The sequence below is a fragment of the Pelodiscus sinensis genome, chromosome 2 (genome assembly GCF_049634645.1).
Source record: "Pelodiscus sinensis isolate JC-2024 chromosome 2, ASM4963464v1, whole genome shotgun sequence".
Lineage (NCBI taxonomy): Eukaryota > Metazoa > Chordata > Testudines > Trionychidae > Pelodiscus > Pelodiscus sinensis.
Window position 1 is genome coordinate 44,197,033 of NC_134712.1, and position 576,716 is coordinate 44,773,748.

The 576,716-nt window shown below is 41.9% G+C and overlaps 1 protein-coding gene and 1 long non-coding RNA gene across 5 annotated transcripts; one reads left to right on the forward strand and one right to left on the reverse strand.

Annotated features, from left to right (window-relative positions):
• The first annotated feature begins 207,320 nt into the window (after positions 1-207,320).
• On the forward strand, positions 207,321-461,906 carry MMP16 (matrix metallopeptidase 16). Of its 4 annotated transcripts, XM_075920428.1 has the most exons (11): positions 207,715-207,855; positions 264,968-265,081; positions 322,957-323,105; positions 338,834-338,956; positions 358,951-359,255; positions 387,978-388,139; positions 392,780-392,997; positions 429,301-429,439; positions 446,280-446,430; positions 453,428-453,543; positions 459,799-461,906. In XM_075920428.1, exons 3-11 carry the CDS (start codon positions 323,002-323,004, stop codon positions 460,131-460,133), a joined length of 1,653 nt encoding a protein of 550 aa, XP_075776543.1. In that variant the 5' UTR covers positions 207,715-207,855; positions 264,968-265,081; positions 322,957-323,001; the 3' UTR covers positions 460,134-461,906. The 4 variants fall into 4 exon arrangements, with proteins under 4 accessions (XP_006113038.1, XP_075776545.1, XP_075776543.1 ...); XM_006112976.4 differs by lacking the exon at positions 264,968-265,081 and having other exon boundaries at positions 207,321-207,855; XM_075920429.1 differs by lacking the exons at positions 207,715-207,855; positions 264,968-265,081 and adding an exon at positions 211,020-211,042.
• Positions 283,880-295,819, reverse strand: LOC142827008 (uncharacterized). Its single transcript, XR_012901337.1, has 4 exons — positions 295,324-295,819; positions 292,301-292,443; positions 287,222-287,322; positions 283,880-284,188 (listed from the first exon to the last, which is right to left on the reverse strand). It is a non-coding gene; the product is annotated as an uncharacterized LOC142827008 (long non-coding RNA).
• Positions 461,907-576,716: the final 114,810 nt, after the last annotated feature.

Below are 576,716 nucleotides of genomic sequence, written 5' to 3' on the forward strand. Positions count from 1 at the left end.
CTTGCCGCTGGGAGCTTCATCCACGGGGTGCAGTGGATCCCACCCCTGACACCAGTGTGACGGCACGTTGGGGGTTCCCCGTCTCCTGCACCCCGAAATGGCACAAACAGACTGTACCAGCCAGTGGAATTGAGGGTGGTTTATTGCTCCTCCAGCACAGCGCAGCACAGATGTAATCTGGTTACAGGAACTGGGCTAGGATGCCTCAGGCCCCCTTGAGATGGGGGAGACTGGGCCCCTAAAACTCCAGCTCCTCTCCCTAGGCTGTCTCCTCCATGCTCACAGACAGCCACCAACCAACTAACTCACTAACTTCCAGCCCTGCCCCCCAGCCAAGGCAGCATTCCACCTTCCTTTGTTCCTCTCCATGGGGGGTGTCTGGCCACTGGTTTGCATAGTGACTCATCCTGTTTTGCTGGGTCGTGGTCCCCACGACAGCCAGTGGGGGTTACCCCAGAGCCAGCAGCATAGAAACCAGCCAGGTACCCCCACTACGTCACACAGGGATGCCACTTATTGCTGTCAAAAAGACTGGGAAGTCAGATAGGAACACTAGAAAAACCTCAAATATACTCAAGTTGCTGAAGCACTTCAGATGTCAGTAACATATGTTTTCATCAGATAAAAGATATAGGTCTAAATTCTTACCTTTATTGGACATAAATTGTAAGCAGTTTGGGGCAGGGCTTGTGCCTTTCTAGTCCCACAAATCTTCAGACACAGTGAGACTCATTCTATGCTACCTTGCTGGTGCAGGTATTGAAGTTCAACATTTTACAATCAGCAAGCTTAGATAATTTTCATTCAAGAGTTTTAAAAGGAGTTGACTGAGGAGCTCACTGAACCATTAATGTTGATTTTCCTTAGGTATTGAAACAATGGGGAAGCTCCAAAGGACTGGAATGTTGTGCCAGTATTTAAAATGGATAAATGGGATGATGTGGGTAATTACATGCCTCGCAGGGAGGCACTGCAATTGCATTCTTCCGCAAGAAAATCGAAAGAACAGAGGGGTTTTTCTGGCACTGGTAATCCTCATTCTACGAGGAAGAACACTTTTTGCGAAAGAGCTCTTTCGCAAAAAGGTGTGTGTGGACGGGGGAGAGGGAGTTCTTTTGGAGGATGAGGAAAGAGGAAAAAGGCACATGTGCCCTGGTGGCCATTCCGTACATAGCAATAACAGCTTACATGCGAGAGAGCATCCATTCAGTCTGGACGCTCTCTTTCAAAAAAGCAGATCGCTTTTTTGATGCATTTTTGCAGTGTGGATGCTCTCTTTCAGAAGAAGTTTTTTCAGAAGATCTCTTCGAAAGCCTGTAGTCCAGAGGTAGCCTCAGTTCTGTTATACTATCAATTCTGGGAAAGATGGTATAACAGCTGATCTGGGAGTCCATTAATAAAAAGTTAAAGAGCGTTAATATACTTAATGCCAATCAACTGAGTTTATGGAAAAATAGATCCTGTCTTGATTTCTTTTTACAAATATTAAATGTATTGATGTTCAACACTCTGCCTTCTCTAAGGCTTTTGACCTGGTAATGCATTATAAAGCAAAATTAACATGGCACATGCTGATAAATCTCCAAGTACAATTGTAAATCACAAACAATCACCAAGCATGTAAGTTCCTGGTGAGTCCTAGAGAGATCAGTTATTGTACCTATACTATTTAACATTTTTCTTAATAATCTTGAAAAAACTAAAAAATCATTAGTGATAAAGTTTGCAGATGACAAAAAGATTGGGAGAGGAGTAAATTACTAAGGTAATTGATACAGAACAAGCTGGGTTGCTCAGTAAGCTGAGCACAAGTAGTGCATTTGAATATGGCAAAATGTTAATCTCTAGGAACAAACAATGTAGGCCATACTTACATGATAGGGAACACTATTTTGAGAAGCAGTAAGTCTAAAAAAATGAGGGTCATGGTGAATCATCAGCTAAGTTTGAGCTCCAAGTGCAATTGTGTGGCCAAAAGAGCTAATGTGGTCTTCAGGTGCTAGAATGAGTAGAAGGAGAAAAGTTATTTTAATTTTACATTTGACACTTCAAGGACATTGACGAATTGGAGAAGGTTCACAGAAGGCAACTGAAAGTGACTAAAGGATTGGAAAACATGGCTGATAGTGATAGACTGAAGGATCTAAGCAGTGCTCCAAGATTTTCCATCCATGAGCAGAGTGAGTTTTGTCTTGTGCGCCAATATTCAAGTTATGTGCACTTGTTCGGATGTGTGCCACCATGGCACCCAAGTTATAAACCTCTTCCTTTTCCTCCTGCTGCCATGTTTCCTATCTTTCCCTCACCCCATCTGCTCCCCCAGTACCTTCAGCTGCCCCCACCTCCTTACCCTCCTCTTCTGTCTTCTCACCCCCAGCTTCACCTTAGTACTCCCCCTGTCCCTTCCCTCACCTTCACCCCTGAACCTCCTCTAGCCCCCTGAGGTCAGTGTGGGGCAATGTGGCAGGCAGCTGCTCTGTGTACCAGGCCTGGAACTGGGGCTGTGATGCTATTTTTTACACCCTGGCCCTGGCCCAGGAGTAGCTGCACCATGGTCCAGCTCCAGTTCTGGCACACTGAGCACATGCCCGCCACACAGCCCAGTCCCAGGAGCATCTAGGGTTGTATGGGGGCTGGGTCTGGGACCATGGCACAAAAATAGCACCATGGCCCTCCAGCTATCACCATGCAGCCCAGCCCCGGGAGGAGGTGGGGCCAGATCGTGTGGCAGCTAGGGCTGGGACTACAGTACTAAAAATAGCACCATTGCCCCAGTTCCAGTCCCAGCCACGTGGTGGAGAGCTGGTCCATGTGCCAGGACTGCAGCAGTGGGTGCAGTGCTATTTTTAGAACTGCAGTCTAGGCTCTAGCTTAAGCAGCCACCATGCAGCCCATACTGGCTGCAGCTCCAGCCCTGGGGAAGGGCTGAAGTTAGGGCCAGGGTCCCATGGTGGCTGCCCAGCTGCTCCTGGGACAGGGCAGCTACCCGCCATACAACCCCCCCAGAGCAGCTGAGCAGCCACTGTGCAGCTCTGCTAAGGAGGTAGGCAGCATGCAAATTCTTGCTGTGCACCCTTGCAGGTGTGCACCTTAGAGCAGTGGTTCCCAACCGTTTTTTATACTATGGACTGGCAAACCCATTAACAAACTTGGTGGACCAGTAACATTTCATTTGCATCTTCATTATGGTAATTAATTATAAGAGGTCACATGTTATTTTACATCACATATGTATGCACACAATACATGTTATTGTAATGAATCAGAATTTTCAGATATCTACAGAAGGCACAGACCAAAAACAATATGTCAAAATAGTTTGTTTCTATACTTGAAAAACCAAATCATTTTACCCTGGCCAAGCATTTTGTTTTTAGGGTTGATTGGTTTGTTTGTTTCCCGGCTGAAAGTATTCACCAAATTTGCTCCAGCATTTGTGACAGGTTTGGGCATCTTCCAAATGATGCATTTGGCAGGAAATTTACTGTTTGCCAAAACTCCTCCAGTGGTTACAATCAGAATAGGTCATCTCTGGGCTTGGTGACTTTCCCTCACAGCCAGCCTGGTGCCACTTCTCACAGCCTCTGAGTAAGCTGCTGAAAGGGATAGCATAAGCCTGCATGCTGCTTCTCCAGGGCACTCACAGGTGCATGAGCATTTCCAGTGGGAAGGGAGGAAGAGGCCTTGCTGGCCCCAAACAAGCTAGGTCTTAGCACCTTGCTCCTCTCCTTTCCCTAGCTGCCTGTCAGATGCACTGACTATCCGAGTGATGCCGCAGCTTGTGCAACACTTCCTGTGTGAGCCTCCTGAGCACACTGCTCAGGCTGCGTCCCTGGCCCGCTCATCGCCATCAGTGCCCTGACCTGGAAGGGGCACAATAACACACATTTGAACAAAGCCCCTCCCAATCACCACTCTGTCTCCTACTCTTCAATGGCCAGTGCTCAGTCTTCCCCTTCTGCCCGGCCCTTGGCAGCTCAGGGATGGCTTTTCTGCTCCCCATAGATAGCAATTCCCTAGAGACAGCAGCATCTTTCTTCCGTGCCATCAGGATCCCAGCCCCATGCACACCACTTCCTTCCATGTGTGTCAGTTTCTGGGGGGAAAGCGGATGAGGAGCCAAATGCCAATGGGGCTCCACTCTACCCACAGTGCCATGGCAGCCTGGAGGAGCCAGTGCTGCTTGGGGAGAGGCAAACCGCGGGGCTCAGCATTGCCTTGAAGCCCAGGAGTGAAATTGGCAGGGACACCATGTGTCTACATGGCATGGTCGTGGCCTAGCAGTATGTCGCAGCCCAGCAGCCAGCGGGACGTGGCCCAGCACTGGTCCATGGACCGGTGGTTGGGAATCACTGTCTTGGAGGGAACTATGGATCTAAGTCTCTTTAGCTTGACAAATGGAAGGTTAAAGGATGATTTGATCACAGCCTAAAAGTACCTGAATGGAGAGAAAATATTTCTAATGAGCTCCTCAGTCTACCAGACAAAGGTTTAAAAAGATCCAATGGCTAGAAGTGGAAGCTAATCTAATTCACACTGGAAATAAGTCATCTGTTTTTAACAGGTAATTAACTACTGGAACAATGTGTCCCTGTGCATTCTCCATTACTGGCAATGTAAGTCAACATTGGATTTATTATTTATTTATTTTAAATAAATGCTTTATCTTTATTACTTTGAGAAAGTCCTGTAGCTAGTGTTAAATAGGAGGTCAAGCCACGTTATCACAATGGTCCATTTTGGCTTTAGAATCTGTGACTGTAACCCTGTGACACAAATCAGTATCATATCTGGCTAGTAGTGTTTTATATCCAGTACACACTTATGAAAGCTGGGTGCAAGAGACCACATAAGATACAGGTCAGCGAAGAATCAGGAATACTCTTATTGAAATTAAAATGACCAATGTATTATCTATTTACTGAACATATATTTTAAGAAACATTAAAGGCTAAACGATATTTGTAAGATTCATTTTCTATCATTCAGCTGAGTGTCTAAAGAAAAAGATTTATGACTTCATGTATAGTTTGTTTTAATAAAATAAAACTAGTAAATAAATGCAAAAATATATAAAGTTAGACACTTCCACCCAATTTACACCTCTCATTACCAAACTACAGTTACATTTAGCTTTTTAAGAAACAGTGAACACCAGAGTAGAGGTCAGATTTGTTTTTAAAAGTTGTCACTGTTAACTAGAGGAAGAATAAAATAATTCAAGGTATATTTCAGCTACTTCCATGAAGTAAGAGTGATTTATGTGCTTATATTATACATCCCATTCCGTCTCCACTTAAGTTAGTGCAGAGCTATAGTAACGAGCCCCCAAAAACAAAATAAATACTTTATAGTTAATAAAAGGGAACTGACTAAAAAAAATCAGCATTTTATTTGCACTGAAGTACCTATTAAATTCTCTAAGAATCACAGAATACTAGAACTGGAAGGGGACCTCACGGCAGTACTAAGCATCATCTAGATTGTCCTGATACATGTCTATCCAAACTGCTGTTAAATATCTCCAGTGATGAGATTCCACAGCCTCCCTCAGAAATTTATTCCAGTGTTTAACCACCCTGACAGTTAAGAAGTTTTTCCTAATGTCCAACCTAAACCTCCCTTGCTGCAATTTAAGCCGATTGCTTCTTGTCCTGTCATCAGAGGCCAAGGAGAACAATTTTTCTCCCTCCTCCTTATAACAACCTTTTAGATACTTGAAAACTGCTATTATGTCCCCTATCAGTCTTCTCTTTTCTAAACTAAACAAGCCCAATTCAGTCAGTCTTCCCTCATAGCTCATGCTTTCTAGGCCTTTAATCATTTTTGTTGCTCTTCTCTGGACCTTCTCCAATTTTTCCACATCTTGCTTGAAATGTGATGTCCAGAACTGGACACAATTATTCCTCCTGCAATCAGGTTTAACAGGTAGTTCGAACTAGGGCTTTCTTTCAAACGCCCATTTCACTGCCGCGTGTAGACGCGGGCAGTTACTTCGGGCTTGTAAATTTCAAAAAATGGTGCCCAGCCTGGAAGATGCAAATCAAGCACGGGATATTTAAATCCCGGGCTTGATTTGCAATTCTCAATGCCTACATTTGCAGCCCTAGTTTGAATTAGGCTGCAAGTGTAGATATACCCCTAGTTCTTATGTCATGAGAAGGAGCAAGTAGCACAAACTTATCTACTTTTTGTACATGAGTCATGATTTTAAAGGCCCCCAATCCTTTCCCTCCTTAATTATCTCTTTTCCAAGCTGAAAAGTCCCAATCTTATTAATCTCTCCTCATATGGAAACCATTCCATACCACTAATTATTTTTGTTGCATTTTCTGAACCGTTTCCATTTCCAATATATCTTTTTTGAGATAGGATGAACATATTTGGATGCAATATTCAAGATGTGGGTTACCATGGATTTATATTGAGGCAAAATGCTATTTTCTGTCTTATTATCCATACCTCTCTTAATGATTCCCAATATTCTGTTCTCTTTTTTGACTGCCACAGCACATTTAGTGGATGTTTTCAGAGAACTATCAACAATGACTCCAAGATCTCTTTTTGAGTAGTATCAGCTTATTTAGACCATAACATTTTATATACGAAGTTGGGATTGTGTTTTCCAATGTGGATTACTTTGTATTTATCAACATTAAATTTCATCTGCCATTTTGTTTCCCAGTCACCCAATTTTGAGAGATTCTTTTGTATCTTTCCACAGGCTGTCTGGGATTAACATTTACAGCACCAATCATTACACCTAAAACAACATCTCCAAAGCTCTGTGACCTTTACATATTCATCTCAACCTGACATTAATTGAAAAGACTAAGAAAGAAATTGATGTATCAGCACTGTTAGCTATTTCACCCCTATCATTTGTGTAGAAATATCAAGAAAATGTGGTTATTTAGGAGAGTTAGATAGAAAAGAAGTTAAAGATTGAAAACCCCTATTAGACCATCTTATCCAATCCATTCTCAGTGAGGAATGACTTCCTGCAGCACATCATTAACTGATAAGGTAGCACTGTCAGAAAGAGTTTGAAGACACTTGATTGAAGTGTATAAGATTATAATGGAAACTGTTCAATCCCTCCTTTTTATACTGTCCTATACTGATAGGATAGAGACTCACTCAATGAAATTAATGACTGGTAAATTTACAGAAAAGGGAGAATGAAAAGAAGTATAAGCATAAAGCATCTAGTCAGCCCATAGAACACGCTGCCATGGCCAAATGTTGTTGTTGAATTTAAATAAGTTTAGCTAATTATATACTAAATAATATTAACAGATCTGCATTCTAAATCAAGGTAAACAGGTCTCATACTTCAATTCTACACTGATTACAGCCAGACAAAAGAAGGTGGTTTCTCAATAGGCTATAGCTCTTTTGTACCCACTGTGGAAAGAGAAACAGCACCCACCTTGTCTGTGTGTCCAGAGCACAGCCCCACCATCTATCCCTTCATTAGGGGTGAGTAAATGTTAAAATAATCCATACAAAGGGTCAGAATGCTCAGAATGCTTCCACAGCCCACAAAAGTCACATCCTGATCATTTGGCTTTGTGAGGGCAGGACTGAAAAAAACTCCTAAGGAGGGGGCTTGCACCACCCTGCACCATCCCCTTACCAGCAGTCTACCCTATCTTGGAACAATAGCTCATGCAAGAGCATGGTCGATCTCCCCATTCCAAACTAGTTCCCAATGTATTGGTAGCTATCCGGCATGGTGAGATTCTAGAGAGCAATGGTGACATGCTACTGGAGGGGGATGGCGAATCTCATGTGACTGTCCCGTCACCTCAGGGCAGTGGCAAGCCAGTCACACAGTTCCAAAAACATGTCCTTCCTCATCCTGCAATTCTGGAGCCATTTCTGGCTCCACACCACTCTATGATGATCCGATCCCACCAGTCTGCACTGGTGTCCAGATGCCAGAGGTGGTGGTACACGGTGTGAAGGGGAGGGTGGGCAGGATCTAGCTGCATGAGCCGTGCTCGCAGAGATCTGAGAAGGGTCACCCAGAGGAGCTGGGAGCTGGGTTCCTGCAGAGCCTGGGCTATAGCCTGTTAAAAATGCTATATGAATTGCAGCACAAGCTGCAATAGCTTTAGACAGACCTCGTGTTCTCCTTTTTAAGGACTTGCCCATCTTAGAGCTTGACAAATCTCACAGGAGTACCAGGCTGAGGTAGACTGAGTCCAGTAGAGCTTTTTAATCCCTTCCTGACTGCAGTAGGGGTCTACCTCTTACCCCCAAAATAAATAGATGAATATAACTGGACTGTGATGAGGGACCAGACCCCTGCACTGGAGGCCGCCCAAGCAGAGCTTGGGAGAGGAGACGCTCCAGCCCAGTCCCGGAGAAGTAGGGTGCCTGTTACTGCTCGTATGGGAGGATGATGGCAGCAGACCAACAAGCCCGAGGTAGGGACTTCTCCAAGATAACAGTCCAGTTAAGCCTGGAAGAGGAAAAGGTATTGGCCCTGGTACACTCGGGTTGCAACCAAACTGTGGTGTGGGCCAAGTTAATACCAGAGGGAGGCCCAAACAGCTGGCCAGTCACCAGGCAATGTGTACACGGAGACGTTCGGAACTACCCCATGCAGTGGGTACACATAGCAGATGGGGTGAGAGAATCATAGAATACTAGGACAGGAAGGGACCTCGAGAGGTCATCGAGTTCAGTCCCCTGCTCTCATGGCAGGACCAAGTACTGCCTAGACCATCCCTGATAGACATTTATCTAACCTACTCTTAAATATCTCCAGAGATGGAGATTCCACAACCTCCCTGGGCAATTTATTCCAGTGTTTGACTACCCTGACAGTTAGGAAGTTTTTCCTAATGTCCAACCTAAACCTCCCTTGCTGCAGTTTAAGCCCATTGCTTCTTGTTCTATCCTCAGAGGCCAAGATGAACAAGTTTTTTCCCTCCTCCTTATGGGTATGTCTACACTACCCCGCTAGTTCGAACTAGCGGGGTAATGTATGCATACCGCACTTGCTAATGAAGCCCGGGATTTGAATTTCCCGGGCTTCATTAGCATAAGCGGGGAGCCGCCATTTTTAAATCCCCGCTGCTTCGAACCCCGTGTAGCGCGGCTACACGGGGCTCGAACTAGGTAGTTCGGACTAGGGTGCCTATTCCGAACTACCGGTACACCTCGTTTCACGAGGAGTAACGGTAGTTCGGAATAGGACCCTAGTCCGAACTACCTAGTTCGAGCCCCGTGTAGCCGCGCTACACGGGGTTCGAAGCAGCGGGGATTTAAAAATGGCGGCTCCCCGCTTATGCTAATGAAGCCCGGGAAATTCAAATCCCGGGCTTCATTAGCAAGTGCGGTATGCATACATTACCCCGCTAGTTCGAACTAGCGGGGTAGTGTAGACATACCCTATGACACCCTTTTAGATACCTGAAAACTGCTATCATGTCCTCTCTCAATCTTCTCTTTTCTTTTCTTTTTCTCTTCTGAAGAGAAGTGCCAGGTGGCAGTAGCCCCAAAGCTAACATATCCGGTGGTGTTGGGGCAAGATTGGCCAGGTTTTTGCCGCCTGATAGAAAAATGGGGAAGGGTCAAGCAGGTAGCTCCATCCTGGGGACCCAATCCCCAGCTAAGAGAGGAGAAATTGCCGGAGGCCCAGGTCGCAGATGCCTCCCCCACCAAACCCAGGATGGAGGAACTCGGAGCGGAAAGTGACTTCCTATGGGGACAGCGGGAGGACCTGTCCCTAACGCACACATGGGAGCAAACTGGCACTCCCCAAGGAGAGGGAGTCAGGGGACAGAGAGGCTCGCTGCAGGCCCCAAAGAGTGGATCGGCTGTATAGGATAGAGGACCAGCTGGGTGAGATGGGGGAAGCCAAACAACTACTAGTATCAACTTGATTCTAGTGGCGGATGATGGATCTGGCCCACGCCAACCCCTGGGTGGGACATTTAGGGCGTGAAAAGACTTTACAAAGAATCCTGCAATGGTTCTATTGGCTGGGCATGTATAAGGAAGTGAAAGACTATTGTGAGTCCTGCCCGGAGTGCCAGCAGGCAGGGGGAAGGGCCATACCAAAAGCCCTGTTAGTCCCCCTCCCTGTAGCTGACATTCCATTCAAAAGAATAGCCTTGGACCAGGTGGGCCCACTGGAGAGGTCACGGAGAGGCAACCTAACGGGACAGGTAATGGCTGAGTTATAATGGTTAATGAGGGAAAAAATCCTCCAAACACCTGTATACCACCCACAAACTGATGGGATTGTGGAACATTTTAATAGAACCTTAAAGGCAATGTTAAGAAAATTTGTGGGCGTAGATCCGAGAGACTGGGACGTCTTTCTACCCGCCCCTCTATTTGCAGTTAGGGAAGTACCCCAAGCATCCACAGGCTTCTCCCCTTTTGAGTTATTATATGGGAGACAGCCCCGAGGAATCCTAGATTTATTAAAAGAAAATTGGGAGGGACAAGACTCGCAGGTAAAAGGGATGATACCGTACATCCTGGATCTAAGGAAAAAGTTGCGGGTGGCGAGAGAGTTAGCTAAAGGAAACCTGTTACGGGCCCGAGGAAAACAGGCCCAATATTATAATCGGGGAGCGAAACTCCGTACATTTACACCAGGAGATAGAGTCTTATTACTCTTACCCTCCACCAAGTCAAAGCTGATGGTCAAATGGCAAGGCCCATATGAGGTCCTCTGACAGGTGGGACCCATGGACTACGAAATTAAGTTAACAGGCAGACGTAAAAATACCCAAATCTACCATGTGAATTTAATAAAAAAATGGAAGCCGCAAGAGGGCATGTTGATAACACGGCAACCTTCCGAGCCCAAATTAGGACCATGGGAGGGGACCTGGAGGCGCTGGGAGAGGCATCCCTAAGAGCAGACCTGACAGCCCAACAGAAGGAGGAGGTGAGGGCCCTTTTACAGGAATTTACAACTGTCCTCTCAACACAACCAGTAAAGTCACCCCTAGCAAACCACCATATTAAAACAACTCCTGGACAAAAGGTACGTGAACCCCTCTGACCCCTACCAAGGAAACTATGGGACCCAGTGCGAGAGGAAATCCCAAAGATGCTGCAGATGGGAGTCATTTGGGAGTCACAAAGCGAGTGGAGGAGCCCTGTAGTCCTGGTCCCTAAGCCCAACGGCTCACTCAGATTCTTCATTGATTTCCAAAAAGTCAATGCCATTTCATGCTTTGACGCGTACCCCACACGTACAAACTCCTAGAGAGGCTAGGCAAGGCTTAGTATTTGTTCAAAATTGACCTCACAGAGGGATACTGGCAAATCCCCCTCACTCTTGCATCACAGGAGAAGACAGCCTTTGTCACTCCTTTGGAGTTGTATCACTTTTTAAAAATGCTGTTCAGATTAAATGGGATGGCAGCAACATTCCAGCATTTAATGGACAAAATCTTAAGTGACCACCAGATGTATGCCACAGCCTATATAGACGATATCGTCATTTATAGTACTTCATGGGAGGAACACTTACAACACATTCGAGCCATCCTCAAGACCTTAGCAGAAGCACAGTTAACAGCCAACCCGAGGTAGTGCACATTTGAAAGACCAGAAGTGACGTACCTGGGGTATATCATCGGTAGAGGACAGCTAAAGCCCCAGGTAGACACGGTGGAGGCCGTGAGAAACTACCAGACACCTACCATGAAGAAGCAGGTACGTCAATTCTTGGGACTGGCGGTTCATACTGCACTATCGGCGGTTCATACTGGCGGTTCATACTGTACTATCAGCGGTTCATACTGCACTTTGCCACAGTGGCGGCATCATTAACAGACTTGATAAAAGGAGGGAAGCCCCAAAGGGTGCGATGGACTGAACAATGTAGAGGCATTCCAAAGATTAAAACAATGGCTCACGGGGGCCCCTCTATTGACCCAACCTGATTTCTCTAATACATTCCTAGTGCAAACAGACACATCGAATGTGAGGATAGGAGCTGTGTTTTCCTAGGAACAAGACGGGGAGGGAGCACCTCATTTTATATATAAGCCTCAAACTAATACCACGAGAGCAGCTATATTCAACTATAGAAAAGAAAGCATTAGCAGTTAAATGGGCAGTATAATCCCTCCGGTACTTCCTGTTGGGGAATTCCTTCCAATTGATGACCAACCATGCACCGTTAAAATGGATTCAAACCATGAATGAGACCAACCCGTGCATAATGAAGTGGTATTTATTTTTGCAACAGTATAAATTTCAAGTTTTGCATAGGTCGGGGCAGACTCGTGGTAACACAGATTTTCTGTCTTGGTGTGTAAGTGAGACAGCGGACATAGGGTATGTCTACACTACAGTGCTATTTTGAATTAGCTTATTTCAAATTAGTTAATTTGAAATAAGCTAATTCAAAATAACGCATCTGGACACAAAAACTAATTCAAAATAGCATTTTGCTATTTCGAAATAGCACGTCCACACTGATTGGATGCTGGATCACATTTAAGGGCAGTTGAAATTGGTTCCAGCAGGGCATCAGGTCAGTAGTTGCTTTGTGCGGCTGCTGTCTGAGGCTATCTGAGGCTCGTACTTAAAGGGACCCCCCCTGGACAGCCGGTTCTCAGCTCTTCCACTTGCTTGCCTACCTCACTGAGGGACAGCAAAGCATTTTCCTCTACGTCTGCTTGGTCACTCTCATCAGGGACACCACAGCACTCGGCACCATGGAGTCAGAGCCGCCCCTGGGCACTCTGGTGCTCATGCTGAATGTCTTTCTGTAAGCCTGGCAGCAATTGCTGGAGGCTGCCTGGCACCTTCTGCTGTAGGCCAGCCCCCTGGCCCTCCTCCTACCCCCCTGGGGGCCCTGGAAGAGCGGCGCCTGGATGCCAGTGTGCCCTACCACATCCAGCATCTGGACACCAGCAGCGACTGGTGGGACCACATCGTCCTGGGGCGCTGGAGAGACCAACAGTGGACCCAGAACTTCAGGATGAAGAAGGATACCTTCCTCAAGCTCTGCGAGTGGCTCGCCCCTGCTGTGCGGCGACAGGACATATGCATGAGGCCCACCATTCCCCTACACAAGCGGGTGGCCATCGCATTCTGGAAGCTCTCCATGCCAGATAGCTACCGATCTGTGGGGAACCAGTTTGGCATGGGGAGATCCACCATCGGAGCGGAGCTCATGCAGGTATGGCACTCACCAGCCACTGGGCCAGGAGGGGGGACTGCAAGGAGGATATGGGCTGCCTCAGGGAAAATGGGGGGGAGGTGGTGTAAGTGCCCTCCCCAGGAGGGTTCAGTTTGTTCCAGCCGCGCTACAGACTGCCCGCGGTGGCCAGGATTGCAGCGGGGGTTGCGCCTCAGAGTGAGACATGGGGTAGTGATGGGGAATGAACACTCCCAGCCTCATGGGCACCCCAATGACCATTGGTTTTCTGTGTTTCTCTGCAGGTGGTCAAGGCCATCAATAGGGTGCTGCTCCACATTGTCGTCCACCTCACCGACCTGGATGCGGTCATCCAGGGGTTTGGCGCCCTGGGCTTCCCCAACTGTGGGGGGGCAATCGACGTGACGCACATCCCCATCTGTGCCCCAGAACATCAGGCCTCCCTCTACATCAACAGGAAGGGTACTTCTCCATGATCCTGCAGGCCATGTCTGACCACTGGGGCCAGTTCATAGACATCAATGTGGGCTGGTCCGGCAAGGCACACGACGCACAGATGTATCGCAACTCCTCCATGTGCCAGAGGCTGCACGCCAGAACTTTCTTCCCCAACTGCCACATCAGGGTTGGGGACGTGGACATGCCAGTGTACCTCTTGGGAGATGGGGCCTACCCCCTACAGCCCTTGTGGATGAAGCCCTACATGGGACAGCTCAACCCCTCCCGGCAGACCTTCAACGCCAGGCTCATCAGGGCCCGCATTGTGGTTGAGGGGGCCTTCGGCTGACCGAAAGCACAATTTAGATGCCTTTTCACCCGCCTCGACCTCTCACAACACAATATTCTGCGTATGGTGTCAGCGTGCTATGTGCTCCACAATTTATGTGAGAGGAAAAGAAGCTGATCACATGGCTGGCCAATATGCACAGCCCCACACGGCTGCGAGCCAGGAGGCCCTTTGGGGGGCTGTCCGGATCCGGGAAGCCCTGAGGGAGAGCTTCCAGGCGGATGAGGACTGAAGTCCCCCTGGTGAGCCCCACTGGTGCCTTGTGCCTTATATTTCATTCCCACCTCCTTCCCCTTTCCCCTCCCTAACCCCCTTCCTGATATACAATAAAAATACCTGTGTTTCCACAAAAAACTTGCTTTATTTAACATAACTGGGCTGGGGAGGAATGAGGGTGGGAGAGGGGAGGGGGGAAACCTGGAAGGATTTAGCTGGAAGGGGGAGGCAAGGAGAAAAAGGGGGAGGGGAAGTTCAGGGTTGCAGGACTTGCCGGCCCTCCCGTCTCGCAGCACCAGGGGTGCGGGAGCCTCGGCATTCCTGGGGGAGAGTGGGTATGGAGGGTGGGGTAGGAGGAACGATGGGGGGCAGAAGAAACGGGAGGGGGACTAAGGGTGGGAGGAGGAGCGATATCTGGGGCGGCTGTGGGGGCTGGAGCAGCAGGAGGCAGCAATCGGTCTTCCAGGGCCTGCAGGTGCTAGCGAAGGGCATGGCCCTGCTCCTGCAGCTCAAGTAAGCTCTCCTGCCACAGCTGCAGGTCCTCTTGCACCCACTGCTCCTGGCTGTGGACCTGCCGTCCCTGTAACCGCAGCTACTACCTCTGGAAGTCCTCCTGGTTGCTGGGGCACCAGATGGCCTGGGTGCGCGTGGATGTTCTAGGCAGGGTGGTGCATCCTGCACTTGCAGGTGCTGTGGCTGCAGTGAAACAAGAGAAATGGTCAGTTCTCCCTGGGGACACAGTAGGTGAAGCCCAGACCCTCTCTGCAAGATGAGGACGGCAGGTCTCCGCACTATCACGTCCTGCTATCCCCGGGAGTGTAAGCTGGCCCAGGACTGAACCTCAGCCCCTGGGCTGCCTATAATGTGGTGTGTGTGGGGGGAGGGGAGATATGCTCTGCCTCTGTGTAGAGGGGGCGTCTGGAGGGAGGGCAGCGTGGTGTCTCTCCCCGGGGTCAGGAGCCTGTCATGTGCCTTCATGTGTAGACACATGTGGGGAACAGGCCAGGGCCCCTGCATGGCACCCAGCTGGGGCCACATGTCCTGGATGGCATGGCAGATGCACTGGTTGCCACCTGCTCCGTGGTCATCAAGGCCGTCGCGCACGGTCCCTGGGCTTCCCCTCTCCCCCTCACCCCGCATAAGGGGACCGTGATATCACTCACATGTGGAGGCCTCCCTGGCCTCGGATGAGGCTGCTGATGGGCTCTCCGGTTCAGCTCGGGGGGTCCTGGGTGCAGGGCACGTTCCCTGCAGGCTCCTGACTGCCATCGTCCTCCTCTTCCTCCTCTTCCCCTGTGTCAGGGGCAGGGCCCTCTGCCCCGGGGTCGATGATGACCAGGGGGGCATGGACCGTCTGACCCCCAGGATGCTGTCCAGGGCTTCTTACTGCGGGCAGGCCTCCAGGTCAGCCATTGGTTGGGAGGCCCTGGCATAGGCCTGCCGCAGTTTTTTAATTTAGCTGTGCACCTGCTCCTGGCTGCTCATGTGGCCTCTGGTGGCCAGACTGGTAGATGGCCACATTCCTGCACCTAGTGCAGAGATCATGGGCATTGGAGGCCTCCCCCGAAACCTCAATGAGGTCCATCTCTGTACTAGACCAGGAAGGTGCCTGCCTTTTGTGGCCTCTGGCAGGCTCCTGGGAGCCACCACCCTGGTCCTGGGGAGCGGCGGAGGGCTGGGTGGCAGTGGGTTTCTGGCTCATGCTGTGTCAGGTGCACGGTTTGCTGGCTGTGTGCTGGCAGGCTTGCACCTGGCACAGGCACTGTGGCCAGAGTCTGCCCCTTTAAGGGCTCCGGGGCTGTGGGGGAGCAGACAAGTTTTCCTGGCTATGCCCAGAATGGCCACCAGGGCTCCTTGGGAAGGGCTGGAGGCCCCCTAATTCGAAATAAGTGTCTACGCAGCACTTATTTCGAATTAGCTATTTCGAATTTGGTGTTATTCCTTGTAGAATGAGGTTTACCAAATTCAAAATAAGGGCTCCACTATTTTGAATTTATTTCAAAATAGTAGTTTGGCTATGTAGACGCTATTAAAGTTAATTTGAAATAACTGCTGTTATTTTGAATTAACTTTGTAGTGTAGACATACCAATAGAGAATAGTGGATCTCTAAGGGGGGAGGTGTGTGAAAAGGGGCTGGACCCCCGCACTGGGCATGCAGACTGGCGGACATCAAGCCCGCTGCGCATGTGTGGGGGTGCTCTTGCCCTAATGCAGCGGTGCTAGCACCCCGAGGCCACCGGCCACCCTCAGTGTGGGGATGCTGGACAGCGTAAGGCGGGAGATTCAAAAGGGAGGGGGGACTGGAGAGGAGGGGAGAGAACAAGGGCTGGTTGTGCTCTCACCCCCAGGAAGCCCAGAGAAGGTAGCCCACAAGGAAGGGGCGGACGTGACTGAGACAGAGTTTATCGGGCCTGGCAAAGGAGTCAGAAGGAAGGAGGACTTGAAGGAACCCGAATTGATACTTGCAACCAGGCATTAACTTGGGGTATGTCTACACTACAAAGTTAATTCGAACTAACTAGTTAGTTCGCATTAACTTTAATAGGCGCTACACTAGCGCTCCGCTAGTTCGAATTTAAATCGAACTAGCGGAGCGCTTAGTTCGAACTAGGAAATCCTCATTTTACGAGGATTAAGCCTAGTTCGAACTAGCTAGTTCAAATTAAGGGGTGTGTAGCCCCTTAATTCGAACTAGTGGGAGGCTAGCCCTCCCCAGGTTTCCCTGGTGGCCACTCTGGCTAACACCAGGGAAACTCTATGCCCCCCTCCCGGCCCTGGACCCCTTAAAGGGGCACGGGCTGGCTACGGTGCCCGTGCCAGGTGCAAGCCTGCCAGCACCCAGCCAGCAGACCCTGCACCTGGCACGGATCGAGCCACCCACCCGATGCCCCCCAGCCCTCCCTCTCTTCCTGGGACCAGGCTAGCAGCTCACGGGAGCTTGCCCAGGACCGCAAGAGGCGGGTACCCGCCTGGGCTAGTGCAGACATTGTGGACCTCGTCCACGATCTCTGCACTAGTCACAGGAAAGCGGCCGTCTAGGGCAGGAGAGCTGCCAACCTGGCCACCCAGGAGCAGGTGTGCAAGAGAATCAAGGGGGTCCACTGAGACCCCCGACCCTGAGCCCTAAGCTTACAATAGCCGTCCTGGGTCAGACCAAAGGTCCATCTAGCCCAGTAGCCTGTCTGCTGACAGCGGCCAACCCTAGGAACCCTGGAGGGGATGGACTGAAGACAGTGACCAAGCCATTTGTCTCGTGCCATCCCTCTCCAGCCTTCCACAAACCTTGGGCAGGGACACCACTCCTACCCCCTGGCTAATACCACTCCATTGACCCAACCTCCATGACTTGATCTCACTTCCCTTTAAACTCTGTTCTAGTTCTAGCCTTCACAGCCTCCTGCAGCAAGGAGTTCCACAGGTTGACTCTTTGCTTTGTGAAGAACAACTTTCTGTTACTAGTTTGAAGCCTGCTACCCATTCCTTTCCTTTGGTGTCCTCTAGTCCTTCTTTATGGGAACTAATGAAGAACTTTTCGTATGCACCCTCTCCACCCCACTCATGCTTTTAGAGACCTCTATCCTGTCTCCCCTCCGTCTCCTCTTTTCTAAGCTGAAAAGTCTCAGTCTCTTTAGCCTCTCTTCATATGGGACCTGTTCCCAACCCCTGATCATTTTAGTTGCCCTCCCCTCTCCCAGCCTCTCTCTTCCCCTCTCCCACCTCCTTTTCCCAGTCTCCCCCAGTTTTGTTCAATAAAGACAGATACCTTTTTGGAAGACACGTTATCTTTATTTTGTATATCAATAAGAGGGGCTAGGGAAGGGTAAGTGGAAGGAGGTGAGGGAGGAATGGGGCACGAGCCCCCAATGGGGAGGACTGGGCTGGCTCTGCGGGCTTCTGGGGGTGGAAGCTCTCCTGCAGCCCCCCAGTTGCCCCCTCTCCCCAGATGGCAGCCTGCGGCAAGTGCAGCCGGGCTGATGGCCGAGTGCTGTGATGTGCCCAGTGTGGGTAGTCCGGGCAATCCAAGCCAGGACTGCTTTGCAAGTGGGGCACCCCTGAGAACTGTCTGTCCGGGGTGGGGGTCGGGACCCTTTAAGCACAGCCCTCGGCTAGCCTGAGACAGCATCTCCACGCTCTATGTCCTCCTCTGATGCCCTGCCGGCACTGCTTCCGGCCATCCTTAACCCCGGTTCAGGGTCCACTTAATGTGGACATGCTAGTTCGAATTAGCAAAACGCTAATTCAAACTAGTTTTTTAGTCTGGATCCGTTAGTTCGAGTTTGCTTAGTTCGAATTAACTAATTCGAACTAAGTTAGTTCGAATTAACGTTGTAGTATAGACATACCCTTGCAGTGACTGTGGGACGGGGCACACTAAAAAGTGATAAAAGGAGGACAGAAGCAGAGCAAAGGGGGAGGGAGGCTTAGGGCATCCCGAACCTGACTTTGCTACATGGACAATTACATTTCTTTGTTCTTTGTTCATTTCAATTATTAGATATTGGTTGTGACAACAAGTTGAACATCAGACTTGTATGGCACATTTGCCATTCAGCTCTACTAATGTATCAAAAAAAGTTTTCAACAGAAACTGGAAAATGCTTATTGAGGTGGAAATTCAGTGCTACTGAAAAAAAAACCCTCTACTTATTATGGCTGAGATTTACAAAGGGATTTAGGTGCCACTATGATCCAAATGAACCCTGCTTATCAGCTGGCTGCCTAACTCCATGAGTGCCTAATCTCACTCCACACTAAAAATACTTCACATTTTCACTGCTAAATTGCTCTAGCCATTGACGTTTCTGTCTCTGGGCACACGCACTGTGACCTCAGGCAAGCAGCCAGCTGCCTAATTCATACCTGTAGGGGTCAATTGTGGAAGAACTTTGTACATGTGAAGTATAGGGGTTGTGAGGCCTGCATTCCCCCCCCCCCAATTTCCCATTCCCTCCCCCCTTTCCTACTACTGATGAGCCAGAAGCAAGCATCTAGGAACATACGCCATTGTAGCAAGAGTGAATTGTAGATAAGGGTGGGAACATAACAATCTTGTTTACCTAAATGTACTGATCATGTAAACAAAGTCAAAGGTCAAGCAGTACAGTTGAGCCATACTGTAACAAGCAATGAGTAACCCCCGGATATTTTCAAACTGTCACAAACAAGGTAAACACACAGTATTTAAAGCTGCACCAGAGCACAACAATGTGGACCTCACTGATGGGCTTTGGGTACCGGCGCCTTGGAAGCTGAGACAGTCTCCCACTTCATCCACAGCCGAAATGAGGTTTCCAGCTACCCAAAGGGATGTAAGAAATGCTGCTTTTCCTATCATGTTTTTCTTTTAAGTAACGGGCACAGCTGATAGCTGTCAGGAAATAAACTGCTTGAGTTTGACAGATACCTGTGTAACGTTTTTAGTACTTTGAGAACCCAATGTCAGACCTGAGACTCACTCTTGCCGGCAACAATGCCTCAGCACAACAAATTTCCCAAACTAGGTGAAAATAGGAGCTCCCCTCACATTGCTTGTGGAGCATGATCTGGTAGTGATGCACTGAGCACTCATGGGAGAGATACTTGTTCAATTCCCTCCTTATGAGAAGGGATATGAACAGGGATTCCCTACCCCTCTGGTAAGCACACTAACCACCAGACTATTTGATGTTCTGATGTGGGGATTTCCCTGTCTTGCAATTCCACTTTGTGTTCTATAAGTAAATGTTAATTGGGCCAAGTGAAAGTGCTGAAACTTCTGCTCCTCCTCCCACCAGTCACTTTGAGCATGTCTACACTAAGGAGTTATTTCAAATAACTCCCTTATTTTGAAATAACAAGGCAAGTGTCCACACTACCAAACCCGTTATTTCAAAACAATGGGCTTGTTATTTTGAAATAGTAACTCCTGCTTGTGAAGAGGAATAAACTTATTTCAAAATAGCTATTTCAGGAGTTATTATTTTGAAATAACCTAGTTCAATATTGATAGAAATGTAGCCGTGTTAGTCTGGTGTAGCTGAAACAAAAAACAGGACTATGTAGCACTTTAAAGACTAACAAGATGGATAGCCTGTGTTGGATTAAATCAAACTGGACAGAGACTAAGTTACTTAGCAATTAAAACAATAATTATTTCATCTACAGATAGTGGACTGTAGGAAATAATATTCCTTTCTGTTTCTGCAGACCAGGGAGACGGGGAGCAAAGCAGAGCAAAGCCACGGAGCCCGAGGGCAGCAGGACAGCCACGGCGCGTCTGGGCTGTCCCGCTGCCCCCTGCTCCGCGGCTTTGCTCCAGACACCTGTAGTACAGCAGCTAGGGCGCTGCCAGTTGGTCCCGTAGCGCTGCTCTGGGCGCTACTGGACCAACCCGGCAGCATCCCAGCTGCTCTGCCCCAGACGTCCTGATTCAGTCACTGCTGGTCAGTTTCAGCAGCGGCTGAATCAGGACGCCTGGGGCAGAGCAGCTTGGGTGCTGCTGGGTTGGTCCAGTAGCGCCGAGGAGCGGCGGCGCTACTGGACCAACCCAGCAGCACCCCAGCTGCTCTGCCCCAGGCGTCCCCAAGTCAGCCGCTGCTGAAACTGACCAGTGGCTGACTACAGGAAGCCCCTGCCCCGGGCTTCCTGGAATCAGCCGCTGATGAGTTTCAGCAGCAGGTGACTTGGGGATGCCTGGGGTTCTTAAGTTGAATCTGTATGTAAGTCAGAACTGGCGTCCAGATTCAGCCGCTGTTGAAACTGATCAGTTTCAGCAGCGGCTGAATCTGGACGCCAGTTCCGACTTACATACAGATTCAACTTAAGAACAAACCTACAGTCCCTATCTTGTACGTAACCCGGGGACTGCCTGTAGTAGGCACTCCAGGTGGCACAATTGTTATAGCTGTAATATTTTATACAATTTAGGTAACAGGCTAATTTGCATATAGTCTTATACATTCCTTTTGAAACGTGTAGATTGATGTTTGTGAAAGGTATAGTACTGAATTGACACCCGATTTCCCATGCAGAAACTGAGTACAAAATGACTTAGCACATAAGTGAGGCATTGAGGCTGCCCACATACTTGTATCCTCTTGTAAGCAAGTTGATAACTATGTTTTGTGCACTCAGCTATCTATTTGGTCTCACACATACATCATTGTTGGTCCAGCCATATTTCTGAAAAATAGGCTATCACTAAGATTTATTGTGAATTAGGGATAAAATATCAAAAGATAAACTCTAAGATATGCAAAAATATGTAAGTGTATGTGCATATGAAAATCTGCTCACAGTGGATGCATACAGAAATTTGAATGTGTGTAGCTAATCCATTTGCACATGTCAACTTGTGCTCACAGTGCAGTTGTGTGAAATTGTACTAGGGAAGATAATCAAAGGCACAAATGGGAATTGGGGCTCAGCTTCCATTGATTTACAAAGTTGGAAGCCTAATTTCCCTTTGTGTTTGAAAAATCTAACTTTACATTTGACTTGCACATAAGTTCTCCATAAGATCTACAATTTGAAGAAGTTTTAAATCCATTTGCAAGAAACTCAGCTCTGTATTTAGAGAAGGAAAATGGTAAATCATTCTTTTGATTATGTGCAGTAATTAGTGACTGAAAACTGAGTTTTGTTTTGAATAATATTTTCAGTCGTGATGGCAAATAGGGCAAATTTACATTAAATGTTAAATATGACCTTTTATAAAGTAAAAGCCATTACACTTGACCTTCTGTACCCTTCTAAACTGCTGATAGACCGCCATTCTTTAAATATTTCATAAAATGCTTAAATACTCTGAAAATCTTTTTAAGTCATTACTGTATGTTTAAGGTCCATTATTTCAAAATTTGCAAGCATCTATCATTCAGCATGAATTAAATAACCAAAGGAAGATACAAATAATTAATTGGAATATTAAATTAAAGTGAATATATTCAGATATCCATATTTCCTAATTGTTTTAAGAAATTTTGAAAATATCAATGTCTCATTAGTTTAAGACTCATTTCTACTGAAATCTGAAAAAACATACCAATTTGTATCCTATTAATGTTTCTACACTACAATTTATTTTTGTATATGGCATCACTGACATTCAGTATTACACTGCTCTATCCAGAGTTAGTCATAACACTAAAGAAAAATTGATGGTGTCCAGGTGGTATTTAAATGGAAGAAATGACTCAATGGTTCAGAGAGAGGAATGGGAGTTCTAGTAAGATGGAGTACAGGAAATCAAGGTTGAAAGGAGTGGAATGAGCAGAAATGAGGACAGAAATGAAGAAAGAGGGTGTCCTTGAAGTCGTTGAATAATGAAATACGTTTAAGCTGATATGGTTTTGTTTTCTGGAAAAAGAAAGTAACCTAGCTGCAGGATTCTAATGATTCCCTTGAAGTTCAGAAGCAGGTGATTAAGAGACATAAAGAGGAAATTGCAATAATCAGGAAACGAATTGATATGTGAGAATTTTAAGCATTTTAATATGCCATTGAAAGAGAAGAGACAAACCCACCCAATTTAAACAGCACCTATTTAGGCTGTCACAAACAACCTTGCTAATGCATGTGTGGGCAAGAGTGACACTGTGGGAAGGTGGGGAGCGGGCATTGTTGCTGCGTAGATAACAGGAATGGGCAATAATTTTGATGGGGTGGCCACTCCAAGATTTTGGAAAATGGTGGTGGGCCGCACTCTTCCATGATATTAATGGAAATGCAGGGTCTGGAATGGAGTTTGGGTCCAGAAGGGAACTTGGGGTAAGGGACTGGGGTGCAGGAGAGAGATTGGAATCTGGGAGGGAGTTGGGATGAAGCAGGCAGTTGTGACCTAGGGCAGGTGACTGGAGTGCAGCGGTTTGGGATGTGACCTAAGGTAAGAGGGGATTATGATCTGGGGTAGGAGATTGGGGATGCCAGATCTGGGAGGGGGTATGGGTGTAAGAGGGGGACAGAGGTTTTGGGTATGTTGAGTGTGTGTGGGGGGGGGAGGGAAGGGCCAGAGAGTTGGGGCAGCAAAGGGCTGGGGTGCCAGAAGCAGGCTGTGGCCAAGAGATTTACTTGTCAGCTGCCAAACTAACCTGCCTGCCTGCAGAACTTAAAATGTTTCACAGCCAGGCAGCCTGCTTGTCGGGCCATGTGCATCATGAATAACTGAGCCCAGGAGAGGGGGCGTGATTCTTCTTAGCTGCCTGTTATTCTAACAAGTAGCTCCCATTGGCCAGGTTCTGCCAGAGACTGGCCAGTGGGAATGTGCTGAGAGTGAGGTGGCTCCTAAAACTTCTCCCCACCCTCAAAAGAGAAACTGAGCCCTGCAGCCACTTTTCTACATGGCGCGCAGGGCTGTGGGGCAAGCTGAGGAGCCTACCTGGGGCTCCCTACTGCCTCCGCAGGCTGGATCCGGTGGCTTGTTGGGCCGAATGCGGCCCACGGGCCGTGTTTTGCCCAGGCCTGGTATACAGGAATAGTGATTCCTGTTCTTCCCATTCTCCTATCAGAGAGCAAGGGGAAAGTACATTCCTCTCACTCCTGACTGATGAGAGGAGGCAGCAGCGCAGTAATTCACGCAAGCTGTGTACTTTCCCCTCGCTCCCTGATAGAGAAATGGGAAGAAGAGCAAGCAGCATTCTGATACGCATGGCTGTAGCCACTCCTGACCTCCCGAAGTGGTGCCCTACTCAGTCAGTGTAAATTGTCATAGCACCATTGAAGCATCATTGAAGTCAGTGAAACTATGATTATCTGTGATACAGAGTTTCTGCATTGTCTAGGGTAATGTAGTGCTGCCACAGGCAGATATGTAAATGGATCTCAGCTAATTTACAGGTAACATTAGAGAGACTATACTCCTGGGGTAAGTGAATAGTTTATTTAGAAAAGAAAAGTCTATCCATTTAAAAGATCTATGTATGTGTGAATTGTAATTAAACATGTCAAGAAAGTTACAAGATGTACATTGTATAAAATACAAATACCTTTTATAATACACATCCAGATTCTGATACACTTATGGCTAAAAGTTTTAATCCCTCACTCGCCCCCTCCCCCCCCCCCCCCCCCCACTCCTCTGTACACACTTCGGGTAGGGAAAAGATAAGAGGTCAAACATATGACAGCTCATACTCACATTGCATAGTGCACTCGTTTTCATTTTTGTTTTTAAATTCCTTTCCCCCTATTTTAATTATTCTTTCTATGCTCATTGCTGTAGCTCAGCACATTAATAAACTGGTTGGACACTCATTTTATCCAAACTACTTTTTATAATCTTAATGCTAATTAAGTGGCCACAAGTGCCACATCAAAACTGATAACATGAGAGAGACCCGCTGGCTGCTCTGCTGGGAGTCTCAAAAGCACCAAAAGCTGATGGCATGGGGACGAAGCTACCTATTTCTATGTGGAATTCCTCCAAATTAGGAAGAGGCAGCCTCCTGGGAAGGTATAGGGAGATTCTCAACGCCATTTTACTGTGCATACTGGATCAGTTTGGTATGTAACTATAGAACTTTTTTCGTACTCTGACAAAAATCAAAGAAAAAAAAAGCTGTGGTGTGTGTCATCCGATTGAATTAAAAACATGCATTTGTGACCACCATTAAGCAGCCACTCACCCACTGTGACCTCCAGGTATCCCCCCATATTACCAATGTCAGGTGAATGCTTGGCTGTGAAGATCATGTCGCCAGGAGGGCTTTGGCTTTCTTGACCAAGAGATACTGTTCCAGGAAGGACTGCTAAGCAGAGATGAGGTCCACCTATCAAGGAAGGGGAAGAGAGTATATGGATACAGACTAGCTAACCTAGTGAGGAGGGCTTTATATTAGGTTCCATGGGTCCAGATAAAAAAAGCCTGCAGGTAAGTGAAAAACATGGAGACCTGGAAGATGGATCAGAAATTGGGGGGAGCATGGCCGGTGATAGCAGGGATACAGGAGAGACAAGGTAGAATTGTAGTGCGTATGTGAGGGAATCAAATTAGTATCTTAGGGTGCATCTACACTGCACCCTTAGTTCAAAATAAGATACACAATTTGCTCAACACAAATTGTGTACCTTATTTCAATTCTTTTACTAAATAAGCTATTTCAAAATTTGGTGTGTCTACACAGCACCAAATTTTGAAATAAAACACTATTTCGAGACATCCCTTATCTCTCGTGCAACAAGGGTTACAGGGGATGCCGAAATAGCGCGTCCTCTATATTTCACAATAGCAGATGTGTTCAAAAGACACAGGGGATGGAGCACACAAAATCTACCAGCTAGGGCCTCCCTAGGCTCTGGTGTGCACGGGGAATGTGGGGAGTGTTTTTCTCCTTCTCTGTCAGAGGCCATATCAGTGAGGGGTTTTTTTTCCTTTTCACTTGTGGGCCCCCAACTGATTTTTCTGTGGGTTAGTGGCCCCCAACCCAGAAAAGTTTCCCCACACCTGCTGTATATAAACACAAGATCTTTTAGTCCATCTGCGCTCCAGAATGTTGCTGTTTCTGGAAGAAATGGCTCAAGAAAATATTTACAGCATCTATAGTTAAAGTTAAAAGATCGCTTTTTTGATGCACTTTGGCAGTGTGGACACTCTCTTTCAGAAGAAGGTTTTTTTCAGAAGATCTCCTCCGGATAAGCTTCTTCCGAAAGAAGTTTGCTGTCTAGATATAACCCAAATTTCCAGGGAAGATGAGGAAAGTAAGGAGTCAACTAAAACAACAGAGTTGCTCCGGTTTATATCGGATGTGAATTTGGCATTATCTTTATACATAGTTTATTTCTATTCCCTATAAAAATTATTTGATTCTTCCTTTTCTGATATTTGCAGAGCTTTGTTGTCAGCAGCAGAACCCATCTTCTAGCTATTGACCCTACTTTGTGGAAACTCCTACCTAACCCACAGGTGAGTGTGTTGCATGTTATAGTTCTCATCTACAGGGCCTAGCTCTTGAGTTTAAGATATAGAGATTCATGATTTTAAAACTTGGAGAGTCCCTGTTTAGTCTCTCAGGTAAACCAAGATGGCAACTTTCACTGACTCAGAATGTTATATAAAATCTTTGTAGTAGCTGACAATTTTTTTTTCATTATTTCCTTTATGCTGGATAAAAATCAGTATAATAGACTTTATTATAAAATCATAATTTTCTAAAATTTCTAAAGTAATAATTTTTTAAAATTCTTTCAACATAGGGCAGACTGAACAAAGGCAATATTTCTGCATAATTATATATTATTTTTTCACTATGGCATTTATCAGTACATTTTAGTAGATTTCTGTATTGTGGAAGAGAGCACATACTCCTGAAACCTAGGCTAAGACACAAGTACAAAAAAATGGTCTGGAAAAATATGAGAAAACACCTCTTGACCTTTTCAGAGTTAGAATTAGGAAAACAGATGGCAATGTGACGTGGTCAAATTGAGTTGAAAATTAAGTGGAGGTATTCTCTGAGGTCCTGTAATAATGTCGATCCCTTCAGACAAAGATGATGTCTGAACTACAGCTTGGGTTGGTTCCCCACCTTTAGATATGTTAATAAAAGAAGATTTGGCCACCAATTGCTGCATTCAGTTTGAGAAGAATAGGAGTAAGCTAATCCAATCCAAATATCCAGTATATGCTATTATGATACAGTGGAAAAAACAGCATTACAGGACAAGTTTATTACAAGGAAAGAGTGATATATTAGTTCACACCAGCTTATCAACTTGAAATTGTCTATAAATCAGCAACACAGCACTGAGTGTGTTTGGTAAGTTCAAGGAACAATAGAGCTATGCAGATACCTACTCTTACATCGGGGCAAAATTCATCTGTGCATAGGTCAGCATAAAATCTATGCACCACATCAGTCTCCCTTAGGACTTGTGCTAAATGGTTTCACAGGACTGAATTTACCAATACTAGGTCATATATAGTAGATGGCTAAGACGCCCCCTCTCCTGGGTTCAGTTATTCATGAAGCAAATGGACAGGCTAACAGATACATATTAGGAAGCAGTCCCTGCCTCAGAAAGCCCACACATTTTGTTCAGCATTCCTGTTGAAGATTTAATTCTTGTTCCTTCCTTTATAGACCTCTGTAATTTGCTATGAATTATTGATATTTTATGAGCACTGGATTACTCCACTGCGGTGCTACCGTTGAGCCTTGGCACTCTCCTTATCACAGGGCTGGAGTATGAGCACTGGCTTGTCCTGTTGTTCGGCGAAGCCCCAAGCATTAACATTTCCTCTGTGGGGCTAGAGCATGCATGGAGCCCTAGCTGAGCTGCTTCTCACTTGGAAGCAGGTCAGTGATAGGGTTGCCAGATACTTTCACCAAAAATCCCGAACATGGCAGGGAAAAAAATTGGTTGAACAACAAAACAAAAAAGTGGCTGCACCCTTAAATTTGCACTCCCGGCTCCCCCGGCCCCTGCCAGATGCGGCAGGGGGAACATGTCCCCACCAGCCTTCCAGCCAAGAAAAACAAAGTTTTTTTTCTGTTTTTCTGGGGGGGTTTAACGGACAGAAGACACAATTACCAGACTGTCTGGGCAAAAACTGGACACGTGGCAACCCTAGTCATTGAAGCATTTTTGTGGCCCTCGAGTGATTTTTTTTTCTGTGGGTCAATGACTCCTGACTGGAAAAGAGTCCACATCTCTGCTTTAGAACCAACTTATGATACTGGCATGAAGCTCTTATGCTCACATCACTTAAAGAAGGAAAATATATCAAATCCATTCTCCCCTCCAATGGCAGAATATTATTCTCCAGTAGAACACTCAGGAAGGTCTCCTGGCCCAATAAATGACCCCAGAAAATAAACCTAATTCCAGTAAACAAGGATCATCTAATCTGTTTTATTAAGGTCTCAACCTTGCCTGCAATGAACTACATGTGAGGCAGGCTAAGGCAAATCTCATTTGAAAATTAGGGCTGTAGTAAAAATGGTTATAATAAATATAAAGTGTTATTATACAGGTTTCAATTTTACAGGATCAAGGCCTGGGGATGTTTTGGAAGAATTAGTCAATGCAAGAATTAGTCAATATCATTTATGAAGCTTTGAAGCAGCACTGAAAAACACTGAGGTATAGTAATGTAATTGAAATTTAATAAAGCTCCAATATTCAACAAAACTTCATGTTACATAGGCTTCATAAAAGAAGATAAGAACCAATGTCTGTTGGATTTTTCATCCTCCAGGGTAGGAGACTCTATAACTTATTGTTTTGCCCAAATCTAAAAGAAAACGAAATCGCTCCTTGACATTAACTTTCTTTTACTTTCTTGAAAAGACTGACCACAGCTGTGTTTTACCACTCAACTATATGTGCATGGAAAATTTGTAAAGACTAACTGGAAAGTGATTAAAGTAAAAAGTTTTACTTAGGACCTTTGTAGTTAGATAGAATTGCAGAGAAAGGAAACATTTGGCACTCATGAAAGTCTTGATGAATTGATTAACATTATCGAAAGAGAACTGAAACTAGTTCACCAAAGAGTAGAGCATATCTTTTATCTGCCATCCTTGCTACTAACAGCTTGACCTTAACCCAAACTCTTTTACTACAGCACGTGTGACAGATGAGAGATAATAAGAGTCTAGATGGGTCAGAGAAGAGACTGTTGCTTTAACAGCACAAAAGCTGGTGATCACATATTAGTTGCCAGGCATTTCTCAAAAGAGGTCACACTTTAAATGATTTGCTCTCCCCACATACACACACCTGAGGTAAACAGGGTGAAGCAGAGATCCTTTCAAAAGCATAAACTATAGCTTAGCACTCGCATTCCTTTTTTCTTCACTCGATTGTTCTTTGTAAGATGGACTGCATATATTAACCGATAGCTGAACAACAAATCTTGCTATTCACAAAATGATTGTAGACTTTGCTTACCTCCATAGTGTTAACAGACTGCCTGGCATGCATTTGATGGACAATTTGTCAGTTACCATCTGACTTTATAGTGATGTTGCAATATTAATATAAGATATTGAAATCAAATTGGGAAACAGCGTAACTAAAATGTCCTTTTTTATGTTTTTAATATCTCTGAGATTTGACCCATTCCTGAATTTCAAATATTCAGAAGATATTCAGTACACTTATATGTGTCATTCATTTTAGTAATGATATTTAAACATTTATGTGATAATTTACATAAGAATGGCCACACTGGATCAGACCAAGTTTCATCTAACCCTGTCTTCTGACAGTGGCACATGCCAGGTGTCCATGAACAGAACAGGCAAACATCAAGTGATGCATCCCCTGGCACCCATTCTGAGCTTCTGGCAAACATTTACATTGTGAAGAAATATGAAAAATGTAACCCTCACAATACCTTTATGAAAATGTGTAAGAAAACATTAACTCCGTCTATGCTGAATTTATTCACAAACTAAGTAAACTACTGTTTAGGACTGCAGAGTATGAGAGGCCTCTAAATGCAAAAAAAAAAAAAAAAAAAAAAAAGACTAGTTTTTAGTTGCATCCTTGCCTATGTAGTGGAATATATGCAAATATAAAACTACTACAGTAGAGTCCCTATCATCCGAGCTAAACAGGACCGACACATGGATGATATGTTGGATGATACAGACTCTACTGTAGAGAGCAACAGAACAGCTGATGCCGCTCCTGCCGGGGACGAAGTCCCCACCGAGCAGCATCAGCTGTTCCGTTGCTCTCTAGGAGCAGCTGCTGCCGCTTCTGCCTGGATACTTCCAGGCAGGAGCGGCATCAGCTGTTTCCTTGCTCTCTAGGAGAAGCCGCTGCTGTTGCTGCTGCCGGGACACTTCCAGGCAGGTGCAAGAGCAGCTGCAGCTTCGCCTAGAGAACAAAGGATGCTGCTCCTGTGGGGGACGTCCCCCGCAGGAGCAGCATCAGTAATTCCCTTGCTCTCTAGGAGAAGCTGCTGCTGCTGCCGGTCCTGCCTGGAAGCGTCCTGGTAGCAGTAGCAGCAGCAGCAGCAGCTTCTCCTAGAGAGTGACGGGGCAGCAAGCGGGGCAGCAACCAAGTCCCCAGGAGCTGCAGGGTCGGATAAAGCAAAGTGTCAGATTACCGGGTGTTGGTTAATCTGGACTTCACTGTATTTCTATTTTCATTGTCCTTTCTGTTAGAATAATACACATTTTGGGTCATGCTATGGGGCCTCTTAAACTTGACATATCTTAGGGCCTCAGCATGTCTTAGTCAGGCCCTGATCTCCATTTTACAGATTGTGACACTGAGACACATTGAGGTTAAGTAACTAAAGACCACATAGTAAATCATTATCAAAGGCTGTTTCACAGGGATGTGTGGCTATGTGGCAGGTAGACTCTTTTTTACCTCTGAACTAAGAAGACTCCATTTTAGTTTAATTGTTTTAAACTGGATGGTTATTTAAAGCACAACTAAGAAGTGAAGGAAGACTTACAAAGATGTGTTTGTGGTTTGTTTTAAAAGAACTGAATACTGGGCTATACAAACAAGGCTAGTCTATACATGACAAGCGATTTGAGATATTGACTAAAACTGTCATGATTAAGTGAATTTTCTTCTCTCATGATCCCCTTTGTGGAAAGGAAAGTAATTCATCCAGCTTTGTCTTATCATCACTGCCCCCACCAACCTCTTTAAAGAATACCCTTTTTTAAAAAGCCTGGTAAGGATTTGTTTCTGAAAATGGCAAGATACTAATTTGGCCTTCCACATAGTGATTTGTTACTGGGAGACAAGAAAGTGACATTCTGCTTCATAGAATTTTTATCAAAATATATTTTTATATTGCAGCCTTTCTAGCCTGCAAGCTATCCATGCAGCATTTCCACAGTAAAACATTGCCACTGCAACCTATAAAAACAAGGGAGCGTGATTAAACATGGAAAGATGGTTCAAGGGCTGTTCCACGACCATTTTTAAATAAGGAATCAAGCTCTAACAGTTCATTGAGCTTACTGAGGTGTGGCGTAGGTGAGCTTCCACAACTCTGTCTTCAGATTTATGTAGCTTTGCATTAGGAGAAGTATGGGTTTAAATTCTGACTTGTTGAAACAATATGGCATTAATTGATTTACTAATATGGAAAGCTTATGCTGTGGGTAGAGAAGAGTGCACACATTTACTTGAATACATACTGACATAGAGGAGCCACACAGAGACTCATAAGAGAAGGCCATTGAATATGGATGTTGTGGTATTTGTTAAACACCTTGTAACTGATTTAAAACACACACACACACACACACACACACACATAAAGTGAAATGGCATTCAAAAGGACAGGACAGCCCTTCCTGAGAAAGCTGCAATCATAAAGAAATAGCTGATGAAATCAAGTCAAGAGCAGAGTTAGAGAAACCCGTGATGGAGTTCACCAGAAATCTACAATTGTACCAATTGGGAAGAAAAATTAATATGTTCTCCAGGTTACTTTCAGGCTGTGTCTACATTGGCAAGATTTTACGCAAAAGCAGTTGCTTTTGTGCAAAAACTTGCCACCTGTCTACACTGGCCGTGAGTTCTTGCGCAAGAACACTGACGTTCTAATGTAAGAAATCAGTGCTTCTTGCGCAAGAACTATGATGCTCCCGCTCAGGAATAAGCCCTCTTGTGCAAGTGTTCTTGTGCAAGAGGCCAGTGTAGACAGGCAACATAAATTTCTTGTGCAAGAAAACCCGATGTCTAAAATGGCCATCGGAGCCTTCTTGCACAAGAGAGCGTCTACACTGGCACGGATGCTTTTGCACAAAAGCACATCTCTTACACAAAAGCACAAAAGCAGTGTAGACGCTCTCTTGTGCAAATACTTTAACACAAAAATTCTTGTGTTAAAAGTATTTACACAAAATCTTACCAATGTAGATGTAGCCTCAGGGAAATAAATCTATTAAGCACATACTGAATGTGGCCAAATGACTAGCTCTAATACTAAAGAGAACACAATCAGGAAAAACAGCTGGGAAAACACCAAAGAGAATATAAATTTCCGGATACTTATTTATTCCAAGTAACAGGATGGTGGTCATGTATCCATTGGGGAAGTGCATAGGTACAGGAAGTAGGGGTGCATGTGGAAATGTTGCAGTTTTGTTGGCAGCTTCCTCATGCCCAGGGGCTGCTGAACCTCTTTTGGCTTCGCCAGCCCTGAATCCCGGCCTCTAGGGTCTCCCGTGTGGTCCTGCTGGGCTTCTGGGATCCTGTTGGCCTCACTGCCACTTGCTGACCTCAGGGACCTGCTGTCTGGACCCCTATGGGATCCACAGCCCCATGTGTCCTGCTGGCCCCAGGCTCTAGGCTACCAGCTTTAGAGTCTCTACTGCCCCATGAGGTCCCGCCAGCAACCCAGGCCTCAGCTGTCACCCCCAGCTCTGGCTCCCCTGTGAACAGTAAGGGACTAGGGTTGTTAACTCTCCTGGCCCCTACAGACTGGACATCATTGTCACAAATGCTGTCTGATTGGTCCAGAGAGAGTTGGTAATATTAGAGAGGCACAAACCAGGTGTAACTCAGCATTACCACTCTAAAAATTGTTCTAGTGCCACTGGGGAAGTGACAAAAAATCCCTTCAATTCTAATGTGTTGAACCACTGTTAGAATTAGTGTGAATGTCTGTGTGCCATTTCCCCCAGTCTAACAAGGCTAAAGACCCTGAATAAAAATGCAAAGCTATTAAGTTAAGCCTGCACAACATTTCTGGGAAATTACTGCTGAGGCGTGCTAGCTGTTGTGTCATATTAACTCCCACCAGCCTATTAAGGAGTTTTTCTGCATACAGTAGGAACTAGGCCATAGGTGGGCCTGGAGGGAAATGCCAGAACGAGAAACAGTCAAGACTGATCTAGAAGCTTAGACTAGATTCATGTTTTCTAATTGTTTCTGAGGTAGCAATAAAGAAACTCCAAAAAGCGATACATTTTGAAGACTAACTCAGAACTTGTGTGCTCTATTGAGGGTGGACTAGGGACTCAAATAAATACCCGTATTATTTATTTTTATACTCCAACTTATTGTTTAGAAACATGAATGTGTCCTGAGAACAAAGTTCTATACATATATTTTCCATTATTGGGCCTGTCCTTTATCCCTTGGGCCCTTACACACCCACTAGATTTCAGCAGACAATTTGGGATATGAGGAAGGAAGGTGCAAACCTGTCGTAAGCATCAGGTACGGAAATAGTCCTTTACTCAGGATGGTGTCATATTTCCCAGAGCTCTCAGATGTGCAAGGGGAGCATGTCCACAGATATATCTTTTCAGGAAATGCAGCTCACATTTTTCTGTTCAGCTTGCTGACCCTTCCAGCTAGATGCTGGGGAATGAGGAAGAATGCTGCAGATTCTCCTCTGTCAATATGGACTTTCACTTTTTGCTGGAAGAGGAGCCCAACAGGAGAGGGGAACAGCAGAGCACTCTGCAGTGGAAGAGCTGTACCAGGATAGCAGAGAACAGAGTTATAGGAAGTTGCCAGATGCACCCAGAAAGCAAAGACCAACCCTGCAGCAAAGAGACCAGAATAACCCTATGCATTAGGCAGGATGACTCATCTGAGCTAACACTGCATTGTAAGCACTGGAGAGTGTACAATAAAGGGGATTAAAATGTACCTTCATCCTGAATTAAATTGGGTTGTCTGTATAATTGATCAGGTCGGTGAGCTTTAATCTGTGAATGAGGCCCTTTGCCCTATTTTTAAAGGAAGCTGTGTCTGTAATAGGAATTTCCCTCTGGGATCACTCCTGGTATGGAGGGAGGACTTATGCCAGCTCAGATAAAAGGATTGTTGTACAGGTATATGTACTCTACATTTCTAGCAATGAGTTTCTTGCTTTCCCAAATGAGCTTGGTGCTGTATTAGAGACATGTGACCCTTCAACCAACCCCAGGGAATCACCATCTGACAAATGCAACTAGCCAATTTAAGTGGTGGAAATAAAGCAGCATTTAAAAGCAAATGCTAAGAAAAAGGTAGATAATAATAAAACTTCTCCACCAGAAAGCAGGGTACCACAGTCCTTTAAAATCTAACTACAGACAGGATTTTAATATCACAAGTATATGAGAAACATAACTGAATAAATGACATCCTATAAGCCCCCACAAAATCCCAGGAAAAGCTCTACCATAGTAGCATTCTGTAGGTGTCACTTTACTAAGTTGTTGGCAGTGGTGTTGTAGCCATGTTGGTCCCAGGATATGAGACAGACAAGGTGGGTGAGGTCATACCTTTCATTAAGCCAACTTCTGTTGCTGAGAGACACAAGCTTCTGAGCAGCACAGAGCTCTGCTTCCCTGGGGCCAGATCTACACTACAGACCTATCTTGGCATAACTACATCACTCAGAGGTATAAAAAATCTGCACACTGAAATGAATTAGTTAAGCCTACCTAACCCTCTGTGTGTAGCCAGTGCTATGTGAAAGGAGAAGTCTCTCATCAACATAACTACAGCCTCTCGGAGAGGAGGATTAATTATGCCAAGAGAAGATGCTCTCGTGTTGATTTTTCACTAATATGCTACTTCACTCTATTTGAAGACAACTCCAGAATATCACTACTAAATACAAGATGGAACAGACAATTTGGCATAAATAATTACCGCATTTCAAGGGATCATTTGAAGTGTAGTGTCCTATTAACATCCCTGCAATCATAGGACAAAAGGGGGGCAGATTAGTGGGATACAGATTGTTGTAGTAACTAATGTCTTTATTGAAACCCCGTATTTTTAGTGTGTAGAAATGTTGTGAATTTAAGTTCAACTGTTCATCTTTTGTTCATGTGCATGTTTCCCTACAAGACAAGGACTGAGAGGTCAAACGTAGAATGATTGCTTTGTGAAAAATGTTTGCCCATGACTGATGCAGTGTGTTATATCTTCTGTCATTTTCCTGTGTGTGTTCATTTGAGAGCATAGTGATTGTCTGGTTTCAGCTGCAGAGTTTGTGAAGGAGGGAATTTACCACACTGAATGAGGCATATTGTGATAAGCCTCGTTAAGGCTCAGGATTTTAAAAAGGTGTGTAGGGTGTATTGCTCATCATGGTAGCAGTGGCACTACAGCTTAAGGTTTTACCCCTGTTTTTCTGCCAGGATCTGATGAACTATACCAACATCAAACAAGTAAGCAGGAAGGGGCAGGGCCCATGAGAGGAGAATTCCAAATAACAAACAGGACATAAACTCTAACCTCCAGGTGATAGGAAAACAGTGGAGATTAAAAGGCAAAGAGAAAACAAAGAGGCAAGGTAAGAAATCAATTCAAAACTCTTATTACTGAGAAATCAGCATGTAAAATTCCTTATACAAAATATGTAAAGGATAATTTACACAAGAATATTACAATAAACTGTGTGAGAGAAAATACCCATATTAGCATGCATCAAAGGGTTTTACCTAAAACTAGAATTTTTGATTTTCTTCATTTAAATCATTGCTTTAGGTTGGGAGTGGGATGAGGGGTTCAGTATGCAGGCTGCCCAGGGAGAGAGGACAACCCCAGCCCCCTCTCACCCCAGCAGCTTGAAGCCAGGTGAGAAGTGCCTTTCCATTGTCGCTGCAGCAGGCACAACCAGGAGAGGGGTGCATGTCCCTCAGCTGGTCCAGGTCCAGGTTTGTCTGCCTCCTCTGCTCTCCAGCTAGAGTGAGGAATGCAGCAAACTGTGCACTTCCCCTCACTCCCTGACAAAGGGGAACAGCCAGCAATGTCCCCATATGAATAGGGGAGGGAGGAGCAGCCCTCTCTGTCCTCCCTAAAGGGCACCTAGGGAGTGGGAGGTTCAGGGATACAGCAGTCCCAGAGGGGGGAGGCACTTTTTCAGTCAGCCCCCCCTTTCACCTGCCTGTTGATTCTCTCTTTTCTATATGGTTTTATTGACGTCGACATTTATCCTCTGATTTTACAAAATCAATACAGCATGTCCCCATTATGTGCATTTGGTTGTTGATGTGCATCCTCACTACATGGGCTCGCATCAAGCGAGGGAGCAATGCACTGTGAGCAGCTATCTCGCACTTTCTGGAACAGACTGGAATTCTGGGTTATGTTCCCAATGCCTGATGGGACAAATACATTTTCACAGGTTCTTATGGGTACATGTTGGCAGCCTCTCTAAGATTGCAGGCTTCTCTGGATCATCCAGGCCTTAACCTCTTATCTCTTTGGTTTGGCCTATGTGGGGACACTTGCCAAGTGGTGGCAGCTTTAGACTACTCACATGACATCACACTGGGCCTTTACGGAAGGAAGGCAATCCTTTTTACCTTCTCATTTAAAATCTAAAGAGATACCTAGATCAAAATCTTATCTTCCAAGCTTAGTGACTCAATGCCTTCTAGGAGGGGTGAGCCACTGTGGCAGCTGAGCAACAGTGACTCCTTAGCGATACTTATGGATCAAAAAGTAATGGGTAGGAGGCAGGAGGGGTGAGTGACCTAGCCACAGGTATACATTTTGGAGCTATCCTCTCAGAGCCCCTTTGAGTAGAAAGAGCCTACAATAGACAAAGAATACAAAGACTGCCAAGGTAGTAAGAGTCTGGCTGCAGTCAGAGTGCAGCTGAGGGATTTTAACAATTGGGAAGATACCAGAGAGACTAAAGAAAACCAAAAACACCTAACACACTTAAGCTGCCAAAACAAATACCATGTAGGCAGAATATCAGTAAGGAGATGTGGGGGGTGCCCAGTTTATTGCATGGAGTGCAGCATTTATGAATACCTGATGGTGGGCAAGTGGTGAGGAGGGGTGTGTGTGTGTGTGTGTGTGTGTGTGTGCGCGCGTGCGCGTGCACTCTTTAGACCACAGTGGATTGAACTGGAGAATCAATGGGAAACAGAAGTAAACAGAGAAGACCTTTAGGGACATAGCAGTATGGTCCTACCTCCTATCCGAAAGTCACCATGCTGATAAGGAGGATCAAAGTCCTGATGCAGGAGATCATGAAATTGGAGCAGAAGGAAATGATCCTATGGTTAAGAGGCACCTGCCAAATAGCACTGAGGATGTCCTGCCAGGGCTGGGCCCCCATTACGAGAAACAGTCAACAATAGCAGGGAATTCAGTTACTAGAAATAGCTGGGTTTATGCTGACTAGATGACCTGTGTGGTAAATTGCCTCTCAGCTACAAAGATAGCAGCACAAAATGTCTAGATAACATCATAGGTTGTACTGGGGAGGAGCCAGTGGTTGTCATATATGTAGGCAACAGTAAGGCTGCGTCTAGACTGTCATGATTTTTCGCAAATGCTTTTAACGGAAGAGTTTTTCCTTTAAAAGCATTTGTGGAAAAGAGCGCCTAGATTGTCACAGACACTTTTGCGCAAAAGCACTTTTTGCAGAAAAGCGTCCGTGCCAATCTAGATGCAGTTTTGCGCAAGAAAGTCCCGATCGCCATTTTCACCATCGGGGCTTTTTTGTGCAAAACAGTTCTCAGTTGTCTACACTGGCCCTCTTGTGCAAAAGCATTTGCGCAAGAGGGCTATTTCCCAAACAGGAGAGTCATTCTATTTGCGGAAGAACACTGGCAATCTTACATTAGATCATCAGTGTTCTTGCGCAAATTCAAAGCGGCCAGTGTAGACAGCTGGCAAGTTTTTCCACAAAAGCAGCTGCTTTTGCGGAAAAACTTGCCAGTCTAGATGCAGCCTAAATTTATAATGACAGGAAAGCAGTTCTGGAGGTCATATTTAGGCTGTGAGGTAAGTGATTAAAATCCAAGATCTCCATGGTAGCATTCTCTAAAATGCTTCCAGTATCATGTGCAGGACCAGGAACACAGACAGAACTGCAGTCTCAATGCATGACTAAGGCAATCCTATGTGAAGGAGGGACTGAAGTTTATTCAGAACTGGGAAACCTTTTGAGAAAGGAGTGACCTAGGAGGAAAGGATGGTCTCCACTTTAACCAAAACACACCCAGATTTCGGGCACATAAAGTTGAAAAGCTTGTAAAGGGGTTTTATTTGTTTGGTTTTTTTTGTTTTAACCAAGGGCTAAAGAAAAGCCTATAGGTGCTGAGAGCATACAGGTCAGTAAGAAGCAATTCTTGCTTTAGTCCTACTAGGTGGACTGCAGGATCTAGTCCAAGTGGTGAATATAGTCTGAACCTCTCATTAATAATGACCATAACATCATTATATTTAACATACTTTCCGGGGGGATACTAAAGAACTTACTACAGTAGCATTTGACTTTTAAAAAGGTAGCTACTCAAGAATGAGGATGCTTGTAAGAAATTAAAAGGAGCTGTCACAATGGTTAAATGTCTGCAATTAACATGGGAACTATTTGATCATCACAAGAGGCTTAAACAAAATGTATGCCCCAAATCACAAAAGACCAGTAGAGGACCAAAGGAACGTCATCATGGCTAATCAGCAAAGTAATGGAGGTACAGGCAAAATGCCTCCCAGTGAAGACAATAGAGGCACAAACTATGTCTGGTTAAGTGTAAACCTATAAGGTGGCCAAGAAAAAATTTGAGAAACAGCTTGCTAACGATGAAAGAACAATAAGATTGTTTAAAGTACATTAGAAGTAGGAAGCCAGTCAACAGAGACTAGGACAACTAGCTGACCAAATTGTTAAAGGAGCAGTCAAGAAAGACAAGGGCATTGAAGAGAAGCAAAATGAATTCTTTACATTAGCCTTCACCATAGAGGATGTGAAGGAGATAGTCTGAGCTATCTTTTTTGGCCAAAAAAATGTGATGAACTGTCCAACACAGATGTCAACTGAAAAGGTTTTAGAAGACATATAAACAGTAATAAGTTCCCAGGACCAGATCGTATACACTCCAGATCTGAAATATGAAATTGCAGAACTACTAACTGTACTTAAATTAACCTTTGTAGGAGAACAGCTAACATTATATCAATTGTTTCAAAAGGCTCCAGAGGCGATCCTGGCAATTATGGGCTGAAAAGCCCAGCTTTAGTACCAGGCAATTTGGTGAAAACATAGTAAAGACCAATGGAAGAGTCAACATGGCTTTTGTAAAGGAGTATCATACTTCACCAGTCTATTCAAAAATTCTTTGAGGGAAATCAATGAATGAGGACAAAGATAATCCAGTGGCTATTTTGTACCTGAAATCTCAGACTCTTACACAAACGGCTTTCATGGAATAAGAGGGAAGGTCCTCTTGGATCAGTGAGAGAGAACAAAAAGTAGGAAAAGATGGTCATTTTTCACAGTTAGAGAGAGGTAAACAGTGGGGTCCTCCAAGTATCTATACTGGGACCAGTGCTAGTTAAAACTCATAAAAGATCTGGAAAAGGTGTAAACAATGAGGTGGCAGCATCTGCAGATAATACAAAATTATTCAAAATAGTTCAGTCCAGAACAGACTGTAAAGAGTTAGAGAGGGATCTCACCAAAGTGTGTGACTGGGCAACAAAATGGAGATGAAATTCAGTGTTGATAAATGTAAAGTAATGCACATTAGAAAACATAATCCAAACTATACATATAAAATGATGGCATCTAAATAGCCTATTACCACTCAGGAAATAGATTTTGGAGTCATTGTGGGTAGTTCTCTGAAAACATCTGTTCAATGTGCAGCAGCAACAGTCAAAAAGATAATAATATCAGGAACTATTGGAACAGTAAGTCAGAAAATATGTCACTATATAAATACATGGTATGCCCACATTTTGAATACCATGTATTGTTCTGGTCACCCCATCTCAAAAGAGAAATATTAGAATTGGAAACAGTATAAAGAGGACAACAAAATGATTAGGGATATGGAATAGCGTGCCTATGAAGGGTGATTTAAAAGAGTGGGGCTGGTCAGCTTGGAAAAGAAATGACTGGCAGAGGATATGGTAGCAATCTATAAATTATTAGTAGTATGGAGAAAGTGGATAGGGAACTGTAACTTACTGCATCCTATGACAACACGAGAACTAGGGTTCATCCAATAATATTAATAGGCAGCAAGTTTAAAAATAATGTAAGGAAGTACTACTTCATACATACTTCATACAAAGCACAAGTCAACCTGTGGTGCTCATTGCCACATGATGTTGTGAAGACCAAAAGTATAACTGGGTTCAAAAAAGATTAGATAGGGTACTAGAGAATAGGCCCATCAATGCTAATAGCCAGTATGGTCAGAGATGCAATCCCATGCTCTGGGTGTTCCTGAATCTCTGACTACCCGAAGATGAGACTGGATGACAGGGGATAGATTTCTTGATAATTGACTTGTCCTCTGAAGCATCTTGCACTGGCCAATGTCAGAAGACAGGATACTAGGCTAGATGAATGATTGGTCTGACTCAGTATGGCCGTCCTTATGTTCTTGATTCCAGTACAATAGTATTATAACCTATAGCCAATACAGAGAAGCAGGGGCAGATGACAGTTTTGCGGGGCCCCAGGAAGCGTAATTCCACGGGGGCCCCCCCTTTGCCACGGCGCATGCGCAGAGACGCCATGCGCATGCGCAGAGACGCCATGCGCATGCGCAGAGACGCCATGCGCAGCGGCGCCACCGCGCATGAGCGGGGCTTTCTGAAGTGCGGGGCCCGGGGCGGCTGCCCCGTTCGCCCTGCCCTATATCTGCCCCTGCAGAGAAGTAATGTGTGACCACTGAAGAGGGATAGTCAAGTATTATATTCCCAAGATGCTCAGTGGGCAAATTTAGTGGCTGTTTTGGTAACCAAGCTTATATCCTACACAGGGTACATGTCCCTGATGACCAAACTAGTCTAAACTTCTTGAAAGGTTTCAGCAGCATGAAATAGTCAGTAATCAAATCAGGGTCTTTTCAAAATTCTCTAAAACTGTCTTTGTACAAAAAGTCCTTTCTAGAAATTGATAATCCTGAACAATTATTCTGTCAAAACATGGATAATGCAATCCTGGACTGCCAAATCAAGGTATCACTGGATGTGCTGGACTTTTATGGAGTCTGGTGCTCAGTGTCTCCTGTATCATGTTCAGGCCATCTTCCCAGGGGAGGGAAAGAATGGACTCTATGACTGGAGCAAGTGGTCGTCTTGTGAGTAAGAACCAGTCTACAAACAAGAACGAACGAGGAAAGCTGGATAGACTAAGCCTTATAGAAGAAAAGTCTCAGCAGAGACAGGACTAAGAACCCTATTTTGAATGTTGTGACCCAGCAGGTGGGAGGGGGAAAGATCGTGGTGTTTTGAATGTTATATTTAAAAAACAGACTCCCTAAAGAGGAAGGTTCTCAAGGAAAACCTTGCAGCAAGAAGACTGCTGAAGTGCGGTGAAGGGGCAGCAACAGAGTCTAAAGCAGGCCTGGGCAAAATACGGCCTGTGGGCCAAATCCAGCCTGTCAAGCCACTAGATCCAGCCCACGGAGGCAGCAGGGAGTCCCAGGCAAGCTCTCCAGCTTGCCCCACAGCACCGAGTGCTGTGCAGAAACATGGCTGCAGGGTTCTGTTTCTGTTTTAAAACCAGAAGGGAGAGGGGAAGTTTTAGGAGCTGCCCTGTCCTCAGCACATTCCCATTAGCTGGTTTCTGGAAGAAATTAGCCAATGGAAGCTGCTTGTTGAACTACAGGCAACTAAGAAGAATCTTACCCCTTCTCCTGGGCTCATTTATTCATGATGCACATGGCTCGGCAGGCAGGCAGGCTGGCTGGGAAACATTGTAAGCTAGGCAGGCAGTCAGGTTAGTCTGGCAGCTGACAAGTAAGTCTCTTGCCAACAGCCTGCTTTGGCACCCCAGCCGTTTCCTGGCCCAACTCTCTGCACCCTCCACACTCAACATACCCAAACCCTCTGTCCCTCTCTTACACCCATACCCCCTCCCAGATCTGGCACCCCAATCTCCTGCCCAGGATCACAATGTTCTCCTACCCCAGGTCACATCCCAAATCTCTGCACTCCAGTCCTCTACCCTAGGTCATCCCAACTCCCTCCCAGACTCTAGTCTCCCTCCTGCATCCCAGTCCCTTACCTCAAGCTCCCTTCTGCACCTAACCTCCATTCCAGACCCTGCATCTCCATTAATATAATTGAAGAGTATGACCCTTGACCACTTTTCAAAATCTTGGCATGGCCCCCCCATCAAAAATTATTGCCCACCCTGGTCTAAAGTCAGACCTCACAAGACCTACTATCCAAGGGTAACAGATTAAAAAGTAGCCATCCTTTTTTAAAAAAACTTGAATATCAGTCTCCAAAGAGAAACAGCAAAGCTTCAATTCATTTATAAATTTAACACAATCAAATTAGGACAGAATAAGGACTTAGAATGGCTCTCGCTCCACAAAGGCAGTTTTCCTTCTCTTAGTATTCACCCCTCCTCGTCAACTACTGGGGAGTGAGCCAGAACCCCCCTCACTGAATTGGGCAGTGTCCTGACAGGCCTCTCTGAATTGCAGTGAGTGGGCTGCTAGGCAGGCAGCCTTCTTAAGAAATTTTACACCCGAATAAGGGACTCATCTGCCTTGTTACTTGCCTTGTAGGATATTAAACCACTCGTGTTTTATGGGGAAAATGGAAATCCCTTCCCATGAAAAGTTTCATAGTACAGGTTGAACCTCTCTGGTCCAAAAACATCCATAATCCGGAATGATTTTAGTTAGCCGGATATCTGCTTTTCATAGGTGTGGCCAAGTTTCCTGTGGAACTCTAAAGTCTGTTTACAGCCACCAGTCCTAGATCTCAGTGTTCTGTGCTGGTATTTGACTCTAACAGCCCAGTAAGCAGTGGAAGTGTTGGTAATGCTTCTAGACAATATTGGCCTCCCATTGTCCAGAATATTCTCTCATTTGGAACCAGCCAGGTCCCAACTGTGCCAGACTAGAGAGGTTCAACCTGTATTTATTTACTCATTCCAAATCAGGATGCAGCACTAAAGCAAATGTTTTACACTGAATCAGTATTTATTGGTAAAAAACCATTCCAGGGAAACATTTCTGACTAGCACTAAGAACTGCCAAGAGTCTCTCTGCCTCCAAAGGAATACAACACGTTAACTCAGTGATAGCCAAGTCCTTAAGGGTCTTGTTAAATAAGGCTTGACATATAGCCTGGTGAGACCTTTAAGGTTCAGATAAGCCATAAAGGGTCCAATGATTATTCTGGAAAATAATAAACACATAGGCATTTTGGTTAATTTTGGCATGTGAGGGTGAGAGGGAGAACAAACCAAACACAGTGCTAAGTGTCCCTCAGTTTAGACCCCCATTGTTCTGACACTCTTCTGGGGCTGAGCTTTCTCCAGTCAGCATCATGCTGTTTTCCTTGACCGCAAAAGTGCTCAAGTACAAGAAGCGTTAAAGGTACAGAGGAAAAAATGAGAGGATGTTTTTTCTCTTACAGGTTTCACTTGCTGTACAACAAATCTTAGTGCTTGAGGCTTTATGGAAATAAGCTTAGTTCAGCTGGAAATACAGTTAGCGAGTTAGAGAACCCCACTACTTTGGAAGCAAAATTAATTACTAGTGTTCCTACTCGTACTGTAATACTCTCAAGCCATATAGAATGTTTATAGAACAGAAGAATATGAAGTTAGACCTAGATTCTTAACTCCTGGGATTTATATAATGCCATTAAAAAGCTTATATTGAGCCAGATGGAAGCTGCATATACATACTGATCTGTGGGAAATGAGTCTCTGCCAAAATATGGTTAAATCCTACAGCCAAACTTAAAAGATAAGAATTAGGGCCAAAATTTCCAAACCTAGATATCTAGAATTAAGCTATTAAATCCAACAAAGCAGTTGAAAAGCAAAATTGTTCCTAGCAAGAGTAAACAACTAATTTCTTAGGTGTCTCTTTTTCCTGCAAATTTTAGTGTCATATTGCTGCTTCTGAACTGACAATATACTGTAGCAGCTGGCAAGCAACCAGCCCTGCAGTGTGAATAGCTATTTCAATTAAAATAATTTAAAAACTTGCCTGGCAGGTACTCAGACACTCCATAGAACTACAGCCCTATGATTGCACAATGCTGAAGATCCATCTGTAGAATATGCCATGTGTCACTTTCTTGATTTAAAGTGCATATGGGGAGGAATATATAAGAAAGCTATGAGGACGGGAAGGAGAAAAAGAGAAGATACGGCATTTCATAATTTCAGAAGGAAACACACCGTCATTTGCTTTCTGTAGTAGGTTCCATATTTTCTCAGCTACAGAATAGGAAGCTCTCTCACACATATGTTTGATGGCTTGCACCTATTTAAGTAATTCCCTGGCCCCACAGGACTTCATGTGCACCAACTCTTTCAGGGACAACTGAAAACCGCAGGAAGTGTGGTTTTTTTTTTTTTTGGGGGGGGGGGGGCAAACAAGCCATCTTCAACTGTTTTCCTGACAGACAGTTGTCATTACATTAAACTTCACAGGGAATGCTAATATTTGCAAGCTACTATCAGTCAGATAACTGCAGTGGCTGTGATTAGCATAATCCACATTTACCACTGATTACCACCTCTGTTTTTCCAAGACAACATTTGGTTTTTAAATGATTTCCACTGCATCAAGGCTCCCAAAAAGTAAAGAACTCTGACCAAGCACAGGGATTTGCCTATGCTGAGTTCAGTCCAGGACCGGGGCCTTAATGCGCAAGTGACTAAATCATACAAGAGTCCAAGATTTTCCTCACCTGATTGTTGAAAGTGAACATAGGTGGCAAGTGGAAGAAATTTTACTCAAAGATATCTGCAGAATGGGACATCAATGTGCAATTAGAAGAATACATGTGCAGAGCAGGTTTGTGCAACGCAGGGGTCAAAATTCCAATGGCTGACTGGAACCTGTACTAATGTTCCCACTGTTGCTTTCGTTACTGGGAAACCTTTTAGGGAAAAAAAGACTTACTGTAAAGAAGTCCTAATTTTGTTTTATTTTAAACTGTCTTAGAGATATTAAGAGATTGGAGAAGGAAAACCCTTCTCTTCAAAACATCTTCATTTTGTGTCTGGCCTCGCACATATATATTTTTAAAACCCTTCTGTTATTTTCCCCCTCCTTTCTCTGGCCCAGTCTCTCTCCCAACTCCTTGTACTTCAATATTTTCTTTGCCACTCTCTGGTCTTGAATCCCATCTGCTATTTCTCCCAAATGGTCGTCTTGTCTTCCATTGCCCAGTCCAGATTTGCAGACTTAGCTTCCTCCACATTGATCTCCTCCATCAATTCTTCATTTTTTTCTCCTTCTCTTCATTCCCCCTCACTCCTGCTAAAAACTACACTCTACAACCTATTCTGTTTATACTGTCCAGGGCTGGGAGAGAGTTGAATAATGGAGCCAGTGTCTGCCACATTCTTCATGATCAGTTTTCCTTCTCCCCTATTCTCCACTGTGCTGGGTTTAGAGGCACTAAGTGGCAAATCAGATTTGATGGGGGTTAAGAAAAGGAGACACCATGTACAATGCATCAACTGAAACAGAAAAATCTAATAGATGGGAATATACATTGTGCTGAAACAACTGCTCCATTCCAGATAATGCACTTGCTACATGTGATTTCAAGCAGGTCTGTGTGAGTCTGCTAACGGAACCATGATTAACCACAGAAGTGATAGCTGATAACGTACACTAGTAAAATCTGTTCAACTGCCTTAAGTCACAATCCAAATCCCTGAATCCCCTCCTGAACTCCTGCCCTAAATCACAATCCCTTTCAGACCCTGCACTCCTTCCTACACCCTTCCTCCAATCCAGAATACTCTTCTGCACACATACATCCTCCTAGGTCCTGAATCCCATTCGCTCACCCCAAACTTCCTCCTGCACCCAACCTCAATCCCAAACCTCACACCTATTTCATTAATAGAATGAAAGAGTATGGCCCTTGACCACATACCAAATTCTTGGAATGTCCCTCCATCAAATTATTGCCCAGACCTAGTATATAAATTATTTCTAGCTACAAGCCCTCCCACAACCTCCCCTCACAATATCTGTATCTGTATTTTATTTCAGTCTTGATCTATTCAGAAAAAATACCAGTTGTATACTATACATATGCACTAATGGAAGCATCTAATCACCACACAGTATGAGAGGATAAGAACAGTAGTTTCAGTTTTGACGAATAAGTTCTGTGCCTCTTTGATACTCTACCTCAATTTCTATAGTTATGTGAATTAGACATAACAATTGAAGATTTTAAATATAAACCTTACTGCAACCCAAATACTTAACTATGTAAAAAGTAAAGAAACGAAGATGTTAACATTGTAGTCATATCTTAAAATAGGAACAGTTTCTATAAATGATGTTCAACAAAGTTATAAGCTGTTTAAAAATAAATATTAAAATATAACACACATTAATTGTGCCCAGCCCTATACAATGTGTATGGCAACATCAGAAGTGATGAAGATTAGAAGACAGGTACAGAAGTTGGAACACTTCTATTACTAATTACATTTCAGGATACCCATACAGACATCAATATTAATATTTCTCAAGAGATTTATTTAATATTATCATTGTTACTCTATGGCAAAACACCTCAAAAGCATATTATATCCTCTAGGAAATAAACCAGTAGGGGACATAATGATCTACTATTATTGCCAGGTAATGGAATTACTCCTTAAAATAGATCAAATGATGCGTGTCTACTGCAGTTTTCAAACCCTTCTGACAACTCTAAATATACATAAGGAAAACATAATAATCTTTACAAATAAATTTTTGAATTGTAGCTTGTAGGCAGTTTCAAATTTTGTTATTCAGAATTTGAACTTCAAACTCAGTTGACGAACTTTGAATTAGTACACAGGCCACATGTTATCATTTCTGTTCCTTGACTGTATAAGCATAACAATGTATTTCTGGTGCAAATACATTTACCAGTCCAAACTTCACTTCTAGCAAACATTATCTAAAAATACAATTACAGTGCTCTTTCTATCTAATACGTATCTGGTAGAATATTTGCAGGAAACCAGTGTAAAGGGGGATGTGAGCACAGGGAAGACTAATTCTGGGTTTTTTTGAATAAGTAGTCACTAAAAAAATTGTGGCATTAATTTTTAGCAAGTGTGGGTTTTCTTTCCTTTCATTCCCTTTAAATTCTACCTGGCTCCTAAGCAGAACAATGGATAATAAGGGTTACATCCATTTCCCACAAGTCTTCCCACTATCACCTTGTTACATGTTCATATCTCTGCCTTTTCCAGTCCTGCCTTATGCTAGTCAGTTGTAAAAAAGCTGTTCCACACATGGCACAGCTAGAACTCTTGTAAGTTCCAAACCTCCTGCCTCCCCGCCCCCCCCCCCCCCCCCCCCCAATTCTAGTATGACCAATATCTTCTGTGTGACTCATCATTCATACAATAGAAGCACATTACACCATGGTTCTTCCCTCCAACCCACAAGAAAAAGGAAACTGACACCTCACCAATCATGGTTGGCCTTCACCTTTGCACTGTTGCTACACAGGTACACAAGAGTCAGGTGACATATTGTTAACACATGCTGAGTCCAATACAGAGTTCAAGTTAACACCACCAATGTAACTGCTGCTGTACCTTACGTCTAGTTGCTTTCATTAGATCATCTGCTCTTTCCTTCATTTTTTAGTTCCATAAAATTTAAAGTATACCTTTTTTAGGCCATGGTTAGCTCTGGTAGAAAAGTTGGATTGTTCTTGATAGCTCTTAAGTTTCTCTTCCCTTCTGTTTTGCCATAATCCTGTCCCATTTCAGTCTCCTTTTCAGATTTTTTGTTAACACCCCCAATGGGAGGAAGGGAAAGACCCTATTAAGTTATAACAGACAATGAAGTAGATTTTCATCAGTTCACTGTTGATTTTCTCTTTTACCATTTTGAATTGTTTTCCCCCATTCTCCTGTTGGCTTCATAGCTACCTCCTAAATTTTCCTGTTGGCTGGGTGTTATCTGCTGATCATGTCATTAACATTCAGATTGAGAACATATGTTTCAGAAAGCAGAATTCATCACTGACCGTTAGCTCTTTCCTTAATGTGAAATAGGCACTGTTTACTAACACCCCTACCCCACTGTTTTCAGGGGAGCAATTTTTACTGGGCATATTAACTGTAAAAGTCCCCACACACTTCTGGGGGGGGGGGGGGAAAGCTTGTCATATAGTATACTTACACATTGATTTTGTTTATTGCATTTTCAAAAAATTTCCTTCAGGTGAATGCAGATTAAACAGAAGCCTGACTGTCACTACAGATCTCAGAAAGGATATTAAGGTGCATTTTGACGGCTATAAATTAATGTCATAAGTGAGAGACTGAAATATCATGAGGAATTCAGATCTTTGTCTTTACAAACTTATGGACTAGATCTACAGCTAATATTAGTTGATAGTTTATTTATCAGTGATCTAATTATGGTTTACACCAGCTAGGGATCTGGCCTATATGTTCTTAAATGTGGTTTTAGAGCAACTAAAATTGAAATATATTTAACTGATATGTTCCTGTGTCACATTAACAGTCACATCTTTTTACCTCACTGCTTAAAAGAAGTTGGTACCTCTTTTTACTCTTATTAATACTGCAGAGGCAACGCCTATTGGAAACTTTAGTAAATTTTATTCTGGTTCATGCAATATCAACAGAAACATTACCAAAGTTCCATTTAATGCTGGTTATTCAGGAGCCAGAAGTTACTCAGACTGACTTACAGATTCCAGGTTGAATTTTCAGGGCTGGAATTGGAATAAGGTTTTTTTTGGGGGGTGGGGAGTGGGAAGGGAGGAGGGTTGGTTTTGTTGTTTGTTTTTTAATTTAAACCAAAGAAATTTGATCTGGAGTTCATGAATTAGTTCAAATGCAATTTTTGCAAAGTCACATTTCAGAGTAAGACCATGCTTTAATATTGCCAAAGTTTGCTTCTTCCATTTGGACTATTTTATAGAAAGTTTGCTCTGCCTTTATGCATCTTAATTACCTTTACAGACTTGTTTTTGGACTGCGTGAAAGTGTCTTAGTTCAACTTCAGTCTGCTCAGGATACAGGCTCCACTTGGTTTTCCAAATTCAACAAAACTTCTAAACCAGAGGCCTGTTTATTACAGGACAAAATTTTAAAGGTTCATTATTTGCTTTTTAAATCTCTTCATCCTTTCTTATGCAAGGGTGGTTGTTCCTCATGCACAATCAAAAACATTTCTGTATAAGATGATTTCTTGTGATAACAGTAATTAGCAGGTGACAGCTGCACTGCACAAATAAAGCAGGAGAAAAACTGAAACAGGCCTGGAACAAGGCCAGGTGCAGGGCCAGGACCTAGGCCAGAGCACGGCTGGATGGAAGGCAGAGTCCAGAGAGCCTTCAGGAGTAGGGCTTGGGCTGCAGCAAGCACCGCAAGACAGAGAGCCCAGAGCTACACATACAGAACAGCCACTATCCCTTGGCAGCAGCTGGGATTAAGAGCAAACCATCTGACTTCTTTAGTCCAGTAGCTCTTTTATGGCCCAGCTGCCAGAAATGACTCAGACGCCACTGCCAGGTTTATATGATTCATTGATCAACTAGATATGCCCAATGAATTATATATATCCTATAAGACTTACCTGGTGGTGCTCGGATCTTTTGAGGTAGGGGATTGGTAGTTCTGGGGGTGCAGGAGTCAGGGCAGAGGCTTGAGTGTGGTGGGGGCTAGGACAGGGGATAGTGGTGCAGGAGACAGGGCAGGGGAGTTAGGCGGTATAGGGGCTGAGGGCAGGGGAAGGTTGTGTGTAGGAGGAGGGGGACTCAAAGTAGATGCCTGAGAAGTGCTCCCAGAAGGGCTGCAGTGGCAGGATCACTGGCCGGTGGGCCTCTGCCCCTTGTCTGGTGCTGGGGTGGAGGACTGGGGGAGGGGTTTGGAGCCAGGGGGGCATTTAACCCATGTCTAGTGTGGCAATATGGAGAGCTCTGGCCCCGGCAGGCCACTCTCTTCATAGTGTGGCTGCCATCTTGTGGTCACTCTTCAGTATAACTGTCCACTATGCTGACTGCTCCCAGTGTTCACTGCAGAGCCCTGCTCTCAGCTCCCTCCCTGTCTGTGTTATGGAAAACAATGAGATTCCAGCCACATCCCATTTTCATGGAACAACCAAACCCTGACGTTGCTTTAAGTTTGGATAAGTGAAAGCTGCATATCAAATTTTGGTGGTCTAGTTTTTACCATTTAGGAGGGGTTCTTGAACAAACAGACTCACAGAGGGTATGTCTACACTACAAAGTTAATTCGATCTAACAGACGTTAGTTCGAATTAACTTTAATAGGCGCTACACTAGCGCTCTGCTAGTTCGAATTTAAATCGAACAAGCGGAGCGCTTAGTTCGAACTAAGAAAACATCATTTTACTAGGATTAAGCCTAGTTTGAACTAGCTAGTTCGAATTAAGGGGTGTGTAGCCCCTTAATTCGAACTAGTGGGAGGCTAGCCCTCCCCAGGTTTCCTTGATAGCCACTCTGGGCCAACACCAGGGAAACTTGTCTGCCCCCCTCCAGGCCCTGGACACCTTAAAGGGGCACGGGCAGGCTACGGTGCCCGTGCCAGGTGCAAGCCTGCCAGCACTCAGCCAGCAGACCTTGCACCTGACATGGATCGAGCCACCCACCCGATGCCCCCCAGCCCTCCCCCTCTTCCCAGGACCAGGCTGGCGGCTCCCGGGAGCTTGCCCAGGACCGCAAGAGGCGGGCACCCGCCTGGGCTAGTGCAGACATCGTGGACCTCGTCCATGATCTCCGCACTAGGCACAGGAAAGTGGCTGTCTAAGGCAGGAGAGCTGCCAGCCTGGCCACCCAGGAGCAGGTGTGCATGAAAATCAAGGGGGTCCACTGAGACCCCCGACCCTGAGCTTACAGTGGCCGTTCTGGGTCAGACCAAAGGTCCATCTAGCCCAGTAGCCTGTCTGCCAACAGCGGCTAACCCTAGACACCCTGGAGGGGATGGACCGAAGACAGTGACCAAGCCATTTGTCTCGTGCCATCCCGCTCCAGCCTTCCACAAACCTTGGGCAGGGACACCACTCCTACCCCCTGGCTAATAGCACTCCATGGACCCAACCTCCATGACTTGATCTCACTTCCCTTTAAACTCTGTTCTAGTTCTAGCCTTCACAGCCTCCTGCAGCAAGGAGTTCCACAGGTTGACTATTTGCTTTGTGAAGAACAACTTTCTGTTACTAGTTTGAAGCCTGCTACCCATTCCTTTCCTTTGGTGTCCTCTAGTTCTTCTTTATGGGAACTAATGAAGAACTTTTCTGTATGCACCCTCTCCACCCAACTCCTGCTTTTAGAGACCTCTATCCTGTCCCCCCTCCGTCTCCTCTTTTCTAAGCTGAAAAGTCCCAGTCTCTTTAGCCTCTCTTCATATGGGACCTGTTCCCAACCCCTGATCATTTTAGTTGCCCTCCCCTCTCCTAGCCTCTCTTTTCCCCTCTCCCACCTCCTTTTCCCAGTCTCCCCAGTTTTGTTCAATAAAGACAGATTCCATTTTTGAACACAATTGTCCTTTATTTTGTACATCAAGAAAAGGAGCTAGGGAAGGGTAAGTGGAAGGAGGTGAGGGAGGAATGGGGTACGTGCCCCCGATGGGGAGGACTGGGCTGGCTCTGCGGGCTTCTGGGGGTGGAAGCTCTCCTGCAGCCCCCCAATTGCCCCCTCTCCCCAGATGGCAGCCTGCGGCAAGTGCAGCCGGGCTGATGGCCGAGTGCTGTGATGTGCCCAGTATGGGTACTCCGGGCAATCCAAGCCAGGCCTGCTTTGCAGGCGGGACACCCCTGAGAACTGTCTGTTTGGGGTGGGGGTCGGGACCCTTGAAGCACAGCCCTCAGCTAGCCTGAGACAGCATCTCCACGCTCTAAGTCCTCCTCTGATGCCCTGCTGGCACTGCTTCCGGCCATCCTTAAGCCTGGTTCAGGGTCCGCTTAATGTGGACATGCTAGTTCGAATTAGCAAAACACTAATTCAAACTAGTTTTTTAGTCTGGATCCGTTAGTTCAAATTAGCTTAGTTCGAATTAACGTTGTAGTGTAGACGTACCCAGATGGATGGATGGATGGACGGACTCAGAGACAGTCAGACACATGCACAAACTCTCTTAAATATACATATATATATTGATGTGTTCTAAAACTATATTCAGAGAGCTTGAGAAAGGGCCATTCTTACAAAGCCTCAAAACTCTTTAAAAAATCCACAGCAGTTGGTATAGTGTGGAGAAACTTCCGCTTTACATTGTGTAAAATATTATGGCATCTTCCTACATGTGACATTATCTTATGGAAAAACAGGACAATCCAGTTTTGATACATTCTGTGTACCACTTCTGTTTTGTTTGACTACTTTCCTGTCTCTCCAGGCTTGCTCTCGGAAGAAAAAAAGATGGTCTGAGCATTTTTCTATAGCCTGAAAGTGTAGGGATAACACATCAATGTATTAAAAATGTGATTCCCCCAAATGGAAGTGACTCCCCATAATTTGTTCCCCACAACTTAAAGTGTTTAGATTTATTATTAATTCTTCTTCTTCTTCTTCTTATTTTATTATTTTATTATTTGTTAAGATTGTTAAATGTTTAGATGTATTATTATTATTGCCCCTTTAGAATATAATGTATTATTATTATTGCCCCTTTAGAATATAATGTATTAGGTCATGTAACTTAGAACTATTAAGAATATAATCCTATGTAGCCAGAAACAGCCCCCCCTCTGTGCCCCAGGGCATGCTCAAGCTTGTGCAAGGGGCTGCTTGAAATTGACATTGCAGAGATACATTGTAACAATGCATTATCAAGCCACTAACTCTGCTGTGGGAGCCAAGCCCTGTAATTGACTAAGGGCATTGTTACATAATTGATGCCTGTTCTCTTTAAAACATTGTAACTTTACTCAGCACTCAGAGAATGTTTTAAGCAATACCACCCAGAAACTTTTGTAACTACAACTTTTAATACATTCCCTAATTAATGTTTCCCATACAGTATTTTGTATGTAAGAGAGAAAGTGCTTGGACGATGAATGAATGGTTCTGAGAGGTGCCAGCCTGAGAATACAGCAACAAAGGGCTGAAGAAGGCATCAGGTGCCAGTGCAACCAAAAGGTGTCAAGTGGAGAAAACCAAGTACTGGAGGTCCACCCGATGAGATCACTGATGAGCACCTGGCAGCCACCCTGGAGACATCAGCATGATGCAGCAATTTCCATAGACTGGCATAGGAAAAAATTCCTATAAGAACTGGACTAAAAAACTATGGAATCAGAGTCCAAGGTTCTGCTGCCAGCCTACCAGGAGCTTCAGATGCTCCCCACTACCATCACTTGTGTACAGAGTACCTGGCCAGTATTCTGTCACAAGCAACTTCCAGGCTGGTAACTATAACAAATACACAGAACCTGAATAAATGGATGAATGAATGTTTATATGTATAAGGGTTAAGTAGTTAAACAACGTTGTTTGCTTCTATCTTTTCTTTATTTTTTTTATTATTATCTTTACAATAAATGTGGCTTTTTGCCTTATCCCCCTCATAAGATCCTGCTTGCTTCTATTTGGTACAACAAAAGAAACTGAGTAACAGTTTCAGAATTTGTACTAATGGGAATTACAGTTCTGCCTCCTTGGTGAAATTAGGAGGAATTTGCCAGAGAAAGGACCTTAGGATTTGGCTCATTGATAAAATATACTAATCCTTCTTTTTCTTAGCATATGCACATTACCCAGGTGGTATGTGACCAGGATTCATCCTGAATTTGGCCTGTTGGATCATTGAATTCCCCTGCCTGCGCAGAGTTCTGACAGAGTGTGATGTGAACTTTGATCATCATGCGCTCCCCCCCCCCCCCCCCCGATGCAATAACTGACTTAATGTAAAGTATTACTGGGGATCCAACTGAAAAGTACAGTATTTCTAGGTCTTGTAGATTCCTTGGAGAAGAAAGCATTTGTTACAATGTAGAATTTTTCCTTGCCTCCCTGCAGAATTTCATTTCCACTCAGAAACTTTTGATTTCAAGTGTTTGTCATGCATAATGATTACCTCGATGTTTCCCTTAAAGTTTCATGTCATTGTCTATTTTGTGGTTCTCGACTTAACTAAAAAGCCATTGTGCAGGTTTAATTTTATAGGCTTACCTCTCACCACCATGTTTCAGTTTAAATGGCACAGACTCACAAGTCGAGCAATGGACCATTTTCCGGCATGAAGATAAGACTGTGCTGTTTGCAAATGTGTCTCATAATCTTGGATTTGAATTTTGGAAACCTTCAGTCAACCTCCTACTTACATCTGTGAACAAACATATAAGCAACTGGAGGGCTGTTTAGATGGAACAGATGGATAGACCTCGTATGAACAGATTGCAGGAGAGGCAGAGTGTGGGCTACAGCACAACCCCCTGTGAACTGCCAAACTCATGCTGCCTGAAGAAAGGCATCCTCTCTATCCAGCAATTAAGGCTCCACATCTTGCCTTTCCTGGGATAGAAACAAATTGTATTCCTCCCCCCCCGAAAGATTTTTTTAGCCAACTGAGATTCATTTGCATCTAGCATCTGCATTGAGAAAATGATGACCTAATAGTTGCCAGCCTCAAGACATGCCATCTCTTTTGGGGAGATAAAGACTTGCTTAGGGCTGGTGTCTATGGGGGGAGGAAATTGTCTATCAACTTGACTTCATTGTAATTGGCCATTTTCTTTTGGCTGAGGCATGAGAAGGAGCTGCTGGCTTATGTGCAGTTTGATTGTATTTTTAACTCTTTGTAAAAGTGCCTTGTGCCAAGTATATGTGCTGTCGCGGGCAGACTGCAACAACATTTAAACTCAACACGCTGCACAGAAATGAGCAACTCATCTTGCAACTTCTCTTTCTTGCTCATTGATCTGATCTGATAGCACCCCTCTTTATATCTCTTCCCAGCTCCATATCTACCATCAGATCAAATTTTAAAATCTTCTCATGGTCTTCAAAACTCTGTATAATCCAGGCTGTGGTTTCGAGTTTCACGTTGCTCCCCATACACACACTCTTGTCCTCTCTGCTCCATCAGTGCCCACAACCTTGCCCACCTGCTTGTCAGCAACTTCTCATGCAATCACCTGTGTGCCTTCTTCAGATGGCCCCTGAGCTCATCACAAAGTCCCTTCCCTGATTATATTTCAGTTGCTCTTAAAAACAGTTAATTTAGTGAACTTGTGTATAAATTAAACATAATTTATCCATTCTTGTTCTAAGTCCTTTGTCTCTCTGGGTTGTTTACTTATTGGTCAATAGATGGCAAATTTCTTAGTTGCTTGAAAGCACCTAACATATAGTTATAATAGTAATAAGCCTTACTCTGAATTCAGTTGCATCTATAATACTTTAGTGCAACTATACAGAGATTACAGTGACATAATGTAGAAACTAAATACATTTTAGGAGTAATGAACAGAGAGATGTTCAAAAGCTAGTGGGATACAGTACCACACAATAGTCTGGGATAAGAGTGAGGACTAGTACTTCAGATGGTGTAAATCGGTGTATCTCCAGAGTTATGCTGACTTGGACCAGCTATGCATCTTGTTCCAATTTTGTGCTAGTTCAGAAAATGATATGCATGATTTATCCCCCCCTCCCCCCGCCTCTGCCTTCTCCAACTCTTTTTGGAATTCCAAGTAATTTATCAGATCTAGCAGGTTTCTACAGGTTGGACCTCCTTTGTCTGGCACCCTTGCAACCTGACTTGTCCTGAATGAGGGGATTTGCCAAATGAGGAAAGATCCTTCCCAGCATGGCCCATGCTGCCCTGCTGCCCCTAGGTAGAGCTCCAGCACAGCCATGCTGATGCCTGCCCAGCTGCGGCTACCCAGGCTGGAACTCCATGGCTGCAGCCAGGGCTGAAGCTCCAGGGCTGGCCCCAGAGCTCCACGGCTGGGCTGGAGCTCCATGGCCACTGCTGACCCCCACTCCTGCCCAGATACAAGGGCCAGAACTCCCTGATGCATCACCCACCCCACCCAATACGGGGCTCCCAGCTGAGTCACACAAACACACACACACCTGCTGCTCCTGCCCTGCAGTCCAACCTTATACCTGGGCTCTGTGGTCCAGGAACATCTGTGGTCATGCCCTAATGCTCTTTCATTCCATAAGGAATAAAGATTTAATCTGGAGGGGAAAAAAGGCACATGTTGTTATTTAAACATTGTTTCAGTCTTTCTAGTGAAAAGATGAATAATTGATGTGACAAGGGCTATTATGTTTTGCACTTTTATTCTCCTTCTTTGAATATTGAAATTTTGGTGACTTTTTGGATGTGATGTCAAGGACAAATGAGAATAAATGTATTCTAATAATCCATCAGTTCAGTCAGAGCCACCAATAGTATTGCCCTGTGAGTCATGCTGATGTCTTTAATAGTGATAAGGCTCTGATGTTACAGTAGAACAAAGTGAAATCAAACAGTACCAAAATGAAGGTTAGTACACTTACTGTTATTTTCACAGATATAATCATGCTTATGAAGAGAATACAAAGCATCAAGGAAATAAAGCAAATAATGTGTGTAAATTTTAAAAAATGAGGTATTAAGGTTTTTTCATCTGTAATGTTACCAAGGGGGGGAGAATGGCACCACTGTCTTCTTTTGCTTCACCAAATACTTATTTCTATTAAAAAAAGGTTTAACCATTTGAACATCTATACTGTGCCCTGTATCTTGAATAGTCAGTGTATATTCAGTTGAAGGCAGTAGGTTCTCTGTTATCTGTAGTAAGTGCTACATTGATTTTTCAGTTCTGATGACAGTATAATACCAGCTGGGAACAGCAGTCAGAGGAGATACAAATTCATCCTCAAAGGAAAGATAAGTGGGAACTTTGTTATCTTGATTTTTCTCATGAGAACCTCTTTATTTTGTTTGTAATGATTCTTTACAACCATCAACATAACACACTCTCCAAAATGAACCTGTCTCCAAACCCAAATTCAAGAAAAAGCTGATTGAAAAATTACACAGAAAGAAGAAAAGGATTTGAAAGTACACTCTGTAGGAAAAATCTTGCATCCCTTAATAATATAGCACAAACAGCAAAGCCCATGTCCAACAGTATGAAAATTAATATTTATTATGCTGCAGACACAAAACCAGTCTCACAACTGTAATCTTCTAATGTCTCATATCTTATCAATTTTAAAATGACGTCTCTGCTACTTTCTAAATATTAATTGTGTACATATGTCAATGTAATGAATATGAAATTTGCCAGTCACACAGTCCTGAAGAAATAAGTCATTTATTCGACCTTTGATCCAGTCAAGCACTGGCAATGAAAATTTCTCCACGATGATTTAGAATGTGCCGCAGGTCTCACCTGGCAGAACAATGTCTTGGAATAACATATTTTTTGTATTGTTAACTCAGGGATGTGCCTAGTACTGCAACACGTACATTGTCAAGAATAAAATTACATGTAGCAATAACAGTGGCTGCAATAATGATTGATAAAGAATTGTTGAGGTTACACCTGTCACCTCTGCTGAAGTTAGCAACAAGCAACGTTGCCGATGTTTACAAGTGGAGAGTTCCAGACTGTATCAATTGCAGTGGAGTTCTTATAATAGAATAAGACACACTGTAACTATCCACTCTGACTTCTTGCATTATCCATAGGTTTTTCACCCAATAATTTCTTCAGTCTAGGGAGTTACTCTTCCCTGCTGTGTAAATGAACATTATCAAGCCCATTAATTTGTGACTTAGAGTATTTCTTTTAGAAAGAAACCCACTCTTGATACAAACATGAGAAGATTAAAGGCGTTTTTAACATCCCTCAGATGCATTAGCAGCATTAACTATACTCACTATTTAAAGTTGAGTTTCAAGTCAAGTTTCAGTTTTTCTAATTTCAACTTCCAAACGTTGGATCTTGTTATGCCTATATTCCTGAGATGTAAAGGCCTCTATCTGGATGTGCCCCAGTGGTTTGTGGCTACAGAACTAGATGCACTATTCCAGAAATGGTCTCAGAAATAAGAGCATAAGAAGGATCATTAAAGTCATAAAGTGCAAAACATCCTTTGTTAAACTCTGGGAAAAAGCCATTGGGTCCAGTAACACTCTGCCATTCCTCATTCTTGCATTTCTTATCCAGATCTGATTTTTTTTCAGGCTATTTCATTTTGTCCAAGGGTCAAATGGCTTATCAGTAACTGGTTATATCTTATAGACTAACTGAAGTGTAGGAGCATAAGCTTTCGTGGGCAAAGACCCACTTCGTCAGATGCATGTCTAGACTAACTGAAGTGTAGGAGCATAAGCTTTCGTGGGCAAAGACCCACTTCGTCAGATGCATGTCAGACTAACTGAAGTGTAGGAGCATAAGCTTTCGTGGGCAAAGACCCACTTCGTCAGATGCATGTCAGACTAACTGAAGTGTAGGAGCATAAGCTTTCGTGGGCAAAGACCCACTTCGTCAGATGCATGTGCTATAAGGTGCCACAGGACTCCTCGTCGCTTTTGCAGATTCAGACTAACACGGCTACCCCTCTGATGGTTATATCTTGCTTTTTGCATACGATTCTTTACTGTCTGAGTAAACTCTTCAGTGCCAGAAGTTCTTCAGTAGTTGTCATTCACTTAAAACCATTTCTACAAAAATATGTAAGTTTCTTATCCACTGAGATACTGTATTTTATAAGCTCGGTGTTTCAGTGCACACCATATTTCATAGAACATATATTTTACTGTATCTGAAAAAAAAATCCAATAGAAATTTGTCAGACCTGATGTTATTATATTTGGCTTTCACAACTTGCCACTCATATTCTTATTACATTCCAATATTTCATCAGGAAATGTATTTATCTTAGATAAATTCAGCCTCTCAAGCAATAATATTGGGCCCGATTCACCATGCCGCATTTCAATTTTATATCCCTACAAAGACATTGAAAAAGTGTGATGTTATCATGCAAGATGGGGTAGATAACCCAACATTAAGGATGTACACTAGAGACAGTACTAAAATGAGAGACCTTGCAGCTAGACACATTCTTTTTTTTTTTTTTTTTTTTTTTTAATGAAACCATTCAAAGTGAGAAAATGTCTTGTGGGAAAACTTCTTGGGTGAGTGGGAGAGCAAATTTAACAGCCTAGCAATGATGTAAATGTGCTTATGTGATCACTTGCTGCTTAATACTCCCAGCAGGAATTACTTTCTCTTTTTTGAGCTTTATACTTTAGTTTCCATTATCATCTATCCTACAATTTTAATTCATTGGAAAGAATGTACTTTTTCCCTCAGTAAGACTCCAAGATCAGGCTCTCCCAACATAACATTTTTTTTCCAGATTGCATTTAATTACATGAGGAAGACCCTTAAAAACTCATTTAAAAAAAAATGTAATGGGTACTGTGTTTTGCCCGTAAATTTTTTTTTTAAAATGAGAGTGGTGGTCTCGTTTCAACACTAATTAGAAACTTGTCAGTAACTCAAGTTAATTAATACAACTGTGAATCCTAGTGCAGATACTCAATAGATTTGTGTTCCTGGACACGTTTTTGGTTCATCCAAATTTTAGTCTAAAACAGAGGTCTGGCATACCAAAAGGTTTCTCTGTGTTGCACTAGTGCCATGGGCTACATATAGGAATAATTTTCTTTTTTAGTGCACTGTAGTATCTTATCTTCTCACCAGCTGAGACTATCAAACATAATTTAACACTTGTGGTTAATGTTTAGCTCAACAAATCTGCATCTTTACTTTTGTTCTTAGTGTATTTATTGCTCCGGCTTCCTTGTTGTAATTCCTGTATCATTTAGAGAAATTATTATCAAGGAAAGCTATAATTTTTGATTCAGAAAACAATAAATAAGGGACTTTTGTTTCATTTTAAATCATGTTCAGAGCCTGCTTCTATTTCCCAGTTTGCCACCAGCCATTTTTTAAAGGAAAGAATTAAGCCAGACAGCTAAAATGCAAAGGGGAGGACTCTTACATGTTTGAAAACATACTGGCAAATTTTAACCAGAGAGAGTTCAACCGCAGTACTTGCTGGAACAAATACCAAACACATAAAAATCACAACTGCTAGTATTTTAACACTCTCTTTACTCATACTTCATCAACATTTTCAGAAGTTGCTGTCTGCCTCCTTACAAGCAGGCATAGAGATCTCACTCTTCCCTTGAAATTGCTACATCAGACGTGTCATCAGGGGGAAAAGTGCTGAGCACAAGTTTTCCTGTGATTCTACATTGCTAAGTCACTTACTGATGAATCAATACTTAGGATTGGCAATGCTCTGTGGAGTCCTGGTTTATGAATACATTAGAGTCATAAAGGAATTTGAATGTGTTACAATGGACAAAGATTACCTTCTGAATTTTCACATTCCAGCAGAGTTGCATAAAACATATCCATACCTTTGAGTGTGAATAAACCAAAAGAGGCTTCTGTAGGTCCCTTTTGTTCCCATTAGGCCCAGGCAAGAGAAAATATATATATATATATATATATATATATATATATATATAAAACAAATTCAGTTTCCAGCATTTTTCTTTGCAATGATGGTCTTGAAAAAGTAAGTTGATGTAACCCAGTCACAAGAGTAAAGAAACAAGCACTTAAACTCCATTTCTACAGCAGTATGTCAAGAAGTGAAATGATTCTTCTACCCACCCATTGTCTTCCTAGACAAAGCTTACACCAGTTCCAGATGATAAGAGGGCCTCTATTGCTCTAACATCTGATGGGATGGAGTAGCTGAGGACAAGAAAGAAGCAGCTCTCCTATACATGCCACTCTGGGTATTGTGGGGAAATGGAACAACTGTCTTTGGCATAAGTATCAACTACCTAGGTGCAGAGGTCTGCAACCTGTTCAGGAAAAAAAGACCAATACTTGTGTTATAACATCCCATGTACTTACTGCAAGGCTACGTCTACACTGGCATGATTTTCCGAAAATGCTTTTAATGGAAAAGTTTTCCATTAAAAGCATTTTCGGAAAAGTACGTCTAGATTGGCAGGATGCTCTTCTGCAAAAGCACTTTTTGCGGAAAACCGTCCGTGGCCAATCTAGACGCGGTTTTCCGCAAAAAAGCCCCGATCGCCATTTTCACGATCAGGGCTTTTTTTCGGAAAACACTACTGTGCTGTTTACACTGGCCCTTTTGGGCAAAAGTCTTTCGGAAAAAGACTTTTGCCCAAATGGGAGCAGCATAGTATTTCTGGAAAAGCACTGACGATCTTACATGAGATCGTCAGTGCTTTTCCGGAAATTCAAGCGGCCAGTGTAGGCAGCTGGCAAGTTCTTCCGCAAAATCACATGATTTTGCAGAAAAAATTGCCAGTCTAGACACAGCCCAAGTGTTTAAGGAAGAAGTATTAAGAAGGCATTAAATGTAAAACTTCCTGAAATAGCTCCACCATAATAACTAATGATTTACATCCACTTGTTCTCTTACCAATATAAATAAGGATCACATAAATTTTTAAAAAATGCACTACTGCTGTTAACCTTGAGTGGGACAGGACTTCCTGAGTGAACTCTTTCAAGTACCATAGCCCACATAAATAAAAATTGTCTTTGATGGGAGAGTGAGGACAGGGAGGAGCCAGTAGATTTCTATTTTGAGCTACCTAATGTAAGTTGTCATGTGGATTCAACTTATCTGTTTAAGCATGTCATTTAAAATAGAATGTTTTGGTTGAGGTTTTCAAAGCAGTGCAGGGGAGCTAGCCACACATCTTCACTTAAAATTAATCCACTGCACTACCTTGAAAATCCCAATCTTCACTAATACCAACTGCTTTGGCCCTCCAGAAATAGAAAGTTTTAAGTATCTGTACAGCCAAGATCAGCATAAATATGGCAGATGTTCCTTATTAGATGTATTGTAATTACTTGTGCTGTCTGATTACAAGGTTTCATCCTCCTTAGAGAAGTAGACACATCAGAAGTATGATCTGTGAAGTACGGTCTATATGCCTACGTTTAGACAGAGATGCTATTTCAGGATACCAGAAGTATCCTGAAATAGCAATTCTGCATCTTTAAGTGCTCCCATTATTTCAAAATAGATTTTGAAATAACAGGCACAATATTTTGGCATCCCTGTAATCCTTGTTCCACTAGGGTTAAGGGACGTTTTGGAATAAGAATGGCCATACTGGGTCAAACCATAGCTTCATTTAGCCCAGTATCCTGGCTGCCGACAGTGGCCAATACCAGATGCCCCAGAGGGAGGGAACACAACATGTAATCCTCATGTTATTCCTCTCCTCTCCTTTCACTCATTTCCAGACAAACAGAGGCTAGGGACACCATTCCTACCCATCCTAATAGCATTGATGGACCTAACCCCCATAAATATATCTAGCTCTTTTTTGAACCCTGTTAAAGTCCTAGTCTTCACCACGTCCTCTGGCAAGAAGTTCTGCAGGTTGACTATGTGTTGAATGGAAAAAAAAAACCTTCCTTTTATTTGTTTTAATCCTGCTGCCTATTAATTTCATTTGGTGACCCCTAGTTCTTATATTGTGGGAATAAGTAAATAACTTTTCCTTATTCACTTTTTCCAACCAGTCATGATTTTATAGACCTCTATCATATCTCCCCTTAGTCTCCTCTTTTCTAAGCTGAAAAGTCCAAGTCTTTTCAGTCTTTCTTTATATGGGACCTGATCCAAAACCCTAATAATTTTTGTTGCCCTTTGCTGAACCTTTTCCAATGCCAATATATCTTTTTTTGAGATGAGGTGACCATATCCATACACCCTTTTCAAGATGTGGGCCTACCATGGTTTTATATACAGGCAATAAGAGATTCTCTGTCTTATTCTCTAACCTCTTTTTTAATGATTCCTAATATTCTATTTGCTTTTTTGACTGCTGCTGCACACCGCGTGGATGTTTTTAGAAAACTATCCACAATGACTCCAAGATTTCTCTCTTGACTAGTTGTAGCTAAATTAACCCCAACTATACAGACAATATGATGGGGACTATTTTTTTCCAATGTGCATTACTTTACATTTGTCAACATTAAATTTCATTTGCCATTTTATTGTCCAATCAGTTTGGTGAGATATTTTTTTAAGCTCTTCACAGCCTGCTTTTGTCTTAACTATCTTGTGCAATTTGGTATCCTCTACAAACTTTGCCACCTCACTGTTTACCCATTTCTCCAGATCATTTATAAATAAGCTGAATAGGATTGATCCCAGGACAGAGCCTTGGGGGACCCCACTCCCTCCCTCCACTCTGAAAATTTACCATTTATTCCTACCCTTTGTTTCCTGACTTTTAACCAGTTATCAATCCATGAGAGGATCTTCCCTCTTATCCCAAGATAATTTTACTTAATAGCCTTTGGTGAAGGACCTTGTCAAAGGCTTTCTGGAAATTTAAGTACACATATCCACGGGATTCCCCCTTGTCCACATACTTATTGATCACCTCAAAGAACTCTAGTAGATTAGTAAGGCATGATTTCCCTTTACAGAAGCCATGTTGACTTTCCCCAACAAATTATGTTTATCTATGTGTCTGACAGTTTTATTCTTTACTATAGTTTCAACTAATTTGCTCGGCACTAATGTTAGACTTAGTGGTCTGTAATTGCCAGGATCATCTCTAGAGCCTTTTTAAAATATTGGCATCACATTAGCTATCTTAACAGTCATTAAGTATGGAAGCTGATTTATAAAGCACAGTTAATAATTCCGCAATTTCACATTTGAGTTCTTTCAGTGATGACTTATTACTGTTAAGTTTATCAGTTTGTTCCCAAACCTCCTCTATCAACACCTCAGTCTGGGACAATTCCTTAGATTTGTCACCTAGAAAGAATGGCTTAGGTTTGGGAACCTCCCCAATATCCTCAGCCGTGAAGACTGAAGCAAAGAATTAATTTAGCTTCCCCACAATGACTTTATCATCTTTGAGTGCTCCTTTAGCATTTCAATGATCCAAGGGCCCCATTGGTTGTTTAGCCGGCTACCTGTTTCTGATGTATTTAAAAAACATTTTGCTGCTATTTTTTTCTTTTTTGGCTAGCTGTTCTTCAAACTCCTTTTTGGCTTTTCTTTTTATATTTTTATACTTAATTTGACAAAGTTTATGCTCCTTTCTAATTTTCTCACTAGGATTTGATTTCCACTTTTAAAAGATGTCTTTTGATCTATCACTGCTTCTTTTACTTTTTTGTTAAGCCACAGTGGCACTTTTTGGATTCTCTAACTTTGTTTTTTAAATTGAAGTATACATTTAAGTTGGGCCTCTATTATGGTGTATTTAAAAGTTTCCATGCAGCTTGCAGAGATTTTACTTTTGTCACTGTACCTTTTAATTTCTGTTTAACTAACCTTCTCATTTTTGTGGTGTTCCCCTTTCTGAAATTAAATGCCACAGTGTTGGGTGGTCTGCTGAGGTTTTTTCCCACCATAGGGATGTTAAGTTTTATTACATTATGGTCACTATTTCCAAGAGATCCAGTTATATTTACCTCTTGGACCAGATCCTGCACTCTACTTAGGACTAAATCAAGAATAGCTTCTCTGCTTATGGGTTCCAGAACCAGCTGCTCCAAAAAGTAGTCATTTAAGTTATCAAGAAATTTCATATCTGCATCCTGCCCTGAGGTGACATGTACCCAGTCAATATGGGGATAGTTGAAATCCCTCACTATTACTGAGTGTTTTAGTAGATGCACCCTATAAAGTTTAACTTGGCTATACAAGTACTTGTTGAAGGGAGGCACTGTGGTCTAACAGATGGCACACAGAACTGGGAGAGTTGAGGTCTATTCCCAGCTCTGCTATTGGCCTGTTTGGCAACATTGGGCAAGTTGCTTTCCTATTCTCTGCCTCGGTTTCCCCATTTGTAAAAAAAATGGTGAAAAAGTACTTTTGAGATCTCCTGAGAAGAAGTGTTCTACAAGATACAAAGGTCATTATGGAGGAGCACAAATACTATTCACTAATACATGATAGATTCCCCCTGGTTTTTTTTAACTTACTTTACCTAACCTTGTTGATAAGATGCTAAGCCTCAGTTTGCTCTAATAGCTAATGGTTAATCAGTTATAGGTTCTGAAGAGTATCCCGTCCATCCAGAAGATGCAACCTTCTCTGTAGTGGGATTTGAGGCATAAAGCAAATATAACAATTGACATTCCAATGCTTCAGATCAGTATTGGATTGCTCTCAACTAAAGGTGAAGACGTCAAGAATATTAGAAAATCCCAAGTTCTTTGAATTAATGGTAGTTGTTGGGTTCCTCATACTGAAGTAGCTCCACTTTAATTGCTTTGTGGTGAAACAGGATAGTACTAAGCCAAAATTTGTTGAGAGTATTGAAATTACAAGAAAACAATTTCAAGTGCAGAATACATACAGTGGTACAATTTTCTCAGGATCATTTATTCTGTATTTTTTCATATTCTGCACAATAAAATAGGAAGTTTAATTTTATTTCCAAAGAGAAAAATTCAAAATATTACTGGAGCTTATATAAAATATGGCATTATGGCTACATAATGGCTTATGAGGAAAATATATTATTATGTATAACAAGTAATAAAAGGAAGTCTGATCCTCTTACATTATTTTAGATACAACTAAAGAGAGCTACTTATGAGCTTTTAGATACTTATTTTAAATCTTTGCACTGATATTTCCCTCTAATGTACCTGATATGCTTCTATCTTTTACTGTGGAAACAACAGAATGAAAAAGCATGTATATTTATGAATTCATCCTTCTGATCCATAATAGCAAATACGCAATTTTAAGCTATCTAAACAAGAAAATAAAAGCCTTGCAATAAAGTGCTGATTACTGTACCAAAAAAGACAGCAGCAAATTGGCAATATTGTTGTCTCTGCTGCCATATTCTGCAGTAGGTTCTAAGTCTCTTAGTATGAATTCAGCTCTTCTGGATACAGGATCTTTTAGAGGCCACATCTATAGGATGAGCTAAGTCGCATCTAATATGGTTGATTTCTGGGCACCTGATTTTGTGAAGCTGAAGGTCCATATTCTCACTGTGGAGAAGAATCGAATATAGTCTGAAGTAGTGTGTCTCCATTAGGGAGTCTACCATCAACTCAGAGTGATGCACCATGGGTAGCTTTGCATTCTGGGCTATGCTCCCAGTGTCTCCTCACTCCAAAACTATGCAGCAGATGGTTTGAAGGGCGCATGTCACCAGCATCCCATAATGCACTTATCTAGTTCCGCCCTACTCCCCCGAATGAGATCAACAGGAAACAGTGGGCTTGTGCCTCCCTCCCCCGCTTTCCAATGTAAATGCCATAGCAGCACAAGCATTGATCCTGGTTTTCAGTGAGCCATGCTGATGTGTGCCATGGTGTGCACAATGGTACGGTACTTTGAACATGTACACATGTTGCTCTGCCAGGAAGAGGATGAGAATGAATCTCGGCTTGAAATGGAGTCACTGCTCATGCAAGCTCTGGCACTCATCCTTGCATAGTCATCAGTCAGTCCTATGGACACAGGGAGAGAGAAGCAGAACGAAGTTTCCAGTTTGAGGAGAAGCTAGATGAAGTCTCTAGGTTGCAATTCACAGCACTGTCACAGAAGAGTAAAATTATTTCACCTCAACATGTTAATCTAAGGCCCAATCCTGCTTTATGCAGAAGGTAGAGGTGCAGTGTTGTATATGCAACATCCATAGGCAGAGTGCCAGAAAGTGCATTAAAAATCCAGAGCACCATGTTCCATAGAGTGTACTGGAGTCTGTGCCATCACTGTTTTCTTCCTGAATGTAAAGCACCTCAAGGAGTGGACATTTGAGTGAAGAGATTTAGTGCTTCTGGAATAATAATGCTGAACTACGGCTCACAGTATGGTAATGAGGGGCATAAATGCCATTTCCCAGGAAAACTGATATTCTTATGAGAAGCAGAAATACAGGTGGTACCATGACGCTTCACCACAGACTGCCACAAGTGAGTGGGACTGCTGTGGTTAATAGCACAGTGTCATGAAACAGACCCCTTCAGACCCTCTTAAAATATCTAGCTCCATTCCTATTCCTTCTTCACTGTTTTTTTGTGTTGTTTTTATTTTTCTTCACTAATATATTACATAAAATCCTTCACCTTATTTTAGCAACGCTCTCTCCCAAACATAAAGGCAGGGGAAAAAAAGAAACATAGGCATCAATGTGCCAATTTCCACCAGCAGAGAAAGTGGACCCTTATTTATTGTAGTATGCAAATGTGCATTTAAAAAGGAGCCAGATTCTTGGACTTCCTGAGTCTCCTTTAGAGCTGCTTACAAAGGCAGCTAAGGATTCCTCCATATTTAGCTTTACATCACCTGGCTCTGGTCTACAGTAGGGAGTTTTTTCAAAATCGTGGGATGAGGCATAACGGGGCGGTCGACAAAACGGTTTTCTGTCCACAGGGGAACGTCCAGACTGCCCCGATCTGCTGACAAACAGCTGATCGGCAGAGCGGGGCAGCCATTTAAATTTAAATGAAGCCGCGATTATTTTAATCGCGGCTTCATTTCCCTCTGCCGATCTGGCTAATCTACATGCCTCCGTCGACGGAGGCATGTAGTCTAGACGTACTGTCCATGTCTTTCAGAAGCACCAACAAGGAAACAATATAAAATCCAAACAAACAGGAACATGCTTATTGTGATTATCCTTTGTTTGCCAAGCTTTGCTTTTAAAAGCAAGGCTTTGCCCTCTGGATGAAATTCATCCTTGTGCATGGCCAGCAGAATGCTTATGAACCACTAAATTCACATTTAAGATTTTGTTTTTGAGTGCTTAAATGAAACAGAAGAGATGCGTTGGCCTTGAAGTGAATTTCACCCTCTGATAATAGGTTAAGATGATAAAAGGTTCTGAAAATGAAAAACACACGTAAGACCAGACGAAAGATTTACTTTTGCTCTCTAGTCATGCACAGAATATGTTATCCAAATATCAAACTTCTTATTCATGTCTTCTCCTGTTTTAACTTAATCAGATAAATCTGCATAGCTATTAGTTCAAATATCCTCAAAATAGATATTAATTTAGGATTGAAGGGTATTGAGTCAAGCATGTAACACCACAAGGAACCATCATGATGATCTAGTCTGACCTCCTGTACTTACAGGTCACAAAACCTCACCCACCAACTCCTGTAATAGACCCCTAGCCTTTGACTGTGTTACTGAAGTCCTCAAAGACTTCAAATTACAGAGAATTCACCATTTCATTAGTTTAAACTTGTAAGTGACCCATGGTCCATGCTAGAAAGGAAGGCAAAACCAAACAAACACACAAAGAAAAACAGGTTCTCTGTCAATCTGATCTGTGGGAAAATTCCTTTCTGAACTCAATCTGACAATCTCTTGAAACTTGAACATGTTAGCGAGATCCACCAGTCAGTACGTCTACACAGCGGTGTTATTTCAGAATAACTGATGTTAATCCATATAACATATTCCATGTCTACATTACAAGCAGTTATTTTGACATAATGTCAAAATAATGTTGAGCTGGAGAACTTCTTAGTCCGACTCCTATAACCCTAATTTTACGAAGAGTAAGGGAAATCCGAGGAATAGTGCTCTCTCTCTCTCAGACTTCCTGCTGTGTAGACAGTGCCAAAAGGTGAAATAAGCTACACAATTGGCATAGCTCAAGTTGCGTAGCTTATTTCAGTTTTAGCCCTGCTGTATAGATGTGCCCTCAGAGACCCAGGTAAGAATTCTCTGTAGTAACACAGGTATGTCTACACTACCACTACACCAATATGTTATTTCAAAATAGTAACTCCCAAAATAACTATTTCAAAATTAGCTTATTCCTCTTCACAAGCAGGAGTTGTTGTTTTGAAATATCAAGCCCATTATTTTGAAATAGCAGGCTTGGTAGTGTGGATGCTCGCCTTGTTATTTCAAAATAAGAGGAGTTATTTTGAAATAACTCCCCAGTATAGACATGCCCACAGAGAGCTCTCCATCTAGTGTCCCATCTCTAGCCATTGGGATATTTTCTATTAGCAGTCACAAATGACCTTTATGTCATTGTAGGCAGACTCACCACAAAGATCACTTCATAAATTTATCAAGTGCAGCCTTGAAACAATTTAGGTTTCTTGCCCTACCTGCTCCCCTTGGGAGACTGTTCCAGGATTTCATTCCCCTGATCATTAGAATCCTTTGTCTAATTTAAAGGGTAAACTTGGGTTACTGATGACTGGTGTATATCCTTTTTTCTTGTATCCTTATTGGTGCTTAACATAAATAACTAATGTTCCTCCCTGGTATTTATTCATCTGGTATTTATAGAATACAATCAAATCTGCCTTCAGCCTTCATTGGATTAGTCTAAACAAATAAGCTTTTGGAGTCTCCTCTCCTAAGGTAGATTTTCTATTTCTCTGATCATCCTAGTAGCCCTCTATGCACCTGTTCCAGTTTGAATGCATCTTTTTTTAAAATATGGGAAAGCAGAATTGCACTCAGTAATCCAGATGTCTCACCAGCCCCTTGTATAATGGTAATAACTTTTTCCCTGTAGCTACTGAAAATATCTTGCCTGATGCATTCCAAAATGGTATTAGCCTTTTTCACAATTGACTCACATTGGCAGCTCACAGTCATAGGTGCAGAAAGTAAGGGTGCAGGAGAGGGGGAGATGCAGCATCCCCAGGTTTTGAACCTGGAGTCTCAGTCCCATTTCCTGCTGCCCAGTGTCGTAGGCACTGGGTCTGCTGCTGCCCGAGAGCTCTGATGATGGCCTGGGATCCCTCTTAGCCTATGGTTCCAGGGGCTCCAGTGCCAGCCCCACGGTCCCAGTTGCTGGCCCATGAAGCAGGGAGTCCTGGCCAATGGCCTCTGGGTTCCACCCTGCCACCAGTCCCTGGGGTTCTACCCCTGGCTTCTAGGATTATGTCCAACTACCTGCCAGTGTTCCCTATAAACTGATTGCTTCTGCAGCTGCTCGGGAGAAATTCAGATGCTGCTCAGTGAATTAGCAGAGTGCTCACAATTAGGTTTTGTTTCTACTGGTGGTGCACATTTGTACATGCCTTGGTGCACATAAAAATATTCCTCACCATGGACAGAAAAACATCTGCATATGGATGGAAATGATTAGAGGGAATGCTGCTACCAGCTCTATATGCAAGATCCTGGCTGCTGGCCCTACATGCAGGTTCCCAGAAGCCGGCTCCAGCTCTAAGGAGCATTGAGAGACATGGATGGGGTAAAGGCAGGAACAGCTCAGCACCTCCACTCCAAAAACTGTTCCAGCATCACTGCTCATAGTTATTCTGTGATCAACCAATTCATCCTGGCCTTTCTCCACCTCTGCTGTTTCTAACTCATGAGGTCCCAATTTGTAACAAAATGCTTGTTGTTAGTCCCTGCATGACTCGCACTATTAAATTTCATCCTATTTCTTACTCCAGTTTTCAAGGTCATCCAGATATTCTTGTATGGATATTTCAGTTCTCCTACCTCCCAGTTGTGTCATCCATTACATTTATTAGGACTTCCATTTTTGGGACAAGGTAATAAATGAAAAATGTGAAATGACTGGTTCCAAAACCAATATCTGAAGACCTCTACTAGGAAATCCTTCCTGTCTTACAGTGAATCTTTCAGTATGAGCCACTATTGACTCCTTTTTAACGGCTTCCTTATCCACCTTTCAATTCTCATATCAGTTCCCATATTCTCCAATTTAACCAAATTTCCCATGTGCAGCTGTATCAAATGCCTTATACAAATTCTGATAGATCAGCTCTATATATTTGCTTTTTCTAAAACTCCAGTTATCTTCACAAAGAAAGAGACCAGGCTGGTCTGGCATAATTTACCTTTGTAAAACCATGTTGCATTTTATCCCAATTACCGTTTAACTCTATGACCTTAACTACTTTCTCATTCAAAGTTTATTTTAAGACAAGGGTCTCCAACTCTCGTTCTGCATGCCATCCCAGGCCAGAGCAATTGCACAATCTGGCGAGGAGTCTCAACAGGCCAAGGTGCAGGGGGGCTGTACATTACCATTCCCAAGCACCATTCCTTCTCTCTATCAACCTGCCCATGCCTCTCCATGGCACCCTGGCCTCCAAAGACGCAGCTTTGGGGATCTCCAGGGGAGCCTAGTGCAGTGTGGCAGCAACAGTTGCCGCTCCCTCTCCCCCACCCACACACCACACTTCTCACGGTGACATGAACTGTGGGGAAATAGAGCACAGCAGAGCGAGAGTACCCACCAAGTTCACTCAGCTTCCCTCATGGCTTCTGCCACCATGGGGAGTACAGGGGCGGTCCACCACTGCTGCCTCTCTGCACCAGGCCCTTTGGGTAGTCCCTGAAGCCACATCCTCTGAAGACAGGTGGCCATGGGGAGAGATAATGGCAATGGCAGGATGGGCAGGACTTGTGGAATGGGAATGGAGATGGCCCCTCCTGGCCAGGACTCCTGAGCTAGATTGCACAAATCCTCTGGCCTGGATTGGCCCATGGGCTCGAAGTTTGAGACCCCTGTTCTAAGCATAAAATTAAGGTCAAACAAAAAGGCCTGTCATTTCCCAGATCACTTTTTTCCCTTTCTTAAAAATAGGTGCTCTCTTAGCCCATGAAAACAGTCCTCTGCCCATGAATGGCAGTCCTGGTAGACAGGGTCCAGAGAAGAGTCATGAGAATGATTAAAGAATTTAAAAAATTGCTATAGTGAGATCCTTTGAGACTGTCAACCTCTTTATCTTAAGAAAGAGGAATGAATTGTCCTGAAACCAGCACGGATCCTGTACTGCTGACCTTCAGACAGCCCTTTGAGAGAAGACTAGGAAGGGCTGAAGGCTAAAAGCAGCATGCAGAAATTCGTAGTGACTCTGAGTTGGAGGACCAGTGAGGGCTGAAAGCAGTGAGTGAGGCATAGTGCATGTGATGAAGACAAACCGGGTGTCATCTCATGCCAATGCTCTTTACCTCACTGAACACAAATAACTGCATAGCAGGAAACCATTTTTTTCTTTTCTATGTATTCACATGATCAAAACAGATATTAGAAGTTAAGTTGATAAAAATGTTTCAACTTTCTGACATGCTTGTAGGATACTGCATGTATTGAGCTGATTTATAACTTCTATACCCCATGGTACAAGTTATATTGGATGTGTAACCCCTCTGCCAAATAGCACCAGCAGTAGCCAGGGCTGGGTTCGATAGCTAGGGGTTCCGCACCATCCGTCCATCCATCACAGAACTGGTATCCCGAAATAGCCATGCAGTGTAGATGTATCTATAGAATGCAATTGATTTATGAATACATTTGTTTGCTTTACCCTGTAAATAGTTCTGGGATTTCTTTTTCCTGGCTAAAAAACCCTTAGTTACTGTGGAACTGTCTACAAACTTTATCTCTGGTATGAGATCTGAGATACAACTATATCTGAGGTAATTGACTAATTTCTTTGGACTGAAAACAAACTGATTTTTTTGTGATATTTGGTGTATTGTGATCAGTCTGTGGAAGTCTTTCCTAATTTGGTATAATCAGCAAATGTTTATTTTTTAGATCTCCTGCAGGAAAAAAATTGCCCTTCTGTATGACTTGGGGCACAAGTACATAATTTAATAAAACCCATAAAATAGAAGTAACTCTACATGTTTTCAGTGGCAGAAGAAAAGATCAGCCTCCACAGACAATTAAATTCATCTGTCTTGCTTGTCATGCCTCTCTAGTATGCCTTTGTACCCTGAAAGACAAAAGACAGGACTCAATTTTAAGCTCTCAGTTTCATACCCATGTAACTTCATCAGAGTTATCCCTGATTTACACTACTGTATTTGAGAGAAGAATCAAACCCATAAATGAAATATATATTATTTTGTCCTCTGAATCAATAACTAAGAAGATGACTGAATATCAGTCATTACCCCGAACCCTGTGTTTAATCAGCTTCTAACCTTTCCCCATTTGAGGTTATTCTTTCTGTTACTAATTTATGAGACACATTTTTATCCTTGCTCAGCAGCTCTTTAATTTTATATCTTAGTGTAAAATGCCAACACAAAGTCTTTACAGACTGTAGGTAAACTTAATTTACTTCATCACCTTTCCCCATGAAGTCTGCAAGACTATCAAAGGAGATCCTTGGCAATTTTAGGATGGTCTGCTTTTTAAGAACATGTATTGCTTATGATACATAACATCCACATCTAAGTTCTTACATACTGATTCCTTTTTATGTACAGGGGCGGGGAACCTCTTTTTGGCTTGGGGGACACTGACCCACCAAAAAAATCAGTCAGGGGCCACACACAAGTAAGAATCAAAAAGTGAGAAGCCCCTGATTAAGAAGGAAAAATACACTTCTCACATTCCCCTCACAACCCAGAGCCTAGGGGGCCCAAGCTAGTAGATTTTGTGTGCTCCAGCTCTGTGGGTGGGTGGCAGGGGAGTTGGAGTGCCAGTGCAGACTTCCTAATGTGGGGGGATCCTAAGCCTTGGAGGGCGGATCCAGGCAAGCCAGGGGGGCTGCCTACGGCACCTGGGCCTGAGGTTCCCTTGCTCCTGTTCTAATATATTAGGAATAACTTACAGACATTTTTACACTGTGGAAAATCTTCATGTAACCACTGATGACACCCCAGTGAATTTTATTGCCAATTTTTTCAGAGAAACAACATTCATTATTTAGTCTCATTGTATTTTAACGAATTTTGCTTCTGGCTTTTTAGCTGTATTATGCTGAATTTTGTGCTGCTGACATGAGACAACACTGATTGAATCTGTTTATTCACTAAACAGGAACAGCTTGAGTGCAAACAATGCAAGTTTTTACACACTGCCCCCATCAGTGTGCCCCAGGCAGTTCTAGAAGACCCATCGCGAGGCATGGGAATGTCCTCCAGGTTCCCTATCCATTCCATCCTTGGCCTGACTCCAGAGACTGTCAGGTTGCCAGGCACTGTTCTTTTGGAGGTTGATTCTGTGACCCAGACAGCTTATTCAATAAGAGCTACACAGAGACGGCCCACTCATTTTACTTCTGGCTGAATGTCTGGTGTCTGAGTGTCTGGTGCCCGTCAGTTACTTTAATTAAATGGGATTTATAAATCACTCATATTTAAATACAGTAGGCAATTATCTGCATATGACATAAGTTCCAGCTTTGGGATTTGAGATATATGAGAATAAACACAACCTGAGATGCAAGTTTATAATCTGAGGTTCCAGTCCTATGATCTGCTGCATCTCTCAAGAGGTGTGGCAGCCCCTTCGACTCCCATTGACTTTAAAAGATTATTGAAGAAACATGCCAATCTCAGGCCCTAAGGTACAAATGCAGAAAAGCAGGGCATATCTGGAAAGAAAGGAAGGTGTTGGCTTCATTTCCACTCTCTTCTTGCATTTTTCTTGGTACATAAATAAAGTCACGTTTACATTCATAATTCAATCGAATAGTTAAGCTCCATGTATTTCATGGAGAAGTCAAAGGAAGCATTTGGTCCCTGAGTATCAAAAGCCTAATCCAACTTCCACTGAAATCAATATGAACCTTTCCCTTTGACTTAATTAGGAGCTGATGTGTTTTTTGCAAAGCCAAGCCTCTGAGTACTGAGATTTGCAAAAAAATAATTATTAAACTTTTGTTCACATTTCTAGTCTTTACAAAATCAATACCTGGATTTCCATGAAGAAACCACCTCCCCAACTACATGTAAAAATATAAAATCAGCATGAAAAATATCAGGTATATACATAATTTTTCTTATATCTAGCCATCTCATTTCTCTCAAACTCATTGGGCACAAAATGAAATGTGTCAACACCACAAACTTTTGATTAAACTGCATATCAACAGTATTCCATTACTTGATATTCATCTAGCCAATGATAGGTCATTTGCTTATTGCACTAATCTGTCTAAAAAGTATAAAATATTGGTCTGTGTTGCCTGAGGCATTGCAAGTGAATCTTATGAGTTATCGAAAACCATACATTTTATTTGCTAGAATCACTAAGGTCAGCTAGTTTGTGATAAATTGGAGAATATTGAATCACTGCCTTTCTGAATCTTAAAATAATGTATGTGGCCTCATGGTTCATTGTCATTTATAACCTCCGTATGATAACTTTTATTTAATTTGCCCACTATTTGTCTTTTATAGGTGTGAGTAATATAGTTTTATTATATGATAATGTGTATTTTTGTATATAAGGAGTTAGGTCAAATATTTAGTGTGTCTGATGTTCTGAAGTGCTTCCGTGCTACTTTCTGCAGTAAAATTTAGAGACTGTGTCAGTTAGTTGTGTCTTGAAAGTATTTTCATCTATGTTATACCCCCATTATCAAGTTTGGTGTTGAACTTAGGGTTGCCAGGTGTCTGATATTTTCTGATCTTTTTTTCCCTGCCAGGTGGCAAAAATACCAGACACTTGGCAACCTTACCACACTCAGCAACTGGGCTTAGACCCCGGTGCCCCTCCCCCCGACCCAGCCCCCGGGCCCTGGGGAATATTATAAGATCAAGAACACATATTCCTGCTCATCCAGAAATATAATTTATGCTATCATGTGCCGAAAGTGAGGAAGTGGGTCTGGCCCACGAAAGCTCATCACTTAATAAACCATCTTGTTAGTCTTTAAAGTGCTACAGAGTCATGTTTTTTGTGAGAAGAAAGTGAACCCTGTTACACTTCCCTTCCTTCATCTCTTGATGTAGTTATTCTTTCATCCTTCCAATGTCCCTTCTTTAATTATTAGCTTACATGATCTTTAAGTAATGTCTTTTCTTCTCTCTGATTTACGATCATTGTCTTCCTTCCATGTGTTGTATGCTCTCCTAACTTTGCCACTCACTCGTTTCCTCTCCACACATCCCGCCCCCACACACATACAAAATCTCTCCTCCTTCACTCACCTTCCTTACTGATTGTAAGATCTCACTCTCCCTTTCATTCCCAACCTCCTTCAAACTCATTTCCCTGGTCTTCGTCCACACCAAAGGGTTTTTACGTAAGAAGCTTTTTGCAAAAACTTTTGCGCCAGAGAGCGTCCACACTGCATGGACACTCTTGTGCAAGAAACCTCTGAGCACCTGGGCTTTTTCTTATAGGCTCTTTTTGCTCAAGAAACCCCTGTGGAGCGTCCACACATGCCTTTTGCACAAGAGCTGTAGCGCAAAAAGGAGTTATTCCTCATGGGGAGAGGAATAAATCTACTGGCAAAAGCCCGCTGTCCTGTTGATTTACTGGTGTGGTTTTGGTGGGGTTTTTGTGCAAAAATGTGCTTGAAGTGTGGACACTCTGCCAGTTTTTGTGTTTTTGCACAAAATCCTTGTAGCGTAGTCATAGCCCCAGATGGAATCTAAACTCAGCCCACTTGTATCCTTGCCTGCTATGGCCCCTTCTCCACTGCAGGCAGCTCCACTCTGTGCACACTTTGTTGAAATGAAAACAATTACCAAGATGAGTACAATTTGCTAGATGGCAAGTTACAAATGGGATATAACCTGACACAATGAAACTAGGTATCATGCCCCTTCCATTTAAATTTGGTAGAACAGGAGTTAATACCATAAAATGATAGCAGAATATGGCCTTGAAGCTGATAATCCCCCTCCCCACCTTAGACAGTAAACATTACCAGAGACAAAGAAAAAGAAGGAGGTCTGTTTTCTCCCCTTCCCCTCTCAGTGGAGGCAGCTATAATTTAGATGCTATAAGATGACAACTTCCATTAAAGAGCAATTTCAGAACTCCTCCAAACTCATCCCAAAATTCCCAGAAGCATTACTTGATGAGAAAAATGCCACATCTTAAAAATATACAATGATTGAATCTACTGACAATGAAGGGGCAAATGTGATGTTGGATTTAACTGATTACAATACTGAGGTAAATGTTTTGCTTTCAAGAAGGTCTTGTTGCATATCACTTAGAAGATGGCCACCTTGGAATACAAAGATCTCTGCACAGAGAACTCTCTTTCAAGCAATACCCAGAAGTGCTATGTACACAGAGTTTAGTGCCCAAATGGGTAATGGAAGGCAGCTTTTGTAGTCTCACTAATATCTACTAATCCCACAACACTATTATCGTGACTAATACTAAAGCAGTTCAGTTCTTTGGAAATTAATGCTAAAAGCTTCAGCAACAAAGCCTTGATAGAACATGACATCTCTTGAAAGCCTAGCCATATTATACACACATACCTGCTGTCCTTGGATCTTACCCTGTGTATTATGTATCTGAATATATTTTAATGTGTTTGTGTTTATTGTGTTTTAATAACAATGTCTTTTAATATTATTATTTTTGCTCCACCAGTCTAGACAAAAACAGTGACTTAAACATAAAAAAGAATCCTAAATCCAGCTCCAACAGGCTCACCTCTTCAGACTCCCGCTGCTATGAATATAAGAAAATTAACATTTGTATAAGGTTATCTGAACGTAGTACATGGCAATCTTGGAAAACCCTTGCAATGTGTTCCTCTTTTGCTCTGCTAATTTAATTCCTCCTCATACACAATCATTTTATTCATTAAAAACAGTAGCAATCAAGGACTCAGCAATGGCTCTGAAAATGACATTGCAGCATGCATCCTTGATTGAATAGTCTGGTAAAAGAAAAAAACTTCCAGAAATTGAATGATAGTGGCCTTTACTTTCAGTAAGCCAGTGACTTTCCTTTCTAATTTTGACATTAAATAAATAGCCACTGTAATGTTTCTCTCCTATATTTGAAGTGTACGTGGGCTATTTTTTAGACCATGTGACTTTTCTTTATTGAGCTCCCACCAAGCTCCATAAAGAATCTTGGATACATTGTAAAAATGAATATTCTTGCCACAAAATATCCATTAGGAGCAAAGGAATTGTCACAACCTCCTGTCCCAAGGTTACAATGGCATTCTCTGAGTTTAAATATGCATGTACCTGGGATAAAAAAGGGGAAACAGCCCACCATGTCAAGGATTTCTGTTGAAAGTCTTTAAGGAATGTAACTATGTATGATTTTAACAGTGCACTACTTCTATTTTATGTGTCCCCATCTCTTTTTAGTGATAATCACTTTTTCCATATAATGAACAAACAAGGAATACCTTCAGCTTCTAAAGAATGCTCTGAATTGTGTTAAAGTGCTCTTTTTACAAATAAGGCTTCAAATAGAAAAAAGAATTTCTCATCTTCTGACAATTACTTGATACATAATTAACATCAGGAAGTGGTCACTACCCATTGCCTCTTATCTATAAATTTCCCATCTGTGTTTACTTGTTGTTGTGTGAGAAACTATTCCCATATCCACACACAAGAGGCTTCTGTGTACTGCATTGAACTAGGTAGGTGCTGCATCAGTTGTTAATATAACTAAATTATTAGCTTCACAACATTGCTCTTGACGTCTTCTGTTTATATCATTTTTCTAACATCTGGTGTGACTATTCAGACCACCACAGATAATGAACAGACATGTGACATCTGCAATTAATTCTTTCCAGTCCATAGCCTCTAGTTTCCTGAATGGGTTATAAACATTATAAATCTTAGAGATGCAGCATTGCTTTGAATCAGTGTCAACAGCATTATACTCGATATTTTATGAGGTAACTCAGGTTCTCCTTAATAAAGGTGCAGACACTCCTACCCTTTCCTATTTTTCTATTATGTCTATATATGTGATATCACAGGCTTTTATAGCCACTTTTTTCTCTTTGCCAAGTCTCTCATATGCATATTATATTGAATGTTCCCTCCATATCATTGTTCTTTAATTCTTGCCTATGCGCTAATGACCTATGGGCATTCCAGCTGAGAGTCATGACCAGCATCTATTTACCCTTCAATATTTCCTTCATATAGGAAAGTAAAAAGTTGTTCATCTGATAAGTTGCTAGCCCAGAGGTACTTTTCAGCTATTTTAATTACAAATTTCACTTTCTGTTTTCTTTCCTGTTTGAGATGAACAATTCATTACTTCAGTCATAAACTCAGTGAATCTTTCTGTTTCTATACACATTATTTTCTCTCCTTTTCTCCCGGTATCATTTGTTACTTCCTTCCTATTAATTTGTTGCTGGCTATTCCTTTTCCCCTTGTCAGATTTCCTTTTTCCATTTTCTTTTCATTCCTAGCAGCTTCCGCATATGAGATGCTATTAGTAATTTTTTATTTTTTTTATTTCTCTTGCATTCTTTGCCTCAATACGTTCTCTATATGCTGAACCATGTTTTCCTTCACAGTTGCAGCATTTTAGCTCTGTCCTTTCCTCACACTTATCATATGAATGTTCACCTCCCTACTTGCTACACTGTATTTTCCCTTTGCAGTTATTTGGTGTGGATTTTTCACATCCTTGAGTGATGTAATTTTACTGACTGAATTTCCTAGTTTAGACCAGGCCCAAGCCTGATAAGATTCTTCCCTTAAATATGACCAGGCAAGGTTTCAAGGGCTTGCTATCACTGCTGCTTTCTGCTAATTAGCCTCTTAACAGTTATCACCTTACCTTCAAATATTCCTTGCTTTATTTTTAATTCTGACATTTCAGTTTGTGTATATTACCCATCTTGTTTCTGGAATTTGGGTATCAGACACCTTATATTTATTATACATAGTATCTTTGGCTATTTTGGCTAATAAGGAACTTCCCTATTTTTATTTTTTATTTTACATTACACTAACAAAGCTATTTCTTAGCTCTTATAACAGTTTTTTGACCTACTTTGCAGTCCTGGGGGTGTTGATATCCTGTATCTTTATGCCCTTTCCTGCCCATTGGTGCCTGATGCTCCAGGGATGAAACACTCATGGGAAAAAATAGTGAGTGCTTAGCACCGGCTGGCAGACAGCTCCCCTCCCCCGCCCCAACACCTCCCACCCACCAGCAGATCAACTGTTCCTTCTTTCTGCCAAAGCTTCCCTGCCTGCATGATCAGCTGTTTGGCTTCATGCAGAAGGTGATGGGAGGGGGGTGGAACTGGGGGATGGGGTGTGCTCATGGTAGGGAGAGAACTGGGTGGGAAGAGGCAGAGCAAGAACGGGGCATTAGGGGAAGAGGTGGAGTGGGAACGGGGTCTAGGAATGAGCGGGGCTTGAGCACCTCCAGGGAAAGGAGAACACTAGTGCCTATGGTCCATCATCCTGCCCCCCTATTTCCTGGCCCTTGTTCTGGTTTCACAGAATCTATTCTTTTCCTTTTCCTTGTTTGCAACCAGTATTCCTCAATGCTTTCCATAGCCTCGTTATCTAGCCTGATTTCAGTCTCTTCCCTCTCACTCTGCCTAGCATGTTAGCCAAAACCTCAGTCAGTCAGTAGTCTACCAGGCCCTAGCTATGCATCCCAAGTACTTCTCTCAAGGATTGCCACTGCTTAAAACTCAGGTTCTTGCACCTTTCCTGGTATCGTTAAGGAACTGCAGAACATAAGACCATAAGAATGGCCATATTGGCTCAGACCAAAGATCCATCTAGCCCAGTATCCTGTCTCCCAACAGCAGCCAGTGGCAGGTGCCTCAGACAGAATGAACAAAATAGGTAGCCATCAAGTGACTGTTAATCCCAACTTCTGACAAACAGAGGCTAGGGACACCATGCCTGCCCATCTTGACCATTGATGGACCATTAGTCATTGATAGACCTATTTTCTGTGAAATTATCTGGTTCTTTTTGTAGCCCTGTTATGGTTTTGGCCTTCACAACCACTTCTGGCAAAGAATTCCACAGGTTAACTGTGCAATGTGGGAAGAAATACTTCTTTTTATTTGTGTTAAACCTTCTGTCTATTAACTTCATTTGGTGAAATCTAGTTCTTGTGTTATGGGAAGGAGTAAATAACAATTCCTTTCCTACATTCTCTGTACCAGTAATAATTTTAAAGACCTTGATCCTATTCCCCCTCCCCCCCCCCCCCAGCTGTCTCTTTTCCAAGCTGAAAAGTCCCAATCTTATTAATCTCTCCTCATGCAGGAGCTATTCCAGACTCCTAATCAATTTTGTTACCCTTTTTGAATCTTTTCTAATTTCAGAATATCTTTTTTGAGATGAGGTGAACAAATCTGCATGCAGTATTCAAGATGTAGGTACAGGAGGAACTTATAAAGAGGCAATAAGATATTATCTGTCTTATTATGTATCCCTCTTTTTAATAAGTCCCCACATCATGCAGAAAAACATTTTATTTGGCCCTATTTTCCTTGTGCTCTTGATAGATATTACAGGGAGAATTTCTGGTACATTAAAGCCTCTGAATTTTCTGTGCAAACACCTCCTTTCACTAATACAGTCTAAAGAATCCCGAATGAAATTCTCTATTGTTTTCTGACCCTTACATATTACAGGTAACCCATCTTTGTGCAAGGTAAATAGAAATAAAATATTATTTGACCCTCGTTGCTATGATAGAATTCTAAATAGAGCCACTTCACTCGTCCCATCAAGGCCTAGGATTATATTAACATTTCCAGTTATTGACCATACTTCTCAGAATTTTTTCCCCTTCATTTCATTTTAACCATTCTCAGAGAGTAGTTATTAACAGTTCACAATCATGTTTGAAGGGCATAACAAGTAGGGATCCACAGAGGTCTGTTTTGGGACCAGTTCTGTTCAATATCTTCATTAACAATTTAGATGATGGCATAGAAAGTACAATTATTAAGTTTGCAGATGATACCAAGCTGGGAGGGGTTGTAAGTGCTTTGAATGATAGGGTCATAACGCAAAATGATCTGGACAAACTAGAGAAATGGTCTGAGGTAAATAGAATGAAGTTTAATAAGGACAAATGCAAAGTACTTCACTTAAGAAGGAATAACCAGTTTCACACATACAGAATAGGAAGTGACCGTCTAGGTAGGAGTACTCCTCAAAGACATTTAGGGGACATAGAGGACCACAAGCTAAATATGAGTCATGATTGTGACACTGTTACAAAAAAAGCAAACATGATTCTGGGATCTTATGATGGGGTACCCAGAATGAATAACTGGTAGTTTGATTTAAGGCTTTAATTCAAAATACCGGGTCCCTGCCATGTGTAGAGGTGGGCAGTTAGTCCGGATTTGTAAATTTCAAAAATGGCAACCGTCCGGAAGATGCAAATCAGGCATGGGATATTTAAATCCCAGGCTTGATTTGCAACTTCGAATGCCTACATTAACCTCCTTATTTCAAAATAGGGGGCTAGTGTAGACATACCCTCAGAGAGTAATTATTAATGGTTCTCAATCCTGCTGGAAAGATATAACAAGTGGGGTTCCACAGGGATCTGTTTTGGGACCGGCTCTGTTCAATATCTTCATCAACGATTTAGATATTGACATAGAAAGAACACATTAAGTTTGCAGATGCCAACAAGCTGGGAGGGGTTCTGACTGCTCTGGAGGATAGGATCATAATTCAAAATGATCTGGACAAATTGGAGAAATGGTCTGAGGTAAACAGGATGAAGTTTAATAAAGACAAATGCAAAGTGCTCCGCTTAGGAGGGAACAATCAATTTCACACATACAGAAAGGGAAGCGACTGTCTAGGAAGGAGTACAGCAGAAAGGGATCTAGGGTTTATAGTGGACCACAAGTTGAATATGAGTCAGCAGTGTGGTGCTGTTACAAAAAAAGCAAACATGATTCTGGGATGCATTAACAGGTGTGTTGTGAGCAAGACACGAGAAGTCATTCTTCCACTCTATTCTGCGCTGGCTAGGCCTCAGTTGGAGTATTGTGTCCAGCTCTGGGCACCGCATTTCAAGAAAGATATGGAAAAATTGGAGAGGGTCCAGAGAGGAGCAACAAGAATGATTAAAGGTCTAGAGAACATGACCTATGAAGGAAGGCTGAAAGAATTGGATTTGTTTAGTTTAGAAAAGAGAAGATTGAGGGGGGACATAATAGCCATTTTCAGGTGTCTAAAAGGGTGTCATAAGGAGGAGGGAGAAATCTTGGCCTCTGAGGATAGAACGAAAGCAATGGGCTTAATCTGCAGCAAGGGAGGTTTAGGTTGGACATTAGGAAAAAGGAAATAGTCAAACACTGGAATAAATTGCCCAGGGAGGTTGTGGAATCCCCATCTCTGGAGATATTTAAGAGTAGGTAAGATAAATGTCTATCAGGGATGGTCTAGACAGTATTTGGTCCTGTCATGAGAGCAGGGGACTGGACTCGATGACCTCTCGAGGTCCCTTCCAGTCCTAGTATCTATGATTCTATGATTAGTTCCCTGGTCAGTCAATAGTTCTCACAGAAGCTCTGCTCTTGAGAAAAATTTTACCAGCTCGTCCGCGATCACTGGGGCTGTCACCTGCCACAGGGGGATGGCCTCCAGATAACGGGTAATCCATTATCACAAGGATATATTGGTGGCCCTTCCCTGACCGTTCCAGCGGCCCCATGCCCCAGGTGCCCTGCCCATGGGCTGGCATGAGCCAACTCCAGGACACCTCCCAAAGTCTCTGGGCCACCACTCTTGGCCTTTCTCCCATGGCATACTGGTTGCTGGTACGTTTCTCGGGTTACCCCAAGCTGGTCAAGAATAGCCTCTTTTACCTTGAAATAATGCAAGGCGTCCTGCACTGGCAGACTTTGGTAGGCCAATTGCATGGGGCCTGAAAGGTACAGTGCTAGGAGGGTGGCCAAGTGGTCCTCTGGCCACTTTGCTGCCATAGCCACTTGTTCGAACGTCACCAGAAAGGCCTCTGGGTCATCCTCGGGGCCTAGTTTCACCAATCTAACCGGCAGCTACGGGCCTGCATTCAGGCCTTCCTCCATCCTCAGGGCCGGTTCACTTACTGTGCTACCTTGCATTGCTGCTTGTTGATGATCAGCGAGTTTGCGAACCAGCTGCAGTTGCTGCTCCTGATAGTGATTAGCCAGCTGCTGCACCAGCTGAGTCTGCTGCTGTTGCTGCTAGCTCTGGTTTTCCATCATCCATTCTAGCAGTTTGGCTACATCCATGGCTGTCCTGCTTTACACAAAACCAAAATTAAGTTTTTAGCTCAAACCAAAACCCTTAGTACAGGGTCGGATCACCGTAAAATACCCACATTCTCCACCACCTATGATGGGATACCCAGACCCTCCCCCCACAGTTAGAAGTCCCTGTTTGGGGCCTGGTGTAGCCCACACTGCTAAATAGGCTATCCCAGTAAGACTTTCCCACACGGAGGGGAAGAGGGACCCGGGCCCACCCTCTCTCCGAGTCCCTACCCAGGGCTAGACCCACTTCCCCAGATCAATTTGAGTGGGTCTGGCCCATGAAAGCTCATCACCTAATAAACCATCTTGTTAGTCTTTAAAGTGCTACATAGTTCTGTCTTTTGTTTCAGCTACACCAGACTAACACGGCTGCATCTCTATCACTATTATAGATATTTAAGAGCAGGTTGGATAGCCTGCTATGGCTACGTATTCTGGGATCCATGCTATTATTATAGTTATATCCATTTGCATGAGAGCTATTCTTAGTAGTAAAATGTCATTAAGGTTATCATTTCTGTTGTCAGATTTACTACCATAAATGTACTGAAACCCTAACAAGGACTGAAACAGGATGGCCACAGAAACTTACTGCACATCTAAAGCCCAGTTTAGTACTAGCTTAATCCTGTTAGGTCAGCTGCAAAGCTGGATAGAAAGTTAGTTAGCAATATGGTTTTCTGGAGTCTGAGTTGAGAGCATGCAGAAAGCTGTTCTCACTCTCCCTGTTCCTCCCTCTTTGGGCTATCTGTATTTATTTAGAAATAATGTTCCCACTCGTTTACTATATAGACAGTCAATATATTTGTGATATTTATCAGTCTTCTCCTTTTGTTTATTTCATTGAATAATTTCATATCTATCTGGGAGAGGGATAGTTTTCCAGTGATGTACTATTTTCCCACTGCTATGTATTTGGTCTGTTTAAATCCTTTCTTTTAATTAAATGTGTTCACTTAAGTACTCTACTTACACAGGAATTCTTTTTTTCCTACCCAGCCTCCACTTAATTCCCAAGAAACATATTTTAGGTTCATGTTATCATCTTCACTCTTGTATAGTACTTGGTCCCGAAAGGTTACATCTGAGAGCCTCATTCTTGGAAGCAGCTGAACTATTCTGGCTGAAACTTTCCAAAAACTTCTAGCCTAAGTCAGAAATGCTTCATGGATAACTTCATCCCAGAGGGCAAAAATTTGGCAAAGATATACACAGCTGAAAACAGGGTATTATAATGGAAAATTGTTTGGCACTTTAAATAATAGGCAGTGCAACCGGCCCAAAATAAAATTAGATGTAATATGAAATTAATGGGTTCCAGTCACCATTCAACATGGGCATGCAGTTCCCATTGATACTTACAGGGCACTCTCAATAGCTGCAAGTAATCATGTTGACCCCTCTCCTCAACCCCACTGGCCTCATTAGGATGCAGATGCGAGGCAGGCTGAGAAGGAAGCAGGAACCTCTGTGGATGTCCTAGAAGAAGCCCTAGAAGACCATGCAAGAAAAAGGACACATTGCTCTTCTGCCCAGCAGATGTGGTTGAGAAAGTTCCTCTCAGGAGCCTGAGCTACATCTGAAAATAGAATTTGAAGTTAGCTAGTTACAATACACCCCCACACTCCCTAAAAATATCCCCTGTTGCTCCAGTAATACATGCCAGAAGGGAGCCTCCTCTCCTGTTCTACCCCACCCTTGTCCCTGAGCAAGACACAGCTATAAATCATTGAAATCCCATGAACCATTGTGAAGCACTTAGCAGTTGTAACAATATCAATGAGAAGTCCCTGTGCCCCTGTGTGTGTGCATTTGTTGGCCAGCAACCTGAATAGTGATAGTCCCTGGGCCATGCCAACTGCAGGGAAAGGGAGGCAGGTTCCAAAAGGGCCCAGGTAGGTAAAGAACTGTTCTATGATGTATTATAGTTGCTCAAGAGCCAAAACCACCCCCTTTCTCCATCCCGTTTCCTTCCCCTTACCAATAAGAGCTGTTCAGATGATGGATGGGGTGGGTCCAGGAAGGGAAAGGGAACAGTTTAGTTTGCCTGGGGAAAGTCAGAGTAGTTCTTTCTATCTGTGGCCATTTCAAATGTTTGTTATTGTTCTAAATCCCTAGTGCATGGTATCTCCCCACACGGAGCCACTCTGCGGAAGCCAGGAAAAGCAGAGGCATGAAGGATCTGCTCCAGCGGTTCCACAGCATCACTTCCATTTGCCTTACCAGTGGCAAGGTGACTGACTTGCGTGTATTAATCCAAAAATTCGAGGAACAATACACTTGAAATGCTAGTGTCTGTTTTTCTGCCCCTTTCAATGATGTTCACTGTGGAGGGTCCTGGCTCTGCATCCCTAGAAGGGGCAGGGCCTCAGATGTAAGGGGTGGGGACAGGGGCAGCCAGCCCTCAGCACCTCCTTGAGCATAGTACTACCCCTCTGGCTCTAATTCAAAGGGGCCTGGATTCCAACTGCCACTGCAGCCAAAGTAGCAGCTCCTTTGAAACACCAGGTCCCTGTTCAATAGCCTTCTTTGCCTCTTCCCACTCCTCATCAGTGGACCTGATAGTTGGTAGAAGTCGCTCAGCACCTCCCTACTTGGCAATATGTGGAGCGGTCACCATTAGTAGAAACACCTCTCTGGCAAAAAATGGCCATGTGAGCGCCACAATACTGAAAAACCACTTTTTTCTTCCATTCCGGGATCTTCAAACCTGCTCTTTTCCTAAGTGATGCCCAACATTTAAAGAAGAAAAAAGGTGACTGGAAAGAGCTAGAATATGCTTCAATCAGCTTGCTGATGCACTGTTAGTGGTAAAACATTATAAGAACAGTACTGTGGATTTCTTAATATTTTTATCCTCAGATCCTTCCTCATAAACTGCAAAAAGTAGTCTGAAGAGAGGAGTCTATAGCGGCAACATCCTTGCAATGCTAAAAATGTATGAATATTATGGCAACAGAGTTGTGTTATGTTGTGGGATTTCTTCAGTTGCTCCAAAGGAGAAATGAAGAATAATGCTAAGCGACGTGTTTGACTTGTCAAGACATTTTGATGCCAACACGGAACCCGTTCCACTGGGAGGGCAAAGCCAGAAGAAGACACTAAAAGACCCTGGGGGACCAACTTGTTGGCTTAAACAGAAGAACTCAGGAGTAGTTGAACTTTTTTAGGGCAAGGAGAGATCAGGCTCTTAGGCAGGATAAGGCATGGAAAGCCAGCAGAGAATGGAATCATGTCCACTGGGAATGGGAGTATGAACAGGGGGGTCAGGAGTGCATACTAATCCAGTCCCTAGTCTACAAGGGGTGAAAGACTTTGGGGTCTGCCCACTGCAATTGCCACTGTTCCTGTTTCAGAACAGGTAGCACCACCACATCCTCCATCAGCTGTCTTCCAAGCTGATGGGGCAATGAATCCCAGATTCCCTCCTGCTGGAATCTGGCATCATTTATGTGCCCAACATTTATGTTCATGAACCAACCTCTGACATCCACTAAGCATTAGAAAATTAGTTAACTTGCCATTCATGCATTCACTACCCCTTTTTGATGGGAAGAAATAGGGATGTGTGTGCCATCAATGGCTGCCACGCATCTAAGAAAACCAATCATCTGAAATTGTATTATAATTTCAGGAATTTGAGTTATGGAACCATCCATGGGTAGATTTCTGTATTGATAGCCTGGCAAACCTGTACAGCCGCAACCCTAACATTTGACTTCCAAACTCTGAATTGATTTGCATGTGAGTGGTATCTGGCCACATGGTGCCTGCTTCTAAAGGGTAATACCACCTGCATCTGCAAAGCATGGGTTTCTGAAAATGTGTCATCTGGTATTGGAGGGTTGGTGTGAGCTGCTCACGGAACTCCATGAAGCTTTGCTTCCTTCTTCTGATGCTCTGCAGCTATTGCTTCCCAGGTTTCCAAGACAATATGGGTTCAGCACACCAAACTGGGTCTCGGGGACCAGAAGTAGTGGTCCACCCACAGGCATTCTGCTGTGTCCCACTATTCAAAACATTTGTTCCATGGAACACCAATGCATTTTCATTCCCTTTCTGAGTCTGAAATCTCTGGACCGGTGCCATCCTGTGTGCCCTGTACTGCACCACAGGAGCATATTTCCTGGGAGCAGGTGCAGAACATCATCATTATGGGCTTGCTTCATGTCTCCAGGCCAGTTTGGCAGAAGGGAGAGATGATGGAGAGCTGCTGTTTTCAAAGGCATGACAGTGGTGTACAGTTCAAGCAACATGCAGCAAGGCCCTTCAGACAGTGCCTCCTGGGATTCAAAGGGCTCTGGCCTCTCACCCCACAAATGTTAGCACTGATGGAGCATTCCCAAAAGGGGCAGTGTGGGTGAAGGTATATGCCTGTGCACAGCATACACCCATGCACTAGCAGAGGCTTCCAGCCTTCTCTGAGGATGCTGCAGCCCCGCTAAGCCCCAAGCCCTGCTCCCATTCCATCCCTTCCCTGAAATGCGAAGCCCTGCTCTGCCTCTTCCCACCCCCACTCTGTCCACCTTTTCCCACATAGTTCCTCTCCCCCCCAAGTGTGCCCCAACCCTCACTCTTCCCCCTTCCTCCTAGCATCTCCTGCACACTATCGAACAGCTGATCTGCAGCAGGCAGGAGGTACTGGGAAGGAGGGGGAAGAGCTGATTGACTTTGCCACCAGTGGGCAGGAGACATCGAGGAGAAGGTTGAGGGGCTTGGCTGCTCTTGGGTGTTAATTATTCTCTATTTGTTTCCGTTGCTACTCCAGCACTGGAGCACCTATACCCAGCACATCCTATTCTGTAGGTAAACAAGTAAATGTATACACAAGCACATGTAGACATAATGTTAGTCGCCTCCCAGTCTGGTATTTTGTGTCAGGTTTATCATGATGAACCTGGAAAACCTCTAGCAGTGAAGTGAAATAGAGTATCTTCAGTAGCATCTGCAGAATTCCCGAATGACAGCAGGCCAGCTCCTGGGGGAGAACATAATACTGTATGCTTCATAGTGTTCTTGATGTATCACCGCACATGGGCTTCCCTCCTGCTCATGAATTACTGGGTAATCTTGTACAATCAGAAACTGAGGATGCTGAGATAAAATGATCATTTCATCCTAAAAGTGAGGAATTAATTTAAATTTTTGCTTTCTCACATCAGAAATAAAAGTCCTGGCCTAGTCTAGAAGTAGCAAACAATCTTAATACAACAGAGTGATCTTGAAAACTTAATATGTACCAAATGTATCTGACCATTTAGCTGGGAAATGTGAGTTCTCAATTTAAAACTGAGGCAATTATAAACCTACACCTTGGATATTTTCAGAACTAAGGAATTAACTTTACAGGTAATTCAAGAATTTTTTCTCCCACGTCCTTTAGTTCCTTGATCATTTTTTTTTTGTGCTGAGTGTTCTGGCCATTCCTCTTGTTACCCTTCCCTTTTACAATTTGCAGTGGTTTTTCTGAATGCTCCTGTGCTGGAATCATGGCATTGCATGAGAATGTCAGCTTTGTATTTTCTTTTTCTAGGTACATTTTTAACCTTCATGGTTTTACAGTGGTGCTGGAACTGTTTTGGCATTGCTGAGCCTCTTATCCCTCACTACCCCCTAGAGATGGGCTAGCAGCTGAGCCCCTGGCCCAGTGGATAAGCACTATCCCTCATGCAGGGCCTGGTGGCAGAGTCCCCGGGCACAAAGCCAGGACCCTGGGTGGCAAAGGAATGGGGCTGGGATGCTCAAAATCTGGGAGGTGCTGCACCACCCCTCGCACATCTATTTTCCATGCCTATGTAGTTGTGGAGAAAAGTTACTGAAGCAGGTGCACCATAAAGGCTGAAAAGCCAAAAAAGGCTACAAAGAACCGGACATATATTAATTTATAAAAATATCATTATTCAGGGGGACTGGATTCATGAGGTCTGAATATTTGAGGTTGGCACTAGTGCATGCTGATGAGACCCAATGTCCATCTAATATAATCTAATTTAATATCCTGCCTCTGACAATGGATAGTGCCAGATGTCAGTCAAACCTGCATCTTGTCAGGCATGTTTTAGGTCTTGAATACAATTGGGCACTATTTTCTGACTGTCTGAATGGGGGAGGCACCATCACATGTAGCTAATCAACTATTGGGGGTTGTGTTTCTCAAACAGCTGTAGGAAGAGAGGTTTTTTTTTGTCGGGTGAGCATAATAATAATTGGTGGGCAATATGAATTTACAGGTAAACAAAGAGTGCAAAGACATGGTGGTTAGCATTGGAAGACCTGGTAAGTGCACCATGGAAAGTTGGGGTTGGAATACACTATGGGTACGTCTCCACAGCAGGACTAAAGTCAAATTAAGCTATGCAACTTCAGCTACATCAATTGCGTAGCTGAAATCAAAATAACGTAATTCAGCTTTTGTCTCTGTCTACACTGCAGGAAGTCAAAGGAAGAACACACTTCCTTCAACTTCCCTTACTCTGCATGGAATGAGGATTACAAGAGTCAGAGTAAGAAGGCCTCCAGCTTGCCATTATTCTGAAATAATGGCTTGCAGTGTAGAAGTACACTATGGGTATGTCTACAGTTGCACCCTAGTTTGAACTAGGGAGGCAAATGCAGGCATTCGAAATAGTCAATGAAGTGGGGATTTAAATATCCCGTGCTTCATTAGCATGATCTCGATGGGGCACTAGTTTGAATCACAGCTGATTCGAACCAGGAAGTGCGTGCCGGGACGCGTTAGTTTGAACCAAACTCCTTGGTTCGAACTAACATTACTACTCAAAAAATGAGTAACGTTAGTTTGAACCAAGGGGTTTGGTTCAAACTAACACATCCTGGCACGCACTTCCTGGTTCGAATCAGCTGTGATTCGAACTCGCGCGCCATCAAGATCATGCTAATGAGATCATGCTAATGATATTTAAATCCCCACTCCATTGACTATTTCGAATGCCTGCATTTGCATCCCTAGTTTGAACTAGGGTGCAACTGTAGACATACCCTATGTTATTTTGGAATAATGCTAGTTATTCTGAAATAACGTGGCTGTGTAGATGTACCCTAAATAAGTTTTGGTCAATTTTTTAAAAGATTCTCCATTAAAAATGTGGAGTTTCTATTAAAAGTGAAAATAAAAATTGGGAAATTGCCAACATTATTAAACTTCATTTTTCTTGATGCTTTCTGTGATATTTTAATTACTATTTTTATTTACCAAAAAGCTAGTTCACGTCCCTCCAGGCAACATTGGGTGAGTAAGTGGGCTTATAGAGGAACCTTTTGAACCGAGACAGCTTTCTGAAACCAACAAGGGCTGAGTGGAGAAAAAAAAACTTAGTTAATTCTATTAATAAAAGCTACAATTAAAAATAATAATTCTATTATCAAAAATTCTTAAACCTATTGGCATCTTGGCACTCAAGTAATAAAACTCCTCACTACATTCACCACTTATCGCAAATATGTCTGCCTGCAATTATCATATGACACTGAGAGGCAGTTCCCAGAAATGTTTATGCCCAGTTCTCTCTGCTTTCCAAGTTGCCACAAAGAGCCACTGTCACTTTATACTTTCAGCCACATAGTGCTGCAAAATCCCCAGACTATCCTCCATGGACTCAGGATACCAATGGCTACAGGAGACGGGGATGAACATTTACTATGGATATATCTCCCCTTGCTTGGAAGGATAGAAATGACTCCATATGTATGGTTATGGAGCATCAGTCACCCTGAGGCATTCAGAGTGCAGATTGCCCTTCTGTGGAAAGACAATAAATGTGCCCATGGTCCCTAAGTACAGCGTACTCTCATGGAGCATTCTGGGGGAGCGTGTATGCATTTCTGTACTTTCCTTACTGTGGGATCCCCTCCGAGCCTTTCTTTCTTTCTTGACCCCTGCACTGTCACTGGTTTCAAACTTATTTCCACTCAAATTACTATCCATAACTCCTCTTCCCAAGCTTTTCCTTAGTACTTAGTCAGCAGTATCTCTTGTTCTGTTCAATGAAATCACCTTTCTGAAGCAGACTGCTGTGCTTCCCAGCCCACTGTCCTTGAGCACTGCTGTCAGATGAAAGCTCTTTTAATATTTCATGTTTACTAGCTCAGTGGTCTTATTTTATTTTTCAAGAGATATAATGTGCACCTAATGGAATCCTAAAATGCCTGATTTAAACCCATCACAGTTTTCTGTCATAAGCCATTATCCTTTCATCAGAGAAGAAATAGATGAGACCCATTACAGATTCAGTTGATACTGTTTCTTCATCATCCAGTGGGCTGTTAATTTAGCCACAACTATATAAATTCCATGCACACTCACTCATCAGGATTTAAGGATATGACCGTGGTCCTGTTGAAGTCAACAGGAAAAAAGTCCCATTTGGTGGTGTATGTCAGGGCTTACGCATATGACCTACAGCCTTCCTCAGCCTGAGAGGTGAACTGGGACCAGGAACAGAACAGAGGGGATCAGTCTGGCAGTGTTGAGTATTAGACAAGCCCTCACCAATATTCTATAAACAAAATATTATTTTCTTCAGTTACTACATGCAGGATAGCTTTCTGTAAGAGTATCCAGATTTATCACACAAACTGCTCCTTGTTCTTCATTCCAATGACAAAAAACTTATTGATATTTGTCAGACAATTATACAGATGTCTTAGAGACTGTGATCTTGAAATATTTTATTTCTAAATCCAAATACACAACTTGATTAATGGAGCCTAGCAAAATTGCCAGGAACATGCCGCAGGACTTTAGTTTGACAAAAGCCTCCAAAATGTAGTCCTCTGCCAAGTCCAAGGTCTGTGAAACAAATTATGTAGGACTAGGACCAGAATTAAGGGGTGCATGCTCAAGATTAACACTGGAAACATAGAGCCTTGTGAGACTCATTTTTGTAACATAAATAACATTCAACACATTCCCAGTTTCATGATTCAGCATAATAATTTATAGTAATAAAGAACCAGGTAGCACTTGCTTTGTGTGAGTCAAGGTAAATCTGTGTTTAAAATAAGAGCCATCTATAGTAATAAGGGACAGAGCTAGAACAGTGTTCCAGTTTGGTGTTACTACATTGGATTTATGTATATAACCTCTTTAATTCCAAAGTGCTGACCAAAGATGTATTAAAGTGCTTCAGAAAGCACAACTAAGGGAAATGTAATGCAATACTGAACAATAAAATTGACAAATAAACTCATCCAAGGACAATCTACATAAGATGTACAATTGCTAGAATAGACTCTGACATACAATATATTGTTGCTTTTCCAAAAGCAAAGGATGCTATTTGCATTATCAATAAGGAAAGAACATGCAGTTGCTCATTTCATTGATTCAAATCTCCAGCATTAACATTTATTTAAAGTAAATGTTGATGCTTCTTCTATTGTCCACACTTGCATTCTAAAATCAGTTCCTTTCTCTGGTAGCAGAAATCAATATCTCAGAGAAACTGCTTTTATAGTAAAGCTGGTAGCTTCTGAACTACTCCAGTAATATATTTCACATGCACAAAACAAAAAAAACTTTTGAATTCATGTAAAAGGAGACAGATTTTAGTTATTTTAACTGAAGTTGGAATACTGGATATAGAATGTGTTCAAGTGTATTTATTCCCTAATCATATGAACCTTTGGAAAATATACATTCATTTAAAAAAAATTAAGTGCCATAATGGATGAAAGTGTTTTCCTTTGTAGACTCTCATTGGCTACATCTAGACTGGCATGATTTTCCGCAAATGCTTACAATGGAAAAGTTTTCCATTAAAAGCATTTGTGGAAAAGAGTGTCTAGATTGGCACGGATGCTTGTCCACAAAAGCACTTTTTGCAGAAAAGCGTCCGTGCCAATCTAGACACGCTTTTCCGCAAAAAAAGCCCTGATCGCCATTTTCACGATCAGGGCTTTTTTGTGCAAAACGAATCTGAGCTGTCTACTCTGGCCCTTTTGCCCGAATGGGAGCAGCATAGTATTTCCGCAAGAAGCACTGGTTTCAGACAGTAGGAAGTCAGTGTTCCTGCGGAAATTCAAGCGGAGGTGCTTTTGCGGAAAAACTTGCCAGTATAGACACAGCCTGGGTGTTGTATTTTTTTTTCAGGTTCATGCATTCTGTAACCAAACGTTCCTGGACCATGCCCCTCTCTGCTCCCTCACCATACCCCAATCACAGTGAGGGTCAGTGAAAGCTGCAAGTAGGGGAGAAGGCACATTGCTTGCTCCACCATCTAAGCACTTAGTTCACAGCCCTGACATTTACTTCATCCTCCACTCTGCCGGCTATTCTGCTGGCTGCTCACCATTCTGTTGGCCACTTTGCCAGATGCTCCCTGTTCTGCTACTCACTGCTCTGTTGACCAGCCTGCCAGCCATCACTGATGAGCACTGTCACCTTCTGTCACTGTCTGCTTCTCTACTGTGATATGCAGGGGTGGGTTTCATGAGGTTTCTCCCCGCTCTGAATGATTTGCATATCCTAGCAGGGGAACTGCTGAAAAAGGTTAGGCAGAAATGTTATCCTCCAGCAAGTAATTTCAGCAGTAGTGATCAGTTAGAACAGCGGTTCTCAAACTTTTGGGGCACTAGAGCCCTTTACATGCATAAAAATTTATCCGGAGCCCCAGCGGTCCATTGATTGTATGTGTTATACTTATGCGGAGCCCCAGTGGTGCAATGATTGTATGTGTTGTACCTATCGATGTTTCGAGTTTGTCAAGCTCGCGGAGCCCCTGGTGATGTCTCGTGGAGCCCTGGGGCTCCGCAGAGCACAGTTTGAGAAACACTGATTTAGCAAAACAGAAGACTCTGAAGGAGTCTTAATTAGCTCCATCTTTGAATAGCAGAGAGGGACAGGATAAACCATGCCTAGAACATTTGCTCAAAGTCCACACCAGCTGGTAGGGAAACCTATCCGCACTCAATTCTCTCATTCACAGGGGTCTGGCCTCCAAGCCACCTGCCTAGTGAATTTAGTTTAGTTGAAGGTGACCCCTCAATAAGAACAGTTTTAGCACAGTTCTACTGCCCTTCAGCCAGACAGTATGGATAACAGCATTTCATTATCCTGCATTTGGTACTGAAGTGATTTGTAATCCAGCACCAGCCAAAGTGGATCATTTTGGCAATACAGCCCTGGATACCTAGACAGAGTGAATGTGTTCATATAAATATAGTCAGGTCCTGAAGACTTTTCTGCTTCTCAGACAGCTGTCAGGGAGAGCTCATTGAGAGGCTGCTCACATAATCACTTCACTAGACTAGAATAGGGCAATTTTTAAACATATCAATCAAAGAATCTATTCCCAAATATTTTACCTAAATAAAACTCTAAACTGTAGTTTTCCTCAACAGTCTTCTTGACCAATCTGGTTCACATGTTGCTTGAGATCACTATTTCAAATTTTAGATGTATGCCTATTTCTATTCAGCACAAATTTTAAATTAAACAACTAGAATTCGGAAATTCTTCTGTATACTATATATTCAATAGAATAGTCTGTAAGGATGTTGAAATCTCCTTACCACAGGTTTAAGTGGTCACTATTTGTAAATTCATATAGTGAAAGATGTATTAAAGAATTATGGGTCAGGTAAACCATGTGAACTCAGGACCTACACAATTTTTCTTTCTGGCATCTCCTCTTTTTCATCTATTGCCATTCTTATATGTCCTAACTTGACATACTCAAACAAACCCATTCTGCTTGAGTTACCAGTCAGGTTGCCTTGCCAGTAGATACAGTCTCTGGGTATGTCTACACTACAGCACTAATTGAAACTAACAATTCAAATTAGTTAATTTGAACTAAGCTAATTCGAACTAGTGAATCTTGACCTAAAAATTAATTCGAATTAGCATTTTGCTAATTCGAAGTAGCATGTCCACATTGAGTGGACCCTGAACTGAAGATAAGGCTGGCCGGAACCAGTACCGGCAGGGCATCAGGTTAGGACTTAGAGTGTGGAGCTGCTGCCTCAGGCTAGCCAAGGGCTGTGCTTAAAGGGACCCGACCCCCACCCCGGACAGACAGTTCTCAGGGTTCCCCGCTTGCTTGTCAGCAAAGCAGTCCTGACTTGGAGTGCCCTGAGTGCCCACACTCAGCACATCACAGCACTCGGCCATCAGCCCGGCTGCACTTGCCGCAGGCTGCCATCCGGGAGTGGTCAATCGGGGGGCTGTCAGGATCCAGGAGGCCCTGCAGGAGAGCTTCCACCCCGAGGAGCCTGCAGAGCCACCCCAGTCCTCCCCATCGGGGGCTCGTGCCCCAATCCTCCCTCACCTCCTTCCACTTATCCTTCCCTAGCCCCCTTCCTGATGTAAAAAATAAAGGACTTGTGTTCAAAAATAGAAACTCTCTTTATTTAACAAAATGGGGGGGGGGGATTAATCTCTGGGGAGACTGGGAAAAGGAGGTGGGAGAGGGGAAGAGAGAGGGTGGGAGAGGGGAGGAGGAAACCTGGGAGGAGGGAGCTGGAAGGGGTAAGCCAGGGGAAGAAGGAGGTGGGGAAGTATAAAACTACAGTACGCCATATCTTCAGTACTGTGTACAGATGTGGTCTCCTCACCTCAAAAACGATATTTTGGCCTTGGAAAGGGTTCAGAAAAGGGCAACTAAAATGATTAGGGGTTTGGAACAAGTCCTATATGAAGAGAGGCTAAAGAGACTGGCACTTTTCAGCTTAGAAAAGAGGAGACTGAGTGGGGATATGATAGAGGTATATAAAATCACGAGTGGTGTGGAAAGGGTGAATAAAGAAAAGTTCTTCATTAGTTCCCATAATATAAGGACTAGAGGACACCAAATGACATGAATGGGTAGCAGGCTTAAAACTAATAAAAGAAAGTTCTTCTTCACACCGCATGGAACTCCTTGCCACAGGAGGCTGTGAGGGCTAGAACTATAACAGAGTTTAAAGAGAAGTTAGATAAATTCATGGAGGTTGGGTCCATGGAGTGCTATTAGCCAGGGGGTAAGAATGGTGTCCCTGGCCTCTATTTGTGGAAGGCTGGAGATGGATGGCACGAGACAAATCACTTGGTCATTGTCTTCGGTCCATCCCCTCCGGGGTACCTAGTGTGGGCCGCTGTCGGCAGACAGGCTACTGGACTAGATGGCCCTTTGGTCTGACCCAGGACAGCCATTATTATGTTCTTATATTCTAAGCTCAGGGCCCAGGGTCGGGGGTCTCAATGGGCAACTTGATTTTCATGCAAACCTGCTCCTGGGTTCGCATGTGGCCTTTGGTGGCCAGGCTGGCAGCTATCCTGCCCTAGACGGCCACTTTTCTGTGCCTAGTGCAGAGATCATGGACATTGGAGGCCTCCCCCAAACATCGATGAGGTCCACGATCTCCACACCAAACCAGTCGGGTGCCCGCCTCTTGCGGACCTGGGAAGGCTCCTGGGAGCCCCCAGCCTGGTCCTGGGAAGAGGCGGAGGGCTGGGTGGCAGCGGATGGCTGGCTCATGCTATGCCAGGTGCAGGGTCTGCTGGCTGGGTGCTGGCAGGCTTGCAACTGGCACAAGCACTATAGCCAGACCGTACCCCTTTATGGGCTCCGGGTCCGGGAGAGGGGCAGAAGTGTTTCCCTGGTTTAGTCCAGAGTGGCCACCAGGGCAACCTGGGAAGGGCTAGCCTCCAACTAGTTCGAATTAAGTGGCTACACAGCCCTTAATTCAAACTACTTAATTAGAACTAGGCGTTACTCCTCGTAGAATGAGGTTTACCTAGTTCAAATTAAGCGCTCCGCTAGTTCGATTTAAATTCTAACTAGCGGTTTGTATGTGTAGCCCCTATTAAAGTTAATTCGAACTAACGGCTGCTAGTTCGATTTAATTCTGTAGTATAGACATACCCTCTGTGAGCCAACTGATGTAGCTATTTCTCCCTCAGCCTATGGCTGATAAGAAGTAGGGTTTTTTCCTTTCTTTCTCCATTTTTTTTAATAGGTTAAAGTATATCCCGGCTATTAACAGTGCAATTTCTGTGTGTATAAAAACAGCATCAACTTCAGGACATCATTCCATGCTGACATTAATGCCAACATCCACAAAAACAAAGCATAAGGACGTTTAGAGATGTCCTCCAAACCAACAACGTGACGCTTACACAATTTGCAAGCCTGGCTCCCCAATAGAAGGTTCTTCATGTACTGTGGGCCATATAGGTATAACCTTCATGTGATAGTTTGTACTTGTTTGGAGTTAACTGTCTAGTTGTTCTGTTTGATGGAATCTCTATGGTTAAATTTTACTTATAAGTAACTAAAGGGCCATAATGTGCTCTAAATTACTTAGCAGAGGACAATATCTTGCTTGAAGGGTATATTTACTGTAGAACCATTATTTTCTTTAGATAATTTTAAAGCTTGTAATCCACTGTTTTCTAGATGGTGCATGGGGCTTGATAATTCTCCTGATTATACTACTATTATCCTCCTAATTTATATTTTAGTAAAAATGATAAGGAAAAATGGCTAACAGTACCCTACATCTTTCAACCAAGACATAAGATCATGAATAAAGGACAAGAAATTGAATTGCTCATATCCCTTACATTGATCCCTTAGTTTAGCTATTATATATATAGATATTATGAGCTATGTCTTGCTTGATGAATTCATATTTTTCATTTTTAATAATCCTTTCTGATGAGGTATGTGTATGTGCGCGCGCGCACACACACACACACACACACACACACATTTAAAGAGAGAACTTTTATCAGAAGATTAGTTCATAGCATTATTAAACTTACTATGGAGGAGCAGAAAGCTTAGTGTATTTATCTGTGAAGGGCAGAAGTTAAGCTACTGTTCTTGAGTTAAATATTGAAATTGCTAACCAGAGAGTTGGTACATAAGACTGCCAATGGTAAGATTCTTTTTACTATATCTTTAACTAAGTTATTCATCTTCTCAATCAAAGGAACACACTATCTTTCAGATGCAACATCAGGTCCACAGTGGGGTTCCAAACCATTTCTATTACTCCATATTTACCTGCTATTAATAAGTAAAGATTCTCATATGTTTGCAAAATAAAAACCGTAGGAATACAAGATTAGAAATTGGCTGCAACTGTCTTACCTGTGTTCAAAATTTCCCCATTGCTTGAAATTGTTTGGAATAGCTGTATTTTTAATATTTTAATTAGTCTTTAATACTATGAATGCAATTAAAACTGTCAATCCCATGCTACACAGCCTTCACAGACTTCCTAGCTAGCAGACAAATTAGCAAGTGTCCCCAACATCTGTATATTAGCATAGCACTTTTCTTTTCCATATTATACACATTCTGGCTATGTCTAGACTGCAGGCTTCTTTCAGAAGAAGCTTTTTCCAGAAGAAATCTTCCAAAAAAAGTCTTCCAAAAGAGAGAGTCCACACTGTCAAAGTACATCTAAAAAGCAATCTACTTTTTCGAAAGATAGCATCCATTCAGTGTGGATGCTATCTCGCATTTAAGCTGTGATAACCATGGACAGAGTAGCCACCAGGACACCTGTGCTTTTTCCTCTTTCCTCTTCTTCCAAAAGAACTCCCTCTTCCCCGTCCACACATGCCTTTTTCCAAAAGAGCTCTTTCAGAAAAAGGCTTCTTTTTCGTAGAAAGAGGTTTACCAATATCAGAAACACTGCTCTGTTCTTTCAATTATTTTTTTAACGCATGTGATTGCAGTGTGGATGTAAGTGAAGGTTTTTTTTTTTTTTTTTTGAAAAATGGCTATTTTTCCGAAAAAACTCTGTAGTGTAGACATTGCCATTGTGTAATTCCCCTCTTCCTCTCTGTCCCATATAGGGAAATGGAAGTTATCAAAAGAGAGCTTTGGGATGTTATTTTTTGTTCTTATGCTGTCCCAGAAATAAATGACATATTATTGACCTTCTGAACTCTGAGACAACAGTGAACAAGAACAAGAGCTAGTGAGGAGCATGATTTTCACCCAAAATACTTTGCATTTGATGGTAGCATTGTAGAGAGGCATCTTTTTCTCTGATTTTTTCAGTACTCCTTTGAGAAAAATGATAGAAGAAATACCCCATAAAAGCATAGGCGAGTGATAATTGTTCCATCTTTTGAATTACAGAATAATAAGGATCAGATCCGGAACACCTTACCCATGTAACCATTCCCTATTCATATAGTAAATATTTGGCAGGATTAGTTAGTAAAGGCCAAATTTTTAAAGATATTATTGAGAGTTAGATACCCAAATATCTTTAACAATCTGGCATTGAGTACATATTTCAGGATACGAGTCAGATTGCTCTCAAGAGGCCTTTCCTCTCTTTGATTCTCCCTCAGAAAGACCAGGCATAAGAGTGATTTCTGCTCTCAGGGAGTATTTGTCACCATTCAAAGGGTTAGGTAATTGTGCTTAGCTGTTACAGCAATAGGTGCAATAAAAGCATCAAAGATAGATAGTGTGCACACTTGTCTGTGCACTGGGGAGCTGAGAGAGAAATGGTGTCCCTAAATCAGAATCCCATCTGGAGTTCCCCACACTGCAATTTTGAATGAGAAATTACAGTTGGGCCCATGTATTTGTATGGTAGCCTGCAGCAACTTCTAACTTTGACAGAGTCTTCTGCATCATCTTTTGTGCCTTTCTAATAGATGATTCTATCTTGCTGCCATTAAAATAAATTCTAGGGTTGCCAAATGATTTTTTTAATGTGCAATTAATCACAAGAATAAAAAATGGTCACGATTAAACCAAGTTTTAATTCCACTGTTAAACAGTAATAGAAACCAATGTAAATTCAGTGTGGAAGCATGTCCTCTGGAATGGTGGTGAAAGAATGAAGGGTTATATTAGCATCTCTGGCATGTAAGTACTTTGCAACAATGGCTATAAGTGTGCCATGAAACTACCTGTCCTCACTTTCAGGTGTCATTGTAAATAAGAAGCAGGCTGAATTATCCAACCAAGCTGGGACTATTGCACTAAAGCCTGTAGGTGTTCCAGCGTGGCTGGGCCTGCCACAGTGCAGTGGGGGCACTCCAGCCTGCCTCCAGTGGGCCCAGCTTGGTCCACGCAGCCCTGGCACATTATGGTGCCTCTCCAGCCCAGCAGGGCACCACTCTCCCCTCCCCCACCCACAGGATCCTGTTTAAGCATTCAACTGGTTAAACTTAAAGTTAGTTAGCTTCTTCTGTGGTCTTCAGTGGCCTTACAGAATTACAGATTATATGTATTAAATATAGGAATCATTTAACCTGCCTTTGAAATGCATCCACTTTCAAAGAGATAAATGATAGCCATTATAACTTTACCAATCAGGAAAGAGAATTGTGGTGGTATTAGTCCAGGCTCCACCCACAATATGAATTTCATTCATTTGACTTGCCAGAGTAATATGTCCCTTCCACTGAATTGTGCTTACACTCAAAATATGATTGTCCAGGTGCTCTGAGCTCCACTGAGCTTGGCTCGCTGTGACAGGGTGCTTGCCCTGCACTGGCCCTTTAAGGGCAAAAACCCAGCCCTGAGTGAGGGCTGAGAGTGAAGCCCCATCTGAGTCAGTTCTGGCTAATGAGGGCCCAGCTGGGGGTTATATAAAGAGGGACTCCTTGAGGAAGAGGGGGAAGTTTGCTCTGGTTCTGGCTAGAGAGCAGGAGGGACTTGACTTCCTGGGAAGCAGGAAGATTCCTGGAGGTAGATCAGGGCTGGGGAAGGAAGCTCTGGCAAAGCAAGCCCCCAGGCTGCAAGGCCTGAAGCTACTGGGGCTGTGAGGAGTAGCCATGCTAGGTGAGGGCAGCAAATCCACACCCCTTTGCCAGTGATGAGTGGCCATTACAGACTGCAGTTTGCCCCTGAGGCAGGAGCTAGATGAAGACTGATAGTGGGTCACTGAAGTGAGGTGGGTACAGGGGAATTGGCTGTTCCCTGGGAGAAGAATTGGGTGCCCCTTGGGAGGGGAAGACCCTGAAATATGCAGTTGGGTAAACATTCCCCCTTGGAAGGGGGTGCAGAGAGACTGGAGTGGACACTGCCAGCGGACAGTGTCCTGAAGAGGATGCCATGGTCAAAGAGTGACATGGGTCTGGACTAGAGGGAAGAGCGAGAGAGAGGTGTCTAGTGAGCTGGTGAAGCTAATTCCCAGAACTGCCAGTGGGAGGTGCCAGGGTGGTAAGTCTGCCCCATGACACTCCCCCTCAGCAGGGCTTGAATATGCCAATGGGCTTTGAGTTTGACCGCCTTTTGATGAAGGTAGAGGGAAAGAAGTTGCATCTTCCAAATGTTATCCTCCATGGCTCCAAAATGAGATGCCACTTACATTAAATTGCCCAGCTGTGTGATCTTCCTCCTTTCTTAGAACAAGGGCTGAAATATTTAACAATGTTGATGTTTAAATTTTTATTACTGGGCATTTCTCACCATAACATTGTCCTGTAGGAGTGGGGGAACAGACCTGAATCTGTTATGCATCTGCCACAAGAGGTGTTATGCTGCTGCAGGACTGAATAGGCCAGAGTAGGCATCCTTAAATCAATGACAGGTATTTATGTCTTTGAGAAGGACCAATGTGCATACACTTACTATTCACTGTAGCATAGCCACCAGGGATCTGGCCACATCCTAACAGGCAGACCACATATCACTGGGTGCATGGTATGTAGGCTAACACATTAGATAGTCATATCCTCAGTATTCTCTATAGAGCTCTAGTGGCATCCTCTCTGGAAGGCTGCATGAGCAAAAGGCCTTCCTATTGTGGAAGACACCAAGTGGATAGGGCAACATTTCATTCAAGGTACTGTTACTAACATATACACACACATTTGAATAACTTTGTCATAAACCTCACTCAATCCGGATAAATTAATGTGTCCAATTACATTAGGTTGAGCTGCCAAGACTTTAACTACATCATACAGTCACAACTGATTAATAATACCAGTCCATGCCAAAATCTAAGCTCGTTTGTTGTCTTTCATAAATAATATAGAAAATAGAAATTGTTGCTGTCTGCATAGAGGAAACATGCTGTCTATAAAGAATTAGCAAAAGTTCATAACAGGTAAGGAGCTAAATGATCTTTAAATTATTAATAGAACTCCTCTGGGTTCTCACTCTCCCTAGGGAGGAATTCTCACCCTAAGTATAATGCCTTTATCACAATTATAATTTCTTATAAAACTGTAGCTTTTGTCTGATGTTTGAATGGAGGACATAGTTCATTAACTTATTGATCTTTTTAATAAAGCGAAGTTCTAACTAATACAATGACATATAGAAATCAAGAAGAGTTTTTAAATTATTGTGGTTTTGTAGTAATTACTCTGGCATTGTCAAGAAAAGGAGCATAGATCACACTGCATAATTATCATAGTCAGCAAGCTTGTACTTTCACTGACTTTCTCCTATTCCATATTAAAATTCCTGTTAGCCCTAAATAAAATATATTCAGTTACCTGATTAATAAGCATAGTGTTGGTCACTATGTAATTTTGTATAGATTTTTCCATCATGAGAATATATGTTTTGTGTCTAATGTCATAAGTCATTTTTCCAGAAGGTCCTTTTTATGTCAATATTGTAATTCCATGATAGGGCTAATTATCTGTTTCTTAGATATAACTGTAGGAATAGTCCCCATATCAAACAAGAAACTCCACCTGGCTTTGTGCTATTATGTTTCCCATCAATGGGTATTTTTTAGTTTTTAAGAGAAAGGAGTGGGTCCTTATCTGGTGTATATTGGTATAGCAGAATGAAAACTTGACCCATAGCATCTACATTCAATGACACTCTCGTTGCTAAATTGAAAATCACACTAACAGAAGCTGTTATTGCAATGATGGCTTTTAACATTTCCAAACAAGGTATTCAAACTATATATCCAAAGGATGAGCAAATGGAAGAGCAGGGAAAAGCAAGGTGCATGCCCCATAGGGAAAAAAATTGTGCAAAACGCTGGCTTGTGTGCACTTGTTGTACCTCTTTATAGATGCATATATTTCTAGTACAACATAGTGGATATGTTTTTTTTAAATCTGCCCCTAAGAGTAGATGATAATTAAAATTAAGCAATGCAATGAAATTCAAGAGTGGGCATCAATGTTGTAGATACAAATCAATCATGTGTGCCTACGTATTATGACATCTTGCTCAGTTCTTCGTAAGATCTCCTGCTGTTCTGAGCCAATTAGGGAAGATAAAAAGCCTGGTTTCTTTTGGGATCCACCCAGAAGGGCCTCCCCAGTCAATGAAGAGCCAGCATACAAGGCTGCTCTAGGGATGTGAATGATTAACCATCAGTATGCATCACTCTTACCGGTTATGGTTAACCTACGACTGGGAGCAGATCCTGCCTGACTGGACAAGGGGCTGCTCCAGCCTGGCTGGGACTGTAGCGCAGCAGGTCTGGCCCAGCTGAACCAAGTGCCTCTGGTGAGGGAGGGGGCAGGCTTGCTGTACCAAGCCCCAGGTGGGGGGATAGAGTGGGCCACTCCAGCCTATAACTTTTAACTGATTAACTAGTTAACTGATTAAATGAGATTTTACATCCCTACGCTGTTCCAGTGCCAGTCCTGCCTCCTCCTATAAAGGTGTTGTGGGGGTGGAAGGAATTGAGATGTGTGCCCTAGAGGATGGGAAGAAAGTGTAGCTGACACACACTACACTCCATCTGTTCTTTGCTTCCCATCTTCGCCTCTCCCATCTCCCCACCCTTATTCCCGTCCCATTTGCAGAGATGGAGCAACTTTGCTTTAGCTAAAGCAGTGGTCACCAGCCCATGGATAGCAATTGACTGGTAGATCCTGGAGTCTCTCTGCTAGTCAGTCATGATCTCCAGGTAGGCTGCCTGGAGGATGCTCCCGCAAGCAGCTGGCTGCATTTTCTGCATTTTCTCCTCAGCACTGTCCAAGCAGCTTCCTTTAGCCAAGAACTGGCTAATGGGGGTGATACTTGTGGGGGCAGCAGTGAAGCTCATGGAGGGCTGCACAGACAGGGTGCCAGCATACAATCAGCCAGCCATTTCCAGGAGCAGCATGGGCCCGGGCAGAGGCAGTTGACTGGACGCAGCCTGTGATGAGCACCTTCTGGCCACAGCTTGCACCCAGGCTCCCTGAGCCTGCACCCAAATTCCCTCCCAGCAACCACATTCAGTGCAGCTGCACAGATGCAGCATTTTAAGTATAGACCTTCCCTTATTCATTTTGTTTGCGCCAGTGTCCAATGCCCAGGCACCATGACTACATTTCAAAGTTAAATAACCTTATTGAGGAACAAAAATGAATGACCCCAACACAATATAGAACACAAAAGCTGGAGTTTTCTATTTTTATTGGCTGACTTTCTTTTTTTTTTCCAATTGAAATATATATTTTTTAAAAACCAGAGGTGGTTATTCTGGATTTTAAAACCAGCCTGGTTTAAGCCATTTTACCACAAGCCTTTCTGCACATGTTTAACAGCTTATGTTTCAAATTTCAGCCCTATGTGAATTGAAACTGCTGGTCCATAAACCTGTTAGAGAAATGAAACTGTAAAGGTACCTGTTCCAATCTGCTCATCCCACCTTTCTCAAATGCTTTGGGATCTTGAGATGAAATGTGCTTGGAAGCTGGTTTGCTTACTCCCTATATAGTCATTCAGTTTAAAAGTGAGCCTTCAGAGGCCTCCAGCTGAGTCCACAAAGAAAATATTACACTATGAAACAGATCAGGATGGTGGCAGACCTGTTGAGAATAGCAGAACAGAGAAAGCTGAAGAAGTATGTGCAAAGGAAGCAAGCTTTGGCCAGTTCATTCAGCCATGTCTGCCTGACATGCAGACTCATCTGTGGATCCCTCATCAGTTCACATTCATTCAAGAAGATGTAGTGGAATAAACTGACTCATGCAATCAGCTATGATAGGAGAGACTAACAAGCATATTCTGGGATCCAAGGGGCCTTCAGTCAGGGTACTGTGTAAAAGGAATACTTAGATTTTTATTAACAACAAGGAATTCTTAATGTCTAAGGGTATGTCTACACTACCACCCTAGTTCAAACTAGGGTGGTTAATGTAGGCATTCGAAGTTGCAAATGAAGCCCGGGATTTAAATATCCCGGGCTTCATTTGCATCTTGCTGGGCACCGCCATTTTTAAATCCCCGTTAGTGCGGACTCCGTGCCTGTGGCTACACGCGGCACGGAGTAGGTAGTTCGAATTAGGCTTTCTATTTTGAACTACTGTTACTCCTCGTGGAACGAGGTGTACTGGTAGTTCGAATTAGAAAGCCTAATTTGAACTACCTACTCCGTGCCGCGTGTAGCCGCGGGCACGGAGTCCGCACTAACGGGGATTTAAAAATGGCGGTGCCCAGCAAGATGCAAATGAAGCCCGGGATATTTACATCCCGGGCTTCATTTGCAACTTCGAATGCCTACATTAACCACCATAGTTCTAACTAGGGTGGTAGTGTAGACATACCCTAACAGATTTATTTGGGCAGGAGCTTTCATGGATAAAACCCACTCCGTCTGATTTCTCCAATGTATCTGACACAGTGGGTTTACTCACAAAAACTTATGCACAAATAAATATTTTAGTCTTTAAGGTGCCACGAGACTCCTCATTGTTTTTGAAGATACAGACTACCACAGCTTCCCATCTGGGCTCTTAGCAAGAAGGAGTTGGGCTGAGATGTATCAGAGGGGTAGCCGTGTTAGTCTGGATCTGCAAAAGCGACAAGGAGTCCTGTAGCACCTTATAGACTAACAGACGTATTGAAGCATAAGCTTTCGTGGCCAAAGACCCACTTCGTCAAATGCATGTATCTGACGAAGTGGGTCTTTGCCCACGAAAGCTTATGCTCCAATACATCTGTTAGTCTAGAAGGAGATACAGGACTCCTTGATGTATCAGAGTAGTTTTGCAACTCTAGTGTTCCTTAGTGATAGAGGACTGCTTCTTGATTCTAGTATCCCAAGACATGTTTTCCTTGTGTATGGTGCTTGTCCATATAATGTATCTAGATTCAAATCTGAATGCTAATTATATATTTATATCTATAAATATATAACTAACCTTTCTCTTCCTTTCCCATATTCCTACCTCTACTGTCCCCCGCCGCCCCCCCCTCCCCACATGCATTGCCATTATTAAGGAGACAGCTCAATTTGTTGTTTTTCTTTGACACGATGTATGTATCAAGCTTCTCTAGTATAGGAAAATACCTATTGTATCATCTTGTCCGTCTTATTGCCAGTATACAGTTGTTGTATATAATACATCCAGTTCCCTGTCCACTCCAGTGATGGGACTTCAAGCATTTCTTCTGCAGATTATTGCACAGCCAAACTGATCTCCCCATGAGGGAATTTTCCTTTCAATATTCATACAAAAATTTCCCTTTCCTAATTTTATTGTGCCCAGAGAAATTGTCATTTACCACACTAAATAATTCCTCTGGCCCTTGGTATTTACCCCTTCCAAATATTTATAAACCATTTTCATGTCCTCTTTCCTCTCAGTTGTGGTTTGGATAATATAAAATGTAACTTTTATTTATCTTTAATACTTCAGTACCCTTTAGAGATGTGAAAGTGTAAACATTTACAAGGTTAACCAATGAGCCTGAGCTCATCAGTTAACATGCACAGATACACAAAACCCTTCTCCCCTGTGGCGTTGTGGGGCAGATGGGAGCTGGTATGCACAGGGAGCAGATAGCAATAGTGGGAGCAGGTGGGAATTGGTACACATAGGGAGCCTTCCCCTCACCGTGTGCAAGCAGTTACATGTTCACCTGAATACATGCATTTTAACATCCCTAGTACTGTTATCATTTCTGCTGTCTTCCTCTGCACTCCTTCAGTTTGTCAGGATAGTTGTTGAAATACAAACTCAAATTGGCTTTGAGATGAGCTACAAACTGTCTAAAGGATGGTGATTCATTACTTCAAAAATCAACAGAAGTGCATTGAGCTGGGGGAAGGTGACTACTGAAATGCCAGAGGGGTTAATATTAGATCCTGTTTTATTTAACTTTCTTCTAGAAAACGTGGGGGGAAGGAAACAGTGTTGAAATGCACTGACCCAGGACTGGGCAAAATGTGACTGGTTGAAATATTTTATAATTATGGCAAGGCAAGACATTTTAAAATTCTATTATTACTAGAAGATTTACCCAGTGTTGATTGGGTCCTTAACTCAATTAATTTTGTTTTTTGGAACATAAAATGAAAATATACATGCTTTATTTGAATCATTGCTCTGATTCAAATAAAGCATGGGTGGGGATGAGGGGTTCAGTATGCAAAGTGCCTCAGGGAGAGAGAACTACCTCAGTCCTCTCTCACTGCAGCACCTTGAAGCTAAATGAAAAGCACCTCTCCATGGTGAGGTTCAGCAGGCATAGCCAGGAGAGGTACATGTCCCCCCCTTGAGGCAGGTCCAGGTTCAGCTGCCCACTGCGCTCTCCAGCCAAAGTGAGGAATATAGCAAACTGTAATTTCCCTTCTTTCCATGATGAAGGGGAACAGCCAGCAACATCCCCATATGTAAGGTGACCATATTTCTCCATGCCAAATACTGGACACCAAGTGTAGATGGGCCAAATGTCGGAAAAGTCTAACAAGTTAGAGACTAACAAGTATGTATAGTATCATGAGCTTTTGTGGGCAACACCAAATTCTTTAGATAAGCTGGAGAGGAAATAGCAGGAACCCAGAATCTATAACACAAGAAGAAGGGAAGAAAAAAAGGTACCTGTTGACTGTAGTACGCTAACTTAGTGGACTAAAAGTGTCCCATACTTAGCTTTTGATGTAAATGAGGTCAGCTTTCCTACCTTATTTACATCAAAAGCTAAGTAGGGGACACTTCTAGTCTACTCAGTTAGCCTCATTAGCACCCAAACTAAAATTGACAGGTACCTTTTTTCCCCTTGCATTCTTTTTCTGTTATAAATTCTGGGTTCCTGTTTCCACTCCAGCTTCCAGCTCATCTGAAGAAGTAGGTGTTGCCCACAAAAGCTTATGATACTATATATATTTTTGTTAGTCTCTTAGGGTACATCTACACTACAGAGAATGATCGAAGCTACCGCTGTCGATATTCCAGGATTCAAATTATCGGGTCTAGTTAAGACATCTAATTCAAACTGAGAGGCTGTGTCTAGACTGGCAAGCTTTTCCTCAAAATCATCTGATTTTGTGGAAAAACTTGCCAGCTGTCTACACTAGCCGCTTGAATTTACGCAAAAGCACTGACGATCTCATGTAAGATCGTCAGTGCTTTTCCGGAAATACTATGCTGCTCCCGTTCGGGCAAAAGTCTTTTTCCGAAAGACTTTGCGCAAAAGGGCCAGTGTAAACAGCACAGTAGTGTTGTCCGCAAAAACGCCCCGATCGCGAAAATGGCGATCGGGGCTTTTTTGCGGAAAACCGCGTCTAGATTGGCCACGGACACTTTTCCGCAAAACGTGCTTCTGCGGAAAAGCATCCTGCCATTCTAGACGTGCTTTTCCGAAAATGCTTTTAACAGAAAACTTTTTCGTTAAAAGCATTTTCGGAAAATCATGCCAGTGTAGACATAGCCAGAGGGTCAATGCTGATAGTCCTGCTTCCATGAGGAGAAAGGGAAATCAAAGGGAAAGTGTTCTCACTTCAACTTCCAGCAGTATAGACAGCACCAAAAGTTGAATTAAGCTACTTTGATTTCAGCTATACAATTAACATAGCTGAAGCTGCGTATCTTAATTCTACTTTGTCCTGTAGTGTAGATGTACCCTAACGTGCCACAGGACTACTCATTGTTTTTAAAGTTATAGACTAACATGGCTATCCCTCTGAGGCATTTTAAAATACTAGGAGTCACCTGCACATGATATCTCACATCATCATGCCTCAGTTTCCCCACTCCTACAAAGTGCTGCTATGATCATGTATTTCATTGTTGGCAAAGTTGTTTGGAGCCTGCGTGTATTTATACATGTAAATAAATAAAAATTAATTAAACCCACCACAGACTAATTTATTTTCTTCAAATTAAAACCAAAATGAGAAACTCTTGAACTCAGACTTTGAATGCACTTTATACTCAAATTACATTATAGCTAATGGCTTATAATGAAATCAAATATAAGCTAACTCAAGCAGCACAAAGACTCTTTCTATTATGCAGCTTTGACTTACTGAATTTACATTACAGAACTCTCTCAACTACCAGCTTTCTGCCTTGAAGATTTCTCTTGTATGGCAAAGGCCATTCATGGTGTGAAACTGAGCTTCATGCAAGTATTTGAGTGAAGTATTCACCTCTTGCCCCTAAACATATAACATTATTAATTCTTTTTTTAAAAATAACATTTACAAAAACAAAGGCTGAAAAGAGGATGTGGAATTTATTCGCCCAAATTTTTGTATCTTGTAACTGAAATATCCCCTTCCACATTCTGTAATGCAAAAGTTTTCCTCTCTAGAAAAAAAATATAGATGAAATGAACTTCAGAATGCCTCTAACCTGGACTTTTTAATAAGTTCTGCTGGAATTAGTTGCTATGCATTTCTTAATAATCTTATCTTCCAGCCTAGTTCTAAACCTCTTTGAATGAGGCTTCAGCACTCCTGGTGGTGAGAGATAAATATAATGATAGAATTAAATTGGCCATCCATGGTGATGTTGTTAAATCTATCAGAAATCTTTGTCATGGCTCACCATGAGACACTGAGGGCAAGGCCTAAGATGTGTAACTAGAATCTTATTGAGGCAGCTTCACCTGTTTCTTTTCAGGAGATCCCAAAGCAAAGTGAGGTGAGCAGTAGCTTTTTCCCACTTAGCTCTCTCATCTCTGGGATGCCGTGATCCTCAAGTCAGTCCCCTCACTAGGAAAAACAGCTAGTTCAGATATAGCGATTCTGGGACGTCAGTGCCCACACCCATGCTGATAACACTCCTTGCTACATCTTATTCTGAAACATAGTGGCTACTTCTAGACTGGCCCCTAATTCCGGAAAAGTTATGCAAAGCAGGTAAGTCAGAATAGGGAAATCCGCGGGGGATTTAAATATCCCCCGCGGATTTAAATAAACATGTCTGCCGCTTTTTTTCCGGCTTGGGGAAAAGCCGGAAAAAAGCGTCTAGACTGGCGCGATCCTCCGGAATAAAGCCCTTTTCCGGAGGATCTCTTATTCCTACTTTCAAGCCGCAAAAAAGCCCCTATTTGCGAAAATGGTGATCGGGGCTTTTTTGAGGAAAAGCACGTCTAGATTGGCACGGATGCTTTTCTGCAAAAAGTGCTTTTGCGGAAAAGCGTCCGTGCCAATCTAGACGCTCTTTTCCGAAAATGCTTTTAACAGAAAACTTTTCCGTTAAAAGCATTTCCAGAAAATCATGCCAGTCTAGATGTAGCCAATATGCTTGCAGATCCTGGTACCAGTCATTAGGCCCCTGAAAGGCACAGGTTCTAGTCAGCACTAAAGATTTGTTTCTTTTTGTAAACCCATTCACCCCACCCCCGTTACCCAGTATCATTGACTGACAGGAATAGCGTTACTGACAGAGCTTAGCGTGAAACTCTAGAGAGTCTGGAACCAAGTGTTCTCCCCAGCTGGTTGTCAGCAGTGGAACTCCCTTGCAATACCAGATAGCAGAATGAGCCTAGATTTTTCCATTTGTAGGCCTCATCTCTTTATATTCATCTGTTCATTTACTTTCTTCACAGTATAACAACATCTGCAAAGTGGCCAGCACACTTTCTCCATGAGACAAGGAAGTAAAAACATCCTCTCTTTGAGGCTGTAAAAGAGGCGGCTTTTGCCATTTTTATTCCTGACCTTTAATCTTACATTCTTTATTTGTATACAGAAAATGCATTGCCTTTTGCACTGCAAGCTTTCATCAAATTGTTTTCAATTGCAGCAAACATGGTTCCATTAGTATTAAAATGTTGTAAACACCCACTAAAAGATTTCTCCTTAGCTTTATTTTAGTTTTAGTACGACTTTACTGGTATCATTTCCAAGGCAATGCAGCACTGAGCCCTGGGGCTGTGTTTTCCCACTTATTCGATTGATAAAATTTATTATGTTTATAAAATACATCAGCATGTTCATAAAGCTTTTTGTTTAAGAGTAAAAAAGAATCTTTGTGTTATATAATATTGTCTTTCTTCAGCATTTTAATGTGAAGCAACTGCAGCAATAAAGAGGGAATGTATTTCCTATTCTGTGTTTTACTTGCAAAATGTAGGTTGCACATACCAGACATGGGTTGCTCCGTGAATTAATAAAAACAAACTTCACTTTTATTCCCTCAACTTATGAATGGTGCCAGTCTTATACTAAGATCTCTGTGCTATTACGTGCTTAAGAAAATACACAAATTCACAGTGTGGCTACAGAAGTGCACATTTCTAAAAGCTGTTTCAGAAAAACTGCATGGTAAGGGAATATGCTGTTGCTTTGCTTCTTATATTTTAATTTACTTTTTTAGTATCATATTTTATTTTAAGCAATTGCTTTGCAAGGCACAGTGTGGAAATTGTAATAGAATGGCAGATGCTTACACTATGATTCTTCTTTCCTGAAGATACAAAGGCCACCAGCAAAAACATTGCAAAGCTCCCAAGGTTCACCTTACCTAGAGGTCCGAATCTGATGTTATTGAAACCAGTGCAATTTAAGAGTGACTCTAATGACTTCTTAGATTTGACACTGTGTAAGTAATACCAGAATCCATTTTTCTCTGTCATGGCAGTCCTTTAATATGTTCAAAAAAGGGCCTTCTACCTTTATAGAGGTTAGCAAAGCAGTGTCTCCAAAAGTCAGAGAATGGGAAAAGGACCTTTAGTGTTACTGTCTAAGGGTACGTCTACATTGTACACTTATTTCGGAATAGCTATTCAGGAAGATATATTCCAAAATTAGTCTGAGGAAGGCTCCCCTAATGTGGACACGTTATCTCGATTTAGAGCCCCAGGAAGCACTGGGAAGAAATTACTTAGACTGGCCCTGGTGAGGGCCTATTTCAAAATAGCAGCTGTGGAGCATCCACACTGCAACTATTTCAAAATAACAGTTTTGGAATAGGTATTGTTCCTCATAGAATGAGGTTTACAGAAGTCAGAATAAGCCACCTGTTATTTCAAAATAATTTCAAAATAAGGGAATTGCTGTGTAGACACTCGCATTGTTATTTCGGAATAACACTAGTTAAAAGAGCTGATAAAAGATAACATCTTTGTCTTTTTAAAGAGAAATTAGTGCACATGTGAGATACCAGCTTGATGATTCTGCACATCCCTGGCCACAAAATGGATGCACTAGGTACCTTGGCAATGGCAATGGAAGTTTCTCCGCTCTGTCTTCCCAATGTGTCTCAAGAATGTTGAATGGGGACTGTCTCTATAGGTGAGAAATTATTGAAGTCTCAAAAGCCATTTGATTCTAGATCTCACTGCTATGCATGTCCAACAGGGAGTACATTATTATAATCAAATTTTTAATATGAACACTAAGCAAGAGACTGTAGCATGCACAGCCACCAGGCAGTAACAAGGTTTGATCTATGTGACAAACTGGCAGATTTGTTGAATGCTATGAAATGAACAGTACTTCTGTTAACCAGAAGAGATTAAGTTACAAAGCAAGTTTCATCTATCTGAGCTACAGCGATGATGCAATGAGTTTTTCCCCAATCAGAAACTGTTAGAATTTCAAAATGTCTGATGCATGATAGCTCACATTGATTCTGTTCACTGTCACAGATGTTTCACAGTTAAGGTACAGCCATACCACAGGAAAAAACCCTAGAATTATAAAAATATCACATGTCCCCTATTAGAACATAAATTATACAGAAAATAAAACTGTATCCCTAGAATTTCCTTAGCATTCAAAAGGAAGAGGCTTTCAGATAGATTCATATATTAATCATTACACTTCCATCAAACAAAGTATCAGCGGGTATGTCTACACTACAAAGTTAATTCGAACTAACAGACGTTAGTTCGAATTAACTTTGATAGGCGCTACACAGGCAAACCACTAGTTCGAACTTAATTCGAACTAGTGGAGCGCTTAATTCGAATTAGGTAAACCTCATTCTACGAGGACTAACGCCTAGTTCGAATTAAGCAGTTCGAATTGAGGGCTGTGTAGCCACTTAATTCGAACTAGTGGGAGGCTAGCCCCCCCCAGCTTTCCCTGGTGGCCACTTTGGGCACCACCAGGGAAACTTGTCTGCCCCCCTCCCGGCTCCGGAGCCGTTAAAGGGGCATGGGCTGGCTACGATGCCCGTGCCAGGTGTAAGCCTACCAGCAGCCAGCCAGCAGACCCTGCACCTGGCACGGCATGAACCAGCCACCCGCTGCCACCCCGCCCTCTGCCTCTTCCCGGGACCAGGCTGGCGGCTCCTGGGAGCCTGCCCAGGTCCTCAAGAGGCGGGCGCCCACCTGGTCTAGTGCGGAGATTGTGGACCTCATCCACGACCTCCACACTAGGCACAGGAAAGTGGCCGTCTAGGGCAGGATAGCTGCCAGCCTGGCCACCCAGGAGCAGGTTTGCATGAAAATCAGGGTGGTCCAGTGAGATCCCCGACCCTGTTCCCTGAGCTTAGAATGGCCATACTGGGTCAGACCAAAGGTCCATCTAGCCCAGTAGCCTGTCTGCTGACAGTGGCCAACACTAGGGACCCTGGAGGGGATGGACCGAAGACAATGACCAAGCCATTTGTCTCGTGCCATCCATCTCCAGCCTTCCACAAACAGAGGCCAGGGACACCATTTCTATCCCCTGGCTAATACTACTCCATGGACCCAACCTCCATGAATTTATCTAACTTCTCTTTAAACTCTGTTATAGTTCTAGCCTTCACGGCCTCCTGCAGCAAGGAGTTCCACAGGTTGACTATTTGCTTTGTGAAGAAGAACTTTCTGTTATTAGTTTGAAGCCTGCTACCCATTCATTTCATTTGGTGTCCTCTAGTCCTTCTATTATGGGAAGTAATGAAGAACTTTTCTTTATGCACCCTCTCCACACCACTCGTGCTTTTATGGGCCTCTATCATATCCCCCCTCCGTCTCCTCTTTTCTAAGCTGAGAAGTCCCAGCCTCTTTAGCCTCTCTTCATATGGGACCTGTTCCCAACCCCTCATCATTTTAGTTGCCCTCCCCTCTCCCACCCTCTCTCTTCCCCTCTCCCACCTCCTTTTCCCAGTCTCCCCTAGTTTTGTTCAATAAAGAGAGATTCTATTTTTGAACACACGTTTTCTTTATTTTGTACATCAGGAAGGGGTGTTGAGGGGGTAAGTGGAAGGAGGTGAGGGAGGAATGGGGTACGAGCCCCTGATGGGGAGGACTGGGCTGGCTCTGCGGGCTCCTCGGGATGGAAACTCTCCTGAAGCCCCTTGATTGACCCCCCCTCTCGATGGCAGCCTGCGGCAAGTGCAGCCGGGCTGATGACTGGGTGCTGTGATGTGCCGAGTGTGGGCACTCAGGGCACTCCAAGCCAGGACTGCTTTGCAAGCGGGGAACCCCTGAGAACTGTCTGTCCGGGGTGGGGGTTGGGTCCCTTTAAGCACAGCCCTCGGCTAGCCTGAGGCAGCAGCTCCACACTCTAAGTCCTAATCTGATGCCCTGCGGGCACTGCATCTGGCCAAAATGCTTATTCGAACTAGTTTTTAAGTCTAGATGCGCTAATTCAAATTAGCTTAGTTCGAATTAACTAATGCCTGTTCTGTTCATTTGGGCCCTAACTTCTGGAGGAGCTAAGAACCCATCATGCCTATTCCTTCCATTGGAAGTATGGGTGCAAAGCACCTTTGAAATCAGGCCCCGCTGGTTATTATAGAGCATAGTGGGGGCATGACTCTGCATTCCTTATGTAACCAGAACTTCCATTGACTTCCAGGTTAGACTCATAGACAGTGACTGAGTTTGAGTAAATATTTGTCTGTTTTAGAGATCAGAAACATTGTGGCCTTTCTGTGTACACCTTAGTTTCTTTGATGACCAATATAAGAGGTAGAAAGCTAGCAGCCAGACTGTGACCTGGGCTTTACAGCTGTACAGGCAAGCAAATTGACATAAATGAACTGTCCATTGTTGGTCACAATGTGCATTTAGAACACCTTTGGGAAGCAGGTAGCGTGTGGCTAGAGTCCTAGTTCCTTTTCACCAGACCATACAGCTGAAACAAAGTAGAGGGAAAGTAAGCTGCATTCAGGAATGGAGTAGTGCAATTTGCTTCCATTATGCGGTAGGGGGGAGGAAGGGACTGAACTTTGGCTCTCAGAGCTACACTTCAGTCCCCGCCCTGCTTCTGGGGCTTAGCAACTAGTGACTTCTGCATCCCTGGGACTTCAGGGGTGACTGCAAGATGAGTTCATCGAGGCATGAAATGAAAAAAAAAAGGAAAAGATGAATGAAAACTTTATTCCACATTTCCTCAGAATGGGGAGGTCATTCTAAGATTTCTGCTACATACAAAATGTTCCCTCTCCAGCTCCTATTATCTTCAAAACTCTTCCTGCTTTCTCCTCTACCTCTTATGATATCTGCCCAGACCTTGATTTTTCAGTAATTTCCACCAACTCTACTTTTTCCTCCCTCTGATTTTCACAGCCACTGCTTCAATTATATCTCTATCACTCTCATAAAGCTGAACCTCCTCAAGAGCTTATTACTACCCAGCTCCAACAGAAGCCCATTAAAGGTCGTTGTCCATAGTGATCTGGAAATCATTTACTAGAATTCTATTTCAACTATGGTACCTTCACTTAAACAGATTTTCAGAACTAGGAAGCATGGATCACCAAATCATAAAAGATTAGCATAGGAAGAAACCGCAACAGGTCAGCTAGTTCAACCCCCTGCTCAAAGCAGGACTAACCCAAAGTAAATCATCCCAGCCAGTGCTGTGTCATGCGAGGCCTTAAGAACCTCTAAGGATAGAGATTCCACTGCCTCTCCAAGCAACTCATTCCAGTGCTACACCCCCCTCCTAGAGAAAGATTTTTTTCTAATATCCAACCTAGACACACACACTCTGAAACCTGACACCACAGCTTCTTGTTCTGTCATCTGGCACCACTGAGAATGGCCTGGCTCTATCCTCTTTGGAACTCCTCGTCGGATAGTTGAACACTGCTATAAAATCCTCCCTGACTCTTTTCTTTTACAGACTAAAAAACCCAGTTTATTCAGACACCCCTCATAAGTCATGTGCCTCAGCCCCCTAATCATTTCTGTTGCGCTCCTCTGGTCTCTTTCCAATTTGTCCACATCTTTTCTGTAGTGGGAGGCCCAAAACTGAATGCAGTGCTCCATATGTGGCCTCACCAATGCTGAATAGAAGGGAATAATCACTTCCCTTGAGCTGTTTTCAATGCTACTAATAATGCAGCCCAGTATACTATTAGCCTTGTCGACAACATGGGCACATTGTTGCCTTATATCTAGCTTCTCATCCACTGTAATCTCAGGTCCGTTTCTGCAGAACTGTCACTTATCCAGATCAGAGCATAAAACGAGAAATAACCTTTTCCAGTCCTTCACTTTAAGTTACTATTTTTCCTGTCCATCTAAAGGTGAGTGCCATAAAACTGAATATTTGTCAGTGGCAGATGTAAAAAATTACAGAGTGAGTATTTTCTGTATGAAGTATAGGGAATACCACAAAACCCAAAATAAATATAAATTCCATAGTGTGGTACATGTCCTTTCTTCATAGATTCATTGATTTCAGAGACTCAAAGGCCAGAAGAGGTAATTGTGGTCATCTAGTCTGACCTCTTGTCTATGACAAATGCCATAAAACTTCCCCCAAATAATTGCTTTTGAAGTATAAAAAAATCCAATCTTGATTTTAAAATTGCCAGTGATGGAAAACCCACCATAGTCCTTGGTAAGTTGTTCCAATGATTAACTACACTTCCAATGATTAATTACTCTTACTGTTAAAAATTTACAGTGGTATTTCTATTGGGAGCCTCTGTCATATATTTGTAACATTGAACCAACATACGGAAGTAGTAAGTGAGTGGTGTTGATGCCAAATACAGAATTTTTAAAAGTTTTCTATTTCACATCTTTATTTTATTAAACATGCTTGTTAAGCCAAACAAAGGGAAACATGTTCACCCTTATAATCTTATGGGAAGATGGAGGGATGAGAGGATTGCATTTGATCAAGTGGCTACAGCAGCCCACTGGGAACTCACTTACAGCCAATTGTCATCCACAACCTCCAAATATTTTTCAGATTCACTAATTCCGAAGATAAGATCCCCTATCCAGAAATATGCTCTCCATTCTTTGTAACTTGATGTATACATAAATATGCAAATATCTTGGACAGAATTAAAACTGGAACTATACCATGTCAGAAAAATGATAAAGAATTAAAATGGCACATGTTAAATGGATTAAAAACTGGCTAACTGACAGTTCTCAAAATGGAGCTATGTTCAGGGAATTGTCTTGGCCTTATGTTATTTAACATTTAATCGGTGACCTGAGCATCCACACTACCAAGCACATTATTTCGAAATAAGGGGCTGGTTATTTTGAAATAATAATTCCTGCTTTCCACCAGAAATAATGCGTATTTCAAAATAGTTATTTCAAAACAGCAGTAGTGTGGGTGATCCACTACTGCCATTTTGAAATAACTACTCCCCAGAGTCATTCAAAGTAATTACTTCCCCATGTTTCCTGGGGCTCTAATTATTTTAGGAATAATTATTTTGGGAGTTGGAAATACAAGGGAGGTAAACAGAGATAAAAGCCCTGAGAACTCCAGGCTTTTTTTTTTTTTAACTCTTTTATATAATGTTTATAAATTCTGCCTTTTTTTGTTGATTTGATTTAATCAACCAGTGCCTGCGTCCAGGACCAAGCTAAGCCATTTGAAGTGGGACTTTGCGCAAGGCAATATCCATCTCTACAGACAAGCAGAAAGACAACAAATTATTTTGTATATTCTGAAAAGTGTTTTTGTTTTAAATTTGTGATGTTTATGACATTTTTTGTTTGGGATTTTTTTCCACTTCAAATATTTACAAAAAGTGAAGTAACAAAATACATTTTCTTCTATGGCAGAAATGTAAAGAGCTGGTAGAGGGTGACTTTGAGGTCAGTCAAAATTAGTTACCGAAAACACTTCTTTAAATGTCCAAGGGTATGTCTACACTACCACCCTAGTTCGAAGTAGGGTGGTAATTTAGTCAACCGGAGTTGCAAATGAAGCCCGGGATTTGAATTTCCCGGGCTTCATTTGCATGTTGCCGGGCGCCACCATTTTTAAATGTCCGCTAGTGCGAACTCTGTGCCCCGCGGCTACACATGGCACGAACTAGGTAGTTCGCAATAGGTAGCCTAGTCCGAACTACCTAGTTCATGCCGCGTGTAGCGGTGGGGCACGGAGTCCGAACTAGCGGACATTAAAAAATGGCGGCGCCTGGCAACATGCAAATGAAGCTCGGGAAATTCAAATCCCGGGCTTCATTTGCAACTCCGGTTGACTACATTACCACCCTAGTTCGAACTAGGGTGGTAGTGTAGACATACCCCAAATCTTTAAGGCTGTGTCTACACTGGCACTCTTTTCTGTAAAAGGGATGCTAATGAGACACTTCAGAATTGCAAATGCCGCAGGGGATTTAAATATCCCCCGCGGCATTTGCATGAACATGGCTGCTGCTTTTTTCCGGCTCGGGGTTTTAACGGAGAAAAGCGCCAGTCTAGATGGGATCTTGTGGAAAATAAGCCCTTTTCCGGAAGATCCCTTATTGTATTTTCAAGTATTTAAATCCCCCATCGCATTTGCAATTCTGAAGTGTCTCATTGGCATCCCTTTTACGGAAAAGGGTGCCAGTGGACATAAGAACATAAGAACGGCCATACTGGGACAGACCAAAGGTCCATCTAGCCCAGTATCCTGTCTACTGACAGTGGCCAGCACCAGGTGCCCCAGAGAGGGTGGACCAAAGACAATGATCAAGCGATTTGTCTCCTGCCATCCCTCTCCAGCCTCTGATAGACAGAGGCCAAGGACACCATTTTATCCCCTGGCTAATAGCCTTTTATGGACCTAACCTCCATGAAATTATCTAGCTTCTCTTTAAACTCTATTATAGTCCTAGCCTTCACAGCCTCCTCTGGCAAGGAGTTCCACAGGTTGACTACACGCTGTGTGAAGAAGAACTTTCTTTTATTAGTTTTAAACCTGCTACTCATTAATTTCATTTGGTGTCCTCTAGTTCTTCTATTTAGGGAACTAATAAATAACTTTTCTTTATCGGCTCTCTCCACACCACTCATGATTTTATATACCTCTATCATATCCCCCCTCAGTCTCCTCCTTTCTAAACTGAAAAGTCCCAGTCGCTTTAACCTCTCCTCATATGGGACCCGTTCCAAACCCCTAATCATTTTAGTTGCCCTTTTCTGAACCCTTTCCAAGGCCAAAATATCTTTTTTGAGGTGAGGAGACCACATCTGTACACAGTATTCAAGATGTGGGCGTACCATAGTTTTATACAGGGGCAGTAAGATATTCTGGGTCTTATTTTCTATCCCTTTCCTAATAATTCCTAGCATCCTATTTGCCTTTTTGACCACCGCTGCACACTGTGTGGAAGTTTTCAGAGAACTGTCCACGATAACACCAAGATCTCTTTCCTGATTTGTCGTAGCCAAATTTGCCCCCATCATACTGTATGTATAGTTGGGGTTATTTTTCCCAATGTGCATTACTTTACACTTATCCACATTAAATTTCATTTGCCATTTTGTTTCCCAGTCACTCAGTTTGGTGAGATCTTCTTGGAGTCCCTCACAGTCTGCTTCTGTCTTGACTATCCTAAACAGTTTTGTATCATCTGCAAACTTTACTACCTCACTGCTTACCCCTTTCTCCAGATCATTTATGAATAAGTTGAAAAGGATTGGTCCCAGGACTGACCCTGGGGTACACCACTAGTTACCCCTCTCCAATCTGAAAATTTACCATTTATTCCTACCCTTTGTTTCCTGTCTTTTAACCAGTTCTCAATCCAAGAAAGGACCTTCCCTCTTATCCCATGGCAATGTAATTTACACAAGAGCCTTTGGTGAGGGACCTTGTCAAAGGCTTTCTGAAAATCAAAGTATACTATATCTAGTATACATGCGGATCCCCCTTGTCCGCATGTTTGTTAACCCTTTCAAAGAACTCTAAGGGTATGTCTACACTACCCCGCTAGTTCGAACTAGCGGGGTAATGTAGGCATACCGCACTTGCAAATGAAGCCCGGGATTTGAATTTCCTGGGCTTTATTTGCATAAGCGGGGCGCTGCCATTTTTAAAACCCCGCTTGTTCGAACCCCCTCATTCCACGAGGAGTAACGGTAGTTCGAACTAGGAAGCCTAGTTCGAACTACCTAGTTCGTGCCCCGTGTAGCCGTGCTGCACGGGGTTCGAACGAGCGGGGTTTTAAAAATGGCGGCGCCCCGCTTATGCAAATGAAGCCCGGGAAATTCAAATCCCGGGCTTCATTTGCAAGTGCGGTATGCCTACATTACCCTCCTAGTTCGAACTAGGAGGGTAGTGTAGACATACCTAACAGATTAGTAAGACAAGATTTCCCTTTACAGAAACCATGTTGACTTTTGTCCAACAAATTATGTTCTTCTACATGCTTCACAATTTTATTCTTTACTATTGTTTCGACTAATTTGCCTGGTACTGTAGACACAGCCTAATTGTTTTAGCTTGCTGATATGAGCAGAACTGTTCTTCATAGACATAAAGGCCTAGAAGGGACCTTAAGAAGTCATCAAGTCCAACCACAGCACTGAGGCAGGACCAAGTGAACACAAGCCACCCCTCCCACATGTTTGTTCAACTGTGCTTAAAAAGCCCCCAGTGAAGTGGATTCCACAACCTCCATTGGATGTCTCATTCAGAATTTAATTATCCTTTTAGGTAGAAAGTTTTTTCCTTTTATCTAACCTAAATTTCTCTTGCTGATTAAGCCTATTGCTTCTTGTCCTAGCATCAGCAGACATTCAGAACAATTGATCACAGTCCTCTTTATTTAATATATTTGAAGACTGTTAGCAAGTCCTCCCTCCCCTCAGTTTTTGTTTCTCAAGACTTAATATGTTCAGTTTTTTTAACCTTTCCTCACAGGTCAGTCTTTCTAAACCTTTCATCATTTTTGCTGCTTCCCTCAAGACTCTCTCTAATTCATACACCGCTTTCCCAAAGTGTGGCAGAACTTAACACAGTAGTCTAACTGAGGCCTCACTAGAGCTAAGTAAAGCAGGGCAATTACTTCCTGTATTTTATATACAATACCCCTATTAATATACCCCAGAATGACATTAGACTTTTTTGCAACTGCATCGCATTGCTGACTCTCATGCAGTTTGTGATCCACTACAACCCCCAGATCCTTTCCAGCTGTTCTACTACTGAGCCAGTTATCCCCCATGTTGTATTTGTATACAGACAGTCCCCGGGTTACATGGATCCGACTTACATCGGATCCCTACTTACAAACGGGGTGAGGCAACCCCGCACTAGCTGCTTTCCCCCAGTAGACCAGGGAGACATGAAGCTAGCGCCCACCCCCCCAGCAGACCAGGGAGACGCAGAGCGGCTTTTCTCAGCAGACACCTCAGCTTGAGAATAAAGGACTGAGGGAAGTGAGGTGTGAGAGAATAAAACTGAGCTCTGGAGAAATGTTTGGCTAGAGTTTCCCCTACAATATGTACCAGTTCCGACTTACATACAAATTCAGCTTAAGAACAAACCTACAGTCCCTATCTTGTACGTAACCCGGGGACTGCCTGTATTTGATTTTTCTTTTGTAAGTGAAGAACTTTGTACATGTGTTTTACTTTTTCTGTTTTACTTGTTTGCTAAAGAAATGAATAACCATCTGCTAGCAGCAGTTTGTGCTCTGAGGGAATTTTAGAAAACGAAGATGCCTCCTGAAAATACCTTGTGGTTCAGGAGTGTGTGGGATGGACTCTTAATGGAAAAGTTCATGGATGATCTGAGACAGCAGGAGAGTAGGCATGGCTACCATTTCTAGAATATGAAAATAAGACAAGAGAAACAAAGATTTGGAAATGACAGACCTGGGCCAAATCCTCCTCTGGTGTTAATTGCTTTAGTTCCATTGACATTAGTGGAGCATCTCACCCATTATAATTATACTAATTATGGGCCTAGAACAAAACCCAGTGACGTCAGTAGGAGTCTGTCTACTGTGTTCAGGAAGCTCTAGATCAGGACTGAAGCAGCTTGGGATGTGTCTACATTGCAAGTAAAAGTATGACTGAAGGTCAAGTATCCATATCCATGCTAGCTATAGTCTAGCTAACATGAGTAATAATAGACATGGTAGCATGGGCATCAGTGTGAGCTAGCTACTACAGAACAGGCCACTTGGGGAGCTTGGGTACATACTGCTATTGCTAGCTTATGGTACCACATCTATACTATTATTACCTGTCTTAGTAAATTTAAAGCTGACACGCATATGCCTATCCATGCCCAGTTCACATCTTCACATGCATTATAGTCAAACTCTGCCATATTTGTTAGGATATTGCAACTTTTTCCTATATCTAAACAGGATTTCAGGGCTGTCTGCATGCCCAGTGTGATTCTGTTCCCAGAACTTCAGGTTAAGTAAAAAAATCCAAGTTTGATGTGTGCCAACATTCTTGATCATTTTGAACCAAGCAAGAGGTCACCCTATGGAGTAATTTCCCTGGGGGAAAATTGGAAATTATTAGAGAAAACATGTAAAATGACCTTGCAGTGGAGGGTTGCCACTTACCATTGCTGGATAATTCTCAGCTTTACAAGATTTGACTGGTGTGAAAGGAGCTAAGATGGTAGACAAGAAGACAAAGGATTAAACCCCACACAGACAGAAGTAGGCAGATAAGGGCCTGCTTGGATGAATTTCAAGGATAAAACTAATAGAATGCTTCTTTTCTAACTTATATTGTACATCTACACTGCACCACTATTTCAGCATACCAGAGGTATCCCGAAATACCTACCCCACATCTACGCAAGCCACACAGTATTTCAAAATATTTTTTGAAATAACGATCATGTTATTTCATTATCCCAGTAAACCTCATTGCACGAGGGATAAGGGCAGGTTTGAAATAGCATGTTATTTCGAAATTTGGCACTGTGTAGACACACCAAATTTCAAAATAAGCTATTTTTAAGTAGATTCAAAATAAGATACGCAATTTGTGTAGCACAAATTGATTATCTTATTTTGAGTTTAGGGTGCTGTGTAGATGTACATGCAGACACTTTTCTAAAAGCCATACATGCAGCAATATGACTTACAAGGTAGAGTTTCTTAATGTTGAGATTCTATATTGGACAGTCTGAAGCCTGCTATAATTTATATCAGCTTCAAAGTGCTTCAGGGGCCAAACCAGTAGCTGAGGATTGGTATGTCCAAGTAATATGCTAGCCATGCCCTCTTTTCCCTGACATGTCACAGTAGGGAAGCGTAAGAGCCCTCAGATCAGTTATACACCTCTGCAGAACCATATATACATTGAGGCAAGCATCCTTGGCTGCTGGGCCAAGTTCCATCACCAGTGTGATTCAAAATGGCTCCTGTGTACTGGAGAATATGATCCTCGATGGCTGTCCATGTCACTGTTTGCATTTAGTAATATTAAATATCCATATATCTTTACAAGAGTCTCAAGATGTGTAGCAAGACAACATGGGTGAGGGAATGTATTTTATGGAACCAGCTTTTACTCGTGAAAGTGACAAACTATTCAGGGCTCTAATTCAGGTCTTGAGAAGATCTGAAAGGGTACATTTACGCTGCACTTAAACACCCAAGGTTGGCCCATGCCAGCTGACTCAGGCTTGCAAGGCTTGGGCTGTGGGACTGTTTAATTTCTATGTAGATAGTCAGGCTTGGGTTTGATTCCAGCTTTTTGGACCCTATGATGTGGGAGGGCCCCAGAGCCCGAGATCCAGCTCAATCTTGAATGTCTATATTGTGATTAAACAGCCCAGACAGCCTGAGTCCCTCAAGTCTGAGTCAGCTGGCATGGGCCAATCTCAAGTGTAAAATTGCACCGTAGACATGCTAATAGAGTTACAACTAAATACTAGGTAGAATGGGTTGTTTAGGATAAGAGAAAATCCAAGGTGATAAGCCTGTTAACACGCAGTCACAGACCAGGAAAAAAATTATTCATTTTGTACCACTGTTGTGGTCCTCCTTATTATGAACTTCTTTATGTCACTAACAATGGTATAAATTTCAAGCATCACATAAACAACATTATTCTACGCTATGTAGAGGTGTTGTAGATGTGTCAGGCCCAGGATATTATCACAACAAGGTGAATGAGATATCTTTTATAGAACAAACATCTGTTGCTGAGAGAAACAAGTTCTTGAGCTTTCACAGACCTCTTCAGGACTTGGAGAAGAACTCTATATGTCTTGAAAGCTTGCTTCTCCTGCCAAAAGAAGTTGGCCCAAAAAAGATACTGCCTCTCCCACCTTTTCTCTCTAATTATACTGCACTAGCAGATATCCCTAAGCTCTTCCTACCCAATACCATTTTTCTGTGATAACTAATACCATTAGCCCACTGTGAAAAAGATCAGAGGGGACATGTGAAACTTAACAAAAAGAGGAAAATATGTGGCACAAACAAAAACTAGTGAGATTTAACATTTTTTAAATTTCTCTGCTTTCTGAGGTCTCTAAAGTATGGTAGTTTGATCGGTGGAGGTTAATGTTATGTTATCTTATGTTATGTAATGGAGCTAATCCCCAGAAATCAAAATTCCCTCTGTTCTATTCTTTAAGCAAAAAAAGTCCTTTGTAGTAGGTGCTTTTCATTTCCCTTGCTCCCAAAGGAGAGCAGCAAGGAATTGCACAGCATGGAAGAAGAGGCTAGCTAGCATTAGCTAGTCCCTTCAGTACTTTCAACACCATAGACCACAGTCACGGAAGGGCAGGCATGTGACCATCCATCCCTAAGCATATGTCTACACACAGAAATTATACTGCTTTAACTTTACCAATGTTCTTATAGCAGTATAACACAGTACTACCAGCATAAAAATGCTTACAGGTATAGTTTCAAAGGGGGCAGCCATGTTAGTCTGTAATAGAAAAAATTTAAAAAATAACTCTATAAAAACTTTAAAAATATCAAATAACCCAGCAGCACCTTAGAGACTAACAAAACATATAGATGGTATCATGAGCTTTTGTAGGCACAAGTGGGTTGTGTCCACGAAAGATCATGATACCATCTACATGTTTTGTTAGTCTCTAAGGGTACGTCTACATTTGCTCCCTAGTTCGGACTAGGGATGCAAATGCAGACGAGCGAAGTAGCTAATGAAGCCAGGATTTAAATATCCCGCGCTCCACTAGCATGATCTCGTCGGCGCGCTAGTTCGAATCACAGCTGATTCGAACCAGGAAGTGCACGCTGGGACACGTTAGTTCAAACCAAACCCCTTGGTTCGAACTAATGTTACTCCTCATTAGCTACTTCATTAGCTACTTCGCTCGTCTGCATTTGCATCCTTAGTCCAAACTAGGGAGCAAATGTAGACGTACCCTAAGGTGCTGCAGGACTATTTGTTGTTTTTTAAGTTTTTACGGGCACAGCTTGTTTCTCTATGGGAGCTGTATCATAACAAGGTTCCTTTATACCGGTGTAATTGTATCCCCACTAAGGTTTTAATTGGGATAGCTATTTTGTTAAAAACATCATACCCTTTCTAGTATAGTTCTATCAGTCTGAACTAGGCCATAGAGAATGCCTTCCTCCTCCGAAAGTTGAGCTGGTTGACGTCAGTGGTGCAGGTTAACAGAAGTTTTTCTGGTATGGGAGGGGGAGGATGCACCAGCTCACGGGGTACCATGTGACTTCCCATGTGACTTCCCACATGACTTTAGCCCACCCCAGGCAAAGACTGCTACGCTTTTTTTCCTCCCCCATAGCACATTACCTGGGGGCTGAGGGTGGTATAGCAGTCAGAGGAGCTGCTGCCCCTCGCAGCAGAGGAAGGAGCAGAACTCCCAGGCTGACGAAGTAGTTCTTTGCCCATGAAAGCTTATGCTCCAATAAATCTGTTAGTCTATAAGGTGCCACAGGACTTCTCATTGTTCTTGCAGATTCAGACTAACACGGCTACCCCTCTGATACTTGTCTCCATCTGCCTTAGCACTCCCAGCTCTGTTCCCCAGGCCCTAACCCTGTCCACAGAGATACAGCAGCCAATAAGGGGGCTGGGGATAGCCGGCAGGGAGTCCTTCCTATATATGGTACCACCTAAAAATAACTTGCTAGTATGGCACACCAGACCGTACCGGTGCACTTACACCCCTGTGTACAGTTCCAAATTAAATTATTTTTTTGCTGAAGAGTGAATTGTTTTCCAAAAATGGATTTATTTTTGAGAAAACTTGGTGATTTTTTGAATGTTTTTTTTTTTCAGATCACTTTTCAGTGAAAATGATCAATAACACTGATATAGCCATTGGCATTTTAATTGCCCCATAGTCAGTCTTAAGTATTTCAATGACATTTTGGGAAAATAAAATCTTAAATATTACCAAAAATGGGGGAGGAGGGGAATGGGTCACCTGAGGAACGAAAACAATGTTGAAATTTCAACATTTTTCTGTTAAGTTATTTTTCCATGTTTCCACTGACATTGTGGAATTACAGAACTGGAATCAACTCAGGGCACACTTGTAGGCCATCATGTAGAATCAGAGATCCCCAGAATCTGGGCATAGATGTATCCTTACCACAGATCTCTTCTTTCCCTTTGGAAGAAGCACACAGGGCCACACTGAAAGAGAGCTGATGCACAGATGGTCAGCCTAAGATTTCAAGGAGGCAGCAGGTATTAGGAGTCTGTGATCAGGAGAAAGAGGAAAGTGTAGGTGTGAGGGAGCTTGCTTTGTTGTAAAAGGAAGCTAAAGGGCAGACTGGAATATGGCAAAGGGGATTTTGTATCTATAGAAGTTAAAGAGGGAGCAAAATGCCTGTGGCTGCTGGCTTTTTTTCACGGTAGGAGAAAAGGGCAGAGTGGAGAGGGCAGTTTGCTCATCTTCAGGAGAAGCTGGAGAGTCCTGGTAGGAATTAGAACAGAAGAATTATTGGGGAGGGGCCAGAGCCCTAATTCATTAATCAACTGATTGATTTTTCCTTGGAGATCAGACATGACTCTGGGTAAGTGGGTAATGGGAAAATATGGCAGGATGGTCAGAAATCCTGTCTAAGGGGAGTTTGCATCTATTTCCAGGCCCTCCACCACTGCTTTTTTTTTTGGACATCAGCCTGATTTACAGTTGATTCATAGCTCAGGAGTTAGAAAGAAACTTTATCTTTGGGCAGATATTTATTCAATAACTGATTGCAGCAGGATTTAGTGCACCTAGCTTGTAAGCAGCTGATGGTACTCACTGTCAAAGACAGCATACCAGATGTCATGATTATGAGGGTTAGCCAGCAGCCTGGGGATTAAGGAGTTAACTACACCTAGCCAAGTGGAGTGACCAGTAGGAATGTAGGTTGGACTTTCAAGCTGGGACAAAGAAATTTGGGTTTTTTCCTTTTCTTCTTTTCTCTCTCAATGTGAGTCCTCTGCAGCTACAGAGAGGGACAAGCAAGTCTCTCTCTCTCTCTCTCCAAGAAACAATGCTTCACTTTCTGTAAGTAGGGTAAGGTTTAGGTAGTTTCGTTAGGCTTTATTGTTTTAAGAGTTGGGTATGGGACCTGATATCTGGCACTGCTTAAGAGATGTTTGGCTTTTCTTTTTAACTAAGTTCTAGCCCATGGTGTAATTCCTCCCTGAGTATATTTTGTTACCTTTCCATCTGGTCCTTATGCTTGCAACAGGAATACTGTTGTAATAATAAAAGTTTTCTCTTTTCTTTTTATTAACCTGGCATTGGTTACTTGTGTGTCCTGATTTTTATAATAGGGGTGAGATTTCCCAAATGAACTTTCCCCTAATCTCGTTATTAATATTTGGGTGGTGGCAGCGGAAGTTTTATTCCCAAGATCTAGGGTTTTAAGATTTTGGGGGAAGTTTTATACCAAAGCCTGGTACATAAGGCTTTGGGGTACACTTGCTGGCCCCCACTTCTGCATTTATCATGCCAGAGTGGGGAAGGAGCCATGACACCAGGCCTGATGAATCAGTGGTCTACTTCATACCAGCTATTCCTGTATTCCCATTCTTTTGTTCTGCTTCCTTGCACTCCCAGAGTCATTTCAATTAGTTGTGGATCTTGAACTTTCTGCTCTAAACTGTTGTCCTCCAGTTGCAACAGTGATTGGTCAGTATTATGCAAGTGTTTTCTATATACTCCCTATGTCCTCCACACACATGATGTGAAGCTTATTTAAATATTATTTGCAAAGAATTTCAAGATATTTGCATAAACAGATCTATAGAAATGCATAGATTTGTGAAATAAAAATTACTATTATTGTTGACCGACAGGGTGAGAGAGAATTTGTTGGACCAATTTCTATTGGTGAGAGAGAGAAGCTTTGGAGCTACACAGAACTCTTCTGGACCTTAAAGACTATCTCTGTGTAAGATTGAAACCTTGTCATTCTCACCAACAGAAGTTGGTCCAATAAAAGATGTTACCTCAGTTCAGCTTCCTGTCTCTCTAATATCCTGGGACTACCATAGCTACAACACTGCATATTATTGCTGGTGTAATTTTTATTACAATAGTGCCTGGGGATTGTGTAAGATAAAGAGCCCCTTCCTCAAAATCCTTACAATTCACATTTACAAATTATCCATTATAGCTGATATACTAGACGATCTACCTACACTGTCCAAAACAAACATTCCAGGTTCCAGGCATTTTTAAATATCCAGTGAAAGAAAGAGCAGATTTTCTTTTAAAATTTGGATGCCAAGTTATGTCGTATGAAATTTAGGAGACAGCCCATTAGTTCTAGACTAAACACATGCCTGCTATATTTTTTAACTCAAATTCATTTCAGCTAGTAGAAATGAAGTGGACACTAAACTATCTGCCATAATCATTACCCGGAGCACTGTAGACAAGATGCATTCTTTTGGAAAAACTGAGCCTATCTACATTCTAAAATTTGACTCCAAAGGAAACTATGTGAAATGAGACCACTTAATATAGACACATACCTTTAGAAGAAAAACAAATTCAGCCAAACAACACTTTGCAAAAGGCAAAAAAATGATGCTGCTCTCCTTCTCTTTATGGATTCTACAATGCATAAGTATGGATATATTCACGAATATGCAAATTTTCAACATTAGTTTCTATCCCACTGTGATTCCTGTGCATAATTAGAAGCTCATCATTAATGATTTATGAGTGGCTGCCATGAACTTAGAGATAAGAGAAAACTACTATATGCAAGTTTTCAGATATATATTTTTAGCAGGGTTATTGCTAGGGCCCTACCACATCGATGGTCCATTTTGGTTGATTTCATGGTTACAAATTGCATTATTTCAGCCATTTAAATCTGAAATTTCATAAGGTTGAAAAAGAGTTGGGGGGTGCAAGATTATTGTAGGTGGGAATTGTGGTACTGCTACCCCTACATCTGCACTGCTGTGGCGATGGCACTACCTTCTGCACTGGGGAGCTGGGAAATAATGGCTGCTGTCCAGGAGCTCAGTTCTGAAGGCAGAGCTGCCACCACCAGCAGCAGCACAGAACTAAGTATCCATGATTCTTTGTCTTTATAATCTTCTAAGCTCCCTGCAGATCCTTTCAACTGGACCTCTTATTGCCTGTGTTCTCCAACTTCTGTTGGTGGTTGTCTGAGATTCCCAGGCCAGAAGTATCACCTAATGGTGATAATTCAAGGCGTTGTGCCTGCTGGTGGGAGTTCAAGTGGCCACTTCTAGCAGCAAGGCTTGGGAGAGCAGGGGAAACTGGTCTTGGTCTGCTCCACCATGTTGTGACCCAGAGTCCTCCAAAATAAGATCTCTGACTTCATAGGGTATGTCTACACTACAGAGTTAGTTCGAACTAACGGACGTTAGTTAGAACTAACTTTGACAGGCGCTACACTAGCGTTCCGCTAGATCGAATTTAATTTGAACTAACGGAGTGCTTAGTTCGAACTAGGTAAACCTCATTCCACAAGGATTAAGCCTAGTTCGAACTTACTAGTTCGAATTAAGGGGTGTGTAGCCCCTTAATTCGAACTAGTGGGAGTCTAGCCCTCCCCAGCTTTCCCTGGTAGCCACTCTGGCTAACACCAGGGAAAATCGTCTTCCCCCCTCCCGGCCCCGTACCGCTTAAAGGGGCACGGGCTGGCTACGGAGCCCGTGCCAGGTGGAAGCCTGCCAGCACCCAGCCAGCAGACCCTGCACCTGGCATGGATCGAGCCACCCACCCAATGCCCCCCAGCCCTGCCCCTCTTCCCGGGACCAGGCTGGCAGCTCCCGGGAGCTTGCCCAGGACCGCAGGAGGCGGGCACCCGCCTGGGCTAGTGCGGACATCGTGGACCTTGTCCACGAGCTCCGCACTAGGCACAGGAAAGTGGCCGTCTAGGGCAGGAGAGCTGCCAGCCTGGCTACCCAGGAGCAGGTGTGCAAGAGAATCAAGGGGGTCCACTGAGACCCCCGACCCTGAGCCCTGAGCTTACAATGGCCATCCTGGGTCAGACCAAAGGTCCATCTAGCCCAGTAGCCTGTCTGCCGACAGCTGACAACCCTAGGGACCCTGGAGGGGATGGACCGAAGACAGTGACCAAGCCATTTGTCTCGTGCCATCCGTCTCCAACCTTCCACAAACTTTGCGCAGGGACACCACTCCTACCCCCTGGCTAATACCACTCCATGGACCCAACCTCCATGACTTTATCTCACTTCTCTTTAAACTCTGTTCTAGTTCTAGCCTTCACAGCCTCCTGGTCAAGGAGTTCCACAGCTTGACTCTTTGCTTTGTGAAGAACAACTTTCTGTTACTAGTTTGAAGCCTGCTACCCATTCCTTTCCTTTGGTGTCCTCTAGTACTTCTTTATGGGAACTAATGAAGAACTTTTCGTATGCACCCTCTCCACCCCACTCATGCTTTTAGAGACCTCTATCCTGTCCCCCCTCCGTCTCCTCTTTTCTAAGCTGAAAAGTCCCAGTCTCTTTAGCCTCTCTTCATATGGGACCTGTTCCCAACCCCTGATAATTTTAGTTGCCCTCCCCTCTCCCACCCTCTCTCTTCCCCTCTCCCACCTCCTTTTCCCAGTCTCCCCCAGTTTTGCTCAATAAAGACAGATTCCATTTTGGAAGACACGTTATCTTTATTTTGTACATCAAGAAGAGGGGCTAGAGAAGGGTAAGTGGAAGGAGGTGAGGGAGGAATGGGGTACGAGCCCCCGATGGGGAGGACTGGGCTGGCTCTGCGGGCTTCTGGGGGTGGAAGCTCTCCTGCAGCCCCCCAATTGCCCCCTCTCCCCAGATGGCAGCCTGCGGCAAGTGCAGCCGGGCTGATGGCCGAGTGCTGTGATGTGCCCAGTGTGGGTAGTCCGGGCAATCCAAGCCAGGACTGCTTTGCAAGCGGGGCACCCCTGAGAACTGTCTGTCCGGGGTGGGGGTCGGGTCCCTTTAAGCACAGCCCTCGGCTAGGCTGAGACAGCATCTCCACGCTCTAAGTCCTCCTCTGATGCCCTGCCGGCACTGCTTCCGGCCATCCTTAAGCCTGGTTCAGGGTCCACTTAATGTGGACATGCTAGTTCGAATTAGCAAAACGCTAATTCAAACTAGTTTTTTAGTCTGGATCCGTTAGTTCGAATTTGCTTAGTTCGAATTAACGTTGTAGTATAGACATACCCTTGCAGTGACTAAAAAGTGATAAAAGGAGGACAGAAGCAGAGCAAAGCAGGAGGGAGGCTTAGGGCATCCCGAACCTGACTTTGCTAAGTTAGTTCGAATTAACGTTGTAGTGTAGACATACCCTATATAGAGTACCACTGAAGGTCCATCTATGCACCAGCGCAAAATTTTCTGGTGTGTAATATAATTATATGAGCATTCACACCATGGCTGCATATGGCTTGATATTTCTAAGGATAAAAATGTTGCGCACTAAATCCTGTGATAGTGCATCATTTCCTACTAAATCTAGCCACACTGTCTGATGACATAGGACATGCATTCCCACTTGTGATAAAGAGAAAATTCAATTTTCATTTCTCTGCTGAATGATATAACCATTTACACTCAAAATGATCCTAGTAAATTGATAACCACCATATATTTCAGATTCATAAAACACGGTATAGAAACAGTGTCAAATCTGAAATGTAGTAGACAGTAGTTATTGCCTAAGGCATCTTAGGTCTCTGCTTTGAAAAAGTTAACATAATTTCTGTTGCCTGTCATCAATGCAGATTGCCTTTGATTTCTACAGCAGGTAATTCTCTTTCCATTTATCTGAAGGAAGCATACATACATTTTTCTACTTTTAGATTGCTCACTTTAAATTATATCAGATGAGGTCTGGTGAAGAACCTTGCATCAAAATCTTATCATTAAACTCTTGGGGGTCCTCAAGCAGCTCATCTCTTGCAAGTACGAGTCAGTTGACCCAGGCCAACCATGGGTGTCTCACTGCAGTATTGATATACTCTCAGGGTATGTCTACACATCAAAGTTATTTCGAAATAACAGCTGTTATTTCAAAATAACTTTCCTAGCGTATACAGAAGCCAACTGCTATTTCAAAATTAAATCGAAATAGTGGAGGGCTTATTTCGAAATTGGTAAACCTCATTCCACGAGGAATAACGCCAAATTCAAAATTGCTATTTTTAAATAAGTGCTGTGTAGACACTTATTTTGAAATAGGGGGCCTCCAGCCTTTCCCAGGGTGCCCTTGTTGTCACTCCGGCTTTAACCAAGAACACTCCTCTCCCTCCCTCTCTCCCCAGATGCCTGTGCCAGCTCCAAGCCTGCCAGCCCAGAGCCAGCAGTCACTGTCCCTGACCCAGTGGCCCCAAAACACGAGCCAGCAAGCCACTGGCAGCCAGCCCTCCACTGCTCCCCAGGAGCAATCTGCCAGCTCCCAGGAGCCTGCCAGGGGCCAGAGAAGGCAGGCACCTTCCTGGTCTAGGGCGGATATCATGGACCTTATTCAAAAGGTTTGGGGGGATGCCCCCAATGTCCATGATCTCCACACTAGATGGGGGAACATGGCCATCTACGGCAGGATAGCTGCCAGCCTGGCCACCAAAGGCCACATGTGAACCCAGGACCAGGTTCGCATGAAAATCAAGTTGGTCCGGCGAGACCTCCAACTCTGAGCCCTGAGTTTCCCCTCCCCCTTCTTGACTTTGCTTCCCCCTTCCAGCTCCCTCCTCCCAGGTTTCTCCCTCCCCTCTCCCACCCTCTCTCTTCACTTCTCCGACCTCCTTTCCCCAGTCTCACCAGAGTTTCATTCCCCCCTCAGTTTTGTTAAATAAAGAGAGTTTGTGTTCATGAAAATACATGTATTTTATTTTACATCAGGAAGGGGGGTTAGGGAGGGTTAAGTGGAAGGACGTGAGGGAGGAATGAGGCACAAGCCCCCCAGTGGGGCAGACCAGGAAGGCTCTCAGGGTATGTCTACACTACAGTGCTAATTCGAACTAACTTAATTCAAATTAGTTAATTTGAACTAAGCTAATTCGAACTAGTGCATCTAGACTAAAAAATTAGTTCGAATTAGCGTTTTGCTAATTCGAACTAGCATGTCCACACTGAGTGGACCCTGAACTGAGGTTAAGGATGGCCGGAAGCAGTGCCGGCAGGGCATCAGATTAGGACTTAGAGTGTGGAGCTGCTGCCTCAGGCTAGCTGAGGGCTGTGCTTAAAGGGACCCGAACCCCACCCCGGACAGACAGTTCTCAGGGGTGCCCCGCTTGCAAAGCAGTCCTGGCTTGGAGTGCCCTGAGTGCCCACACTTGGCACATCACAGCACTCGGCCATCAGCCCGGCTGCACTTGCCGCAGGCTGCCATCCGGGGGGGGGGGGGGAGGGTCAATCAAGGGGCTTCTGGAGAACTTCCACTCCGAGAAGCCCGCAGAGCCACCCCAGTCCTCCCTATCGGGGGCTCGTACCCCATTCCTCCCTCACCTCCTTCCACTTACCCCTCCCTAGCCCCCCTTCCTGATGTACAAAATAAAGGACAATTGTGTTCAAAAATAGAATCTCTCTTTATTGAACAAAATCTCTCTTTATTGAGACTGGGAAAAGGAGGTGGGAGAGGGGAAGAGAGAGGGTGGGAGAGGGGAGGGCAACTAAAATTATCAGGGGTTGGGAACAGGTCCCATATGAAGAGAGGCTAAAGAGACTGGGACTTTTCAGCTTAGAAAAGAGGAGACGGAGGGGGGATATGATAGAGGTCTCTAAAAGCATGAGTGGTGTGGAGAGGGTGCATAAAGAAAAGTTATTCATTAGTTCCCATAATAGAAGGACTAGAGGACACCAAAGGAAAGGAATGGGTAGCAGGCTTCAAACTAATAACAGAAAGTTCTTCTTCACAAAGCAAATAGTCAACCTGTGGAACTCCTTGCTGCAGGAGGCTGTGAAGGCTACAACTAGAACAGAGTTTAAAGAGAAGTGAGATCAATTCATGGAGGTTGGGTCCACGGAGTGGTATTAGCCAGGGGGTAGGAATGGTGTCCCTGCCCAAAGTTTGTGGAAGGCTGGAGAGGGATGTCACGAGACAAATGGCTTGGTCACTGTCTTTGGTCCATCCCCTCCAGGGTCCCTAGGATTGGCTGCCATTGGCAGACAGGCTACTGGGCTAGATGGACCTTTGGTCTGACCCAGGATGGCCATTCTAAGCTCAGGGCTCAGGGTCGGGGGTCTCAGTGGACCACCTTGATTTTCATGAAAATCTGCTCCTGGGTGGCCAGGCTGGCAGCTCTCCTGCCCTAGACGGCCACTTTCCTGTGCCTAGTGTGGAGGTCGTGGACGAGGTCCACGATGTCTGCACTGGACCAGGCGGGTGCCTGCCTCTTGCGGTCCTGGGCAAGCTCCCGGGAGCCGCCAGCCTGGTCCCGGGAAGAGGGGGAGGGCTGGGGGGCATTGGGTGGCTGGCTTGAGCCGTGCCAGGTGCAGGGTCTGCTGGCTGGGTGCTGCCAGGCTTGCACCTGGCACAGGCACCGTAGCCAGCCCGTGCCCCTTTAAGGAGTCCGGGGCCGGGAGGGGGGCAATAGAGTTTCCCTGGTTTTGGCCAGAGTGGCCACCAGGGCAAGCTGGGGAGGGCTAGTCTCCCACTAGTTCGAATTAAGGGGCTACACAGCCCTTAATTCGAACTAGTAAGTTCGAACTAGGCTTAGTCCTCGTGGAATGAGGATTACCTAGTTCGAACTAAGCGCATCTGTATACTGCTCCCTTAGGGTATGTCTACACTACCCCCCTAGTTCGAACTAGGGGGGGTAATGTAGTCATACGGAGTTGCAAATGAAGCCCGGGATTTGAATTTCCCAGGCTTTATTTGCATAAAGCCGGCCGGCGCCATTTTTAAATGCCGGCTAGGTCGGACCCCGTGCCACGCGGCTACACGCGGCACGGACTAGCTAGTTCGGATTAGGCTTCCTATCCGAACTAGCTGTACGCCTCGTGGACTACTTTACCCCCCCAGTTCGAACTAGGGGGGTAGTGTAGACATACCCTCAGGAACTAAGCAATCCTGAACAAGGGAGTTTGCAGACCAGGGAAAATCTGGTGGGTGGAGGGGGCATCAGCCTCTCCACTGGGTTCCTCTCCCAGCTCCCTTGTACCACTGCCTTCAGCCCTCTGGCTGTGGCAGCTTTGCAGGTTCTGTGCCCAATCAAGCTCCAGCAGTGGCCTTGCAGGCATTTGCATCCCTGCCAGCCCTGCTGGCACTTGCATCCCTGCCAGCTGCAGGCCCTGCAGCACACCCCCACTTTCAGGCCCTGCCAGCTGCAGGCTTGGTGGTCCAGCTGGCTTCTCGGCACCACCTGCTGTGGGCTCTGTTCCCCACCTCACTCCGCACTCAGCAGCCCTGCCGGCTTCCCACCCCTACCAGCTGCAAGCTCCGGTGTCTCGTGGGCTCTACTGCCCTGCTGCCCCCACTGGCCAGCTTTGCTCCCAGCCACCGGCAATCTCTGTGGCGGGTCTGCTGGACCATGGATGTTGCCGGACCAGAAAGTCCCAGACCACCGACGTTCAACCCGTATTAATCAATTTTAACAACTTTGTTACAAACTGCTGAGGTTTTCTATCTACAAATTGTGTCTGATATAAACCCAAAAAAGCAAGGAAGAGAAAACTTAAGCTACTTCCATGAACATACTTCTACTTCTCCACCTGCTTCTGCACACACCTTGCTATTACAAAAACCATCATACATCACAAGCCTTAATTCTGCACCCTTTCCATCTGTCAGCATATAACCCATTTACCATTTTCATAAATGCCTGCCTGCATAAGGACAATTAAACATGGCAACGCCCATCAATCTTTCCCATGTTCACCCAGCCCTAGTCAATCAAGGTTGTGTCTGGTTGATCACCATCAATCAGGTTTTTACGCACATTAGCCTTTCTTTTAGCACAAAATGGCTAAAAATTAGCCTAAATGCAATACTGCATTTTATAGCTATTACCCTTTGCACCACATCTACTCAAGCATTTTCTCTCTGCCATGTTTTGTGTGACAGTCTTTTAAAAAATGCATTGGTCAACAAGGAACAGGGATTCCTATTGACAATTTTTAGTCAGACCCTACGTTCAAAGACTTTCCTATTAAAAATGTATGAAGAGAAACCAACCAAAAGCTATCGATAAAAATCAGAGGGTTTAAAAACAAACTTTGTTGGAAATTTCCTAATAATTGGTTTCCTGCTTATAGATAAAAACAAATTATTCCCCATTTTACGGCCATTGCGAAACACCGCCCAAACTATGGAGTCTCTACTCAGCACTTCCAGAATGCTCAGAGGAGACATAAGTAAATGCAGACTTCATCATGTTTCCCATGAGCATGGGAACCTGACTGTAACAGCTTTTGTGCCAATACTAAAAAGCTTAGTTGATGGGATCTCAGCTTGATTTGGCTTTCAATTCATGACACAGGTCTCTTTGACATGTTTTTGTTCCCACCAGAGAATAAATAGTCACATTATCCAGCTCAGCAAGAGGGTAGGTATGCATGGTCTCTGGGGAGAGGTGAGGAAAGAAGCTGAAGAAAGGAAGATCTTGAGGGAGCGCAGCTACCCATCCTCTGCTCAAAGCAAAGAAATGGTTCTCTCTTTAGTTAGACTGAGGAGAACTGCAGACAAGGGATTCAGGTGGAAACAGTTGGAGCTGCTATGTACCTCAGTAGTTTCAGGAGCATGCAACCTTCCTGGCAGTACACGCAGCAAGAGCAGAATTTAATGCAAGAGGTGGCTGGAAGTATTCTATCCACATCTTCTAAAGGACCATGTCTCCCTACTGGATCCCATCATCTACAGATAAGTAAAAGATTGTTCATATATTTTGGATAATTGCTCTATTTCAGAAATCTTAACATCTTGAAAACCCTAAGAAATTGCTATGGGTATTTTTCCATGGATGATTCCAATCAGCATCATCCTTCCAAGCCCTCTTTTAATTAGTTTTAACATCAGAACAGATTCTCCATCCTTGTCTAATCTAAATGATGGAATTTACTGAATTAAGGGTGAGAATGGTGCACACACTGCACTGGTTTCTGTGATCTATGCTAGGAGAGATTTCTGGAGAGGGAATATTCTGACCCTAAAATTTCTAGCATCATGCCTGTAAGTTTTCATATGGGGATCCCTGATAATGAGAAATATGATCTTATCTGCCACAATACATTTTTAAATTAATTTTAAAGCTGGGATTGGTCCCCATTATTTTACAGTTTTAATAAAGTAGCATCATGGCTTTTCTAGTATGGGATGCAGGATCATCACTATCTTATATACAGCAAAGTTTAGAATGTATCTGGGACCAAGTGATCTGTTTTTCATAATCTAGGGGAAGCAGAGATATTAATTCAGCAAAGAAAATCTAAGGTCTCAAAAGTTGCTTCAGGCTCATTGTTTGGAAGGTTGGTCTTGGACACAAATAGGTGTGTGTGTTGTGATGAGGTTACACTGGATGGGATTCATGAGCTGGGCTCAGGCAGCCTCATCCTACCACAGCTGCAATATGTGCACAAGCTGGAGGAGGAGCTTAGAAGGGAAACAGCAGAGTGGCTCACTTGTTGACAGACCAGGGAAGATAACAGACTGTCAGCCACTGTGAAAAGGACTGATTGAAAGCAGGAGCTTCCCAGATGACTGCTTTCTGATGGCCTATCCTCGAAGGAAGGGAGGTCAGATTCTGATGCACCTTGAGAGAGAATTATTCCCCCTTGTTTCCTATTAGCTCAATTTATTTGCATTAAATCCTTTTTCCTTTTACTCATGAACTGCCCTGGAAGGGATAACCTTTCTAGTAGTCTGGCCAAGTTGCAAGAAGAAACAGACCACTGCAGAGGTGTTGTCACATTACTGGATTTTGAGGGGAGCAGCCAGATCACTGCTGTATTGATGTGGGGGTGTTGGCCCCAAAAGTGGTACAAAGGGGGCCATGTGAGGTGTCAATAGAAGCTTACTTTCTTCTGATTCCATATATACTATTTATGTAATTGTATAATGTCTGTGTGTGAAGTTATAAGCATGTACTTTGTGTGGATACCAAATGTTTCTCTGTATGTGGTTGAACTATGGGCAAAGAAGCTCAGCCTATGGACATGCTAATGAGCAATTCTCTATGGAACAATAGCCCTCTATAGGCCAAGGACACACCTCAAGAATGGTGACTGATACCTAGGGGATACCAGCAGGGTACATAGGGATAGGCCACGGGCCAGGTGACCTGCTGCAGCTAAGAAGAGACCAGGAAGGAGGTATAAAGATGCCATGTGGCAGCCTTCATTTTGGTCTTCAGATCTGCTCCTGACCCCAGATGCGGCCTCGCAGGCAATCATGATCCGGGAAGAACTGTGGACCCATCCTGACATAGGATATACACCAAGGACTTTTAAGGCAGCAGTTATAACATCTCTGCTGTGAGCCTGCATCAAGAACTGGGAGATTCAATGCATGTAACGTATGATACTTTAACAGCCTTACTCTCATGCTTTTCTTTCTCTTAGTAATAAACCTTTAGATTTTAGATTCTAAAGGATTGGCTCAGCGTGATTTGTGGGTAAGATCCAGAGGGTAAATTGACCAGGGATCTGTGGCTGGCTTCTTGGAACCAGACAGAACTTGTTCGGGGAAGGTGAGATTGGGTTCTAAAACCCCTCACCTGTCTATGAGGCCCGGGCCCATCTGGGGCATGGATATTGCTGGGGTGTCGAAGGGGTTTTGCTCGTGAGGCTTCTGGCTGGCCGAGCAGGCAGCTGAAGCGCTCTGTGGGACTGGTTTGTGGCCTGTTTGGGAGGGTGTCCAGTCTGGGGGCTATAGAGAACCCTGACTTTGAGCAATTCACCCTGAGCAGATGCCCTCCCCTCAGCTGTGCCCAGACCCAGCCCGGTCCGTCACAGGTGTCCCTTGCATTGGCAGAAGTTTCTTGACTGGAAGAGAGCTGTTGTGCCATGTTTGAGTGGAAGGAGGTGCTAACAGAGAGAGAGAGAGAGAGAGAGAGAGAGAGAGAGAGAATACATGTATGTGCATTGTTTATTACTATGAACTACTGCAATACCAAAACTTTGTCTTTGTTATTTTGACCAAGAGAGAACTATAGTAATTCATCCTGCACTTCCATGTAAGGTCCTCTTATGTCCCTCTGTTGCCCCACTAACACTCAGACACACATGATCTAGCCATATGGATCCAACAGAAGGCTCTGGATCTTGCATTTAAACAATAAATGTCCGTATCTTCCCAGCTTTTTTTTAATTTGTGGTTTCTACAAATTTTGTCTTGAAATTTTCTTTAAAAATACTGTATATAGTAACTGCAAAATCTAAGCTGTATTATGACATGCACAGTTGTAAAATGATAGATATTTATTCTGGTTTTAAGCACGTGTGTATTTAGTCAGCTTGTTGATTTCTTTGTATGAACATTCTTGCTGCTACAATAGGAATATCTTAAACAATGCTATGGGATAATTTTTGTTTGCTCTTATCATAGATTTTTGGCAGACTGGTCCTTCAAATTCTGTTGTATATGGTGTTGACTTGTGGGACCAGTATTGTGCTGTGGAAATTTTATTTTAAATTACATGAAAGCTCTTTCCTTAAAACATCTTTTAGCATTGTTCTTCCTTGGGACATTATGTATTAGATGATGACTAATGTAACAACTATTCTTTTCATTTAATTTATTCAAATATGATGCAAAAGAGCTCAATGCTAGAGCAATAATGAGTAGTATTTTTAATATACCTGAGTGAATGAGTTGCAATTAATAATGTATTCACTAAATTCAGACCCTTTCTGCTCATGGAATATTTGCAAGCAGATTGCAGTTCCCTCACATTTATTTATTATTCAGAATTAAATACCCTATTTTAACATGTTTTTACATTTAAAGACTGCTCTTATAGTGTATTCGGAATTCACAGTTGGAGGTCTGCTAATTGCTTTGGTCAGATAAATCACATAGTCTTGGTCCCATTTCCTGTCTGGTAAGCATTCAAGCAGTTCTGGTATAAATACTCATCATGTAAATGTAGAATTTGCTTTAAGATTGCACTCAGGCATGTGACTTTGATATTCACTTTGCACAGACATTTTTCACAGTAAAGTTCATTCACACAAACACTTCTTTTAAAAAGAGACTTAAATGTGGTTGAGGTAAATTTATTTAAAAATTCAAATACAGGTTCACAGAACAGTTTGCACTTTTGCCCTGCCCTCATTTATAATGGTTAAACTAAGCATTTTTGTTTTTCTTTTTCTTCCATAACCTGTGAAATAAGATCTGTAAACTGTCATTCCCCGCAGGTTTTCTGAATTTTCTGAACCATTAAAAATTGCTTTCAGTATTCTATATAATTACATATCTTTCTGGTAATATTTAAAAGTACAGTAATATTTAAAATAAAGTCTAAGCATATTTTTGCATGTGCAAATTCACCCCCAATCTAATAATTTTGAATATGATACTCTAAGGCTTTGTCTAAATTTTCTCGCATATCTGGATAGTTGTCCAGGTACGTGATGACCCATGTTTCCCACACACTCATTTAGTCTCTACTTTGACTGTGCTGCAGATGGGTAGAGAGGGGTGTTCCCAGATGTGCCCATAGCCACCCTGCTGCTTTTGTTATGTGACAATAGCACTGTCACTTCAGGAGGCAGTATCCCAGTACTTTACAAGATATTCTCTGGCTGGATTTGAGAAGATAAGGCTTCCAAACTATGCAGAGGCTGTCAATGGCACTTGCATGTAAATACTTTGCCCAGCAAAAGAGGCAAGTGAACCGAAAAGATTACATATTCATTCTTCCAGACTTGGCGGACCACATAGGTAGACTCATAAATACTAAAGTGGAAAACACTGGAAAAGTTACTGACATCATGGTGTTGAGGAGATCATAAGAGTAATTGAAGGGTAAAGAAAGGACTTTATTACCCACCCACACCCAATAATATTGTTCATTATAATGTATGTGCCAAGAATTATGAGAGGAGTGAAGATCCTGAACACCTGCTCCTTACTTGGTTCTTTAGTCCTACACTGACATCAATAACCCTGTAAAAAGAGAATTCCATTCCAAATTCAGTAGCTGCAGAATGGTCATGGAATTTGAATTTGGTAGTCTGGAAGCTTGTTGGCTCTGCCTATACATCTGTCTGGATGCCCTTGTGTCCATGCTGTTTACATAGCCATCACCTGCTGTGCTCTGCATAATGTATGAGTGGGTAAAGAGGAGTACTTCTGTCCAAAGTGGGCACAGAACGGGTCTGGCTTATAAACTCTGTATAGGCAGCCAGATCCCTACAATGTGCATAAGGGTTTTGGTTTCCACCGGACAGGAGAAATCTGGAATGTCATGTGTACCCATGTTGGCACATCAGGGAGGCAGATGGTGATATCTGCTTGTGCCAAGGAAAATCTTTACACCTTAGCCAGCTGTTGGAAAAGCACATGATGGAACATTGGCAAACACTTTGGGGGATACATAGTTTTGTGACAGGTTTGTTCCTGTGCAACTGATGGTCATTTGCTGTTTGTTCTGTGACTTTTTACTTATTACAGACATTTATAACAGTGCCCTCACAGGATGAACACTTTTGGAGACTGGGCTCATGCTGGCGAGGGTGGCAGTTCAGTACAATGCTTTTGTCTAATGCTTTTGAGTTAATGGTCATGCTTGTTACAAACTTGTTATTGAAAGTACTCAATCTGTCCTAACAACCTTATCAACGTTTGTTATGATTTCTTCCCCATCACTTCCTTGACAACATTCATTTGGGGGATGGTGGGGGTTTAAATAACCTTAGCGGCTATTATGGATCACTAAATAAAATGTTGGTATTGCTCAAGGGTTGGTTTTTTTTGGGTTTTTTTTTGTTTTTTTTGTTGGGGGGGGGCAACTGTTTAATCACTGTATAGTGGTCATTCTTAGTTTACATCAAAACAGCAGCATTGCTTCTGGTGAAAATGCTCTAAGCCAATGGGAGAGAGACCTCCCACAGATGTAATGCAGTCTACACTGGTGCTTAGGTCAGTTTAACTTACATTTTACAGAGAGTGACTTATTCACACCTCCGAGCAATGTAAGTTATACCAAAATAAGTTCTAGTGTAGACAAGGTCTTACTTTAGTTGGTCTGTCATTCTGTATAATCCATAAAGATGTTTCTGTACCCAATTTGTGTTATGAATTTTGCTGCTTGTAAAACAGCCAGTGCTTTCAGAGCACATAATGCATTTTCTTCTTTCTCCCTAAGTCATTCAGATATTTATAGACCCAGGGGCAGGGCATTGGGTGTTGAAGGAACAGAAATGTGTTTGCAATATGATGGCACCAGAGTTACACTTTTCAAAGTAATGTGCTATATGTCATGGGGCCCAAGCCCAAATCTGAAAACATTACATTCATCACACTTAGGAAAAATGGTCCACACAACTCAAAATTATGTCATTTATTAATTGTGGTACATAGAACATGAAACTAAAACTTTTAAAAAGGGAATTGTAAATCAACCAGACAACAGATTTGACTTCAGTGTCACTGAACCTGTCTCCTTGTTCTTTTAGTTCCTCTCCCTGTAACAAAAGGGATGAAAGACAGTAAAAAAAATGATCAGAACAACCAGGGACATTTCCTGTGGGTTTGGAGAGAAGTGTGGGGGACTTTCTGGGCTCCAATGACTGCCTACGGCTTATTGTTCCTTACCTGCATATTTTGGGGAAGAGCCTTTGAGGGGTTTCAGGTGTCAGTGGAGGGGGTAATCCCGGGGGTTTTGCAGGCTCCCACTGGTCACCTGACGAGCTGTGCAGGCTTTTCTTCTGGTCTCCTAGCCACAAATGCACATAAGCTTCAACCACACACCTTTAATCTTCCGAAGCATAACAGAAGGAAGCACAGATATACTGCAAGAGGAGACTTCCACTCAGCTTTCTCTCCTTTTCCTGCTCTGTCTCTCAGGCCTTCCTTTTACTTTCCAGTTCCTCAATCTATAGTTTCATTAGTCCAGCAGCCACCACCCCAGATCCAGTAATTCCCAACAGAAACTGGTTAATTAGCTTTCATTAAGTCAGCAACCTTCCCAGTGCTACAGCAACCTCAGTGACCAGGGTACAACTGATAGTGTCCCACTTGAGTGAGAGAGCTGATAGAGTATATATAGATATAGATATAGATATAGATATAGATATAGATATAGATATAGATATAGATATAGATCCCTCTGAGTGACACAAGCTAACCTGATATAAGCATTCATGTGCACAGTGCAATGTCAGAAGGAGAGTGTCTCCTGCCAACATAGCTTCTGCCAATGGTAGGGTTTTTTGTATGCCAACAGAAGAGCTCTCTCCCTTTGGGATAGAGTATTTCAGAACACTTGGACCACCCACCCTTCATTTTGAAAATTCCACTGCTTTTCAGAGTAAGGGTTATAATTCCCCATTGCATATCCAAAGAGCCCCCATTCTTTAAAACTTCCCTGAAGTGTGCTTTTCAACTCTGTTAGTAAAAAGCTAACCTTGAAACTTGGTGCTTTTCAACTTTTCAGCTGAAGTAGTGCTTGCTTCATAATAATTACTGTACTTTCTAGGGCACACAGATAGCAGATCTTGAGTTTGCTGAGAGCTATTTTTCCTAAAAGACAAGTTATGCAAATTAACTCCTTTTTTCTCTCCATCTGATGATTTTCTAATTGATGAATTCTATAGGAAGCACTTCTCTTGTAAAAGAAATTGATTATATAAGTCTATTAGACAAACAATAAGGATGAGCTTTAAAGTTTTCACCTGTGATGTATATTTTATACATGGTCTGCATCAAAGGGACCACAAAAAGCTATTGATTTTTGTCTTTATTCTGTTTGCTATTTTGTATTCCTGGGTTTATTCATCACCTAGTTCATGTTTATCAAAAGGAAAATACTGACTCTCAAAGAATAGGTAATTAAGGATTTCTATTTTTGCGCTTACAATAAGAGAAATTATTAAGCTGACCATCTCCATAGTATCTGAGTTGCCATAAAAGAAATATATGTAGTAGAATCATATGTTTTAAGGCCAGAAGAGACTGTTAGATCATCTAGTCTGATCGCCTACATAATGCAGACTATATAATTTCACTAGTATTCTGCCCACTAACTTGCTGTATGCAATATGACATCCATCCTGGATCTCTGATGTCTCAGAATGAAGCATAGCATGTGAGCTGTCCAAAATGCTATCAGGCATCATTAAAAACGTGGAGTTGGAACTAATATTGTTTCTATCTGACTCACATCATGCCTGTTCAAGAACTTTTCTGGTTGTTCAACTAAATTAACTCCAAACCAATTTGAGTTTGGCAGATACACAGTAAGCTACCTTTCCAATGGTCTGGGTTGCATTTCAAACTATTCTTGACCAGGGTTGTTAAAATAGTTTGTGATTAGAATTTCAGAAATGAAGGATACAATGTGTTTCATCCAGTGGAGTTGAACAGATGCTGGAATCCAACATTGAAATGTACAGTTAAATATGGATAGATTTCCTTAGCAAAAGTGCATATTTTTTTCCTGTGCTTGTACCTTTACTGCTGGGACTAATAGAACTTTGTCTTCTATCTTTACATTGCAGAATATTTATGTTTTGGGGTATATACTTGTAGTTTATCATTCTCCTTATTACAGAGAGGTCCTCCTGGGGCAGATGGTGATTTTTACAGAAATTTCCAGGAATGGGGGGTTCAGAGAAAGTAATTGCATGGACCTGGTTCCCCCCTCACTAATGCTAGTCTAAATTACTAACTCCATCACTGTAAATGCCATTAAGCCAATGAGCAGGTAGTGTTCTGAGTAGTCAAAGAGAATCAGGACTGTGAGTAGAGCTGTGCACATTTTTCAGGTCATTAGCAATTATGAAAAAAAAGTCATTTCCAGTTTTGAAAAAGAAATGAAGTCTTTTAAAATTTCCAGAAAATCAATACATTTGGGGAAAAAATCATTTTTGGTTGAATAAACACTTTGGCTATGTCTAGACTGCAGGCTTCTTTCGGAAGAAGCTTTTTCGAAAGATAGCATCCACACTGAATGTAGGATTACCAATGTTGGAAAAAACCCTCTGTTCTTTTGATTTTCTTTTGGAAGAATGTGAAAAATGGCCGTTTTTATGAAAAAAAACTCTGTAATGTAGACATACTCTTTGTTCAACCCAAAATAAAATGTTGCATTTTAAAGTGATTTTCTTAAAATCAAATTGAACGAATTTTTTTGAAACAGTCATCGCTATTCAAAATTTTACCTTTATAAAATTGTAAATTAATATAAGTTGAACTTTTTTGAGGGGGAGGGTTCAACAAAAAAACCGCACATTTGGTGGTATTGTCATGAATTCACTAAATGTTTTGATGTCACTGAAACTGCATTTCGTTAACAAAAATTATTGTGGTTGGAAAAGGGTTGTTCATCTCTACTTGGGAATTTGCATTCTTCAGACAGATAAGCAGGAACCCATGCACAGATCTCAAAACTCTCAGTCCCATTGGCCAGACAATGGGATGGAGGGTGATGGCAAAAAAGAATGATGTCAAAGAGAATGCTTAACCCAAATGCTTCATCAAACCTTAGGAAGGGTTTTCATTTGGAGAATCACAAGTGGAGTGGATTCTGTTTGTGGATTTATTGAACATGGTCCAGACCTTTATTATTCAGTAGTTCAACACATACAAAATTCACTTCTCTACTACTAGAAAGAAATGCCCACAATGAACAATATCTAAGGGGGGAGTTAAAAAACCCACCATTTGATTACGAAAATTCTTGTCCCAGCAATCATGGTTGAAAGCTCTTCTTCACCACCATGTGTTAAACATTTCCATGTCCTCCTTCAGGTTCTCAAACCACCTTTGTCTAGGTCTTACTCGTGATCTTTATCCCACAACTATGGCTCTTGTACTCTCTGGCAAACATACTATAGCTTGTTGTCTCACGTGACTCAACCATCTCTGGAGATACTCCCTCAGCTTTTCTGGGCTGGGGGCTTCCTACCTCATGGCTCATACCATTCCATTGTGTAGCCTTGGCTCTCAACTTACCCAACATCACTGGAACATTCTCACTTTGGTGTGTGAAGGAGTTCTTTCTCTTCCACATTGGCTTGCATTCCATAAGTCATGGGTAGCCTTAACATGATCTTATATACTTTTCTACTTAGTCTCCTTGGAATACTCTAAACATAGAGAATTTTCATAATCTCCTTCCATTTGCACCAAGTGTTCTTCATGCATCTTCTACCATCCACATTCACATTGCCATCATGACTCAACACTGAATCCAGGTATTTAAATCATTGTACAGACATTAACTCTATGCCATCTGGCTTGTTGTTGTGCCTGTTGATGAAACACTGGATGTGTTCCATCCTTTGTCAGCTTGTTCATAAGTGATTTTATTCCAATGCACACATCCACAGTTCTAGGTCCTTTTCTAGTTGTTTTCTTGGAGCAACATAATGACATCAGGTATGCTCTGTAAAGCCGCTCTTCTAATCTCCTGCATCAGGGTGTCCTTTACAATCACAGCTAGGAATGGGGTTACAGTTGATCCTTGATGTAGATCTACCCTCACAGTGAATAACTGACTGTAGCCACAGTTGCTTTTTGCTACTGTTATGCTACTTTTGTATGTGCCCAATGATAGTCTAAACATATGGCTCTGGCAGACTGTGTGACCTTAGGCATCACAATAACAATTCTCTAGGCATTCTGTCATAAGTCTTCTCTAAATCAGCAAACACTAAGTGCAGTTCCTTGTTTCTCCCTGTACTTCTCCTGCAATATTAAGCTGCAAACGCTGCATCTGTTGTAGACCTTCCAGACATAAACTTGAATTTGTTGTTGCCTACTTGATGTCCCAGCTCCCACCAAAAGTCTTTTTCTCAATAATTCTTTTGAGCCATTTTCCCCATGTGGCTCATGAATTGGATGGGTCAGTAAATACTCATCTTTGCATGTCTCCGTGTTGCTTGGGACAAATATATTCTTCCTTCATACATTCAGCATTTTTCCAGTTCAGAGGAGTAAGTTGAAAAAGTCCATCATTATCACCATTCTATGCCCAATGCTTTAAATGACATTTCCTTCTTTTGCACACTTCACAGCTCCTCTTGTGCTTCTTTGGTCTTGTCTTATCTTCTAATCTATATATTCCATCCCCCCTACCCTCCTTAGTTAGTAGTCCTTTGTATAGGGCTTGAAATACCCGACCTTTAGCTTCCGCTAATGTTCTCATAGGCACTTTCTTTGCCAGTTTGTATTCCTCATAACTATCTAATATTCTTACTTTCTGCTGTCACATAAACCTTTCTGCCTCCCAAAAATCATTGGAACATAACCACATAGCACATGGGTTTTATGCTATGAGAAGCCCTTTCTTTCAGTTGGCCAGATCAGCTTTTGTACCTTCTGTACAGTGATTGGATATATTTCCCTAACCTCTGTAGATCTTCATCCTTAAATCTAAGATTAGCTTCTCTATCCAGGAGCCTCCTCACTTTGCTCCTTTATTTCATAACTCACCTTTTGTCCTTCGCTAGTCTGTTCATCCAGAAATCCACTACAAGCAATCTATGTTCCCCTGCAATCTGCTTTTGTGAGAGCACTTTAGCTTTTTTGTGAGAGCACTTTAGCCCCATCCTCCATTAGAATCTTTGTAGCTCTCACTATTTTTTCCCTCCTGTCCACTGTGAACTGATCTGACAACTAAGTACTCAGCTTGTGGTACTTCACTTATCATTTGGTATAGCATTACCTGGAATTCTACTTTCTCATCAATTGTATAACCTACCTGGAGTGAGTATCCTCATAACACTAAATATCTGTTCTCTGCCAAGTGTTATCCAAACTTTCATTAGATGATCATTTCTTTCTTTAAATGTCCACTAATTTATCCTGTAATATTTCTGCCATGGTTATTCCTTCTCTATTCCTACTTGCCACTGAGTGTTATTTTGTAATCCTCCAAGATGTTCATGTATTAGACCGCTTCTATTTTTGTTTCTTATATACCAACAACGTGCATTCTTTTCAACATCTTAGCTACTTTTCTTGATTTCCTTGTCATTGTTCCCACATTCAGGTAAACCAAATGTAGCTCTTGGGCTCACGGCTTTGGCTACTTGCGCCCAGAATGTGGAAGCCTCTTCCTATTTTCCATGGTTGTCAGGTGAAGCAATTATTTGTTGGTTCCATGGGATGCCCTAGCATTGTACTGGTATACTCCCTGAAGACAAAACTTTATAGTGCACATGTAATTGGTACAACTTTTACAAACCAGCTGGAAAGACCTGACATTCTTGGTTTATATTGGAATCTCTTCTCTTGGATGGACTACCTCCCATGGCTACTAAGGCCCATCTGTCCAGAGCAGTTTAACTATAAGGCACTAGACACCCACCTTTCACAACTTCACTTTCAATTCAGAGCACTCCCATGATGAGAAGACAAATGGTAGAAGTTTAGCAGTGAGAGGTTATATATTATGTAAGATGTATTGGGCAATTTTAGGGAGTGAGTACTAAAACTCAAATTCCCCTCAACCATAACAGCTTTTTAGGAGGTTGATTCCTCGAAAAAAATATTCTTTAATTTCTGAGATAAAAAGCTCATGGGTAATTCACACTTAACTGTCAGTCACATTGAAGATGGCCACATGGTCTTGTATTGTTCTTCTGCCACTGTTGTTTAATCCTGATGCATTTTTTCACATTGTTAAACAATTGATTCTGCTGGTGACTTTGACACTGTTCTCACTATATATGTTTTACTAAAAATGATAGTTCAGCCTTTGGACTTTCTCCAGCAAATCTTGTTTTCAGATATTATTTATTATTCCACTTCTTGTAACATACAATCTCAATGACAAGTTTCTTCTAACAATGTAATTAAGCAATTGTATCCAGGATACCTTTCAGATTAAACGAGTCACAGTGTGTCAAGACCGGAATGTGGGTGTCTGATCTAGTAGTCAGGATACAGGCTAGATCTGATAGCAAGGGGTCAGAGTCTGAGACAAGTCAGAGTGAAAAAAATCAAGAGTCAGATGTCAGGAGGCAGGCAGAGCAGGTTATCAGGAAATAAGCAGCAGGTCGTAGAAACAGATATTACAGGGGATGCAGTCTTATGCAGGGAGAAAACGAGCCCCTTCCTGTTCCTGTGTTTGGTTTAAACAGAAGCTGGGAGACAGTCAGGACCCCCTAACATTCCACCAATCAGAGCACAGGCCTGGAGTTCTCTGTCAGAGATCAGCTTCTATTCTGACCACTGTTAACAGGTCACTGGGTGGCAGGTTGGAATTGACTCAACCCTAAGAGTCCTGTGCCTAGGTTTTAAGATGTGCAGTTTTTGACTCGGTGAACACTCTTAATTATAGATCTTTTCAATTGTTCATAACTTTGCCAAACTTTAATAGTTTGGGTTGAAAATTTCCATGTTATGTGGCTGCCTTAGGCTAAATTGTTTTGGAAAATTTTAGCTATAAGGGTTTAACCATTTCTTAGAACCATATGCTGAAAAATACATTGTCATACTCATCTTAAAAAAAATAAGCCTTTTCTTTGCACAGTTCTGGCATCTTCTTAAGATCCTTAAAATAAGGCAGAAGAATGCCCTGACTATTGGAGTGGGAGGGCAGGCTTTTGCCATCTTTGTAAAGCAACGGGCCACATTTGGCCACATTTTAAGATTTTGAAAATCAAAGCTCACACATACTCAGAGATGGCTTATAGGTTAGCACATAAATTCCCTGAAGATTGTATCTGTACTCAGCACGCTCCAGCCTAGGACTGACATGATTCCAATGCTGCATGTCAAAATAAATCCACATGATGGACTTTCTGGAGTTTCTTTAGTTTTCTTCATTTAAAAAGCAGAGGACGTTACATACAAAGCACTGTGCTAAAAGAACAGTGGCTAAGTGAGTTGGTCAATGTCACACAGGAAGTTTGTAGCAGAACTGCAAATTAAACCTGGATCTTCTGAATCTCAAATTAGGGCCCTAATGTCTGGACAAGACTTCCTTCCTCTTGGTGGAGTCTTTGTCAACTCATCTCCATGCCCAATACCCTTCCATTCTATTTGCTATCTAGTCCAGCATCACAAACTCCATCTCTGCCACTGGTGGTTGGCTCCATAATCTGGCCTAGGCATGGCAACTCCCAGGGAGCTGACAACTTCTAAAGACCCCTGGGCAACATTCAGGAGGGGAAAGGGGTGCACTCCACACTCCCAGAAGAGACAGGGCTGAGGGCAACCAGCCCTCAGTGCCACCCAGAGCACACCATTTCAAGGCAGACACACTGTGGAAATGAATACATGGCTTGCAGACAGTGTTGATGGGAGCACACTGGCTTCTTCTACCATGTGACACTGTTCCAAGAAGGAAGATTTCTGGGAAAAGATGGAATCCACCCGATGAAGGGAAGAGCATATTCAGACGGACTTTCCACCCAAGTGAGAATAGCTTTAAATCAGATTCAAAAGCAGCAGGTGACCTAAAAAGACAACAGTTATATTACCAGAAGGCTAAATATTGGGAGGTATACAAAAATGACAATAGAGTCATAGGAGAAACAGGGTGATAACAGTGGAGAAATCATCAAAATCTTAAATGTCTATGAACAAATGCAAGGAGCATGGGAATAAATAGGTAAAACAATTGGATTTCTTAATATAAAATATAAATTATGACTTAACAGACATTACAGAGATTTGGGAAGATAAAGCTTATGATTGCAATATTGGTCTACTATAAATCATCTGGGACCCTAACCACATCCCAATTCAAAAGGGCAAGGGGCCCACTGGTCTGGATTGCACTCTAGAACATCACATTGGTGTAGCTGAATCAGAATTCAAACACAGCTTGTCATGTTAAATAAGTTTTATTCTTTTTAAGCTCCGGTGAAACAATGTTAAGTGATTCTCAAGTGTAAAAGGTGAGAACAGTCAAAGGAGAGGCTACAGTTTTGATGATTTGGATTAAGGGGACTATTTTGGGAAAAGTAAAGCATAAACATGAGCATCAAATTACCCTGAAGTGTATAGTATTAAATTTAGAGATCTCAAAATGTATGACAAAATGAATCGTAGAGAATGTGTATTAATTGTGCTTGATGAAAAATGGGTTAAGGGGTAATGGGCAGAGAATTATGACCAGTTGTTTGATCTTTTTTCACAGGAACTATTCCTGAAGTTATCTTCTGAAGAAATTAAACATGCTATCAGACAGCTACATTGTGTTCACAGATCTAGCTGATTCACATAAGGAAATTAAAGCATCTAGGGACCAAAAGCCAGAGAGAAGGGCAGAAACCCAGTGTTAAGGATGTGGGGTCCTTGTTTTATCCCTGGGAAGAGAGATGGAGGTTGAGAAGCCAGGTACTCTCCTCCCCAAAACAGATTCTTCCTGGGGAATTTCTGGGTATGTCTAGACTGCAGAGTTTTCCCGGGATACCAGAAGCATCCCAGAAAAACTTTGCCACACCCAAGGAACACATCTGCTCTTCCAAAAAATTTTTTCCAAAGAGCAGACTTTTTTTTTGGCATCCTTGTAAAACTCGTTTTATGAGGAAGAAGGGATGTTCCAAAAAAGATTTGTTTCCCAACTTTTGGACCAGTGTAGATGGGCCAAATCTCGGAAAAGCCTCTTCTGAAAAAAAGAAGTGGAAAAAACTGAAAATTGCGCTTCACAATTTGTGTATCTTTTTCCAGAAGAACTGTGTAGTCTAGACACAGCCTCACTTGCAGATCCTCTGTATAGGAGAATGGTCCAAGTTATTTCAAGTGTGATTCCACAGAATACCTAAGGAATAATTTCCCTAAACTGAAAGAAACTAAGCTCCCATCAAGAACATCTTAATGCTGCTGCCCTTAACAATAAGCTTCCAAAAAGACACTTGCACCCTAATTTTATGAGGTCTGACCGTGGGGGGGTAGAAATAGAATTTGTTAAAGCTGCCAAGGTAAATGGCACAGAATGCCAAGGAGGTATAGACACTGTGGCACAGACTACCCTGGTCAGGAAAGCCTGGGTAAACAGTCAGATATGAACCCTGGGAAAACGTGGATCTCATAGCATTGAGATAAATTACATGTGGAGTGGGAAGGTCTAGAGGGGACTTTGAACACTGGCATGTTGGACAGCCAAATCTTGTGGTAAATGATACATGACAGGAAGTAACGCTGGGAACAGGCATCTCTCCCTCCCTATCAGGCCACCTATCCAACCAGCCAGTCAAAGGTCCTGACTGAGTTGTAAGCGAATGACGAAGGAGGGACTGGGTTCCCCTACTGCCAGTCATTGATTCTTGCTGTTGGGCAACACAACCACAGATGCTCAAATCTAGATGACACTGCCAGGCTCAGACATTGAACCTTCCACGACACAGGGATACAAAATAATGTGAAAGACTGCTTCAGAATTGTGACTTTTATCAGAAAAAGAAAATACCTCCAGGACTCCCAGAAGTTCCCCTAAACTCATTACCTTTGATACAAGAGGAATTTTGTAGGATAGCAATGGACATGGTGGGCCCTATGCCACATCCTACCCAAAGGCAAAATAGATGCCTTAACTGTAATGATTACTGGCACTAGATGCCCAGAAGCAGTTGCTCTAACATAGAAACTAGTTATGTAGCCAAAGCCAACTTAATTATTTTTAGCAGAATGGCTGTCCCTATAGAGATTTTGTCTGGTTGTGGGTCAGGTGTTATGTCTCAGCTCTTCAGTTGTGTGTGGTAAAACAGCTAAAAAGCTGCCACCTCTCACTCAGACATAATTAGTCTGAAGAGGTTAAATAGGAAACTGAAATCAAGGCTGGGGATGTCTGCCCACAGGTGGGCCAGGATTGGGATCAAAGATCACACTATTTATTATTTGCTTATAGGAAGTGCTGCAAAAATCTACAGGGTTGCCCTATTGATCTTTTACACAAGGAAACTGAGGGGACACTGGATCTCATCAGAGACTCCTGGGAAGAGGACACTGACTCTTGCCTGAATATTTGTTCCCCTTCTGCTTCAAAGGACAGGATGGAGGTGGTTCAGACTAATCTCAGGGACAGTCAGTCCAAACCTAGCGAGGGCATAAAAGGTAGCATGACAAGGTTCTATGACTATACCAGGAGCAAGAAAAAGACAAAGATAATATAGGTGTACAGATTAGTGGTGAAGGGGACACAATGCTGAATAATACCAAACAGATTATTTTGCTTTTACTAGCTGAAGTAATATCTGAATTATTAAGTGAGGTCCCAGAGGACTGGCGAAGTGTAACATAGTATGTATTTTTAAAAAGAGGATGAGAGGGGATTCAGGTTTTACAGCACAGTCAACTTAACTTCAGTACCTGGAAAGTCTCAGAGGAGAAGCCATGTTAATCTGTATTTGCAAAAACAGTGAGGAGTCCCATGGCACCTTGAAGACGAACAGATTTATTTGGGCATAAGCATTTATGGCTAAAAACCACTTTGTCTGTTAGTCTTTAAGGTGCCACAGGACTTTTTTGCAGTACCTGGAAAGACAGTGGAACAAATGAGTAAACAATCAATTTGTAAGCACCTCCAGGATAATAGGCCAATAAGTAATAGACATGGATATGTTAAAGAAGAACAAATCCTGCCAAACAAGTCTAATTTCTTACTGGCCTAAGGCTAGGGAAAAAGCTATAGACATGTCTTTATTTTAACAATTGTTTAGACACCGTGTCACATGACATTCTCATTCATAAACTAAGGAAATCTAATTGAAATAACTATAAGCTGGGTCTAGATCAAAAACTATACTTAGAGCACTTATCAATGGTTCACTGTCCATCTGGAAGGACCTATCTTGTAAGGTCCTGCAGAGGTCTGTCCTGGATCCAGTACTATTAGGGTGCATCTATACTGCATCCTTACCTCAGAATAAGCTATGCAATTTTCACTACACAAATTGTGTAGCTTATTTTGAGGTAATTTTAAAATAGCTTATTTCAAAATTTGGCACTGTCTATACAGTGTCAAATTTCAAAATAAAGTGCTATTCTGACAAGTCCCATAACACGGAATGAGAGTTGCAAGGATGCCAGAATAGTGCGCCCATTATTTCAAAATATATTTTGACATAATGGGAGCATTTAAAGATGTGGAATTGCTATTCCGGGATACTTCCGGGATCCTGAAATAACTCCCGTATCTAGATATAGAAATAGTGACTTGGATAATGAAATGGAGAAGGAGAAGGATTGTTAGCATTTTGGAGGCAGGATTAAAATACACAAAGATCTATATAAATTGGAGAATTGGTCTGAAATTACAAGATGTACTTTAACAAAGACAAGTGTGAAGTACTACACTTAGGGCACATCTAGACTACATTTTAATTTAGAAAGAAACGCAATCTTCTTCTGATTGCATTTTCGAAAGAGGATCTTTCGAAAGTTAAAGTAGTCTGGACATGTTTTTTTCAGAAAAAAAAACCTTTTTTGAAAAAAAAAATGCTCTTTTGAAACAAAAGGAGGTTTGCACAGTTTTTCAAAAAAGAGGATTTTTTTCCTGAAAAAAATGCGGCCAGACTACTTTCACTTTTGAAAGCTCCTCTTTCGAAAATGCGATCAGAAGAAGATTTCTGTTTTGAAATAAAAATGTAATCTAGATATGTCCTTAGAAAGGAAAAATGAAATGCACAACTACACAAATAGGTAATAATTGCCTAGGCAGTGGTGCTGCAGAAAAAAAAATCTGTGACATGGATAACCTAGGTGTCATATATTCAAAAAGATGTGGACAAACGGGAGAGAGGTCAGAGGAGAGCAACAAAAAATGATAAAAGGTTTAGGAAACCAGACCTATAACAAAAGCCTGAATATGTTTGGTCTTAAAAAAAAAAAAGACTGCGTGATGACCTGATGAGTCTTTAAACATGTTAAAAGATCAGTAGTTATCCATGTCCAATGAAAGCAGAAGTAGTAATGGACTTAAGCTGTCACAAGGGAGACTTAGGTTAGATATGAGGAAAACATTTCTAAATATATGGATACTTTACTGTTGGAACAGTTTAGAAAATAGTGTTGTGGAATCTCCATCAGTGAAGGTGTTTAAAAACAGGTTAAACAACACCTATTAGAGATCATCTAGGTAGACTTACTCATGTGTCAATGAGTTGGGATGGAATCAAGACCACTGATAATGATGGGGGGGGAGCAAAGGAGACAACTGCCTTGGGGCCTGGTGATTCAAAATGGCCTTGGATACCCAGCTGCCAGTGCTGTTACTGTGGCAGCAGTGGCGGATGGAGCCCCGTGCCTTTTAAATTGCCTCTGGAGCCCCGGGAGATGCAGTTCGGGTGACACTGAGGGCTGGTTGCCCCCAGCCCCTCCCCTTCTGGAAGCTCAGAGCCACCTCCTCCACTATGCTCAGAGGTCTAGCATGTCTGTTGGCTGCCCCGGACTAGATGACCTAGCAAAATCCCTTTAAGTCCTACTTTTCTATGGTTCTGTGAATCTAGAAAAAAAATAGGTATATTTAATTTCTCTGGATCCTCTATATTCCATGAAAAAGTAGTGTGCAGTAGTATTTCTCAGCAATAATGAATTCATATCAGTGAAGAGAACATAAATGCAGTGGCTTTGGATTTCAATCAGTTACTTTCTACATTTAATAAATGCACTTTTAGACATTATGAGCTATTGTAAATTACCATGTGTGATGAGCTATTGTAATTCACCAACTCCACTGTTGCCTGGTCCCAAGTCCAGGATGTGAAAGGAGGAGGGTTGTACGTCGGGCTAGCAACCCACTATGTAAAAAACTCTTGCTACAGAAACGTCAATGAAAACTTTAAAAAGCCATCAAAGGGGTGATCAGCTGAGGATCGAGGCAGCAACGCCTAGCATGATGAGCAGAGATGAAAGCCGAAAGGAAGTTTCTGCTCCAATACAGTCCCTAACGAGACCCAAGCAACAAGTGAGAGTGGCAGCATGGAACGTAAGAACCATGTACGAGACCGGGAAAACAGCACAGATGGTGAGAGAAATGTCCAGGTACAAGATCAATATTTTGGGCACTAGTGAAATGAGATGCACTGACTCAGGGATGCTAACACTTGGTTCAGGGGAGACTGTCTGTTACTCTGGAAGGTCAGATGGACAGTATCAAGAAGGGTTTGGCATCATCATGGATATTCAGGCTAAGAAGAGCCTTCTGGGATGGGAACCAGTCAACTCTCATATCATCAGAGCAAGATTCTTTTCCAGCTATGCCAAAACCACCATTATTCAATGCTATGCACTCACCGAACAATCTACAGAGGAGGAGAAGGACTTATTCTATAGCAACCTGCAAGAGCAGATAGACAAGACACCTCGCCACGACGTTTTGATCGTAATGGGGGATCTGAATGCAAAAGTCGGGTCAGATAATGAAGGCTACGAATCCTGCATGGGCCCAGCAGGTGTCAGCGAAAGAAACGATAATGGACAGCATTTTGTAGATTAGTGCCAGGAGAATGGTCTGGAGATAGGTGGCACTGTCTTTCAACATAAGACAATACATAAGTTGACCTGGATATCTCCAGATAGAAGGACTTGTAACCAAACTGATCACATTGCTATCAACCAGAAGTGGAGAAGATCCATGAGAGATGTCTGAGCGCTGAGAGGAGCAGATGCCAACAGCGATCATCATCTTCTTCTTTGCAAGCTGCAGCTCAAGCTGAAATGGCTGAAAAGGACAGACAGAAAGACTGGTGGCCAGCTCTTTGACTCCAGTAGACTAAAACATCCAACAGTGAAGATCCAGTTCACTCTAGAGCTGTCCAACAGATTCAGCCTGCTCGAAGACCTGATAGCAGATGATATTAATATCCACTGTGAGGAGGTCCAGAAGGTATACCTGGGAACCAGCAAGATTGTATGGGGGTACAAGAAGAAACAGAGAAGGGAGTGGATTTCAGATGCTACATGGTAGCTCATTAAGAACAGAAAGACGATTAAACAGAGCACACTTGGAGGCAGTGACGAAGATAAAATAACAGCTGTACAGATCTACAGGGACCTAAACGTTGCCATGAAGAGAAGTGTACGAAGAGATAAGAGAGCATATGTGGACAATATTGCCACAGAGGCCCAGTCAGCAGTAGACAGAGGTGATACTAGGACAGTGTACAAGATCACCAAGATTCTTATAGGAGACTTTACCAACAAGTCTACTGTAGTAAGAGACAAGAACGGGAAAATGCTGGTGACAGCAAAAGAACAGCTCAGCAGGTGGACAGAACACTTCAGGGAGACTCTCAACAGACCAGACCCAGAGGAAGAGGCTGATATTAGAAGTATGAACCTCCAAGTAGACATGGAATGTGGGGACATCAGTGAGCTGGAGATAGCAGAAACTATCAAACAGACGAAGGGCAACAGAGTGCCCGGGGAAGACCAGATCACTGCTGAAATGCTTAAGGCAGACCCCAAGGCAAGTGCACAAGCTCTGAATGATCTCTTCAACAGGGTCTGGGAAGAAGAGAGGGTACCGGAGGCCTGGAAGAAGGGCATCATTGTGAAGTTACCCAAAAAAGGCGATCTGTCCATCTGCGGGAATTGGAGAGGCATTAATCTGCTGTCTGTGCCAGGAAAGATTTTCTGTAGAGTCCTGCTACAGAGAATGCGAAAAGGCATTGAGAAAATCCTCAGGGAAGAACAGGCTGGCTTCAGAAGTGGAAGGTCATGCACGTACCAGATCTTCGTCCTACGCACCATAGTGGAGCAGTCAATAGAGTGGAACTCTTCGCTCTACATTAACTTCATCGATTTTGAGAAGGCGTTTGATAGCATCCACCAACCCTTCACTCTGGAGGATTCTACAAGCATACGGGTTCCCTGAGAAGGTCATTAACATCCTGAAGGACCTGTATGCTGAGAATCAATGCTGTGTGCAACATGAAGGACAGCAGAGTGACTGGTTTCACGTGAAGACAGGGGTCAGATAGGGCTGTGTAATCTCACCTGTTATCTTCCTTGTAGTTGACTGGGTGATGCGCAGAGCCACTGAGGGTAGATCAAGGGGAGTGCTATGGGGACTAATTGCTTGGCTTGAGGACTGTGACTTCGCAGATGACCTGGCGCTTCTCGTGCATGATCAGCAGGACATCCAAGAAAAGACCGACATTGTTAACCGGACAACCAGAAGCGTTGGGCTCAGAATTCACCCTGGCAAGTCCAAAGTGATGAAAACTGAGGATAATTAACAACGATAAAACCACCGTCATTGGTGAAGAGTTAGAGGAAGTAAATGACTTCAGGTATCTCGGCAGTTACATCTCGCCAGACAGCAACATCGACAAAGAGATCTCCGCTAGAATTGCCCTAGCAGCGCAAGCCTTCCAAAAGCTTAACAACATTTGGAAGTCGTCACTGTTGCAGACCAGGACTAAACTGAAAGCCTATAGGTCGAATGTGCGCTCAGTACTGCTGTATGCCGTAGAGACTTGGAGGACTAACAAAAAGATTGAGAGCAGACTCAGAGGCTTTGAAGGACGGTGCCTTCGTCATATTCTCAGAGTCTGCTGGGAACAGCATGCTACCAACAAGGAGATAAGCCAACACACTGGCATTAACAATGGTGTGGACGAGATCAAGCAGAGACGCTGGAGATGGATGGAGCATGTCCTTCGGCTGAGCAAAACAAGACTCCATCATATGGCACTCAGATGGACTCCACCTGGAAAGCGTAAAAGAAGGAGGCTGTTGGGCAAAAGGGTAAAAAAAGGAGGACTGTGGAGGAGGACATGAAAAGGAAGGGCACAACCTGGGAAGAAGTCAGCCGGCTTTCTCAGGACTGTGAAGGCTGGAGAAGATTCGTTGGCACCTTATGCTCCATCAGGAGCGAAGAGGACTAATAATAATAATAATAATAATAATTGTGATTCACCATTTAGAATAGAGTATGAATGACTGAAATTCTCTGAAATGAGATGCCCATACATTAGTTGCAAAGTATAAAACGTGTGTGGTTCAAAATTTTATTTTATATATATATATATATATATATATATATATATATACACACACACACACACACACACATACACATACACTTATGCACACTGTCTCTACTGAATGATTAAAAGAATAATCTAAAGGTCTGCTTAGACAAAGTAAATAAGATGAGGGATATAAAACAAGGGGTATGGCTAGACTGCAGGGGGGAAGAGGTGTAGGGATACCAGAGGTATCCCGAAAAACTCCACTGCATCCAGGAAACACATTTGCTCTTCCTCTTTTTTGTGTGGAAGAGAAAATGTGCTCTTTCCGAAGCTCCTATATTCCTCATTCTACGAGGAAGAAGGGGGCTTCAAAAGAGGGTTTTTTTCCGACATTTGGTCCAGTCTAGACAGGACAAATCCTCTTCCGACAAAAGAATCGGAAAAAGGTATGCAGGTATGCTCTGCATTTTGCGTACCTTTTTCTGACAAAAACTTGTAGTCAAGCCATACCCAAGGAAATAATACCTGTTTCCAAATCTGTTCATGACTTGGTTATTGTAGTGGGGCAGATTGGCCACCCACTGACCCGGAGTTGGAGGAGCCTCTCCGGGAGCCACTTTGGGCGCAGCCTAGCCCCTCCTGATCACCTGACCCGGAAATCAGTGGGCAGGGCTAGCACTATAAGTAGCCAGACTGAGGGCTCAGTCTGGACCCAGCCTCTGGAGGAGCCAGAGGCCTGCCCAGAGCTCCCTGCCTGGGAGGCCGAGACCTGGCTCGGGCCTCTAACCCAGAGGCTCATACCAAACTCCTTTCCTGGGAGGCAGAGACCTGGATGGACCCTCCCAGAGACCTACCCTCTGACCCAGAGGAAGAAGAGGCCTGCACAGTGCTCCCTGTTGGGAAGACTGGGGCATGGGCCAGGCCTCCGAGGGTGATGGACCTGGAGAACATGCTCTAAACCCAACACCAGCCTGTACTCTGGGACCCAGAGGACCAGCCGGACCCTGAGGACCTGCCCAAACCCCAACACCAGCCTGGACCCCGGGACACTGAGGACCAGCTGGAGCCCCAAGACCTACAAGCAGCTGAAGCCTGGATCAGGTCGCCAGGACTCCTGCCGGAGGAGACCTTCCTTGACTTCCCGTGGGACCTGCCTGACACTCAGGTACCTGCTGAGGGGGAGAAAGGAAGTTGTCCAGGGGATATCACAGGCTGGTAAAGGCCCTAGGCCAGCACGTTGCGGGCTGGAGCCCCCGCTGAGCCAGAAGCAGCTGCTCTGCTGCATCCAGGGCCCTGGACCGGGGCGCAGTGGAGTGGGTGGGCCTTCACCCTCCCCCTGCCATGCACCTACCACGTGGCAGTCTCCCCCTCACTACCACTGCAGGCGAATTGCCTGCCCTCCTCCTGACCAAGGAGACCCCCAAACCTGTATTGTGTTTGTAGCCATGCTTGTACCAGGGCCTCGCCCCCTCCTCGCTTTGAACTGCTAAACTGTGAACTGTTTCTTTGCCACCCCGCCCTGAACCAGGACCAGGGACTTCCTAAGTAAGGACTTTATTGCCCTGACTGATACAGGCCAGGGCCTCCTGAACGGATGAACTGTTTGTGTGCTGCCCTGCCCTGCCCTAGGGCCAGGGCTCTCTGAACTGCTAGCCTGTCAAGGTTGCTTGATTGCCCTGCCTGAACCAAGGCTGGGCCTTCTAAACTCTTGGGCAAACTGAGGGACTCCCTGTGGCCCCACCCTGAACCAGGGCCAGGAGCCTGAACTGACCCGGGTTTGCCACCCTGCCTGAATCAAGGCCGGGCCTGGGAACTGCTACTTGTCAGCTCACCCTGAACCAGGGTCAGGGCCCTCTTAACTAAGGGTTTATTGCCCCTGCCTGAGGCAGACCTTGGGCCTGCTGAATGGATACTTGGGTTGTTTGCTTGTTGCCTTGCCCTGATCTGGGCCAGTCCTCACAAACTGTACTGGACTCTTATTTTTTGGCCCGCCACCTGAACTGTTTGCCTCTCGTCCCGACCTGATGTAAGGCTGGGGGTTGGACTAATGGGACTATTGATTTGGGGACTATTTTTGGGGACTATTTTAAGTGGCTGTGCAGTGGGGCGGACTGGCTGCCCACTGACCCGGAGGTGGAGGAACCTCTCCATGAGGCCTACCAGCCTACAGTTATATCAAGAAAACTATGTGGAATTATTAGAGTAACAAAAAGATACATCTGCTTTACAATGGCAGATGGCATGCTATTGCTCATACACAATGCACATGCTCCCTAAGGGCTGACATAGGATCTCAACAATGAAATCCAGCAAATGGGACCAAAATTAGACTCAGTGAAATGAAAAACTGTTATGAAAAGTCATACATGGGCAGAGCTAATCAGAGCTGGAGGTGTGAATATTAATGCCTAACTACCATAGATGAATACTTATCATTTGTTAAGTTATGTAGGCCACCAGAAATTGCATGAAACAAGTCAAAAGGGGAATGTGGCTTACATACACCAAGTCACAAGGATCAACACAATTTTGAAGAGCAATCATTTAGTTAAAAAAGGTTCCACAGCCAGTGAATACTTACAGTAATGACATTTGTTCAGAACGATTCCTTTACCAGAAAGTGTAGTAGAAAGATGCTCCTACCAAAGAGAGGATTGATGTTACTGGAATTATTTTATTATAATGCATTTTATACGAGACAATGCCAGTGGATATATTAGTGATATATGACAACAGCTTAGTCTGTCTGCATTACTGACTAATCCCATGCTGCTTCATGGTTATTTAATGAGAACCAGAATTGGAATGTTCCAACAAACTCTGCTATGTAATAAATACAATAATACTAATAATTTAAAATGATGTAATTAATCATCATTATCGACCATATTTGCCGCTGAATACCTCAGTGAAAAAAACCAAGATATAGTTCCAGTCTGGAGAAGCGATAGATTCAATACTGTTTTTAAATGCCATATAAGGTCCAGAAAATGTCTACTAAGCAGTATAGTATCACAAGACGTACAAAACGCTCCACTGTTGTAGAAATCCTCATAGCAGAAACCAAAGGGGTCAAACTCTATACTTACACCAATGTAAACCTGGAGTTCATTAGTTCAACCCCTGCAGTTTCTCCGTGTTTACATTGGTGTAATTGAGAACAGAATATTACCCTCTCCGTTTAATTAATCTCATTCCTTAATGTTTCCAATTAAATCTTTTTCCTGACCCAAAATACAGGAAGGTTTTCTTATAAGAAACAGGGCATTGTGAATTCTTTGTTGTAATAGTAAATACTCATGGTACCAGTGGCTGCTAGCCTTTTCCTACTCCAACTAAATGCTTGAGATTATAAAACATTAAACAAGAACAACAATATTTTTTGTGATTTCTCATTTGGCATAAATGTCTCATATTTAATAACTGCTACTGGTTGCTATTTGTACTGATAGTTCAGACGTTAAGGTATCTCCATGCCAGCCTAACCTAGGAATTGGCACAAGGCAAGTAGAGCAGATGGCTCAGAAGTGGCACATGAACAGCAAAGAGTAATTTTTTGGGGGGGAGGGGGAGATATTGTACTGCAGCTCTAGCCAAAGATACCTGAATCTTAAATGGCCAAATTTAGAGCTGGAATACACAGGCACAATTCCACTGGAGCCAATGGAATTTCTCACATTTATTCCATGACTGAATTTTGCCCTCCCTCATAATCTCACTACTACAATAGAGTAATGTGGAGTTCATCATTACCAGTTAAACATATATTTTACTGATACCTCACAAATCTAGACTCAATTATTGCCAAAATAGCTATACCAACATTAAGGGTGTATCTAGACTACAGAGTTTTATTGACAAAAGTGGAATTTTGTCAACAAAACTATACCTGCGTCTACACTACCGCTGAGTTCTGTCGACATAACATCGACAGAACTCAGCAGTTTTGTCGACGCTGGTAAACCTCATTTTACCAGGCATAACGCCTTCTGTCGACAGAGTTCTGTCGACAGAAGGTGTTATTGCATGTAGGGTTGTGTCTAGACTACAGGGTTTTGTTGATAAAGCAACTTGCTTTGTCGACAGAACTGAATGTAGTCTAGACGCTCTATGTCGACAGAAGCTTTGTCGACAGTATCTGTTGACAAAACTTCTGTCGACAAAACCCTGTAGTCTAGACGTACCCTAACTGAAATAAATTATAATCAATTCAAGTTTTGTTCTTGAATTCTCCACTGAGGAAACATCTTCCCAGCTCCAAATTTCCCTTTTAGATGTTCTTTCCTTATGGACCACTTAGACTGATCTGTCTTCCATGAATCCTTACTGACATGCACAAGCTGTATCTCTAGTCTCCTTTTTTCCTCTTCATGCAAACCTGTTGCCTCAGTGGCATATTCATATATCTGCAAGAGCAGCCATAAACTATCCCAATCATAATGTGACCACAGATGGTAGAAAACTCACTTTAATCAATCTCTTGCTGCGTTCCTGGAACGATAACTGGTCTGGCCCCAGCTTTGTAAGTTTATTATGTCAGAGTCCAGGCTGTGCAAAATATCAGTTGCATGGGGGCACTAATCTGTTTATTCTGTACAATGAGGTGTCGACTATTTTCACAATGCAGCTTTAAAAGTGGAAAATGTTTGTTTGCTACTCACTGATATTTCGCTGTTTGAAGGAACACTAATCTGTCTGGCTTTAGGATTCCTGTGGGTATGCTGTCATTTCCCAGCAGGTGAGCAGATGATGCAGAAAGCTGACACCTTTCAAAGCTCTTATAAGTTTATTTTGTGAAAATCCTTTGCTTTACAGTTCAATATTAAAGCAGCACGGATTGGCCTAATGGCCAGCTGGCTAGCATTGTAGTCTGGCCACATGGGAGGGCCCAACTTTTGGGATTAATCCTTCATGGCTCTGCTCAGGATAGGGACTTTGTACAGCTGACTTGTTGGATTTTTTTGAGGAAGATGCAGAGCCAGATCCTGGCCCTTGTTCCAATTGTTTTGTGCTGCTCTGGAAGACAACAGGAAATGGAAAGCAGGTTTAACAAAGTAGTTGAGATCAGGGATGTTAGATATTGGGTAACTGAATAGTCAAGTAAATGCATGAATTCTTATAGTTTACTTGACTATTCTATAGTCCTTGGGGGCAGAACCAGCAGCCAGTGCAATCCAGCCCCACTCCTGGAGACCACTCTGCCACCTGTACTGCTGCCTCTGTTACAGAGGCAGCAGCATGGGGTGGCAGCAACCCCTGTCTATGGGGGTCCAAGCTCCCCACAGACAGAGACTGCCATGGGTGGGGAAAGGTGGACATGAAGCAGACTCTGTCTGCAGCAACCCAGACTGGCTGTGGATAGAGGCTGGTCCGGCAGCAGCCCCAGTCTAGGGGGAAGGAGTGGGGGGGGGGCAGTTCTCTGTGTACAAAGGCTGCTCCAGGGGACCAGATGAGCTCTGACATTTCCCCCGCCATGGACAGGGGCTGCTGCTGGGGACCAGGAAGGTGGGGGAATGCAAGTAGTCGAGAAGATTAATATGCCTAGGCTTATCGGTTAATTGTATCCTTTATTATGCACTTAAATTCACTTACATCCCTAGTTGAGAATTCCCTCAGCATAGACTGGACGATGAAGGACCACCATAGTCAGCTCTGTTCTGCCCCTCCTGTCTGGCTCTGATACAGGGAGGGATATATGGGAGAAAGGGGGTATAGCTGAAAGTGCTGCTGTTTGGCAATCTTTGATTTCTAGAATAGAATCCTTTCTTGTTATGAGAGAACTGGTTTTGATATAATTTGCAGCCATCTTGTACACTTAACTTCCGTAAGCTGGATTTGAGGACCCAACAGAGTCAGAAAATCTGGGCCTGCTCAGACAAAGGCAGCTGCAGTGTGTTACTATCAAGGACAGATTCACAGTGTGGGGAAAGGAGGAGTGTGGAAAATTGATCTTGGTCTTGATGCCTGTGTTTTTTGGTTTTAGCTTTTGTAGAAGCTGCTTTGCTGATAAGTAGAAATTATTATTTCTGCTGTTGCTAGGGAAACCCCAGCCTATTAGAAGTTACTTGAGTGCTTTCTTTTGAATTAAATATAAAGGAATTTAGTTAATATGTGCACTTTAGAGAAGTTTCAGAAAGAGGTTTAGATTTTGTACGAGTAGGAACAGTGGTATCAAATTCCCCAGTAGTTAAGAGAAAGGCAAGCCACTGGAACTCGGTCACTGAATCATTCGATATCATCTCAAACTTTGGGGTGTTTCTAGATTGCTAGTTTTGATGTGTACTTTGCACTTAATCAAAACAAGGATCTTTTGAGTGGAAACACTTTTGTGTGTGCCAATCACTTATCAGACAGAGATGCTGTGTTCCCAATGATTTATTTCCCGATACCATCTGAAAAAGAGATCTGAACCCTACTTTGAGGTTCAGATAACCATGAGAAATACTGGGGACTATTTTTTCTGACAAAATGTAGAGCAGCCCTATGACTATGTTACATTGTACCTCTTGACTGTCTAGCAGTCAAAGATTCGGAAGAGAGCCTACAATATGATGGCCAGTAGGTACTGTTTTTCACACCGCTAATCTTTTCTTAAGGGACAGCACTACAGTCTAATCTATTAGTCTTGGAGGGAATGTATTATGCAATAACAGTGCTGCTGCGACATGGGAAAGAGGCATGGAGCTATTGATAAGCCATCCTTGTTACCGTGAGCCTGACTATATAGCAGCTTGGACAGAACCACAAAAACATTTTAAAATTACCTATAGCAATGTCTCTATTCCAAAAACATCAGTACTTCTCTAAAACCTATGGACTAATAAGGCTAAAATCTTTTTTCCCAATTATATAATTTTCCTGTTTCTAATCCTGTGGCTGATTGCAGTTGCTCAGAGGTTTGGAAAGTTAGAATAAATCCTTGGGACATGGATAAGTGGGCAGGGGTCAGGTGACACAAAGGCAGGGAATAGATGTATGTATTACATCACTGTACAAGCTGTCACATGACTGTGCAATTTATCACATGCCTGTCCTTCCCCATCATGTGCTAATATGGGAGGGGGGGACGGAGAATGAATGGGAAGTGATTCCACCCTTCAGTGTGCTAAATATTGAGGCCCTTTTAATGACCTCTAAAGAGATTTACTATATGAGCATCTATAGCTAAAATTAGTACAGGTGCTGAGATCTTTCAAAATAAAATGATCATTTAAAAATATCATTTTGAGCCAACATTTTGAAAATTGCTCTTAAGCTCCTAAATCACTTACCCATTTTTGTCAAGTATCAGAGGGGTAGCTGTGTTAGTCTGAATCTGCGAAAGTGGTGAGGAGTCCTGTGGCACCTTATAGACTAACAGATGTATTGGAGCATAAGTTTTCGTGGGCAAAGACCCACTTCGTCAGATGCATGTGACGAAGTGGGTCTTTGCCCACGAAAGCTTATGCTCCAACACTTCGGTTAGTTTATAAGGTGCCACAGGACTCCTTGTCACTTATCCATTTTGAGGAAATTTTACCTTGAAGCTTTATAACTCCCAGTTTTCCTAGAGTTACTATTAGTATATGTGCTCTTCATAAATGTTTACTTTCAGCATAATATTTAAATATGAACATTTCAGCATAATAGTCTTGACAGGTATGTTGGGTGCTGAGTCCTTATATTATTAGATGTTAACCACAAATCAAGATACAATTCTTACTCTTGATGACTTAGTCTAAAAGCAATATAATTTAGATGTTAAACTTCTGAATGGATAGAGGTTTTATACAATATTTTTGACACATGAAATTTAAATAAATACATTGCTGAGAAAGGGGACTTTTACAACAATAAACCTTCCACCAGTTCTAATTATACAATCTAGCCCATTATGAAAGTAGCCAGTCAATTTGGTAAAGTCAGTGGCTATTATTCATAGTCAGCAAAGTCATCATCTTTGTAAGCAATACAGTCAAATTTTCTTCTTGGATTTTCTTCACTGGGTTACTACCTGATACAAGATCCCACAAGATGTCACTTTTCCTAAACCAAGTAACTCCGAGTTTAATACAGAAGCCTGATCAATGTAGTGTAAAGTCATTTCCTAGTTTGCCACTCCAACAAAAGGGAATAGAGCAGCAGGAATAGAGATTGAAGTTGGTTGCCTAAGAAAATAAAAATAAATTGATAGTCTGAATTCTAATGATACTGAGTGAGCAAGATTTGAATCAAATAATCTCTCATCCTAGAAGATGGCTGAATCAGCTTATAGTTCCTCAATACATGGACTGGAGCCCCCTTCCTTCTTGAGACTAATCTCCCTAATTTGACATCTTTCTCTTCCAGAGGATCTTCCTTTTTGCCTCCAAAACCAATTAATAAAATCTATGAGTTCTTTTAAAAACATGATTTTCCTCTATAGAATGTTTTATACAACAAACCCTTGCTCCACTGGAGTCCAGCCCTTGCTCCACTGGAAACGAAGGGTTACATAGGATACAAAATCACAATATGCTTGCTAGTGACTAAGCGTAATGAGCATGTTACTCTCCTGTCTAAAGAAGCTGAGTTCTCTCCAGCATTTTCAACCAAGCCTGGTTGAGGTCATTTTTCATAAAGCAAACTTGCTGTCTGTTTAGGGAGAACTGGGTGCCTCTCATTGTTCCAAAAATATACCAGGCCAAACCTGGGATGTGTACCTGACAATAAGGCTTTCTCCTCGCCTGCCTGGATTTCTCCTGGGGGTTGTTCAGAGCAGTATTGGGGAATGAGGCCCCTGGTATCTCAGTCAGGTGCCTGCTGCTGAGTGCTCATAATGGTTAAAATGAAAGCCTCACTTAACTGTTTAAACTTCAAATGCTTTAATTGATTATTTTCTGTCCCAGTGCATTTAATATATTTCAGTGGTGGTTGTTGCCACCAGAGTAAGCCACTGATAATTTGACACAAAACCCCAGACCTCAGTTAAGTGGCTAATGTATCAGTGAATAATGGTTCTAGTAGCATGCAATCCATTGTTGGGCTGAAAACCCTTCAGTGCAACAGCACAAAGGTGCCTGAGGCCTAGAAACTCACTTATTTTTAAGAAAAGTTGAGTTTCTCATGACTCCAGAAGTTAGAACTTTAAGAAAAGGACAACATGTTGCAAGAGTTGGCAACTACTTTTGTATGCAGGAGAACACATACATCCCTTTAGGCTTTACTGGTTGCTCTTTCACTATAGCTGAGAATCTGTCTTGACTTCAAAGAATTGTATACTGCTTACAAGACACACACTGGTAACGAATGATGAGAACAGAGAAAGGTAACTGGAATGAAAGATGAAGGCTATTTTTGCTTCCTTTTGCAAACAGGACACATTTGGATTAGCTTTGAATAAGGGAGAGGATGACAAAATTACATTGGTGAACATTAGTTTAGCCAACAATTATTTATAGTTCTGGAGTGTTCAAGATTTTCAGTCTCCTAATAATTGACCTCATTAAAAGCCCTAGAGATCAGGAAGAGTACCAGACTTCTATATGAGGCATCTGTTTTTAAAATATAACCTGAAAATTGGAAACTAAAAGGCAGAGCACAGTTGGCCAAACAGCCGTGTTGCAATCCTGTAAATAATCCAGAGGTGTCCATATGAAATATGAGTAGAATTGAGGCAATTCTGAGAAGAGTTGGGAGGTCCCTGTGGTGATACTGCCAGTTTTCCACTGAAACCTTTCCAATATTAGTTAGATACAGCTTTAGGCCTGATATCCATGCAAATGATCTCTTCTCTCTCACAAGCAGAAAGACAGAGTATTAAAGTACCGTACCTGCGGTCAACTTGAATTAATGCTATACATTGACAATTAAAAGTCTTAGAATTTCAAAATCTGCATTAAAATATGATTTTATTAACCTCTCTGCATTTTCCCTTCCAAACAAACTATTTCATGCCTCCACTTTTTTCAGTAAAATTTATTTGTTACATATTATGGGGCCTAATACGCAACACTGCATTACATCATTGAAAACACAATGGTGTATCACACTCCATATATTTTCTGAACAATACTCCAGCATCTTATTTATATTTTTGGACATCAATTACATGTATATGCACCTTGCCAGAGATTGATTTGGGTGGTTCTCGACTTTCAAGTATTTGGGATTTGCTATGAAAATGCTGATGCCAACATCTTGCATTATACTCTGATATTTCATATGCTTTTTATTTTGCCCAACTGGTGTGCTCTTTGAAACATCCAAGAGTAACTATTTCATTGTCTACACTTATGCCCCTCCCTACATTAAATAAAAGTTCTCTATACATAAATGTAAAATAAAATTAAATAGTTTTGTCTTCCCAACCACAAGTAAAAACACAAGTTGGATACAGAACATAAATCTGTTCTGCAGATTTCCTTAAAATTGTAAGGATACTTCCATGTTCTTATACAGCCAAAGTTTCTACTAACCTTCCAACTATAGTGATATGTTTTAGGTGAAAGTGTCTTTTTATGGATTTATAAACTACAAGGGACCATTAGATTATCTTATCTGACCTCTTGTATAACACAGACCATGTAATTTCAACCAATGATTCTTGAAAGCCCAGTAATTTAAGTGGAACATGACTTTTAGAAGGACGTCAACTCTTAATTAAAAATGACACAAAAATCCACCACCGCCCTTGGTAACTTCTTCCAATGATTAATTGTTCTCCCTGTTAAACTTGTATGTCTTATTTGTGGTTTGAATTTTATTATAAGTCTTCAGGGTCTTAAAAATATCCTGAGGCTGAAATTTCACATTAAAAAAAAATCTAAAGAGTGTATTCTGTAAAGTAAATAGTTTATATAAACCTGTGTAAATACAGAGTAATCCCAGATTTTCACAAGTGTGGGCTTGGCCTCTGTGTGGTTTCCTAGATACAGACACATGTGCATATGAATACATGCCTGTGAAAATACTTGCACTTATTTTTAATATAATGATGAATGCATGTAATATTCTTACTTATGCATTCACGCTCTTTTCTTTTCTTTTCTTTTCTTTTCTTTTCTTTTCTTTTCTTTTCAGAAAAGACAAAGATCAAGTGCAAAATCTTTAGTGCAAAGCAAACATTTGTGCATCATTGTTCTAGGCCCCTTGTGCAGGTCCCTATGCACCCCAGGTAGATAAGAGGCAAAATATTTTGTGAATATTTTGAGTTCCACTGGTTTGTAGGACAAAGAAAGGCTTTTCTTCCTACAGACCTCCCTACATACATGGAATTATGTGTTTTTGCAAAGTCAAGCCTAATTATCACTGTTTGTTTGACAAGGCATTATTAACATGTAGTAATACTGTGTATTTACTGCATATATATCAGAACTCACTGTAATGCAGATTTTTTTTTTGCTTATCTATACAATATTTGGTGTCCCTTATGCCATCCACGTGTGGTTCTGCTCCAGATCTCTTATGCTTTTCACTTTAGTAAGACTATTTCATGCCACCTTTAGTAAAAGCTTCCTGGAAATATAGATAAACTGTGTAATATGCATTGCCCCAGTCAATCTTGCCTGCAACCTGCTTCACAGAGTCAAGGAGGTTAAAGACGATACTGCCCTTCTAAATCCATGCTTTCTATTTCCTATTAAGTTTCTGCTTCTCTATGTAACTTATGTTTATCCCATTGAAGTTCATATTTGGGAGCTATTGAGGAGAAGATAAGAGTAAAAACTTTCCTTAAGACCTCCATTATACAAATTTAATTTAAAGTGAAATCTCCTGGTATTGCTGCTGAGTAATTTCTTCCCTTATATTTCAAAGAGAAACTCTGCAAAGCTGCATACTGCCCAATTGATTGGCCAGGGATGTTAGTGGCTCAATAACCAACTGAGTTTTTCATAGATGAAAATTACAGGAGAAAACACTTCACAAGGAGGCTAAACCAGCATGCTAGTTGCATGAAATCTATTCAGGATGAAATGACCTATAGATAAAAGGCTCTGGACATGCAGTTGTATATGCCCACCTATAGAAATGAGCATTATACAGGAGAAACACAACATTAACCAAATCAGTCAGGAAGACAATTATGGTTAGACTACAATAACAACGCTTTGTATTCCCAGTGAGTTGTATATTACAATTCTCCATTCTACTGTGTTTGCATAAGCAGCATGAATCTGTTCAGGTTGAACGTCTCTCATTTAAGGCTCTCTGGTATGGCAACATCCGTAGTCCAGCCAGAGAGCCTATGGACCAGAGAGCCCTAGGAACACAGCAGCTTGGGCAGCACCTGGGGCAACAGAGACCCACTGCCCTCGCAGCCCCGGGGCTGCTGCACCAGTCCTACCAACCGCCCTGGCAATCCTGGTGCTGCAGGGGCTGTGGAGCCCTGATGTGGCTCCAGGAATCCCGAAGTTGAAGGGGAAGTGGCAGCAGAGACCCAGCTGCTCTGGGGCAGTGGATCCCTGTGGCCAGCAGCAGGGAGCCTTCTGCTGATGGACCCCAGCCAGGCCTAGAGTCCATCAGCAGAGGGACTGAATTGACCTTCCTTTGTTCAGCAAACTCCCTCATTTGGGACTGGTCAGGTTCCAAGGGTGCTAGACCAGGGAGGTCCAACATGAACTACATGGTATATTAATATTTGGACGCATCTAACATTGGTGATTTGTTATTAGCAGGGCTGTATTTTGCCATTAAGATATTTCAGAAAAGTAATAGTCATAGACTAGTTGTGATGTAAAGGGGGACAGTTACAGACATAAACTAAAAAGGCCTAAGGTCTCAGACATCATTTTGGGACAGTTTACAACCATTAGTGTTATATGATCAGGAAGAAGGTGGTAGCAGCAAAAGATAGTTGATGGTCAGTCACTGTTTTAACAGATCTTACTTAGGGCCTGATCCTTCAGTGGAACTTCTTAGAAGCTTGGAATCTGTGCTACCATAACACATTGCAATATCAGGACCTTATTGGAAAGATTTGCACCTGTAGCCAGTGTGGTGAGAATGGACTGGAAGAGTTGGAGCATGGGTTAGATTTGACTAACTTTTTCAGTACAGATCATGTGGGAATTAATGGGTTTGGTTATTGGCCTGTGAAAGGATGGGAAGTAAATAGAAAGGTCTTGAAAAGGAAAATAAGGTACTTTTCTAATGCAGTTTATTTTACATGAATATTTGGGGTTTTGTATGAATTCTCAAACCACAGAATCCATAGCAAAAAATGCAGGCTCTCTTACCAGTGAAAAATGATACTTAAATTGTTATTTCAAATACTTACCAAATTTTCAAAGGATTCTGATCTCGCACCTATGTAAATCAAGAGTAACTTTCCTCTAGACCAATGGTTCTTAACCTGGGGGTGTGAGATGCCCTTTCTGGGGGTGCAAGACATGCCAGATTTTTATGATATATCTTAGATTTAAAGAACTGACCTACTTTAATTATTTTTAATAAGGGGTGAGAGAATATATTTTGAGAACCAAAGGGGTGGAGGCTGCAGTAAGGTTAAGAACCACTGCTCTGGACAGTGTATTCATACTGTGGTATGGGATCCAAATCTGGACAATCAAAACTGTTGTCTCACAAAATATCTAAATATCAAATGGCTTTTTGTTTCAGTTTCTGTGTGTTAAGTAAAATCCTGATTTCATGTTTTAAAATTAAACTATTTTAATATAACTGTTTATACTGTACAGATCTTGCAATTGCAGTGAGTACCTGTACCAACACATTGATTTCCTAGCATCTTTTCCAAACTTTCTGTCTGAAACCTTTGCTCTTTTCTCCAAGTTCCAAGCATGTTGCTATGCATAGAATAATGTGCACATCAAATATGATAGAATAAATGTAAGTATCTCTCAGAATAGCAGTGTTGCCTTTTGGAGACCAAATTGTGTTCCAATAACATACCAATATTTGAATGGATGTTCATTGATGTTGCTAGTACCCATAATATTTTTTTCTTAAAACCCAGCAGACTGACAGCTTTTGAATTATTAGCCCTCATGTTTTGGAGAAAGAATTAAATGTACCCTACCCCCCCCCAAAAAAAGAAAGAAAAGGTTCAAAAATCAGGAGAAAATAAAAATTCCACAACTGTGTGGTGTTTAAAATCTCATGGGCTGTGTCTAGACTGGCAAGCTTTTGTGGAAAAACTTGCCAGCTGTCTACACTGGCCGCTTGAATTTCGGCAAGAACACTGACGATCTCATGTAAGAAATCAGTGCTTCTTGCGGAAATACTATGCTGCTCCTGTTCGGGCAAAAGTCCTTTTGCACAAAAGTTTTTTGCGAAAAGAGCCAGTGTAGACAGCTCAGATTTGTTTTGCGCAAAAAGTCCCAATCGCGAAAATGGCGATCGGGGCTTTTTTGCGGAAAAGCGCGTCTAGATTGGCACAGACACTTTTCCATAAAAAAGTGCGTTTGCGGAAAAGCGTCCGTGCCAATCTAGACGCTCTTTTCCGCAAATGCTTTTAACAGAAAACTTTTCCGTTAAAAGCACTTGTGGAAAATCATGCCAGTCTAGACGTAACGATGGTTTTTAAGCTGGTAGAATTGTTTAAAAAAATCCTCAGATATTTTAGAAAATAGGGGCCAGATTCTTAGTTGGTTTTGAACTGATGTTGAATGAGTCATGAAACTATGCCCATTTACACCAGCAGAGGATTTGGCCCCTATGCTCTTGCTAGCATTCTTCTCCCATCCTGATGGGAGAAGGACTGTTAGGGTACATCTACACTACAGAGAAAGATCGAAGCTGCCACTGTTGATCTTCCAGGGTTTGAATTAGCGGGTCTAGTTAAGACAGCTAATTTGAAGTGAGAAGGGCACTCCAGTTGATGCTGATAACCCTGCTTTCAGAAAGAGTAAGGGAAGCTGAAGGAAGAGCGCTCTTCCTTTGATTCCCTGCATTGTAGACAGCACCAAAAGCCGATTTAAGCTACTTCAACTTCAGCTACACAATTAATATAGCTGAAGTTGCGTACCTTAATTTGACTTTGTCCTGCAGTGTAGACATACACTTAGTTCACAATCTATGTGGGCTCATCCTACAGTCATTTCTCAGGCAAACCCCACTGAGGTCAAAAGGAATTTATTAGGCTAAAGACTGCTGAATCAGGATTGAAGCAGCATAGCTCTGTCCTGGATTTCATATGCGTGAGTAACATTGTGGCAACTGAGATTCCCTGCTCAGAATTGTATGGGCATTGATGCTAAGGAGCGCGCTACACTCCTAGTTAAAGTACTTTGTAACATATTTTATGTTGCCTAGAATATAAAAGGCACTGAATAAAACCAAAGGTGGTTATATTGAACCTCTGAACAAGAAATTGGACAAAAACAAAGTCAAAAACAAAATCAAGGACATCAATATTCCACAACACACAAGACATGGAAGATTTCATTCTCATCCATCTGTTAACTAAGCTGACAAATTTCAGCCTCTGGAGAAACAATTCACTTGAGAAAAGGATGAGATCTACTATTTTTTAAATTAATTTGATTATCTGAATAGATACGGGGAAAGAAAACTTTAAGCTATTTTTCTCTCTGTTGTTCAAAATATTGTGTATATCTTAGTAACAATATATTAAAATTTGTTCCATTTCACTAGTGCATCTATATTGCAATTTAAATCTATATTTGAAATAACCATTTAGAGTGGACACATGATGTGACATGCTTCTCATGGAGATTCATTAAACTTCTAAGCCATTTAAAGGAACATTGTTAATGTCTGTAACTCTATAACAACTATTCCATTATCTACTCCATATCTCAAAACTATTGTGAGTCCATTATAACATGCCTTTGAAAATTGTTGAGGCTAATAGAGTTATTGTATAGTGGACCCGAAAATGTTCTATGCACAATGGCCCGAGTATATTTTTTGTATAATTCAATATTTGATTGGAATCCTTCTGAAATTTATTAAGAGGCACTATTGTGCCTTTTCTACGTGAAATAATGATAGAGGGATATCACGACTAAAATAACCACTAGTTTTTTTTTCTTGTTCATTATAGTTTTGTCTCTTTTCATTATGTATGTACCTAGGAATGAAAAACAGTTATAGACTAACATGGCTAGTCCTCTGATATTTTGGACCTATGAGCATGATTATGGAAGCAGTCCCGTTCACAGGAGAGGAAATAAAAGCTGTAGTCTATAAGGCCCAGAGAACCATAAAAATACTTAAGCACATTGTGACGGGGCCCTGCAACCCCGCACTAAAACCCCCGCAGCAAAAGCCCTATTCGGGCGGCGGGAGGGCGCACACCGGCATTGTGCCGGCTGTACTCGCGCCGCGGACCAGCTGACCGCCTCGGTGGCGGTGGCGGCACCAACGCTGCGGGAGGGGTGGAGTCAACTGGTGACGTCAGGAGTACGTCACTCTCCGGCGCCGGGCGCAGCAGGAGTTTTAAAGGCCAGGGCGGGGGGGAAAGAGACCCCTCTTGGCTGCGGAGAGCAGGACTTCGCAGACCGCCGGGGAGCAACGGGGTCCGGGAGGTCATCTGGAGATGAAATAGCCCAGGGGAGGGCCATATAAGGGCCCCTCACTTGGACAGGTTTCGGGAGGATGCCCCTGTCAACCAGACCCGGACCGAAGCGGGTCCGGGTTCTTTAGGGCCCTGGGCTGGGGCCCGGGAGTGAGGGTGGGCCCGGGCCCCCCTCTCTCCTCCCTACCCTGCACCCCCCCGGCATAACTGAGGAAGGATGAATTATTCCTTATTTCCCATTCCCCGGAAGGGGGAAAGCCCAGGCTGCGTGGGTACTGTCGGAGGGTAGTATCGCTGCCAACAGAGCCAATTCCCCCAAAGTTGGCAATGAGAGATACTGTGGGGGTGTACCAAACCCCTACACACATAAACACTAGACTTTAGCACCTGTGTCTATTTTAGGTAAGTAAAGTCTCAGGGCTTGTCTCCACTGCGGGGTCAATCAGTGGTGCAGCGATCGATCCACCAGTGGTTGATTTAGCTAGTCTAGTGAAGACCCATTAAATCGACCACCAATCACTCTCTTGTCAACTACGGTACTCCAGCAGAACAAGATGAGTAAGGGCAGTTGACAGGAGAGTTTTTTCTGTTGACTCCTGTAATGTGGACCCCATGGTAAGTAGACCTAAGCTACGTTAATTTGAGTAATGCTACCAACATAACTCAAATTCTCTAGTTTAAATCGACCTGTCCCCATAATGTAGATCTTCCCTCAGTTTTGACTTCTCTACAATCCACAAAATTCCCTCCAAATCTATAGGTACCTAAATTCACTCGTTGCCTAAAGTTTTCAGGATAAAGGTTCTCTTGGAACCTAACTTTCAGTCTTTGGGCATGTGTACTGCTGCTTTCCCCCTAGGCATCCAGAGACCTGTGTCCTTCCTGAGCCCCAGAGCAATGCATGACCTGAGGAAGTTAGGGAGCTGAACAACTAAGTCACATGCAGGACACACACACACACACACACACACACACACACCCTCCCTCTCCCTCTCCCTCTCCCTCTCCCTCTCCCTCCCGGGTTCATTCCCTGCTCTAATCATTCTTTCATTATTTATCCACAGAGGAACAGATTGATCAGGAGAGACTGATGGAGCCCTGCCTCTGAGATCTGAGGTATCCAGTGACTAAAGCACTCCCTCCTGACTAGGGGGAGACACCTGTTCAAATCCCTTCTCACCATCTGCAGAGTGAGAAGTCGAACCTGGATCCATCCCAGATGAAGGTTCTAACCACAAGGCTAAAAGTTAAAAGGTGGACACCAGCACCTAGAATCATAGAATCATAGAATAATAGGACTGGAAGGGACCTCAAGAGGTCATTGAGTCCAGCCCCCCACCCTCAAGGCAGGACCAAGCTCCGTCTACACCATCCCTGACAGATGTCTATCTAACCTGTTCTTAAATATCTCCAGAGAGGGAGATTCCACCACCTCCCTTGGCAACTTATTCCAATATTTGACCACCCTGACAGTTAGGAATTTTTTCCTAATGTCCAATATAAACCTCCCCTGCTGCACTTTAAGCCCATTACTCCTTGTCCTGTCCTCAGAAACCAAGAGGAACAAATTTTCTCCTTCCTCCTTGTGACACCCTTTTAGATATTTGAAAACCGCTATCGTGTCCCCCCTTAATCTTCTTTTTTCTAAACTAAACAAGCCCAGTTCATGAAGCCTGGCTTCATAGGTCATGTTCTCTAGACCTTTAATCATTCTTGTCGCTCTTCTCTGTACCCTTTCCAATTTCTCCACATCTTTCTTGAAATGTGGCGCCCAGAACTGGACACAGTACTCCAGCTGAGGCCGAACTAGTGCAGAGTAGAGCGGCAGAATGACTTCACGAGTTTTGCTTACAACACACCTGTTGATACAACCTAGAATCATATTTGCTTTTTTTGCAACAGCATCACACTGTTGACTCATATTCAACTTGTGGTCCACTATGACCCCTAGATCCCTTTCCGCCATGCTCCTTCCTAGACAGTCGCTTCCCATCTTGTATGTATGGAACTGATTGTTCCTTCCTAAGTGAACCTCCTCCTCTTTAGTTTGTTATGGAGCAAGGAAGGTGCCTACCTCATTCTCACAGGAAGCACCTAAGCCGCCTGACTCCAGTGTCTGCTTCCTGTTTGTGGATCATTAAGGAGAAACAGATGCTGACCTGTGGCTTTGACTTAGGCACATAGTTACGTAAGTAGAGTGGGGTTTAGCACTCCCCCTCATTTGTTACCATCTGCTATTGGCTGGCTTAGATGGCTCCCTTCCTAGCACACTAGCTTTTGTGGATCACATTATAAGGGACTTGAGCCCATGAATTGTACAGGCAACCCATGTACCCAACCCAAGTTGGTGGTATTCCAGGGATTTTTCTATGTCCTTGAAATATAGGCGCTAAAGTGCAACACCCAAAATCATTGAGTGGGTCTGACCCTATAGCCACAAAAATTATATAAAACATCCTTCAGTAACTTAGCCTACTTGCAACTGATTTCCTGAAATAGAGTATATGTACAAGCTTTCAATGAATTTTAACTATATGAAAAGTGTTCACATTATTTCCTTGTTGCAATCATCTGGGACAAAGAAAACACTGACACAGATGAGAAGTTTCTTAATGGCTTGGATTTTATATTAATTTGAACTCATAACCCAATTAATTTCTCTCTTTCTACATGATCTAAAATTCCTTTTGTACTCAAAGAATAATTGTCATAAGGTGGAGAGTTTACACTCTATTTTTCAAAACAGAGGCTTAATTGCTGCCTTAATTACAAAATGGAACTCAGTCTCCACTATGGAGTCAAAACCGGTGCCCAATATCACTCTAATTGCTTTGAGCATCTCAAATTTAGAGTTTCCACATATCCTACACCAAACAAAGAGAATAAACAAAGATGATCGTATACTTGGAGTGTTTTAGAAAAAAGGTAAACAAATTTATTCAATATATTTACATTATGCCTTAGAAAAAATACCAGATAAACAGTGCAATGTGTTGTACCAAACAAAATCTTACATAGGGATGATAAAGGATAAATCTGAGCTATATAGGCATGTTTATAATTATATTTCTATATAATCAAATTATCAGGTTAGAATTAAGGCTGTGTAATTTTCTGTAGTTTGTCTTCTTTGGAGATGATTGGATTACAGAGTGGAAGCTATCTATATAAGTAAAGTTACATAGACAGTAGTAAACTAATGCTTAGAGACTGTGTTAGGTGTGAAATGTTCCCGATTATTTTATTATTTCCTTGCTCTTGATTTTTCCATTTTTGAGAGACTATACTTGAGCAACACAGAAGTTTTTGTGTAGGAATCTCTGACTTAAAAAAAAATACAATTGGGGATTCATGCCAAGAAGGCTTGCAAAGAGGTTTTGGTGGGAGAATGTGGTGGTATCAAAGAATTATATTGTCATGTTGAAAGTATAGTGGAGAAATATGTTTTTAAAGGAGAAAAAGCCCGCATGCATGCTAAAAAGCTTATCAGAGGTCACTCTAACTCCAGCATCAGGCTCTGATAGATATCAGTCCTTCAAAACCCACAACTGAGTTACCCCTGTAGTTATGAGTTCATAATTGTGTCTAAGGATACTGTCTACACCACAACATTATTTCAAAAGAACTAGCATTATTTCAAAATGACTTAGTCTGTGTCTATACGGCAGGCAGTTATTTTGAAATAATGTGGAAATACTGTCAAGCTGGAGGACTTCTTACTCCAACTCCTGTAACCCTCATTGTACCAGGAGTAAAGGAAGTCGGAGGAAGTTACTTTATTTCAAAATAAGTGCTGTGTAGATGTTCCCAATTTTGAAATAGGCTATTTGGAAATAAGCTACGCAATTGACGTAGCTCAATTTGCTTAAATTATTTCAAATTAAGTCCTGCTGTGTAGACACACCATAAGATGCAGAGCCAGAACTCAGCCTGGGCAGATCAGTTATTTCTTTATACATCTCAAGCCTCTGATCTTGTTTTCAGGAACAAGTAATGAGCAGCTCCTCAAAATGTAGCTTTAAAACTCTAGATTTAGGCATAATTGGAGGTGAAAGAATTTGCATTAACTTCTTCCTAGAATTTTACAGAAATACATGTCACATGTATTTTCCAAGAAGCCCATCCTTGTCTACCATATTTTCAATATAGTCCTTTAAACTCCCATGCCTCAGATCACATCTCCCCTGTAAAAAAAATTACATGTAATCTGAGCCCACAAAAATATATAAACTTTGCATTTAATGCAGAGGAGCCAGAAAATACTTAAACATCATTCAATCAGGTCTTCCAAGGATATGCAGAAAACTGAAATACCTGACATATATCTTCTCATTAAATCTGCACATACCTGCTGGTGAGAGCATTAATCGATGCTCAAGCTTCCTCTTTCTACACCTCAGTCCAATTCATCACATTAGCAGAAGCATCCAACTCGTGATGAATTAATTTGATAACAAATTATTGTACAAAGAGTTATACAGGTTCAGAACAATGGTGCATATGGCCAAGTATGCTGTCTCCAACATTGTATGGAACAGAGCAGTTGGATTAATCCACTACTATTTTCCCTCCAAAGGCAGTCAGAGGTTTAGGGTCATCCCAAGAATAGGGTTGCATCCCTGACCATCTTGAGTAACAGCCACTAATAGACCTATTCTCCATGAACCTGTTTAGTCCTTTTTGAAGAGAGTTATACTTTTGCCCATCACAACTTCCCAGGGCAATGAGTTCCACAAGTTAATTGTGCATTTTATGCAAAAGTACTTCTTCGGATTTGTAGTAAATCTGCTGCCCATTAATTCTATTGAGTAATTTCTGGGTTTTGTATTGTCTTGTTTTAAATAACACTCCTCTATTCACTTTTCCATATTGCTCATGATTTTACAGACCCCTATCATTTCCTCCCATGTCATTTCTTTTCCACATTGAACAGCCCTCATCTTTTTAGCATCTCCTTGTGTGGAAGCTGATTCTTTCCCTTTGTCTTCTTTATTCTTTTCTAAACCTTCTGAAGTTCCATTATATTCTTTTTCAGCTGAAGTGATAAGAACTGGAGACATTATTCATGGTATTGACCAGTGTTCCCTCTAAGATTTTTCCATCCATAAGTGGAATGAGCTTTGACTTGTACACCAATATTGAGGTCATGTGCGCTTGATTGGATGTGTGCCACCATGGCACCCACATTTTACTAACAAATATCTTTTATATTTTTTTAAATGCTATGGAAGAAAAAATACTAAAACAAGGGATAATTAACAAGGTGCATAACTTTTAATGTTTGTTTAATATGAAGTCAAATAAAAACATTAATATTGCAAAAATTTCTGTCGCTAACTTCTTCTGTTTATAGCCCTCTACTAGACTCTCTCCCGGCTGGGCTTCCTCCTCAATTAAATCTGGCTCTTCTTTCAGAGAACTATGTTAATTGTCCTTTCAGGCTAACATTTCTGAGCTTGTGTGGGACACACTCGCCATTGCACAAAAGGGAATGAGACAAAGCTCATGGATGGAAAATCTTAGAGGGAACACTGCATGTTCTAAGGAGATTCATTGCTGTGATTACCACACATTTGCATCCAATAATAGCTATCAATGTTACCTGGAGTGTCCTATTTCAGATTTATTTTCTTCCCAATGGTGGGCCATGTAGGACATTCTGTCCTCTCCTACCACTCTCATTAACATCACTAACATCACTGGCAGCGTTCCACACACAGTGATGGCAAGAAGATGGCTCCATTTATGAAATTAGATCCATTAGCCCAGAAAGAAACATGGATGCCCAAATGGAGGTGAGCGCCCTTCTGCTTGACTGTTGTGAGCTGGGGATGGTGCCACATGTTATTTGGAAAGCAATTTCCCCTAGATTTTGCACTCTCCATTGCACTCAACTGCAGTGATATTTGTGCCCTCAGTCAGTGGGGAGACATTTTTCAAGGATTCGTGTTTTGAGCAAGAAAGTAAAGTTAACTAACAAAATAAGAAAGCAGTTAGAAGAAGGGTTTGATGCATGGAGAATCAACCTTTTCAACAGCATTCTCCTCACCTGTCTTACAACCAGCTGTTGCAGCTATTCGTACAGCTCTTACCTGAAGCAATTGTGCATGGGGTGGGGAGAGTGTGTGTGCACGCGCTCCGCTGGAGTTAATCTTTTTTTTACTGACCAAATACAGCTGCTGCACCCACTCCTGCTTACTCTGGCTGCTGCCACATGGCCTATCTCTGGTACCAGCCCCATCCACGGCCATGTGGCCTTTGGCCCCATCCACTGCTACATGGTCCCGAGCTCAGAGATGGCTGCCCCCACATTTACTTGTGTTTTTTTTTATTTTCTCCCATAAAATCTAAGCCAGAAGAACTAGTAAATTCAGAATTATCTTTTCTAAAGCTAAGGCTACATCTACACTGCAAGGTTTTTGTACAAAAACAGATGTTTTTGTGCACAAACCTACGGAGCATCCACACCTCAAAGGTGCTTTTGCGCAAGTAAATCAGCAGTAAAATAGTAGAACAGAGGGCTTTTTTCAGTGCAGGTAAACTTCCTTTTAAGAGGCATAACTCCTTTTTGCGCAAGAGTTCTTGCACAAAAAGGAAAGTGTGGAGGCTCCTTAGGGGTTCTGTGAATGGCCATCAGAGCTTTCTTGCGGAAAAGCGTCCATGCAGTGTGGACGCTCTGTTGCACAAAAGCACATCGCTTTTGCGATATGCTTTGAGGTGTGGACGTGCTCTTGTGCAAAAACTTTTGTGCAAAAGGCTTCTTGCGCAAGAAGCCTACAATGTAGATGTAGCCTAATAGAGTTACAAAGCTTTGAAATGCTAACATTTGAATAATGTCATTCAGAAGTCACTAAAAAAGAGAACTAGGACAATATGTAAAAGATCTATAGACATTCATTCACATGTCCAAAAATAAAGCCTTGTGCCACGTTTTTTACCCATTTCTGGCAAAAATGTCTGTGGGATGTCAATTTCAGAGTTGCACACAGGGGTTTTTGTCAGAGTCAAATTTTAATATTCACAAGCACTGAAGCCTGAAGTCCTTGTGTGCTTATGCAATTAGGGAACAGAAAAAAAATGCAACCTATCTAATAGTTTACAACTAAGCTTGAATTTTGAATATCTGTGATCAACATACGTGCTAAAACTATTTGAAAATGTATTTGGAGAATGAATTTGTGATTGTGGTCACTTGAGGGGCCACACTGAGAATGCTTAATCAGGCCAAACTTGAAAAAATGGAACACATGATCCCCCAAATTGGTGGTTTATTGTTATAATTGGATTCACTGCATCAGACACAAAACAACTTCAATAATAATTTATGGTTACCAGAAAGCCAAAAATACAGTTTCCCTTAAGCAATCCAGCTTTTGGCTCACGCCCAGACAGACACATTAAATCTTATTCATCAAATTTGAAGTTCTACCAGTCCCAAGACAGCAGACACATTAACCACCCAGCTTAATTTTTTTAGATTTACCAGATACAACCAATTTTTATTAAATAATCAAAGATTTATTTTAAAAGAAAAGAATGAGTTATTTTTGTTAAAATATCATTTTACATACAGCTGTAAATAAAGTTCTTAGGTCAGTTTCATAAAAGAGATGGTGAGAATGCTGATTTATAAAAGTCCTTGCAGAATCAAATCAATGAGCAATCCTATAGGTAGTCCATGTATAGAGTTAGCTCAAAATCTTCCATAAGAATTTGCAAAGATATCCCTCAATCTTGAAGGCTGAACTTCCTCTGACAAAGTTTAAGCAGATCTGAGATAAAGAGGATCATGTCCTAGAGTTTGTTATAGTTCTCTAGCACAGTGTTTCTCAACCAGTAGTACGAATACTCTGTGGGGTACTTGAGAGAAGTCTGGGGGCACATCAACACAACTGAAATTTGGAGAAAATTGAATTTTTAAGTTTTTGTTTATTATTTCTGTACTTTTTACACCCAAAAATTTAATTTCCCATCCAGCTACGATTAAGTTGTTTAAACAAATGTGTTGTGATGGTAGAAAATTTTTTTGTATATCTAAAAACTGCAGGTGCTGGGGGTACTTCTAACTTTTTTTTAGGAGTACTTTATAAAAAAAAAAAGGTTGAGAAACACTGCTGGTTGTGATAGCCTTTTGACAGCAGACATCAAAGCAAGCATTCCTTGAATGAAAAATAGCTAATATATATTGTCACTTTGAAGTAATTTCTATTTCCTGGGCACATACCAGTAACTAGCTGCACTCTATAGCATAAGGTAAAGGTAAGCATAACCATTCAAGGAGTTCATAGACAGTTTTCTACGAACTTCAAAGACAAATATAAACAATGATATTATTATGACAGAAGTTTCAACTAAATGTTAATGCTCCTTTGGATGTCTAAATCAATAGAATATTGTAACAAATAGGAACAGAAGTTTATCATCTATAAGCTAATTAGATCACATTGATAAATTTCTAACAGAGAGGTAAACACAGACATACAGTTAGGCTGTGTCTAGACTGCAGGCTTCTTTCGAAAGAGCCTCTTTCGAAAGCATCTTTCTAAAGAGCCTCTTTCGAAAGATCGCGTCTAGACAGCAGGCGGATCTTTCGATAGAGGAAATCCGCTTTTTCGAAAGAGAGCACCCAGCGAGTCTGGATGCTCTCTTTCGAAGACGGCCTCTTTACATTGAAGAACGCCTTCCTTCGAAAGAGGAACTTTCGAAGGAAGGCGTTCTTCCTTGTGAAACGAGGTTTACCGCCATCGAAAGAAAAGCCGCGTTCTTTCGAAATAATTTCGAAAGAACGCGGCTTGAGTCTGGATGCAGGGGAAGTTCTTTCGAAAAAAGGGTACTTTTTTCGAAAGAACCCCTGAGTGTGGACACGGCCTTAGTACCTAGCTTTAATTCTGACAATACAGGGTTATGTTGAAATAATGTAATATACTTCACATGGCTTTGATAACTATCTACATGAAATGATCATATTTACCATTTTAATACTTCTCTAATATGATCTTAAAAACTTGATTTAGGGTCTCTTAGCCCTTAGTGGCACAGTGGCACAGCATTCAAGTAATGAATTAATTGAAATAAATCATGATCTGCTTCAGGATATCCCCTAATCAGAGGAAAAAGGAATACATTCATTCAATAACTTGTTTTGCAAATAATTCACTCGCTCATATTTCAGGCTGCTTTTGCCAAATTTGTTAAATGTAGCAAAAAGTTAATTTTCCTCCTGGGATGAGGTTTACCTGGGTGGTCGACAAATACCTTTGATGTCGACTCCCGCGCGTCCAGACTATCGCGCTGAGCCGACAAACAGCTGATCAGCTATGTCGGCTCAACGCGGCAGCCATGTAAATTTAAATGAAGCGGCGATTATTTAAATCGCCGCTTCATTTTACTATGTCGGGTAGCCTAATCTACATGCCTCTGGCGACAGAGGCATGTAGTCTAGACGTACCCTTAGATTTTCTACTATTTCTTTTTATCCCATCTTGTTTGCATAACTGGTATGTGGATTTGTTATGTAAATGACATTACTGATGAAACTGGTGTGTTGTATTTGTGTGGTCTTTTTTAAATTAAAAGCAGATATAATAGCACCAAAAATCTTCAACCAGACATTCAGACTATGCACGTGGACAATTGTGTATTAGCTTTACAGAGCAAATCAATTTAGCAGACTCTTGTGAATATGCCCTTAATATGTTATCCATAAGACTTTAATCTGTAGTCTTTAGTCAGTTGGTGGTTGTTTCTACCTGAATAAGAACAGTAGAAATAGCCCCACTGATGGCCTGTTAAAATATAACCTTTTCCAGGCGAAGTAAGAATATAAATGACCAGAGATTGTGTTTTCAGACTGCTCATGTTAACCGCTTGAGTGTATTAGCAATACACTCTGATCGAAAGCCTGCTGAAGACAGTGGGAGTCTTTTTTTTCTGCTCACTTCAAAGGTTCTTAGATTAGATCTGGAAGTTTGTTCTCTTTCATTCCTTTGTTCTTTCTTCTTTCCCTTCTCCTTCATAAATATCTAAAATATTTCATTTTTCTCCTTCAAATCTTCCCATAGCAGCTTCATTTCATGCTGTTTTCTTCTTGTCCAATCACTTTCTTATTAAATGGATTAAGCACTATCTTACTATATATTTAAGAAACGTGCATGCAGGGGCAGATGACAGTTTTGCGGGGCCCCGGGCAGCGTAATTCTGCGGGGCCCCCCCTTTGCCACGGCGCATGCGCAGTGACGCCATGCGCATGCGCAGCGGCGCCACCGCGCATGCAAGGGGCTTTCTGAAGCGCAGGGCCCGGGGCGACTGCCCCATTCGCCCTGCCCTATATCCGCCCCTGCGTGCATGTGTCTGTCAGCGAGTCCACTTGTTCAAGAACTCTTCCTGAATGCTAAGAGACAGGACCATCAAATCTGGAATGCAGCTGCCTCTTATCATAACGTAAAGCAAGTTTAGGTGTTGGTTGTGCCAGGAAAACGGGATGTGCCTAGAATGGCGGGGAGAACAGAGGGTAGATGAACCTGGACCTGCCCCAACCGGGGACATGCACCACTCTCGTTCTGCCTGCTGGAGCTGCAGCAACCATAGAGAGGCACTTCTCACCTGGCCCCAAGTTGTTGCAGTGAGAGAGGGCTGGGGTAGATTTACCCCCATCCCAGAGCAGTGATTTAAATGATGCATGTACATTTTCATTTTATTTTCTAAAAAGTAAAACATTAATTGAGTTAAGGACCCAAGTAATGCCTGGTAAACCCTCTAGTGTTTGTTAAGCATCTATTCAGCTCCCAGTTCTCCAAGTTCTTTTGCTGGATTTCACAGAGCAGTTACTCTTCTCCCCTGTTCCTTTTAGTCACAATCATGAATTCTTTGAAATTTAGGGATAGTCCTAAATGAGATACTGTCGTCTTTTCATCCATTTATTATGATCTCTGCATTTTCATGACTGCTAAAGGTGCCACTAGAAGATTTTTCCTGTAGAGTTTCAGAGCATAGCACATTCCATCACTAGCACAATCTCTTCTAGTCCAACTCTTGTGGTGGTTATTATATGAAGTTTATGATAGCAACTGATATAATCCAAATTCACACACCATTTAACTTTTTTTGGTGCTAACTCTTGAAGCAAATCAGGCTTGCTAATAAAGACGACATCATCACTATAATGACCATTGCCACATTTTTTTCAGCTGTGCTGACTGTATTCTGACATCATTTTGAATATCAAAGTAAATTTGCATTCTGTATAAAGTTTGAGCAGGTTTAGTAACATCGCATAATTCCTTATTGTTTATACACCCTGCCTTTTTATATGGAAAGAGCCCTGTGTAAGTTTAGCTGAACAGAGAACAGATCACTTTACTATGTGTATTTTCTTAGTGGTGGCTGAGACATTAGAAAATAGTTTAATCTTTCTATTTCTTTGGGATTGTTCAATGCAAAACTCTGGAAATATAACTATGAAGAAATTCTGATTTCTCCTGCCCATGTACTTATAGCACTATCCAGGGGTTGTACTATAAGACCTAAGCACTAAATAAATAAAATAAAGACTCATGCTAATTCCTTGAACACCAATGACTACGTTTACCGATTTGTGATATGTATTTAAATGATGAAAATGGAGCTTGGAGTATTTGCATTTAGCATTAAAAATGGAATGTTGCAGTTTCAACTAGATTAGCAATGTTATTGCCCTCTAGTGGGCTTCTTTATTTGCAATTGTGTAGTTATCCTGAAACAAGAAGTTTTAAAAGCACTTGCTCTGTGACATGGTATGTTAAATTATGTAAAAACTGTAAATGTTTTTGGGTGACATTAGAAAGGCTAAAATTGAAAGAGATAGATTTATAAAGCTATTTAGATGCCTAAAGATGCAGGTAGACATCTAATGGGATTTTCAAAAGCACCTAAACAGGTTAGGTGCCTAATTCCCATGGGCTTCAGGGATTTAGGCAACTAATCTATTGTGGGGGGTACTTCTGTAAATCCTGTTAGGCACCTGACTGCATCTTTAGAATCTATTGACCTTTAGACCAAAGAATATGACCTATATGTTTCATGTATAATTCGCATGGAGAAGTAAACAAATGTGCTTGATAAGATCTACCTATTTTTTAAAATAGAAAAGTAATTTAATTGAAGTAAAATGTTGCTTCACAAATATTGAGTATCTGAATGGATTTTTTTTAACTGCTAAAGAGACAATATAATATCTTACCTTTTTATAGGTGTAATTTGGCTGTTTTGACCAAAGACATGGCTTCTTAGAGGGACATAAAGAGTAAAATGCCTGTTGAATTACTAATTATTTCTGTGAACTGCTTAGCACATGCTACAACAAGGCTAAGAAATTCTGATGTAGGTTAAATTGGTGTAAATCCCAGTGTACTTACTTAGAAGTAAATGGAGCTACTCTGGATTTACACTGGTAGATAAGACCACAGTTTTACCCTAAGAACTAAAACAATCTCAATGTCAATAAACTAAGCCCAGAGAATCTAATTTGCTTATTCTTCATAATAATATTTAAAACTTGTGAGTTTGAAGGCAGAAAGAGAACCCATATCTATCACTCACAAGGAACTAGAAACAAATTGCTGTATCCTGTATTTCTCATGTTGCTGTAAATATATATTAAAACTGGCACAACTATAATTTATACCTCCTCTGCTTCAATCAAGTGTTTGTATAATATGCTCAAAATCACCATGCACTTAATACCAGATTTTTAGAGGTTTGTGATAGGAGTTAAATATTATTTAAAGATTATGTTGAATCTCTTGATTTAATTGTATTTGTAGATTGTTTAATTTGCTAACAATGATCTCACTGCTATATATTGGCTGTTGATTTTGGCAAAAATAACATTTACACTAGGGTCCTCAAGTGAGGTAAAGAGAACTCTGAAAGCACATTCTAAAACTATGTACTCCAGAATCTTTGGACTACCCTGAGATTTATTCTGCATGACTGCATAATTATGTTTCTCTGGAGTCTACCTGGACCATAGGTTGGGAGACATTGTACATCTAGTACTCTTTTAAAGAATGTTGATGAAAGGGGCAGGAATTAGGTAGAGGTTTGTCTCTGACCATTCATTGTAAACCACAAGCCAACACAACTGAGCTAGCATCAGGGTGTGTTACTTTGCTTCTGTTATAGGCCAATTTCAAATCACAGTTCTACAGGAGCAACTGAGAGGCATACTTCTCTTAATGTGCCACAGATCTCTGTCCCACCCTATATACCAATTTTGAGACAAAACTTCAATTTTGCTCTTTCTAAGTAGATTATTAAAGCCAGTACAGTGCTAAGATACATTCCTCATCCAAATCACAAATCTGCCTCCCATCTTCATATAGAGTAGCACCTTACTCTGTGAAAAGTCCCCAGTTGTGGGACTAGTTCATAAAGTGAGGTGACCCAATTTGTCTATGCTGAATACAGGACACTTGGTAAAACCTCTCATATTCAAGACTGTTCAATGGCAAGCAATCAGAGCTATTTAGTACAAACATTCAAATTAATATCAAGTTGACTGAGCCCTTGTTAAGAAGAAATATTGCACAGTTGGATTCTTTTTATGTACCTTATCTTTAAGGATTTACAGTTCACACGGGGAGGGTTAGGGTTCACATTCTCCCATACACCTCTCTGACATGGAAGAAGGTTTACTCAACCAATCCTCCCTGCCTGTGCTCTCTGCCCTCCATGCCTGGCTGAGCCCCTGAGACAGACCCCTCTCTCCTGGTACTTGGTTCCATGTCTTCCTGAGGCACTCTAGGGGTGTGTCTAGACTACATGCCTCCTTCGACGGAGGCATGTAGATTAGCCAGATCGGAAGAGGGAAATGAAGCCGCGATTAAAATAATCGCGGCTTCATTTAAATTTAAATGGCTGCCCCGATCTGCCGATCAGCTGTTTGTCGGCAGATCGGGGGAGTCTGGACGCGATGCCCCGACAAAGAAGCCTTTCTTCATCGACACAGGTAAGCCTCGTGATCGGGAGCGGTACCTAGGAGATATAGGAGCCAGGGTGGGATAAAAGGTTGCTAAACCACCGTCCAGAGGCCTGCTGTAGAGCTTGCAGGTTCAGAGTGTGAACCGCCTGGAAATGGCTCCCTTCCCCTGCAACTCCAGAGCCACACTATGATTGCTGTACAGGGCTTTGGCAAATGTTGGATTCTGTTCCTCCTGCCCAGAGCCCTGTGCCAAAGTATTGGACTTTCCTGGGGGTGCCAGCCCACTCAGGGTGGTGGAGAGAAGGAAAGAACCTAGTCCATGCTGTTGGTGAGCTGAATGGTCTGACTAGGGGGCTTTTTCTCTGCACAGTGCTAGAGCAGGATGTGTCCTGCTTAGGGGGGAGGTGCAGAGGACAGTAAGGCTGGGGGGTGAAGGGGCACAGCAGGGGAAGGACAGGAAGAGAAGAGAGAATATAAAGAACCAATAGGTGGGCAGAAGAGATGAAACATCACCAGCCATTGGCTGGCACCTGCCTACATACACCAGCCTCCATATCTCACAGCCAGGGCCAGCTAGAAATGGGATTGGGGCGGGAGGGATCTTCTGACTGAGAGCTGGTACACAGTGAAGGCTGTACTGGTAGACTATGAGGAGGAACGGCCAGCTCCTTGTACTGCATCTTATCCCCGCCACCAGCCTTGCACACCATCATCATCCATTGAACCCCCCACTCACTGCTGGTGGGCAAGCTGTTGGTGAGCAGGGATCTGGCCTGCAGCAGGAACAATCAATACTGATGTGGATTGGAAAGGAAAAACAAGACAATTTGCCTGTTTTTAAGACAGTCAGGTCACCTTCAGGAGAGTTTAAACAAAGGACTGTCCCTCTAAGGATGTGTGGTCATACTACCAATAAGTATTAGTCGACATGAATAAGAGTGGCAGATTTTGGTCCCATTGAACTATTTGTGTAGGAAGGTATCACTGAACATAGGTAGGCAGACTATGGCCCTTAGTTTTAACAGACCTACACTTAAATTAGTCTTCCTGCAATAAAGATATGTAGGCTATTACCATAAAGTAGTTGGCAATATATGAGTTAATCTAATCCTGGATAATTCTCATATAAGAAAATATACATATATAATGTATATACACATATATTTAAAGATTCCCATTACACAAATGTGTTTCTACTCTCTTTATACTGCTATTCTCTATTCATGGAGTGTGTGCAGTAGATGCTTCTAAAAAGCAAGAGAATATACCCTGAATTATTTGACTAAATAAAAATGCTGATTTGTAGTTGCTTGTATCAATGTTTCTCTATGTATATATGCAAATAAATGGTGACAATATGGAAGAAAACAAGTTATGGTTTCCCCATCAATCTGTTAGTTTCTCCGCATACGTGCCCATAGAGTTTAACATGTTCCTTGAGATTTTGTACTCCCTACATGACAAAAGATGCATTGTACTTCTCTGCTTGTTGTTACTCTTTCCATATCTTTTTATTAACACAAAGGATCTCATTCTTTTCTCCTCTGAAGTATGCATTATTATTAATTCAAGACGGTAACTGATTTATAGTAGGTGCCTTGAAGAATGTAAAAATAGCAATAAACAAGTAAATTGTTCAACAAATATGACTTTAAAAAAACAGGAACAAGAAATAAATGTGCAGCTAGTCCCATTGAAGTTAATAGCAAAAATTCCTAAAGGACCTCAAAATCTACTTTTTCAGAAAATTTCAAACTCTCACTTAAGGAACATGGGAAGGCAATGGGCAAAGCTTAGGTTAAAGGGAACTTGCTGAGAATTCAGGGACATGATTGAGACTTAAGGACACATTTTTCATCATCTGATTCTCTTTTGGTCCATTTCTTCATTCTTGCATCAACATATTCCTGGTACTCTCTTTTTGAAAGATATGCCCCTTGAAATCATTTCTCTTTACTGTCATCCTGCCATGTGCAACACTGAAATCACATAATTCTGGTTACTGACTTCATCCTTTCTTTCCCCCATTTGTATTACTTCATAATCTTTCTATTGGCTTTTGCATCAAGTTGTTTACAGGAAAGCATTGTCTTTCTTCTATTCACTTTGATGTGTCAATCTCTCTTGCTTTGTATGAATAATCAATCTGTCTCTCTCCATGTCAACAGAGCTACCCAATCTTCCTCTTTCAGCCAAACAGACCATTGCTTTACCCCCTTATGTACATCTCGGATAACAGTATACAACCTCCTTTTTTACTTCTGGTTCCTTATTGTGGACTAGTTGGAAACAGACCTTTTTGCATGGGTTTCACAATCATAGCACTGAGACTGTTTTCTCCTTGTTCCTATGGAGTGCAATTTACTCCCACAAAATTGGAAGGAAGCAGGCCATGTACACAGGAAAGGAGGCATGAAAGTTGCAGTCTGCTCCCCAACCTGTCCTCCTGGCTCCTTTTTTCATATACTTCTATTCCTTTCCCCCATTTGAGAATATGTAAAATATTTAATGGGTAACTTTTTGTTAAGACATGTCTTGCAGGATAATCCTATAGATTATGTATGCCATCTACAGAGCAACAACAGGAAATGGGGTAGCAAATATCAAAACTGGGGTCCAAGAACTTAGGCTCACCTGAAGGGCTAAAAAAACCAGTAAAGGCATTTGGGCTCTGAAACTCAGCAAAGGGGAGGATGTCTGATCCCAGTCACATGAGCACAAGTTGGTTAACCCAGGCTCTGAGACTTGCTGCTGCATGTGCTCTCTTTTTCTTTTAGTTTGATTTGGCTTTTTTACAGACAGCAACCATAGTAATAGACTTCAGGGTCAACTAGCCATTACATTAGTAATTAGTTGTGTAAGCCACAGGAGATAGCCCAGTGCAGCCTTGGAAATACATTACCATCCGTATAAAATCTGAATTCCATTATGTTGAACTTGATTATGTTGAACTCCATTATGGCCCTTGGGCAAGGTGTGTGGGAGGTTTGGCGCCATGCACCTGGAAGGGGCGGAGCCGAGGACAGAAGGGGTAGGTCCAAGGACAGTCAACTCTTAGTGCCACACAGACCGCAGCAGCCCCGTAGCCCTCAGAGCTGCATGGCAGGCCTGTGGCAGCAATTCAAAGGGGCCTGGGGCTCGGGTCGCTGCTGCAATAACAGCAGCTGTGTGCTCTGGGCTCCCTTTGAATCTCTGGGCCCTGGGGCAATTACCCCTTTTGCTCCTCTCTCCCAACCCCCACCCCAGTTGGCAGGACTGCTTACTATTGATGATCAGTGAAATATTCAGTGTTACACAAAGCACTGACATTAGAAGTTCTGCTTGATGAACATGAGAGACCTAAAAGTCACTATCAAGAAATGGACAGTAATCAGACACATTCAAATGTGAGAAAATCCAGGGTTCCAGTTTGGTCGAATACACTAACAGCATCACCTCAAACAACCCATTTGGTCAACTTGGGCCATTGTCAGCAGTACTGTGAAACCGAGTATAAACACAATTTTGAACAAAAAACAGATGCAGCAGATGAAACATTTCTTAGAAAAAAATGGAGAGAATGATTCAGTTTTGTTTCTGTCCAAACCAGAGCTGATGTCTCTGGCCCAAATGTCATTGATGCAGATGCAGAGATTTCTAACTGTGTTTTTAATCTTCAATAAATCAACTTACAGTTCATAATTCCATCTGATCTCCTCAGCAATGTGAAAAGCAGTATCTTGGCATAATCCCCTACCCCGTCTCCCATAAACTTCTTTCCCATAGTTCCATACACAGAGGAGACTCTCTTCCCATGGGTTCTTCTCACCTTCCCCAGCAGGGAAGAAGGCTCGGTCACCTAATGGACCTCATCTACAAATGGAGGAGTTGGGGAGTGTGACAGGGCATCTGCCCAGCACGGACCCTTTAAAGGGTTAAAATGAAGCCCTAGATGATAGCTGCCAATTAGGGCCCAGCTGTGGGCTGTATAAATAATGATTCCAGAAGGGACAAAGGGAGAGCTTCACTCTTTCTCTGGTTGGGGGGCAACAAGGACTTAACTGTTAGGGAAGCTAGAGGCTTCCTGATTTAGAGCAGGGTTGGGGAAAGTCAGGCAGAGATGGGGAAACTCTGTCCAGGCAAGCTCCCAGGGTGCAGGGCCTGAAGCAAGGACTGTGGGGAGGCAGCCAGGATAGGCAAAAGCAACAAGTCCATTCCTTGTTGCCAGTGATGAGTGGCCATTTAAGACTGCAATTTGCCCTTGTGGCAGGGGCTAGATGAAAAGTGGCAGTGGGTCACTGAGGCAAGGTGGGCATAGGGGGTTTGGGGATTCCCAGAGAGAGAGGACTCCAGAGTGGGGGGGAGGGGGCACTGTAGTAGGGCAGTACCCAGGTAGCATGGTGCCATGCTCTGGGAGAGAAGTGGGCCCTGACCTAAAGTGGTGAAGAATATCAATAGCAGGTGAGACACCAGCCAGAAGGGGGCGCTCCAGCACCAAAAATGCTAATTCCCTGAGTGACCTGCAGGAGGCGCCCATGTTACAGGGAGTCTCTGGATCAAATAACTGAGCAGGTCAGGGAGATGGCTGAGAAATGTGGCTGATGCATATCATCTGCTTTCTAGCGTCAGGGAAATTCCAAAGATAAAGGAAAAGCCTTGGTTCTCATAGTACAAAGTCCCAGGAGAAGCTTGAACCCTGGGGAGAGCTTGGGGAAGAAGGAGTTGCAGAGAGTTGTAGAGCTCCAGTAGATGGTGCAGGCTTTCTCAGAATATTTAGAGAGGGAAATTCAACCCTTAAACCTAATCCCCTAGTCCAGCCTTCTGCACAATTAGTTGCATAAAGTGCTTTTGTCTTGCTTTTTTCTCTTCACTGCAAGTTCCTTCCTTGAGCTGACAAAGTCCCCAACTGTGTTGTGCTTGAGTTGTTATAACTAATAGTTCTGTTACAGGTTCAAAATTTCCATGAATATTCTCCAGAATTTACTTAAAATTAGTTCCTTCTGCAAAACAAAATCCTGCCAGTTCTTCTCATTCACTAGAATATGCATGGCAAACAAACCCCAACAGGAAATGAACACAGCTGAAGTGAATATGTTTTAAAATTGAAGTGGATATTTGCAGAAAACCTTTCCTCTATTCACTAGCTCCAGTTAAGGGAAGTTACGTGCCTAAATCCCAAAGCAATATGAGAAGGATACAAAACACAATGTTGTGCTCATTTTGTGTGCTTTTCTACACAGCAGGATTGAATATCTTGCTCTGCACAACTGCTCTTTCCACTACAATACTTAAACAAAGGTTCCCAGACTACATCATAAACAGCTGATGGTTCAGATAGCACTGGGTTGTCATGTGGTGCTGACTGTTCCTCTTCCTTGTTTACACTTTTTGAATTGAATTAAAAACAGCTCCAAATATTTAAAAACTCCTAATAATGATTTAAGCAATGAAGCCATTGTTCCATTTGCCACAGAGATATTACTGAGTTTCTCACAGGTAGGTAAATGGTCCACAAAACAAATCTGTCTGAAGATATGGCTAATGCTATGAAAAGATTTAAGATCCCCTGGTTCATGCCATGAAAAGATCAATAGGGCACCATTCAGTGGTCACAATCTAAATTATAGTACGTGCAGAGGGTGAACTCTTTTCCCATATGTAGCACTGAGTAGTAGAGGCAGAGTTCAGATGCTGCATAAGATAATGTTATGATAACACCCAGTGAGCTATGAATTTCTGTAAATGAGATCACTTCTGAAAGCTACACATGGTGTACATTTTCAACAGTAACATCTCCACCACAGCACCATCATCATCTTACTCTTTTACTGTCAGGCTCTTACCATCTAAGCCAAGTACATTATTAACCTTTAAATGAAGGCTTGTTTTGAAGAACAGTAAAAGAATGTGTCCTTTAGCAGTCATCAAAATTAGGGAAGAAAGTATCAACCACAGCTTCCATTGAACAGTAAATGGGTAAGCATGCAATGATATGAAGATCTTCTATCCAAAAATAAAACAAATACAGTTGCAGTAAACTTTAAATTGTAGTAAATAATCTTAAGATATGAAGTGCAAAATGCAAAAAATATGACCAAGGTATATAGTTCTTCTTCTTAACATGTGGAAGAAATGGCTATGTATAGAAAGGAATAGTTATATATTTTACTGTAGATCAGACACATTTTGTTTGGGTGTTGACTTCATTAATCCTGGGCAATAATGTATAAAAAAATCAACATTGTATTTTACTTCTGTAAAAACTTGATGGGAACATAATTTACACAGACAAGAGGGATTTTTTTCTATCCACTTTTCATGTATTTTCCCAGATTTTCAGCCCTTATTCTTTCTCCTCTTCACCCCCCTCCCCACTACCTCAAATACATGGAACTGATTGGTATATTTAGGGCCTGTAATGGAAATATTTTGTCACCATGGCAACAAAATGCCTTGGTAGGGATCAGAGCACTCATCTAAAATGTGTGGAGCAAATAGGTTGCACAGATTTTGGGCCTAAAGCATCATAGCGTAAAAATATAAAATGTGATAAACTGATTGCATTGAACAAACGGATTCACAGATGGACCGACACAGAGACAGACAGACTCACATTTCTAAAACATGCAGTAAGATATGTCTGTATAGTCTGTCACCTGTATTTATTATCCAGTAAAAGGGAAAAGGTTAATATGGGGTCAAGGAACTGTATATTATGTTTAGGAAAAGTCTTTAATTTTGTTAAGTACCTGTAAAATGTCTTGTAAAAATGCCTCCAAAATGTATAGCAGATGCACTCTTGCATCTCAAGATAATAAATAAATTGTATTTAAGCAGCAGATTTTGCAAAGTGTGAAGTTGGAATACATATTGGTTAATTGAAGGAAAATTCCTCAAAATCATTATTTCATTCCTCGCTATTTATATTTTTATCTGCTCTTGTCTGGATGAGCAGGACTAATGTCCCTCACTTCTGTTTGCCAGAACATGGGAAGGAGTGACAGAGAATAGTACCCTTGGTAATCAACTATTTTGTTCATTCTTTCTGGGTCACCTGGCATTGAATACTGTCGGAAAAGAGGATACTGTTCTAGATAGACCTTTGGTCTGATCTAGTATGACTGTTCTTAGGTATATTTTTTACCATTTATTCAGCTCTATTACTTAACAAAAGAAGTAAAAACAGTATAAAGAAAAATAAGAGTTTGTTGAAACAATTGTTTTGTACATTCTATTCTATATGAATTTGTGAATTTTATAGACATAGAATGTCTATAAACACACACATTCTATTAAGCACTATGTATATATCAGCATCATACACATGCACATACATCTGTGTGATGCAAAAGCAAGAAGTACAGGATTTACAGTCCCAAATTTCCCTTCGCTTCTTGTCACATCTCTGGTTAGCTGTTTAGTTTTCCATCTACACTCTGACCTTTGAGGCCTCTCAATCTAGTTGCGTATGTCTTTCTCCCTTTCAGATAGCACTTTGCAGCACCTTCTCAGAGCTGGATCCTATCAAAGACATTCCCAAGCTTTACCTGGCTGTCTCCAGCCGCCTGGTTCTGACTGCTCAACTCCCTTAGCATGAGGATCTTGCTTTCAGGACCTTCCTCCTTCTTGACAGTTTCCTATAGCCCTTTATAGAGGAATCGGCAGCCTTCATTTACATCGTTACCATGGGTCAGATGTGCTGGAGGAGTTATTTCCATAATCAGGGTTAGAGAGCATCAGGCCTCCAGCCCTTAAGGGGCAAGCCTGATAACCTGGTTATAATAATATATTTTACAAGGCAAGCAAGCAATATATATTTGTACTTTTATAGACAGTGTTATGCTAAGAACTTGACAAAGTTTTAACATGGAACCAATGGCAATCCAGCTCTACTGTTCTCAACCAAGTGGAGGGAATATCAAACTATTGGAAAAGAACAGCAGGTAATTTTTTTTTCTTCTTAAAAATAAAAAACCCTGCAACTTTCATAGGAAACCTTTCTCAGATACTTAGGTAGAATAGGTTCAGTCTAAATAGTGGTAGATTAAAAGCAACATTCCTAGGCTCAAGTACCTTACTCTAGCAATTCATAAGGCTATTTTTAGTGTATATCTCCAGTATATATATATATATATATATATAGAGAGAGAGAGAGAGAGAGAGAGAGAGAGAGAGAGAATATTATATGTGAACATTTTGTTCTCATTATGTTATTTTTGGAAGTATTTTGGATAGTATCATAAGGGAGGGAAGGATACAAAGATGGAGGAGAAAGAGAAAGATTAAAACTAAACATGCTGAGGTGAAAGTGTGGGAGAAGAAAATAAAAATGAGAAGAACAGAAGATCCAAGTTGGAAGAAAGAGAAAAGAGCACACACAAAAAGTAAAGCACAGATTAGGAAAATCTGAAACACATATACAGTTAATGACTCACCCAAAGCAGCATAATTTAAAACATTAAAGAGGAAGGGACCTTGTCTGAGCTTCCATCTAATACTGAAATAATATGTGATTGTGGCATATCAGAATGATCTGCATAGCTTACTTGTGACTTTGTTACTCCTCAGTTATGCAAGTCATCACAAACAGAAGCAAGTAACACAATACCAGACAACACAATAATTGATCCTTGTTCTCTATAGCCTGTTTGCTGTTATTTCTCTCTTTATTTGTATGTGCAACTTTCAGTGCTGGGTCTCACATCAGAGACGAGTTGTTTTGTGAGCTGTACCACCCTTGAAAGATTTGCACAGTACCCCTTCTATTTCAGATATGGTATTTCATTTCTTCCCTTGACTATCCCTATTTGCTTCCTTCTCTGTGACTTTTTGCAACAGCTTTTCAGCAACTTGGCCTTGGGTTTCTCCAGGTCCCTGCTTATTCTGGGAGTAATATTCTGTACCCACATATAGCCTGTTTCCTCTCTGGCCAGTTTTTTAATAGGTCAGGTCAAACTGAGCCTTTTAAAAGCCCGGAGAGGGGTGGGGTGGAGTGGTTTGACATATTGGGGCTGTGCCATACACTGATATGCTCAGAGTGCAAATTGATGACATCTTTTAGAAACGGACTTGTATTTTGGATACATTTGGGTTGGCCTGGTGTGTTAATGTTTTGGGTGAACTTGAGGATGGTGTACCCTAATGATCCTTGTTTAGTGTCTGCTATGGCTGGATTTCTTTCTTTTTGTAAAATTCCTTTCTCTTTGTGTATGGTAATGTATAATATTTTTATAATTCTCCTTTATATTTTTGTGATGAGGGATGGTCACAGGAGAACTTGTGGGGGTGCTTCCTGGAGTGTTGACAAAGGTGCTGACACTCGCCTCTTTGTTCTCTGGGGCTCCTCACCACCCTGTCCTTCTGGGTAAGCTCACCTTGGCTCTCCAGCCATGGCACAGAACTATAGTCACTGTCCCCCCTCCAAGGAGCAATACAGACACTGAAACTCTAGGTCTTAGGAAATTGCAGTTCAGGGCCCAGCTTCCAGGGAAACCACTCCCCAAATGGGATCAGAACTCCAAATGAATTATTTAGGTAAGCCCCCTTTAACAATGAAAGGAGGATGTACACACTGATTGCTCTTCCAGGTAAAAATTACTTACACTGGGCTTGATAGTAAATGAAAGTAATTTTATTAAGTACAAGCAGTAGGATTTAAGTGGTAGCAAGTGAAAACAGGCAGAACAAAGTAGATTACAAATTTAAAATAACTAATTCTAACACTTATCACAAACTTATTACAAACTCACCCTAAAACTCTTCTTATTCCAGATAAACCTCCAAACCAGGGAAGACTCTTTTTCCATGGGGTCTTTAGTTATCCTCTTGGGTGTGCCATGTGCCAAAGACAAAGAAACTGCTAGCTTCCCACCGTTTTATAGGTTCCACTTTGGGTGAGAATTCTGTTTCTTCATTTCACCCTTACCTGGTCAGACCCTATCAGTTGTGGGATCACACGACTACCTAGGCCAACCTCTGCTAAGACTTAAAAGATAAAGGAGGCTGTTTATAGTTGATCATCTAGACATTGTGGATAACACACTTGATGGCTTTCATTTGCACGTGTAAAACCATAAAGCACCCCATATTCCATATATCTAACTTTGCACACAAGAATGATACATACATCAAAATAAGATACACAGATCCAGTGGATTATGACATTAAGATTGATAGGTTACATGAGATTTTTTGGAAAGAATCTTCAAATTATGCATATTTGTGTCCATAAGTCCATTTCATAAATCATGGGGGGTACCATTACAATTTTTTGTGAAGAAAGACATACTCCTGTCACACTTCTCTCTCAGATTTATATTACGTATAAATACTCCATCATAAAACTGCATTGGAAGAATGTTAAAACTGCTTGCTTAAGCTCTCAATATTCAAAAACGTACAAAGCTGAAGTAGTACATGCAACCTGAATTCTGCTCTCTTGTACATATGCATTACTATACAGTCTGCAGTTACATGATCAACTACTATTTCTCAAACAATACTAGATCAACACATTATTTTGTATTATGGATTCTCTATGCGGGAAGGCCTTTCTCTTGTCACTTGCACACCTATCTCTAGAAGATAGCTACCTTTCCCTTACCTTGCTCCAAAATGTCTCATAAGTAGTCTGTAAATTAAAATGGTTTTGCTCAGGAACCCCAGGTATTCAGTGACTCTGAGGCCAGTGAGTTTACCCCTTGGGACGCCTTTGCAGAAGAACTGTGCTCCTTAATTTAAGTTTTTGTTTGCCACGGTTGCAAGCATAGAGATGCTGTTTGATTGCAAGTGCAATATGATGCAGTGTTGTCTTTCTGAGTGTGCAGCACAATAGCGCTGAGAGGTGCAAATAACACCATTCATCTACTGACTATTCCAATAGATCTAATCAAACCATTCATCTCATTAGCGATTAACTGCAAAATCTGCCAACTTTGATTTATAGGTCAACATTGTTAACTGCTTTATTGCTGTTCATTTTGGCAGAAGCATCCAACTTCAAGGGCTCGCCCCCATAATCCAAAAATAACACATTAGTAGCCAAATGTCAAAACTGCCCTGTACTTAGCTGCCAAACCCTCAGATTCCATTTCTTATTAGTATAGTCTCAATACAAAAATTAAATATGCAGGCGGGTGGAAATGTACAAATGAATATAACTTGACAACAAAATAACAACACAAGAGCAACTTAGCATGCTAGGTTCATGTTTTCCTTTTTATTTCATCAATTAAAAACAACCACAATTTTAAAATTTAAATTAAACTGCTGCAGAATTTCCATTCCTCTGCACCTGAATCCAACAAAATGCAGGAAACGAGCCTCAGGATTTAGGAGCAGCTTCACTCACAAGGGTCTTCCTCTTGTCCCTGAAATATATCTTTTGGCTGTGTCTAGACTGGCCAGTTTTTCCAGAAAATCAGCCACTTTTCTGGAAAAACTTGCCAGCTGTCTACACTGGCCGCTTGAATTTCCTCAAAAGCACTGACGATCTCATGTAAGATTGTCAGTGTTCTTGCATAAATACTATGCTGCTCCTGTTCGGGCAAAAGGGCCAGTGTAGACAGCCCAGATTTGTTTTCCGCAAAAAAGCCCGGATCGCGAAAATGGCGATCGGGGTTTTTTTGCGGAAAAGCGCGTCTAGATTGGCACGGACGCTTTTCCGCAAAAAGTGCTTTTTCGGAAAAGCGTCCATGCCAATCTAGACGCTCTGTTCTAAAAATGCTTTTAATGGAAAACTTTTCCGTTAAAAGCATTTCCGGAAAATCATGCCAGTCTAGACGTAGCCTTTGTTTTTATCTTCAGTTGCTTCCCATGTGTGTCTTTCTTGACCAACTGGTATCTTCTCAGAAATCTGTTGATGCTCTTAGAAAAGTTGTAGGAGTTTTTGTGCCTTCACAAATTGTTCTGATCTGCAGGAATATCCTCTTAGACCCATTTGTTTCAGAGGTTTTGTGCAAGTTACCTGTTGCTACTGAGCATGACTTATTTCTATTTGTTTCTTTCTTTAGCTTTTTAATAATATCTCTCTCATCCTTACGGAGCTTCACATAAATTAGAGATGATATCAAAGTATTAAGATCTTACAATAATTATTGAACTGGCATTACAGCATTACCGCAAGCTCAGTGAATAATCAGTGCCACAATCCTAGTGCCATCTGGTTCATTTGTGAGTGCTCAGGCATAAAGAGCCCTTGATTTGAAGACCTGAATGTGGAGAAATTTCTGGTAGAGCTGATGTTTAAAGGAGTATCTCCTGTGTTAACAGCGCCTAATTTTAGAGGTAAAACTCTACATAACAAAAAGCTGAGGAGTGGAGATCACAGGGGGAAGAAACAGGAACCAAGATGAATAATTATGTTTTAAAATTTAGAAAACATTATTAATTGGGAGGATACACAGACTGACGGGGCTGTAGCAGCTGACTTAGAAATGTGAATGCACCAGTGGGATTTCCATTGCCTCACTCCATTTCTAACTCCATTCTTGGGATGTAAAATCCCGTTTAATCAGTTAATTGGTTAAACATTTTTAGGTTTAACCAGTTAACTGGCTAAACAGGATCTCAGGGGAGGGGAGAGGGGGAGGTCTGCTAGCCCAAAGGGCTCCAGCTCCCCATCCTGCATGCAGTTTCAGTCTCCTGGATCCCTGCTCCCTGCAGCATGAGGCCATGGGCAGGGGGATGCTCTTGGGCATCAATTAACTGGTAGGGGAGATGCTTACTGGGTAACCGGTTAATCGGTTACCTGTTCACATGCCTATTCCAATTTAATAATTTTTTTATATGGTAGTTTTAAAACATGTCATGAAGTAATTTTTAAAACATGGTTTCATGAAATAATTACTTTTTACTAATGTTGCTACTTTTTTTTTTAGAAATTTCTCCTTTCTTAATGTATCTTTTCCTCCATCTTTTGTAGTGTAATTTTCCTTCGTCCTAATTGTCAGCATTTTATAGCCATTTCTTTCTTCTTCCTGCCTCCCAGAAGCTGGGGGGAAACACCTTTATTAGCTACTGAAATCACGATAAGAACCTTAAAGCTACTGATGAATTTTAGACTGAGATTCCACAGTGAGATAGAGAAATCCTCCCTCCATTCTGCAGATGGGGAAGTCAGGCCTGGCATGGGCAAGTCTCTTATCCTAATGTCACAGAAGGAGTCTGGCTGAATTGGAACCTCAGCCAGTTTCTGAATGAAGCTTTAAAACCCTGAAATAACTTGAGTTGTTCCTCTCTGGTCACATTACAGGGTCATAATAGCATTAGTTTCTTTCCCTATAAAACCCTCATCTTCTCTATGAACCCTTGGTGGAGCTGGTGAGAACACTGCTGAAGTCTCCACATCAATACTTTGTTCTACAGCTTTTGGACATTAGATGGAAACATCACTATAACCCAATGATCTTGGTGCTTGCTGAGATCCTCATGTGGATAAAGAGAATGTGGTGAAAACCCAACCCAGGCAAGATAGATCTCTCTCTGTCACAGGGGCACACAAATACACTGCTGTCCCCAGTCTCCTTTATATACACACACATTCTCTCTTGCCTCCTGCTGTGACACAAAGTCTTGTACCCTATTTCCTTATGGCTCCACATTTCCTGTGAGACACACAAACACATTCCTGTCCCTAGTTTGCCCTATTCTGTTGTATATCGGTTTTTATTCTGTGCTTATCATTGTAGTATCTGAGTACCTTCCAGTAGTGAATTAAGCAGTATCATAGGTGCTGACTCAGTGGGTGTTTAGCACTGGAGCACACATGAAAAAAAATTAGTGGTTATGGAGCTTCCACCCTCTCATCCCTCCCCCTGCACCTCTTGTGCACTGGTGGACCTATGCTTACCAACTCCTCCTCCCTCCCAGTGCTTCAGCAAACAGCTGATTTGTGGCATTCAAGCTTTATGAGGAAGAGGGTAGGACTGGGGAATGGGTGCACTTGGGGGAAGAGGTGGGGAAGAGGCAGGGCAGGAGTTTTGGGGGAAGGAATGGGGAGGAGATGGAGTCTGGAGCAGGGGGCAGGTTGAGCAACCCCTAGCAAAATGAGAAGTCAGTGCCTATGAACAGCATGACTAACAGCTGTTATGTGTTTGGTGTTTTGCCCTCTCCTCATGAGAAAAAGTATGTGTGGCCAAGTGCTTTTTTTTGTTTATAGATTTTTATTTGTTTTGGGAGGGTTGTCTTTTTTTCATATATATTTGTGATCATTCTCCACAACACACTTCTAGTATTTGTTCCCTTACACAAACACTCCTTGACAGTGTTTCTCTCCCTTTGAACATTTCCTTTACCCTACGCACTCCTGAGTCTCTTCTTCCCAAACACACATACATGCTCATGCACTCCTAGTTTAAATCATTCCAGTTTTTGAACCCTAGTTCTATAATGATTAATTAATAAACTTTATCTTCATCTCATAAAGTTTGTTCTGGATATTACAGGATATTGTCAGTCTGTCACATACTGATAAGGATAATAAACAGCATTAGAACAATAACATATTCTTGTGGGACTCCACGAGATACATCCCATTTAATGAGTGTTTCCCATTAACATTTACATTCTGATCTCTATCACAGATTCCAAGGCCAGAAAGGGACAGTGTGATCATGTAGACTGGGGCATGCAGACTTTGCTGTGCCCCAGGGCAAAGTGTGTGGGGTGGCTGGCTCTGTGCTCCCTGGAAGGGGTGGGACCTTGGGCAGAAGGGGCATCATTGGGGACTAGCAGCTCTCAGCGTTGCCTAGTGCAAACTGCATGGTGCATTGGCCACAATTTAAAGAGCCCAGGGCTCTGTTTGCCATTGCTGCAATGGCAGGCAGAAATCTCTGATCCTTTTGAATTGCTGGGCCCCTGGATGGTTGCCCTTTCTCCCCCCTCCTGTTGGCGAGCTTGACGCAGGCTTCCCCAAAATAATTCCTGTAGTATATATTTCAAAAAAATCCAATGTTCATTTAAAAATTTGGCACTATGGAGAATTCAACATGATCCTTGGCAATCTGTTCCTATGGTCAACTACTCTTTCTGTTAAAATTTCATACTGTTGTAATGCCAATAGGTGAAACCAAACCTGGGATTTCTGGAGCTTACTTAGTGCATGAGCCCCTACAGCTTGAGCTGAAAGCCAGCTGGCTCTCAGACTGTAGAGCAAGCTCATTCTCTCTCTCTCCAAGAGGTCTAAGTGCTACTACATCTGATAGTGAACCACACCCAGCAAGTGTGTGTTACACCTTATTTTCAGTCTGAATTTTTTTAGCTTATCTGTCTTGAATTTAACTGGACACAGTACTGTATTCCAGCAGTTGTTGCGTGTGTGCCAAATGCGAAGATGAAATAACTTATTTACTTCTAATGAAGATCCACTCATGCATGCAACCAAAGACCCTTTTGGCCGTACTGTTGCAATGGGACCTGATCACTGAGCCATATCCAATTTTTAACCCATGTAATATGCACCATATGGCTTTTCTATAATACTAATTTATTAATGAGAGGCACTGTCAAATGCCTTACAGAAATCTAAGTCTATTGTTGCAAGAGATACTTTATTAACCAAACTTGTGATCTCATTTAAAAAAATCTAGCTAGTTTAACTATGTGAATGTGGTTTTGAGGTTTTGCATAGTGATGTGTATCCACAATTGTCTTGTGAAGGTTTATAAAGAAGGTTGTGTAAAGATAGTATAAGGGATATATATAATTATATTAAAAGTGGACATGAGGGAATGCATAACTTTATATCAAAGATGCATATGGAATGTTGAATAGAAGCATTAATATGAGGGAGAGAGCTAGGCAGTACATAGACAGAAGATTGAGGTTGTCCTGCCCATACAACTTGGTGACACAGCTCATTTGGCAAGAAAGGGCAGTTTATGAAAAGGAAGAAACGGGTTCCAACACATTTCTATGAATAGGTGTAATTGAGGAGCTAACGGAATTTACAGATTTTTCAATTTTCATTGGGGAGGAGAGCTCCTAACTAGGGATTAAGCAGTGTGTGTGTGTGTGTGTGTGTGTGTGTGTGTGTGTGTGTGTGTGTGTGTGTGTGTGTGTGTGTGTGTGTGTGTGTGTGTGTGTGTGTGTGTGTGTGTGTTAAACTCACTGACCCCACTCCCCTTGTGAGAGCGCTCCTGCCGTGGAGGGGGGGTCAGGTCCCTTCCAGCACAGACAGACAATAGCCTTGCAGGACTGTCTCCTTTAAGATGCCTGGGAGCAGGCTGACTCTGGAGGCGGAGTTATGTAGATTACAGCTGAACATTCTGGAGTGGAGGAGAGAAGAGCGAGGAGAGGCACCAGCACAGGCAGGGCAGGGGAGCACAGGCAGCCAGGCAGCAAAGGCCTTTCCGAGCAGGAGGGGGAGGAGGAGGAGGACACAGAGGCGGCTGCTGTGCAAAGGGAAAAGCCCAGCAGGAGCTGCAGCTGTACTTGGACGCCACATTCCCTCCTTACGGGACTGAGGATGAGTAAGAGCTGACCCTGCTGCTGCTGCTGCTGCTGTGTGTGGTGGAGTGAAGTCTCAGTTTCTCCTCCTCCTCCTCCCCTGTTGTGGGTGAACCTGCCTGCAGAGTTCTTCCCCAACACCGGGGCTTGTGTGCGCGCGCGAGGGGAAGGCGCGAGAGCGGAGGGAGAAGAGGGCTCTTCCATCCACTGAGGCGCAGTTCAGTATGATCTTACTCGCCTTCAGCACTGGAAGCCGGTTGGATTTCGTACATCAGGCCAGGGTGTTTTTCTTGCAAACCTTGCTTTGGATTTTATGTGCCCCGGTGTGCACGGCGGAGCAGTATTTCAATGTGGAGGTAAGATCAGCCTGGGGTGTGTGTGTGTTTGTGTGTTTCCTGCCTCCTCCTCCTCTTCCTTCAGTAGCCTATTTCCCCCAGTATTTAGGTTGATTCAGTAAAACAGCTCCCCAGCCATGTCTCGGGAGCTGGCAGGGCACAAATGCACGCTGGCTTTGCTTTCCTGCAGCAGCCAGCTCTCGGGTTTGAGTTTCCCTTGTCTGACGGATGCCTGTTAGCCTGAGAATCCCGTTATCCTCGGCAGCCCCAGCGCTAAACCACATCATTGTGCCGGGGGCATATGCCTCTCGCCTAGGGAAGAAACGAATCCCTCAACACACACCAGTGGCATAATACAAGGAACTAGGGTATATAATACCCAGACAGCTGTAGGGATACCTTCGACTTCAGATGTCTTGCAGTCTTTGTTGTTTTTTTTTTAACAAAGAGAAAGAATGAATGAAAGAGGTTCTAACGTAGGGGCAGAGGGGAGGGAAACTTGATGTGTTATATATTTCCTCCTCAAATATTTAGCCACAAAACGGGTCTCTTTCTCATTTAAGCATAACTAAGTGCTGGTAACTAGAAATGGCCAATTAAATGTTATTTAGGTGCCAATAAAGTTGGAGGGTGGGGAGAACCAAGAAGGGGAATTTTTTTTTAAATGTATCAAAATGAATTAAACCAAATAGCTTCCCAAGGTGGGCTAGCCCTAGGAATTTTTCTGCCATAATGAGATTTCAGTGTATGCCTCCTCATTTCCAGCCCCTATTCTAATCCATCCCACTTTCTCAGTTTTTAATTTTTTACATTATGCTTTCCTTTAGAAATATTTGTTACTATGTCTCCTTTGTGCCTATTTTTCCTCACTTATTTTTTCTTTTCATGGTGTATCTTGATGCATCCTTTTGTGCATCATTTCCACGTTGGTTTCTTTTTTCAGTACTGTATTATACTTTTTTCTCGTTTGTCCCATCTACTCTAATCCTTCACCTTCCTCTCTTTTTTCTCTTGCTCATTTTATTATCTGTTCATACTCCTCACTTGCCTCCCTCCCGTCTGTTCAGCTTTCTGAACTTTCTGCTGCACACACAGACCATACAGACCGTTCGTTCCTGTTTCCAGACTCTCTCACCCACACACTATTATTCCCTGAGCTCTTGTTTTCTAGCAGAAATATGATCCTCAACATCTTTTTTTCCTCACTCTTTCACATATACCCCCTTTTTTCTGTCAAAAACTCTTGTTCCTCTAGCTGGCACACACTGACACGTGTTACTGCTACCTCCCCACAGTGAAGAAATCACCCTCAGATACACTCCTGTCCCTGTACCATATCTCCCCAACCCCAAACACATTTGTACCTCATACCAATTCTGTTTCATCCAAGATCTCCTATAACACACCTGGTCTCATGCACAAAAAAATCTCTTCCCAGATACATTATCAGTGTGCCCATCCCCTCACTCTCCTTCACCATGACAGAGTCCATGTTCCGATCTCTCTCTCTCTCTCTCTCTCTCTCTCTCTCTGTTTCTCTCTCTCTCTCTGTTTCTCTCTCTCTCTCTCTCCTGGTTTCCCCTGAACAGTCTTGCCTCTTGCTCTGTTCCTCCAGGATCTCCCTCCCTCCCCTTCCAGAATACAGGTCTCTCTCTTCATACCCAAGTTCACTCCTCCCACACACATAATCTGGGTTTCTCCCTACCAGAAGATCTCCCCATTGATCCAAGTACAATACTCTCCCTCTCCATCAATGAGAGTTTGCCCCACCATACACAGCCTCCTAGTGTAAATTTCTCATGCTCTCTCTCCCAGTGCACATTCCTGGTCTTCCTCCTTTCATCAGTATCTCTCCCCATGCAATCCTGGTCTTTCCATGACATCATTAATATTTCCTAACCACGGAAAACTACTGGTATCTTTGGCCAAGAGCTCTCCCCCTGCCATGTCCGGTTACTCTTGTTCACCACCAATATCTCCAACACTCACATACCTTATCTCTTCCCTTAATATTCCCCCCTGCCCACCCTTATATTAGATGGTAAATTCTTTGGGACAGGGACCATATCTTTCTATCTGTACAATGTGTAGTATAATGGAACCATGATCCCAACTGCAGCTGTTGGAGGTTACTGCATTATAAATAATAACACTCCTAGCAATTTTCTTCATATCCCATAGTATTTTTCCTCACATGCAATGCTACTCTGTTCCTTCCCCCTGATGTCTCTCCCATTCTTTTGAGCTGACATGCACTGTTTGATTCTTTTCTCAACCACATCCTCCACTATATCACTACTTTGTTAACTTCATTCTTTCATTGGTGGATATAAAATAAAGCAATGAGGAAGAGAGGAGACAGGTCTATGCATCCTTTCCTGTCTTTCCATTGTGGCCCCCTTCTGGGGATATAAAAGACTTTTCAGCTTCAGAAGAACTTCCTTCTCCCTCTGTAGACTTCTGCTTCTGCTGGAGAGATGGGCAGCAGATGGAGTTGTGGTGGGATGGGAGAGAGAGGATGCTGTCATCTAGTGGGGGCACTAAGGGAAGGCCAACTAGAAGATGAGGGAAGTTTTCAAGGAAAGAAGGGAAGCCAGTTCATTTCCTCTCTTTCTTGTATATGAAAAATAGCAGGGGAAGAACAGTACCACAAGGAAGGAAAAGCTGGAGAGAGGGGAACAGTTCTCTCTTTCCTTAGAGATGTCCCATATCCTGACCCTCCCCTTGCTCCTGAAACGAAACATATTCCACTTCCAAGGTATTTCATTTCCTCATAGCTTTCAGTTGTCTATTGTTGTAATATTGAGAGACGCCTCAATCACAAAGCAGAAGAGAATATGAGGCAAAGGACTTGGCAACAATATGGTGACACTGTGCCATACAATTCTGTGTGTCAGCATCAGACCCATAAACTACTTACACTCCATAATAAATCCGTAAAATGGAGTATGACAAATTCATTCCAAGATCCATTAAAATACACAAAGAAATTAGGTTGCCTTAAAGATCTAGTGCCAGTTTGATTCAATTCAGTGCCACTGAACACATATATTTGGAAAACAGATTGTGATGTGATTATTTTTATAGTAATTGGGTTTTCTTGTGAATTTAGAATTTTTTAATTTTTATACTCTCTGATTATAGTAAATTTTGGAGAAAATGCTGATGATAGCTACTGAGCATTGGAACACATGGATCATTCTATTTGGTATTGTATTTCTGATTCGTATAGTCTAACATTTTTAGGTGGTGAATAATATTTGTATAGAAATGATGGGTTTCTTGTTTTCCAACTTGAGTTTGTAAGACTGAGCTAGAACACATCTCAAGAGATGCTAATGGTGTTCAAAGTGGTTAAATGTAGATATTGTCTTCTAAGACAAAAAGAGGAAGTTTATTATTGGTATGACCATTCATTTTAAATTTACTGGGTTGTTTGTAAAGCTTGTTCTTGCTAAACATCCAGATGGAAGTGGGTGAAGGTCCTGCTTTCAGCGACAGCTGAAGTGTAATTTCTGAAACATGAATGTCACTGATGACTTTCATATGGTACATATTGTTTTAATATGTAGATATAGCTGAGTATGGTGTAGATCAGAGCGAGAAATGAAAATGTAATTTATTTATTATGTTAATCATATTATTGCTCTCACACCCCCTCTTTCTGATGTCAATACACATTTAGCAGTGGATTTAGATAATGGAGGGCTGGAAATCCACTTTTTTCCCCAAAGAATTCATGAACGCATTTGAGTAACAATATTTGACATCTACTGTTTATGTAAGGCTAGTGTAGGGAATTTTAGCTTTCATTTTCAGAGTTTTCTGATCATCTGTGGAGTTTTGGAGATCATTTTCTAAGGTGTCACCTTGGATCAAAGTTTAGGATTAAGGTCCAGATTGTTAATTCCATATTACTCATATAAGTACTGCCATCAAAATCTGAGGTCTACTTGTGTGAGTGATTATGCACCAAAGGTTTTCAGTGTTCCCTAAATTTTTAGTTTAGTCTTATTAACAAAATATTTAAAATTAAGATTTTATCCTACAAATTTTGACATATCTTTCTATCTAAAATTCCTGTAATAGCCCAACTGGATTTTCCCCTTTGAAACAATATATAGGGTAATAGAATTCTCAGGGAAACAGTTTTATTCCCACTGGGTCTTCGTTATGTATACTCTTTCTTGCATTATTAGATACTAAACACTTCTAGTGATTGTTGGCAATATCCCAGTTAAAAATCTGCAAGCAGAACTCTTAACACTCATAGATAGTTACAAAGATTAAAGGGTAGAATGTGTTCCTTAAACTTGTAATGTTGATAACAATTTTCCTAAAGCTGACATTTTTCAACAGTTGAAGAATTTCTGTAATTATTTTTGTTTATATTGCATTAAGAACAGTTTCATCTTTTTAATAGATGGGGTGTGGGAATCAAAACCCATTGAAACAAACTACCTAGATCAAAAGAGAAGGATCTATACAGCACATTTCTTTCCCAATTCTCTCATTCTGCCTACTCCTACTCATATGAATATCCCCATCCAAGTTATTGCATCTATGTGAGTAAGGAGGACTAGGTGAAGAAGTGTTTGCAGGATCATGTCTAGTCTCGCAAGCTGCATCAGTGTTGTTGGAAATACTAGAAGGAAAAGTGTGGTTCATCATCTCTTTTCTAAAGCAGACTGTTATGCTATATTTTCTGTCCTCTGTTGCTAAATATATATGCTTGGCTCCCTAAGGGGATTTTAAAGTGAGTCCTATTTAACATGAACAATACCTTAAAACAATACAACCTTCTTTCTCTCTTCCCTCCTTTTAAATAAGTGTGACAGTTAAAATGCTTATCATGGTACAAGACACAGTAGAATCAGAAGTTCATAGAAATACAGTCTAGTTAGTAACATTTTTTCATGGTAACAAGCAACTGAGAGCCTCTTTGTTTTCATTCTTAACAAACTTTACAATTAGTGTCCAATTCCTGCTGAATTTTAATACATGACCTTTTCATCTCTCCGTGTTGTCTCCTTCGAAATTTTAAAAACTCATTATTTTAACTCTTCAGCTTGTAATTGTAAGGGAAGAAAAAAATGGGAAGAAAACATGCCTATTCACCTTTATATGCTTTTCAAATAGAATACTTAATTAGAATGCAAGTGCTATGCAGTATCATACTGAGAGCTTGTTATGGAGCAAGCCCGGAAATTACATGGAAAAAGCAGTTCAGGGTGTTCATGACATCATACGCTTCCATGTTTACGGAAAGGAACTTGATAGGTCCTTCGTATTATTTTTATGTACAAGCATTATACATTACATTCAAGCATTTTAAGGGCCCAGGTACGCACCTCTTACTCGCACAAAATATCCACTGAAGTTGTGAGTATATTTATAAAAGGATGCCGATAAACCATTTCTTAACAATAATGGTGGGTGTAGCTAGCTGGATGAGGTATATTACTCAGTAGAGAATGTAGATATAATGTAGTATAGTTAGTGGTTAATTAGAAAAAAAACAGGTACAAAGAAATTGATGTATAAAGGCTTCTGATGAATGCATACATTAATACATTTAGCATTGTGCAGCAGTATTGGTATACATTGAGGTTAATCAGAAAGTCATGGCTCTGGTAGCTAATGGAAGGCTTTTCACACTCTTCCATCATAAAAGGCAGATGGTATTATGCAGTGAATTGGCTTTCCTTTCAATGTGACTATGAAATATGAGTGGAGATTATTGCTTGGATTATTGCATTGCCTGCTATAATTCAAAACATCATTGCTGTATTTAAGAATACTAACAGAGTAACATACTGGAGGGGAATGTTGTTATTTTTATTGGTATTACAGGAGTGCACAGGGGCTCCAGTCCTGGATCGATCCCCATTGTGTCAGGCAATATGCAAACACAAAGCAAAGGGGTCCCTATCCCAAATAATTTACACAGTCCAACTCATATATTAGTTCTTTAGGGCTTATATGGTTTTAATGGGAGGGAATTGTTTAGAATTAAAATGAATCCCATCTGCTGTTACAAATGATCAGTTCTCTAGTATTTGAACAACAAATCAATTAGTAGCTCTCAGTTTTATGAAAGAAAAGGTTTGGTTAAACAAAGTATGTTGTGAACACAGCAAGATAAACATAGCAAACTGCAGTGTATTAAACTATTTATTTCATAAGAACTTTATAAAAGAAATATTGATTTTATTGCCTAAAATCCAGCTTCCATCACTTAGGAGGCCATCCTACAGTAAAATATGGTGAGATTAATACATTGTAATTTGTTGTTTTCTCAGAGTGGGTATACTATTTTCTTTAAGTGGTTTAAGATTTATGCCTCTTTGTCAATTTTATTTGAATCCATCTAAAAAGGTCAGTATTTGCTCTAGGCACCTTAACTCTGCTTATGCACTTAGCAGGCTCAGTTGTAAGAGTTTATAAAGATAAAATAGTGAATTATATAGATTTCAAAACATTTTAACCTGTATCTGTTCTCTCAGTTTTAAAGTCTTTCTTCTTCATTTACTTAATTCATGATTGTTTTATGGTGTTAAAATCCTAGAAGACTACTTATTCTTAATGTTGTTTGAAGATACTTAATATAACATATCTTTTTAATATTCTTGTTTAAGCATGAATGCTCCTCACCCCTCCATATTGGATTACAGTTTATTGCCTGTCCCATTTTCCATCTCCACTCCCTGCCACTCACCATAATGTGAGGGGGCAGGTGGAGTATGTTTGGTTTGCTATCTCTGATATGTCAGATGACAGATTTGGTTTCAGTGTGTACAAAGAAGAGTTGGAGTTTCAAACATGGTTTTGCTTGCTGCAGAAATTGATTTTAAAAGTAATTATGTTCACAGTTTTATCTTTTAAGGAGAGGCCGTGCTATTTGGAACCTTTATTTATTAGTCACGTGGCAGCTATTCATTCATTCTTCTGTTGATGATAATTCATGATAAGCCATTTTACTATACAGTAAAGACAATTACATTGTAACAAATTTCTGGGAAGAATTAATATTGACAATTTATAGAAATAGAAACATGTAGTTCTATAATTTTACCTGTTGATTGAAACTGGATACTGGTAAGGTTTTCCTGCAATAGTTACTGTATTCCACTTGAGAAGTGAACTGCCTTTTAGTCATGGGTGAAGTAATTCTTTCATACGTCTTAGGATGTTATACAACATAATTAACTAATGGAATTGATCTGGTATTTTTTGCAGACCCAAATCTTCCATTGATTCCACAGATAGGTTTAATGGTCTGATTTGGAAAGGATCTGATTGATTATAAGGCATTGAGCCTTACAATAGAGGCAATCAGAAACCTTGCAGGATCAGGTCTCAGATTTTATGTATTGCAGGTTTAGGTCCTGCATTTGAAAAATGCCTTAAAATCCTGAGATGAAAAGAAGCGAATATCTTGTATTATTACTACAGTGGAAGTTTGGCTAAAACAATGAGTCACATTATTTTCTGTAGAAGATTCAGTCGAAAGCAATGGAAGTGTTCATTATGGTGCATGATATCAGATAAATTAAGCATATGCTTTTTGTAATGTGGAGGAAGATTATTTTGAGTGGTTTTCTGGTTCTTTATGGGCCACCTTCCTACTGGCCATTGTGAGGGATTTGCAAGTGGGGAAGGAAGGGTAGGGTAAAGTATCTCTCTTCCCTCTGCACTTGTCAGTTCTTGCATACTGGCAGGAGCACAGGGCTGTTTCCTTCATGTACTCTAGAGAGTGTTTGGTACATCAAAGCCAGAGGGAGGAGGTGGGTCTGTCTCTGCCACCCAATTGGCCTGCAGATCATGCTGTCTGTGCACCACAGAGCTGGGTAAAGAGTGTGCCACAATCCCTTCCTCAGCTTCCCCTGAGAGGGTGCAACTGCACCCCCATCCTTTCCTTTAGGGCTGTGCTTATATGGCACACACTGACCCTACATGCTGTAGGATAAGTCCATGTGTTTTGTTTGCAGTTAAGGGGGAAAGGGAAAATGACAAGTACTTATAACATGGATTGGTAATGAAACAGAGAAGTAAACATCCCTTTTATGGAAGGGAACTCCCCCTTCTCTGATAGTCATCAATGGATTTTCAAACAATGTTCTAGGGAGAAATTGTCTTTGCTTTTGTGCTGTGTCTTATTCCTTGGGTGACAATCCTATTATGCTACCCTTCCCTGCTCTATCATTGTGTTGCTTGATGTGCTAGTAGCAAAGCTGTGTAGTCCTCTGTCTTCCCCATGAAACCGAAGCTGAATTTGTGGCAGTTTATTTACAAGCAGTGGTTTGGATGTTGCACAGATCTATCATGATGTAATTTCTTGGTTAACTTCAAATAAAATTAATGCTCTGTCTACACAATAAAACTATTATATTATAGTTAGTTGATATCACCTCGATCGATTGGTCCATCAGCCCTCACAGAGAGAAAGACGGTCACAGCACATCGGTTTTGGCCAATCTTTCAGCTACCCTCTGGAGAAGCTGTCAGTGGTAGCAGACACCTGATTGGCATAGAATGCCATAGTTTGGAATCCCTGAGCAATCCGCCAGCCTCAGTTTCCCAAGTAGCTGAGATTACAAGATCATGCCACTGCACCTGTAATAGTAATAATATTAAAATAGCTAAATCTGCAAAAATGATTCAGATCACTGCAGAAAGGGCCATTTCTCATTGCTCCTTTATAATCTGAAAAATGTGTTCTGCTTTTTAGTTTTCAGACTGATACAAAGAAGTGCTGTATTCTGATTCTGCTATAGCTTAGTTCTACTATATATATATATATATATATATATATATATATATATATATATATATATATATATATAATTATTAATTTTTCACTGAATCTTGCTTATGCTTTCAAATGGAAGCGGAGAGGCAATTTCATCCAGGGGCTATCGCTCTGCTCTAGGAGTTAGCAGATTTGGTTTATATTCTCACTGTTCCTTTCTGTAATTTTGGTCATGTCAGTTTACCTTTTTCCCTGCTTCAGATTCTCCTTGCGTAAAGTGGGAACACTGCTGTTTGCCTTCTTTTTTAAAGTACATGGAGAGCTAAAGATGAAAAATGCTATTAAAAGCTAAGAGTTTTTTTCAACAAAGAACAATAATAATAGTAATAATAATACAATAATAAGTATGTAAATTATATTTAATTTTAGGTAAATATTCTAAAAGCTTTCTAAACTTCTCATCAAGAATACCAAAACATAATTTATTTGAAGTATACAGTTTTCTCAAGAGCAAGTGGCAGAACAGAAAAAAACAACTACAGTTTCCACAAGGATCTTCCAACCCACAAAAATTTGCAAATTAGAACTGTAACAAATGCTTGCACTAAGATTCAATGCGAACTTGCTTTTCATCCTCCAGATTTCACATCCACAACAATCTATAAGTCTCCTGTTTGGACTGAAACTTTTCATACTTGGTTTCAGCCAAGAGCTGAATTTTATAGGGACATCTGAGCAAAATCTGTTCAATTTCAATTTTGGCTATTCCAAGGATGAAAACAGAAAATGGGACTGATCTAAAGCCCACTGAAATCACTCAAAAGGCTCCTATTAGCTCTAATGGTTTTGGATAAGACCTAAATATTCCACTCTAAGAAAATTGAAAACAATATTACAGTAAACTTCCGATAATCCGGCACCTTTAGGACCCAGGGGGTGCCGGATTATCAAATATGCCGGACTATCAGAAGGGGGGGCTATGAGGGGTCTGGGGTGGGGTGGGAGGATGCTACCCCAGACCCCCTCATAGCCCTCCCTTCTGATAGTCCGGCTCTGCCCCAGGAGTCCCCGATTCAGCCGCTGCTGGTCAGTTTCAGCAGCGGCTGAATCGGGGGTGCCTGCAGCAGAGCAGCTGGGGTGCTGCTGGGTTGGTCCGGTAGCGCCGACCCTTGGCGCCGTGAGACCAACCTGTCAGCACCCCAGATGCTCTTGGGGACTCCTGGGGCAGAGCAGCTGCGGTGCTGACAGGTTGGTCCCGCAGCACCGCTCCTCGGCGCTACTGGACCAACCCAGCAGCACCCCAGCTGCTCTGCCCCAGGTGTCCCCAAGTCAGCTGCTGCTGATACTGATCAGCGGCTGACTCCAGAAAGCCAGAGGCAGAGCTGCTCTGCCCCGGGCTTTCTGGAGTCAGCCCTGGTCAGTTTCAGCAGCGGCTGAATCAGGACGCCTGGGGCAGAGCAGCTGGAAGGCTGCTGGGTTGGTCCCACAGCACTGAGGAGCGGCGCTACTGGACCAACCCAGCAGCACCCCAGCTGCTCTGCCCCAGGTGTCCCCAAGTCAGCTGCTGCTGAAACTTATCAGCGGCTGACTCCAGAAAGCCAGAGGCAGAGCTGCTCTGCCCCGGGCTTCCTGGAGTCAGCCCTGGTCAGTTTCAGCAGCGGCTGAATCGGGACACCTGGGACAGAGCAGCTGGGGGGCTGCTGGGTTGGTCTGGTAACGCCAAACCTCGGCGCTGCGGGGACCAACCCAGCAGCACCCCAGCTGCTCTGTCCCAGGTGTACCCAAGTCAGCTGCTGCTGAAATTGACCAGCGGCTGATTCTAGGAAGCTGGGGCAGAGCAGCTCTGTCTCGGGCTTCCTAGAGTCAGCCGCTGGTCAATTTCAGCAGTGGCTGAATCCGGGACAGCTGAGGTGCTGCTGGGTTGGTCCCGCAGCCCCGAGGGGCAGCGCTACTGGACGTACCCGGCAGCACTCCAGCTGTTCTGCCCCCTGCTTCCTGGATTCAGCGCTGGTCAGTTTTAGCAGCGGCTGAATCGGGAGAGCTGGGGCCAGAGCAGCTCCAATGGTCTGGCTGCCCGGAGCACTTCCGGGTTCCTGATGGTGCCGGACCATCAGGAGTGCCGAACCGTCAGATGCTGGACCATCGGAGTTTTACTGTATTTTAATTTTAATATGGGTTCTTATAGAGTCTCATCTCTGTTGTATCTGATTGCATTCCTATTCGTTTAGGGTAAGTCTAAACAGCAACATTATTTCAAAATAATTTAGTCCACGTCTACAGAGCAGGCAGTTATTTCGAAATAATGTCGAAATACTGTCAAAGCTGGTAGTCTCTTACTCTGACTCCTGTAATCCTCATTGTACGAGGAGTAAGGGAAGTCGGAAGAAGAGTGCTCTATTTCAAAATAAGTGCTGTTTAGACAGCACCAAAACTCGAAATAAGCTATTTTGAAATAAGCGACGCAATTGACATAGCTCAATTTGTGTAGCTTATTTCAAGTTAAGCCCTGCTGTTTAGAAGCACCCTCTGTTATTTATTTGGATTATCATGAAATACAATAAAAGAGAGCCCTTTCAGTGTTCTGGGCACCTTTGACAAAGTTTTTCTTTTTGAAGTGCATTTCCTGACTTTAGCCTACTATTTTACAGATGGAGAACTGAGGTGTGGAGAGGTTAAAGACTTGCCATGGTCACCTGGGAGGTATATGTTAGATTTGGGAACTGAACCTAATTCTCCAGATTACCAGTCCAATTCATTAACCATATGGCCACATTCCTTTATGTGTAAACACCAGTCCTCTTCTTCCCTTTGTTGTTTTCCTTCTTATCTGCCATTGCCATCTCTTTCCATTTTTTCTTTTGCCTTTTAAAAAGTCTGTTTTGTTATAGATCCCTGCCTGCAGCCATGAAAATCAACTGTTATTAAATCATAGAGTCATAACAGTGATAGAAACAACTTATCTAATATATAAAGGAGAATGTTTGTATGTTTGTGCACTAATAACTTGGACACTATAAGAGCTACCACAACCAAACTTTGCATGGGATAGCCTTTTGTCCAGGAGAAGGTTTTAAGGTACTGTGGGAGAGAAGAGATGAGAGACTGACGCCTCTCCCCAGGGCTGCACGGAGCTTGGCAGTGTGGGGAAAAACAGTTTTCCGGGGGAAGCGGCAGGGCCAGTCACTCACTAAGACCAGCGGAGGGACAAGGAAGTGGAGGGCGGGCTTGGGCGCCGACGGCAGGCACGCAGCTCCCTTCTCCCTCCCTCCCCTCAGGCTCTTCACCTCAGTTATATCAACTGTCAACTTATATTTCAACAATGTATATTGACAAAGTGCAAGGACAGCCACTTAAAGTAGTTAGAATTGATTTGGAGACATCTTGCTTTTCACATGGACAACTCTATGCTGCGTGTTCAAGAGTTGGAAGTGGAAAAATTTTGTACATATTTGTTAAGAACAATGAAACAAAACAAAGTTCATAATAATGTTTTTCATGACAACATGTAAAATTAGTTGTTTTATACTTTTTTAAATATATTTTAATCCCTATAGAACTCAGTGCAACTTTTCTACCATTCAAAAAACAATAATGGACTACTGTTTTTCTAAATTTTGTTCCTCCACTTTCCCGAGTAATGCTGGGTAACTCCCGCTAGTCAGGTCATATTTCTGCCAGTGCAGGATTGTTTCGTATTGTAGTTTGCTAATGTGTTGTTCAGTCAGGATTTCAGTATCTCCCGTGATAGGGGTTTCAAAAGTAGGCTTGACGAAACACTAGTAAATGTACTCTAGAAACCCATCCCACTCCAAGGGTATGTCAATGCTACAGGACAAAGTCGAGTTAAGATACGCAACTTCAGCTACATTAATAGTGAAGCTGAAGTTGAAGAACCTTAACTTGACTTTTGGCACTGTCTACACTGCAGGAAGTTGAAGAAAGAACACTCTCCCTTCGAATTCCCTTACTCCTCATGAAAGCAGGATTACTGGCATTGACCAGAGTGCTCCTCTCACTTTGAATTACCTGTCTTAACTAGACCACTAATTCGAACTCTGGAAAATCAACAGCAGAAGCTTCGATCTTCTCTGTAGTGTAGACAAACTCCAAAAGTCTTTTTCACTAGTCCATTCCTATTGCCTTTGGCAACAACTGTCTGAAGCTGATGCTGGTGAGGCAAGGCAAGCTTAGTTTCAAAGTGCTGTCTGTTCTGCAGTCCAAGGTGCTGGCAACTACTATATAAGAATATAGACTCAATGTGCTGATCAGTGATTTGGGAGGTTCCCCTGACTTGTTAGAGTGAAACATAGAAGTGGGTGTGAGATAACAAAGGATCCCTGCAATCTTGCACCTAATTTGAAGTCTTGTCTTTAAATGAAAGTGACGTTGCAGGTATAGATTTGTGCCACTGTGTACTCTGAAAAAGGTTTCACCTGATGAGGATGATGTAACATGATTATGAACCATTGTTTATTAAATAAAATAAATGTTAATAGGATGTTGTTGAGGGGTGCCTAGTTTGACTGCTGGTGAGGGCAGTGAGAGGCCCTTGGAAGCCCCTTGAACTCCCTCTCTGGATTGAGTGGCCTAAAGGCCACTGAGTCAATGCTCCTGTTGACCTCCCACTATGAAGACAGCGCCAAGTTCGGCTTAAGGTATGTTGACTCCAACTTTGTTATTTACATAGCAGGAGTTGCATACTTTAAGCTGACCTTTGGATCTAGACTAGACCTGGCCTGAGTAATTTTGTATTGTTTTCAAATTTTGCTAGTTCTCTGCTTACCATCTTCTCCAGTTCATTTATGATTATGCTAAACAGCGCGTGCCAGGTGTAGATCTTTAAGAGACCCAACTATTTACCTCTCAAATGTGGATGCTAATTAAATAGAAATTAAAAGAAACAATCATAAGGGTGAGATGCTTGCAAATTATATGGTGTGTATTTATAAAACTGACCATTTATTCATACTCTTTGTTTCCTACTGTTTAACCTGCTACTGATCTATGAGAGGTCCTTTCCTCTTATGCCATGACTCCTTTTGTTGCGTAAAGCCTTTGGCGAGCCTGGTGTATTGCTTTCTAAAAGTCCAACCACACACTACCAACTGAATCACCTTTGTCCAAATCCTTGTTGTCCCTGTCAAACAACTGTAATGGTTTGGTAAGACATGACTTTCTTTTACAAAAGCAATGAGTCTTTCCCATCCTACCATGTTTGTATATGTGTCTTGATTATTATATTCTTCACTATAGTTTCCACCAGTTTACTTTGTTCAGAAGTTAGGCTTGCCAGTTTTCAATTCTCAGGATCATCTCTGGAGCATCACAGTAGCTATCTTTCAGTCATTTGATACAGAGCTGATTTAAGTGATAGTTTGTCTAGCACAGTTAGTAGTTCTACAACAGCAGTTACCAACCCGTGGCTCGCAAGCCGCATGCGGCTCTTTGATGAAAAAATTGCGGCTCCCAATTACATTTTTTTATTAAAAAATTATCGTCAAGCTGGCCACTGCGCACAAGGTTGCTCATGGCCAGGCCACTCTGAGCCGCATTCCAGTGAGTGCTCACGGCTGCCACTCTGCTTGTGCTCATGTCCTTCCTATCCCTCCTTCTTGTGTTTGGCGTCCCAGCCAGAGCGTGCTCATGGCTGGCACTCTGTGCTCGGAGGCCCAGCCAGCGCATGCTAAAGGCCAGCCACTGAGTGCATGTGCCCCATGCCTGCAGGGAGAGGTGCATGGTGGTAGTGGTGGCAGCAGTGGTGACAGCAGCGGCGGCTCCAGTTCCGGGTTAGAACAGGGGGTCCTTGACTCGGGGGAGAAGGGAGGGGAGAGAGTTTGGAGTAGAGCGGTGGGTGCCTGGATTGGGGGGGAGTGGGGAATTGGGTTAGAGTCGGGGGGTGCCTGACTCTGGGGAAGGGCAAGGAAAGGGGATTGGGTTGGAAGGGAGGGCGCATGGTGTCCCAGCCAGCACATGCTCCTCAAAGCCGGCCGTGCAGCATATGCGCCCCAGTGTCTGGAGGGAGACGCATGTGGTCTGGCTCCGGAACCCAGGCATAAGGTTGAATGGGAGGATTGGGTTAGTGCAGTGTGGGGGGAGCTGCCTGGCACTGGGGGAAGGGAGGGGGCAGGGAGTACGCATGGCATCCCAGCCAGCACATGCTCCTCAAAGCCAGCCGCTTAACATACGCGCCCCAGTGCCTTGAGGGAGACGCACATGGTGGTAGCAGCGGCAGATCTGGGATCCAGGCATTAGGTTGAGGGAGGAGGGGGATTGGGTTAGAGTGGTGGGGGAGCCTGGCTCTGGGGGAGGGAAGGGGATGAGGATTGGGTTAGAGTGTGGGGGAGGGGAAGAGTAGGAATCCCGGTACTGCATGCCAGCTCCAACTTCTCAGGAAGCACGCGACTGTCGTGGGGAGCAGAGGAAGAGCTGTTTAGGGGAGGGGAAGAGCAGCCTGCACGCTTCCTTTGACCCAGGATCCCCTGGTACCGGCCGAGCTGACCCTGTCCCCTCCCCCTGGCTAGACTTCCTCCCCCCACCAGCAACCTGTCACCTGCCACCTGCCCCAGCACCCTTCCATCTGCCCCAGGACCCACCAGCAGCTTGCCCCAGCACTCTGTCCTCTGCGTCCACCAGCACAGTTGGGACCACTAGTGAGGCTTGGGGTTTTTTGGAGGGGTTGTTTTTTACATCTCACTTGTGTGGCCCCGACTGACTTTTCTTTGGGTCAGTGACCCCTGACTCAAAACAGGCTCCCTGCCTCTCTCATAAATAAAGACAATGCTGAAATATGTTGTGTTTGACATATTTTATTTAAAAATGAAGCCTGGTCAACAGCATCATAATACTCCTACACCCCCCGGTTCCCAAACCTGAGCCTGTCATACACTGGAACCCCCTGTCCTGAGCCTCTCACATCCCCAAACTCTTGCAGACCCACATCCTCAGTCTTCTGCCACAACACTCCTGCACCATCCACACACTGCAAATCTGTGTCCTGAGCCCATCATACTCCTAGCCTCCCTGCCCTGAGCCCCTCATGCACTCCAGCGCAAACTCCTGCACCCTCACAGCTACAAGCGTGCGGCTTGCTCAGGACCTGCAACATTCCCCAACCTCTCTCTGAGCCAGCATCCTCTTCTCTACTTCCTCCTGCACCCAAATTCCCTCCCAGAGCTTTGCCCCTCTCACCCCTTTCCTTTTTTTTGTGACGTTATGCCCTGGGACGGTGCTGCTTTTTTTTTTTTTTTTTTGCTCAACATCTTTCCCCTGGTACGTGGCTCTTTGCACTTTATCCACTGCTATTTTGGCTCTTCATCTCTAACGGGTTGGCCACCCCGTTCTACAATTTCATGTTTGAGTTTCTTCAGAACGCTTAGGTGACTACCATCAGGCCCTGGTGGCTTATTACTGCTTAATTTAACTGTTTCAAAATCCTCCAATATTGACACCTGAACTTTCCTCAGATTTGTCACCTAAAGAAATGGTTTGGTTGTGGTAATCTCCCTATAGCCTCTGCAGTGAAAGAATGCAAAGAATCCAATGCAAAGAATTAATTTAGTTTCTCTGTAATGACCGTCTCTTGCTTGATTGCTCCTTTAGAATCTTGATAATCCACTGGCCTCATTGACTGTTTGGCAAGCTTCATACTTCTGATGTACTTAAAAATTGCTTTGCTATTTAGTTTTTGTATCCTTAGTTAATTGCTCTTCAAATTCTTTCTTGGCCGGCCTGCCTGCCTAACTATACTTTTACACTTGAGTTGCCAGAGTTTATGTATCTTTCTATTTTCTTCACTCTGATTTGACTTCCTATTTTTAAAGGATGTCCTTTGCCTCTAAGTCTCTTTTATTCTGTTGTTTAGCTATGCTGAATTATTTTATTTGTGGTATACATTTTAATTTGTGCTTCTGTTATGGTTTTTTAAAATAGACTCTGTATGATTTGAGGGCATTTCATCCTTATGATTGATCCTTTTAATTTGTATTTAATTAGCATCCTCATTTTTGTTTAATTCCCGTTTGAAGTTAAATTATTTTGTGGTGGGTTTATTTGGTATTTTCCTCTGTAGAAACATGTTATATTTTATTACTTTATGGTCACTGTTAGTCAATGGTACAGTTTTTGGGCCAGAACTCGTGTGCATCTTATGTGTAAGGCTCTATCTATATTTCTAGAGCTTTTTCACCGATAGTTTTTTGGGTGATTGAAAAGTGCTAAAAGGAAAGGGCAATTAGACTGGCAAAAGCAACTTCACTGGCACAGCAGTGCAAAAGCAGCAGCACAAAAAGAGTCTCATTGGGGTGGTTTTATCTTTACACCAATGTAAAGGTTCAGCGTAAAATGTGGATTTCCGTGAAGATACTAGCATGGGTTTTGTGCAAAAACCTGACTTTTTGCACTAAAACTGGAAAGTGTAGTCATAGACTTGATCAGGAATTGTCTCTCCTTTTGTGAGTCGCAGGACTAGCTGCTCCAAGACAAAGTCATTTATGGTATCTAGAAATGTTATCTTTTCATCTCTTCCTGAAGTGACATAAAATAGGCATTTGTACATTTTGTCAGTGTTCAGTTGCTTGCCTTCATGTGTTATCTTTAACAGGGCGTTGATATTTTTGATTGCCAATACTTTTTCACTACAGGTTGAACCTCTAAAATATGAGATTTTCTAATCCGGCAATATCTGTGGTCCATAGGGAACGTGGATATTGCTGGACCAGAGAGCCTAGACTGGCTAGGTTAATAGGCTGGGCCAGTGTGGTGGGGAGTGAAGTCTGGTGTGCTGGGGGATGCAGGGCCAGCTGGAGCTGACGACAAGGGACACAGCCCCACCCAGGACCACAGCCACTGGCACAGCGGGCAGCGCAGGCCTTCCCAGCTGGAAGTGTTGGGGCCAGCCCAACCCCAGCCAGGCCGGTATAGTGGGGAGTGTATCCTCACTTGGGCTAGAGGCAGCAGGGCTGGTGCCCAGGAATGCAGCCTAGGCTGGCAGTGAAAGTGCAGCTCCAACTGGGTTCAGTGTGCTCAGGAGTGTAGCCCCGGCCCAGATGGGAAACACAGCCTCAGTAGGGCTATGGGCGGCACGGCTACCACAGGGAACAGGGCCAACAGCTAGGAGGGAAGCCTTGACCTGCCCTCATTCCAGCAAACTCTGTCATTCAGGACTGCTCAGGGTGCTGAGGGTGCTGATCCAGGAAGGTCCCACCCTTAATTCCTATCTTTACTTTACCATCTTTTCCCCCTTACCCTCTTTACTAACATATATAATTTCCTCTGTAATAAATTCATTTCTTAGGAATGTCTCTTGCCAACCCATGTGCTCATCTGCACCCTCAGCCCTTAGTTTAAAAATTCCTCTACAGTCTTTTTAATTTTACAGGCCATTAGTCTAATTCAATTTTGGTTGAAGTGGAGCTCATCCTTCCTGTATTGGCCTCTCCTTTCCCAAAACATTCTCCAGTTCCTCTCATTCACTACAGGGCACACTCTCGTGCCCATGTACAAAGCACTACCATCATGTCCCCTTCAGAACAAGGGTGTCTGATGTAGGGATGTCAAAACAGTTAACCGGTTAAACATTACTGCTTAACTGGTTAACTTAGGGCCTGCCGTTTGGCCTGCTGTCATCATGGAGTCCAGCTGTGGCCGAGAGGTCCCACCGCTGAGCTTGCCACGGATCCTGCCACCTGCCTGTTGGCCCCTTCGTGGCTGGGGATGCTGCAGCCCAATGTGGCTGGCTGCCACAGGAGTTGAGCAGCAAGGGCCAGTTAACTGGTATGCTTACCAGTTATTTGTTTAACATCCCTAGTGTGATGCTGGTTACCTGCATCAAATAAACCAGACAGTGGTTCTCCTATTGAAGTCAAAGAGACTTTTGCTAATGACTGCAGTGGCAGCAGGATTTTGTCTTAAGTGACTTGCCCAAAGTCACAAAGGATATCTGTGTCAAAACAGATGATAGAACTTTGGGGTCTTGTTAGGTGGATGCCTTTAAAGCCCCACTAGCCAACGCCTGAAATCCTCAATATCTACCCATTCCCCCAGAGGGGGAGAGAATGGACTGTTAAGCATTTCAAAAAACATTAACTAATTAGAAAAAGTATTTGAGAAAAATAAGCAAGTTATATGTCTGTTGCCTGGTAGACAATCCCCAAGAAGATACAAAGGAAAATCACATTTTAATCACATTTTAATCATTGGCTAAGAACCTACAAGACTTAAAGATGGTTAAATATTCACTATTTAACAACAGATCCAGGAGAGAGGGTAAATGTATAAAACCAAAATACCCTGCAGCATTCAAAACATTTTGCCTATATAGAAACACAGCCTTTAATCAATGCATTAACTTCCAAAACAATGCACAAAGTTCCAAACAAAATAACAAAACAAAAAAAGCAGTATATGTCTATGATGGTCTAACATGGCTCAAGTAACTCCATAAGGATATTTTTTACATTTTAAATTATTTTGTGGCATATAAGTAATCTGCCAATTAATTGCAGTGAACTGAAGTGATTAATACAAATTAAATTAACTAGATTTTAAAAAGTCATAATTACTTGCACTGTTAAACAATAATTGACTATCAATTTAAATGTATTCTACGTATTTTTAGATATTTCTCTACATTTTCAAATATACTGATTTAAATTACAACACCACATACAAAATGTAGAGTGCTCACTTTATATTATTATTTTTAGGGCTGCCAAGCAATTAAAAAATTTAATCGTGATTAATCGCGCAATTAATCACATGCGCTGCTCCTTTGAAATGCAGCGGCAGCATTTCAAAGGGATAGCACTTCATGGAGCCCGGGATCAGCTGGAGTCCCCAGCTGACCCTGGCTCCATGCAGCGCTGCCCCTTGGAAATGCCACCGCTGTGGTGTTTCAAAGGGGCAGTGACTCCACGTTGGGCTGCCCCTTGGAAACGCTGCAGTGGTGTTTCCAAGGTACAGCGCTGCAGAGAGCCCGGAATCAGTTGGAGTCCCCAGCCAATTCTGGGCTGTATTGGGCTGCCCCTTTGAAATGCCAGAGCGGCGCTTCAAAGGGGGCAGTGCCTACGAGTAACATGTTAAAAAAATTAATGCGTTAATTGTGCTCTGTGTTGATTGTAGGCGTTAACACGTATTAAGTGACAGCCCTAATTATTTTATTAAAATTTTTGCATTGTAAACATATACACAAATAGTATCACTTTATGCAGGTACTATAGTTCAATCCCTTTGGAAAGTACAACCTATAAATGTAGATTTTTTTTTTTTACATAACTGCACTGAAAAACAATTGGAAAACTCTAAAGCCTACAAAAGCACTCAGTCTTACTGCTTCTTCAGACAATCGCTCAGACAAGCAAGTTTATGTACATGTACTGCTCATTTCTTATTTATAATGAGACCTGAAAGTGAGGACATCTCTTCACATGGCACTGTTGTATCTAGCATTGAAAACTATTCATGTACCAGATATGCTCAATATTCGTATGCCCCTTCATGCTTTAACCTGTAGTTTTTTTTTAAATCTTTTACAGTGCAGGTATTTGTAATAAAATAATATAAAATGAATACTGTATAATTTGTATTGTGTTGTAATTGAAATAAATATTATTTAAAAATTTAGAAAAATGTATAATAAATTTAAACTGGTATTTTATTATTGTTTAACACTGCAATTACAATGACTTGTAATTGTGACTATTTTTAAACTGGCCATTGTTTGTGATGGTTTTAAATAATTTGATGGCCTTACTTATGAGCAGTGCTTTTTTTGTAAGAAAAAGGGTGCCAGTACTCCTGCGTGTGTGGTTTCGCTGATGTCAGTTGGAAAACTTGCTTTGGGACTACAGAATCAGAACATTAAACGCAACCACATTAAAATAAGGAGATCATGCAGTAGCCCAAAATCCAGCATCTGAAAAGAACACTGACGGTGTATTTGTTCTATTTTTCTTTATACACTTTACTTAGGGTGTGTCTACATGGCACAGTTATTTTGAGATAACTAGCATTATTTTGAAATAACAATGTGAGCGTCTACACAGCCATTCCATTATTTTGAAATTATTTCAAAGTAACGGATGGTTTATTCCAAAATCTGTAAGCCTCATTCTACGAGGAATAACGCCTATTCTGAAATAGTTATTTCGAAATAAGGCGTGTGTAGATGCTCCACTGCTGCTATTTCGAAATACCCCCTCGCCAGGGATATTCTAAGTTCTTCCTTCCCAGTGCCTCCTGGGGTTCTAAATCGAGATAGCATGTGTACAGTAGGAAAGCCAGCCTTAGACTAATTTTGAGGCTTTGTTGTAGGGTAGACGCGCTGTTTCAAAATAAGTTATTGTTACTAAATAACTTGGGCTATGCACAAGAAATATGCAAGTGAGGTGAAGCATGGAATATCGCTGCACCTCATTTGCATAATTAACTAGGCTCTGTTTTTGCACAAGAGACTTTTGCGCAAAAAGGAGCCGTGTAGATGGCTGTTTTTGTGCAAAACCCCTCTCTTGCACAAGAGCCGTTCTTCCTGAAAAATATGTGGAAGAACAGCTCTTGCACAAGAGGGTTTTTTTGCGCAAAAGCCTCTTGTGCAAAAAAAGAGCCTCATTAATTATGCAAATGAGGCACGGCAATATTCCATGCTTCACCTGATTTGCATATGTTTTTGTGCAAGAGGCGATAGTGTAGACTTAGCCTTGGTGTTTCGCTAGAGACAGTAACACTACTGAAATATTTTCTTGCAGAAAAGGTCCTTTAGTGGTATTTAGTTTGTTCCTCTTGTTTTGCATTGACAGGCTCATTGCATGTGGAAAACAGCATTTTATCACCTTTGTGAACAATTTATTCTTTGTTTCTTGACTCTAAAGAGAAGTTGCTTTAGGTCTCAGCAGTCAGGTATAGTTAGTCATTGTCCTTCACAGATTAATTGCTTAAATGTGTTTGTAATAGATATGAGAATATTTTTCCCTATGTGCAGAAATGTTTTTGAAAGAGACACTGTCAATGCAAATTATATCCAAAATTTTAGACTTTGTAAAAACACATGTTTTTACAAAATCTGAGACTAATAGAAATGTTTCCAGTAACCATTAAAAATACCTTCCAATGAAGAGTTATTTAAAAACAACAAAGCTTGGTATGGCCACTCCCAGCTATCCAACGATCATGAGTCGGGTCCCAGAAAAATATGAGATTTTTTCCTCTCAAATAATGAAAGAAAAATATGTATTTGGAACATTTTGTTTTCTTATTATTTTAGCCTATATATTACAGGATTTCTCTACAACCAAGGAGGAATAAACTCTTTTTAAAAAATGAAAGCTGAGTTTTCATGGAATCCTCCCCAAATCTGGAGCCTTCAGAAAAACAACAAATATTTCAAGAGTCACAATAAAATCTCAGGTGTTGGGAATACATTTGCAACACAAGCAATTCAGCATTGAGATTCTGAAAACTAATCTGACTATAAACAAAAGTGAAAGAGACTGAATTTATAATTATTCAAATCAAGAGAAATGTAAGAGGCAAACAAACATCATAATGAAAACTACACTCAATTAAAAAATACCCTAGTATGCTATTAGTATCAATTAAAGAAAATGGTTTGTTTGATATATGTTTTTAAAGTTAATAATGTCTGTTTAATGTCAGGAGAAACTTTGGGAGCATTTGTATAATTTCAGTTACTCTTGAAGCAGATATATCTCCTTTTAATTCTTTACAAATTACAAAATTAGTTTTTCCCCCCATTATTTTAAATATTGGGCTTCATCAAGATCATTTAGTTTTAAACAGACTCTTGAGCCAATTTTGCGATTTCGCAGTTGGTCACATTGCAATGACCTTACTCATGCTGAACAGTTCTGCTGCTGTCATTGGGACTGCTTGGATGGCAAGTTTCTATCCAATTTAAGTTAGGGTAACACAATACTCTGCTTAACATGAGTAATTAATGTAGTAGAATCAAGTGTCTTTATTTTGCTGTTATTCCATTACACCTCTGGTCATTTCCGTCCTTTCACAATGCAACTTCAAACTCTGTGTTGCCATCTATTGTAATTTTATTGAGTCGCATGATGTGATGTTTTTCTTAAATCTCCATGTCCTGGAATCTTGTGATTTAGTGATAATTTCAGCTTTCCTTAAACTGCTCCCTTCCCGTTTTAGATCTTATGGCTGCAGAGAAGAGCCTGACAATGAAAACTGTGTGCATCTGAAATGCTCAGAAACACCTAAGGGCTAATAAAAATAACCCAAAGAATATAATTTTTAAAATATCTTATTGTTTTTAAAGCCTGACACATGATTAGTCCTAAACTCTGATTTAATTTTCTCAGGTTAAACCAAATCTAGCATGTGATTAAGCGTGGGGCTCAATGAGACTACAGATGTGAAATACAGTTTTCAAGATGAGACCCCTTTTGGGTGCATGTCTACACTGCAATATAATCCCCACTTTAGCAGAACTGAGATGAGCTGATTTGGGTTCATTAATCAAGGGCTTTAGCAGCTATTCTCATTTGTAAGACCATGTTAGGAATTGTTGAACCCTGGCTCCTAATCTGAGCCTCCCATATCTATGCTTTATTATGTGGGCCCATGTCCATCCAACCATATCTCACACTTCCTAGTGTCCTCTCAAAATGTGGCCCTTTGTTCATGGTGCATGTGGGAAAACTTGACTGTCCAGATAACAAAGTTGGCCCATGGACTGGAGTGGTTGCCTGAGCATATGAGTCTAGGGGGCTGTGTTTATACTGAAAAGCAATAGGGCTTGAACCTAGAGTCCTGGCTTGACTCAGGCTTGAAACCTTAACCCCTGCGAGGTCCTGGAATTCTGTGTCTGTGTCTTGAATTATCTTGATTTGTCTGCAGATGGAAGGGAGAGTAGGCCTGAGCCTGAGTACAAACTGAGGTCTGACTTGCAGTGTAGACATACCCAAAGGATATGTCTACACTGGAGCTGGCGGATAAACTGCAGTTTGGGGAGACAGATTTGCACTAACTTGATCAGATCCATTGCACTAAAAACAAAACTGTGGTCACAGCAGTGCGAGAAGTGAGAAAGGCTAGCTGCTCAGGTGTGAACCAGTGTGAAATCCTAAATATGTACTCGTCTGTCCTGTGTACATTATGCCACTTACACCACCACTGCCATATTACTTTTTTTAACACACTTCTTTGAACACAGAAAGCATGGGTATGGCTAAACAAGCTATAAGGGTATGTCTAAACTACATGGCTCCATCGAAGGAGCCATATAGATTTGTTGTTTTGGCAAAGTCAAATGAAGCCGCGATTTAAATGATCGCGGCTTCATTTAAATTTACATGGCTGCCGCGCTTAGCCGACAAACAGCTGATCAGTTGTTTGTCCGCTCAGCGCGCTAGTCTGGACGCTCCCCTGCCGACATCAAAGCCCTTTGTCGGCAGCCCCGATAAACCTCATCCCACGAGGAATAACGGGGCTGCCGACAAAGGGCTTTGATGTTGGCAGGGGAGCGTCCAGACTAGCGCGCTGAGCGGACAAACAGCTGATCAGCTGTTTGTCGGCTCAGCGCGGCAGCCATGTAAATTTAAATGAAGCTGCGATCATTTAAATCGCGGCTTCATTTGACTTTGCCTATGTGTCTAATCTACATGCCTCTGACGACAGAGGCATGTAGTCTAGACACAGCCTTACATAGCACAGTTACAGATTACAAGATTCATGTGTAGCTGTTCACAAGCTGCAGTATAGACATAACTTTAAAGATTCATCACTTGATACCCTTGGTGGACCAAGAAGGGGAAATACAAGAGCAGTTGCTCTGAAACAGTGACAGATGTCCTTTGAAACTTAATGCTGGCTATTATGTTAAATCATTTTTAATTATATCTATTATTTGTATGACAGTAGTGCTCAGGGACCCCAAATGAGATTAGGGCATCATTGTGCCAGAGCAGTCTCTGCCTTTAAGAACTGTATGATAATCATGCTTCAGCTGGCTTATTCATGCATATGCACACAGGGGAACTTAACTCTACAGAACCTTGGAGGATTGTTGTTAAATATTTCACTGCTATTGTTAAAAAGGATAAAAAGTTATCAACTTGTAATTTTATTGAGAGTCCCGTAATCGTGTTTTCTTAAAGCCCCAGCTGCTGGATGCAAGTTATTACTTGAGAATCCCATGTATCATTAAAAGAAAGTAATGGTTCTCATGGTTGTGGAGAATAGCCTAAAATTGTAACCTGCATATATAAATAACACCCAAATGAATTATTTCTAAAAACACCTCATGATTTATAAATCAGTCTCATGATTTTTGAACCATTTTTGATTGGCAGTGCTGCACGCTATACATGTTCAAAGTATAGTTTTTGAAGGAAGGAAACATATATATCCAAGCCAGGCCATTCTTCATCCTGTCTTCCTTTCACGTTACAGTACAACATAAACATTGTTTAAAGAAACATTACAATGTTGTTCCCCCTAGTGTTGAAAGTTTTTTTCCCCGCAGTCCTCCTTCTGAAGGAAACCTTAAACTTTCACGAACAAAAATCAGTTTTGGAAAATTTCAGCCCCATGCTGCAGGTGCCACTTATGTAAAGTTATTCAGCAACATTAGTAATAGCTGTTGCAAATGTGCCAAGTATGATCAAATCAAGGAAATTCATACTGCCATATTAGCTTTAGGCACAATTTAGCAAGGAAAGGACAGAGGAAGAACCCTAACTCTAAGGGTGCATCTACACGGCAGGGCTTAACTCGAAATAAGCTACGCAAATTGAGCTACGTCAATTGTGTATCTTATTTCTAAATAGATTATTTCAAAATAAGGAGTGTCTACACAGAACTTATTTCAAAATAGAGCACTCTTCCTCCAGCTTCCCTTGCTCCTCGTACAATAAGCGTTACAGAAGTTGGAGTAAGAAGTCCTCCAGCTTGACAGTATTTTGACACTATTTCAAACTAACTGCTTGCTGTGTAGACCCGGACTAAGTTATTTCGGAGTAGCACTAGGGTTTCCATGTGTCTGGTTTTTTCCCGGACAGTCCAGTAATTGCATCTTCTCTCAGGTAAAAAACCCCCAGAAAATACCCGACACGTAAAATGTCTGGTATTTTCTGTTTTTCTTGGACGGAAGGCAGGTGAGGACATTTTTCCCCTGCTACGACTGGCGGGGGAGCAGGAAGCGGGGGAATTTAAAGTTGCAGCGACTTTTTTTTTTTTACTCAACCAATTTTTTTCCCCTGCCACGTTTTGAATTTTTTGTGAAGGTATCTGGCAACCCTAAATAGCACTAATTATTTCAAAATATTGTTGCAGTGTAGACATACCCTGAATGTCCTTACTTTGTATGTATAAACTTGTCCTCAATGTGAGAGTAGTCTAGCTTGTGTTACATTATAGAAATGTTTAGTTTAAAAGAAAATACATATTTTTTTCCTGCAAAATCAGCTGCCCGTGAAAGCACATTTCAGGATTATAAATACTTGATCCTGACACCCTGTCAGCATAATGTGCTCGTAAGACTTGTGCAGCAATGTTGCCCTTGTTATCAGTCCTGCCTTGGTAGTATCAGCTTCATTTCAGAAGACTCTTTAACAAAACAGGCCTCACTCCCGGCTCTGCATATGCAGCACCAGTTAGGGTTGCCAGATGGTTTCAACAAAAATACTGGAAACGCTTGACATTATATCACAATCTACATTATACCTGATTGAGAAAATACTGGACAGTTCTATCTGCTCAATTATATTTCCTCAATTTTTTTCCCGAACAGAAAGATCAAATACTGGACAGTTCGGTTCAAAACTGGACACCTGGGAACCCTAGCACCAGCTCTGCTCCAGTCCCCCCTTGTCAGTGTTGTTACTTCCTCTAGTGCTGTATTGGCACTACCAAAACTTGTTACTTCAAATAGTTAATGAGCTTCTCTTCAGTGATGTCAAACACAGGTTTTCAAAAAGCTCTCTTCTAACCACTGCATTTATACCATTTGCAAAACCTAGTTAAAGTGTTTTAAAATGGCCAGATTGCTGGCCTTGTGCTCCACACTACCGTGAGGACCACGGTTTGATTCCACAGTCCATCCTCTAAATCTCTGCATCAGGAGGGATTGCGTGTGTGGTGGAGTCATTGCACTTAGCCCTTCTCACTCTCTGTGCCATCTAGCCCTGTGATTGCTGGAGGAGCAGGGAGCAAGAAGATGTTTCATTGCTCTGTAACTAGGGTTGTGATTGTGAACTCTCTTTTACATTCATATTCTATACTTAACCATCAACTAGAAGCTGATTCTGTGTTACCCTTGACTTTGACAGAAGTTGATTAAGATAATATGCACATTTTTCTGGCTTATATAAAAGAGGGATGTATACAGATCATTTAAGCTTAAATCGAGATGACCGAAAAATTTAACTAATCTGGCCCAGGTTCACCTCTCCTGCACAACAAGGCTCCTCACTCCAGGGGATGGCAGGCACCTCCTTGAGTTATTCGCAGCTGAATGTTGTTTTATTGTTCACCAGGACTCCATAAGGGTCCTAGCAGAAAGAGCTGCAGCAGCAATTCGCTGAGTAAGCATATATGCCATGTGCTTTAACCACAAATCTATCATGCCATCCATGTATGGAACAGTCTTTATCCTTCCCTCCATTGCATCTTGTATCATACTCCATTGGGAGGCTTTCCTCCACCAGAGCATCTTGATCTAGTGGCTCACTGATTCTGGTTGATGTTTATCCATAATCTAAGATCCAAAATCCCGCCACAGTAAGACATCATTTCAATGTCAAAAATGCTCTGCCTATGGTCAAGTGACCAGAAACATACACAGCATTCTTGTTCTGGAGCTTAATACTCCATTGCCTTTCACCTTGTATAGCCATTTACACCTGTGCAGACAGAGTCTCAAGGCAGTACAGAAGAAGAAATCTGATCTTATTACTGACTAGTGTTGTGTATTGTGACATAATACATTTTATATATATATATTCTATGTCGCTTCTCTCTTTCTCTCTCTCTCGCTCTCTCTCTGGGTATGTCTACACTACAGCACTAATTCAAACTAACTTAATTCGAATTAGTTAATTCGAAATAAGCTAATTCGAATGAGTGCATCTAGACCTAAAAAATAATTCAAATTAGCGTTTTGCTAATTCAAAATAGCATGTCCACACTGAGTGGACTCTGCACCGAAGTTAAGGCTCGCTGGAACTAGTCCCGGCAGGGCATCAGGTTAGAACTTAGGGTGTGGAGCTGCTGCCTCAGGCTAGCCGAGGGTTGTGCTTAAAGGGACCCAATTCCCACCCCAGACAGACAGTTCTCAGGGTTCCCCGCTTGCTTGTCTAACTAGATGAGGTACAGCAAGGCAGTCCTGTCTTGGAGTGCCGAGTGCCCACACTCGGCACATCCCAGCACTCGACTATCAGCCCGGCTGCACTTGCCGCAGGGTGCCATCCGGGGGGGGCGGGTCAATCAGGGGGCTGTCAGGATCCAGGAGGCCCTGCAGGAGAGCTTCCACCCCAAGGAGACTGCAGAGCCTCCCCAGTCCTCCCCATCGGGGGCTCGTGCCCATTCCTCCCTCACCTCCTTCCACTTACCCTTCCCTAGTCCCCCTTCCTGATGTAAAAAATAAAGGACTTGTGTTCAAAAATAGAAACTCTCTTTATTTACCTCTGGGGGATTAACCTCTGGGGAGACTGGGAAAAGGAGGTGGGAGACGGGGGAAGAGAGAGAGTGGGAGAGGGGAGGTGGAAACCTGGGAGGAGGGAGCTGGAAGGGGAAAGCTAGGGGAAGAATGGGGAGGGGAAGTATAAAACTATGGTATGCCATTTCTTCAGTACTGTGTACAGATGTGGTCTCCTCATCTCAAAAAAGATATTTTGGCCTTGGAAAGGGTTCAGAAAAGGGCAACTAAAATGATTAGGGATTTGGAACAGATCCCATATGAAGAGAGGCTAAAGAGACTGGGACTTGTCAGCTTAGAGAAGAGGAGACTGAGGGGGGATATGATAGAGGTATTTAAAATCATGAGTGGTGTGGAGAGGGTGAATATAATATAAGGACTAGAGGACACCAGATGAAATTAATGGACAGCAGGTTTAAAACTAATAAGCAAAAGTTCTTCTTTACACAACACATAGTCAACCTGTGGAACTCCTTGCCACAGGCGGCTGTGAAGGCTAGAACTATAAGAGTTCGAACTAGGGTGGTAATGTAGTCAACCAGAGTTGCAAATGAAGCCCGGGATTTGAATTTCCCAGGCTTCATTTGCATGTTGCCGGGTGCCGCCATTTTTAAATGTCCACTAGTTCGGACTCCGTGCCCCGCAGCTACATGCGGCACGAACTAGGTAGTTTGGACTAGGCTTCCTATTCTGAACTACCATTACTCCTCGTGGAAAGGCTAGTCTCCAACTAGTTCAAATTAAGTGGCTACACAGCCCTTAATTCGAACTAGGCGTTACTCCTCATAGAATGAGATTTATCTAGTTCGAATTAAGTGCTCCGCTAGTTCGATTTAAATTCGAACTAGCGGTTTGTATGTACAGCCGCTATGAATGTTAATTCGAACTAACGGCTGTTTGTAGTGTAGACATACCCTCTCTCTCTCTCTCTGTTCTAACCCTTTATTTGTATTCTCAGTTTTTTCAAAATCATGTCTGTAATTTTAATATAAAATAGCTTGAAAGTCACTGCCCTCTCCCCCCAAAAATGTCTGATCTGCCGTAGGTTTCTCAGTGACCTTTTTTCCTCTATCATTGTTTTCTTTGAAAAAGCGAGTTTGAGAGCTGCTGAGTTGATCATACTGGATACTTATGTTCAGGATTGCCCGAGTATGAAAAATGTCAGTGAAAGCTTTCCAATTGCATGGTTCAAACATGACCTAGAGGGTGAGTACATAGTATAGAATTAAGACACATTCATTCTTTATCCTAAATTGCACTAAGACCACCATCTCATATCATATCCCAGCAGCAATGGTATTGGGTTCCTCCCTAACTGGGCCAGATTTAGAACATATGCTTACATGGAAAAAGCTCTTTATCTGATTACCTGAGCCTTTTGGTTCCTTATCCAAATACATTTGAATATGTTCTCCCTGTTCTGATTTGATCCTGCATGGTGCGTCCCCTAATCTAGCAATGTTTAAGTGCTTGGCTGGATCAGGGCACGAGTGCCCAGCTTCTTCCAGAATGAAGCCCAGTGTGCCTATTTTCTGTCATTAGTATAATCAGCCTCTTTTGATACCCTCCTGAGTTTAATTTCCTGTATAAACAAAAGCAAGACTAATGCCAGCCCTTTGTAACACTTTGCATGTTACCTCTTTACATATTTAATGGCTTCTTTTTATTGACACCCTCTGTTCCTTTTTCCTAATCCAAACCTTAATCCCTTTGAACATTTTTTTCCTCCCAATAAATGTGCTGTCTGACCCTGAGTGAAAATGTTGTGTGGTACAGTGGTAAATACATCTTAGAAATCAAGATAAATAATGTTTTCTATGGCTTTTTCTTGTAAGCCCTAAAAAGCCACAACTGTAATAAGAAAGTAAGTGGGATTCTATTCTGGTCTGTGGATAATCAAGAGAACTGGAGAGCTAAATTCTTCCTGAAACCACATCTGTGCAACTGCATGGAAGACAGTGTGCTAAATTGTGCCCAGCCCAGCAAGGATGGGTAGGAAAACAGAGGGTGCAAGAGTGGTTTTGGGCTCAATCCCACTGAATAGCTGATGCATTGCTCCCAGTAACAACCCTTCAATTTCTAGGACAATTGAAATATAAACGTACCAGAGAAAGTACAAGGGTTGTCAAATAAACAAACTGTAGGAATTGCTGAGAGAGATCTGAAGCCCAATAGTTCCTTGCTTGCTTGCCTATGAAAAGCCATCTGCTGAAATCATATGATGGTTTTCTTTTATATGTTTGTTTGTTTGTTACTTTCATAATGCCGCCAAGATGTAATTGGGGTAATATTCACCCAGCTACTGAGGTAGAAAGCCTACAATTACTATGTAGAGGTATGAGTAGTGACTAGGTAGGGGTGATCTCATATGGGCTCCAAATAGACTAGCTTGGAGAGAAATACTGGAGTTAGGCTGGGTTAGGAGAAACTAGGGTCAGAACCAAAGGAACTAAACTTATGGTTATGATCCATTGGTCTCAAACCCCAGCAACATGTTCCAAAGATGGATATTTCTAACCATAGGCAGGTCAGCACTCTGCAGTGCAGCTCTGCATCATGTCCATTGGTTGGAGGAGTAAGTCTGTGCCCCAAACCAACATGCACAACCACTCAGAGTTCCTACCTCATGTGTGAAAACCTAACCAACCTTCTGCACATGGAGGAGATTAGAGATGCTGGTATTCTAGGAAGGAAGGTGGAAGAAACATGCTGTGACTGGATACTTTGAGTGCTGTGCACACTGGTCCACTTCGGCAAAGTAACTAAGGACATGCTTAATGATTCCCATGTTGTGATAGGGATGTAAGCGAGTAGTCAAATAGTTGACTACTCAATAAGCCTAAGCTTACTAGACTACTCACTTCCCCCATCCCCTTGCTGCCTCTATATCAGAGGCAGAAAGGGCAGGAGCTGGAGCCAATGCTCGGGGGAAACAGTTTAAAAGCCGGTTCGCCCTAGCACCGTCTCTGTGGTGCCACCTTCCTTCCCCTCCCCCCCATGCTGCTGCCTCTTTCTGACTGCAGGCATAGGCTACCCTGGCAGCAGCCCTTTTCGTGGCGCCCGGGCTGGCCATGGGCAGAGGCTTCTGGACCTGGCATGAGCTGGATCCTGGCTCGCACCAGTCCCTGCTTGCACCAGTCTGGGACCGCTGCGGCTCTGCATTTTAAAAGTAGTAGCAATTTAAAAGTAGTAAGAGCCACCCAGCTCTTACTGCATTTATAATGCAGAGCCGCTGCGGTCCCAGCTCTGTCTTGGCTCTTGCTGGTCCAGGACTTACCCCTGCTGTACCTCTGCAGTTTAAATGTAGTAGGAGCTGGGCTGCCTGCATGTAAGGCTGGGCTGTCTATTATCATTTAAACTGTAGAGCTGCAGTGAGGGGTAGCTCCTGGACTGGCGTGAGCCAGGGCAGAGCACCTTCCCTTATCGAATAATCGTGTAGTCAATACAAATTGCATTGGCTGCATGATTAGTTAATTACCCGCCTCTTAATATCCTTAGTTGTGACATTGTCAGACCAAATGCCAGCTCATGCCAGGGCTCACTCCATGTAAATAATTCATTTCTTCTCTTAGTTAATAAATATTTAGTTAATTTTTCACAGGATTGACCACAAGCCTTGTCTCTGAGAGATCTGAAGTGTAATTGACCGGGGTATGTGATTAGGCCTTTGGGTGTGGGAGTAACCTCAGTATTGTTGTGATTTGGGGGTAAGAGACCATTAGTCACAAAGACAGGCTTGCCTGAGTGGCAAGATAAGCAAGAGTGTCCAAGGGGACTGTCTGTAATTGCATGTTAAGACTATTACATTGCTTTAGTAGTTCATACTTGGTTGATAAAATCTAAATAAAGAACATACCGCCAGTGAGGGGTTTATGCCCTGTTCCTGGATCAGCTGCCCTGAGGTTGGCACGTTTGCTCATTTGCCACTCCAGATGGACTAGCACATGTGAGAAGTCCCATTTCTTTCATATTTCCTGCCTTTAAAAATTAAAATGCCAACAGTAAATAATTAAAATTAACAAAAGTTATGGTATGGATGAGAAAAATCCAGTATGATTTCAGGATGCATAAAAGAGGCATTAAGTCATGGAAATCCTGCTGATAAGCCCTCTTTAAAGCAGTAATGGACACTGGTTTTATTTCTAGTCAATACAATTACCAAAAAAAAAAAAAAAAAAGACATTGGCAGAGCAAGTTCAATGCAATGCATGTGCAATGTTTTTTATGAGATGAATTGTATTCTTGGCTTATGTTACATTGACAAATGATGTATTACTATCAACAAATACTAAATTTTTAACAGAGAAATTGAGGCTGAACATCAAATGAAAAATGTCACTATGGGGAGATCAACAAGAATATGAAATAGCTTCCCAAAGAAGAGATGCAAGCCTATTAAACTAACCTAAACAATACACACAAGAATGTACCATACCAAGAACAAATCCTACATTCGCAGGAGCATGGATAAAATGGGCTAACACCCATATCAAATTGCCTGCTGAAATTTTATAAACAAAATTTCAGAATTAAATAATGATTTATAATTACTTCACTAATCATACTCACAATATTTCTGGAATATTACCTCTCCAGTTATCAGCCTTTTGTAATCTACATGGGACTTAACCTGCACCTATTATTCACCTGAGTTGTTTTGCATGCAAATAATTCCATCACTTTCAAATGAGACCATTCATGGAAGTACCTTCTAATTCCACACCACACAATGAAGCTGATGGAGTTACCTTGGCCCAGCTGGCTGAGAGGGCCCCACCCGCACAGCCCTACTGGGCATGCGCTAACTGGAGTTTGACTATAAAGGCCTCTGGAGCAGCTCAGTCAGGGCTGATTTCTGAAGGGAAAGGAGGTGCTGAGGGAGCTCTAGATGAGGAAGTGCAAGTGGACAGCAGCAGCCACCGGGCCAAGAGGTGCTAAAGAGAAGCTGCAGGACTTGTGTGAGAGCATGAAGAGGGTGTCTTCCAGGATTGGGTAGAAGTAGCCTAGGGTGGAGAATTGCCCCTGAGCACTCAGCATGTTGGGGCAGGATTCTCTGCTGAGCAAGTAGTAGACTGTGCCACTGCCAACATGGCCCTGAGCTGGGGCCTCATGCTGAGGGAGGGCCTGGGTTTCCCTATCTCCTTTCATACTCCCAGGTGGGGGTGTTCTTCTGGTGTATAAAGACTTAGGCTATTGGGCTGTAATACACTGAAGTAGAGGAACTTGTATATGGACTGAGGCCATAATACCCTGAATAGGGACATATACCTTGACTGAGGCCACTGAGCTATTCTGAAAATAGACTTGGTGGCTGTTAAGTCACTCAATCAAAGAGAATAAGTTTGAGGGGCCTCCAAGGGCTTGTTGCTCCTTGACAGCCACGAGTAAGGAATACAAGTTTAAAGCAACGTTAAAAATTCTAGCTGGTGACAGAAGATTCCACAGTTTCAACTATGTTTCTATTGGTTTTGTCAGAGATATATGAGGTGGGAAACCATGGCTCAATCAAGATCAGTGGGAAAATTCCCATTGATTTCAATAGGGCCAGGATTTCATTTTTAATCTGTGGCAGCCAGACTGTAAAATTACAGTTATAAAGGGGGAAAGGAGTCAGGTAATAACAGATAATATATTGTAGTTACTACGGTTAGAAGAGGAAAAGAATATTCTAGAGAATTACAGTCCAATAAGTATGACTTTGATTTGGGAGTACAAATTGGAAACTCTTATGTTCTTGATTGCACAACATTTAGAATTGTTTTAAATATGGGACAGTCATAAACCAGTTCATGCTGGAGAAGTTTATTGGATATATTACTGATAAAAATGAGTGAAGCAATGAACTGATTTTTGCAACTAAAGCAATCAGTTGTGACTCTATGTACAATCAACATGCTGAGTATGAAGCAGGGATGTTAAATTGCAGGCAGTTGACTCATAGACTATTTGATAGGGCCTCTCCACCTTTGAAGTGTAGCAACAGCCCTAGGGCTGTTGCTACACTTTAAAGACAAAAGTGCCCCATGGAGTCTGGGGTCACCTGGGGACTCCCTGCTGACCCCAAGCTCCATGCTGTGCTGCCACTTTGAAACACTGTCGAGTTCGGTGTCAGGCTCCTCCCGGCGTTTCAAAGTGGCAGTGCCACGTGGAGCCCGGGATCAGCCAGGGAGTCCCCAGCTGATCCCAGGCTCCCTGCAGCACTGCCACTTTGAAACATCGCTGCAGGAGCCTGATGACGGGCTCCTGCAACAGCGTTTCAAAGTGGCAGCGCCACATGGAACCCTTAGTTTGGCCCCAGGATCCACATGGTGCTGCCGCTTTGAAGTACCCCCTTCTGATAGAGGCAGTTAAGGGGGATGGGAAGCGACTAATCAACAAGTTTGTCAACTATCCGATAAGCATTTGTCACATCCCTAGTATGAAGGTGCCATTTTATGGTCCCAGCTCAAAGAATAGTTACACTTTAAATAGTTTGCAATAATAGGCTATTTGATTTACATGTATATGCCATGTGCACAGGATGAAGAATAAATATGCTTTTACACCCTCCCCAAATAAAAAATTCCTAATTTTAACCTTAAATTCAAAACTGTTCACTCCTAGAACTCCTCCGAATGGTCACCAAGGCTACATCTACACAGCGGAGATATTTCAGGATACCGAGGTACCTGGATACCTGAAATAGCTACCCTGCATCTTAGAAATGTGCCCATTATTTCAAAATATTTTTTTTTAAATAATGGGCATGTTATTTTGCCTTCCCTGTAAACCTTGTTGCATGAAGGTTAAGGGTTGGCTTGAAATAGAATCATAGAATACTAGAACTGGAAGGGACCTTGGGAGGTCATCTAGTTCAGTCCCCTGCCCTCATGGCAGGACCTAGTACAGTCTACACTACCCCTGGTAGATGTCTATCTAACCAGCTCTTAAATATCTCCAGAAATGGAGATTTCACAACTTCCCTAGGCAACTTATTTCAGTGTTTAACTACCTTGACAGGAAGTTTTTCCTAATGTCCAACCTAAACCTCCCTTGCTGCAGTTTAAGCCCATTGCTTCTTGTCCTATCCTCAGATGCCAAGGAGAACAAATTTTCTCCCTACTCCTTGTGACACCCTTTCAGACACCTGAAAACCTCTATCATGTCCTCTCTCAGTCTTCTCGTTTCCAAACTAAACAAGCCCAATTCTTTCGGTCTTCCTTCAAAGATCATGTTTTCTAGATCTTAAATCATTCTGATTGCTCTTCTCTGGACCTTCTTCAATTTCTTCACATCTTTCTTGAAATGTGGTGCTCAGAACTGGACACAATACTCGAATTGAGAGTGAAATAGTGTGTTATTTCCGAATTTGGTGCCCTGTAAACAGAAATAGACTTGAAATAAATACTCAGTTTGTGTAGTGCAAATATCTTATTTTGAGTTTAGGGTGCAGTGTAGACTCACCCCAAATCTCAGCATGACAACAAAATGTAAACCATACTTCTTTGACCTAGCCTCTGTGCTACAACTACTTCAGCATTATTCTCTTGGAAAGTTCTCTGCTTAGTAAGAGGTTTTCTTATTATCTTTTTCAGAGCACACTTTACCTGTTGCTGTTTCACCCCGGGAATTGCATGACCTTCTTCCCATTTCATCTACTCTCATTTACTATTACCTGTTTAGACCTTGTCATCAAGTGTCTCCCTTACACTGAATAGCTGTATGGTGGATTGTTTTTCTGCTAGTGTATTGGCTTTCCTTTTTCAACAACCAAGCTCAGCTTGTTGTTTTATACCCTGATAATGATGTATAGTATGCCATACATAACAGTATCTTTTTGCTTACAATAAAATATAGCCATAGAAAGAGATGCATTACACTGGCTGTGCTTCATGTATATGTTCCAGAGGAGAGTACACTCATTTTCCAGGATTAACTAATTCTTTAACCAACAGGTGATTTGTAAAAAAACAGAATAAGGATCAGAGAACTCAACAACTCCATTGCATAGTTCTTGAATCTTATCAGATTTGAAATATATGTACGGGAAAAAAGGTGAAAATATTGCACAAGAGAAAGGATCCATGCGGCTTTGCTCCGGGTCTCCCTGGTTTGCTGGGGGGGAGGGGAGCACAGCTAGTGCGCCCCCTCCCCAGCAGACCAGGCTTTTGTTGTGGACGCCTGGGGTAGAGCAGTTCGGGTGCTGCAGGGTTGGGCCTGGGGGAACCTACTCGGCAGCGCCCCAGCTGTTCTGTCCCAGGCTCCAGATTCAGCCACTGTTGAAACTGATCAGTGGCTGATTCCAGGAAGCTGGGGGCAGAGCAACTCTGCCTCGGGCTTCCTGTAGTCAGCCCCTGGTCAGTTTCAGCAGCAGCGGCTGAATCTGGAGCCAGTTCCGAGTTACGTACAAATTCAACTTAAGAACAAACCTATAGTCCCTATCTTGTACGTAACCCGGGGACTGCCTGTAATGTGTTATCCCCTTGTATGTTGTCAGAAAAGCAAAATTATCTAAGAAAAATGTTACCTAGAATGAAGAAAGAAAAGACTTCAGGGTGAAAAGTTAAGTTAGAGTTTAAACAACTGTAAGTACTTCTGCATAGCTTTTCTTTTTGGTCTTTGGTAACACATATATACATGCTATTACTTAATTGGAATATGCCTTGAGAAATAACATGATGGTTTGGAGGTAAAAAATTCAAAAGCAACTTTTCCTCTTTGGTATAATTTTATTATAGATGCAAATATTATTTCTGTAAATAAGACTATTTGTTTTACAAGAATAATGACAGAATTTTGATAATATTTTGAACAAAAATGCAAGTGTTGAAGAGGACAGTGTAAATAAGAAATTATGTTTCTTTATTACATATTATTTTAACGTTGGTATCCTGTATTTGTGCACTTACTAATAGTTCTGTTTTAAGAATTGAAAGAGCTGTGTATGAATTCATATGGCATATGAAATATTATTAATTATAAATGTTAATATAGAGGATGGTTTGAGTTGATATGTTTTGTTAGAAGAGCAGTAGTGAAAGCTGATGTTAATGACAGGCTTCTTCAATATGGTTTCTCCACTTTCTCCCTGTAATATTGTGTTTCTATCAGTGCAAATATAGACTAATTCATGAATCATTTGTCATCTGCTAAGCCTCTCGTCTTGATTACAAGGAAGGCCCTTTTATGCACTTATTTTATTTCTTTAAAAATAGGCATAAGGAATGTTGGTAAAAGGGACAAGGCAGGCTGTTCAGTATGCCATATTATGTATACATCTTTAGCAGGGACGACAATGAGTATGATGCTGCCTGTGGGTCTCCATGGCGACCTTGGCCTTGGACAGTTGCCTGCAGAGTGGCCTGCTCACAAAACACTATGCCCTGATGAATTATTTAATTCTACTGAGAAAAATATAGCAACAGGCTCCCAGCAAGTTGCTGGGGAGAACATTAAGGTGACATCGGTGTGCTTAAGCTGATGTGCTATGGAGTTCTCACTGGATAATAGGATGATGAATTGGCTTTTGCTTTTATTAGAGCATCATTGTTTATGTGTATCGATGAAGGATCCCCATATTTTGTCAGTGAGGAGGAATAGAAGACTGTATAATATTAATTCTGTGGGATGTCAGTCTTCTTTTTTTGATACTCCTATAATTATCTTGGAACAGTTTCAATGATTTTGTTCATTATCTTTTTTTTATGATATGTCACCATAGACAGTGATTAAGTCAAATGACAAAGGCAGAGGTTTATGTACAATAAAGGATGGTGGGAGAGGTCCCGAAATTTATAATGCTCTATATCACTGTGTATGTTTGTGGGTTGTTAAATATTTGTTTTAATATTCTCAAAGGATTTTGTGGTAGTTTAAGTAACCTTAGGGTATGTCTACACTACCCCGCTAGTTCGAACTAGCGGGGTAATGTAGGCATACCGCACTTGCAAATGAAGCCCGGGATTTGAATTTCCCGGGCTTCATTTGCATAAGCGGGGAGCTGCCATTTTTAAAACCCCACTGGTTCGAACCCCGTGCAGCGCGGCTACACGGGGCTCGAACTAGGTAGTTCGAACTAGGATTCCTATTCCGAACTACCGGTACACCTCGTTGTACCGGTAGTTCGGAATAGGAATCCTAGTTCGAACTACCTCGTTGTACCGGTAGTTCGGAATAGGAATCCTAGTTCGAACTACCTAGTTCGAGCCCCGTGTAGCCGCGCTGCACGGGGTTCGAACCAGCGGGGTTTTAAAAATGGCGGCTCCCCGCTTATGCAAATGAAGCCCGGGAAATTCAAATCCCGGGCTTCATTTGCAAGTGCGGTATGCCTACATTACCCTCCTAGTTCAAACTAGGAGGGTAGTGTAGACATACCTTACATAGTAACTGACTCATATTTTGATCGTGCTCTGTTGCTTGTGCATGTGCACAGTCCCAAATGCATGTGCACAAGCTGAGGATTTGTTGAGCATTTGCCTACAGTGAACAGAGTTAAAATAAAAAAAGGAAAAATATGCTTGTTTCTTGCCTTATTTCCTATTAAAAATAGAGCTGGGCAACGCTTTATGGACTTACAGTTTATTTGTCATAACATGTACAGTAGTTTGATTCAGCTGAAGCTGTTCACAAATTTGACACAAATTCATTAAATAATTTTGGCCAGAATCAATTTTTCCAGGATTGAGATGCCATTTGCAAAATGGCATCAGGAATAGGAGGTATGGTACCCACATTATGGCTTTTAGTCTAGTGCTTAAGGCACTCACCTGTGGTGTGAAAAACATAGCTCCAGTTCCATCATCTTCCTAATGCAGAAATGAGATTTGAACACAGGTCTCCTAAATTTCAGGAGAGTAGCTGAACCACTAGGCTACGTCTAGACTGGCATAATTTTCCGCAAATGCTTTTAACGGAAAAGTTTTTCCGTTAAAAGCATTTGCGGAAAAGAGCGTCTAGATTGGCATGGACGCTTTTCCTCAAAAAGCACTTTTTGCGGAAAAGCGACTGTGCCAATCTAGACGCGGTTTTGCGCAAGAAAGCCCTGATCGCCATTTTCGCCATCGGGGCTTTTTTGCGCAAAACAGTTTTTAGCTGTCTATACTGGCCCTCTTGCACAAAAACATTTCCGGAAAAGGGCTTTTGCCCGAACGGGAACGTCAAAGCATTTGCGCAAGAAGCACTGATTTCGGACAGTAGAACGTCAGTGCTTTTGCGCAAAATCAAGCGGCCAGTGTAGACAGCTGGCAAGTTTTTCCGCAAAAGCACTTGCTTTTGCAGAAAAACTTGCCAGTCTAGACGCAACTTGAGGCTATAGGAAAGTCTGGTATGGGTCTATCTAAGGCTATGTATACACTTCCAGTTTTTTTCAGCAGAAGATATGCAAATCGCGCTCTCATATCTTCTGCCAATCCTTCTTCTGCAAGAGGTTTTGCCGCTAAAAAGCCCCTTGTAGACAGGGCCATTTGTTGAAAAAAAATCCTTTTTCACAAGATCCCTTATTCTGCAAAAAATGATCTTACAGGATCTTGCGAAAAAGGGGCTTTTTAGCGGCAAAACCTCTTCTTCAAAAAGGATCGGCAGAAGATATGCAAATGAAAGCACGATTTGCATATCTTCTGCCAAAAAACCCGGCCGTGTAGACATAGGCTACGTCTACACTGGCCCCTTTTCCGGAAGGGGCATGTAAATTTCAGCAGTCGTCGTAGGGAAATCCGCGGGGGATTTAAATATCCCCCGCGGCATTTAAATAAAAATGTCCACCGCTTTTTTCCGGCTTTTAAAAAAGCTGGAAAAGAGCGTCTAGACTGGCCCCGATCCTCCGGAAAAAGCGCCTTTTCCGGAGGCTCTTATTCCTACTTCAAAGTAGGAATAAGAGCCTCCGGAAAAGGGCGCTTTTTCCGGAGGATCGGGGCCAGTGTAGACGCTCTTTTCCGGCTTTTTTAAAAGCCGGAAAAAAGCGGCGGACATTTTTATTTAAATGCCGCGGGGGATATTTAAATCCCCCGCGGATTTCCCTACGACGACTCATGAAATTTACATGCCCCTTCCGGAAAAGGGGCCAGTGTAGACGTAGCCATAGTGTTTCCTGTTGGAGCTTTTCCACCTCTGTGAATAATAAACTAGCCATTGGAGCTAACTTTGACTTTCCCATATCTGAGGTGAGTATCCTGATCAGGAGGCTGTTCTGACACTGTCTAGCATCTACTGAGCTATTCATTGTCATTCACAGTGGCATTTGTAGTGGTAATTCACAATGACAAAGAGTAATCATTTGTTATGGGTTGGACAACATCTCATTCTATCCCAGATGAGCTTTTGGGATTTGCTTTTTTTCCAATTTTCAGATTTTTTTTAAAACTACTTCTGAACTGTAATACCAGTTTTTCGCTAAGCTTTAATTATAAGTATAGGAAATGTCTGCTCAAATCTGAAATGTTGGTGGTGGTGGGAGGGAGGCACCACACACATTTTACTTAAGGTACTGTGCGCGTGTAGGCACTACTGACTAGTGCACATATTTTGTGGATGCACTTTTTGAACATCTGGCTCTGATTCTAAATATTGTTGTCTTATGCCCTTGTGCAAAGAATTAGACATGTTCATAAGCATCTGAAGTACTCGGTCATGGTCATCTCCAACAGACTCAGAAACCCAAACAGACAAAGAGAGTTGAGGGTTTATTTCCTTAAGGAAAAATGCATATTGTATCCTGCTACTAAACAAATTTCTGTTTCATTTGCAAAAAGGGATCAGTGCTAAGGGTTTCCCCCCCCCCTAATCCCACTATGATTTTACAATAGAGGTGTGACAGGGTGCAAGGTCTGCACCTAAAAAGAATTAAAAATTATGTGTCTGAGAGTCAGAGGAGGACACAGCCTTTGGAAAAGTATTTATCTCTGGGATGAACCCTGACTCGGGTAATTTTTGTTGCTCATTTTTTTTTAAATTCTGATTGTGAAGATTACGCTTGGCAGAAATCCCCTGTTGAACATTCTTTGTTCTGTTTCTGTTGTACCAGCCCATCAATTTACAAGTATGTATCAGGACATTGCGTCATGCTTGGTTTATTGTTCCTTGACTCATAAACTAGTAAACTCTCGCAGGGAGGGAATTAAGAGTTAAGTATTATAAAATATTATAAAAATGGGATAAAATGCATACACATGAGCTTATGGAGTAATTACATGTCCACAAATACTTGGTGCATATAAATTGAAAACAGTAGATGCACACTTCATATAACCCTTCAAAATTTGGTGTTATTTGCTTATTTTCAGTTGGATCTTCCTGTGGATCATATATGGTTTTCTATAAACTACAAGGTTTCTTTCAAACACCGTATATTGTTGACTATTGACACTGGTATTACTCTGCATTAGTGTGCTCATGTCAGAGAAACAGTTTATTAGTATCAATTTCAGTGCATGAATGTGAAAATGGTATTCTGAGCAGATTTTCCTTAGTACAAGAATCTTTTTTCTTGCTAATATACAGCAAAGAAACAAATCTCCCAGTTTTATATGACATGCATTAAACTAACTAAAATAAGGTCGTAGCCATGGAAGGACATTAGGAGCTTACCAAATCAGTATATTGATATACAGTATGCCAATCTAGTAATCACACTCTGTATTTTGGTCAGTCTTGGCTATTAATGAAAAGTATAATATGAAGCAATTTGGTGAAGGAAATTTTTTTTAGCTCTTTCATACTTCAAGCAGTCATACATCAGAAATCTTGAGTGTGTCTCACATCTCTACAGATGCTAGCCACAAATAAAAATCAAGTAATACACAGCCCAGTAATAAGCTAAAAAATACAGGATTTTGAAGAGCTAAGAAAGTCAGTGTGAAGGTGTGTAGTACACTTCAAGGACAGACAACTAATGATATTGAAAAGAAATGGGCATTTTTATTGGATAAATATAATACAGTAGTTGAACATTACAACACAGGAGCATAAATGCCTTCGGTATATAAAGTACACAAATGTTTGGCCTACAAGGAAACTAAAATTCTACTCTCTAATATCAGTTATAGGCACTATCCTCTTGATTCATTTCTGCTTAGCTCTTCAGTTTGGGTTCCCTTCTTATATGAATTTTTCCCAGTTTGCGCTACAGTAGGAGCTTTTTAAAAATAATATGGGAGAGGTGATCAATTGAAGCTATAAGATAGTTCTATGCATCTAACTGTTATAGCTTCCATATTCAGCTAGTAAGTAATTTTGGTGATTCTTGAGGCGATAGATGATATTTGCAAAGATTTTATGTAATTTACAAAATACTTTGGTGGCTAACCTGCCAATGGTGGATGGACACTGTCAAATTTAGCCAAGCATTTAAATGTTGTTCATTTGTTTAAATGAAAAAAAAAAAACCTTAAAGTAAAAAGAAATGCTTTCATACATTTTTCTAGAATCCACTGAAAACAATTGTTTGCAAAAGTAAAATAAAATACATATTTCCCAGAAACTCAACTGCAGCACTGAGAACCTGAATGTGAAAATGATTGTAAATACCAGGGAAACAGGTTTGACAGAATTTCATTGAATAATTTGAGGAAAACCCAGCAGATAATAAGAGTGTAAAGCAGTGTTTCTTAAACTGTGTTCCGCACACACCAGGCTGTCGGAGGTGTTCCGTGGAGAACAACAGAGTTCAAAATAGGGGCAGGCAACTTTTTTTTTTTTTTTGTTCAATAGGTTTCCCCCCCGATCCTTTTTTTTTTTTACTCCCTCAACAAAAAATCGTTGGTGTTCCTCATTAAAAAAAATATTGTTTGGTGTTTCTCTGTCTTAAAAAAGTTTAAGAAACACTGGTATAAAGGATGACAAATAAATCAGGGATTTTAATATTTTGTTAATTCAATTGACAAAATACGTTTGTTATAACATATGTTTTTAAGTTGGTGTTATCTCTTTAATATTCGGGAAGTGTTGTACTAATCTTTGGCAACAGATTCAAGCTTGTTGACCTGGAAAAGCCACAGTCCAAAAGATCACAGCAACCTTTGCTTATTTACCAAAAAACAACCCAGTTTATGGTCATGGTGTGGAGGATGACCATCTCTTCAAACTGAAAGTGTTGGACAGTCACGAAATTGTAAAAATAATTTCTGCAGATGCATAAGGTGGAGTTTTGGCTCTGGTAAATCAGCATTTCCCTTAGGAAGAAGAGAATATTCAAATAAAGTCTCATAATGAAATCCTAGGCCTACTGAAGTCAGAGGGGGTATGTCTACACTACACGCGGCACGGGGTTCGAACAAGCCGGCATTTAAAAATGGCGCCGGCCGGCTTATGCAAATGAAGCCCGGGAAATTCAAATCCCGGGCTTCATTTGCAAGTGCGGTATGCCTACATTACCACCCTAGTTCGAACTAGGGTGGTAGTGTAGACATACCCTAGGACACTTGCCACTGATTGCTGTGGAGGCTGTATTACACACTCCATGTTCAAGCTGATCTCTGTATTAGGCACCTGTGAATCTTCATCATAGTGCTTCTGAGTATGTTGAATTTATTACTAACAGGCTCATTTGTATTTGAAAACAATGTGTGGTGCATCAGAAATTGTGACAAGTCGCTTTAAAGTACTAATAGCCAATTATTAAGAAGTGATATAGTAAAAAGTACAATTTACTATAGAATTACAGTGTTTTCTAGTTTTTTCCCCTTTGTTCTTTTCTGTTGTTTTAAACCCAAATGTTTGGAACAAGAGCAAAGGATAGTAATACAAAGAAACATGAGATTTGCACATCATTAGTTTTCAATTAAAGTTTAATAAAGAGTTTCAATTACTTCTTTACTTGTTCCAAAGCTGATGTATTTTGGGCTCATTATAAATTAAATAACATGCAGGATACCTGAAATAGAAAAGTGAAATTTCTGTTCATAACATTTAAAAAAAATCTCATTGTAGGGAACATGATTTGGTGACTGTTTTCTCATCCTGTGTACATTTTCTGAGACTAAGAGCATTTCTGTAAATCAGTATTTAAAATCTTACTCACATTCAACTCTTATTTTAAAAGAGTTTAATACTGTTATATCTGCCACTTGCACCAGTCTATATAAGATCATTTTGCCCCAATTGACTTCTATCGAATTTGGCCCTATGTCCTTAAATGTAAAAGTGAATTGAAATAAAATTCACATGATATCATAGCTTTGCAGAAGCAAAAGACTGCAATTCATAATTTAAGAGTATGCAATGTAGTCTTTTTAGTTTTAGGCAATTAAAAACAAGGTTATTTAAGAAATACATTGCATATTAGTCAAGCTTGTCTTTTAAACAGTGCAGTTGGAATGTGGGAGAAACAAATCATGATTTAATAAGAAGCACTCAGAATTCTTGTTTTTATGTGCAGTGGACCTTGTCTCCTTTAAATACTGATTAGCTTAATCCTCTTCTGAAATTTTCTATCAGATTGAGTGGAATATTTGCATAAATAAAATTGAGAAAAGGAAGCATAAAATTACTCTCATATCTCATTAAAGCTTCTGTAAAGACTGTAGAATTATTCCCAGAAGAGGATATGCATGTGAACCAAAAGGTGCTGCAGGGGCAATTCAAGGACTGACACAAAGTGTTTAAATGTATGTTACTGGTATTTAGAATGGAGACACAGTTTAGGTCATGTGTTGTGCTACTGAACATCTGAATGTTTAGTTGTCGTGGCCTAGATATAAAATACTTGTGACAATGCTCTTTGTAGAGTGCTCTATACCGAGTATTCTCATTATTATAAATATTCTTATTAGCTGTTTCCTAAATACAAGTTCTGCATATCTCAGCTATTCATCATGACTAAATGTACAATAGATAAATTTAGACAGAGTGCAAGAATAATGAGCACTAAAAATGCATTTGTAAAGGTTTGGCTTGAAATCCCTCAAATCTAAATGGTGTAAAGAATAGAAATGTTTCATGAACCACTCCAGTCCCATGTAGAATACTTGACAGTGATCTACAGAAAGCTCAGTGGACATATGATGCAGTTTGAGTCTAGCTGTTACATTGAAGTCACTCATACTATTCCCCTTTATAGAAATTTTGTATTCTTTGCCTTTTTTCCCTCCAAATATGTTTAGCTGGTAATTAGCGCAACTGATGAGATGAAGGTTACCGGTTTTGAATAGGAAACCGAAGTAATCAGTTCATAAGCCAGAGGTAATATCTAAAATAGCTCTCCTCTATTTTTTTCATTCTACTTTGCCCGATATATCTGAAAATCTTCTGTTTGAAGCACTTCTAGAAAGGCTTCCCTACACTAAAAAGCTGTATCACTTTCACTTTACTAATATTGTTAAAGTGGAACCAACTTCTTGGTATGGGCATGGTTCTAGAGGAGAAAAGGTGCTTTATGTCAGTGCAACATTTGTTTCCTAGTGTGGAATTTGAGGGCACTATTGACAATTCTTTGTTTCCATTCATGTGGTATTTGTAGTTCCATGATTTCATCTGAAAATGTTTTTTCTTCATTTCTGAGGAGCATAGTCCAGATAATTTGAGCGCTGTTCGTGAACTGTTCCTCAGCATATAACCTCATCCAGAAATATTTGTTGTAATTATTGTTATTGATAGTGTATAATTAGTAGTAAAGTGATCATTAATTGTGCACTTAACTTTCAAATAGTTTGTGCAAATAAATAAAATATTTTAAAAAAGTATTATTCCAGCTCCTAATAGCAAAAGTAAAACTTCAGTTCAGTTATCTGAGCATGCCCTGTTTGATTACTGACATCTGTGTGTGCAATTGATGGAATCTGACACTTTGGTAACATGAGACTTGTAAATGATATTGCATGGATACTAGAGTTATTTCTCTTTCAGGCCCTCATGGACTGTGGGACTCGGTATCCTGGAAACCTTGTTGGAGTTCTTTTTCTTTGATACTCTTTTTGTGAAAGAAGAAGTTCTACCTTTTTGCAGTGTTCATTTTGACCCCATGAGAGAGGGAGTGAGTTGAATAATGCCAAAGTAAAATAGTCAATATTTGCATCAATTCTGGATTTAAGTATTCCGGGGCCTTCTATTATAACAGCAGCAATTATAATAGTGCATGGTAGATCGTTGTTAATTCGTAATTCACAGGTCTCATTCTGACAGAATTCTTTCTGTTGTTAAAGGTGAATATGAATTCCACAATACTTATTGGACTCCCATCTTCCACTCAGCTGTGGGTTGTTAGAGCCTCAATTCAAGAAAGTACTGAAGTGAACATTTAACTTTTTGTTTCCAGGGGATGTAAGAAAAGGGTTAAAGCTATGCAAATGCTTAAATGCTTTATTAGATGGGACCTATCAGCACAGTTTATACTCAATTTTTCTATCCATGCATTTTAGCTCTGAAATTTCCTTTTGTTTCATCTTGTGCTGAATATATGTTTCCTTATACCATGATTTTCTCAAACATTTTATTACATCAACTGCTTATCAGCTAAAATAGAGTTTAAAGGGAACATCTATTATTGTCTGCCTCACTCTGAATTGTGAATACTGACAGACCAAAATGAAAAATGTGCCTTACAAAACTGTTCTCTTTCACCTTAAAGGTATGTGAAAGTCCGAGTCCTGCAGACTCTTGTATGGGCCCTGATTCTTAATTACTACTATGAGCAAACATTGCACTGGTTATCACACTCAATGCTTGCAGGCCTATTGTTCATATTTAGATGACAGCAATATTAATACAAAATAACTCTGCTGACGTACAAGTGTAAGGATGGAATTCTTTGCATTAGAGCTGTGGTTCTCAACTGCTGGTCCATGGACCACTGGTGGTCCATGGTGACTTTTTTGGTAGTCTACAGAAACATTGTCCAAAGTCACATGGTGTGAGCAGGCACTGCTGTTAGGCTGTTTTATGCTCACGTGGCACGTCATCCATAGTGTCACATAGGATGCAACCGTATTGTGTTGCCAGTAACTTCCATCTGAGGCTCTGAGCGTCAGTGTAGCTGCTGCCATTGTGCTGAGTGGTTACTGTGTTGTTTGTCCTGTGCTACATGTGCTGGAGGTGGTCCACGAACATTTTTTGATTGGCCTGGTGGTCTGTGGACTGAAACGAGTTGAGAACCACTGCATTAGAGGCTTTACAGAGAATGGTACTAGTAACTTGAATCTTAGCAATAATCATAGTGGCTGCTTACTCCTGGATAAATTCTTTTTTTGGCTTTTCTGATGGGGATGCAAATAGCCTTCTGAACTTTTGTGCCTGTATACAGAGCATGGTAGTTCTTGTTCTCTCCTATTTTTATCTATTCCAAACAGTGGTTTTCTCCCAAACTCTGGTGCAAGCTGGGAGCAAGGTCTGGTGGATAGCTCTTGTCAGGTTACTTTGTCAGTGCTGAGAAATAAATGGCTCTCAATTTTCTATTCTGTTCTATTCTATTCTACTTTGATTATTATATCACACTTGCAAGATTCTATTGGCTTTTCTTGCATTTTTAAAGGTTTTTTCTGCAGAATTCATAGGGTTGGCAGATAAAAAGTTATTTCAAAATCTTTTGTACCTTACAACATGCGATGTGCAGCCTTGTAATTCCACATTATGGAATTTTAGGGGTATAGTTTTCCTTTCAAAATAAAACTGTTACAATTCACACTTTTTGGAAAAAATGCTAACCAGCTACATGTTTAAGCACACACTAGTCAGAGGATCACAAAGTGATTGTTGCCTGTGACATTTAATTCTGCCCTCCAGTTGTTGTTGTTGTTGTTGTTCGTCCATCGTATTCGAAGAGGACCTTGACATCTAACGGTTGTGGACTGTCCACGGTGTGTCCGCAAATGGCTGATAAGGCCGATACGGGCATGGAATGTTCTGCCACATGTCGGGCAGACATGTGTGGGCACCACTGTTGCAGCTTTTGCAACTCTGGCTTTACGGAGTGCTCGCTTCTCTTGTGCTATGGTTGTCTTTCTGGCTTCAGATGTTTGACAGCCTTGGTAGATCAGTGTGTGCCATGTTGATCGGTCTTGTGCCAGGGTCTCCCAGGAGGTGGTGTCAATATCCAGGGACTTGAGAGAGGCTTTAAGCGTATCTTTGTATTGCTTCTTTTGTCCCCCATGCGATCGCTTCCCTTGAAACAGCTCACCATAGAAGAGCTGTTTAGGGATGCGATGATCTGGCATCCTTGCAACATGGCCTGCCCAGCGTGTCTGAGCTTTCATCAGCAGGGTGTAAACTGACGGCAGACCTGCTCTAGAAAGGACTTCTGTGTCTGGCACCTTATCCTGCCACCGGATCCTCAGAAGTCTGCGGAGGCAAATCGTGTGGAAGTGGTTCAGTTGCCTAGCGTGCCTCCTGTATACAGTCCAAGTCTCACTGGCATACATCAGGGTAGTTAACACTACTGCTCGATAGACTTTAAGCTTTGTAGCAAGGCTTATTCCACGGAGGTCCCACACTTTGGTCAGCAGTCTGCCGAATGCAGAGCTTGCCTTGGCGACTCTGCAGTTGACCTCAATGTCAATTGTCACTGAGCGGGAGAGGGTGCTGCCAAGATATGTAAATTGGTCCACTGCTTGCAGCTTTCGTCCCTTCACTGTGATGGTGGGCTCTTGATGTTGATCTTTCAGAGCTGGCTGGTGCATCACTTCGGTTTTCTTTGTGTTGATGAGAAGGCCGAAGTTGTCGCATGCTGCTGCGAATTTGTCCATGCTGGCTTGAATTTCCTGCTCTGATCCAGCATTCAGGGCGCAGTCATCAGCAAAAAGGAGATCTCGTAGCACAGTCTCCTTTATCTTGGTGACAGCCTGGAGTCTTCGCAGGTTAAACAGTTTCCCATCGGTCCTGTATCTCAGTCTGATTCCCAAGGAACTGTTCTGAAAGGCGTCTGACAGCATGGCTGAAAACATTATGCTGAACAGGGTCGGTGCCAGCACACACCCTTGCTTGACGCCGTTTGTGATGGGAAAGGCCTCTGAAGCTTCTCCATCATCCAGAACACGAGCCATCATGCCGTCGTGGAACTGACGTACCATCAAGATGAATCTATCAGGGCACCCAAACTTCAACATGATGCACCACAGACCTTCGCGACTGACAGTGTCAAAAGCCTTGGTGAGATCCACGAAGATGGTGTACAGTTCACGATTCTGCTCTTGACACTTCTCTTGGAGCTGTCGGGCTGCGAAGATCATATCCACCATGCCACACTCTTTGCGGAAACCGCACTGTGTCTCGGGTAATAAACCCTGTTCCAGGTGGTCAATCAGACGATTCAGCAACACTCGTGCAAGGATCTTACCTGCGATGGAAAGCAGTGATATTCCTCTATGATTATCGCAAACTTGTCGATTTCCTTTCCTCTTGTAGAGGTGTACGATGGATGCGTCTTTCAGTTCCTGAGGAATAGATCCTTGATTCCAGAAGGACTGGAACAGCTGAGTGAGTTTGTCAACAAGCACTGCACCACCACCCTTATAGACTTCCGCTGGGATCGCATCAGATCCTGGGGCCTTGCCACTGGACAGCTGGCTGATGGCCTGTAAGGTTTCAGTCTCTGATGGTGAGACATCCAGGCTGTGGTTGATATCCGCCTGGGTCATTCTATCAATCGCCTCGTTATTGATGGAAGATGGGCGGTTCAGTATGGATTGGAAGTGCTCAGCCCAACGCTGTAAAATCAGAGTCTTCTCAGTAATGAGAGTCGCACCATCTGAGTCCAGTAGAGGGGAACTCCCTGAGGGCTGAGGTCCATACAAGGATCTAAGGGCTTCGTAGAACTCTTTGGCATCGTTTCTATCAGAAAACTTCTGAATTTCATCTGCTTTGGCACTCAACCAGGAGTCCTGCATCTTGCGAACCTTGCTCTGTACGATCCTGCGAATGTTGTTGAAGGCATTTTTCTTAGCTGTTGACGATGGGTCATTCTGATGAGCACGGTGAAGGCGATGCTTTTCAGCAAGTATGGCTTTGATCTCTTCAGCATGTGCCATGTTGGGAGGGACCTTCCCTGGTCCAGCAAATCCCCTTGTTTGGGACAGTCAGGTTCTGAGCATGCCGGGTTAGGGAAGTCCAACCTGTAGAAGGTTCAAAGTCCAATGTCAGATCTGACACTCTCCCCCTCCCCTGACTCCCACCACAAAGGAAGTTTTTGGGAGGGATAAGTCCTGTTCTTCCCTGCCCACTCATAGCTAGACAGTTCCCTTGAAAGGGGTGCTCCTAAGAACAAGGAGATATCAAACTTCAGAGGGATGGGCTTATTCCACAGTCTGGGACACCAATTTCACAACCATGAAAAATGTATGTCCCTACATATAGGGATCTGTAAGTGCAGAGACTCTTATGCTCATTCATATGAGACTTTACTGAATAGAGTTCTGATATGAAATATATTTGCTAATACATCTGTACTCTTACTTCATTTTGCTGTATTTATTCTGTGTTACAGTGTATAATAGAACCTAGAATGGAACATGGGGAAGTTTCTGATATCACATAATACAGGGTTTATGTTTTGCATAACATATTTGCAAATCTATTTTGTTATGTTGTTGTCTGTTTGTACCTCTTGAGTTATAAACCCTAATATACTCTGACTAACCTAAGATATCCTGTATAATTATTTTTGGGCGTCAGTCAGTTTTTTATCTCTAGTAAAGTTGTACAATTTCCCTGTGCTATAATGAAACTTCATTGGTCTGAGGTATAAAACATTTCATGTTTGTATGTATAATAAAACTGTGACTGAAATATTGGTCACTACTGAAGAATTTTTTGCATAAATTAGTTTCAGAAGTTTCATTAGGTTGCGTCTTCGGTAATTATAAATGAAATAGAGACTTATCTCATTCCGTTTCTATGGTAAATTGAATAATAAATAGGTTCAGGATTTTAATCATGGTATAAGAAGGTAACACATTCTGTTTTTATTGATAATGGATATTTTGTATGCTAGTTAGGGCTGCATATAAAAAATAAAACAGGTACAAACACAATAACAATCTATTTAGCTCTCTGTGGGTATGTCTACACTACAAAGTTAATTTGAACTAACAGCTGTTAGTTCGAATTAACTTTCATAGCATCTATACATACAAACCGCTAGCTCGAACTTAATTCGAACTAGCGGAGCACTTAATTCGAACTAGGTAAACCTTATTCTACGAGGACTAATGCCTAGTTCGAATTAAGTAGTTCGAATTAAGGGCTGTGTAGCCACTTAATTCGAACTAGCTGGAGGCTAGTCCTTCCCAGGTTCCCCCTGGTGGCCACTCTGGGCCAAACCAGGAAAACTCCTCTCCTCTCCCCCAGCCCCAGGCTTTTAAAGTGGTAGACGTTGGCCAGACGGCACGTGCCACAGCCAGCCCTGCCAGCAGTCTCTGCCCCGACCCAGTGGCTGCAGGATGAGCCAGGCAGCCAGTGCCAGCGAGTCATTCCCCCCCCCAGTCCCCCAGCACCTGGTGCGCGCCCTCCTGGTCTAGTGTGAAGGTCATGGACCTCACTGAGGTTTGGGGGCAGGCCCCCAACCTCCATGATCTCTGCACTAGGTGGAGGAACGCGGCCATCTACGGCCGCATAGCGGCCGCCATGGCCCGAAAAGGACACAGGCGCACGCAAGAGCAGGTGCGCCTGAAAATAAAACAGCTGCGGCAGGCGTACACCAGGTCCACCTGTCCCTAGTTCCCTGCCCTCGACTGACTCTTGGGAGGCGAGCCGGGACTGGAGGGCCCTGACCCGGACGCACCGGAGGGGCCACCACAAGGAGTTCCAGCACCGGAGTCGGCAGGGTCATCCAGGGAGACCATACCGGGTAAGTAGTTCGAATTAATTAGTTCGGGGGAAGGGGAAGGGAGACCAGGGCCCGCGCACGGATCACGCCTCCCATGGATCACGCAGACACCTGTGCACGTGTGAGCACGTGCCATGTCACCCTTGGGCAGGTGGCTCCAGCTGCGTGACACCCAGGGGCTGTGGCCCAATAGGCACATGCGTGTGTGAAGAGACCTGACACGCTCCCGACCCCGGGGTGGGACCCAGCAGGATGCTTTCCCTTCACAAATCCCCTCTACATGGAGGCAGGGGACATCTCCTCCTCCTCCTCCCCCCTCTATGCGGGGCGGGGCAGGGCTGGGCATCATCTATTGTGTCCCCAGGGAGAACTGACCACTTCTCTTCTTTCTCTACAGCTGCACCAGCTGCTTGTGCAGGGCGCACCACCCCTCCCGGGACGTGCTCCCGCACCCGCGGCCTGCTCTGGATCACCACCACGGAGCAGGAGTACTGGGACCAGCACCTGGGGTCCTTGCAAGCCCTGCACCGCACAGTGGAGGCCTGGATGCAGGCAGACCTGCAGCTGGCTGAGGACCGAGCCAGAAGTACAAACCTACAGGCCTGGCTGCAGAGCATGGTGCCCTGTGCTGGTTCTGCGCCTGCTGCCCCCCCAACAACTGTCCCTCCTCCCACTCCTGCCCCCCCCCACCTCTTACTCCTCAACCCCTACACCCTCTTCCTCAATGTCCACATCCCCCACCTCAACCTCCGCACCCTCCACTCCATCTCCCCGGGACACCTTCCTCGCCGTGCTGGGAGGCGGTTGGCCGGGCGAGACCCCTACCCCGATCCCTGAGTTTCCCCTCTCCCTCCTTCCCCTTGCTTCCCCCTTCCAGTTCCCTCCTCCCAGTTTTCCCCCTTCCCTCTCCCACCCTCTCTCCTGCCCTCTCCTACCTCCTTTCCCCCGTCTCCCCACAGTTTTATTCCCCCTCCCCAGTTTTGTTAAATAAAGAGAGTTTGTATTTTTGAACACACGTGTCCTTTATTTTTTTACATCAGGAAGGGGGGCTAGGGAAGGGTAAGAGGAAGGAGGTAAGGGAGGAATGGGGCACGAGCCCCGGATGGGGAGGACTGGGGTGGCTCTGCGGGCTCGTTGGGGTGGAAGCTCTCCTGCAGGGCCTCCTGGATCCTGACAGTCCCCCCGATTGACCCCCCTGGATGGCAGTCTGTGGCAAGTGCAGCCGGGCTGATGGCCGAGTGCTGTGATGTGCCGAGTGCAGGCACTCAGGGCACTCCAAGACAGGACTACTTTGCTGTCCCTCATCGAGGTAGACAAGCAAGTGGGGAACCCTGAGAACTGTTTGTCCGGGCTGGGGGTCGGGTCCTTTTAAGCATAGCCCTAGGCTAGCCTGAGGCAGCAGTTCCACACTCTAAGCCCTAAACTGATGCCCTGCCAGCATTGGTTCCGGCCAGCCTTAACTTCGGTACAGGATCCACTCAATGTGGACACGCTAGTTCGAATAAGCAAAACGCTAATTCGAATTAGTTTTTAAGTCTAGATGCACTAATTCAAATTAGCTTAGTTCGAATTAACTAATTCGAATTAAGTTAGTTTGAATTAGTGCTGTAGTGTAGACATAAGGGCTGAGTCTACATTGGCACCCCTTTCCGGAAAAGGGATGCTAATGTAGACTTCGGAATTGCAAATTCCGCGGGGGATTTAAATATCCCCCAGGGTATTTGCATTTACATGGCTGCCGCTTTTTTCCGGCTTGGAGATAAGCCGGAGAAAAGCGCCAGTCTAGACGTGATTCTCCGGAAAATAAGCCCTTTTCCGGAGGATTTCTTATTCCTACTTTCAATAAGAAATAAGAAATAAGACTAAGAAATCCTCTGGAAAAGGGCTTATTTTCCAGAGAATCACGTCTAGACTGGCGCTTTTCTCCGGCTTATCCCCAAGCCGGAAAAAAGCGGCAGCCAAGTAAATGCAAATGCCCCAGGAGATATTTAAATCCCCCGCGGAATTTGCAATTCCGAAGTCTACATTAGCATCCCTTTTCCGGAAAGGGGTGCCAATGTAGACTCAGTCACCCAGAATGAGTGAAAGAAAATGTGTTGTAAAAATGTTCAGGTTTTGTCTTTGAAAGAAGACAAGGCCTACTTGTTTTTATGAGAACAAAGAATAAAATGTTTTTGCATCGTTTTAGGGCCAGATCCTGTAAACATATACCAGACATAGTGCTGATTAACAGATATGTGCTTGAGAAGTTATCTCCATGAGCAGATTTTGTCAGGAGACAGCTCATATCATAGTACAGTATTTTAGTCCATTTCTTGAATTTCTGTTTTCCCGGAAGTAGAAAAAGTTGCAGTGAGAGAAATAGAAGAGATAACAACTATAACATAAGAAACAAAGCTGAATTATATGTAGGACTTGATTAATTCCTCCTGAAAAGAAATGATTTTATAAAAATTAATGAAGCTGCGCTAGGCATCTTAATGACATTTGAAATCTCTTTCTCCAGTATGTATAATCTATTTAAGGAAACTTAATGGGTAAAAATGCATGACTTCATTTTGCAGTTTTTATTAAACCCTTACTCGGGTAAAACTCACATTCATTTTTACAGGGTAAGTGATAATTTTGTCTGAGAGAGGAAAGCATATTTTGACTCATTATTTTACAAGAAAGTCCTGTCAGTAGACAATCAATCTGGATTCGCATTAAAAAGAAAACAAAAATGCTTTATCAAAATGCATTGGGCACAGCTTAACAGATTCTGTCGAGTGTTTTTAATTGTTTCACCTCCTTTCAAATTTAAATTGTAAACACTTTTGATGAACGGACTGGAAGGTTATCTAGCATCACCAGAGCTTCTGTTTCTGAATTCTCTGCTGAAGAGCTATTTTGTGATTTCCTAAGGAAATTCAGCAATTAATGAAAACCATATATTCTTGTTTCTTTTGCTGAAATACTAGACAGGGTCAAATTGTGCCCTGATCTACACTAATGTAAATCAAAGTATAAATCTGTTATCAGTGTCAATATTCTGTATTTACACTGGTGTGACTCAGAGCAGAATTTACTCCATAGAATTCATGGTCAGCTTGGAACTGCCTTTCTACTTTTATTGATATGACATGGGGATTGAGTACTTGTTGGAAAAAAGACTGCACTAGATCCAAGTCCTGGTCATGTTAACCCTGGGCAATCTTGTCCCTGTAGTCAAAATTCACACTTGCTTTTCTTAGGCATGGTGATTTAATGTCTAGATCGCATTACATGGAGCAGATTGATTACTTGTTCATTCTGGTTCTGTGTTTTAGAGGGGCTTGGAAATCAAGGTAATTTTTTGTCCATTAAAAAGAGACATTGATTTTGTAGCAATAGAGATAAAATCCTGAAAGGAATCTCTCCAATACCCTGCATTGGTCTTACTTTGACTTGAGATGACAATTTTGCATTTTGCTAAAGGATATGCCCAGATGGTGAAGGAGCTTAGCCCCAGGTCCTTTAATTTGCCTCGAGAGCGCTACAGGGCTGGAGGGGGCAGCACCATACTTCTGGCAGTATGGAGGCCTGACTGCCCTGCCCCTATTCCTTTCACCCCAGGCCTGCCCCTTCTGGGTCACAGAGCCATCCCCCCATACCTTGCCCAGGAGTGTGTAGAAAGCCTGACTGAAGTGCATAAAAACAGGGGATGGATTTAATTAACTCTTGGAGGTCTCATGTGATTTTAGAAGTCTCTAGGGGAGAATTATTGGACAGTTCTGTGATTAACTGATAATATAATAATCTTAATCATGGATAAGTTTGGATATAGAAGTACCTTTCTTTTACAAGGCCCTTAGAAGAATCTATATGATTGATTTTTTTACATGAATTGGAGTTGGTGGGTGTTCATCGCTTTTAGCATGTCAGGAGACTTTTTGGGAGCCTAATTTCAGGCACCCATTTAAAAAAACAAATCTTGGCTGATCGTATTATGCAAAACTGGTCAGATTTATGGTATATGTTTGTACCAACGAGAGATAAATTTCTCCACATTCTGTGGTTGAATTTTGGCCACTCTTTCTTCTGGAGTTTCCGGGAGTAGTGGATGAACTGCAGCCTAGAAACCTAGACTCTTACAATGGCTAGGGAAACCGAGGTCTTTGGCTGTGTCCAGAGTCCATTTTTAGCATAATAAAATAGCCAGTATTTGGTTGGCAGGTCCCTGTGCCTCAGGAACTATGTGCTGTCATTGGCAGTCTTATTTATAATCATTGAGTTTATCAGCTAGGTGACTTGAGTAGTGCTGACCAGTGGCAAAATATCTCTAGCATCCCCAGTCGTTCATCTGGGAACTCTAGCAGTAATGGATGAAGTTATTCTTCATTGTCCTCCATCATGAGAGAGAAGGGGGGGGGGGGAATAAAGAGGGGGAAAGGGAGAGGGAAAGGGAGACAGGTCTTCTGTTTTGGAGATTGCATCTCTTTTCAGTTTGCCGTGGCCTGGAGTTGATGACCTTAAGTCTCCAGCTGTGTGCTCACCTTTTTGGTAAAGGAAAGTTGGTTGTGAAGGAGTGCTGTGTTTATAGGAACCGATTAGGTAACTTACTGCAGACACTGTCTGCACATTCCATTGTATCAAATAGAAATCATTCTGAAAAATGGTTTTGATGCAGCCAGCAGTTGAAAGCATGTTGTTTTACATTGAATTTAATTGTGTTTTAATTAGGTAAATGTACTGAGAAGCTTAAGTGAGTAGTATATGTTATAAACAAAGCACAAAATAAAATGTGCTAGGAGCATTTACCTATCTGGCTAGTTGACAAATATCAGTTTTAGGTTTTATGGAAAAACAATACATACTTGTAATAGAGAAACTTTGGAGTTTCCTCCCAATATGCTACATCAACATGCAGGCAGCATGTTGTATATTACATCCATTATTTCCATCGCACCTTGTGAGTATATCATGAGGTTGCTCATGGTGAAATCACGTAATCATTTGTTTTATAACTTAGAATGACTGAGAGCAGAAGGCCTTATTACATCAGATAAAGTGTTGCTATGTACAGCAGATGCCATGCCAATACAAGATACAGAATCTATTGGGACATCCTTCCATATGATCTGTGGTAAGCTAAACTGATGCTGATGCCCACTGTATTTTACATTTCTTTGTGAGTGAATGTAAATGTTGGCTAGTTAAACCTAAATAATCATTTATTACAAATTTACAATTTATTACCATATTACCATGATCAGATTACCATGACCAGATTAGCTATAGATTTTGATTAATCCACTTGTTAAGCCATTCCGTACTATTTTTTCTTATATATCCCTTAGAATCTAAAATATATGTACATTTTAATTTCAGAAAATAGCAGTCTTTACTAACGGGAGTGTTTTTATTCCCCACTGATTATATATTGAGTTTTATGTTCAATTGTTACTGTACATTTCATTTTCTCTGTCTTTTTGAAAAGCTTGTTCTAGTATCATATAAATGACTGCAGCTGCAGAATTTAATTTAATCTTCTTGCTTAGCTCTTCCCTGTTTGATTGTTTGAGGCTTCCAGAATTAACTGTTCATGTTAATTTTTGATTGTTCAGAATCTGATTACAAGAGAGGATTTTAAAAATTCTCAGTAGGCGAGTCAAAAATAGTTAGCTTTAGAATGTTCTTGGCTCTGCTATGCTTGCCTCTGTATTTCTTATAATTGTACTAGTTTGACCGCATTGTCAGAAAGTTGTGATGACGTATCCAGCTCAGATAGTTTAGCATTTTAAATGTTTTGCTGTTTTCTCTAAAACTTGTCGTTCCTTCCTTCTGCAATGACTGATGTAGGTGGAGAAAGCTATTTAATTAACCTTGTGTCTATAAAAAAATCTTTATGCTTTGCTTGATTTCATTCATCTCATCAAAAATGACAAGTGCTCTACTTTGTTATATGTGCCAGGTCTGCTGAGATTTCAAGGGTATGAGAGGAAGAGACGGTTTGTAAATGACTCCCACAACTTCATTATTGTTCTAACCAGCTCTTTTTGTGTTTTCCCAGTTATTTATCTACAGCTTATTATTTTGAAGTTAAATATAATTGCCAAGTTTTGAGGAGTGTATTTGATGTCATTTCTCACAAGTGGAATAAATTTTTGCTGGGGAGAAGAGGGTTTGTTTTCCTCAGGGCGGTTGTGAGTTTTGGCAAGTCCATCCCTCCAGTACTCTCATTTGGCCACATACAGAAAGATAATGGCCTGTCCTCAGTATGCCTACTGAAATCAGGCAATGTACTTATCAGTGAGGAGATGAATTGAAAGGCTCATGAAACGTTTTGTCTTCTCTCCTTAAAAAGACTTGGGTTCTTTTCTTTTTTATAGTGGACACTGCCATCCCACTGTTACGTGATAAAATTAAAAAAACCAATAACCAAACCCAAAACCCTCACTATGAAATTTTTTTTTCCACAAAACAGTATCATGTAACAGTGGGATGGTTGTGCCCACTATAAAAAAGAAAAGAAACCCAAGTCTGTCTTCCATATCATTATGCATGTTTCTTTGTTGTTATCCAGTGCCCAAACTATAAGGTGCCATTTGGCAGCCTGCCTTCATACTTAACCTCTGCCACCCATTTGTTCTTCCATTCTGTTCTTCCCATTGTGTCTCACTCTACCAGCAACCTCATTCTCTTTCCCGTTTGCAAAATCATCCCAGCTGTGAGAGTTCTGGTAACCTCAAAAAATGAGAATTTGGGATGTCAGTTCTCAGTATTTGATGTCCTTCTTGCTCCTGTAGACTTGAGGGATAACTGGCGATCAGAGAAATGGCTAGAGAAAGTAAGCCCATTATAAGTAGGGATGGCAAAATATACCTCATTGGTGAATTAGAACATTGATATGAAATTAAGACTCAGAATAAGCAAACTTACACTGAAGTGAATTTACAGTAGGAAAAAAAAGCCATTGTGATACTGTAATAAGCTGTACTGTTTTAGAAATAAACTGAAATGGAAACATGCTTTTCTGAACATTTTCCAGTACTCTTATAGCATTAAAAACCAGCCCTGCTTATCCAAGAACTCATCAGCTAAAGGCAGCTCTATTTGAACCTCTGACCTTAATTTAACTTGACTGGGCTAAACCGTGGCTGATGAGCTACTGAAGAAGTTTAATCCCACAGTACCAAATTGCTAAAGCTATTACTGTAAGATTTACTCTTTGAAAAAATACTTTTCTATCTGTAACTGACTGCTGAGTCAAATACATACAGTTTAGAGATTTGCTGAAATTCTGTAAATGTGGTTAACTGGCTCACTAGGACAAGTGAAACAGAGTCTGGGTCAGCTTCAGTTTTCTGGTAGAATAGCTACATTACAGAGAAGATTCTGTGTATGCAGTGTTTTAGCCCTGTTGCTCCCCGGATATTAGAGAGGCAGGGTGGTTAAGGCAATATCTTTCATTGGACCTTTGGTGTGAAAGAAAAGCTCTTTGTAGCTCAAAAGCTTGTCTCTCTCACCAAGGGATTTTATTCCATTTCTGAACATTATAGAGTTTTTTATACAAATTCTGTTTGAAAAATAAATATCACCACTCTGGCCAAGCATGAAAAATTCAGAAGGAATTTGAAAGTCATTTTTAATTAAAAGTAGTTAGAGAATATGGAGTAAATTAGTCCTTCATGGGCTTGTCCTCAAGTCCCTTCCCCTTATTCAGATTCCTACAAAAGATCTGTCCCTATTGTGGCTCCTACAAGAGTGTGATTGTAAGAGAATTTGAGATGATGTGTCATGTAATTGAAAAAAGCAGCCAACATTGTGTCATTAACATTTTGTATTGGGGTGTAGACAGTCACCACTTTGGCCTCTGTATTTGTTTGCTGTCCTGCTGTCTCTTATCTTTCATCTCTGTCTTTTTGGAATATGGGCTCTTTGGGACAGGGACTGTGCCTTCTTTGTGTTTTTATAACACCTGATGCATTGTGTGAACTCCTGTAAACCAATACAAATCTAGGATCATATTCCTAGCTGGTAGAAATTTTCATAGCTCTGTTGACTTTAGTGGAGCTATAATAGTCCATATAAATTGAGGCTCTGGCACCCAGTATTTCTCTAAAAATAAAGTATTGTAGCTGACAAGTTACATCTGACCTGCCTTTTAAATACTGTCTTCATTTGGGTAAATTCTTCAGATTACCATTGTTGAAACATGGTTTTTGTCCCACCTAGCCTATTATGTTGTAATGGGCTTTTTCTTTTAAAGCCGCTATTCTTGTGGGTCTCACCAAAATATTTTAGTCCCTCTTAGCAATGCAAGAATAGTTAAAAAGCACTCATTTATTCTGAGAGCTAAGTTGATATTAATCAATGACGTGAGTGCACAGACAAAGATGTATTAGAAAGTCAAGGAACTGTACAAGCAGAAATTGTTCTTGTTGTTTACATGTTTGTATTTGTTTAATTTCATCTCCATTCAAGACATTGGAAGAAACAAGCATGTTTTCTTGACAGAAAGGTGCTCTCAATCTCCATGTAGTTAGTGTCTGTGCTCCCTGAACACATGTTGTGCAACCTCCCTTTCTTCCTTCAAACTTCTTCTTAATGCCCATTTCCTTCCACAAGGGGCAACTTTTCTATGGAAACCTAATAAAATATAAGGCTGGCCATTGACAAATGGCCTTAAAGAATTACAAGCCCATCTCTTTGTAACTCTTGCTGGGCACTTAACTCCCTAGTGCCCTTTGGAAATCCCAGCCTAAATTAATTACATGAATAAATGATATAATAATTGCAATCTTACACATGTCCAAGAAGAATCTTAAAGAAAACACACATCCCTAGCATTTCAGCATTTCTGTCCAGTTGGTCCAAAATGTAGCTTCCTCCCAGGCAAACAGATGCGGGGGCTCATCCATCCATCTAACCATCCACTCAAAATGAGACATATGTAGTTTTGTGAAGAGAGACATTTCCCAACTCTTCTCTCCTTTTGCATCAGCCCCAAGATGCTTGTTGATCTCTGAAGGAAGCTCCACAGAATCTGCACAAAGGAATATTTAGAAAGGTGAGGGAGTCCCATCAAGGGAGTTCATGTCTCTGTCCATTGTGCTCTACAGCAGAGTTTCTTAAACTATGTTCTGTGGAACACTGGTGTTCCATGAACAACTTGCTGGTGTGCTGCAACCTCTTCTTTGTTTTTGTTTCTTCTGTGTTTTTGTCTTTTTTGTCTGACAATTTTTTTTTGAAGAAAATTTTCATAGGTGTTCCGCATTAAAAAATATTACTGTTTGCTGTTTCGTGGTCTCAAAAAGTTTAAGAAACACTTCTCTAAAGTATATTTTTCTAGTACTTGTGAGCCTGCTTTTGTACCCTTTTTCTAATTGGCACAGGAGCCTGCCTTTGAAGCAGGTTCATCTTTCCTCTGTGCTCCTTTCACTTAGGGCTAACTGTCCTTAGGGCTAGCTGGCCCATTGCACACATGGGCTATGTCTACATCGTGCTCTCTTGTGGAAGAACATATGCAAATGAGGTGTGGCAATGAATATCGCTGCGCCACATCTGTATACTTAATGAGCCGCCATTTTGCGCAAGGGGCTTTTGCACAAGAGCCGTTCTGACTGAAAATAAGTGGAGAACGGCTCTTGTGCAAGAGGGGGTTTTTGCGCAAAAATGGTGACTCATTAAGTATGCAAGTGAGGTATGGAGATATTCATTGCCATGTCTCATTTGCATATGTTTTTGTGCAAGAGAGCGCAATGTAGATTTAGCCTTAAATTTTGCAGTCCTCTCGCCATTATAGCCATGTGAGTGCTTCTAGGGATTTGATCCATAAAACTCACTGTGGAGCAATCTGTGTGCCTACCTTTTAATTCCCTTTTTTTATTAGGAAAATACATTTTAAGGCTGTTTATATCATGTTTGCGTTGTTCATTCATGCATAAAAGACCATGCATCCTTCCCCTACTCTTCCATATCTCTTTAAAAGAGCTGATGAATGTGACATAAGAAAAAAATGGCCTTTTAAAAAACTGGTTAAATTTCAACTTTAACTATGTGTTATACTTTTACTTTTCCCAAACTTCTTTTCTAATATGATCATCTGTGCCTGATGGCTTGGGATTGGAACCCTAGAAGAAGAGATAGATCAGGGTAAAGGTAGGTACAAAGAACAACATTTTACTCTGGTGAAAGTGAAATATAGTTCTTGTCAGGGCATTATTATGATACTGAACTGCTTTTTTTTTTTTGAAGGGAGAAGTCAAATAAAATACTTTGGCTAGTGTACTACTCTCTATAATAGCAAGGCTGCATGGGATGTTTGCTAGGGTAACAGGCTACAAGGCTACATGGGATGTTTGCTAGGGTAACAGAATGGTATTGACCATTAACTGTACTGGTTAATATAGTAGAAGAGATCTAATTCTCCATTAAGTTTATTACCATTGTGAGCTTGAAACATCACATGTAGAGGAGGAGTTAATATTGAATACTACAGGAGAAAAGCTACAAGGTCTAAGAAAAGCTACAGTGTAATCTTAAAGCTGAGAGGGACATAAGATTTTAGTGGTGATACGGAATTCAGGCAGGTAAGCCTTATTTAGATACAAAGAACTGGTAACTTGGGTAACTTGTAGTCTTAGGGTGAAAGTCGCCCATCACACATTAAATGTAAATATTTGGGTTTATATATTGCAAGATGGAATTTAACCTACAGTACTGTGAGATGACAAGGGGTCTCTCTGGTCATTGCTGAAGCCTGAAATTGTTGATAAGGAGTCAGTGAGTTACTTGTTTTGTGTAATCACCTGTCATGTAGTCCCTTCTTAACCCTGGCCCTGATATTTGTGGCTAACATGGAGTCCCTTGTTGTAGTGTGGAGCCTCTCTCTCTCTCCATACACAAACAACTGCACCATGAAGATTCAATGCAACGGATTTCCCTCTAAGCGTATCATGGATACAAAAGGTACATTCAGATGAAAAGCATAGCATGCTAAATAGCCATAGTTGACAAGATGTTTTGCAAGTTTCTAAGATTTTTGTAAAGGAGAGGAATTTTGTTCTTTATCCGTAAGAAAGTATGAAATCTGAGGTCTCTATTTGCCCAAGAGCAGCCATGGCAGAAGATTAGCAGGATCACCTGTGTATTCATAAATGACCTAGCAAACTACAACAAATAGTCTTTTACATCCACCTTAAATACCTCAGGGTATGTCTACACTACCCCGCTAGTTCGAACTAGCGGGGGTAGTGTAGTCATCCGCAGTTGCAAATGAAGCCCGGGATTTGAATTTCCCAGGCTTCATTTGCATGAAGCCGGCCGGCGCCATTTTTTAATGACGGCTCGTTCGAACCCCGTGCCGCGCGACTACACGCGGCACGGAGTAGCTAGTTCGGATTAGGCTTCTAATCTGAACTAGCTGTACTCCTCGTTCCACCTAATCCGAACTAGCTACTCCGTGCCGCGTGTATCCGTGCGGCACGGGGTTCGAACTAGCCGGCATTTAAAAATGGCGCCATCCGGCTTCATGCAAATGAAGCCCAGGAAATTCAAATCCCGGGCTTCATTTGCAACTACGGATGACTACATTACCCCCGCTAGTTCGAACTAGCGGGGTAGTGTAGACATACCCTCAGTATTTGTCATACTTGACACTGTTTGTAAAGCATGGCAAATTGCAGGATCAGAATTTAGTCATATTTTTATCATGCTTAGTGCTTAGTGTTGACTCTGGGTACGTCTAGCCTACAGGCTTTTGTCGACAGAGGCTTTGTCGACAGATACTGTCGACAAAGCTTCTGTCAACAGAGAGCGTTTAGACTACATCCAGTTCTGTCAACAAAGCAAGCCACTTTGTTGACATGACAGTGTAGATGCAAAGGACAGTGTAGATGCAATAAATCAGAACTCTGTTGACAAAAGGTGTTATTCCTCGTAGAATGAGGTTTACCGCCGTCGAAAAAACTGCCGAGTTCTGTCGATGTTATGTCGACAGAACTCGGCGGTAGTGTAGATGCAGGTATAGTTTTGTCAGCAAAAGGCCACTTTTGTTGACAAAACCCTGTAGTCTAGACACACCCTTTGTGTGTGTGCGTGTGTGTGAGTCAAGGTTGTACATTTTAGAAATCTGGTAAAAAAGCACAGAAGTTTTTAATTTATCCAGTTTACTCGAATTGAAAAATTTTACCTTTGGAACATCAGAGAAAGATGCTCTTTACAAATCACGAAATAAAATAATTTCATTGAAGGATCCCAAGCGCTTTGGAAAATGAAGATTAGAGTAATGAATACACTGTAAGAGAGCCTTGCAAAATTATGACAAATTGTCTAGCTCAAGTACAAAGTTGCTTTCTTCTTTCTAATATCCTTTTTTACCTTGATAAGTATCAATCGATGGTCATGGAAAAACAATTATAGTTTACTTCTTTATTAAAGATAATTAAAAAATTTTGAGTATCAATTTTCATGACTCGTATTCCCATTTTGTAATTAGAAAACTGATCTCAGTGTTTGATTTCTCCAAGGTCAAATAGAAAATATAAGGCAGTCTCAGTAAGTGTTCTAGTCTCCAAGATTGTGATCTAGCCCATTAGACATTTTGGGCCTGAATCTGGGTTCATATGGGCATAATTTTGCTGTCACTGGCGTAATAACTGTATAAAACTGATGCAACACATTGGAAATTCAGACCCGTCTTTTCAATCTATTATACGTTTGAGAGTTTGTCCATCTGTATATCTGTCTGTCTGTCTGTTCAAGAACTCCTCCAAAACAGTAAGGGTACATCTAGACAGCAACATTATTTCAAAGTAACTAGCGTTATTTCGAAATAACTTAGTCTGCGTCTACACAGCAGGAAGTTATTTTGAAATAATGTCGAAATACTGTCAAGCAGGAGGACTTTCTTATCCTGACTCCTGTAACCTTATTGTACAAGGAGTAAGGGATGTTGGAGGAAGAGTGCTCTATTTCATAATAAGTGCAGTGTAGATGCTCCCAATTTCGAAATAAGCTATTTTGAAATAAGCTATGCAATTGGTGTAGCTCAATTTGTGTAGTTTATTTTGAATTAAGCCCTGCTGTGTAGATATACCCTATGAGTGAGGACCACCAAATTTGGTATGCAGCTTCCTTTTATTAGTGGGTTTCCTAACATATTTACTGTTTAAGTACCTGGCAAAATCAGAACTGGAACAGGATAAATGAAGCCTACAGTATATACATGTCCAGGGATTATTAATACACTGTTAATGAATATATTTTTTTATTAAAAGATGGTGTGGAGAAGTATTTAAATGACAAGGAATATCAAATCTTATAAAGACAAGACAATTTTAAGTAGTATTCTCAGCTGACCAGGAATCATATGACATACACAAGGAGTCTTAATAGCCCTATCATACTGAGATGTCTCAAGTTTACATTCTTATTAAAATTTCTGAAAAGCTATGTCAGTATGAAGTATGACTTTTTTTTAAATCTGGCCATCCTTTTTATCAACCTCAAAGCACTTCATAACATTGAAAATGCCAGGCTTATTATTTAAATTAATGATTTTTTTCAGTTATTGACCCTGGACAGTGCAGTATAATGCTGTACCTTTAATTACACAGCCAGGGACTGCAAAATGCAGATATTTGATAAGGTAATCAATAATTTAACCTCTGACTACATTAAGTATAGTGAAAAGTGGAGATTCTTTCATGCAGTCAAACTGATTAGGTGCTGAAACCAAACTCTTTGTTAACATAGCTGATATTTTACCTTAAGACATTTCAAATGAATTACTGATTTATGTTTAAAAAAGCAGTTGCACAAAAAGATGTGTTCTGTATCCTATAGGGAGATCAGATGTCCTAGTCCTGATATTTGGGGCTTTGTCTTATATAAGTGCCTATTCCCCTCCCCCCATCCTGATCTTTCGTACTTGCTATCTGGTCATCTTACTGCCTACACTGCTTGCAATCTTTCCACAGTTAATTTAAGACAGTTAATAATTTTTTTCCTGAATTAAGTGAATATAGTTATTTTAAAACACATTTTGGGTGAGTGCCACTCTTAGTATTTTAGGGTGAAAATGTTATGTCTTTTTGCTTACCTAGCTTCCTGGTGATCGTGGCAATATATACAGGAAAAGGATGAAGATTGAAATATTTCATTATATAAGAGAAAGGGGATTTTCAGGTCCTCCCCAGTCTTCTGGTATCAGAGAACTGGAATCCAACTGCTTGTACTGATGCTAATATTAAAAAAAAAGATTTTAATGGGCAGTACTACAAATAAGATAAGCATCTGGCTACTGGAGAGTTTGGGGTAATTTTACTGAATTTTAGGATTAATGAGGCAGTTTGCAAACATTAACTAATTAATCATCACAACCCACATCAGTAGTTATTAATGTCCTCATTTTACTCATGGGGAAATTGAGACCCATCAAGCCACATCAAGAATGCATCAATACGTCATTTGCACTTTAACTAGAATCATGACATGCATCAGCTGGATCAAGATTAATGAGGATGGTGTCAAAAGAAAACAGTATGCTGATTGGATCCCACACTGAGCCCCAGGGCTGGCAGTTAAGGAACCATCTTTTTTTTCCACTTGTCATGTTTTTACTTGTAAACTGAGAGATGCTATTTTAGAATCAACAAACACTGAGCCCCATGATGCCATTTCACAATGATGCTTCTCAGAGTGGAATCTCCCTACAGAATAGATAGCTCACACCAATTCAGGAACTAACATATGCTACAGAAAAATGCAGTGGGGTAATATGCGTCTGTCAGTGTATTAATTCCACTTTTGTGAATGGTTGTAATATTTGTACCTCTGTTTTGAATGCAGTCTTGGTTGTGGCTTGCTGTAGAAGGAACATGACACCTGATGAAAGATTATCTAGTAAACTCTTCCCCAATTGGGCAATGTGGATTGTAAAGGCAAGGCCATCGATTTGGAATGATTCTGTGGCCTAAAATTGAGTGGCTAGGGTTGGGGAGTTGTTGTAACATGACAAATCTCTAGCAGCAGAGCAGGGGCACAATAAAAGGTGACACGCTTACTTTAAATAAGACCAAGGGAGCCATACATTGCTAGGACTTTACCTCCCCTAAAGGATTTGGACCAAACTTAGACTTATAAAGGAATGTGAGATCACACAGGAGAAATGCATTCAAGAGTTTGTTGCTTTTCATAGATCTGCAGGTCTCTTGTGTGGTTTTTTATATATGCATGAAAATTATCTTTGCTAAGCCTGTGTTTCCTTGTTTTACCATCACATTGTCCCTGAAGAGGTTAACTAGAAACCACAATACCCATAGCCAGCTGGTTTTTGGTGTGGGAGGAGTATGTGTTTAAGCAACTGAGGGGCTTAGAAAGGCTGAAGTATGAGTTCTAGGGGCCAGATGGCTGACTGCAAGGTTCTTTTGCCCAAGAGAAGTGAACACAGGGTCTGCACCTGGGGAGTGTACTGAGATCCAGAGTTAGGTATAGAAGTAAGTCACTGTTGAAACCCAGGGACCACAGCACTATATTGGATTCAGTGGTTGAATCCCATCACAACAGGCTGGTGTTCATTGAGAGAGCAGGACTGGACCAGGTTATGCTACATTACGAGGTTGAGACAACAATTTAATAGTATTATATCAGGAGCGAACCAGCTTAAGATAGCTGTGTGCCTGATGATAAATGTTGGAAGGACATCAGTGATTCTGAAATAACGCTGCTGTGTAGACATTACGCCAGGGATTTGGGAAGGCAGGCCTGTGGGGAAAGAATCATGGCTATGTTGGCTAGGGATAAGAAGAAACACACAGGCCCCATCCTCATCAAGCTGCAAAATTCTCACTTTTCTTGTGACCTATAGGGGACCTTTCCTTTTGATAGCTTTAAAACACCTTCTTTTCAAAACACACAGTTGTCACTGCTCTTAGGTGTTGCTACCCTTTTGTGGGAAATTAATATGAAGAAATTAATGATGCTGTGACCAACAAAGATGGGTACAGCAAATCTCTTATCAAGGGGAGCAAGCTGTTTACAGTAGCTGCTCCCAAGTTTTAGCTTTTGCTCTAACACCCATATTGCCACTACTGTACACAGATATTTCCACAAACAAGAGTAAGGAGCTAAATAAGCCACAAAGCTACTCCTGACATCATCCTTGGGCATTAGTTCCCCTCTGCCTTAAAAATTGAGCTAATATACTTTGTATGTGTTTTTCACACAGCAAGAATAGACAGTTTTAAAAACTGGAAAATGTAATTATAGAGCCACAAAAATTCATAGAGGAATTACGGGCAGGTGTAGAACCTGCACCTATTGTTAACTCATATTTTGAAACTGATTATGTCATGTTTCATGTGGTGATGATATGGCTGAGCTCATCCCAAGATATGAGAGAAAAGCAAGGTGGGTGAGGTTATATTCTTTATTAGAGCAGCCTCTGCCACCAACAGAAGTTAGTTCAATAAAAGATATTACCTCACCCATCTTGTCTCACTCTGTCATGTTGACTGTTTCTCTTTAAAACAGAGCTTACCATTATGGAGGAAATTATAGACACAATATTTTTCTTTCCACAGAGGAAAGGCTAGTTCTAATCTTGAAAGGGTTTTGACAATCAGCTAAACATGCTGGAGTGTTTTTGAATAAAGTGATAAGAAATTATGCTAGGGGTGTTGTAAGACCTTGTATGTTCATAATGTTCATAGGGCATATGTCAATGTTTATCACTAACCCCAAGCACAGGAGATTTACTATAGGTTGTAATTAAACAAGGGCAGAATTTAAAACAGTTTGTTGCTATAGCAGTTTTTATTCATAAGAGCTGTAAATTATGTCTTTGCTAAGATTTTTTTGCATTTTAAAAATCTTTCTGTCCCTTAAAGGACACTATTAAGCTGAAGTCTAGTCAGCTTTTGAATTGTAGTAAATTTTCTTTTAAAATTTTATTCTTTTGGTGTTGTGGGGTTGATATGCCTGTCACGCTTAGGGGTCTGGTGCTGTAAGGCCTCCTTGTTGGCTCAACACCATGTGATTCAACTGTTTGGGTCCTAACCACAGCCTCATTTACCAGGACAGTATAGCCTGACAGCTAAAGTCGCTGGCAAAGCTCCTCATTTTTTTCCCAGGGCAGCATAGTCTAGTGGCCAGAGTCGATTGTAAGGGGTGCAGAGCCACCCGTTGGTGGGCGTAGTTGGAGTAGGCCTCCCTCTCCACTGAACCTTGCAGGGGCAGGGTTGTCTGCCACCAATTCAGAAGTGCTCCCACCAAAACATGCTGAGCCTTGTTCTGGTACCCAAAAATCCTCCATGGGTTACTTCCTACCTGACTTTCCTTGTCCCTCTGGATTCTCTGTCTCTCTGCTCTCAGGAAAATCCCTGGCCATCATGTTGGCATTGGTCTCTCCTGACTGGCATCAGCATGCAGGCAGTCCTTCTTCAGGAGCTGGAACGATACTTCCACCTCCGTCAATGGTCAGCCAAGACTTAGCTACTCTGCAGGCCTGTGTATCTGTCCTCCAGCTCTCTGGCACTGCTCCTTTGAAATGCTGCCTCAGTGTTTTAAAGCGGCACCACCACGTGGAGCCTGGGGTCAGCTGGGGACTCCCAGATGATCTTGGGCTCTGCGCAGTATTTCTGTGGAACCCGGGATCAGCTAGGGACTCTTGTACGTTTCAAAGGAGGAATGTGGAAGTGCCTATTAAGTAGTTTACTCAACTGCTAAATTAACCACTAGTTAACATCCTTAGTTGTGGCCCCACCCACCAGGGTTTAGTGAGGTGACAAACAAACCCCTCACTACAGTGCAGAATTTTATTTTGCCAACTAACTTGCACTGCAGAGAAGTTGGCTGGTACTAGAGGCCACTGGTCTCTGTGGAGTCCAGCTTGCAAATAGAAGACAAGAGTGTGATAATGAGTGGAGAGACAAGCCAACCAATGGGGTTGTAGCAAAGGGAGCAATTGCCCTGGGGCTGAAAGATTCAAAGATTCCCAGAGCTCCCAGTTGCTGCTACTGCAGCAGCAGCTGGAGCCTCACACCCCTTTGAATTGCTGCCAAAGCAATGTGCAGCTCTGAGGGCTGGGGGAGGTATGCCGAAGTCTGGGCAGTGCTAAGGACTGACTGTGGCCTCACCCATTCTGCCCTTGGCCCTGTCCCTTCTTGCCCGTGGCCCACGGTGGCTGTTGACCCTGCTGGGGGTGGGGAAAGGGGGTAACTGAAAGGATCCCAGGAACTGCAGTTCTCAGAACACCCCCATGAAAGGAGGCCATGATGTGCAGGATTCCATGCAAACCCAAGATATAGCATCTGTCTGTTTCTCCCTCTGTATACCTGGGCTCCGGTGAGTACAGGTGTGAGTGTCTGGGATGAGAGGGGATCTCTGGGAAGCTGCGATGCAAGTGTCTGGGATAGAGAGGGCTATGACAGGGTCTGGGAAGGGGGTTAGATCTCGGCAGGAAGCTCCTAGATCTCTAGAAATAGCTGCTGTAGTGTTGACTAAGTTTAGGGTGCGAATAAATGGTACAAGTCACTAATAACAGACTCTTGTTCTCAGGTGGCTAAGTAAATTCATTACAGGAGAGGAGATTCATGAGACAAATGGATAAATGAACATGAAGACCTTATTTAATATTCAGGTACAAGCAAGCAAACATTGTTGCAATCACAGAAAAAGGCTGTATAAGTATGGGGAAATGGTTTTCTGAATTGTGCGTACTAAAAAACCTTCTGGAGACAATCAGAAATGGAGTCGGAGAGGATAGTGAGTGGAGCATAAGTGAACAGTGATGATCTGGTTTTCACTTTCTTCTCATCATGATATCACAACTAGGGACTGATTTGACTTTTGTTTTATACTTTTTTCTCTTAAATCTCTCTCATGCCCAGGACCATATTTGATTTAGATATGGTCCCCCTATCCATATTTGTCATTACAGGGGGCCATAATTAAGGTTCCAATTACTAGCATGAGCTATATGCAGTTCCCAGTGATATTGAAATGTGGTTTCTCCATGGTATCCCTATAGTCCTTTAGAAAGCCATTATTTCAAGCTTGAACTACCCTTTTTTGTGGCTTTCTTGTTAATCACAAGATGCATATTGCTTAATCTTCAAACTTTAAGCTAACTGGCTATACTAACTCCTTTACCACTTAGGCTCACTATCAAAATTACTAACAAGCCCATGTGGCCTTAGCTTTTTGCCAAACCTACAGATAAAATTTTTATATGGATGTTTTTATTTTTACTATGTTACATAAAATACTAGCAGTTGAGGCCTGACGTTGACCAGGCAAATTCATTTTACATAGATTACACTTATAGGAAAGTTCAAGAAATTAAATATATGTAATAGAATTTTTATTAATGTGCTTGGACAAGGAAGGTAAAAGAACAGTTTAAAATTTGTATGATTTCAACTTCAAACATTATTCAGTTTTTAAGTAATTACCATACGTGGTAAATTTGAATCAGAAACTCATAAAGCTTCCATTACTCTTTCTGTAACTCATTTCAATTATTTTGTGATTTGCAACAGTAAAAATTTTCTTTGCACCCAAATGGCATTTGAATAGGTAACTCAATTTTAATTTTGTTAGCAAATATTTGTATGAACTCTAATCATAATAGTAATGACTTTTTCTGAGGAAAAACAAAAATATATATAAGCCTTTCATCCAGTATATTCCAGTGTAAAAAGTAGTGCATTCAGCTAATTTAAGTGGCAGGATTGTTTATGCAAAATTTGGTATTTGTAGGTAATTGCAAAGTATGATTTTTGCTCAAATAAATCCACAAACAAACAAACAAACAAACTCTTCAAAATATATAATAGATAAGCTCATAATGAAATAAAACATATATGAATACACATGCAAATTTCAACATTCATTTTTTCTGAAAACTAGGAAGAAGCACAACACATACAAATAAAAAACCTGAGCTCATAGAGATCATGTAATACATCAGTTATTAAAGTGACTAACCAGATAAATAATGAGTGAGCAGATAATCTCTGAGTATCAGGGACAAATATATACTAACCCTGCCAAAGTTTGCAATAGTGTCAGGTCTGACCAGATAACCTTGCATTTTTCCCCAAGTATTTCTATTAGAGTCATTTTCCCCTGGAGTAAAGTAATAGAGAGCTCAATAAGACGATTTGTGTATTGAAGGAGGGATTCTATTTCTTAATGTTAACTTATAATGCCAACTCATTAAGCACCCATAAAATATAAACATGGAGAAAGATAGCAAGATTTACAGTTTTTGAGAGATCACTGAATATGCATTCCAGGACACATGCGTTTTTGATAGTACAGAGGAAGTCTGAAAGGTTGTCATGTACTGTTTGCATCAATGTGTGTTGCCAATTTAGCCTTACACATTCTGGAGTTCATTAATATCTTTTTAATATCTGTTTCTGGAAGAATTGTGAGTATAAAGAACTTTAAGTGTCTTTCATAAGTCAGATATTCTCTCAAGTTTCTATTGTGATAATAAGGCTAAGGTAATATAAGGTAAGAGAATAAGACTGACCTTATTCCGAAATAAGAAGGAGTGAGTCTACACAGCAAGCCATTATTTCGAAATAATGGTGAGATGGAGGACTTCTTGCTCTGACTCTTGTAATCCTTATTTTATAAGGAATAAGGAAAGTCGAAGGAAGAGTGTTCTTCCTTCGACTTCCTGCTGTGTAGACAGAGCCAGAAGCCAAATTAAGCTATTTTGACTTCAATTACGCAATTAACGTAGCTGAACTTGTGTAGCTTAATTCGACTTTTGCCTTGCTGTGTAGACAGAGCCCAAATTCTTTTTCCCATTTTTTTTGAGACTGAGAGGGTAATGCAAAAAAAATGTTCATTGTACTTGCATGAATCCTTGAACATAATCTCTGAAAGAAGGAACTGTGAGACAGTGGTAGCTGATATTTTTATGCATGTAATTGAAGGATACTAGTCTGTCATCTTGTATTATATCTTTAATTTTTGTTAATCCTTTTTGTATCCAAATTGTCTTAAGTGTGGAGGTGGTCTTAATTCTGAGGCATGGATTGTCCCATAGTGATACAAGAAGAGAAGTATTGTCTGTTTCAGAATGCTCCCTGTAATGGCAAAGATTGGATTTTTCCTTAAAGGTGATGGTGGCCTCTAAAAGCATGTAAAAGACAAGAGGGAGTGAAATGGCATAGCTAAGGTCTCTTCAATCTCAAACCAGGATGATGTGGATACAGCAACATAGGAGGGAAACCACCTTGCAATAGGACACATTTGGAATGCTAGATATTATAGATACAAATCTGGCAGCCTGTTTTCTCCAGGTGCCCAGGATTTTTTAAGAGTTTTGTGTGATAAGTGAAGCTGTTTTTTTTATTCCAGAGAAATTGCATGGTAAGCTTATTTATTTGCAAAAGGAGTGAGGGAGAGGCCTTGAAAGCCAATAGACTAATGCAATAAGTTACTTTTGGGCAGATATTCATTTCACTTATTTCCCTCCTTCCCAGTATGGACAAAAGAAGGAAACAACTTCTCTCTGCATCTTTGAAAATTTCTCTTTGCATATAATCCATATTTAGACAAACAATTTTGGGAAGATGAGGACAAATTTAACACTTAAATATGTTGTTTGCTTGCATATTTGAAATGGAAAATGCTGAAACTGAGAGGGAGCTAGTCTTTTAGATACATCCATCGCTTGTGATTTATTCCAGATAATGCAAAAACCAGAGAGTTTGTCAAAAATATCAACTACATTCAGTAATGATGGGACTGAGGATGGATTCTACAATGGCACGAGACGTAATGTAATGCACCTTAAAATCAGTCCGGGATTACAGGTCAACACTGCCTCTCTGTGAAGCTTTGCTGGCCATTTCTTACCGTTGTCCTGCTGAAACTGTGCTGCCAGGACTGAATCCCCTGTGTTTTCTTTTAACAGCCATGCTGACGTGGTGGCTATTGGGGAGTTAGTGATGATTTTAATATGTTTGCATGAGTTAAAAGACTGATTTTTGAGGAGGATGAGTATAGTGGTATAATGGTAATCAGTCTGGTTCATAGGTATGGCTGAAGCATCCTCATATGAATCACTTACATACAGAAGTAGGCAAACTGGCAAGTCTTGCATGACTGTGGCATTTGCTCTGGTCTTGCTGGCTGTGTGAATTGGAGAATTCACATAAAGGAAATTTGGATATGGAAGATGCCATGTACCTGACTCAAGGAAACTCACAAACAAAGCCTGTCTAATAGATCCAGGTACATTACAGATATTTATGCCCCAAACTTTAATTGGAGGGTGGAGTAGGAGTTAACTTGAATGGGAACAGAGAGGGGCTCTTACGAAATACTAGAATTTTGGTAGCATCAAAGTTTTCTTCTGTCTGGGCATTGCTTAGCACAGTATCATGAATGGATAATGGCTGGCTGTATTATAAATGCTGTTATCTGAGTATGTGAAAAAGAAAACTTGCTTAAGAATGAGTGGTTACTTATTATTTAGAGTAAAATCTCCATATATTGTGTAAGGCAATGCTTCTTTTAAACTTATTTCTGACAGGCTGCTGATGGACCTATAATTATATCTGGCCTTGTTGCTACATAGGGCTTTTTTTCCATTTAGAAAATGAGAATTGATCTTGTCTCTTTCATTTGAACCAGACTTTCACAATAGAGCCTATCTCTTTGACCTAAAGTGATACAGGCAACGTTTCATACAACTAACTCCAGTGCTAATGAAAGCACAGTTTGACAAGCTGCCATATTAAATGAGAATTTAAATCTCATTTAAATCAAATGTAAGTCCACAACTGTAATAAGGTATAAACAGGAGTTGTACTATGTTGTTCAGATTCAGTCTTAAGATAACTAATGGAATATTTTTTTTACTTTTCAGAAAGAGACTCTAGGCTTTTTAGGTGCACTGCAAAGTCATTAGTGTGTGAAATTAGTATAATTAACTTATAGATGTTTGCTAGCAGTTATTGATAAATTGGTTGCAGAGGACTCCTATTTATTGGAATGTGAGGTTTAGAGTGCATAGACTTTTAATTATTCATCATTTTAGGTTAACTTTACCAAAGCCAAACAAACAACTGAAAGTTGTTTCCCCTAAAAACATTTTATTTTTGTGTAACATATTTAGTTGCATTGGAGCCAGAAATAGATTTATTATGTACATATTTATTTGTTTGTTTATTTATTTTTACTTCTTTTAGGGCTCTGAAAACATCTGTGTTGTTCTCATTTATACAACAATATGAGGAAGGTACATTAAATTACTAAAAATAACTCTTTCGGCTTTAACAAATGTAAAGGTGCAAATTAGTTTGAAAAGTAAATAGAAACCCTGGGGACATTAAGCAAACGAACTAATTGAAGGTTGGGAATGGTAGCCACATATCTGCTTCATTAAAACAGAGCCTCAACCCAGTTGTTTTAACAAAATTAACATTCTACTTTGAAACTCAGGCAACTATGTTTGACCATGGCCTTGAAAACTGTTATGAACGTGCATTGGCTCATTGGCTTCAATAGATAAAGTTAAAGAAGTGCATGAAGGTATGTCTATTCAACAGGGTTAAAGTCTAATTTAGCTATGTAACTTCAGCTACAAAATTGCGTAGCTGAAGTCAAAATAGTTCTTCCTTGCTCCTCATAAAATGAAGTTTACAGTGAGTCAGAGTAAGAAGTTCTCCAGCTTGCCATTATTTCAAAATAACTGCTTTTAGTGTAGATATGCACTATGTTATTTTGGAATAACTGCTGTGTAGAAGCAAAATGCAGGACAATGTAGCACTTTAAAGACTAACAAGATGGTTTATTAGATGATGAGCTTTCGTGGGCCAGACCCACTTCCTCAGATCAAATAGTGGAAGAAAGTAGTCACAACCATATATACCAAAGGATACAATTAAAAAAAAAAAAAAAAGTAGTCACAACCATATATACCAAAGGATACTATTCTACATGCTGTGTAGACATATCCTAATTTTTTTATAGCAAGGAAACCTAATATTTAAATATTTTCATAACCCTTAAAATACAGTTGATATTAAGATCTTATCATTTTGGATGTTACCACGTAGATCAAATACAACTGGGTGCTAGTGAAGACCCGCTAACTCAAACTCAGAGGGCACGCCCGGTGATATCGGTATTCCTGCTTCTCGTGAGGAGTAAGTGAAGCTGATGTAGCTGGAGTTGCGTATCTTAAGTCAAAATTCTGCTGTAGAGTAGACCAGGCCTAAAAGACATGATTTAACAGGAACATGATGTTATGTCTCATTAGAATTTGTAGCATACCACACTACCTGCTATCCTTAATTGCCTACTTCAGACCCTGAATGCATAACAGTCTAACCCCCCAGTTACCCATTTCATTTCAAGTGACCTCTTCCAACATGTTACCATTTCTGCCTAACAGTCTGTCTCAACTTGTGTTCAGCTCAGGCACTCTGCTTTGTAGACCTGAAGAAGATAATTGTATCTCAAAAGGTGATATCTTCCACCAACAGAAGTTGGTCCAATAAAAGATATTCCTTTATCCACCTTGTCTCTTTACTAATAGAATGCTAATTTAATTCTTGTCTAGAATTTCTCTGGATAAACAGAAAAATAATGTTAAGATCAATAGCTCCAAAGCAAGTTAATTGTTAATCTCCTTTAACCAATACCTTTTCAACTGCACTTTGTAGGTGATTAAACAGTCATTGTTAATTAGCTAACTTTACATGCCTCAGCTCCCAGAATAATTCTCTGAAGAAGTTTTTCTTGAGTTTAGAGTGAATTTAAGGATTGTGTTTTTTTAGTTTCTTCAGTGTTTGCAGGTAACAAGAGAAAACAGTTATGCAGGGCTGTTGGAACAACTTTTATAGTGAGGGTGCTGAGAACCATTGAACCAAACTGTAAATCGTGGATATGATAGAATCCACTTCAACTAGGGGGTGCAGCTGCATCTCTAATTCCAGCACCTATCAAGTTACGTTCTTTTCCAGAATAGGAGGTAAAAATAGGTGATATTCTGTGATTCAATGTAGACCAGTGGAATCAGACCAGAGAGAACTCTTTTTCTCTCATCAAGGGTTACATAAAGTTGTTAGAAATGAAGACTGATTCACCCTGATGTGTGATCTCTTATTCCTTTTTGTTGTTGTTTTGTTTAGAGTGGGTTTCTCCTGAAACTTTGTATAAATATACAGACATGCGTATCCTGACACTTTTCCAGTGCCCTACGCACCTCTTCTTTTCATTTAGTTGTCAGCAACAATTTGTTTCCTCACCCTCCATAAATTAGAACTTTAAAATGAAATGATGTATCTCTTTCTTAAGCAGGCCCACTGAGGGGTGGGGGAGGAGGAGGGAGCAAAGGGGGCAATTGCCTGTGCGATTTAAAAAGGCCTGGGGCCTCAGCCACTGTCATGGTAACAAGAGGAGGGAATATCACTGGGACCTTTTAAATCATCTGGGTGGGCTTGCAGACATGGGGGAATGGGTGCCTGATGGCGCTTCTCTTGGGGAAAGCTAGTTTTCAGCTTTACTTCTCTCCCTGTGTCTGAAGGTGTGTACCCATCTCCCACCACACTTCCTCATCTAGGGTTGCCAGGTATCCGGTTTTGAACCGGACAGTCCAGTATTTGAAGGCTCTGTCTGGGAAACAAATTGAGAAAATACCGGACACATAAAATGTCTGGTATTTTCTAATTAGGTAAGTTTTATTATTATTATGAGTATCAGTACATAGTTGCATACTGCCTGGCTGGTAGACACACTGATGCTGCATGAGTGTGTCTGCCAGCCAGGCAGTACGCAACTACGCAAAGGGGCAGGGCCGGGGTGGGAGCGAATACCCGGGGTTGGACTTGCTCGTGCTTCGCCGGGACCAAGCGCAGGAAGGGCAGCACCCCGGGATCTGCGTGTGCCTGGGTCAGACCTGCTCCCCGCTGGTTGATTCTCTCCCCTGCTCCCCTCCCCCGGCCAGCCCCGCTGCCCCGACCCCCTCCTGGCCATCCTTGCTTCCTACCTGCTGGGAAAGTAGTGGCTGAAACAGAGCCCTCTTGACAACAGGCTTAAGATGTTATATTGCCCCTGAAAGGGCATTAGGAAGAGACTTCCCCTCACCATTTTCAGGTCATTGTGTAAAACAGAATACATGGTGTGACTTTTAGTAATACAAGCCCATGTCTGAACTAAGAACAGGACAGAGAATTGAACTTAGAACCCTTAGGAAGGTTTAAAATATTTTTCAGTAATTATACACTGGGATGACTGGCACTTTTGTAAATGTTTAGACTGCAATCAGACTGCTAAATTGTTGACCATTTTTCAGTGACAGTGAGTAAAAGAAACTAGCTCTTAAAAGTACAGTTTGCTTTATTAAGCTATTCCCTTGTTGACTGAAGCGTGTATTAAATTTGTTTCATAAGCCAATCGGAATTGAGCATATCCATACTTGCACACTTAAAGTAGTCTCATGATAGTGCAGGAGCATCCATGAGATAAAAGAATTAAATGTAAATTGAACATTTGACATAATGGAAATAATGACATTGTAATAGTCTCTTGTCACAGTACCGATTTTTGATACATGTCTCTGCTTTGCATCAGCATTTATATAGTAGTAGGAGATTAATATCCTCCGAAAATGTTTTGTGCTATTGATATTAAATCTTTACTTAGGCCAGGTCTGCAGTAAAAAAAATTAGGTCAGTCCAGCTATATAGGGCTTAGAGGTGTGAAAAATCCATGTTGTGGAGGAATATTGTTCAGCCAACCTAACTGCTTGTGTGAACAAGGCTAGGTGGAAGAAGTCTTATGTTGACCTATCTGTTACTTCTCGAGGAGGTGACATGCACTGATGGGTGAACCTCTCCTGTCAGAGTAGGGAGCATCTACACTGAAGCACTAAAGAGGGCTGGCACAACTGTAGCGTTTTGAATGGAGAAAAGGAGACCGTATGGAGGTATATTACTATCTGGTATGAACGTAGTAAGCTTTGGAACAATGCCAGGAAACCTAGTGCCACCAGCCATGAATGTCAGTGGTATGTCTCTACTGACATTCATCCCAATGTCATTCATCCCACGGAACGTGGGACTTATGTTCTGTGTATTTCCAAGTGTCCATTTTATTGTAACTAGTTTGGTAAGGAATGAGGACATTTTTATTTTCATTGTAACCTTTGTAGTCTGTAATTTTCTCCTGCTACTGTAGAAAATGCAATTAATATTCTTGTCACAATTGGGTCAAGGACCATGATCGACAGATGTTCACTTAATACCTTGTACTTTAAGGACTCAACAAGGTGCTTGGCATTCTGCTGCTGTTATGAAGCCAACTACCCAAATCACAGACAAAATAGCAAATGAAGGAGGTTGAATCCTGAATAAAAAAGGAAAAGAAAATCAGTACTTAGATTTCTGTTTTCATTTACTGCCACATTTTTTATTTATTTTGAGTAAACATTTATGAGAATCTCATTACATTGTATAATATTGGCAGTTTTCCATGCACTCTGTAAATGGTTGATTGTTCTTGTTTGATATTTTGCTTTCTTCCTCTCTAATGTAGAAAAAAAGTCATTTGGGAAGAGAATACATGTGTACAGTTGTGTATTTAGTGACTGATTTCCACATCCATTGAAATTAATGGCAAAATTACCATTCACTTTCATGTTTCAGGATGACATCCTTATATTTCATTGCAGAGGAAAGGGATTGCAAATGTGGTTTGTGGCATAAGTCATTATCTAGTAGGCAGGGAAAAGAGGCACTGAATAGGCTCAGATGGAGTCATTTGCTGTATTGCCCTTTTTAGTGTACTAAATATTCCTCCATTGCCTCAAGTTTGCACTAATTTGTGACTCCATTAGCATTCATAGTTACTCCTGAGGTACATGTGTATCAATGAGAGGAAATGAGGCATGTTGTTTTAGGCTCACTGATTCACTAAGTATATATTGTATCGTTTCATATTCAGAAGGATTTTTTTATAACAATACTTGTTAAGATCTTTTTATTTCCACTTGAAAACTTGAATTCTGTAAAGATCAATGGCCACTAGAGAAGCTGCTGAATGAACATTCTGATTTTGACCAGCACTCTTGCAGGCATGTATGAAAGTGAATGTTTTTATGTTTTGTTGTCATGAATGATGAATGAATTTCCATAGTCAACCTGATCTTCATTTGAAAATGCTCCACAATAGAAATGTTAAAAGAAAAAGAAAGTTGGTGGCAGTAAGGAAAGATGTTTAAATAGTAGTGTAACATTACATTTTGCTTAATTTGTTCTTACATGGTTGATGGATGATACATGAAAGCCTGTTCTGTAAGAATAGTTTTCCATTGGTAACAGTTAAAGTGATTATTTAAAAGGCTTTCTCTACTTCTTACAAAACATTTTCTTCTTAATGCTTTACTTCCTGCTGGTAACACTTTAATGATTCTGAAAAATGAATATCAGGCCTCTAGGTAATATTGTTTTTCAATAGAAATTCACTAATGTTATAAATTTAGACTTTGAAAGCATTTTAAGTATTCACTGTTTTGTAAATAAGGCAGTCTACCACATGCAGAACTTTTACTTCTATTCATTAATATACAGACACTCTCTCTGGCTATGTCTACACTGTACGCTTATTTTGAAATTACTCATGTTATTTCAAAATAACAGAATGCACGTCTATATAGCAAGCCTGTTATTTCAAAATAATTTCAAAATAACAAGTTTCTTATTTGGACTTCTGTAACCTTCATTTCATGAGGAGAAAGGGAAGTTGAAGGAAGCGTGTTCTTCCTTCTACTTCCTGTTATGTAGACAGTGCCAAAAGTCGAGTTACACTACTTCAACTTCAGCTATGCAATTAACGTAGCTGAAGTTGCGTATCTTAACTCGAATATAGCCAACAATGTAGATGTACCCGTGGTCTCTTTTCCTGATCCTATCAACAAATTTTACTTCTGGCTGAAAATAAGAGTGCAGTTTACCCTAAAATCAGTATTAATTTTGCTTCATTTATTAGTATTGTATCTGACTTCACTTTTTAGACCAATCTTCTTCACATTCCTGCTATCTATTAGTCAGCAAAGTAGAATTTTCGTAGCCAATCTTACACCAGGATCTGTCCTGTGGCAATGCACCAATGAATTGTGCTGATGTGTGACTGTCTCTTTGTTAGACTTATTTGTTAGGTTTTTCTTTTACATTTCCTTTTATATTTATATATCTGTGATTACTACGTTGTGATCTGGTACTAACATATGGAGGACAGCAATCTCCTATCTGTTTTTTTTTTTATTTTTGCAGTCTGTTGTTTAAAATAATAATATTTTAAAGTTTAATTTCAGGAGTTCTCTCATAATTGAACCAAGCAATTCTTCTATTAGGGAAATAAAATTGTAGGTAGTGCACAAAAATTGAGAGACTTATAATGGTCCAAATTTTGTTCTTAGTTATGCTTATATAATCCAAAGTAACCGCTAGTATTTTAGTGTTTCCAGTTCTATAATTTTAATTCCAAAAATTGGATGTGTACTTTACTGCTGAACTTGCAATTTTGCTTTCATGCATCCCTGCTTTGCATGATTCCCAATCTACATAGAAACAGAAGTTTTTAACAAATGCAAACTGCCTATCTTAAAATCCAAATTTAACACCTGAATCCCTCAAATTAAATATACCTAATCTTAAAATATAAAGTACAGGCAGTCCCCGGGTTACGTACAAGATAGGGACTGTAGGTTTGTTCTTAAGTTGAATCTGTATGTAAGTCGGAACTGGCGTCAGCCGGTGCTGAAACTGATCAGTTTCAACCGTGGCTGAATCTGGACGCCAGTTCTGACTCACATACAGATTCAACTTAAGAAACCCAGGTGTCCCCAAGTCAGCTGCTGCTGAAACTGATCAGCGGCTGATTCCAGGAAGCCCGGGGCAGAGCAACTCTGCCTTGGGCTTCCTGTAGTCAGCCCTGGTCAGTTTCAGCAGCGGCTGACTTGGGGATGCCTGGGGCAGAGCAGCTGGGGTGCTGCTGGGTTGCTCCAGTAGCGCGGCTCCTTGGCGCTACTGGAACAACCCAGCAGCACCCCAGCTGCTCTGCCCCAGGCGTCCTGATTCAGCCGCTGCTGAAACTGACCAGCAGCGGCTGAATCAGGACGCCTGGGGCAGAGCAGCTGGGGTGCTGCCAGGTTGGTCCGGAGCAGCGCTGCGGGACCAACCCGGCAGCCCCCAGCTGCTCTACCCCAGGGGTAGGCAAGAAAAGCCTGGTCTGCTGGGGGGGGGGCACTAACTGCAACCCCCCCAGCAGAACAGGGAGACGGGGGTGGCGGGACCGCCCGCGTCCTCCATGGCTTTGCTCCGTTTCCCTGGTCTGCTAACCTGGGAGACGCGGCGCAGAGCAAGCGGGCAGCAGGACAGTCCAGGCGCGCCGCGGCTGTCCCACTGCTGGTGTGCTCCGAGGCTTTGCTCCCCATCTCCCAGGTCTGCTGGTCAGACCAGGGAGACGGGGAGCAAAGCCGCGGAGCACGCCCGCAGCGGGACAGCCCAACCGCGCCTGGGCTGTCTCCCTGCAGACCAGGGAGACGGGGAGCAGCTTTTCTCGCCCTGGAGGACGGGGGCGGCGGACCGCGGCGCATCTGGGTGTCCCGCCGCTCCCATCCTCCGGGGCGAGAAAAGCCCCGTTCGTAACTGCGGATCCAACATAAGTCGGATCCGTGTAACTCGGGGACTGCCTGTATTACGTACTATATGAGGGTATGTCTACACTACCCTCCTAGTTCGAACTAGGAGGGTAATGTAGGCATACCACACTTGCAAATGAAGCCCGGGATTTGAATTTCCCGGGCTTCATTTGCATAAGCGGGGAGCCGCCATTTTTAAAACCCCGCTGGTTCGAACCCCGTGCAGCGCGGCTACATGGGGCACGAACTAGGTAGTTCGAACTAGGCTTCCTTGTTTGAACTACCTAGTTCGTGCCCCGTGTAGCCGCGCTGCACGGGGTTCGAACCAGCGGGGTTTTAAAAATGGCGGCTCCCTGCTTATGCAAATGAAGCCCGGGAAATTCAAATCCCGGGCTTCATTTGCAAGTGCGGTATGCCTACATTACCCCGCTAGTTCGAACTAGCGGGGTAGTGTAGACATACACTGGGTGATTATCTATGAAATCTCTTTACCATCATTGTTTTAAATAACCACCTTCAAGATTCTTAACTTGCGTACCCAACGTTTTTCTCTGTTTTTCCATTACCATACTCTTTTTCTGTTTTCTATTGAAGGAGGAGTTTAGAGCCCTTAAAGGACAAAACCAGTGAAGGAAGGAAAAGAGAGATTTCAGAATTTAGGAGAACAAGTGAGAAAGGAGATAAACACTGCCTTTTGGTCAGGGACCCAGTGCAGGAAGAGGTACTTGTTTTGTGGATCTCTTAAGCCTCACAGGTGTGTGCACATCTCGGACTTATACAATTCCCATTAAAGCCATAGACATTATTGAAATATCTGAGTGTTACATCATCTTTAACATATTTATCTTCATATATCCCTCCCCCCAAAAAAGTAGGGAATTGTTGTTATTTCCATTTCACAGATGGGGAGCTGAGACTGGAGGGGGACTCAGGCATGTATGAACAAAAGGAACTTCATTATAGTGACTCTTTAATATAATACCAAACTTCTCGGCCCCTATAAAACCACTGTAATTCTGAAAGCTGAGTTATGTGCCTGGGCCTCTCAGTATGAGGAATGAGGTAAGAGAGTCACCTCAGATGGGCTTCACAAAAGTGAGCATGCTAGGTAGAGAACTGTGTAAGCTAGCCAATGAGAGATGCTGACCAGAGGTGAGGGTGCTAAGCCCCACCCTTATCTCAGAGATAGGTGCCTAAGTCAAGGCTGCAGGGAGACACCTATCTTGGCTTGGAATTCTCAGCTGCAAACCCTCTCTTGGCAGTAGGGTCTTATGATATTTTAGTGAGGAGGAGAACCTACCCTTAAAGTTTTGCCCAGTGGTGAATAGGGATGTAAAATCCCATTTAATTGGTTAACTGGTTAAATGTAACCAATTAAAGTGGAGCTGTCAGGACTGTTCTCCACGCTGGCACTCCGAGTGCAGAAGGCGGGGGCCTAGGAGGGACCTTAAATACCTTGCCTTTCTAAGCTTTGCTTACAAAAACTCCCCAGAGTTACAGATTCACTGATTTTGGAAGGTAGCTGCCACCATCAAGTGATTTAATCCCTAAAAATAACCAACATGTATGGCATGGCCAATGTGCGCGGTGAGGGTGGAAGTGGCATCTGCCATGCGCACGCAGGTCTGCCTCCTGGTGCCACTGCAGGTCTGCCTCCACCCAGCGCGTGATGGCTGCCTCCACCTGTTCGAGGGCCTGCACGTGGTGCTGAAGGAGCTGGTCCCGCTGCCGGATCTGCCGCCTTGGTGGTTGGGCAGCTGGGGGTGGTGCTGCTGCTGCGTCCGCTGCCGCAGGGCTAGAGGGTCTCCCGCTTCTGCTTGGTCCCGCTGCAGGGAACAGAAGAAAGGATGGGTCAGTCAGGCATCCCGGCCACTGTTCCCACACCCCATGCCCTCCACTCCTGAACCCAGGTGACACCACAGTAGTGTGGCTTGGGCCCACTCGGTTAGCCGCTCCCCCTGTGCTGTATGTTTGCATAGAAGACCGCCCCTGGAGTAGGGTCCTCTTCCATGTATTGTAACCACCGGTCTGTGTCCTGGCCCCTTGGGGGATGGGAGGGCGCGTGTGTTGTGTTAACATGTGGCTCTCCCTGCCAGTGGAGGCTGTGAGGCTTTGGGCTAATCAATGGTGTTTGACAGGGAACAAGATGAATCCCCACACAGAGCCTGGGAACACATCTAGCAGACGTGGTCTGGGCTCTCAGATCCCCATCTCGTGGGATGTCTCCTGGATGGAACCAGGAGTGACTAGGGAGCGTACCATCCTTGCAGCAAAACTGAGGTGGCCCTACGGCTGGCCCGAGCGCTTCCTCCCTCCCCCTCCTGCTAGCCCTCACACATGGTAGCCCAGGGACATGTGTGGTCGCAGTGGGGACTTCCCTCAGGGGGCCAGCCAAGGCACCGGGAGCAGGCGAGGGGCTCAGTGGGGGCCATGCTCACAGGGCTGTGACGCTGCGGTTTTTCCAGGAGCAGTTGGCTGTGTCTTACAGCCAGGCATGGGACAGTGTGCTGTTCTGCGTGCTGCACCCTTGCGGAGGTGTGGGCTCTGGCCTGAGGGTACGTCTACACTACAGCGCTAGTTCGAACTAACTTAGTTCGAATTAGTTAATTCGAACTAAGCTAGTTCGAACTAACGCATCTAGAACTAAAAACTAGTTCGAACTAGCGTTTTGCTAGTTCGAACTAGCAAGTCCACATTGAGTGGACTCTGAACAGGGCTTAAGGATGGCCGGAAGCAGTGCCGGCAGGGCATAAAAGGAGGACTTAGAGCATGGAGATGCTGTCTCAGGCTAGCCGAGGGCTGCGCTTAAAGGGTCCCGACCCCCACCCCGGACACACAGTTCTAAGGGGTGCCCCGCTTGCAAAGAAGTTCTGGCTTGGAGTGCCCTGAGTGCCCACACTGGGCAAATCACACCACTCAGCCATCAGCCCGGCTGCACTTGCCGCAGGCTGCCATCTGGGGAAAGGGAGTAATTGGGGGGCTGCAGGAGAGCTTCCACCCCCAGAAGCCCGCAGAGCCAGCCCAGTCCTCCCCATCGGGGGCTCGTACCCCATTCCTCCCTCACCTCCTTCCACTTACCCTTCCCTAGACCCCCTTCTTATTGATGTACAAAATAAAGATAACGTTTCTTCCAACATTGACTCTGTCTTTATTGAAAAAAACTAGGGGAGACTGGGAAAAGGAGGTGGGAGAGGGGAAGAGAAAGGCTGGGAGAGGGGAGGGCAACTAACACGATCAGGGGTTGGGAACAGGTCCCAGATGAAGAAAGGCTACAGAGACTGGGACTGTTCAGCTTAGAAAAGAGGAGACGGAGGGGGGACAGGATAGAGGTCTCTAAAAGCAGGGGTTGGGTGGAGAGGGTGCATTCAGAAAAGTTCTTCCTGAGTTCCCATAAAGAAGGACTAGAGGACACCAAAGGAAAGGAATGGGTATCAGGCTTGAAACTAGTAAGAGAAAGTTGTTGTTCTTCCCAAAGCAATTAGTTAACCTGTGGAACTCCTTGCTGCAGGAGGCTGTGAAGACTACAACTAGAACAGAGTTGAAAGGGAAGTGAGATCAAGTCATGGAGGATGGGTCCATGGAGTAGTCTTAGCCAGGGGGTAGGAGTGGTGTCCCTGCCCAAAGTTTGTGGAAGGCTGGAGAGGGATGGCACGAGACAAATGGCTTGGTCACTGTCTTCGGTCCATCCCCTCCAGGGTCCCTAGGGTTGGCCGCTGTCGGAAGACAGGCTACTGGGCTAGATGGACCTTTGGTCTGACCCAGGACGGCCATTGTAAGCTCAGGGCTCAGGGTCTGGGGTCTTAGTGGACCCCCTTGATTTTCATGCACACCTGGTCCTGGGTGGCCAGGCTGGCAGCTCTCCTGCCCTAGCCGGCCACTTTCCTGTGCCTAGTGCAGAGATCGTGGACGAGGTCCACGATGTCCGCACTAGCCCAGGAAGGTGCCCGCCTCTTGCGGTCCAGGGCAAGCTCCCGGGAGCCGCCAGCCTGGTCCCGGCAAGGGGGGGTGGGCTGGGGGGCATCGGATGGGTGGCTCTGTGCCGTGCCAGGTGCAGGGTCTGCTAGCTGGGTGCTGGCAGGCTTGCACCTGGCACGGGCACCGTATCCAGCCCGTGCCCCTTTAAGGGGTCCGGGGCCGGGAGGGGGGCATAGAGTTTCCCTGGTGTTGGCCAGAGTGGCCACCAGGGAAACCTGGGGAGGGCTAGCCTCCCACTAGTTCGAACTAAAGGGCTACACAGCCCTTAGTTCGAACTAGCTAGTTCGAACTAGGCGTTAGTCCTCGTAAAATGAGGTTTACCTAGTTCGAACTAAGCGCTCCGCTAGTTCGATTCAAATTCGAACTAGCGGAGCGCTAGTGTAGCACCTATTAAAGTTAGTTCGAACTAACGTCCGTTAGTTCGAACTAACTTTGTAGTGTAGACATACCCTGAGCCCCTGGAGCCCTGGCTGGTTCCAGCTGGCATCCACCCTTCCCCTCTGGTCCCGCTGGATGTGTGTGAGCAGCACTGTCCCAGGCGTGCCCTGGAGCTCCTTGCTGCGGCCACATGCCGCTCTGTCACCAGGCTGCACGTGGTTGCACGTGCTGCATACTGCTAATGCTTTACAGCGTGCAGCTCACGCAGCCTGAGTGACGCGCTCTCGCTCTACCCCCTCCGGGCGCCTGGCTCCCCACCCCCCGCCCTTGTGAGTGCAAAGTGAAACACTCACCGGTGGATCCTTCCCCGGCCTCCAAGGACACACGGGAGACATCAGGGCTGCCGAAGGGGGCCTCTGCCTAGAGGGTCGTGGTACTGCCCTCATCCTCTGACCCTCTGGCTAGCTCTTCTTCCTCCCCTGCCTTGCTGGTCCTGGTGACAGGGGGCGCCTGCAGGTGTTCACAGGTACGGATGGTCCCTGAGGTGGTGCTTGGTCCAGGATGCTGTGGAGCTGCTGGTAGTGGGGGCAGGTGTCGGCTTCTGCCTCCTGGCCCTCGCTGGCCCGGACATAGCCCAGGTGCAGCTCTTTCACCTTAGCCCGGACCTGCTCGAGGGTTCGGGCTGGATGTCCCTGGTGTGAGAGCGCCTGGGCCATGCGGTCAAAGATATCCGCATTGCGGCAATGGGAGCGGGTGTTGTGGAGGGCCTCCTCTTCCTCCCACAGGCCCAGGAGGGCTTCTAGCTCCCTCGCGGACCAGGATGGGGCCCTCTGTATTCTGCCCCTTGGGGCCTTCTATGCTGGGGGTGTGGGTGGCTGTTCCCGCCCTGGAGCTGCCATCGTGCTCTGGTGGCTTTTGGGGACGGCAGGAGCCGCGTGGCACAGCTGTGGGCAGAGGCAGCAGAAAGGCTTCTGCCTCGTGGCCTCTGCAGGCTGTGTCTGCCTTTAAGGGGTCTCGGGTTACCAGGAAGTCCGGAGCTGCCTGCAGGTACAGCGCATCCAAGCGGCTACTGGGGCTTTTTTCCGTTTAGACTGCTTTTGCGCAAAATTTCTTGGCTGCCTGTCTACACTGGCCTCTTGAGCAAGAGCACTTATTCCTGAGCAGGAGCGTCTGAGTATTTGCGCAAGAAGCACTGATTTCACACATTACAATGTCAGTGTTCTTGCGCAAATACTCGCGTCCAGTGTAGATAGGCGGCAAGATTTTGCGCAAAAGCAATCGCTTTTGCACAAAACCTTGCCAATGTAGATACACCCTAAATGTATGGCACTAATTTAGATTGCGATTAGTATTTATTTATCTAATATTTATATTACAGATATGCATAAGGAAATTAAGGCCCTATTATGTAAGGGTATGTCTGCACTACCACCCTAGTTCAAACTAGGGTGATAATGTAGGCAACCAGAGTTGCAAATGAAGCCCGGGATTTGAATTTCCCCGGCTTCATTTGCATCTCGCCGGGCGCCGCCATTTTTAAATGTCCGCTAGTGTGGACTCCGTGCCGCGTGTAGCCGCGCGGCACGGAGTTTGCACTAGCGGACATTTAAAAATGGCGGCACCCGGCGAGATGCAAATGAAGCCTGGGAAATTCAAATCCCGGGCTTCATTTGCAACTCCGGTTGCCTACAATACCACCCTAGTTCGAACTAGGGTGGTAGTGTAGACATACCCTTAGGCACTCTGACATAGATGCAGGCTTCAGCCTGTTTCCTAACATGGCAGGAATGAATAGGTAATATATTCTTAGATTAAGTTGGGGTATGAGATATGAGAGTTTGGCAAATTAAATAGGGTTATGTTGGAGTATGGGGGTGCCTGCCACTGGATTTGTAAGGGGGCTTGATAGCTTCTGAACATCTCACTCTTCTCATCCATTGGTTCCTTGCCCCCCTCTTCCACCATCTTCAGATTCACTTCTAAGTTTATCTGCCACTGTTTTGAGCCCGTATACATCATTTTGATTGACTGTGTCCTAGCACACAATGGAGATATCCCTAAGTCCTATCTTGCATAATTAGTTAGCCCCAGAATTTGAAATGGTTCAAGTACTATTGCTTACTAAAGCAATTCAGTGGACACATTGGGAGAGGTCGATCTAAAGTTTGTTTCATTACATAGTGGAGTGCTGCTGGAAACTGGAGTGAGTGGAAACTGACAACGATACCAGTGTGATAGGCAGAACCATATATAGGTACCTGAATAGGCTCGCTGACTTTGCTGACTAATGATATTAAAATCAGGGCAACAATAACTCCAGTCTGATTAGGGATTGGTGAGGCCACCGATGCAAAACTGTATCTGTTCTGCTGCGTGTTGTTTTGTACTATTCCAGGCCATAGCTTTTGAATGTAAACTTTTCAGAGTCAGGCTCTATTAATTACTCAGTACATTAATCCTGTATATGGCCCCATGTAATTTTATGGCATTGCATATTTACCTAACAAAAGGAGGGAGGAAAAAACAATGGTCTAGCAACATTTGTTCTTTCTCTCTTTTTTGGTGGGGGGGTGAGGGGGGCGGAAGCAGGATGATCATTAAACCTATTGTTTTGTATTTGTGATGCAATAAAATCTTAATATAGAAAGCTGTATACCAGTGTATACCCATTAGTAAAAGAGAACTGCAGGTAATTTAAGCATTTATTTCTTTGCTTCTTTTTTATCTTTAATTCAATCTAGCCAATTTCTATAGAGCAGGAAAGGGTTCTTTGATGTTTTTCCTTGTCAGTTTGTATATTTGGCAATAAAATAGAAATACAGTTAATATGTAACCAGATTTGACACTTATTTGGGGGCATTCCTAAAATAGCAATCAAGTAGGACAGAACTGAAATAAAACTGATGGTACCTTAGCTAAACACTCTATATTCATTTTATAACATTAAGGTAAGACCAGATTCTCTTGTCCATTACAGTGATGCAAGTAAGGAGTAAACCAAGCGACTGCGTCTAGACTGGCATGATTTTGCGGAAATACTTTTAACAGAAAAGTTTTTCTGTTAAAAGTATTTCTGCAAAAGCGTGTCTAGATTGGCATGGATGCTTTTGCGCAAAAAGTGCTTTCGTGCAAAAGCATCCGCGACCAGTCTAGATGCGATTTTGCGCAAGAAAGCCCCTGTCGCCATTTTAGCCATCGGGGCTTTTTTAGGCAGTTATTCCCTGTCTACACTGGCCCTCTTGCACAAGTATTCTTGCGCAAGAGGGCTTTTTCCCGAGCGGGAGCGTGAAAGTATTTGCACAAGAAGCACTGATTTTGTACATTACAAAGTCAGTGCTCTTATGCAAATTCAAGTGGCCAGTGTAGACAGCTGGCAAGTCTAGACGCACCCAGCATGAATAAGAGGACAAGACCTATTGCTAGGAGAATTGAGGCCTTCTGGCCAGTTCCTTACACTTTATATTTGCAATATATAAAGCAGGAATTAAAAAAAAAACCCAGAATTTTGTGTGTTCTCCCTTTATCAGATACAAAGGGCCAGAGCCCTAGCCTGTGTCCAAGCTGTGTTCATTAAAGTGGTTGAGGGGCAGTCACAAAACTGGTATTGAAGTAAGTCTTAGTCATAAATTAGCAAGACAAACACATAGAGCTATGAGGTGGATCGGTAGGCAGACTTGGAAGTCCCCAGTGTAGAGGCGATAGACCAACTTGTGGGAGTGAATGAGATTATGCTGTTCTGGAGTATAGGAGAGAGAGAGAAAATATTTGTAGACAGAGCCCCAGAGGAGTCTGTCCAAAGTGAAAAGTGACAGTGTCACCAAATAATGGAGATAATGGAACAGTCAGAGAGGTTAGAGATCCACAGGAACATTCTGTCATAGGCGCTCAGAAAGGAGAGGAAGAAAGAGTTGTGAAGAGTGTCAAAGTCAGTAAATGGATCAAAGAGAACTAGTATAGAGAGCACTGGTGAGGAAGAGGTCTTAAGTAACTTTGATGAGAGCAGGTTTTGTGCAGTGCAGTTGAAGGAAGTCAGATTGCAGGAAGGCTGGAGTGTTGAAAGAAAGGAATTCAAAGGTGTGGGAAAAAACCACTTTCTCAAGGTTCTTACAAAGGGGCTGAGGGAAATGTGACAGCGATAGACTGAGGCTCAGTGGTGTTGAAACAGTTTTTTATAATGGGGTGCTGAAGATGGAAACCATATACCTGAGTGCTTATTACTACTGCAAGCCAGGTGGTGGGGTAATACATTTAGTACTGTGGCTTGGTCTGAACTAGATAATTAAGTTAGTTTAAATATGAGTCTGGGGTGTGAAAAAGAGATAGCAAGCAAAGAAATGGAAAGAACAAATGTTCCAAGAAGTCTTGGCCAACCCAGCGTGTAAAAACAAGAGTCCAGAATGTTGTGCACACTTAAAATTGGTACAATGAAAGCTTTATTATCCGACACTTTGTTAACTAGAAAAATTGTTAACTGGCCACCTTACCTCTGTGTCTTCCAGCACGTGTGCCCGACTCCCGCCTGTCCAGCTGGCCGTTGTGGGGCTGCTGACAGTCGACACTGCTGGCTGACATCATCAGCAGGCACCTCCTTCCCCCTCAGCCTGCCTCGAGCTGCTGGGAGCCATTATGCTGATAGAGGGCTGGGGCAGAGCAATGAGCTTTGCTATCTGGCACATTCAATTAATGGACAACCCCCATTCCCCATGAGTTCAGGAAAACAAAGTTTTCACTGTATTAGCATTTAAAATAGCTGGATCCAGGGGAAGGGCTGATTATTTTTATTGAAAATGTGTTAAATGTATTTTTAATACATAAGGAATCTCTGGTGAGGTGAAGTGCAATTGGGATCAGCACATCACTGCATTCTTATTCTTCATATGTAATCAGAGGACAGATGCGAAGCTGTTGAAGATTTCTCAAGCTGTACTTTCTGTCAGTATGGCAGAATCATCACACAGCTGTTTTAGAACTCTTTATGAATTTTGATCTGCTGATGGCCTTCTTTGTGTTTTTATTTGAGAACTCATGCATGTCTTTGTGTAATGATTTTTATTTTCATTTAAGAAAGAAATGTTTGTGAGATTATATATAAATGATCTATGCTCACGCTTCTCTGGAACATTGCTGGGAACCTGTGCAGAGGAACTCTCTCACAGGGTACCCTGAAGATTTACTGTGTCAGAACTCCACTTCCATTTGCTATAGATCACAGACATTAAAGTATAAGTTGTCTTTGATATTAATCATGACAGTCATTCAGAAGGGTGATGAATGATGGCTGATACATACTGATTTTCACACTGTTTAAGGCAGTGATCTCTAAACTTTTTATGCCCGGGATCACTTTTTAAATGTCAGGGCAACCCAGGATCTACCCTATTACTTCCCTGAGGTCCCGCTCCTTCCCTGAGCCCCACCCACTCCATTCTCTCCCCCCCCCCATCACTTGCTGTTCTGCAACTTCACTCACATTCACTAGGCTGATGAAGGGGCTCTGTGCTCTGGTCCAGGACGAAGGGTTTTGGGAGAAGGAGGGAGTGAGAGGTGCAAGCTTAGGGAGGAAATTTGGGTGCAGGAAGGGACTCTAGACTGAGACAGAACATTGACAGGGTGCAGGGTGCAGGGTGCTGTCTTTGGGAGGGGTTCTAGGCTGGGCAGAGTTTTGAGGTATAGGAGGGGGTGGAAAATGGGATATTAGTTTTGGGAGGCTGCTCCAGGCTGGTCAGAGTGTTTGGGTGCAGGAGGGGGTGGAGAAGGGTTTGCTGGCTTTGGAAGATGGCTCCAGGCTAGGGAAAGTGTGCTGGGGTGCAGATGGGGATGTGAGGTGCTGAGCAAGCACTCAGGCCAAGGAGAAAACTCCTGAATACTTGTGGGAAGCAAGGCTTTGCATTCCCCCCCCCAGTGACTCCTTGTATTCAGGACAGATGCCCCTCCCCCCAGACTGGAAGCCCATGGCAAAGGCTGTGTGGGTGGGCACACCACAGGGTTTGGTGGAGGAGTTTGCTTGACCACAAGCCATGTAAGGGGGTGGTCTGGGCTGTTACCTAACTTCATCTGTGCTCCTAGCCAAGGTAGCATCTTCTCCTCAATCCTCACAGGCACCAGCTCCAACTTGTCCTGGCATCTGGTTAGCTGATTTGTTATAATCCCCAACCCCAGAACTCCCTGCTGAATGCACAGCGGGAATTGTGTGGGCAGCCTCACCTCTCCTCATGAGATTGAGAGAGGTTTGAATGCTGGTCCACTGCACGCCCGTGAGCATGTTGGCAAAATGTGCCATAATGACATATGGATATATATTGGACCAGTTCAAGTCCTTAACTTGAATAAAACCTTAGTTATGTGGCAGTTTGAGCAAATTATTTGAACTTTTATGAGTGTTCTTTTTCTATTCCCACTCCTCTTCTGTATCTTCCATTCTATTCCCAATTCAAAGACATTTTTCTCTTGCTTCCTCTGACTTCACTTACCAAGCCTCTCTCCCATTCTTCCAAAACACTGAGTTGCTCAATGGAGAGGCCTTACACCTGGCATTCTCCCAGCTATGATCTTGCTGCTCACTCGGCTGAGTGCAGTTTTTCTGGACGAGTGACGTTCTCAAATCCAAGTTTCCATGCCCTCTTCAAAGAACGCACAAAATTCACGGGGCAGGATGGCAACCGTCAAGTTAGCTGAGATTGCTAAATATACTTAGACTGGGAGGGATTTTTGAAAGGAATATAGCCATGTTGGAGCTCAAGGAGGAACCAGTTTGAAACAATGGTAAGAAAATCCAATTTGCCTCAGTCAGAACTTGGACTGAGATTTGTGTTGTTACCAGATTGTATCACTTTCTCCAGTTAAATTCCTTTATAAACTAGAAACATCAGATGGGTATTCCTTTTATAGGGTACTGTGGAGTCTCCATTAGCTGACTTAAATCAGCTCATTGGAATCGCAGAGGTGAGCTTTCCCTGCAACACAGCGATTGGATCAGGTTTGGCTTTCACATTTGAAATGGTAGGAAATTGTGCATTTTCTGGGCTATGCAATGAAATGTTACTTTCTGTCATCAATGTGCTTTTCACAAAATGTGGCTTTTTAAAATTATGTTGGCCAAAAAGTAGATGGCTTATGCAATCTTAAAAATATTTTTGTTTAGAAGTTCCTATAATTATTACAACTGGATATATGCCAATCTAAAATGTGAAATCAAATCTTATCTGTCCTATTTCATTGTCTGACTATCTTTCTGCAGCTGTGTTAAAGGGATACTGTCAAGGTCAGTGGAATTTAGTCAGAAACTGATCTATCTTGACACTTGAAACATCTGGAAGCTCTTGTCTTTTGAAAGTCAAAGATTTTTTTTTTCAAATGAGAGATATTTTGTTTTAAATCCCCAGCTGTGACTAAAGAGGTTTTAGGACATCTTGAGGGATTCATGGGTAGAAATGGTTTTAAGCCATCTTGGTTTTGAACTGGTTTGGTCCCTAAATATAAGTTAGGGTAAGTCAGAGCACCCAATATGCTGCTTTGCTCTGCGTGTCGCTTAAGGGAATTGCCAGAGTTCAAGGACAATATGGCTGTGCCCCCTTTCACATGACCGCTCAGCCTGGCAAAGGGCACTGATGGCCCTAGGCAGAGATTAGTCCATGGGTCATGTACTGGAGGGTAGCATTCATTGCACCTTTGTAAAAGGTTGCATAGCTGTTATTCTCTGCAGAAAATCTAGGAAACATACTTTACTTAAATAATAAATTCTTTGCAACTGTGACCTTTTCTTCATATGGATTATTACAGCTCTCAACAGAACAGAGCTCGTCTAGAACATCTGGACACCTCTGTGGTACAAATATGTGAAACACAATGCTGGCAGATATATAGGGCTGTGCCATCAAATTGCAAATTGATTCCTTAATGCTGCTGAACAGTTTGCTGGCCCTTGTTAAGACCCAAAATAATATATTCTGAAATATCACATCAAAGTGGAACCAGCCAGAGAACATTAGAAGACCTCAAAATAATTGTTCACAATAGTTAGCTTGTTAGCTAGATAATTTTTTGTGTGGCAGTTCCATGCTTAATACCTGATTAGGGAACAACTTGGCACAAATTGAAGAACTGAAATACACTCATAATTTTTCTTAGCAGGTCACCTTTAAGGTTATTTCTTTCCACTTCTCATCCTCCTCTCTTCCCACTAGTAGTTAGAGATTCTTAAGCAACATTCATGTCATGTTATCTGGAATGGCTCGTGACCAAGAGTGTCAATGTCACAGCAGACACTCAAAATTTGTGGTATGTTTTTTAATTAGATCAACCCAATTCAGTGATGTATATGAATGCCTAGATCACTGTAAGAGTCTTACCAGTGAATCACACACAGTTGATTGGCCATAGTGACAATCACTTAGAGCAGATCCCATAAAATATACTCATAAAAAGGGTACTTATATGATCTAAAAATAAAAAAGAAGTCGTATAAAAAGTAGAAACTAGGTCAAATTACAAAGGATGAATATAAGCAAACAGATATGTAGTGGTAAGATTAGAAAGGCAAAGGCACAAAATGGCTCCTGGCATGCACTGGCTCCTGGGAAGCCACTTGCCCCTCTGTACAGAAGAACTGGTGAGAGCCAGTATGTGCGGGGAGCCAGCTGCCGTCCTACCACTAACCACGTAACCGTTACATGGTTACTTAACTACATGAATTTTAACATCCCTACTATGAAGTAATCTAAGTTTCTTGGCACTGTTTTATAGCCTTGCACTGTGCCTTTGAAATCAATGGGAGTTTTTACTCTGACTTGAGTAGAAGTAGTACCCAGGCCTTATTTCCATAACTTAATTTAGTGTTGTTCTGGCATCCTTTCTACCCACACTTAGTTGTGATATAGGGCTATCTATTTATTACATGTATATGTCACACTTTTCTCTGTAGTTCTGTCACATTATCAGCAACCAAAATCACTAAAAATGCCCACATGTTAACTGAGGGCTGTAGTTACCTGGTATATTTAGGGGAGAAAAACTCTGAGCTCAGAGGAGGCACTGCACCGTGATGGTAATTCGACCTAGGTATCACATCACAGAGAGCCATAGAGATGGTCACAGTGTTCCTCCAAACCAGTGTGGCTGAATGGCTGATGAGGGTCACTGGGTGCACAGAGAAGGTCAAATAACCTACGGGGTATGAGGCAACAGTTCCTGTATTAGATTCAGAAGTCAGAGATCTGCCTTACAGGTTATTTGATTACAGGTTGTTTGATTGCTAGGGAAGTCAGCAATTTAGTGCCTGTTTTTCAGTGAAAGTTAAGATATATTTGCAACTAACTTCCATCTTTCAAGTTGGATCAGTGGATAAAGACCACTATACAGGCAGTCCCTGGGTTACATGGATCCGACTTACATCGGATCCCTACTTACAAACAGGGTGAGGCAACCCCGCACTAGCTGCTTCCCCCCAGCAGACCAGGGAGACGCGAAGCTAGTGCCCCCTGTCCCCCCCCCCACCCCCCCCGCCCAGCAGACCAGGGAGACGCGGAGCGGCTTTTCTCAGCAGACACCTCAGCTTGAGAATAAAGGACTGAGGGAAGTGAGGTGTGGGAGAATAAAACTGAGCTCTGGAGAAATGTGTGGCTAGAGTTTCCCCTACAATATGTACCAGTTCCGACTTACATACAAATTCAACTTAAGAACAAACCTACAGTCCCTATCTTGTACGTAATCCGGGGACTGCCTGTACACTGATTTGTCACTCATTCCCTATCACTCATATTTCTTGTAATTGCAGATCAATGGCTTTTCAGAATGTTTTATTCATTATGCTTAGTATCCTAACCAACGCGGGGCAGAAAAGGATGGTGAAAGTGAAATCAGTGTTGAAATATCCCAGTGCTGATTAGGTACACAGAAATTTGCCCTGATACTCCATGATAGGTCAGAGTAATGAAAAGTATCCACCTAATCCAGGCAGCGGCATTCCACTGTTAATGCTAAAAACTAAGTTGTGCTTCTGCACAACCTTAGTATGGCTGAACATGTGAGATTCTCAAGACAGATGGCATTGCTCACAGATTCTTTGTCAAATTTGTTGTCACCGAGACTGTCTCTCTGATTTTTTGGAACAGTATAATATAAGCTAGAGAAGTATAAAATGAAAATCTAATCATCACCCTACACAGTTTTCTGAAAGTAACTCTAAAAACAATATATCTTACAAATACAAATTGCAAATCTTATAAAAATGTGGTCAGTAAAATCAGACCCTGTCATCATTTATTCAAACATTCTTAAATATTTAAAGCCAAAGAACTATCAATTTTTTATCAAAATAAAAATCAATAAGTTGATACATAGCCTCGCTCAGTATCACTCCTTTTAACGAGGTTTCACAAAAGCAAAACATCTTGTGAGGCCACTTTAATTCCAATTTTAATAATATCCAGTTTAGATAATAAACTTCTGATTTTCATGAGCATTGTGCTAAGCCTTTCCTCATGTGTTAGTCTGCAGGAATTTGTAACACACAAGGGAGGACATCTGGGTCTGGATTTAATTCCATGTTTCCACAGCTGAATAGTGAAAAAAACAAAGTAAACTTAACGGTTTATAAAAGCCAAATTAATTTGCAATTCATTTTGTTAATTGGAATATAGTTTTCAACTGGAGGTAGGGTGTGACTAGTAGTATTAATAGACTTACTTTGATACATTAAAGTATTGCAAAGCATGGACCTCATAGTTTCTCAAGGGTTTGCAGATTTTGTTTTAAAGAAAGAGAATACTGAAATGACAATTGAGCAGTTGTTGCCGAGATCAGTTACAGGAAAATGATAGTGTTTAAGGTGCTACATGAATCTATGGGGCTTGTCACTAATAACAGGGCAAGAAAAATGTCTGGTAAGAACTGTGCTCCTGGAGATTCCAAAACTGAATTTAAAGCTTCTTGCCTTGCTGCCAATTTGCTTCATTTTTTATCTAGTAAATAATTCTGAAGTATACAACATAATAAAATGTCAAAGTAAATTGAAATGTGAGTAGGTTTTGTTAAATGAAAGACATTTTTAAAAGTAAGGGAGGGAAAATAAGTACCTGTGAAGGAGAGTGACTTGACCACAGAAATTAAGTGCCCATCTTTAATTTTTTTCCAAACTCAGATACAATTTAATTGAATAGAAGTAAAAATTAAAAAGCAAACATATGAAATTATGAACTCTTTTCTACTCATTATCCAGTAGAGCAGGCATGTCCAAAGTCCTGCCTGCGGGCCAATTGCGGCCCGTGTTCCGGTTTAATACGGCCCCACAGGTAATTTGGCAATATCTATCTTTTATGGCCCCCAACGAATCCATATGTATTGAGATGAATACATTGTAAAATCTCAGTTAGTCAGTTGGTCTAAATCAGTTATAAATATATTTGGACACAACATGTATACTTGGTGTTATGTTCCTGTTCATATTTTTTGAACTTAAAAGTTGACAGACAACCTTTATTACCAATAATATGTAATGTACTTTACAATGTTCCTGACATATATTTCAGCTTCCTGGATTTTTTTTCATCTGGCCTTCAGATATGAAAGGCAGAGTGATTTAACACCTGTTTAGATTTGTCATCCATGTGACGAAATGAAAAGTATGCCGTTTGCAATAAACTTTGCATAAAATAATTAATTTGCATTTAATTTTAATGGTTCAAAGAATGTCAGGCAAAATGGTTGGCCCTCACGCATGTTCACTTCATCAAATCTGGCCCTCTTTGAAAAAAGTTTGGACACCCCTGCAGTAGAGTGAATCCTTATCATGGAAGTTTCATTAGTTTAATCAGAACAGTGCTTCAAAACTCCACCAGTAGGTGAAACACGGAAGTTTCCTATTTTGTTTCTTTTTATAATTTTATGTAAGTTGAACATGGTTCAATATCCTGTAGCGTGTGTAGGTAGGTAGATAGATAGATAGATTAGATAAGAGTTTCTGTGTGTCTGTCTGTGTGAGTCTCTTTGTTCAAGAACTCCTCCTAAACGGTAAGAGCTAGGGTCACCAAATTTGGTATGCATCTTACTCTTCTCCTAACTTAAAGCAAGGTCAGGGTTTGGTTGAGGTAGGAGAACCAGAAGCCCCAGGAAAGGGTCAGTTTTCCATAACATTAAAAGGAAGGGGCTGCTTTTGGAGATATGTGATTAGAGAGTGGTCATTGGGGCAGTGAGCCTGCAAGGGAGAGCTATCCTGTAGAGCAGTGTTTCTTAAACTGTGTTCTGCGAGGCAGTCAGAGGTATGCCATGGAGAACAGCAGAGTTCAAAATGGCCTTCTGGAAAGGGGTAGGCGACCTTTTCCCCTGACGCTTCTCAACAAAAAATCCTTAGTGTCCTCATAAGAAAATATTGTTTGGTGTTCCTCGGTCTTAAAAAGTTTAAGAAACACTACCGTAGAGGGGCCACTGTACCACCAAGGTAATTAGCAGGGCTGGGGCTCCACCAACTTGCTTACCGGCACACTGGTCAGTAGCCCACCTTCCCCAAACCCAGTCATCCTCTCCCAGCCCTTGGCCACAGCACCAGAGGAGGGGAGAGAATAGGCTAGGGGTGGCCTGGGGAGAGGAAAAGAACAATCCACAGGCAGGCTGAGGGGACACACTGGAGAAGGTAGGGAATAGGCCCTGGGCAGGCTGGAGGGTGGCCTGGGGTGGGATGGGAGGGGGGAGGGAGAAAAGGTCCTGGACAGGCTGGGGTGGTGAACTAGCGGGGAGAGAACAGGCCCCGGGTTTCCTGGGGGAGTTGCCTAGGCGGGGAAGGGAACAGGCCTCATGTGGGTGGGGAGATGTTGGGGGGAGAGAACAAGCCGTTGGCCGCCTGCCTTCTGTACCTCACCCCCATATTCCCAAGGCCCTGCCCTGAAGGACCTATGCAGCACTGGCTTGGTCTGATGGTATTTGTATCTGTCCAGTCAGTAGTGTTCTCAAATTGATATTATACTATTCAAGACAATATATTCAGTAGGTAAAACATTTCTTCATAACATAACAGTTATAACTGACCCTGTGCATGTTTGAAATAGTTAAGCAGGTGGCACTCACCCATAAATAGTTATAAGAATTGGCAATGTTCAGTCACGCCTGACCCTGCAAACAGGTTTCCTAAAGTAGATGAAACTCCTTGATTTAACTTTTGAGTGTTTTGATTTTAGACTATAATCTCACACCTAGCTAAAATGAGAAAGTGCTCCTGTGTGCGAGGCTAGAAGCAGATTGATCAGGTTATTAGGCAGTAAACACATCATGTGGCTGAAATAATGAGTCTTAATCACTCACATAGGTGTTTTGAAAACTACCCAGCATCTTCTCATCCATATTATTATTGTTTATGTAGTGTGGCACTAAAACTAAGGAAGACATCTCCAAAAACTCACTGTTTAAGGCTCAGTATGTCTAAACTACAACGTTAATTCGAACTAACTTAGTTCGAATTAGTTAATTAGAACTAAGCTAATTCGAACTAACGGATCCAGACTAAAAAACTAGTCCGAATTAGCGTTTTGCTAATTCGAACTAGCATGTCCACATTAAGTGGACCCTGAACCGGGCTTAAGGATGGCCGGAAGCAGTGACGGCAGGGCATCAGAGGAGGACTTAGAGCGTGGAGATGCTGTCTCAGGCTAGCCGAGGGCTGTGCTTAAAGGGTCCCGACCCCCACCCCAGACAGACAGTTCTCAGGGGTGCTCCGCTTGCAAAGCAGTCCTGGCTTGGAGTGCCCGGACTACCCACACTGGGCACATCACACCACTCGGCCATCATCCCGGCTGCACTTGCCGCAGGCTGTCATCTGGGGAGAGAGGGCAATTGGGGGGCTGCAGGAGAGCTTCCATCCCCAGAAGCCCACAGAGCCAGCCCAGTCGTCCCCATAGGGGGCTCGTACCCCATTCCTCCCTCACCTCCTTCCACTTACCCTTCCCTAGCCCCTCTTCTTGATGTACAAAATAAAGATAACGTGTCTTCCAAAATGGAATCTGTCTTTATTGAACAAAACGGGGGGAGACTGGGAAAAGGAGGTGGGAGAGGGGAAGAGAGAGGGTGGGAGAAGGGAGGGCAACTAAAATGATCAGGGGTTGGGAACAGGTCCCATATGAAGAGAGGCTAAAGAGACTGGGACTTTTCAGCTTAGAAAAGAGGAGATGGAGGGGGGACAGGATAGAGGTCTCTAAAAGCAGGAGTTGGGTGGAGAGGGTACATACAGAAAAGTTCTTCATTAGTTCCCATAAAAACGGACTAGAGGACACCAAAGGAAAGGAATGGGTAACAGGCTTCAAACTAGTAAGAGAAAGTTGTTCTTCACAAAGCAAAGAGTCAACCTGTGGAACTCCTTGCTGCAGGAGGCTGTGAATGCTAGAACTAGAACAGAGTTTAAAGGGAAGTGAGATCAAGTCATGGAGGCTGGGTCCATGGAGTGGTATTAGCCAGGGGGTAGGAGTGGTGTCCCTGCCCAAGGTTTGTGGAAGGCTGGAGAGGGATGGCACGAGACAAATGGCTTGGTCACTCTCTTCGGTCCATCCCCTCCAGGGTCCCTAGGGTTCGTGAAATGAGGAGTAACGGTAGTTCGAACTAGGAAGCCTAGTTCGAACTACCTAGTTCGCGCCCCGTGTAGCCGCGCTGCACGGGGTTCAAACCAGCGGGGTTTTAAAAATGGCGGCTCCCCGCTTATGCAAATGAAGCCCGGGAAATTCAAATCCCGGGCTTCATTTGCAAGTGGGGTATGCCTACATTACCCCGCTAGTTCGAACTAGTGGGGTAGTGTAGACATACCCTGAGTGTTGTGAGGGACATTTCTCTCCCTCTCAGATGCACACATCTGTATTTATATCAAACAACATTTATTTTAGTTTAGAACACTCTCTGAATAACTCAGTCATCAAAAGGGACTTAAAGGAAGAGTGGGTGGTGATATGTTGGGTAGATTCGGGAGGGATCCAGCCATTCAGCATCATATGAAAGCATCTCCAGGGGCAGAATTCAAATGAATGACTTGGATGAATAAAGAAGACACAAAGTAGCATGTAAGGGAATAGAATAGAATAGAATCCACTCTTTGCACATCTGAGTCTAATGAAGCTGAGAACCAGGACAGATTACCCAGCATCTTCTCATCCATATTATTATTCTTTATGTATCATGGTACTAAAACTAAGGAAAACTTCAATCAGATTGAAGAGAGATTAAAAAGACATGCACTTTTCAGCTTAGAAAAGAGGAGACTAAGGGGGGATATGATAGAGGTCTATAAAATCATGACTGGTATAGCAAAAATAAATAAGGAAAAGTTGTTTACTTGTTTGCACAATAAAAACTAGGGGTCACCAAATGAAATTAATAAGCAGCAGGTTTAAAAGAAACAAAAGGAAGTTTTTCTGCACTTAGTCAACCTCTGGAATTCCTTGCCAGAGGATGCGGTGAAGGGCAGAACTTTAAGAGGGTTCAAAAAAAAGCTAAACAGATTCATGGACGTTAGGTCCATCAATGACTATTATCCAGGACGGGTAGGAATGGTATCTCTAGCCTCTGTTTCTCTGGAGGTGGGCGACAAGGGAGGGATCACATGAGGTTTACCTGTTGGTCTGACCCAGTATGGCTGTTCTTATGTTCTATTTTCTTATATGTTATCTCTTAGTTTCTGCTATGACACAGAGTATGTGGCTGGAGCATGCTCAATATTATGATTTTGTTGGTTTCTACTATATTCATGCTCAGCAGTCATTTCCCTTTCTGTCCAATTCTGTGGTTGGAGTATTACTTAATGAAGAATCCATGAGCAGAGTTACAAAATAATGATTGCACTGAAAGATTAATTTAAATAAACTTAATCAAAACTGTCTGAGCAGGGAAGAGATAATTCCAGTTCTGTCTGGTTCCACAGAAAATCCACCCCATCAAACCTTTTTAGCAGGATATCAAATGATGACAGTTATAGCCTCAGAGGAAATTTGATCATCCATGGAGGGCATTGCATTGAATACTTGCATCTTCTCAGTATTGCTGGCTTTTTCAAAATACATCACCTCATATTGCTCAATCCCCTTAGAAGGGAGATGTGTAGTGTTGACTGAAGAGAGAACAAACAGATCTGATTAATAATGAAAGCAAAGATGATTTTTAATTGTTGCTATATTCTTATGATGCATATAGTCTTAGAATGACATTTTTAAGCAATCCATGAGTGAGATCATCCATAAAAGCATAGAATACATAGATGATGGATATTGGTCTTGTTTCTTACTACATTTCATTAACTTGCAGTAAAGCAATGCAATCTGTATGAAAGTTTCTTAGGAAGAGGGTTAGGAGATGGTAAATGGAAGAGATCAATGTTCTATTTAGTATTAGCATCTCAACTCCAGCAGTGAAAAAAAGACCTTATGGCATTGGTTTTCAAACTTTTCTTCTCGTGACTTAGATGAATAAAATTGTTGATGCCTGCGACCCAACATAATTTGACTAAAGAGTGGGCTCCAGGATGGGGCTGAGTCTAAGAGCTTTGAGAAACACTGATTTAGATTTTTCACCTAGCTACTTTTTCTAGTGTAAAAAGTAAGGATGCTAAAGAGTGGTTATTTAGTTAATCATGTAGTCGATACAATTTGTATCGACTACATGATTAATCGATAAGGGGGGGGCGCTCTGCAGAGCCACAGTGGGGGTAGCTCCCGCAGCCGGAGCCAGATGGCACTGCTCAGACCACTGCGTCTCTGCATTTTAACAGTAGGAAGAGCCGCTGGGCAGCTCTTACTACTGTTAAAATGCAGACACGCAGCGGTCCGAGCATTCCTGTCTGGCTTCAGGAGCTAACCCTGCCAGCTGTGGACATGAGCTGCTTTGTGGTAGCAGCCCCTGTCCATGGTGGGGCCCAGCTTCGCACTGAGACCACCATAGACAGGGGCTGCTGCTGGAGTGGACCCCCTTCCCCTTCTCCCATTGCCTCTACTAGAGGCAGCAGAGTGGGGGTTGGGGGAGGAGGGCAAGCAGCACCATGGAGACGGTGCTGGGGAAACCCAGCTTTTTAGCTGGCTCCCCCCTGCATCAGCTCCTGTTTCTCCCCCTCCTCCCCCTGCTGCCTCTCATACAGAGGCATTGTTGGGAGGGGAGGTAGAGCAAGTAGTTAAGTACTCAACTGGACTCACTTACATCCCTAGTAAATAGTAGTGCATTCAGCTAATTTAGTGCATTCAAGTACTCAGCTCGACTACACACTTACATTCCTAGTAAAAAGTAGTGCATTCAGCTAATTTTGCATAAACAATGCTAGATTGTTTATGCAAAATTTGGTACCTGTAGATAATCGGTAAGGATGACGTTATTTTGCACAAACAAATCCACAAACAAACATTTCAAAATATATAGTAGATGGCATTATCACTTTTCCAAACCTAGTTTCTTATTTTCAAAGCCAAAATAAGAGAAGTGTATATGCATCTCTGTGAAACCCAATTCTGAGTGTATACATCAGTATGCAGTTTTGGGGAGTGCACATAGATTTGTCATCAGTTTATGTCTATGCATCAAAATTTGTGCAGTAGTAATTTGAGCCTATGTAAGCATACATGCACCCTTTTAAAAAAGTGGACCTTCTGATTTGCCAGTAATTTTTAGTAGAACAAGTCAAAATAACTTATGTTAAATTGAACACAAATGGGTATCTAAGAAGAGGCTCTTTGAAGTATTTAAACATAATGTTCACAGGATTAGCATGCTAATGACATTCTTTCAAGAATACAGATCCTATTATGTTTAATAATTACAAATGCAGTTCTAAAATGTATTAGATTGCATTGTTTTGCATATTGTCTTCCTTAATTATATGGAAGATCATTGCTCTTAGAAAAATATTTTTCTCACACTACCCTTTCATCATCTTTAAATGTAGCTGTATTTCTTGAGCTAGAAAGATAATCCATGTACAGAAAAAGCACAATGTATAAATTGTTATAAAATGAAATAATTTTACCCAAGTTAACTGTAAGGAAAACCATTTTCTCACTTTTAATTAGCCTTTTTTCTAATTACAAATGCAGATGTAAATTCTAATCCTGCTGTATGCTGAGCATATCTTACTGAGCCTTATAAGATGCTGAGGCCCCTCAACTCCCATTGACATTTAATGACAATTGAGAAGGCTCAGCCATGCGCAGTACCAGGCCACTAATTAAGCTATGCAAAAATTGTACTATTGCATTTTAAATTGAAGTAATGATGACAGTAGCCCCATAGGGGACCTAATAAGAAACACTCTCCTGGTTTGCTCTGAAGCAATTACTGTACATCCTTCCTTGTTTCCAGTAATCACCTTGTCACATCACCCACTAGTCTGAATCCACTGTTCACCACTCCATCCCCTTTTACTTTTGTACTCCTGCCAGTTTAACAAACACAACGAAAGGAATTTTGGAACGTGACATAAAAAAGAGAATTTCAGATGAACTGAAATGTGGGGTTTTTTTTTATTAATTGTGGAAGGAGTCCATGCATCTGTTTAGTAAATGGAATTAAGCGCCTTTTCAGGTGAACACATTTGATGGCGTCTAGGTTCATGAAAATGAGGGGCTAGTACAGCTAGCCACAGTGGCATCAGTCAATGGATGTTTAATACCAGAATTGACTGTGGTCTATATTATAGCAAGTGGGCTAGCAGGCACAGCTGTATACTCTTCTACATTATATTCTGTCAATGTACCTCACCTGTAACATGCTTATTAATCTGGTCGTGAAGCCAGTTGTGACACATTTTATGTGATTTTGCAGTATGAGCAAATGTGTAACAAGGTAGTAAGATGAATCACCAAATGTATTTTCATATGTGAGCTAAGCAGGGTTTGAATTATGGTGAAAAGCCAGTCTACTAAAAAAGTTCTGTACTTAGTGGACCAGAATTAACATAGAGAAGTAGAAACTGTTAAAGGATGTAAAAACACCAATGTATTTATCTGGCATTGTCACCATTGCTATTTATAGTACAGGGCTACTACATGGCTCCATGTAAATCGCATGTAAATAGAGAAAAATAAAATAAGATTTACCTGTGGAGAACATCAGTGAGAACAGTTCTAGGTAAGTGTATGCAATTTTAGTGGTGGTTTCCATTTGTCTGCTACTTTTTCAGCACCAGAGTTACCCGTCTCCCACAGAACTCTCCTATGGAAGTGGGGAACTTAAGCTCCAAGTCAGCATCCCACTTATCTTTGGATTCCCTATGAAAACTCTTCTGCTGGCACACCATAGGAATATCAGTCTTCCAGTTTCAGAGGCAAGGCTGCAAAGGCAGGGCAGATGGGGATGGAGAAGTAAACTATCTGTTTTCCATACAACCATCTCCTAGCAAATCTCATGATTTCTGATTAGAAATCCAGTCATAACTTTCTGCACAGCAGCAGGTGATGTCTGTCTTGGGAAAATGGGTTCAGAACAGTTGAATGGAAAACATATACTGCTCCCAAGACTCAGGTTCCTTTCCCCAGGACATCCATATATTGAAGAGACTGCACTCCCTTCCTCCTCCACTAGCCACCTGTAGAGGATGGAAACTCTAAAGACTGACCCTTGCACAATGTTTGGTGGCCTCTTCTTACCAACTCCTGTATTTCCATAGATGGCTATGATTTGGCTATATGCTTTACTTTCCTTATAAAATCTAAGCCATCCTACTTCTCCAGAATTTGTTCAGCAGAATAATAAGCTTAGGTCTCAAATAGCTGACTTTTTTAAGGAAAGAAGAGACAGGTAGACGTGAGCAATACAGGTATAAATGTAACTGTAGTGTGAATGTATTTTAAAAGGCTATTTTGATCATGGGATTCAAAATGATTCCCTCACACAAGCTTGGAAATGATTACAGTTGTTCTAGAATTTGAAGTTTTCCCATCTGAAGCTTTTTAAAATACTGAGCAGCACTGAATCAACTTGTACTATCTCTACATCCCCAAAGTATATTTCTGAACTAAACCTTGAGCTGCTACAATGTATTTTGTAAGGAGTAGAGGATAGGATTAGTTATGGAAGAGCTATGGAACGAAAAGAAGAGGCGATAACTTCTGCTCCAGAGAAGTATTTGAGGCTAAGTGCTGCTGTCATTGAAGTCTGTTTTGCCATTGACTTCAGTTTGGATTCTTTCTTTCTATAGCTGTGGAATTTTTTCACACTGACTCTTTGCAACTAAATATGCAGACTGGTATCATATTTGTTAATTTGCTTTTGTATAGTTTTTATTCCTTTGAAGATCTGTTCTCAACTGGAATATGAGAACATTATTATTTGTATTTATATTTTAAAGATACATTTCTAGAATTCAAAATATATTTTTGTTCAGGGCTATTAAAAAAAGCAAAAATGACAAAGAAAACAGAGGAAATTAAATAAGTGCTTGAGATCTATCAAGAAAAAACAGTTTGACTAACCCAGGTTTCCTATAGATGTTTATCGTGAGCAGTTACTATATCTAATAGTTTCAAATACCAAATGTCAGATGTGATTTAAATAATCATTTCCCCAAAGGAATTTGCAGATTGACCTTTTGATTTTATTACAATGGTCTACCTTCCCATGATCCTTTTTAAAGTAGTACACCACCATCTGTTGGTACATTATGTATGTATGTATTTCCTGTGTAAATGTCTTAGAACAAAATTTCTACACCTTTTTTTTAAAGATAATTTGAAATTCTCTATTGGGACATATTGAAAGGTCAGGTTTTTTTTGTCTATCATATATGTAGATACATATACAAAATTACATTAGCAGGAATGCCAAATAGCTATGCAAGGCAAATTTAAAGTAGTTCTTACTTTTCTTTTATAGACAATAACGCTAAATTCTTGTACAGTCAACAAAGCAAGATCTATTCCTACATATCTGTCATAGGCAAAACTGATGGGTGCTTTTTGGGGGAAGTAATTGACAGGCTGCAGAGATCATTCATTGAGCTCAGTAAAATTTGAAGCATTTACAATTAGCACCAAGCATCTTCAGTCACTTCTTTGCTTCTTATGAGACAGTGGCAGAAGATGCAGATTTTTTTTTTTTTTTTTGGTATGGTGAGAATGTCTGCGATCATTTTGCATGTGTGTGCTTTCATTTTATCTTTTAATGTCTTTGTACAGTGGAATCTAAAATACAGGAGGCAAAAAAGAGAAAAAGTGTTAAATTGTGGGAAGAAAACAGCAAGCTGTATCTGACTCCTGCTTACCATTAGAGCCAATGACTTGGAAGAAACATCCCTCCTCCCAAGTAATATGGTGATGAGCACACTATAGATAAAGCCTGTGTATATAGATTAGATAGATTTAGACAGAAATAATCAGCTTGGAGGTGAGGTAGTGCAAATGTATGGGGATCAAAGACATGCTAATACCCAGGCATGCTAGGGTTTATCCCCTTAACCTGCTGTAATCCTCTATAGTATAATGATGAGAAAGAAGCACTTTGAACTTTAGTTATTGTTGTACTAGAGACCTCATTAAATCACGATAGCAAGTATATGGTACATTACACTTTCCAAGCCCTTTACAAATCCGTGCATCCCCAGGAGGAGGGAAATAGGTAAATATTAACCATGTTGTACAGACTGATGCACACAAAAGCCAAGCAAATTTCCCAACCCACACAGAGTCAGTGGCAGGATTAGTTCCCAATTGTCAGCCTCCTGCTCCTCTAGAATTCTAGAATTCGCTGTGTCTATGTCAACTATCCTGGTCTGACCAGCAGTGCTCTGTATCTTGGGCAGCTGAATAAATAGTTCTGTTATATGTTCCTGCCATTAGATAGGTCTGTACGGATGGGGAACACCTTCTGGGGAGAACACAGATGGGTACAATTCACAGGAAATTGAGGCTAATAAGGGAAAGAGAGAAACAGGATTTCAATAGAAGATCAGAGGGATTGGAGGTATGTCTACACTACAGAATAGATCAAAGCCGCTGATGTTGATCATTCAGTGTTCAGATTAGCGGGTCTCGTGAAGACTCACTAATTCAAACTGAGAGTGGCACTATGATTGATGCCGGTAGTCCAGCTTCTATGAGGAGCAAGGGAAGCTGAAGGGAGAGTGTACTCCCTTCAGCTTCCTGCAGTGTGAACAGTGCCAAAAGTTAAGTTAAGGTACTTCGAATTCAGCTATGCAATTGACGTAGTTTAAGTTGCGTATCTTCATTTGATCTTATCCTGTAGTGTAGACATACCCTAAATGAGAAGAAGGGACCATTAGCAGATGTTCAAGGCTAATTTGTAGGTGTGAAAGAAGGGGAAGAAAGTCCATGTCTTCTTTGTAAAAACAGGTAGGCCACCATTGACCCTGTGAGAAGGCTTTTCCTTAGCACAACATCCACAGGGAGGGTGAGTCTGCTTGTGAAATTAAGAGTGTGAAGCTGTAGGGAGAGCCTGTTTAACTTTAGATAAATATCCAAACTGCTGGGATGTTTAGTTGACTAGAAGCTGACAAACAATTTTGTAAAATCTTCAGGAAAATGATCATGAAAATGCAGAAAAACTCTCTAATTGTGAAAAAGGCAAGTACTATCTCTTATTTTATGTTTGTTCAGGATAGCACAAATAGGGCTCCTTCCAGAGATAGCCTTTCTCTCTCCCTCCACCCACCAAACAATAATAAAACAGGACACCTATTTAGTTCCTCTGTTCTCTTTGAATCATTTGTTTAATCCTCATGATAGGAACAAAGGCTTGCAGATCAAAGATTTGAGAGATTGGGAAACACTGTAATTGTTCCAGAGCAAATCTGGACTTGCTCCTAGGGTATAGGTTATCCCATTTCAAAGGGGATGTACTTTGCACATTGTGTGAAATAATAAAGGACTAGTGTACAGAATTTGGGCTTCTCACCTGAATAATTCTGTCCCATTGTTTCTCCAATTCAAACAAGCAGGAAAGGGTGCTCTCATGGAATTGCTTTTTCGTCTTGTTGGGTTAACACAAACACAGATTGCGCAGGATTTATTCTCAGGAAAATTCAGGAGTGTTTGCCCTGAGGGTACATCTAGACTGCAGAGGAATCTCGGAAAAGCTCTGCTGCGTCTAAAGAACGCGTCTGCTTTTCGGAAAAGTAGATGTGTTTTTTCATTCTACAAGGAAGAAAGGATGTTCCAAAAGTGGCTTTTTTTCCTGACATTTGGACCAGTGTACATGGGCCGATTGTTGGAAAAGCCTTTCAGGAGAAAAGCGGAAATAGATATGCAAATTGTGGTTTGCAATTTGCATATATTTTTCCGATAGAACTTAGTACTCTAGACACAGCCTGAGAGTGGTCATGGTAACAGCTTTCAAGTACCTGAAAGATTGTTACAATGAGGAGGAAGAAAAATTGTTCTTTTTAACCTTTGAGGATGGGAAAAGAAGCAATGGGTTTAAATTGCAGAAATGAAAGTTTAGGTTGGACATTACAAAAAACATTCTGTCACAGTGGTTAAGCCCTGGAATAAATTGCCTAAGGAGGTTGTGGAATTTCCCTCATTAGAGATTTTTTAGAACAGGTTAGACAAACACCTGTCGAAGATGGTCTAGATTATACTTCCTCCTGCTGTAAGTGCAGGGGACTTGACTAGATGACCTCTCAAGGTCCTTTCCAATCCTATGATTCTTTGGTTTCAGAGTTAAGTTTTGGTGTCAATAGAATTTTTATTTTCATTTGGCTTCAGTACAGATTTTCATATGCACATTGTCCTGTCTCACCAGATTTCTTGTTGTTTCACCCTGGAAATACTGTGCACAATAGCTCTTTCTTGTGATTTGGCCATCTTACAGAAGATCTAGAGAAATATTGCAATAGCCCTCAGTAAAAACTTGACTTTAACTGGGTACATGGAAGTCTGCCCTCGAGGGACTTTTCCAGCATTTACTTACCTGGTCAATTTCTTCCATACAGCACACTCCTCATAAAATTATTCTCATTTTCTAAGAGGCTACAGAAAATCCAGCAGCCATAAGGAGGACAACATCTTTTACATATGCTCTATGGGGCTATGGCTACACTGCAGAGCTATTTCGGGATACTGGAAGTATCCCGAAATAGCTATTCTGCATCTTTTCAGCAAACCCATTATGTGTAGACAGCACCAAATTTCGAAATATTAACACAAATTATTTAGAAATTAACACAAAATGTTAATGCTGCTATTTAGAAATTAACACAAAATAAGCTACGCAATTTGCATAGCAGAATAAGCTGTGCAATTAGCATAGAAACTAATTTGCATATGCAGTGGGGAAAAAAACTGATTATGAAACACTTCAGGTTATTGTGACCCTTCAGTTAAAAACATATATATGTGAAAACGCATTCAGTTTTGGTTTGGATTCTGTTTTGGTTTCATACAGAGTATTCGATGATGGGAAAGTCCAACTTCAAAAACTGCACTTGAGATAACATTCATATTACAGATTTCATCACTGTTAACTAGATAACAGTGTTGGTTCAGTCTTTGTTGAACCCCAGTCATTACCTGCATGAGGAATGTACTTCATTATTTTCTTGTTTCATGATAGATGAGCTCAATAGAATATAAGATGGGTTTTGAAAATGCATTTCCCTAAAAGTGCTGCATTCTTCATCCCTTCACTGAATTAGAACAGAGAATTAGTATGGGGGAAAGGGCAATTTTTATAGTGTATCTTAAAATACAAAGATGGACTGGAATTCTGGAATTGTGTTCCTTTGTCCTCCTATTGCCCTTCCTTCCTTCCTTATAGGAAGTGTGAGGCTCCAGTGCACCACTACATGAGAGGTGCATGGGGAGGGGGCCAGAGAGGGGATGAACAGGCTGCAAGTTGCCAACCACTGCTGATGCTGCCCACTAGATGAAGGGGGGCCACTCATGAGGCCCACTCACTATTCTTGGTTACCCATCACTGCACTGTGGAGATCCAAGAATGAAGTCATTTTTTAAGCTCACACTTAACCACCTCAGACCTAGGGTTACCAGGTAAACCCTCCCAAAATACCGGACACACTTGATCATGGGAGGGGAGAGGGAGGGACTGGCTGGGAGGAAGGGGGGCGGAAGGCGGGGCTGGTGGGGGGCGTCGGGGGCCGTGGGGCTGGACGGGAGGAAGAGGGGCAGGAGGCAGGGGGTGGGGGGCCACGGGGCTGGCTGGGAGGAAGGGGGGCAGGAGGCGGGGCTGGCGGGAGGCGGAGGGGGCTGCAGGGCTAGCTGGGGGAAGAGAGGCAGGAAGAAGAGCTGGGGGGGATCGGAGGCTGGAGGGGCTGGACGGGAGGGGGGACGGAGGAAGGGGGACGGGAAGCAGAGCTGGCGGGAAGGAGGGGTGCAGCCACTGGCCCACAATTGGTGCTGGGAGCCTCTGGTTGTGTGCAGAAGCCAGGCAGGGGGAGTGGCTGGGAGTCCCAGCCACTGCCTCTGCCCCGCCCGGCTTTTCCACACGACCACAGGTCTCCCAGCACCAATCGCGGCCCGCCTTCCAGACGCTCTCCCACTCGGCTTCCGTCAGGCGCCCAGCCGGAAATTGCACGTGTCCTGTATTTTCTGAATTTTTCTACCGGACAGAGGGCACAAATACTGGACTGTCCGGTAAAAAACTGGACACCTGGCAACCCTACGCAGGCTAGGGGAAGCAAAGACTTGGAGAGTATGAGAAGTATGCAGGAAATGAAAACAAACGAAGTAAAGTGCGAAAGAAAAATCATACTTTACAACACTTCACCTTTGGAGGGAGGGGGACAGACAAGGAGCCCACTGGCTTCAGATTGCTCATCACTGCCATTATGTCACCATCAACTTTGTTTCAGGGAGCTATATCTATTCCCTTTAAAGCCCACTGACTTTGTCTTTAATCTGCTGAGACTATGCTCCGTTTCTCTACCTGATATTTCACACTGCTGCTGCAGCTCTAGTCTAAGAAGTGAGAATCCAAGACTGAAAACAGATGTGGACCTCCTGTAGAGGGCAGGTAGGATTTTTAGTATTTGAAAACAGTCCAGAGAAGTCTTGAAATTCAGAGACCTCATCATCTAGAAGGTCAAAAGTGTACAAAGTGAATTTTAGCCCCAAAGGTGGAAGTTGGAGTCAGATGGTACCTAACAGTATTCATCTCATCAATTGCATAGAACATTGCTATTGAACTGATCTTCATTTGAACTTGGAGATGGTATGTTGAGGCAGCAGTGAGCAGGGCATATGCTAATAGAGACCTGGTAGGTAGGACATCTCCCCTTTTTGTAGAGCCTGGTCAGCTCAACATCATTCCTCTAACTGTATACAAACCATGGCAGTGATAGGCACATGTAGTTTAAGCCTATTTGATTTATGACTTCTGAGCTGCTGATAAACACGAGGATTTTATGTCATTCATGTAGAACAGGTTTTGCCTTGGCAATGACCTATGTCTTCATCTTTCAACGGTCAATGGTTAATAAAGTTATCACCACCAATAATTTGATCAACAGTAAGATTTTCAACTTTGTGTGCATAACCAAGACTTCGAAAAATGACGCAGAGGGACTTCTGATGGTGTATGTTTATCTGGTTGGGCATATGGTCTAACATGAGGCCAAGAGGAAGTGAGAAGGTGTGGCTGTACTTTTTTTTATCTGATTCATTTGATACTGTTGACCACAAAGTGTTGCTGATGTACCTGTGCTCTCCTGCAAGTGTGGATGGAGTTGTTCTAGAGTGGTTGCTTATTTGAGAGGTTGTAAACGATAGTTCTTTCTCATGTGTCCTAAGTGATGTCTTTTACATTCAGAGCATCACAGTGTGTAGTCTTGTCACCCTAACTTTATCGGCCTGGTAAAAGGTTATAATATAGTAATTAGGTAGGTAGAGATCGAAGCCTGAAATTCTTTTATGGTAGAAGCCATAAATTCATTGATCCAAAAAAGTTTGCTTGGAGGTAAGGCTGTGGAATAAATTGAAGGGGAGAGCCTTCAATTCACAAATGGGGCTGATGCAAGAGAACCCTCTGTCTCAATTTCCCTTCTCTGAATTGGGGCTGAATGCCTCGGCAATATTGTGAATACACTTAACGATTTGTGAGCATCTCAGATACTGTGGTGATGGAGGCCATGCTGGTACCTTGGGTTTAGAGCAGTGGTTCTCAGCTATTGGTCCAAGGCCCCTGGGATCTGTGAGAAGGTTTCAGGGGATCTGACAAGCAGGGCCAGCATTAGACTCCTCATGACACAGGTCTGAAAACCCAGCAGGTGCCCTCAGCTCTTGGACTTCTGCATATTGTCATATGTGGCTTGAAGAGTCAGTAAGTTTAGCCACCCTTGCCATAAAGCCTTAAATGGTTTTGGACTTGCTCTGCCTCCAAGAATAATCACCTCTGATCCTGTACCATACTGCCACAGTTAGGAGCATCATAACCTAAATTCACATTGATTTACAAAGGAGAAGACTGTTGGCAGGTGTTTCACCTGGAAGGGGTGTTGGTTCTGGTATTTGTTCATGTCCCTCCTTCCTACGTTTTTGCTATGAGAGTAAGGACTTGTTAATCTTCTTTGAAATGTGCAAACCCATCGTCTTCATGGCTGTTGGAGGAGGAAGTAAGACCAGTGCCATTGTGTGTAAGAACTACTGTGGATTTATTGTTATAGTGGGAAAATATTATTATGCATCATCCTGATAGTCAATTATATTTGACACATTTGTGGTGGGTTTTATAGTTTGTCTGTTTTAATATTGGTAGAAGTGCCTAGAGCCAGGAATACGTGCTTAAATTGTTATTTGAAATAAACAAATACTGTAAATAATTGAAGCAGACACTTGCAGATAATAATGAGAACTGGCTCAAGGATATAAACTGCTCTTGGTCTTAAAACAGCATAATCTGTAGCAAAGTTGGTAAAATAAAAGCCCCAAAGAATTTCTTCCTACAAAATAACTAACATGATCTATGTTTGGTGAATTCAGAACTTCATCAGATGTGATATTGAGGCTAACTACTAGGTAATATTTTACTCAACCGTAATTTCTGTGTCATAGGAACTGTACTTGTCATTGCAGGTATGGTTACAAAAATATGGCTATCTTCCACCAACTGACCCCAGAATGTCGGTGTTGCGCTCTGCAGAGACCATGCAATCAGCTATAGCTGCCATGCAGCAGTTCTATGGCATTAATATAACAGGAAAAGTGGACAGGAACACAATTGAGTAAGTAACTGGCACTAAAGTGCTCTAAACTTTTATATTTCAACAAAATAAAGTAGGACTGTAGGAATTTTAAAGCACATGAACTGCAATGAGTGGGGTTTTCAAAGGGTGGAGCACTTTCAAAAGGGGAGTGAAAATGTCTTTTTTTTTTCCTGCTCTATTTCAAACTGGCCAGTTGGCGATATTTCCACTGTCAGTCCTGCCTTGCCCTCTGGTTTTGAAGTGTGATTAAAAATAAAGGATTGGAGGGATAACTATGGGAATGGCTCTGTTACATGGCTCTGGGGATGACCATGTCCCTGAAAGGCGGGGGGGGGGGGGAAGGGGTGGCCCAGCACAGCCTTAGCATACTTGTCCCTGCCCTGTTCCTCCCCCTTGGAGTCTCTAATTTCCCCTGGGAGTCTGTTTACTCCCTTGGCGTTCAAGCCGCCCAGCTCAACCCATGTCACACCCCTTTTGACAGGACGGCCCCACCCAATAGTCCCCCAAAGTGACCCAAGAGTTGAAGTCCAAAGCTCGTCCCCTTTTATCTGGGCAGCCCAGCTCAGTAGTAACCCTCCTGTGGCCCAAGGGTCAAAGTCTACAGTTTGCCCTTCATGGTCAGGGCAGCACCGTTTAGTAATCCCACTGTAACTCTAAGGGCATGTCTACACTAGCCACCCTAGTTCGAACTAGGGTGGCTAGTGTAGTCATTCAAACTTGCAAATGAAGCCTGGAATTAAAATATCCCGGGCTTTATTTGCATGTTCCCGGGTGCCGCCATTTTTAAACGCCCGGTAGTTCGGACTCCCTACCCGCGGCTACACGAGGCACGGGCTAGGTAGTTCGAACTAAAGCCCCTAATTCAGACTACTATTACTCTGCGTGTAGCCGCGGGCAGGGAGTCTGAATTACCGGGCGTTTAAAAATGGCTGTGCCCGGGAACATGCAAATAAAGCCCAGGATATTTTAATCCCGGGCTTCATTTGCAAGTTCGAATGACTACATTAGCCACCCTAGTTCGAACTCGGGGGGTAGTGTAGACATACCCTATGGTAGTAGTCTGTTCAAGAGTTAGTACGTAAGGGGAAGGCTTATATCCCCCAGCAAGGGGGTCCAGGCCCTCCCACTCAACTGGACCCCAGCCTGGGGCTCTGTCAATGGCTTGCTCACCTCACTGAGTCAGCGGAAAATCCTGACCACAACACGCTGACTCTTGTGGCTTGCTCACGCCCCTGAGTCACTGGGGAATCCTGACCACAACATGCGGACCCCTCAACAGTGGTTCACTCACCCCGGGTGCCGTCGCTGCTCCTGGGCTGCTTCCTGCTTCTCTGCTCACTGGTGGGTCTCAGTTTCACCACGTCCCTCTGTGTTCTGGGTACTGCTCCTTTCCCCCAGACTCAACAAGGTCTCAAGGTCTCCAGTCTGTTTGGTAGCACCCTGGCCTCTAGGTAGGCGCTGGGGCTTGCAGGGAGTTGGTTCGGCATGTTCTCTCCTTCCAGCTGCCAGCCCCAACTGAACTGAGCTGCTCTCTTTTATATTAGTGCAGCCTGAGCATTCCCAGTAAGCTAAAGGGGGTGTGACCCCCTCCGCCCTCAGGGCTGAGTGAACCCCCTCCTGACCAGTGTGGGGTGGGTACACCCCATCACAGGCTCATAGATAATACAGAAAGAGATGCGGAAGCCAGCTTATAATGGATAAGAAAATTGTCAGAAAATGTATCCTGGTGGGAATAAAAATTTGGGGGAAACAGTCTCCTTTTGGTGGAAAATTTTCAGGGAAGATTATTTTCTCTTCTTCAATGCAAAAATCTTTCAGGCTGTTCACTGGTCCATTCATTTAACAGTTTCCAGTGACATAAACACAGGTAATCATTTTCATATCAAATAGATGCTAGTTTTTCAAGCTCTCTGAAATGTTAGTGATATGGATTTTACAACATACAATTTCACTGCCACAATGGATTTTATATCTACATACATGGTGCAACATCATGATTGAAATTCTAGTATAAAGGAATAAAGCAATGTCAAATAAAAATAGTAGTGCATAGTTAAGAGAACAAAGTTGGAAACTTGTAACAAATATCCTGATGATTTTTCTTTTCTCTCTGATAACTCAATGGGGTTTTATTTCTTTATTTAGACAAGTTATTTTGCTTGAATATCAAGAAAGGAAAAATATAGCATCACAGCAATATAGCCATTACTTATTACATGCATTAGAATCCATACTCCTAAAATTAAGAAAAAGCTTTCTGAAAAGAGTTTTTCTTCCTTATTTTCTGCACCCAGCTCCCTGCTTCCCATGTGGCATTTGTTGTTATTCTTTCATGGTAAAACAGCTGACAGGAATGATTTTTCAATCACTTAGCAGTTCAGAAAAGAATGTACCTAAACTGCTGATGCCAAAGAAGGGTTGGAAAAATCATTGTATCCTACTAGCACATGCATTATTGCACTGAAAAGCAATAAAGCAAAACAGTTTTTAGGGCAGCCCTAAGGGGAGGTGAGTGGGTCAGAAGTCCCTTAGACTTAGGAATTTAAACAACCTTGTAACAGATAATGCACTAGGAAGAGAAACAGAAAGCGTACGCTGTCTTGTGAGATAGCCAGGTTCAGAAACATGTTTCAGATTCAGCCTCCAGAGTAGTGATTATAGATTGTGTTCTTTGCAGAGCTAAAGTGATTGTGTTTTACAAGGAGAGTGCAGCTCTTTCTCCTACTATTGAGTTTTTAGAAACTGTATTAGTGGTGGTTTGGAGGTGCCCGTATATGTTGCTAGAAGGAGCATAATCTGTTTTGAGTTGACAGCAAAGGAAGGATAGGCAGCGGCAAACCAGGGGAAGGTAGTCACCAATCTCTACTTTAGGATGTTGAGCCACAGATATAGAGCTTCAGTCTGAAAGAAAAGTATTTGTACATGCACTAAAATTTCAAACAATGCTAAATTAAAGTGGGCATGTTAGCTAGGAAATTGGAAAGCATATTCTATGTCACATAGGATATAAGTAAATTTGTCTTACACAGCTTTTCCAATCTTTTGTTTTGTGTTCTCTTGGATACTTGATCATCTGTCTTCCTCAATATAGGTAGTAAAGTATGATGTGCTTATTCGCACATAAGCACAGTGTACAGACTCTGGCATATTGTCTTTTTCTCCCAGGCACATGCAAGCCACTTGGGGTGAGTTCTGCATTTACTTAAACTGCATTTCCTCTGACTTCAACAGGGCTGCATGAGAATAATTTAAAGGCGCATCAGACATTTATACTGTGAGAAGGTCATCACACTGGGGTCAAAGCTAGCCCTCAGTTACGTCCATTTGACCACTGAAATGTCAGCTCCATTTACGTAACTAAGAAAATAATTAGTTCTTCTAAATTAATTAGGTTTTGTAACATTTTGAGAGAGGAAACACGTTCCTTTTCATCTAGAAATATCTGACAATTTAACTTTGCTTATTTTGTCAATAATAAACTTGTTAATAAAAATTTGGCAACCAACAACCATCACCCATGGTGCAAAATAAATACTGCAGTGAGGACCTAGTAGAACTAGACTTTGTTCTTATCTTTTTCCATAAGGATTTACTTGCCTATTTGAATTTCCAGTGCACTGAGACGAGATTACAGTATGTCACTTAGGGTATGTCTACACTACAAAGTTAGTTCGAACTAACGTCCATTAGTTCGAACTAACTTTCATAGGCGCTACACTAGCGCTCCGTTAGTTCAAATTTAATTCGAACTAACGGAGCGCTTAGTTCGAACTAGGTAATCCTCATTCCACAAGGATTAAGCCTAGTTCGAATTTACTAGTTCGAATTAAGGGCTGTGTAGACCCTTAATTCGAACTAGTGGGAGGCTAGCCCTCCCCAGGTTACCCTGGTGGCCACTCTGGCCAACACCAGGGAAACTCGTATGCCCCCCTCCCGGCCCCGGAGCCCTTAAAGGGGCACGGGCTGGCTACGGTGCCCGTGCCAGGTGCAAGCCTGCCAGCACCCAGCCAGCAGACCCTGCACATGGCACGGATCGAGCCACCCACCCGATGCCCCCCAGCCCCCCCCCTTCCCGGGACCAGGCTGGCAGCTCCCGGGAGCTTGCCCGGGACCGCAAGAGGCGGGCACCCGCCTGGGCTAGTGCGGACATCGTGGACCTTGTCCACGATCTCCGTGCTAGGCACAGGAAAGTAGCCAGCTAGGGCAGGAGAGCTGCCAGCCTGGCCACCCAGGAGCAGGTGTGCATGAAAATCAAGGGGGTCCACTGAGACCCCCGACCCTGAGCCCTGAGCTTACAATGGCCGTACTGGGTCAGACCAAAGGTCAATCTAGCCCAGTAGCCTGTCTGTGGACAGCGGCCAACCCTAGGGACCCGGGAGGGGATGGACCGAAGACAGTGACCAAGCCATTTGTCTCGTGCCATCCCTCTCCAGCCTTCCACAAACTTCTGGCAGGGACACCACTCCTACCCCCTGGCTAATACCTCTCCATGGACCCAACCTCCATGACTTGATCTCACTTCCCTTTAAACTCTGTTCTAGTTCTAGCCTTCACAACCTCCTGCAGCAAGGAGTTCCACAGGTTGACTCTTTGCTTTGTGAAGAACAACTTTCTCTTACTAGTTTGAAGCCTGCTACCCATTCCTTTCCTTTGGTGTCCTCTAGTCCTTCTTTATGGGAACTAATGAAGAACTTTTCTGTATGCACCCTCTCCACCCAATTCCTGCTTTTAGAGACCTCTATCCTGTCCCCCCTCCGTCTCCTCTTTTCTAAGCTGAAAAGTCCCAGTCTCTTTAGCCTCTCTTCATATGGGACCTGTTCCCAAACCCTGATCATTTTAGTTGCCCTCCCCTCTCCCAGCCTCCCAGTCTCCCCCAGTTTTGTTCAATAAAGACGGATTCCATTTTGGAAGACACGTTATCTTTATTTTGTACATCAAGAAGAGGGGCTAGGGAAGGGTAAGTGGAAGGAGGTGAGGGAGGAATGGGGCACGAGCCCCCGATGGGGAGGACTGGGCTGGCTGTGCGGGCTTCTGGGGGGTCGAAGCTCTCCTGCAGCCCCCCAATTGCTCTCTCTCCCCAGATGACAGCCTGCAGCAAGTGCAGCCGGGCTGATGGCCGAGTGCTGTGATGTGCCCAGTGTGGGTAGTCCGGGCACTCCAAGCCAGGACTGCTTTGCAAGTGGGGCACCCCTGAGAACTGTCTGTCCAGGGTGGGGGTCGGGTCCCTTTAAGCACAGCCCTCGGCTAGCCTGAGACAGCATCTCCACGCTCTAAGTCCTCCTCTGATGCCCTGCCGTCACTGCTTCCGGCCATCCTTAAGCCCGGTTCAGGGTCCACTTAATGTGGACATGCTAGTTCGAATTAGCAAAACGCTAATTCGAACTAGTTTTTAGTTCTAGACGCGTTAGTTCGAATTAGCTTAGTTCGAATTAACTAATTCGAACTAAGTTAGTTCGAATTAGCGCTGTAGTGTAGACGTACCCTTAGTCATCAGAGGACAAAACATTGAAAGATCCTAATGCATTTGGTTGATAAACACTAACTTTGGGAATATTAGCAGAGAAAGATTGTGCAGAAACAGCATCATCAAAAGTCTCTTGTTTTTGTATGAAAGAAAATATCTCTTAAGGAATATTTAGGCATGCAAAAATATAATGGGTGTTTACCTGTCGCTTTTCGCATGCTGTTTTCATAATGGCCTTCTTAGTATGTTTTGCAATTTGTCTTATCAGGCAGCTTGAGAAGCCTGATAACTTTTATAGAAGAGGTTTGAAGGAAAAGGGACGGAGAAGAAAAAAAATTGTAATGACATACCATCAGAAAGGAGTTGTATAAACAAAAACATTGTAACCCTGATAAATCCTGTAAGAATATTGTTTGGAGTTTGCATTAATATTTTACACAGTGACATCCATACATTAACAGCCTCAGTCTGCATTACATACAAACAATATTTTCAAAAGTTAGCATATGTGATCAGTTTTCTACATTTTCACCTCCTTAAAATAAATACACCAAAGTCTCTTACAGTTGTGAACTACACCAAAAAGTAGCACTGCAAGCATCTGATTCACTTTTCTGCCAAACAGTATTAATTAAAATGCAAGTGCCCTATAATAAGGGCTCTTGTATAGGTGCTACAGTCAGAATTGCCTGCACCAGTGATAGCATTATAGTTCATAGGTTTCTAAATAGAATGTGATGTCTGACAAAGGTCATGAAAGAAATGTTCTGTAATTGATTTTTTTTTTCTTCAAATCAAGACCATGATTCTAGTAATGCTCTTTTCAGGAATGCTCTACAAGCCTCTTTCTGCAGGAACACTTAGGATATTATGGAGTTCCACTTCTCCATGACCTCTCCTGCTTATATTAATTGTCAGTCTAATACTCAGAAATGATAATGAGCAGAGAAATGTTGAGCTATTATATAAAAAAAAACCTAGTGGTTTATATTGGTATCTGATATAGCAGCTGGTATGAAAACAAAATGTGAGAATTAGCCATTCATGTTTTCTGAATTAAAGCATAGAAATGGTTCCCTGTTACCTGGACTAGCTGTGTATATGAACTAAATCAGAAGCAGTACTCTCAGGGTATGTCTACACTGCACCGTTATTTCGAAATAAGCTATTCCAGAATAGTTATTCCGAAATAGCATATTTTGAAACATCTCATCTACACTGCAGGGAATCCTCAACATTAGTCCAAGGCAGGCTTCCCTAATGTAGACATGCTATCTCAATGTAGAGTCCCTGGAGGCACTGGGAAGGAATAACTTAGAGTGGCCCTGCTGAGGAGCTATTTTGAAATAGAGGCAGTGGAGCATCCACAAACACCCTATTTCGAAATAGCTATTTCAGAATAGGCATTATTCCTTGTGGAATGAGGTTTACATAAATTGGAATAAGCCGTCCATTATTTCAAAATAATTTCAGAATAATGGAACAGCTGTGTAGAAACTCGCATTGTTATTTTGAAATAACGCTAGGGTTACCAGGTGTCCGGTATTGCGGCCTCTGTCTGATAAAAAAAAACCCAGAAAATCCCAGATATGTAAAATGTCCGGTATTTTTTGTTTTTCTTCGGACGGAAGGCCCCTTAGAACATTCCCCCTTTGGTGGGGGTAGGGAACACGGTGAGTGTCGTGATTTAAAGGTGAAGTGCCTCTTCCTTTTGTGCCTTTTTTTTCTCCACAATTTTGGTCTGCTTTTTTTTTTGCTCAGCCAATTTTTCCCACCATGTTCGGAATTTTTTTTTAAAGTATCTGGCAACCCTAGAAATAACGGTGCACTGTAGATGCACCCTCAGCTGGCAAGAAATGGAGCATCTTACATCAATCTTCAGAGGCTCCCTCTATCTCAAACAAGGAGAGAGGAGAACCACATCTATCATTGCTGACTAAGGGCCTGATCCAGGGATGGCTGAAATTAATAGAACGATTTCTATTAACTAATGGATTTAAATCAGAAACTTGTGGAAAATGATTTAATGTCATGGCAGGGGCCTTGAGGTTGGGGTGGGAAGGAAATAAAGGGTAAGTGAAGGCCGCCCTGAAGATACAATACAAAATACCCTTCACTGGAATAAAGGGTAAATTGTCAATGATTATTTTTCAGTTGCTGAATCTAATGTGGATCTTTGCAACTCTTTCTCCCAGCTTTGTCACTTCTTGGTTTGATACCCAAGGTTTTCCTTCTTAAAAAAATGATCCAAATCATTCCTCTAGTTTTTTTCTGGAAAATATTGATATTGATTTTTTTTAAACTGTCCATGAAAAACTGAGAGGGAAAGAGGGACTCTTTCCTGCCTTGATAAATGATAGTATAGTGCAGTGTTTCTCAACCTTTTTTTGCTCATGGCCCCCTTCTGAGCCTCGTTTACCTCTGTGGCCCCCCTCATAGCCGCTGTTAATTGGTAAAAAAGGTACATAATTTACCTAATGTTCCATTTTTTCCATGTGGCCCCCTAGAGGTAGGGCGTGGCCCCTGGGGAGCCATATGGCCCACAGTTGAGAACCACTGAAGTACTTAGGACACTTACCTGCTAAGTAGCAGAACTGGTTTAAGCCCTGCTCTATCTGTTTTGGAACGAGGACTAGAATCAGCATGTCCCACAGCCCAGTGCCTAGCAACTAGGTTATAGACATAGCCTTTCTCAATTTCTTCTGTTTGAACTGTTCCATTTTGCATATGTTAAATAGCTCGATGGTGTGTGATCCATGTTCACAGCTCTGTCTGAGGAAAACAAAATAGTTTTGGCTTTTCCAACTCAGGCTACATCTATACTACGGGGTTTTTACACAAAAACAGCTGTTTTTGTGCAAAAACCCATGGAGTGTCCATAATTCAAGCATGTTTTTGCACAAGGAAATTTATAGTAAATCAAAAGAACACAGGGGTTTTTGCGGTGTAGATATTCCTCTTTCTACCAGGAATAACTCCTTTTTGTACAAGAGTTCTTGCAACAGGGAGTTTTTGTGCAAAAAGCACCAATTGAGAAAAGCACAGGTGCTCTGGTGGCTATTCTGTGAATAGCAATCAGAGCTTTCTTTTGAGAGAGCATCCATGCAGTTTGGATGCTCTCTTGTGCAAAGGCATATCTTGTGCAAGATCTCTTCCACAAAAAGCTTCTTGCGCAAGAAGCCTGCAGTGAGACGTAGCCTCAAAGTTTACTCAGGAAGCTTCTAACCACCCCTGATTATGAAGCACAGTCCAGTTAGTGCTCTGTTTAGCTTTAATAACAATCATGGATAAATTCAATACAAGGCTGTCTAGATTTACAAAGTAAAGGTGGAATTATATGAAATCTGTGGGTGCTCTGTGTATATATTGAGTTATATTTGGGTCTCATTTACTCTGGAAGCACTCCTGTGTAACTTCATTGACTTAAGTGGAGTTCCTCACTATTTACATTGATGGACTCCAAGCAGAATTTGGAGGAACTTGTATTCCATAAAGTGTTTGTAATCTGCATTTACTTTTGTGAATAAAAAGAATGTGTATTGATTATTTGTATTTGGACTGTTGACACTGGACATTGATGAAATCACTTAAAACTTTGAGGTTCTAGAAATAGCTGAGCTGAGATCTGTGCTGTCCGTTTGCTCGAAGTCTAACCCTTAATGTACACTAAAATAAGAAAATAGAAGCTCCTCTCAGGTTTAATACAGAGAAGTGTGGTTGGATTCAAGACTAGTGAGCCAACATGTGATAATCAAAGGCCGCAGTTTGAATTAGACTTGGGTTTATAATGTGTGGGCCACACTTCTTTAACGTAAGATTAGTGGTCAGGAACATGGTACGATGAGGTAGGTCATAATTTGGCCACTCCAATTTAAAAAGCATACAAGCATATCTATTTGATATACTTACACCATTTTAAAATCTTATGTCAAAGTGAAATTACTTTTAAAAAGATGGAAGATATAATGGCATATGGGGATTTGGTAAATTATTTAGACTATGAAAATCTAGAATGCAATGATACAGTGTTGACATTTGAATTCCCATTGACTATCAGTTGGTCTTGTCTTTTATACTAAATACCTCTCTCGAGTATAAAGCCTTTTACAATACCAAAAAATTTCTCTACAAGAATATTGAAACTTTGTCATAACTTCAAAACTCATTCCAGTTATAGCTTTGAGGATTTATTTTCCAATTTACAGCTTTAAATATTTAGTGTTTATCAGGCTGTGTCTTACAGTTGACCCAGCCTTGTTATTAAAAAAAACCTTAAAAATTAACAAATCGTCTAGTAGCACCTTAAAGACTAACAAAACATGTAGATGGTATCATGAGCTTTCGTGGGCACAACCCACTTCTTCAGATGACCCTAGTGTTGGACGTCCAGATCCAAAAATAAATAAGGGAAGGAGGTAGGGGGGAGAAGAAAAAAAATGGAGAGGAGGAAGAAAAAAAGAGTCAGTGAGTAGATAAGCTTATTAACTCAGCTATCCCTCTGATGCTTATCTACTCACTGTCTCCTTTTCCTTCCTCCTGTCCATTTTTTTTCTTCTTCCCCCTTCTCTCCTTCTCTTATTTATTCTTGGATCTGGACTTCCAACCCTCTGGTCACCTGAAGAAGTGGATTGTGCCCACAAAAGCTCATGATACCATCAACGTGTTTTGTTGGTCTTTAAATTGCTACTAAACTATTTGTTGTTTTTTTAGTTTTTGCTGTTACAGACTAACTTGGCTACCTCTCAGAAGCTTGTTATTAAGAACTGATTTCCAATAGCTAAACTGACTAATTTAAAATTGGGCACCTTTTTGTTTAGGACTAATTCAACTGATTTAAAGACAGCAACTTTAAAATACTATGTTTTGAAGTGATTTCTTAATATGTACCAGGACTTGATTTTTCCTGTACAGTGTTTCTAACAAAATATAATAGTTCTGTGTTTTTTGCTTTATCCCTTGCTTCTTTCATTTGATGTAGTGATATCACATTAAGGTGAGAGAACTTGTTTTCTGTTATTTATGTCTATTTTATACAATATGTGTATGTGTATACATATGTGTGTATTTTCCTTTACATAGCATAAATATGTCCTGCAGTTTAAGTGCATGGTAACTGCATGCTATGCTACATCACGGAGATGTTACTAGTTAAGGTCTTTGGAAAGACTGACCCAACCATGCACCCATTAGTGATATGAGTAAGTCTTGCGCATGCTCCCATGAAGGATTATGTGTTGCAGGAAATGCCTGCACATATCAAACAGCCTATACTGATGACATAGATATGTCTCCATTATGTAGTAACAAGCACAACACCAAAAGGTTTCAAACTTGGCTGCTTAAAGTTATGCCCCTTGATTCATATGTGGTTGTGTAAATAATAGTGTACGTGTGTACACAAAAACAAACATTCCTCTGGAGTGTATAATGCTTGGCATGAATAGATGTTAATGTGTGCATATATAAATAATTAAATTATAGCAGTTAGTGTGACCTATGTGGGAAAGGAGCACTGTATTTCACATTCCTGTCTTTAAATATTTAGCTAATCTGCCGTGATTTGCATTGTATTGATGTGCATAAAAATTAGAATGTACATATAATTCTTTCAGCATAGGGCTGAAAATTTACATCACTAGCATTGTTAGACCTCTGTTTGTAGTTTGCACAAGTTCTGTTTTCTTTAGTACTTCACTGGAACATATCTGTAAAAGTGCTTCTTATCACAGTAGCATGGACTGTTTCCTTTGTGACAAGCCACAAAGACTTTTATTTATCTTTCTATTGTATTGGACTAAGAGCTTCTATAGGAGAAATGAAAATCTGCTTTTTATCTCCATATGTGGGACTGATACAGTAAATATAATTTAAATTTTAATTGGATGATGGGTCAGGTGAATTGTGTGAGCCAATTAGAGTGTGGACTTAAACATGCTTATGTATATGGGCATTATACATTGTATAAAGATAAAGGCAATTTATGGAAAGGGTAGTTAAAGTCTTGTCTGAAATGAAAATGTTATCCAAGTTAATCAGAATACAAGTTTTTAGTAATGGTATCATAAGGGTAATGGTATCAGAAAACAGCAGATAGAACTATAGTATTTACATCATTAATTGGCTTAATAGAAATCAAGTAAATGGAATAGAAAGTTGTCATACAATGTATTCTACTAAGAAAGTAAGTGCCTTGTTATGTGAATGGTGGCAATGCACTAGGAATATTAGATATTGGGTAATTGAGTAGTCGTGTAACCACATGAAATCTTAGCTGTTACACAACTATTTGATAGTTCGCTCCCTGCTGCACTCCAGGGGAGCCCCTTGCCACCCTGCGCAGGGAGATGGCAGGGGGAGCCATTCCACAAGGGGAGCCAGTTTAAAAATCAGCTTCCCGCACAGATTGGCTGCCTGCCACCCACACTGCTGTCTTTGATACAGAGGCAGCAGTTTGGGGTGGCAGCAGCCCGTCTGAGGGGAGAGCCGAGCTCCCCATGGACAGAGAGAGGCTATTTTGTGGGATGCAGAGCAGCCTCTGTCCATGGGGAACTCAGACCCCCTGAGAAGAGGGGCTGTTGCCATGATTTTGCGGTCCAGGTTCGCTGAGGACAGAGGCTGTTCCATAGGGTGTGGACATGCCTCTGTCTGCGGGGAGCTCAGGCCTGCTGCAGACTGAGGCTGCTTTGTGTCAGCCTCCCCTGCCCTACTCTGCTGCTGCCTCTAATAGAAGCAGCAGCACAGTCAAGGCAGGGGGGAATCAGCTTTTAAAACAGCTCCCCCCAGCACTTACTCCTGCTCTCCCCCCTTACTGCATTTGATACAGAGGCAGCAAGGGGACGGGGATCCATGTAGTCAACAAGATTACCTGATAAACCTAAGCTTACCAGTAAATCGTATAGTCAACTCTACGTTGACATCCCCTATGCTGGACAATTACTTTGTGATTATTCAGTTCCATTGCATAATCTCAGTGGTCTGGATTTTGATACTTTTATTTATGATAAATATCCCCCTACTCCACAAGTGAGAAACCACTCATTCAACTATAGCTTGAATATTAGAACCTGGAACTTTCTTATGGACAAGTGAGTCAGATCATGAAACCAAATAATTATAACTTTGACATACACTTATTAAAACTTAAAATATTTGAAAGCCAACTTTCCAAGTAAACACCTTCCATGGAATAACTACTGCTTCTTCCACATGCTTTCATGTTGTTTTCTTTATTTTTCAGCAATTCACACTAGCTTTTTGAACTCCTACGGGTTATTGCAAAAGTGGAGCACAACTTTTGAGGTTAATGTAATACAGAGCATCCAGATTTTTCAGTCAAATTCTTTAGTTTGAGAGGCTACAGTTACTATTTAAGGGTATGTCTACACTACAGCGCTAATTCGAACTAACTTAGTTCGAATTAGTTAATTTGAACTAAGCTAATTCGAACTAACGCATCCAGACTAAAAAACTAGTTCGAATTAGCGTTTTGCTAATTTCAACTAGCATGTCCACACAGAGTGGACCCTGAACCGGGGTTAAGGATGGCCGGAAGCAGTGCCGGCAGGGCATCAGATGAGGACTTAGAGCATGGAGCTGCTGTCTCAGGCTAGCCGAGGGCTGTGCTTAAAGGGACCCGACCCCCACCCCGGACAGACAGTTCTCAGGGGTGCCCCGCTTGCAAAGCAGTCCTGGCTTGGATTGCCCGGAGTACCCACACTGGGCACATCACAGCACTCAGCCATCAGACCGGCTGCACTTGCCACAGGCTGCCATCTGGGGAGAGGGGGCAATTGGGGGGCTGCAGGAGAGGTTCCACCCCCAGAAGCCCGCAGAGCCAGCCCAGTCCTCCCCATCGGGGGCTCGTACCCCATTCCTCCCTCACCTCCTTCCACTTACCCCTCCCTAGCCCCCCTTCCTGATGTACAAAATAAAGGACAATTGTGTTCAAAAATAGAATGTCTCTTTATTGAACAAAACTGGGGGAGACTGGGAAAAGGAGGTGAGAGAGGGGAAGAGAGAGGGTGGGAGAGAGGAGGGCAACTACAATGATGAGGGGTCTGGAACAGGTCCCATATGAAGAGAGGCTAAAGAGACTGGGACTTTTCAGCTTAGAAAAGAGGAGATGGAGGGGGGATATGATAGAGGTCTATAAAAGCACGAGTGGGGTGGAGAGGGTGCATACAGAAAAGTTCTTCATTAGTTCCCATAATAGAAGGACTAGAGGACACCAAAGGAAAGGAATGGGTAGCAGGCTTCAAACTAATAACAGAAAGTTCTTCACAAAGCAAATAGTCAACCTGTGGAACTCCTTGCTGCAGGAGGCTGTGAAGGCTAGAACTAGAACAGAGTTTAAAGAGAAGTGAGATCAAGTCATGGAGGTTGGGTCCATGGAGAGGTATTAGCCAGGGGGTAGGAGTGGTGTCCCTGCCAGAAGTTTGTGGAAGGCTGGAGAGGGATGGCACGAGACAAATGGCTTGGTCACTGTCTTCGGTCCATCCCCTCCAGGGTCCCTAGGGTTGGCCGCTGTCGGCAGACAGGCTACTGGGCTAAATGGACCTTTGGTCTGACCCAGTACGGCCATTGTAAGCTCAGGGCTCAGGGTCGGGGGTCTCAGTGGACCACCTTGATTTTCATGCAAACCTGCTCCTGGGTGGCCAGGCTGGCAGCTCTCCTGCCCTAGACGGCCGCTTTCCTGTGCCTAGTGCGGAGGTCGTGGACGAGGTCCACGATGTCTGCACTGGACCAGGCGGGTGCCTGCGTCTTGCGGTCCTGGGCAAGCTCCCGGGAGCCGCCAGTCTGGTCCCGGGAAGAGGGGGAGGGCAGGGGGCATCGGGTGGCTGGTGCCAGGTGCAGGGTCTGCTGGCTGGGTGCTGACAGGCTTGCACCTGGCACGGGCACCGTAGCCAGCCCATGCCCCTTTAAGGGCTCCGGGGCCGGGAGGGGGGCATACGAGTTTCCCTGGTGGTACCCAGAGTGGCCACCAGGGAAAGCTGGGGAGGGCTAGCCTCCCACTAGTTCGAATTAAGGGGCTACACAGCCCTTAATTCGAACTAGTAAGTTCGAACTAGGCTTAGTCCTCGTGGAATGAGGTTTACCTAGTTCAAACTAAGCGCTCCGCTAGTTCGAATTAAGTTCGAACTAGCGGAGCGCTAGTGTAGTGCCTATCAAAGTTAATTCGAACTAACATCCGTTAGTTCGAATTAACTTTGTAGTGTAGACATACCCTAAGATGGCTACTCTTTGTAATATAGTGGGACAGAATGGCAGACAAACATTTAATGGGAAGCTCAATGATGTAAGTACTTTAAGGGTATGTCTAGACTACATGGCTCCGTCGACGGAGCCATGTAAACTAGTTTATCCGGCATAGGCAAAGAAGCGGGGATTTAAATAATCACCACTTCATTAAAATAAACATGACCACCGCGCTGTGCCGACGATCAGCTGATCCGTCACAGCACAGTAGTCTAGACGTGGATCGGTTGGCTGGGAAAACCTTTGCCGACCGATCCTGTCTAGACTTCCCCAGCTGACCGATCTGCATCTAGACTACCACGCTGTGCCAGGTCAGCTGATCATCAGCACAGCACGGCGGCCATGTTTATTTTAATTAAGTGGGGATTATTTAAATCCCCGCTTCTTTGCCTATGCTGGGTAAACTAGTATACATGGCTCCGTCGACGGAGCCATGTAGTCTAGACATACCCTGATAGTCCCAGAGTCTTAGATTAAAATCTGTTTATGTTTTTGGAGTGGACCATTTGATGAAAGGAAGTTGGGCTTGTCCAAACATAAAGAGACTGTGACAGAAAAGAGAAAATATGAAATGAAAAATTATGATTATATCTTCATGGAAATATTTTAACTTCAACTATAGTCAATAATCTATAATATAGATCCTGTTCTCTCATTTGAGTCAGAATAAATTCTTAAAAGAAAGATGAAAAAAACTTAACCAGATGACAGATAACTATTATACAGGGATTGCAGGAAAGAAAAAAATAAAAATAATGGGGAGAGGAATTTACATTTGAATGGCATGAGAGGTGGTGAAGCTCTGATGCCCATATTATTCCCTTCCCCCTCCCCAACAAAAAAAGCTTTAGCTATGTACATTTTCATTTTGTGATAACTGAATAAATTGACAATTGAGTAAATGTAAAAGTGAATAATGTATAACTTTTAAGAAGTGGTGATAATGCTGTCTGTTGAATAAGTCTGTTTTGGCTTGCTTTCTGGCCTGTAAACAACTGATAACATACTGCAATACTGATTTTTGCAGTTGGATGAAGAAACCTCGCTGTGGCGTGCCTGACCAGAGAAGAGGGAGCTCCAAATTTAATATTCGTAGAAAACGATATGCTTTAACAGGACAGAAGTGGCAACACAAACATATCACTTACAGGTACAAAAAAAATCAATAAAGCTTTCAGTGATATCACTGAACATTTATTAAAAGAAAACAAATGTTTGTAAGACACGGTTTTCTAAATGTGTACTGCACATGGTCAAGATGTTGATGTGTAGTATAGAAATATTGAAAATGAGTAGTGCAGTAACATCTTAGGGCAGCGTTTCCCAAACTATGGTCCGCGGCCCGGTAACGTTTCCCAAACCCTGGTGGCTGCTGGCCCTTAGGCCGGTTGACCCATCTCGTCAAATTGGACCCCTGCACCCGGAAGTGCCGGCGAGTTAAGAGCCGGGCCCTGCTCCAGCGCTATGTGGAGCTGGGTCTCTCCCCGGCTCTGCCTGGAGTGGCCCCCCCCCCCCCCCGCACGTCCTCTCCGGCCCCAACCCCAGAGCGTCCCTCAGCCCCGGATGTCTCTGCCGCGCGCGGCTCCTCCTCGCCGCCTGCCGCCCATGCGCGGCGTTGCATGTGGGCGGGGAGGATGTGACGTCACGGCCCGGGGTTTTGAAACCCGCGCGAGGCGCATGGCACGTGGCGGGGCCTGGCTGGCTCCGGGTTCGGCCTCCGGGGCCTGAGTGCGGACCCCGGCTCCGCCACAGGGAAAGAGAAGGTGGGAACCGGCTCGTGCGGCGAAAAGGAAAGGAGAGGGGTGGGGAAAGGGGGGGAAGGAGAAGGGGTTTGGGAGGGAAAGGCACCAAGAGACAGGGGTGCGGGAGAGAGAGACAAATGCCAGGGGGCCAAGGGCAGACCATGAGGAAAAGGGCAGGGGGGGAGGTGTCAGTGGGAGGGGGGACAGGGTGATGCTGGGAGAGGAGAGGAGAGGGGAAGGGCACTGGGGGCTGGAGGGGGAGTTGCTGGGAGAAGGCTGAAAGAAGGGGTGGGCATGAGGAAAGTCAGGATGGAACAAATTGTGTGTGAGGGCACAGAGGGGCAGGAGGGGAATGGGGCAGAGACTGGTGAGGGGGTGGGTATTAGGGGAAAAGGAGGCACTAGGAGGGTGCAGGGCTAAGGGAAGGTGCAGGTGCCAGGGGATTCTGGGGTGAGGAGGAGGGGAGAGCTGGCCACCGGAAGCAGAACTGGACGGGGGAATCAGGGCAGGCTGGGGATATTGAGGGGCCGGTGGAAGCAGGGCTGCCGGGGGGTGCGAGCAGGGAGCTGGCCAGGGAAGATGTGGGTGGGGTGGGAGGAGTGGCGGCTGGAAGGAGGGCTGGACGCGGGCAGCGGGGCTGGCCAAGGGAGATTGGGAGGAAAAGCGGGGGACAACTGGCTGCCAGGGAGGGGGTTGGGGAAAGTGGGGCTGGCCAGAGGCGCAGCAAGAGGAGCAGGGGGGAGGAATGAATCGGCCTGCAGGGAGTGGGACTGACCCGACCCCATTCCCTCTCCCCACCCACCCACAAAGCACGAGTTAGTCTGGCACAGGGATTCTACTGTCGTCGGCCCCCCAACATACACACACACACAAACCCCTCGAGTAGTTGCGAACTATCTGGCTGGTAGACACACTCATGCAGCCTGAGCACATTTACCAGCCAGGCAGTTTGAAACTACAAACTGATACATCTAGTAATAATACAACTTACCTACTGAGAAAATACCAGACATGTTATATGTCTGGTATTTTCTTCGTTTGTTTTTCATGTTTTTATATTTTTGGGCTGCAAAAAGCAGAACTGAAAAAAAAGGGTTCCAATTAAAGTAAAAAGTTTGGGAAACCCTGGTCTAACCAGCTTTCTGTCTGTCTTACAGCCCATTTATCCAATCCATATTCCTTAACTTGCTGGCAAGAATATTGTGGGTGACCATATCAAAAGCTTTGCTAAAGCTGGCACTGGGAGATTTGGGAGGACCAGAGACAACGTATTTGAATATTCATAATTTGATTAATGAATACGCAAATATGCAAATGAACATTACTGGTCCTCCAAAAGTTCGTGAATGGATTTACTGGTCCCCGTGTCAAAAAGTTTGGGAACTCCTGTCTTAGGGCATGTCTACAGCAGGGATTTATCTTGAAATAACTCCCTTATTTCAAAATAACAAAGCGAGTATCTACACTACCAAGACTGTTATTTTGAAATAATGGGCTTGTTATTTTGAACTAACTCCTTCTTGTGAAGAGGAATGAGCTTATTTCAAAATAGTTATTTTGGGAATTATTATTTTGAAATAATTTATTTTGAAATAACCTGATAGTGTAGACTTAGCCTTAGAGACTAACATATATATATGTGTATATATATATACAGGCAGTCCCGGGTTACATGGATCCGACTTACATCGGACCCCTACTTACAAATGGGGTGAGGGAACCCCGCACTAGCTGCTTCCCCCCAGCAGACCAGGGAGACGCAGAGCGGCTTTTCTCAGCAGACACCTCAGTTTGAGAATAAAGGACTGAGGGAAGTGAGGTGTGGGAGAATAAAACTGAGCTCTGGAGAAATGTTTGGCTAGAGTTTCCCCTACAATATGTACCAGTTCCGACTTACATACAAATTCAACTTAAGAACAAATCTACAGTCCCTATCTTGTACGTAACCCGGGGGCTGCCTTTATATATATAAGCCTTCATGGGCAAAACCCGCTTCCTCAGATCAGTATCCCTGAAGTAAGTACTCACATCCTGCAAAAGCAGTGAATGACTTTCTTGGATTTAAATTGTCTGCATTTAAAAAGAATGTTCTTTGAAGCTTGCAATGCCAAATTAATCCTAAATGCCCCACTTCACTGTTTCTTTCAACCTTCTTGGCAACTTCTGAGGCAAAGTCACTTTGAATGCAGGCACAGTCTAATGAAATTGGTGTCTGTAATTTCAATATGCAAATTATGTTAGAGAGAGGCAGTAGATGCAAATGCAGGTGCCACCAGGTCTATTTCAAGACATAAATGAATTGGATTAAATTTTGGTGGGTCTTATGCCCACACAGTAATAGTCATGAAGGCATATATGTATAAGTGGAATTCTCCATGTGACTTGCAGTTTACAGAATGTGTTGCATATTTATCAAAGTTGACCTTGGCTTGGCAAATAAAATAAATTATGCAAAAAATAATGGCAACCAAAAAATGTCATAGAACGTGGCCCATAAAATCGTCAGCAAAACTGAGATTTGTATGTAGTTCCCTAGAAATTTAACATAATCTGTCTTGGATTATGGGGATCCACCATGGCACTAAATGTTGACTGGGATATATGCATCCTAAGATTCATTGACTAAAATTGACATTTATAGTACTAGATGATACATAGATTTTAAGATCACAATGGTCCTAGGATCATCTAGCCTGACTTCTGCAAAAAACAAACCATAGAAGTTTACTCAGTCATTCCTTTATCAATCCCATATTTTTTAGCTGAGAATGGATGTCTTTCAAAAAAGCAATATTGATTTTAAGACTTCAATTGCCAAAGGAAACTTTCTCCCTGTATCAGTGAGTTGTTCCTTTGAATAAGTAGGTCTTGTTATTATTGCTGAGTGTTGTAGTCTATGATACTAGACATGAATCTGACGAAGTTGGTCTTTGCCCACAAAAGCTTATGCTCCAACACTTCAGTTAGTCTATAAGGTGCCACAGGACTCCTCGCCACTTATGATACTAGAAGTGCTCAGCACCTAGCAGGAGTATGTCTAAATATATTACTTTATGTTTTTCCACTTTTTAACTTCTTCATTTAGGGACTCAAATGCAAAGAGTGTTTGTGTGTGGACGTACTAACATTCTTCTCTTTGTAATCTCAAATTTCAAATCAGAGGGACTAATTCTCCACCCCATTGCACCATTTTGATGCCCTGTTAAAATCCTTCAACTAAAATATCATTTTGCTCTGCCACCCAAGTAATTAATCATAAAAGCAGGACAAAGGTGAATCCCCAAAATAAGTGTTCAACTTCTGAGGCTTTTACTGTTGGCTTGAGTGGGAGCAGTGTAAGATCATCATTCCTTCCTAGACATCTAAAAATCCTGTATTCCAAAGCTCTAATGTGGGTTTCTTCTTGAGATACAGCCTTTGACCCTCATCAGTTTTAATGCTAAGAAGGTCTCTGAGCTGCAGAGGTGACAACTGGATTTTCCATTGTTTACTTTCTGGTTTGTGATTTCTAGAACATATCTTCTGGTGCTGCATTTAAATCAAATGTTTATTTATTATTAAATGGTCATACCTTTAATAATAATGAGTATAACTGAGATCATATGTAGATGCATATAAATATAGGTCTGGAAGGGGCCTGAAGAGGACATCTACTCCAGCTGGCTGAGGCAGGACCAAGCATACCTAAACCATCCCTGATGTGTTTTCCCAGCCTGTTCTTAAAAACCTCCGATGGTGGAGGCTCTACAGTCTCCCTTGGAAGACTATTGCAGTGCTTAAGTTGAAGCAGTTTCATGGAAATTTAGACATTTTCAGTGAAACATCATGTGAATAATTTTCTCATTAGGATGGTGTATCTTTATTGACAGATGCCAAAACTGGTGTGATTACTAGTATTAGACTGCGGTGCAAGTGATAATTAAAAACTATCCCTGCTGAAGCATAATGGTAGATCTTTAACAATTCCAGAATAAAAATGGTTTCAGAGCTTTCACTTGAAGTCATTGGCTGCCATAGGAACAGTGGTAGATCCACTATCTGTGTCATGGAATCAAGTAATATCATATCAAAAAGACATGATCATGATTCTCTCCTATGGACTTCCATAGAAATAGAGAGCCAAATAGGATGCTTATACAGAGATGAAGTCAACCTCCCAGTTCTCTATTCAACTTATTTATAAATGATCTAGAGAAAGGGGTAAACAGTGAGGTGGCAAAATTTGCAGATGATAGCAAACTGCTCAAGATAGTTAAGACCAAGAGTTTCAAAAAGATCTCACCAAACTAAATAATTGGGCAACAAAATGGCAAATGAAATTTAATCTTGATAAATGTAAAGTAAAGCACATTGGAAAAAATAATCCCAACTATACAGACAATATGATGGGGACTAATTTAGCTACAGCTACTCGAGAGAGATCTTGAAGTCATTGTGGATAGTTCTCTGAAAACATCTACTCAGTGTGCTGCACCAGTCAAAAAAGCAAATAGAATGTTTGGAATCATCAAAAAAGGGATAGAAAATAACACAGAGAATATCTTGTTGCCTCTATATAAAACCATAGTATGCCCACATCTTGAATACTGTGTACAAATGTGGTCACCTCATCTCAAAAAAGATATATTGGAATTGGAAAAGGTTCAGAAAAAGGCAACAAAAATGATTAGGGGTTTGGAATGGGTCCCATATGAAGAGAGATTAAAAAAAACTTGAACTTTTCAGCTTGGAAAAGAGGAGACTAAGGGGGAATATGATAAAGGTCTATAAAATCATGACTGGTATGGAAAAGTGAATAAGGAAAAGTTATTTATATATTCCCACAATATAAGAACTAGGGGTCACCAAATGAAATTAATAGGCTGCAGATTTAAAACAATCAAAAGGAAGTTTTTCTTCACTCAGCACACAGTAAGCAGACAGGATATTGGGCTAGATGTATCTTTGCTCTGACCAGTATGGCCATTCTTTTGGGCCCTTAGCAGACATGTAAGGCTGAGACTTCAAGAGAAAATAGTAAGAATGAAGTGCATGTGTAACTGCCACCAGGCAGATTCAAACCTGGGACTTCTGAAGCTTAGTATAGGAGCCATTACAGATTGAGTTACAAAGCCAGATGCTTCCCAATTTGGCTATAGAGCTCACTCATTCTTTATTGCTGTATGTGGTATAAGTGCCACTACAGGGGACAGTGAACCACACCCACTAGGTGTGTGGGTTACACATTCATATCAGTCCTTAGCTCAGAATTTGTATTTTCCATTTTTAGAAATTCTCCCTCTTTCTTCCTCTGTAACATAACTTTCCAATTACATAAATGTATTTACTGAATAGTTTAGTAATCCAGTTGCCTATGTCTGCGGGTGTGGCATTCTGTCCCCTGTTAGACATGGCTAGACCAGGGAGAATTTGATGAGCTTGCAACAATGATAGTTAATGATAGTCTCTTAGCTCAGGCAGTAGAAGTTCATTTGTTAAGCTCTAGAGATACCAGATTTCATTCCGACTGCCAATGACCAGGGTCAGTTGGTGCTGTGGTTAGTTTTATCTTTTACATAGAGGGATTTTACACAAGAGAGAAACCCGTCTATTATGGGTTGAGGTCTGTTGAACATGTTAGCTATCAGGGGAGTCTGCATTTAAAGAGAATGCAGAGCAATCACTTTTAAACTTTCAAGACTACTTTCAAGAAAACTTTCAGGAGTCATATTTGTCCTGTATACCCCTAAGTTTCACCTTATTTAAAAACTACTTGCTTACAATCAGACATAAAATACAAAGGTGTCACAGCATGCTATTATTGAAAAAATCACTAATAAATCACAATTATAGTGTATTGTGTACTAGAAGACCTACCGGGCATTGCTCAGATCCTTCAAAGCTGAGGGTTTGGGGGAACGCAGGAGTTAGGGCAGGGACCCAGGGATTTGGAGAGCTTAGGGCAGTAGATTGGGATGCATCGGGGATACAGGAGATAGGGTTGGGGATAAGGAGGGGCTCAGGGCAGAGGACTGGAGATGCAGGGAGTGCAGGCATCAGAGAGGAAGTAGGGGACTCAGTATGGGGTAGGGTGCAGGAATCAGGGCAAGGCATTCCTGAGGTAGAGAGGGGGGTGGGAAAGCTCAGGGCAGAGGCAGCCCGTGGCTATTCCCGAGGGTGGCCTGGGGCTTCTGCCCAGCTTGCCCGCCGGCTTCTCCGTACCCGCGGTGGCAGAGGTCTGTTCTTCTGGCCAGCAGATATTCCCTAGTGCTGGGGCACTTGCTGCCCCTTGTGATCATTCAGGAGTATAAGAGGAAACTGAATACCAAATTTTGTGGCTCTAGCTCTTACCATTTAGGAGGATTTCATGAACAGACTCACAGATGGACAGACAGGCAGACATAAACTTTCTAAAATATATATAGATAAAGCAGTATATACATGACATTTTATTTTGTACTGAATTCACTAGTGCTTGTTATGTCTCCTGTTGTGAAATTAGGCAAATATCTAGGTGAGTCATTATCCCTGGAAGACATCTGCATATCTCCAGCGATATGTCTACACTGAGTTGAGAATCACTGGTCCAGAGTACTATAAAACTATTTTACCATTCCAGAGACCAATATTGTATAACCTTGTTTTGTCTTTTACTTTGGGGTTTTGTTATATAACCAGTGATTGAATGAATGTAATACTGAGTGAGAGAGAAAAAATGTTTGGTACTTAGTAAGGGAGGGCTTGTTTTACTTTTTAATACAATGTTCAGTTCATATGAAGATATTTTATGAGCTTGTCACAATAACAACTTCCATTTATTGCTTCAGGAAATAAACCATTGAACTTTTTGAACATAATACTCTGATATAAATCAATTAGAATAAAATCCTCATCTTTATAACAATGAATGTCAAGGTGGATTTGGTTAGAAAAAACACATTGGGGAATTATTAACCATAAAATATCTATATTCAGAAAGGTAATCTTACTGTTTATAATTTGAACTCAAGCATTAGATGTGAGACAAAATTAAAAACTTTACTTTTAACCCAGAATTACTCATAGTTATTGCAATATATTAAAAGCCATTTTGCAGCTCTGTTTTGAGTTCCTGAGTTTAAAACAGTTTTTGATTGTTCTACATCAATTGTTCAGTTCTTCTTCAGAATTCATTTAACTGATGGGGATGGATTCTGATTTCATTGGGCACTGGATCAAATCCTAGAAATGTTACCCTCTTCTATATCACCAAACCACAGTCATTTCTTTCTGTGTCAGAGGTCTGCTCAGAGTATGATGTGAAGGAGGAATTTTATGGGGGCCTGTTATACCACTTAATCACAGTTGTGAGCTACCCTATGGCAAGGAAATTCTCCCCTGGTCAGCTAACAAATTTTGCTACTGTTGGAGCAGCTCTAAATGGCTGGAATAGGGGGAGAGAATTACTTGCTAAATCTTCAGGAAATACCCCTTAAATGAAGAAACACAGGAAGAGACTATAGCACTTCAACTATTTGAAAAGTAAATGTTTCAGGAAGTGCAACTAACACTGGGGAAAAAAGCAAATATTTTGAATTTGCATAGAAACAGATTACTCTTAAATGTACAGGCAGTCCCCGACTTACGTCGGATCCCTACATACGAACGGGGCTTGTCTCCCCACTGATCAGTTTCAGCAGCGGCTGACTTGGGAACACATGGGGTAGAGCAGCTGGGGTGCTGTCAGGTTGGTCCCCGCAGCACCGAGGTGTGGCATTTGTACAGATGTGAACATCTTTTCTTAAAAATTTTTTTAAAAAAAGAAAATATCATGGGAAAATATTAAACATTGATTTTTTTCAGGGATCCTGCGTGCTGAGGTTAGTTGAAGCTGAGGACACTTGCCCATATGCTCAAAGGCTAAATGAACATCATATTTGGTATCAGGAAGGAATTCCTCCCTCCTCCAGCTCAGATTGGTAGATGCTGTGGGTTTTTCTTTTTTGCCTTTTGCAGCATGAGGCATGGGTCACTTGCTAGTTTAAACTAGTGCAAATGGTGGGTTTTGTATAACTACTAAGCAATATTAGGCAACCTGCAGCCCCCATGCCACTTGTGGCTCATCAGAGTAATCTGACTGAAGGCCATGAGGCATTTTGTTGATGTTAACCATCTGTAGGCATGGTCCCCCTGTAACCCTGATTTTCTTTTTCCAGCCAATCAAAGCTATGGGGGCAGCACCTACAGGTGAAGGATCCGCAGAGACATGCTGGCCACTGCATCCCTCAACTTTCATTGGCTGGGAACGGTGAACAGCAGCCACTGGGAGCTGTGGGGCATGGTATCTGTGGACAGTAGACATCAGCAAAATGTCTGGCAGCCTGCAATCAAATTATCCTGGTGGGCTGCAGGTTGCTCACTACTGCTTTAAGAGACTTCAGTAATGCAGCTAAAGCTTAGGGCCCTGTTACAGGAGAGGGTAAGTGAGGGTCTGTGGCTTGCAACGTGTAGGACGTCTGGCCCTAAGCATCTGAGTTTATTTAGTTTACTCAGTCACTAAGCATTCACCGTAAGTAGTATAGAAAAGGAGCTTAGAAACATGCTCTTGAATAGTGATAGCTTCATATGTGGAGAGAGTGATTAAAAGCTTGTATGGAAGTATGTGTGACTACATATGTAGCTTTGAAGTTTCTCTGAAAGAGGAAAATGCAGTACTTGGAAAATGCTTGTTTTATACTACCTCAAGGTCATGAACATCTGGGTGGGCAGATAAACGGATCTTCAAACACTTTCGAACTCTTACATGCTTTGAAATTGATTATATGTTCTGGGTATACAGGCAGTCCCCGGGTTACATCAATCCAACTTACGTTGGATCCCTAGTTACAAATGGGGGGGGCCTCCCCCACTGTCGCCGCCTCCGGCAGACCAGGGAGACGCGGAGCTAGGGCCCCCTCCCCCAGCAGACCAAGGAGACGCGGAGCGGCTTTTCTCGCCGCGGAGGACGTGGGTCTGTTGGGGGGAACAAGACACCAGGCAAAAGGGGGCACCCCAGAGAGGAAAAATTAATTTCCTAGGGAGCAGCAGGCAGTGAGACCCATTATATTACAGTCCCCACCTTGGGAGCAACAGCTCTTTCCCTCTTCAGCACTAGAGCTGCAAGTATCTTGTTAGCATCAGGTGAAATTAACAAGTCCCTTCCAGCCTGGCAGAGGTGAAGCTGAAAAATTATCCAGTAGTGTGGGTGGGCAAGAATGGGGAGGAGCAGGGCAGAAGGGAAGAGGGGATAAGCCTCAACCCCACACCCTGGCTGGAGTGGAACAGGGTAAGCCCTGAGGGGATGGGTCTGGTTGCAAAGTGGGTGAGTGGACAATGAGGACCCACCTGTGGCTAAACTCCTGTTCCCAACACAGAATTTTTCTTTAAAATTAATCCTGTGGATAAATTCACACACACACTTCACGGGAAGGGATTTCCATTTTCTGCTCAGCAGAATACAACAACAGCTTTGATTGTATCTATTTCACTGTGCTCTCCAATGACTATTGATTACAATTAATACCCATTTCACTGAACCATCTGTAGCAAATTCTGTTTGGAACAGTAATATGCATTGAGTAAACTTTTTTTAGTTATAAAAAACAAAGATTCTGACTATTAAATGAATAACTGGGATCTTTCAGGTACCCCAAAAGGAAGATTTGGATATAGCATGAAACACTGAAACTTATGATGAATTTTTAATTAAAATATCAACCAAAATTACCTTCATATCAAAACAGTATGTGTTTTTCTTAGAATAAGGAAGTTGTATGAGAATCAGGGTCTTTTCCACCTAACTCCAGCTCCCTGTCGTCCCCCCTCAAAATATGTACCAGTTCCGACTTACATACAAATTCAACTTAAGAACAAACCTACAGTCCCTATCTGGTACGTAACCCGGGGACTGCCTGTACTTGAATTCTGTTGCTCTCTCCAATCTCCAAGACTTCCAGCAGAGCTATGCCTATACTCCAGGGCCCTTGTGTTATTAGTCTCCTATTTATCAAACCATTCTCCCTCAGCCTATGGCTACAATACAAAGCTTTACTGGGATACCTATGGTATCACGGAAAAGCTCTGCCACTTCCAAGGAATGCATCTGTTTTTCTGAAAAAATGTCAGAAAAGCGGATGCGTGTTTTTTATTTTATGAGGAAGAAGAGATGTTCCAAAATAGGGTTTTTTTCTGAAATTTGGCCCCGTGTAGACAGGCTAAATTTTGGAAAAGACTCTTTCAGAAGTAAATCAGAAAGTTGTGTTTGTTTTTCCAATTTATCTTTGTAGTGTAGACATAGCCTTAGCCTATAGAGAAACAATTCTTGTCTGCTAAGACCTCTTGTAAATGGAGTTGTAAATTTCAGCTTTCTTCCTATGTACTTTTTCCATTAAATTATCAGATACTTTTTCCATTAAATTACCTCCTCTTTCTATATCTACTATTTTTACACAGATGATTCACAGTTTTGTGTATCTTTGAGTTTCTTTAATAACTTCTCCATGCTTACTCATGTTCCTGTCTTCACTAAACAAAGCTATGGGTTTATTTCACTTTAATTCACCTCAATGTCTCAAAAGAAAAAGACTCTTTTTTTTTTATTTGGCAAAACAATTATGATCAAAAACACAACTTTTTCCTAAATGTTGACCTCCATTTTGTCCTAAATATCTGTAATGCCTATATCATTCTTACTTTAAAATTTGCTTTTCCATTCACAGCTCCTGTCTCAAATCTTCCTATCTAAACTGCCATAACAACAAAAAACTGTGCATGTTGCTACTGCCTTTACTTGGATATAGCTGAAGTCATCATCCATGTTTTCATCTCCTTGACTATTCCAACTTCCATCTCTGTGGCTTCCCCAAGTCCCAATTCAACATATTTCAGCATCTGTAGAATGCTGTAGCCTACCTTCTCAAATCTACAAAGGTAAACACATAAGCCTCTTCCTCAGGTAATTTCAGTTGCTCCTCATTTTAATATCCAGTACAAAATTGCCCTTACTCTTTGTAAAAACTCTCTGTGCGCTTCTTGCAGACTATATAATGAGCCATGCATAATATTCTTTGCACTCTTCATCTGCTTATCTACTAATGACTTCTTCCTTTTCTGTATAAAATCTCACCACTGTTGGCACAATTCCTACATGCCGAAACAACTTTATTCCATATCTGTGTCTTCTAGAATCTCCACTTACTTCAGCTCTTGTCAAGAAACAGGTTTTATCTTCTTTCCGTGGACTCATAATTTATTTATCTCTCTGATTTCATTGGTTTTTAATCTTAACTTTAAAATTCAATCATTTAACTTTTCAGTGCATTTGGAACACAGTGTATATGAAAGAACCTATTCAAAGTGAAGGTGCATGATATCATTATGGCAGTATTACTGTAACAGCGGCGAGGAGTCCTGTGGCACCTTATACTAACACTAACACGGCTACCCCTCTGATACTTTACTGTAACAGTTGCCTTTATTTTCATGGTATTGCTTAGAATGACACTCCACCTCACCATTTTGCAATTCAACTGAGATTTACTCTTCTGACATCCTTTCTTGCTAAGCCACAAAGATGTTATTTTTAAAATTAAACATGCATGCATAACTTTTCCTTATGAGTGGAGGAATGGATACCCCACTATATATTACTGATACTCCTCTTTTATGCTGGATGTCACTTGCTTGCGGTAGTGCAAATGAGCCCTTCACTATCTTGATTGTCCAAATTCATCCAAATAAAATCCATCTCCCCCCCTGCTATTTTGATCATTGGAAATATAATATACTAACAAGTTTCTAGTGTCTTCTAGCCACAGTGTTGCTCACAGTGTAAGATCTCAATATCGTATAATGGTTATTAATTCCAGTATGCTGGTTCAGTATAACTTCCCTTACCTTACAGCATATTGATTGCCCAAAATGTAATTTGTTAAAAGGTGTTGTTTACCCTTTTTGTATTGTAGTTGTGTTAGCAAGGATCCATTGTTTTATACTTTAGCAATTTTAGTCTATTAATAAGGGGGTAGAGAGGCAAATGTAATATATAAAAAGGTGATAAAATTACCATGCTGACTGTAAATTTGAGCTATGGAGAGAGGCAAGATAACTGTACTTCCAAGATGATCCATGTGTAACAGTCAATTAAGTTGATTATATTGTGGAAGAACATAACTAATTAATAAAAGAAAAATATTTCCTTTTTACTACATCTTTGTTTAAGTTAGCTGATTTTACCTCAATTGTATGTCACCAATTATCACTTCTTTAATGATTACCTACTTCAGCAATCCTGAATTAATAAAATACTGGAACACAGGTGCACTTTAAAAGTTTTATTCTGAACTTTTACACATTTTAAATGAGCTAGTATGTTTTGAATTTCAGGGTTTGTAAAATATTTGCTCAATAAAAGTATTTGTCTAGTGTGTTTTGCTATTCTTGGTTTGGATACTGGAACTATAGCCTTTAATTGTTCCTTCCTTCCTTTCTCATTTTTAATGGGTTATTATTCTTGGAGAAGAAAAGGCAAAGGAATTATAGTCACTCTCCAATATGGCAGCACTGTGATTGAGAGAGGAAAATTGCAGGCATTATCTCTGGTTTGGATTTAACCAATTGATTGTGTAACTTGTGAATCAAGATCACACTTTATTTGAAAAAGGGTTTTAGGTTACAAAGAGTTATCAAAATTACACTAGAAAGAGGCCTCAGCCAAAGCTTAACTCAAAGCAGAGAAATATTAATGAAATAACTTGATGAAGATTACCTCTGGGGAAATAGTGGCATAAAATGAAATCTGTATGGGTACGTCTACACTACAGCGCTAGTTCGAACTAACTTAGTTCGAATTAGTTAATTCGAACTAAGCTAGTTCGAACTAACGCATCTAGAACTAAAAACTAGTTCGAACTAGCGTTTTGCTAGTTCGAACTAGTAAGTCCACATTGAGTGGACTCTGGACAGGGCTTAAGGATGGCCGGAAGCAGTGCCGGCAGGGCATAAAAGGAGGACTTAGATCATGGAGATGCTGTCTCAGGCTAGCCGAGGGCTGCGCTTAAAGGGTCCCGACCCCCACCCCGGACACACAGTTCTAAGGGGTGCCCCGCTTGCAAAGAAGTTCTGGCTTGGAGTGCCCTGAGTGCCCACACTGGGCACATCACACCACTCGGCCATCAGCCCGGCTGCACTTGCCGCAGGCTGCCATCTGGGGAGAGGGAGTAATTGGGGGGCTGCAGGAGAGCTTCCACCCCCAGAAGCCTGCAGAGCCAGCCCAGTCCTCCCCATCGGGGGCTCGTACCCCATTCCTCCCTCACCTCCTTCCACTTACCCTTCCCTAGCCCCCCTTCTTATTGATGTACAAAATAAAGATAACGTTTCTTCCAACATTGACTCTGTCTTTATTGAACAAAACTGGGGGAGAGTGGGAAAAGGAGGTGGGAGAGGGGAAGAGAAAGGCTGGGAGAGGGGAGGGCAACTAACATGATCAGGGGTTGGGAACAGGTCCCAGATGAAGAAAGGCTACAGAGACTGGGACTGTTCAGCTTAGAAAAGAGGAGACGGAGAGGGGACAGGATAGAGGTCTCTAAAAGAAGGGGTTGGGTGGAGAGGGTGCATTCAGAAAACTTCTTCCTGAGTTCCCATAAAGAAGGACTAGAGTACACCAAAGGAAAGGAATGGGTAGCAGGCTTCAAACTAGTAAGAGAAAGCTGTTCTTCTTGACAAAGCAAAGAGTTAACCTGTGGAACTCCTTGCTGCAGGAGGCTGTGAAGGCTAGAACTAGAACAGAGTTTAAAGGGAAGTGAGATAAAGTCATGGAGGTTGGGGCCATGGAGTCCTATTAGCCAGAGGGTAGGAGTGGTGTCCCTGCCCAAAGTTTGTGGAAGGCTGGAGAGGGATGGCACGAGACAAATGGCTTGGTCATTGTCTTCGGTCCATCCCCTCCAGGGTCCCTAGGGTTGGCCGCTGTCGGCAGACAGGCTACTGGGCTAGATGGACCTTTGGTCTGACCCAGGACAGCCATTGTAAGCTCAGGGCTCAGTGTCGGGGGTCTCAGTGGACCCCCTTGATTTTCATGCACACCTGGTCCTGGGTGGCCAGGCTGGCAGCTCTCCTGCCCTAGACGGCCACTTTCCTGTGCCTAGTGCGGAGATCGTGGACGAGGTCCACGATGTCCGCACTAGCCCAGGAAGGTGCCCGCCTCTTGCGGTCCAGGGCAAACTCCCGGGAGCCGCCAGCCTGGTCCCGGCAAGAGGGGGAGGGCTGGGGGGCATCGGGTGGGTGGCTCTGTGCCGTGCCAGGTGCAGGGTCTGCTAGCTGGGTGCTGGCAGGCTTTCACCTGGCACGGGCACCGTAGCCAGCCCGTGCCCCTTTAAGGGGTCCGGGGCCGGGAGGGGGGCATAGAGTTTCCCTGGTGTTGGCCAGAGTGGCCACCAGGGAAACCTGGGGAGGGCTAGCCTCCCACTAGTTCGAACTAAAGGGCTACACAGCCCTTAGTTCGAACTAGCTAGTTCGAACTAGGCGTTAGTCCTCGTAAAATGAGGTTTACCTAGTTCGAACTAAGCGCTCCGCTAGTTCGATTCAAATTCGAACTAGCGGAGCGCTAGTGTAGCACCTATTAAAGTTAGTTCGAACTAACGTCCGTTAGTTCGAACTAACTTTGTAGTGTAGACATACCCTATGTGACCAGAGGCAATCCATTTATTTCTATAAGACAAGCTGTGAGACAAGAGAAGCAAAAATGGTATTCAGTTCAGATTAGCTTGGACCGATGGAAAACCCATGAAAAGATAAGGTTTTAACAAGTTACCCAGATTTAGCCCTTCTTTAAATTTCATTATAGGTTAACCTTCTCATAGCAAGCGTGGATCTAGAACTGGTTGATCCCTTGTGATGGATTAAGTAGACTTTTTTGCACATTCAGACAAATATCCCACACTGTGATCCTTCTGTGCTTTTCACTTCTTTAGAACAGAGTTTCCCAGCTTGGGTACTAGGGCTCACGGTGGGGAGTCTTTGTTGGCGGGGGTGGTGTGTCAAGGGAAAATTCAAAGAATTTTAAATGATTTTTAAAAATTGGTTCCCCATCTCAGCACTGTCAATTTAGAGTTTGTGATAGCCCTTAGAACTCTACCTAGTGATCCAGTGGGATGAGTACAGCAGGCCACTGGAGACCCTGCTAATAAAATATTAAATCTCTATACTGAATGTACACTAGGTAAAGCATGTCAAACCCCATTCAAATATCTGTTTATTAAGTACAACAGACAAGTATCCATGCTCACAGACCACAAGACAACGTGTCACTGAGTTGGAACAATTGTTGTGATAGCTGCACATGCACACATCACAGGCTTTGATCAGGCTTTGTTGGCATTCCCTTCTGGGCTTGGGTTGGTTCAGAAAGATGGATGATCATTTAATAAGAAACTCAGTGGCAATTAACATATGGGCAGCGGGAAACTATGTTAATGATAGCGAAAGAAGAAAAAGAAAATGCTGAAGTATAATGGGAAATATATGATCTCTGGATTTATACTGACTGATTCCAAATCTTCAGGTGATATATGTCCTGAAGAGCTAATTATTTAGCACATGATGCCTCCAGAATTGCTACAATGTTTAGAAAACAAACATCTGTTACTGAAAGATGAAGATGTCCTTTCTTTTTTGGGGGTGGAGTGGGAGAGAAAACCTGAAGCTTTTATAAAGTCAACAAAAATCAATTACTCAGGCTAGCAATGTCAACATGAAAGCCCTTTAGACATGGTATTTGATATTAGACTTATTGATCAAAAGATAAAGGAAATCTTTATCACAACATGCAAAAGTGCATTTCAGTGGAATTCATATTCTTACAAAGAAATTCTTTACTTCAAAAATCAAATATTAGGAACTCTGGAAATTATTAGTTGTGGGATCTAGCCAATTTCCTATCAATATATCATTCATCCTCACTCATTATTAGCCCATCTGCTACACAACTCCCCCAGAAGTTTAAATTTGCCCTCTAAAGCTTACTAAACAACACATTGCTAGGCGTTTTTAAATACCACTTCCTATTCAAGATATTAAGTCTCCATACACTTTAACAGTAATATAAAAATAACACAGCAAAATATCTTAATATAGCCTTGATCTTGCAATCGACTCTGCAAAGGTTTAGGGATCCATTCAGATATAGCTCATTTTAGGATCAGGTTCTTTGTTAGCTGTTACAAGAAATATTTAATATGATTAATAAATGCCAGTCAGGATGGTTTAATGAAAAATAGATGTTGTCAGACAATTCAGATTTCATTCCTTCTGGGGACACATTTGGTTGATAAATGTGTAGCTATAACATACTTAGAATTTTGTAAAGTATTTCACTTAATACCACATGACATTCTGATTAAAAATTAGGACTACATGATATCAATAGAACATACTCTTAAGTGAATTAAAAACTGCTAATTGACAGATCTCAAAAAGTAGTTGTCAATGGGGAATCACCGACAGAGAAATTTCTTTTGAGGTTTCAGAAGGGTCAGTACTGAGCTCAATACTTCTGGAAGTAAACATAAAATTGCTGCTGATCAAATTTGTGGATGACACAGAGGTAGGATTAGTGGCAGTTATGAGGACAAGACAGTTTTATGCCTCACATCTTTTAGAATTGTTTGAGAGATTCAAAAAAGCTTCTGAGCTAGGGTGATCGAGTGAATGTGGTGTACTTGGATTTTTAGAAAAATCTTTGTGAAAGGCATTAGGCAAATAAACAGTCATGGGATAAGACTGGTTAAAAGAAAGGGGAAGAATAAATTATCAGTTTTAATAGTTGAGGGAGATAAAAAGTGGGGGTCCCTCCTCCAGGAGTCTGTACTGGGACCTGTTTTTCAGCATATTTGTAAATGATCTGAAAAAGGGTGTAAACAGTAAGGTGGTAACATTTGCAGATGATGCAAAATTACTCAGAGTGGTTAAATCCAAAGCTGACTATGAAGAATTGCAAAGGGATTTCAGCAAACTGGGAAACAACAGGGTAAAAGAAATTCAGTAGTGTTAAATGTGAAGTGATACACACATTGGAACATATAACTATATATACAGAATGATAGGATCTAAATTAGCCTTTACCATTCAGAAAAGAGATTTTGGAGTCATGGTGGAATATTCTCTGAGATCATCTCAATGAATAGCCTCAGTGGGGAAAAAAAAACCCTAACAATGTTAGGAATCATTTGTAAAGGGATAGATAATAAAACAGAAAATATCATAATACCATTACATAAATCCATTATATGCCCACACATTTAATACCTCATGTACTTGTGATCACCCCATCTCAAAAATACTGTAAATATTTATATTGTTAAAAGAGAAGAGCAAAATTCTATTAAGGGTATGAAGCACTTTCCATATAAATATATGTTAAAAAGACCTGGGACTGTTCAGCTCAGAAAAGAGACAACTGAGGGGTGATATGACAGAAGCCTATAAAATCATGACTAGTGTAGAGAAAGTGAATAACGAAATGCTATTTACCTCTTCTCATAAAAAACATACAGAAAGAGTTACCCAATGAAGTTAATAGGCAGCAGTTTTAAAACAAAAAATAATGGAGTAATTCTTCACATGATGCACAAACAGCTGTTCAAAAAATAAATAAGTTCATGGAGTATAAGACCATCAATGACTATTAGCCAAGATGGTCTGGGATGCAGCCCCCCAGCTCAGTATGTTCCTAAACTTCTGACGGCTAGAATCTGGGACTATCTGACAGAGAATGCGTTGTTTGATAACTGCCCTCTTCTGCTTATTCCCTTTGAAAAATCTGGCACTGGCTCTAGGGTAAACTGAGGCAGTCCACTGGCCACTCTCAGAAGACAGGATACAGGTCTGAGTGGGCCATTTTGGTCTTACTCAATATGGCCCCTCTTTTGTCCTTATAATGAACTCTTATGGCACTTAAACTTAATTCAACACATATTGTTCAGGTTATTGCTGGTAACTGCCATATCTGTCACTCAAACTAAAAAGTGATGGTTTCTTCATGTCTTGATGCATTGAAATCAGCCTGAATGTCTTTCTAGAAGATACGCTGTAGTCAGCCAAATACAAGTTATTGGGTTGGATACATTTGTAACTGGATGAAATATAATGGGGTGTGATATGCACAGGATCAGAATAGATGATCTACTTGTCTCATAAACTATCTGAACATATGAGTTTAAAACTCCACCTACACTAGCTTAAACATCATAAAATCAACACATTTTATAACACCAAAGACAGATCTTTCCAGTTTAATTCATAAAATATTTTTCCTATCCACCAACATATCACAATGAAAACTTATGGAACTCAATGTATTCTGAAAGTGTATATCTTTTAAAATCTTTGCTACACATTTAATAAATCACATATCTAATCAGCAGTATTCATCCAAATGCAATAGTTCCAATACAGACAAAAAGGATGGCAAAATAGGGCTTGAATGGCTGGTATATCAGGTAAAAATGTGTTCTGAATAGTGGTGGGGAACTGGATTGATTCCATATTATTAACTTTGGACTTTGTGTGTATGCATTTATTAATTTTAAATACATATTTTGGTAGAGATTCCATTGCAATGTACTTCCCACCATCACTCATTTTAATCAACACTGTTTGTGAATTCTGCACATTTCTCATAGAAATTAAGATGGAGTACTTGCTTTTGATGAAATAGCTTTGAACAAATGGTCTTGGAACAGTACGGTCTCCTGCAGTAGCTCAAACTTTCCTGACAAGTGATTCTTCCCGCAGACTGTTTAATTGAACAGAAGGTCATTGTGTGCTTAACAAGACAGCAAAAGGACATTTTAACCTGTAATGAAATGGAGGAAAATGTTTTTAATTAGGAATTAGTTGTGTAGTTCTGAATGTAGCAAGAATTGTTTTTAAAGTCTTTTAAGTTCTGGTTAGTGGTCACAGTATGGTATCATTCTGTTGTTAATTGTAACCACTAAGAAATTAAAATCTCATTTAAACTGGGAACATTTGTAGTTTTTTATCAGAATGACATACAGTCCTTTGGCTGAGTTGGATTTTAATTGTGTTCCAAGAGATAAATGACCAGAGGTTGATTAATCCAGTTACCCCACTGTTAAGCCTTTTTTTTCTTCATACAATATTTTTAATGATCTTAGAATAAGAATTCTGTACTGCTGAGAATCAAATAACTAACCCATAATGCCTTGTATAAAAAGAGTGGACAGATTAATGCAGTAATTTCTCACCTATTTATTTAAAACTATTTTTCTCTGAGGACATAATGCCTGACTAGCGCTGTCTATGTCCACGCCTGCAGTAATAAGAATAAAATGAATGTGAGTTGTGTCACTGTGCAGTCTATCAAATTAATTTGTTTATTTGTTTATTTCAGCATAAAGAACGTCACTCCAAAAGTAGGGGATGCTGAAACCCGCAAAGCCATTCGCCGTGCCTTTGATGTGTGGCAGAATGTAACTCCTCTGACATTTGAAGAAGTTCCTTACATTGAATTAGAAAATGGCAAGAGGGACGTGGATATTACAATCATTTTTGCATCAGGTTTTCATGGAGACAGTTCTCCCTTTGATGGGGAGGGAGGATTTTTGGCCCATGCTTACTTCCCTGGACCAGGAATTGGGGGAGACACTCATTTTGACTCAGATGAGCCATGGACTTTGGGAAATCCTAATCATGATGGTAAGAGCAGATTTCTGTTTAAAAATAGTGAATTAAAGTATGGTGTTCATTTCCAAAATCAGAAAACAATTTCCATGGGTGGCAGGTAATAAAGGCAAGAGAAAGAATTGCCTACTTAAACAGACATGGGTATCCCCTCGCATGCTATGCCCTACGCCAGGCCCCCTGCAACCTACCTTAGTCAGATGCTGGAGCTGGATGAGGAAGGGGCGGACTGGTGCCAGGACCGGCAGCATGGTCCATGATTCCCAGCCTTCTAGCGCTCTGGGACTGGGAAATCTGGGGAATGTATGGCTGCCTGGCAAACTGGCACTCCAGGGCTGGGAAGGAGGCCATGTTGCTGCCCGGCACTCCAGGGCCAGGAAGGCTGGGGCCACTTGGCTTTCTAGAGCCAGGAAGTCTGGGGCCATGTGACGGCTTGGCACTCCAGGGCCAGAAAGGCTGAGGCCACCCAGCAATCTGGGGTTGGGGAGGCTGGGAGTCTGCAGCGTTGGCTGCCTGGCAGCCCAGGATGGAGGATACACTAGCCTTAGCTAGGGGCCAGTCAGTGCCACTATGGGGAAGGGGGTTAGGGTGTGGGACAGGGGCCAGCAGTTACAATAGGAGCTGAGTGGGCATATTGGGTGGAAAAAGTGGGGCTGAAGGCTAGCATCTCCAAGCCAGCCAATTACCAACCACCCATGATGATTTTCATACTTTCCTGTGCACCTAAGGATCTATCAGTAATCCCCTAATTCCTTATTAATGTAGAAATATATCAATCAATATGTGGTCTGTTAGGGTCTTAAACATTAAATGATTTTTATAAATGTAAGTTACATAATTATTGTTTGTCTTTAAAGATAGATGGAATTACTTGTAGGAACTATCGAGTTCATCCGACCATTGAATTATTTACATAATGTGCCTTTCATGCATGTTTTTTTTTTGACTATATTATGTTTATTTTCGACAGATCCGCATCTAGACTGCCGTTTTTTGTTTTTTTTCCGAAAAAGCTCAGTTTTGAAAAAAAGCGGTGGCCATGTTTATGCTAATGAAGCGTGGGATACTTAAATCCCCGCTTCATTAGCAATTTCAACGTGCCTAATCTATATTTCTCTGTCGACAGAGAAGTGTAGTCTAGACACAGTGTTAGAGGGCAAGTGTTACAAATGCATCATAACCAATTACCAATTATAGCTGTCTGTTGGAAGCCAGAAAATCCAACAAGAAAGAGGGGTAGGCCTAGGATGACTTGGAAGATATGATTATTAATGACACAGAAAAATTTAGATCACATGGCAGCTGATAAACAAGCATGGAGAATGTGGGTAGCCCAATGTGCTGAAAAGCATGGGATGGACTAATATCTAGGGTAAGGACTAAGGTCTAAGGGTACGTCTAGACTACAGGCTTCTGTCGACAGAAGCTTTGTCGACAGATACTGTCGACAAAGCTTCTGTCGACAAAGAGCGTCTAGACTACATTCAGTTCTGTCGACAAAGCAAACTGCTTTGTCGACATGGTAGTGTAGACACAAAGGACAGTTTACATGCAATAACACCTTCTGTCGACAGAACTCTGTCGACAGAAGGCGTTATGCCTCGTAAAATGAGGTTTACCAGCGTCGACTAAGCTGCTAAGTTCTGTCGACATTGTGTCGACAGAACTCAGCGGTAGTGTAGACGCAGGTATAGTTTTGTCGACAAAAGTCCACTTTTGTCGACAAAACCCTGTAGTCTAGACACACCCTAAGGTAACTTAGAGCATGTCTATATTAGGAAATTATTTTGAAATAACTTATTTTGAAATAATAACTCCCAATATAATAATTTCAAAATAGCGTGTCCACACTACAGAGAAGTCTCGAAATAAGTCTGAGGCAGGCTCCCTTAATGTGGATGTGCTACCTCAACTTAGAGCAAGCACTGGGAGTAATTACTTTGAATGACTCTGGGGAGTGGTTATTAAAAATAGCAGCAGTGGAGCATTATTTCTCGTGGAAAGCAGGAGTTACTATTTCAAAATAACCAGTCCCTTATTTCGAAATAGTGGGCTTGATAGTGTGAATACTCAGCTTGTTATTTTGAAATAACAAGTTAGACCAGGGCTTAGAAGGAAAGATCCTGATATCTGTATCATGAACAAGGGTAAACTGCTATATCATGAAAATCCATATACTTTTTTATATTATCTATTCACAATTTGCATTTGTAAAATTAATATCCCATGTGCTTTTGTGCATCCATTTATAAATTATTGTTCCTGTTACAATGGAACATACTGTCAGGAACAAAACAGACTGGTGTCGTTAACCAAGATTCCACAGTATTGTGAGACAGAAAAGAGATAATTCTCTTAGAAAAATAAGAGTGCTCCGAAATTTTGGTGACTGGTGGATTGGCTGTTGAGATGATATATAATCTAGTCTGAATGCGGCACAAGGGCTCAGTGTGCTGAAAGTGAGAAGCTGAGAAGGATATCCTGTTGTTGAACTACAATTTATTCCTTTATATTTTATGGTTTACTAATATAGTTGTTCTTGCATGATGTAGTACAGTTATTATCTAGAATAGTCTGTAACATTTAAAAAAATGATAAAAGATAGAACATCAGTGACATATTTTTTTAAACTCTCCCCAAAATGTTGCACGTATTACTTAGCTAAATTTGTTTATCTCTCTCTCTCTTTCCTGTCCTACGGCTCTACAGTGATTGGGGGAGGGAGGGAGGGGAAACAGAACAGCTTGGTTATTTAGCAAAAATGCAAATCAGGGACCCTCTTGATAAGTACAAGGCTCATTTTCCACAGTATATTGCACTGCTAATGATGGCAATTTGAATTCTGTCTACCTCAAAAGAGATAAACAACTTCTTGGAGTGCTAGTAAAACCTTAATACATTGTTATTCTGTTTTCCATAAATTTTGTTTTGGCTATCCTAATTTTGAAGCACTTGAATTAATATAAAAGCAATGAGAAAAATCAAGTTTTGTTAAAAACCAAAACATGACCTGAAAGAAACATGTGTAAACTAGTACTTTGTACCAGCTCTCTGTTTGTGGTTATATTCTAATATTACTTTATACTGACTGTCACAATCGTGACTGTCATCACCAGGTTTTTTGCTTTGATGTCCTGGTGTTCTGTGTTCTTATTATGCTTGCTTTGAATGGGTTTATTAATGTCACAGTCTGAAATGACAAATCCAAAGGGAATATAACTTTTCTGTATTGTATTGCCTCTTACTTCCATTCTCACCCAATGCTATGGACCACACAACTCTCAAGTTGTTCATGTTGTGTGAAGAACTTCACTCAACTCTCCCCATAGGTGCATTCTGAAGGGAGACACACATGCGGCAAATGTGCTTTCCACTTAGTCAAAGTCCTTCTCTCTCACAGCTCCACAGTACCTGTGACTCAAAACCATTTGTTTCTGTGAGGGCAATGTGATTTTGGAACAGATAGTTCAGGGAAGAGAAGAGGAGAAAGAGGGGATGTGTGTGTCTGTGTGTGGCTCAGGATAGAAAGATGATAGTCAGTGTGTTTTATATATTTGACTGCATCTGACTCCACCTGTCCTTTGTGTGTCACTTACTATTTTAGCCCTTCAGTCTTCCAGTTGCTCCATGTGAGTGGGCCCTTTAATACTGGTTCCCCATTTACTTCTGGGGTCTGTCTCTACACTCCAAGATCAAGGCCTTTAGAGTTCTGTAAATTCTCTGTGCTGAGAACAGTGACTCTATATGTGTGATCCACTCCTTGTCTAGTGGGGCCCTAATCCTAATTAAACCTCTGCATACTACTGTAAAACAAACATGACTAATGGTGTATGAGAGGATGTAGGGAGGACAGTGACAGAATGAAGAAACATTGAAGATAAAAAAAAAACAGAGTGGAGGTCAAATCAGAAAGGGAAGAGGGGGAAACTATGAGGAAACTATGGGGAAAAAAAGATTAAACATTTTTGAATAATTAATCAGAATAAATACAGGCAGTCCCCGGGTTACGTACAAGATAGGGACTGTAGGTTTGTTCTTAAGTTGAATTTGTATGTAAGTCGGAACTGGTACATATTGTAGGGGAAACTCTAGCCAAACATTTCTCCAGAGCTCAGTTTTATTCTCCCACACCTCACTTCCCTCAGTCCTTTATTGTCAAGCTGAGGTGTCTGCTGAGAAAAGCCGCTCCGCGTCTCCCTGGTCTGCTGGGGAGGGGGGCGCTAGCTTCGCGTCTCCCTGGTCTGCTGGGGGGAAGCAGCTAGTGTGGGGTTGCCTCACCACGTTTGTAAGTAGAGATCCGATGTAAGTCGGATCCATGTAACCCGGGAACTGCCTGTATACCAAATACTGAAAAATTGGGATATAAATATTGCAAAGGAAGAGAAAAGCAAAAGAGAGAATAACCCCTTCCCTCCAATTCCATAAAATAGCTGGTGCTTTATTCACATCTGTTTCACATGGATTTGGGTGCTTTGATAAAAAAAAAAATTGAATTTTCCAAGCCTTCAGTTTATGCAGAGATGAGTAAACCGCTTGGATGTTTTTTGATTCGCTGTGAGCCACCATAAGCCAACATTATTGAAGTGGCAAGAGATTCAGGAGCTACCAATTCTGTAGTAACTGCTGTATTTGAGAGTGATAATGGCCACTCTTCTTTCCACACCTCTGTAGTGCGCTATTTCAAGATATTCCAGTACAATGATAAGCACGTGTTATGCCGGAGACACAGAAGGTTGCATATCCTTAAAATACAGAAGGGTTAAGTTCTGTTCACCTGCATTGTGCTGTGTATGTAAATGCCAAACATTTACTTAAAATTATGAATTTGGCTCTCTTGAAGGTTTACAAATAGCAAAAGAAATAAAAAAGGAAACGCCATGCATGCAGTGGCACAATTTATGGTACAGGCATACCTCTTAACATTGCCATTAAAGGAATTATAGAAGCAAAAGTAGTACTGAGCGTGTGAGTAGATCATTTTTTCTACACACACACACACACTTGGAATGATCCAGATATTTTAAAATATTTCTATTAATCATCTCTGTGTACTAATTGTAATGGTCACTGGGCTCAGTTTCATTATATAGGACCACCGTACAAAAAGTCATTTGAGAGCTGTAGAACCAAGCACTCTTAAGTGTAGCCCATCGGTGGGCCTGGCTGAATCACAGCAAATTTCCTGATAACCTTCAAAGGCTACTTGCTGGAACAAGGTGCTGTAACTTCCTCATTTTCTCTGGCATCCTAGCCCATCAAAGTCCAGGGATGTTCCAGGACCAGAGAGTCCCGTGGAGGGCTGGTGGCTGGGAACCCTGCAGCAAGGCTGGAACCCAGTAGCCAGGCTGCCCTGTGGCAGTGAAACTGGGAGCCCAGCAGCAGGGCTGCTGCCCAGTGGTCGCGCCATGGAAGAAGGTGTAGGGGGGCCGGGAGGCAGTAGGGCTGTCCAGTGGGCTGGAGCCCAGCAGTGCAGCTGCCACCTGGCAGCAAAACTGCCCAGCAACATGGGGAGGCTGTGGGGTTGGCTGGAGTGGAGATAGGAACCCGCCATCAGGGCCTGCTTGGCAGCACAACCAGGAGCCCCGAGAACCCGGCAGCAGGGCCTGGCTGGCAGCACGACCTGGAGCCCGGCATCCCTGCTGCTGCCCAGTTGCACACCTACCCAGCAGAACTTGGGGGTAGTGGGGCAGCCCCCTGGGGCCAGGGACCTGACCTCATGGCTGCCTGGTGGCAGGGCCAGGAGCCTGGCATCCCAGCTGCTGCCTGGAGTACAGCTGCCTGGCAGAACTTGGAGGCAGTGGGGCTGACCCCTGGGGCCAGGAGCCTGACTGCATGGCTGCTTGGTGGCAGTGCCAGGAACCTGGGAGTGGGGTCGCCGAGTGGCACAACAAAGAGCCTGGCAGCCCTGCTGCTGCCCGGCAGAGCTGCCCGGTGAGGTCAAGAGGCAGCAGGGCTGCCCAACAAGGCTGAAGCCAAAGTGGGTCTGCCACCCAGTGGCGCAGCTGGACCCCAGCAGGGGCACTATCCCATGGGTCTGGGAGCCTGGCAGCAGGGCTGTGCTTGCAGTGACAGGGCTGCCATTGTGGGGCTGGGAGTCCTGAGCTGAGGAGCTGATGGCAGGGGGAAGCCGGCTGGGGGGCTGGCAGTAAGGCAATGGCTGTGGGAGCCAATGGCAGGGAAGGGGAGAGAAATGACCTTCCTTGGACTGGTAAAAATCCTCATCTGGGGCCTGTCAGCTCCTGGACCTGGGAGGTCAAACCTATACTGAGTTCTACCTACTGAGTCCTACCAGAAGCTTCATCTTAGTTGATGGTGACAGTGAAAGGAAGACAAATTGTGATAAATCTCTGCAATTGTTGGTTGCTGTTGCCTGTCTACTGTGGGAAAGAGAAAATATCACCATTAGTGTAGGTTTATGAGTAAGGTGTAGAAATTGCCGTTACAGGGAACAGATTCTATGTATTTAAAAACATGTACAAAAATGAATGTGAAGTATCCTTGACAGTTAACAGTCTATCAGCTCCTCTTCCTTACTATTCCCTTGCATCTTTTTCTCTTTTCTCTATCCATCTCTTTTCTAGCTTCATTGCATGTTTTATTGCAAATATAATTCCTATTAAATAAGACAAAAACTTAGATATAATCCTAAAGATAAATATAAACAAAAAGAGAGACAAAGTTGTTTATAGATCAGGGCATACCAGATAAAGGCGAAAGCCTCGTCTATACTACCATGAGCTGTTGACGTTAGTTACACAACTTTAGGTACATGAATAACATACTCAGTACGTAAGTCTGCTTACTGCAGTATCATCATCACAGTAAGTTGACAGCTGATGCTCTCCTGTCAACTCCATTTAGTCTTCTCATTTTGGTTAAGTACTGGAGTCGATGGGAGAGTGTTCTGTGGTCATTATATCATTTCTGTACTAGATACAATAAATTGACCCGGGTGGATCAGTCGCTGCCTATTGATCCAGCTTGGTAGTGAAGTCATGCCCTTAATTACCAAGAAATGTATAAACATAAGCTAAAAATGTCTTTATGGATACAAGTTGAACTTCGCTGGTCTGGCACACTCAGGAGCTGACTGGTCCTGAACGAGGGGATTTGCTAGACCAGGGAAGGTCCTTCCCCTCGTGGCCGTGCTGCCACTGGGCTAGGGTTCTAGCCTGCTCCCACTGCTGCCTCAGCTCCGCTGGGGCTTTTCCCAAGCCCACTAGTGCCGGGGCTGGAGCCCCATGGCCAGAGCTGCGCAGATGGGGCAGAGCTCTGCAGCTGGGGTGAGAGCTCTGCGGAGGGACCAGGCTGGAGCTCTCTGGCTGTCACTGGAGCTGGGGCTGGAGTTCTTCAGCTGCTGGAGCCAGAACATGGCTGGAGCTCCATGGCCAGAGCTCCCTGGCTGCTGCTGGGGTCAGAGCTCCCTGGCGGGTCCAGAACCTCCCTCCCTCCCCCCCACACACGACTACAGATGTTGCTGGACCAGGGAGCCCTGATTAAAGGGAGGTACAACCTGTACCATCACTACTTCCCATTAACTTACATCTTCTGCTTTTTTATTTAATAGCTTTCCTCTTCACTACTGAAAATATGGACATTTTTTTATTATCCGCCAAAAAAGGAAAACCTCTAATTTTCAAATATGAACCTTGTCCATAGTAGATAAGCTGGAATAGTTTAACTAAGTTTATTTCAAATGGATTTAGTTGCCCTGGTTCAGTTACCTAACATGCATGCACTTAAATCATTTTAAACCTTTGTTAAAGTCAGTTTTAATTTCCTTTGCTAACTCATCTCAGTTATTTAAATCAATTTAAGTGCACACAGTTTACATATGTGCACCATTTTAATTCGGTCATTTTAAATTGGTCCAGTTATCCCAGAGTAGCTTTTTAATATGCACAATGCCTTAGAAACCTTGCTTATGGAGAACAGAGACACCTTAAAGTCCTGTAGTTTTTAATCTGAGCAGTGTTAGACAACAACATATAGTGCTTAAAATTCTAATCCCTGCTTGGAGACATGTCTTCATTAGCACTCCTATTATTGGTAGCACTGATGGTAAACTGTAGGCCAAAACGGACCCCCCTCAAATCTTTGCTTTGATCTATAAACCGGTTCATACTTGTGAAGAAACAGAATCCTGGAGTCAAAATCAAATATATTGATCTGAGGGAAAAAATGGATTCTATTAAAGATTCACCAATATGAGTTCAATATAATGAAACTCTGCAGAAGTCAGTCCATCTTTAAGACACAACTAGCATACTGAGAAGTAGTGACAATGATAATATTTTACATAACAGTAGATAAGCAATAGGTGTTTTGCCAATTGTTTGCATTCAAATGCAAGAAAAATGCTTTTGCAACAGGCTTGCATTAGAAGAAATTTGCCATTTATATGCATGTAAAATTTATCTTACAGGAAAACTTTTGCAGGAATTAGGTTATTCCTTGTTAACTCTTTAGTGCTCTGCAAAAATATTGATCTTTTGCGAATTATTAGCAACAAAAATAATTTGCCTGTGCACATGGTTTGTAGATTCCTAAGCAAAGGCTTTTCAGACATGATGCAAATAAAATATCAAGCGAAACATGCTTAGAATCTCTTTAGTACATAGACTACACTCAGTCTATTTGCCCTAGGTAGTTTGCTAGCAGCCAAGTGAAATTGATGAAAATCCTGATCTCTGAACTGCAGAGATCAGCTTCTAGTAAATTTCACTTTGCTGCCAGCATAGTTGACACTGTGGAGTAGAGATGTGCTTCTGAAAACACAAACTAGTGGAGCTGAAAAAGAAGTCTCCTAAGGGGGGGGTTGTGTTTCAGTAACGGTCATGGTATATACAGATTCCAGTTACAATAAGAGCCAGGACCTCAGATTAAAGGATGCTTTAAATTAGAGTATCTGCACTCCAGCATTTCATACAGAATGCTGCTCTCACTTAGCTGCTCCCATTCAATATAGATGTAACCCCCTCTTTCCTCCCTAGGTTACTTGGGAGCAGGCCATGCTCACCTGTGTGCCCTGGCACTTGATGGTTTTAACATTAAAGGAAATCCTGAGTACCCCAGTGGTAATGTTGTATAGTTGAGGATCCCCTATCCACCACCTTGCTGCAGTCCCTTACCCCTAAAATAATATACAATGTAGTGCCTCCCCCTGGCTGGCCCTATACACACTTAATAGTGTGCCTTGGGAGCCTCCAAGAATAAACTTATTCCAGTAAAAATAATCTGGCTCTAACTCCAAAACCACAATTATTAATAATATACATCTAATTGATTAAATTATAATTAAGACACCTTTACTTAACCACTTAAAGAAGCAGGGTTTAACAGACTAAAAGTGAATAAAATCAATGATCAAAGTACACAGAAATAAAGGAAACTTATCTAACTGGCATTTACACTGCCATCACTCATCCCATCCCAGAGTATGTCCTCCTCTGAATCTCAGAGTCCCAGATGCTTGCATGGGCGTGCTTGCAGATCTGCAGCTGGAGTGGAGACAGCACTGTGCAGGTTCTGTGTGTGTCAATCCAGGCAGCAACAAGCTGCAAAATCCCTCTGACACTGGAGCTGGCTCCACCGAATGTCAGCAGTCCTGGTTCCCTGTGCTGATCACTCTGCCTCTCTTCAGACCCATAGTCAGTTTGCCCTCGGTGCCCTGTCCCAGGCAGCACTTTCCCAAACAGCCTCAAGTACTCACAGTACTTTCTGTGCAGCGTTATGCAGGCCCTTCTCAGCCACAGGCACAACCAAAGTCTTCCCCCTCCAGGGACAATCATCAACAGCCCCTGAAGCAGCCTGCTAGATCCAAGCCCTCAGCAGGCTTTCAGGAGCAGGCTCTAGCTTCCAGCAGCAGTTCCTGGACTGGAAAAAGGCTCCACACCAGCAATCTGGCTTCTCTCTCTAAAGTGCAGCCCACCAATTCTCTCTCTCTTCCTGTCTAGAAGAGAGCAAGAGTTTTTCCCTCCTTTTTCCCAAGGGCTCATGGGAGTTGTAGCCTCTAGGGCTAGATTGCAGCACAAAGAATCCTCCCAGTGAAAATCAGAGGCTCCTATAGTAAAGGGAGCCTACATAGGCATTGACACAGTGCTTACCAATATAGTGTCTGAGCACCTTCCCGGAATGTGTGAAACTATGTAACTAACATCTTTCAGGAGTTTGTTCACTCATCCTCTCTGCAGAGGATGTGTGTGTCCTGTGGAGTGTTCTGTTTGGGTCTTTATTATATTCATACACGTGCCTTGCCATATATTTGTTTAAAAAGGCAAGGTCAAAAAACGTACTGTGCACTTAGAGCAGAAGGTGGTTTTTGGATTACTGAGGATACTGTGCAAATGTAAAAAATACAAAATGGCATTTGATGACGGTGATGCCAAGCTAATATTTCAAAGGACTGCTTAGTAATAGAAACATGACTTCAGAAGTTGCAGATGAAAGAGGGAGCTACTACGGGTTTTTTTTATACCTTTGCCCCAAAATCCACACTGCTTTGCCTGCAGATAGTCACTGTCTAATTCCTTCGGAGTTTTAACCCATTCTTAATATTTTCTGCTGCTAAAAGTCATTTCTGGCAATAGTTGAGACCTGCATGATGGAAATGAAAATGCAAATCAGTCTCTTACACAGCTACAATAAGTTCTTCTGATGCAATCACATAGAGTAATCTATTCACATGGCTCCTGAACCTCTCCTTGACTGGATTTTCCTACATATTGTGAACACAGCCTCCATTTATTCAGTGTACAAATACTTTAAGATCTAGCTTGAAATGGTGACTCTGAAGTGTTCAGTGTCTGCTGTATAACATTCCTCATTAGAGTATTACCACTGGGACAGTGGTATAACGCTATGCTTGAGAACAGAAACACCACTTCAGATATTCCAGCAACAGAAAATTTGTTTAAAAAATTGTGCTGGTTGGTTTGTGAAGATTCAGCCATTAGGCATAGGTCTAGACAGTCAGGAGAAGAGGATCTGTCTGCAGGAGTCTATTTACTGTTAGTGGAATATAGTGAGTTAGCAAGGTATGAGATCATTTTTATGTATTTTATTTTATTTTTCTGATTTCATGGAGCACTCTTATTTTGCAGTTTTGAGAAAAGTGTTTTTGTTCACATGTTATTAAAAAAATCTGTTAAACACCAGGGCTGCATCTAGACTGGCAAGTTTTTCCACAAAAGCAGCTGCTTTTGCGGAAAAACTTGCCAGCTGTCTACACTGGCCACTTGAATTTCCTCAAGAACACTGACTTCCTACTGTCTGAAATCAGTGCTTCTTGCAGAAATACTATGCTGCTCCCGTTTGGGCAAAAGTCCTTCTGCGCAAAGCTTTTGTGCAAAAGGGCCAGTGTAGACAGCTCAGATTTGATTTGCGAAAAAAAGCCCCGATCACAAAAATGGCAATCGGGGCTTTTTTGCAGAAAAGTGCGTCTAGATTGGCACGGACGCTGGAAAAGCGTCCGTGCCAATCAAAAACTTTTCCGTTAAAAGCATTTGCGGAAAATCATGCCAGTCTAGACGCAGCCCAGCAGTCAGTGAAGGCAAAGTTTTGTAAATGAATCTAGCACAGTATTCTTAAAGTTTAGTTAGCTGGCTGCTTTTAATGCATTCCAAGGGCTGTCAGTGTACAACATCATACTTCTCACTCTCTTCTTAGTCTAAAATGGAACATGTCAGGAATTACTTGGAATTTGTAATAATAAAAGCAATAAAAAGGTAAACTGGTAAGGTCATCCAACACTAAGCATTTAAGCCATTTCAGCAGCTGGTCAGTATTTATGCTGATACTTAAATGCTGATACAGAGACTGCCACTATCAGAACAATGTAAAGTGACCTAAACTAACACTTTGAATATTCTTTCTATTCACTACAGGCAGATAACATATTTTTTCCAAAAACTTCTTTGTCCCATAATTGAATGTACAATAGGGAAGATGAGACTTCAACACCATGCTTTATCAAACTGTATTTTATTTATTCATATGCAACTGTCTCAAAAAGCAGAAAGATTTATTTGGAACAAGTTTGATAAATCTGATTTTTGATTGAATCCAGCCATGTTTGCCATGTTTATGGTGGGTGTTTTTTTGTTTGTTTGTTTGGATTTTTTTTTGCCTTTCTACAAATAAATGTGTTTGACTGATTTTTGCTTGAAAAAAAAAACATTGGGGGAAGGAGTTTTTATTTATGCAAAAAGACTGTTTTGGATGAGTGAACATAGGTGAACAAGTATTTTCATGAATATATACATGAACTTATGTGGCCCTATGTATTCTCACAATTACTTCGGCTAAGATACTTTCGAAAGAGCCTCTTTCGAAAGAGAGCGTCTAGACTGCACGCGGAACTTTCGAAAGAGCAAGCCGCTTTTTCGAAAGAAAGCACCGAGTGAGTCTGGATGCTCTCTTTCGAAGAAGCCCTATTTACATTCAAGAACGCCTTCTTTCGAAAGAAGCACTTTCGAAAGAAGGCGTTCTTCCTCGTGAAATGAGGTTTACCGCCGTCGAAAGAAAAGCCGCGTTCTTTCGATTTAATTTCGAAAGAACGCGGCTGCAGTCTAGACGCAGGTGAAGTTTTTTCGGAAAAAGGCTACTTTTCCCGAAAAAACCCCTGAGTCTGGACACAGCCTTCGTGAGAATCTAACAAGAGAAAATTGAAAGTAAAATCTACTGTATTCTGAGTCATCAGCATGACTTCTGAGCAGACTAAGCAGTCCCCATTATTGATCTCTGGCTATGTCTTTAAGTTGGTCTGGACGGAGAGGTTAATTTATGACACTGTCTATAAATAAAAGTAGCCCGTATTGTATCTCTCCCTGTGTCATAAAGGATCTAGCTAATTTGAAATCCAGAGCCCACATATAGGACAGAGGTAAATACAATGCCCTGGCTAAGATGGAAAGGAAAATGTTTAAGAAAGTTGTAACATTTTCCAGTTCCCATCATCTTTCCGTCTTATGAAACTGCTTCCTATCTTCTCATAGGGTCAACATCTCAATATTTTCATCAGTACTGCTCCTGTTTGCAAAGATGGGGAACTGCCACTCATGGAATAAAAAAAGGAATGCCATAGGCTCTAGGGAGCAGTCACATAGACCAGTTGCCAGATTTTGAATTTCAGAAACTTGAAGGGTTACTACCTAAGAAAAGCTTTTGAAAGACGCAGATATGTTGCTAAAAACAATTCCTGTAAAATTATAACAATAACAATCATGATCAGTTCATGACTAATAGACAAAGTATATAAATTGTTTAAAATGATAAGTTCACACAGTTCTACTAGCAAGTAAAAGTTGGTTCTAAAATCAGCAGTCAAAGAGAGAAACTATCGCTGGGAATCCCCAGATTGTTTCATTTTAGGGAGAAGTGGCATTTTTTTCCTGTTTGTAATGAGCAGTAGGATTAACACCACAAACCCATACATTCTCTGAGGCTGTGTCTACATTGGCATCCCTTTCCGGAAAAGGGATGCTAATGAGACACTTTGGAATTGCAAATCCACGGGGGATTTAAATATCCACGGGGGGATTTAAATATCCCCCACGGCATTTGCATTTACATGGCTGCTGCTTTTTTCCGTCTCGGGGTTTTTGCTGGAGAAAAGCGCCAGTCTAGACGCGATTCTCCGGAAAATAAGCCCTTTTCCAGAAGATCCCTTATTCCTTTCCTTTCAAGTAGGAATAAGGGATCTTCCGGAAAAGGGCTTATTTTCTGGAGAATCGCATCTAGACTGGCGCTTTTCTCCAGCAAAAACCCCGAGCTGGAAAAAAGTGGCAGCCATGTAAATGCAAATGCCGTGGGGGATATTTAAATCCCCCACGGATTTGCAATTCCAAAGTGTCTCATTAGCATCCCTTTTCTGGAAAGGGATGCCAATGTAGACACAGCCCATGGGTATATCTGCACTACAGGACAAAGTTGAATTAAGATACGCAACTTCAGCTAAGTTATTTGCATAGCTGAATTTGAAGCAGCTTAACTCGGCCTTTGGCGCTGTCTACACTGCAGGAAGTTGAAAGAAAATTCTTCCTTCGACTTCCCTTACTCCTTGTGAAAGCAGGGGTACCAGCATCAACCAGAGTGCCCCTTTCACTTTGAATTAGCTGTCTTAACTAGATCACTAAGTTGAACCTGGGAAGATTGACAGAGGCAGCTTCAATCTTCCTCTGTTGTGTAGATGTACCCTGAGATTCCTACAGGGCTAAAGCTTTCTCTTTGATACCAGAGCCTGACTGTCAAGGGGCTCACCTTAGTTCTGAGCATCTAGCAATACCAAGACAGCAGTTTAGGAAGATCAGAGCAAAGAGATCAGAACAAGGTAATTGAAAAATAACACCTTTTCTGCATTGTTATTTCTTTTCCTTTCACAGTCTGCTAGTGTGAATGTTCTGAATTCCAGATCACTGATGCTTACACACTACTTTTGGTTATCAGCTTGCCCTTGATGTAAGGGTAGGAGCAAGCCCCAAGTCTGATACTTAAATATAGACTTAGAATACGATCATAGAAGCATAGAGTTGGAAGGTACCTCAAGAGGTCATAAAATCTAGTCCCCTGCACTAATGACAGGACAAAACACCACATAGAGTCATCTATGGAAGGTGTTTGTCTACCTTGCTCTTAAAAATTGCCATTGATGGAGATTTCACAGCCTCCCCAGGCAATTTATGCCAGTGTTTAACCACCTTGATAGTGAATGATTTTTTTCCTAACGTCCAACCTAAACCTCCTTGCTGCAATTTTAAGCCCATTGCTTCTTGTCCTATCATCAAAGATTAAGGAAAATAATATTCTCCCTCCCCTTTTAACAATACCTAATAGGTACTTATAAGTTGTTATCATATTCCCTCTTAAGGTATGGCTACACTATAGGATAAGGTTGAATTAAAATATGCAACTTCAGCTATGTTAATTGCGTAGCTGAAGTCAAAGTAGCTTAACTCAACTTTTGGTGATGACCACACTGCAGGAAGTCAAAGGGAGAACACTCTCCCTTCGACTTCCCTTACTCCTTGTGGAAGCAGGACTGCTGGAATCAATCACAGTGCCCCTTTCCATTCAAATTAGCGTGTCTTCACTAGACCCGCTAATTCGACCTCTGGAAGATTGACAACGGCAGCTTCCGTCTTCTCTGTAGTGCACACATTCCCATAGTTTTATCTTTTCCAGCATAAAAAACTAAAATCTTTCAATCTTCCCTCATATGTCATGTTTTGTAGACCTTTAATAATTTTTTACTGCTCTTCTCTGGACCTTCTCCTATTTGTCCACCTCTTTCCTGAAATTATGGCTTCCAGAACGGGACAGAATATTTCAGTTGAGTCTAATCAGCACAGAGTAGAGAAGATGAATTATTTCTTGTGTTTTGCTTACAACACTCTTGTTAATACATCCCAGAAGGATGTTTGCTTCCCTCCCCCCCAGAGTGTCACAGTGTTGACTCATATTTAACTTGTGGTCCACTATGTTCCCTAGATCCCTTTCTGCAGGACTCCTTCCTAAATAACCATTTCTGATTTTGAATTTGTGAAGTGGATTTCTTCTTCCTAATTGAAGTACTTAGCATTTGTTGTTGGTGAATTTCATCCCCTTCATCCTCAGACCATTTCTCCAGTTTAATCCAGATAATTCTGAATTATAATCCTATCCTCCAAAGCACTTGCAACTCCTCCAATTCATATAATTCACAAATGTTATACGTGTACTCTGCGCAAGAACGGTTCTTCTTCAAAAAAATGAGGAAGAACGGCTCTTGTGCAAAAGGTGGTTTTTACACAAAATGGAAAGGAAGAGGAAATGCAAATGAGAGTGCTGCATATGCAAATGAGCACTCCATTTGTCTTTGCTCTTCCACAAGAGGCTTTCAGTATAGACGTAGCCTGTGAGTGACCTATTGGCTTGTTATCTACTCTCAATTTTTTTTAAAAATGACTGAAACTCATACTTTCCACAAAGTTTGATCCCAGTCTAAAATTGAAAGGTACAGCTAATTGAAAATAATAGATTGGAAACATGTATGAAATCTTCATTATCGTGTCCATATGTCTGTTTCATCAAAACAGTCTTATAAGCAATTGAAACAGTTTTGATCTGAGGTTGAAGGAAGCAGAGCATGCAGTCAATCACAAATAAGGTTGGAAGATGCGATTTTTAGGGATTTATGAAGCCTGGATCCTTCCACAGTGACTCACGTGGAAGAAAGAAGACTTGCAAGGGACCATTCAAGATGGGAGTCCATTCCACGTTCCCACCCCGCATGGATTCATCACAGCCTTATGAAGCTACTGCTAGGGTTTTTTTTCTGCCATTGTTGTATTATATGTAGGTTCACCTATAGTGTGTGTGTGTGTGTGTGTGTGTGTGTGTGTGTGTGTGTACAGACACATGTTTAATTTCTCAATGTTGAAAAGAGTACAAAAGCTAGTCTAATAGAACATCTGTGATATCATTGTCTGATGAAATAACCAGAAACATGAATACTGTAGATTTATAACACTTTTTCTGGTTGTTATGTAAAATCAAGGATCCCACTGTGAGCTTTTCAGAAGCTAAGACAGCTGGAGTTCTGCAACTGTAATCTGATCATTCCACAGCGAGAATGAAGTGAACGATGAAAATTAAAGCAGTAAATATATGAAAACAAAAGTTCCTGGTCAGCACACATATAATATTTGCTGAAAAATGTTGCCAACCTAGATTCATAGTGCACTGATTTTTAAATTATTCTTCAGTGCAGTATCAAATGACTTTGGGGTATTGTTTCTTAATATTGGACTGCAGTAGAAGTTTATCCTGTACAGATTTCCTTCTCAGTATAGTACATTGAAATTATCAGTGTAGGCAAAGGAAAAATAAGACATTCCATTGAAGCGTAGGTCTTTCTTTAGATTAACAATCTCTTACCAAATAATCTGCTTTTTGTCGTACTATTTTAGTTTTGGAGCTTCATGAAGTAGCTGTGTTAGTCTGTTACAGAAAAAACAACAAATGGTCTGGTAGCACTTTATAGACTAACAAAACATATAGATGGTATCATGAGCTTTCGTGGGCACAACCCACTTCTTCAGATGACCGGTCATCTGTTTGATGCTAGGACAAGAAGCAGTGGACTTAAACTGGAGCAAGGGAGGTTTAGGTTAGACATTAGTAAACACTTCCTGTCAGGGTGATTAAGTGCTGAAAAAAAAATGCTTGGGGAGACTGTAGAATCTCCATCATTGGAGATTTTAAAGAGCAGGTTTGATAAACACTTGTCAGGGATGACTCTAGATTGTATTTTGTCCTGCCATTAGTGCAGGGGACTGGACTTTATGACCTTTTGAGGTTCCTTCCAGCTCTATGATCATGTTGTAAGTCTATATTTAGGTGTCAAATTTGGGGCTTGTTCCTATGCTTAAGTCAAGGACAAAACTAGCTAGATAGACAACTGTCAGGGATGATTTATGGTGCTTGGTTCTGCGTTGGAAGCCGGGGACTAGACTTGATGACCTCTCAATATTACTTCCAGTCTAGTATTCTATGATTCTTGCATTCAGTGGGAGAACATGTGTTAATCAGTCTTTCTCGAACCTTCAGCAAATACTTGGACTAAGAAATTAATCAGTGAACATAAAATGAACAAACAAGTGGACTGAAGTACTTGCTTCTAACCAACGCATGTCAAGAGTAGACTGATTTGGGACACTTTTCCAAAATTGGCTGAGGCTGGAAATTTTTGAAAAGTGATACTTGGTCTGAAGAAGAGCATCCTTTATCCTTTTGCACTTTCATCTGCTAATCGCAGTGACCATGACTGCTCTCCAACCCAAGGATGAATATGAAAGTTATAGAGAAGAAATATGATTATAAAAAGGAAAAAGATGATGAGAATGAAGCCACTAGTGGAGGTCCTATTATCTCCATTGAAGTCCTATCCATGCTTGAGTACAAAAAACTAATCTTGACCTGGCTAAAATTCAAGGATATCAAATTAGGATATCAGTTCATAAAGTATTATGACAAGACTCACCTATGGAGGAGGGTGGAGGGGCAAAGGAGGCATTTGCTCTGGGGCCTGGTCACTCAAAGAGGACAGGTGCTCTGAGCCACTGAATTGCTGCCAGATTGCCGCTCCACACAGCTGTGACGGATGGGGGATCACCATGGTGCAGGTGGCACTTCCACGGAGCTAGGCCTCCCCCACACCTTGACCCAAGGCCTGTGGTGGCTGTCGGCCTTGCCGATTATGGCAAAACACAATATTTCTAATGATTTATTAGAATGTACTGGGGACAACTTTTTGTTCCAAAAAGTGAAGAAAGTAACAGAGGAGAACATCCGTTTTAGACTTCGACTAAAAGGAGGAATTGCTAGCAAATATGAAGGTGGAAGGCATTTGTATGAAAGTGATCATAAAATGACAAGTGTCATGATTCTAAGGAAAGGAAGGAGTGAGAGCAGTAGAAGAAGGACAATGAATTTCAAGATAGCAGACTTTCACTAACTCAGAGCATTGGCAGGTAAGATCCTATGGGAAGAAAATCTAAGGGAAATTTAGTTCAGCTGGCTGTTTCTCCAGGAGACAGTATTGAAGACACAACTATAAACTGTCCTGATGTGATGGAAAGCGAGGAAAAATAGTAAAGAACCTGTATATCTCCATCGGGAGCTCTTTAATGGTCAGAAAATCAAAAAGGAATCCTACATAAAGTGGAAATACTGACAAATTGCTAAGGAGTAGTAGAGAAGAATGACATAAGCCTGTAGGAACAAAACCAGAAAGGGTAAGGATCAAAATGAGTTATATTAAAGGAATAGGGCTATATCAGGCAAGAAGAACTTCTTTAAATACATGAGGAGAAAGAGAAAGACAAAGGAAAATGTTTCACCTCCGTTTAGCAAGAAAGGGGACCTAATGTCTGATGACATCAAAAAAGCTAAGATTTGTCATGCCTTTTTGGTTCAATTGTAATTAAAAGGCTTAATGGTGACCAGATGCTCAACACTATTAATAAGAGTGAACGAATGTAAGCCAAAATGGAGTGACAACAACAGGTAAAGGTCTATTTAGACAGGCTAGATGTATTCAAATTGGCAGGCAAAAACACTAAGGCTACGGTTACACTATGTCTTTTACCTCTCTGGGACAGGCAAAGGATCTTGCAGAAACAGGGGGTTTTGCACAAAATGGCTACGGCCACAGTGCCTGTTTTTGAACAAAAACCCCTAGCGCAAAAATGGAACGAAAGAGAGTATGCAAATGAAACATGGGAAAATGCTAATCCATGCTTCATTTGCATTGCCTTTTGCGGCAAAAATCATAGTGTAGACAAATCCTAAGGATACCACAGTGTTATTTTGGAATAATGGTCTACACATCAAGCCTATTATTTTGAAATAAATTTGAAATAACGGGCTTTTTACTCCAATTTCTGTAAACCTCATTGTATGAGGAGTAAGTGGAGTTGGAGGAAGAGTGCTCTATTCTGAAATAAGTGCTGTGTAGATGTGTCCAATTTTGAAATAAGCTATTTGCTGCATAGCTTATTTTGAGTTTAGCCCTGCTGTGTAGAAGCACCCTAGCAGTTACCTTTGAGAATTCCTGAAGATGGGTGAGATCCCTGAGGTCTGGAGAAGTACCAATATCCCAAAAGGGGAACAGAGAGGATACAGGGAATTATAGATTAGTTGGCCTAATTTTGATACCTGAAAAGTTAATGGAACAAATTATTAAACTAACAGGGCTATAAGTAAGGTTATTATTTTGTTGCAATTATTTTAGAAAGTCATGGACAGGACACAAGCAGTAAATGAACAATTCCAGGAGCCTAGCTGCAATTATACTAAAAATGACCAGTGACCAGGGCTGAGGGAGAAGGGGATGGATATTGAGACTTGGAGCCTCATGGTGGGGGCTGACAGCCTGAACCCTACCATCCTTGTGGGGAGGAGTACAGCCCCAGCTTCAGGCACAACGGGGAAGGAGTGTACAGCCCCAACTTCAGCCACAGTCAAAGTTGTGGAGAAGGGGCACATAAGCCAGGCTCCATCCCCCACTGTAGTTGTAGGAGAGGCACAACCCCAGCTTCTACCCTGGCCACAGCCACTAGGGAAGGGATCACAGCTCCAACACCAGCCACAGGGAAGGCACACCATCTTCAACGCTGGCAGCAACTGTGCTCAGCCCCCACACCAGTCCTGGCTTTAGCCACTGATAGAGAAAGCCAAAGAAATCATAGAGGTGTGTTAGAATCATAGAATTTGTGACTGCCATGACCTCCATGACTAAATCGTATCTTTAGCTATAAGCAACAGCTTACATGTACTTGTCAAGAACATTCTTCAGTTTACCCAGTGGGTTTGGAGAAAGCAGATGTGATATATCTTGATGTTGATACAGTCCTATATGACATTTTCATAAGCTAACAAAGTGAATGTGGTCTCAATGAAATTACTGTTAGGTGAGTGCACAACTGGTTGAAAGACCAAGTTCAAAGTATAATTATCAATGGTTTGGTGTCATACTGCGAGGTTATATCCAGTGATGTCCTACAGGGATTATCCTGGAGCCAGAACTATTCAGTATTTTCATTAAAAACTTGGATCATGGAGTGAGGACTATGCAGATGACAGCACACTGTGAGGATTTGCAAGCACTTTGAAGGACATTGTTACTATTCAAAGTGGTCTTGACAAATTGGAGAATTGTTTTGAATTGAACAAAGTGAAATCTGGTAAAGACAAGTTCCAGGAAGGAAAAAGCACATGCACAGCTAGAAGGAGGGGATAACTGGCTAGCTAGTGCTAAAAGGGTTCTTGGAGTTGTAGTGAAACACACATTGAACATTAGTCAACAAAAGGCTAATATTCTGGTGTATATTAACAAGACACAGGAGGTAATTGTCCTACTCTACTCATCATAAATGATGCCTGAATTCGAGCAATGTGCCCAATTCTGGGTGCCACATTTTGGGAAAGCTGTGGACAAATGAGAGAGAGGCCAGAGGAAAGGAACAAAGTGAAACACTTTTAAAAAATGTGACCTTTGAGGCAACGTTAAAAAAGCTAGGCATGTTTAGTCTTGGGAAAAGAAAATTGAAGGGGCACCTGAGAGTCTTTAAATACATTAAGCATTGTTATAAACAGGAGGTAATCGTTTGTTCCCTACATCCGCTGAAGATAGGGCAAGAATCAATGAGCTTAATCTACAGCAAGGGAAATTTAGGAAAAGCATTTTAACTATAATGATAGTCAAGCTTTGGAAAAGGCTTCCAAGGGAAGTTGTGGGAACCTCATCTTTGAAAGTTTATAAAAGCAACTTAAACAAACCTCTGTCAGGGATGGTCTGGATTTATTTGGTCCTGCCAGAGCTCAGGAGACAGGACCAGGTGACTTTTAGGGTGCCCGTTCACACCTGCAGTTCTGTGCCTTACTGATTCTATATCAGCTCCCTATATCATAAAATGTATTTAACATTATGGGTGTGGCAAGATTTTTGAATTGTGGACCTACAACCTACAATTTTCGTCTGTCAACTTCCTTCTCCCCACACACACTGGGTGTGTCTAGACTGGCAAGATTTTGTGCAAAAGCGGCCACTTTTCCGCAAAAACTTGCCGGCTGTTTACACTGGCCGCTTGATTTTGCGCAAGAGCACTGATGTTCTAGTGTGCAAAATCAGTGCTTCTTGCGCAAATGCTTTGACACTCCCATTCAGGAAAAAGCCCTCCTGCGGAAATGTTTTTGCACAAAAGGGCCAGTGTAGACAAACAGCTAAGACTTTTTGTGGAAAAGCAGGCAAAACGGAAAAAAGCCCTAGTGGACGCTTGGAGCCTCAGTCAACTCCTGGACTTCCTGGGAACCTGAGCCCCCTTAAAGCAGACGCAGGCTGCTAAGGCCACAAGGCAGGAGCCCTTCGCGACCTCTGGCCAGAGGTCTGCCACGTGGCCCCTGCCGTCCAGCAGACACCCCCAAGCACGATGGAAACTCCAGGAGGGGATCAGGCACCCGCACCGCCAGCGCAGGAGGCCCCCAGGGCCAGAAAAAGACGGGCTCCATCCTGGTCCTCGGGGGGGCTGCAGGCCCTGCTCAACCTGTGGCAGGAGGAGGCGGCCCTCCATGACACCCGCTCCCGGCACCAGAATGCAGAGATCTTTGCCCGCATGGCCCAGGCACTCGCCCAGCAGGGCCATGCATCCCGGACCGTGGAGCAAGTCCGGGCTGAAGTAAAGGAGCTGCGCCTGGGCTATGTCCGGGCCAGCAAGGGCCGGGAGCAGGAGCCAACATCTGCCCCCATTACCAATGGCTCCACGCCATCCTGGGCCAGCCAGCACCGCAGGCACCGGACGTCCCCGTGGACAGCAGCGTGCACCACCCCATCACCAGGACCACCGAGGCGGGGGAAGGAGACATCAGCAGAGTGTCGGAGGACGAGGCCAGCACTGCCACCCTGCAGGCCCCCTCCGGCAGCCCCAACGTCTTCCGTGCATCCTTGGAGGCTGGGAAAGGATCCACCGGTGAGTGTTGCACTTGCACTCACAAGGGTGGGGGGTGGGGAGCCAGGCACCCGGAGAGGCGAGGGGGAGAGCATGTCACTCAGGCCACGTGAGCTGAACACTGTGCAGCATTAGGCAGTAAACAGCATGTGCAACCACGTACAGCCTGGTGACCGAGCGGGATGTGGCCACGGCAGGCAGCTGCAGGGCACGCCTGGGACCGTGCTGCTCACACACATCCAGCAGGACCAGGGGGAAAGGGTGGATGCCGTCTGGAACCAGCCAGGGCCCCAGGGACTCAGGCCAGAGTCTGCACCTCTGCAAGGGTGCAGCGCACAGAACAGCACGCTGTCCCATGCCTGGCTGTGAGGCACAGCCAGCTGCTCCTGGGTAAACCGCAGCGTCACAGCCCTGTGAGCGTGGCCCTCACTGAGCCCCTCGCCTGCTCCCGGTGCCTTGACTGGCTCCCCAAGGGACGTCCCCACTGCGGCCACACATGTCCCTGGGCTATGGGTGTGAGGACTAATGGGAGGGGGAGAGGAGGAAGCACTCGGGCCGGCCCTTAGGGCCACCTGAGTTTTGCTGCAAGGATGGTACACTCCCCAGTCACCCCTGGTTCCATCCAGGAGACATCTCACGCGATGCCCAGATCATGTCTGCCAGATGTGCTCCCAGGCACTGTGTGGGGATTCATCTCGCTCCCTGTCAAACACCATTGATTAGCCCAAAGCCTCACAGCCTCCACTGGCAGGGAATTCCACAGGTTAACACAACACATGCGCCCTCCCACTCTCCACGGTGCCAGGACACAGACCGGTGGTTACAATACATGGAGGAGGACCCTACTCCAGAGGCGGTCCTGTATGCAAACATACCACAGAGGAGGGAGGGGGATAACCGAGTGGGCCCAAAGCCACACTACTGTGGTGTCACCTGGGCTCAGGGGTGGAGGGCATGAGGTGTGGGGACAGTGGCCGGGCTGCCTGACTGACCCATCCTTTCTTCTCTTCCCTGCAGCGGGACCAAGCACAATCTGGGGACCCTCTAGTCCTGCAGCAGCGGCAGCAGCAGCACCCCCAGCCGCCCAACCACCGAGGCAGCGTCTCCGCCACCGGGACCAGCTCCTTCGACGCCACGTGCAGGCCATCGAACCTGTCGAGGCAGCCATCACTCGGCGCATGGAGGTGGACCTGCAGTGGCGCCAGGAGGTCTGGGGCTCCTTCCAGGTCCAGTGCATCCGCATGGCAGAATCCATCGCAACCCTCACCGCCCACATTGGCCATGCCATCCATTATGGCATGGCCTTGCCCCATGCCCCCCATCCCTCCCCTAGCACTTCTCCTGCCCCTCCTGCTCCTGCTCCTCCTGCAATGGCCCCTCCTTTCCACTCCTGCTCCTGTCCCTGCCCCTCCTGCAATGGCTCCTCCTGCCCCTCCTGCTCCTGTCCCTGCCCCTCCTGCTCCTGCCCTTCCCCCTCCTGCAATGGCCCCTCCTGCCACTCCTGCTCCTGTCCCTTTGCCTCCTGCTCCTGCCCATCCTGCCCACCTCCCCGTGCAGCCTGCCCTGATGCGGCCTGCCCCCCATGTGCAGGTCCGCCCCCACAGGAGCGGTCGCAAGGGCCACCACTCCCAGGAATAGCTCCTCCCCTTCCCAGTTCCAGGTCTCCTCCCCCTCTCACCCTTGTAAATAAAAAAATACAAGTTTTTTCTGTTCAAACCAAAACTGTGTTTGGTGTTTATTGGGAGGCAAGGGGAGGAGAGGAGAGGGGAGGGGGAAGGGTAGGGGATGGGAAGGAGTTGTAAAGGGAGACCAAGGTGACCCTACTATGGGGCCTGGGCGAACATGTCCGTCAGGGCCTTACGGATGCGCACCCCATCCTGGTCCGCCTGGCGGATGGCAGCTGTGTGGGGCTGTTCATAGGCCAGGCCCTCGGCTGCCATCCATGTGGGGAGGAAGGCCTCCCCACTCCTCTCCACAACATTGTGGAGCACGCAGCATGCGGCCACTACGTCCGTGGCATTCTGCTCACCCATCTCGAGACGGGTGAGCAAACACTGGAAGCGGGCTTTCAAGTGGCCGAAGGTGCACTCCATGTGATCACAGGCCTGGTTAGGCGGTCATTGAACTGGGCCCGGTTCTGGTCCAGCCACCCCGTGTTGGGACGCATTATCCAGGGCAGCAGGGGGTAGGCCGCGTCCCCGACGACACATATGGGCATAAGCACGTCCCCAACAGTAAACTCCCACCGGGGGAAGCAGGTGCCCACCTCCAGCCTGCGAAACAGGGCGGAGTTGCGTAGTATGCAGGAGTCATGTGCCCTGCCGGACCAGCCCGCATAAACGCCTAAGAAGTGGCCACGGTTTTCCACGAAGGCCTGGAGTACGATCGAGCTGTACCCCTTCCTGTTCATAAAATGGGCCGCTCGATGCTCCAGGGCCCGGACGGGGATGTGGGTGGCATCCAGGGCTCCCCCGCACTTGGGGAACCCGAGGGTAGCGAAGCCGGCCACCGTAGTGTCCATGTCACTCTTGGAAGCAGGACATCATTGTTGGCGTGGACGACCTGCAGAAGGGTGCAGAGAAACACAGGGGAACACATCACATAAGGCAGGGTGAGTGTGCGCTCCCTTGGCGCCCCCCCCCCCCCCCGTGATACCCTCTGTGCTCACTCACACGCAAACGCACACACACCAGGGCCCCCTCATCCAATGCCCCTCCCCCCCACCAGCAGGCCTGTGCAAGGGAGGGACGGCCCAAACCCCTGGGTGACCCAGCCTGGAGTCTTGACTGCCCCTGGGCATGGAGTGCAACACCCTCCCCCAACCCCACTTCCCACTCACCCTGGAACTTACCTCCATCACAATGACAAGCGGTGGATCTGCCCACCCCGAACTGGTGTGCCACCGATTGGTAGCTGTCCGGGGTGGCCAGCTTCCATAGTGCGATGGCTACCCTCTTGTCGACGGGGATGGGTGCCCGCAGCCGGGTGGTGGCTCTCTGAAGCGCAGGGGTGAGCCAGGTACACAGCTCCAGGAACGTCCGCTTTCGCATGTGAATGTTCCGGAGCCATTGCTGGTCGTCCCATTGCCCCAGGACCAGCCGATGCCACCAGTCCGTACTGGTGTCCAGTCTCCACAGTGTCCTCTCCACCCTGGGGTGGAGGGGATGCCACAGGGACACCATGGCCTCCGTGGTGCGGGAGTCCAAAGCGATCTGCGTCTCCATGTCCTGGAACAGGAGGGCAGCAGCCTGGAGCACCAGCCCCAGTCACTCCAAAATGGCCGGAAGGGGCCAGAGCAGGCACATGGCCACCCCTAGCTCCATGGCAGAAAAAACAAGGGAGATGAAGAAAAAACAAGCAAAGGCACTAAGTGACAAAAGGCAGTGGTGTCCAAAAAGGCCGAGGGCAACCATCAAAACTGCTACGGCTGTCAGTCCCTGCAAGAGGTCCTATAGCACGCAGCAGGAGAGAAACGGCTGTCCAGGGAGATCCCTTTAAGCACGTGTCTCAAAGGAGTTCCAGCCCCCGCCCCTGGAAAGGGCTGGTGCCCTTTTGCCCTCTTCATAATGGTTCCGGGCTTCTGCTTTTGCGCAAAAGCATCCCGCCAATGTAGACCGCGCTTTTGCGGAAAAGCGCATCGTTATAACGATAACTCCGGGACCAATCTAGATGCGCTTTTGCGCAAATACTTTTAACGGAAAATCTTTTCCATTAAAAGTATTTCCACAAAATCATGCCAGTCTAGACGTAGGCTATATGTTCATATTGGCATAGGAAGTCAGGATAAGATTCATTTTTACATGTCAGAAATAAGAAAATATTTGAAAAAACTGGATGTACTATCAATTTGATACTTAAAAATCTTTCTTATTCATTCTAATATGTGTATGTGATTGTTTGGTTTGGTTTTTTTTTGCCATGTTTAAAAACCAGTGTTACCTCCAGTTACCAGTGTATTTGTCTGTACAGATTCAGTATCTTTCTGATTTCCCTTTTTGTGGGCAGACAGGAAAAGAAAGTGTGTGTTCGAGAGTGAGGGATGGCGCGGAGAGCGTTTTCCACGGTATCTCTCTTACTCAGGGCTGGATTAAGACCTTTAGAGGCCCCAAGCACTGAAAAGATTATGGCGTCCCCCTCCCCCATATGTAATTCAAAATAAAAACAATACTATACCATACTTTTTTTTTTTTGGTGCCCCTGCTTTGCTGGTGCCCTAAGCACATGCTTAGTCTGCCTATTGGGTAATCCAGCCCTGCTCTTACTCCTTCATAACTGTACCTGAAGAAGACCTTTTGCAGTTTCACGGTACAGTTGTTCTTTGCTGCATCATATACTTCTCAGTACCAGTGTACTAGTCAGAGAGCCAATACTGACTAGTTCTGTATTAACTTCTATGATATGAAACCCTTTCCTCTTAAAGAGGGTTTCAGGAACAGCAGATGGTATGACCGACTATTTCAATATGGGAATTTGGGAAGCAGTATGGAAGCACGAGCCTCTTTAGATGGGAAGTCACTAAAGTAGAGGATCAATTCCCAGCATTGTGGGTGGGTGTGGATAAGTGGGTGGCAAAGACAAATGAAAATAAACTTCTACTGTTATTATTTTTTGCAGTGTGCTTGTAGCCATGTTGGTCCCAAGCTATAAGTGAGACAAGGCAGGTGAAGTAATCTTTATTTGTTGAATCAACTTCTGTTGGTGAGAGAGACACATTTTTGAGCTACAAAGGGTTTCTCAAAAGTTTGTCTCTTTCACCAACAAATTTGGTCCAATGAAAGATATTACCCCATAGATTTTGTGTCTGTTATTATATATCATTTATATTGTTAGAGCACCTGCATGTTCTAGGCATTATACCAATATATGGAGAATCAGGGAGTTGGCTCCAAATATCTTGCATTATATTCAATAATTGCTCACTCTGGGCACTTCCTTTTCCAACTTGAGACTTGCCTGTCTGGGGACAATATAGCCCTTACATCTCATATTTAGGCTATGTCTACACTACGGAGGGTTTTTTTTTTTTGAAAAACAGCTGTTTTTCTGAAAAAACTTCACTTACGTCCACATTGCAATTGTGTTTTTTTTTTTAAATCGAAAGAACAGAGGGTTTTTTCCGAGATTGGTAAACCTCTTTCTACGAGGAAGATGCCTTTTCCAAAAGAGCTCTTTCGGAAAAAGACATCTGTGGTCAGAGAAGAGGGAGTTCTTAAATGCAAGACAGCGTCCATTCAGTATGGATGCTATCTTTCGAAAAAGCAGATCACTTTTTCGATGTGCTTTAACAGTGTGGACACTCTCTTAGAAGACTTTTTTTTTGGAAGATCTCTTCCAGAAAAGTTATTTCGGAAAGAAGCCTGCAGTCTAGACATAGCCTTAGTCTGGCTTTATTGTTGGTGAAATTGTTACAAGAAGCCAGATACTAAGGGGACTTTACACTACTGCTGCACAGGAATAGTTTCATTGATTTCAATGGGTCTGTTTGCAGAACTAGGGCTTAAGTCTCTATTTAAAAAAAGCTCATGAAGAAACACAAAGCAATTTTGTTGAGTGGTCGGGGGAAGAAAGATGATTAAACAATAGACAATGTAGCGTTGTGATCCTGCAGTATACTTTCTTGCAGAATTGCAGAATCAGGGCCCATATTTGTAGTTTTCAGCAAGACTGTAATAATTCCAGAGATCAGCATTTCTAATTATTCACAGCTCTTTGCAATAAAAATAGAATGTTGCTATGCAGAGGAGAATACTCTTACGAAGCTAACTGCTCACACATTTAGCCTAAATAGGTGTGTATAGTTTATGAACTTTATCACAAACAATATTTTCCGTTTGAAGTCAAGCCTACTTCCCAAAACAAATGCTTTTGTTCAGTCATATTGCAGGATTCATTTGAAATTTGCAGTAGTATCCGAGTTAGTCATGACTATCAAGATTTGCGTACTGTAATATGCTTTTTGCACTAACCATGTACACTCACAAGACTATATGAACAAAGATGAATCCAGTCTTTTCAATCCATAAAATAATCACCACGTCTCTTTCATCAGTGATAATCTTTCTTCGCTTGTTTAAAAGAAAAAAAAGTCTGCAGCTGTTCTAGTGTTCCCTTTATATTTCTTCTTTGTATGTTGGCTCTTGATTTTTTGTTATATTATGAACACACTAAAATATATTCAGTATTCAGGACTCTGTGTTTACCTTACTTGATTAGTCATATTATTCTAAAGTATTTACTCTTTTTGTTTCAATAGGAAATGATCTATTTTTAGTGGCAGTGCATGAACTGGGTCATGCTCTAGGCTTGGAGCATTCCAATGACCCCACTGCAATCATGGCTCCATTTTATCAATATATGGAAACAGACAACTTCAAACTACCTAGTGATGATTTACAGGGCATTCAGAAGATATACGGTATGTCATATTTTATTACATATATTAAATATTTTTCTTTAGAGCATATTTGAGTATAGGCTGTGCCAGCCATAGTCCCAGAGGTCTTGATTCCTTGCTGTGAGAAAGACATGGATTTTAATGAAACTCTCTTATTTAGTCCCACTCTCTTCACAACTTGCATCTAAATCTGCACTCAGCTGGAATGGTAATCGTAAATATTTAAACTGCTAGTAAAGAATATCTGTAAAGGGATTCCAAACTATTAAATTATTAAGAGATGCAAGCCTGACTCATAACCAGCTCAATCCACAGTATTCTGTGGCTTATATAACTGGATGAATTGGTTGGTTCTCAATATATCAGTTATAAAACTATGCAGTTCCCTGAGTAAAGCCAATCTGTGCTTCAGCACCTCCCCTGTTTCCCCCACTATTAATACAATAAATGTAGAAAACGGATTTCAAAAGCTTTCTATGAACACCCCAAGGTTTTAAGCAACATATCAGGGGGGAAAAAATCTACTCTTTAAAATGTATATCATAGTCAGTTAGTGTGGCTTAAAATGAAAGACACATCCACTGTAAATAATTTCTCATTTTATTTTATTCAGTCAACAAATGCAAGTTAATTGAAAAGAAAAAAAACATTTAAAGGAAATGTGACTTTCACCTGAGAGTCTGACATTTCCAAAGGCATTTTTTTTAATACATAGTTTTAAAAAGCTTGGCATCCACAGTTAACCATTAAAGAATCTTCTTTGCTAAATTAATGGAGCATTTACATTCTTACAGTGAAAAATCTCTTCAATCTGTGTGAATATCAAGTGACTGGTAGATATCATTTGCATTTGCAAACGATGTCATTTAAGTTCACTAATTTGTTTTGCATTCATTAGTTTTCCAATTTAAATGTCTAAGTGGTAAGTGTTCTCTCAGGGTTAAACTGACTTTTAACAAGGTCACATTTCTTACTGATCTTTTGCTTTTAGGAAAGCTAGATGAGTAGGTACAGAGTAATGGTGCGCCTCTGATTAGAAACCAAATCCATCTATGCTAAATATATTATACTCAGGATGTTCCACAAAGGGGACAAAATGATTGCTAGCTAAAATTTCTTTTATGTGGTTATCCAAAATAAGATTGTTTCTTATGAACTCATAAGTTAGCAATCTAGACAAGGATATTTTGCCCATATACTAAATATTAAGCTCTAAGAGCTTGTCGAGGGGTGCCTTCTCTGCCCAATGGAGAGGGCAGAAAAAGTCCGCTGCAGCTCCTTGCACTGCCATTCAAGATAGATTTTTGTGGCTGATAGACCAGCCTATGTATAGCAATCTGCACTCAGTTCAGTATGGCCTAGCAGCCACAGAGTCCAAACATTCCCCCTTGCGGTCAGGGTAACTTGGACTAGCGGTCAGAGAGTCTAGACACCGTATGGCACGGCGGCCTCAGAGTCAATATACAGTTCCTCTGGGGTTAGGGTAGTATGGCCGAAAGCCACAGAGTCCATACATAATAGACAATGCTCCCCCCACATGAGGGTATCTGAAGAGCAGATAAGGAGGACCCTTCTCCTCCGGGAAGCAGTGGCATGATCCACTACTTGCTCAGCAGAGAAGCCTACCTCAACATGCTGAGTTCTTGGGGAGCAATTTTCCACCCTGGGGCTGTTTCCTACTGGGTTCCTAATATACCTTCTCCATCTTCACACTCTGGACTGGAGGCTTCTACTGCAGTCCCTCTCGGCCAGCCTGCTGCTATTTGATATAGTTATGCTTCCTCCCCAGGAGCTCCTGCAGCACCTCCTTCCCCTGCAGCAGTCAGCCCTTACTGAGGAGCTCCAGAGGCCTTTGTAGCCAGCCTCCAGTCAGAGCATACCCAGCAGGGCTGTGGGGATGGGGCTTTCTCAGCCAGCTGGGCCAGGTTAAATCTCTGGCCACAGTGCAGGGTAGATACATATAGATGTATGCTATTGAACTCCAGAGAAGTGATGCCCAATATCACTATCAAATATGGAAACCTTAGTTTCGATTTGGAGTCATTCAAATATTAGCTACTGCAAATTAATTCCTTTGCTGCCTACTAAAATCAAAAGGTGATTTAGACTCAGTGTCTGAAAAAAAAGTTTCTTCTATGAAAGTAACTACATTGGAAGACAGTATTCCTCACAGCCTAATTAAATCTAAATTATGAATGTCATGCTCCTTAAAATTATGAAGGAAATAAATGTCTTATTAAATTTCACTGATGGTAGTTCAAGTTGCCTTAAATGTTCAATCACTAAACATTTATCCTAGTTAATTTACTTACTTCGATCAAATACTAGACATTCAGATTTCATGTATGTGAGATTTAGTTTTGTCTCAGATTGCAAAGATGCTATTTAACCTACTATCATGCAGATGAATTAAAGCAGGCATTTTTGTCATGTAGAGATAGACACTACAGTTAAACTGGTTTAGACAGATAGCTACATACAACGGGCAGACTTTCCCCCTGTTTCCAAAGATATTATTGGTCCTACAGAGATGTCCTGTGTTTAAAATGGGAACTATCACTACATCCAATAATATCTCTAGAACTGAAATGATCGTATTACTTACAAATAGCAAAAGTATGAATGGACTAGTCAGATCATCCTAAATGAGTGCCATTAAAACCTTTATTTTGTACCTTGGCATCATTTATTCAGAATATGTCAAATATGTTACAAAGCAGCTATTTTAGAAATATTTTACAGATACAGGCAGTCCGGGTTACATGGATCCGACTTACATCAGATCCCTACTTACAAACGGGGTGAGGCAACCCTGCACTAGCTGCTTTCCCCCAGCAGACCAGGGAGACGCGAAGCTAGCGCCCCCCCCCCCCCCCGCCCCCAGCAGACCAGGGAAACGTGGAGCGGCTTTTCTCAGCAGACACCTCAGCTTGAGAATAAAGGACTGAGGGAAGTGAGGTGTGGGAGAATAAAACTGAGCTCTGGAGAAATGTTTGGCTAGAGTTTCCCCTACAATATGTACCAGTTCCAACTTACATACAAATTCAACTTAAGAACAAACCTACAGTCCCTATCTTGTACGTAACCCGGGGACTGCCTGTACATCAATACCATGAACTTTAATGGCCAATCTCAAGATCTATGCCTAAAAAGAGGTTTTGTGCCCCCTACGAGCTAGGAAATTATCCTTTCCTTTGAGGTTCACAAGATATGAAACGTCAAGCCTATCACAAGTGCAGAACTCAGTTTTACCTGCTAGCAACTTAGACTAGTATAGCTGGAGGAGAAGGGATAGAAATTCCATCTTTGCAGCAAAGAAGGAAATATTTTTGAGTCTGGTTGACATAGCCACAGAGTAGCACATAGCATGGAATATTAGAAGTAGCTCAAGAAAAGATAGATTAGTGGGAAAAGATCAGGTTAATTGGTCAAAGATATATAATAAATGCAATTTATTACATGCTTGTGTTATTACACAACCATCACATGTGCCATATGTATGGATGGAGGGATGTAAGTAAAGATTGGTCTGGCACCCTCGGGACCTGACCAGTCCTGAATGAGAGATTTTGCCAGATCAGGAATGGTCATTTCTGAGGCCCCCTGTCACTCCACTCCCCCCCAGCTGTGGCCTTGCTGCCAGCCTCCCAGCCAGCTTCCCCTTGCGTCAGCCTCTCAATGCAGGGCTCCCAGCGCCACGGGGCAGCCCCCCATTGGGGTTCAGTTGCATCACCGGGCATCAACTGCTTGGGCTTCAGCCTCATTGGGCATCGCTGGTGCCTCCCAGCCTCACCAGGCAACTCTACCAGGTGGCAGTGGGGCTGCCAAACTCTTTGCTTTGCTACTTGGCCACTTAGCAGCTCCACTCCCAGGTTCCTGGCCTTGCCGCCAGGCAGCCCCGCGTTCAGGCTCCCTGCCTCATGGGGCAACCCTACTTCTTCCTAGTTCTGCTGCGCAGCTGTGCCACTGGTTTTGCTTCCGGGTGGCCCAGTTACCGGGTTGCCATCCCCACCTCTGGGCTACCCCACTGCCTCTCGGTCTCACTGGGCAGTTTTGTTGCCAGGCGGCAGCCCAGCTGGGCTGCCAGTTTTTCTGCCATAGGGCAGCCCCTCTTCTGGGCTACAGCCCTGCTGCTGGGCTCCCAGCCATCAGCCCTCCATGGGACTCTCTGGTCCTGGAGGGACCAGGGATATTGCCAGTCCAGAGAGTCCCAGTTAAGAGAGGTTGAACCTGTATTAGAGTGTTCAAAAACACGAATTGGTTGTCTTGGTTGGGATTAGGATGAATTTCCCATATTTTACATAACCAATAAAATTTTGTTCTCACCAAAATAGATCTATACACGATCTGCTCAAGTGTACACTGTAAATCATTCATGATATTAAAGTTTGTTGGGGTCTTTAAACTTGTCGGGGAAGAAAGAAGGAAGGTATCAGAATTCCAGTAGTCAACTTTTTCTTCAGAAGTCCTTTGGCTTTAAAGGACCCAAAGCACATGGTGTTATACTGTTATCTTCACAGCTCAGAATTTGGAAAAGGCATCTGTTGCCATCTAAGCCATTCTTCTGCCAGTACAGCTATACTCCTTGTGGTATATTTTTGTTGAGATTTCTGTAGTGCAGTTTATGGTGATTTAAACAACGTCCTGCTGATATTTTTTAGGTCCACCTGACAAGATCCCACCACCAACAAGACCTCTGCCAACAGTGCCCCCGCATCGTTCTGTTCCTCCAGCTGATCCTCGGAAGAATGACAGGCAGCCTAAACCTCCTCGGCCGCCCACTGCTGACAAACCTTCCTATCCTGGAACCAAACCAAACATCTGTGATGGGAACTTCAACACTCTAGCTATTCTTCGCAGGGAAATGTTTGTTTTCAAGGTAGGAAGCTGTGATTTTTTTATGTTACATGAAGTGTCTGCATTTCTACTTTTTTAGGAAACAAGCTTTCATTCATTATGATTCTGCTTTCCCAGCCCTCTCACACTTAGAAAGTTCAAGAAAAGAAACTAAGGAATAAATATACAAATGGCTTAAATGTCTAGCAGAGCATTACTGTAATGTTCTATTTTTGGAATATATTCATGTCAGCAGAAACTATAATGCCTCAAAATGTAAGGGTAAGTAAATACAGCATGTTATGCAGAGATTAAAAAAACATAATTCAAGGCATGAATAGAAGCTGATAGGAATGATTTTGTTGGGAACTTAGCCACTTCCAGGCACATTGCAGTTATTGTGTCTTCAGCACACACTTCTTTATAAGGACCCCGCAATTTAACTTTATAATTAGATCATTCATTTATAAAGGATTTTTGTCATTGTGCAGTGGTTGCTTTGATACATATTTGAGTGAAGGTTTTTGCTATAAGAACTTCCTTGCAGATGTTTTATTTTATTTCAATTCATCAAGTTGTCTTGAGCTGCATATATATGGTGCATCTCATACAAACTGGACTATCCTTTTGATGGAGAGGCTTCACTGAAGGCTCAAAGACAAACAAATCTAAGCAAAGTAATTTGTTAGAAGAATGATCTAGTAGAGCACCTTGTATAATTTCAAAATTACATAGCAGGCTACAGAAATATCAGAATCATTATTCTTTCTCTTAAGTAAATTAATTTGCTGGCAGTTATTGTGCAAATTGCATGAAATAAGCGATAGGTAATGTTAATGTTGTATATTATCTTGGAATCCACAGAGATGTCCCAAATTTGTCTGAACAATGGACTAGGCAGGGTTTGTGTCCTGTAAATATATGTCATCACTCTTTTAAATTTCAAAATTATACCCAGAAGAGGCATTTTATGTTAATTCATTCAAATTGTTGAATTCTCTTCACAAGGAAAGGGCAAGAGATAAATTATTTTTCCATAAAAGACTGAGGATTGTGTCAGTCCTTCTGAAAAAAGGAAATAACCTCGCATTTGAATTTTTGGCTTTCCTTCAAATTTTGTCTGATTTTTTTGGAAGTGCTATTCCATCAATCTTTGTGAATAAAACCAAAAGGTTAAGGAAGAATCTAATTTTCTGAGATACATTAAGCAGGATATTAAAATACCTACTTCATCTCATATCATCCATCGAAAGAACAACAGAACATACTCTCATTTATTTGGACATAATTTGATAAATACTGATGTGATCTACCACTAATACAAAATTGCCTGTCTACCCAGCCCTATGCTTTCAGACAAATAGATGCATTATAATTTCTAACTACTTTTTCCCTTTATATTTGAAAATAAAAGTTGTAGCCATTAACAGAAAACAATTTTAATTCAGTTTTACTTACTAACTTAAAATAATTTATTCATCGTACATTTTATAAACACTCAAATATGGTTTTATGTTTCAATAATAAGCAGATTTCTAGTCATGCTACTCCACTCAGTGACAAAAACTTGGTAAAGCTCATTCCAACAAGTCTAATAAGCAACAGAATCCATAGGTTCGTATTTTGGGCCTTACTTTCCAAAATGTATGTTCAATGCCAGGCGTTTTTTTACCTGCACACTGACACATTTAATATAAATAATTGTGCTTGCAAATTGCCAGGTAATTATCCAGTTGGTCACTGGCAAACTAAAACACTCAATTTTTGTGTACCTTTAGAGTTGCATATGCAAATTGGAATCATGGTTGCAGAACTCACGCTCTTCTAAAAATGTGGCCATGATTGCTAGGAAGTTAAAAGTAGAATTGAGATGCAAAAGGAAACAAGCAGTCTGAGATTCACAGAGTATTTTCAGAGGAAGCTGCAAGTAATAATAATTTCAAGGAAACCCATTTTCTTTACATATCAGCTTCTAGGATGTACTCAAGGGCCTCAGAAGTTTTTGTTCAAGCTCATGACCTTTATTTGCAATTTTTAAGAACATCTTGCAATGTCTAATTGCATATTTCCAGAGTGAAAGTTAATAAAGCTATTTTTAAAGATAAAAGGAGATTTTTCTCATTCCTTTTAATTACTTTCTATCATTACTTTTTCAATATAGCCATTTTTCCAACTTACAGTGCTTGATAAAATTTGTGCAATTTTTAAAACTTGATTTCAAAGAGGAGGAACAGACCCTGCTCTGACTCAAACTATAAATACAAGAACACAACAGCTCACTTATTTAAAACTTGCCACAGATCAGCAAGTGTACTTGCTTTTGTGGATGAAACTTTTTAATAACAATGTTTAGATTTCTGGGGCGAACAAATTGCAATTCTTCAAATATACCGCAAGTAGAGCCACAATAAGTGCATTGTTCCAAAAAGACTTCTCCTTAGAACATTGGGGAATAACCTTGCCCTTAAAATTCCCCTGCCAATTCTGATAAACAGGGAAGAAGTTCGTTATTGGGAAAAAAGAAAAATAAATGTAGCTAAAGGAAAAATGGAAATAACATCTATAGTTGGTTTGAAAAATGCGGCAGGTCAGAATATATGATTGATAGTGGTGGTCTCTTCTGACCTTAAAGTCTATGGGTATGGCTACACTACAGCGTTAATTTGAGTTAACTTAATTTGAGAATTAAGTAATTCAAATTAACGTGTCTACACACAAAACCTATTTCAAAATAGCGTTTTGCTATTTCGAAATAGCGCATCAACACTGAGTGGACCCTGAACCAAAGTTAAGACTGGCCAGAACCAGTGCCGGTAGGGCATCAGGTTAGGACTTAGTCCATGGGGCTGCTGCCTGAGGCTAATGGGGCTTCGTGTTTAAAGGGACCCTACCTCCACCCCAGACAGACAGTTCTCAAGGTTCCTTGCTTGCTTGTCTACCTCGACGAAGGACAGCAAAGCAGTCCTGTCTTGCAGTGCCCTGAATGCCTGCACTCAGGACACCACAGCACTCGGCCACATGGACCCAGAGCTGCCCATGGGGCATGCCATGCGTCTCATGGGGTCGTTGCCATCAGCCCGACTGCACTTGCTGCAGGCTGCCATCTGGGGAGTTCATCGGGGGGCTGTCAGGATCCAGGAGGCCCTGCGGGAGAGCGTCCACCCCGAGGAGCCCTCAGAGCCACCCCGGTCCTCCTCACCGGGTGCTCATACCCCATTGCTCCCTCACGTCCTTCCACTTACCCCACCTAGACCCCCTTCCTGATGTCAAACAAAAGACACATATGTTCAAAAATAGAAACTGGGTTTATTGAACAAAACTGGGGGGGGGGGGGCGGATATGAACCTCTTGGGAGACTGGGAAAAGAAGGTGAGAGAGGGGAAGAGAGAGGGGAGGGGGAAACCTGGGAGGAGGGAGCTGGAAGGGGGAAGCAAGGGAAAGAAGCGGAAGGGGAGCTCAGGGCTCTGGGTTGGGGGTGTCACCGGACCAACTTGATTTCCATGCAAACCTGCTCCTGGGTTCACATGTGGCCTTTGATAGCCAGTCTGGCAGCTATCCTGCCATAAACGGCTGCATTCCTCCATCTAGTGTGGAGATCATGGACGTTGGGAGCATCCCCCCCAAACCTGAATAAGGTCCATGATCTCCACCCTGGACCAGGAAGGCACCCGCCTTCTCTGGGCCCTGGCAGGCTCCTGGGAGCTGCTCCTGGGGAGCAGTGGAGGGCTGGCTGCTAGCGGCTTGCTGGCTCATGTTTTGGGGCCCCGGTGGCTACTGCTGGCTCTGGGCTGGCAGGCTTGGAGCTGGCACAGGCACTGTGGCCAGTGTCTACCCCTTTAATGGTTCTGGGGATGGGGGAGAAGAGAGTAAATTTTCCTGGTTGTGCCCAGAGTGACCACCTGGGCTTCCTGGGAAGGGCTGGAGGCCCCCTATTTCGAATTAAGTGTCTACACAGCACTTAATTTGAAATAGCTATTTTGAATTTGGCGTTACTCCTTGTAGAATGAGGTTTACCAAATTCGAATTAAGCGCTCCGCTATTTCGAATTAATTTTGAAATAGCGGTTTGCATGTATAGACTCTATTAAAGTTAATTCGAAATAACAGCTGTTATTTCGAATTAACTTTGCAGTGTAGACATATTCTATGGAATTTTTATTAAGTAGTTTTATTAAGTATGAAATAATCTATATTTCATATAGATAAAGTTGATTTCTAACTTATTGCGGGGCCAGGGAGGAGGACAGTTGCCTAATCATGCTTGAAGAGACACAAGCTACAAATGAGATAGCAGAATTTTTGAGCACCAACAGTTCTTTCTCCAGAGGCTCCTGTCATCCCCTACAATTGTGCTGAATAGGAATAGAGTTTTGTTTTCACTCTTACTCTCAGTATTTTCTTCCAGCTAATTTCCCCCCTCTATTTAGTTATGCCTCCCACAGGGATGTAGCAAATAGATGAAAAACAAAAGAAAACAAACTGTTGCCTCACTCATGGGGAAGCTGTGCAACTTGTCATGCCATTGTCTATCTGCTTTTACTGCAGAATCCCTCTGTCACTGTGTGTAGCACTCTCTAAGGTATCTCATAGTCTCATCTGCTTCAGTCTCAGCAGAAACACTCCTCTCACAGTCCATACATCTGGGGCTATCTGCTTCATTGAAAGGAACTTCATTTTCTCAGATCATTTGGCAGGATCCATTATTGCAGTCGATTTTTTTTATAAATTTCCTTCACTTCCCATGCTGCATATCATCCATTCTGCTTTTTCAGTCTTCTGAAGTAGTAAGCCAGACTTTAAGGCTAGTCCAGCATTTCCTATCTGTGGCATAAATTATGTTCATCACTTCAGACAAACTATTTCATTGTTAAAAATGTTTAAGAGGACAGATTTGTCCTGGTCTTGAAATGGCTATACCATTTCCTTGCTTCCCTGTAGTTCCAAATGGAGTCATTCCGTTCATTTTTTTCTAACTAATTAATACTCAGGGAAATGTCATGTCTTTTTATTAATTCTGTGTCATGGTTAATTCTTATGAAAGAGAGCACCTGCCATCCCTACCTCCACCATCCTCATCATCGGCACCATGATCAGTAGTACTGTGCTTGTTGGCCTCTTCTCGGTTTCATAAGTTTCACAGCATCCCCGGCCTTTGTAGCAGCTCTTTTCATTAAATAGGAGCTTGTGATTATCAGGGAAGGACAAACTTGGATTACATAATTTGTTGTAAATTAGAAGAAAGGGCTGTAGAAAATTCTAGATAAGGACCTTTATCTGAATAAGGAACATAATGCTGTCCGTAATGCTATTCTGCCTCTCTGTTTCACTGCAAAATGTCTGGCTAGACACTCCTCCAGCCTTTCTGACATAGCTTAGTACTACAGCATGAAAGAAACACTATACTTTTCCTTACATACTCCTTTTGGCCATAATAGTACTAGATTCCTTGAGATAATCTGTGGCAAGTAGTTAAAAATTCAGCTATTCCATTTGCTGCTTGTGTCTGTTCAAGTCCAAGATAGTGTAAATGCATTTAGATAGGGAGCAAGAGAGATATTATGGACACCTAAGAAAATTATCTTGTGAAATTATGATGATGTGGATGGCAGAGAATGGTATTTAATAAGGACTAACTGGGGTGTGGTTTATGATCTTATAATACTTACAATATTTTCTTCACAGTTTGTACAAATATGTTTTCTGACTCTTCTTCACCTCTTGAGAAACACTGGGGAGGGGGAAACATTTTTATAAAGTAAAAACCATATAATGTTTGGTCTTCTGGCAGTTGAGTGGTTGCTGTTGTTGCCCCTTGCCATTAATCTAGACTTTAGACATATTCACATGAAGCTATATGGATGTCATTAAAATTCCATTTCAGAATTGTGTATTTACATAATGTACCCTATTAAATAAATAAATAAAAAAAGAATATATGTTTTCCAATCTGTGGTAAGCAAGTGAGGAATTCTGAAAGAAACCTGCTATGAATTTGGATTTTTGGCAGTAAGAGGAAAAGAGTATAAGGGTTGGGAAATTAATGCTAAACACAAGTCACAAAAAGCTACAGCCGTATGAAAGTGAATGTGACTTGAGAGTGGCTCTCTGGAGTGGTCTCCAGGGTTGCTTGTGTAACTGTTTTATGTCATGTGGCATTGTGAATGTCTTAACTGTAAATAGTAATAGAGATGTAGCCATGTTAGTCTGGTCTTTCTGAAACAAAAGACAGGACTATGCAGCACTTTAAAGACTAACAAGAAGGTTTATTAGGTGATGAGCTTTCGTGGGTCATGCCAATTTTCTTCCATAATTTGATCTGAAGAAGTGGGCCTGGCCCACGAAAGCTCATCACCTAATAAACCATCTTGTTAGTCTTTAAAGTGCTGCATAGTCTTGACTGTCAATGGCAGCCTGAGAAGGTTCAGAAGAGTGCACTTTGGGTTCCGGAAGGGAAAAACACTGAATGTTTCTGCCATGGAAGAGTGAGAGCAAAGAGGTCAGCATTCACTAAAGCTGTAGACAGCAGCCTCCTATATGCTACTTTGCATGTTATTGTATTGGAAAGAATGCTCTGGTGGGATTCATCATTCCTTAGCTCAGCAGTGAAGAGGACAGCTCTAATTCGGGTAACCATGGCTTCTGTGACACTGAATCAGTGAAGTGCAAAACAAAACTCAGTGGATTTAAAGCAACCATTGGAAATTAAGAGAAAAGGGATGTGTTTGAAATATTGGCATCAGAATAAGTGGTAAGGGATCTAGGAAACAGAAGGATGGGAGTACATGGGAATAATGATAGAGGGTGCATCTAGACTGCAGGGTTTTTTCGGAAAAATGGCAGTTTTTCTGAAAAAACTTCACTTATGTCCACATTTCAATCGCGTTCTTTTGAAAGAACGCTGGGGTTTTTCCAACATTGCTAAACCTCATTCTATGAGGAAGAATGCCTTTTTCTGAAAGAGCTCTTTTAGAAAAGGCATGTGTAGACTAGGAAGAGGGAGTTTTTTCGAAAGAAGAGGCCTCCAGGAAAAAGCACAGGTGCCCTGGTGGCCACTCCATCCATAGTAATCACACTTTAATGAGAGTGTCCATTCAGTGAAGATGCTATCTTTCGAAAAAGCAGATCACTTTTTCAATGCTTTTTGGCAGTGTGGACTCTCTCTTTTGGAAGAAGTTTTTTCAAAAGATCTCTTCCGAAAAAGCTTCTTTCGAAAGAAGCTTGCAGTCTAGACGTACCCAGAAGTAGTTGCTAGAAGTAATATGTATAACTTCTATAGAATTTTTTTCCAAAGGATTTTTTTTACAAATATTACTTAAGCCTTTCAACACACATGTAAATTAGGGAAGGGATGAATAATCACCCTGCCCAGAAACAAAGTGGTAGGTGAGGAATCAGTGGAGTGTCCCATATCCAACTACAGGGGGATTTAGGTATTCAGATTGTAATTACCTGAGTTATCTTTTGGCCAGAACAATTAAGTTAAACCTCTACTCTTTTTTTTTAAGTGTCATAGGCTGTTTGCACAAGTGGCTAGGAGTTCAGTTTTATGTCTGTATGAAAAATGGCAACTCTAGCAATATCAGTTCTGGGTACTCTTTAGATTAAGGTTCTATTTATGAAACATTTTCAAATGACTCATAAATGATTAATAGATGATTAATAACTCTTACAGTTAAGAGTGTGTGTATGATAGAGGCTTATAAACTTGTTGGACTCATTAACAATCTATAATAATTGATTAACAATTTATTAAAACATTTAATTATCATTTACTAACCCTTTATTTTTATATATATGTGACTAAGTGAGAACTGGTGTCTCTTAACATCATGATGAAAAGTTGGTTTGATTCTATCTCACAAAGAAGCGTACCACCTGCAAAATCAGTGAAAGCACTTCCAGCAGCAGTAGCAAGTAGTGACTTGTGACATAGAAGCTCATAGAAAGATTTATGGAGAAACTGAGAAGTCCCACAGGTTATGCCTCTGTAGAGTAGATTAAAAAAGCCTATGACAGACCTGTGAAAACTTTTACACTGAAGTCGTTCCTCTGAACTTAATGGAATTACTCAGGTGCTTAAAGAAACGTAAATGTATAAGTGTTTGTAGGATTGGGGGCATCATCCATACAAGTCTTTTGAGTTAAAATATGTATTGATGTTAAACATGCACATTAACAAGTCCTTGTTTCTCATTTAGTTTGAAACTAATAATCCCCACTGAAGCAAACATCTGAGAATAGAGCTTTATAGAAGGGAACTCCAAATACTGGAAATGTATCATTTTCATAGCGTTCATTTTTTATTTTTTGTGGAAGGACATATGGATCCTGTTTTCATGATCACTTTATCTTTGGGATCACACAAATAAAAAATGGCCCATTTTTATGTAGTCCAAAGATTATCTTTATATTATACTGATTAAAAGTTTAATTATGCACCTGAAAAAATAAGCATTGAAAATCAGAAGTAATAAAGATGTAAAATACTGAAACCATAATTAGAACTCAACCCCTCCCTCCAATCAAAGCCAACAGTGGGCCAAATCATGTGACTAGAAGTTGCATAATTAGTTCCTCTCTTCATCATCTTTTTATAGTTCTCCGCTAGAACAGCAGAGTTAGCTAACACAGTTTATTCTGCAGTGGCCCTCCTACTTCCACAAAACTAATGAAATTAATGAACAGACATTTCTAGATTAACACAGATCAAATTTAAGGGACAAAAGATGCTACTACATCCTTTGGAACCTGCCTTCTTTTAAGGGCTTACGGGAAAAGTTGTTTCCAAATCTTTTCATGGAGTGAACTGATTAAAAATATTTTTCTGGCAGGAGAACAAAAAAAGTGCACCATTGACAAAAAAATAATTACAAAATCTCACAGCAAGGAATAATCTAAAATTACACTGAGACATATCCTCAATTTTGTACCACCAGCAAATGTTATCTTGTAGTATTAACAATACATTGTAATTGAGGCTACAGTCTAATGGAACCAAAGGGAATAATTGCAAAAACACTTCAAGCACAAGGCTTAATTAAAATTTCTTGTTGTACAAAATCATTGCCTTTCAACTAATTTAGGTAAACATTTTGGGAAACAATTGGAATTGCTTGTAATGTAAGCTTTATCCAATAGTTCTGAAAATATTTGTGTAACATAAAATTACAACTAAAGCTCTATATTCTAAACAGTTTCATTTTTTGTATATTCTCTTTTTTGGGAGTGAAGGGGTTTCACAATGTGTTAGGCAACTGACAGTGCAGGTTTGTTTAGCAGCACTGGAAAGAGATTCAGTTCATTTATTCCTCTGAGTTGTTTGTTTTCTTCTGCAGTTTCTTTCCTTTTGGAAGGATTTGTTGTCTGAAATGGTAACTTACAGCAATATTTATATGTTTGAGTTTTTTCCAAATATTGAATGTTATTACAAATTATATTGCCACATAACAGAGAAACTTAATATACATTTACCCAACATTCTATTGGCATGTGATTTACACATTTTTGAAGCTTCATCCAGTTGGGAAATTGGTACCTTAGGGATAGGGTATTCATAGATACACAGTACCAAGTGATATGGACACATATATTTTCTGCAGAGCTGCCCCTCTGCTGTCAATGGCAAAACTTCCATTAACTTTAATCTTGTTTGTGAACATGGTTAGTGTAACTGGAGCAAACACCTTTGTGAACAGCATGTTTAATGTTTTTGCATGTAATATCTAGGTTAAAACCAAAGCCAAACAATGTCAAGCATTAAACATTAGGAAACACCAGATTTATGGTTGCCACACAACAGTAATTCTGTCCCCTCTTTGTGTCTAGCCTGTGTAGTCAACTAGGCATGGAATTTGTACAAAAGATTGGATGCATATAAACAAAGAGGCTTTCTTCTCCTCTGAAGTCTGAGGGAATTGCTTCTCCATCTGATAGCCCCTGATTAAACTGGGATCTTTGGGCCATGTGCCGAGTGCTGTATTGAGATTGGAGAGGGTAAAACCTGGCCCAGCCTGGCTCTATCACAGACCCTCAATGCTTCAAATATTTTGTCAGCTCTCAAGTAAATTGTGTTGTGATGTTGGTGATGCTGCCTCTTTGAAAATGGCATGGGCCCAGCTCTTCAGAATGCTTGTGTCCAATTGCTGTTTTGAAATGTTACTAGCTCTATGTATAATTACATACCATTTATAATATCAAGTATTTTGGTTCCAATGGTTTAACCTAAAAATCCTCTAGATTCTTCATAAAATATCTAATGTATTTGGATGATGATATATCTTTAGCAGAACCCACCAAACAATAGAAGTAGGAACAAGCAAACTTTATACATGTCACTCTGATGTCATCTCTGACAGTATCACTGCTGCTAGTATTAAAAAAAAAAACCCAAAATCCCATAAAACAGAATATTTATTTATTTTCATTAATAAAGATATTATCCCTTTCTCTAATTGATAGATAAAATATTACAAATTACATTGTTTCTAGGTGTTTGGTTGAGTTTTCAAAGAAACCACAATTTCATTTTGCTAATTATAATAAGGTAGATTTTCATAAGTTTTTAAAGAAACTCATAGCTTTTCAGTACTACTCCAAGCTTGATCAATTAGCTGTTGAATCTGGATTTTCTCTGGCTGACAACCAGGGAATCATCCAAATATCCCTGCACTGCTTTTGAATCCACATTCTCATGTATAGCTGGATGAACCTGTGCCATTTAGATGACTAACCCTTTTAATTTTAAAGATATATCGGGTGTGTTTCTGAAGCTATAGCTACACTACAAGTTTTGCTGGAAGAGGCAACACAAATGAAGCGTGGATTAGCATTTTCTCATGCTTCATTTCCATAATCTCTTCTGATCCCTTTTTGCGCAAAAACAAGTAGCAAGAAGGGAGAGATAGCTCAGTGGTTTGAGCATTGGCCTGCTAAACCGAGGATTGTGAGTTCAATTCTTGCAGAGGCCATTTGGGGCAAAAATTTGGCAGGGATGGTACTTGGTCCTGCTGTGAAGGCAGGGGAGTGCACTCAATGACCTTTCAAAATCTCTTCTACTTCTAGGAGATAGGCACTCTCCATTAATTTAATTTAAAGCAGTGTGGACGCTTCCTTTTTGCACAAAACCCCCTTTTTGTGCAAGAGCCTTATGCCTCATTTGCGAACTTAATAATCGTAGTCTCTAAGCCATTGTCTAAATACTTGATGAAGATATTGAATATAATCGGTCTCAAAGCAGACCTTGGTGGAACCCCACTTTTTATGCCCTTCCAGCATGATTGAGAACAGTTAATAACCATTCTCTGAGAATGGTTATCTAGCCATTTATGCAGCCACCGTATAGTAGCCCCATTTAGCCTGTATTTCCCTAGTTTATTGATAAGAAGGTCGTGTGAGACTGTGCTTCATTTGCATTGCCTCTTCCGGCAAAGTTTGTAGTGTAGCCGTAGCATAAGTGTCTGTTTGTGCGTTAACTGCTCTTAGCATTCTTTCTTAATATCTTTTAGATTGTATATTTAATTATTGTAGTCTATCAAACCATCAAATCTGGCCATTGTTATTATGTAATTTGAAGAGCATACCTGTTGTGAGCCCTCAGGTAGTTAACTAGGTCAATGCAAAGGGTACAACTGTAGCTTTTTCAGAGTTGTATTTCATGTGGAATTTTGTTTGGTACTGTTTTCTGTGGACATGAACTATGTGGTTTCTATCAGATCGTGTGGTATCTTTGACTATTGCTGGCCTCCTGTTACTTTTTTCCACAGTTGGAGATATTGTACCGCTTTCAGCAGTGCTTCAAGTCTTTGAATGGTTTGTTCTTGCATTTTTGGGAGTGTTGTGTCAGCCCAGTTGTTTTCATAGTTACCCAATATAAATAGATATATTTAGATGTAGATATGTACATATTTGGGGATATAATAACATATGAAATGAGTTTCATTCACATTAACATTTGTAGCACATTATAGCAGCAATTTCTAGGCTGAACAGAATGATGCATAGAAAACAGTGAACATTTTGTTGCCTACATTTGTGAAACTGTATTTCTAAGTTCCCCTTCCATAATATTCTATCTATAATTTGCTGCAATTAAGGCCATTCTACAACAACTGGATTTATCTCTCTCCCCCAATGCCCTTACACAGAAGTTTTGGCAGAGATAAGCAGCTTTGAGCTTTGGGTTCAGAGAGAGTTTTCCAGTGGACGCTGGTTAGGACATGGTCAGTTTTTCTCTCTGGTATCCTAGCCCAACCTGCCATGCTAGTTAAATCAGAATGATAGTGGCTTCCTCTACCTGTCTGTCCATATCATGTGTTTCACTTATAGTGTGGTACTTTACCTCCAGCATGAGATATGAGCCTGCTACTTTCTTTAACTCTTACTGCAAATGTGTCTGCGTCATAACCCTCTCTGTGATGATTCAGACACATTTGCAATTCAAATAGGCCTGAGGAAACCTGGTTGCAAACCTGTTCTATGTCTACATGAGTTTGTTCACAGTAATTTTTTTTCAATTGTAAGGTGTTATTGACAGGAGACCATAGGCTGTGGGCCTAGGTGGCTAAATGTTCACCCAGGGAGTAAAAGAAGGCATGCACTGCAACATAAGCTGCTTCATTAATGCTCCTAGACTCAGCTGGAGGAATTCAGAGAGTAGTCGTTTCACCCCAGGAAGAGCTGTGATAAATGAAGGTACAGCATTCATGGGAACACACCTAGGGGAACTAGTGCAGTGGAGCAGACCTGCTGATTACTTTTAGGGTTGTCAATATGCCACAGTTGGGAGTATTCTCACTTTTGGCCAGGAAGAAAGTTTCTGGTACAGGTCCTTTACTAATATGAGTAATGCCAATGCAGAGTAGATCTAGGGAAAGTTATGTTATTAAGAGCTATGTATCTCAGAAAGCTTTTTTATGCGGATATTCTTCTACCTTTGCTTTTACTATCTTTATCTTTTTTGCACAGGTTTTCAAATCCTCTTTTCAAATCCTCACCGAGAGAGAAAGATAATCTCACTATCCTGGCTAATCTTTTTTCCTCCCTAAAGAGGCTGTAACATACTGTTTCATTTGAAGAAAGTACGACATAGGATATCAAGTTTGGTGTGTGGAATGATGGCCTAATTTAAGAGATAACAGTAATGACATTGGTAGGATTTATCTAGTTTTGAGACATGATTAAGAGGCAATATGATTGTTGTATTTAAACTACCAATTAACTTTAATATCTGAATTGTCTTCTTAGTTTATGTGCAATGCACCTCTGGTGGCATGTGACCAGGATTCATCACTGAATTTGGTCTGCTGTTTAAATTCTTAGCTTCCCCAGCTTCGGCTGGGAACTGATATGGAGTGTGATGAGAACACTCATCTGTACTTTCCAACATCTGACTGAGATTATTAGATAAACTAGATCTCCCAGAAAGCTCCCCTGGAGGAGGATGTGAAGGTACAAGAGGTTTGCTCTCCATGAATATCAAAAAATGTGAGGTTCACATTCGGTAGAGGATAAAACCAGATTGACTAAAGTCTAGGACAGATTCAGCACATAGGCTCCATGTGAGATCTGTCCTAACAGACTTCCTGGTCAAAATCATAGATTAAATCTGTCTTCTCCTTGTGGAACCCCAAAAGGTGATCTAAACATGACCTTGTTTCCCAATGAAGTGATTGGGAATGGATGGGCCCATTTCACAACACCCTTTACCAACAAAGCCCCCCAAAAGGAGGAAAAGATGTACCTCAGGGAATTTATGTAACTGATCTGTGAAAGGGGTTTCTTGAAAATAGAATAATAGGTAAAGTGACACAAAAAGAAAATCCAAATAGTGAAAGAATAACAATGACCTGACAGATTCCCAGTATTGTCAGGTCACAGTTACTCTTTCACTATTTAGATTTTCTTTTTGAGTCACTTTACCTATTATCCTATTTGTTATCTTGATTCTATCCTAAGAGTCCTTGGAGCTATTGTAGCCAATCATTTGTGGTAGCTAACACATCATTATTTACTCAAAATTGATATTTAATAATTAATCACTGTCCTTAACAGTTGATCATCCTTTAATAATTGACCATCCCTTCACAAATCTTGTGTCAGTGGTCTGGCCTTTCACATCTACTCTGCTGCTTGAAAACCCTAGCTAGGCGGCATGTCAGGAGGTGCTCTATGCAGTGATAATTGAATGGCAATGACCTTTTTATCATTTTTGTTTTTTAATCATTCTCTGAAATTCAACAAGTAATTACTTTCTTTTAAGGAATTCTACATTTAGTTTGTTTAGAAAAAAACAAAGCCAGTGGATATGAGATTATTCTCAGTTATATTATACAAGTGTTTATATTAGGGTAGTTACATCCTGTTGATTTCATCTGTATTAAACCGTATAGGAAATGGTCAATTCCTCAGAAAAATTCTAATGTTCATGTTGTTGATGAAGTGTTGTATCTTGTACCTTAGGTGAACACACCATTATCTACAGAGTCTTAGAAGAAACAGAGGCATTCCACAGATGGTTTGCTGCTAGATTAGATTTTTCTGCCTTCAACATGTCTCTGTTGTGTCAGTCTGGATGTTCAATGTTAAATTATCAGCATAGAGCAATTGAAACATTTTATTGAGTGTTAGTCTTTTAAATTAATTGAAAAAAAACAAGGGTTAAAAGAAATGTTTAGTAACATTGTGGGAGTGGAGAACACACACAATAAGCTAGTTACTATTAATAAAAGAGAGACTTACATAATTGGGAAAATAATACTTGATGGCCTGAGTGTCACAACTGGGACTTTAGCATGGTTGTGATCTGATACCAGTATGGTATCATTTTATAAGGAGTAAGAGTTATTTCATACGAAGGGCTTTCTTTTGAAATAACCATGTCTACACAGCATTTCATTTTTCGAAATAGGGTATTTTGAAATAATGCCCGGACACGATTATGCAAATGAAGCGTGGGAAATTCATATCCGCACTTCATTTGCAATTTTGTTCTTCTGCATTTGCATTCCTCTCTCAAAAGAGGAATGCAATGTTGACATACCCTAGGAGAAAAAACAACTGAAGAGAGTTGGCAGTTTTTCAAAAGGACATTTTTAAGAGCCCAAAAGCAAACTATACCACTGCAGAATAGAAAGTATGGAAAGAGACTCCACTACCTTAGCTTAACCGGGAGATCTTACATAATCTAAAAATAAAAAAGGAGTCATATAAAAAGTGGAAACTAGGTCAGATTACAAAAGATGAATATGAGCAAACAGCACAAGTATGCAGGGGCAAGGTTAGAAAGGTGAAGGCACAAAAAGAGCTCAATCTAGCTGGAGACATAAACGGTAACAAGAAGACATTCTACAAATATATTAAAAGTAAGAGGAAGATGAAGAACAGTGAAGAGGGAGAAACAATAACAAGAAACGTGGAAATGGCAGAGGTGCTTAACGACATCTTTGTTTCCGTTTTTGTCAAGAAGACTGATGGTGCTGGGATGCCTAACATAGTGAATGCTATTGGAAATGGGGTAGGTTTAGAAATTAAATTAAAAAATGAACAACTTAAAAATTACTTAGAAAAGTTAGTTGTCTTCAAGTCACCAGAGCCTGGTGAAATGTATCCTAGAAGATGCAAGGAGCTGATAGAGGAGGTATCTGAGCCTTTAGTTATCATCTTTGAATAGCCATGAAAGTTGAGAGAAATACCAGAAGACTTAAAAAAGGTAAATATAGGGCTCATCTATAAACAGGGAAATAAGAACAACCTAGGAAGCTACAGAGCACTCCATTTTTCTTCTGTGTCAGAGAGGATAATGGAGCAAATAATTAAAGAATTCATCTGCAAATATTTGGAAGAAAATGAGGTGATAGTTAACAGCCAGCGTGGATTTGCAATGAACAAATCATGTCAAATCAATCTGAAAGCTTTCTTTGATAGGATAACAAGCCTTGTGGATAAGGGGTAAGTAGTGGATGTGATATACCTAGACTTTAGTAAAGCATTTGATACAGTCTCACATGACCTTCTTATCAATAAACTAGGGAAATACAGGCTAAATGGGGCTACTATACGGTGACTGCATAAATGGCTAGATAACCATTCTCAGAGAATGGTTATTAACTGTTCTCAATCATGCTGGAAGGGCATAAAAAGTGGGGTTCCACCGAGGTCTGTTTTGAGACCGATTATATTCAATATCTTCATCAAGTATTTAGACAATGGCTTAGAGACTACGATTATTAAGTTTGCAGATGATACCAAGCTGGGAGGGGTTGCAAGTGTTTTGCAGGATAGGATCATAATTCAAAATGATCTGAACAAAATTAGAGAAATTGTCCAAGGTAAATAGGATGAATTTTAATAAGGACAAATGCAGAGTACTCCGCTTAGGAAGGAACAAACAGTTTCACACATACAGAATGGGAAATTATTGTCTAGGAAGGAGTACTGCAGAAAGCGATCTAGGGGTCATACTCATAGTGGACCACAAGCTAAATAAGTGTCGACAGTCTGACACGAAAAATAATTTCCAAAATATTGATCTCAGGACTGAAGTATTCTAAATTCAATCTCTACTTGATGGCAGAGCCAGGTTTCCATGAGGCATGGTAGGTATGTGCCTCGGAGCACCTAAAAGTTTAGTAGGTTAAAAGTTTCATTTTTGTATGGAATACACAAAGGTCAGCTATAGGCAGTCTTGCGCAGGTGATATACCATGAATGCCTGTGGATAGGTTTAAGAGACTGAGCTCCTTCAGCTTAACTACTTCGGCTAAAAAATGGTCCTGCTTGCTGAAACCCAGTGAGTCCTCAATATCCTTAGGTCTTTGTTCTAATGATTGTCTTCACTTTTCCTAAATCTCTGACCAATTGTTGAGGGTTAAGCACCCTAAGTGTGAGAAAATTACAGAAGGAAGAGAGTGATGCAAGAAAGAGAGACAAATAAAAAACTGAAATAAAAACAAATTAAAAAAAAAACTCTGATAAGTGAAATAGTGAGGTGATTTAGAAAACCAATGGAGAAAGCAGAGAGAATGAGAAATAACCAGGAAATGGATGAACAGAGAAACCACAAGTTAGAAGAGAGGAGTAAAAGGGGATGGGGAACGGAAAGAACACACATAAAAGTCAGCGAAAAATGAGGGAAGGGGATTATTGGAAGAGGCAAGGAGAGCAGCAGCAGAGAATGTAGGCCAGGAGAAGTACACAGAACAGAGAGAAGATACTGTTGTGGAAAGAAAAGCAGGCCATTTTTTAATGAAGAAAATAAGAGATAAAGGGACAGAAAATAAACAAAGGGGAAGGAGGAAGCAGAGAATGAGATGATGAACAGAATGTACAGCCATGTATTTTGGACCTACTGTCATATATCACTAGAGGTGGAAAAAACTGGAATGTTTTATCACAGTAACTGTAAAGTGATTCCTAGGGGTTGTTAAAATTTTGGCTATTGGAGCATTCTTTGAAAGTTGACTTAGAGTATAAAGGAGATTCTCATGTTGAAACTTCAGTAAGATTGTCTTCTATTACATCCTCTTCTTCCCAGCTTACAAAACAGAAATAAGCTATTCAGACTTCACATGAACAGGAGTATGTATTACCGTTATGCCTGTTTTGGAGCTTATAAAAGAGATGTATAGAAGAGATTTAAAATTCAAAAAAAATAAGGTTTATGTTGTGCTTAAAAAGAAGCAGGCAGCCAAAGTGGAGATGGATTACTGCATTCCTTTCACAAAAAGCTTCACTTGTTCAGTTTTTTTTCTAGTTTTTGAACCCTGCCTTCCTTATCTCTGTTGCTCATTTTTAAACCATATGTCTCTATAATTGCTCTCAAGAACATCATAAACATCCAGGTTCAGCAGTGAGAAAGAATTTTGCATATATTTCAAGTGTACTGAGGAGTATAGCCTAATGATCAAGATGCAGAACAGGGACCCAAAAAGAGTTTGGCTTCTAATGTATAAAAAACTGAATTCCATTGATGGTCTTAGAGAAATCATTTGATTTTCTTGTACTTCAGATATGAGAGCAAATAAACAATGGGCCTTGCTGATAATCATGTACTGGTCCTGAACAGGTCATTCCTAAGATAAATTCATTTAATAACATTTGTGCTTGAAGGTACTATTTAGCCCAATAATTTCTTGCTATATAAAACCGGTAGTTCCTCTGCTGCTAGTGTGATGTTAACACAAGTACCGCACCAGTTAATTGATATGATTATAAGAAAATCTATAATAAATAATGCATTTTATGTGTTAATATTTATAAGAACACTGCATCAGTATCTGATCAGTTTCTACTGCTGGACAGCTGTTTTCAGGCAGAAAGGTAACTCATGCTATTAACAGACTGCAGCAAGGGAAATAAATTGAGTGTTTGTGTTTATTGCAGATTTCTGGATGCTGTATTTGCATCCTGTTTTCTTTTGAATTAATTCAGGTATTTATCTCCCACAGCAAAAGGGTCAGGTTCAGATAAAGAAAGGGACTCAGCTCTTCCTGAGAGGTGCTGAGTGCCCTGAATTCTCACATCACAGGGCTTACCCTTCACTTACCACACACATTGTTCTGTTTCACACCTCTTAGAAGAGCAGAATACTTTTTTAACCTACTTAGTTTAGATAAAGCAAAATGCAGGACAATGTAGCACTTTAAAGACTAACAAGATGGTTTATTAGATGATGAGCTTTCGTGGGCCAGACCCACTTCCTCAGATCAAATAGTGGAAGAAAATAGTCACAACCATATATACCAAAGGATACAATTAAAAAAAATGAACACATATGAAAAGGACAAATCACATTTCAGAACGGGGGCGGGGGGAGGAGGAAGGAAGGTAAGTGTCTGTGAATTGATGATATTAGAGGTGGGGAGAGTGGGATGTCTGTGAGCTAATGGTATTAGAGGTGATAATTGGGGAAGCTATCTTGGTAATGGTAAGATAGTTTGAGTGTTTGTTCATTCCTTCTTGGAGAGTGTCGAATTTTAACATGAATGACAGTTCAGAGGATTCCCTTTCAAGTGCAGATGTAAAAGGTCTTTGTAGCAGAATGCAGGTGGTTAAGTCATTGAGAGAGTGTCCTTTCTGGTTAAAATGGCAAGAAACTGTTTTTTCTTTGTGATCTTGTCTGATATCTGTTTTGTGGGCATTAATCCTTTGGCAAAGTGTCTGAGATGTTTGTCCAATGTACATAGCAGACGGACACTTTCGGCACATGATAGCATAAATTATATTTCTGGATGCGCAGGAATATGTGTTCAACACTCAAACTATCTTACCCATTACCAAGATAGCTTCCCCAATTATCACCTCTAATACCATTAGCTCACAGACATCCTTTGGTATATATGGTTGTGACTATTTTCTTCCACTATTTGATCTGAGGAAGTGGGTCTGGCCCACAAAAGCTCATCATCTAATAAACCATCTTGTTAATCTTTAAAGTGCTACATTGTCCTGCATTTTGCTTCAACTAAAAGTTGAGAACTTGTAATATGGAAAATACCAGTTATCAAAAGAGCTGACCACCAGGCCGAAATGACTAACAAGTAACAAAAAAGCCTTAACACTACTCATCTGTAGGACCAACACTACCACCACAGAAATCCACTGGTGACACTCTAGGAAGCACAGGTTCATGGCCATAAAGAGAAAAATGACAGAGAAAAAATTATCCTGAAAAAAGGAGGCTGCTATATTGTTAATTTAACATTATTTGCATTGTATGAATAACTTTAGAGACAACCTTCAGTCACAAAGTATAGGAAGCAATTCAGTAATCACAGCTGGCTGTGCAGTGGGGTAAGGGCCTTCATTCTTTCATTAGTCCCATTGGTACCCTGAAAGCATCTTTCTTTTCTCCTGTCTCCTTAAGTGAATGACGTAAAGAGCACAATGTATTAAGCCTCCAGATTTGTTAACTTTCATTGATTTATCTTGCCTGTGTCAGATGGGGAGAATCCAGAAAAGTTCAGTCTATATACTCAGCACCAGCATCCCTCCTCCAGCTCTGCAAAGCCTCAATGAGGAGCATCCCTAGGTCAGGAGAGTATACTGCAATAGCAAACTCTACCTTTCATTGATTATTGAATACTGTATATTAGTACATATATTTATTATAAACATAATACAAAAATAAGTAATTTGCATGGGAGATGTCTTGTTAACTGCCTCAAACCTACTGTATCTCTTCCTTTTACTCTACTGTACACATTCATAACAAGTTTCAAGCACCCCAGTGCAGGCAGTCTAAGACTTACATACCCCTTAATTGTACCTTATGCTTTATTTTAAAGGGGAAACTCTCCAGAGTGAAAAAAAGTACGGTTGCAATCAGCATATTTGGAGTAGTCTGTAGACCAGGGAGTCAGCAGCCTTTCCAAAGTAGCATGCCAAGATTAACCCTCCTGCCCTGGGTTGTGCTGGTCTCCTGTGGGGCTGGTGGAAGGGTCTCCACTGCATGCCCCATGGACCACCTGGGTCAATGCAAACCTTTCTGTGGTCTACCAGTTGCTAATGGAAACTCGCTGTTAATTACGCCTGAGCCATTTTGCTAGTGCTGCAGCTGGGGAGAATGGTTTAATTTAAATTATTAAACAGATTACTTTAACTTTCTCATGTTAGTTTTACACGCTTCATTTTAAATAAAGTGAAACAGTATGTCCAACACAAAAGTTTTCAATGTTTTCTTTGTTCATGACAGGAGTGGGAAACCTTTTTTGGGTCAGAGGTCACTGACCCACAGAAAAATCAGTTGGGGTCCACACAAGTTAGATGCAAAAAAACTCCTCCAAACCCCCCAACCCTTGCTGATGTGGCCCCCAACTGAGACACCTCACTCTTCTGGCACGCCAGCCCCTCCAGAGTGAGGGGAAGGGACAGAGAAGACTGAGGTTCAAAGCTTCCCATAGGCCAGATTTACTTTTCTGGGATTCCAGAGTTACTGGATTCTGTGGACCCCCTTAGGCTCTGGGGTCGAACAAAAATGAGGGGTTCAGTGTGCGGGACAGGGCTGCCAGCGAGTACGATAGGGATGCAGGATCTGGGTGGGAGATGGGTTTCAGGATGGGATGAAGAGGGCAGGGTCTGGAAGGGAGTTTCGTGGCAGGAGAGGGTGTGGGGTGGGGGAACGAGAGGGAGTTTGGGATTAGGAGGGGGGTTGGGAGAATAATGCAGAAAAGGTGGGAGGGTAAGAATGTAGCTAAATAACTAGTTGGGGAGGGAAGCAAAGAAGTGTGGAACGTAAAATTGGATTCCCCCCTCACATCTTCCTTCAGGCCTATGATTCCCCCCACAGCCTGATACCCTTCATCGCCTCATGCCTCTCAGTGCAACCCCTGCCCCCTCTCATCATGTCTCGCATACTCCTTCACACCTCCTCCCCCACATCCCACTGCCACCAGCAGCAGGACAGCAGAACTGGCATGCAGTGCCCTGGGAGCAGCGCTGGGGTGGGGAGAGGTGGGAGGGCAGGCAGAGTTTCTTCCCAGCCCATCCCTTTGCCCGCAGGCTGCGGCACTGGGGCTGGGGCAGACAGAATTCAGGGCTTCTCAGGGCTGGCTCCAGCCCAGCTGGGCGCAGTGGGGTGCTGGGGAAGGGCCTCCCCGCCCACACACACAGCCTGCAGGGAGCAGTACGGTGCAGCCTGGACCTCGACGCGCCATGTGTGACCGGCCACCCAGCCCTGCCCCCTCTTGAAGCAGGAAGCAGAGAGTGTAGCCAGGTGTGGGAGGGCTAACCCCTTAGCTTTAGGGAGCTGCATGCCCCAGCTGAGCAGGAGCAGTCTCAGGGACGTGCGCGCACAACTCTCTGCCCACCCCACCGCCCTCCCCAGCAGAAAGCCGGAGCTGTCATTCCAGCCTGTAGCTGCATGGCTGAGCCTGGAGCCTCAGCATGAGCTCCCCACTGTGCAGGGAGGAGAGGCAGGGCTGAGCTCCCGCCCCATGTGCCAATGAAAATTGGCTCATGTGCCATTTGTGGCACACGTGCTGGGGGGTTGCCAACCCCTGCTGTAGACGATCAGAGATGAAAAGTGGTATTGAACAAAATCACCAGTATAATCAAATACATCCTCTCTCTCCCTTGATGTTGATGCATGATTGTGATCTGGTCTTTTTGGATGTACCAGATATCATGGAATCACATGGAACGGCACCAAAGAAAGAAGGATATGCATCAGTTCAAAGAAGAATGAGGCCTGATATCTTTTTTCTAAGGCGCTCCTCCTTGGAACTGAAAGACTAGGAAATCTGAGAGCATAATGTTCGTTTTCTGAGTTTTGCCAGTCATTCTTTCCCTTTCGTTGTGCTGGCAGTGAACACTTTTTTTTAATGTGTTGTTAAGTAAACTTCCCCTCTGCTACTACATAGCAAGTCTTTTTACTGAATGCCAGTAGCTACAAAAGTTGCTGCTCTAAAGATTTCAAATTATCTTTCTGTCCCCCAAATCTATGCACATTTTAAATGTCTATTAGATTTGGTAGTTTTCCTATTATTAGTGGGTATAGTTGGAACTATAATTCAGAGTACAATTTATAGTTACATACTTATAGATAGAGTTGATTAGGTATAAAAAATAAAGGCAAATCTCCACAGATTTTACAGTACATTAATGTTTTACTGTTGGCATTGGTTATTGGTAGAGGAGAAGGGGAAACGATGTGCTGAAAGGCAAAAAAGCTCCATTAATTTGCCCTGAAAACTCAACTGGATTTTTTATTACAGAGGAATTGAAAGATCTGCAAATTGTTTTTATTTCTCTTCAGCGTCAGCATTATTACAAGTCTCCAAAGGAATGTGAAGGACAGTTTAGGGTCAGCATAAAGACCTACATTGAAATAAAATATTCATCGCAATACAGATTAGTGAGCTCATTTTTTTAAATGAGAAGACAGCAATATTTGGTTAGGTGGCAAATGGAAATAGACAAAAAGGAGACAGTAAAGTCTTCTCTTACATTTAGAAATGTGTTCAGTAAAGCTCTAGTCTTAAAGTTCATAAAGTCAAATAAGAAGAATGTGCCCTTCCTATGATACCCTCTGAAAAGTTACCATTCACCAATGATATTTGCATGTTTTAAGATGAGGAGGAAGCTCAGGTATCTAATACATTTGTATGGGGGCTGTTGGGAAATCCTGATTTTAATGGTGAGCTCTATAAACTAACAGCTTTCATCTCACAGGTTTTCACAGTTGTTTACAAACAATCCTCACAATACTCTAGAGCAGGGCTGGCCAACCTGCCACCTGCGGGCCACATGTGGCCCACTAGGGTAATCTGATGGACCATAAGGCATTTTACTGATATTGACCATCTTCAGGCACTCCTCCCTGTCAGCTCCCGTGTCCATATTTCACTGTTGCTGGTCAATGGGAGCTATGGAGGCAATGCCACAGGGACACACAGGCACTGCAGCCACTGGGAGCTGCAGATGGTGGTACCTGCAGATGATCAATGTCAGCAAAATGTCTTGCAGCCCACAATCAGATTGCCCTGATGGGCCTCATGTGGCTGTGGGCTGCAGGTTGCCCATCACTGATATATAGGGATAAATATGTTATTAAAATACCCAATATTTAGACAAAAAATTGAGCCACAATTTCTTGAGTGGTCGGGTAACTTGCCAGAAGTGACATAACAGATCAGTGACAAAACTGAGACTGGAGTCTTGTTTTACTTATTCATATTCCCTAGTTCTAAGCATTAGTCCACTCAGAATCATCCTCTCCAGAGCACAGTGGTTAGCCTATAGTATCTTTGCCTAGTCTACTTTTGAGTAACTAGCATTAAGGCTTTTCTATCTTTCCTCAAAAGAATATTACATACTTTATTACATACTACCAGAATGCATAGGACATTAGCCCTGATGACCAATTGCAATTTCTCATTCTTCAACTTTACCTTAACTTTTCTAATTGTTTTTACTGTTCCTTCATTTACCTTAAAGACTGTCTTTCCTTCCTTCATGATGACAGTCTTTTAATTCCAACATATATTTTTTCCATTGCCACTTCCCACTTATATTTTCAACTCTGCTTTCGTGTGATCTGGGATAACTGATCTGCCCAAATCGAATTGTACCTGATTTATTTTACTGAATTTCACAAAGTGATCACTTTCGAGGTCCCTTCCAGTTCTAAGTATTCTATGATTCTATGTCCACCCTGTCAGTACTCACCCTTAAAGGAAAACTGCATAACAATTTCAGAAGACAAGCTTGGGAGCTTACATTCATAACTTTGCCACACACTAAGAAATGTGAACTGTACAGAGTTACTGGATTTATGGCTTTCTACAACTAACTATAACCCACTAACAATTCCCTCCCCCCAGCTCTTGTCTCTTCCTTTCTCCCCTATGGGTGGGGGAAAACACACTGAATGGGCCCTTGGATTATATGTTAACTACATATGCTGAACAATCTGTTCCATCTTGTATTTAGGTGTGACACTTTAGATATGTCTTCACTGCAATTAAGAACCTGTAGTTGGCCTGCGCCAGCTGACTCAGCTCACATAATTCAGGCTAAAGGACTGTTTAATTGTTGTGTAGATTTTTTGGCTCAAACTGGAGCTAGTGTCCTGAAGAATGGAAGCATGCAGGCCTTGGGCTTCAATCCAAACCTGAATGTCTACACTGCAACCAAATATCCCTTTAGCCTGAACTTCTTAGCCTGAGTCAGCTAGCATGGGCCAGCCACAGACCTCTAACTGTAGCATATGCATCTCTACTGAGAATGTTTCCCATAAAAAAGAGCTCTGTGTAAGCTTGAAAGCTTGTCTTTCACACCAACAAAAGTTGGTCCAGCAAAAGATATTACCTTGCCCACCTTGTCTTTCTAACATCCTACAACACAACTATAACACCACTGTATGCATCTATATGAATAACATTTAATTATTTATGGTCTGAAATTTTGTAATTCCACAGTAGTGGTCGTGGGGTCGAATTTGGAGAAACAGATTCTCTAGCTAAGGCTCATTAAACAAGGACATTAAGGGTACGTCTAGACTACATGGCTCCATCGACAAGGGAAGCCTTTGTCGATCGCTCCAGTATGCCTCGTGAAACGAGGTTTACCGGAATGGTCGACAAAGGCTTCCCTTATCGACCGCGCCACATCTAGACTGCTGCGCTGTGCCAGATCATCGGCACAGCGCGGCGGCCATTTTATTTTAATGAAGTGGGGATTATTTAAGTAATTTAAAATTATTTAATAAAACTTGACTATGCCAAGTAAACTATTTTACATGGCTCTGTTGATGGAGCCATGTAGTATAGACGTACATGAGATAGCTTACCGGGTAAAAACTCTTATTTGGTATGCATGCAAGTATTTCTTTTTCCAACCTATAGTTGGAATGTACAAAATAATTTTCCCAAACTGGCATACAAAAGTTGATATAATTTGGAGAAATTGAATTAGAAGTCTGTTAAAACTGAGTAGTTAGAAAGCAAACTGTTCTAGAATACTTAATCATTGATGCTTGCTGAGGAAGATGAAACTGTATTTATACTGTATGCAAAAATGACAATAAGTTTCTTGTCTCCTGTAGCCAGGTAATAATCTGAGGAGACTGAAACTTTCTTTTAGTATTTAGGAGCTTTTCTAGATCACATTCACATCTCTCAAGCACAAATCACTTTCCCATTTCTTTCTTTACCAAGTCATACTGGAGACACTATACTCATATTCTGCCTCTGTGCACTCTGTAAAATTACCATTAAACTTTGTCAGATGAATTTAGAGCAGGCCTGGGCAAAATATGGCTGCGGGCCAGATCTGGCCCACCAAGCAGGTTCACCATTTGCCTATTCAACAACAGTTAGTCTCTGATCCTAAACAGAATTAGAGACACACCAGAAACTGGATTGAACAATTCAGGTAATATGAAGTGCATTTTTTTCTAAAATGTACCCACTCAAGGACACCGCTTTTACACAGTAGCTCTTTAAAATAAGTCTAACACAGAATGGAGACATTTGTCTCTAATCAATCTCGTGAAAATTTCTGTGCAGATCAAGTATTGATATTTCTGAACAATAACATGCTGGATGTATTCAGTTTTAATTGATCATAGTGAATTATCTCTTAGGGAAAAGCTATAGGAAGTGTGTACGTCTAGCACTTATGACAAAAAATATAACCTCCTCGGGTTTTTGCAATTTTATTTACTGTGCAAATTGTTGAAACTGCCCTGCTTTTGGCATTATCATGTCTGTTGTAATGATGTGTACCATGTTAGAGCAAAATAATGGTCCTTTATTGGCTCACTAAATAACGTACGCAATAAATGCCTCATATTTTCACTAGTCAAATAAAAAAAACCTAGTTCGGTACAGTTCTCATATTGGTTTAACAAGCTGATCTGAATTGTGCATGCTCCACATCATTTCAACAGTGATTTAAAGGACCTGGAGCTTCAGTCGCCGCCACTGTTGCTGTGCCCTGGGACAATTGCTGCCTCTTCTCCCCCGCCCCCACTCTGTAGGCCTAGAATTGTGGCATTTGTGATGATCCAGGGAAGCAGCTGCTCTCTAGCCCTTTCAGCCAAAGATCCAGAACCCAATTAATCCCTTGTGAAATTCCTTTGTCTACAGGGGTATTACACCTGAAATGACCATGTCAGTGAAGTAATCAAAGAAGCTGGTAGCCAGTACAAAAATAGAAAAAAAAATATACCTTGCAAGTCCCATCAACTGTATTAGCACTTGAAAACTGAGTGTCTATTGAGTGCAGTATGGGGTACTCAAACCTTTAAAAAATGTAATGGCATCAGTTTGAGTTAGCGGGAGAAGAATCTCAAGGCCAGGTCCTCAGATGGCTATAATGAGGACATTTATAAGCTATGTTGAATACAATTTACCTAATGGAAGGTAATTTCAGGTATCTAAATGGGATGTCAGTGGTACTTTAAAGAACTGGATTGCTCTTTATGTGTTGACCTATATAAGAGTGTGCTATGTTAGGCAGAAAGCAGCGCTCTCATCTTCTTGAACTTGGCTGTAAAATTAGTAAACTAGATAAGAGGACGAAATAATCTAGGGTAGTGGTACGTGTGATTTGTTTTTTAAATATGCTTATACAAGGTAATGAAGTCATGCTAATGAGTGCAAGTTTCCCCTGCTATGCCAACAACTGCAGTTTTGCCTGTGCTGTGGGAATTCTGTGACTCATCCTTCCCTGTCTACCAGATGCAAATGGATCATTGTACCCTTTTTGTTGGAAATGGCCCATCTGGATCCAAGAAGAATCTTATTTCAGTTAGACTGCCCCCTGTAGCCTGGAATGCTTGGTAGACAGGAGTGTGTTATTTCCTGAAGTCTTCTTTATTTCTCTTTGTTGTTTGAATCTTATAAATAAACAGAACATTGCCTCTCTGCCCCATTATTCCATTGAATTCTTGCAAATCATCAGAGGATTCAGTCATCATCATCATAATCATCATATGTTCTTGTTTTAATTATAGAAACTGATTGTTTTCCCTTTTTATGATCACAGAAATTTATAGAAATGGTTCCATACAGAGTCTCCTTTCACCATTCCCCAACATTTTGACTGAATTTCTTCATACTTATTTTTTTTCGGCTCTCTTAAATTAAAATACAGTTGGAAATTTTTAAATTGTGTCTTTTGGCAGCTTGATGCTGCAGACCAAATCCAAGTGAATTCTAGTTTTATTAGCCACCCATTGTAAGCTTTGCCTACTACAGGTTAGGTCCCAAGTTTGTGAAATGTGAGGCTCCCATTGGGAAACTGTTGGAACCCTGAAGACCTAACTGAGCCTACAATTCAGCAAAGTACTTAAATACACACTTCATTCCACTTCTGTTCAACAAGACATTTTAAGCATTGGCTTAATTTGATGTGCTTTGCTTAATCTGAACCTATACCTGATACGATACCCATGAAAGTAATTGGACCAATTTCTGGAAGAGCTAACGGGAGTTGGCTCAGGCCTATAAGTGCAAATATAATATTTTTTTAAGATTTATTTTCACAACTAAATCCAGATGTAAATCTGAAATATCTTGCTTGTGAGGTCAAATGAAAAGCTAGGAAAATTCCATCCTAGAAAATGTGGCAAAAGATATTAGAAATAAAGCATTTCTAAACCTTTGCTGCTGCTGCGTCTTCTTCTTCATCTGATCTCTGTGATATCGTCTGTGTTATGAGGGTTTTATTAAGAGTTCTGGAATGACGAAAAGCTATTTGGCCTGTAGAGACTTATTGTTACACCATTTGTCCCAGAACTGCACCTAGTCATTCTTAGATTGATGATGCCTCAAAAATCTTGCCTGCAAAACCATTCTGAGCATTTATTACTGTCAGAGTGAAAAAGTGCTTCCTAATGTCTGTTTTGAGGATGTTTTCCCTTAACTTTTACTTACAATAAGCTTTCTTGTCTCATCGTTGTGCTATAATGAAAAAGTAACTGCAGCTGACACCCTCTGTACTGGCTTGCAGAACACATGCTTCAATTAGGTCTTCCTAGATAATTTTTCTTTCAGTTATCATCTAATTTGATTTTCCCTTTGCCTGTTCTCATACTGGAATTTAGGCAATTAATCCTAAAAATTGTTTTGGTCCCCTTCCTTAAGAGTCATAATATATCTTACAGTATAAAGTGGCTAAAGCTGAAAATAGTCTAGTGTCAGACAAGCATAGTGAAACGTTAATGGATAATAGTTTTGCACTAGCAATGAAACAGCAATAGATTAGAAAGATTTTTAATAGAACTATTTCCAGCCAGTCACAACTTTTTCAAAACAAAACCTTTCATACTGAGATATCTATTTGAGTAATTTTTGCTAGGTTAACTTCCTTCTCTAAATCTGGAATTAACATAAGACTGGGCATATTGGATCACACCAAGGCTGTGTCTACACTGGCAGCTTCTTGCACAAGAACAGCCATTCTTGTGCAAAAACTTGCCTGTTGTCCACACTGCACGAGCATTCTTGGGCAAGTAAATTTACGGTATAGCGTTGTAAAACAGGACTTCTTCCGGAAGAGTTATTCCTTCTCCCCACAAGGAATGAGCCCTCTTGCGTGAGAGCTCTTCCACGAGAGGGCAGTATAGACAGGCAACATGAATTTCTTGCGCAAGAAGCCCTATGGTTAAAATGGCCATCAGAGATTTCTTGCGTAAGAGAGTGTCCACGCTGCCGTGGATGCTTTTGCGCAAAAGCTCATGGCAGTGTGAATGCGCTCTTGTGGAAGATTTTTTGCACAAGAACTCTTCCACAAAAGAGTTCTTGCACAAGAAGCTGCCAGTGTAGACGTAGCTGGGCTACCTAATCCAGTATGCTGTCTTCTGAAACTGGCCAGTGCCAGATGTTTCAGAGAAAATTAACAGAACAAGGCAGTAATTAAGTGATCCATTACCTGTTGTTCAGTCCCCACTTCTACCAGTCAGAGTTTTAGGGACACCCTGAGAAGGGGGTTTCATCTTTGATTATGTTGGCTAATAACAATTGATTGGACTATTCCCCATTTAATTCTTTTTTGGCCTTCACAATATCCCCTGACAATGAGTTTCACAAGTTGCCTATGTGTTGTGTGAAGAATTACTCCATTATTTTGATTTAATCCTTCTGCCTGTTAATTTAATTGGGTGACTCTTGTTTTCTGTTTTATGTGAAAAGATAAACAGCACTTCTTTATTCACATTCTCTACACAGGTCATGGTTTTATAGGCCTCTCTGGCTGTGTCTACACTGCAGTTCTTTTTCGAATTGCGGTACCTTTTTCCGATTCTTTTTTCAGAAGAGGCTTTTCTGAAATTTCATCTGTCTATATGGAGCCAAATGTGTGAAAAACTTCCTCTTTTGGAAGAGCCCTTATTCCTCATAAAATGAGGAATACAGGGCTTCCGAAAGAAGGTGCCCACTTTTTCGGAAACTGACCAGAGGTATCCCGGAAAAACTCCGTAGTGTAGTCAGAGCCTCTCACATCACCCCTAAATTGCCTCTTTTGCAAGCTGTACAATCCTAGTCTTTTTAACTTCTCCTTTTATGGCAGCAACTCCATACACTTAATCATTTCTGTTGTCCTTCTCTGTACTTTTTCCAATTCTAATATACTTTCATTGAGATGGAATGATCAGAACTTCATGCAGTATTCAAGGTGTGAACATACCATAGATTTATATACTGACATTATGATATTTTCTGTTTTATTATCTATCTCTTTCCTAATAGTTCCTAACACGATGTTAGCTTGTTTGACAAATTGAGCAGATGTTTTCCAAGGACTATCCACAGTGATTACAGAATTTCTTTCTTGACTGCTAATAGCTAATTTATTTGCCACCCTTTATTTCATACATTGTTTTCTAATGTGCATTTCTTTGCAATTATCATCATTGAATTTCATCTGCCATTTTGTTGCCTGGTCACTTAGTTTTCTGAAATCCCTTTGGAACTCCTTGTGGTCAGCTTTGGATTTAAACTTTGCCATGTCAGCGTTTTCCAGATCTTTTATAGATATGTTGAACATCACTAGCCCTAGTACAGATTCTTGTGAGATGCTGCATTTCTTTCTCTCCACGTGAAAACTAATAGTATTTTTTGCCGTTGTTTTATATCTTTTAACTGGATACTGATTCATGAGAGGGTCAGTACTTACTTTACTTATGGTCCTTTCATGAGGGATCTTGTCAAAGATTTTCTGAAAGTTCAGATATACTATATCTGTTGGATTACCATTGTTCACATTTGTTGACTCTTTAAAGAATTCTAATGCATTGATGAGGTATGATTTCCCTTTACAGATGCCATGCTGACAATTCCCCAACTTATTGTGTTCCTTTGTGTCTGATAATTCTGTTCTTTACTATCATTTCAGCTTTCTTGCTTGGTACCAGTGTCAGGTTTATTGGCATGTAATTGCCAAAATCACCTCTAGAACTTTTTTTTTTAAAAATTGGCTATTAGCTATCTTCTAGTCATCTGGAAAAGAGGCTGATATAAGCAATAGGTTACATACCACAGTTAGTAGTTCTACAGTTTCATTTCTGAGTTCCCACAGAACTCTTGGGTGAATATCCTCTTGTCTTGGTAACTCACATTGCTGAATATATCAGTTTGTTCCAACACCTCCTCTAATGGCATTTCTATCTCAGATTGTTCCTCGGATGTGTCCCCTGAAAAGAAGCATTCATATATGGGAGTCTCCCTCATATCCTTTACAGTGATGACTGATGTAAAGAATTAATTTAGCTTTTCTGAACAGATCTTACGTTCCTTACATGTTCCTTTAGTACCTTGATCATTTATTGGCCCCACTGACTGTTTGGCCGGGTTCCTGCTTCTGATATATTTAAAAATTGCTATTATTTGTTTTGTCTTTTGATAGGTGCTCTTCATAGTATTTTGGCTTGCTTAAATATGCTTTTACACTTGACTTGCTAGAGTTTATCCTCCTTTCTATTTTCTTCCGTCTTCCAATTTTTAAAGAATTTTTTTTGTCTCTGACTGCCTCTTTTATGCTGCTGTCGTAGGGCATTTTCCTTGGTCCTCTGACAGTTATATTATTATCAACAATATTATTAGTAGTAGTATTAATAAATAATAATAATAATAAATAATTGGGGACATACATTTGAGCCTCTATTATGGTGTTATTAAAAGGCTTCCATTCATCTTGAAGACATTTCAATCTTGTGATTGTTTCCCTTAATTTCAATGTAATTTGTTTGCAGTTTCCCTTTTTGAAATTAAATGCTACTGTGGCAGGTTGTTTTGATATTGCCTCTTCCCCCAAGAATATTAACTTCAACTATAGTTCCATTTTGGACAATTTCCTGTGAACCACTTAAGACAAAAATAAATATGCCTCTCTTGTGGCTTCCAGGACCAACTCTTAAGAAGGAGCCAGTAATGGTGACTAGAAATTTTTCTCTGTACCCCATCCTCAGATGACATATTCCCAATAAATGTTTATAGTTATAATCCTCCATTAATCTTGAGTTTTCTTGTTTTGTAGTTTCTTTTATCTCCCTGATCATGTCACAATCACCATCACCATCCTGGTCAGATTGTCGGTAGTATATTTCTACTGCTGTGCCCTTATTATTCAAGTATGGATTTTCTATCTATAGCCATTCTATGGTACAACTGGGGTAATTTAAGATGTTTACTATATTTGACTCTATGCTTTCTTTCCCATGTAGTGCCCCTTCCCCACCAGCATGACCTAAGCTGTCATTTCTGTATACTGTATTTTATAACATAATATTACCATGACCCATTGATTATCATCATTCACCAAGTTTCTATGATATCTATAATATCAATATCCTCATTTAATATCTTGCACTCTAGTTCACTCATCTTAGTATTTAGAATTCTAGTGTTCATGTACAACAGGGTTACTCAACATGCGGCCCACGGTGCAGCTTGGGTTTACGCAGGGCTCAACATGCGGCCCAAAGGTGGGAGGGATCCTTTGAACATGGCCTCCACTGGGAACACACTCCACAATGGCAAGTCAATATAATGGTCTTCTGTTTATATGCATTTTAATAGTTAAATTCCTGGACTGTCATTGCTCATTAAAATTGCTGTCATATGGGTGGAAATCGGATAAATATTGCATTTTATTAATATAAGCAGAACTGACTTAAAGCGGGCCTGTGTGTTGTATAGTCTTGCCTTAATCCTTATGTCCATGCCCGTCAATGTGAAAGAAGCTATTTACATATATATATGCATGTATATGCAACCACACTTAAGTTGCGGCCCTCGGCATGTGCTGTGAGTATCATTGTGGTCCCTGGGGCTTCCAAAGTTGAGTAGCCCTGGTGTACAAGTACTTATGAAATCTGTCAATATTTAGCTCTTCCTTCATGTGATGTAAGTTAGTGGAACTCTTTTTTTCTTTGCTCCTTTTCAGTTCCTACTTATATTTTATTAATTTCTATCTTCTCATGTATATTAGAATAAAAGATGTCTCTCTCCAAACCATGTGCTCTTTTACACCTGTCAGCTTTCCCCCAGAACTCAGTTCTAAAACTTCTCTACAAACTTTTGAACTTTATATGTCAGCATTCTGGTCCTGTTTTGGTTTAGGTATAGCCTCTCCTTCCTGTATGGGCTCTTCCATTCCCCAAAGTATCCCCAGTTCCCAATAAACCTAAATTCCTCCTCCAGATACAAGTCATTGAGGCCTTGCTATTCTGCCTAACTGGCTTTGCATGTGGAATTGGAAGCATTTCAGAGAATTCTACCATGGAGATCCTCATCTTTCTGCTATCTCTTACTTAGTACCTTAATTTTGGCCTCCAGGAACTCTCTCCTGTCTTTCCCTATATCATTGGTACTTAAATGTGTTATGACCACCGGTTCTCTCCTATACTGCACACTGAGGGTGCATCTACACTACACCAATACTGGAGGCTGTTATCCCCGAAAAACAATACTAGCATCCACACAGCAATTGCGTTATTTTGAAAGAAAATTAGCTGTTATTCCTCCTGGAATGAGGTTGAACAGATAATTCGATTTAGGGCTTTAATTCGGAATCCTGTTTCATTGCCGCGTGTAGACACGGGCAGTTACTTCCGGCTAGTCAATTTCTAAAATGATGACTGGCCGAGAACATGCTAATAAAGTGCGGGATATTTAAATCCTGCGTTTCATTTGCAATTTCGGTCACCCTCATTAGCCTTCCTAGATCGAACTAGGGGGCTAGTATAGACATACCCAAAGATATCTTCTGGAATAGTTTATTTCAAAATAGAGCGTCCACACTACAGGGAAGCCTCCAAATTAGTCCAAGACAGGCTCCCCTAATTTGGACACTCTATCTTGATTTAGAGCCAAAGGATACACTGGGGAGGAATAAATTAGAATGGCCCTGTTGAGGAGCTATTTTGACATAGCAGTAGTGGAGCATCCACACATACCCTCTTTCGAAAGAGCTTTTTCAGAAGAGAAATTATTCCTCATGGAATGAAGTTTTCCAATGTCAGAAAAAGCCCTTAGTTATTTCCATTTTCTTTCAAAATAATGCAGTTGCTGTGTGAATACTAGTTTTTTTTTTCCAGCATAATGGCTCTTATTCTGAAGTAATGGTGCAGTGTAGACACACCTTATGGTATTCCTCCCCAGTGCATCCTTGGGCTCTAAATTGAGAGAGCTCATCCTCATTAGGGGAGCCTGTCTTGGACTAATTTGAAGGCTTCCTTGTAGTGTGGACACTCTAATTTGAAATAAGCTATTCTGAAAAATATCTTCCGGAATAGCTTTTTCCTTTTTCCCATACCCTGAAACACTCTTTTCCATTCTGGATATACTTAGCCAGTTTCTATGTAAGTTTAATATATGTGAATAATGTCATCAATGGAAAAATGAACAACTAGAGAGAGTTGTGACTTATACTTGAGAAGGACGATGAATACCACCCATTGTATGACTGCTCCAGCAAAAATATTAGTCTTTGCTTCAAAGCTTCACCAGTTCCCAGAACACTACAGATCTGGTTTGTTTGGCAAGCTGACTTATTCAGAGAGAAGGTCTGGGCTGCCATGCAACAGATGTGACAAGATATGATTTTTTTTCTATTTTTTGGGGGGGGGTTATCCAGTAATTTTAATTCTTTATTATTTCATATACAATTGAGATTTTCATGTGAAAGTGTAAGAAGAGGAATAAACTTTACTTGTCAAAGGAAAGTGATTCATCATGTTCGCTACTTCAGGGATGCCATCTGACATAGAGCAATTAGGTTTGCAATCCACCCATAAAAGGGGCACGAACTTGATCTGGCTCCCCCCATCTTGACATGTTGATAAGGTTGCACTGGAAGAATCTGGGATCACCAGTGTTGAAGAGGTAAGCAAGGGCAGCTTTCCCTGCATTCCTTTTATGCTGACAAAATAACTTCCCTGAATTCCCCAATTTGGACCCTCATCATGGGTCAGTCACTCAGCAGCCCTGGTTTAGCCCATAGAGACATGCCTAGGAAAACATAAGGGAATCATGAGTTTATATTACTGACTGTGCCATGGGGAACAATCTTTCAACAGCTTGGATATGGCTTAGTATCAGATATAAGAATAGAAAGGCTGTGAGTTGATAGTCTGTGCAATTTGTAGTTGAAAGACTGCTCACAAGGAGACCAGGGCCAACAGTTGTGATGGTAAATTTGCAAGGTGGACACCAGTCCACTAAGAACTGTACTAAGACCACCACATTCCAAATCTACCATCACAAATGTTGACCCTAACCTCCTGGTCAGCAGTCACTTCAGAGAAGTGAATCAGATTGCAGAATGAACTGCCCTCGCAGCCTTGGAAATAGTCCAATAAGACCGGGGCTCTCATACCAACACTGAACCCAATCCATAGTCTGTTCAAATTGATAGGCATTATTCCACTGAGCTTTGCACCAGGCCCATTGTCAGGATGGTGCGGGGAAAATCTTAGTGCTGTTCCATAGGCTGCGTCTCTCCTGTGGAGAGGGCTTCAGTCTCCAGGGATGTTCTTCTGACACTTTTCAGATTAATAATAAGTTCATATTGGGAGAACATTCCACTCTGGGTATCAGCAGTTTTGGAAGATGACATGAAATGATTGTTCACTAAATAAATGATAAGGCTGCTGCCAGGAACTCACTTATGTAACTTAGTGCAGGACTGATAAATACACAATTAAGAACTGAGGGCGGTAGCCTAGCCTTGATTGGTTATTCAAACTAGGGTCTTTGAAAAGAAACAAACCAAGAGGAGAGAGAACTGTTTAAACCTCTGTTATAAACTCCTGGCAAACAAATGCCTGACAAAGGATAGGCTGTGTGAAATTTACTGTACTTTCCTACTGAACAATGGCATGTGTGTAATGTCTGCTCATCTAACTTTTAGACATTGCAGATATATCAGATATATATTTAGAAATTAGCACTGTAATTCAATGGGTCCCAAATCTGCTCTTAGCTATCCCACTGTAAGCCTAAAATACTTCCACTGTGTTCTACCAGTGGAATTTGGCCTGTGTTAGTTTGCATTTCATTTTTAAGGAAAATAGACATCTGTTACAGAATTGTCAGCTATTTGGTAAGCAATATCCCCACATTTCTGCTTCTCCTTTGTATATAACCTTTGTTTTCTTTGTGTTTTATATTTTTGTTTTTAAGAAATCAGTAGATCACTCTTTTAGAGGGACATATTTTCCTTCCATTTCTCTTCTGAGAGTAAACACGGTTCTGTACTCCATCAATCTGAATACAAATGTGGATTGACAAATAGGAAAGTTTGTTGTCCTAAACTGACATTCAATGGTTTTTCTGTCTCTCTGAAATAAATAAACAAGTATAATAAAGGCCTCCAATGTGCTAAGAGATGCATTTGTTTGCTTTCCAGGATCAGTGGTTTTGGCGTGTTAGAAACAACAGGGTGATGGATGGATACCCCATGCAGATTACTTACTTCTGGAGGGGTTTGCCTCCAAGTATCGATGCTGTCTATGAAAACAGTGAAGGGAATTTTGTTTTCTTTAAAGGTAAGAAAAGCGAAAAATGTAGGTGACATTTACAGGCCTGCCGACACCGCATCAAAACATTTAAAAACTTTATTTTTTCAATGAAATAATATCTCATTTATTTTTAGTAGTGACTTGGTTTACCCATTGCAATTTCAGAATTTAGAGAATAGCAAATAAGTGAAAAGATTAAAAAAACAAGCACCTAGCATTCTTTGCACACTGGCCAAATATGGTTATTATGGATAATGATTCATTATAGTAATTTGTGATATATTTTGTAAGTGATGAAGTCTTAGTAATAGAAGACCACACAGCAATGATCTACTATATGTCTTTGATGACATTTTTGTGCATGAACTATACATTGTCTGGATGAAGGTAATATGAATGAGTAAGATTATGTATATTTTTCTAGTTCTCCTTCCTCATCTCTTATTACTAGGGAATTTACATATTTCTAAGTGGCATCTGTTCCCGCTGGATATATTTTATTATGTGTCATCTGTGCCACAGTGTAATTATTTGGTATAGAAATTATGATGTTGCAAATTTGAGTTTGGAACTGAATTATTAACAGATACTCCTCTTTCATGCAAATGTCCCTAATAATTTTTTAAAGAGGAATAAACCCCAGAAAATAATGGTATATGGATTGACTTGTTGCAGAGCAGTTTGTTATTTTAAAAAATTTTTACTCCAGGCATCAGCTGTTCTTTAGAATTAAAGTTCTTAAATATGCATCTAATTTAGATTTAATTTGAAAATTATGCTTTATGTTAGATAAATAATAATTTATCATTGGAACCTGTTCATTTGGAATGAAACCAAAAGGTAATTACTAATAAGGTAAGAATTGTGAAAACAAAGGAGAATGTGATTTGAGAATGAAGAATCAAGTTGTGAAACTATCAGAAGCTAACTTTATGGACTGTAACTATATCGACTGTAAGAATCAAGTTTTGAAGCTAACTATATGGACTGTAGCTGCCTTTGTTCTTGTTCATATAATTATGCCTACAGGAAAGGCAGAAGAAAAATTCAGATATATTTCCTGCCATTTTTCAAATTATGAACAAGGTTGTTAAGTCAAAAATGGACCCACGATTATAGTAGTAGCACTATGGGGTACAAGAAGCAGGTCACCTCTGTATTGCAAAAGGTTAACTGTTTATCTGAGTGCAGAAATATTACACAACCGTTTAATACAGGAAATGAAGATGAAAAATGTGTTCATTTTTGTGCACTTAATAGAAAAAAACTTGCACCTTGTTTGAGACTTAAAAGCTATAGGTCTTTGTTTGTACTGTATTTCCTCTATGATAGCCACACAACACATGCCTTTTGTGTCTGCTATGTTAAAGTACAGCGTCAACTCATGAAATGTGTGCCATATGATAAACTGAATTTTATTTCCCCCTTTAACTTTCTCAGTAAGACTATGCTTCTCACTTATGATCAATGCTCCAAACCTTTATGTAACATTTGGCATTTTCTAATATAAAGGTTGTATTGTACCACAGAAAATATGTCTTGTATCCCTCTACTCCCATCCTTCCTAACAACAACGCTTGTAGGAAGGTGTTTTGGCTGAACCAAACAGTGAGCAATGATCTGTAACTCACTGGCAGTATATAAGCCCCAGCCTACACAATTCTTCTTGGTTATCTGTCTTCTGCATGCTGAAAGAGTAGAGCAGCAGCTGCCTCAGTATTCTCCCCCTGTGCTCCCATTCATTCTGCCTTATTTGGTCTTTTCCTGTTCTAATACAAGAAAAGATAAAAAAACACAGAAGTAAGGATAAAGGGAAAGGGAGAAAAAAGCAGCACAAAGGAGACATCAGCTCTCCTGTGACTGCTCTCTCCAGGGACCTAGCTACACAGAGAATAAAGCAGAAAATGAGAGATTTACTTCCTATAGCTAGTTCCATCCAGTAAGCAAGGAATCAGGGAGGAATCAACCAATGTGCTACATATCAGTTCCTCAACTCCTCCTCTCTTCACCTTTCAATTTGGCCACGTTGTTGTAGGGTGTTGGTTCTAATCCAGGTCCCTTGTGAAGTATTTTCTATATAGGTTTTTATAGTAAGGAAGTGGGAAAAGCCCTATTTAACTGCAAATTAAACTGAAAATTGAGATGCAAATCAAGAAGGTTCAGAGAAAATGGACCCCGATAATGCTTTCCCCCCAACAGTCACTTTTTAGGGATGCTTGAAAGCAAAAGCACTTTTCCCTCATAATGTCCCCATTCTGTCTATTGCATTCACGAGATGATGTTTCTCTCTGCATGTGGCCTGAATTTCAGTGCAGACTCAGTCCTTCCTCAGTATTCCTCAGCTCCTGGACACCAGGATGCCTGCAAAGGACAAGGCTAGCAACCCTGTATAACAAGAACAACTTCCATAAGACTCTTGTTTCCCTTTCCCTGGAAACCTCAAAATGTCAGTACTCTTCATCACAGGCATCAGTTGTGAGGAATAAGAGCCAGCCATTTTAGATACTTGGTTATGTCCCATGCCACAGAAACACACAGCTGTTGTTGTTTTTTTCCTGAAGAACTTAGATTGTATGTTTCTAGTCAGTGAGTCGATGCCATGGTCTTGTTTGCCTTTTCATCCTGCTTCACATTAGTGTGTGTAGAGCAGAGGCCAGAAGGTAGGTTTCTCATTCTCCAAGGCTAATTTTGCTATATTAGTCATCTTGCAAATAGCCCACCTCCCCTTTGTTCTTAAAATCCCCCACAAAGATCTTGTTATCCTATCTTGTGCTGGATGTAGAGGGTCTGGTGCATTCTTGTCACATCTCCTCAGTTGTCATCTTAGTTCTTTGAGTTATCCAGATCCACAGCGTTTTCCATGCCCAGCCAGTGTCTTTTGTGGCTCTGGAACTGAAGTGTAGAAGTCCATGCAAAGATCATCCTGTGAGATCTCTCTAAATAGAGGATCAAGATAAAGCATCAATAGACTATATAGAGTTCTCTAAGGACCCTCTTCTCTATGTTCTCTCTTCTGTATTGTAGTAATCATTCCCTTTTCACTGCGGTCCAAGTTGTGTATAGAAATTGCCAGAACCATTCTTCAATTTAACTACTTTCCCTACTCAGTGAAGCAGACGGATATTTACCTTCCTTCGTACTATCCCTCTGCTGATCTAGGCTTTTTTATTCTTCTTCGCTTGTCCAGGAAATGAACAGGATCATTCAGTAACTTATGGACTCTGGATACCAGAACAATTTGTGTAAAGAACAGATGCTGTTCCCTGCATTGTGTAAAGGACAGATGCACAGACCTAGGATAATATTTAATTCCTCTATTTATGATGCCTACAGAGCAGGCAGGCTTACTAATCCAGTGGCTGAGCAGGAAGCAGTATTTATAACTGTAAGGTACTTTGAGGAAGTCTCTGGTTACTTCTCCTGATGTCAGGAATACTCAGTCTCAATGTACACACTCAAATCTCTGCTTTGTGCTGGAGAAAGGGGAGAATATGTATTCATGCTCCCTTCCTACTATCTTCTGCTTCCTATAATCAGGCTTCACGAGGACCTCAAGGTGAATTTTCTATCTAAATTTCTCTCTTGACTTGCTTTGGAAGTTTTGTTATTAAAAGGAAGTAGGTGAACTAGGTCTTTTATACCATCTGTGATTGACAGACTTTTCTTTCATGTTTATGGATCTGTGGTGAAATAACACTGTCTGCAGGGGCTGTTGCCTATATGATGTGAGAAGAGAAGTTTCCGTCAAACACAGTTGTCAGTAAGTAATCATCATTTTTCCTAGCAAATTTGCACTGATTCAAGGTCAAGAGCTAGCAATATTCAGCTTAGGCCCAGTGACATCTTAAAGATCCAGCATCTTGCTAAGCCTCAAGGACAGAAAAGCCTGCTTTCTAATATTAGAAATCTGAAAACAGCCGAATTCCATCCCATTTATCAGTAATGTATTTGATTTGGTTTTGGCCCTCAATATTTAGGGGACAGCAAACCTGAAATTTGCAACATCTTGATTATTAGAAAACCTACTTAAGAGGTTGAGAGAGTCTTTTGAGAGGTTATTTTTATTTGTTAGTACCTAGTCATCTCTCCATCAACTATGCAAGAGGATTAATGGCACGAAAGCATTGTACTTTAAAGAAGGTGAAATATAAAAGAGTACCTAAATAAAAGTAGTTAAAAAACAAGCTTACATTTTCCAGCAGACCTGTGCTGTTAAATAGACCACATGCCAATGATCTGTAATGGTAGAATGGTAAGAAGGTGTTATTTGCATTCCTTTGGGACAGTCTTCATAATTTACAGCTTTACTATTCCACATGCATACTAATAAATCCTATTATCAATCCATATATTTTCTGTATTATCTGCCTGTAGAGACTACTGATTTTAGAGGCATATTTAATAAATTATGTCGGCTTGTAGAAAATGTACTGCATTTGTGGAATCTAGTTTCCTTTTCTTTGCAGAGCGTTGCAACTTTTTTGTTTTTGATATGAACTAGTTTTATTTCCCTTCTTTTTACATTATATTCAATTATACAAGGAAAAGCATTTTTTTAAAAAGTAGCACACTTGGGCCATATCTACACTAGGAAACTATTTTGAAATTACTAAATTCGACTTAAGAACTCCCCATTTAACAAATTTGAACTAGCGTATTCTCACTACAGAGAAGCATTAAAATTAATCCAAGGCAAACTCCATTAATGTGGACACACTGTCTTGGACTTACAGCCTCAGGAAACACTCTGGGGAGCTGTGGGAGGCCTTCCAGTGGCCACTAATTTGAATTAGTGGCACCAGAGCATCCACACTAATGTTATTTCAAAATGACTATTTCAGACTTAGCATTACTCCTTGTGAAAAGCAGGAATACAGAGTTTGAATTCCATGGCTCATTATTTCGAAATAATGGGCTTGGTAGTGGACGCACAGCTTATGAATTCAAACTTGGGGAAGTTATTTCAGAATAAGGTAGTGTAGACCAGGGCTTGGAGAACATTATTATAAAGCAATGCTTGCTGGTTTGGGGTACCTGAAGACACTCAGTATTCTTTTGTCCTGGCTCATAATGCACAAAAGATATTTGGTGTAACATAGAAAGTTGCTTATAAAAACCAGACTTAAAATTGTTATTCATTACTGGCATTCATACCGAATAAGAAAATAATACCAGAAAGGGGCATATATATTTTTAAATGGCAAAAATTAAGATAGTAAAGGTTAATCTGTATACCTTTTGGAATTTAATAATGGTTAAAAATGAAACTCTCAAGCCATCTGCATTGTTGAAACCTGTGTTGAGCCAAAATGGAAAAGCTGTTATAAAATTCATACTAGGACTTCCACCATCATAACTCTTGATAATTCTTACTCCGCTACTTGACAGTTTCATTTTGAAAGCCAAAATGTACTTGTAGTGCAACATCATGAACCAGTAAATAGGGAAGTGACAGGGGCCAGCTAGAGAACCAGGAGGACTTATAAAAGCTTAGAGGAAAAATGGAGGAGGGCAAAACATACTGGGATTAAGATCCTAAAAATGAGAAAGGAATTCCAGGATAAATAAGAATGAGGAAGTCAAAGAAACATGAGAATACGTTTAAATGGATTGTATTTCTAGGAGAAGATTTTATCTTACTATTTATTATATTCATTACTTTAAATACCGTACACTTACAAGATTATTCCATTTCGTATAATGACGACATGAACATACCCAAGAAACCTTTGTTTAATTTACATTCTGATTATATACAACAAGGGATGTAGTATAATTAATATCTCCTTTTGGTTGTTTGTAATCGTCAGTCTAAACTAACCAATAATTACTAAGAGAGCTTCAGTATGCTGAAGCAAATTGTGACAGGGTCAAAACAGAAGGCTATAAAAAAGTAGTCCTATTGGAGTCCGCATCTAAAGTCCTCTCCCCCAAGTGATGGTCCTAAAATGGGGCTGGCTGAATGCTGGAGGAGTGGGCCTGGGAAAAGATGATGATGAGAAATGTAAATGTGGTCCAACTGGGAATGAAATGACTGTTGACCCTCCACCCGGACAAAGGTGAATGTGGTCTCCTGACAGTATTATTTCCTTGAAGACGTCCATGACAGTCTGATATTGCTTGGATCCTGTGTGGTCCCACTCCGAAGGTGCAGTTGAAATCCCTGCCCAGGACCAGGCACTCGCAAGGATCCAGAGAACCGAGGAAGACAGACACCCAGATCAGAAGGAGAAGGAAAGAGCACCTGTCATCCCTCCAGGATGAGATGATCCCCCTCTGAGACAGCCAGCGTCAAGCCTAGGGACTCAACCTTCTGTGAAAGGAATGCAAGTCTGCTGCCCACCACCATGTGATCGCCCTCCTCAGTGGCAGGGTCAGTGGCTGCCTCCACACAGGCGGAGGGCACAGATGAAGAGGGGGCAGAGGGAGCATCCTCCATGGCCTCCCCATGCAGGGAGTTCAAGAGGGAGACATTGACTCCCTCCACAACCACTGCGGTCACCTCAACCACCCCATTGTGCTCAGAGGAAGGGCCAGCTCCTACATCCACTCCAAAGGAATGAGAAGAGTATACACCTCATCAGTAGGTGGTGAGGAGTGTTGGGCCCACTTGCAGCGCCTCACCATGGCATTCTCAGAGGAGAAGGACTGGACTTTAGAGACTGAAGAGCTAGGGGACAAGGGCAATAGTGGGAGGGCTAGGAAAGATAGGGGGTGGACAGCAGGGGAAGAGAAAACCTCCCCCCAGGATAAGCTGTGTCTGAGTCCTGTCGCTAACCCTGCTGCCCTCTCCTCCACCAGCCTGCCTTACAGCTAATTACAGTGTCAATGGCACCCACATGCTCATTTGGGCTCTGTGGAGCATGAGCAGGATTGACAATGGTCACACGTGGAGGAGGGGTGATGTCAGGGCCACTGGCAGTGGTAGGGCTGTCGCCCTCCCGAGTGTCAGGGGTCGCAGGTGCCTCTCTAGCTGGGCCGGGGGCACACCCTTCGGACGTACCCCTTTGCCTGACAGAGAAAGCACCGGGCCTCCCGCATAGTGTAATATACCCAGTACTGGCCCCCTTGATGGGACACCAGAAATGACCCTTCTAGGGCTTCTCCACCACATCATTCTGGCAGTGGCAGGACCTGCCAGAGGAAAGAGAGGACATGGCAGAGAGCAAGATCTTTGCAGTCCAGAGGAAGGGGAACAGAGGAAAACACCAACCATACTCCCAGGTCCTCCAGAGGCTCGAGTGGGATGTAGACTCCCTTCATGGCCAAACCTTTCTCTACCACCTCCTGGGCAGCAGCCTTGGAAACCAGGAAGAATACACTGTTGCCCTCAGAGCTGATGGAGGGAACAGAGAGGCAGGAAAGAGAGGAAGCTATGATCAACACCTGGGCTGTGGCAGGGGGTTGAGGCACCACCACGGGAGGTTTAACTTTCCAGCTGGGGCTCTTGGCCTTCTTGATCCCTTGGCCTTTCCTGCCCTTCAGAGGGGCCTTCTTAATGGTGACACTGGCAGGAGGTGCTGTGCCAGAGTCCCGGAATTCCCATCCATGCACTCTTGTAGAAGTAGTGCGGAAGCTTCACTGAGGACAACATTTACAGAGGTAAATGTGAGGAGGGTGAGAAAGGGGCAGTAGAGGCATCACAGGACAGCCCTGTATTGTTGTCATGGGCGGAAAGGGAAGGACAGGAGAAAAATAAAAAGCATCAGGGGAGGGAGCAAGTGGAAGAAGGAAGGGGAAAAGGAATGTTTGCTACTCCCCTCACCCCTGCTAGGCTGGAAGCGGGGTGGACGGGCGGGCATCAATACCGAAAGGAGGGTAGAGAAACAAGAGGTACAATTCCCAGCACAGGATGGTAAGACTGGCTCTTCCAGCTGCACTGGGGAGATGAGGGAGTAGATTATATTAACAACAACATGGGGTAAGTGAAACTGTGGGGCGGAGGGTAACTAAGAAAAGAAGGGGAAGTTCAGGCACCAAACAAAAGAAAAGGGGACCGGGGAGCATGAGCACACAGAAAAAAGGTGGGGGAAGAAGTGGCAGGGGAGGGCAGGCAGCAAAAAAAGGGGAGGAGAGGGCAGATGTGCCCATAGCACCCGAGTAGCAGGCCCACAGCACCTGCTGCAGGATCCAGCAGAACAAAAGGTGTGTGGGGAGGAGGGAGGGGAGAATACGCAGTTGGGCAAAAATGGAAAAAGGCTCCTGCAGCAACTGAGGCTGGGGGAGGGGGAAGAAGTAGTGTCAGCAGCAGCAATGCAGCAGGGGGACCCAGGGATGGTGAACTGCACCTCACCCCCAGCACCCTACAAAAACTACACCAGCTACCACCCCAGCGACCCAGATGGAGAGAGGGCCCCTTACAAATTCACCCCCACCACCACACAGCAAGCTGTGGAGAGGAAAGAAAAACCCCAGAAGCTTCTGTAAGGCAGCCCCCTTATCTCCTCTTCCCCAGAGGGAGCAGTAGCAGTAGGAAAGGTGAAGTCCAGGCCTGCAGCAGTGAAGAAAGAGGACAGGTGGTCCCTCAAGAAAATGGAAAAGGGGATTCTCCTCACCTCCCCCACCCAGGGACAAGGCAGTAAAGACTCACTTCTCCCACAACCACACACCCAGCAGCTCCTACAGCCAGCTAAGGTGGGGAGGAGGGAGGTGGAAGCTGCCTGCAAACAAAGCAGGTGGAGAGAAAAAGAGGGGGCCTAGCCCAGAATGGAGGCAGCCAAGGCCTGCCTGCCACAGGAGTAGCAGCCTCCCCACACCCATCCTGGAGAAAAGAGAGGTACAGGGGGAGCAGAATAGAGACTGACAGGGTCAGGTCAAAGAGAGAAAATAAGGGGTGGAAAGGTAAAATATTCATCTCATACTAAGGAGATCTTTGTTTCCAGAGTAACAGGGAAGTGCTAGTTTAGAACCAGCAGAGGCAATAAGGGGCAGTGGAACACCTAGGGTTAATTGAGCAGGCCTGCAGAGTCAGGCCAGCCTAGGCTAATTAGTACACCTAGGGGTAATTAAGAAAATCAGTTCAGACTGGCTATAAAAGAAGCTTTGCTTGCAGTTAGGGCATGTGTATGTAGCTGAGAAAAAGTACCCCTAAGAGTTAGAGGAAAGGTGACAGCAACTGAACACTAGGGCTAAGTCTACATTGACATGATTTTGTGCCAGAGCTCTTTTGCAGAAGAGTTCTTGTGTAAAAGCTCTTCCAGAAGAGAGTGTCTACACTGACATGTGCCTTTGCACAAGAGATGTGCTTTTGCGCAAGAGCAGCCGTGCCAGTGTAGACCTCTCTTGTACAAGAAAGCTCTAATGGCCATTTTAACCATAGGGCTTTCTTGCGCAAGAAATTCATGTTGCCTGTCTACACTGGCTTCTTGTGCAAGAACAGTTGCGCAAGAGGGCTCATTCCAGAGTGGAAGCATCATAGTTCTTGGGCAAGAAGCACTGATTTGATACGTTAGAATGTCAGTGTTCTTGTGCAAGAAGCACTGATTTAATACGTTAGAATGTCAGTGTTCTTGTGCAAGAACTTGCGGCCAGGCTGCAAGTTTTAGCACAAAAGCAGCTGCTTTTGTGCAAGATTGCACCAATGTAGACACAGCCTAGGAAGGAGCTAAGGAAGGTGCAGGAAAGTAGTTCAGGGGTCTTGGAGCTTATAGCAGGTGTTATTAGAGTGCCTGGGGGAAACCTGGGCCCTTCCTCTACTCCAGGTTTCAGCTAACAGCCTCCTTTCATTCAGGGGAGAGGACTATGGAGTTTGTTCTCCATTTTACACTTCACTGGTCAATGAACACCAAACTAAAGCCTTAGGTGTGGTGCCTAAAATTGTGGCCCCTTGTGAGTCTCTAAGGCAAGCAAATCCTCCAGGAAGCACAGGACCCACTAAGTCTTGTAGGATCTTTGTCACACAACATATATGCTCTTTGTGTGTGTCCTCTATCTCATCAGTTTTCAGAACAGCAGCAATAGATTTTCAAAGGTACCAGGTAGTTACAATCATAGTTCATATTTTTTAAACTGTTTCCCTGCGGTGTTGGTATTTAGCTAAGCATTATTGGAAAAGAATGTGAAACATTTTGACTTTTTTATCACTTGCTTTAGTCTCAGACTGTGCCCTTACTGCTTGTTATATTAGATCTCACAGCAGGGAATAGATGGTGAAGATGGAAACATTCACAAAATTGACCAGACTTTATGAAACAGTGATTTATTAAAATCTATGAGAATAATAAACCCACAAACAAGACCTGAAAGGAACAGTTTTGAAAAACAAATCTAGTGTTTGCCTCTGCTGAGGAGATATGTCACTTTTATTACATGAATGGCCATGTATCTGGAAGAAGGATCAAATCATTATCATTCAAATAATATCTGGTTTTCTTTTCTTATCTTTATTATCATAATGAAGAAACACCTATGCAATATAGTGTATCTATAACCTATAAAAGAACCTAGCTATAAACTGTATGAAAGCAAATACTGAGTAATGTGACTTTAGCATTCATTTTGGATACATTTTTGAAGTCACTTCACATTTGCTCACTAAAGCTCGAAATAAAAGGAACTAATCCTAGTTACAATCAAGCTTTCTTTGCTTTGCTCTGTAAGTTATTCAGTATTCCCCTTAGTATTCTGTTCTGAGTGTGAAAGCTTCAGCTTCTTGTTGAGTCTGTTTTGAACTGCAGCAACCATCCTCCCATGAAATGTTTCCTTGACTAACAGTCAGCCACTTTTCAATATCATTTCTCCAGGTGAGTAAACAACAACAATAAAAAAGCTGCAGCAAGACAGAACGCTTCGGGTTTCTTATTTATAATGCTTCCCTTTAGTAATGGTCACAGTTATAATAGACTAAACATATCTTAGAATGTAAATATTAAATGCTCGCTAGTAATAATCAATAGAAGTGTTGCCTATAATTGCTAAAGTTCTCAGTGCCCTACCGGCTCAATAAAAGATCCTCAGGTTTAAATTTTGTGCGATAACCCGCAATAATAAACTTGTTTAAACAGAAGAATTTTGCTAAGAACAATTTCAGTACAAGTCTCACTCCAGTCTTGAGTTCTTGATACAGTTCGCATTATTTTTACACTTGCTCCTGCTCCAGCACTGCTTGGACATGCAGTAGATTTTGGGCTCAGTTATACTGTCCTTCTATAATATTCACATTCAGTCTAGTTATTTCATTGCAAGTGTGAGGGCAAAATTTGACCCATTGGTTATAGCTTACAATTATAATATCCTTACAACTTGCTTTATTTTTAATCTTTCAGAATCATGGAAATAGTCATATTGCATACACTTCAAACAAGCCTCTTCCTTCTGCCCAACAACTATCATTTTGAATGATCTTCTAAAACAGAAATGAGCTGGCACAGTGCTGTTCATTGGATACCATCTGTTTGTTTGCAACATAAGTACCAACTGGAAGAGTTCACAAAACATGATCCTTCCCTCAGTATTGAATGTGCAGCCTTGATCCCCTTTTATATACAGGCAGTCCCCAGGTTACATACAAGATAAGGACTGTAGGTTTGTTCTTAAGTTGAATTTGTATGTAAGTCGGAACTGGTACATATTGTAGGGGAAACTCTAGCCAAACATTTCCCCAAAGCTCAGTTTTATTCTCCCACACCTCACTTCCCTCAGTCCTTTATTCTCAAGCTGAGGTGTCTGCTGAGAAAAGCCGCTCCGCGTCTCCCTGGTCTGCTGGGGGGAGCACTAGCTTCGCATCTACCTGGTCTACTGGGGGGAAGCAGCTAGTGTGGGGTTGCCTCACCCCGTTTGTAAGTAGGGATCCGATGTAAGTCGGATCCATGTAACCAGGGGACTGCCTGTACAGTAAAGTGAACCAATTGTTTTAAGACTTAGAGGTATAATTTAGCAAAGAAGGGGAATTTAGAGATACTAAAGTTGTTACCACCTGAAATGAATGTATGAAACCCTCACAATGGAGCCCTATCAACCCTAAGATTAAGTTTTGTAGAGCACTCAATTAATTAAATGTAATAGCCTATAGGCCAGCACAGACCGAACCTTTTGTGCACTTCAAAGGATCACTCTTCATAGACCATTTCTCCTTTATTTTCTGTACTTTACAAAGCTCTGTGCATATCTTCTCTGAATGCTTTCATCCTCCTGCCTGCCACATGCAATCGCTGTGAAGAAGATCACTGTTTCTCAGAATACATCTATACTTATGTGGCAATTGACTCTAATGTAGACCCGCGAATCAAATGCTGAAGGCAGCCCCCATCAGCGTCTGGTACTCCGGTGAAGAGTAAGGCAAGCTAATGGGAGTGTGTGCTCCTGTCGGCCTCCTGCTGTGTGGACATTGCAGTGGCTTAGCTTAAGGTAAACTGAATCCAGCTATGCATTTTGCATTACTGGATGGTGTACCTTTTGCCGACCTTCCTGGTCTAGTGTAGACCAGACTTGAGTGTATAATATCAAAGCTGCCATCTTTGACTACACCATGTCATCTTCGTTTCCTCATCTTCCAAATTTATACACATTAACAATATATAATATATACAGTAGACTTGGACTGGCTACATTGTTTTTCACTGAGCAGCAGCCTCTGCTAGAAATGGCAATATAGTTGTGGCTCTTTTCCTTCTAGGAAATTTTTAGAGAAGATAGCAAACTATGCAGTTGAAAACTTGAACATCTGAAGGACATAAAGTTTTATTATGGTTCTTGCCTTATTACATATTGGAAAAATTAAATTTAAAATATCTTTTAAATTAATTAAAAAGTTTTATGATGACCATATATGTGTGTTCGCTTCTTTTTTCCTTATTATTTCTTTTGTCACAGAGATGCAAATACATGCTTCAATGTTTTTCAGGCCACATTAATGTACGTGTGCTGGATTAATTTTCTACATTTTACTGAAGAAGAGTGAGTAAGGTCACGTGTATCTAGATCTCTCTGTCAGACACGAAATGAAGGGAAATCTTTCAGTGAGAATCTTAAGAAACCTTTCCAAAGCTCTTTCTATTCATTATTGGAAGGCAGTATTAGGTGTTCAGTGTAGGAGCACACTGCTGGAGAATATGAAAAAACCAGGTAGAATGACAGGAATTTCCTACCTAGACGAATTATAAATCTCCTATGTTCACATATTTTCCTGTGCTGCTGATACCTTGGAAAATGTATTGAACCTAGATTTTACAAATACTGCATTTGGCTCTAGAAAGCATTAGTGACCTGGCACTTTGCATCACCTGAAGGATGCTAAAGAACAGGGAATAAAGGAGAAGATGGAAGGATAGGAAGTTGCTTGTTAAAAGAGGATGATTCTCAGATTTCTCTGGGAAAGTATCCTCAGACAAACTGGAATGCTTCTGCCTGAAAGTGCAGGTGGCAAGCAGCTGCAAAGAAACTGGTAAAAGATTTACACTGTAAACCCTGCATGGGAGGGATTGAAACTGTATCCTCTTTCCTAATTAAAAAGGTGATTTAAAAGTAAAGCATTCTGTAAATTGCTGAGGTACAGGTGAGGGGATAAAGCCTTTCTTTAAAAAAGTCCTATTTTTAAGACTTCCCTTTTTAATATCACAGTGGGATAATTTATATAACACAAACTGTGAATACAGCTTTCTGGATTTTCCATCCCAGAGACTCTAGCATAGACTTGATCATAGGTCTTTAGGGTGACGTTTTGTTTTCTTATAAAATAAGACAGTGCCCAAAATTAGATAAGTATTTGTGAGTCAGCCCAGCCACATAGTTAACACAATCAATAGTATGGACTGCCATACTTATGCTTGACATGTACCTCAGGGATATCCACAAAGATGTGTAGCCAGGCAAATGCATTTAAAAGTGTTTTCTCCCATTGGCTGTGATAAATAAGGGTATTCTGCATATAGTGGTTTAGGAAAGACCAATTTCTGGTTTACATATGTTGACTCCAGCTCATCACTGATTTATTCCAGTGTTAGTGGTCATGACAAGTGATTGAAACTCCACTTATTGGCAACTTAGAGATGAAAAGGACTATTAGGACTCCAGAAAGGGAGATATTGGCTGAAATAAATCATTACAAACAAACTGGATGCACCAGTTCCACTCAGAGGGAGCTGCAATGAACTATCATGGGTTCCATCTGTTTTATGCCAGGTCTTTGACCATTAGTCTTCATTCTCTTTCTTTGTATGGAAAGGCCCTAGAGGTCTAATGATTTTCATTACCTTTCTCTGGAAGTTTTCTATTATGTCAGTCTAAAGGATTGTCAAGATATTGACAGGCCTTCTAAGTAACAGTATCTTCTCTTGTAGATTCCTATTGTTATTAATAATAACATTTTAGCAACATGCTTGTCCATAGTGTTATACAGAGAGGTTAAATACATGGTCTCTGCCCAATGGGACTAAAACCTAGCATAAACACATGACATCACACAGGAATGCACATAAAACAAAGGAAATGGGGGGAAAACTCTGAACAAAATAAGATTTTGGAATGATACTATTCCTAAGGTATTCATTGTATAAGGACATCTCCCCCACCTTTTTAAATTAACATAGATTGTATTAGGTTGCTGTAAGAAATATGAGCCATTATTGAAGTAATTATCTTAAGAAATGTATTTTGTGAAATGATTTAGAGGAGAAGAAAATTGCATGGCATACAGGCTCAGGTGTTTGCTCTAGGCATGTGGACAGCATGAGAGGACAACAGTTCAAAGCAGAACTGTTGTAGTACAGAGCCTGGGAGTAGTGGAAAACCAATAGCAGCACAGGGACAGGATGAGTAGTGGAAGTGTTCAGCAAGATGCGTTTGGCTGTCTTCTTTTCATTATGTTGGAAATATACAATTCAGAGAAAAAAGGTGGGTAAGATAATATCTTTTATCGGACTAAATAAAGACAAGCTTTTGAGATACTCAATGCTGTGTCCAGACCTAAAGAAGAGCTCTGTGTGAACTGGAAAGTTTGTCTTTCTCACTAACAGAAGCTGCTCCAGTAAAAGATATTATGTCACTCAAGTTTCTCTGAAAAGATGCAAGGCATGGGTCAGGTAGGATGCAAAGCAGGTAATGGTAAGGCTGTTCCACCTCTGGGAAAGGGAATTAAGTGGGTAGCAGAGCTCTGGTTTTGTAGGATCTCATGTTGCTATCTCTTCTAATTTACATGTTTTATTCATTAATCTGTTCATCATCTGTATAGATGCATTTTAAATATATAAAATAAAATATAAATACATATTTTATTCCATGAAAGGAGAAGAGTCACCCTGCGATAAGGTAGAGGTGGGACTGGAACAAAGAGGTCCAAGAACTAAACCTTTAAGGTCACCCATGAAGAGAGTTGTGGACACAGAGAAGTGGTGGCGGTGTAGAGTAGTCTCTCAGAAATCGGAGATGGACAAGTGGGGTGCACAGAGCTAGAGAGGAAGACTGTTCATGTACTAAAGAGTGTCAGTTGTGTATCTGAAAAAAATCATGTGAAAGAAGGGAGAAGATTCTAAGGCCAGAAGGGACCATTGTGATCATCTAGTCTTACCTGTATCACACAGGATGTAGAACTTCCCCCAAATTATTCATAGAATATTCTTCTGGAAAAAAATCTAGTTTTGATTTTAAATTTCCCATAATGGAGACTCCATCATGACACTTAGTCATTTCCCATAATGGAGACTCCATCATGACACTTAGTCAATTTTTCAAAAGGTTAGTTTCCTCGCCATTAAAAATGTACATTTTATTTCAAATCTGAATTTGTCTAACTTCAGCTTCCAGCCATTGGATCCGATTGTGCCTTTCTCTACTAGTTTGAAGAGCCCTGTGATGGGATAGTTTACATGACTGGGTATATAAAAGGGTTTAGGAGCAACTGTGGACCCAGGAGACCCTGCCCAGCCACAACCAAAGAGAATGCTGTACTTGAGATGGAATTTCAGATGGAGCCTAACAACTCAGAAGGGGACTGACAAGGCAGAGAGAGGGCATGGGTTTATAGGAGTTGATAAGGAAAAAGAAATAAAACTGTTGAGACAGAAAAGGCAATTTTGTAGTGGAAAAAGTCAGTTTCCTTCCTGGACATTATTCTGACTTCTGTGACTTGGGGTGGAGATTGAGAAGAAGCAGATGCAAGAAGAAAGTTGGAGTTGAAGACAGGTGGAAAAGATTGAGTGTTGGAGAAGAAGACTACAGACAATAAGATTTTTACATGTGCTAATGTGTCTTAGGCACCCAAGTCACTTGGATGCATCGGAAAGTATTTCTGAAAGGACTAAAGTTTCTTCCCATTTATGTCAGTTGATATCAGGATGCTCCCCAAAGTCTTTAGTGCCTCATTTCCTGTCTTTTCTTGTTCCATGGAAGAAAAGTGTTCCTAAAGTACTTTCAAAATGAACTAGTGTACCACATTTAAGCATTTTACCTCTCTGTATCACAATTAGAGTGCATACTAATAGGAGTATGTGATCTCTAGGAAAATCAGACTTTCTAGGGACTATGCACTTTTTTTCTAAATATTTCTTTATCAAGTTTCACCCTAAAATTCACTCTGCTTCCCTTGTGAAAAACAAATCTGTTGTGTAGTGTTGCTCATGTAAACTGAATTACATTATACCGCCTCCCGAGGCAACCTTATTTATAGTCTAAGTATGTTTCTCATATGGATTTTCTGCACAGTTTTCTGTGGTACTACTGTTGAATAAAAGGTGCTGTACAAATGTATGGTATCTATCAGCTGTACCTCTTTATTTTACTGTGTCTTCTTTAATAAAACATTTTCCAATTTAATATATTTAGCAGAATCAGCATATTGCTTTATTACTTTGAATATCTTTCTTATTTCCTTAGAGTATTTTAATTTTAATACTGAAAGCTCTGGAAGTTAACTTATATATCTGCTTTTATTCAGGTAACCAGTTCTGGGTCTTCAAGGACACCACTCTCCAGCCAGGGTACCCGCATGATTTGATAACACTTGGAAATGGAATTCCTCCCCATGGCATTGATTCAGCAATATGGTGGGAGGACGTTGGGAAAACCTACTTCTTCAAAGGAGATAGGTTGGTAGATAAATCCTAAAAGAAAGTTATTTGATTAATGTCAATCAAGACATATTCATTATTTCCCCCAAAGAAACACTTGGATCCATTTAGAGTATTAAATATTAAGTGTAGGTGAAAATTCACCTTGGTACAGAGGGCCATCACAAGACGTGCATTACTTAAAGCCTATTTTGGGGATTTAAGTTGTACCTTTACTTGTGCTACACATCTTCACAGGATGAGTTTCACCCTGTGTGTTTCCTTTTCAATTTCTATAAATAATTTCACTAAATGCTGAGAAGTGTGGTTGGTTAGGGGGTATTTGACATCACTGGGTTTTTTTTTTCAATTTTGGGGCTTCTTTTCAGATGATTTATATTTTTCTCTGAAATTTTCAGGAGAAATTCTGTTTCTCTATGAGCAAGCCTTTTAAAGAATCATCAAGAAATTCAGAATTTAAACTAATTTAAGCTTAAATATTCAAAGTAATGTAATCATCATGTTTCATATTTGCTTACTCATAGTTCTCTCATCTTAGAATCATACAATACGAGAATTGGAAAGGAAATCGAGAGGTCATCAAGTCCAGTCCCCTGCCCTCAATAACAATGTTCATTGTCTTCATGCCTCCCTTCACTTCTTTTATAATCCTTGCCATTTAAGCAGGAGGGGTCTGATCCAAAGTCTGTTCAAGTTCATGAAAATGGGTTCTGGGCTACTATTTAGAAATGAGGCTGGAAATGGAAAAAAGCCTGTGTAGTTTAGGATTGTGCCTTAATGGAATGACTGTTAATCAAAGTTCACAATCCCTTTACAGGAGTCAACATATTCTTGTAGTCAATAAAGCAAAAACCTGGGAGCCAGGAGATATGAGCTTTATTCTAGAGATGAAACAGATTTGTGGTGTAACCTTGGGCAAGTCACTTTATAGCTCTGCTCCTGGGTTTTTCCATCTATAAAATTAAGCTAAGAATATTTATTTACCTTACAGACCCATCAAGAAGAGCAGTTGGTCTGTGAAGCATTTTAAGGGTACATCTACACAGTAACGTTATTTCAAAATTAACTAGAGTTATTTTGAAATAACGTAGTCCATGTCTACACAGCTGGCAGTTATTTAAGCATAATGTCAAAATACTGACTCCAACTCATGTAACCTTCATTTTATGAGGAGTAAGGGAAGTTGGAGGAAGAGTGCTCTTTTTCGAAATAAGTGTTATGTAGACCGCACCAAAACTTGAAATAAGCTATTTTGAAATAAGCTATGCAGTTGTGAGAGCTCATTTTGCATAGATTTTTTTGAATTAAGCTCTGCTGTATATATGCGCCCTAAGAGATATGAATGAAAGACTTTGTAGACGTGCAACTCATAATTATTATTCCTATTATATTTGTGAATGTTACTTTCTTTGAAGCACCTAGCAAATTCAGTGTCAGAAACAAATAATTATTACTACAACTGCTGCTACTACTGTTATTATGTGTTATTTGGATTTCAGCATTTTAGGACGTTAAAAGTATTTTTGGTTATCTTTAGATATATGTTTTAATATGCTATATGTCAATCATACTATGGCTAACCATACTGGTTTTTGGTAGTTTTTTTGTTTTGTTTTCTTTTGTTTTCTTTTGTTTTGTTTTGTTTGGGGGGGGGGTTGTTTTTTTAATGGGACTAGGTTAAGAGTACGTTAAAGAAAACCAAACAATTTTTTAAATAGATAGGTTCAGATTTCTATAGCATTCATGAGAAAGAAGTAGGCAACGGAATGATTTCCACTTTTTGAAACTTATGTTTTCTTCCACATACATTCCAAACAATCAGCCTAAACTGTAAACAAAACCAGAGAAAACTTAAAAAACAATGAATGGCCCTGCAGCACCATAGATCCTTACAAAAAATGTATATGGCATCATGAGATTTCGTGGGCACAATCCACTTCTTCAGATGAATAGAGTAAGGGGGTCCAGAGTACAAATAAATAGCAGAGAAAGAGAAGAGATGAGGAGGGAAAAAGAAAAAAAATAGGAAAAAATATTGTCAATTAGAGTGCTTCTGCTAAATGAGGCTAATATAGTGGTGTAAGTACCCCGTACTTAGCTTTTCATGCTCTTAGGGTGTGGAATGTAGCAGTCCATTCAGTTCAGGTCTTTATTCAAACCTTGATTGCAGGTTTCAAATTTGCAAATGAAGGCAAGTTCCCCAGCTTCTCTCTCCAGCTGGTTTTTGAAATTGCTTTGTTAATACCAGAGAAGACTTTTTATTTGTTTATTATCAGTTAATAGTTTTCTACATTCATGTTCCTGGGAAAATATGTCTGTTAGTTTTGTGTGACCTCTGCTTTCTTTAGGCTTTTTTCAACAGAGGCATCATACATATAGTAGCCCAATATCTGAGACTCTGTAACGCTGTAGCGTTACAGTCTTACCTCTGGGGGGCGCTGTTGCTTCCTGTCGTGGCGCTCGGCTGACTTCTGCGCCACTCAGCCGGGCCGCCGCGGGGGAGCAAGTGGAGCAAGCGGCCTTTAGGAGTTTGCGCTACTTGCCCCTGCACGGGGAGCACGGAGCCCAAACAGCCATCCCCTAAGTGAGAAGCAGGAGGGTGAGGAGAAGAGAAAAAGAGAGTGAGAGGCAGGAGGGGGAGAAGAGAAAAAGAGACAGAGAGAGAGGCAGGAGGTGGAGGAGAGCTGAGAGAGAGATGGAGGAGGCAGGAGGAGGAGAGAGAGAGAGAGATACGGACATGAAGGAGAGACCTGAAAAATCCCATTTTATGATGGGCTATTGGCTAGTTATATAATAGATTTCCATGCATAGATAGTTCAAGTCAAGACATTCCTAAAAATCCTGTTAGCAATAATATAAAACAGCGAACTATCAAAGGAAACTTCTATTGATGCAGAAGTTTCTACTTAGAGCCATAACAAGCATAATGAGGCTCAGCAGGATAGAAAATGCAATATAGTATGTAAGGAGAAAATCGAAGAACATGAGCCTTGCAGAGATAATTGAGCTATTATAGGATATTGACCACCAGTGGGAATAAACCCATATCCCACTAAGTTTCTCTGTATGTATTGTTTATATCACAGTTTTGTCTTAATATAATGTTAGAGCTGAATTCTCCTGCTGGTTTTAATTGTATGTATAAGCCTGTTATAGTTCCCCCCACGCACCCCAAACTAGGTACAACACAGTGTTGTTTCTTTTGTAGCATTAGGTAGGAATGAAAAACAGGCAAGATGTGCCAATGTCAATGTAGGAAGCTATGTTTCTCCAAGTACAGCTATGTAAAGGAGCTTTGGGTTTATTTTGTCCTGACAAGATATAGTTTACATGCTCCATGAGAGAATCTAGACATAGTTCCAAAACAGTCAAATAAGTACAAGGTATGCAGGATAGGTCACTTTCAAAGTCTTAAACATCAGCGATAAAATGTATGTCAACATGAAGATTATTGTTCATAGACTCTATGCACTAAAAGAAAACATCTATAGAGTATGACATGACCAAATTAACGTATTTGCAGGAAGAGAGGGAGAGGGAGACAAGATAGATAGTGCTCTTGAATAATTGAATAAGAGCGCAAGAAGGGAAAGCTTACAGCTCAGTGATATATTTCTTTCTGTTAGACTGCAGCTGTGTCTGTTCAGCTGATGACAGGATTGCACTGATTGACCCATGATGTTGTTTACAGTAACTTGGGGCAAGGCTGGTTTTGTTATTCTGCATTGTAAAGTGTAACTTTTTTTCTGTAAAAATCTAAATACAGTATTACTCTAATTGGTGATTGCCTAAATAAACACCATTAGTTAACACACGTTAGCAAATACACACTTTTATTTTATATTGTGTGTGTTTTCCCTTTTCTGATTTAATGAAGTGCACCCCCATAATTGCTAATTCATCATTCACTGAGGATTCCCAACATGTGTAGAGTAATCTGTATTGGGTATTGGTGGAAGAAACCTTCCTATTGTTTACACAGTCTAGGTTTTCTTTCAGATGCTCTGATTTTCTAAAGGAAAAAATGTATTTTTAATCCCTTTGGGTGAAGAAAACCCCCAAATATTTAAATTTTAGAGAGCCACTGAATAATGAGAAAGATCTGAACTGAGCTATTCCTCGCACTCTAGACAGATTACCTGCTCCAACACAGATTTTAAGAGATACTGCTACAATCAGTCCATGCATGATGGGATTTCTCAGAAATGCAGAAAAGTCAGCAATCACAGGGATGCCAGGCCTACACCAGCTAGGTTCTCCAGAGGAATTATTTTTAACCACACCAGATCTTTTTGGAAGCTCATGAGAACCACCTCTCTTAGAGTATGTCTACACTACAGAGTTTTGTCAGAAAAACGACCATTTTTCTGACAAAACTTGAGGAATGTCCATACCGCAATTGCATTCTTCCACAAGAAAATTGAAGGAACAGAGGGGTTTTTCCAGCATTGATAATCCTCATTCTACAAAGAAGAAGCCTTTTCGTGAAAGAGCTCTTTTGCAAAAAGGTGTGTGTGGATGGGGAAGAGGGAGTTCTTTCGGAAGAAGAGGAAAGAGGAAAAAGCATAGATGCCCTGGTGGCCATTCCATTCATAGCAATAACAGCTTACATGCGAGAGAGCTTCCATTCAGTCTAGATGCTCTCTTTTGAAAAAGCAGTTCGCTTTTTCGATTCACTTTTGCAGTGTGGACGCTTTCTTTCAGAAGTTTTTTCAGCAGATCTCTTCCAAAAAAAGCTTCTTCCAAAAGAAGTCTGCAGTCTAGACGTAGCCTCAGACATCCTGGCAGAAAAATGGATAAGGAATCCAAAGAGGAGGAATACTAAAGAAGGAACTCAGGGAATTATGTACAGTTGAGAGGAGGATAAAAGTGGGCTAGGATAACATAGAATTCAGAGAAGAACAAGGAAAGAGAAACGAGGGAAAAAGAGACAAGAAAAAATGAACATAGAATAAAGTGAAACAGTTAGGCTACGTCTACATTGGCCCCTTTTCCGGAAGGGGCATGTTAATTTCACAAGTCGTAATAGGGAAATCCGCGGGGGATTTAAATATCCCCCGCGGCATTTAAATAAAAATGTCCGCCGCTTTTTTCCGGCTTTTAGAAAAGCCGGAAAAGAGCGTCTACACTGGCCCCGATCCTCCGGAAAAAAAGCCCTTTTCCGGAGGATCTTATTCCTACTTTGAAGGAATAAGATCCTCCGGAAAAGGGCTTTTTTTCCGGAGGATCGGGGCCAGTGTAGACGCTCTTTTCCGGCTTTTCTAAAAGCCGGAAAAAAGCGGCGGACATTTTTATTTAAATGCCGCGGGGGATATTTAAATCCCCCGCGGATTTCCCTATTACGACTTGTGAAATTAACATGCCCCTTCCGGAAAAGGGGCCAATGTAGACGAGCCCCTAGACATCAGTGAAGGGAAGAGGGAGAGAATACAAAAGAGGAAATTGCAATGTTAATCTCAGAGACAGCAAAACAAGGAAGAGAAAAAACTGATTGTTAAAAAAAAGGTGAAAAGAAAATGGAAAACTATGTGATGCACCATTAAAAAGGTGAAGGAAGAAAATCTTGATGCACTTAATATTTTAGATGTGTGTTGATTATTTCCCCTATTTATTATAGTTCTCTGAAGGACATCCAAAAGCTCTGTTGATATGAAGGAACAGAAAAATGTGACTTGTTGGCATCTGAGTATTGGTGAATATGCAACTAGATTAAGGGATCAGGCTTTTAAATGCATTTTGTGTCACAGTCAGAAAACTTATTTTTATGAATGCCAGTTATTTTCTTTTATCAGTTTTAAATTTGTCACCTTTTAATTTCACTTACTGTCAAGAACTAGAATAAAAGCCTTACGCTGACAGTTTGAAAGAGCTTTGTCTGTTTAGCTTATCAAAAAGAAGATTAAAAGGTGACTTGATTACAGTTTATAAAGACCTTCACAGGGAGAAAATGTCAGGTACTAAAGGGCTCTTTAATTTAGGAGAGAGAGGCTTTACAAGGACCAATGGCTGGAAGCTGAAGCCAAACAAATTCAAATTAGGCATATTTTTAATCATGGGAACAAACTACCAAGAAAGTTGAGGCTTCTCTAATTCTTGATGTCTTTGAATCAAGACTGGATGCCTTTCTGGAAAAAAATGTAAATTATTCAAAATCCATGGAATTTAATAGAGAATCCTTTTTAATTTTTTTATATAATTATTTTATGAATTCTATTGCTGGGACCTTTAAACAAATTGAACACTAAATTAAATAAGATGCTATTATTATTATGAGATGATGCAGTATTACCATGAAACAACATATTTTTACACCGAAAGATTCACACATATAATTTTGTATTGCTGCCTGCGCACATACCCTGATTATTAACAGTGCTACATCAGTGTAAATAAAATCAATTATTTATTCCTATTTCTCATAAGTTCATGTTGCCTTGAACTTGTGTTCTGCTGATTTCTACACTGAATTCCCCCCTTCTTGCAAAGAGACACACAAAATACATATCATTTTCTATTACTTTATACATATTGTATGATCATATAATAAAAGAGAATGGTAATGAATACACTCAAGGAGTACAGTTAGCTTGCTGTGGGAGTTTTAACTCTGAATTCACTGACTTTTGAGCGATTAAGATCTCAATTGAAATATAATGTAGTTTTTTTGCATACATTATATCTCCTTGTGTTGCTGTGCAGAGGCCCTAGGCAACAGACTTGCTCTGATTATAAATAAGGTTCATGTTTATTTAGTTGTCAAACTAGAGAAGTCTCTTATCTTTAGTATGCTTACTTGAAACAGCTGTCCAATCCGCAAGTAGGATTAAATTTCTTTGTTACCTGGAAGGTTTGCTAAACAGGAGAGCTCTGTTGCCGCAGTTTCACTTGATAAACAGGTTGCCCCGGTTTCAGTTGTTAAATTCAGGACTTTGTTAGAAAGCAAGCAGCATGCAATTGAGCACATCAACTAAATTATAAGTGCATATCTGGTTACCTATTTTTCTATTTTATTTAGGTACTGGAGATACAGTGAAGAAATGAGATCTATGGACCCTGGCTATCCAAAACCAATCACAATCTGGAAAGGTATCCCAGAATCTCCTCAGGGAGCCTTTGTCCACAAAGAAAATGGTATGCAAGCACTTTCCTAACTTAGTCATTTCCTAACATCCTGTTATCATGAGGTAGAGATGTCTAGAAATGATTGGCTAATCAGGTTGGTAGGCTGACTGAACTCTCATTATTTTGCAAACGGTATGTTTCTGGCTGTGGAATTCACATTCTTCTTAAATTGTTGCATATAATTGTTGATTAGTCTATTTATAATCACAATGAAAGACAGCAAAGATTGTTAATTTTTGCATAATAATCTATCGTTTGGGTTATTTGTTTTGGTTTTGCAGGATTTTAGTGGTTCATAATATAGGTTTCCTACCCTAAATCGTAAATATTTCTGTTTGAGTCTCCATGTTGCTTATGGTTCACCTGGGATAAAAGCTTTCAGATTCATTTTGCTGGATTGTAGTCCAAAAGCAGGCTCTTTCAGTATAGGAATAGAAGTATCCTGAGAAATCTGTAAATCAAAGACGCCGTAAATGTATAATGCAGAGATGCAGCTCTCAAACACCAAGGAATTCAGCATACCATGCTGTTACCTGCATCAAGATGGGATATTTCATGTGGCAACCCATAATTTCTAACTGGCTATACCTCCATATGAATGAGAGCCACTGAAATCTGCTCTATTTTCTGCAAATTAAGTGCTGCCCTCAGGCTAGCAGCAATTTGTTAGCTGCATAAAGTTAGATATCCTTGATATAAACAAAGGTATGTGCTTGCAGTCACTTTTCATTGCTGCAAAGTATTCAAGTATTACTACATGTATGATTAATTTATTAGTGATGGAAGGCTGTGGTTTTTTGTTTGTTTCTTTGTTTTCAGACAGTGAACATCTTGCGATCTTATTTTCATTTCCCTTTAGCAGATAATATAAAGCTTGCTTTTCTGGTGTTGTCCATTTCAGAGTCTTCAGTTCTTCCTCTAACTTAGATGAACTAATTTGCTGTGAAAATAGGCTAAATCACTTCCGTGCTTTGTCTCTGTTTCATCCATCAACAGAAACTCTCTACTGATTCTGGCATTTGGTTAGGGTTTTTTCTTTTTTTCTAAACAGGAAAGTAGGTCAGGCAGGCTGACATTCTGAATATATCACACTGCATACCTAGCTCTCTGTGAACTAATACACACGCACACACATATGCGCACACAGTGCATATACATAATGTATTTAGTCTTTGCTCTCTTTAATTAATTATCATTAAGACATGCTTCTTTACTTTTGCTTACTTCATAGAATTATAATTATATTTTTTTCTGGCTAGAGTGGACTCATCATCACATGTAAAGTGTCAATGTTATGTGCACCATGAATTATACATATATCTCCTATCAGCAGTGAAAGTTATCTTCCCCTCATACCCAGGTAGAAGTAGTCTGAAAGTTCTGCAGAGACAGAGTACTGGAGCAGTGGGAGCTCTTTGACACATCCTGTGTTAAACTCACTGCCCCACTCCAGAATAGCACTGATGGACTTTTCACTAGCATGCAACTGCCATAGGAACAGGAAAACATTACATCAGTTCATCAGGGAGGGTTAGGGAAAAAGAGGAAAAATAAGAGATGCTGAGGGCTTTTGGAGAGCCTCTAAGGAGCCACAAATGAAAGTCTATGAAGATAAGGTAACAGATATTTCTTGTTAAAGAAACAATAAGGCTGCGTCTAGACTAAACTTCCCCTGCATCTAGACTGCCACCGTGTTCTTTCGAAATTAAATTGAAAGAACATGGCAGGGTTTTTTTCGACCGCGGTAAACCTCATTTTACGAGGAAGAACACCTTTTTTCAAAAGTACTCTTTCAAAGGCGTTCTTGAATGCAAACACGGCTTTTTTGAAAGAGAGCATCCAGACTGCCTGGTTGCTTTCACTTTTTCGAAAGAAGTGGTTGCAGTCTAGATGCTTTCTTTCAAAAGAGACTTTTTCGAAGGATTCTTTTGAAAAATCCTCTTTCAAAAGAGGCTTGTAGTCTAGATGTAGTCTAGATGAAACAAGAGAAAATACAAAAGTGAAAAACCACAGTTTAATTTAAAAGAATTCTGATTACATTTTGCCCCAAACCATTTTTCTTCTACTGTTTAAATAAAGATTTTACATGAAATTTTACCACATTGCTTTAGAGAGAAAAATTAGGAAGAGTTTCTGCCAGTTAACCTCTATCATCTGAAGGAATGTATCTTTTTAAACCTCATCCTTTTAGTGTCCTATTAAAAATTGAAAGAGGTTTACCAGAGATGGCAGGTGAGTGGAGCTAAATCCACTCTTCCAAAAAAACATGAAAAACAACAGCCATAAACTGAGTAGGATTGCACGAAGGAGGGATGTGTAAAAAAATCCCAGATCCTCTACTGCTTCAGCTCAGTACTTCAAATGCTTTCTGCCTCATTTGATGATTGAGAAGCTCACTAACCCGTGAGTGATGCCTGTGAAACTTTCCCTGCACCTTCTGCTGTGTGGTCTTTTCTTCTAGCAGGAACCGTTATTGAGCAGAAGCAGTCATGGCAAGCAGCAAACCTTCCTTCTCTTTTCCCACCTGGCCTGCATTCACAGGAACTGCTCTCCTCCACAAAATACATACAGTTCCAGCTTCTTCAACTGCCTGAGCATCCCAGCACTCTGTCCCCCGTTCCCTCCCCCGCCCCCAGAGATCCCTTATGCACGTATGGGAAGCCAGGAGAGAAGGAAGATACAGAGGGATGGCAAGAATTGGGGGTTAGATAACAGGACCATGAGGCTTGCAGTCAGTTGATTTTCTGAGTGGCGCATCTTTTCTATTTAAAATCTGTGGTCTTCTTCAGTAATAACTTTGCCAAATACCTACTGCTTTATCTCTCTTTGCAGACTAGTAGGTGGCATAAACTTGTCATCAGATTTTTCTGGAAAGGGAAATTAAACCTCATGCATCAGGTTTAGACAATCTCTCTTGGAGATAAGGGAGAGACTGAAAGTCAGAAAGGGGAAAGATGCCTACTGCATGATTCTTACTCCTTCTGAACTGTTGGTTGCACCCAGAATGCAATCCAGCAGGACAGTTCCTGAATCCCTGGCTGCGTCTAGACTGGCATGATTTTGCATAAATGCTTTTAATGGAAAAGTTTTTCTGTTAAAAGTATTTCCGCAAAAGCGCGTCTAGATTGGACACGGATGCTTTTGCGCAAAAAGTGCTTTTGCACAAAAGCATATGTAGCCATTCTAGATGCGATTTTGTGCAAGAAAACCCCAATCGCCATTTTAGCCATAGGGGCTTTTTTTGTGCAAAACAGTTCTTCCCTGTCTACACTGGCCTTCTTGCGCAAGTATTCTTGCACAAGAGGGCTTTTTCCCAAGCGGAAGCGTGAAAGTATTTGCGCAAGAAGCACTGATTTTGTACATTACAAAGTCAGTGCTCTTGCGCAAATTCAAGCGGCCAGTGTAGACAGCTGGCAAGTTTTTGCGCAAAAGCAGCTGCTTTTGTTCAAAAACTTGCCAGTCTAGATGCACCCCTTGTGGTTTTATTCCCTCTCATAGCTTTTGTGTAAATCAGTATCCTTCATCTTTGCCAAAAGTGTAATCTTATTAAGAGTCAATATGGACAGTGATTTTAAAAAAATACATTATTTTATGGAAGACATAAATATAATTCCCAGCTACAAACCATGGTGAGGCTACTGTAATTTTCCATTTGTTAATGAACAAGCCTGTTTGCTTCAAAGCTTAAACTACAGGTTCCTTTCATATATTTTTAATTTATTGTTAATCTCACCTTTGTAAATTTGATAGCACAGTAACAATAATAGGGATGTTTTATGCTCAATTCCAGTGGAATAGAAGGCATTCTGTGACCACATATCTGAAGAGTCACTTTTTATTCAATGAGTCATATACCTTTCTAGCTAGAGCTATACATATAGGGCTCGTCTACACTGGCCCCTTTTCCGGAAGGGGCATGTAAATTTCACCAGTCGTCGTAGGGAAATCCGCGGGGGATTTAAATATCCCCTGCGGCATTTAAATAAAAATGTCCGCCGCTTTTTTCCGGCTTTTAGAAAAGCCGGAAAAGAGCGTCTACACTGGCCCCGATCCTCCGGAAAAAGTGCCCTTTTCCGGAGGGTCTTATTCCTACTTTGAAAAGGGCACTTTTTCCGGAGGATCGGGGCCAGTGTAGACGCTCTTTTCCGGCTTTTTTAAAAGCCGGAAAAAAGCAGCGGACATTTTTATTTAAATGCTGCGTGGGATATTTAAATCCCCCGCGGATTTCCCTACGACGACTGGTGAAATTTACATGCCCCTTCCGGAAAAGGGGCCAGTGTAGACGTAGCCATAGAGATATAGATACAGAGTCTGAGACAATAAAAGGGATGAATAAATAAATTGCAAAAATATCTTTTTTTATTAGCAATATGGAGACCCAAATAGAAATTTTAAGGATTTAGGGTAGGAAAACCTATATTATGAAGCACTAAAATCCTGCAAAACTACAACAAATAGGGCAGACCCAAATGATAAATACTTATATAAACATTAACATAACATAACTATCCCAGAGTATGTCTACACTACCCTCCTAGTTCGAACTAGGAGGGTAATGTAGGCATACCGCACTTGCAAATGAAGCCCGGGATTTGAATTTCCCGGGCTTCATTTGCATAAGCGGGAAGCTGCCATTTTTAAATCCCCGCCGGTTCGAACCCCGGATTCCTATTCCGAACTACCTAGTTTGAGCCCCGTGTAGCCACGCTACACGGGGTTCGAACCAGCGGGGATTTAAAAATGGCGGCTCCCCGCTTATGCAAATGAAGCCCAGGAAATTCAAATCCCGGGCTTCATTTGCAAGTGCGGTATGCCTACATTACCCCGCTAGTTCGAACTAGCGGGGTAGTGTAGACATACCCCTATATTGTTAAATGAACAGGTGTGGGGGACAAAGACTTTTGTGTTTAGTCCTGAATTGGAAAAGAAATACACTAAAATATCTTCTGCTGCACAAGTACAAGAGCCTGACTTGTTTTAGTAAGAGATTCCTAATGTTATTTCTAATATCTAGTCCACTGATATTTCCATCAAACGTTATTAATAGGATACCAATCTATTTTAGTATTCCTAGTGGCCTTTAGCACTGTAGGCCTATTAAGTTAACATGAGGCCTAACAAGTTAAGCTAGGGAAACCTCCAGCTGTGTGTATTCTAGTCATAAACTATAGGACAGGGTGGGGAACCTCAGGCCTGGGGGATGGATGCAGCCCCCGCATTGGGGAGTCCACACTGGTGCTCCAGCCCTCCCCCCCCCCCCCAGTCCCAGGGCTGGAGCACAAAATCTACTAGCCCGGGCCCCCCCTAGGCTCTGGTGTGCAAAGGGAATGTGGGGACTGTCTTTCTCCTCAGTCAGAGGCTTCTCTCTTTGCTTCTCGCTTGTGTGTGGCCCCCAATTGATTTTTCTGGGGGGTCAGCAGTCTCCAACCCAAAAAAGGTTCCCCACCCCTGCTATATGAGGAAGTTCACCCATTGTGAAGGTTTGTTTCATGCCCGATCGATACCATTTTTCAGCTGGGAGAGTAACATAATTTAGGCTTTCAGTAGGATATAATATTTTGTCATTATATTGGATTGCATCTGAATGATCAAATACCAGTTCCCTGCAGAAAATCTTAAGCTGGATACAGCCGTTCTCACTTGGTTCAGCTATTCTCACTTTGGTAATGTTGCTGTTAATTCATATAGTTTCCTCCATGTGATGTAAAGTAGTAGCCTAAATGTCATTGAAGCAGATCAGTTCTCATTTCACAGAGTTAGAATTCATTCAAACTGATCTCCCATCCTGAGATGGACACACTCCTTGAACTATTGGAATACATTCCTGCTACTGCAGTGTAATTCTGGCTCTGGTCAGGTGTTCAATTAGCAAATGAATATTAGATAACACTGCCCCCCAAATTCCTCAGTTGTTTTTCTAGACTTTCTTCATAGTCTTATTACTAGGGTAAGACTAGATCTGAGTGTATTCTAATAGGAAACTTGAGATTTATGATTTTTTTAAAGACAAGAAGGAAATGGAATTCTGCCTTGGAGTTCAGTTTGGACAAGAGCTTTCCTAGGAGCCATATACCCATTGACAAGAAGATCTGAAAGCCTCCTATCCTGATCTGCACCTAATAATCCATGTTAATTTAACTTTATAGATTCCAGTGATCAAAAAATAATTCAGCGTCGTTTGGTGATGATGAAGGTTGTCTGACTTGAGTCTTTAAAAGCAGATTGTTAATATGACCATAAATAAAATCCACTTTTGTTTCCCAGGCTTCACATATTTCTACAAAGGAAAGGAGTATTGGAAATTCAATAACCAGATGCTCAGGGTGGAACCTGGATATCCCAGATCCATCCTAAAGGATTTTATGGGTTGTGATGGACCAACAGACAGGGACAAAGACCGACACAGCCCTCAAGATGACGTGGACATTGTCATCAAACTGGACAACACAGCCAGCACTGTGAAAGCCATAGCCATTGTCATTCCCTGCATCCTGGCCTTGTGCCTCCTTGTCTTGGTTTACACTGTGTTCCAGTTCAAGAGGAAAGGAACACCCCGCCACATACTGTACTGCAAACGCTCTATGCAAGAGTGGGTGTGATGTAGGGGTTTTTTTGTCTCCCAGGAATTTGTGGCAACTTGAGAGTCAACATAAGAGCTGTTGTGCGGTTTCCTAGCTAGGAGCAGGCGTCTATCAGCCTGAATCAGAGCTGATCTTTAAAACCCAGGGGGTTGCCTGTCCTGCACATGAGTGGGGATTCACTCTACTGGGAAGCTTCCATGATAGACAGTATCTGCCGTTTCTTCAGTTCTTTGTCTTTCTCTGTCATTCGGTTCCAGACCTTTCCTCTGCACGCTCAATACCCAATAAACTATCAGGATTAACTAATGAAGAGGAAAAAAGAAAAGAAAAATCCAATATTTCTACTGGTTACCCCTGAAGCCTGTTCCCATTTGATAGTAATTTTGCTGAAATAAAAAGTTGTGGTTTTTTAACTAAAAACAACACAACAACCCACAGTTGAACTTTCGGGAAAGTGTGAAGACCCAAACAGCTTTGTCTCCAAAGAGGATTGCTTTCTGTCTGCTATAGTTATAGTTGTACACTCCTACACACAATTTTTGTCAAGTGGGAGACCTGGATGACACGCAGAACTTCAGACTGTTCGGACAGCCATTTTCCAACAAACAAGGGGCCAAAATATCTGCAATATAGTAACAGCCTTAATGATATATTCATTTTGTGTTTTATACAGCTGTTCTGAGCTACATCCTCAATGTTTTAACACATTTATATCCATTACTATACTCAAACAGAACCTTTTTATTTTTTCTTTCTTTTATTGATTTTCCTACATCATTTTTTTCCCAAGCTGTACCAGGCTAACTGCCCCGGGCCTTTCATAGGTCTGTCAGGAACACTCATTCCAAAGCATAGCAAAAAACAGTATGTCTCTGAAGTGGATTGCAATGAACTAAAGTGACAGTCATGTTACAGATAAAATTGACACTAGCATTACATGAAGATAGAGCATTGGTGTAACCCTTTGAGAACTATAGGATTAGTTTTTAGAGGCTGAAGGTTGTTAATCTTGGTTGCCATGAAAGTATAGGATTGAAGAAGTGGTATGTAGAAACACAGTTTAATGAAATTCAGGGGTTTAAAATGGATATCCTGTAAGTGTAAGTAAGGGCTTTTAATCATTTGCATTATTGATAAAAAAGGATTTATAACAAATGAACAGAAATAAATATATTTGCCAGCTACTTTCTGGTAAAATAAAAACATATTTTAATAATTTCTAGCACTCGGATAGGATTTTTTGAACTGGCTATAGTTTTACAACGTAGCCTTTTAGCTCAACATATTGAATTTCTGTTTTAAACTATGTTGCATGCTAATTCAATTTGCCTTGGTACATGAATACATGAAGATAGAGTTACAGTTTGAAAGGAAAGATAAAATGATGACTCTGATGTTGCATGAATATCAGGCGAATTACCTTTTGCATGTTTAACATAGTTCTCAAAGGGTTAGTCAGATCTCTGGCATTATGCTGTACATTAAAACACTGACAGAGCCAAGGGACCACCAAAGCATTTTGTCATTCTGTGTAATTTGTGCTAACAGCAGTATTGTCATTTTCATGTGACCTGCAGAGCAGGTTTGTATCAATATTTTTTTCCTAGAGAAAAGTCAGCAACTGACAGACCTCTTTATTGATTTTAGGAGCTGCTTCTTGCAGTGATAGGCTTTACAGTCATTGGGCTGTGAACTTATTAGAGATGGTCAGAATGAATGCACCCCATGAGTCAGACACCTGGTTTTGTATGAAAGCCAGGATTTGAGGGGAGTCGCTTTTGAAATAATGAACAGCTTGCCTTGAACTTGATTATTGATCTGTTGACTGTCATTACCAAGTTAAACATTGTCTTCTGTGAAAAGCTTCACTGTCTGAATTTCCTTAAAGTGCACTGTCCTATGTCTTTGCTCTTTGACCTTTAACTTGCAAACTGGCACAATCTGAAGAGAATCTGGTGTTGCTAATCAGTTTGGATTGTTTTTTTTTTCTTTTTAAATGACCTGATATTCATTATCCAAGATTGCAGAAAAACATTGAAGAGTTTTCAAAGGAAAAAAGTGACAGTGACAAAAATATGTACGGTAGATCTGGGAATTTTGGTATGTATACATGCACACTCTAAAAATGAACTACAGTAGAAGTGAATTTTTATTTAACTTGAATACAATTTTCAGTATAAAATTAGTAATTTCTACAAACAGCTAGTTATTATTAACAAAGTTATAAGACAAGAACATAAATACTTGAAACAGCCAGCATTGGCTTTTACATACAACAAGATTTTTATACTAGATTCGACAGATTTCTTACTGATTTCCTAAGACACGTTACTGGATCATTTTTTAGAGAGTGTAGGTATATATACATATAAATATATTATGATTATTTTGGTAATGGATAGCTTGACTGCCTTGAATTTTATATTTATATTGAGCCTAGCATGAAAAATTAGTATGTTTTTTTGTTCAATTACATGATTTGATTTTGATTTGAAGAGTTATTTTATGATCATGTGTGGCATGCTATAAAGCATTGCAAACAGTTATTTCTTAGAGCATAAACAGAAATATATATATATGTACGGCTAACAAAAATGAAAAGTTAGAAAAAAGGTATAGTTTTACAGCAAATATGCTATGCAGATGGCATTTTGGAAATGTTTTGTAGAGGTAATGTATGCTGTATGTTAGAAGTGCACCAGTATCAGCCCATAGCATTACTTCAGTAGATTCATTTCAGCTGTTGCTGAAAATGTAAAGAGTGCATTCACAACTATAGAACATAGGATAATATTTACTACACATCAGCTCATTTAGGGAATTCAAAATTCTATGCCTGTCTATCATATTTTTTTAATTCACTGGGTGAATTTTGTTGTCAGCAAACAAGTGTAAATTATGTTCTACTACAAACTGAACAAAAGGACTCATATTTTTGTTCTGATTTTGTCCCTTGGATAGTTGGTGGAAACCACTGACAAAATTATTTAATCTTCAGTTGATTTTCCTCTATAACAAGAGAACCAGGCAATTTGATATTATCTTTAAAACAGAACAGCATCTTACCTGTTTTCTTACTCATTTACCGATATCACTTCACTTTCAAAGTCTCTTTCATGGCAGCTTTGACTTTTTGTGCAACTATTTCCCTGGGAATAATGAAGTGCTGAGCATGTTGACTATTGTTCATGGATAAGGTAACAAAAATGTTTGTATTTGGAGAATTTAACTTACAGTAATTATGCTGGAAGGTAAGTGTGATAATCTAGTGCTTGATATATGGTACGTCATAGATACATGAATGCATAATAACTTGATTCTTTAATCTGTTTTCTTTTACATAAAAAGTACACACATATATTATATATAGAAAGAGGAAGAATTTTAAAAAGTCCTGCATGGTATATTTATGCCGTGCAGGTTAAGTTGTGTCAGCATTTCTATTATTATGCATTTCTATTTTCAGTAAGTTATAACACAGTCATAAAAATTTGCTTTAGGCTGAATGATTTAGGAGCAGTTTATGTTCATTCTAATTTCAAAAATGTATATTTGGTTGCTTTTAAATTATAGAAGTTCAAAATAAATGAGCTATTTTCCCAGATTTAGTTTTGAACTTATATAAATCAAAACCATTTTACAAGTTAAGAAAATGAAATTTGTTAAACAAGTATTCCACTAATAATTGTTAGTGTTAGCAAAGAATAGAATAAATAGATGAACTGAGTTTTGAAAGTTGGTTTTTGCTCATGTGAAGTAACTTTTTTCCTAATGTTTTTAATAAACATAGCCATATTGGTATTGTTGCAATCAACACTGTGAATATACACAATACTAAATATGGATTTCATCAGTCTATTACAGTCTGGAAAACTGATTTTACAGGGATTGTGTAAGTCAAGAATAACAAAAATTTCCCATAGACAGAAATACAATTTAATTAACTTTTATCGGAAAATAAAGTTAGCAGAATATATCTTTATATATTTCCTTTATAGGCTGACATGCAGACTCAGATGGCTTCAAATGAGCTCTTTAAAATCCCCTGATAAATATAATACACATTTTGTATCATTCTATAAACAATGTTTTTGAAGTTGAGTTGGGGAGTAGGTTAAAAAATAATTATGATTGTGAAACATTGATGAAAGCCAGGAAATTTCAAAATGGAAGACCAGACTTCCCTTTTCCTGCAGCAGTGTGTGTGTGATTCCCTTCCACCACCCGCCCTTCCCAGAGCCCTTGATTTTATAATATTGTGGGTTAAAAAAAGGGTGTAAGATTTATCCTTGAATTCCTTGGCTTTTGTTGATGTATGACGCAATCCTGATGTTAGTTAAATGCAGCTTTTGCTACTTAGTTAAATTTATCAAATCGAATTCTGGCTTGTTGGTAGGAAAAAATGCACAGATCAGAAAAGTAGGTGTGCCTATAAGCAGTGAACATTACACTTCTTCTAGCTTTTTATATTTGTATTTTTGGTGGGGGACTGGCTTGAAAAGACACATAACAGATCTAATAGTAAAGATCAAACAATGCATGTTCCATTTATTATGAATTAATGTAGGAAGTAGGAACCCAACCTACCACACGTGTAGCAGCACAAATTGGAACCATGACAACTGGAACATATTGAAGCACAAGGAAAAGTTTTCAGGGCTTTTGTTTTCATTGGGGGGGGTCCTCTATCCCATGCAAATAAAGGCTTGACCTATTTGCTAGTTTGACAGTGAAAAAGGTATACACATCCAGAAAAGCCTAAGTTATGCAGGCAATAAGAGAAGGGAAGGAGCCAACACTGGGATCAATAGCTGCTTTCTATCTCTACTTGTGGCCCTACCTGCCTTTTAGCTGCTGTGCTTTCAGCACCTTGAATGTTTTCAGCAACAGTCACCATAGAACGATACCTTCCTCAATGGAAGGCACAAATGGCCACCTGTGAAAATAGCATGATCATGTTCCTATTTCTCTAATCCATTCTCCTGCTTTGCCTACTACCTGGCACAAAGAAATACAGCTCATTTGACAGTCATAATCAGATTATCACCATCATGGACTGTAATGGCTTACCCCGTGCAGCAGCCAACCCTCGGACCATTTAGTGTCATACAATGTAGATTCCATATTATACAATGTTATTTTATAGATATACGTGTAGAAGGAATAACCCTAATAATTAGGGTTCCAGAGTGTGAATAACATTAATATGTGATCATTGCTAGTAAATGTTGTCACTACCATAGAAAGTTGTTGGAAAGCACTATGCTAACCTCAGACACATCATATAAAATTCTTGTTTCTTAATGTAGATAAACCATAGCATATCAGCCACAAATTGTCTTCATTTCATTAATGTTTTTGTGTGCATTCACAGATGCTACGCATACTGGATATATTATCCCTTACAATGAAACACATACAGCATGTAGACATAGGGTCAATACCACCCTATGCCGCTGCAGTGTATAGACAATCAAGGGAATGCTACAGAATGGTCAGATCTGTGCAAGAGAGAGCTGCAGAAACAAGCATGGCATCCCAAAGAGAGCACTAGCCACAGTTCTCCATGTAGGTACTGTAACATGAATTGCCATCACAGCAAAAACCCACAGTGTAGCTATTATTGATGATACATATGCACCTTGTAGTCCTCATAACCCTATGCTGAGTGACAACATTCACAAACTATTACCAGGTGAGTGATCCATATCCCATTGAACCTCATGACCCCATCAAACCACACACTACTTCCATCATAATTGTTTCCTCTTTAATCACCAGCAGTGGCATATGCCCAGTCTGTTTTTTCCCCACCGTATTTAGGTATAAACCTGAAGTCGCAATTTTAGTCACCTCTTCCTATAACAATGGTGCATGGTGATAGGTTGCTATATTTCATCATGCAATACCAGTATAGAGATGGGGATCATGCTGAATCCATAACATACCCCAAATGGCATGTACACCAAAAGTCCCCCACCCCAGTTATGACTCCCTTTTGTTTCAACATGATGCTGAGATCAGATAGCCACATAACAACTCTATACACAACTGGTCATTGACCTTCACCAGCATAAACCTATGTTTACCAGTGACTTGGATGAAGCTCTTCATCTTTCACTCAGCGGGCACAGCATAATGTATACCTGCAAACTAGTGTCATTGTCTTACAGAAGTTAGGGTGTGAAGTCACAGAGTAACAATTTTCTGCTTGCATTACTAGTGCTCGCATAATACAGCTCCTGTCCTTTTTAGACACATTTGCCTACATGGCTGTGTACAGTCCCATAAATCACGAGTTATAATCCACACGTGAATTGATCATCATCATAAAAACATACATATGTGCATGACAAACAAATTATGGGACTGCATATCCTGACTAATAACTACACAAGCCCAAATTTATGCATGTGGTGAATCTGAAGGCAAACAGTTAAGCACATTATATATGCTCTTATTGGAAACTGACATAACAAGAGTGGATGTTGTTCTCAATCACATATTGGCAACACCAATTGATTTGATTCCCTTTTTTGTCAGCTGTGTAGATGGCTAAGGCATTCAGACACAGACTCTGTCTGAATGAGATACATTCAATGGGCATAGCTAACCGCTAATGCTGCTGTATCATAATGATCATATGCTGTTTTAACTGATCATGTTAAACTCAGTTATTCATTGCTATTCATGTTATAGATTCTCAGTTTTGTCATCCTATCTGCCAATTAACTGCTGAATTTACTACTAAAATATTACATGGCCATGTGCTAAAAGCTTGATACTATGTTTATCATAACCTTACATAGCCATGTCTATCAGAGTTTGTCCATATCCACGGCAATCTGAAATATCAGATTTGTATGACAATGTTATACTCATGCAACCTTCATCCTCATGCTGAGCACACATGTTCAGTTAGGAAAGAAATCCAGGACTCAAGAAACCTGTAACTGTGTCAATCAGTTATTCATAATGTACATTAATTCTTTACATCTTCATCTATATAATATGTTTGATAAAACATCTTCTATTAACTAAGTGCCTGGCACCAATTTACTGCCATCTTTAGTGTACTCTTCCAATGCCATGTGTCTCTCTCCTCTCAATTCACATTTATACATCTAGGCTGGTAATGTAACTCATTATTTCTGTTTTACTATTTAAAGATGAAAACCATTGCATTGGATTATATCGGTGTCTGTAGTCCTTCTCCAGACTGTATAAGATATATGGACACTGACCTTCTGTGTATATTTTGCTTTGATAGAGACATTCATTGGCTCATGGTGAGACAAATACCATGCACTTTCATCTCTCATAAAGAGTTAAAACTATTTGTGAGAGTCCCTTCCAACATTGCCAGTGAAAGCAATCAGGCCTTCTGATTTAAGGTGACAAAAGATACAACTATACAGATAGGTCACTGTTCATCTCTCAGAGTCAATAACAGAAGCCAACAGGTCAATCTCTATATCCAAACCTCAACCCCATTCCTTTGCAATTGAGGAGACCTAGGATCCTAGGTACAGCCAGAATTGCCTTCAACCAGTCCCATAATCTTACTAAAAAAAAATAGGCTAGAGAAAATATGACAGATAATCAGTGAAAAAGTTTCTGGTGCCAGGACTTAGTGATGGCATGCCTTAGTGACACTAGTACCCTGCCCTCACAGTCACTAAAACTTGTTGAAAACCTACCAGAAATAACAGCATTCATTCCTTTCAGACACAGATCTTTCCTCATAGATATGGTAAAACCAGTCTGAATCCAAGTTAGAAAATTTGCTACAGTCAAAAGTACTCAACCCTGTTTTGAGAGGATGTCATCATAGATTCATTGAGTGTTCTGCCACATGAAGGATTCTGCTGGATAAAACTTCTCTGATGTTATGATGGAAGAGGCAAAACTTGTCTCTTGCTTCCACGACAGCCACAGTGTGTGATACTTTTGTGAGAATCTAGAAGCGTGGCTGTAATTACCAGATGATGTGATTGTTCCTCCATGTATGCGCATACATATATGTAAGCCATTGATCTCATTGTTTCTCTTCATTAGGAGTTTCCTACTGGATAAGGTGGTGCCTTATGTTCTCCACTCTAGTTAGGATAGCGAACAGTAACAGGTGAACTATGCGGGCTGGTGGGAATGCTACAGTGTTGTTGTCCATGTCTCATTGGTCACTCTGACACAAACACTCACAGTTGCAATCAATCACAAGAGATCCACCAGTTTGTGTCTAGTGCTGATATGATGGTGGCTACTATTATTTGAATCATTCCACATGCATACTTGAGGCATCCTGTGCACACCTTTCACTGAAATGACACTAAACAACTTTTACAGGTTGAATCTTAGAATTTCAGTTTTTCTTACGCACAGAGTGGATTTGCTGCATCCTTGTGTACACATGGATCATCATGCTTTTGTATATTCAGCATGATTTTTGAAGTCTCCCTCAACTATTGTCCATTCCTTCTTTCCTTAAGTGTGGATAACAGTGTGTTGCAGAGCCTGCATTAAGCATCATAAACTGTTTGCTCGGGTTTGTGAAAGATGTTACAGCAACAGGGTATTGTCCTGTTTTCTTCTCATTCTGCATTGGCTGCACATATTCATTCTGTGATAGTTCAGCTGCAAATGAGGCTGTATTTCAAAAACTCTAGAATTGTTGTGTACATACACCCATCATTTCTATCTTGCTGCCTCGTGGAAGAGCTGCAAATGTTGATTAACTTTCTCTCCTTCTAATATGCGATTCTTTCTTCTTGGAAGTAGGTTTGTCTACATTTATACTATTCAGATGTTGGGTATCTTCATTTCTGACACCTCAGTTATTTCACATATAAAGAACCTGTATCATAGTTTAATGATGAGCCAACATTATTGAATAGTGGGACCCTTTCCTAAGCATGCTGTTAACCATCTTGTTTCCATTCTCCACTAACTCATACATACCCATAGCACATTTATGCACAGGTCTCTGTAACATCTGCTACCAGGAAGAGAGTTTAAAACCCTGGAAGTGGTAACTTATGGCTTTTAGGGAGAGCCACATGTGTTTGGACATTGTCGATCTGTTGGGTGAGAGAGATGAGCCTGGATGCACAAAGCCACTGGCAGGGACAGGCAGAGGGTTGTCTGCTCTTTGTCAGATCTGTGGTTAGTGCTGTCAGTGGCTACAGTATCTGATTCTGGGATGGTTTTCCCCAGTACTTGTCCAATCACATATTGATTGGGGTACATTATTTTGAAGCTTCACACAGCCCATGATTCAACTGCTCTTTCTCCTGAATGCTGTTTATGCGGCTTACTCACCATGAATTGTGCCCTTGTATCTGCAGCAATACAATTGCTGTTTCAGTTCTAGTGGTTATGATCCCAGTTGATTTTTCAGTTTTCCATCTAAATATCACTTCTTCCTGTCATTAGCTGGTCTCTGTACTTGCATTAGAAACTTATTTGGCCCCAGGATGTGCTGCATACAACAATTTAGTGGCCCTTTCCACATTGCTGCGTGCTCACTTTACTCCACCTCCGTGACATAATTAGATGTATGTATGGGGTTCTCATGTATATACATGGATTTTGGTACAATTCTTAGGCTTAGAATATGTCAGGTGGATTTTTAGGCATAACATAATCCACATTTGGACAAACCAAAAATCTTTTCAAGCTTTGCACCCTGAACCACATACAGTAACTGGTCATCTGATGTTAAATAGCCCTACAAATAAGCCAGAATATAAGTGTAATGATTTCATAGTGTGCTGCACATTTTCTTACCTTACTGTCTTTTTGCTGCATAGCCCTATGTGCATTTCATGCCCGAGTTTTGCTCTTTATGTTCTGTATTGGCAACAAAATAACTGGAGAATTTTTACCTGCTTTCCCTAACTAAATTTCTTTTCTGTTATTTTATTTAATTCTATTGCTCACACAGCATTCTATATAGTAGTCTTCTTATAACTGACATATGTTATTGTTTCAGGTAGCTTCTACTGACAAACACAGAGTTTGTGTGCAAATGCAAGGCTGACTAAATGGTGCTAAAGTGTATTATGACTGTCGGATATAATCAGGCAAAATTTTGTGGTGCTTAGACTGATTTTTTCATTGATTTTATTGATCAATGCATTGGACAGTGTTTTATTATACACAAGCTGTTCTTTATTAGTAAATCAAGGCCTCATCATACATTATTAAATAAAATTGGTTAATTAAGCTATGTAACAGCTCACCAAGCTATTATCTCTTTAACTTCTTATAATGTTGCGTCATTAAAGGTCAAGGGGTCATGATATTAATCTCATTGCTGTAGATCATTAACATAACTGAACATTTTCAACAAAGTACTTATGTTTACAACGCTATAACCCTTTGACTGCTGCGGCAACCTTTAACCACAAAAAAAAAAAAAAATGAAATCACATGCTAGAATCACTATGGTTCTTGCCATGGCAATCAAAGAGTTAAGGGCTGTGCAGTGATTTGTTTTATATTTATTAATTTATATTTATTTTTATTTTCATTTGAGGAGGGGGGCTTTGGGTGGGGCAGTTCTTGTCTGCTGTAAGTGTCTTAACCAAGGGAAGGGTGTTAAAATGGCTTTTTATACTATTGCATCTTATGTATTTACCATTGTTTCATTGTGTTGTAATTAAAAAAAACTGTCAATAAATAAGAGAACAGGAAAAAAAGTTTCTTAGAGACATTGTGGTTTTATTCTGTGTATAATTATTGCTCTGTAGATAGTATGTAAAACTGCAGCCAACCTCAATTCAAGGAAGAAAAGGCAGTGGACACAAACACCGTATAAGAGCATTCTGTGCATCTCTAGGTATGAACGTGGAAGACACATTTGTGCAATTTTTCTAACTAAACAGAGTAGCGAGAACTGATTTTTGGAAGATAAGGCAGAAGGAGGAAATGGGTGTAATGCTGTATGGGCCTTTATATATGTCCTCTATAAACGTGATCTACAGATAATTGATTTTTCCCATTTCCTCTATTTAAGAAGAAGTTTACAAGAAGCAATGTAGAAAAAAGTTGTTCAATTCCTGGTATGGAATAGATGAGGAGAGACCTACAAAATCTCATATTCCTATGATAGATGTGATTTGAGTATATATATGAATATGCCAGTGAACCAATAAGTAAAAGGGTGGTAAATGTCACTGGAAACGAGGCCTATCACACTGACCTAATGGATTTTATCCTGCAAGTTTCTAAACTCCTCTTGTGTCAGAAGAAATGGAGCCCTCCCCAATTCATACATCAGAAAGAGCTCAGTATCACACAGAATGAGATACGTGTGCATTAAAACATTTTTCCTGTGGAACTCAGAAACATATCCAAGCCAACTGGAAATAAGATTAAGAGCTTCAGTGCTTTTACAGCAAGACAGTGCTTGATAGCCATAGTCAGAACTTTCTTGGGGACTAATCCAAGATTCTAGAGCAAACTAACTCCAGTTCTTAGAGATGTTTCAGGCATTTGCATTTGCTAGTATGTAAACATAAGCATCATAACAATAAATCTATCTTGACTTTCCACCTGCCAGCAAGGAGGAAGAAAGAAGATAAGAACCATACATGATAGATGCTAACACTGTTACACAACGCACTACTGAAAAGCATCCAAATACCACCCGTGTATGTGAAGTGTAAGAACTAGAAAACTATGTAGAGTAAAAAGATACTGTTGATCCGGGGAAAGTCTGATCAGTAATACAAAGTCTGAAGAAAATGTCATGGAGATTGTATGAATCAATCCTGACTTTGTTGGAACTCAAATCTTTTTAAAGAGAAAAGTCTTTTAGCTAGTTTAGGATGCTATCAGAAGAGGAAAACCTTGTTAGTAACATGTCTAGCAATCCATAGTTGGCACACTGTATAATGCTAAGTTTGCAGAACACTTTCCACTTCAATGCCATTTTATACGCTTATTACCTGCTAAAATAGGCACCTTTTAATAATGAAATTTTGCAGATTTACATATGCCTGCAAGTAGTATGGAATTTTACTTTAATGTTTGGGGAAAATCCCTTCAAATGTACTTGAATTACAGTGGGGAGAATAAGAAAAATATTTTACCTACTGTGTAAAAAAAATCAACCCCTGCTTCTTTGATCAGAGCAAACAGGAAAAAACAGACTGAGACACTTTTCCTTCTTAACTTTAGAGAAAATCATTACAAATAAAGAAGTTATGAGACTGAAAAATCATTTCTGAACATACTCAGCTGTTTTTTGTCAAAGCTTAATTTGACCTTGGCCCCTTTGTGGTATCAAAGTGCCCATCCTTCCTGGCTTGACCAAGGATGTAGATTACTGTTCTTAAAATGTTGCTGGGGCAGTTTGCTTTTAGATCATTGTAAGTGGCTCTATGAAAAATGGAGTAAAATACCCCAAACTTCCTTGAGCATGGAGAGTAGAAAATCAGTGACAAAATTAAGTTGCCTATGACTTGACTGTAACCTCTCTTTGCATTTGTGCTTCATCATACATCATTTCAAAAATATTAAACTTTATTTAAAAAACCTATGCCCCAATGCTGCATCCTTATTCTTACCCTCCTACTCCTTCCCTGCTGTTCTGGGTTATACTCAGTGTTTGTGTCTTGCCTTAATTAGATTGCAAGCTCTTTAAAATGGAAATTGCATTTGTACAGGTCTAGCACCATGAGACTGCAGTCACATTTAAGACCTGTGGTAACTATATATTCAATAAAAAAGTATTTTACCTCTAAAATAATTAATGCAATTAGCACCTTAGTTGTACCTGTCTCAATCTTGAAGCTGCTGGCTATATATTTAAAAACACATTATAACAAAATAAGTTAAATAAATCTTTAATCCCACCTCACAGTAAACCTTCTCAGACCACAATGGTCTCCCTTATAGACTTCATCACTACCACTATCAACCCTGCTCAAATTTTCTCCCTCCTATCCAACGCAGTGCCTGCACATATTAATGGATCAGCTGGTTTCTTAATCAAATCCAGGCTATGGATGGTTTCCCAAGGAAGAGACTAGATGATTTTATAGCTGCTTGTCTTCAGGCCTCAAGGAGTTTTGGTTCAGTTCATGCAAGCTATTAGAGGACAAGAACTAATCTGGCATTTCATAGTTGGCTGCTCAGTGTCTAATTATTGTTGTGTATGCTGATGAAGATTAAAAATGTATTTCAGGATGCCAGTCATCTGGTATCCATTATCTATCCCTTCCATATCCAAACCTGATTTCAAATCTTTTGCCCAAGTCCCCCAGGCTGTATCACCTGAACTTACTCAGGCTCTTCGCTTTTACTGATGCATACCCTGATGTAGTATATGCTGACAGATTTGTGATGATCAGTAGTTTTTAGTACAGGGTTACAATCCAGCACAAGCATTCTCCTGCTCTTACAGCTCTCCAGACCATGCCATGCTATAGCTTTCTTGTATTAGTAAAGGCCTGTTTGATTTTGTAGAAAGCAAATGATTTAGCACCTGTCACTGAAGAAGCAGCCCTCAGCTCCTAGGAGCCTTCAATCTTTTTGTGAAAGGAAAGGCAGTCAAGCACTGACATATAATAGTGGGGCTTTGGAGTGCATATGGAGCACTGTTCTTTGTTACTGGGGAAAGTTGTCCATTCAGTGATGCTACTGATCCGTCTATGGACAACTGCGTGTGATTTTTTCAGGAATTCATTATTACTTTTGGGGGGCTTTTTAGTTTTATAAAGCTTAAGTCTTCCAATCAGGAAACAGAAACAGTACTGTATTACTTACATGACCAATGAGATGGTATGAATAATAATAATAATTATAGAATAGTTTTCCAACAACCCACAGGCTAAAATTTGTTCATACAAGCAACTTGCTAGAACAGTTACACAAACTGATACTAAATTAATAAAAGACACACCCTGCTCAGGAATAATTTCCAAAATGGCTAAATTTGTGCAGTAAATTATTTATTGTAAATTGTTCCTCCAGCTTTATGCAGCATTTAATTACACACCAGGGGTACGTCTAGACTACAGACTTTTGTCGACAAAGGCTTTGTCGACAGATATTGTCGACAAAGCTTCTGTTGACAAAGAGCGTCTAGACTACATCCAGTTCTGTTGACAAAGCAAGCCACTTTGTCAACATGACAGTGTAGACACAAAGGACAGTGTAGATGCAATAACACCTTCTATCAACAGAACTCTGTCAACAAAAAGCGTTATTCCTCGTAGAATGAGGTTTACCACCATCGACAAAACTGCCGAGTTCTGTCGATGTCATGTCGACAGAACTCGGTGGTAGTGTAGACGCAGGTATAGTTTTGTCAACAAAAACCACTTTTGTCGACAAAACCCTGTAGTCTAGACACACCCCAGGTGACTGACCTCCTCAGGGGAAGCCTAAGACTTTAATGAGAGAAGTATTTTGCAAGTCAGATATTATGTGCAATGGCAAAATTGTCTGGGTTCCTCCCTGAGTTGTGGCTCAATTTAAGTAGGCATTATTTTAACAAACATTGTATCCAATTCTGAATTTAAAAATGGATAGAAGGCCACATGTTGCAATGGCTATATGGTAAGTAATGCTGGTTGGATGGTCTGGATAGTAGTGAAAATGGGATTTGATAGTAATCAGACATGGTTAATCAGGGTTTATGAGTAACGTTGTGATGCTGTAACTTCTCTGTAATGCCTGGTAGGTGGCCAGTGCTACCTGAGAAGCAAGTGGAACAGGCTAGAAAGGAGGGTTGCTAGTGCATGGACTGATTCAATGCCTACCCTCCAAAGCTCTGTCCCCTCAGGAGTTTCAACCAGGAGGTAAAGCTACTTCTATCCTCAATGAAAAGCCTCAGGCAGGACTGCAGAGGGAAAAACCCAAGGAGTGGGGAAGCTTACAGGCTCAAGGAACTGTAGTTCACTCCTCTGGAAACAACCATCAGGATCACAGTGAGACTTATTGGAAAGAATTTTGTTTTCCTAACTGGGCATTGAGTCAGGTCCAGAGTTTAGACCATTCTAACATAATTATCCCCAAGCTACTGTGCAATTCTTTTAATTTAATTTATAAAAGAAACCATCCCAATGCATAGAAAGAGAGGCAAACATGGCAGGAGACCAGATAGGCTTACAGGGGAAATCTGGTGAACTTAAGCACAAAAAGGAAGCTTACAAAAAGTGGATACTTGGACAAATGACCAGGGAGAGGTTTAAATGTATAGCGAGAGAATGCCGGGGGGTTATCAGGAAGGCAAAAGCGCAAATGGAATTGCGACTGGCTAAGGCTGTGAAGGATAACAAGAAAGGTTTCTACAGGCATGTTAACAAGAAGAAGGTGATCAGAGAGGGTGTGCAGCCCCTACTGGATGAAGGAGGTAACCTAGTGACAGATGACATGGGGAAAGCTGAAGTACTCAATGCTTTCTTTGCCTCTGTGTTCACGGACAATCTGGGCTCCCAGACTAATGCACTAAGTGATGCAAGATGGGATAAATTTGGAACTATTTAGAAAAGCTAAACGTACACAAATCCAAGGGTCTGGACTTAATGTATCCAAGGATACTGAGGGAGTTGCCAAATGTCATTGAGGAGCCTTTGGCCATTATCTTTGAAAAGTTATGGAGATTGGGAGAAATCCCGGATGATTGGAAAAAGGCAAATGTAGTGCCCATTTTCAAAAAAGGCAAATGTAGTGCCCATTTTCAAAAAAGGGAAGAAGGATGATCCTGGGAACTATAGGCCGGTTCCTAGAAAAATGATGGAAAGGATCCTTAAGGAATCCATTTTGAGGCACTTAGAAGAGAGGAAAGTGATTAGGAATAGTCAGCATGGATTCACAAAGGGAAAGTCGTGCCTGACCAATCTGATTAGCTTCTATGATGAGGTAACTGGCTCGGTGGACATGGGAAAGTCAGTGAATGTGATACACCTTGACTTTAGCAAGGCTTTTGATACGGTCTCCCACAATATTCTTACCAGCAAGTTAAGGGAATGTGGATTGGATAAATGGACAGTAAGATGGATAGAAGGCTGGGCCCAGCAGGTAGTGATCAACGGCTCAATCTCAGGATGGCGATCAGTTTCTAGCAGAGTGCCCCAAAGATCGGTTCTATGACCGGTTTTGTTCAATATCTTTATTAATGACCTGGATGAGGGGATGGATTGCACCCTCAGCAAGTTTGCGGATGACACTAAACTAGGGGGAGAGGTAGATACGCTTGCGGGCAGAGATAGGGTCCAGAGTGACTTAGACAAATTGGAGGATTGGGCCACAAGAAATCTGATAAGGTTCAACAAGGACAAGTGCAGAGTCCTTCACTAGGGATGGAAGAATTCCAAGCATAGTTACAAGCTGGGGACCAACCAGTTAAGTAGTAGTTCTGCAGAAAAGGACCTGGGGGTTACAGTGGATGAGAAGCTGGATATGAGTCAACAGTGTGCCCTTGTAGCCAAGAAGGCTAATGGCATATTAGGTTGCATTAAGAGGAGCATTGCCAGCAGATCCAGAGATATCATTATTCCCCTTTATTCGGCTCTGGTGAGGCCACATCTGGGCTGTGTCTAGATTGCACCCCTTTTCCATAAAAGGGATGCAAATTAGACACAGCTCAATGGCAAATGAAGCGGGGATTTAAATCTTCCCCGCTTCATTTGCATGATTTTAAGAGGAATAAGGGATCTTTCAGAAAAGGCTTTATTTTCCGAAAGATCCCCGTCTAGACTGGCGCTTTTTGCCGGCAAAGCCCCGAGCCGGAAAAAAGCGGCAGCTATGTTCATGCAAATGAAGCGGGGAAGATTTAAATCCCCGCTTCATTTGCAATTGCGCTGTGTCTAATCTGCATCCCTTTTCCACAAAAGGGGTGCAGTCTAGACACAGCCCTGGAGTATTGTATCCAGTTCTGGGCCTCCCACTACAAAAAGGATGTGGACGCATTAGAGAGGGTCCAGTGGAGAGCAACCAAAATGATGAGGGGGCTAGAGCATATGACTTATGAGGAGAGGCTGAGGGAGTTGGGTCTGTTTAGTCTGCAGAAGCGAAGAGTGAGGGGGGATTTGATAGCAGCCTTCAACTTCCTGAAGGGAGCTTGGAAAGAGGCTGTTCTCAGTAGTGACAGATGGCAGAACAAGGAGCAATGGTCTCAAATTGTGGTGGGAGAGGCCCAGGTTGGATTTTAGGAAAAACTATTTCACTAAGAGGATAGTGAAGCACTGGAATGGGTTACCTAGGGAAGTAGTGGGGTCTCTATCCCTAGAGGTGTTTAAGTCTCAGCTTAACAAAGCCCTGGCCGGGTTGATTTAGTTGGGATTGGTCCTGCCTAGAGCAGGGGGCTGGACTTGATGACCTTCTGAGGTTTCTTCCAGCTCTATGATTCTATTATTCTATTTGGTGTTTAAAATGTAGCTGATATAAAAGCATTCAATTCCTAGGAGAGAGCAGTGAGTAACCTGTAAGGTAAAATACCATCCAAGAAAGAAGAGCTCTTCACAAGTCCATATTTTTCAAAGATATTTTATATGCATATTTAGTTGCTGGAAAGTGTCCAACACAAAGTAGTCGTCTTAGCTTCTGCCTTGTTCAATACACTGATGTGAAGTTTGGTTTGAAACTCATTCATCCTTTCAAAAGTCACTGCAAGAAACACCCCCTAAAGAGCATGTTTAATTATCCAGATGTTTATGTAAAATTACCGTAATTAATCACAGTATTGATTATGTTTCTTCTGTTTTCGAGCACTCTTCTATTTTAAATTGTCCCCTGAAGTGACATGTAGAAGCAACCTTGTTATCTATGACTTGCTTGGCTATTTTCTAATAATTGATAGAAAATGCACGGTGCCATGTTTAAATCTGCCTGTTCACTGAGGTCTCTGGGTATTCGATGCTTTAGTTTTTGATACAAAACAGGTTATCCATATAATAGATTATGGTAACTTAGTCTCACCTTGTTTCATATCCTTTTACATGTCCTCACACCTAGCCATTTTTATCAAGTTCCTTTTGGATCATAGATTCAGGTTAGAAGAAAATGAAACACCGTGTTTTTCTGTTGACATCATTCATTTTGTAAGACATTTCCATATTCCCCACCTAGTAGCTTACTCAAGAAGAGATTGCCTGAGAAAAGGGATTTCTTCTTAAAATACAGCTGGTGAATGAAATGTAACTGAGATATAACAGCCATGGAAGACCACCTCCACTCTTCAAAACTACAGGCAGAGCAGTTTTTTTCTTGCAGTGCAACCTTTCTTCATCAGTCTACTGTATGTAGTCTGTGAACCCTTAAAGAACACAGGATCAGAGAGACAACAGAAGCAGCAACTGTGCTAGTAAAGCATTGGAAGATCCCACTACATTCCTCATGGTAATTGAATTAAAGGGAATGGGGAATGTGTGAAATACTACTGGAAAGCAGGAATGAGGAATATCAGAGAGAAAGAGAATAAAAGAGGAAGGAAGGAACCTCCACATTCAGTGCTAGGTATCAGACATCTACCTGCTTGCTTGAATACATCATAACACTAAGCTAAAGCAACATAGCTGGGTACTGGGGTGAAATACTGGTTCCCCTGAAGTCAATGGCAAAACTCCCACTAACTTGAATGAAGCCAGTATTTCATCCAGAGTCTCCAGTTTAACAGAGACAGGAAGGGTTGTGATGTTTCCAGGTGCAGCGCTTACCCTGACTGCAGATGTGCTCTTTTCTCCACTGTTTGAATCAGCTGCAGTCCCTGTTTGCATGCTTGAATTAATTGCATTTTTGGGGGCTTTAGCAACTTAAGTAAGGTCAAGTTTGGCTTTGGGCCCTCCAAAATCTAACTGTAAATATGAAAGGTCGTAGTTATTATCATGGTATTTAAATCTTACTTCCACACTCAGATGATGAAGTCCTGAAATTATGGGTGCAGTGAAACATCTGATAAATATTGTGCTGACTTGTGCTCTTAAAAACAGGGCCTTTGGTACTAGCAAACTGATTGCAGTATTTGGATGTGTTCAACCAATATATATAGTCTCTTCGCCTCATCTTAGCAGACTGTGCTATGTCCTTTTCTTCTTCTTTAAGGTCTTTCTAGGGCCCAGACTAGGAAGGAACTATGCTTGGATAGATAAGGGAAGGTACCACTGCTGCCCCTAAAATTTCTTGAGCATGGAACTATCTTCCTGTTAGGTCCTCCTCCAGTACAAATTATACCAATAAGGGCATAGTGGATCCTGGGTCATACTCCTGTTTTATTTCCACATCACCAAGCAAAGTTGGAATGGGGAAGCATTAGGGATGTAGTAATGACTATGCTTTCTGAGCACAATAGTTTGTGTCAAATCAAATTTAGGGCAGCAGGCCCCTGCAGCACCTCCATCTTAATGTACACCTACACCTTCTGCCTCTCTAGGCTCAAATAAAGAAATATTGCTATGCTGCATCTCATCAGACCACTGCAATTGTGTGAACACATGAACGAAAATATTGGTCTTGTTGCAAAGTAACACATCTTGTATTGATCTTGTTGCAAAGTAACAGAATATGAAAATTCTAGAGTGATAAATATTCTGTTTGGCAAAAAGAGGGGGCAAAGGACAGAATAGCATCGTGTAAAAATAAAGCTTTTTTTTTTAATGTCTTAGTTGAAAGAAGAAGTTTGGAGTGCAGATGCTATTGTAAGCCTCCCTTTAGTGAAAATTTGTAATCTCCACATTTTTCCCCAGCCATGTTATTTATCAAATGCAAGCAGAACCAGCAATTAAAGAAGGGGGGGAAATATAATCTAGCCCAGTGTTATTGGGAAAGTAAAAAAAAAAGCCTGACTGTGAGATTGCTCAAATCCTATGACACGAAAGGGACATTGCCAAATGCCATAATACCCTAATGCCCTTTGAAAATTCAGATTGGGAATTGTAATTTCATTTAAATGTTAATTAAAAGAATTGAATTGAAGTGGTTCAGAGAGACAAGAAATTGAAAGTTCTAAAGATTAAATTATTCCATTGACCGGTCAGGGTGTATGGAATTGTGCATTATGTATGAGTCCCTGTTGGATTGGGCTAGAGAAGGTTCTTATTCAGGGACTGTGATTCTAGTCACATTTCTCTCTAAATTACTGGAGCTTAATTATGCATGCTTTTTTTATCTATGGAACTATATGCCTCTAATGTTATTACATGGAAGGCTTTTTTCCTTATATATCAAATTAATTATTTTAACATTGGAAATCGTGTTCCCACCACTTAACTGTCCTTTCAAACTCTATCCTAATTCACAGGCCATCTAGGCATGGTACATGCCGGGAAGGTTTCTTGGTCCTGGGGACAAAGAATCTTCCCCTCCACATAGACTATGTAGCTTGGAAGCTGCTCCATAGCTGCTTCTGCAGCCTTGGGTCTGCAATAAGAACTAGGAGAGGAAGGCTAGTCATGTGGTAAAGCACTAGACCAAATCTGGGTGTAAGACGACTTGAATTCAGGTCCCAGCACTGCGACAGATGCTCTATAAGTCATTTTATATATGTGTGCCTACTTGATTCAGCTAGTCTGCCAGAATGCCAGATAGTTCTTACTGTGAGTCAGACTGGGATGCCCTTATTCCACAAGCAGTTCCATTCACTTCACTGGGAACAAGCCTGCTGTAAAGTAAGACAAGGGGTGTCAAAAATTGTCCCATATTAGTTGAACATTAATCCCATGTATGTTGCGTGTCTAACACAAAGAGGCTCTCCCACAGGTGCTACTATAATACAAATCAATAGTAATACAGAGTGGTCCCATACTATTTGCACATCCCTGACATGGGGTAGTAGCAGATGGATCCATTTAGTACCCAGTTCCCACCTCTTGTGTAGCCCATACCCTCACCTACACTACATATGTACAGCTGTATTCTTGAGTGTGTTGCAGAAAAGGGATGGACTGCTGAATTGTGACTTATTTGCCTTCAGGAATAGATTATGCTGGAGTGGGAGTAGTTTATTCTACAACAATGCCTCTGAATCTTGACCATGAACTTATAGTATGATGTGATTTTGTTCACAGACAACAAGTTTAGCTAACTGTAGAAAATTATGTGTCACTTGGAAGATTATGCTAAACCGAATGCTGTTTATTATCAGAACATTGCCAAAAGTTAAATATATTAGAAACTTTAATTGATTTTGGAACAGATTTTATTTTATTTTATTCTTAACATCACCACAAACGACTGTCTCTCAAGGATTGAATTTATTGCAAGGAATGTCTGCCCTCTGTATGTCTCTATGGTCCTTCTCTCCTTGGCACAGAGAACAACACCAGTTCCTCTGAAGGAGTGTCTGCCAAGTGGGCAGGATTCTCCCCTAAATAAATACAAAATGTTTCAAGATAACGTGACAGAGAAAAATATTGATCAAATCAGCTCCTCCCCCACAGTTTTATCAATGTCTTTTATTCTAGATGTGAATTTAAAAGCAAGATGCTCTTATGAGTTTAGTCTTTGATCTTTCTGAAATAACTCAAGGAATGCCACAATGGTGCTAAACCCTGATCAACATGGAATAAGCCACAAAAATATGTTGGCCCTTGAGAGCTACCATGGTAACAATGGTGTCTTTTGCATGGGGATAACTTGAGTGTCTGCTTTACGCAGTTAAAAGCTGTTCAGTGACTGACAATTTCTCATGAGCAGATGCACTAAGAAGAGCCAAAAAAGATGCAAGTGGCGGGTGACACATTTTTAAACCTACAGGAATGAAGTTGGTCAACAACATTGAAAGAAAGTCTTCCGTTGAATGAAAGCTGGACAGTTCGTTCCGATGGTTCATATTTTTTTGCCAGTACTTTGAATGAGGCCAAGAAAAATTGATTTTGTCAGTAGACTGCATATTACATACAAAATGAAATAACAGTGAAATAAAAATCAAAAGAAAATGAGTCTGTCCAAAGAAACTGCTGACAAATTGCTCCAACATTAGTTCCTTCTCCTCCCTGTCAGCATCAGGGGAAAATAAAAAGACATGCATTTCCTGTCAGTCACAGGCATCCCAAAAGCTTTAAACATTAAATGAGAAATAATGTAAGCATTTAAAGATAGTTTATTCCCTGGACATGTATAAATGTGTCCATGATAACACCAAATGGACCAATGCCACATTATAAAAACAAAAATTCTTGCATTAAAAACCCTCATTCTTGAACAGAACCTATTGTAATGATTACAATAATGGTCCCCAAAACACCCATTAAGGCTGTTAAAACACAGAATGGAAAAGGGGTGAAGGTTCAATGTTCTCTGATAGCTATACACAAGCTACAGCTTGTTTTAAAGGGGTAATGAGAGTTATATACACGCGGTAAAGGGAAAATAGATAGATAATCTATATGTACCTTTTGACCCTTGAGGCCCAATTCAGCAAAAACCATTGAAGCTGGTCATTAAATCCATTCCTGGGCAGCAAAGCACTTATCCCTCAAGTGTGTTGCTGAATAGGGATGGACTGCTGAACTGTGACCTATTTTCCTTCAGGAATTGGTAGTACTGGAGCGGGAATAGTGAGTTATACAAATTCATATGTGTATTCTACAACAATGCCTCTGAATCTTGACCGTGAAGCTATAGAAAAAAAATAACAGAAAAAAAAATCCTTTCAGAGCCATTGTGAAGTATACTTTGGAAATACAGGTTGAACCTCTGAAATCCAGCCCTCTTTGGTCCATCAACATCTGTGGTCCAGCTGGGTCACGGATATTGCTGAACCAAAGAGCCTAGCTGGGATCGGGGGTTGCCGGGGTCAAGAGTGAAGTCCTGGCCAGTGGCAGCATATCTGGTAGCCAGGAGCCCCTGCTGGGATTGTGGCCAGGAGTGCAGCCTTTGTCAAGGTCAGCGGCTGTGGAGCCAGTGCAGGTGTGGAGCACTGCCCAGCTGGGGCTGGCAGCAGTAGGGCTAGCACAAGGGAAGTTCAAAACTAGGAGCAGATTCCAGTGGCCAGGGCTCAAAGAGGAGCATAGGGGCTGGGACTGGCACTCCAGAAGGGCTGATGGCTGGGAAGGGAACCCTTGACCTCCCTGGTTAGAGACAGCTCAGGTCCCCAGGGTGCTAGACTTGAGAGGTCCAACTGTATCTGGCACTCCTAATATCCACAAATAAAATATTATAGGTTGAAGCTGCGCACAGCCAAACATTTCTCCAGAGCTCAGTTTTATTCTGCCACACCTCACTTCCCTCAGTCCTTTATTCTCAAGCTGAGGTGTCTACTGAGAAAAGCCGCTCTGCGTCTCCCTGGTCTGCTGGGGGGAAGCAGCTAGTGCGGGGTTGCCTCACCCCATTTGTAAGTAGGGATCCGATGTAAGTCAGATCCATGTAACCAGAGGACTGCCTGTACTTTCATGAAGTGCATGAAAAAATTATCTGTCATTTTTCAGCATTAATTCAAGGTTCCATGTAAATGAAAAGTCTCTGGGCTTCTGGAACTCATTATAAATGTAATGGTGACACAGTTAACCTAATTTTCCCTGTTGGAGCATACTGTATTAACAAATGTCTCCTAAGACTTCCTAGAACACACACCTTTGAGTTTCAAAATGAATGTTTTCAGACCCAGCAGAACAGAGAACAAAGATCTCCTTTTACTGTGGAAGCTATTGATAGACAGTTCAGTTTTTCCATCAACACTAGGAGCAGCCAACATATTTAGCCAGAGAAAATTATTTTTTTTCCTGTGTCTGTTAACTTCAGGATAGAGATACTAATGAATCCATTGTCAGTAAACACTGGGTTTTTCTTTTCCAGATTTGGAACATTAAGTGAAAAGTCAGTCATGCATATGAATGTACCACTGTTTTTGGTCTGAAAAGCCTAAGTTTGTCAGTTAGAAGATTTTTTTCCCCTCAGCCTGCATTTTAAGCTACATTTATTTATTTCAACTGCAGTTTAAAAGTATATATATTATAGAGGTACGCCTCTGTTAGGCAGTACCATTGAAAACCTCTCTCAAAAACTGCCAGTTGTGGTGTCCAATCCCTATTTTCCTGAGCTTTGGTTCTATTAAGACAGATATAACACAAAATTCAGTTCAAACATCATACCCATCCTTGGCTGCTCTTTCCTTTGGACTCCTTTTTTTCACATGTATCTTATATCTGACAGGGTTGGTTGAAACATCTGCCTCAATGTGTCTGTCCCACTTACAGTTCCAGAGCTAAATCAACAACTGATAACGGGCTCAGGTGTTTCAGGCAAAGGTATAAAATCGGAAACACGCTTCAAGAATCCTACAGATTTTAATGCTAATTATTTGTATTCTGTCTTGAAAGAATAGGACTGGAAGTTGATGGGGTATTTTTATATACAATGATTCACAGATTCTTTTGAATGCTTCTTTCCTAGAAGTTAGATTTAATTTGCTCAGCAGATTTACATAGGTCTGTCTTTCAGGAAGATAGGTGACATCACCCAGAAGACAATACCTAATTTTAGCTTACTATACAAGCTTGCTGGGCTGTGTGCTTAGTTCTAGAATCCATTTAACTGAACTAGGCACAGCTCGCAATACTGAGTTTAAATAACTGGCTATAGTGGATAGTGGGGAAAGTCTTCTTACATAATCCAAAGTGACAGGTGAATACAAGTTCTGGCATGCACTTCAGTAGCCTGAAGAATTTCAACCTCATAGTAAATATCAACTGGATGAAAAATTTGTTTTGCACATATAGCCACACACTTTACCTTGTTGTAACAACAGGTTATGCTTTGTCATCCTGAAAAAGTTAATCTGAATGCCAGGCCTATAAATCTGCCTGGGTCAGCCTCATCTATATGCATACCACAAGAGCCAAAAATATAGGCAGGCCCTAAAGTGAATAGCAATCATTTTACATAACACCTCTTTACTTTGAAAGGTGCACTTTTGCAATGCACCCTAATGAACCCTAATATTTGCACTTTAAATATAATACTGACATAGCAACATCTCATGTAAACCTCAAACAATTGCTTTTGGTTTAAATAGACTTTTGTTGTCATTGGCACCTAATAATATTTGCCATCCACTTTAAATCGATTGGTATCTTCATCTTACAGGTTACTGTTTTCTTTCATTAGTTTCTAAAATGAATGACAGGAAATCCTACAAAGATGCCAATTTGCTTTTGGTCTGAAAGGATCAGAATAATTAAATTAAGGGTCCTAAACTGCCTGTTTAAAGCTGCCCTGATTCCAGGGTTCGTAGGAGGGGAGAGAAGATGACACAGACCTCAGCAGTGCATGTTTCCTTCAAACTGAGGAAAGCCAGACAAACTAAGTAAAGTATAAATTAAAGGGATGTGAATCACTATGGCAGCAGAAAGGTTTTTTAAAAAACCCATAAAGTGGTGACTTCAAAACAGTTCAAGGCTTAGTTTAAAAAGGAATTTATCTGCCTAGAGCTGGGCAACAGTATAAAACCTTTAAGACAGATATTGATTGCTTACTTAAATACCAGACAAATATCTAAACCCCTATTCATACTTTGGGTAACACAGGTGTGAGTGGATATCAGGTTAAAGCTAACAAACTTAAACCCCATAATACGAACGAGCTAATAACAGTGCCCATGAGTAACTATGGAGAGTGTAGCTTATCTAGAACTAGGATGGGTTTTTACAAAAATATCTGCTAATATCAGACAGGGAAACTATGCCACGTTCACAGCAGCAACGCCCATTTTGGAAATTAGCTGTGACTCAAGGCAGATCCTTGCTTGACAATGTTGCTGCTAACATAATTAAAGCCAATAACATTGGCTTTGCACCACACATATAATATTAATTTAGTAACATGGGGAAACAGTAACAATATGATTTTTTAATAATACATTAGGTGCATGGCAAAAAGAAAAGAGGGAGATAAAAACATGAGTCCTACTGACTTTGTGCTTTTTAAAAGTGCAATCTAAATGTGCATGTGGCATTACTGTGATGCACGTAGAAACTGGGTAAATATTCATAGAAATGATTAACTATGACAATTTAAATAAGAGTTACATGGTTTGGAAAGGTAGTTGTGGAATGTGCCCAAGTTGCTGGAAAAATCAGGCAATAATGGTCAATTGTTACTTCCATTTTAATTGATATATTGTGATTGGTCAGTCCTGAAATCGAGGAAAATAATCCATTTCATAGCAAACATAGTTTTCATTATAGCCTGAGAAAAAACACCTAGGATATGTGCTGTGTAAGTATGAAGTGTGTTTATGAGGAAGGAGATCCCACATAATTCTTTTCTGCTGATTTGTTTCTATTCTTGTAATTGCCATTTTGGCAGTAAGTTAAGAAGTTTGACAGGTTTTTTTCCTTAAGAGAACATAATGAATCCAAAATAGGGGTTAAAATATTTCTTCTCTTATAAAAAAAAATATTTGTAACTTTAAAATGTCATGGATATGGGAGAGATTCCAGAAGATTGGGAAGAGGCAAACATAGTGCAAATACAAAAAAAAAAAAAAAAAAAAAGTAAACAAGGTCAACACAGGGAATTACAGACCAGTTAGCTTAACTTCTGTACCCCAAAAGATAATGGAGTAATCAGCTTGCAAGCATCTAGAGATAATGTGACAAGAAACCATCAGCATGGAGCAAATCATTTCATACTAATCTGACGGCTTTCACTGACAGTTTAATATGCTTTGTGGATTGGGTGGTATATTGGTAGATGAGATTATCTTGACTTCAGTAAAGCGTTTGATACTGTCTCACATGACCTTCTCATAAATAAACTAGAAAAATGCCACCTAAAAGCGCTACTGTAAGTTGGATGCAAAACTGGTTGGAAACTCATTCCAAGAGAGTACTGATCATTGTGGCTCACAATCATGCCGGAAGGGCCTAATGAGAAAGGTCCCACAAGAATCAGTTCAGGGTCCAGTCCAATATTTTAATCAATGATTTAGATAATGGCATAGAGAGTACACTTATAAATGTTATGGAGGATACCAACATGGGAGGGTTTGCAACTGCTTTGGAGGACAGGATTAGAATTCAAAATGATCTGGACAAACTGGAGAAATTATCTGAAGTAAACAGGATGAAATTAAATATGGCAAAATGCAAAATACTCCGCTTAGGAAGGAACATCAGTTTCACACATACAAAATTGGAAATGACAGTCTAGGAAGAAGTACTGTGAAAAGGATCTCAGGGTCAGAGTGGACCACAAGCTAAATATGCGTCAACAGTATAGCACTACTGCGAAAAATCAAACTTCATTCTGAGATGCATTAACAGGAGTGTTGTAAGCAAGGTATGAGAAATAATTATCCTGCTCTACTCTGCACTGCTTACTAGAGTATTCTGTTTCGTTCTGAGCATATTTCAGCAAAGATGTGGACAAATTGGAAAAAAAAACATAAAAAAGCAACAAAAATGATTAAAGGTCTAGAAAACATGAGCTTTGAAGGATAACTGATAGAATTTGGTGTATTTAGTTCGGAGAGAAGTTATGATAACCATTTTCAAGTACAGGCAGTCCCCGGGTTACGTACAAGATAGGGACTGTAGGTTTGTTCTTAAGTTGAATTTGTATTTAAGTCGGAACTGGTACATATTGTAGGGGAAACTCTATCCAAACATTTCTCCAGAGCTCAGTTTTATTCTCCCACACCTCACTTCCCTCAGTCCTCTATTCTCAAGCTGAGGTGTCTGCTGAGAAAAGCCACTCACGTCTCCCTGGTCTGCTGGGGGGGGGGGGGGGGGGGGCGCTAGCTTCGCGTCTCCCTGGTCTGCTGGGGGGAAGCAGCTAGTGCGGGGTTGCCTCACCCCGTTTGTAAGTAGGGATCCGATGTAAGTCGAATCCATGTAACCCGGGGACTGCCTGTACCTGAAAAGTTGTTACTGTAAAAGGTGTTACAAGGATAAAGGAGAATAATTGTTCTTCCTTACCTCTGAGGTTAGAACAAGAAGCATTAGGCTTAAAGGGAGGTTTAGGATGGACATTAGGAAAAACTTTTTTAACTCTCAGGATAGTAAGCACTGGAATAAATTGCCTAGGGAGGTTGAGGAACCTCAATCATTGGAGAATTTTAAGAGCAGGTTAGGTAAACACCTGTCAGGAATGGCCTAAATAATACTTAGTCCTGCAATGAATGTTGGGGACTGGATTAGATGACCTCTTTAGGTCCCTTCTAGTCTTATGATTCTGTGCTTCTCAGTTCTCCCTCAACAATGGTGCCATGATGCTGAATTACAGTGACAGCTGTGCGGTTCCCCCAAAGTTGGATGCAACTTTGTAAAGCCTTCCAAATTTACCAAAATTCATAACCCTGATAGCAAATGGGATTTCATTATATAAGTTAGAAGACAGACAGAAGTACCAAGCATAATATAGCCTAAACTATCTCTGACTCATCTCTTTTTCCTCCCTGTCCTCATCATAACCTTTTCTGTTGCTCCCCACTACAGAAAAAAAAAAAGGAGAAACCAGAAAATCTGTATCTCCTATTAGTGAGTAGGATCAACAATTCCAGATCCTAATCGCAAGTAATATTAATAAATTCCTCTGATTGAGAAAACTAGATAAGAAATATTCTTCCTAAAGTTGTACCAAACTTTACACTCTGTCAGTAAGTAGCCATTCTTTGTGTTAGCATGTTTTCTAGTAATATTGTAGGGGCTAGTAATAATCCCACGGACGTCAATTGCAACACTCCTAGAAACTTCCATAGAGACAGGATCAACTCCTTTATCATTTGTTCTATTTTATAAAAAACAGAAGGAGAAGATGAATCCAGAAGACAGTTGAGGGCTTGACAGAGTATTGCCCTTGTAGTCCACTATCAAATGCTATAGTAAGTTGGACATGAAAATAATTTACATTTTTGCTTGGCATTATGTTTGAGAAAGTAGCAGTTTAACATGCTATTATACACGTTCATTTTATATTACTTTTATAAGAAGTTGTTTTTAGAACACTTAACTTCAAATAATTTTTTAGAGCTGAATTTAGAATTAAAAATATTTGTAGCTGACATGTTTATATGTTGTTTTTATTGGCACTATTTATATGGGAGTGTGTGAGTGATTGCATGTCTGTATGCAATGTGCCTTTAAGGTCACAGAGATTGCTAGTTTTTCATGAAAAAATAAGGAAACGCTCCAGCATTATGAAGTGTAGGAAAAGGGCTGCAAAACGTAAGATGCCTATAGTCAACATTAATTCACAGGATTGGAATTTTTTGTCATACAGCTTGTTTTTGTAGGAAGAGAAAGTGTATAAAATGCTCTTTTGGGCCATTCCCAGTCCTTTTGGCTTGATCCTTCTTCCTTTTCAGGTGCAATTCTCTTCACTGTAATGTAAATGAGCTGGGTAACATGGCATAATCTGAACTGCAGACTAACAGCTTCATGAAATGTAGATGAGAAAGGCATAGTCCATGACTGTCACTTAAGGTTCTAAGAAAATATAAGCCAACATATGCATAAACGGCACCAGAGTAAGAAGGCCCACAAAAGTACAGGGTGGTCTGTTTGCTTTCCCCTGTCCGAACTGCAATAATGAGGGAGAATTCAGGTTTTAGGATTGTAGAAGAGAACAAACCTGTTAGCTAGGTAAATGCAAAAGAAAATGGTTTGAACACATTGCTGCATATTACCCCAAAAGAAACCATCAATAAGCACTTCTGAAAACCTGGGAAGAATTTGGTTCCAGGTCACTGGGAAAAGCAATACTTTGTGTGTATGGAAAGGGCAGATTGATCTCATCAGGTGGAATAGTGAGTTTTAAATCAGAGCAGATAGAAAACAACAAAGGCAACTACTTGGATATCAGCTCCATTCCAGCAGCTAAACAAGGGACACATCCAGCAAGGAGGAAATAAAATGGAAAGGACAAGGCCATGAAAAGTCAAATACATTCAAACGTCTGGGTTACAGCCATATATATTTTCTCATCCTAAAAAGCTGAAAAAATCCTTCTCAGATCATATCTCTAGTGTGGAAAATTGGCATCTCTGGGGTGGAAAATTGGCATCTCCCCACAGAGTAGAGTAATCTGCAAGTCTAAAGTAAAGTCTGGGACTTGTGGTGTTATGGATTGTTCAGGAAGCCATTTATATTTGCCTTGCCTGAGTAGTCTCATTCATAAATCACTTAGACTTATATTAAATCAAAAACAATGTACCTGCACATTCTGAAGTCGCATAACTGCATTACAGCAACAAACATGAGCCTGGCTATTATTTAGTGTATGTCACCATTTCCATTTATAACAGAGATTTTGAGATGTTAGACAATAACCTGCCCATCCAATGTGCACCTTCAACCAGGTTTGTGTTTCCTATTACATGACTGCTTTAAAATTCTCCTTCAATTCTCCCTTTAAACATAAGATGTATTCAGCTAAAAATCTAATAAGTGGGTGAGTGAATAGAGACCCCATACTCAACTCAACAACATTTCTTGGCTTATCTGTCTGGATGTAACTTAGTAACTTTTGAATCCTGCATCCAATCATTTCCAATATTTCCAGGAATTTCTGGAACTATATGGAGCCCCTTAGTGCTGATTAGCAGACCAAGCAGTTTCATGTACCTCTGTATTTGTCTATAAATCCAAAAATCAGGGTACGTCTAGACTACAGAGTTTTGTCGACAGAAGTTCTATCGACAGTGAGCGTCTGCACTACATTCAGTTCTGTCGACAAAGCAAGCTGCTTTGTCGACATGGCAGTGTAGACGCAAGGACAGTTTACATGCAATAACACCTTCTGTCGACAGAACTCTGACGACAGAAGGTGTTATGCCTCGTAAAATGAGGTTTACCAGCGTCGACAAAACTGCTGAGTTCTGTCGACGTTATGTTGACAGAACTCAGCGGTAGTGTAGACGCAGGTATAGTTTTGTCGACAAAAGTCCACTTTTGTCGACAAAACTCTGTAGTCTAGACACACCCTCAGTTGATGGTAGCCTTCAACACCTCCTGCATACCATTTCCCCCATTTAAGATCTGCCTCTTTAAAATGTTGATGTCCTGAATGTTTTATTTCCCAGGCAAAAAGGTAAAAATAATACAACAAATTACAAATTATAGGAGGAGTGGGGCATTGGTTCAGTTCAATACATTGAGTAGTGTCATGGGACACTTCCTTTAAGGGAGTTAGTGTCATTGCCACCTGTTTGCAGTCATGAGCTGTCCATGGATCAGGTGATAGCCCTGTACATCATGTGGTTTTTAGAAGAGAGACCAGAAGGTGGTGGGCAAGTAATTCACTCAGGGTATGTCTACACTTGCAGCCTAATTCGAACTAGGGCTGCAAATGTAGGCATTCGGAATTGCAAATCAAGCCCGGAATTTAAATATCCCGCACTTGATTTGCATCTTCCCAGACGGGCACCATTTTTTGAAATTTACAAGCCTGGACTAACTGCCCACGTCTACATGCATCAGGGAAACGGGCGTTCGAAATAAAGCCCTATTTCAAACTACCTGTTATTCCTCCTGCAATGAGGTTTAACAGGTAGTTTGAAATAGGGCTTTATTTCGAACTAAGGCAAGGGTATGCCAAAGTTCATGATTGCAGCTCCTGCTCTGGGGAAGCACCTCACTATTGTGCATATTATGAGGAGCTAGATAGAATCCTGGGGAGGTGGGGAACCCCTGTCTCTATGGGTGCTTGTGGAGTCCGAGATGGAGACACACATCCAGCATTGGCCAGAGGTTCCTGAGGACAACCCCGATGACCAGCAGCTCCAGGACAAGAAGGAAGGCTTCAGAAGTGGTGTGACCCTCAACCTGGAGCCGGTCCCCCAGACCCAGGAGGCCTCCAAGGCATCTTCTGACCCTGGGGAGGGAACATCGGGTGAGTGCTGTGAGTTTGCCATACACACGGGGGGGGGGGAGTTGGGGGCACAGGGGATGGGGCACGATGTTCATGCGTCATGCTTGGCCTGGACAGCGTGCAGCTGTCTGTGCACATGCAAGCACGTTCAGTCCTGGGGCACACATAGGCAGCTGCTCACAGCCTGGGGAGGGCCCCACACATGTCTGACCCCAGGGAGAGCTGTCCTTCCCCCGCTAAACACTGCAGGAAGCAGGCCTGGGCACACGGGTGTACGCACGACACCACACAGACCAACAAGTGTCGCACATAGCACTCGGCAATGTGCATAGGCATGCGCAGCACATTTCATTAGGGTATGCACCCAAAGAATTTTTTTTAAATGCACTTTGACTCCCCCATTAGCCACACCCCTGACCCCTCTTAACCACGTCCCTGGCCCCCATTAACCACACCCCTGGAGTTAACCCTCTCCGGGCAAGATGGGCACATGACCAAAAGTAAAAAGCGTTATGTGACCCCTGACTCAAGGATTTTTCCCACCATCCTCCTACCAATAGGGATTAGTTTGGCCCCCATTAACCCCCCACCCCATGCAACTATCCTGCAATTGCATTAATCCAATGTGTGTGACATTAATGTGGGGGTGGAGAGGCTGGGGGGAGGGGTAGGATAGTGTTCCCTCTAAGAGTTTCCTCCCATGAGCAGAATGAATTTTGTGTTGTGCACCAGTACCGAATTCATGTGGCTTGTTTGGATGTGCCATTGTGGTACCCAAGTTATTAATAAATATCTACCTTTCCCCTCTGCTGCCATGTCTCCTCCCCTTGCTCCATCAACTCCCCTGGTGCCTACTGCCCCCCAACCTCTCACCCTTCTCTGCTGTCCTGACTCCTGCCCTTCTCACTGCCCTCAGCCTTCCTGAGACCTGCCCCCCTCCACAAGCCCTTCTCTCCCCCCTGTGCCTGCTCCTCCAGTAGCCCCACTCTGATCATGTGAGCTACCCCTCCTCATCCTCTCTCCTAACACCTCCCTCTACACACCTGCCCTGCCTCTCTCCTCTGATGCTGGTCCCTCCCCTGCAGGTGTCTGCCCTTCTGCTTCACCCCAGAATCCCCTGGAACCTACACCTTCCCTTACTCCTGCACCCTCCTGGTACCTCCCCTTTCCCTCACTGCCCTGCCCCCTTGGCCCTTTTTTCCCTGATGTCCACCCCCTCACCACCCTCTGCCCCCATTCCCCTCATGCCCCTGTGCCCTCACACATGACTTGCTCCAACCCCACCTTCCTCATGCCTACCCCTTCTGTCAAGCCTTCTCCCAGCACCTCCCCCTCCAATCCCCTTACCCTCTCCTCTTACAGCATCACCCTGTCCCCCCTCCCACTGACACCTCACCTCCTGCCCTTTTCCTCATTGTCTCCACTTCCCCCCTAGCATTTGTGTCTCCTCTACCCTGTCCCTTTGGTGCCTTCCCCTTTCTTCCTCCACTCCCCTTCCTCTCCATACAAGCCCCTTCCACCCCTTCCCCTTTCTTCCTCCTACACCCTCCCCCACCACAAAAGCCCCTCCTTCTCCCACCCCTTCCTCTTATTCTCCCCCCCCCTTACTTTCAGCTTCTGCCTTACAGCTTGCAGGGCTGGAGTCAGAGCCAGGCCAAGCTACAGGGCAGGGGAGGGGCACCCCCAGGGCACCGTATGGTGCTGCAGACCCGGGCAGGGGTGCCTCTGGGTCACCGCGCAGTGCTGCCGGGACAGGTGGGGGTGCCCCTGGGGCGCTGCATGGTGCTGTAGGGCAGGGCGGGGATGCCCCTGGGGCTCCGCGCGGTGCTGCAGGGTAGGGCGCCATGCGGTGCTGCCAGGACAGGTGGGGGCGCCCCTGGGGCTCCGCGTGGTGCTGCAGGGCAGGGTGCCATGTGGTGCTGCCGGGACAGGAGGGGGTGCACCTCTGCACTTCGGGAATCCTAGTCCAGCAAATCCGGCCATGATGGTGTCCAGGTCTCTGAGGCAGACAATCCTATGCAGCAGCTTTGAGTTGATGGCCTTCCCCACCTGCAGAAAGAGACAAATAGAAACACACAAAACAGTAAATTAGAGGGGGTGCTTGAGCCTTTAGGAGGTTCCCCCCCCATCCCTTCCACTCAAGACCCCAGGAACTCCCTCTCATGTGGCCCCACCAGCAGCAGGGCAGAGTGAGGCCAGGAGGCCTCCCCCACACTCCCACTCCATCCCCCACTCCCTTTTCTGATAGTCCCCCTTTTCCAGCCCCCCAACCCTGCAGGGACTGTCCCTTGAGAATGAATCACCTCCATCAAGATGGCCCCAACAGTAGACCTCCCCATGCCAAATTGGTGTCCCACTGAGCGGTAACTGTCGGGGGTGGCCAGCTTCCACAGGGCAACAGCGACCTGCTTTTCCAGGGGATTGGTAGCCTGCAAGTAAGTGTCCTGTTGTTGTAGAGCAGAGGCGAGCCAACCACATAGCTCCTGGAATGTGGCCTTCTGCAGTCAGAAGTTTTGGATCCAATGCTGGTTGTCCCACCACTCCATGACGAGATGGTCCCACCAGTCTGAACTGGTGTCCTTCGAGGAGCGGCGCTACTGGAGCAACCCAGCAGCACCCCAGCTGCTCTGCCCCAGGCGTCCCCAAGTCAGCCGCTGCTGAAACTGACCAGGGGCTGACTACAGGAAGCCCGAGGCAGAGTTGCTCTGCCCCGGGCTTCCTGGAATCAGCCGCTGATCAGTTTCAGCAGCAGCTGACTTGGGGACGCCTGGGTTTCTTAAGTTGAATCCATATGTAAGTCAGAACTGGCGTCCAGATTCAGCCGCTGTTGAAACTGATCAGTTTCAGCAGCGGCTGACGCCAGTTCTGACTTACATACAGATTCAACTTAAGAACAAACCTACAGTCCCTATCTTGTACGTAGCCCGGGGACTGCCTGTATTAAATAGTGAGCGTACCATGGCTTTATATAGAGGCAATAAGATATTTTCTGTCTTATTCTCTATCCCTTTTTTAATGACTCCTAACATTCTATTTGCTTTTTCGAATCCGCTGCACACTAAGTAGATGTTTTCAGACAACTATCCACAATGACTCCAAGATCTCTCTCTTGAGTAGTTGTAGCCAAATTAGTCCCCATCATATTGTATATAGAGTTGTATATAGTTGTAGATAGATGGCTGAAAATCATTTTCCAAGTGTCAGAGGCTAAGGGTGATGATGGCAAATTTGATTTGATGAGTTGGCTGACTAGCTGGATATAGAAAGATACACTGCTGAAGGCTGTATAAAGACCACAAAAAGTGCAGGAAGATGATTGTCCATTAACTCCCATGTCTTGTGTGTATTATTCATTTTGATGTTACTTTATTATGGTACTTTGCCATATGAGAATAAATAATAAGTAATACTTTTTTAATTTTTCATTTATATTAATGTTCTGCATCTATTAAAATAAAATCTGACCTAACCTTTCCTAAAATGGAGTCACAAACTCTCCACAGTAAGATTTTTCTTTTCCTAGAATCCATATATATTTTCAGAACCTAGCTTTCTTAGAAGCTTCTCAAGTTGATTTGTTTATCGGTTGTAGGGCAGCAGCTGGTAGAGTTTAGAAGAGAGAACTGTAATTAAGGAGAGAGGCAGAGAAAAATACTTCACAAAAAATGACCACATCCCTCCTTCAGCTGGTGTTTGTGATGAGAAAATAAATATATCAAAAAGGAAACTCTGACCTTGATTATCCCAGGTTTTGTTAACTTGAGTCTAATGGTTACCAGGGCATTTGATTAGAAATAACTGGGTGTTGCCTGTACTAACTTCACTGACATCTGGATAAGACCACTCTATCTGGAAACAAATTTTGTTCTTCCTTCCCATCCAACTTGCTACCTTTTGAATTTTCCAAACAAATACTTGATAACAACGTTTGTTCCAGAAGGCAGACAAGCTTTAAAAATGCATTACAAATAATTACAAGTTGTTAGCAAAGTTCATTGCTAAAATGCACTGTGCTCATGTGGAACTACATTCTGGAAAGATTTCTCAATGGGGATTCTGCCATCATCTTCAATAGTAAGAATTTCCCCCTATGTGTCATAGTGCTGACAAAGATTAGTACATGGCATAGTGTTTTAGTGCAAGAGTGAGATCCAGTGGGAAAGAACTGCAAAAGAATGTAGGTGCCACTGAGATCCAGAAAATTAATACTTAGCTGCTGCCGAACCTGACAGGAGACAAAAGTCCCTTGGCATCTACCATTTTACTTGAAAAGTTTCCTTGGTACCTGGGCATATGAATAGCTGGTTCAATCCTGACCCTACCCAAAGCTCAGCACTTGTCTCATACCTAAGCCACAGCAGTATTCTTACTTGAAGTGTTGCCATGCCTGTATTGCCTGTGGAGACTCATCCATTCAGAGCATGCCTAACACACACAGTGTGGCTTGTGCCACTGTAGCTCCATGCTTAGGACACTCACCCAGGCTGTTGGAGACCCTAGTTCAACATAAAGTAGGCTTTCCTAACTTTTACACCAGCATCCTAACCACTTGACAATGGGGCAGTCTGCCATGAGCTTCTCTGTCACATCTCTTGTAGCAGTTCCATTTTGCAATAGTTAAATAACTAAATATACACTGGGGCAAAAGCCTAGTCAGAACAAATCTGTAGTCTGGTGGTTATGGTACACACCTGAGGGTGCATGTACACTATAGGACAAAGTGGAATTAAGATTCAGCTACTTTAATTGCATAGCTGAAGTACATTAACTTGACTTTTGGCACTGTCTACACTTCAGGAAGTTGAAGGGAGAAACACATTCTCTCTGACTTCTATTACTCCTCATGAAAAAGGGACTACCAGCATCAACCAGAATGCCCCTCTCCATTCAAATTATCTGTCTTAACTAGACCTGCTAATTCGAACCCTGGAAGATCAACAGCAGCAGCTTCGATCTTCCTCTGTAGTGTAGATGTGCCCTGAGAAATGGGAAACCCTATTTCCAGGGCTCGCCAAGCAGCAGCGAGTCCCACTCGCCAGCCATGCAGTTTCGTGCGGCTCTGCATTCTGCGCATGCGCAGATCGTTCTGTGAATGTGTGGATCGCTCTGCGCCAGCTCTTCCAGGTTGTAATCTACTCACCACAGGCAAGTAGATTACATTATTTGTTGAACCCTGCCTATTTCCCATCCCTTTTACATGTAGAGATGGGAACTGAAGTGGATGAGCACATATCCTGGATGAGCACCATCAGACAAATATTATGAGGGAGGATGCTGACCCCCTTACCTATTCTATGTGGAGTGGGGGTAAGCCCTTCATTCGGGCTCAGCAATATGTTCAACCCTCCATGGGAGAGGTAGCGCTCAGGACCCACTCCTCTTCACAGCATCTGCTGTTGACTAGCTTAGACAGCTCCCCTCTCATTCTGCTGGTTTTTGTGGATCCCATTCCTAGATGCCTATCTCTCCTGCGGCATTGTATAGGGAGCGTAAGTGCATACTCCAGAAGTTGTGGATTTTACTTAGTGGGTACCTCAAAGTTAGAGACTGTAACACTGAGCATTGCAATGCTTATGTCCCTTTGTGGGTTTAGCCTTTTGTTCCTACTTGTACATTTATTTCTCATGTTTATATAATCCATCGACCTGAAGATGTAGACTACTGAAGTTCGTCATGGCTGCTGACTAAGAGAACTGTGCTGGAAAGTTCTGGAAACATGGACTTTCCTAATATGTGGCTGAACTGCATCCAGTGCTGACAAGAAATTTTCAAAGAGTTTCAAAATCCAGCAATAGAAACTTGAAATAATGTAATACCTGGTAAACCTTCCTCAAACGGTAAGGATACTCTAGGCTGATAAGTACTGTCGCAGCGAGAAGTGTACAGGTAAGAACTGAAGTGCTTCTTTCTCAGATTTGAAACCATCCTATAAGCAGAGACTGCCGGAATTAGTCACCAGCAGAAAAAGAAAAGATGAGAGAATGTTAGGTAGTTTTGTGGTAGCCTATAGTACAGAACCTAACAACAAAAGTCAGTATGAAGATGTGTGATGACCCATTTTTTGAATTGCATTACAGATACCATCACAGGATGCTCTTACTCTCTGACGGTATGTCTACACTACCACCCCGTGAAATGAGGAGTAACGGGAGTTCGGAATAGGAAGCCTAGTCCGAACTACCTAGTCCGTGCTGCGTGTAGCCACGCAGCACGGAGTCTGCACTAGTGGACATTTAAAAATGGCGGCTCCCGGCAAGATGCAAATGATGCCCGGGAAATTCAAATCCCGGGCTTCATTTGCAACTCCGGTTGCCTACATTACCACCCTAGTTCGAACTAGGGTGGTAGTGTAGACATACCCAAAGGGTATGTCTACACTAGCCCCCTGGTTTGAACTAGGGAGGCTAATGAGGGTGACCAAAATTGCTAATGAAGCACGGGATTTAAATATCCCGTGCTTGATTAGCATATTCCCGGCCAGTTGCCATTTTGGAAACTTACTAACCCGAAGTAACTGCCCGCATCTACACGCGGCAGAGAAGCGTGATTCCGAGAGAAACCCCTTAATTCGAAATAATAGTTAAACTCATGGAATGGGGTGATTCTCGACAGAGTGATTTTCAACACACCCCAGAATCTAACATTGTTGGAGATCACCACATGCAAGTCTTGATCTTATATGAACATTTACAATGCCCAGTGTCTGAAGAAGTTGCATACGTGTCAATTGGAAGGTAATAAAGTGATAGGGAATAGCCAGCATGGGTTTGTGAAGAACAAGTCATGCCAAACTAATCTGATAGCTTTCTTTGATAAGATAACGAGCCTTGTGGATAAGGGAGAAGCGGTGGATGTCATATACCTAGACTTTAGTAAGGCATTTGATACGGTCTCGCATGATATTCTTATTGATAAACTAGGCAAATATAACTTAGATAGGGCCACGATAAGGTGGGTGCATAATTGGCTGGATAACCGTAGTCAGAGAGTTGTTGTTAACGGTTCTAAATCCTGCTGGAAAGGGATAACAAGTGGAGTTCCGCAAGGGTCTGTTTTGGGACCCGTACTGTTCAATATCTTCATCAATGATGTAGATATTGGGATAGAGAGTACGCTTATTAAGTTTGCGGATGATACCAAACTGGGTGGGGTTGCAACTTCTTTGGAGGATAGGGACATAATTCAAAATGACCTTTGCAAGTTAGAGAAATGGTCAGAGGTAAACAGGATGAGGTTTAATAAAGAGAAATGCAAAGTGCTCCACTTAGGAAGGAACAATCAGTTCCATACATACAAGATGGGAAGCGACTGTCTAGGAAGGAGCATGGCAGAAAGGGATCTAGGGGTCATAGTGGACCACAAGTTGAATATGAGTCAACAGTGTGATGCTGTTGCCAAAAAAGCAAATATGATTCTAGGTTGTATCAACAGGTGTGTTGTAAGCAAAACTCGTGAAGTCATTCTGCCGCTCTACTCTGCACTAGTTAGGCCTCAGCTGGAGTACTGTGTCCAGTTCTGGGCGCCACATTTCAAGAAAGATGTGGAGAAATTGGAAAGGGTACAGAGAAGAGCGACAAGAATGATTAAAGGTCTAGAGAACATGACCTATGAAGCCAGGCTTCATGAACTGGGCTTGTTTAGTTTGGAAAAAAGAAGATTAAGGGGGGACATGATAGCGGTTTTCAAATATCTAAAAGGGTGTCACAAGGAGGAAGGAGAAAATTTGTTCCTCTTGGTTTCTGAGGACAGGACAAGGAGTAATGGGCTTAAAGTGCAGCAAGGGAGGTTTAGATTGGACATTAGGAAAAAATTCCTAACTGTCAGGGTGGTCAAATATTGGAATAAATTGCCAAGGGAGGTGGTGGAATCTCCCTCTCTGGAGATATTTAAGAACAGGTTAGATAGACATCTGTCAGGGATGGTGTAGGTGGAGCTTGGTCCTGCCTTGAGGGCGGGGGGCTGGACTCGATGACCTCTTGAGGTCCCTTCCAGTCCTATTATTCTATGATTCTATGATTCTATGAATTGGCCTAATGTTGCTACAACATTTTTAATTACTCTTTTTAATTAAATGCCAATGATATCTGTGCTCCAGCGCTGTATTTCTGACTCCACACATACATTATTTTTAACTCCCAAATTTATTGATTTGCTGACTGGCTGCTGATTTGTTTGATGAGGGGCTCTTCACCCTTTTTAATATATAAATTCTGTGCCTCTTTCACTCACCCCAGCTTCTCTGTTGTACCTTTTAACAAAAGTAGGGTATAGTGTCTTTTGGCTCACCATTTCTTACCACCAGTATCTGGTAAAGTGTACTCTCTCTCCTAGAAGCCCTGACCTTTAGAGAGACGAGATTACAAAGTTAGTAACTATCCTTTTTAATAAGTATACCCTGTCCAGAACAACTAGTCACAATAAATGGGTCATAGATTCAGTTGGTGGGAACTGGCCCTATATCTGCATGACCAAAACATTTCAATTACCTTCCAGCAGTGTCTTTACATCATCCCTATTCTTTGTATTCTTTTTTGACAGCTTTCATATTGTAAATAGTGTAAAATAAATGTTCAGGGCTTAATTCCTCTGAGCCCACTCTCTTCCCCTCAAAAATAATGGAAGTTTAAGGCCATCCAGCATTGTGAAGAATGAAACACCAAGGTCTAAAGTCCTTTTTGACCACACTGAGCTTCAGGGAGATTATGCTTGACATGACTCTTGGCTTCCAGTGAATGTTCATTATGGGAGTTCTCCTTAGGCAGGCTAAATAGAAGGTTTTTTTGGATTTTTTTTAAATAACAACCCTATGCTTTATGTTGAAGACCAAACAGGAAGTCTACATCACTGTGATGTAAACCTAAGCATCCATTAAAGACTTTAAAGCAATCCTATAAGAAAGAGCACTTATTATGTGGTTGGCACATCTGGAATAGAAGTCTATGATATTTATATAAAAAGATGAGTTTACTACTTTGACTGACTACAGGCTTTCCAGTCAAAATCCTTACCAAAGATTACATTTGAAACGTGATTGTCTTTACTAGTAGTAGTTTGTGAAGTGGTATAGAGTCCTGGGAACTGTCTGATTTTTTTAACTGTTGGCTGAGAGGAACCTAAAACAATCCTGTGTATTTGAAAAGGACATTCCTGAGATTCCTGGTGAGTCCAAAAGCTTAGAGATCTCATTTGAACAAGCTCCAAATATTTTTTCTTCAAGAGATGGAAAGTGAATACTCTGGAGTATTCTTAAGGGTTTATTCTAAAGCAATTTTTCTGGTTAAAAGTGGAGAAGCATGTTCCGGCATCATCCCTACGTATCTTTGTAACTCATAGAATCATAGAATTGAAGGGAACCTTACAAGGTCATCAAGTCCAACCCCCTGCTCTCAGGGCAGAACCAACCACCATTTAGACCAAGGATGGGAAACAAAGGCCAGAGGGCTGACTGTGGCCCCCAACTTGTCTGGATCTCATCCAAGAGGTTCAGTGCTCCTTCCCAGCATTGGGCAGGCTGGTCCACCCTAGGATCTGGTTTTACTTCTCACTTGTGTGTGGCCCCCAACTGATTTTGCGATGTGTCAGTGGTTCCTGACCCAAAAAAGGTTCCCGACCTCTGATTTAGACCATCTCTGGCAGGTGTCTGTGTAACCTGCTCTTAAAAATCTCCACTGATGGAGGTTCTACAACCTTTTTAAACAAATTATTCCAATGTTTAATCATGCTCACAGGAAGTTTTTCCTAATGTCCAATCTAAACATCAATTTAATCCCATTGCTTCTTGTCCTATCAGCAGAGTTTAAGAAGAACAATTTTTCTCCCTCTTCCTTGTCACAACTACTTAGAAAGCTGTTATCATGTCCCCTCAGTTTTCTCTTCTTGACTAAACAAACCTAGGTTTTTTTCCCTCCAATCTTTCCTCATTGGTCATGTTTTCTATACCTTTAATCATTTTTGTTGCTCTTCTCTGGACTTTTTCCAGTTTGTCCACAGCTTTCTTGAAGTGTGACATCCAGAACTGGATACAATACTACAGTTGATGTCTAATCAGAGTGGAGTAGAGTGGAAGAATTATTTCTTGTGTCCTGTTTACAACACTCCTGCTAATACATATGTAGCTTGTGGTCCCAGGTGGTCCCTAGATCACTTTCCGTATTACTCCTTACTGGGCTGTCATTTCCCATTTTATATGTGTGAAGCTGATTGTTCCTTTCTAAGTGGAGTTCTTTGCATTTGTCCCTATTGAATTTCATCTTATTTACCTCAGACCATTTCTCCAGTTTGTCCAGATCATTTTGAACTATAATCCTGTCTTCCAAAGCACTTGCAGCCCTTCCCAGCTTGGTATCAATTCAGCTTAGTATCAACTGCCAACTTGATAAGTGTACTCTCTATGCCATTACCTAAAGCATCCTTAAAGATATTGACCAGAAATGGACTCAGCATTGATACCTGTGGAATCTCACTCATTACGCCCTTCTAGAATGACTATGAAGCATTGATTACTACTCTCTGGGAATGGTTATGCAACCAGTTATGCATCCACCTTATAGTAGCTCCTTCTAGGTTGTATGTTCCCTGTTTGTTAAGGATCAGTTCATGTGAGACTATATCAGATGCCTTACTAAAATCTAGATATACCACATTTGCCTCTTCCGCATTATCCACAATTGATGTTACCTTGTCAAAGAAGCTATGAGGTTGGTTTGACATGATTTGTTCTTGCCAAATCCATGCTGATTGTTATTTATCACCTCCGTGATAAGGTGTTATTTATCACCTTATCACGGAGTGTCCCGTGATTATAGGAGGACTCGGTTGCCACCTAGGGCGCCGCCGCCTGTGGCTCCCAATGATGACATCACAGGGTGCCCGGGGTGCCCAATGATGATGTCAGTCCATTGACAGTCCTGCAGGTGGGGGCACCAATCGCATGTTCCACCTAGGGCGCCAGCTGCCGCAGCCGGCCTCGGGCTGTTCCTGCACCTTATTAACTCTTCGAACAAGTGATTATTTCACATTCTTACACCACATCCTTGGTGTAAGCAAATATTACATCTATGGAGATTTCTGGTACAGATTAATAATTTACATAGGTATGTGACACATGACTACTGAATTCTTTCATTATTATACAGGTCATTGAAGTTAATAGTTACATTGATAGTAAATTGGGCCCATAGCTAATAATTTGCCTGTAAAACAGGTGTAAGTGGTAAATTATGGGTATTTGTTGAAACCTGTGAAATAGCTTTAAATATCCATTTTATTTCTTCTCACACAAACATTTCTGTACCTTCTTCCATTATGTCTTTTTTGGATAAAACAGCCTGTCAGAGTCAATCCATCAAGCCTCTACCTTCATCTCCATCAGATTTCCCCTCAAAATCTACTTCTGCTGTGATTCCAGAATCAGAGATTTGTGTGTAAAATAAAATATGCAGGATGATTTGGAATCTCAAAGTTTTGCATGTATCACATATATATAACCAGGGGACCCTACTACCACTACTCCCATCATAACTCCATTTCCTTCCTTTTGCTGACTTTTGGTTAGTTCTGTTTCAAAATAGATTACAAGCTCTTCTCAGGAGGGACAATGACTTCCTGAGTGTTCTGGAGCCCCTGATTGGATCTATCTTGATTGGATAGAAGCCTTTGAGCACTGCCATAATAAGGCACTTACAGTGGGACCATACCTACAAGTTCATCTTCATGTTATTTGCACATCCTTCCACCTTTTCCCACCTTCTTTTTGTAACATTATACCTTCTTTTTCCACCTTCTTAGTGTAACATTATACCAGTTTTGCTCACATAGGGTACGTCTAGACTACAGGCTTCTGTTGACAGAAGTTTTGTCGACAGAATCTGTTGACAATTCTTCTGTAGACAAAGAATGTCTAGATTGCATAATATGGATCAACAAAGCGATCCGCTTTGTCGACAAAGAGCGTCCAGCCTGTCGGATGCTCTGTTGACAAATGAAGGCACCCTGGAAGGTCACAGGGGCAGCCTTAAAGCCCAGGCACTGCTGCATGCTCTCTGCAGAGACGCATGCTTAAAGGGGTCCTCCTGGACAGCCGTTGCTCTGGGTTCGCTTCCAGATGGAGTGAGCCTTTGGCTGGCTAAAGGGCAGATTCAGATGCCTGCTCACTCGGCTGGACATGGTGTAGCCAGACAGGAACCCCCCCTGTAACATACATTTTTGCTTGCGTGGAGCATGCAGGGCACACAGAACAGAAGGCCCGGATATGGCAGGCTGCTGTGATCGTGAATGGCTGTGAACAAGGATATGCCAATTGCTGACCAAGAGGCTGCCGAGGAGTGCCCTTGACTAAAACCCATATTGATACGAACTCACAGCTGTCCGCGGGGGGAGGAATTTCTCGCCCAGTAAAAAAAATATCTAGTACTCACAATTTAGTTATCTTTCTTGCAAGTGTAAATTAAGTTGAAACTTGCTTGTAAGAACTGGCGCCACAGAAACGGACCGGTACAATTTGGTATCTTAAGATAAGAAAGAGGATACGGGCCCCCAGGGGTATAAAGATGGGTCCAGTAGCACATTTACTCTGAGTGTCAATCTACCATCTATCTGCTGGTTGGGTTAGGTGTTTGACCTCCCGAGGTTCCACGGGGACGCCCACCTCATATTCGTCTTTCCTAGGAATTGAGGGACCGGGCCTGGCTTGACCCTCTGGAGTCGAGAGGCACAGAAAGGGGTAACAATTGTACCTGGATGTGGTCCTTTGTCTTAAGTGTACACATAGACTTAGAGCTCTTTAAAGATTAAGCTGTCACTTGGTACCATTATTTCTATTTTCTATCTTTATTTTCTTTGTAACCATTTTTAAGATCTATATTTGCTAGCAGTTAAGAAAGAAAGCAATAGCCATTGTAACCATATGCTTTTGTAAGTCTTTTTTTTAATAAACCTGTAACTGTTTAAGTTTTAACCTGACTCCTTCAGTTGCTGTAACAGAACCAAGCACAATTTAAAAGAACTTCAGCTGGTCATAAGAGACAGGTATAGGAAGAGCTTGGGCATTTGGATCGTGTCACTCCCAGGTGACAGATCCATTGGGGCATCTCTCAGTCTTCCCTAGACTGCCCGCTGCGAAGGGATCCTGTATCCTAGCAGCTAAAATCTGAGGTGTAATAAGCTCTTCCTATAAACAGGGGCATCTGTCAGCCTGTTGGCTGCCCTCTGCTATGGGACTCCGGTCCTAGCAGTAAAGTCACAGACGTTAAACCTTTTCTCAGCACACACACACACACACACACACACACACACACACACACACACACACACACACACACAAACACTGCCCTGACCGTCGGCTGACACATGGGGGAACACAACATCCCTGATGTGGTTGCAGCATGCTGTGCTGGGGGAGAGGAAAGGGAGGGCCTTCCTCCCTGCGTGGGGGACACGGGCTGGTGTGGAAGGGAGGCACTTTGAGCAGCCCTGGACAGCTGCCATCCAGCAAGCCCAACAGTTTGCAAATCTGAGAAGCCCTGAGGGAACAATTCTCCATGGAGGTCAATGAGTTTCCCCAGGGCCTTCCAAATGTGGGATTGCCCCATGCTCCTGGTGTCTTCCTCCCCAAAACCGCACCTGGCCCCACATGCACACATTCTACTCCTTCTTCACACACTGAGAACAGATACAGGTGTGGGTGAAAACATTTCAACTGTTTATTCCACTGTTGCTTTTTTTGACAAAATTAAATAAGAAACTCTTGTTTTCAGAGAAAATAAACTGTTTGCTAACAAAATAAAGTGCTTCCCTCATTTACTCTCACTGGTGGGAAGGGGGGGGGGGAATATCAACCAAGAAGGGGGGAGGGAGGCTCAGGGCTAAGTGGGCTGCCTGGAGGAAGAGCCCCTGGCAGTTTGGCTGTGGAGGCCATCTTGCACCCGATTGCGCGTGTGGGCTGTGACAGCAGGGGGCTGGGCAGGAGGTGGGTCTGTACCTGGGTCTGGGATAGCAGGGGCTGAGGGGCAGGGCAGGCTGAGGAGGAGAAGCAGGACCGGGGAAGGCCATGGCCTCCCGGATCGCAGCACATATGTCTCTGCGCTGCTGGGCGAATTCCAGCAAGCGCTGGCGCCATTCAGCCTCTGCCTCCAGCCTCCTGTCCGTTGAGTCCTGCATGCATTGCAGGAATGAGATGTGCTGGTGCACCAGGTCTACATAGGTGCACCAGTGCCGACGGGTTCCTTGCGGCTGTCTGGGTGGTGGGGCAGGTGTGGCGCCCCCCTCCTGGTCAGCTGGTCCAGCTGTGGAGGAAAAGAGGCAAAAGTTGTTAGTCATGCATGCTCACCCTTTCCCTGAGAGGGCATGCCCTCCTTCTCAGCAGGCAGTGCCTGTCCTAGGGTCAGAGGCTGCTCATGTGCATCTCAGTCAGGCATAGTGTGGCCTGGCCCGCAGCCACATCCTTCCTGGAGCCCAGAAGGTGTGCAGGCCACCATCCTGCCCCACCCCCCGCCCCTCACACACACACCCCATCGCCGAGCAGCACTGACAAGTGTCAGGCCATGGTTGGGGTTCCCGCAGAGTGCTGACAGGCCTGCAGCTGTGAGGCAATCTCAGTGTCCCCAACCCATGACTGCACCTGGCCTCACTGCCTGCAGGAGCAGGTGGTGCCTAGCAACCGTGAGGGTGCAGGGGCAGCACGGCCCTCCCTGAGGGCAGCCATGGGTGTGCCCCCCTTCGCCCCTAGGCTGTGATCAGCATGACATGTCACAGCACTGCACCATCCACTTTGCTCCCGCCTGCCTTGCCCTGTGTGTGTTGGACCCTCACAGCACTCACCTGATGTTTCCTCCCTGGTGTCCAAGGTGGTCTGCAAGACCCCCTGAGCATCAGTGCCTGGCTCCTGGGTGCTCCGGCTGCTGTCTTCCTCCTCTTGGAGCTCCTAGTCATCTTGCTGGTGTTGCAGCTGCTGCTGCACAGGGGTCTCCATGCCTGACTCCACAAGCCTCTGGGGAGGCAAGGGTTTCCCTGGCCCCAGGACCCTGTCCAGCTCCTTGTAATAGGCACAGGAGTGTGCCATTTCCCCGGAGTGGGAGCTGTGCTCACGGGCCCTGACGTACCCCTGCCTGAGCTCCTTTACCTTGCCCTGACCTGCAGTGCTGTGTGTGTGGGGGTGGCCTTTCCTGGCCATGCCATCAGCCATTCTTTCATATATATCAGCATTCCTGTGCCTAGCCTGTGGGAGCTGAAGAGCCTCCTCCATGGCCCACAGCTCCAGAAGGGCTTTGATTTTGTGCCCTGACCAGCAGGGTGCCTGGCGTTTTGTGCCCCTGGTTTCCCGGGGCGATGTGTCCCTGGAAGGGCCAGGGGGGTCTTGGGGAGCTTGTCCCTGCAACATGTCTCCCAAGTGTCCCTACCGGAAAAAGCTGCACAGTCAGGGTCCTCTCTGTAGCAGGCTTGTTGCCAGAGTGCTGATCCTGGATGCCTGTGCCTTTTAAAGATGGCTACAGGCAGGAACAATAGAGTGCAAAGCAGTGGCAGGCGTGTCCACCAGGGCTTCTTCCTGGAGGCCTTTACTGTCAACATAAATTCTCCCCTGCGTCCACACTAACTTTTTGTCAACAGAACTCTGTTGACAAAGGAGTTATTCCTCATAGAATGAGGTTTACCTATGTTGACAGAAAAGCTGAGTTCTGTCGATGTTATGTTGACAGAACTCAGTGGCAGTGTAGCCGCAGGCATAGTTTTGTTGACAGAAGTCCACTTTTGTCGACAAAACCCTGTAGTCTAGGCACACCCATAGTGAATGGTCAACGTTAAACTACTTTTTCACTCACACTTATTTTGTGACATCACCATTGAGTCACTAATCAAGGTGGCTCTGTTTTCAATGAATGCTGTGAAAATTGTGTAGTTAGAAAAAATGTTATGTCAACTTCTCTGAAAGTCAAAATTTTGTCATGTTTCACTGAATAGGTGGTATTTTATGAAATGTGTGGTCATGTTGCAATATATAATCTTCAAATTAATTGGTAAAGATTAAAGGAGAATTATTGTTGCTTTTGTGTAGTGGAGAGGAATGTTCTAAGTAAGAGAAAAAGAATGCACTATGTGGTATGACAAGGTTATTTAACACACACATGCACACACACAAAGGCTGCTCAGTAAGCAATTACATTTCCCTTAATTAAGTTCCAAAGACTGGGCTAAATCCTGAGGTGTTTATTCAGTCCAAACTTCCATTAAGATCAACGGGCATTCTAAGAATATTGGAATTCGTGTGGTACATTTAGCCCATAACAGAATAATTGGAATAACACAACTTCTATGAATACAGATAAGGAGAGCAAGTACCTAGAAAGTGGAATTTCAGAGTTCAGAGACCATGCATTATTGTGTACATTTACAAATTGTTATGCAGTTCCCTTGGAGGTTTGTGTAAGCTCTTTGGTGCCCAGATAGTATGAGGATGGCTATCCAATAAATGTGAAAAGTAATTAGCCCTCTTGTACATAGGCTGATTGGACTGAATTACTCTCTTATGGACAGATGCAATTTTCAGAGCAAGATGTAAAATCATCTAATTTAATCATCTAATATTCAGAATAATCTTTTAAAAAATATCCATATTTTCCACCAGTTTATACAATCACATGGCATGATCGGTTAATGAGAGATCCATCCCATTGATGTGAGGCTCTCATCCTTCAGAATGAGAAAGTTAAGCCAACTAAGTAATACTGATGGATATATATTCTGCTCCATCATATAGAAGGTGTGACCGAGTGGGCATACCCTGCACTGGAATGGGAGGGGTGAAAACCCTGTGGGAAGAGGAGGTCCCTCCCCTTCGAGCCGACTGGGCATGCTCCAAGTGCTGGGGCAATATAAAAGGCCAGGAAGTCTCTCAGACCAGCTCAACTGGTCAGAAAAGGGGAAGATTCTCTAGATGGATCTCCAGCACTGTTACAGCCCACGGTCCATATAGAGGGAGCTGAAGGGCCAGAAGACAGCAACTGCTCAACCCCTACAGAGACCTAGTGAGAAACCACAGTGGGGGAACAGGGAGACCCAATGGCTACATGGGATGACTCCCTGATGGGACCAATAGGAAACGACCTATGGAGGGTGCAGGAGCTGCCCCTCCCACCTAGGTATCCTCGATATGTTTCAGCTGGAGCTCAGTGGTTTGAGCATTGTCCTGCTAAACCAAGGACTGTGAGTTCAATTCTTGAGGGAGCCATTTAGGGATCTGGGGCAAATCTGTCAAGGATGGTACTTGGTCCTGCCATGAGGGCAGGGGGCTAGACTTGATGATCTCTCAAGGCCCCTTCCATCTCTATGAGATAGATAGGGAGCAGTAGGCAACCCCTATGCTCATAGGGCTCTTGGTCAGGACCTGGTGGAGCTGGGTGGGCCTGGGCCCTGCACCAGGGGCAAAACCCCCACTCATTGACTGTGGCCATTAGGCCATACTGCTTAGCAACCAGGGGCACTTATTGACTCTGGCTAGTGGGCCCTCCTATCCTGAAATGAGGGGTGTGTGATGACCAATCAGGTGGCGACTGCACTCTGGAATAGCCCTATTCCTGTGACAGAGTGGGCGTATGCCGCCACAGAAGGGAAAACCTAAAGAAACCTTTCAGCCAAAGCAATAGTTGTTTTTATTACCATGAACCATATTTACTCAGCAAAGCAAGCCAGGTATCCTCCATCTTGATCTTATTTTTAAACACAAATAATTTGTGCCAAGGCAAAAGAGAAGACAGATGATTCAAATGAATGAAGAGAAAACTATAACACTGATGGAAATTAAACAAAAAAAAAGTATCTTCTGAAGTGCAAGAATATGAAGCATGCATCTATATGAAGCATATATTTCACCTTAAAATTCAAAGTGTCTGAGCACAAGAGAAATAGAGTTAATTAAAAAAAAAACCTTCAATGTTTATGGAAAATATACTGAAGGCTACATTTAGAGCAAATGAATTCAGAGGGCTAGTGCATCACTGAAAATGTGCTTGAAACTGAATAACTAACTGGAAAATCATGTCCAGCTAGTCCTCTAATGATCAAATAGCATCTCTAAAGGTTCAGTTTGGTTTGCTGCTACAATCACTGTGTACATATATTAAGCAAAAATAATTGCAGATGCGTTTAACCTGAGCCCTAGCCATATTTTGGGGGCTCATGCAGTTGCATTAACAGAAAAGTAATTCAGAACAAGCAATGTAAGCAATGTAAGTGAAATCTTCAGAAACTAAGTGAAGTATAAACTCAAAATGGTTCTACTTCTCGTAGTGCCTAGTGATAAGACCAAAGGCAAATACCCAGGGGAGCCAACAGCCATGCTGGGAAAGGTATGGGGTGACCATGTCCCTGAAAGGGGTGAGGCTTTGGGCAGCACTGCCTGGATCATGCCACACAGCTCTCCTCCCCCGCAGCCCTTAGAGCTTCCCAGAGCATGCAAGATAGTGCTCCAGCAGCAATTTAAAGTGCCCAGTGGCAGTGGTGGCAGCCAAGAACACAGGGCCCTTTAGAATCTCTTGCCCCCAGGAGGGCAGTTGCCCCCTATGTCCCCTCCCTGCCATTGGGGTGTCTGTAAATACCATTAACTGAAATATACTGATCAAAGTAAATTACATGTATACGAGTGCCTTAAAATGATAATTCTTAATTAGGGCTTGTTTTATGTTAGTTACTTTGTTGTCCTGTTGTGTACCATAGCACATGCATTTCATAAGTACCCATCCCTAAAATGTACGAGAGCTCTTAACATGTGTTTATCCAATATGTTCCTCCAAACAGCAGCCTAATTCTCCTCCACCTTGTTCTCATAGGCTACATCTTCACCTCCAGTATCCCGAAAGAGCTATTCCGTGTCTTTTGAGCACCCCTGTTAATTTGAAATATAACGGGCTCGCTATTCCGACATCCCTGTAAACCTCATTCCACGAGGAGTAAGAGATATTTTGGAATAGCGATTTATTTCAAATTAAGTGCTGTGTAGAGAGTGCCAAATTTCAAAATAAGCTATTTTGAAATAACATTGAAATAAAATACACAATTTGCGTAGTTCAAATTGCATCTTACTTTGATGCAGTGTAGATGCACTCCCACAGAGCAACTTATATAGGACAAACCTTATTCATTATGAAGCAAAAACAGTTAAATTGTCTTATACTTGCAGGGTGGGGTGGGAGTAATAGTCACTCTTCGCCTACATAGGAGCCTGTCACAACTGCAGTCCTTTCCCTTTCCTAGGTTTAAAAACTTCTTCTTAAGCACCCCTGAAGTGACAACCATCCCAAACGAGGGAATAAGTGATGGCAGGGAGCTGACCATCCAAAAAGAATTAAGGACAGCTCCCAAATCCTTTCTGAAATAGTGAATCTCTGCACTGTTTCCAATGTGTCTCTGTGCCTAGCAAGCATCATCTAACCCTGAAGAAATACGGCTGTCCTTTACTTCATTATTATAATTGCGCTATAACTAAAAAAACCCCAAACCCTATAAAGACTCAGGATGGGTCTTAAATAAATAAAGAATAAATATTTTGTCCAGTTTTCAACAAAAATGAGTAATCAAGTTGATGAATTGACAGAGTGGAATTATCTAAATAAAATCTTGTGCCTAACATTTATAAAGTTTCAGGGACAATGTGTGTGGAATAATCATTTTAGATAAGCTTGCTTATTTTGCAGAGGCATTGCCTCCTATAGTTTTGCAGTTTGCTATCCATTCCTACTTGTTTCCAAGGGCTTAGCAATACATTTATGTGTATTTCCTGGATGCAGACATAATTACAGCATTTGCTGAACTTGCTGAGAGTTGCACTTCTTTAACTATATGTGTAGTTTTGTTTGTCTCTGGGTAAAATATTTATTTTGGATCTGTTCAAAAAAAATATTACCCATCTGGCTCTGTGCAGCGTTCTGAAAATTATCATGGTGAAAATCACTTCCATCTTGAATATTATATTCTGAATTGCATCCGGTTTTTAAAAGACTATCTATTGTGGTAGCACCATTTCTGAATGTTCTATATGCCATGGTGACAGTGCTCCTTCTATAAAGTGCTGTCACATCTATTTCCAACATCTGCTTAATGGCGACTCAGTGTCAGAGAGTATATTTTACTGTAGTTTCTACTCTGATTTAACAATCAGTACATATTATGTTTTAAAATTAAACATTTCCTTAAGGTAGTAACAGTAACACAGCATTGGAGCTGCTGTATAGTCCCTCTCAGTGGGCTCCATTGTTTGCTAGGAATAGAAACGATGTTGCTTTCCAACAAGACATTTACTACTAGCTGGAGGCTCAGTGATTCAAACATGATTTTTTTAAAAATGCAGTTACAGTGTACATTCTTTCCTGGTTCTGGGATGCTCTTCCTCTTATCCACCACCTCTTCCTTACATTAAACATCCTTTGATTCCAGTGGGATTTGTATATGTTAAAGGCATGGGATTACTGTTATTATTGACCCAATATTTCAAATTTTGGATGCCCAACTTGAGACATCATGAAGGGGCCCAATTTTCAGAAAACACAGAGCACTTTTCATCTAAATATCAGGCCTCTTCAATCTGTCCTGAGCTAAGCACCTGAAAACTAATGCACAGAAAATGAGCAGTTGCTTATGAAAATGTATGCCAATCCTCATCTAAAGCAATAGGCTGATATAACACTTTCCTGGCAATTGAAAAATAGCCCCTACCTTGATGAGTTTACAGTCTAAACTTACACATAGTTTGGTAAGTGATTACAAACACTGAGTCACAAGGGAGAGAGAGAGAAAGAGAGGAGAGTTACAAAAATAAGGTCAGATCTACACTAGACCCGGCAGCTTGGTTTAAGGTAAAAAACTCCAGTTACATAGTTACATAGCTGCAGTTGGCTTATCTTAAGCCAGGCTTGGTGGCATCCCCACAGTAGGGGGCTGAGGGGAGCAAATGCTCCTATCGGCTTCCCTTACTCCTCAGTAGAACAGGAGTACTGAATGCTGGCAGGGGTGGCCTCTGAATTCGATTTAGCAAGTCTTAACTAGACTCACTAAATCGAACTCCGGAAGAACAATCACGGCAGCAGCGATCTTCCACACAATGAAGATATGGTCTAAGAAAACAGTTGCTGTGGTTTCCTTTTTTGTTTTGCTGCTCTTGATGACATAACTGAATGCATCATTTTTTCCATAACATTTAAAAAAAATCATGAATTAACTTAGCCAAGTTTTCCAGTTTCTAGCTGGCAAATTTATCATCTTCCGTGACATGGAAATCATGCATCCAAGTTGTGAAAGGGAGAATGGGTGTGTGCCATTTGGTTTAAGATCACCTGTATCTAAGGAGTATCACCTGAAAAAATTGAGTTACAGGACTGGGACCTAATATTGTAGTTAAAGCAGCTGCATGTAATCTATATATTGCTGTTTCCTTGCACTATATATATATATATATATATAGAGAGAGAGAGAGAGAGAGAGAGGCTTGCACAATGCTCCTGTGGTGCAAAACATGTGTGAAAGAGGAGACAACTCCGTATGAAAGTCTTTTGACATATTCTAGTCCTGTTTTGGCTTTTTCAAACACTTTGAGAAAGCTGTATTTTACTGTGCACTTGCACTCTTTGAATATGTTTTGTAGTTAACATTCACTTCCAAGATAACTTTGCAGGTGTTTGATTTTATCTGGACTTATATTATTGACTAATCTGTTAATACTTCACATTCTTACATCATGATTTTATAAGGAAGATAACACCTGACACTAACTTTCAGAAGCCTGTTTGAAAGATTGTATTTATATGTTTATCTTGCCTTAGAAGAGTTCATTTATCAGTTCTTCTCTATGATTCCTTCACAATAATTTTGATTAACAGCTCAGTCATTAGACAGTGCTATAGCTATTGTTTCTGAATTCCAGTAATCATAGAAGGATATATTTTTAATTCAAACTGGTTGATGCAGAATCAGTATATTCTCTTTAAAATCCATCAGTTTGCAGAGAAGGGTTTAGTTTGTATGCGTCCTTAGAAACCTTGCCATCTGTTGTCTTACAAACTCCATGTCCAATTAATATGGTTTTGATCCTGTAAAATATGAAGCATTTTGGCCCTAATCCTGCAAAGCATTTAACTTCATGCATGGAAACATGCTTATTGAAGTCAATGAAAGTGAAAAATATTTACATGCGTAGAGTTAAGCACATATTTATGTGCTTTCTAGGACTGATTTAGAATGTTGAAGACCTTCCAGTATAAAGCCCTGTGTGAATATTGTTAATATTAGACATGACCTCAATAAAAAAGGCCAGATCCAGTTTGCAAAAAAGGCCTTAAAACTAAGTACCTGCAAAGATGGATCTGTTATAAGAATAATAACTAATTAAGAAACTCAGATCTTTGCCCAAACTTCCTGCAATCTGTGGGTATTCATATTCAAGAGTTTGGTTTGGCCATATGATGGAAAGTATCAACCTCATACTGGTCAGACAAGGGCTTAAGAGCTGATCTGGGCCTAAGAGGCCACACCTTCTTGCCTCTGTTGGGCATGCTTCCTGTGGTAGGAGCATTTAGAAGGGAACAGTTCAACTGACACTGGAGGAAAGCTGTTGAGTGCAGCAGCCTGCCACCAGGAAGCCACCACGTCATTAGCACCAAGCTGCTAAAAGACCATTGACTGCAAGAGTTGAAGGCAATGACTCGCTGTTGCCAAAGAGGAGACTCTGTAGATGGCTGTGTGAGAAAACCAAGAGGGATCCCAGGTCTAGCCTAAGATGATGCTGGAGGGACTGGGGCAGGAAAAAGAAGTGACCCTGAGGGAGCAAGTTTAAGACTATCAGGCCCTAGAATCCTGTGAAAGGGCTACTGTTCTAAAAGGCCATGTATTAGAACCCTGTGAAGTAGTTTGGACCTGGGTTCCCTGCCTCCCACACTCTCACCAGTAGGCCACTACCATGAGTTATTGCCACTACCCAGAGTGACCTTTGAAATCTTGCCTCTGGATGATACTGCCCTGAGTTATTGCCTCTAGGCAAAGCAGCCTTTGGACACTCACTAGTGGGCAACAACCATGAGATGTGACTGCCAGGGAAACTTGAAACCTGAACTCTCTTTATACCTTGCAGTGTCGCCATTAAGCAATACTGCTGGACTGGAGCATATAGCCCACCTCCCAACAGCCCATCTTTAAGTAATATGAATAAGAACTAGATCATACAACATAGTGTGTGTTCCAGTAGTCTGGAGGTTCAGGCAATTAATACTTTACACACATTGGATTAATTCTATCTACACTGTGCTGTACAGTGATTTAGAGTATGTCTATACTACAGAGTTTTGTTGGAAAAATGGCCACTTTTCCGACAAAACTTGAGGAATGTCCACATTGCAATTGCGTTCTTCCTCAAGAAAATCGAAAGAACAGAGGGGGGTTTCTGGCATTGGTAATCCTCATTCTATGAGGAAGAAGCCTTTTTGCAAAAAGGTGTGTGTGGACGGGGAAGAGGGAGTTCTTTTGGAAGAAGCAGAAAGAGAAAAAAGCACAGGTGTCCTGGTGGCCAATCAGCTTACATGCGAGAGAGCATGCATTCAGTCTGGATGCTCTCTTTCAAAAAAGCAGATTGCTTTTTCGATGCACTTTTGCAGTGTGGACACTTTCTTTTGAAAGACGGTTTTTCAGGAAATCTCTTCCAAAAAAAGCTTCTTCCGAAAGAAGCGTATAGTCTAGATGTAGCCCTAGGTTTCTCTGCCTATTCCTGTTGTACATTGTGAAACCTTTAATGGTCTCTCTGTTCCCTTGACAGATCTAAAGTGATCTTTTCCACTGCAAAATCCTGTGTCTTTTCTTCTTTTCTATAACAAATTTGGAAATATTTAGCTCACTTGCTTATATAAGGACAGACTGTGAACACCTCACTCAGATGACCAGGAACTCACATAAATAATTCCATTGACACCATTAGGGATACTAATGTGACTGCCTACTTATGTGTGCAAGGTGTTTGCAGACTGTTCCTTAAATTGTTTCACCAATATTTGCCTGTGCATGTGTATATGTAACTGTTCCCGTTTCTAAAGGTGTTACATGTATTACTTAAATGTAACAAGTGAAAAATGAGCTTTGATCACAATATAGCTGTGCTACTGGAGACAATAGATTTTTATAATGTCTTATGTAATGTGCTCAATGGGTAGTGTGAGAATAAATGTTAAGCAACTCTCACTCTGCTGACCGCCCTTCTCTGGTTAGTAGGGAGGCAAACAGTCTTTTAGGTCATTGGTAAAAATGCATGAAACATTGAATGTGTCTGCATCAGATGTCACAGCAGAAAGATCAGAATGATCCTTGTGGTTCTGCATGATCACACTGTTGCTCTTAGGAGTAATTAGAATACAGATTTGTTATAAAGAAAATATGATGAATGATTAAAAGTTTGTACTAATAGAAACTTTATATTGGAAGTAGATTGATACCTTACTAATTGTTTCCCTTTTCCCATGTGAAACAATTATGTAGTTCCTGGGGAGTGGGAGTGAAAGAGTTTGGAAAAAGATAACAACTTGAAGGCTCAGCAGTTTCAGAGTCCAGATGGTCAAAGAAGCTGGAAAGCTCAGGGGTGCCAAAGTACCATCAATCGGGCCCAGGTAAGACAGACCAGTGCAGGAGGTATAGAGGGCCATGGAGTTAAAAGCAAGCACCCCTTTACAAAGAAAACTGCCTTTGAATAACACTGGGAAGGAGGCACTAACATACTGATATCAGATGACAAAGAAAAACAGCTTCCAGATAAACAGATGTTAAGTAGAACTGATGGTGATTGATTGATTAAGAGCTGACAAAGCAAAATGTATAGACCTGAATGGGAGAAAAGTCCTGTAAAAGCTGGGGTGTCTTGCATGAATCACCAGGTCTTGTCATGATTGGAGCATCAGTTTGGACTGAGAGAAGCCCCCTGCTCCTCCCCCTTGCCCTTCTGGCCAGTGAGGGTACGTCTACACAGCAACATTATTTTGAAATAACTTAGTCTTCTTCTACACAGCAGGCAGTTATTTTGAAATAATGTTGAAATACCGTTAAGATGGAGGACTTCTTACTCTGACTCCTGTAACCCTCATTATATGAGAGTCAGAGGAAGAGTGCTGTATTTCAAAATAAGTACTGTGTAGACACTCCCAGTATTTCGAAATAAGCTACATAATTGACATAGCTCAATTTGCGTATTATATTTCAAGTTAAGCCCTAATGTGTAGACGCACCCTGAGTGAATGTGAGCAACAAACTGGTAACTTTAAGCAGCGACAAGACTGTGGAGGGTGGGTATGTGAATATGCGTATAATAGAATAATGTTACATTTTCAATAAATATGACATTTTGCCTTATCCCCCTGAAAAAGATCCTGTGAAATTCTTTCAAGTATAACACTAGGCTACGTCTACATTGGCATCCCTTACCGTAAAAGGGATGCTAATGAGACGAGTCGGAATTGCAAATCTGTGGGGGATTTAAATATCCCCCACGACATTTGCATTTACATGGCTGCCGCTTTTTCCGGCTTGGGGAGAAGCCGGAGAAAAGCGCCAGTCTAGACACGATTCTCCGGAAAATAAGCCCTTTTCCGGAGGATTTCTTACTTTCAAGTAGGAATAAGAAATCCTCTGGAAAAGGGCTTATTTTCCGGAGAATCACGTCTAGACTGGCGCTTTTCTCCGGCTTCTCCCCAAGCCAGAAAAAAGCGGCAGCCATGTAAATGCAAATGCCACGGGGGATATTTAAATCCCCCACGGATTTGCAATTCCGTAGTGTCTAATCTGAATCCCTTTTCCGGAAAAGGGGTGCAGTGTAGACACAGCGCTACAGTTCCTAAGACACTAGATATAATGTTGTGTGTTCTATATAGGAATAGGAGTTCAAATTACTCGCAGTGTCTATAATAGCTGCGCATGCATCTGTAGTGTACCTATGTTAAATAGCACTATCTTCAAATTTAAAGAAGCACTAGTTCTTAATGATGATTATGCCCACAGAGCATTTCAAGAGCCAGTCTCCATCCATGTTTCTTATAACTTAGTTTAAACAGGGGTGTTTTTTTTTAAATTGGAAAAGTATATATTTACCAATGCTAACAGAACTAAAATACTACTGTGGAGACTCTTCAATTTTTTCTTAAAGTTGGCAGAATATCAGGTCAACTTTCAACAAGTGGCCTTCACTCGTGCTCATCAATTTTGCATGGCACATTTATCTACTCCCTTTTGTAAGCAGTGTAAGCAGATGTTTTGCACATGTAAAGGCCATTTCTGAAAATGCACATTCAGGCATTAGAATCCATCACCTGTGCACTCAAGTGTAAGTACACCAACATGCTTGGCCAGGTGAGTGCAAAGTTGTATGCACATTAGTTGAAGGTGGTTTGAGGCCCCTCTGAAAATTAGGTTATAGGTGAGAACATGCTCGGGAAAGTTATGACATCGGGGACAGAGGGAATTATAGTAGAAACAAATTTGCACCACAGTGAAGTTTGTTGTACAATAAAAAAGCAAACATTCATTTTTGACTAAAAATCCTATATATATACCCCACTGCTTAAGGATGAAAGAAAACTATTTCCTTTTCATTGAAGAATAATGAAAAATGTTTTAGCTACTGTTCTATTTGTGTTTCCTTACCTCCTTCCTTCAGAGAAAAATCAACAAAGGGGCTAGAGGGATTGATTTGGTAAGAACAAAAGAATTAAATATGCATAGCTTGTCCAAATGGTGACTAAGGGAATGGTAATAACACTAAAAGTGTACCTTGGAAAATAACTGTCTAGTGGCAGAGAGATGGATTAGATGCCTTATTATTTATATTACAGTTGTGCCTAGAGACACACACTGAGACTGGGGCCCTATTTCACTAATCACTGTATAAACACATATTAAGAAAGAATGCACTAACAGCTGACAGTCTGAACAGATGAGACAGACAAAGGATGAGAAGGGAAACAACTTGCCCAAGGTCAGACAGTAGGTTATTGGCAAAGACAGGAACAGAATTCTTATAGTTCAGGGTCCCATTGGCTGGGCCACATTGTCTAATTTACATCCTCCAGTGCCAACTTCTACTATGCCTTCCAATACTCTCTAGTTTATATGCTGAATAAAACAACTGCTTTGTTTCACAACCTTGCTCTAATTATGACACAGACTATGGCCTGCATTGACAGGTGTTCAAAGAGTTCTCCCTGAAGCAATTGAAACACAGGTGCCACAAAGGGGTAACACTCTGTCATCAGCCATCCTAAAGGGGAGTGGGACAATGGATAGCAGAGCTCAGTTCCATTATAAGGGAGCATCACTGAGGAATATTAACTCAAACTACTCTGACCAGTTCTCATTTTTTCAGTTCTGAAGGATCTGCCTGGTGGTCCCCTGTCTTCAACAACAGGACTTAGAATGCTGAGGCATGGATATATTCAGTGTCAGCACCCCAGCCCTTCTCCCCCACCAAGTTGCAGACCAAGGTTCCTTCATGTTCCTTGGCTCTCCCACTCCTGAATAAATCGCCCACTTTCTCCTCAACTCTCTCCTCCTCATTACACTGGGCCAAGAGCTCTGTGCACATTGATCTTTGACATCCAACTGTGACTGGATTCTGTGCTGACTCATCTCCACCATTAAACTTGATTCCAGTGCATAAGGTAAACAAACCAGCATTCCCAGGTAGCATCTACCTGACTATTACTTAATTGCCTAAGGATTAATATGTAAGACAGAGAAGCAAGCATATTATCTGAAAGAGGATTCTGTTGGGTGTGTCTGTTTGCAAAGCAATGCAGCATGGGATTAGATTTTAAGCTTTTTATCCTTCAGTTAAGTATTCACCTCCAATCCATGTCACAATCTCTGCTAAAGTAATAATAGCTTGGTTGCCTATCATAACTGGAATGTAATGCTTTTATGTTTCCATAAAATCAGAAAGTAATTTTTTATCAGAACAGAAAGAAAATTTCTAATTTCTCAGCCTGACAGATGTTTAAAGACAGCCTTGGCATTAGTACTAACACCATCTGGATGACATGCCACTTTGTCCAGATGGAAAATTGTTACTTAATATTTGCTGTGGGCAGGGCAATGTAAAACTATCATAAAATTTCAAATTAAACAATGCTAGAAAAGCCACTGAAAATAGAAATAACAGTTCATCAATTTTAGTATTTTTTTAAAAAAATTAATCAGTATAAGAAGCAGCAGAGTTTGCTATAGTAAGAATGGGAGGATCTGTATTACAAAAGTTATAAAGTACACAAAATATGTTATGTTTTCCTAACAGCTGTTTAAACATGAAAATTGAAAGTATTGCTGAAAAAAACTGTGGTCAGTATTTTTTCTCCTCGTTGCTGTCTCCTGTTTTTCTATTAGGAATGAAAATAATACTAGAGAACAGTCATATGTAGATAAGAAAATTTGCTATTTCATAAAAGGTAAGATCTGTAAATTAAATAGAATTTATACCCAAAGAGCTGTCCTTGATACTTAGCAAGGGATTTGGCACAGAGAAGATGTAAGTTTTTCAATTAATATCTTGACCTCTCAATGCTTAACGAAGGGAATATCTACACTACAGGATAAAGTCAAATAAAGATACACAACGTCAGCTATGTTAATTGCATAGCTGAAGTTGAAGTAGCTTAACTTGGCTTTTGGCACTGTCTATACTGCAGGAAGTCAAAGGAAAAGCGCTCTTCCTTCGACTTCCCTTACTCCTCATGAAAGCAGAGTTATTGGCATTGACTGGAGTGTACCTCTCACTTTGAATTAGCTGTCTTACCTAGACCGATAATTCGAACCCTGGAAGATTGACAGTGTCAGCTTTAATTTTCCTCTGTAGGTTAGATGGTTTGCCTATGTTTGGACTAGCGGGGTTCAGCTTTGAATTTATAATAAAACATACAAATATTTCTCATAGTTATAATGAGGACTATAGTGTTGGGTCCTATTCCCAACTCTACGTTTCTTTTGCAATATTGTAACCAAGGGTGTATCAACTAAAATCTCTATGCTTCACTTGCTCCAACTATTAAATGGGAATAATATGTAAGGTTGGTAATCTGAAGGTGTATTTGCACAACAGATCTTACAACAACACAACTGTATCACTCCAGCTGTACTGCTGCAAGGTCTGCTGTGTGACCACTCTATGCTACTGGGAAAAAGATCTTCTTTCAGCATAATTAAACCATCCCCAATGAGCAGGGTCTCCCACCAATAGCACTGGGTGCTTTTTTTGGTGACATGTATGTTGGTCAGGAGTGTATTTTTACACACTGCTGACCACAAAACATTTTACCAGCAAAAGTGCTAGTGTAGATATAGCCTTACTTAATTTTTGTAACATGCTTTTTGAGATCATAGAATGGAAAATACACACACAATGTTCATAGATTATGAATACAACTTCTTGAAAGAACATTTCACTATTCCACGTGGTTAGATCTTACAGCGCTGCTATCTAGATGGACTGTATACTTAAACTCAATTAAACTCCATATTAAAGTGAGATATTTTGATTACAAATAAATAAATAAATAAATCTGTCTAAACATTTTTTTTATTAAATTCAGTTGCTGTTTCTTTCTAGCAAGCATATAATATTAAAGGCCAACCAAATGGAATGTGGAAAAGACTTTCAACATCTTTCCTAGATCAACTTCCCTGATTTAATGCAAAGTAGATTTCTATTAACGATATAACTGAAGGAAAAAGATTTTTCCATGAAATCACATCTCAATTCTGCCAGAAGCCCTGAGGGAGGATTAAAAAAAAACCTGGGAGGGAATTCTGAGAAAACTGATTGCTTTTCTAAAAATAATGATGATGCTGAGAGTTTAATCATTGTTTATACTTATATTGCTTTCCATGTACATTTTCCAAAAAACAAAAAAAAAAGAAAGAAAGAAAGATTTAATAACTGTGCATAAAACAAGTAGACTATAGATAATAATTAACAGATGAATATTTGCTTGCACAGGTATTTTTGATAACTGTTAACTAACTCCTTTATTATTTAGAACTTGATTTCGACTCTCTGAGCTGCATGTGGTCCCAGGTAGAACCCCAGACATTGTAATAACAGCAATCATGTAATTTATTGAAAAAACAGATGCTCCTCAGACTCATCAATGCTGTGATGGAGTGTTTGCCAACAAGATTCCTGAAGAAAGTATCTCCCTGGTTCAGTTGATGGAGAACTCAGATTTCCTGGTCTGATGTTACTTTAGAAATTCTTCAGCTAATACACTTCTCCAAATCAGTAGATTCCACAAGCCTATTGTACAGTAAATGGTTGGTAGATGCATGCAACATGAGTTTACTTTTTGGAGAGAAACTTGCCAGATGTTATATCAACTGCAAGGAGTGCAAATCTTCTGAGGTAGAAAAATCTGCTTTATTAGAAATGACTATTAAAGCTGGGGCCTGGAAGCTGATGTGAGATGCCACAATGTCTGGTTTAGAAAAAAACTTTTGTATTGAAACAATAACATAAGTTTTGAACTGAATTTCTTTGTCTGTATTGTTACAGAGAAATAGTTTCTAGGAGTCATTCCAGTTGACTCCCCATGGGTCATGTGCCAGCAGCGGGTCACTTTATTAAAAGACATCTCTGAGGCAGTTGGTTAAACTTGTGCAGTACTATATGCAAACATAATTTCCATCTTTGATTTTGCAACTCAGATCATAATGCAAGGATCAAGCGTATTTGGATGGGGAAGAAAAAAAACACCTGAGGGAGGATGAGTGACCACATCTTTGATGGCAGTGTTAGCTAAGGATAATGAGCCTACCTCAGAGGAGGCTTAGCACTTCTCTGCAGAGCTTGTGCATAAATGTCAATCTGCACTGGTGAAAACCAGTTTTGAAGCATCAAGCAAAATCGGGGAAGCATCTGTTATTTTCATTTCATTACAGTTGTTCTGTAAACTGAAAATATTCTTGAGCATTCATGCTCTATTGTGCTTCTTTACGATACTTTGAAAGCGGTTTTGGAGGGGAGACTGAGGTGGAAGGCATGGGTTTGTTAACTTCTTTAAAAATTCAGAAATGACATATCTGGTCTGCCTCGGTTTCCTTGGAGACAGCATGGGAGTCAAGGTGAGGTCTAAGAGCTTTCCCAGCACCTCACTGATGACAAGAGAGTTTTCAGAAAAAAGACCCTTGCTTAAGATCCAAAGTGTCCTTTAGGTGTGTTAGTTAAACAAGTGTTAAAAACTACATATGTCCGAAAAAAGTTTTGGAAAGTCTGCATGAATGAGTTAAATTTCTGAAGTTAATTGTGTTGTACTTGCTAGGAGTCACTGATTTCTCAATCTGACTAATTTTTCAGTCTTCCAGTTTCAGAAAAATAGGACAGACTGAATTTCTAATGTGAACATAATCACAAAATTAAAAACAAACCAAAAAAGCCTTCTAGATATACAATGTGAAGAGACAGTAAAGGGCAGAAATCCATATACTGTATTCCCTCTGTAGGTCACCAGTAAAAAAATGTTCATTAAAAAAACCAAATAAACAAAAGAACTTTTTCATAGTTTGCTGAATAGACCTTTCAGATACACATGATACAGGCATATAATTCCTACCGCCTTCCATAGGAGGATCCAAAACCTATTTCCTTCTGTGACCAAGGGGATTTCTGGATTTTCACATAGAGGAATGAGTAGGTTCAGAATTCTGCATAAGCCCTAATTGGTCAGGATGCCTTTTCCAGTATTGAAATCTATCCTGTATTATTAAATTAATATTACTTTGGTGTTTAAAAAGCAAAGGCCAATTTCCAGAAAAAATAAACAATGTGTGTGCTAATGTTAATGGCTGACTGGAAAATGTCTCAATATTCTGCAAATGTCTGTCAATTATAATTTTAAGGCATATGAAAATATAATTAAGCTGTATTTCTCATTAATAATAGAGTATTTGAATTGAAAGCAAATTAGGCCACCTTGAAGTTGCTATAAAGTGTGCTTAATTTGAAAATTGATCTATCTGCTTCCATAAAAATGCAACAGAAATGTACAGAGAGACAGAAAGGGATCCAAGAGTGAGGTAAGACTTTCATGCAGATTAAGCTGACTCCAACTGTTAGGGAAATTGGTCAGCCTCTGAGAGAGCCACATTTTTAAAATCCATTTGAGCAATAATAATATCATAATTCTCTGCATTTCCACAGCACCTTTCAACAAATCATCATAATTTGTATTACAGTTGCACCCACAGGCACCAGCTGAAATTGGGGCCCCATTAGTCATTCTATAAACACAATAAAAGACAGCCCATAACCCAAAGGGATTACAATCCAAGCAAACAAGGCAGACCAAAGGGGGAAACAGAGACATAAAGTGATGAAGTGACTCAGTCAGTGTTACACAGAAGATCAACCATGAATATAACCCACTGTTGGAACCCTAATCTATACTAGTCCTCTATCCATTGGAACATGCTGCCTCTCAAAAGGATTCTGGCATGAAATTCGCCTCAGTGCAAAGGGTTTGCCTAAGGCCCTATGCACTGCTGAAAACACTGATGCAGAGCAAAAGAAGTACATAGGGTTTTGTGTGGACTGTCTGCCTTTGGATGCATTATACTGACCTATAATCTCAACGGGAGATATCCTAGAATCCTGAGCAAAGGCTACATAGAAAACAGGGTCTAAGAGCAACGCGAGAAACTGTGGGGGACATACTCAGAAGATGATGTGCTAAAACCACTGTAGCGCAGTATCACTATGAACAAAGGAAAGAACTGAATGATAACACATTCAATGATAGCACATGATACAGCTCCAAGCATTCAAACACAATCAGAGATAATACCCCCGATTAACTACACTGATGAAATTTTCTAATATAAACAAGGCCTCACATTAGTCCTGAGATTCAAAGAAATTATGAGCTCTTGACCTCCTTAGGTATGTCCTTAGTTGGCAAGTAAAATTACTGAAATCATAGAGATTTTAAATTTGATTGAAGATTACTCACATGAGGAAGGGCTCCAGGTTCAATCCTCTTGTGACATGCTCAGGACCATATACTAGGAAGTAGCAGAAATAGTTTTAGAATCCAGGCTTCCCATTACCAGGCTCTGACTACTAGGCAATATTCTCTTTTGTTTATTATTCTCTCTCTCAAAATATTTGGTAAAGTTCCATCTAGTTGGAATTTTTATTGAAGTACACGAGGAAAAAGGAATTTTTTTCAAAGAATATGACAGTTTTGGAATTAGATGACTCATATGAAGCTCTTAAAAAAATGAATTAAAATTCCTCATAGATGTCTGTAAAATGGGGATACTTGCACTTCCCTATCCCATAAGGGTATTCTGAGTACAAACACATGAATTATCATAAGGTGTGCATATACTAAGGTAATGGGAGCAATATAACTACCTGAGATAGACATAGTTGATAACAACACATGCTACTGTGAGCTATGGTATTGTTTTTCATGTATAATTTTTTTTCTCTTCCTTATGACAGTAGGCTGGACTTTCAATTAAATTTTCATTTACAAATACTGTATAAAAAGGAGCTAATAAATGACAGATATTTTAATAAATTATTACTTAGTTGTTATAGATTACTAGAGAATCCAGCAGGTGAATGATGTATTGCAATTTACACGATCTTTTACTTTTGTGCTTATAACACATATTACTCATGTCTGGAATATGATTATGGCTCACGTATTAACCCTTTATAAACAATATGTATAAACAGAACTTTACTACATATCTGATATGATATTGTTCTTACATTTCCTTCAGACACATGGAAAATGTGTGGATTTTGTTTGATTTTCTATGATTGTTGCTTAATAGGTGATTCTATCCAGCACCTTTCCATAGAACTATATTCACTTTGCTTTTAAATCTATAATTTTCTGAAGTTTTGACCAGCCATCTGTTTGTCATATTTATAACTTGTCTATCACTGTGCACACAAAAACCATTGTAGTTGTAAACTGATTATTGTAAGTGGTTATAGTAAATAAAAAAATCCTAAATAGATATAACCTGGCCAAGAAGTTTAATCAAATCTATGGCCAGCAGCATTTCATCTTTCAATTTCTTGAAAAATGAATTGCAATGAGGGGCATAACGGTCAAAAATATTCAATATCAAATGAAAAAGTTATATAAGTTAAATCAGAACACAGAAAATAGGGTTCCCTGGAGTGTGAAAGCTGGAAGAAGGCTTCTGCAGTGATGCAAATGTGTCTTGAATTAAACTGTCTATAGCTGTGACAGAGGGCACAGCTAGCTGCTAAGACAGAGAGAGAGGGTGTCACCCCCACAAAAGGCTCACAAAAGGTGACACATGTTTCAGAAAGCCATGGAGCCTTCAGGAAAGAAGTATAGTTTTCACTTCAGTTTGCATTGTATCCTATGGCTAGAATAATAACACATACTTTTGGTTTGGGTGGTAGTGATAAATACATTATATATGTGCACACCCCGTTCCCTGAAGGCCTGAAAGATGCCAGACCATAGTCTTGCACAAAGTGCCTAACACATTGTCCACGAAAGCTCATGATACCATCTACATTTTTTGTTAGTCTCTAAGGTGCTGCAAGACTATTTGTTATTTTTTAAGCTTTTCCAGTTACATTCTGAAACATGTGAACACTGCCTGACAGTTTTGCTGTAGGAGAAGTAATCACTTTGCCTCTACTTTTAGCCCATCATCCAGACCTGATCTTGCTTGTGGCTGACCTGTGCAAAGGCTTGACCTTTTGCTCAGATGAAGGCCGTTTAGGTTACATCTACACTGCACAGTTATTTTGAAATATACTATTCTGGAATAGTTATTCCGAAATAATTTATTTTGAAATAGCACATCTACACTGCAGGGAAGCCTCAACAGTAGTCCAATGCAGACTTCCCTAATGTAGATATGCTATCTCGATTTAGAGCCCTAGGAGGAATAACTTAGAATGGCCCTGGTGAGGGGCTATTTCAAAATAGCTATTTTGGAATAGGTATTATTCTTCATAGAATGAGGTTTACAGAAGCCAAAATAAGCTGTCAGTTATTTCGAAATTATTTTAAAATAATGGAATTGCTGTCTAGATGCTCGCATAGTTATTTTGGAATAACGGTTGTTATTCTGAAATAACTTGGCTGTGTAGACACAGACTTAGGCTCCTTGGCTACGTCTAGACTGGCATGATTTTAAAGACATACTTTTAACGGAAACGTTTTTCCGTTAAAAGTATTTTCGCAAAAGAGCTTCTAGATTGGCACGGATGCTTTTGTGCAAAAAGTGCTTTTGCACAAAAGCATCCGTGCCTAGTATAGATGCACTTTTGTGCAAGAAAGCTCCTATGGCCATTTTAGCCATTTTAGCCATCGGGCTTTCTTGCGCAAAAAATTAAGGTGCCTGGCTACACTGGCCCTCTTGCGCAAGTATTCTTGCGCAAGAGGGCTTATCCCTCAGTGGGAGCGTCAAAGTATTTGCGCAAGAAGCACTGAATTCTTACATTAGAATGTCAGTGCTCTTGTGCAGATTCAAGTGGCCAGTGTAGACAGCTGGCAAGTTTTTGTTTGTTTTGCTTTTGCGCAAAATCTTGCCAGTCTAGACGCACTCCTTTTGTATAACTGTGTATGTATGGACAGTTGGGGTTTCCTATTTTTAATAGTGACACCATATGTGTGCCTAAACTGCTTTTGCTTCACTGAAGGATTTGGTTAAGTACATGCATCTGCTGCTATCATTTAATTTTTCAGACACCTCAGAAGTGTTATTTCTGTATGCTAATTGTGGCATTGGGAAGAAAAGATTTTTCTCAATGTATTTTTACAATGCAGTTTTTTGTTAAGAAGGTTTAACTAAAACCCGCATGTTGATACATTTAAAATAATGGGCATTCTGACTGCTTAACAAAAATCTTTGTACTTTTTAAAATTGTATAATATGTTTTTGGAGTCAAACAGCCTTTCACCAATGACTTCTAGTCTGTCTGCTTAACTGAAAGTACTTTGAGCAAGACAGACATTTGAAAAATAACTGTGTACAGTTGGCAAATGATTTCTCATTCGGCGAGGAAACATAGGAATAAGAAACCACAGGAAAAGTAGCCAACAGAAAGAAAATTAAAAAAAAAATCAGAAAATATGACCTAAATAAATCCTTTCATAGTATTCTGCATACCATACTACTGTAAACTCTAGCTTATATTTATCTCAGTTTGGTCTTCTTGGGGGAAGGCATTGTGTTCTTTTCTGAGGGGAAATCAAATTTCTCTTTTCTCACAGTTCAAATTATTTTATCAATGTCAGATACTGACGCGAGATAATTCATAATATATTATTTATAGATGGGAAAGTTTGTCAGGCCCATGCAAGTTTAAAAAATCACTTCTGATGGTTCTTACGCATAATGATGTTAGTCTTAATATTTCTCCAGTTTCCTCCTTTCACTGAAGATTTCAGTGTAAGAGAAAACATTTTTTTAACTTTGAATGAATAACTTTGAAATCAGAGATGAGCTGGATGGTAATAAGATGGCCTTTCGTTTACATGTAAGCATAGAGTACACTGTCAAATAGATACAACTTATCTTACAACAGAGTTAAAGAGATCGGAACAAAAGATTCATCGTAAAATAGCTACCATGGAAACAGGAGACAAAGAATTGTGCGATTCATTCTGACTGGATCTCCTCCATTCTTTATGAAGTATGAAGAACTTTAACAAGCTTTAAAAGAACTCCAGATATCCCACTGAGCAAAGATTATTATCCTAATCTTAGAGAAAGGCAAGCGCTTCACTGGGGTTTGGATTACAGAACAAATCTAAAGTAAAGGCTCTTGTAAACTAGTCTCTTGGCCATTAGATGAGCAAAATCCCAGGACTGTCTATAAAAGAATAATACTCATTAAGATGTTAATTGTGGCTACCAAATACTATACCAGGCAGTGAAATGCATGATCCTAAAAGTCCTTCAGTTAAGAATAATAGCTCAAGGCATAATGATAATATTCAGACCTATCCTCAGCATTTTAAAAAAATATCTATTCTCTGGTCTCTTTTAATGTTTCTTGAAGAAAAACCATTTGTATACTTCTCCTCTAAAGGGTTTCATGTTTACATCATTTCTCCTTTAATGGAGAAATGCATTAACCTTAACATTGCATTTCCTTAATGGATCATTCTCATTAAACAGATGATTGATACTTATAAAGTAATTATCCAAAGCATCAAGATTAAAGTAGTTAAGTATTATAAGGATATGTTTCCTATTCTCCTTTAAATATTACTATCATATTCAATATAAATAAAACCAGATCAGCATTTAACACAGCTGAAAAGTTATAGCGAATAAGAAGAGGCTACAATTTGTACTAAAATTGATTGTATTTCAGCATAACTCCATTGAATTTTGTGGAGTTTTTCCTAATTTACACCAACATGAGTGAGAAGAGAATCGTGTTGCACATGATATAATTCAAGCCTGCACAGTTCGAATTTTGCAACATATTTTATTTTCAAAAGCTCACTCTTAACTGTATCACTCAAAAGGAGAGTAAGAAATTTTTAATTTACACAAATCCTACTTCATTTTATTGTTATCATTACTTGCATTTACTTGATGTGTAAATGGCATTAGCCCATGGTCAAAGGGTATATCAATTGTACATTACACTGAGTCTTTCTTAAAGAAATACAACTACTTATTACATAGCCGGACCTGATATATAGCATGTATGCAGCAGTGGCGACCCATCCATAGAGGTGAACTAGGCGGCCGCCTAGGGCGCCAAAGTTAAACGGCATTGAGGGGTTTGGAGGTGGGGGCGCTGATTGCGCGCTGATTACGCGTTTCGCCTAGGGTGCTAGTTGCCAGCAGCTCCTCTAGGGCCACTCCTGTGTATGCTATATATGGATGTCTCTCTGAACATTGCTACAAATATGACATAATGAACCTTAGCATTAGAAAGTCTCAGAGAGGTTACCACATTAGTCTGTAACTTTAAAAATGAATAGTCCTGTGGCACCTTAAGCTACATCTACACTGCAACACTATTTAGGGATACTGGAGTGTCCCAAAATAGCTATCCAGTGTCTTCACAGCAAGCCCATTATTTTGGGCTCGCTATTCTGATGTCCCTATAAACCTCACTCTATGAGGAGTAAGGGACTTTTTGGAATAGCGCTTTATTTCAAAATTTGGTACTCTGTAGACAGCCTGAAATGACAAAATAAGCTATTTCAAAAGAGCATTGAAATAAGATATGCGATTTGCATAACTCAAATTGCATATCTTATTTTGAGTTACAGTGAAGTATAAACGTTCCTTAGAGAATAACAAATTTGTTAGTCTCTAAAGGTGCATCTTCACATCAGGGCAAACTCCAAATCAACTATGCAAATTGAGCTAGGCTAATTGCGTAACTTATTTCAAAATTGGGAGTGTCTATTCAGTACTTACTTTGAAATAGCGCACTCTTCCTCTGACTTCCCTTACACCTCGTGCAATGAGAGTTACAGGAGTCAGAGTAACAAATCCTCCAGCTTGGCAGTATTTCAACATTATTTTGAAATAACTGCCTGCTGTGTAGACATGCACTTTGTTATTTCGGAATAGCGCTAGTTATTTCGAAATAATGTTGCTATGTAGACATACCCTAAGATGCCAGAGGATTACTCATTATTATTTTATTTGTTATATCATTATTATGTTATTTATTATATCATTATTTTTTCATCATTTTTACTTCACCCTGATGTTTCTTACACTGTTCTAACACACAGCACTTCATTTCACTCACATAAAGCGTATTTGTCAGTCAGGCCCATACACTCCATTCTCCTGTGTAAAAATATGTTATCTTTAATCACTGTAGATGCTTACAATAATTGAGTCTGTTGTACCACCAATACTTGAGCATCACTGTTTTTACACAATGGAGCCAATACGGATATTAATCAGTGTCTCTAGCTGTTGCTTGTGAGGCAACAGAAGAGAGTGTCACATGCCTAGAAAAAGGGGCTTTAAGCCCCAATAATTAATGCTCTGCCTCCAGTCTGCACCAACTGTGTAGGAAAAGAGCCCTCTACTGGGCTCCTGTGTTTTATGAAATAGATTCTGCAAACTCTCCAGCTGCGGTGGGACTCCTGGCCCCATGCAGAATCAGCAAATCTGGAAGCAGTGCTTCTTCTCAGCCTGACAGAAGCTGCTGTTTATGACTGTGCTGATTCAGCACTGTGGGCTGTAGCCAGTTCAAAAGAGGTAGGAGGAATTTGTCATTTTTTGACATTCCAGACTCAGATTAAACTGTTTCTTGGATTACAGGGTTGAATCAAATAACTCTTGATGCCTGATCTGGCTAGAAGGCCATATATGCAAGATCCCTGAATGTCAAAATTTTATTTCCATCTGGTTTAATCAATGCTCTTTTCCTTATTTGTGCTTACTTTTACATTTTGATGTGCACTGTGCACTAATATCCAACAATGTTTTCCCCATGTTAATGTACCTTTTATATTCTCCTGAAGGGAATACTTGAGGAAATGAGAGTTACTAGCAGCCAAACTCATGGAAAGGTTACAAACATAGTAACTTCAGGCCTTCTCTACACTGCAGAGTTTTGTTGACACAAGTTACACCAACAATCAAAAACATTATAATCACATTGCTTGTGTGTGTTCACACAAAGTTCCTTCTCTTGGCAGAGCATGTCTGCAGTTGGGGTGCTCTAGCATTGACAGTAAGAGCAGTGCACTATGGGTATCTATTCTACTATGCTATTTTCCACCTTCTGTAGACGGGAATTGTGGGAAGGTGGACTGGATCACATTGCATCATGAGTATGGGCTCAGCATCCCACAAAGCAGTTCTTTCCATCCTAGTGTCCCATGGGCTTCTGAATGCATTTAAAAACTTTTTTTCAACAGCTCCTGTTTACTTTGTGCCCACCGTCTTTGTCTGGACACACAGATACTGCTCTCTGTTATTGTGATTACTGTTCACAAATGATCATGTAGTATATCATGAGATCTGCAGATGGCCAGGAATCTGAGGTGCCTGACCTGCTGAGTTTCATGGAAAAAAACAACACTAGATTGCTTTTGGCATTTATGCAGCAGCTGAACGCAGCAGATTGTCACCTTTAGGCTTGTGAAACAAACACTGGGTGAATCTGGAATGATAAGCAGTAGCTGCAGAAATTTGGATACAAGACTTTTGGGTCCACCTTCCTGGAACTGTGTGCAGAGCTCTCCCCAGAACTTCAGTGCAAGGACATTAAAATTAAACAAAATGCAGGACTATGTAGCACTTTAAAGACTAACAAGATGGTTTATTAGGTGATGAGCTTTCGTGGGCCAGACCCACTTCCTCAGATCAAATAGTGGAAGAAAATAGTCACAACCATATATACCAAAGGATACAATTTAAAAAAATTAACACATATGAAAAGGACAAATCACATTTCAGAACAGAAGGAGAATGCAGGGGGGGAGAGGAAGGAAGGAAGGTAAGTGTCTGTCAGTTAATGATATTAGAGGTGGTGAAAGTTAGATGTCTGTGAGCTAATGGTATTAGAGGTGATAACTGGGGAAGCTATCTTGGTAATGGGTAAGGTAGTTGGGGTCTTTGTTCATCCCCCCCCCCGGACAGTATCGAATTTTAACATGAATGACAGTTCAGAGGATTCCCTTTCAAGTGCAGATGTAAAAGGTCTTTGTAGTAGAATGCAGGTGGTTTAGTCGTTGAGACAGTATCCTTTCTGGTTGAAATGGCAAGAAATAGTTTTTTCTTTGTGATTTTGTCTGATATCTGTTTTGTGGGCATTAATCCTTTAATTAAAATTAAAGCTGCTTTCTTAGAGGAGAAATGTAGTGATCACTGTGTGGAAGGTAGCAATTCCACAATGCTACCCGTCAGTTGTGAATCAACGTGGAGTCAGGAAGTTGATTGTTGGAGCTGTTTAATGTTAGTGTGCTTGGAGATTAATTACATCCTGCTATGAAACATCTAACTGTGGCAGAGTGGTAGATGACATGCATATTCCAATTTTGTCTCTGGACCATCTTGCAACAGAGTACACCAATCAAAATGAATACTTCTCAACGGTATCATAGGGAACTTATTGATCATCTAGGTCATTTGGCTAGTATCAATGCAGTGTGGTTCAGGAAAGATCATGCACAGATATGCAGAAACACAGGCCTGTACAGAAATTTCGAAGCAGGGATTTTCTTTCCAGACCAGAAGTTTCCAGTGGGGGGATGTTGAAATGCCCATAGTGATTCTGGGAGAACCTATTCCTCTGGCTCATGAAGCCTTAAAGGGAAAGTTAGGCATCTATAAGGAATGCTTCAACAATAGTGTGAGCAGGTGAATAATAACTAAAGAATGTGGCTCTGGAAGAATAAAAGAACACTGGTGCTGCCTTCCTGGCAGGTTGGGAAATCAGGAAAATAATTTGACAGTCATGGCAGCCTTCTTCATTGAAGATTGTCCACCTCTTCTTCTGGCTGGAAGGTATATGTGGTATGCTAGACTGTGGGGTCCATCAGTTAGCTCTCTTTTTATCCTCATACTCTCTTTCACTCAGATGTCAGCTTCCATGTTGATGACCCATGCAACCCCTGAGCTGCATGTTTCCTCATATACAACTCTTCTTTTAATCTGAAGCCCTGGTTCAATTCTCCCATTCACCAAGGGCCATTGACTTGACTTAGTCTTCACCGAGCTCTCTGATTTCTGAGTTGCTGATTTCCCCTTCTCTGGTCCATCACATGGTCTCTTTCAGCATAACCCATCAACTCTTTCCTCATGCCCTGTTATGTGACCTCTCATTCTTCTCTGGCTCTTTCTCCTTATAATACAAGCATGCCTTGGATTCTCCTATATTAAAAACATGAAAGCCTTCATCCTACTTGCTTCTCCAACTGCCACCCTATCTGCTTTCCCTCTTTCATATATAAGTTCAGTGATTGTGCTTCAGTTTATATCTGAAGTTCCTTGTTTCCAGTTCCCTCAGAGACCCTTTCTGGCATCTAGTCCTTGCATTCCACTGAAACTACTCTCACCATAGTTTCTAGTGACCTCTTTCTATCTAAAACTCAGAGCTAGTATCCCATGCTCACCCTCCTGGACTTGTGATCCACCTCCAACACCACCATTGACCCTGCTCTTCATCTTCAAGTCTTATCCACATTTGGTTTCTATACCACATTTTCTCCTGGTTCTTGTCCTCCTTTCTCTCAAATTGCTCCTTCTCTTCTCCTGTTGCACCTTACCTATGAGTAATCTCATCCATAACAACAAATTTGCCTACCATTTCTGTTTATCATTCAGAAATCTATCTCTTTATACCCTTTTGGCCCATTTCTTTGACATCAGATCAAGCATGACATAGATAATGCAGAGATCTTATCCTTCCCCAGTATTCCCCATTATCTCCTTTCTCAATCACCACCATCCCACCTCTGATCTTTAACTCAGCCTGCTCTCTCGGTCTTCACATCCAGACTATGTCTAAGTCTTGCAGATTTTTTCTGCATAACATTTCCAGGATATGGCATTTCCTATCCACCCACACAGCTAAAACTCTCATCCAGGTAGTCAACATTTTGTGTCTCAAATGATGTTGTATCCTCCTTTCTTGCACTAGAGAAATTGCCATCTGCTACACTCATATCTATTCACAGTACTTCAGCAAAAGTAATCTTCCCAGCCCATCACTTCAAGCATGTGACCTCTCTCTTTTTATCCCTCCTTTGGCTGCCCCTAGAATCAATATTGGTATTCACTTTCAATGCCCTTCACAGTTTATCCCCACACTATCATCTCTCAATCATTTTCAACACATGGACCCTTGCCTATGTGATTAGCCCAAGACGCCGGCCTCCACTGGCCTCCTGATACATTTTTAAACAAGCACTATTATGCTTTCTCCCCTGTTGGCCCTCATGCTTATAAGTTACTTTCAATAAACATTCTCAAAGCAAATTCATTATCTACCTTCAAAATACTTTTTAAAACTCTCCTCTTCTGTGATATCAACTTGACAAAAACTTGACAATAGTCATTTTTCTTATGTACAGAGACCACTGTCTTCCATGCCTATCATCACCAGTATAGTCTCATTGTTTCCTTGTAACACTAACTTATGAATCCAGGATATTAACTGTTTTGTTAATAAATTGCTGTGATTGACTGGTTATTCTGTACGTTAGTAGTGGGATAACTCATTAGCTTCTTGTGCCTACCGCTGGGCCTGAGAGATGATTTTTCAAATACACAGTTGTAGTCTATGTCCCAGGTAGTGCCAGCATCATTACCACGATTTATCACGTTGTTGCAAGTTATGAACATTTTCGTTTTGTTTTTCTTCTAGAAAGGGAGAGGTTTTGCTTGATTTTATGCTAAACATTCAAGTCACATCTTGTCTACTATACATGGCTGCTTGGGTGACTGTAAATTTAGTCGTTTTTTGATATCAGAGATACCAAGAAAGTGAAAGATGCTTCATTGAGAGGAGGAATGATTTATTTTCATTCAAACTGTTTAAAATTCTGGATTTTGGCTTGTATTTTTTAACATCTATTAAACTAAAACCCTTGAGAGAATAGTGGTCTTTATTATGGATTCAACATCTCCTCTCCTGCAATGAAGGCTTTAGAAAGCTCCCATTTACATTTCCAAGTCATCCTTGAAGACCTCCATCGAAAAAGACTTTCCATTCCTGATAACTCTTTTAAAATAAAGGCAGAAGAATGCTTTAAGGAAAGAAAACACCCGTCCATAACTTTCCAGTCTTTTGTCATATATCATAGATATATGAAAACAAGCTGGCAAAAGTTTGTAACAGATAAATGTAGTAAAAGATGCAAAGGCCTGAAAATAATTATTGAATCCATAAGCCGTATATGAGATTATGTCATTTCTATTTGGGAAAATTTAAGTCATTGCAGGGCAACCAATATCCTGTCAAAGATATTGCATTAAGTGAAATGATCTCAGGAGGGACTTTAGATAATTCTTGTTCCATTGTCTCAACTATTATCAAAAATGGAGGATTTATATTAGTTAAGTGGATCCCTTTTGTTTAAGGGTACATCTACACTACAGAGGAAGATTGAAGCTACTGCTGTTGATCTTCCAGGGTTAGAATAAGTGGTCTAGTTAAGACAGCTAATTTGAAGTGAGAGGGGCACTTCAGTCAATGCTAGTAACCCTGCTTTCACAAGAACTAAGGGAAGTCAAAGGAAGAGTAGAAAGTGCCAAAAGTCAATTTAACCTACTTCGACTTCAGTTATGCAATTAAAGTACCTGAAGTTGCATATCTTAACTCAGCTTTGTCCTGTAGTGGAGACATACCCAAAGGGTGCATCTACACTGCAGGGCTTAACTGGAAATAAGCTACCCTAATTGTACTACATCAATTGCGTAGCTCATTTCGAAATAGCTTATTAAAAAATTGGGAGCATCTATACAGCACTTATTTTGAAATAGAGCACTCTTTCACCAACTTCCCTTCCTCTTCGTACAATGAGGGTTCCAGGAGTCAGAGTAAGAAGTCCTCCAGCTTGACAGTATTTCAACATTATTTCGAAATAACTGCTTGCTGTGTAGATGTGGACTAAGTTTTTTAAAATAATGCTAGTTATTTTGCAATAGTGTTGCTGTGTAGGCGTACCCAAAATGAATAAGCCAGGTGAATTTGCATTGGCTTGTGATTGATTGATAAATGGCTGGAGGCAGGTGATGGTTACTTCGAGTGACAGCAAGTGAAGTGACTTAAGCAAAAGAGCAAGTTGATGTATTTTGGCAAAAAAATCTTTTTGTCTTCCTTTTTAAAGGAAAAATAGCTTTTCAATGGAAATAAACAGTTTGTGCTGTGCAAAATCCCCTCCCCTCTCCAAAGATGATGTGGGAGAAACAAAAACCTAAACAGTTTTGTTTGTTATTATATTTAATTTTAGAGAGAAAACACACATGAAGCATGTAAACATTAGTGTTTTAGGAACAGCATTTCATATGGCAGATGTCAGAAGGAAAGGATATTAGAAGGACAGAATCTCCCATTTGCTATTAGAAATAATTAATCAGGTTTCATAGTGGTAATGTTTTTAGTTATTGCTAATGTCTTTTATATCCAAAGCAATGACATTCTGGCCAACAAAATATTTTTGTTTGGCTTACAGTGCATTGGCTGCTTTGTGATCAGTAGGATTTCAAGGAATGCCCATCCCAAGGTAAATGAAATTTAGCATGGAGCAGTAGGCTAAATTTAATGTTATATCAATACATCTCGGCTGTGTCTACATTGGCATCCCTTTCCGGAAAAGGGATGCTAATGAGACACTTCGGAAATCCGTGGGGGATTTAAATATCCCCTGTGGCATTTGCATTTACATGGCTGCCGCTTTTTTCCGGCTCGGGGTTTTTGCTGGAGAAAAGCGCCAGTGTAGATGCGATTTTCCGGAAAATAAGCCGTTTTCCGGGAGATCCCTTATTCCTACTTGAAAGATTTGCAATTCCGAAGTGTCTCATTAGCATTCCTTTTCCAGAAAGGGATGCCAATGTAGACACAGCCCTCCTGTTTGGTATTTGACTAACAAATGTCAGTTTTGTAAATCCAGAATATTTGTTTGAAGCAAACAGTGGGATTGTTCAGTGATACAGGTGCAGACCTCTCATTTATCCTCTGTCTTCTTTCCATGAAGATTTTCAAAGAGAAGATCATTCCCCAGCATGTTGCACTGTTTACCAGAATGTAGACTGTGAGAAGAACCCTAAGGCCCAAATTCTGCTATAACCTATATCTTGTGAAACCCTTTGAAGTCACTGAGGCGGCATGGGCTGAAAGTCAAGGCAGAGATTGAACCAATAGCGGGCACTTAAAAAACTTGCCTATTGTCTTAAATATCTGATGTCTTTCCCTGAGAAGTTGCAGTACTTTGCCATTCTGCTTAGTATAATGTAGCACAGAACAGAACAGCATAGCAAGGGGTTCCAAAAATTTACCTAAACTGTTCCCTCCCTTCCTATTCACAGTCCAGGGGGTGATTATAGCAATTTCTTACATGGGAAAACAGTATTGGAAAAAAACTACTCAGGTATTTTTCTTTACTTTTGATATGTAAACCTGATGTCTTAAAACATTCAGGCTGCATCTAGACTGGCATGATTTTGCGGAAATACTTTTAATGGAAAAGTTTTTCTGTTAAAAGTATTTCCGCAAAAGGGCACCTAGATTGGCATGGATGCTTTTGCGCAAAAAGTGCTTTTGCGTAAAAGCATCCGTGCCAGGCTAGATGTGATTTTTGCTCAAGAAAGTGCTTTTGCGCAAGAAAGCCCCAATTGCCATTTTAGCTAAGTATTCTTGCACAAGAGGGCTTTTTCCCGAGCGGGAGCGTGAAAGTATTTGCGCAAGAAGCACTGATTTTGTACCTTACAAAGTCAGTGCTCTTGCGCAAATTCAAGCGGCCAGTGTAGACAGCTGGCAAGTTTTTGAACAAAAGCGGCTGCTTTTGCACAAAATCTTGCCAGTCTAGATGCACCCTCAGTGTTTCAACTTGAACTAGCTGTAACTACTCTCAGAGCAGCCACTGATTGAATGGACATATATAAGGTTTGAATTGTTTTCACACCCTCCAAGATGGTCCCCTCCCATCACATGCCTTTGGTGTCTTGATAGGACCATGTGGAAAATTCTGTGTATAAATTGGAGTTTGCGTCTGGACACAAAGTGGGTAGAGATTTTGTGTGCTTGAGTATTTGGGTGCCCACTTTATGAAACCTTGCAACTGCTGAGCACGTTCTGACAATGAGACAACTTACAGGGGTGTCATGTTGAGGACCCAAATATTGGGGCACTCAAAATCACTTGCACTTTTGAAAATAATGGCTTAATTGTCGAAAGTCATAGTCTAGTGGTTGGCAGGGGCTTTTGGATGATGCCACTCCTCTCTACCTACTAGCAATGGAGCACTGCTGATTGATACCCCATTGCTGACAACAACAAAAAAGCATCATGAGCTTTTGTGAGCAAAATCCACCTCCTCAGGTGAGTTCATCAGAGGAAATGGGTTTTGACAACGAAAGCTCAAGACACTTATATATACATTTGTTAGTCTCGAAGTTGCTATAGGACTATTTGTTGTTTTTAAAGTTACAGACTAAGGGTATGTCTACATAGCAGAGCTATTTCAGGATACCAGAAGTATCCTGAAATAGATATTCTCTGTGTATTGAAGCAGCATGTTATTTTGAAATAGATTTCGAAATAGCGGGCGGCTTATTCTGACTTCCCGGTAATCCTTGTTCCATGAGGGTTAAGGGGCATTTCAGAATAGCGAGTTATTTCAAAATTTAGTGCTGTGTAGACTGTGCCAAATTCTGAAATAAGCTATTTCCAAATACACTTGAAATAAGCGACACAATTTGCGTAGATGTACCCAAACATGGTTACCCCTCTGAGACTTTTTAACAACAACAGTAATAACAAAAACCTAAAAATCTCTTATACCCAATATCAGAAATGGATGGGCAAAGAAAGGGTTTGGCCACCATAACTCAGTTTATCTCAAAGGGAAAGTAAAGAGTAGCAAGAACAGCAGCAGCAGGAGGAAAAGGGTAGGTATAGAAGAGAAAAGGCAAATAGTTTTAAACTCTCTGCTCTACTCAAAGTAGTAAATTTTCATTGCAGCATGCGCATGGGAACTCCTGCCACTTTTAACTCAATTTTTAGAGTAGTATATGTAATTACATTTGGTTTTTATTGTAGAAAATTAGTTTAAACAGGCAGTTGGGTTATAAGCTGCTGTTGAAAGGGCAACCTAAATCACTGGGGAAAAGAAGAGTGAGATGAGATCTGTAACGAACCGCCCATGGAACCTTCAAACAAAGAAAAAAAAAGTTAGATGACATTAATGAGCTATTCATAATATTAGTAGAAAACCTTCCTATTTTTCTTTCTTGTGTCTAGTAATAAATAGAAAATGGAGAAGGTCTTGTGCTCAACTCAGTGGTCCAGAGTCAGAACTTTTGGGTTCAGTTTCCAATTCCTGATAGACTGTCTCTGTGACCTAGGGTAAATCACTTAGTCCATGAGTCAGGAAAGCACGCAAGATACATGATTAACTTAACCACTTCCCTGGCCTCCCTGCCTGAAATTGATTCTATCTCCCTATCACTTGTGTCTAAACCCTACTGCACCCTGGAAAGTTGGATTACCTCCCAGCTTTGGGTCTGACCTGTCTTAATTCCTTCAGGGTGTGTGTAGACTCCATTTTTTTTAAAAAAAAAGTAGCCTTTTTTTCGAAAAAACTTCACCTACATCTAGACTGCAGCTGCATTCTTTTGAAAGTAAATCAAAAGAACACAACAGTTTTTTTGATCGCGGTAAACCTCATTTTATGAGGACTAATGCTTTTTTTAAAGTACTCTTTTGAAAAAAGGCGTTATTGAATGCAAACTGCATTTTTGAAAAAGCGTCTAGACTCTCTTTCGAACAAGCGGCTCACTTTTTCGAAAAATCTGCTTTTAGTCTAAACGCTCTCTTTTGAAATATTCTTTCGAAAAAGCTTCTTTCGAAAGAAGCTTGTAGTCTAGACGTAGCCTCATTGACCACCTTCTACTCAGCATCTTTCAAATGAACTCAGAAACCATTAGCCTGCAGGAGAATAGAAATGGAGAATCTGTATATGGGTTCAGCTTGGGCACAACTATCCTCAGCCTACACAGAAGGCACAGAGGGCCTATCTTGCCAGATGTTGAGAATCTCTATAGAGGTACTGAGCACACTTAATGTCCATTGTCCTCATGAAAGGTGTTCAGCGCTTTCCAGAGTTCTGTCTAAAACAATGACAATACTTTTCATGTATGCAAAATTTATGGTCATGCAAATTGAAGATACAAACAGGCATACTTAGTTTTTTTAATCAGCTCCTTAACTTGACTCAACCTGGTAGTAGTTTGAGGCGATGCCGATGCCAATTATACTGACATTCGATATCAACTTTGTTTACAAAGAACAGATGTTTCTAATACCTGCCATCTCTGTAATCCTTTCTTTTTTTATTTTGCACTGAAACAATAAAATTATACGTACATTACTCAAGTATGGCCAAATTACTTCCCATCCTGTGCCCCAAATGTCTTTTTTTTAATGCAGAGAAGTGTGGAGTCACCACATATTATCACACTGAGCTTGAAGAATCAGCTGCATATAAAAATTGTCACTACTAATGTCAGAGCTGCAATGGATGATGACCCAAGGGCACTTGTATGGTGGTCTAATGAACCTCCTGTCCCATAAAATGGCACGTCTTTGCAATTCATAAGATAAGGAGAAAAGATGTACCGGCTGTCACCAATGCACCACAATAGCAACAGGATTATAATGGCACAGGACTTTGCTGACTATATATGGCATGAAATATAATTGTCCTAGTAAATTTAGTTGCTCTTGCTATTATTTGTACATTTTAAATTAAGCTTCAAACATTTATGACAACTCGGGCCACTATAAGTAAACATACGTGACAGGCAACATATGCATTTTAGTTTTTCCGTACAGTCACAATTCAGGATTGTTGAAGCTGGAGTCAATGTTTGTGTTCATACTGTATGAGAAAGCTGGCTTTCAACAGGGTAGCAAGCTGTGTGAAATTCCTTACTTATTTAACAAGGTTAAGCACCAAGCAAATAGCATTTACTGTCAGGGCAAAATAGCACATTCCAGGGAACTTATGAAGGATTTTAGTTTCAGTAAGCTCAGGGGCCTCTGACTGCATAGAGAAGCTCTACATAAATTTGATTTATATGAGCTTTTTGGTAAGACATCTCAAGCTTTTATGGAGAGCCATAGCTCTTTTTGCAGATGCATCCTGTTCCTTAGAGGGGGTTTAAAAGGTCTTCTGACAATGTCATCTATGTCCTTCCTATGGATATGCCAGAGAGGCTTGTTGAAAAAATATTGTTTTCTGGGTAGAAATGAATATACAACTTTTTTCACAATGTATATGTACACAGTCATTAAAGTCCATAGAGCTAATAGTCATTGCCTTTCACCCTGGCTTTTTTTCAAGTAAACAAATGAACAAATGAAATCCATGCAATACATAGTGGCTACGTTTAGACTGGCATGATTTTGCAGAAATACTTTTAACGGAAAAGGTTTTCCATTAAAAGTATTTCCGCAAAAGCGCGTCTAGATTGGTCCCGGAATTATCGTTATAATGATGTGCTTTTGCTCAAAAGTGCGGTCTACATAGGCGGGAGGCTTTTGCGCAAAAGCAGAAGCCCGGAACCATTATGAAGAGGGCAAATGGGCACCAGCCCTTTCCGGGGGCAGGGGCTGGAGCTCCTTTGAGACTCGTGTTTACAGGAATCTCCCTGGACAGCCGTTTCTCTCCTGCTGCGTGCTATAGGACCTCTTGCAGGGACTGACAGCCGTAGCAGTTTTGGTGGTTGCCCTCAGTCTTTTTGGACACCACTGCCTTTTGCCACTTAGTGCCTTTGCCTGTTTTTTTTTTTTTCATCTTCCTTGTTTTTTCTGCCAGGGGTGGCCATGTGCCTGCTCCGGCCCCTTCCGGCCATTCTGGAGTGCCTGCAGCTGGTGCTCCAGGCTGCTGCCCTCCTGTTCCAGGACATGGAGGCGCAGATCAATTTGGACTCCCGCACCACGGAGGCCATGGTGTCCCTGTGGCATCCCCCCCCCCCAGCGTGGAGAGGCCACTGTGGAGACTGGACACCAGTAAGGACTGGTGGGACTGGCTGGTCCTGGGGCAATGGGACGACCAGCAATGGCTCCGGAATTTCTGCATGCGAAAGCGGATGTTCCTGGAGCTGTGTACCTGGCTCACCCCTGCACTCCAGAGAGCCACCACCCGGCTGCGGGCACCCATCCCCGTCGACAAGAGGGTAGCCATCGTAATCTGGAAGCTGGCCACCCCGGACAGCTACCAATTGGTGGCACACCAGTTCGGAGTGGGCAGATCCACCGTCGGTGTCATTGTGATGGAGGTAAGTCCCAGGGAGAGTGGGGAGTGGGGTGGGAGGAGGGTGTTGCACTCCATGCCCAGGGGCAGCCAAGACTCCAGGCTGGGTCACCCAGCGCACACTCACCCTGCCTTATGTGATGTGTTCCCCTGTGTTTCTCTGCACCCTTCTGCAGGTTGTCCATGCCATTAACGACGTCCTGCTTCCGAGAGTCATCCAGTGGCGCGACGTGGACGCTACGGTGGCCGGCTTCGCTGCCCTCAGTTTCCCCAACTGCGGGGGAGCCCTGGATGCAACCCATATCCCTTTCCGGGCCCCGGAGCATCGAGCGGCCCATTTTATGAACAGGAAGGGGTACTTCTTGATCGTACTCCAGGCCCTCGTGGACCACCGTGGCCGCTTCCTGGACATTTATGCGGGCTAGTCCGGCAGTGCACAAAACTCCCACATACTAGGCACATCCAGCCTGTTTCTCAGGCTGGAGGCGGGCACCTACTTCCCCCGGCGGGAGTTTACTGTTGGGAATGTGCCTATGCCTATCTGTGTCATCGGGGACGCGGTCTACCCCCTGCTGCCCTGGCTAATGCGGCCCTACACGGGGCAGCAGAACCAGAACCAGAACCAGGCCTGGTTCAACGACCGCCTCAACCGGGCCCACAATCAAGTGGAGTGCACCTTCAGCCGCTTGAAAGCCCACTTCCAGTGTTTGCTCACCTGTCTCGAGATGGGTGAGCGGAATGCCACAGAGGTAGTGGCCACGTGCTGCGTGCTCCACAATGTTGTGGAGCGGAATGGGGAGGCCTTCCTCCCCGCATGGATGGCAGCCGAGGGCCAGGTCTACGAACAGCCCCACACAGCTGCCATCCGCCAGGCGCACCAGGATGGGGTGCGCATATGGGAGGCCCTGACGGACATGTTCGCCCAGGCCCCATAGTAGGGTCGCCTTGGTCTCCCTTTACAACTTCCTCCCATCTCCTCCCCTCCCCTCCCTTCCCTTTCTTCTCCCCTCCCAATAAACACCAAACACAGTTTTTCTTGAACACAAAAACTTGTCTTTGTTTTATTTACAATGGGGAGAGGGGAGATCTAGGATGGGAGGGGGAGGAGACCTTGACCTGGGAAGGGGAGGAGACTGGGAGGGGGAGGAGCTACTCCTGGGAGGAGTGACCCCTGCGAATGCTCCTGTGGGGGTGGACCTGTACATGGGAGGCAGGCTGCGTCGGGCCAGGCTGCACAGGGAGGTGGTCAGGAGGGACAGGGGCAGGAGCAGGAGGGATAGGAGCAGGGGCAGGAGCAGGAGGGATAAGGACAGGGGCAGGAGCAGGAGAGGCAGGAGGGGCCATTGCAGGAGGGGCAGGAGCAGGGGCAGGAGCAGGAGGGGCAGGAGGGGGCAGGGGAAGTGCTAGGGGAGGGATGGGGGGGCATGGGGCAAGGCCATGCCATAATGGATGGCATGGCCAATGTGGGCAGTGAGGGTTGCGATGGAATCTGCCATGCGGATGCACTGGGTCTGGAAGGCGCTCCAGGCCTCCTGGCGCCACTGCAGGTCAGCCTCCATGCGCCGAGTGATGGCTGCCTCGACGCGCTCGACAGCCTGCACGTGGCTCCGAAGGAGCTGGTCCCAGTAGCGGAGCTGCCGTCTTGGTGGTTGGGCGGCCGGGGGTGCTGCTGCTGCAGGACTAGAGTGTCCCCGGCTTCTGCTTGGTCCTGCTGCAGGGAAGAGAAGAAAGGATGGGTCAGTCAGGCAGCCCGGCAACTGTCCCCACACCTCATGCCCTCCACCCCTGAGCCCAGGTGACACCACAGTAGTGTGGCTTCGGGCCCACTCGGTTACCCCCCGGACCCCCGTGTTGTATGCTTGCATACAGGAGCGCCCCTGGAGTAAGGTCCTCCACTATGTATTGTAACCACTGGTCTGTGTCCTGGCCCTGTGGAAGGTGGGAGGGTGCTTGTATTGTGTTCAGCTGTGGAACTCCCTGCCAGTGGAGGCTGTGAGGCTTTGGGCTAATCAATGGTGTTTGACAGGGAGCGAGATGAATCCCCACACAGTGCCTGGGAGCACATCTAGCAGACGTGATCTGGGCTCTCAGATCCCCATCTCGTGGGATGTCTCCTGGACGGAACCAGGGGTGAATGGGGAGTGTACCATCCTTGCAGCAAAACTTAGGTGGCCCTAGGGCCAGCTTGAGCGCTTTTCCCCCTCTCCCTACCATTAGCCCTCACACCCATAGCCCAAGGACATGTGTGGCCACAGCGGGGACTTCCCTCGGGGGGCCAGCCAAGGCACCGGGAGCAGGCGATGGGCTCAGTGGGGGCCACGCTCACGGGGCTGTGATGCTGCAGTTTTACCAGGAGCAGCTGGCTGTGCCTCACAGCCAGGCATGGGAGAGTGTGCCGTTCTGTGTGCTGCACCCTTGAGGAGGTGCGGGCTCTGGCCTGAGTCCATGGTGCCCTGGCTTGTTTCAGCCGGCATCCACCCTTCCCCCCTGGTCCTGTGTGTGAGCAGCACAGTCCCAGGCGTGCCCTGGAGCTGCCTGCCGCGGCCACATGCCGCTCGGTCACCAGGCTCCACGTGGTTGCACATGCTGCTTCCTGCCTAATGCTACACAGCGTGCAGCTCAAGTGGCCTGAGTGACGTGCTCTCCTCCTCCCCACTCTGGGCACCTGGCTCCCCTCCCCCTCTGCTCTTGTGAATGTAAAGTGCAACACTCACTGCTGGATCCTTCCCTGGCCTCCGAGGATGCACGGGAAATGTCGGGGCTGCCGGAGGGGGCCTGCAGGGTAGCAGTGCTGGCCTCATCCTCCGACCCGCTGCTGGTGTCTCCTTCTCCTGCCTCGGTGGTCCTGGTGACGGGGGGGGGGGGGGGAGGAGGGGAAAGGGCATGCTGCTGTCCACGGGGACGTCCGGTGCTCGTGGTGCTGGCTGGCCCAAGATGGCATGGAGCCGTTGGTAGTGGGGGCAGGTTTCGGCAGACATAGCCCAGGCGCAGCTCTGTTACCTTAGCCCGGACTTGCTCCAGGGTCCGGGCTGGATAGCCCTGCTGGGTGAGTGCCTGGGCCATGTGGGCAAAAATGTCTGCGTTCTGGAACCAGGAGCAGGTGTCATGCAGGGCTTCCTCCTCCTGCCACAGGTCCATGAGGGCTTCCAGCTCCCCCGACAACCAGGATGGGGCCCGTCTTTTTCTGGCCCTGTGGGCCTCCTGTGCTGGGGGTGTGGGTGCCTGATCCCCTCCTGGAGCTGCCATCGTGGTCTGGGGTGGCTGTTGAGGATGGCAGGGGCCACATGGCAGACCTCTGGCCAGAGGTATGAGAAGGGCTCCTGCCTCGTGCCCTTAGCAGTCTGCATCTGCTTTAATGGGGCTCGGGTTACCAGGAAGCCTGGGAACTGACTGCGCCTACGGAGTCTCCAAGTGTCCGCTAGGGCTTTTTTCCGTTTAGCCTGCTTTTCCACAAAACATCTTAGCTGCCTGTCTACACTGGCCCTCTTGCGCAAAATCATTTCCGCAAGAGGGCTTTTTCCTGAATGGGAGCATCAAAGCATTTGTGCAAGAAGCACTGATTTCGGACAGTAGAACGTCAGTGCTCTTGCACAAAATCAAGCAGCCAGTGTAGACAGCTGATAAGTTTTTGCGCAAAAGCGGCTGTTTTTGCGCAAAAGCAGCTGCTTTTGCGCAAAATCTTGCCAGGCTAGATGCACCCAGAGTGTGAGAGGAGAAGGGAGTTGTTGGAGGAAAATTGTAGGTTGTAGGTCCACAATTCAAAAGTAATCTACAATGGATTTTTTTTTAAAGATGAGGTGTGCTCTTTGGTTGTATCTTTATGATATACACATAAAGCGAGAGGGGCTTTTTTGGTTAGTGGGAATTTATTTTTCCTCCTGTTTTGCCTTAAAATTAGTAGTACTATGAAATCTGGTCTTCCCTGTTTTTGCTGTAGGATCTCTTTGAGAGCCCATCTCATAGCATGTTCAGAGTAAGTATTAAGCACTTATTGCAGGAGATCAGGAAAAGTTGTAAAAAAATCTTTATTCAAAATATTAAGGACTCATTGAAATGAAATAGGTGTTAAACAAAAATTAATAATAGACCATCATTTTAAACAGTCTTACTAAAATATCCCTTAACTTGTCACTCATTCCAACTTCATCCACTTGGACTTATTGCACTAGTTCTTGAGAGTCAAGTCATTACAGAATCTTCTTGCAGAGCTTTTAAAACCAAAACACAGACCTATCATAAAAGAAGTCAAAAAGTGCAAAACTCATTTTTACTCTTCTTAGGTCACCTTTAAAAGTTCTGCTGCTTGACAAATGACGCTGCCAGGAAACAGTTATCACAGCATACAGTCTGGTTCAAAGTTTATTTTAAAAGTTCAGCTCATGATGATAAAATGATTATGTTTCATGTCAGTGTTAGGATGAGATACATTGCCTGCAAATGTTTCAGAAAGTTTAGCTGAAAGAACAGAAGAAAAAAGATGTTTTTTCAAATTAAACGTTGTAGGGGATAAAGTGTGGGATAGAAGCTCGGTGGATCAGTTTCTGATATTCTCACTCACCTTTAACACTGGTTGATTTCAATGGGACCATTCATATGCATAAAATTAAGTATGTGCTTATCTGGTAGGTATGAGAGTGCTGAGCAGATTGAACCCTATCTTACTATTCAGAGATAGTAAGAGGATCCGAATCTAGCCCTATGCGCTACTCATTTCAGAAGTACTATTACATTAATATTTTCTCATCAGAGATTAGCACTGGTTACTAAGCAACTTTCTCTTTAGGAGCGGGAAAAGGAAGTGCACTTCCCAACGTTCCAAACAGAGGCATTCCAAAGCCTTTACAAAATAAACACACAACTGGGTGATCCATGTCACCCTCACTTCCAATTCGAATCACACCTTTTCATGGATAGCTTCCATCCACATTTGGACTTACCAGGAATAATGCTATGTGAATGTCCACAGTGAAGAACTTTTAAAGTTAAGGCATGTGCTTTCATCTTTACTTTCACAACTTCTGATCTCTTTTGTCTGCATATCATGCAAGTCTTTAATTATGAAATCACGTATCATATTTCCATTATTACAACTTCAGATATGTATGTGTATTCAATATAAATGGTGATACCATTGTTCTCTTCTTTATCACTCAGAGTCAGTTAATGCACATGTGAAAATATGAAATCAATACTAAATAATAATAAATTAATTAGAAATATTGGACTTTGTGTTACAAAGGGGGCATGAAACCACTAAATATGTTATAAAGAAAAACTTTAAGAAAAGAGTGACACTAATGTTAGTGAAATAGTGAAAAGATTGGTACATTGTAGCACCAAGATTAATTGTTTTCTTTTTAAAAAGGTGTTTTTCAACTGTTCATATTAGTACTACATGAAGAGGTATTGAGTCTTATGCATTCACTGTGTCCCTAAATGATGTAGAGGAAGATAAAACTATCATTAATATGGTCTCCATATCTCCAGGTGACATTAAAATAGCTGGACCAGCAAATTGTGGAGGAAAAAAAATCAAATCCAAAGAGATTTAACTAGATTAGGCATATGGCCAGACATATAGCTCATGACTTTCAATTTATTCAAGTTAAGAAATAGAGAGAATACATTTAATGGGCGTATTTTATAAAACAGAAGATGAGAGAGAAACTGTAAAGAGAACTAACTGGACCATAAAATTGCTAGCACAAAGTATGGCTCTGATATAAAAGACAAACAGAATACTGGGCTGTGCCATACAATAAATAGGTGACAAAAGATATACTTTTATCTTTCTCTAAGGGATTTGAAGAGTTGTGGTAATTTTTTAAATTATGCCTATTTGTCTTTGAAGGTAAATGGACTGTGATTATATAGCGGGATGAATTTGAGATACAAGACAATGGAAAACACAGATTGGAAAGAGAAAAAGTCAAGAGGCAAGGAATAGGAAGTGAGGCCGCGAAGGGTACGTCTACACTGTGGGCTAAAATCAAATTAAGATATGCAACTTCAGCACATTAATTGCAGAGCTGAAGTCCAAATACCTTAACTTGACTTTTGGTGCTGTTTCCACAGTAGGAAGTGGAAGGAAGAACACTCTTCCTTTGACTTCCCTTATTCCACCTGAAATGAGGGTTACAGACGTCAGAGTAAGAAGTCTGTTAGTTTGAAATTATTTCAATTATTTCAAAATAACGCTGCTGTGTAGACATGCCTTTAGAAAGTATTTTTTAAATCAGTTTCTCACACCAGTGTATCATGACTAACCCCAATGTGATCCATCAATCTCTTTGTTTATTTTTGGAAAGGTAGCTCCTGGGATAAAATGGTATCTGAAAACAAAACCTTTACAGTGGTGATATGGAAATCTGACTAGGGATTCATTCAGCCAATCAAGCGAAGTTATCAGGTGGTAGAAATACATAGTGACTATGCAGCTATCAAAGTGCTTTTATGTGACAGCATTGCAAGGCTCATATTGCTGTGCAATGCAGGGGAGATAGACATGCTTGAGACTGCTCCACACCCAGTCTTCTCTATTTTCTTGATTGACTGCCTGGCTGTCTAGCTACTGTGTTTTGCTTCTTACCACTTGTAACACGCTCTGCAGTATGATTGTCGGTAAGAAGGGGCTTATTTTTTTTTTTTTAGCAAAAGCAGTAATTTGAAGCAATCAGGGAAAGAAAAGTATTTCCTGTAAACAGAGCTTGGGGATATAACCTTAAATATCTTGTTAGTGCTCAGAAGTACTGGGCTGGAACACAACCAGCCGTTGCACTGTGCAGTGTGCTGCAGTGGACAAGAGCAGAACAAATCCCCACAGCTTGAGTGAAAGGCTGAAAGCAAGTACCTTTTCCTTTATATTATAAAACTGCACTCTCAGCACAGGCTTCCCTGAAGAATGAAAACCACTTACATCCTGATGGGGAAGCTTCTTTCCGGTAGGCATCAGCTGCATTGAGTTACATGTAACCATTTCTCTAGGAAAGCCTGTCTTTAGTACAAAATATACAGCCACTTGAAGTCCTGCAGTTTGTAGGCTTGTGCAAACTCTGCTCTCTTTCTTTGCTAGAAAGGAAGGAAAAACTTCCCTCCCTTTTAGCACTAGGATTAGTGACGATGGAGGAAAATGATAGCCTGGACCTTCCTTTCCCTTACAGCAGTGTGGAGTTTCACAAATTGTGAAGGCCAGCCAAGAACTATGCTTACCTAAGCATGTATAACAGGCCTGCAGATAGCACTTACATGGGATTTGAAAAGCACTGGTGTTGTACAGTACAGCGTAATTTTCATTAGGTGGCTGGAAGGACTGGGTGATGGAACTAGGTGAGTTGACTGATTTGTATAGTCAAGGCAAGAGTGCTAGTGAGGCTTAGGGAGCCAATGAAAGGAGCATGCCAGAGACCCTGAATACATGGCAGCCTGCGTGGAAGAGAATGTAAGTGTGTCTGTATGGGTATGTCTACACTACAGCGCTAATTCGAACTAACTTAGTTCGAATTGGTTAATTTGAACTAAGCTAATTCGAACTAACGCGTCTAGAACTAAAAACTAGTTTGAATTAGCGTTTTGGACGCAGGGGGGCATTTAAGGGCGGCTGAAACCAGTTCTGGCAGGGCATCAGGTCAGTAGTTGCTTTGTGTGGCTGCTGTCTGAGGCTATCTGAGGCTCGTGCTTAAAGGGACCCCCCTGGACAGCCGGTTCTCAGCTTTTCCTGCTTGCTTGCCAACCTCGCCGAGGGACAGCAAAGCGTTGGTCTCTGTGCCCGTCTGGGTCAGTGCTTCCCTTCAGGGGGGACCGCTGCAGGTGGCAACATGGAGCCAGAGCTCGCCCTGCACCTTCTGGTGCACTTTCTGGACTTGCTGCTGCAAGCCTGCCACCAATGGCTCGAGGCTGCCTGGCACCTCCTGGTGCACGTCAGCCCCCTGCCTCTCTGCCTAGCCGCCCTGGGGGCCGTGGAGGAGCTGCGGCGGCGCTCCGGCACCGGCGTGCCCCGCCGCATCTGGACACCAGCACCGACTGGTGGGACCGCATCGTCCTGGAGCGCTGGGAGGACTTACAGTGGACCCAGAACTTCAGGATGAGGAGGGACACCTTCCTGGAGCTCTGCGAGTGGCTCGCCCCTGCCCTGCGCAGAAGGGACACTCGAATGAGGCCCGCCATCCCCCTCCAGAAGCGGGTGGCCATCGCCCTCTGGAAGCTCTCCACGCTGGACAGCTACCGATCCATCGGGAACCAGTTCGGCATGGGGAGATACACCGTCGGAGCGCTGCTCATGCAGGTACGGCACTCGCCGGCCACTGTGCCGGGGGGAAGGGGGGCTGCGAGGAGGGGATGGGCCACCCCAGGGACAAAGGGGGGACGGGAAGAGGCAAACGCGCCCCGCACCGGAGGGGTCGGTCTGTCCCGGCCGTACTACATGCCACCAGGGGGGTTGCTTCTGGGAGTGGGGCGTGGGGCCCTGCCTGGGCACGAACGCTCCCAGCCACCCGGGCGCCCCACTGATTGGCGCTTTGCTGTGTCTCTCTCCGCAGGTGGTCAAGGCCATCAACCGGGTGCTGCTCTGCAGGGTGGTCCGCCTCGCCGACCTGGACGCCGTCATCCGGGGATTCGGCACCCTCAGCTTCCCCAACTGCGGGGGGGCCATCGACGGGACGCACATCCCCTTCTGTGCACCGGAACACCAGGCGTCCCGTTACGTGAACCGCAAGGGGTACTTCTCCGTGATCCTGCAGGCCGTGTGTGACCACCGGGGACAGTTCACAGACATTAATGTGGGCTGGTCCGGCAAAGCACACAACGCCCGGGTGTACCGCAACTCCTCCGTGTGCCAGCGGCTGCAGGACGGGACCTTCTTCCCCGACCGCCACATCAGGATCGGGGACGTGGACATGCCCGTGTGCCTGGTGGGGGATGCCGCCTACCCACTGCAGCCGTGGCTGATGAAGCCCTACATGGGGCACCTCAATCCCTCCCGCCAGGCCTTCAATGCCAGGCTGACCAGGGCCCGCATCGTGGTGGAGGGGGCCTTCGGGCGACTGAAAGCCCGCTTTCGATGCCTCCTCACCTGTCTGGACCTGGCCGAGCACAACATCCCTCCTGTGGTGGCAGCATGTTGTGTGCTCCACAATTTGTGTGAGCGAAAGGGGGAGGCTCTCCTGCCAGCCTGGATGGCTGAGGCTGACCGCATGGCTGGACACTACGGTCAGCCCCGCACCGCCACCATCCGGGAAGCCCAGCGGGGGGCCGTCCGGATCCGGGAAGCCCTGCGGGAGAGCTTCCAGGTGGAGGAGGAGGACTGACCTCTCCCTTGCATGCCCCACTGGGGCCTTCTTCCACCCTACCCCCTTCCCCTTTCCCCTCCCTACCTACTGTAAAATAAAGACACCTGTTTTTCAAACAAAAACGTCTGTTTATTTCACATAACTGGGGTGGGGGGAGGGAGGAATGAGAGTGGGAGAGGGGAGGGGGAAACCTGGGATGAGGGAGCTGGAAGGGGAGGAAAGGGAGGAAGGGAAAGGAAAGCTCAGGGGTGGGAGTCCGGCTGCCTCTCCCGTCTCGCCACACTGCAGGTCCGGGGGCGTCGGTGGGGAATGGTTGTGGAGGGTGGGGCAGGAGGGACGGGGGGTGTGGAGGAAGCAGGAGCGGGAGCAGGAGGGAGAGCTGGGGGAGCAGGGGGAGCAGCAGGGGGAGCAGAAGGGGGAGCAGGAGGAATTGGGAAGCGGTCGAGCAGGCTCTGGAGGTGGCCTTGCAGGGCATGGCCCTGCTCCTCCAGGGCCTCCAAACTCCTCCGGCGCAGCCTCAGGTCCTCCTGGACCCAGTGGTCCTAGAGATGGAGCTGTTGCTCCAGGAACCGGAGGTGCCGCCTCTGGTACTCCTGGTTCCTGGCTCTCCTGCTTGCCCGGGCACGGGCAGCTGCTGCAGGTGGGGTGGTGCGCCCTGCAGGCCCAGGTGCTGCGGCTGTGGTGCAACAAGACCAGCGGTCAATTACCCCAGGGGCCCAGGTGTGTGAAACCCAGCTCCGCTCTGCAAGGCCAGGGCCCCTGCAGGATCCCCAGCTGCTGCTCCGTGGTGGGCAAGGCCCAGGCGCACGGTCCTGTGGCTCCCTCTCGCCCCAGCCCCCTGTACACATAAAGGGAGCACGATGGTACTCGCATGTGGACGCCTCCCCGGCCTCGGACGACACAGGCGAGCGGCTCTGTGGGGTGCCTCGGGGGTCCCAGGTCCTGGGCAGGCTGATGGCAGGCTCCTGGCTCTCGGAGCCCTCCTCCTCTTCCTCCTCCTCCGTCTCCTGGAGCGGTCCCTCTGCCCCGGGGTCTATCACGTCCCAGGGGGCAGGGATGGCATGAGCCCCCAGGAGGCGGTCCAGAGCCTGGAAGTGGGGGCAGGCCTCTGGGTCGGCCCCTGGCAGGCCGGCCCGGGAGTAGGACTGCCACAGGTCTTTGATCTTGCAGCGCACCTGCTCCTGGCTGCTCTGGTGGCCCCTGGCAGCCAGGCTGGCAGCCATGCGGCTGTAGACGGCCGCGTTCCTGTGGCTAGTGCGGAGATCGTGGACATTGGAGGCTTCCCCCCAAACCTGGATAAGGTCCACGATCTCCGCACTTGACCAAGCGGGTGCCCGCCTCTTGCGTCCCCGGGCAGGCTCCTGGGACCCGCCAGGCTGGTCCTGGGGAGCAGTGGAGGGCTGGGTGGCATCGGGTGGCTGGCTCATTTTGTGGCAGGTGCAGGGTCTGCTGGCTGGGTGCTGGCAGCCTTGCAACTGGCACAAACTGTGTAGCCAGCCCGTGGCCCTTTAAGGGCTCCGGGGCCGGGAGGGGGGCAGACAAGTTTGCCTGGTGTTGGCCAGAGTGGCCACCAGGGCAAGCTGGGAAGGGCTAGCCTCCCACTAGTTCGAATTAAGGGTCTACACAGCCCTTAATTCGAACTAGCTAGTTCGAACTAGGCTTAATCCTCGTAAAATGAGGTTTACCTAGTTCGAACTAAGCACTCCGTTAGTTCGAATTAAGTTCGAACTAACAGAGCGCTAGTGTAGCGCCTATGAAAGTTAGTTCAAATTAACATCCGTTAGTTCGAACTAACTTTGTAGTGTAGACATACCCTATGTGAGGGTAGTAGTCAGAAAGACTCAGCTAGCAATAAAGAGGCTAAACAACAGGACACCCCATCTGCAATACCAAATCAACCTGATAGTCATGTGGTTATACAACTGGTACTAAAGTCAAAATGGCATTTCAGACTTTTTCACTGCTATGTTGGCTCCTCAGACCTTCACTTCACTCTCTACAATCCAGCTCCTCTCTCTGATGGCACCCACAAGCTCCTGTTTCATCTGCAACCTCCGCCTCCTTTCCGGTGACTTGTAGTATCCTTCACTTTTCAGGCTCCTGCTGATCTTCTCACTCATGTCTCCTTTAGCCTCAGTTCACTTCCCTTGCCCTGACAAACAGCTTATCTTCCCTGTTTCCTCTTTCTAGTCCTCCTTTCACATGGCTCTACACTCCCTCTTTACTCCCTGAACAGCTGCCCTTGCTGAGAACTACCTCTGAGGTTGTGGCATATCCCCCTTTTCTTGTCCTTTCCCCTCTTTTCAGTTTAGTGTTATCTGTTTTTTGTTTCTCTTTGCAGCCTCCAACTCCTTTTCCCCATCCCCATACATTTCCCAGTTATTCTATCCCACCAGTTCCACTATTCCCCAGGCAGCAGAAACATGAAAACAAGTAGTCCTGTGGCACCTTCAGGCCTGACCAAAATATATAGAATCATAAGATTTCATAAGTAAAGCCCACTTAATCAGATAAACTGGAGTGGAAATAACAGAAACCAAGATACATATTATATACTAATGCAAATATTTCCACCTTAATTCATCTAATGAAGTGGTATCATAAGCTTGTTAGGCACAACCCACTTTTTTTGGTTAGTCTCTAAGGTTGCATCTAGATTGGCAAGTTTGGGGGGGATGCCCCCAATGTCCATGATCTCCACACTGGATGGAGGAATGAGGCCGTCTATGGCAGGATAGCTGCCAGCCTAGCCACCTAAGGTCACATGTAAGCCCAGGAGCAGGTTTGCATGAAAATCAAGTTGGTCCAGAGAGACCCCCAACCCTGAGCCCTGAACTTCCCCTCCCACTTCTTCCCCTTGCTTCCCCTTCCAGCTCCCTCCTCTCAGGTTTCCCCTTCCCCTCTCCCACCCTCTTTTCTCCCCACTCCCGCCTCCTTTCCCTAGTCTCACCAGAGTTTCATTCCCCACCCTACCCCCCAGTTTTGTTAAATAAAGAGAGTTTATGTTCATGAAAATACATGTATTTTATTTGACATCAGGAAGGGGGGTTAGGGAGGGGTAAGTGGAAGGATGTGAGGGAGGAATGAAGCACAAGCCCCCAGTGAGGCACACCAGGGAGACTGTTAGTGTTCCTCGGGGTGGAAGCTCTCCCACAGGGCCTCCTGGATACTGACAGCCCCCCGATGGACCTTCCAGATGGCAGCCTACAGGAAGTGCAGCCAGGCTCGCAGCAACATGTCCACAAGAAGCACCAGAGTGCCCTGAGCAGCTCTGGCTCCATGTTGCAGAGTGCTGTGGTGTCCTGAGTGAGGGCAATCAGAGCACGCAGAGACAAAATGCTTTGCTGTCCCTCATTGAGGTAGGCAAGCAAGCAGGGAAACCTGAGAACTTGCTGTCCGGCAGGGTCCCTTCAAGCACAGGCCTCAGATAACCTCAGACAGCAGCCACACAAAGTAACTCTTGACCTGATGCCCTGCTGGACCTGGTTCCAGCCAGCCTTAAATGCGATTCAGTGTCCACTCAGAGTGGACGTGCTATTTCAAAATAGCAAAACTCTATTTCTAAGTGCATTTTGTGTGTAGACGCATTATTTCAAAATAACTTATTTCGAATTAACTATTTCAAAATAAGATATTTCAAAATAATGCTGTAGTGTAGACATACCTTAAGGTGCTGCAGGACTCTTCATTGCTCTTTAAGTTTTTTTCAGTTACAGGCTAACATGGCTACCCCTCTGAAACTAATGAAGTGGGTTTAACTTGTGGAATATCATGATTCTATGTATTTTGGTTAGTCTCTAAGATGGAGAAGAAGTAGCTGTTAATTGTAGGACCCATGTTAATGAGGCTAATTAAGTGGGCTGGCTGTGTCCCATTCCTAGCTTTTGATGTGTAAATGCAAATGTTAAAGGCAGGGAAAGCTGGCTTTGTAATGTGCTAATCAATTGATGTCTATGTTCAAGCCCAGGGTAACAGTATCAAATCTGTAGATTAATTCCAATTCTATAGTCCCTCTCTATAATTGGTTAATGAAATTCCTTTATAGAAGAATGGCTACTTTTAAATCCATGTTTGAGTGACAACGCAGACTAGAATAATCTCCTTTAGGTTTATGTGTGTTACCATTCCTGATGTCTGATTTGTGTTCATTTATCCTTTGGTGCAGAGACTGTCTGGTTTGACCAGTGTTCATTGCTAAGGGGCATTGCTGGCCCTTGATGGAATATATCACATTAGAGGACATGCAGTTTTATGAACCCCTGATGTTTTGGCTTAAGTGGTTAAGCCAATTTCAGAGAGAGACTGAAGAACTGGAATTCATGTTTAAATATGACAGTTACCCTGGGCTTGAATAAAGACAGGGTATGTCTACACTACCCCGCTAGTTCGAACTAGCGGGGTAATGTATGCATACCGAACGTGCAAATGAAGCCCGGGATTTGAATTTCCCAGGCTTCATTTGCATAAGCGGGGAGCCGCCATTTTTAAATCCCTGCTGGTTCGAACCCCATGTAGCACGGCTGCACGGGGCTCGAACTAGGTAGTTCGGACTAGGATTCCTATTCCAAACTACCGGTACACCTCTTTTTGTTATTGTTGTTTCTTTCAGGAGGAAGACACCCATAAGTGACAATATTCAGATGGATGAGTTAGCAGCTCACAGAGGCTTGTGGCAACACATGAAGTCAGTGTTCTACGTTGTTAGGTAGCTCCAATTTACCCCAAATGTCTTCTAAGAGCCCAGTAAGCAGTGGAAGTGTTGGTAATGCTGCAAGACAATACTGGCCTCCTATAGTTTGACAAATTCTCTGGTTCAGCATCGGTCAGGTTATGAGAATTTTGGACTGGAGAGGTTCAACCTGTAGTAGACTCATAAACCTTTCTATGTGTTCATAGATTCCAGGGGCAGAAAGGACCCTAATAATCATCTAATGTAGCGTCCCATAATACAGGCCATAAAACTACCTCATGATAGTTGCTAGAGACTCTGCCTCTAGAGGGGGCCAGAGAGTCACAGTAGATGGTTATGAAAGGAAAGACTGACTCAAATCTACATGAGAAATTGAAGCAAATGGGAACCAGTTCCATTATGGGGTCTACAGGAAAATGTACGACTGATGAACTCAGGTGTTGTTCTGCCTCAGGAGATAATTTTTTTCAAATATATTTATGCTTCACCTCACACAATGAGATTTGGAAAGATCATTTTAAAACTCTAATCCTGCTCAGTTGCTGACTGGCCATTAACTTAAAAAGTAGCAGGATCTGGACCTAAAATAACAGAGGTGTGAGTTCACTACTAGCATGCTAGCCCCAGGAATGCCTAATGGGTGTGCTAGCTAGGAGAAAGGAAACAGAGGGAATGTTTGGTGCCAGCAAGGGAAATCACATACTGGCTCCTAAATGTACAGAGAATTGAAATGCTTGATAAGCCGGGCATTTTAAAACTATGCTTTTTGAGAATTTTACACATAAATATGAACACTCACACAAAGTATATGTACAATAATAATGCATCAGAAACACAGTGAAGAAAATCTACTTAGATCAAAGGAACCCCTTGTAGTTGAAAGGATTGAAGAAAAAAGAAAGAGAATGAATTTAGGAAAAAGAAGCAGAATGGTTTTATACTAACAGACTCAGGGAAAATAAAATTTTGGATCAAATGACCCAATTTCATTTTGAACGCACTAATGCCGTGTGATTTGCAGAGTTCTTATCTAAAAACACACGTGTAAATAAAGAATGAGATGTAGTAACCAAACCCTGCTGTCCTGGTGGCTTATGATGGCTTGGCCTAACTAGCATTGGCTTCAATGAAATTTTATCTTGGGAGAAAGTTTCAGGCTTGACTCTGATCTTTTATATTTACCCAGGTTTTACGTTGGTATAATATTGATGAAAGAGACAGACCCTAATTCTCCATTTCCCATGCTTTGTCACCGGCTTTGTATCTTTCAATACTCATAACTTGAACATCCTCAAAGTCCCAGGCCTAACCAACTTCACAGACCTGCTGATGGGAGATAAGAGGGGAGGCAAAAGGGGCAATTGCCTTGGGGCTTGGCAAACAATAGCAGTGGTGGTGGCCAGAGCCCCAGGCCCTCTAAATCGCTTCCAGAGGACCGTGCTGGAGTGCTAGGCCATGCACTCTGGGCAGTGCTAATGACTGGGAGGGTGCACTGTGCTCCGGGCAGCATTGAGGGGCCATCTGTCATTGGTCCCGTCCCTTTCACCTTTGTCCCCACCCCTTCCAGGAGTGCAAAGGCAGCTTAAACCCATTGTGCTGCTAAGGGATGATGTATCTCATCCTGGGCCTCATCCAAAGAACACTAGCCTCATTGTGAATCCAACTTTCTATGGTTAAAGAAGCTAAGTTTAAGCCTAATTCACATGAAATGTTCATTAAAGCCACCAAGGCTGCTTAATAGTATCTCCCTTGATAAATGGGGGGGGGCATTGAAACATCACTCTGAGGGCAGGGTCTGTCATCCCACCCACTGTACTATGATCATGCAGCAGTGGAGGTGGCTCCTGTCCCTTTATTTTCTCTTGACATTTCTGCTAAGAATTATTTTGAGGATATTCTATTGATTGTGTAGTTCTGGAGGTCAGATTAGATATCAGAATGCTTCTTGTGGCCCTGCAAGCTGTGAGTCAATGAATCTCTAGCTGAACTAGTCTTCAGTCTGTGACAGGAATAACCCCTCATTCCAACATTCCTGGGCCTCCTTTCTGAAAGAAGAATAGCTACTGTTTCTATATTATAAAGTCCTAATGATTTATATTGGCAAGATATTGTGAGGCTTCCGCATCTCAAAGGATCCTAGCTTTGACAGGCACATTCAAATATTTGTTTATTCTCAGGAAGATTTACCAGCATTGCTTTGGGCCTTAAATCAGTGTTGTTTTTCATCATTTAAATCATTGTTCTGTGTTGGAGCTGGGGATGAAGGGGTTCAGTATACAGGCTGCTCCAGGGAGAGAGGACTACCCCAGCCCTTTCTCACCACAGCAGCGAAGAGCCAGGTAAGAAGTCTGTCCATGGCTGCCGCAGGCACTGCCTGGGGAAGGATGAATATTCTCCAAAAGGAAGACAGACAGACACACAGACAAACACACAAACAAACTCTCTGAAAGATATAGTAGATAGCCATCCCTTTCTCCACCCTGGAGCCTTTCTGGCACAATGGGGTTATAGCTGCCCGGGTCCCATCTCTGGCCCCTTGCTGCGTCCTTGTGTTCATTCTACAATGTAACTGTTCCTCCTGTAAGACCCCGCCCCCTTCCATTTTATGAAGCATGCCCCAATTGTCCTGGCACAATGGAAACCTGACCTTGCTTTAAATTACGATAACAGGAAGCTGCATAGCAGATTTGATGGTCCTAGCTCTTACCATTTAAGAGAAGTTCTTGAAGAAGTGGACTTACAGACATATAGGCAGAAAGACAGATAGACATTTCTAAAATACATAATGAGATTTGGGTTGAGTTTGTGTTGTGATTTCAGCAGGCATAGTAGAAAAAAGCCCAGTACAGGTGACTGAGGCAGTAAAGGAGGCTGCAGTCTGTATTCTGGGCTATTTTGGGGGCCAGTGCAGGCCCTTACGCATTATAGCAGCCAGGAGCTGCTCTCTAGATTAAAAATCCTCCTCCACAAAGGCTGTTAGTATTAAGGGAGGTCAGCTCTGAAGCTCCTGGAAGCTCAGAATCTCCTGTAGCAACATATACAGGACTCCCCTCCTGCCCTCAACATGCTCGCAGTTCTGGCAAACCATGTACACTAGTGCCTACAAGGGTGTCTATGCAGGACAGATTACAGCAGTCCTAGGCAATGCCTGTGTTTGGGATCCCATAGCCAGACATGGATATTTATTGCTTATTGCAGTGCACAAGTACCTTGCTAAAAGGTAGAATCCCTCCTTGGATTTTAATCATACTCTCAATCATCTCATTCATACGTAATTGAATGTCCCAGGCCTCTAATCCCAGAAACACCTTTAACTCCCTTTCAAGAATAAGCACAGCACTGGCCAACTTCCAGTCCTTAGGAGTTGTTGTTGAATTTATTATTTTCATTAACTACTTTGCTTTTCAGTTCCTTCAGATTTGTGGTGGATTAATGCCATTCTGTTTTGACGATGTACTGTTATTATGTTTCTTGAGTTCTGCTAATAATGCTTCTTAGATCCCTCTATCTTTGTCTGTGCTGTTCCTTGATTACCCATAAAAATAATCTCTGAATAGGAATCTTTTTATCCTTAGTAGTCAAGACTAATATAAAGTTTGTCTAGAGTTTATCTTCTTTAATTTCCCCTTTAGCCACTTGCAGAGCAAACAGACCCTCACGATTACATCTGACTTAAGTTTGCTAGGCTTAAATGAATGTTGTGGTATATTAATATATTTAGCTGTTTCTTTATCACATTTCCTCTTTGGCCTCTTTGCCTTATCTACATTGTTGGATAAGGATTGCGGCTTTATACTTTTTAATACGAATAATATCAAATTTTAACAGATGGTTTTTAAAAAGGAAATTTTGGAGTCTTGAGTCATTTCAAATGAGTAAAAGTGATTTCATCTCCATCAGGAGAAAGGTAACATTGGATATTTTAAGGCAACAAAAACTTAAGTCACAAAAGTTAACATAGTAGAAAAGGGTAAATCAAGAGGTGGGAAGGGAATATCAATTTATAAGTATTAAGTTCCAAAAGCTGAAATGTTCTGAAATGTATTTCTCCCAGAACTGATTCTACAAGGTGCTGTATAGTTCCTGAAATCATCAAGAGTTTGATGTATAAAACTTGGGAAGACTGGACCAATGATGCTTCATTATGTTCAGTATGCTTGAAACCACCAAATAATTTATCTTTACAACATCTTCTTAAGGCAGGTAATTAGGATCCTTTTTTACAAATAAAGAAGCTGGGGCATAGATACATGAATTACTTGTCCAAAGTCAGTCAGTAAATCAGTGGTACAAGAACAGAGCACAGGTCTCCTAACTTCCCTCTTGGCTTCTAAACACCAGATCATTTTTACTCTAATGACTAGGGAAAGTAGAGTAGACATTCCTTTTCAAACTTAACATCAGTTTGCTTCAAAAGCTCAATTATTGCTCCATCTACCATAAGAAAAGCCATCCCATTTCGTTGATGGTGTTATCTTTTTATCTTGGACCATGTCTACACTTCCCAGTAGATCGACACTGCTGCAATTGATACAGTGGGTATCTCTTTAGTGTGTCTGGTAAAGACCCACTAAGTCGATGACAGAGTGTTCTCCCATTGACTCTGGTACTCTAGCTCCCTGAAAAGAGTAAGATAGATCAGTAGGGGTATGTCTAGATTACATTCCTCTGTCGGCAGAGGCATGTAAATGAAGCACTTTGAAAGTGCAAATGAAGGCGAGATTAAATATCCCACACTTAATTTGCATAATCATGTAATGGCGTTCTTTCAAAAAAGCGCTATTTCGAAAATAAAACCACATTCTAGACACGGTTCTTTAAAAAATGGGGTGCTTTTTCAAAAGATCCTGTAAACTTCATATTTAGGATATGTGTGTTGTTCTTACACTGTTCAGCCAAATAAACACAAGTCTGTAAATTACAAATATCATTAGCCATGTTTGCTGAGAGCTTTAACAAAGTAAAATTTGCACAATGTTGTAGAACTGCTGCCTCAACATTTTTTAAACAGGCAATTTTTAAAATTGAAAGGATTCCCTCTTGTGAGATTTTGTTTGTTTTTGTTTGTTTGTTTTAGAAATCAATACTGGAAAATGTTTGTCAAACATGAACTCATGATTATTTAGAAAATTAATATCCAGTTGAAGTTAAATGTATCTTTTGGGGCATATTCATAAGTGAATACCTGTATGAAATCAAACTACTAAAGGCTAGTAACTATTCAAAAATATTGTAGGAGTTTTCTTTCACGCTAAAACTTAATTCTGAGGGGTCTCTTCCAAAGCCTTCCAAAGTTGATAATGTACAGATATGTTAATGAAAGCTTGTGATTTGAAGACCCTGCCTTATTACAGACTGTGTTGTAGCTGTGGAAATTTGGAGGTGTGTCCTAAGGAAGGGGGTAGGAACATTTTAGGGCCATGTGCAACACTTCACCAGAGATGCTCTGTAGTTTGTTTCATTAAAGTTCCTTTATCATTCATTGGTTCATTTAATGAACGCTGAGTTCATTATGGTTAAAAAACCTCTCCCTTGTCTTCAGTGGACTTATGTCTTTCATCAGGTTCATAAAGGGCATCACAATTGTGCCAGATTTTGCCCCCGATGCATTATAATATCCAGCAAAACCCAAGAAGTGCTTGTTTTGGTGATCAGGATGGGGCATTTTGCTAGGGCTTGGACTTTGCCAACCAGCAGCCAATATTTTCCACATATGCCCTCTACATAGCCCAGATAAGTCACTTCCTAGTTAGCCAGCCTAGATTTAATAAGGTTGGCCATTAGCCCTACCTCCCTGAAAGCTTTCAGTACTGCAGTTTTGTGCCTTAAGTAGTCATTCCAACAGTACCTGTATATGATAATACTGTTAATTTAAGCTATAGTGTAGAGAATTGTTTATAAGGTTAGTGTTCTTGGTCCATTAGGTGTCACGGCCTCATGTTTGGCTAAATGGTATGGTCCGGAACAGACAGAGGCCAAATGAGGTGGATAATGCAAGCCAAATGGGGTGCTCACTGACAGGATCCCTAACCCAGTGAGAAGGGCTTTGAACTAGGTTTTCCGGTGGAATCTGACCTATGCCCTCGGTAGCGGTAGACGACAGAACAAGAAGCAATGGTCTCAAATTGAAGAGGGAAAGGTCTAGGTTGGATATTAGGAAAAACTATTGCACTAGGAGGGTGGTGGAAAACAGGAATGGATTGCCTAGGGAGGTGGTGGAGAATTTATTAAGGCCATGTTTGACAGAGCCCTGTCTGGGGTGATTTAATTGGAATTAATCCTGCTTAGATGATCTCCTGAGGTCTTTTCCAACCCTAATCTTCTATGATTCTATGTTTCCATAAATGCAGTCTTTTTTCCTGATTTGCTTGTCAAAGGAATTTGCCTATATCATTCTCCTTTTTCTTTATATCCTTCTCCCTTGAGATTTTTTCTAAGCTTTAGAGTGGACTGGGGTGCTGCTTGCATTCTCCACCAGGTTTTGACAAGGGCTAGGTTTATCAGTGATATTGCCAAGTGTTTAGTGTGCTGGACTGATACTGTCTCGTGTATCAAGTCCCTCAGGCCAGCAATCACTCCAATACCATGATGGTCTGCCTCTTGCTTGGTGATGACTCGTCCCTGCAGCTGGGTCACCTGTAGTCAGCTGGCCTCCTTCTGTGGTAACACAGTTCAAACTTAGTACATGTCTATTTATCCTAATCCCTAATATCTGGATTGCCACATTATCTAAATCCCTTCCTTGGTATGTACCTCATACTAGGGACAAGGAAGCTATTCAGATAACACAGAGGTTCGGCTAACAGAGCAGAGACCTATAGCCAGGACTGAAAGGAAGATAAAGGCAAGCCTCTGGCTGTGGAGCTGCCTGCAAGAATGGCTCATGCAGCAACAGAGGGAGCTCTCTGTAGCCCTGCTGTCTTGCAGTGGTTGAGTGGGGCCATGGCAGCAGAGCTGCAATGGGATCCCAGCATGGCCATACGACTGATGACCCCCAGGCCCAGGAGTTACAAGGTGCACAGTAAAATATAATAGTGTATTTTGCCAAATACCATTCTATTAATCCTATGTAAACTGTGCCTTGGCTTGAGCAGTTAGCCAATATAAGGAGCCTTGCCAGGCTGTTTCTGTTAGGAGGAGAAATGGATGGCATAAGTCAGATATTGCTCACTTGTAATCCTGTTTATTTTGAGAGAATGTTCACAAAATCCTGTTTCTCCAAACATAGTTGGAACAGACAACAGCAGCTAGTTTCCTTGCTAACAATTTTCAAGTGTGCTCCCTTCAGCCAGTCCTGTGCTCCATGGAGCTCTGCCTTTGCTCCCTCTCTGTGCCACATTGGTGAGTGTTTTTCTTGCTGTCTGCTTGATTTCTCTTGGCTTTCTTGCATGCACAGCTTCAACCAATCAATGCATCAGGCTAATTTGGGGTAATATCAATATAAAGAAAATAAATTGGATAATATGAACAGCATTAGCCAGTTTCTACCTGTTAAAAAAATACCCATGAATCTTCTTGCACTGATGGTTGTTCAATGTGTGTACCTTTACCTGTAAAGTGACCCCTGCCTGGCTGTTCTCAAGCACTGCTGAGAATAAGTTCAAAATGATTGTTTTGGAGCCATGGTGGTCTGGTCCATGGGCTGTCCACAGCTCCCATCATCTGGGAATGGCAAACTCAACTGCAACCAATGGCAACAGCAAACAGCGATACCTGTGGATGCAAGGCAAAATAACCGATCTTGTAGCCCACCAGCTGCTTTCCTTGATTAGCCATGAGCAGCCTGAAGGCTCCATGTTGCCCATCACTGTTTTAGAGAGAGAAGGCTTGCTCTTGCTTGCTTTTTAAAAACATTGTAGAGATGTATTTTTCCTTGAGGGCTACCTTAACTTGTAATTAAAATCATCCAGCCTAAAAGCTCATGTTTTGATCTTTTGTGTATGGAAAGTTTAATAATAATGATCAAAAAGCATCTTTAAGACAACTTTGGAGATAAGATTTAGGTCTGTCTGTGAAGCAATTTAGAATGGAGTCCTTTCCCCTTTTGGGGTTTTGATTGACTTGATTAATCTCATCACACTCTCATAGGGTATGTCTATACTACAGCACTAATTCGAACTAACTTAAATTGAATTAGTTAATTTGAACTAAGCTAATTCGAACTAGTGCATCTAGACCTAAAAACTAGTTCGAATTAGCATTTTGCTAATTCGAACTAGCATGTCCACATTGAGTGGACCCTGAACCGAGGTTAAGGATGGCCAGAAGCAGTGCCGGCAGGGCATCAGATTAGGACTTAGAGCGTGGAGCTGCTGTCTCAGGCTAGCCGAGGGCTGTGCTTAAAGAGACCTTAGAAAAGACGAGATGGGGGGGAAATGATAGAGGTCTATAAAATCATGAGTGGTGTGGAGAGGGTGCATAAAGAAAAGTTCTTCATTAGTTCCCATAATAGAAGGACTAGAGGACACCAAAGGAAATGAATGGGTAGCAGGCTTCAAACTAATAACAGAAAGTTCTTCTTCACAAAGCAAATAGTCAGCCTGTGGAACTCCTTGCTGCAGGAGGCTGTGAAGACTAGAACTATAACAGAGTTTAAAGAGAAGTTAGATAAAGTCATGGAGGTTGGGTCCATGGAGTGCTATTAGCCAGGGGGTAGAAATGGTGTCCCTGGCCTCTGTTTGTGGAAGGCTGAAGATGGATGGCACAAGACAAATGGCTTGGTCATTGTCTTCGGTCCATCCCCTCCAGGGTACCTAGTGTGGGCCGCTGTCGGCAGACGGGCTACTGGGCTAGATGGACCTTTGGTCTGACCCAGTATGGCCGTTCTTATGTTTTTATGTTCTAAGCTCAGGGTCGGGGGTCTCACTGGACCACCTTGATTTTCATGCACACTTGCTCCTGGGTGGCCAGGTTGGCAGCTATCCTGCCCTAGACGGCCACTTTCCTGTGCCTAGTGTGGAGGTCGTGGACGAGGTCCACGATGTCCACACTAGACCAGGCAGGCACCTGCCTCTTGCAGCCCCAGGCAGGCTCTTGGGAGCTGCTAGCCTGGTCCCGGGAAGAGGCAGAGGGCTGGGTGTCAGTGGGTGGCTGGCTCGTGCCGTGGCAGGTGCAGGGTCTGCTGGCTGGGTGCTGGCAGGCTTGTACCTGGCACAGGCACCGTAGCCAGACCGTTCCCCTTTAAGGGCTCCAGGGCTGGGAGGGGGGCAGACGAGTTTCCCTGGTGGTGCCCAGAGTGGCCACCAGGGCAAGCTGGGAAGGGCTAGCCTCCCACTAGTTCGAATTAAGTGGCTACACAGCCCTTAATTAGAACTACTTAATTCGAACTAGGCATTAGTCCTCGTAGAACGAGGTTTACCTCGTTCGAATTAAGCGCTCTGCTAGTTCGAATTAAGTTTGAACTAGCGGTTTGTATGTGTAGTGCCTGTGAAAGTTAATTCGAACTAATGTCTGTTAGTTCAAATTAACTTTGTAGTGTAGACATACCCCTAGGGTGCTAAGTGTTCTGCAGGTTTGCAAAAGTTCACCATTGGCAAAAATTTGGCCCTGACTTCTGACTTGTGCCAGATGATAATCGGTTGTATCAGTTGCTCATAGTAACTGCAGCACTCTTTCTCTATTAGCTGAGAGTTAGAAATTGTGGTTGCACCGTATGTTGCAAGACACATTGCAAAAGTCATACTGCGGGAACCTTATGAATCAAGTTATCAAGCATTTTCCCTTATTTATTACCCACACTAAATTTAAAAAAAAGTTTTGTTATAGATATAAACATTATTGGGTTGTTTTCTGTGCTCACGGAACACAAATGGAACTTTTGCGTGTTTTCTTCCTCTGGCCACTTTTTTTCTGGAAGGGTCTGTAAGCACTTCTCGGTTATTGGTTTTACTTTCTTTTCTAATTTACTTTGCTGTGACATTTTCTTTATTCTTGTCATTTGAATGCGGTATTATATAGATTCTCAATCTGGTTTCATAGTTTCTCATTGCAATGAGAGAGAAATTTCTTCTGTGTTGTTTGCTTCCAAATACATTTTTTGCCTTTTTATTTTGTATAATGTTCTTGCAGAAGCAGGTTATTAAAGCTCCGCTGAGAGTAATATAGGAGATGAATTTCTAGTCTTTTGTTCATGAATACAGACATGATTTTCATCACCATATTACCTATGCTTGAAGATGGTATATTATTTACTAAATGTTTGGGGCCAAAAATAATCTCTTTTTTGTAGCTGATCCTGATTCTTTCATCTCATTTATACCAGTGTTACATCAGTGTCACTCCTTATTTACATCAACTTAAGCATGGAGAATCAAGTCCTTTGTCTAGTGGTTGATGATGACAGAGAGCTTCCCACTTTATCTCAACAAGTAAATGGGTAGCTCTATTGCATTGATAGTTGGATTGATAGCTCATTTAGGCTGTGTCCAGATTCAGGGTTTTTTTTAAAAAAAGTAGCCTTTTTTCGAAAAAGCTTCACCTGCGTCTAGACTACAGCTGTGTTCTTTCGAAATTAAATCAAAAGAACGCAGCTTTTCTTTCGACAGCAGTAAACCTCATTTCACGAGGAAGAATGCCTTTTTTCGAAAGTGCTCTTTCGAAAAAAGGCATTCTTGAATGCCAACAGGGCTTTTTAGAAAGAGAGCATCCAGACTCACTTGCTGCTTTCTTTCGAAAAAGCGGCTTGCTTTTTCAAAAGTTCCACTTGCAGTCTAGACGCTCTTTTTCGAAAGAGGCTTGCAGTCTAGACATAGCCTTATTTACTAAGAGCTAGATTATGACGTTAGACAGAGAGAGATGCATAAAGGATGGTGCATAAACCGTAACAACCCAGAGTAGCACAATGGTAGCACCAGCAACTCAGACAATGCACAACTTTGGAGTTATAGTTCTTCCCAATCTATTTCTTGCTCCAGGAAGACTAGAGTAATAACATACTGATAGCTTACACCAGCTGTAAATTACTACACATCCTGTACATGTACATTTGTTATGTATACTTTAATACCATTATATAAAATGATGTAATGCCATCATGCAACATCAACAATCCTGTAAAATATACATGTATTGGAGATGGCTAGAGACAAACTCCTGGTTTATTCTTTAAAATTGCTGTCTGTTACTTAGGGTACATCCAGACTACCGCGTTTTGTCGACGGAAGTTTTGTCGACAGATACTGTCGACAAAACTTCCGTCGACAAAGAGCGTCCAGACACATTGAGTTCTGTCGACAAAGCAAGCTGCTTTGTCGACAGAACTCCGTAGTCTGGACGCAATGTTACAGGCAATAACACCTTCTGTCGACAGAGTTCTGTCGACAGAAGGTGTTATGCCTCGTAAAATGAGGTATACCAGTGTCGACAAAACTGCTGAGTTCTGTCGCCGTTATGTCGACAGAACTCAGCGGTAGTGTAGACGCTGGTATAGTTTTGTCGACAAAAGTCCACTTTTGTCGACAAAACTAGGTAGTCTAGACACACCCTTACTGTCCTATCACCCTAATAAACTTCAAGTTCCAAAACTCCATGTCCACTTTCTGAGTTATGAAGGACAATATGGCATCAATTTAGATCTGTAAGCTCTTTGATTAGGAATTGTTCTTTCACTATGAGGATATAAAGACCCTAGCACAGGGGTGGGCAAATACCAGCTCACAGGCCAGATCTGGTCTGCCAGGGTTAACCCCTGGAGGGCCCCCACACCGATGCCTTTCCCTGCGCCTCCACAGGTAAGGGGGATCACAGCTCCCATTGGCCATCAATCGCCGTTCCCAGCCAACTGGCACGGTGATTGCCCGTGCCTGTCGAGGTGCAGGGAAATACAGCAGCAGCGGCCCACCAATGGCTAAAGCTGGTGATCTGCAGCCATTTTATTACCCTCCCCTGCCCTAGCACAAAAAGGTACTGATTCAGACATTACTGTAATATTTAAAAAACGTATATTTTATAATTTTTCATCTACAGTTTATCGAACACAGCATCCAAACATCTCTGACACAGTATTAAAGGCAAAGGAACAGTCCTTATTAATTTCATTTTGTGGGACAGGTTCTGAATAGTTTGATTATTTTTGTTTGTTTGAGGTTAGATTCTTTTTGGGTGTGTCTAGACTACAGGGTTTTTTCGAAAAAAAAGTGGACTTTTTTTGAAAAAACTTCCCCTGTGTCTAGACTGCTGCCATGTACTTTCAAAAGTAAATTGAAAGACTGCGGCAGTTTTTTCGAATGCAGAAAACCTCGTTTATGAGGAAGAACACCTTTTTTCAAAAGTGCTCTTTTGAAAAAAGGCGCTATGTAATGCAAACTGTGCTTTTTTGAAAGAGAGCATCCAGACTGCCTGGGTGCTCTCTTTCGAAAAAGTGGCTTGCCTTTTCGAAAGTACCAGTTGTTGTCTAGATGCTCTTTTTCGAAAGAGGGTTAGTCTAGACATAGCCTTGGTCTCTCATTGTCTGTGTCATTAAATTTTTTCTTCAGTAGTTTAGGACAGGAGGGAGCTTAGAACCAATTTCACTAACACCATTGAGACATTGTACCTGACTCCCTGAAAATATTATTGATCAGAAAGCACAAATGGTTCAAGAATGATAAGAAGCTGTGGCAAAGAAAAAATACTGTCAGGCAAGTATCACAAACATAATATGGCAATTACAAAGTAGGAAATCATTGCTGATGACTTTATAGAGGATTTTTGTGGGACAAGGCTGGAATTATCAATTAGGCCAGAAGGTTGGGAAAAACTTCCCTGTTATTATCAGCAGCAACAGAAATGATTACAAAGGGCCTTTTTTAGTAAGGAGTGCACATATCATGCTGTGATAAATCATATGCAGGTGAACCAAATTTTAAGAGGTACCCTTTTTTCTGGCATCTTTTTAGTCACCTCTGTCTGAGAAAGAGGATGCAAAATCCCTTCTTATTTTCCCTACTTAATGAGGAAAGGGAGAGAGAAAGAAGACAGGCAGGTTATAAAAGAAGAGAAGAAATTGCCTATAATAAACAAAGCAAAAACAAAAGCCTAAATCCTGAACAAATGGTAGGACGATGGAGGCTGCGAAGAAAAAGGATGCTACTATTGAGGTGCCAACATTTCAGAAGCACATAAGCAAGCTGTCTCGTTTCCCAGTGGAGATTTGACTTTGGATAGTTTTCAAAGGAACTTCAGATACTATGCTGAAAACAACCCTGGAAAATGATTGAGGTTTTCAGTAAATCTTGTCCAGGCCAGTAAAAATAATGATCAGGCAGGGACAGCTTTTTCTGGAAGAGCTGCAGGCTGTGTTCCGTGGAGAAACGGAACACAGTGCTAAAATATACAAACAGCTTGAATCTTTGGAGGTGCTGGAGACAAAGTTAACAAAGACCATGCAAAATGGAGAAACTCCCAGGGAAGCTAGCAAAGAGGGAGCCTAGATTATTATATGTCCTAAGTGTTTTTTGTGGATTGGTAGTGCAGGAGGGCATAGAGGGGTGGTTAATTGTCTAAGCAGTAGTTAAAGTAGGAGGGATAAACAGAGCTGTGGGTGAGACTGGAAGAGGAGATGCAACTCTCTTTGCTTATAGTAGAGGAAGGAGAGCGGCCTTTCCATCCTCCTCCCCCCCCTACATGAATCCTGGCTTAGAAGGGCATGTAATAGTGATATAAGACATCCTACATAGGAAGAGGTAAAGACGTTTATAAAACAAGGATCATCACAATTGTATTTTTCAGGGTTCTTATGAGGCTACATAATTAAGGACAAAATCTGCTCCTTTTAGTCACAGAGAGTAGAACCACTCCACATGAGGAAGGATCATATATTATAAAACGCATTGGGTCAGATTTTGAAAGGTTAAAAGGTGTTTAGGTGCCTAACACTTAGGCTATGTCTACACTGTGGAGCTATTTCAGGATACCTCCGGTATCCCAAAATAGCTATTCTGTATCTTCAGAGCAAGCCCATTATATCGAAATACAATACGCTCGCTATTCCGATGTCCCTGTAAATCTCATTGCATGAGGGTTAAGGGAGATTTTGGAATAGCACCTTATTTCAAAATTACCTCAAAATAAGCTATGCAATTTGCATAGTTTGTTTTGAGATGAGAGTGCTGCATAGATGCACCCTTACTGATTTCAATATAAGTCATGCCCCAAAATACCTTTTAAAATCTGGTCTTTGAAAATCGTAATGCACTATGCAAGTACTAATTTGTATTGTCAGTCCTACTGTATTCACATTATAGGGGCCTTGGCAGATGATGGCTGTGCACCACTGATTTCAGTGGGGCATATGCCATTGACTTCAATGGGAACAGGCTCAGATCCTAAGTTATTCATGGTACAAATTCACAATTTTGTTATTTATTTGTAGAGGTTTAGTACTTTGGTGTGATGAGGCATATCTGTATAGCTGCTCAAAGTTGCTTTGTGTGTGCTTGTGTCCAACAGTCCAAGGAACCGGAAAATGTAACCTAGACAGAGTAGAAATTGTGAGAAATCATTTATTTTCCCCAGGCATTTGAGTCAGGGTCAGACTGAGGTTTCAAAAGGTTTTGTTGTGGGGCTTGTTTTAGTGACTTGTATATATATATTTTACAAGGAATAGAGCAGTCTATTACATATTTTACAATAAAGACTTCATGTGCCTGTCGGTTAGTATAGTCTAAAGGCAAAAGAAGAAAGAGGTGCAGAGAAAGCTTTGCATTGTAATCACCTCTTACTCGTATTTTGCAAGAGAAACTGAAAGAATGGTTTCCTTGAGAGCCTGTTACAACACAACCTTCAGATGAATAGCAGAGAATGGAAGACCTCCCAGTTTGATCAAGTAACTAAAGAAATAGATTAAAGATAGATTAAATGGAAGAGTGAAATAATTATTGGATTGAAGTCAGTCAAAGAGTGTTGTGGTTGGCTATTGTGCTGTCTCTGAGTAGATTTTAATGCTGGGGCATGCTCCTGTGACCCAAAAGGTAATGTCACACAGATGCTCCTGTTACTGCAGAGTGGTTTCTGACAGTCATACACATCCCATCACAGAGCAGCCACTGAAGGACAGGTATTGGAACAGTGGTTCAGCCTCACTAACAAAACTTTGAAGCAAAGTAATTGTTTTTAATTGCAAAAAGGATCACTTCTTGATAGTTACTTTGAGAATGCTATATAGCCTTGCAAAGCAATTATTGGTTCTTGTTTCCTTGAGGCCGCATCTTAAAATGTGATGAGCATCTGTGGCTCTCGGTGGCGACAGCTAGAGCTGTAATGGGCTCAGCATTTCTCAGGAACTATTCACCTTTTGGGGATGACTATACTGGATCCCATCCAAGTCATAGCTAAATCTCTCCATTGTATTGACAATTGCTTCATGCTAAATAACAGTTACATATCATCATCATAATAGAAAGCATTTAATTGCTTTGTTTCTCAAAGAATTTCAGGTGGCGCATTAATTCATTTTCTTTTCACTTACACCCATGCCGACATTAAGAGTATGCCATAGGTTACAAGGAGAATTGCCAAGCTGTGAAAAATGTCTATAATAACATGCATTTTGTTATCTCAGTGGATGAGTATGTCATCATGAGGTTGTAATATTTAATTGCTTATCAGGGTGAGAGTAGTCAAATGATATATCCATATCTCTGAATATTTAGTATTTTTCTAGAAGTCCCAGCTTCTATGATTACATGGGAAGCTCAGCTTTTATTTTATTTTTTAAAAAGCTTCTTGCCTTCATGATTGCACAAAAAAGCTTAAAAATATGACCCTAGTGTGACTTAAAGGCTCAAAAAATTTAGAACTCCAAATACATTTTTATTTCATAGTATATGGGGGCTTGACTTACGAATTTGAACACATAGGATTTGCAATACTAAATTCAGCATAATCACAGAGCAGCATGTTTTAGAAGGGCTTAAAAAATCAGTCACTAGCTATTTTTTTTCTTTCAGAAATTTAAACTCAGTGCTCCCCAAATAATATGCACACGAGCGTCTAGGACTCTTTCTGAAAGTTTGTCAATACCACTTCTGAAGAGGGAAATTTACCCTAAAGGATGCCTCAGATTGGCCAGGTCTCAGGAAGCTATTTGTGGGCCCAGCGAAGCTTGCACACTACCATAAGATGTAAACATTCACAAACCCATCAAAAATAGGCCATTGTGGAAGGCAGAAAGATAGATATGTCTCCTGAACAAGACTGGAAAATGGTACGTCTTGCTATTTAAATTCACAAATTAACCAAATTATCTAAAGATAATGGCTCAGAATCTAGCATGGGATGGGCTCACTCTTCCAAACAAATTAGCTTCTTCCCATTCCTTTGAGAGCAATGGTCAGCCTCCGTTATCTCACCCAGTTATCAAACAATCTATAGACTAACTTAGAGATACAAACCCCAATATGCAATATGTTCCCAAGTCTTTCCCGTCCCTAAGGGAAAACTGGACAACTTTTACACTCAAAAAGTTTGAATTGAACTGAGTTAACTTTCAAAGAGCTCCATGGAACTGACCCATGACTCCTCAGAAGGAACCTCATTCTTCATAACTACCTTCCTCAATAACTATTTTCCTCCAGAACTCTTCTATTCTCAGCTGTAGTGCTGAAGTTTTTAGGAGGTGGGACTGTCTTAATTATAGGCCAAGGGCTTTAAAACTCATTACAAATAAGTTAATTATGTACACAAATCTTATTGTTCTTGGGCCATGAGATTTGTGAGCATCACGAGAAAATGTGAGTGTGAGAGAGAGAGAAGAGAGAAGAGAACGAAAATAGGTGAAAGCAAGAAGAAAAAATAAGGAATGAATAGTAGGAAAAAAAGGGAGAAGAGAGACAGTTTAATAAATTATGAAGAAAAAACTCTCCCCCCACTTCCAACTGCCTCCTGAGAAGTGAGGAAGTGATTTTATTATCTCTTATTATTGCTAAGGAGATGAACACTGATGTAAGAACCTAAATAGACTGATTGCTAGGATACATGAGCCTAGTCAATAGGAGCTGCCCACATGCAGCCTCTGCTGACTGACGTTTGCCCAGTGTCTAGTATGTAAATGAAATCCCAATCAATGCATGACGCAGAGAGAGTTCGTCAAGATGTCAGCTGCACAAGTTATGTTTCAAATATTTTTTCTCATTTTCTTTCTTTCTTTCCTTTTCCTTCTTAAATGCCATATTGAACTTTTTGCTTTTTTTTTCTGTCTGAAGTGCAAATCGCTTCCTACTGCAACTGACATTAATTAAGACACATCCTTCTCATTCTTGTAATCTTTGGGAAAACAGAAAAGTGCCTCTTGGGTACATTGGCAAGAGGAAGAAAAAGGGAAAAAAAGTATCTTGCATTGAGTTCAGATCTTTGGGTTCACATATTGTATGTACATTAATTCAGTCCAAGAGGGAAGATAATCAACAGTATGCTTCCTACCATACAACATTAATGTTAGATATGTTAGTTTAGGAGAGAATTCCTAACCACTGAAGGAAAGGGTTGTGCTGTCACCTTTGTAAGATCTTCCTACCTTGTGTATTGTTAATCTTAAAGAGAAACAAAGGAAGAGAGCAAGAAGGAGACATATTTCTGATTCAGAATGTACAAGTTTTCATAGCCATGTGAAAATAATGTAATTCTTGGAATTGATGCTGTTAATTCAGATGAGTTTATGTAGTTTTAGATATCCTTTCCACTTTGGAAGTACAAGCCAAGTAAAATAGATTACACATGCTACATGAAGTGGACAGGATTTGACTTAGCTGAGCTGGAGCCCAGTCTTTGTATATTGTAGAGATGGAGAGGGTAACTAAGAATCACTTTTATCTATTGTTCTGGAAGAAGTCTCACCCTAATTTCCAAGCAAATCAAATGTGTTTGAGTCACAATGTTCCTCGGAGTTTCCAAGGAAAATCTTTTGATGAAATTTGTAGACTTCTATAAAGGACTAAAACACAGATCTGAACAGAAAAAAAATAGGAAAAAGCCTTAGTAAAATTAGGATGTTGTAATAAACATCTAATTTCCCATGACCTGCTTATGCCATGTATTCTCAGTTGGACAAAACTTTTGCCGTTCTCATGACCCGGGTTTTGAAAATCAACAAGTACTTCAAATTTGGTTCATGACTGATCATAAAAGATTTTTTTAAAGGACATACTAGAAATGGCACATAATGGCTGTGTCTAGACTACACCTTCTGTCGACAGAGAGATGTAGATTAGGCATGTCGAAATTGCTAATAAAGCAGAGCTTTAAATATCCCATGCTTCATTAGCATAAACATGGCCACCGCTTTTTTTCGAAATGGAGCTTTTTTTTTTTTTTAAAAAAAAAGGACAGTCTAGACGTGGATCTTTTGAAAATACAACCCTTTTTTGAAAGATCCTGTAAATCTCATTTTATGAGGGATAAGGGATCTTTTGAAAAAGGGTCATATTTTCGAAAGACCCATGTCCAGACTGCCATTTTTTTCAAAAAAGCTCCATTTTGAAAAAAAGCGGTGACTATGTTTATGCTAAATCCCCACTTCATTAGCAATTTCAACGTGCCTAATCTACATCTCTCTGTCAACAGAGAGGTGTAGTCTAGACGTACCAATGTGAGACTGCCCAGCTGAAATAAAAAGAATATTGATCAAGCATCTTAACAGCAGCTGCACATGTCCATCCTTCACAGATGTACTCTTATTTTTCCTGATTTGTGGATGGCAGTGTTGGGAAGTGACTGTGAACAAAGGGTCATAATGTGAAAGGATGGAGGAAGATCAAGAAAAGTAATAAGTAAGGATTGATTATCTCAGATTTGGGAACTTATAATTAAGAGTGGGAGTAAAATTGTATTCCATTTTCTCCTCTTCTCCTTTGTCTGACTCTGGATTACTTGTACTGTAAAATCTTTGACAGAGGAATCTGTCTTCTTATGTGACTAATGTGCTTCACATTCCATCCATCCTAGGGCTTTGAATACCACATCTCACAATGGTATCTAACATCAACCTATGATAAAAACGAGGAACAAGAGGATCCAGGGACCAGTCAGCCTAACTCTGAAGCTTGGAAAAGTATTGGAGCAAATGATTAAACAATCAATATGTAACTATCTAGTGGATAATAGGTTATAAGGAATAACCAGCAGGGATTTGTCAAGAACAAACCAAGCCAAGCAAATCTAGTTTCTTTCTTTGACAAAGTTACTGGCCTAAAGGATGGGATGTATCTTGATTTTAGGTAGGCTTTTGACACAGTCCCAGATCATAGTCTCATAAGGAAACTAGGGAAGTGAGGTCTAAATGCAATTACAACAAAGTGGGTGCACAACTGAATGTAAGGCTGTACTCAAGAAGTAGTTATCAATGATTTGCTGTCAAATACTGAGGGTGTGTCTACTGTAGAAGCCAGTCCTAGGGCCAGTACTATTCAATATTATCCTTTTGATTTGGGAAATGAAGTGGCACATATGCTTAAACTCTGTAGATGACACCTACCTGAGGAGGAGGCGCTGGTTTGCAAGCACACTGGAAGACAGGATTAGAATTTAAAATAACTCAGACAAATTTGAGACTTGGTGTGAAATCAACAACATTAAAGTCAAAAAAGACAAATGTAAAATACTCCACTTAGAAATGAAAAATTAAATACAGTTACAGAACAGAGAATGACTGGCTAGGTGTCAGTACTGAAGAAAAGGAGCTAGGGAGTACAGTGGATCACAAATTGACCAGGACTCAACAATGTGATACAGCTGTGAAAAAGGCTATATTGAGGTTTAAAAACAGGAGTCTTACTGGAGTCCTCAGGGCTCTGAAACTTCCATCACAGGAAAGGAACTAGAATGGCTGCAGGGAAAGCAGCTGATCAGGGCCTAAAAGGGCCACAAAAATGAGCTGCACAAGAGAGCAGTAGGAGGTTGTTGCTTGGAGCTGGAGAAGAAA

Excerpts from the sequence above, each read along its gene's own strand:
- MMP16 (XM_006112976.4), top strand. The coding sequence starts at position 207,724 with ATGATCTTACTCGCCTTCAGCACTGGAAGCCGGTTGGATTTCGTACAT. Across the intron at positions 323,106-338,833 it reads GTGGACAGGAACACAATTGA|TTGGATGAAGAAACCTCGCT; the intron begins GTAAGTAACTGG and ends TGATTTTTGCAG. Across the intron at positions 453,544-459,798 it reads CTTTGTCCACAAAGAAAATG|GCTTCACATATTTCTACAAA; the intron begins GTATGCAAGCAC and ends TTTGTTTCCCAG.